General features: G+C 44.4%; 16 protein-coding genes, 1 long non-coding RNA gene and 3 pseudogenes across 36 annotated transcripts; 10 read left to right on the forward strand and 10 right to left on the reverse strand.

Annotated features, from left to right (window-relative positions):
• Nucleotides 1-16636: 16636 nt before the first annotated feature.
• org (oogenesis-related gene) lies at nt 16637-32433 on the reverse strand. Its single transcript, XM_064935162.1, has 7 exons — nt 32263-32433; nt 17929-18009; nt 17514-17739; nt 17276-17424; nt 17014-17115; nt 16871-16909; nt 16637-16722 (listed from the first exon to the last, which is right to left on the reverse strand). Exons 1-6 carry the CDS (start codon nt 32284-32286, stop codon nt 16889-16891), a joined length of 603 nt encoding a protein of 200 aa, XP_064791234.1. The 5' UTR covers nt 32287-32433; the 3' UTR covers nt 16637-16722; nt 16871-16888.
• peak3 (PEAK family member 3) lies at nt 26078-33827 on the forward strand. The gene is made up of 4 exons (XM_064935157.1): nt 26078-26426; nt 26681-26850; nt 27766-28310; nt 32228-33827. Exons 1-4 carry the CDS (start codon nt 26344-26346, stop codon nt 33350-33352), a joined length of 1923 nt encoding a protein of 640 aa, XP_064791229.1. The 5' UTR covers nt 26078-26343; the 3' UTR covers nt 33353-33827.
• Nucleotides 33670-38550, reverse strand: LOC135512785 (ornithine decarboxylase antizyme 1-like; annotated as a pseudogene).
• An 18-nt stretch (nt 38551-38568) lies between these two features.
• LOC135512786 (uncharacterized) lies at nt 38569-49038 on the forward strand. 3 transcript variants are annotated; one of them, XM_064935159.1, is made up of 6 exons: nt 38569-39632; nt 47344-47464; nt 47817-47890; nt 47987-48121; nt 48201-48286; nt 48412-49038. In XM_064935159.1, the coding sequence occupies exons 2-6, from the start codon at nt 47373-47375 to the stop codon at nt 48544-48546; spliced, it is 522 nt and encodes a 173-aa protein (XP_064791231.1). In that variant the 5' UTR covers nt 38569-39632; nt 47344-47372; the 3' UTR covers nt 48547-49038. The 3 variants fall into 3 exon arrangements, with proteins under 3 accessions (XP_064791231.1, XP_064791233.1, XP_064791232.1); XM_064935161.1 differs by having other exon boundaries at nt 47820-47890; XM_064935160.1 differs by lacking the exon at nt 38569-39632 and adding an exon at nt 45776-47044.
• amh (anti-Mullerian hormone) lies at nt 49038-52195 on the reverse strand. Its single transcript, XM_064935158.1, has 7 exons — nt 51787-52195; nt 51096-51422; nt 50824-50993; nt 50385-50496; nt 50189-50297; nt 49650-50083; nt 49038-49557 (listed from the first exon to the last, which is right to left on the reverse strand). Exons 1-7 carry the CDS (start codon nt 51926-51928, stop codon nt 49136-49138), a joined length of 1716 nt encoding a protein of 571 aa, XP_064791230.1. The 5' UTR covers nt 51929-52195; the 3' UTR covers nt 49038-49135.
• Nucleotides 52196-53479: 1284 nt separating this feature from the next.
• On the reverse strand, nt 53480-82054 carry dot1l (DOT1-like histone H3K79 methyltransferase). 3 transcript variants are annotated; one of them, XM_064935165.1, is made up of 28 exons: nt 81343-82048; nt 73222-73265; nt 73027-73101; nt 72583-72646; nt 72162-72390; nt 71934-72028; nt 71752-71814; nt 71602-71657; nt 71380-71462; nt 70918-70986; nt 67659-67765; nt 66749-66790; nt 66489-66575; nt 66165-66387; nt 65884-65997; nt 65687-65778; nt 65306-65407; nt 65057-65194; nt 64798-64923; nt 64213-64622; nt 62834-62939; nt 62563-62712; nt 62166-62208; nt 61506-62065; nt 60286-60488; nt 60109-60182; nt 59310-59981; nt 53480-57600 (listed from the first exon to the last, which is right to left on the reverse strand). In XM_064935165.1, exons 1-28 carry the CDS (start codon nt 81421-81423, stop codon nt 57593-57595), a joined length of 4116 nt encoding a protein of 1371 aa, XP_064791237.1. In that variant the 5' UTR covers nt 81424-82048; the 3' UTR covers nt 53480-57592. The 3 variants fall into 3 exon arrangements, with proteins under 3 accessions (XP_064791237.1, XP_064791235.1, XP_064791236.1); XM_064935163.1 differs by lacking the exon at nt 53480-57600 and adding an exon at nt 58047-58603 and having other exon boundaries at nt 81343-82054; XM_064935164.1 differs by lacking the exon at nt 53480-57600 and adding an exon at nt 58047-58603 and having other exon boundaries at nt 71380-71459; nt 81343-82053.
• A 13376-nt stretch (nt 82055-95430) lies between these two features.
• LOC135512790 (RNA polymerase II elongation factor ELL-like) lies at nt 95431-138989 on the reverse strand. 4 transcript variants are annotated; one of them, XM_064935170.1, is made up of 12 exons: nt 138813-138989; nt 114733-114777; nt 108217-108338; nt 107282-107445; nt 105824-106074; nt 105377-105501; nt 103770-103872; nt 101816-102416; nt 98689-98755; nt 98401-98572; nt 98143-98187; nt 95431-98053 (listed from the first exon to the last, which is right to left on the reverse strand). In XM_064935170.1, exons 1-12 carry the CDS (start codon nt 138945-138947, stop codon nt 97934-97936), a joined length of 1950 nt encoding a protein of 649 aa, XP_064791242.1. In that variant the 5' UTR covers nt 138948-138989; the 3' UTR covers nt 95431-97933. The 4 variants fall into 4 exon arrangements, with proteins under 4 accessions (XP_064791242.1, XP_064791238.1, XP_064791239.1 ...); XM_064935166.1 differs by lacking the exon at nt 138813-138989 and adding an exon at nt 126849-127010; XM_064935167.1 differs by lacking the exons at nt 95431-98053; nt 98143-98187; nt 98401-98572; nt 98689-98755; nt 138813-138989 and adding exons at nt 99466-99635; nt 99836-99914; nt 126849-127018.
• A 797-nt stretch (nt 138990-139786) lies between these two features.
• On the reverse strand, nt 139787-155143 carry LOC135512791 (peptidyl-prolyl cis-trans isomerase FKBP8-like). Of its 3 annotated transcripts, none has more exons than XM_064935171.1 (9): nt 154951-155131; nt 154219-154465; nt 153940-154109; nt 153639-153727; nt 147280-147500; nt 142730-142902; nt 142575-142652; nt 140994-141128; nt 139787-140802 (listed from the first exon to the last, which is right to left on the reverse strand). In XM_064935171.1, the coding sequence occupies exons 2-9, from the start codon at nt 154463-154465 to the stop codon at nt 140716-140718; spliced, it is 1200 nt and encodes a 399-aa protein (XP_064791243.1). In that variant the 5' UTR covers nt 154951-155131; the 3' UTR covers nt 139787-140715. The 3 variants fall into 3 exon arrangements, with proteins under 3 accessions (XP_064791243.1, XP_064791246.1, XP_064791244.1); XM_064935172.1 differs by lacking the exon at nt 139787-140802 and adding an exon at nt 142375-142472 and having other exon boundaries at nt 141045-141128; nt 154951-155143; XM_064935174.1 differs by lacking the exon at nt 139787-140802 and having other exon boundaries at nt 141019-142492; nt 154951-155140.
• A 3542-nt stretch (nt 155144-158685) lies between these two features.
• Nucleotides 158686-282970, reverse strand: LOC135512793 (single-stranded DNA-binding protein 3). Of its 2 annotated transcripts, none has more exons than XM_064935175.1 (18): nt 282811-282970; nt 275080-275152; nt 265954-266015; nt 254967-255051; nt 191300-191389; nt 167794-167877; nt 166186-166245; nt 166031-166097; nt 165875-165942; nt 165183-165247; nt 164921-164963; nt 164767-164802; nt 164592-164646; nt 163509-163579; nt 163318-163396; nt 162761-162789; nt 162426-162527; nt 158686-161903 (listed from the first exon to the last, which is right to left on the reverse strand). In XM_064935175.1, the coding sequence occupies exons 1-18, from the start codon at nt 282864-282866 to the stop codon at nt 161742-161744; spliced, it is 1287 nt and encodes a 428-aa protein (XP_064791247.1). In that variant the 5' UTR covers nt 282867-282970; the 3' UTR covers nt 158686-161741. The 2 variants fall into 2 exon arrangements, with proteins under 2 accessions (XP_064791247.1, XP_064791248.1); XM_064935176.1 differs by lacking the exon at nt 158686-161903 and adding an exon at nt 161939-162065.
• Nucleotides 282971-289928: 6958 nt separating this feature from the next.
• LOC135511724 (uncharacterized) lies at nt 289929-291017 on the forward strand. Its single transcript, XR_010451306.1, has 3 exons — nt 289929-290035; nt 290489-290600; nt 290741-291017. It is a non-coding gene; the product is annotated as an uncharacterized LOC135511724 (long non-coding RNA).
• A 66813-nt stretch (nt 291018-357830) lies between these two features.
• LOC135512794 (transmembrane protein 59-like) lies at nt 357831-368671 on the reverse strand. Its single transcript, XM_064935177.1, has 8 exons — nt 368333-368671; nt 366721-366826; nt 366221-366315; nt 365823-365975; nt 362402-362507; nt 361015-361135; nt 360794-360911; nt 357831-359700 (listed from the first exon to the last, which is right to left on the reverse strand). Exons 1-8 carry the CDS (start codon nt 368495-368497, stop codon nt 359542-359544), a joined length of 1023 nt encoding a protein of 340 aa, XP_064791249.1. The 5' UTR covers nt 368498-368671; the 3' UTR covers nt 357831-359541.
• Nucleotides 368672-371102: 2431 nt separating this feature from the next.
• LOC135512795 (cytokine receptor-like factor 1) lies at nt 371103-380537 on the forward strand. Of its 3 annotated transcripts, none has more exons than XM_064935179.1 (8): nt 371103-371459; nt 372853-373131; nt 374891-375020; nt 375368-375537; nt 377357-377514; nt 377869-378037; nt 379166-379347; nt 380367-380537. In XM_064935179.1, the coding sequence occupies exons 1-8, from the start codon at nt 371402-371404 to the stop codon at nt 380442-380444; spliced, it is 1224 nt and encodes a 407-aa protein (XP_064791251.1). In that variant the 5' UTR covers nt 371103-371401; the 3' UTR covers nt 380445-380537. The 3 variants fall into 3 exon arrangements, with proteins under 3 accessions (XP_064791251.1, XP_064791253.1, XP_064791252.1); XM_064935181.1 differs by having other exon boundaries at nt 379166-379351; nt 380367-380491; XM_064935180.1 differs by having other exon boundaries at nt 379166-380460.
• A 21368-nt stretch (nt 380538-401905) lies between these two features.
• LOC135511459 (uncharacterized) lies at nt 401906-403374 on the forward strand (annotated as a pseudogene).
• A 369-nt stretch (nt 403375-403743) lies between these two features.
• sac3d1 (SAC3 domain containing 1) lies at nt 403744-407094 on the forward strand. Of its 2 annotated transcripts, none has more exons than XM_064935182.1 (4): nt 403744-403789; nt 404212-404593; nt 404689-404965; nt 406303-407094. In XM_064935182.1, exons 1-4 carry the CDS (start codon nt 403761-403763, stop codon nt 406764-406766), a joined length of 1152 nt encoding a protein of 383 aa, XP_064791254.1. In that variant the 5' UTR covers nt 403744-403760; the 3' UTR covers nt 406767-407094. The 2 variants fall into 2 exon arrangements, with proteins under 2 accessions (XP_064791254.1, XP_064791255.1); XM_064935183.1 differs by lacking the exon at nt 403744-403789 and adding an exon at nt 403796-404087.
• Nucleotides 407095-408412: 1318 nt separating this feature from the next.
• On the forward strand, nt 408413-461780 carry LOC135512797 (C3 and PZP-like alpha-2-macroglobulin domain-containing protein 8). Of its 2 annotated transcripts, none has more exons than XM_064935184.1 (43): nt 408413-409049; nt 411262-411413; nt 412239-412261; nt 412800-412965; nt 415160-415212; nt 415757-415774; nt 416524-416578; nt 416659-416772; nt 416981-417065; nt 417199-417307; nt 417431-417658; nt 417794-417964; nt 418933-419061; nt 419249-419441; nt 419635-419810; nt 421867-422016; nt 422118-422279; nt 422382-422524; nt 422803-422865; nt 423988-424219; nt 424928-425081; nt 428647-428786; nt 428913-428964; nt 429325-429623; nt 430751-430976; nt 431280-431456; nt 432936-433017; nt 442197-442353; nt 442718-442792; nt 444255-444420; nt 444572-444658; nt 444789-444925; nt 445187-445342; nt 445996-446058; nt 449140-449393; nt 449512-449599; nt 453975-454049; nt 454160-454265; nt 454509-454619; nt 455571-455780; nt 456684-456758; nt 458537-458726; nt 460852-461780. In XM_064935184.1, coding segments are annotated over exons 1-43 (5583 nt in total). In that variant the 5' UTR covers nt 408413-408969; the 3' UTR covers nt 460853-461780. The 2 variants fall into 2 exon arrangements, with proteins under 2 accessions (XP_064791256.1, XP_064791257.1); XM_064935185.1 differs by having other exon boundaries at nt 444258-444420.
• An 876-nt stretch (nt 461781-462656) lies between these two features.
• Nucleotides 462657-466315, forward strand: LOC135511460 (ciliary microtubule associated protein 1A-like; annotated as a pseudogene).
• Nucleotides 466316-466426: 111 nt separating this feature from the next.
• LOC135512798 (cyclin-dependent kinases regulatory subunit 1-like) lies at nt 466427-468145 on the reverse strand. Its single transcript, XM_064935186.1, has 3 exons — nt 467918-468145; nt 467346-467473; nt 466427-466998 (listed from the first exon to the last, which is right to left on the reverse strand). Exons 1-3 carry the CDS (start codon nt 467974-467976, stop codon nt 466955-466957), a joined length of 231 nt encoding a protein of 76 aa, XP_064791258.1. The 5' UTR covers nt 467977-468145; the 3' UTR covers nt 466427-466954.
• Nucleotides 468146-469303: 1158 nt separating this feature from the next.
• Nucleotides 469304-492514, forward strand: LOC135512799 (SHC-transforming protein 2-like). 4 transcript variants are annotated; one of them, XM_064935190.1, is made up of 14 exons: nt 469304-469613; nt 474295-474549; nt 478917-478987; nt 486965-487025; nt 487228-487347; nt 487497-487550; nt 487750-487801; nt 488024-488150; nt 488805-488982; nt 489355-489448; nt 489613-489783; nt 489965-490272; nt 490501-490689; nt 490909-492514. In XM_064935190.1, the coding sequence occupies exons 2-13, from the start codon at nt 474406-474408 to the stop codon at nt 490651-490653; spliced, it is 1533 nt and encodes a 510-aa protein (XP_064791262.1). In that variant the 5' UTR covers nt 469304-469613; nt 474295-474405; the 3' UTR covers nt 490654-490689; nt 490909-492514. The 4 variants fall into 4 exon arrangements, with proteins under 4 accessions (XP_064791262.1, XP_064791263.1, XP_064791260.1 ...); XM_064935191.1 differs by lacking the exon at nt 469304-469613 and adding an exon at nt 472049-473042; XM_064935188.1 differs by lacking the exon at nt 469304-469613 and having other exon boundaries at nt 473055-474549.
• Nucleotides 492515-496277: 3763 nt separating this feature from the next.
• On the reverse strand, nt 496278-509170 carry LOC135512800 (ankyrin repeat domain-containing protein 24-like). The gene is given in 23 exon segments (XM_064935192.1): nt 496278-496705; nt 496813-496878; nt 496969-497151; nt 497700-497876; nt 498184-498417; nt 499572-499882; nt 500194-501041; nt 501546-501712; nt 502260-502444; nt 502631-502763; nt 502881-503000; nt 503877-503999; nt 504135-504181; nt 504184-504220; nt 504524-504546; nt 505339-505508; nt 505692-505798; nt 505953-506023; nt 506148-506205; nt 506309-506373; nt 506546-506634; nt 508186-508316; nt 508681-509170. Coding segments are annotated over 23 exon segments (3459 nt in total). The 5' UTR covers nt 508720-509170; the 3' UTR covers nt 496278-496630.
• Nucleotides 509171-511893: 2723 nt separating this feature from the next.
• Nucleotides 511894-539320, forward strand: LOC135512801 (SH2 domain-containing adapter protein D-like). 3 transcript variants are annotated; one of them, XM_064935194.1, is made up of 7 exons: nt 511894-511973; nt 515196-515577; nt 517759-517909; nt 519931-520155; nt 533617-533788; nt 535305-535424; nt 538333-539320. In XM_064935194.1, the coding sequence occupies exons 2-7, from the start codon at nt 515242-515244 to the stop codon at nt 538517-538519; spliced, it is 1191 nt and encodes a 396-aa protein (XP_064791266.1). In that variant the 5' UTR covers nt 511894-511973; nt 515196-515241; the 3' UTR covers nt 538520-539320. The 3 variants fall into 3 exon arrangements, with proteins under 3 accessions (XP_064791266.1, XP_064791267.1, XP_064791265.1); XM_064935195.1 differs by lacking the exon at nt 511894-511973 and adding an exon at nt 512627-512754; XM_064935193.1 differs by lacking the exon at nt 511894-511973 and adding an exon at nt 514091-514306.
• The last annotated feature ends 37396 nt before the right edge of the window (nt 539321-576716 follow it).

Below are 576716 nucleotides of genomic sequence, written 5' to 3' on the forward strand. Positions count from 1 at the left end.
GAGCAGAAGTTGCTGAACAAATCACATAATAAGTTGCATGGACTCTGTGTGCAATAATAATGTATAACATGGTTTTTCAATGACTACCTCATCTCTGTATGCCACACAACTAACTGTAAGGTCCCTCAGTAGAGCAGTGAATTTCAAACACAGATTCAACCACAAAGACAGGGAGATATCCAATGCCTTGCAAAGAAGGGAACCTATTGGTAGATGGGTTAAAAAAAGCAGAAGAAATATCCCTTTGCGTATGGTGAAGTTATTAATTACAGTTTGGATGGTGTATCAATACACCCAGTCACTACAAAGATACAGGCAAAGATTTACAACTAAACCAAGATAGACCACTGCCTGCTTCCAATGGGAACAAATGAGTCATAGTGGGCAGAACAAGCAAGGAGGTGTGCAGAGCCAAGGACAAGCAAGCAAGATCCTATTGGCACGTTCTAGCATGTACCTGCATTTTTCCATTAGGGAATGCCTACTCTGGGATGTGTGCATGTCCAATAACTAATTTCACCTTTGCACTCCTACACAGTGTGATTTTTTACAACTTTTGCAAAGGGTAAAGTCTACAAAACTTAGCCAAAAAATGTTTCATTGGCAAAGAAATCAACTTTATGTCCTGAATACAACGCATTATGTTTGGATAAAATCCAAAACAACACATCCCTGAGTACCACTCAGCATGGTGGTGGCTGCATCATGTTATGGGTATGCTTGTCATGAAAATAAATGGAATAGAGCTAAGGCAAAATCTTAGAGGAAAACCTGGTTCAGTCTGCTTTCCAACAGACACAAGGCCAAATATAAGCTGCGTATACAAAACATTAAGAACACCTGTCCTTTCCATGACAGACTGACCAGGTGAATGCAGGTGAAAGCTATGACCCTTATTGATGGCACTTGTTAAATGCACTTGAATCAGTGTAGATGAAGGGGAGTAGACAGGTTAAATAAGGATTTTAAGGGCTTATGGTAGTAGGTGCCAGGCTCACCTGTTTGTGTCAAAAACTGCAACACTGTTGAGTTTTTCTGTCAAGAATGATCCACCACCCAAAGGAAATTCAGCCAACTTGACATACACTACCGGTCAAAGGTTTTAAAACACCTACTCATTCAAAGGTTTTTCTTCATTTTTACTATTTTCAACATTGTAGAATAATAGTGAAGACATCAACACAATTGAATAACACATGGAATCATGTAGTAACCAAAACAAATGTTAAACAAATCAAAATATATTTTATATTTGAGAGTCTTCAAATAGCCACCCTTTGCCTGGATGACAGCTTTGCACACTCTTGGCATTTTTCTCAACCAGCTTCATGAGGTAGTCACCTGTAATGCATATAAATTTATTTCCTTCTTAATGCGTTTGAGCCATTCAGTTGTGTTGTGACAAGACAGGGGGAATACAGAAGATGGCCCTATTTGATAAAAGACCAAGTCCATATTATGGCAAGAACAGCTCAAATAAGCAAAGAGAAACGACAGTCCATCATCACATTAAGACATCACTTTAAGACAGTCAATACGGAAGAATTCAAGAACTTTGAAAGTTTCTTCAAGTGCAGTCGCAAAAACCATCAAGCGCTATGATGAAACTGTCTCTCATGAGGACCACCACAGGAATGGAAGACCCAGAGTTACTTCTGCTGCAGAGGATAAGTTCATTAGAGTTACCAGCCTCAGAAATTGCAGGCCAAATAAATGCTTTACAGATTTCAATAAGACACATCGCAACATCAACTGTTCAGAGGAGACTGTGTGAATCAGGCCTTCATGGTCAAATTGATGCAAAGAAACCACTACTAAAGGACACCAATAAGAAGAAGAGACTTGTTTGGGCCAAGTAACACTAGCAATGGACATTAGACCGGTGGAAATTTGTCCTTTGGTCTGGAATCCAAATTTGATATTTTTGGTTCCAACTGCCGTGTCTTTGTGAGATGCGGTGTGGGTGAACGGATGATCTCCGCATGTGTGGTTCCCAATGTAAACCATGGAGGAAAAGGTGTTATGGTGTGGAGGTGCTTTGCTGGTGACACGGTCTGTGATTTATTTAGAATTCAAGGCACACTTAACCAGCATGGCTATCACAGCAATCTGCAGCGATACACCATCCCATCTGGTTATGGCTTAGTGGGACTATCCTTTGTTTTTCAACAGGACAATGACCCAATTCACCTCCAGGCTGTGCAAGGGCTATTTTACCAAGAACGAGAGGGATGGAGTGCTGAATCAGATGACATGGCCTCCACAATCCCCCGATCTCAACCAAATTGAGATGTTTTGGGATGAGTTGGACAGCAAAGTTAAGGAAAAGCAGCTAACAAGTGCTCAGCATATGCGGGAACTCCTTCAAGAATGTTGGAAAAGTATTCCTCATGAAGCAGGTTGAGAGAATGCCAAGAGTGTGCAAAGCTGTCATCAAGGCAAAGTGTGGCTTTGTTTAACACTTTTTTGGTTACTACATGATTCCATACAGTGGGGCAAAAAAGTATTTAGTCAGCCACCAATTGTGAAGGTTCTCCCACTTAAAAATGATGAGCGAGGCCTGTAATTTTCATCATAGGTACACTTTAACTATGACAGACAAAATGAGAAGAAACAAAATCCAGAAAATCACATTGTAGGATTTTTAATGAATTTTTGCCCCGCTGTATCTCATGGTACAATTTATTTGCCAAAAGTACGTTTTTGGTCACCTACAAACAAGCAAGATTTCTAGCTCTCACAGACCTGTAACTTCTTCTTTAAGAGGCTCCTCTGTCCGCCACTTATTACCTGTATTAATGGCACCTGTTTGAACTTGTTATCAGTATAAAAGACACCTGTCCACAACCTCAGTCAGTCACACTCCACTATGGCCAAGACCAAAGAGCTGTCAAAGGACACCAGAAACAAAATTGTAGACCTGCACCAGGCTGGAAAGACTGAATCTGCAATAGGTATGCAGCTTGGTTTGAAGAAATCATCTATGGGAGCAATTATTAGGAAATGGAAGACATACAAGACCACTGATAATCTCCCTCGATCTGGGGCTCCACGCAAGATCTCACCCCGAGGGGTCAAAATGATCACAAGAACGGTGAGCAAAAATCCCAGAACCACACGGGGGGACCTAGTGAATGACCCGCAGAGAGCTGGGACAAAAGTAACAAAGCCTACCATCAGTAACACACTACGCCGCCAGGGACTCAAATCCTGCAGTGCCAGACGTGTCCCCCTGCTTAAGCCAGTACATGTCCAGGCCCGTCTGAAGTTTGCTAGAGAGCATTTGGATGATCCAGAAGAAGATTGGGAGAATGTCATATGGTCAGATGAAACCAAAATATAACTTTTTGGTAAAAACTCAACTTGTCGTGTTTGGAGGACAAAGAATGCTGAGTTGCATCCAAAGAACACCATACCTACTGTGAAGCATGGGGGTGGAAACATCATGCTTTGGGGCTGTTTTCCTGCAAAGGGACCAGGACGACTGATCCGTGTAAAGGAAAGAATGAATGGGGCCATGTATCGTGAGATTTTGAGTGAAAGCCTCCTTCCATCAGCAAGGGCATTGAAGATGAAATGTGGCTGGGTCTTTCAGCATGACAATGATCCCAAACACACCGCCCGGGCAACGAAGGAGTGGCTTCGTAAGAAGCATTTCAAGGTCCTGGAGTGGCCTAGCCAGTCTCCAGATCTCAACCCCATAAAAAATCTTTGGAGGGAGTTGAAAGTCCGTGTTGCCCAGCAACGGCCCCAAAACATCACTGCTCAAGAGGAGATCTGCATGGAGGAATGGGCCAAAATACCAGCAACAGTGTGTGAAAACTTTGTGAAGACTTACAGAAAACATTTGACCTCTGTCATTGCCAAAGGGTATTTAACAAAGTATTTAGATAAACTTTTGTTATTGACCTAATACTTATTTTCCACCATAATTTGCAAATAAATTCATTAAAAATCCTACAATGTGATTTTCTGGATTTCTTTTCTCATTGTCTCTGTCATAGTTGAAGTGTACCTATGATAGAAATTACAGGCCTCTCATCATTTTAAGTGGGAGAACTTGCACAATTGGTGGCTGACTAAATACTTTTTTTGCCCCACTGTATGTGTTGTTTCATAGTTTTGATGTCTTCACTATTATTCTACAATGTAGAAAATAGTAAAAATGAAGAAAAACCCTTGAATGAGTAGGTGTTCTAAAGCTTTTGACTGGTAGTGTAAGTGCGGGACGCATTGGAGTCAACATGGGCCAGCATCCCTGTGGAATGCTTTCGACAGTGCAACTCAATATTAGGAATGTGTTCTTAATGTCTTGTATCCTCAGTGTATATATGTAGACTAGAAACACAATAAGGCCATCTTGTCTTGCCCAAGGTGTTATTATGTATAGCAATGCCCACACTAATACCAAAGCAGCCATTGAAAAGTGATTTAGTTGTGCTCTTGGGGGACATGAGAACAGTGTGGAACTGAGCCAGCAACCCTCTGCTTAACGCCACACCACCTAATCTGTTCTCGTGTCTTGGCTGGAGCATTAACAGGGTTAAATGAAATGTAGCAGTGGAGGGGAGGGGGGGGGGGGTCTAGTAATTATTATGTCTAGCAATTATCAACATCGAACTTAACAGAGCTTGAAGACTATTTAAAAGATCAATGTGCAAATATTGTACAATCCAGGTTTGCAAAGTCTCTTAGAGACTTACCCAGAAAGACTCACAGCTGTAATAATTGCCAAAGGTGATTCAAACATGTATTGACTCAGGTGTGACTATTTATGTAAATGTGATATTTCTCTATTTCATTTTCAATACACTTACGAACACTTTGTCATTATGGGATATTTTGTGTAGATGGGTGAGAAAAAAATGATACTGTATTTAATCTATTTTGAATTGACTGTAACACAACAGAATGTGGAATAAGTCAAGGGGTATGAATACTTTCTGAAGGTATGTATTTGCCAAATGTACACAAAGTGTGCAATTCACATTCACACACAGCAATTCTCTATTGAAATGAGAACATTTATTTGAATTCAAAAGGTCATTGAAAGCTCTGTGGTAACGACTAGGTGTTGTGGGTAGTGAGCTAGATTTGTAGCACCGACAAGGAACAATGGCGTACAAAAATTGATTATAATTAAATGAGGGAAAAACAGTCAACTTTAATTGGTTGTTTGTTTGATATGCAAATTTGCAGCATGTGTATGACAGAATGATTATTGGGCCCCTGGCAGCACAAAACCGCAGCATTATTAAAACAAACAAGCTTGACATTCAGCGCTATGGGAACGTTTCACCCCTTTCTCATTCCCTGCAGTTCTGCAACAGCAGTTCATTAAAACCTAATGGGAACAGCGATATCTTGGCAAGCTGGGGAGCACAGGCATGGCACAGTCAACATGAATTAAACTCCACATACATTAACATAGGAGAACAGGGTGAGGACCTCGCCATATTTGCCAGGGCCCAGCTCACGCTGTCAACGCATGTTGTGATTGATTTGAGAAAAATATGTTGGCTGTACGTTTTGTTTTTTTCCCTAGCACGACACATCTGATTCAAATAAATCAAAGCTTGATGATTAGCTGATTATTTGAATCAGCTCTGTAGTGCTAGAGCAAAAAACAAAAATGGGCCCCCAGGGGGGTCCCAAAGCAGTGTTTGGGAAACCTGTACCATGAGATACAGTGGGGCAAAAAAGTATTTAGTTAGCCACCAATTGTGCAAGTTCTCCCACTTAAAAAGATGAGAGGCCTATAATTTTCATCATAGGTACACTTCAACTATGACAGGCACAATGAGAAAAAAAATCCTGAAAATCACATTGTAGGATTTTTTCATGAATTTATTTGCCAATTATGGTGGAAAATAAGTATTTGGTCAATAACAAAAGTTTCTCAATACTTTGTTAGATACCCTTTGTTGGCAATGACAGAGGTCAAACGTTTCACAAGGTTTTCACACACTGTTGCTGGTATTTTGGCCCATTCCTCCATGCAGATCTCCTCTAGAGCAGTGATGTTTTGGGGCTGTTGCTGGGCAACACAGACTTTCAACTCCCTCCAAAGATTTTCTATGGGGTTGAGATCTGGAGACTGGCTAGGCCACTCCAGGACCTTGAAATGCTTCTTATGAAGCCACTCCTTCGTTGCCCGGGCAGTGTGTTTGGGATCATTGTCATGCTGAAAGACCCAGCCACGTTTCATCTTCAATGCCCTTGCTGATGGAAGGAGGTTTTCACTCAAAATCTCACGATACATGGCCCCATTCATTATTTATTTTACACGGATCAGTCGTCCTGGTCCCTTTGCAGAAAAACAGCCCCAAAGCATGATGTTTTCACCCCCATGCTTCACAGTAGGTATGGTGTTCTTTGGATGTAACTCAGCATTCTTTGTCCTCCAAACACGACAAGTTGAGTTTTTACCCAAAAAAATCTATTTTGGTTTCATCTGAACTCCCAATCTTCTTCTGGATCATCCAAATGCTCTCCAGCAAACTTCAGAAGGGCCTGGACATGTACTGTCTTGAGCAGGGGGACACGTCTGGCACTGCAGGATTTGAGTCCCTGGCGGCATAGTGTGTTACTGATGGTAGGCTTTGTTACTTTGGTCCCAGCTCTCTGCAGGTCATTCACTAGGTCCCCCCGTGTGGTTCTGAGATTTTTGCTCACCGTGCTTGTGATCATTTTGACCCCATGGGGTGAGATCTTGCGTGGAGCCCCAGATCGAGGGAGATCATCAGTGGTCTTGTATGTCTTCCATTTTCTAATAATTGCTCCCATAGTTGATTTCTTCAAACCAAGCTGCTTACCTATTACAGATTCAGTCTTCCCAGCTTGGTGCAGGTCTACAATTTTGTTTCTGGTGTCCTTTGACAGCTCTTTGGTCTTGGCCATAGTGGAGTTTGGAGTGTGACTGTTTGAGGTTGTGGACAGGTGTCTTTTATACTGATAACATGTTCAAACAGGTGCCATTAATACAGGTAACGAGTGGAGGACAGAGGAGCCTCTTAAAGAAGAAGTTACAGGTCTGTGAGAGCCAGAAACCTTGCTTGTTTGTAGGTGACCAAATACTTACTTTCCACCATAATTGGCAAATAAATTCATAAAAAAATCCTACAATGTGATTTTCTGGAATTTTTTTCTCATTTTGTCTGTCATAGTTAAAGTGTACCTATGATGAAAATGACAGGCCTCGTTCATCATTTTAAGTGGGAGAACTTGCACAATTGGTGGCTGACTAAATACTTTTTTGCCCCACTGTAGGAGTTAAACCTGCTCATTGTCTCCTCCATGAACTAGGCTGCTGTGCTGAATGACCATGCAAATTAATAATACTCCTTTAGCTAGTTATTAGTCCTCATCAGAGGCAGGTGAATCCGACAGGTTCAGGTAGACTAATGAGTGAGGAAGCTCTGATGCAGTCCTGCAGTGTAGAGAGGGAGGAGAGGATTTCCTCTTGACAGCTGTGCTGCCTGTCTCTGTTTGCAGCCTGCCTTAGAGTTGGCATGTGTGACACTAGGGCATCTAATGAGTAAAGACAAACACGCTGCCCACTTCCACATGCTAGTGCAGGCCTCAGGCCAGCGCTCACAAACTGTCTGTCAAGGCCACCCAGATTACGCTCAACGAACAGGCCACAGCTGTGTATACATTGTGTCATCCCATTAAGCGAGAGTGAGTGTGTGTTTAGGCTGGATACACTAGGCTATAGTATAGTATTTGTTCCCATAGACACTTCCTAAATCTGAGCCTGGCATAAATCTGCCACTGTTTACACCTAGGGGTGGGCAATTCCAGTCCTCAAGGGCCTGATTGGTGTCACAGTTTTGCCCCAGCCACATCTAACACACCTGACTCCAATAATCACCTAATCATGATCTTCAGTTTGATTAATCAGCTGTGTTTGCTAGGGATGGAGAAAAGTGTAACACCAATCAGGCCCCCGAGGACTGGAGTTGCCCACCTCTGGTTTACAATTTAAACCAACTGTTCCACTAACGCCACCAGAGATAGAGTGGCAGGACAAATGGCTATGGCTCTTCCCAGACACGGGTTCTCTTCCTCTTTACCTGCTATTAAAATGGGAAGACTGGTTGTAGCCTTCAGAAAGAGAAATAAACCAGCACAGTGGAGGTGTGTTTCATTCCATTCCATCTACTCCATTCCAGCCATTACTATGAGCCATCCTCCCCTCACCAGCCCCCACCGCACCACCGGTGAATAATCCACCCCCACTGCACCACCAACACCGCAGTCCTCCATCTTAACAGATGAAGTCTTCTCCAAAGACAGCAAGAGGGAGAACAGAGAGGCATTCGGGTCAGATATTGATAGGGCCCTCAGGGCACATAGGCAAACAGCCAGGAAAAGAGAATGTGAAAATGTGACTTCTGTGTGTTCGGGAAGAGAGCTTAAAGATTGAATGGGGGAATGAGGGATGGTGTGTAACATGTGATTACAGTTTCAATTTGGAGCTGTCAGGAGTAAATAAGGAGTGCATGGGTGGGATTAGTGAACCCCGCCTTGCCTTCTGAAGCAGCTCTTTCTGCGTGGAACTGGAAAGAGATAAACACAATACGGATTTTAAAAGGCAAATGTCCAAAGGATGGAAATGTATGAGCCAAGTGTGGATTTATGAAGAAATATATTTCATGAGGACTGTACTGCGTAAAGGCGCTCTGCTCAGTCCAGATACAAAGCACTCTCTCTTATTATCAGAGCTATAGGGCACACAGTTAATGTGTTGTGAAATCTGTCGATGTCTTGTAATGTTTTTAAAATTGTATAATGCCCTTCATTTTGCTGGAGCCAAGGAAGAGTAGCTGCTGCATTGGCAGCACCTAATGGCGATCCTTAATAAATACAAATAGCATCATGCCTGCAGTCAGCTTCTCAATTATACCATTCCTCCTCATTCCCAAGAACCTCTGTAGTCTGTAAAGAATCCTAAAAATTCTGCTCTAATATATTCCAGCGGCAGATGTGTCATAGAGAATTATACTCAGCAGGAAGATAAAGTCATACAGGAGCTTAGAGGAAAAGGGAGATGGGCTATTCCCAGCAACAGTTTTCTACAGTGACTAAAATATATGGCTGTTTTTTTCCATAATACAAATTTCTCTCAGCAACATGTGTATCCTTTATTTGAAAATGTTAGGTCAAGCATCATACTGCAGCTACAGTACAAGATGCAACTGGAGGGTAAGAATTGCTCATGCTGCCCACTCCTCCGGGGTTTATTGCAACTGTTAGAATGCTAATATCAATAAGCCTACTATGTTAAAAACTAGCAGAAATATATGTTTTTTAACTAGGCAAGTTAGTTAAGAACAAATTCTTATTTACAATGACGGCCTAGGAACAGTGGGTTAACTGCCTTGTTCAGGGGCAGGACAACAGATTTTTACCTTGTCAGCTCGGGGATTCGATCTAGCAACCTTTTGGTTGCTGGCCCAAAGCTCTAAACACGAGGCTACCTGCCCTAAACAGCAATGGCATCTTACCAGTCTCAGCCCATGGCGATGTGAGCGCCTCAGAACATGTAAACAGAAACAACATAAAGAATTGTGCTCAATGTGTTTGGGAAATGAATCATTTGAAATTCCAATGTGCTCTATATGTACTGCATTAGATATCCTTAGCCTATGATATTTAAGGCTAAATATGCATGTTCTCTGTTCTGTAATATAAATGTATCACCTTGATTATGGCTCCTAGTGTGTGTGTGTGTGTGTGTGTGTGTCTGGCTGTGTGTGAAAATCTACCTGAGAGTAATGTAACGATTTACATGGATCAGCGAGGCCACACAATGGCCACCCACACAGTATGCAGATTGAGGCAGAGCTGAGACAAGAGGATGGTGGGTGGATTAGAAAGCGTCAGCGACTCGAATTTCTCTGTGTTTTACAGGAGGATTTCACACAAGGACAGGAATTCACATGATTTCACATAATACTACTACCAAATGAATGAGGCTGATACAATACAAACCAATCAGATGGACACAAATAAGACGCTCTACAATCTGCATTTACTAGAGCAATGGTATCACGGGGTATACAGCGCTGAAATTGGTTTTTAGATTACATTAAAACTTCTTCAGGATTGCTGGGTCCCCTGCGGTACGGTTGAGCTAACGTAGGCTAATGCGAATAGCATGAGTTTGAAAGTAACAAGAATATTTCCCAGGACAAGCTTACATTCTTGTTAATCTAACTGCACTATGCAATTTACAGTAGCTATTACAGTGAAATAATACCATGCTATTGTTTGAGGAAAGTGCACAGTTTTGAACATGAAAAGTTATTAATAAACAAATTAGACACATTTAGGCAGTCTTGATACAAAATTTAACAGAAATGCAATGGTTTATTGGATCAGACTAAAAATGTGGACATACACTGAATCCATCTAGTGGCCAATATCCAAATTGCACCTGGGCTGGAATAATACATTATGGCCTTTCTCTTGCATTTCGAAGATGGAAAAAGACAAAAAAGAAAAGAAAGAAATATCTTATTATCTTTTACCAGATCTCATGTTATATTCTCCTACATTCCTTCACATTTCCACAAACCTCAAAGTGTTTCCTTTCAAATGGTACCAAGAAAATGCATATCCTTGCTTCAGGGCCTGAGCTACAGGCAGTTATATTTGGGTATGTCATTTTAGCCGAAAATTGGGAAAAAAGGGGACGATCCTTAAGAGGATTTATTAAGTAGGATTCATGAGAATGAGAAACCATCTCACTTGCAGAATGATTACTTTCTCTCTATGGATATACTCGGATACACACACCCATGCATGTACCGTGCACTTGTCCTCACACAAATGCACACGCTCCCATGCACTCACACATGTGCACTCACATGCAATATCCCTGTCTGTCTTTTTTGGTGAGAGAATGTGTACTGTAGAGTGTGCTGACCACTGCTACATTTCATTTAAGCCAGTTAGTGCTGCAGCCAATCCATGAGAACAGATAAGGTGGTGTGGCATTCAGCAGAGGGTTGCTGGCTCAGGTCCACACTGTTCTCACATCATTCAAAAGCACCACTAAATCACTTTTCAATGTCTGCTTTGGTATTGCTGTGGGCATTGCTATACATAATACCACCTTGGGCAAGACAGCTTTTTTTCTAGTTTATATACACAGTGTACAAGACATTAAAATCACATTCCTAATACTGAGTAGCACCCCCATACATACGGGAAACTGTATGAAATACAGAGTAGAGCTGCAGTTCTTGACACAAACAGGTGCGCCTGGCACCTACCATATCCTCGTTCAAAGGCACTAAAATATTTTGTCTTGCCCATTCACCCTCTGAATGGCACACATACACAATCCATGTCTCAATTGTCTCAAGGCTTAAAAATCCTTCTTTAACCTGTCTCATCCCCTTCATATAAACTGATTGAAGTGGATTTAACAAGTGACATCAATAAGGGATCATAGCTTTCACGTGGCTTCATCTTGTCAGTCTATGTCATGGAAAGAGCATTCTTAATGTTTTGTACACTCGGTGTATAGTTTATATCAGCTATTGTATTGTCAGAGCACAGTGCTCTGAATGACACCAACCTCAGAATACTACATTTAATAGAAGAAAAATGAAAACAAACATGAAAGTAGCTGCCATTATGAAACCTCTCATTTCAACATTATTTCCCTTATTTGCAGCTTATTGATTGTTTTGTTGTGAGTGAAGGTAATTGGACTCGTTTTTATGACTAGTGGTTCAACAGTCCTGCTTCTTATGTAAGGACCCTGGCTGCAGTTGTCAAGTTCAGTTGGAGTCAGAGCACAGAAAAAGCCAGTCTGATACCTCAAACTCCTCCTTCTGTCTCTATGGTCCACAGTGCTTCAAAAACACACTGCTACACTCAGATAGGTCCCTGGTTCTGAAGTCTGTAGTTTTAAGTCTTAGTATCTGTCATAATTTTCCCATTCCAAAACAAATAGCATGACTGGCAGAGCATTAATTCTATTCAAGATGACAAATACCAAAATTGGGAGCACACAAGCATAGAGATAACAGATTGTCTTGGCCTTCCAGAGTATATATCCATCACGCTTTTTGGGGGCCATAAATTCTCTCTTGGCTGCACAATGAAATAAATAGCTGTTATTATGTCAACTGCTAGCCAAGGCAGAGCAGGATGAAAACTTAAACACAAAAGAGTATTTTGGTGAACAGATTATCAAAGGAGATGTAAGCTCCAAAGCAATAAGGCTATGGAATATTTCATTTTCCGATGGCAGAGGCCTACATCCTTTGAAATGATTGTCAGAAACAGAAGCTGTTTCTGCTTGCTTCACAGAGAAACATCCTCACATAAATCTCACATCATCCAAGTTTAATTTCCTGTTGGCAGACCAATCAGAAATCTCATCTCCAGACCCTAGGGCAGTGAAAACCAGCTCTCGATGAGGTTATTGAAACATGAGTGTAACACTCCACTCCTCCACATGCTCTCCCCCAGCTCCATCAGATAAAACTAAGGCGATGCTCTCATCTCAAACACAAAACTTTGGGCTGTCACTGTGTGTACTTTGTGTGTACAGGGCCACAGGGGAAATCCATATTTGTCATGAGTTGAATCAGTTATTGATTGTCTCCCAGCATCGCTCAGGCAACTGGGAAATGGCCAGTTCTACCTCCTGTGCACAGACAGAACAGGGGTTTCAGGTTTCATTAGTCGAATGTATATGATACACGTGGTAAACACCATCCAACTAAATGCTTACTGGCAGGTTCCAACAACAATAAGAAATAAGAAAATATAAGAATACAAAGTAAATAGCTCAGTAGAATAGAATAAATATTTTAGCAGAAGTCTAATACAGGAAGGAACAATTTATAGTGCAATATTTATAAGTGTTTTGGGAAGGGGGAATTGGGGGGCTAGTTTTAAAATTGCACAGTATTTAGCAATCATAATATGAGTCTGGTAGCAGCAGTTGCGATGTGTGTGTGTGTGTAGCATTAATGTGTCTGTGTAGCATGAATGTGTGTTTGCGTGTGTTGTAAGGTGCAGAGAATCAGAGCAGGTGGTCAGTCCAGTTCAAGTGTTCAGCAGTCTGATGGCTTGTAGATAGAAACTGTTCCGGAGCCTGTGTGCCCAACAGTAAGGGAGAGAACAGCTCGTGGCTGGGGTGTGTGAGGTCCTTGATGATGCTGCGAGCCTTAGTCAGGCACCGTTTCGAGTCCTAGGCTGTAATCATCACCTGCTTCAAGGAGACCACCATCATCCCAGTGCCCAAGAAAAACAAGGTGACACGCCCATGGATTGATGTTTCAGCATTGTCTCAATGAAGAGTTCGGCGTTCGACTAGCCACGTGTGACATGCACGAGCAGTTACAAGTTTGCTAGAGTGAGCGGCAGGCGGACTAGCAATATCCACCGTCGTCGTACGGCTGCAGCCTGAGCTGGGATATGAAGCTGTCTAACTTCGGAAAACCCTGAGTAGATTGAGCTTGAGTTCTAGAATACCCCACAGGCATTGCATTACCTTTGTTTATATTGCATAGACCGAGGAATATGGCACTTCATGACAAATAGTCATAAACTGACAGGCTATCGACATCAGTATCCACCCCATTAATACTGCATTACTAGCATCTTACATCGGACTGTCACATTGCACATCAATTAATCATTCTATTATGGGAAGAAAAATAATTAAAGTGAGGGAATGAGATCTTCTGGATGATGTATCGCTACCCAGCTCTCCCTTCATCTTTCTGTAATACATTGAGTGACGAGCACCTTCAAATCACTAATCCATAAGCAAGGATCATATACAGTATGAAATTGTAATCTAGTAACTAATTGGACTGCACTCTGTGTGGTGCTGCATATGTTAATCAGTGTAAGCCCAGAAAAGCCTGTCTAAACGCAGTTTTAAAATGGCTGTAATTGGCCATCAGATTAATAGGAGCTATTTTGGTGTTTGGATCCAGAGGCCAGAAGTTGTAAGCTACAAGCAAATGAGGTTACATTATTCATGGTGAAAATTCAAAAAGAATGAAACAGAAAGTAATTGTTTAAGGAGATACTTTTTTTTTAAACACCAGGTTAAATGTACAATGAATAAAAACAGCAACATGTCATAAGTTGTAATGATAAAAATCAGCATGATGTAACCACAATGACATGTAACTGCAGGTGTTATGGGCATACTGAATCAAAGAGTCTGTCCTCTACTCAAGCAAATGACAATAAGAAAAGGGCATCTAGCCCTAATTGGGAAATACAGGGCCTTAACAAGCCAGCTCCACTCTCAAACTGAGTGAGTGCGTGCTACTGCTCAGCCCTGCAAAACACAGACAGTTTAGACATTATCCATGCATTCATACTTCACTCATCAACTTGAAATAATCTGTCTGGAATGTGTGCAGCAGGTGCACAGTGTCCTCTTATGATCACGGAGTCAGGCTGCGGAGGAAAGGTGTTACTGACTGCATTGGACCAGCTACTTTCAGGACTGACAGTACAACTAGACCTTTTATTCCTGTATGAAGGTATGATAGCCACTACGAGCACGTGGCTAAACCAAACCCAGACAGTCTAATGGCCTTCAGTGGATCCAGATTATTTTGTTTGAATTTCATAACAGTTTCTCTAGCTGGAATAAAAGGGAGACTGGGATTAAATCAAGGGCACCGCCATCTTTGTTGGCCTGATTGTGAGTGACAGGGCCCTTAGGTAACCCTGCTAGTCACCTCTGGAGGGTCCCATCACGCAAGTGCACTTAAATCAACATTGATGGCCGAAAATGTGAATTCTCTGCATTTATCCCGGTCCTTTTTACCCAGCCAGTGCCATTGCTAGCCTCTGGCCCGTGTACTTAGTGAAGACAGTCTCTGTCCCTCCTTACATGCACCCAATAAAGCAGTCACACAGATGATGGATGGCTGCTTAAATCCAAGGGGACTACTGGTCATTAGGGGGAGGTGAAGCCCTGTGTGTATGAGAGGCATAGGGAGAGTAAGTACCAGGACCTTTGTGGCCTGACAGAGTCACATTGTAATCCAGAAGATAATATCCTACAGGTCAGAGTGCATGGGGAGCAGGTAGCACCTGCTATCATTTAGTCAAGGTGACAATGTGCAGATGGCTGCAGTGTGCTGTGCCAAGTTACAGGGGGCCTGAACAGTGCCTCTACATACTGTATGGAGGTTAGTGTGGGCATCTGGCTCATAAGACCACTGCAAACACAGAATGTAAACTGATTACCTTGACACTGCATGTCATTCATTAGGGGGACAAAGTGTCACAAAAATAATTGCCCACAACCTTGCACAGCTGATACTATGCATGGACTTTCACACATGACCCTTCCCAGTGCTGTTTCAAAGCACATTGCAGTTGAAAGGCAGGGTGAGAGTGCTGGTGGTGTAAAGCCATGCAGACTCCATAGCTGACTAGAAGCACAGGTGGAGCCCAAGACTGAGCAGGCTCTCCTGCAAACACCCAGAGAGCCAAGGGAATCCCCAGGAACCAGCAACTGCTTTGTGTTTAGCACGCACGCTCCCCTTCGCAGCAGCAACCCCACCATCCTCTTCCTACCCACATCCAAAAAAACAGCTTTTAATTCATTCCAATTCTCAAGGTCATGTCTAGCTGCATTTTGAAGCTCACTGGGGGAAAAGCCTTAGTGAGGCAATCTAAAAGGTTCTGTCAAACCTACAGTATACATTTTCACTAGTAACTAAGTTGAATACAAATTTGGTTCTCGGTTTCATATTGCATGTTACGTGTGCACTCACAGCTCATGTTTGATTAGACAGAACATGTAGAGCGAAGACTCACCCACTACAGTCGGCGAACAGATGAAACGGGCAAGCACCTGGAATACATTGAAGGGGCTACAAGTGCTCTACACCGCCTACACTCCCCTTTTGCATTGACCGCAGTCCTCTTCAGCCTAGAGCGTGGCACCCTGGATGGGCATGTGCCCTTTACTGACCCCCTCTGTCCGGTCAGACAAGTACCACAGAGCCATGTGTGGCTTTCCTGTGAGATACTCTCAGCTAACCAAGCTTGTATTTTAGCAGGGACACAAAGCAGTTTAGCGCCTTCCGTTTAGCATCATGAATATTCGAAGCGTAAAAGGTGATGGGCAAAGGTACGAATGCGCAGTAGATTGTCAAAGTAGAGGTCAGCATAATGAGTGGAGTCTTTAGCCTATGGGTGGTAGTGGCATCATTACATGCGCTGAACAGTTCTGACAGCCAACCTAGAAACTAGCCACAGACAAATGCAATTATATATCCATTGGAAATATAAACTGGTTGAGATGAGGCGACAAAGTCACCAAGTACATGTACGTGTAAGTAGACTGAATGGAACAGGCCTTAGTGTACAAGTCCATTCCTGCAGCTCAACTGGGATCTTACTTGACAGAGACTTAGGGGGTCAAGCAGCAACTCACTGTACAGGTGTTTAACCATGAACCTCTTATGTTTCCATATATATGGTGACAATCATCAAATCATCCACTTGTCAACACTGCTAGATGTTTCAGGATAGAACAAGAATCTAGTATTGCCATCTGCTGGTCAGTTATTACACTGCATGTCTGAAGCTACTAAGCACAATAAACCTGCACATAAAGATGAATGTTTTATTTAGTAAATTACAAACAAGCAAATAGTGAATACTGGCACTGGAGGCTTACAGGTGGTGATAAAACTGAAGGCGGCGCACCTAAGGACCAATAAATAGTATGGATGTCAATTTACAAGTGGGCCATAGAAGACATCAATGTAGTCAAACATCATACCAGGATGACAAATAGGTTGACCCTCATGCATGTTAAAAAAAAACAAGTAAATGTTTGTCACACCAAATGTACCTGAAATGACACCTTCCACTATGCCGTCTGAGGAACATTCTGCAAACAAGGCAAAAAGACAACTAGATTCAATGCCAATCTCCTATAGTCAGATAACTTGCAGAATGATGAAAGGCCATGCCAACGAGACGCTCACTATGTACCGTTTTAAGGTCGTCGATCACGACCTTCCCTGAAACATCAAGGTCACTTTCTGTGTCATTTTGAGAGTTATACTCCTCACTGTCAGTATCCACTGCACTCGGCTGTAAAAGAAAAAGTCTGGATAGTCAAGTACCAAATCAATGTGCCACAGGAAACTGAAGAAATTAGTTTAATGCTTGCATGTATTTTAGAGACCATATACTGCTAATGTGAGATGAAGGGTTAGGCCCATTCAAAGGAAACCATAACAGGAGAACCCACCTCATAGTCAGGATCAACAGAAGGCTCCTCATCCTCTAGTTCCTGAGAGAGCGCCTCGACCCAGGTCTGCTGCTCCTCATCGTCATCAATGTCATCCTGCTTCCTCTTGTTGCCTTTCCCACAGAGCTTAGTGGGGGAGCAAAGCACCTCTGAAAAACAACCCAAATGAATAGAATTCCCCCACACCATTTCAAGCACATGTCTCAATGCTGTATATAGAAACCATGACTATACATGCCTGGGGATACAGCACAGCCGATGCTGGTGCACACAGGGTAGCCCAGGGCGCTCTGCAGACGGCGAGGCAGGATGGCCAACAGGATGCGTGTGGTTCGACGCAGACGCTTGCGGCCTGCTAGACAGTGGCGGGCTGGACTAGTATTGTCATCCTCTTCTGGAGGAACAAAATCCTCATCTGAAGGGGAGAAACCCAACAGCCACCAAAACCCACGGAGAGCACGCATCTGCAGACAGGAAGTATAATCACTGAGCTTTAAAAGCCATAATTCACATATCCAAGACAGATGCAAAGGGAGGACAGGTGCTTGTGGGATTAATATGGTGGCACATTTATGGAAGCAACCATCCCATGTCCAACATGTCAAATTCAAACTAACCAGTGAAGATAAATGAAGCTTGGGGAACATGCTTACCGCTAGTCTGACAGGCCAAAACTGTGACAGGCGACAGAGTACAGTGGTTAACACACTGTCTCTCTTCACCACAACTTTGTCCTGTGAAGGTAAAAGTGGGTCAGTTAAAACCTATATTTAAAAAAAAGAAGTCAAAGTAAACATTAAATAAAGGTGTGCAGACAGATGGCTAACTAGTTCGCGCATTGATGAAACACTTCGATATGAAATGTACTTTCATAGCAGGCTAGGAGAATTAACGTAGGTTAGGAAATAAGTTAGCGAAAATGCTGTCCCAACATGCTACGAAAGTCACTTCGTGTCGTGAAAGGAGTGTCCCAGAGCATTTCGTTAGTGTGCAGCCACTTGTGATGACCAATGCAACAGAAGCTAGCAGGCGTTCAAAGTTTCCCGCCGCAAAAAGAGCTCAAGGTTTTAGGAAGTTAAACAACCTCAACAATAAAAGTTGCCGTCAAGTTCATCGGAGTACAAACACAATTTGCTCATATTACCTCAACACCGTCGTTGTCCTGTTCGATGGCGACGCTACATTCAGAGGTCATACTGATCAATGTGGCGATAGATTGGAAGGAAGCTGATAACAGCGGTATGTGATCAGTGTTCTTATGAACCCCGGAATAGCAGAAGATGAGCCAATCACCCCACACAAACAATTAGGCTAACTGTGACCATTTATCGAATCACTAATTAGCGAAATTATGAATTATGGCAGCATCTGTAGAAAGGTATGGGCCAACATCAGATAGGCCGACAATAGCCTGTCACATTCGGTAGGCAAAATGTGACGAGTTCATATGCTATTCGGAACTAAACTCAGAAATGTCAGACTTGCTAACTCGTTGAATGCGGCATGTGTATAACTAGGTAACCAGTTAGCAAGTCGGACATTTCAGAGTTACGACTAGCACGTGAACACAGCATTACACAGGCAAGGCATTCCAGTTCTCATCTTTTGCCCAATTAGTAGCAAAATAACTGATCTGTCTGGTCAAAAGAACAATTAGTGGAATAATAATCCGATTTGGGCTGCCTGTGTAAACACAGCCTAATGTTATTGAAAGTGAGAATTGAATAAATAGAATAAACTGAACGAAAATGACAACTACTAATTATAATATTTACAAGGGAAAGTAATGCTTTGTTTTGTTTTATTTTGTAAACAGTAAGTTGTTTATTTTATTTTGTGGTGTCCATCCATCTGAACAGGGATAACCAAACTTGGTTAGAGCTTCCGCCACTAGGCATACACGTCACATTTACGCACACACTTGCTACGTTAAAAACAACTGGGAAGTCGAAGACAAGAAAACAAGCGCCGACTGCGAAAATCGTTTTGGACGATCTTCCAACTCGTAATTAAAAGTCGGAAACTCTGGCATTTTTCGAGAACTCCGAGTTTCCGACCTGAAGATCACTGAAGTCATGATTTGACCTCGTTTTTCCCCAAAAATAGTTGTCTTGAAAGCACCAACGGTACTCCAGGGGGAGTCACAGGTATAAAGCCCCACTGTTTTCTCTCCAGACCAATCTAACCTACCCAAGACACAAACGAATAGCACTGCTGAAAGGGAGAGAGAGACACATAGGCTTGCCTACACACACACACACACACACACACACACACGCACACAAACAACAGCCACAACGAAGAGAAACATGATAGCACCATCAGCATTGGAACTATTGGCAGTAGCACAAAACACTTTAATGCTGCAGAAATGTGGGATTTCTCCAAGCTGTGCAGGCACAGTTGCGCGGAGATGCGTTCACTTTTGTGAGCCACCTCCAGCATGCGCTCTCTCGGGAGTTCCAGTTTACAATTCCCAGTCTTCACCATTCCCAAGGCGATGATGGAGAGGAGGCATAGGAAGGCTTTGGGGGCCCTGAAGTGGACACCTGCTGTTTATGTATGTTACCATCCTCTTCACTCTCTACATCAACATCCAGATTTGAGTCTTCACCTGAGCGAAAAGCCCACTGGACCATCTCAGACCCCTTCACCTACAAGCGTTCTCCCCTCCACAGGTGAGAGATCCTACCCCTGTACCTTCCTGGAGAATGAGCACTGGCCCGACCCGTCGCCAGAGTTGCCCTGTCTCTGCCTCACCTTGCCAAGGTCACCAGACCATATGGCTTTGTCGCCCTGAGTCAGAGCTCTCAGCTGGCCTACGAGGAGGCTCTGCTCTTCCAAGTTGGGCTCTGGCGCCTACACAAGGATAAAGACAGCATCCACCACACGACACAGGCCATTCACATTAAACCCAATGCCTCCAGATGGTCAACTACTGTCCAACGCCTGTCCATAGAATATAGTATCTCACAGACTGAATCAGCACCAAAGGAGGAGATACTATGAACCATCTCCTCAGGCTCATCCTCCACCTCCTCGTTGAAACATTTGTATGAATATGAAAGCTGATCCTTTCATAAACATTCTCCTCTCAAGACAGTTCAATATCTAATGAAATCTAGAATACTATACTCTAGATCCCCGCTATGGCTAGCCTTACATCTGTATGTTTTATTTAAGGGGCGTAATCTAAACCTTAATCCTCTCAACTGAATTTAACAGAAATCCTAATCCACCATACACTATCATTAACAACACATATGATACCTGAATATATTCAATGGTGTATTACACTCTTCAGATGACAATTTAGAGTTACATATCATAAAAGGATGATGTATTTCAGCATGTCCAACAGTCTGTAAAGCTTAAGTGCGTGTTGTTCAATGTGTGCTGATGCAACATCTGCTGTATGTGAGGTAGGGAGACCCTGTTCTCTGTGGCTCTTAGCATATGAAGGGGCTCTTAAGAGAAATGACACTAGGGCCTAATGATGTTTCCTCTGCAACCTTCTACTGATACTCATTATGCCTCCGCTCTCATAGATCATGAAGAGGAATTGTGCCTCACTGTGGAATAAATACGAAACCTACTTCTAAAAATAGATCACAAAAACCCTTTGTCTGAAGAGCACTTGACCTTATATATTTCAATAATAATATTGGAACAAGATATTCATTTTCAGAATAATGCTTACTGCAAAGTAAGAAAGTATGGTAGCAGGAAGCCTAGCGTTGGGCAAGTAACTGAAAGGTTGCTGGTTGGAATCCCTGAGCTGACTAGGTGAAAAATCTGTCAATGTGTCCTTGAACAAGGTACTTAACCCTAAATGCCCCTGTAAGTCGATCTGGATAAGAGCGTCTACGTAAATGTATGAACTTACAAGCCTTATTGTTTAAATCTATTCATGCTAACCAATAGATCTACAGTGTGCTATTATTATAACTGCATGAATTCTAATCCCTCTCTGCACAACAACAACCTTCCACGTCCCAGAGACTGAATGTCCAAGTAGGGTTTAACGCCTCCTCTCCTACTCAGCCTCAGGTTTGGGCCAGTAACTGTAAAGGTTGCTGGTTCGAATCCCCAAGCTAACTAGGTGAAAAATATGCCGATGTTCCCTTGAGAAAAGCACTTAACCCTAATTGCTCTGAAAAGAGCATCTGCTAAATTACTAAGATGTTAAAATGTACTCGCCTTACCTGCTGCATTGTTACTTTGATCCCACATGGCGATCTTTTCCCCGACATCTGCCCTGGCTTGCCCCGGCCACATTCCCCCCTCTCTCCTGAGCTTTTGTTTGCCTCCAGTGCACATACAGTGGGGCAAAAAAGTATTTAGTCAGCCACCAATTGTGCAAGTTCTCCCACTTAAAAAGATGAGAGAGGCCTGTAATTTTCATCATAGGTACACTTCAACTATGACAGACAAAATGAGAAAAAAAATCCAGAAAATCACATTGTAGGATTTTGAAAGACTTTATTTGCAAATTATGGTGGAAAATAAGTATTTGGTCAATAACAAATGTTTATCTCAATACTTTGTTAAATACCCTTTGTTGGCAATGACAGAGGTCAAACGTTTTCTGTAAGTCTTCACAAGGTTTTCACACACTGTTGCTGGTATTTTGGCCCATTCCTCCATGCAGATCTCCTCTAGAGCAGTGATGTTTTGGGGCTGTTGCTGGGCAACACAGACTTTCAACTCCCTCCAAAGATTTTCTATGGGGTTGAGATCTGGAGACTGGCTAGGCCACTCCAGGACCTTGAAATGCTTCTTACGAAGCCACTCCTTCGTTGCCCGGGCGGGGTGTTTGGGATCATTGTCATGCTGAAAGACCCAGCCATGTTTCATCTTCAATGCCCTTGCCGATGGGAGGAGGTTTTCACTCAAAATTTCACGATACATGGCCCCATTCATTCTTTCCTTTACATGGATCAGTCGTCCTGGTCCCTTTGCAGAGAAACAGCCCCAAAGCATGATGTTTCCACCCCCATGCTTCACAGTAGGTATGGTGTTCTTTGGATGCAACTCAGCATTCTTTGTCCTCCAAACACGACGAGTTGAGTTTTTACCAAAAAGTTATATTTTGGTTTCATCTGACCATATGACATTCTCCCAATCTTCTTTTGGATCATCCAAATGCTCTCTAGCAAACTTCAGATGGGCCTGGACATGTACTGGCTTAAACAGGGGGACACGTCTGGCACTGCAGGATTTGAGTCACTGGCGGCATAGTGTGTTACTGATGGGAGGCTTTGTTACTTTGGTCCCAGCTCTCTGCAGGTCATTCACTAGGTCCCCCCGTGTGGTTCTGGGATTTTTGCTCACCGTTCTGGTGATCATTTTGAACCCGCGGGGTGAGATCTTGCGTGGAGCCCCAGATCGAGGGAGATTATCAGTGGTCTTGTATGTCTTCCATTTCCTAATAAATGCTCCCACAGTTGATTTCTTCAAACCAAGCTGCTTACCTATTGCAGATTCAGTCTTCCCAGCCTGGTACAGGTCTACAATTTTGTTTCTGGTGTCCTTTGACAGCTCTTTGGTCTTGGCCATAGTGGAGTTTGGAGTGTGACTGTTTGAGGTTGTGGACAGGTGTATTTTATACTGATAACAAGTTCAAACAGGTGCCATTAATACAGGTAACGAGTGGAGGACAGAGGAGCCTCTTCAAGAAGAAGTTACAGGTCTGTGAGAGCTAGAAATCTTGCTTGTTTGAAGGTGACCAAATACTTATTTTCCACCATAATTTGCAAATAAATTCATTAAAATTCCTACAATGTGATTTTCTGGATTTTTTTTCTAATTTTGTCTGTCATAGTTGAAGTGTACCTATGATGAAAATTAAAGGCCTCTCATCTTTTAAAGTGGGAGAACTTGCACAATTGGTGGCTGACTAAATACTTTTTTGCCCCACTGTACACACACTGTAGACTTTGGACTGATCATTTTTGTATGTAGGTGAATTAACTTGTGATGCTTATTACGTGAGCTTACTCAGAAACACTTTAATTCCTATAGGCCTACTATTTTTTTTTTATCTCAGACTTTTATAGCATATTGGACTCATAGAGAGCTACTCTCAAGTTATCTTTTGGGGGAGATTGACTCTTTGAACTTACAATGGGATTGCCCCAAGCTGTAAACATTTTTTCTTGTGCTTTATCCTATTTGCCCCATGACTTTTGCATGCTTTGTTGACTATGAACTTGATCGTTTACCCAACCATGGGACTGAAGTTTTTTCCCCCCACACTCGCGACTCAGACTCTATTGGTTACATGAACTCTTGGCCTCCCATCCTATTCTAACTACATCTCGCCAGCTTTGTATTCATGTTACCTGATGAAATTGCTGTACAATAGGATCTTGTTGCCATCTGATGCACATTGAAATATCATTAAAAAATCAACACTCTCTCCCTGTCCTCTGCCGTGCCCTGATTGTATTACTGCTGATGATATCTGGAAATGTGCATGTACACCCTGGCCCGTCTACTGTTGCTAGCCCCAATTCTTACTTGTGCTCTGATAACTTCTTTACTGATTTCTGCTCTTGTAAAAGCCTGGGTTTTCTGCACGTTAACACTAGAAGGTTATTACCTAAAATGGATCAATTGAAAGCTTGGGTTCACAGCTCTAATCCAGATGTGTTGGTCATTACTGAGACGTGGTTAAGGAAGAGTGTTTTGAACACTGATGTTAACCTTTCTGGTTAGAACCTTTTTTGTCAAGACAGATCTTCCAAAGGTGGTGGAGTGGCAATCTTTACAAAGAATGCCTTCGGTGCTCTGTTGTCTCCAACAAGTCTGTCCCCAAACAATTTGATAGCTGGTTTTAAGCATTAAGCTTTCAAATAGCTCTTTGTTGACTGTTGCTGTGATGTGGTCATCCTGTCTGGGTTGGTGCCCCCCCTTGGGTTGTGCCATGGCAGAGATCTTTGTGGGCTATACTCAGCCTTGTCTCAGGATGGTAAGTTGGTGGTTGAAGATATCCCTCTAGTGGTGTGGGGTCTGTGCTTTGGCAAAGTGGGTGGGGTTATATCCTTCCTGTTTGGCCCTGTCCGGGGGTGTCCTCAGGTGGGGCCACAGTGTCTCCTGACCCCTCCTGTCTCAGCCTCCAGTATTTATGCTGCAGTAGTTTATGTGTCGGGGGGCTAGGGTCAGTTTGTTATATCTGGAGTACGTCTCCTGTCCTATTCGGTGTCCTGTGTGAATCTAAGTGTGCGTTCTCTAATTCTCTCCTTCTCTCTTTCTTTCTCTCTCTCGGAGGACCTGAGCCCTCGGACCATGCCCCAGGACAACCTGACATGATGACTCCTTGCTGTCTCCAGTCCACCTGGCCGTGCTGCGGCTCCAGTTTCAACTGTTCTGCCTTATTATTATTCAACCATGCTGGTCATTTATGGACATTTGAACATCTTGGCCATGTTCTGTTATAATCTCCACCCGGCACAGCCAGAAGAGGACTGGCCACCCCACATAGCCTGGTTCCTCTCCAGGATTCTTCCTAGGTTTTGGCCTTTCTAGGGAGTTTTTCCTAGCCACCGTGCTTCTACACCTGCATTGCTTGCTGTTTGGGGTTTTAGGCTGGGTTTCTGTACAGCACTTTGAGATATCAGCTGATGTACGAAGGGCTATATAAATTAATTTGATTTAATTTGATTTGTTGCTGAGTGTTATCGTCCTCCATCAGCACTGGCCTGTACCCTACCTGCCCTGAGGTCTCTCCTGGCCCCTTACACATAGTCTGAATTTGTCCTGCTGGGTGACCTAAACTGTGACATGCTTAAACCACCTGACCAAGTCCTAAAACAACTCCCTAAATCCTTCTCAGATTACTACCAATCCCAAGACTCCAAACACCCAGAAAAGGCTACTCTCCTTAATGTTATCCTCACAAATAATCCTGATAGGTATCAGTCTGGTATTTTCTTTAATGACCTTAGTGATCACTGTTTTAAAGACTGTTTTCGTAATGGCTTCTCAGTTTAACGACCTGTCCTGATTTGTCATAGACGCTTGCTTAAAAACTTTAATGAACAAGCCTTCCTTCATGACCTGGCCCTCTGTCAAAGACACTTGGACCTTCTTTTTTGATATTTTCAGTGGTATTGTTAACAGACAACACCCATAAAGAAAATAAGAATTAAAAACAGGTTCAACCCCTGGTTTGACCGTGATCTGGCAGAGTTACTCCACCTCAAGAACACCATTTGGTGAAAGGCTCGGCACACAAATGCTCAGGCTGACTGGCTCTTGTTCAGGTAAATGAGAAATAAGTGCACTCAGGCTATCCGGAAGGCCAAAGTTAGTTAATTTAAATAGCCGTTCTCTCTCTGTGGGTCTAAACGCAAGAAGTTCTGGAAAACGGGAAAAGACCTGGAGAATAAACCCTCCTCCTCACAGCTGCTCATGGCCCTCAATGTTGATGATGGGGTTGCTACTGACAAGGAGCGTATGTCTGAAATGTTTAATCACCTCCTCATTAAGTCAGCATTCCTATTTGACTCAGCCATGCCTCCTTTCCAGTCCAACATTTCCTCATCTCTCAGCCCTTCTAATGCAATTATAATGATCACATGTGTTTGACCAAGAAGATGCATCATAAAGCAATTGGGGGCTAGCACATTGAAGAAGAAAAATGTGATTTGAGATCCAATCCATAAAAAACAAAGTACCAGGGAGGCAGAGACCAAGTGTGTGATGGATCTGACTTAAAAGGAAAGTGAGAGAGAAAAAAAGAGTGTGTGAAGTTGGGTGTCTTTTTGGTGTTCTTCCTCATTTTGTAGTTGAGGTTACTGCATAAGTACTGATATGCCTTCACACAGGCACTACTTTTCCGGTACCAACCTCAGACTGCAAAGATCAGAACAGCAGATAATTACATTCTCACAAGAAAGAGAGACAGAGATAGACAGACAGACAGTAAGAGAGAGAAAGAGAGAGCGAGCGAAAGAGAGGGAGAGAGGATATTAACGTGAACCTGAGCAATAATATTAGAGACCTCAAGTTCCATTTGAGTTTGACAGACTGCTATTCTGAGTGAGAGACACCGTAACCAGGCAATGGATTGTGCAGCGATGGATTGTGCAACTCAGGGAGCAGAGAGACAGAGTGGACCCCCAGTGTTGCCTATCAAACAGCGCAGGTAAAACAAAAACATACAGTACAGAGACTGCATAGCACTCAGACTCTATGCAGCGTCTTGACAGTTCGACTGAACCTTTAAATGTGAGCTTCGTCAGAAAAACTATCAAGACACTGCATAGAGTCTATCTGAGTGCTATGCAGCTTCTGTACTGTAGGCGCTTATTTTTAGGTAACTAGTTCAAAGGACAGCAGATCAATTAATGAATATGATTGTGTGTGTGTGTGCGTGTGTGTGTGTGTGCGCGCGCTCAGGAGTCTCTACTCGCGAGGCTCTAGTATGGGTTCCAGTGTGGATCTGGAGTTGGATGGGAGTGTCTCTAGCCCATTGGGGCCCCATCAGCACCAGGGCTCTACCTGTACAGATGTGTTCTCTGCAGCCACTGATTGCCATGCACTCCAGTGTCCCATTCACCAGCGCTATGGTGAGTACAACACACATCTACCTTTATCAGTAGTATTATATTATCCTGTTGATTTCAATTATAAAATGGATTAGAATATAAGTTCTTTAGGTATTTGCTTTTTTCCAGCTGAAATATTAAATAGAAAGCACTTGTATTTTACCCTATCATTCTCCTTCCTTGTCCTGCTTCCCTTTTCTCATGTGAATTGAATGGGAGGAAGTGACACCTGAAACCAGGCTTATGCTGATAAAGACCTGAAACAGCCACAACGTTTATGTGTCCACATGTTTGTCACAAGCTCAACTGAATACAGGAGCTCCTGTCAACTATTTATTTATTTATTTGAATTTTACCCTGTTTTTCTCCCCAATTTTGTGGTATCCAATTGCTTTTGTAGCTACTATCTTGTCTCATCGCTACAACTCCCGTACGGGCTCGGGAGAGAGGAAGGTTGAAAGTCATGCGTCTTCCGATACACAACCCAACCAACCTTGGTTGGCGTGCACTGTGCCCGGCCCGCCACAGGAGTCGCTGGTGCGCGATGAGACAAGGATATCCCTACCGGCCAACCCCTCCCTAACCCGGACAACGCTAGGCCAATTGTGCATCGCCCCACTGACCTGCCGGTTACGACAGAGCCTGGGCGCGAACCCAGGGTCTCTGGTGGCACAGCTGGCGCTGCGGTACAGTGCCCTTAGCCACTGCGCCACCCGGGAGGCCCCACCTGTCAAATATTTAATCTACGTATCCAACAACAGTTTGAGATAAACATTGGCTGAAATGTTTTTGTTGTTGCAGAGTATTACTATTCTGTAATTTCTCTACCTTATTCTAAAGAAGTTCTCGATAATCATAGAGAGTTAAAGCGTGGAAATAGGCAATGACTTCTCTGGAAAGTCTAATACATGTTCTGTATTTCCCTTTATCTTTCAGACCCCTCTTACTGTCATCAAGAGAGGTTTTTCTCAGATAGCACCACCCCTCCACCAGTGCCCAAGAAGAGGCTGACTCGAACCCTTTCCCTACCAGGGGTCTATCTCTGTCCCCTTTCCCCACTACCCTGCAGTCATCAAAACTATGACAACCCTCTCTACATGCTGGTCCCCATCGCAGGCACTCAGCCCCATGTAGAGATAGACGAAGAAAGACCAGTCCAGAAGAGCCCTCTCAACTTGCAGCCGCTATCTCAACTGGACTTTGATACACCTGATGAACAGCTTACCTACTTCTTCAGCAGTTTCTACAACCAAGGGGACATTTGTCAAGGTATTCAGCATCGCCACCTACTGTTCCTGAGGAGTATGGAACAGCGCATGGAGGCTGGGGTTCTCCTGATGAGAGGGTCCGGCGAAGGCGTTTTTGCATTTCAGCCCCAAGATTTCCTACTGTGTGAAAACTACCAGCCCAAGCAGATAGCAGGTTCACTGTACTACAGCCTGCATAGCCCAAAGTTTCCAGGGAGGATAATCGCAGCTAAGGTAAGGTTAAGCTCATGATCTCAGGGCATTAGTGATTTAAGTGGCCGCTAGGGGGGCCCTCGAACCCAAATTATTTAAAATGTTTTTAGGAACTCTGTTGAGAGTTAGAATAGTAGAATACACAAGGTGCAGTTTCACAATTCATTTTTTCATTAGATTATAAATTAGTCTGACCAGTTATCTAAACTTGTAGCTAGTAATCATGGTTTAATTACTGACAGGGCACACGGGGTACGAGCCCAGGGACCCTGACCACCAGTGGGCCCCCATTGATTTTGTTAGTCACTCTCACTCAGATATCATAAGTCATGGCAAAATGTGTAGAATTGCAGAAAATGTGGTTTTAAACTGCTCAAATATCTCTCCACCATATGGTCAAATGTGTAGAATTGTAGGAAGTTCGCTGTAAAACTGCACATTTTTTTCTACGCCCCATGGCACAATTTGTAGAATTGCATAAAATGTGTTAGAAAATTGCGAAATATTCTCTCCACCCCATATGGCAAATTGTATATAATTGCAGGAAATTAACTACAGCAAAAACTCTGCCATCACGAGGGGGGGGGGCACTTAAATGTTTTATCCCTGCCCCCAAATGTAAAGGCCAGCCCAGCCTACTCTATGCGTAAACCAGTTTGTGCATCATGCTCAAGCAGTATTCCAAATCAAATCAAAGTTTATTTGTCACGTGCGCCGAATACAACCGGTGAAGACCTTACAGTGAAATGCTTACTTACAGGCTCTAACCAATAGTGCAAAAAAAGTAGGTAAATAAAGAAATAAAAACTACAATAAAAAAATGACAGTGAAAAACAGTAGCGAGGCTATATAGAGTAGCGAGGCTACATACAGACACCGGTTAGTCAGGTTGATTGAGGTAGTATGTACATGTAGATATGGTTAAAGTGACTATGCATATATGATGAACAGAGAGTAGCAGTAGCGTAAAAGAAGGGTTGGCGGGTGGTGGGTGGCGGGACACAATGCAGATAGCCTGGTTAGCCAATGTGTGGGAGCACTGGTTGGTCGGGCCAATTGAGGTAGTATGTACATATGTACATGAATGTATTGTTAAAGTGACTGTGCATAAACAGAGAGTAGCAGCAGCATAAAAGAGGGCTGGGGGGGGGTACACAATGCAATTAGTCCAGGTAGCCATTTGATTACCTGTTCAGGAGTCTTATTGCTTGGGTGTAAAAAACTGTTGAGAAGCCTTTTTGTTCTAGACTTGGCAGTCCGGTACCGCTTGCCAAGCAGTAGTAGAGAGAACAGTCTATGACTAGGGGGGCTGGGGTCTTTGACAATTTTTAGGGCCTTCCTCTGACATCACCTGGTGTAGAGGTCCTGGATGGCAGGCAGCTTTGCCCCAGTGATGTACTGGGCCGTACGCACTACCCTCTGTAGTGCCTTGCAGTCAGAGGCTGAGCAATTGCTGTACCAGGCAGTGATGTAACCAATCAGGATGCTCTCGATGTTGCAGCTGTAGAATCTTTTGAGGATCTCAGGACCCCTGCCAAATCTTTTTGGTTTCCTGAGGGGTAATAGGCTGTCTTGGTGTGTTTGGACCCTTCTAGTTTGTTGATGATGTGGACACCATGGAACTTGAAGCTCTCAACCTGCTCCACTACAGCCCCATCGATGAGAATGGGGGCGTACTCTGACCTCCTTTTCCTGTAGTCCACAATAATTTCCTTAGTCTTGGTCACGTTAAGGGACAGGTTGTTATTCTGGCAACACACGGCCAGGTCTCTGACGCCTCCCTATAGGCTGTCTCTTCGTTGTCGGTGATCAGGCCTACCACTGTTGTGTAGTCTGCAAACTTAATGATGGTGTTGGAGTCGTGCCTGGCTATGCAGTCGTGGGTGAACAGGGAGTACAGGAGGGGACTGAGCACACACCCCTGGGGAGCTCCAGTGTTGATGATCAGCGTGGCAGATGTGTTGATACCTACCCTCACCACCTGGGGGCGGCCCGTCAGGGAGTCCAGGATCCAGTTGCAGAGGGAGATGTTTAGTCCCAGGATCCTTAGCTTAGTAATGAGCTTTGAGGGTACTATGGTGTTGAAAGCTGAGCTGTAGTCAATGAATAGCATTGTCACATAAGTGTTTATTTTGTCCAGGTGGGAAAGGTCAGGGTGGAATGCAATAGAGATTGCATCATCTGTGGGTCTGTTTGGGCGGTATGCAAATTGGAGTGGGTCTAGGGTTTCTGGGATAATGGTGTGGATGTGAGCCATTACCAGCCTTTCAAAGCACTTCATGGCTACTGACGTTAGTGCTACGGGTCGGTAGTCATTTAGGCAGGTTGCCTTTGTGTTCTTGGGCACAGGGACTATGGTGGTCTGCTTGAAACATGTTGGTGCTACAGACTCAATGTTGGACATGTTGAAAATGTCAGTGAAGACACCTACCAGTTTGTCAGCACATGCCTGGAGCACACGTCCTGGTAATACGTCTGGCCCCGCAGCCTTGTGTATGTTGACCTGTTTAAAGGTCTTACTCATGTCGCCTACGGAGAGTGTGATCACACAGTCGTCTGTAACAGCTGATGCTCTCATGCATGCCTCATTGTTGCTTGCCTCGAAGCGAGCATAGAAGTGATTTAGCTCATCTGGTAGTCACTGGGCAGCTCGCGGCTGTGCTTCCCTTTGTAGTCTGTAATAGTTTGCAAGCCCTGTCACATAAGACAAGTGTCGGAGCCGGTGTATTATGATTCAATCTTAGCCCTGTATTGATGCCTTGCCTGTTTGATGGTTCGTCGCAGGGCATAGCAGGATTTCTTGTAAGCTTCCAGGTTAGAGTCCCACACCTTGAAAGCTGCAGCTCTGCCCTTTAGCTCAGTGCGAATGTTGTCTGTAATCCATGGCTTCTGGTTGGGGTATGTACGTACAGTCACTGTGGTGACGACGTCCTCGATGCACTTATTGATAGAGCCAGTGACTGATGTGGTATATTCCTCAATGCCATCGGAAGAATCCAGGAACATGTTCCAGTCTGTGATAGCAAAATAGTCCTGTAGTTTAGCATCTGCTTCATCTGACCACTTTTTTATAGCCAGAGTCACTGGGCTTCCTGCTTTAATTTTCCTGCTTGTAAGCAGGAATCAGGAGGATGGAGTTGTGGTCGGACTTACCAAATGGAGAGCGAGGGAGAGCTTTGTGCGCGTCTTTGTGTGTGGAGTACAGGTGATCAAGAATTATTTTCCCTCTGGTTGCATATTTAAACATTTAACATGTTGATAGAAATTTGGTAGAACTGATTTAAGTTTCCCTGCATTAAAGTCTCCGGCCACTAGGAGCACCACATCTGGGTGAGTGGTTTCCTGTTTGCTTATTTCCTTATACAGCTGACTGACTGCGGTCTTAGTGCCAGCATCTGTCTGTGGTTGTAAATAAGTGTGTGCAGTTTATGCATCATGCTCAAGCAGTATTCATACTTGAGTTATGTGCACAATGCAAAAGTCAAGCAGAATGCAAACACAGCTGCACCAAATGTAAAAAGCCACGATAAGGCCAAAAGCCAAAGATAAGAGATAATCAACAAAAGGGCTCATTTCTAAGCTCTACCTCAAGCAACAGTCATGTTTTACATCATTATATAGCAAGTTTGGCAACCCCCGACTCCAGTGACACATTTCCTCTGAACTGTCAACAGGTGTTGAGCAACCCAACAGACTGCACAGACAATAGCAAACATCCATGTCTTAGAAAGGCTTATTAGCATTAGGAAGAGTAGCTTCTGTTTTAGCAGCAGCTCATGGGAATCCTAATTTTAGATTAGGGGTATTTTGTTAGACTGTGAATGAATCAGATATGACTGTACAATAGAGGAGAAAAACAACTTTTAATGTGACTATGCCTTGTTAAGGAAGTGAAAGGGTTTTTGTTGTTCTAATTTCCTCCCCGGTTTCATTCCCAGGTAAGCAGTGAAGTTGGCCCCTTGTCTCAACCTACCTCAGTGCCACCCAATGTCAACATTCAGCAGGTCATTGTATCTTTCCCATCATGCCCAGCACTGGAGAAAGAACCTGGAACCAAAAACACAACCACTTCAGACTCCTCACAGTCTGATCAGACAGGGACAGAATCACCAGATGAGAGCAGAATTGAGGCAGACCAAAGTCAAGCGGAGTCTGAGGAGAGCAGTGGACCTACAGTTGCTTCACTATTGCTCAAGGGATATGCAGTGACAATTGAGAGAGACTTACCACAGGCTACTTTGGAAGACTTTGTACAAGAGGGAAGGTTCCTGCAAAGCTTTAAACCATTAGTGTATGAAAGGCAACTGAGTATTCTGCTGCTACAGTTAGCCTTGGGGTTACAACACCTATGTAGTAATGCAGCCACCTGCGCTGAGCTGAAGGCTCAAGGCATCTTGCTGGTATGGCCAAGGGAGAGAGGGGGGGAAACAGAGGCAGACAAAGCAGAAGAAAGTGGAAGAAGTGAAGAAATTGAGTTATTGGAGAATGAAAAAGAGAAGATAAAAGGAGAGATTCAGGAGCTATGGAGAAAGTGGGGAACCCCTCGTGTGGCGTTGACCAATCACACCAGTCACAGTGACCCCAGTCTCTTTCAGACTGCTCATGCACCTCCATCCATCCAGTCTCAGTTCGGAGTGTTGCTAGAGTACTGCCTGTACCTCTCTGACAATGCTCCCGCTCAACATACACAGAGTTCAGATGGCGCCATCCAGAGTTCCCCATATCTATCAGGGCTTCTCCAACTAGCCTCCTGGCTTCAGGATGAGGGTAGTGGGCTACAGATAGCAGACGTAGTGGGGGTCCTGCAGGCTCTGCTCTGGGGTCCACGTGTTGAGCTCTTCAGGGCAAATCCCACCGTGCCTTCCACTCTGCACAACTGGCTGTCAGTCAAGCAGGCCCTTCTGATGCTGAAGCTGGCAGAGGGAGGGCTGATCCAGGACCTGCCTAGTCTGGACTGGGAGCACTGCCTGTGTCTACAGTATATCTCCTTCACTGACTCTGAAACTGTGATGAGGGCCACAGCTCGACTAGGACTCCACAACACAGTGGACAGGAAGTTGTGATTACTCATGTCTGTTAATTGAAGTCCACTGCTTGAATTAATGATCCTCCAATCAAGGGTTTCCCAAACTCTGTCCTGAGCCCCCCCCCCCTGGGTGCACGTTGTTTGTTTGTTGCCCTAGAACTACACAGCTGATTAAAATAACTACTCATCAAGCTTTGATTATTTGGATCAGATGTGTAGTGCGAGGGCAAAAGACTAAATGTGCACCCGGGTGGGGTCCCAGGACAGACTTAGGGATACCCTGCTCTAATCTAATGTAAAATGTGGATGATATTTAACATTCATGTTGTCAGAATCTATCTTGAACATCTGGAATGCATAAAAGGTTTGCTTTTTTATTAGACATTTTTCCACAGCATTGCTTTCCAAGTATATTAAGCAAATTACATATCAGCTCCAAATCAAATGTATATGCACTGTGTTCTATAATTAACATTTCATGGATCCAAGGAGCCCCATTAAAGATTTTAAAAGATCAACTTAAAGTGCATTAGGTTAAATTCAACACAGACTGATCAAGTTTAAACAGATGCTTCTACAATTCTGGTACGTGTGCCCACAAAATACGTCTTGTAAATCGTTACACATATTTCAATGCCCTTTCCCCAATTCCTACACACATAACAAGTGGATTTATGCCTTATGGTTAAGGTGAGCACTTTTATTCGGGCACTTGTTACAACATGCAGATTTCAGTCAAGTGGATCAAAACTAGAAATCAAAGTTAATGCACACATTAAAATCAAATCAATATAAAACATGAAAATCAACTTGAAATACCCAAGAAAACATAACTAACATGAATATGCAGCATGGACATTTTCACCATAAATTGTACAGCCTAGAGATGATCATTGTAGTGGATGGGGAAGGAGGAAATCAGTACTACACATGGAAATTAGTACAGTGTTGAGGAAACATTTCCCAGATTTAATAAGGATACATTCTTGGTTTAACATTACACACTAGTTCAAATGTCATTGTAATACATCACATCAAAGTAAATAAACTATTTCACAGGAATCCTTGACCTTAACGAATTTTGATCATATTTATTTTCCCTAAGTGATGAAGTGGGATGGGGAAGGGTATGTAAAAGCTAACGTGTGTGTATATATATGCATTTGTGGCATGTGCGTGACCCATTAATCATCGTCGAAGGAGTCTCGTTCGATTCTGTAAGCCATGAAGAAAGCATCGGGGCGGGTAGGGACGAGTGGATGACCCGGTCTCACAATCTCAAAGCCCAGGAAGCTGAAGGTACGCAGCAGAGATGCTGAAGAGAGAAAGGGACAGTGAGAGAACTGCCTCATAACAAAGCACAAAGTATTAACAGAGGTGTTTGACTGGAAGCAGACACACACAGTGACTTACCTCTGTCGTCTCGGTTCTTGTGGAAGCAGATGAAGACATGGTCAACCTGCAGCTTCTCTTCCGCACATTCCAGCAGGAGAGCGAAACTGGAGAGATTAACATTTAAGTAAGTCAATGAGTTATGAAGGTAGTGCATTGCAGTCAGCAAGCAATAGAAACTAAGTCCATCTACCATGAAACAACATCAAACAAATTGAAGGCGCAATATGTATCTTTGTGCACGACCAAACAAAATTCACATAGAAATTTGAGTTATAGAGCTGTCGTTCTCATTGTAAGCAAGTCTGATAAGCGGTAGATCCATTCTGTGTGTGCCATTTCTATGCGTCCCTGTCCGAAAATGTCATTTTTTTTGCATCTGGATATACTATATTTTTGGTTAATGAAAAGATTTCACAGCAGTTTAGATGGTACAATGACTCTCCACACTAGTTGTAGAATTTTACACACCGGCAATGGCAGAGTGATTTCTGCATATTGCGCCTTTAAAAGACAACAAAAACAGTCTAAAGTAAAACCAGAGGACAACGAGAGGTTGTACTTGCATTGGATCACTGACCTGTCTTTGCTGCCCTCGGGCAGAGTTCCAGGGGGGATCTCGATGTAGATGTTCCTCCCTTTCAGCACCCCCCTCCAGACACAGTGCTTGCCCTCTGAGCAACGAGGCTCAAAGAGCAGGAAACGAACTCTGCCATTGGCGGGGGGCGGCTCCTCAAGAACCAGCAACCGAGCATCCTGCAGGAGAATGGAGAAATTAGCAGGTATGAAGAGAGGTTTGATACAGGTAGCTTAACACCAGATGATGAAGGAGAAAGAGAAGAGTGGACTCACAGAGTAGAATAGCTTAGCTGAAAGATTGCGATCCCGCTGGTCATTCCCTCGCCCACCTGGGATCTTTAGGGGTGGGTGAGGGGCATCAGGAACACCACAGAGGCCCCGGACACGGGTTACTGCAACAGCGGGAACACCGCCTTGGACTGGAGGACACAGAAGAACTGAGCCATTATTCCTCAAGGATTCACTGACTATGAGCTAGCCAAACTGGAGACCAGGAAAAATGTCCCTTTGGAAGTCTATGTATCATCATTCTAGTCCATGTAACTCATATGACTAATATGGTAAAACATTGTCATTTGAATAGGTACCCTAACCAGGACAAAGGATTGACGTTCAAATTGTTCCACTGACTAAATCTTTACATGTCTGAATGGAACACTTGCTTGAGGCTAAATAAGTAACAGGCAGGCAATATTTTATTTGCTTTGTTGGCAACAAAGCACATTTGGTAACAGGATGTCCCAATGAGTTATGACAAAATGACTGCCTTCCCTCAGGTTGATTGCTACCTTTGTAATTGATTCCCAGTTGACATCACTGATTAATCAGAGAGAACTGTCACAGTAGGAGTAGCCTATGGGGAGAGATGACTGCTACTCGTGGCAAAAAAAGGTGGTGACAACGTCAATGGAAAAATACTGAGAACAATTTCAGCTAAAAATGAGGGTGGTAAAAATAGTGTCGTTTTTTTGGCCTAATTCAAGTCTGCACTGAGGTACAAAAACACCAACCTCTTACGTCATTGAGACATGTGCCAGATTACCCACTCCACTGATCAGCCATTTTGCTTAAGCCACAACGTGAGTGTGTGTTCTAGTTAAGATTCAGAATAAGCTTTTGTGTGGGGGTTGCGCTAGCAGAGGTGAGTATGCCAATTCTCAGAGGTCGAAAAGTGAACAACCCCCATTAGGGGTGGCATACTGCTCACGGACGCGCTCTTACGCAAACACCACTCCAGCGTTATATGTGGAGCAGGCATGTGAAAGCAAAGTAAGAAGCATTGTGTCAACCTTGGAGCTCAACCTCTGAGTAACAGTGATATACCTCAACCAATGTCAAGATGGTGTCATAGGCTCATCATTTGTGCAGCATATTGACTGGAATCCCTAATAAGCGGTTCTAGTGAATAAGGTTCCTTTGGAAACTGCATGACCAGATCGCAAATAATATCCAACTAGCATCCTTATGTCAAATCCCTGTCCGTTCACATTCCACCTGTACGTTGTTCCCGCAGATTCAACAGCACTGTTATTCTATGCCAAGTTAAGCCTCCTCACAATACTCCTTAAAATCCCCATTACACTCTGCTACACAGTAGGCAATATTCATGAAGAGGCTTAAATTGTGACAACTGGCTTAGTCAGGTGGGAGATGAGTCTCCACCACTTGCGTAAGAGCCATTAACAGTTGAATGAATGTGATGTGGAAAAATACTGTCTCGCAGAGAAATACAAATAGATATATTAGGCCAAAGGGAAATAATTTTGAGGCATTCATGGACACCTAACCTCTAATCAAATCACTTAAAATGGTGGGGACTAAGTTTCAAGAGGCCTGTTCATCTAGTAAACAGACTGCTGCTCAATGCCCCACCAACATAACAGACCATAAATAACAGCATTTTACACCCATTGGGAACAGACTTGACCAAAACAAAATGTGCAAATAGCTTGGTTGTTTTTAGCTAAATTACCTACTTTTAGAGACTGTACATTCGGTACTTTGGTTTTTAGGCACAAATACTGACTGGGAACTGACCAATAGGTAAGTTAGCTAGCTGTCACTCATGTTATTCTTAAACTAGGATAACAGTCAGTCAAGCCATCAAGGCTTTCAATTGGCCAAACAATTATTGGCTAATAAATCACATTGAATGTGAGTGAACAGATATGATATTGATACCGGCAGGTGAGCAGCTAACAAGTGTTGAAGGGTTGCAAGTTAAATATTTGCTGTATTGGCTAGTAACAGTAGCTAGTATCCTTTTCATATACAGACAACAATCTGTATTTAGTGACTCTGCTCGATCATTAAGTGGGTGAACTGGACAATTTTCTTGTCCTGCTTTCAAAATGTAACGAGTACTTTTGGGTGTCAGGGAAAATGTATGGAGTAAAAAAATATATATTTAGGAAACATTTTTTTTACTGGTAACATACCACATCTTGTCTGAAATGGGTATAGACAACGACATGGCTGTGAGCCTATTGCTTTAAAATCGCGAGCCAGCTGGCGAACTAGGTTACTAACATCTCCCAGAACATTCGACGAGATAACATGGGTCAGTCCATTAATTCCGCCATTATTGAGAAACATATTGCCGTAACATTAGATCGTTTGTTTCTTAATCTCACATATGAAACAAGTAAACAGTACATTGTCGACAAAGCTAGTAAACGAACATTAGCTGGTAAACTGGCTAGCTAGTTAGCTACCGAACACCTGTTCTTAGCCAAAAACATCCGCAGAATGCTAAATGACATTATTGTTCTAACCGCAGCCAACTTTAATAAGTAAAATTATACAGGCATCGATCAAAGCTAAATACAGTTATTCAACTTTAAGATAAATAACGAAAGTCAGTTTAGAACACTATTGTTCCACTTACTCGTTATTAGATACATAGCTAATTTCCCCTGTAAAAAGAGTAAACAAGTGGCATGTATATACTAACGTTAGCTGCGTAGGCCTCTGTGGCTAATGAATTAGCATAGCCCTTCTGGAGCTAGCTAGCTTTAAATTACTAACTAAATTACACTTTCATAACTCACCTTTCACTTTCTGGGTTATTACTGGGCAGTTCGATAACTGGCATTGTAGATATCGTTTTCTCTTTTTCTCTGACAAAACAGTGGCTATTTAATATCGTCTTGCGTTTGGATTTAACCATAAGGCCAACGTCCAAGCCAGCAGATCCCTCTTGATTCTCTCCTCACCAAATGATTTTACGTAGGCTCAGGCTGCCAGAGCACAAGGGGAGGGCTGCTCGAGACAGAGGTCCCAAAGGAGAGGGAGTGTACCAAATACATGACGTTTGATGAATTAAAGGTCCAATGCAGCCGTTTTTATCTTAATATCAAATCATTTCTTGGTAACAATTAAGTACTTAAGTACATTACTCTGATTGTTTTAAATTAAAATGGTCAAAAAGAAACAAAAATAGCTTCTTAGCAAAGAGCAATTTCTTGAGCAAAAATTTTGCTAGGATGATCTGGTAGTGGGGAGGGGGAAACTGAAAACTAGCTGTTATTGGCAGAGAGGTTTGGAACTCTCTTTCTTATTGGTCTGTTAAAGTTAGCCTCGGTAGATAAAGCATCATCCATTAAGGCTGCAACGGCATCATTTCCATTCTTAAAACTTCATCAGGCTAGGCCCCTTTTTTCTCCACTTTCTGTCTGAATGACGTGCCCAAAGTAAACTGCCTGTTACTCAGGCCCTGAAGCCAGGATATGCATATAATTGGTACCATTGGAAAGATAACAATTTGAAGTTTGTATAAATGTTAAAATAATGTAGGAGAGTATACCACAATAGATATGGTAAGAGAAAATCCAAAGAAAAACCAACCAGATAGTTTTTTTTTTGAGAGAGACCATGCTCTTCCAATGGCCGGTATAAGGGCATACTCAATTCTACCTCCCAGGATGCAATTCCTGTGGCTTCCACTGGGTGTCAGCAGTCTATGTTCAAGGTTTCAGGCTTGAAACTTGAATAACGAATAAGAAATAACAGTTTTAGTTTTGGAAATCCATGTTTGCGCACACCAAGACAAGACTAAAATCAGTTTCCTATTGAACATACTTCTTTCCGTAAGAAATATTATAGTTTGATTACATTTTAGGGTATCTGAGGAATATATAGTAATGCATTTTGACTTGTTGAAACAAAGTTTAGGGGTAGATTTTCGGACTCCTTTCTCTGTATGTTGAATGAGTGGATTACTCAAATCGATGGCGCCAACTAAACTGACTTTTTGGGATATAAAGAAGGATTTTATCTAACAAAACGACACTACATGTTATAGCTGGGACCCTTTGGATGACAAATCAGAGGAACATTTTCAAAAAGTAAGTGAATATTTAAACGCTATTTGTGAATTTATGAAACCTGTGCAAAAATATTTTGATGTGGGGCGCCATCCTCAAACAATCGCATGGCATGCTTTCGCTGTAATAGCTTCTGTAAATTGGACAGTGCAGTTAGATTAACAATAATTTAAGATTTCAACCGATATAAGACACTTGTATGTACCTAAATGTTTAATATTCATAATTTTTATGATTATTTATTTGAATTGCATGCCCTCCAGTGTCACCTGAAGTTGTCCCGCTAGCGGGACACCTAGGCTTAAGATTAACTAGCTTTAATGGCAAGAATGCTAAATATGCATACTTTATGGGACACCATTTTCCATCAGCATTTTCATATTTTTTGACAACTAAGGTTCATAAAGGAAACAGCAAGTGTACCTTTAACCATTTATTAGAAAAGGTTACAATGCAGTCTTTGACACTCCCTGATCTGTTTCACCTGTCTTTGTGCTTGTCGACACCCCCCTCCAGGTGTCGCCCATCTTCCCCATTATGCCCAGTGTATTTATACCTGTGTTCTCTGTTTGTTTGTTGCCAGTTCGTTATGTTCATCAAGCCTACCAGTGGTTTTCCCCTTGCGCCTGTCTGTGGCTAGTTCCTGTTTTCTAGTTTTCCTGGTTTTGACCATTCTGCCTGCCCCTGAGACTGCCTGCCGTTCTGTACCTTTTGGACTCTGATCTGGATTACTGACCTCTGACTGCCCTTGACCTGTCATTTTGCCTGCCCCCTGTTCTAGTAATAAACTTTTGTTACTTTGACACTGTCTGCATCTGGGTCTTCCCTAAAACATGAAAGTACGAACTGGCCATGACTGACCCAGCAGACTCGGACCAGCTCCATCTCCCCCAAGGAGCCACCATTGGAAGGCACGAGGAGTTGTTTCGAGGTCTTATGGAAGGGTTCCAGACCTTGGCAGAACGCCATGACCGAGTGTTGAACACATTCCTGGAGCAATTCCGCTGGTTGTCTGTTAGGAAGCCTACAACGACAGTAACCTACCAGCCCCTCAGTATCCCGGCTGTTAGCAGCACCACCTCCCCGGCCACCCTGGAACCCCACCTACCTCCCCCGGAACGCTTCGATGAAGAATTGGGCACCTGTCGTGCGTTTCTCGCTCAGTGTTCCCTCATCATCGAGCTGAAGCCCTCCTCCTTCGCCTCGGACCGCACTATGATAGCATACCTCCTCACGCTGATGTCAGGGAGGGCTCTTGCCTGGGCTATGACAGTATGGGAACAACAGTTGGCCGTATGTTTCAGTCTGGAGGAGTTAGTGGCAGAGGTTTTCGATGCTCCATTGTCTGGGAGAGAGGCTGCCCAGAAGTTACTCGGACAAGACTCCCTCAGTGTGGCGGACTATGCGGTGGATTTCTGCATGTCGGCAGCTGGGAGTGCCTGGAACCTGGAAGCACTGTTCGACATGTTCCTGCACGGAATATCAGAGGAAGTAAAGGATGAGCTTGCAGCCTGGGAACTACTGACGGATCTCGACTATCTCATCGCCTTGACCATTCGGATCAATGGGCGACTACGGGAACGAAGGAAGGAGAGGAGATTCGATTTCCCTCGGCCGCCCAAGGATTCCACCTCGCCTCCGAGGTATCCCGGAAGTCCCCGACGGCTCCATTTCCAAGAGAACCTTAGGCTACCTGAGTTCCCCCGAGAGTCTCCGAAGTCTGCCAACTCACCTCTTCACGAGTCAATGCAATTAGGCACAGCTATACTGTCTCCAGCCCAACGGCTATACAAGCTTCAGACTAAGAGTTGCCTGTATTGCGGGACTACTGGTCATTTCGTCTCCAACTGTCTACTAAAAGACCAGGCTCACCGGTAGGAGCGAGTACTCTGGTGGGCCATACTGCGAAAATTTTCTCTCCCCTTACTCGCACCCCTTTTCATGCCATTTTGCTATGGGGGAACCAGTCAAAATCTCTCTGGGTATTCATCGACTCTGGGGCTGACATGAGCCTTATTTACATAAGGGAGTTGACCAAGATCCCAATGGTCACTCTGACAGAGCTCCAGAGTTCCTCTGTGGAGATAGGCAAACCTTCCAGAATTACAACCGTCTTTACAGCACTCCACCAATCAGGCCTTTATGGTAGAGTGCCAAACGGAAGCAACTCCTCAGTAAAAGGCACATGACAGTCCGCTTGGAGTTTGCCAAAAGGCACCTAAACCAGATTCTCTGGTCTGATGAAACCAAGATTGAACTCTTTGGCCTGAATGCCAAGCATCACGTCCGGAAGAAACCATGCACTATCCTTACGGTGACGCATGGTGGAGGCAGCGTCATGCTGTGGGGATGTTTTTCAGTGGCAGGGACTGGGAGACTAGTCAAGATCGAGGCAAAGATGAATGGAGCAAAGTACAGAGAGATCCTTGATGAAAACCTGCTTCAGAGCGCTCAGGACCTCATACTGGGGCGATGGTTCACCTTCCAACAGGACAACAAACCTAAGCACACAGCCAAGACAACACAGAAGTGGCTTTGGGACAAGTCTCTGAATGTCCTTGAGTGGCCCAGCCAGAGCCCAGACTTGAACCCGTTCTGGGTTCACATCTCTGGTGAGACCTGAAAATAGCTGTGCAGCAACGCTCCCCAACCAACCTGACAGAGTTTGAGGATCTGCAGAGAAGAATGGAAGAAACTCCCCAAATATCGATATGCCAAGCTTGTAGTGTCATAACCAAGATCACTCAAGGCTGTAGTTGCTGCCAGAGGTGCTTCACCAAATTACTGAGTAAACGGTCTGAATACCTATATAAATGTCATATTTCAGCTTTAAAATATATATAAATTACCAAATATTTCTTGAAACTTGTTTTTGCTTTGTCTTTATATAGTACGGGAAAAAATGTTGGAGTACAATACATTTTATTATGGGCAGAATGGGTAATTCAACTCCATCTTTCATCGAATCAGATGGCTTATTCATCTCAAAACCATTTGATGTTGCCAATTATTTGAATGATTACTTCATCGACAAAGTGGGCAAGCTTAGGCAGGAAATGCCAACAATGAACAGTGAGCCATCGTATATATGCATACAAAAACCAAATAATGAAAGAAAAGTATTGCAAGTTAGATGTTAGTTAAGATGTTAGATGTTAAGTTAGATTTTGTAAAGTTAGTGTGGAAGAGCTGAAAAAATTGTTATCGATCAAAAATGACAAACCTCCTGGCATTGACAGCTTAGATGGAAAGTGACTGAGGATGGTAGCTGACTCTTTAGCCACTCCTATCTGTCACATCTTTAATCTGAGCCTAGAGAAAAGTCTTGTCCTCAGGCCTGGAGGGAAGCCAAAGTAATTACGCTACCCAAGAGTGGTAAAGCGGCCTTTATTGGTTCTAACAGCAGACCTATTGCTGACAGCCCTTCGCAAACTGTTGGAAAAAAATGTGTTTGACCAATTACAATGCTATTTCTCTGTAAACAAATGTGTTATGGCTTTTCAACCTCAGCCATATTGTGGATTCAGAGCTATCTAGCTAATAGAACTCAAAGGGCTTTCTTGAATGGAAGCTTCTCTAATGTCAAACATGTAAAGTGTGGTGTACTGCAGGGCAGCTCTCTAGGCCCTCTACTCATTTCTCTTTTTACCAATGATCTGCCACTGGTATTAAACAAAGCATGTGTGTCCATGTATGCTGGTGATTCAACCATATACACATCAGCAACCACAGCTACTGAAGTCAGTGAAACCCTTAACAAAGAGTTGCAGTCTGTTTTGGAATGGGTGGTAGGGAATAAACTGGTCCTGAACATCTCTAAAACTAAGAGCGTTGTATTTGTTACAAATCATTCCCTAAGTTCTAGACCTCAGCTGAATCTGGTAATGAATGGTGTGGCTGTTGAACAAGTTGAGGAGACTAAATTACTTGGTGTTACCTTAGATTGTAAACTGTCATGGTCAAAACCTATAGATCCAATGGTTGTAACGATGGGGAGAGGTCTGTCCGTAATAAAGAGATGCTCTAATTTTTTGACACCACACTCCAAAAAGCAAGTCCTGCAGCTTCTAGTTTTGTCTTATCTTGATTATTGTCCAGTCGTGTGGTCGAGTGCTGCAAGGAAATACCTAGTTAAGCTGCAGCTGGCCCAGAACAGTGTGCCACGTCTTGCTCTTCATTGTAAATACTATGCATGCTAGTCTCTCTTGGCTAAGAGTTGAGGAAAGACTGACTGCATCACTTCTTTCTATAAGAAACATTAATGTGAAGAAAATCACATTGTTTGCACAGTAAACTTACAAACAGCTCTGACACACACACTTAGCCCATCAGACATGCCATCAGGGGTCTTTTCACAGTCCCCAAATATCGAACAAATTCAAGAAAGCATACAGTATTAAATAGAGCCATTATTGCATGGAATTCAGTTCCATCTCATATTGCTCAAATGAACTGCAAATCTGGTTTAAAAAAACAGACAAAGCAACACCTCGCGGCACAACGCCTCTCCCCTATTTGACCTAGATAGTGAATGCATTGATATTTAGGCTACGTGTGCCTTTCATATTTTTTTTATGTAGTTCTGTCCTTGAGCTGTTCTTGTCTATTAATGTTCTGTATAATGTCATGCTTCATGCTTTGCCTTTTCAGCTTGAATGGAGGATGCTTTATGTACAAGCCAGTCCACGGTAATTCACATCAAGCCGAGACAGAGACTCCCTAGGTTATATTAAAGGCAGACTCAAGGATATGACGTAGAAAATAAACAGCATAGTGGATTAATTTTCACAACTACATGCCAGAGAACACCAAGATTGGCAAATTCGCCACTGGCGCCCTGTGCTCTTCACAGATGAAAGCAGGTTCACACTGAACACATGTGACAGTCTGGAGACGCTGTGGAGAACGTTCTGCTGCCTGCAACATCCTCCAGCATGACCAGTTTGGAGGTGGGTCAGTCATGGTGAGGGGCCGCACAGCCCTCCATGTGCTCGCCAGAGGTAGCCTGACTGCCATTAGGTACCGAGATGAGATCCTCAGACCCCTTGTGAGACCATATGCTGGTGCGGTTGGCCATGGGTTCCTCCTAATGCAAGACAATGCTAGACCTCATGTGGTTGGAGTGTGTCAGCAGTTCCTGAAAGAGGAAGGCATTGATGCTATGGACTGGCCCCTGTTCCCCAGACCTGAATCCAATTGAGCACATCTGGGACATCATGTCTCGCTCCATCCACCAACGCCACGTTGCACCACAGACTGTCCAGGAGTTGGCGGATGCTTTAGCCCAGGTCTGGGAGGAGATCCCTCAGGAGACCATCCGCCACCTCATCAAGAGCATGCCCAGGCGTTGTAGGGAGGTCATACAGGCATGTGGAGGCCACACACACTACTGAGCCTAATTTTGACTTGTTTTAAGGACATTACATCAAAGTTGGATCAGCCTGTAGTGTGGTTTTCCACTTTAATTTTGAATGTGACTCCAAATCTAGACCTCCATGGGTTGATAAATTTGATTTCCATTGATCATTTTTGTGTGATTTTGTTGTCAGCACATTCAACTATGTAAAGGAAAAAGTATTTAATAAGAATATTTCATTTATTCAGATCTAGGATGTGTTACTTGTGTTTGAGCAGTGTATATAAAACACAGAATAATCACGTTTGACTGCACTGGGCCTTTAACAAACAAACTGTACTACTCCTCTAGGCCATATGCTGTAGTCATGTTTTTGATTAAACTGTATAGTTTAGACATGTGGATGATGATAATGTTTTGGATTGTGGCTATATCTAATGGTTGGAGAGCACTTTGTTGTTATAATTAACACAGGCTACTGCCTTAGCTGCAGTTTGTACACCATTCATGTAATAACTATGTCTCCACTACTGGGTGTTACAGGTTAGGCTTATGCAAAATGCAGCTATAGATTTTTCAACTAACCTTCTTTTGGTGATACTGTCTTCATTGATGATTTGGGGAAAAGGCTATCTTATAAATGTCCGTTTCCAGTTGCAGGAGGTTCTACAAAAACCAAAGAGAACCTAGAATTATTAAATTCATGTTTTGCAGTACGCAAAGAGGTTTTTTTGTGTAACAGGGTTGGTTATGTTTCCACTTGCCACATGTATTCAAAGTTTATGTATTCCTATTGGTTGGTTACATTTACATATCAATAAGATGTTATGTCATTGGTTACGCTTGCAGTTACGGGGAGATTGCGAACATCAATTCTTCCCAGTCTGATAATTCATGATAGGTCACGTTCTGAAATAGTGAATTCTATTTACAATGTGTACGAGTTCACTATGTACATGTCCTGATGTGTGTGTATATACAGTATATACACTCAGAGGACAGTTTATTAGGTACTGGGTCAGACCCCTCAGGAAGAAAAAGAAACGCACACCTATTTAGGCGAGGTGCTGGCTAGCGGAGAAGAAAACTTGAAAATAAAAGAGAGCTGCACACTCTAGGAGCTCAGATGCAAAAATTGAATTACCAACGTTTCGACAGCCAAGCTGTCTTCATCAGGGTATAATCACAAACACTGGTTCGGACCCCCCCCTTTGCTTCCAGAACAGCCTGAATTCATTGGGGGTATTGATTATACAAGGTGTTGACCAATTGGTATCAAGGAACCGAATGTGTGCCAGAAAACATCCCTCACACCATTACACCCCCGCCACCAGCCTGTACCGTTGACACCAGGGAGGATGGGGTATTGGTGATTGCATGCCCACTGGAGCTGCTTCTTGTTGTTTTTAGCTGATAGGAGTGGAACCCGGTGTGGTCGTCTTCTGCAATAGCCCGTGTACTGTGTGGTTATTTGCCTGTTTGCTTGCATGAATCTTGCCATTTCCTGCGACCTCTCTAATCAATAAGCTGTTTTTTGCCCACAGGACTGCCACTGACTGGATGTATTTTAGTTGTCACACCATTCTCGGTAAACCCTAGACACTGTCGTGCGTATAAAGCCAAGGATGCTGGCCGTGTCTGAGACACTGGAACCGGCGCGCCTGCAATCAACGATCATACCACACTTAAAGTTGCTTCGGTCACTTGTTTTGCCCATTCTAACGTTCAATGAACAGTAACTGAATACCTTGATGCCTGTCTGCCTGCTTTATATAGCAAGCCATGGCCACGTGACTCACTGTCTGTAGAAGCAAACCATTTTGGTGAACGGGGTGGTGTACTTAATAAACTGGCCACCGTGTACGGTACTTGTTAGATATCGGGGGCATCCTGGGATGTGCGTTTGTATGTTATTGCTGTAAGAGATGAGTTAGGTAGCATGCTCTAATTGTAATGGTCGCATTTTCTAACTGCTAATTCACAGTTATTTCCATGCTAACAGACGAATCACGAATCTACAGCCATCAATATAATGTTGTCCTGCACAGCTAATGTACTTCCTTGTGTCTATCGTCAGGTACTTACATTTATTGTATTTTGTACTATATTTGTTGTTATGATGATTTTAATGACAAAATACCCAGTCTGATAATTCATGCAAGCGACATGTAATGCCCTTTAATGGAAACATAGTTATCACGTCTCTGGCATACAAACTGTAGCTATACTGCCTATTTCCCCTCGCCATAGCCTACAGTGACACACTTCGAAGATAGGGATCAGAATGGTATGGTGTTTATGAGGGTGGCCAGGCCATAGCATACAGGGTGTATAGCAGCAATCCCTCCAGTGATGTATTTTTACTTTTGTCATAAGCTCTCAGCTGTGCCTGCCTGTCAGGGACCATGTCATCTGAAGCAGGGCAGGCTATAAGACACTTTCCGACCCCAGTGAACAGAAATCAATTGCTTTCCATAGGAGAAAAAGGTCAACCCAGGTAAGACTCAATCTGTCATGTATGGGTTTTTAAAGGTTTGCATTATAATCTAGTTTGGGAATCATTTATTTGACAAAGACTGTCTATATATTACTCTTCCTCTGTTGATTCAGCAAGATGTCTATTTCTAGCAATGCTACATGGTCTATGCCACATATGCTTTAAATCGGACTGAACCGCCTCAGAATAAACATGCAATGTAACCCAATGCATGTGTATACTCAGCTCTATCCTTGTAGCCTATGTGGTTTAAGAGTGAATTTTCAGTTGAAAAATGTAGATTTAGTCATAACCTTTACTGAGATGCAGAATACACAATGTGTTAGTAGTTTCCTCTTGAAATATCTTGCAGCAGCAAAACCTCAATATTACCGGACTTTACAGGACGCAACAGACCCAGAACATTATCATCTGAGAGCCTCGGCAGTAATACAATCCTTATCCAATACATTTACATTTCTACATTCAGTAATAATATATTTTGTCCCATGTTGACTTATTACTCTCTCTGTTTACCTCTAGTGTCATATGAACGCATTTTGTCCATCCAAAGTTTGAGTGAGGTTGAGAACCCATGGAAAAGCATTACTCTGAACCGTTGCATAGTGTTTGCCATCATCATTGTGCTTGTGAGCTCAGGCGTGAATGAAATACACGGTGAGTGTTGAAACATTTGTCATTTTCTCATAACCTCAATGCACACAGACGAGCTCAGGCACTATCTGTTGTGGTTCAGATGCTCTGGATGTACTGCTAGAGGAGAAGGATCTTCCTCAGATGTTCCTTGGAGGCACGGGTCTACAACCAGACGGCATAGCTCAGGTATTGGAGCTCATAGCTTATTTTCTTCAAGTGTCCCTCTTATAACTATCACAGTGAATAACAAATAATTACGTGCTCGGAACCTTATGTAATGATCCTGTGTGTTTCCTGTTCCCTCCCTGCAGCCTGCAGCCTCTCTGTGGGACAGCTTGCTGAGTTGGGGCTCAGACGATGGAAGAAAAGGAAATCCAAAGAGAAGAGGGGGAATCTTGAGAATCAGAAACAGAGATGTGTCTGACAAAGGGCTGTTAAAGGAATGATAGAGCAAATACATTATGGAGAATGGTACAGGAGGGGAAAGAGGAGGATAGTACAACAAGAAAGGAAAACATTTTCTGAAGGACTAATCAAAGTGTGTTTATTATGTTGAAATATAAGGATATATTGTAGTTAAAATGTTACTACTGTAAAAAAAAACATCACAATGATCTTAAATGCACCATACAGTCTTATCTGATCATGCATAAATGTTCTTCATATTTAAAGGGTATACAGAAATCAATAAGATGAGCTGGTTCCTATCTCGTATTTGATGATCAATATATTCTTTCAGCCTTCAATACGATCATGTGGTGCAAATTGATAATGCACAAATTGTACTTGAAAGATCCAATATGTGCACTGAGCCAATGAGTTTTCTATTTACATAACTGAGTGACAAAATGTGTATTAAATCAGTAAATCAGCTAATATTTTAGAGAACTAGATATGATAATGTATTTACAATAAACAAAATAAATGCACTCGATGATTTAAAACATGCAATTCTACTTGACTTTTATTGAGTAATGGTGCAACAACCCAGGTGCCCTGGCCCTTTAATACCAATCATTGCACCACATGGAGGAGTCAGCGGCATCCACACTCCTTGGCCACCATGTTTGGTTTGTAGCAGATATTGGTTCCATGCTCATCCAACTCCACCACCTTGAGGTCCTCATAGTCCACAGGCACACAGCAAGGCGAGCGCTCCAGGGCCAGGCCACTCTGGATCTGGCTGTTAAGCAGGATAGCATGGTTATTCCCGTTGGTCAGGGGAAAGCTGCAGACTCCCTGGCAGTTGTAGATGGTGGCCTCAGGAGGAGACAGCAGGTATTTCTCCAGGGACACGGTGAGACTGTGCAGTCGACAAAGGTGCCGGTTCCCTGGGCCCTTCTGGCCTGCTCTGGTGGCCCGCTGCCCCCTCTCCACATCCCAGGCTCCCACTACTGTCTGCAGGGCCTTCAGCAGAAGCAGGGCTCGGTACTGCGTCTCACTGGGGCTCCCAACACCTATGTGAGTGAAAGAAAAAAAGGTTTAAACGACTTAGCAATTCAATTCATGCCCAGACATTTATCATACATTTACATTGAGGCCTGCTCACCTGCTGGTGCTTCCTCGCCCTCTTTAGGAAGGACACTGAGTTCCTGGAGTCTCCTCAGTCTGTCCATTCCTGCTTTGCCCACCTCCTCCACCCGCATCTGGACCAGAACCTCCTCCAGCCTCTGCCTGAGCACCTCTAGTAGGGCGGGCTGCAGGGACAGCTCCCCGCGATGCCCCTGGAGCACAGAGCCCTGTGTGGGGAAAGAGAACAGGGTGGGAGCTGAGGAGTTGAGCAGCCTGGCAAGGAGGGTCTCACTGGACGACACCCCAAGGGACAGGGGGGGAAGAGAGTCCAGAGAGTACAGAGGGACCGAAGCAGCCCATGGTTGTGACTGCGTCTGTGGTGGCATGACATCACTGAGGAACTTCTGCAGCTCACACAGAAACGTGTAGGTCCCAGAGGGAGCAGGGGAGGGACTCAGCTTTTCTGTCACTCTGAGGAAGACAATTACACTCATTTAAGAATCTCTATGGCTTCAATCACTTAAAGAAAAAGACAGTAATAGTTACCGCATTTGAAAAAAGACAAAGCTAACTGACCTTTCATCAGTTCCTCTATTCGTTGAGAAAAGCACCAGGGGAATAACACTGACATCACTTCTTGTTCCGTCACCAATCAGGATACCTCGTAGTTCAGACAGCTTTTGTCCTGCCGAAAGGTGAATAATCTTGAGACATGTTGATGGAAGAAAAGCATATTAACTTGAACACGATACGCTGTAAAAGATATTCTTACCTGTCTCTGGTGTTTTTGTGTCAACATTGAATCTCCATTTCAGTTGACTTTTGCCCTCGGGTTGCTTTCCTGTTAGGATGAGGAACTGTGTTCCTTCTGAAATACATACTGTCTGAGAGAAGTGGGAATAGGTTGAGTCAGATAATAGTAGAACATCAAAAACTAAAGAAGCAAAATGTCACCTGCCACATTATCATGGTGAGAAATGCATCATCGTGATGATGTGACCAGTGACACTGCTTCGCGAAAGCACAATATCTTGAAAACTTGACAGCTGACATACAAAACATTTGGGACTGTGTCAACAGTGGACTTATGAAAAAATAGTTTTGGAGTGGAGTTTTCCTTTAATGGTCTATAAACATCATGGTAAAGACAAGACTTATAAAATGTGAATGACAAGTAAGAAGTTGTTCTTGAGCAGGTAATGAATTCAAACCTGTTTGTAAGGCTGCAGAGAGTGACTGGTGAAAGTGATGGCACCGAGCGCTCCTGTTCTGGGGTTTCTAAAGGCAAGGAGCAGTATGGGCTTGATATTGGAGAGGGGAGGCCGGGGGAGGTGGAAGGTCAACACAAGACCCCCTCCCTCCACTTCACCCTCCATGAGCTCTGATAGACAAGACATAACATCCCATTTCAGTACATTCAGAATCAGATCCATATCTGTGCCATACCTACAAAGCTGAAATCTGGAAAGAGACAAAAATTTACCTTTGATTGGGTGCCAAACATGTAGCCCATGTTTCTCTTTTTTGGCTTCTTCGGCTAGTGTGGATAAGGCAGGTACTGGAGCATCATCAGAGTGTGAGCAAACGCCAAATCGAGTCAAATCCTCCTTTCTCAGGTCGCTTTCCTGGCCCCAACCTTCACGAAGTGCTGAAAACATATCCTCAATAACCTCTCCATGAGATGGTATCCTTCCGAAACATGGAGTGTCCCCAGGTAGGTGAGGAGCGCTGGGATGGGAGTTTATGGTCTCCTTCACTGTTAAGGCATTCTCTCCCAAACCTTTTCCAACCTCCACTGAACGGTTGTCTCCTTGGATGAAAGAACAGACTAAATGTAGTCACAGAAGGCTGTATTCCCATAACAATATTTTGACAAATGTATAATTTGATGGTCAAAAGATGACCTTATTCAGAGATGATATTGCATCATTCACAATGTGATAAATTAAATTACAGAAAATTCTAATAAGCAGTTATTTAATGTAATTAACAAATAGAGCACAAAGTAAAAAACTGTGCATTACAATGCATACAATATTTTCTTGCAAATGCTAATGAATCCATGTTTGGTCACAGCTATGGCCAGGTCCCAGGCATACAGATTCATATCAATGTAACAAGTTACAAACAGCAGTACGGACAGTGTAATTGGGATGGTGAATAGTGTGACTGACCTGGCCCTGTTCCTGGGTGGTCTGGCGTGGGGTCCTCCTGACACCGGCCTAGCAGGCTGTCACTCAGTCTGCCCTGGTGTGGCAGAGTGACCATTGTGCTGGGCAGCAGCAGCATCAAGCCGAATATGCACCATAGCCTCATGGTAACCCTGTCTGTCCAGTCACGTCTGGATGGAACACTTGTTTTGGGTCAGGTCAGCGAGGGAGATGGGTTTTATGTACCGCCCTCTTTCAGCTAAGGAGGACAGGCTGCCAAATACGCAGCTCATACTATGTGATGTGTCCTTGAGAAACTATCCTATGTTGTAAGATGTGGAGGGACAGTGAATACTACGGTGGGTTGAGATAAGGCTAGGGAAAGGAAGCACAAGACAGACAATGGAGTGTTTTGTGTGTGGCAGACAGACACCTGCCCTCCCCGTGTCCCCGTGGGTGAGAAAAGACTGGCAATTGAAGCACCTCCAAAAAGGAAGGGAGGATGTTTGAAGGAGAGAGAAAAACAATTAATGACAATTCTATAAAGGCCATTCGTAGGTAATGTCTGGTCTATAAATGTAAATTACAGTATATCAACACTATCGTTGCTTCTGTGTCCTGCCATATCTTACATACAGTTCTTCTTCAGGGATGATCAACTAGATTCAGCGGCAAAACAGAATATACACAAATTACAAAATCACTTGTAGACTGCAAATTGACCGCAAGAAGCCAAAACAGGTATATTTGACTAAAACATGCTAATTTCACACCTTCCGTAGGAACACTTTACAGATTTCCAAAATAATAAATACAAGAAAATGCTTAGGAAACTTGGGGGCAAAAATTCGGCCCACCAGTTCCCCCCCCCCCCAATACACAAACAGATATTGGAATGTTCTTCATAAAAGTAGCCATTTGTGATGCAATTCTAAGGATGCGATTGCAAATTGACGATTGATTACAGACACGTTGGCTTTAAAAAGTTCTCTCAGCAGGTATTGGACAAAGTACAGTGGATGGAATATGGATGTGCTGCATGCCAGATAGATACAGAAGAAGTGTTGCTAAATAAGAGTTCTTGACGGATTAAAGGATCTATGGACAGACTATGAGATGCTGCTGTTGAGACTTCTCGGGTTGAAAAGTGCCTCACGGCCTTGGTTTCATGGAGAAATCCAACAGCTGCAGCTTTGTTTTGCACACGATCAAGGTCGTTCAGTTCAGTCTGTCCTGCTTGGTGGACAACAGCGCCAAGTGATAAAGTCAAGGATTCACAAATCATCCACTAAAAATTACAAGAATTGTTTATCATTTCTAAATGGCTTGAAAACATGCACGTAACATCACAGAACACTATTTCAGAGAGTATTCATAAAGATGACGTTGAATGTTGAATTATTCCCCAATAGTGGACATTTTGGACATAAATGTGTATTCCCCACTAAAGACCGAACTGAAGAACAATTCTCAAAACACTACTGTCCATCTTTGGTCAAAACCATAAGCCTAGCTTTATTACAGAATGTACCAGAACTACTATAATGATAGTAGAAAAATGACACTCATCCCACCCCTACATAGTCTGAATCCTTCACTGAAAACAAACTAAAATATCATGCACTATATACAAATCCTACAATTTTTTAAATAAAAAGCATAAATAAAATCACCTTTTTCAGCAGAATATCACCAATAAGCAGAGATGCAAATTAAATACTTTGAAACCATTTTATTAATAATTATCATAAAAAGGCAAATAAACAAAAGCAAATTTAAATTTGTCATTACACATCTAAGATAATAGCACCAACACCAGACAAGAGTTCCCATGACAGCCCAAGGCGTTTTGAAACGTGGGTTTGCTGTTATTGCACCTCAAACCTGCCCTTAGTTCTCCTGATCCACATAGAGTTAAAATTCAGTCCAACTACACAGCGTTCTCCCTATGTAGGGATCACAACACTTAAAAAAAAGGACATTAATTCCTTTTCAGAGGGAGTGAGACGAGGCATTTGTGAGAGTGTAAGAATAGGATTTTCCACGACGTTAGACCAGTCGAACACAAAGCTGCAATCTTTTGCTGGAGTGGCTGGATGTGTGCGACAGTGAGAAATTGAGGAGACAAACATACATCTTCGAGGAAGTTTGTCAACTCCAAGCACCAATATGATTTTTCAAGTTACATCAAAATATAAGAGAGGTCCCTGGTCCTGAGTTAGGGAAAGAGATAATGAAGTCACAGTTTATAGATAAGTGTGACGTATACAGTAGTGTTATATCGTTTCAAGATATCTGCTACGTTCCTGAGTGAGACCTTTGGCAGGATTCAGAGTCTTGTTATGTGAAACAGTCTTAATTGTAAAGTTAGAGCAGTATACTGCACTACGGTATTAAATATGTATCCAAATTTGCCAGAGATCATGTGTACTTCTTTAGGGGACATATTTAAAATGGGGTACGTCGAAGTAACAATATTCACTACACAATATTATTCTCTCTCCCACACACATTGCCACTCCAGCCAACTTGGAAGTATATTTTCAGACGGGACATTAATAATAAGTCAACAAGCGAGCTTGTGTTGAATTTTATTAAACCTTTTCCCTCCTCTAGCACAACAGGAGAGGACGTGTATTAATCAGTAGCTGCATTTTCCTTGTTTTAAGTGTAGGAGAGCACCGTACTGTCTGTCTAAGAGTATTCCAATTTGATCTGAATCTTATGTCATAATAAAAGCATAATTGATACCAACTGCAATTATATCAAACAAAAAAAAAGAATGAAAACATCAACAATAACAGTAATTACAAAAGACCTGTCAGTGCTGATAACGGGGGACTAGCTTCTCTGGTCATGACCGACATGAGCAAATCATTGTCCTCATTCCTGATTGCAAAGCACTGTTGTCTACTGGACAACATTGTGACTGTAAAGCTGTGATGTCTTATTTCTCCTCAAAGATACAGATGAAACAAACAAAACAATGAAGATAAATTAATATCCTGCTTCACATCCTCAATTAGTAAGGACTGGCAAATGACAATCAGATCAAAATGGAGCCTGGTTGTTGCAAACCCACGTAACACATACTAGTTATTCTACTAACAGTTATATTGGAACAATTAACTTGTAATTACAACAGATGTATTATGCTCATACTATGGGAAGGAGGCAACTTTAAGACACCCTAGGACAGGCAGAATTTAAAGATGAGTTTTGGCTTTTGAATGCACCCAGAACCTTATCTGAAATCAGTTTGTATGGTTGAAACAGCACCTTTTCTAGTTTAAAATATATTATTTTACAATGACTGAAAGACATGTTGTTTCACAGAGTAGAAGTTTCTCTTTAAAAAGCATGAAGTAAATCTGATTTACAATCCATAACAAATCAAGACAGTCTAGTTGCAGCACAAATCTCTCCCTCTGTATGTGTTAACCACATAATAGTACAAGCAGAGTTTCCCTGTGTATATCAGAGGAGACGGTGCCATGTGACTGGCATGCCCTCATTGACACTGAACAGTCATGGTGTTTCACTCACTCTATTAAGGCCCTGATTTAAACAACTCCGCACTGCTGTTTCCCTTGGGTCCAAGCCCAACCTGTTTGACAGGCTTGTAGATGTGGGTCACACATCAGCACCAAATAAAGAAAAAAAAACATACAAATATAATACCCCAAAATCAATTTAGGCATTTCTTATTCACCTACACACCATTCTTAACACAAACGTATCTGTACAAAACACAGCGTCACATGCATTTACAAATAGTCCTGAACAATTTGCAAGTTTCTGAAAGCAAAAGGGTGTTTCGCAGTATGCCAAAAAAACACTGTGAAAAATCACATCTAATGAGAGCGTTACCTGTTTTCATAACTCTGAGTCAGCCGTAGGTTGAAGATAGCTTTATCAAATCGTGCAGTGTCTACAGTTGTACGCTAGGCGTAAAACAATTCAATTGGATAATTGCATTTTAAATACGAGAAAGAATGCCAGAAAATAGCATTTAAAATGTCCCTGTGGACAAGCACCAAGTATTGACAGTTATTGATGTTCTTAATATTGTATAAATAATATTAGGCACAGTCCAGAGTTATACAGATTGTAGCACCATTGTTTTCAGACTGTGAGTCAAGTACACACTTAAACCTATTGCATTCTACACTGTTACACATGTTTCAGGAAAACAAAAACACAACTTTACAAAATGGAGAAACTTGACAGCATAAATATAATAATCTAAATTATACACAATTATACAGTCAGAGAATGTCTCTTATTCACAGTACAATACTGTTTACAAAAATGAAAAAGAAAATCCAATCAAAAGCTGTGAAAATGGCCCAGTAGTTTTTGTTAGTCATGCATTTCCCAGTGTGTGAGCGGTGTTTGTATATCAGTGTGTGCAAGTTGAAGTGGCTGCAGAAAGCGCCACTACAGTGTTAGTGGCCAAAAGGTGACACGTACAGAAAGCATTTCTACCCTGTGAACTCAGTGAGATATGACTCCAGAGACTTGCCTGAATACAACACAAACAACATGAGTCCCAAAATTACACCTGCATTTTCATCATATCAGTGTTTCGGCAGGGATATAAAAACATAACAAAGAAGCTTAGATTAAGAGTAGTTGAGATTCCTACTTGTGAAGAATGCACATTGCGTTGCGGGTGCCTACGCCCCTAGCACTCCAGCTGGCTCTAGAAGTAGTGATTATAAATGGACTGTCTCAGTAACTGAATCCTGTTTCCGCTTTCTATCCTCCAGTCCTTCTGCTGTTCACATCATGCATGTGTTGACGCACAGCTCAGCCGGCAACACTTAGGTGAATGAGAACCTCTGGGCCGACCATTTCATGTCCAGACACGAACGTTATTCACATAAATGATCCTTTGACTTGACACGGACCATAATTACACCAATATAACTAAGAACCTTTTACTCTGGGCTGATGGCTGACTATAGTGCTGTCAGGGACATTGTCACAGGGTACACCGATATGTTACCCAGTGCATTTGAACAAACAGCTTCCCCCTGTTTTATACTTAGCTAAAAGCTAATGTGTTCAAATTATATTTCATTCACTGAACAAATGACCAGGGTTCAAGGTTAGGTAGCAGGGTGCACAGCTGCATGGTCCCTAGTCCTGATCAGAGCTGGGCTAGACTGGTCTAGCGTGTGTGTGATGGTGTGCGTGGAGGGTGAGGTCTAACATAGCACCCAGTGGTCAGATAATGACAGAAGAGGAGAGTGCAGTCTACTAGGATGACAGACCCACACAAATCTCCCACTGTACACACTGTCTGCCTTTACTAATATAACGGCATCAGTGATATGTAAAACTACACTGCTGACTGACTTCTTCTGTAGTCAAATGTGTGAATTGAGTCTTTAACAAATAACTATTGTATATTTAGTAAGTCTTATTAGCACCACGTTACATGGTGACAGTGATGTACCTTTACAAGTTACTGCCATGGAAACAGTGCGTTTCATGTGTCACTATAATGTTAAGAGTAGGCAGCATACCAATTCATTAAGGATGGGATGAACACAACCCAGTGATTACTATCAGCCTCAACCCACAACACAAACACCCCCGTGACCGCTCAACTCTGCTCAGGACGCCATGCTGCGAGTATGTGTCAGCGTGAGTTGCCGAAGCAGTGTGTGTATGTGTGCTCAGCTCTGTGTGTGTGTGTGTGTGTGTTGAGTCCCAGTACAGTGGCGGTTTAGCAGGCTTAGGAGCACGAGTGAGATAGTATTGTCCATTGGTCCACACCTGTCCATTTGCATAGGTTACGTTGGGTTGAGGTAGATATTCTTCAGTTACCTGCCAGGCAGAGGAAAGAGCCAGGGTCAAAACCAAATGCTGGCAATTAGCATATATAAAAGCAGGACAGGAGACTGCTCCTGAAGAGTGGATATGTCAGAGTTAAAAAGCACCAAAAATAAATGTTTAGATTATAACAACAGGTATTGTTATGATTTATTCACAAACCTACAATAATGATAAATGCCATTTAGCAGACGCTTTTATCCAAAGCCAATTTTCTCCAAAGCTACTTTTAGCCAAAGCGTCAAGCATCATACATTTTTCGTATGGGTGGCCCCAGCGGGAAAGAGGAGTATAACTCACCTTGTTAGAACTGAATAGCAGCTTTGGAAGCACAGGAAAACCAGGTTGTCTGTGTGTCTCTCCCTACCAGTCTCTTCCTCTTATCCCTCTGATTGACACACACCCCCCCTACCACAGCCCCCACCCGCCCCTCACCCTATGCCCTATCTAGGCCGGGAGCCAGGGTGCTGAGAGGATGACGTGTAGGAAGCAGGCAAGCCCAGAGTCCTCCACATGCTGACCCCACCTCCTGAGCTACTGGCCTGGGTTGGAGGGGGCAGATGAGGGGGGTAGTGCACTGTGAAGCTACGAGAGGAAGGTGAAGAAGAGGGGGAGACAGAAGCAGAGGAGGAGGAGACCGAGAGAGAGGAGGACTGTACTCTCTGTTGCTGGAGAGAAGAGGGGAAGGCCTCAGAGCGAGACGAGGGACTGGGGTCAGATGACGAGATTGAGGAGGAGGAGACGTTGAGATATGGTGGTGGAGGAGGAAGGGAGAGCGTGGGAGGTGGAGGGGTGTGCAGCACTGTTTGGGTGCGGCTGTGCTGGGAATGGGAGAGGGAGGAGGATACAGAGGCCAGGAAGGAGGAGCCTGACTGGGGGGCAGGATGTTGGTGCTGCTGGGAGGAGAGACTGAGCAGAGAGCTGAGGCCTCCTGAGGCTGGCAGCGCAGCCCCAAACTGATGGGAGGACACTGAGGGCACCACGTGGTGAAACATGCCTGTGGATTAAACAGCGAGAGACGGAGAGATGGGGGAGGACACAGAGAGAGAGACACTCAGCCAGGATTTGTATAGCGCCAAGCGAGTCTTACAGACAGGCACACAGAAAGCAGACAGAGACATGTCACTATAAAAGGGTCGACTGAATCAGCTGTTATAGACCAAAGGCCGTTCCTCTGAAATTAACTAAATGTTTTGTGCAAATAGTGAAACGTCTCTGAATTACACACACATGACCAGCAGCATTAACACCAACACCCAAAGAAAATGCAGATCAAGTTCCTTTAATTAATTACTAATCACTGTAATTTGTAAATACTTCAGAGTATTACAGTATAGCTAACCAACACAGACAATTGTAGGCTATATCACAGTATACAGATTGAAGGGCATTATCCATGGCCAAGTATATCATTCTTAAGATCTGCTCTCTTCAAAATGTTAGGCATTTTCCAAGGGTGTCCAACTCAGCATCTGTTCAGCCAGTCCATGGCAAAGCAAAGCAGCAAGGGCGTTCAGACAGGCAGCAGGACAGGGCTCCCACTTACCTGTGTCCATCAGTAGGCCTCTCCGATTGACTTCCTCTGTACCACTGTCTAACACACCCAATCTGAGGACTCTGATCTCAGTCTACCCCAAACCATACCCAATAGTGCTGCTGAAGGGAAGGAGACTGGTTAGAGTGGGTGTGTCAGTGGGCCTCACCTGCCAGCCCAGCGCTGGAGAAGCTCCCCAGGGAAGAGTGTCCGTTGACCAGGCGCGGGGCCCCGCTCACAGAGGTTCCGGACGGCTGGGTTCCGAACAGGGACTGGAGGACAGAGGCGCCCCCAAGGGGGAACTGGGCCCCCAAGTAATGTCCAACAGAGGCCCCTGAGGCTGAAGATACAGGGATGCCCCCTACCTTGCCGCTCAGAATACCCCCGCTGACGGCTGCAGAGATGAAGAGATTCTGGCTGTTGCCCATGCTGCTGGATGTCTTCAGCTCCCACTCACCCCGGGGCTTCTGTTTGGGCATGGCCTGCCTCTCAGAGCTGCTTCCTCCCTGGGCCCCTGCTCCCGGCCGGCCCCCAGACTCCTGGCTAAGGAAGGGGTTAAGGGGGATGTCCTGAAACCCTGAGGGCTCGCCCCCGGCCCCCTCGGACCCCCTCCTCTGCTGCTGCGGTTTGTGATCAGAGTCTGAGTCCGTACCCGTGCCCAGGCCCCGCGGCTCTCTCCCTGTGCCAAAGGGTGAGCCCCCCTGCCTCACCTCGGACAGGGGCTGCTTGAGGTCGGAGATGGGGGAGAAGGTGGATTTCCACTTGCTGTTGGATGAGGAGGAAGATGAAGAGGAGACCTCACTTCCTGTGCTGTTACTGCTGCTGCCTCCTGACTTCCTTCCTGTTAACCCAATAGAGAATTGTATTTTATTTTAAAAAGAGCACAAGAAAAAGCACAGTAGATAGCTGACAGTGATATCATGTTAATTATGCAGGCTTCAGCAGTCACATTTTGGGACGTTCCTTACCGCGCTCCCTGTCCCCTGGTCTGCCTGGTCCATCTCTGCTCTCCAAGGAAATAGTGGCAATCTTCCTTTCAATTCTAAAACAAGACAAATTCAAGAATATTCAACTTCAAAACGTACTGTTCTGTAGAAATGAGTGTGCAACCACATGTTATTTTTTTGCTTCACCGTTTACTATACCTTGAGCTGGAGCTGTCCGCGGGGTAGCCAGAGTCGTCATCAGAGCTGGGTGCGGAGGAGTAGCATCCTGAGCCATTCATCACCAGAGGGCGTTCTCGCTTCAATACAGGGGGCTGGTCCATGTCTGGACCACAGGGGCTACATCCAGACTGCTCCGGGGAAGAGATGGCAGCGATCTCCAGAGGCTGGTTAATGTTGTTCACCTGACACGACAAACACAGAAAACAGGGTTAGCCCTTTCCCCCCCCCACCTTTATTTAACCAGGTAGGCTAGTTGAGAACAAGTTCTCATTTAACTGCGACCTGGGCAAGATAAAGCAACGCAGTGTGACACAGACAACAACACAGAGTTACACATGGAGTAAACAATAAACAAGCCAATAACACAAACAAGTCAATGACACAGTAGAAAAAAAAGAAAGTCTATATACAGTGTACGCAAAATGCATGAGGAGGAAGGAAATAAATAGGCCATAGGAGCGAATAATTACAATTTAGCAGATTAACATTGGAGTGATAAATGAGCCCAAGCCCAGGGTTTCCCAAACTCGGTCCTCGGGACCCCAAGTGTGGCACGTTTTGGTTTTTGCCCTAACACTACACAGCTGATTCAAATAACCAACCATCTTTGATCATTTGAATCAGCAAAAAAAAACTAAATGCGTCCCCATTCAAGTCCCAAGGACCGAGTTCGGGAAACCCTGCCCTAACCCTAAAGCTACAATATGTAACTTTTTGGTCGACCTGACAAAATTCACAAAGAAATATGAGTTATAGATCTGTCATTCTCAAAGAAAACAAGTCTAAGAAGCGGTAGATCTGTTCTATGTGCACTACCTCTATGCTTCCGTTTTTAAGTTTTGTTTTTGCATCTTACTTTCGGTTTTGTACACCAGCTTCAATAAGCTGAAAAAAACATTTTTGGTTATGGAAAAGATACTTCACAGTGGTTTGGATGGTACAATTATTGTTCTATACTTCCTTGTTTTGTCACAAACTGAAATTAGGCGAACTTAGAATTTTAGAAACCAAGAATTGGTGGAGAGATTTGTACATTGTGCATATTTAGCCTACAGTTAAACTATGTATTCAGTAGGGCCTAGATATTAAGGAATCAAACAACTCTTGTAGCAAGTACTGCACTGCAACCAACTTAGCCATTGAAGCCGTGTACCACGTTTTAAAGAACAGGGAAGCAACCTGAACGTAGCTTGACTCACCATGGAGTTGATGTTGAGTGGGGATCCTGATGGGTGATTGGTGGAGCTGAGCCCAGGAAAGGACTTCCTCTTTGGGGAGCCACTGGCAGGTTGAGCCCCTGTTGAGCTTCGCTTCCTCCTCCCACGCTTGCGTTCCTCCTGAGACCCATGGCCGTGAGAGTTTGTGTGTTGGGAGCCCGGCGAGTGGTGGTGGTTGTTGTGGTTACTGTGGCTACCTAGGTGATGCTGGCTCTGTCTGGCCGAGCCGAGGCGGAGGCGAGAAGCGGCGCCCCCAGAGGAGGAGGAAGACGATGAAGAGGAAGAAGAGAAGAACATGCGGCGTCTGGACTCGCTGTCCTGGGGCTCAGAGTCAGACTCGCCCTGGCGCTCGGCCCTGTCCTCAGGGAGGATTCTGGGGGTGCCGTCGGCATACTGGAGGACCCCTCCGGTGCTGAGGGGGGGGCTGTGGCCTTGTGTTGGTCCCATTGGAGGGGCACCATGAGGGGGAGGGGAGGGGGCAGCCCCATCCTGTTCCTCAGAGTGAGAGCCTCCGTTCATCAGCCCTAAGCTAGAGGAGTACCCTGAAGAAGGACAGAGGGGGTTGGACACTGGTCAGTCATGATATGTCTCAACACATGCAGGATTCAATGGATGATATAGAGTGTATTTGGGACTACTTACCGTTGGTCTGGCCTGTCTGGGACACAGGACTCGGTGTGCTCCTCTACAAAAACAAACACGGAGCGCTTGAATCAACACAGTGGTTTATTACAGCAAACAGGACGTTACTACCCAGTCGGAAAGCTACCTGTAGCCCTACCATTCTCTAAGCCAATGGTTCCCAAAGTCAGTCGGCCTTTCAACTTACTTTGGAAAGTTGTAATCGTAGAATGCACAAGGTGCAACTTCGAAATTGGATAGTGAATCAACAGTTTCCCTCGTGTCATGTCAGTCATTGCAGACCTTCGTGAGCTACAGTATTTATAACTTGTCAGAAATATCCAGATCAACTGTCCAGAGTGTAAAAGTTTGGGAACCACTGCTCTAAGCCAGAGTTATAGGAGCCATATGTACCCACCAGTCTCTCTGCTCGGCTGGGCAACACCACACTGGCCAGGGGGATGCTAACGGGGAGTTTGCTGGGGTGCACTGTGCTGAGGGGGATACTGATGGGCAGGCTGGTGATGGCTTCACCCGGACCCCCTGCTGGACTCTTCTCCTTTCCCCCCTGGACATCACACACACAATCACACACACGAGGACTAGTCAGACAGACTGAGTACATACTGTGTGTGAGTCAACAGGGTAGGCTGTGTGTCAGTGTGTGGACAGAGAGGACAGACAGTTACCCTCTCAGCACTCCTGAGTATGTTGTTCTGCTGACTGTCTGATGAGTTGGGAGACAGGCAGCTCAGTTTAGCGCCTAGTGGAGAGGTGATGGCACCCATATCCCCCCTGCAGGAGTAGAAAAACAGTCAGGAATAGTGTCCTCAACATACATGGAACACATCTCGATGTTTTCAGGACAATCTACTATGTCAGTCTGTTGATAACTAACCTGAGACTAGAGTCCTGCATCGGGTCGGATACCCACGGTTCCTCGCGGTTGATCCGAAAAAAAAAAAAAAAAATCAGCTGGCGGGTGGAATGAAAACATTCTTTCAACCAGCGGGTCGGCTCGCGGTTCAGAACAATTATATTGAGTTTAACGTTTTAAATCAAGATAATACTTTTTTGGAGCTTGTTCTGTTAAATTGTGTCTGGTGAATTCAATTAGGCTATGTGAGTGGTGAGGCAGACAAAGCCCAGGCTACCAGCCACGCAGCGAGAGAGTGGAGCAGGAACTGTCCATTTGTTGTGTGGTGCTGAAACGTTCCGAATTTGTCCACGTGCAGAGAGCAATGTATCGTGCCACACAACGATACATTGGCAAGTTTATTTCCCGGACTCCTAGCTCACGGGAAAATGGTTAACGTAACAGGAGAAATAAAAATAAAGGTTATGATGAATACACCATCGTGGAAACAGGTGCTTCACGAGTGAAATCCTCGGTTTTAGAAGGCTTTTGGAGTCATTGTGGACAAGGAGGACAACAACCCAGTAGATGGATGCACAGCCTGCAAAAGTGCAAGCAGGTGTTTGTTAACAATAATTCAGTTAATTGTCAGTTAATTATTACATAAATTCAGGCTTTCGTGCATTTAGACCATACGCAGGAAAATTTACACCTGTGCGGCTGGTGATAGTTTGAGTTGCCAATAGCCCACTAAATAAATGTAGCCTATTTGATTCTGGGAAATATTCATTTAAGTTTCAATTCAACTACTTGATTATCGAAACAATACTCAATGTAAAGGTATTGTTTTGTTGGCTATAGACTTACATTAGATTAGGTATAAGGAGGTTACTTAGAAAGCTCTTTTTCAAAGCGATTTGAGTTGTCAATGTGCCGCATCGCATTGTGCATAGTTTCCTTTTATAAACCTTTTTAATAGACATAAATAGACACAAATGAATTCATGCAGGGAATGGGAATTCTCTACAACTCTGTTAGTTGTCGATGTTATTTTGGCGGGTCACGGATCGCTTCTCGGAACAATTCTACGCGGATGGGTCAGGTTGCGGAGAAAAATCTGTCCTGATGTCGGATATCGGGTGAGGCTCCGAATTGATGTGGCCAGCGCGGGGCGGGTGCGGCTCCAAAAAATGGACCCGTGCAGGACTCTACCTGAGACCAGTGAAGCCCAAGCCTCTGAAGTGTGCAGTACTAGAGTCCTGGTTCAGGTGTCTGCGCAGGGCGATCTTGGCAGGGGAGAAGCGGGTGTAGTCAGGGAGGGGGTGACCAAGCTGCCTGTGCCGGGCGTCCGGGGTGGGGGGCACAATCTCGTGGTCAGGCAAGATGGGCAGGTAGCGGGAGAGGAGCTCTCCCTTGGTGGCCCTCCTGTCGAAGCAGGGCGAGGCGGTGCCGGTGATGGACAGTTCGGGGCTGAGGCCGGCCACGACCAGGCTCAGTTTGGGGGTGTCGTGGTCCAGGGTAGGGAGGCCCTTACGGTAAGGGGAATCCTCACAGGGACTGTAGGACTTGAGCTGGAGCAGCTCCTGTTGTCTCTGACTCTTCTCCAGCTCCACGATGCTGATCTGAGAACCAACACCAGGGGGAGCCGTTACACCAGGTAAGGAATAGGAAGGAACATCACTTTGCTAACAAAAACTATGCTTCACAACAACAGTAGATGACCGATTCCTCCACTATTTCTAAGTTTTGTCGGTAGAGATAGGTGGAACAGAGAGGAAGGGGCACAGAGGTGTGTACCTGTAGCTCGAGACAGTGCCGCTGTTTTTCGGAGATCTGTCTGCGTAGGGCCTGCTTCTCCTTCAGCAGGCTCTCAAGACACAGAGAGCTCCAGTCCAGCTTCAGCTCTTCACACCGAGACTTCAACTGAAACAGACCGTTATAGTTAGTGAGTTACAAGTCTCTGGCTATATGTCTGACAGAATGCCCAAAACGCAGATCAACCCCAATGTGAAAAGGGCTAGAGAGATGACGCCCAGGAGTACCGAGGTTGTCTCACCAGGAGCAGGCTGTGGTCCCTCAGCTCAATCATGTCTCTCTCCAGCTGCTTGGTCTGCTCCTTCAGCTGATGGTTGTGGGCTGAGATCTCCTTCTGGGCCTGCAGCAGGTCCTCCACAGTTAGGGCCTTCACTCCCAGCTGAGGGGAACACAAAGACAGGGTAAGATGTTTGGCGATCGAGTACTCTCCCAACATTGGCTTCTCATTACCAGCTGGTTTCATTAGACATTCACCACGTTATCTGCCTACCTCATCCAGTTTGGTGTGGAAGAGGCCTTTGATCTTCTCTTTGTGGGTCTGACACACAGTCTGCAGCTGCTCCGCCTGCCCAGAGAGCTCTCTGTGTTTTAGCTGCAGAGGTGGAGGAGAGATGGAGGAAGAGGGAAGGAAGAACAAAAGAGAAAAGGGAAAGGTTTAGAGGTTGAGACTAAAGCAGAGGCAACATTGCCAGGGGGTTAGTCTCCTTCAACATGACTGATAAAGGGAGGGTTGAGAGTTGAAGTATGAGCCTGAGGGAGTGAATGCAGTAATTTAATTTATGATATCATCTATTACTCTTTAACGAGGTGGTGATACTGTTGTCACATGGATTATTCGCATTGGATTGAGTGATTTGGACATTATATTTACCTTCTCCTGCTCCAGGACTTGCTGCAGGTGATTGTGGTACTGAGGTGTCTTCATGTAGGTCATGAACTGGAGGTACTGGACTTTAATGTTGTCTGTGTGAAGAGAGACAGAGAGGACTGGCCTTCAGCTCTGCTGGCTGTGACTAATAGACAGGTCTGTGTGATAAGGAAGGGTGGGGTCAGGGTAGCGAAGCTCACCTAGAAGCTGTTGTAGGCCAGGAGGAGTGGGGCCCAGCAGCAGTTGCCCAGACGCATAGTGCTGAACTTTGGGAGGTAGCTGGTAGAGGGGACTTTGAGGTGACCTGTATGCATCTGTAGAAACAACAAGGAAAGTCAACTAAACAAACATGGACCAAAATGAAGAGTTTAAGGCTAAATAAACAGAAATGCACAGGGGTATATGGACTCAGCCCTGGGTAGGAGTGTGTGTGTGTGTGTGTGTGTGTGTGTGTGTGTGAGAGAGTGAGCAGGTGGCTCACCCTGAGGGGGTGCTGCAGAGATGGTCTTGGCGTGCAGCAGCTCCAGGGCACTCTGGCTCTTCTTGCTCTTGCGTTCGGCTGCAGTCACGGCAGCCTTCTTGGGACGCCCGCGCTTCCGAGCGCTCAGCTTGCGGCCTTTGCTGAGGAGTTTGGCGCGGCGGGGTTTGGGTGACGCCTTCACGACTGCCAATAGCCTCGGTTGCTCATCCTCCCCACAGGAATCCTGAGACAGGGAGAGGCCAGTGTGAAAACAAACCAGAGAGTGGTGATCTCATCAGGAGAAGAACTGAGCATAGAGACGTGAAAGACGATAAAGGGACTTACCTTGTGCTCCTTTGTCTTGGTTGGGGTGGTGTTTTTACTGTCTTTACTATTCTTTTCTTGTCGACGCCTAGCTGCTTCTTGCTCCTCCTAAAAACACATAGGAACATCTTAGTGTTGTTTTACCATGTGAATAGTTCAGGAGGGCATATAAACTGGGTGCAACTGCAAAGACAAACCGGAAGTGACTAAGATTGTCATTACACATACTCTGTGGGCAACATAAAATAATACAGTGACCAAAGGAACAAAAAGAAGCTTACCCTGAGTTTAGGATTTTTGAGACTATGAAAATAGTTTTCAAGCTGAAAAAGAAAAGAAAGTATCAAGTACTGCACATGGACACAGAGGCGAAGACAGCAGAGGTCACACTCTCCCCTCTCTCTCTTTAGTGCAGTCACCTTGTGACACTATCCATAAGCCCTCCAACACGTGCATGTGAGTGGGGGGATACAGAAACAATGCAGCGATGACCTCACCGTTTCCACTGCCTCAAGTGAATGGATACATTCAAAACAGCCAGTGGTTTCACTTGCGCATTCAAGCACTGAGAACCGTCTCATTGCTCGAATGAGCAAGTGAAACAACTGGCTAAGTTTTTAAGTAGACTGTTACGGGCCAGTATAGACAAGTATCAAAATGAAACATATTCAAAACAGAGAGCATATTCTAGGTTATATTGGCAAAATATGCCCTCCCACAACAGACAGGCAGAAAATGTTAGATTTTCAGCTTGCAGTTAGGCTAACTGTTTGCAAAAAATGTACTAAGTCTTGTTTTCAGTGTTTCTAAACAAGTCGAAAACACTCATGGTACAACATGTAGTAGGAATGCTGGTTGCTCCATCACCTGTCGCTGTACCACATCTCCTCTGTCCACTGCAGGGCTATACCAGCAGTTGCAGTTGTTTCCTGCAGGGATATGGCCGACTAAACATGTTCTGAGTACTGCTACCGTACGCATTGTCAGAAAATATCACGTGGCTTTGTTATTTACCATGGTATTTGATACACATACAGAATAAGGACAGATGAACTGATGGAGACCTTTGAAGCGTGGGCCATTCGTTCAGTTCAAGGTTACCCTTCTTTAAACGGAGCAACTGCCATTGCAACATTGTGTGTGGGACAGAGAAGACGTTTTGTGAGTATAAAAGAGGAGAGCAGGACTCACTATGGTGCGGTCTATTGTATGAAGGTAGTAGGAAACTGGCTTCCCTGTCCAGGACACTGAACCCCTCAACGGAGACAGCTCAACGACTCTCATTATTGTGCCAATGTCTTTAGGGAGAAACAAAGGAAATCAACAAAATGTTTTAGTTCATTGAAATACACACTAGGATATGTTGTCCAAGGACCACCCACCAAAAAAAGATCTCAGTAAAGGTGTTATGTCCCAGGTAGGAAGCGGAAATGCAAAATGTCAACATCATTTGGTAACAGTTTATTTGGACAGTCCATCTGTAGATTCTCTACATCTTCAGACTATCAGGAGCCTCTCCCGAGTTCCCAACAACTGGATGGTTTGGTTCTCATGGGAAATGGAGCGAGACATTAACAAAGCCACACTCCATCTTAACTCCTCCATATTTACTGAATTGGTTGAACGGTGCAGAAGAGAACCTCCCCAGACTGTCTTTTCTTCTTATCATCAAGACCAGTATGAAATGCAGCATGCAACAATTTCAACGATTGACTGAGTTACAGTTCATATAAGGAAATCAGTCAATTGAAATGAATTCGTTAGGCCCTAATCTATGGATTTCACATGACTGGCAATACAGTTGGTCACAGATACCTCTACCTAAAAGGTAGAGGCATGGATCAGAAAACCAGTCAGTATCTGGTGTGACCACCATTTGACTCATGCAGCCCGACAGAGTTGACCAGGCTGTTGATTGTGGCCTGTGGAATGTTGTCCAACTCCTATTCAATGGCTGTGAGAAGTTGCTCGATATGGGCGGGAACTGGAACACGCTGTCGTACACGTCGATCTAGAACATCCCAAACATGCTCAATGGGTGACATGTCCTGTCAGTACAGGCCATGAAAGAAGTGGGACATTTAGTACGGATCCTTGCGACATGGAGCCATGCTTTATTATGCTGAAACATGATGTGATGACGGTGGATGTTTGGCATGACAATGGGCATCAGGATGTTGTCACGGTATCTCTGTGCATTCAAATTTCCATCCATAAAACAAATTTTTGTCCGTTGTCCGTAGCTTATGCCTGCCCATACCATAACCCCACTGCCACCATTGGGCACTTTGCTCACAACGTTGACATTAGTAAACTGCTCACCCACACGACACCATACACACCGTCTGCCATCTGCTCTTCACAATGAAAAAGGGATTCATCGTGAAGAGCACACTTCTCCAGCGGCCATCGAAGGTGAGCATTTGCCAACTGAAGTCGTTTACGTCGCCTAAATGCAGTCAGGTCAAGACCCTGGTGAGGAAGACGAGCACGCAGATGAGCTTCCCTGAGACAGATTCGGACAATTTGTGCAGAAATTCTTTGGTTTTGCACACCCAGTTTCTTCCGCTGTCAGGGTGGCTGGTCTCCGACGATCCCGCAGGTGAACAAGCCAGATGTGGAGGTCCTGGGCTGGAGTGGTTACACGTGGTCTGAGGTTGAGGCCGGCTGGACGTACTGCCAAACTCTCTAAAACAATGTTGGAGGCGGTTTATGGTAGAAAAATTAACATTAAATTATCTAGCAACAGCTGTGGTGGCCAGTCCTGCAGTCAGTACGCCAATTGCACACTCCCTCAAACCTTTAGATCTGTGGGTTGTGTGACAAAACTGCACATTTTAGAGTGGTCTTTTATTGTCCCCAGCACAAGGTGCACCTGTGTAATAACATTGCGGTTTAATCAGCCTCACCTGTCAGGTAGGTAGATTATCTTGGCAAATGACAAATGCTCAATAACAGGGAAGTTACCAGAGAAATAAGCTTTTTGTGCATATGGAACACTTCTGGGATCTTTTATTTCAGCTCATGAAACATGGGACCAACACTTTACATGTTGCGTTTATGTTTTTGTTCAGTAAAGTTTATAGCGTTTATTTTATGCCTGCTACATTAGGATAGACTATCAGTAACATTTCAACTAACTATGTACTAACCCTAATCCTAACAAGCAGTTGCTTATCAACAGATAGTTTGTTATTGGTATGACCATCTGCAGAGCATCTACAGAAGGACTATCCGGACTATCCAAATAATGTGTGACCCATCATTTTGTGTTCTCCAACTTATAAAAGTTACACATTAATTAAATATTATACATTTTAAAAAGCAGCATTTTGGGTAATTTGGGTAAACCTTAACATGATGTTGTCATGTTATATCTTGGATACAATTGTTACACTCGTTACGTACACTTCTGTTGCCCATGCTTGCAGAAAGAAAAACGCATGCACCGGACAAATTTCCAAATAATAAAAGATAAGAAGTTGAAACATACTAAATTGATGTATGTGGTAAACCCTTCAAATGCGTGGATTCGGCTATTTCAGCCACACTTGATGCTCACAGACATATAAAATCGAGCTCACAGCCATACAATCTCCATAGACAAACATTGGCAGTAGAATGGCCTTACTGAAGAGCTCAGTGGCTTTCATGGCGCCGTCATAGGATGCCACCTTTCCAAAAAGTCAGTTCCTCAAATTTCTGCCCTGCTAGATCTGTCCAGGTCAACTTTAAGTGTTGTTATTGTGAAGTGGAAACGTCTAGGAGCAACAACGACTCAGCCACAAAGTGGTAGGCCACACAAGCTTACAGAACGGGACAGCAGAGTGCTGAAGCTCGTTAACGTCGTCTGTCCTCGGTTGCAACACTCACTACCGAGTTCCAAACTGCCTCTGGAAGCAACTTCAGCACATTAACTGTTCGTTGGGAGCTTCATGAAATAGGTTTCCATGGCCGAGTAGCCGCACACAAGCTAAATTCACTATGAGCAATGGCAAGCGAGTGGTGTAAAGAGTGGAGGCTGCTATAGTAGCAAAAGGTGGACCAACTCCATATTAATGCCGTAATTGTGGAATGAGATGTTCGACGAGCAGGTGTCCACATACACTGCATGACCAAAAGTATTTCCTCAGTTCGGGGTTCATCTCGATCTGTGAAGGCAACGTCTTATTTGAGCTGGCGAAACGACAAACACCGGTGTGCAACAAATGTAACCAAGGTTGAACATAGCAACGTCTGAACGTTGCAAGAGAAATGACCCAAGACGCGCTATAATTGATGCTAAATACTTCAACTATGATTAAAAAGAAAAAAATGTATGTGCAACTTTTAGTTTTGAATCAGACAGACAGATGTTAATAACATTATCTACATAATTCTGTTGACATTTCTGCAGTTCCATTTCCGGGGTCTGCCCAGAACATAAACTTGTTCCATGATGAAGACTTACCACTCAAGTTTCGACTGTTGATTCTAAAATTTAGAGGTGCAAAAGGTTTTGATGATACAATTTTCGCACCTAAGAGAGAGAAACAAAGATTAACTTTTCATGAAGGCACTTCACAAAAGGTTGTTTGAAATTGACAGATTAAAAGAGAACAACACAAACACTGATCTATAATGAGTCCTAGATCAAACCATTGATCTGTGTGTGTCTGCTATACATTATCAATGGTAGCATAGATCATCCTCTCATATCTGTCTTTTAAAAGACGGGGTCATGTGGAGGTCACACAGCTGAGGTGTCAGAGGTGAAGTGTGTGGAGTTGACACAGCTGCCATTAAGCTACAGCATGCATGAAAGCAGCTGAATCAATAACATATTGAAATGATCCCAGGTTCTTCATTTGCTGTAACAACAATACGGTAGTGTCCTTGACACTGGGTTACAAAAGGGCCATTTTCTACCAACCTTCCTTCATGTTAGCAAAGCGCTCCTTCAGCTGGTGATCCACTTCTGGACCAAAGGCAAAGTTGTTCACAAAAATAACACTGCTAGACAAATGGGGAACAGGAGGAAGGTGGGAAGAGGAAGAAAAAGATTTAGAGTTGAAGCTGTGCTGATGTTTCTCTTCATGTTCAGATGTGTGTAAATACACAGTGGTATCATCCAGTGTACATAGAGGTAATGCACCTTGTGTTGGCTATCCTGTCCTTCCATACTTCAGACAGGAAATCCCCCCTCTCCAGCTTTAAAATGAAATAAAGAGGAACATGAGTTGCACATACTCAGGGACAATTTGTGAGTGACACACGTCTGTCATGACTACAGAATACCACATACCGTGTAGTCCCCGTGCTTCTTCCCATACCACTTCATCCACCTCTTAAATTCTTTATCCATAGACTGAAAGGCAAACCGCAAATACTATGTCATATGTCATAATATGTCATTCTAAAAATCTGTTCCTTTTCCGTTGACTGACAATGATCAAGATAACCAAGACTCTTGATGTGGGAACTTACCTCAGCATAAGTGGCTGGAATGTCTGCCTTCTCCACACCAAAGTAGTGTTTACAGTTCGTTGCTGCGGCAACCTGCAGCACCACTTGTCCCACCCCTGCAATTACAGATAATTGCGAGTCAAAAATAGCACCAACCTGCTCATTTAGACACATCAACACACAGAGACACACATTAAGACTGGTTATCTCATTCAGAAGTAAACATCGACGTTGTAAACAAACACAGACCGCTGCCGAGGTCTACGAAGGTGTCATCCTCCATCATCTCCATCTCGTTGATGATCTGGGCCACCAGGTCGAAGGAAGTCTCGCCGTACACCTCGGGGGAGAAGGGCTCATAGTTGTTGAGCTTCTCGGGGTCCGTGACCGAGTGGTTGTACACCTGCTGCAGGATGTGTCTGAGCAGCCCATTGGACGGCCGCTTGTTCAACTTCAGGGGCGGAGTTGTGCCTTTCCACTGTGACACACATACGGGACAAGAGGTTTAGAATGAGTATATTACATAGCTAGGATATAAACATATTGCTGGGCTCAAGTGAGCTAGGTTTAACCCACGGTGACAATATGTCTACAAGAAAGACGTCTGTTTGAATTAATGTGTGGACAAATAAGCTTTCCACGCAAGTCATCTGGAGATATTCCAACTTACCAGCTGGTGGATGCTGTCAATGGCTCTATTGTATTTGTCACAAAGTCTCTGCATACTCTCGAAGCTGTAACAACACACATAGCAATAAGGAAATAACATCAACATCGTATGACAAGAAACCAACAGCCCATGACTTTGTTTGAGTTTGTCCAGCACCCTGGACACAGAAATGCTAATTGCATATCAGTTTGCCATCCCTCTACGTGACTCCTTCTCATCTCTTTTGAGCTGCTGCCACGGGAAACAAAAATATTCCTACATTAGCATCGCTGCCATTAATATCTTTATTACCTTCTGGGAATAATTATCCTTCAAATGTGAAGTGGAGGGAAGGTCCATTTGGTTCATACACTGGATGTCTAAGTGTTATGTTACTATGGTGTTAGACTGTGCTTCAGAACAGCATCATAATCCTCGTTCCTCATCGTCTGACCCTCGGCTCACCTCTTGGTGTCGTAGTCGATGAGGACATAGTTCTCCATGGCCAGCTTAAGGTCTGGGATCTCCTCACACACCCACCTGGGAACAATGGTCAACACATGGTGAGTTCACTTTGATCTAATCTACTCAGCCAAGAAGTGCAGTCACTCACTGCACCATGCTTTTGAGATTGATAGGAGAACGGTGCTAGTTACTTACCGAATGGTCTCAATGATTTCATGAGCAGCATCGTGGTGTTTGTCCTGGAGACAGAAAGTGAACACAGGAGAAGAGAGATTGAGTACTCTCAGTACAATTTGTTTATGCAAAAAGCATTTCTTGACAGGCAATAAAAAGACTGGCTTACTGCAGTATATAACAGACTGGCAGTAACCAAAAACTAAATACGGATTTCCCAAAAATGTACACAAATATGCTTACAGCTACCAACACGAGTTCAGACAGCCGGGTCAGATAAGGCCAGCAGCACTCAATTACTTAATAATCCACACACAGCGCAAACCATAGTCGTTAGCGTGACGCACTTAGTATGACTGCCAGCAGGAGACACCACTGAGTGTATCACTGTTATCAAGCTGACATTCTCTAACTGGATGTGGTTTGGGAAACTGTGAGCATGTGAAGCACTATCACTTAGGATAGCTGGGTTTTGTCAGAGCACTGCTGCAGCATGGGAGGAACTGCAGGATTTCAGTCACACTGGCTGCTGGGAGCCTGAGCTGACCCAGTGACCCACTTTCTGTGTCCTGCTCCGGCACAGGGCCTGGGAGGGACGGAGGGTGGGAGTGATGGAAGAAGGTCGAGAGCTACCTCCAGCCAGCCAGGCCCAGCTGCTTTCAGCTGGATTGGTATTGGCACAGTAGCAGCCTCCAGTTACTAGGCTCAGCGCTTTCCTCTCAACAGCGCCACAACTCCCGCCATGGCACTGCTGCCAATAACACCAGGCCTGAGATTATAGCACCACAGAGGAGAGGGTATGAAATAAAATCTCCTGCCACAAGGAAGGCAAAGCGTTTCACAAGAGAATCAAACGCTGCTATGAATAGCCTAGCAATGCAACCATCACAGAATACATGCAGCCAAAACGAGGGTTAACGCGCTCGTCCCAGACTGACAGCAGTGTGTGCGGAGGCGGCGAGAGGGGGGTGTTCCTGCCGCTCACACAGACGGCACGCAGCAACACCCACTGTGGTGCTAAAAATAAACTCTGGCTAAGAGAAAGAGAGCGTGTGGCACGTGAGATAGGAGCGCTCAGCCAATCCCACACTCTCTCTTCTGCTCCGCTCCCCCTGACCCCCTGCTGTGGGCACACGACGGAACTGATGCAACCACCCACTCCCTCCCTCCCTCTCACGCTCTCTTCACCTCACCATGACACACAGCCGGCCGTGCATAATGCCTGCTTCACTACGCATTACCAATGGCCAATAATCAAATAACTAACCGTTTGCAACAGTGATATCATTACCACAGAGAAAGATAACTGACTCCGTCAAAACCCTTTTCTTCAAAGCGCTGCCTGTCCTAGAACATGGTGACAGGCTTCTAAAGCTTTGGACTATGGTCCAATGACTTATTGTCCTTATAGTATCTGTTTTCACTCGCATGTTGTTCAGTTGGTGAGGGAGGCAGGTGGAACTGCCTTATACTGCCTTATCCCATTCACTGATAACACAGGTCACATGGTTTGTCTAAGGAGTGATTCGCTTGTTACAAAGTTGAACTTCAAACACACTTGAGAGGAACACATGAACAACTATTAGGTAGGCTATCGACAACACAAACTAGGCAAGATGACATTGATTGAAGTAGTGTCTTATTTAAAGGCATTCTGGCTTTAGTTAAAGCACCAAGAAAAAAATGAACAAAGGCCTCTGCAGCAGAAGAGGTGTACTTCATATGGAAGCAGTTACGGATGATTTAAATCTGCAGATGGTGACTGGGTGTGTGAGAGAAAGAGTAGTCAAGCATGTGGTGGTAACAGCGTCGATGTGGTGAGACACGCAGGCAGCATATATCACAACTCTGTTGTTGTTCACTGCACAACACAAGAGCACAGTGTGCGTTGTTTATCTGTGGGTGAATGGGGCGATTTGGGTTGCACTTCGGGAGTCAGAAGTACTGGAATATGTGTGATGTATCTTTTGTGGTGGAGAGCAGTGGGCGGCATTATTAATACAAATTAATCTGAATAGTGACATATTGCACAGTAACATACTCATGGAAATGAAGTAGTCTGCTCAAGCGTCATTACAGTCCTCTTCCATAGATCAAACTGTGCAAAAATAGCCACAATGAGACATCAAGGGTATGTGATTTGGAGACTCAAGTAGAATCAAGTGTGTTGTAATCCTACTCTTATTTAACGCCCCTTCATGTCCTCAAAGTGCATATTGAGGAATTGTCTAGGTCCTTATTGAAAACAGTGCTGAGACTCCACACATACAGATAATGAGCACTGGCTGCCACGTTACTCAGTACAGGACATGCCTATGATATTTAAGTCTATATTTATGATATCAAGACACCAACTTTGACAGAATAACTGAGGCACCAGCAGCTCTAAACAGTTTGCAAAATGCCTTTTCCTGAGAAAAGGCCAGTCATGCAACAGTGCTCTTATCGGTCTCTGGCGTAATGGAGTGATGTCAGCCGACTCCAACTGTGGAGGATTGCGTCAGCAGCAGCATTGCCTAGTTCCTGTACTCTGACGTAAAGGAGCATTACCCAGTGTGACACTACAGGCCCCAAACAGACAACAATCCACCGTGCTGTTCTGAGAAATTCTGCTTCTGGTTATTTTTTATTTTTTTGCACAGTCTTACCACAATTTACTATAAAATGAGAAATACACCTGAAACACATTTGAAGCCACCAGACAAACCACAACCATTTAATCTGCTTCCATTTCAGTTCTCGCTTGTACAATCTGCTAAACTTTAGCATTCAGCTAAAGGATATGTTCAAGGCATGCTGCACATGCAAGGTCTAAACACACTCAAATCTGCCAGCAAATGTGTTGTTGGAGTTGTACTAGGGCCCAAACTGAAATAAATATTTTCAACATATGTTCTATCTAGTAAGTCCGACATAGGTTAAAATATTACAGCAGCATGTTGTGCAATTTTTTTAAACTATATTGATGCAAAATCTAAAGAAGCTTGGTAATGGTCCAAGGGCTGGGTGATATGGCCAAAATACCACATCACAGTATAAAAAAAACATATTGGATGGTTTGATGGTATTTGACACTATTTCATGTTTCGATTAATAAAACTTCTACATTTACTTTTTGAGTAGTGAGTGACCCTAGGGTGTTAACATATACATTCTAAGTGACTTCAATGGGTCTTTCTCCATTCTGATGGTTTTATACTGTTCAATTCAACTTCAACCAAAATTTATTTTCAGCATTGTCATACATTTCTGCATTTTAGGCACTCATTTGAGATAATTTCCACATTGCTACCTAGGGCTGCACAATATGGGCAAACAATATAGGCCTTATTTTTAAGCAAATATTTACTTGCGAATTAAATTTAAAAAACTTTGGTGAACAGTTGGAATCATGGAAATAGAAAGTTTATTCCAATTATATAGTTAGAATATAAATAGTGGGCATTTTGAATAGTGTTGTTTTACATGAAAATGAAAGAAAATGCCAGGGAGGAGTTTTTGTGACAGGGTAGGTAGGAACCAAAGTGTTGATAAGTGTTAACTTGGGGACCCTATCATTTTTGGCTACATTTAATGTTCTCTCTTAGATTCTTCATGTAGCTAACATTCATGCTTAATGTATTCCTCTTTGATTAAAAAGATACTGTTGCACAAACAAAATACAGATTTAGGTTTACACCATCACTGGTATTATCAGACTGTATAGTTAATTTTGTTTGCTCGAATTACATTTGACTGAAGTAGCGAAGTAAACTATAAAAACAGAAGTTACATCACATTTAACAAACCAAACACTCAAATAGCATTATAGAAGGTAAAGTAAAAACCCAAACCGGTCCGTGTATCCATACCGGTATATCGTAAAATACGGTCCAACCCTACATGGTGTTAACATCATAAAGAACACTCAGCATTGATTCATTGTTTTTAATCAACTGTTTTTAAATCTACCCAGGATCACCAGTCTGCAAAAGCTTTAAAAAAAACCATGGAATGCAGTAGACTATTGTCCACATTCAACCTACCCTACAGGTTTATCCAGTGGCATTTGCATGTAACAACCCAAACGTAGCCTAGTCCTCCATATATTCTTCAAGCTATATAGGCTATTTCTGGATCCCAAAAGAGTTGTAATTAGTATTCAGTCTAACACACCCTTGCTGCTGGCTGTTAATAGTCGCCTCTGCACTAAAACATGTTTGAGTAGACTAAACTCCGTTAGAAATATTGTATTGGATGTTAACGTTTATGTTCGTGACTAGGTTTCAAGTTCAACTCATTCAGCTAATTCCCTGAATTTGCTGCACTGGTTTCAAAATTGGGATGGATATTTGTGATCAAACAATTTGAGATACACGTGGGAGTGACATGGGATGGTATATCCCTAATTTTCATTGTTTTCTTGTGACCCAGTGAAAAAGCTAAATATAACCATAGTGGGTGCAGACTTTTGCCATCCACAACTTGCCTTTTGAAACACAAATATAAGGAACTACAGTTATGGGGAATTGTGTAGCGTTCCTTCTATGCAGTTGCAAATTATAGCTTCTGATGTGCTCATTCTTCCTATTGGCACAGAAGGTGCTTTGTCTCATGAGTGCAGGGGTGTAATAATTCATCCAAACAAGTTGCAAAAAGGTTCAAGCTCAGTCGCCAGCTATCCCCCAGATTCCCAAAGAGTGTGCAACAATCTTTCTATGCAATAACAGGAACAGTAGACGTCATTAAAGGCAGTGACCACCATGCAGAGCCATTTGCATTTGGATTCCAGCTAGCTGACTAAATTCAACTCCATCGTGAAGGAAGTTTCTAATAATCGTTGTGAAATTCAGCTCCGACAACATCTATTCGCCCAAGGTCAATATTTTAAATAAATTATATTATGAAATGCATAACCTGTACCTAAGTTTGTCCTCTGTAGTTGCGTGCCATTGTTGGCTGGAATTCATACTTTTTAATAAAGCGTTAATGAAATACAGCCACTAAATGTTTCCTTGTTGAGATTAATTTGGCACATGTACATTCATGCTGAGTTGCCCCCTTAGAGCAACAGCAATAATGAAACAGTAGGTGGTTGTATTTGATTAACATTTTATTAAAAAGTATGATTTCAGCAAATAAAGAAAGGCATGTAAATACAGAGGACCAACATAAGTAAAAGGAAATACTTTTGACCTTGTCGTCAGAGCTGAATTCCACAAAGCCTGATCTCTGATCAACTCTGTTGGTGGAGTTCATCAGAAACTTCCTTCACCATTGTGTTGAGTTTCATCAGCTATAGTCCAGTTAGCTACTACAGTGGCTGTAATTTTTCTGCACAATACCTTGCTAAACAAATCCCCCCCCTTTTTTATAGCTAACATTACTGAAAGTTTTGGGAAAATGAAATGCATACATGAGTTGAATTCCACATATTGGAAATGAGAGTTGAAGGCCTAATCCTATTTGACCCTGTTTATCAAAAGTGTTGGAAGTTGAAAAAGTACCCAATTGTCATACTTGAGTAAAAGTAAAGATACCTTAATAGAAAATTACTCAAGTAAAAGGGAGTCACCCAGTAAAATACTACTTGAGTAAAAGTCTAAAAGTATTTCATTTTAAATATACTTAAGTATCAAAAGTAAATGTAATTTAAAATATATACTTAAATACCAAAAGTAAAAGTATAAACCATTGTAAAAATATAAACCATTTCACCACTTCATTAAGTCAGGATTCCTATTTGACTCAGCCATGCCTGTGTGGCTCAGTCGGTAGAGCATGGCGCTTGCAACGCCAAGCGTCGTGGGTTCGATTCCCACTGGGGCCACCCATATGCAAAAAGTAGTGGCCCCAGCCGACTTGTAAGTCGCTTTGGACAAAAGCGTCTGCTAAATGGGATATATTATTATTATTATTATTCTTGCCCGTCCAACATTTCCTCATCTCCCACCCCTTCTAATGAGACTATCCCCAATGCTTCTCCCTCCTTTTCCCCTGCCCCACAACAAAGTTTCTCCCTGCAGGCAGTCACTGACTCCAAGGTGCTAAAGGAGCTCCTGAAACTTAACCCCCAAAAAACATCTGGGTCAGATGGTTTAGACCATTTCTTCTTTAAGGTTGCTGCTCCTATCATCGCCAAGCCTATATCCAACCTTTTTAACCTGTCTCTCCTCTCTGGGGAGGTTCCCATTGCTTTGAAGGCAGCCAATGTTCATCATTTATTTAAAGAGGGAGATGAGGCTGATCCTAACTGTTATAGGCCTAATCCTATTTTACCCTGTTTATCAAAAGTGTTGGAAAAACGTGCCAATAGTCAACTGACTGAACTTCTTGATGTCTATAGTATTCTCTCTGGTATGCAATCTGGTTTCCACTCAGGGTATAGATGTGTCACTGCAACCTAAAAGGTCCTAAATTATGTCACCATTGCCCTTGATACTAGATTTTTTTTTATATTTATGGATAGTTAGGGGCACACTCCAACACTCAGACATAATTTACAAATGAAGCATGTGTTTAGTGAGTCCACCAAATCAGAAGCAGTAGGGATGAGCAGGGTTGTTTTCTTGATAAGTGCGTGAATTGGACCCTTTTCCTGTCCTGTTCAGTATTTAAGTACTCCTCAAGTACTTTTGGGTGTAAGGGAAAATGTATAGAGTAAAAAGTACATAATTTTCTTTAGGAATGTAACGCTAGTGGAGTAAAATGAAAAGTTGTCAAAAATATAAATAGTAAAGTACTAGTAAAGTAAAGTACTTAAGTACTTTAACATTACACCACTTGGGGTCTCGCTAAAAACATCCCAGAGTCTGACCCACACGTAAAAAAGATTACTTGCTAACATAAATACATGGCAAGTAGTTAGCAAAGTAACTTACTGGTAAACCAACCCATTTTTATGCATGTGCTAGTAAGTAGGTCAGGTGCTAAAGTTTGCAAGCTAGCTAATGTTTGTTAAATATTTAACATTTCATGCTGACCACACCGCTGGTGTTGCGTGCGTAAGCATTGCAAAATAAATATACACATACATGTTATTCAATCATTGCACCCACACTGCTCGCGAGCATCTGCTTCGCCAGCCGCTAAAATAGAACTTGGTTCTATTTGTGACACTGCAAGTCCCACCTCTCCCATCACCTCATTGGTTTTTAGGAGCATACACCCACGTGCCATCTACTCATTGGTTTTTAGGACCATATACCTACATAGGTGATTGAAACAGGAATTGAGGTACACAGTCCAGTCAGTGGTGGTAATGCACCTTAAAGTTAGTTGCCAACTGCCATATAAAGTCCAAAGAATAAGCAGCAGTAGCTGCTTGAAGGAGGAGAGATTACTAGAAACAAACATAGTTTAACCTTTTACCTGTGGATTAATTGTCAGGGAAGAGGACTCGTCCATTTCTGGTAAAATAACCATGTTTATCTCAGGACAAATTCGCTAGCAATAGCAAGCTAGCTAAATTGGCAAATATTTAATTATTTTCGACCTGTCCCCAAATTAATATAGTTGGTTCAGAGTTCGTTTTGATATTTCAACCTGCGTGACTTGATCGCGTCTGTGGGTAGACAAATCAACATACGCGCGTTGTACGGGGTCTGGTCAGCATGTTAGACAGAATTATAACGCGAGTCAAATAAAACTGTTAAAGCTAACTTAATGACCTATCGTGGAATGTCAGCTAGACTTATGAAAACGAGGAACCGATGTAGTTAGCTAAGTGTGCAATGTTTCTCGTGTGATTTGTGAAATCCTCCTATATAATGATGTGTATACTACTACAGTAACGTTAATTAGCCTTTTGGTTTTAGGTTCAGTCTGTAGCCACATTAGGTGCCTATCCCACTTAGTGGATGGATAACGTTATACCGTAATGCAATATCTACTTTCACTCCAAGTGCCCATTTGTTGCTTCTGGATAGCTCCGAAAATGTATTATCTACACTGTATTGCTAACTCAGTGGCGGTACACTGGTGGGCCGTCTGTCTGACCTGCATGTCTTGCCGTGGCTTCGTAAGTAACCTTAGCTAGCAAGCGGATCATTAGCTAGTAGCTACCGTTAGCGAATTATCGTTTGTAGATTAATAATTCCAGTACTGACTTGGTTGCCCAAGTTATACATTAACTGGCAAATTGTTATAAATTGAAATACTTACGTATACTGGTAACGGCCACGGATAACCAGCAGCTTCTGCTCCAACCGGTGACTTCAGCTTGAGTTCGAGCTTTTCTCCCATTCTACACTTTCTCCTGCGTTTGCTACGGTGGTAGGCTGGCTATGCTTGCTAGTTTAGTGAGCTAGCAACTACAATGTGATCATGTTGTCAGAAAGAAAATTCTTAACACAATATAAAAAATGGCGATTATTGTAATGGAGTGAAGTAGTGCACGACCCTTGTAGTCCGACGTTCAAATATTTCCGTCTGGTTTTAATACATTTATTTCAAAAATAATGTTCATGCCGAGCGGCAACTACACCTCGTCCTCGGCAGTACAGCCGCCATCTTGCTCCGCTCGGCGTGAAAAAAAAAGGCAAAACGGCCTCTACCAAAGTGACAAAATCGTCAGGGAGGGGGGACTCAGAGCAGGGGAAGTATACGGTTACCGGGAGTGTACAACCGGACTGTTACATTTCGAACAGTGACCATGACGAAAACAACGAGTCATTATCTTCTGTAAGACTGGGATTTTCCGGGAGCAATAACGGCCAACTGGCGGGAAATACAATTTTACTTTTTTACTCACTGTGACAGTGAATTTCGAAAGTAATATTTTTGTTGTTATGGAGCAGAGAGGCAGACCTCGAAGTAGTTTGCGTTCCTTATTTCAGGTTCAGAGGTGGTGATGGATCTTGTACAAGAGACACACTCAATTGGGTGCTATCCCACTTCTTACACCAGTGTTTCAAATTCAGGGTGGGTGGTGGTGGGGAAGGCTCAACCATGATCCCTGTCACCAAAAGATTACTGTATCTGTGCTGTCACTGCAAATTATGCTAAGAGGTTCAAACCCCTTGATGTTGCTTGACTTTAGGCATTGTAAGGTTCTACACAAATGCCTATAGGCATCCCTCTGCTTCCACCAGTGTAGCCAACCAATGTAGAGAGAGAGAATGCTGTAGTTCAGGGACACCCCCCCCCCACACACACGCGCTTTTGTTTGGGAAAACACCTAACTTATTACAATTCTACACATTTTGCCCAAGAGAAATGTTCAGTTTCATAGCTGTGAATCTTGACTTCTTTTCAACTTAAGCGGTGCCGTTTACCACCATTGCCATTTTATTTGATCTTTTATTTTAAAAGTCAAAGCCTCTTTTCAATATGAGCCCTGTATAGCACCACAATACGTCAAAATACCATAAACACATTGAACTACACATTCACATACAATACACAAAAAGCAAAACAATCTTCTGTAAAAAGGTCCCTTAACAACTGTCTGAAATGTCCTAGAGGCACCGATTCCTCCAATCTTATAGTGCATTGTAGATCATTCTACACACAAGGCTCAAGGAAACCAAAGGCTGATCTACCTAACTCTCGAGACATCAAAGGAGTCTCCAGAGTTAACCAACCCTGTGAACGAGTTTGATAACTTGTCATTTTAAATCTTAACAGTGACGTTAATTAAGTCAGGTTTGTTGAGCAGGGCTTTGTAAACAGAAAGAGCGCAGGTATTCGTTCGATTATAGAACCATCCGATTGTCTCAGATGGATTACATCTGCACTATCTTACGAGAACTTGAATACAACAATCATTTATACTGAAAAGTATAAACGCAACATATTTTATGAGCTGAAATAAAAGGTCCCAGAAATGTTCCATACGGACAAATAGATTATTTCTCAATTTTGTACAATTTTGTTTTACATCCCAGTTAGTGAGCATTTCTCCTTTGCCAAGAGAATCCATCCACTTGACAGGTGTGACATATGAAGAAGCTGATTAAACAGCAGGAAGAAACCTATAGAGGAAGCAGGCTCTGAGGGGTGGCCAGTCCTCTTCTGGCTGCATCGAGTGGAGATTATAATAGTACATGGCCATTACGGCCAGATTGTTCTTCGTGATGACCAGCAGGGTCAAATAATAATCACAGTGGTTGTAGAGGATGCAAGTAAATGTCAGTTGGCTTTTCATAGCCAAGCATTTAGAGGTCGAGACCGCAGGTGCAGTAGAGAGAGTGTCAAAAACAGCAGTTCCGGGACAAGGTAGCACATCCAGTGAACAGGTCAGTGGTCCATAGCCGCAGGTAGAACAGCTGAAACTGGAACAGCAGCACGACCAGGTGGACTGGGGACAGCTCAGGTCCACTGGAATAGAAAGAGGAGTGGGAGGCCCCGGTGCACAGCTGAGCAAGAGGACAAGTACATTAGTGTCTATTTTGAGAAACAGATGCCTCAATCCTCAACTATCAGATTCATTAAATAGTACCCGCAAAACACCAGTCTCAACGTCAACAGTGAAGAGGCGACTCCGGGATGCTGGCCTTCTAGGCAGAATTGCAAAGAAAAAGCCAGGTCTCAGACTGACCAATAAAAATAAAAGATTAAGATGGGAAAAATAACACACTGGACAGAGGAACACTGCCTAGAAGGCCAGCATCCCGAAGCCTTCTCTTCGCTGTTGACTTTGAAAATGGTGTTTTGTGGGTGCTATGTTCAACATTGGAGGGCCAAGCACAGGATGTAGCTCTTTCAGTAGTTTAGTTGGAATAGGGTCCAGTATGCAGCTTGAAGGTTTAGAGGCCATTAATATTTTCATGAATGTGTGGATTTCATGAATGTCTCCATTGCAGGATAAAAAAACTTGACTGTCTCCATTGATCCTAGGACCTGGCAATTTTGTGCAGACTCAAGACAACTGAGCTTTGAAGAAACATGCAGATTCAAAGAGGCGTCTAATTTGCTTTCTAATGATCATGATCTTTTAATCGAAGAAGTTCATGAAGTTCACTGCTGAAGTGAAAGCCATCCCCTCTCTTGGGGAATTCTGCTTTTTAGTTAGCTTTGCGACAGTATTAAAAATACATTTAGGATTGTTCTTATCCTCAATTAGGTTGGAAAAATAGGATGATCGAGCAACAGTAAGGACTCTTCGATATCGCACAGTACTGTCTATCCAAGCTAGTCAGAAGACTTCCAGTTTGGTGGAGCTCCATTTCTGTTCCATTTTTACTGGAAGCTTGCTTCAGGGCTCGGGTATTTTCTATATACTAGGGAGCTAGTTTTTGTTTTTAGGGGTGCGACTGCATCTATGGTATTACCAGTGGCGACCCATCATTCAGGGCAGGTGGGGCTTTGAGCCCCACATTTGTTGCAAAAAATTCTTGCCTGTTTTGCATGTTATTTTGGCATTCATGTGTCACATATCAGTTTGCAAACAATAAAAAATACAAACATGGTCAAGTTTTTGTTTTCTTGAGTAAGGCCCCTCAAATGCAGGTTTTTCAGCCAAGCTCAGTGCTTTCTGTGATGGTGGGGCAGGCCAGCAGAATATACAGAGCGTTGCGACGTGGTTGGCTCAGTGTTCTGTCACTCATGGGGACACTACGTAACCGCCAAGTCTAAGGGTAGACCTCACATTCTAGCCCCTTGGATGCTGCCATAGCGTTACATTGGAAGTGCCCATCCAAGAAGGCTCGAGGTCATTGGCCACAGATGCCGTCAAATCACGATATATCTACAATAGCTTTGATTGGACTGATCATGTCAACATCATACATTCAAAATCTTATCTAGCAGTCATCATCATGAGTCAAATCCGACAATCTACTGGCAAATCCTTTTTAATCCTTGTCATATGAAGAGAAATTATAGATAAAATGTATCGGTGCTCATCGTCCATAAACATTACACAACAAGTTGGAAATCACAAATTCACCTTTGAATAATAATACTAAGTGTATGTTGTGTGGTAAGATGTTGGTAGCCCATGTGCCTCACCCTAATAATTTGGTCTATTTACCCCTCTTAATTTTGCCTACTGTTCTGACTTGGTGGTGCACATGTAGGCTATAAATCAGTTTTAGAGAAATGTAATCATTTAATATTTTAAGAGCTTTCATTGTCTGCTTATATGCCCCCTTTATTTATCTTACGGTTCTTACTTGGTCAGGGAGAACACTGTAAGAATGGCCCATGTTCTGAATTCTGTCGCTGTACATTTCAAAAGTGCGAAACAAATAGTTATATTGACTATGTCCATCCTAGCTCGCCCATTGTCTTAATTGAAATTACGGATTGCCTCTTATCCGCTTGTCGTCCCTTTATGACATAGTTTGTACTTCTCAATTGTCAGTAGAAACCACATTTGTTTAAGCAAGTCAGCCATATCAGCTATGTTTTTTTAAAGGCAGTAAATGAGGCTGAATTAACTATTTCACTGCCAGATAGCCAGGTGTAGCAGTGGTAAGATGTTGGGCCAGCGTTATGTAGGCCCTAACAGTTTGTGGTTACCGTTTGTCACCGTTATAGTGCAATTAATGTATTGTTTAGTGTTGTGTAGTGGCTTTGCTGGCATGCTTCAATTTTTTGGGGGCCCACCAAGATTTTTATGCAAAAAAAAAAAAATCACAGCTAGGTATTACGCAAGATTAAATTTAGATCTTCAGTTAGGTGGTTAAACGATGTTGGTACTCCGACATCCTTTGGTAGGTGGAGGGGAGTCTGGAAGAGCATCTAGGAATCTTTGGGTTGTCTGAGAATTTCTAGCACGGCTTTTGATGATCCTTGATTGGGGTCTGAGCAGATTATTTTTTGCGATGCAAATGTAAAAATGGTGGTCCGATAGTACAGGATTATGAGGAGAAACATTAAGATCCACAATATTTATTCCACGGGACAAAACTTGATCCAGGGTATGAGTGTGGCAATGAGTAAGTCCGGACACATGTTGGACAAAACCCAGAGTCGATAGCTCTGAAAGCCTTTGAGTGGGTCTGTGGACTTTTCCATATGACTATTGAAGTCACCAAAAATGTATATTATCTGCCATAACTAAACTCAGCAAAAAAAGAAATGTCCCTTTTTCAGGACCCTGTCTTTTGAAGATAATTCGTAAAAATCCAAATAACTTCACAGACCTTCATTGTAAAGGGTTTAAACTCTGTTTCCCATGCTTGTTCAATGAACCATAAACAATTAATGAACATGCACCTCTGGAACGGTCGTTAAGACACTAAAAGCTTAGAGATGGTAGGCAATTAAGGTCACAGTTATGAAAACTTAGGACACTAAAGAGGCCTTTCTACTGACTCTGAAAAACACCAAAAGAGAGATGCCCAGGGTCCCTGCTCATCTGCGTGAACGTGCCTTAGGCATGCTGCAAATAAATTGCAAAGTCCATAGTGTGAGATGCCTAAGACAGCGCTACAGGGAGACAGGACGGACAGCTGATCGTCCTCGCAGTGGCAGACCACGTGTAACAACACCTGCACAGGATCGGTACATCCAAACATCACAGCGGGACAGGTACAGGATGGCAACAACTGCCCAAGTTACACCAGGAACGCACAATCCCTCCATCATTGCTCAGACTGTCCACAATTGTTTCAGAGAGGCTGGACTGAGGGCTTGTAGGCCTGTTGTAAGGCAGGTCCTCACCAGACATCACCGGCAACAATGTCACCTATGGACACAAACCCACCGTCACTGGACCAGACAGGACTGGCAAAAAGTGTTCTTCATTGATGAGTCGCTGTTTTGTCTCACCAGAGGTGATGGTCGGATTTGCGTTTATCTTTGAAGAAATGAGCGTTACACCGAGGCCTGTACTCTGGAGCAGGATCGATTTGGAGGTGGGGGGTCTGTCATGGTCTGGGGCGGTGTGTCACAGCATCATCGGATTGAGCTTGTCATTGCAGGCAAGTTTACAAGTTCTGATGGGAACTCGATGAGGAACACTGGATACGGACCAGGAGGCCTGTAAACAGCAGCTATACAAAGTGATTGAGTAGGCTGCATAGATTATGACTAGAAGCTCAAAGGACAGTCATTTATTAGATTTTTTTGTACATTTGTATTTGCTGTCGTAAATGTTAGCAACACATCCACCATTGCGGGATGCGTGGGGATATGGTCACTGTTGTAAACAGGAGGAGAGGCCTCAACACAGTAAATTCATCAGGCTTGAACCATGTTTCAGTCAGGCCAATTATTAATTATTGACTATGATTGCCTCAGTCTCTTTCAATAATGACAGGAATGGAAGAGGCCTTTTTTCCAGTGAGATTGCTAAGGCGAACACCGCCATGTTTTTGTTTTGCCCAACCTAGATTGAGGCACAGACACGGTCTCAATGGGGATAGCTGAGCTGACTCCACTGACTGTGTTAGTGGTAGACTCCATTAAGCTGGCAGGCTGGCTAACAGCCTGCTGCCTGGCCTGCACCCGATCTCATTGTGGTGTAAGAGCCCTGTCTATGTCGATAGATAAGATGAGAGCACCCCTCCAGCTAGGATGGAGTCCGTCACTCCTCAGCAGGCCAGGCTTGATGGTTCCAGAAAGAGGACCAATTATCAAAAACAAATCTATTTTGGGAGGGCCAGAAAACAGTTTAACCAGAGATTGAGTTGTGAGACTCTGCTGTAGAGCTCATCACTCCCCCTAATTGGGAGGGGGTGAGAGACAATTACTCGATGCCGACACATCTTTCTAGCTAATTTACATGCTGAAGCTATCTTGCACATGGTGACCTATGACTATCATCCTAACATTGTTGGTGCCGACGTGGATTACAATATCCCTATTCTCTCTACGCTTGCCAGTTTTAGCCTTAGCCAGCACCCTCTTCAGATTAACCTTTACGTTGTTAGCACTGCCCCCTGGTAAACAGTGTATGATCGCTGGATAATTATTTTTAAGTCTAATATTGTGGGTAATGGAGTCACCAATGACTAAGGTTTTCAATTTGTCAGAGCTAATGGTGGGAGGCTTCTGTGGGTCAGACCACGTAACGGGTGAAGGAGAGACCTGAGAAGGCTCGGTCTCTGACTCTTTGCTGATTGGGGACAACCAGTTGAAAGTTTTTGTCGGCTGAATGACCAACATCGGTTGAGCATGCTGACAGGTATTTCTTTCCAGAAGCCTTGAGAAAATTGTCCGGCTGTGCGTACTATGCAGGGGGATTTATATTAATATCTGTACTTACTGGTGGCTCAGACTTTCATTCTTTCTTGCACAACGATTGCATCTGAAGGTCACTCCAAAATGGGCAGTTTTGTCACAACACAATGCCACAGATGTCTCAAGATGAATGAGCGTGCAATTGGCATGCTGACTACAGGAATGTCCACCAGAGCTGTTGCCACAGAATTGAATATTGTCTCTTCCTTAAGCCGCCTCCATTTTAGAGAATTTGGCAGTACGTCCAAAAGGCCTTATAACCACAGACCACGTGTACCCATGCTAGCCGAGGACCTCCACATCCGGCTGCTTCACTTGTTGGACCCGGACAGCTGATGAAACTGTGGAGTTGCACAACCAATCAATCAAATTTATTTATGAAGCCCTTCTTACATGAGAATTTCTTCACAACCTGTCAGAAACCGTCTCAGGGAAGCTCATCTGCATGCTCATCGTCCTCACCAGGATCTTGACCTGACTGCAGTTTGGCATTGTAACCGACTTTAGTTGGAAAATGCTCACCTTCGATGGCCGCTGGAAAAGTGTGCTCTTCACGGATGAATACCGGTTTCAACTGTACCGGGCAGATGGCAGACAGCATGTATGGGTGAGCGTTTTGCTGATAATGTTATGAACAGAGTGCCCCATGGTGGTGGTGGGGTTACGGTATGGGGAGGCATAAGCTATGGACAACAAACACAATTGCAATTTGAATGCAGAGATACCGTGACAAGATCCAGAGGCCCATTGTCATGCCGTTCACCTGCCGATATCACCCCATGTTTCAGCATGATAATGCACAGCGCCATGTCCCAAGGATCTGAACACTATTCCTGGAAGCTGAACATGTCCCAGTTCTTCCATGTCCTGCATGCTCAGACATGTCACCTATTGAGCATGTTTAGGATGCTCTTGATCGTGTACGACATCGTGTTCCAGTTCCCGCCAATATCCAGCATCTTTGCACAGCCATTGAAGAGGAGTGAGACAGCATTCCACAGGCCACAATCATCAGCCTAAACAAACCCTGTGCAAAGGATGTCCCGCTGCATGAGTCAAATGGTGGTCACACCAGATATAGACTGTTCCGATCAAAACTAAGAGAAACTTCAGTCCTGGTGACCTTGTGGTCATCGTCGATGACACCACCCCTGGGAACTCTTGGCTAATGGGGTGTGTGGTGGAGGCTTTGCCATGGGCCAATAGTCTTGTCCGGAGCATCATGGTTAAGACCAAGACCAATAAACTCTGTCTGCTCCTTGAGGCGGCGGAGTGAGACACACACACACACACACACAGTGCTCCATCTTTGAATCATGTGCACCTTTGATTCGTTGATGTCGTACTCTTACATTTTTGGATGTCAAATGTTGACATTTTTTGGAAGTTGAACACCTGAACACTTCAACTCAGACAAATCTATGGACTCTTTTCCTATATAGGACCTTGTATATAGCTATGAACTGTAATAGTGCTCTGGTATAGAATGTTTTGTGTATTGGCTCTACGTTTGAATATTAAGTAATTGTTGTGCATTCAGTGCAGTTAGGGGCCGGTATGTTAAGTAATGTCAAGTAATCTCTGCTTTAAGTTGATTGGAGAATCATTTTTTTATTAGATGAGAATAAACCTTTTTGTTGCACCATATCCCTGGATCTCATTGAATATTTTGGGAGTTTGGAAACCTTGAGTGTGGACTGTATGCATACGAAACAACCCCTCTTCAGGCTGGAGCAGTGGCTATGGTAAAGAGGAAAGGAAGCCACTACACACGCCTCTACCCTTTTTCTGTGACCCACCGATGCATATCTGTATTCCCAGTCCAGAAATCCATAGATTAGGACCTAACAAATTCATTTCAATTGACTGATTTCCTGTAAATCTATGAAAAATCTTTGAAATTGTTGCATGTTTATTTTTGTTCAGTGTAGTTTTGCTCATATTAAGTATGAGTTTTAAATCAGTAAGGGCTTCCTGCACAACTGCAAAATCGGACTGTAGCCTTGTCACAGCCAGGTCAGCAGTTTGAGTACATAAGTATGATACACATATAATAATTATACTTTTTTTTTTAAACAGATTGAGCAATGGAATTTTATATATAGTGAAAAGAGCAGGTCCTAGTATCTACCCCTGCGGAACACCTTTATGTACTTCAAGAAATTCTGACTTAAAACCATCAATCACAATGAGTTCTGTCACTAAGATGAACAGGTGTCAGAGTTCAGGCCAATCGAGGACAACTGGTATAATAAAATGGCATGATCAACAGTACTGTAGGCCTACAGTATTCACTATAGGACCTTCAGAGACCATTTCTTCTTTCAACCTTTTTGACAGCCTCTGCTTAAGACTCTCTGAACTGCCCGTACTTTGTTTCATGTTCTCTTCCACAGTTACAACACATTGCTCCTTGTTTATTCTCTTCTGCTAAACAGTCTCCATCATCATAATCTTTCCCACAGCTTGGCTTCTCCCATGTGCAGACAATCGCTACATGTCCAAACATTTTACAGCAGTTACATTGTAAAGGCCTGGATATAAAGGCTCCCACAAGATAGTAGACCTATCCCAGCTCCACTCGGGTAGGGAGACACTACGCATACTTTTTTTTTTTTAAATAACAGGAAAAACTTCATGCCATTTACCACACAATTCGTCCTTCGTGCATCAACAACTCCCGTTTGGATTTGGGAGAGGCAAAGGTCGAGAGCCATGCATCCTCCAAAAACACGACCCCGCCAAGCCGCACTGCTTCTTGACACACTGCTCATTTAACCCTGAAGCCAGTGTTGGAGGAAACACCGTACAGCTAGTGTCGAGACTCCAGAAATTACTGCTTTGACAGGTGCCCTGCTCCGTAGATCAAAGAAAATGCATAAATTTGGGTGAGACCCAACACACACCTTTTCTAATCCGCAGAAACACACAAAATGAAAACAAGCCCACTTCTCGTGATCGTCACCGATTTCACTTTACCCAAAGTGTTCTCCACCGTTTTAAATGCTTCAAACAGATTCACCAAGTCTGGCATACATTATTTACATGTAAAAAACGCACTCCTACCAGATATGGAGTATGAACAGATCTTGACATTTTCCACAGCAATTTGGCTCCTTTTCCCATTTATTTTGTACAAAAGTCAATTCATCCTTTTGCCACCCCCATCCAATGAACGTTCCACATCTGCTTCCGCTATACCATCCTCCCCATTGCTCCTTGCTTGCAATTAGGTTCCTTTTAAAAAGAACAGTGTTCCGTCACAACACACAGGATCAGGGTCTGAGTGTCACGACCAGTGTAGCTGGGTTTCCAGGGCTCTAATCCTGACGCCCAATTTTACTGCTCAGATTTGACTCTGAGCCTTACTGCTGTAATTTCAGTCAAGTAGAGGCTTAACTGAATGAACAACAAATACTGAATGTAATATGACATTTTATTAAACAGTTTTGGGAACAGTCTCATTTCCGAGGGAAGATCCTCAGCCAGGTGATGGCATGTGGGGCTGCTGGCATCCAAACTGCCATGCTGGGTGAAAGGTTTTCCAATGACTGGCCTTAAGGTTATAGGTGGTGGGGTTGTCCAAAACTGTTGCTGATAATCACGAAGTGAGAGAACAAAGGGTAAATTGACATACAAATACATCCCAAGATTTACTCCCATTGGTTGAGCTTGAGGAAGGTGCACAATGCCAGAGTGAGCCCATAAGTTAAATAGCAAGCATGAGGAAGGAGCATTATTGTGCCGTGCTTAGGCTATAAGGTAAAAAGGTGAATGATATTCCGCACATGGGTAACAGGAAAAAGAAGAAACAAGATGCTATGCTGATGATACGTTTGTATTCATTCCCACTATGCCGATAGAATAGGAAACAAAGTGAATTGTTATTCTTACTGAAGTTAAATGAGCATTCAGACCAGCCTCTCTGTTGAACTTTCGTGAACTACATTGCATTTTACATTGTAGTTCAGTGTATAGCCATCTGTCTACATTGTGATTTAACAACCCATCCGTGACTGAGAACTGTTATATTACAGCATTTCATCGTGGGAGAGCCACCAGAGATACCCTGACCCAGTGATTTTGACCCTCAAGATATACTTGTCATAGGGAAGAGAATGATATTAACGCCCAATGACAGTGACCTGTTAGTTATTTGCAATATAATAATTCATTTTAAACAAGAATTTAACAAATTGTTTTTTCTTTTGCAGGATAATGAAGGTGAAAAGCGAAGAGGAAGAATGTGATCAACAGAAATAGTTGTGATAGTCACACTGAGAACAATACCCCAGTGAAACAGACCCGAAGGTCACTGATGTTTCGGTGAAATTAGAATACTCACGACACTTGTGTCACTGAGGAATCAGAAATTCCACATCATTGTAGTGCCACAACAAGAACCTCAAATGACAAATGTGACCTAGGTATACAGGACAACAGGATAGTTAGAATCAGAGAGTCACTGTAAAACTAGAACCTCAAAGGAAGACTTGGAACTTTCAACAAATGCAGCAGGACAAAATGAGAGAGTAAAAGAGTGAGAAATTGTCACTGTAGTACCACTAAAACTAGAACCAGAAATGTAAGATGTGGAACACCCAAGAAGTGCACGACAAAATGCTAACTGATCTGGGTGAGAAATTCTTTACATTATGCAGAGATCACAGTAGCAATAGAAAATGGATGCTACTGTAAAACATTTGAATCCTGCTTATGGGCAATTTAGAACACACCCGTAGATTCCTTGTCAAAAAGTGTATGTTCTTTTGCATTATGTCCTGTAGGATCATCCGCAGATATATAGTGGAGAGATGCCATACGAGTGTTCAGTGTTACAAGCGCTTCATTTGAAATTCTGACATCATCAAGCACAGACTGGTCCACTCTGACCAATGACCATACTCCTGCCCCATCTGTGGCAAAAGCTTCAAGCTGATGTTGACAAGCATCAGGTGGTGCATGAAGACATTCTTCCCTTCGTCTGTGCCTAGTGTGATAAAGGCTTCAAGCAGGCAGCCTGCCTGACAAAGCATAAGAAATTCCACAGAAGATCCCTTCGGGTGCACCATCTGTGGGTGCAACTTTAAATGGGAGGTGTCACTAAAGGACCATTTGCATTTCCACAAGGGTGGGATGACCTTTGTCTGCCCAGACTAGTGCTGTGGAGGGCGGCTTCAGCCATCGCTCAACCTACCTGCAGCACTGTCGTACACACAAGAAGAATGAGGAGCACTCCTGCCAGTTCTGCAGCCGCGTCGGCAGTGCTGAAGCATGAATGCACATACACTCAACAGCACGGGTCCGAAATCTAGTCTGGCTGATACCAAACTCTTCCTGACTTCAGAGTCCAGAAAGGGTCCTTGATGTTAAAGGCACAATGCATCTAATGAAGAGGGCTGTGCTTTTTTGCTGATTGGTTCACTTGTCTTTCTCACTCCGGCACCCACATGGACAGTCATGCACATTTTTACATTCTTTGCTTCCACAGGGAAGGGGTGGATTTTAGGGGGGGGGGGGGTTTAGGGTATAAGTGGTGGTTGCGAGGGAAGGGTGGTTGAATGGAGACATGTTGGATGGGTGGGGGAATGGGAGGCTCAGGATGGAAGCTCATTTTTGTTTCCAAATTAAAATGATCAATACTTTGTATTTATGTAATCCCCTCCTCCAACAGTGTTGAGTCTGTACATATGCATGGACCCGTTGTGTAATGATCAAATATGTAGGTGTGTAGAGGTAATTTAAATCAGCCAGATACACTCAAACATTACCTACTTTCCCAAATTAGGGTGGCGATCTGTACTTCTAATCTACAGAGCATATCTCAGCCCTATCTTTAGGACAGACAATTGAGAGGATTATGCCTTACTGACAGAACACAGGCAAAGCCCTTAATCTCTGGTGTAGTTATAAACATGTCAGGGGCTCTGTAGAGAGGCTGAATAGTGTGTGGTAGTGTTTGTTGAGTGGAGAGAGGGGGCAAGCCTGGAGTCAACCAGGAACAGGGCAAGCTGCCAAACTGAACTCGCTGACACCCCTCAAGCTCCCTGAGCTGAGGCCAACATTCGGACGGGAGCCAAAGGCAGCTTAGCCTGGCCAACTGGATAAATGTATGGATTTCTGAGTTCTTTCACAGTGCGTCAGATTGCGGCCCTCCTGTTAGCCACACATAGCCATCTTCTGCCCACACAGCTATGCCAATGCCTTTATTGGAGTCAAATTTCAAGTGTATCAGCCAGGAAAACTAAACATTCCTGTGGGATAGAATGAAGCTCAACAGAACCAGAAATACACAGCATACATATGGCCTATGGAATGGTATTCTGATAAGTACATGATTGTGCTTTCCTGGGCTTTACCAACCCGATATTGAAGACCCCTGATATTGAAGAGATACATTTTTGTGGTAACGGAACCTCTCACACTAATGTTGCCTCAGTGTTCGCTCCAAGGCCAAATAGCATTGTTGATGCACATAGAAGCTTTCTCCTGATAGTCATGGACACAAACTGCAATCAAAAAACAAAGTACTGCTGCCCCCAAGAGGATTGTGAGGCAATACATCCAGTTTCACTGTTGACGTCAATACTGTACTGTCTCAATATCTCTACATGCCATGATGTTGCGTCTTTACACTGGTTTTCATATTAATCAAGGACAGGTGAGACAAGATACAATGGAGCTAAACAAATTCCGATTATATTGTTTAGTCAATAGAAAAGTCAAACGTCTGCCACAATTTCTTATCAGGCTCCAATGATTTCATGTCCACAGGGCTAAATATAGGCTTCCTGGCAAATTATCATGGGGAAATCATATTTAGAAATGGGGCAGGAAACGGTACAATTATCAGTAAAACAACTGACGACCCTGGACAATTAAGGTACTAGGAAGGAGGAACAATTTAGAACCAAAAGGAACTGGTATAGAAAGTAACCCCTTTCCTGTATTCAGTAAAATCTCAGGTTACGACTGAAAAGGGGTAAGGAAAATCATGATCACGAATGTTTAGAATTTGACAGTTGTAATATTTAACACTTCCCTCAAACTCAATGTGTGTTTTGTGTGTTTCAAATGCGATACGATAAAGTGCAATAACCACCTCAGAACGACCCAAAATAAGGATTTGAAAGAATTTTATTGAAATATGTCAATTCCAGACCTAATCCCTTATGGTTTCAAAAAGCGTGCTTTGGGTTTAAGTGCCAATATCCCAGACTCTCCTCCGAAGCCATTTCTAGTCATATGAAAACCTATACAACAGGTCATTTGGCACATTCAACTCATACCAGTGTTCTGTACTGGCAATTCATACTAAAAACAACTTAGCTCCATATCTGAGCAAATAAATGCCTTAACCATCTTTATTGATGAGAAATGCATCAAAATAGATTTGACCGCAAGAGAAATGTATAGAGTAATCCTTTCAGAATGTCACTATAAAAACTCACTCCGAGATGAAAAGTCACTTATTCAAAGGGTTCCACGGTACTGGGTGATGCTGAGAATTGATTCTGGTCACAAAACATTCAATCCAGGGGCAATCTCAAATCAGCCCCAATAATCAGCATTGTGATAAATGAATCTGAGCATTGGCCATGTTTGTATTTCAGGAGGTGATGATACATTACATTGAAACCTCTGAGCGCATGATATCCCATTTGAAGTGAATAAGAGCCCCCTGTCACGTCGTAACCAGACTTCAATTTTCATAGGGCAAATGACGTCAACTAAATCAACAATTCTTTGTCAATGGTAAGTAGAACATAACCAAATGATTTTGCTGTTTGCTCGATTCATGGGAGAGCATTATTTTGCTATTCATGCTGGTCAGAAATAGTTACCATAGAGGTTTTATCAGGCCTTTGCTTGGATTTGTATTTCCTTAGGAAGGGCTTTTAAGTAAAGATACAAATACTGGTCATTGTAACATTCATAAAGCACAAACTCTGATGGACAAAGGGAAACGTCTCATTTGGAGAAAACCCAGGTAAGAGTAACAAGATTAACTATTTATAATATTCACGTAGAAAGGTCGATCAGAAAGGCATTAGTTGACTAGACCAAAATTGACTGAACAGTGATTTCGGGAGAGCTCAGTGATAGATTCCAAAAACATTACAGCGTTCCTGATCATTTCAGGAGTTCAGGACACAAAAGACCTGGAATACTTTAACCTAGCAGATACAAATAGAAGTCATCCACTCCATTTGGAAGATAGGCGAGGCTGGTCTTGGGTTAACAGTCTTGACAATCATATAGATGAACAAGTACTAGATATAGGAAATAAAACCCTTGTTTAAGAGCCAATTGTTTGCATGAATTAGAGGGAAATTATACTACCAATATATTCAAGTACACTTTAAAACAGTCGCAAAGAAAACAGTTACAATGGTAAAAGCTGCTGCATGGGGTATACCAATACTGTATCTTCCAACTTGTGATTAAACAGACTACGTTAGGTCAAAGCACCGATTATTTCATCTTCCCTGTATGCATTAGTTGTTAAAAATACAAGGATCCAAATTTGCCTGGTGTACATGGCAGTTGGTCTGGCAAATTGAGTCTGACACCATTGTGAACTGGTTTAACTGCATAGGGAAAACAACCTCGGCCCATTGCATACAGGCATAGCCAGGTACCATCACCGTAACCATATGAAAAACAGAATCAGATCTTGCCCTGGTGGTGAAAAGAACAGACTTTCCCAGCTTGTGTTAACCCTTTAAATTCAGTAAGCTCCTATCACCTGAGGCTGCTCTTACATGATGTCCTTCTGGTTAAGACATTTGAACAATTTGTAAGAAAAGCCAAGCAGAGGCACCTATGCCTGACTGGATTTTGTATAGCATTGTCTTTATTAAATTGATGGGGATAGGTGCATCTCTTTAAAAAGGAAAGAAAATAATGAATTGCAACAGATGGACAATTTGATTGCCAAGGAAGTTTTTGCATAAAATACTGACTAACATTCAAGATGTGAAGAAAAAAACAAAACAAGACACTGCTTTGTAGTACTGATATTGAGGAGTGTAAAATAACAGAACTTGTTACTCCTATAGAAGAACAAAAATGAAATAATAAATTAAAAAAACAAACAGTAAAATAAAGTTTAGAATCTTCCATTTCAATATGTGGGGAAAAATGTGATATCATAATTCATTACATTTTATCTGTTCTCAAACAAACTATTTGCATTTGGCATAAGATCTGCCGACTCCATTTCAGTGTCACCACCACGGCCCAGTATACAAACCAGGAAAGGCTGTTTGGAGATCTCCAAAGAATGTGTATATTCCATTTTGAGAGATCTCTGTGCACTTAGGACAGAGTATGAGAAAGAGTATGAGAAACAGCACGCAAAGCTTTTCCGGATGCAGTGTAGCTACACAGAGATCTGGCCAAACATGCCAGTGTCACATCTTCGAAAGAAAAAAACAAAAAGAAATGTGGTCTGCATGTCCTCACTAGTGCTTTTGGCCCCAATGAGGGGAATCATCCATCCCTTCATGGCATATTTAGGAATAATCCCTCCCTTCATGGCATCTTTAATAAGTTATTTTAGAGCTAACAGAATCCAGAGTTTCTCTTTCTTCGGTTGGCAGAGAGAAAAGAGAAAATGTCAACCAGTCCAGTTTTGAAGTTGCTGTTGATCATACTTTGCTATAAGTTTCTTTATATGTGACAGTTTGCTGTGTAGATATTCACAGCGGTTCTTCTCTTGGCTATAGTTTGGATTCGTCTGTGAAGGAAAGTTAAAAAAATCAGTGTTTGTTGAAAAATGACCTGAGCAGCTTTATGAGAAACAAAATCGTCAGATGCAAAGATTACCTTTTTTATTTTACGATACTCTTGGAGTATCTGGTTGTGGATTGTCTAAAAGAAAAGACAAAATGTCAAAACAATTAATAAACGTGTCAATCAGTGATTGTCAGAACATTAACTACAAATTAATTCTGTTGAACATTGTAATAATAATAATAACACCACCATAATGAATCCTGAAGTTGAACATCGGAACAATAACACCATATTGCAGCTTAGGTAGAACCGTAGACGGTATGCTTCAGTGGGCCAAAGGGGTCGTACCTTGTACTTGTCTGTGCCTTGTTGGAGCTGCTTAAGCTCAGTGTCGAGCACAGTGAACTGCCGGGTGATGCCCTCTATCCGAGCGTGGAGGCCCCGGTACTCACTATACTCAGTATTAAAGTAATTCTTGTATGTTTGACGCTGCTCGGAAGAGCCAATCACTGTATACTCCCTGTTCAGAAAGAGGAAACAGAATGCAGAACTAAGAGTGGAGTACTTCAATGAAATAGCTTTCAATTGCACAATTTCCTAATACATGTGGTTTTATAAGAGGTAGGAAGTGCTTACGATAAATAGTCTGCCATCTCAGTCGATGACGAAGGAACACTGGTGTTGTTGCACATTCCATTGAGATCTGAAAGGAAGCACAAGGTTACTTTGTAAGTGAAGTTTAACAATATATCGATTCTATGACACCAAGTAAAACTTTTTTGGCTAGGTAGTTAATATTAGCTACAGCTAGTCTACTGTACCTGTGACAAAGCTTAGGTGTTTCTCCTCCTAGTTTGTCCTCAAATATTTAAAAAAAAATGGTGAGCCAACATGTTCAGCACTTTCCCTGATCAAAACTCGTTTTATGGCCCGCTTGTTCATCTGCAGCCAACAGTGAGCATAATTTTAGGAACATCAAATTACGCTAAAATTGAAGAATCGAATTGCGATACATATCGTATCCGCTCCTAAGTATCGTGATAATATATTGTGAAGTCCCTCGCAATTCACAACTCTACTTTCTTAATTGAAGCCAATAAACTCACTGATCAATTAGGGCTTCCATTCACAAGAACGCAGACTGCAGTAATATACAGTACCAGTCAAAAGTATGGACACCTACTCATTCAAGGGTTCGTTACTTTTGACTATTTTCTACATTGTAGAACAGTGAAGACATCTAAAAACTATGAAATCATGTAGTAACCAAAAAGTGTTACATTTAAATATTTTTTATTTGAGATTATTCAAAGTAGCCACCCTTTGCCTTGACAGCTTTGCACACTTAGAATTCTCTCAAACAGCTGCACCTGGAATGTTTTTCCAACCGTCTTGGAGTTCCCGCATATGCTGAGCACTTGTTGGCTGCGTTTTTCACTCTGTGGTCCAACTCATCCCAAACCATCTCAATTGGGTTGAGATCGGGTGATTGTGGAGGCCAGGTCATCTGATGCAGCACTCCATCACTCTCCTTCTTGGTCAAATAGCCCTTACATAGCCTGGAGGTGTGTTGGGTCATTGTCCTGTGGAAAAACAAATGATAGCCCCACTAAGCCATAACCAGATGGGATGGCGTATCACTGCAGAATGCTGTGGTAGCTACGCTGGTAAAGCGTGCCCTTGAATTCTAAATAAATCAGTGTCACCAGCAAAGCACCACCGCACCACCTCCTCCATGCTTCACCTTGGGAACCACACATGCAGAGATCATCCGTTCACCTACTCTGAGTTTCACAAAGTCTTCCTTTCTTGTGGCGATCCTCACGAGCCAGTTTCATCATAGCGCTGGATGGTTTTTGCAACTGCGCTTGAAGAAACATTAAAATCTGTTAATTTTCCAGATTGACACGTTTTAAAGTAACGGACTGTCGTTTCTCTTTGCTTATTTGAGCGGTCAGAATATGGACTTGGTCTTTTACCAAATAGGGCAATCTTCTGTATACCACCCCTACCTTATCACAACACAACTGATTGGCTCAAACGCATTAAGAAAAATAAATAGCACAAATTATCTTAAGGCACACCTGTTAATTGAAATGCATTCCAGGTGACTACCTCATGAAGCTGGTTAACCTGTTGAGTGTAGGGGGCAGTATTATGATGTTTGGATGAAAAACGTACCCAAAAAGAAACTGCCTATTTCTCAGGCCCAGAATATTCATATAATTGTCAGATTAGAATAGAAAACTCAAAAGTTTCAAAAACTGTCAAAATATTGTCTGTGAGTATAACAGATCTGATATTGCAGGCAAAAACCTGAGGAAAATCCAACCCGGAAGTGCTGTTTTTCCTGAAAGCTTTCTGTTCCATTGCCTGCCTTCGCTCCATTTTTAATTTTACCTTTATTTAACTAGGCAAGTCAGTTAAGAACAAATTCTTATTTTCAAAGACTGCCTAGGAACAGTGGGTTAACTGCCTGTTCAGGGGCAGAACGACAGATTTGTACCTTGTCAGCTCGGGGGTTTGAACTTGCAACATTCCGGTTACTAGTCCAACGCTCTAACCACTAGGCTTCCCTGGCGCCCCATTTAAAGGGATACCAACCAGATTCATTTTCCTATGGCTTCCACATGTTGTGAAAAGTCTTGACAGTTTCAGGCTATTATTTTGAAAAAAAATCACATTGTGTCGTTGGATGGCTGGGTGCCAGCAGCATTTTGCATGTGCAACAGCTTGGAGCAGACATTTTCTCTCTCTCTCCTATTGAAGAAGCTATCGTCCGGTTGAAATATTATCGATTATTTATTGTAAAAACAACCTGAGGATTGATTATAAAAACATTTGACATGTTTCTATGAACTTTACGGATACTATTTGGAATTTGTCTGCCCGGTCGTGACCGTGGATTTCTGAACATACCTCCATTTGGTTGGAGCGTTATGTTGGATATAAAATAATCTTTATGGAACAAAAAAGGTACATTTATTGTGTAACTGGGAGTCTCGTGAGTGTAAACATCCGAAGATCAAATCGATCGGTAATCGATTCATTTTATTGCTTTTCTGACTTCCGTGACCAATCTACTTGGCTGCTAGCTGTTTGTAATGCTTTGTCTGCTGAGAGAGATGTTCTTACATAAACGCTTGGTATGCTTTCGCTGAAAAGCTTTTTTGAAATCTGACACGCCAGGTAGTTTAACAAGCTAAATTGTGTTTTGCTATATTGCACTTGTGATAACATGAAAATGAAATATTTTTTTGTAATTTAATTTGAATTTGGCGGTCTGCAATTTAGTGGATGTTGACGAAAATGATCCCCGCTAACAGGATGGGTGCATCAAGAAGTTGAGAATGCCAAGAGTGTGGAAAGCTGTCATCAAGGCAAAGGGTGGCTACTTTGAAGAATCTCAAATATAAATATTTTGATTTGTTACACGTGATTCCATGTGTTATTTCATAGTTGAAGTCTTCACTACTAATAAAGAATGTAGGTGTCCAAACTTTTGACTGGTACTGTAGGTATAGGATTCATTCATCCATTTTATCAATTCATTTAAAATTGGGACGGATATGTTGAGTAGATAATGTAATCTTTACATTTTGCAAAATGTCTCATTTATCACCAAGGTCAAAATTCATGATGGAATCATGCTTAACAGGTATCCCTTCTGCCAATCGTTTATGTCATAGTACAACGACACAGACTTTTCTCTGTACATTTATAGAGAGGATGAGATCCACACCATAGCTTGTACATGTCTCACCTGTGCTGCTGTGTGGAATACTACTGCTCTTCACGTTCTCAGGGCTGGAGGTGATGTCACAGGCTTTTCTTGGCTCAGGAACACACTCCTCTGCTCCTTTCCTCTCCTTCTCTCTCGCTCTCCCCCTCCCTTCCCTCTCTTTGGACTTTTCCTTGTCTTTGTGTTTTTTGGACTTCTTCTTGGACTTGCCATGCAGGGAGGGCAAGGTGCTCGTGCTCTGGGGCACATCGAGGCCGGTGTGTCCGAGGGACGAGAGGCCCAGGGTTGGTACGGACAGCACTGCGGCCCCAGAGAAGACTGGCGGCTGGCTCAGTCTCTCTGCTACAGCGGCCTCATGGCCCTCACAGTCCCGGCCGTTGTGGCTGGAGTCGTTACTAACGTCGGAGAGTGGGTCGAAGGGCCGGTGGATGTCAAGTAGGGGGAGCTGGGAGCTAGACGTCACGCCTTCAACTGCTGGCGCCACAACCACTGCCCCACTCCCCTCCTTTCCATTGGACGAACTCGGCTTGCCATTTATTGGCACCGCTGTTTTGTTAGCCATGTGTGATATCCTGGGCTTTTTGTTGGCCAGAGGATCGATGAAATCTGCAGCAGGTCGTTTCTGGCATAAACAGAGTTTAAGGCAGAAAATTAAAAACAGAAAAATGGACTTACTTCAACTAAGGATTCAAAGAAAAAACACGAGCAGATAACTATCACTGACAGATTAAGATAAAGAATATCTACTAAAATCCTGAGTATTAACTTTAAGCTCGTGCTGGTGTGAAGCAGAGAAGGTCAGAGTGAAAGGGATCTCAGCCACATTGGGAGTATGATGACTAGGGATGGGCATTTCACTATTCAAATAATCTCAAAGACATTTCTTTCCAGATAGCAGGATAGCCCCCCTAAACACATGCTTTTCTCTTGACCAGAATGACAAATGCATATGGCAGAAGAAAGCAGCAGACACTGCTTTTCTCTAGTTTTTCCACTAAAAGCATCAGTCAAAGAGATGTCTGATTTTCACCTTGATTGGGCTTATTCAGTCACAAAAAAGGTGTTTTGCAATGATCCGTGTCAGGTCTTGTGGAAACTGTTAGGTGCGTGCCTTTACCATTTGAAGTGGGGAAAATAGAATACCAATGTCAGGGCAGACTGGAGTAGAGGGCTAAATGTGCAGCAGGAGCGCAACACAGTTATAAAAACTACATTCAAAAGTTTGCTATATTAGATTATTTCAAATGTCATGGTATATCCTTGTGGGTAATATCACAAGGATAACGTACTTTCATTTATAACTTATTATTCATTGTCAAAATAGGCCTTAAAAGAAAAGATCTGCAAAAATCAATACCCTCTCAAGTAATAGAATACTAATGTCTGTTCAGATATCTGGAAAACAATGCCCATCCCCAAGGATGACCATCCCCTTTCCACACAGTGAATGGTACTGTACTACTAACAGACTACATTTGACCCAACCTACACTAACAACTTTGGAAGCGGCTGACCTAATCACAGTGGAGCAGAAAGTACTTTGTTATGAAATAACACTGGGTACAGTTTGGAGCCCTGTGGACCGTCACGGCTGCATAACCTGTTTAGTTTGGTAGAACTCCTCGAACTTCTCTCACCAAACCCAGACTGGCCACAAAAACCCACTGAGGAGCAGTTGTGTGTTTACAGCGAGTGTTCCAAAACACCCTCTTTTCAATGAACACCAGAACCAACTGTATGTGTACGGAGGAGGGTGTGTACTTGCTAATGCTTAAGAAGGGAGGAAACAAAGGACATGCAGTGTCTCAGGAAAACTCAGAGGGGAGTCTGAGTAACTACAGTAACTCCTCTTAATGGGACCAAACAGTGGAAGGCCATATGAGGACACTCTGTAAGGAGTGGGAAGTAAGTGGTTATAAGAAGGGGAGGAGCAGGGGCATGGAGACGCGAAGTAGAAGAAGAAGAGATGGCTCACCTGCGATGGGGAGCTGCTAGCCAGCTCTTTGGGAGGGCTCACTGGGAGTGGGACCTCAGCTGGAGGAGCCACTGTGGTGGTGCTTGGAGTCTGACACATTTTCCTAAAAAAAACAAGTCAGAAGCTGAGTCACCACAGACATAAATAATACATTGCGTGAGCCCAATTCAGACATTCATTATTTTGGAAAAACTTCCTGAGTTCAGGTTAAATCTAGTGCACAAGTACATTCATTGAGTTGGCAAGTCTGCTATGTAACTAGTTCTGAGTCAGCGTGTTCAAAGCACCAACTCAAAAGTAAATTCTCTATATTTTCTTATTACCTTAGATTTGTGTGTGTTGTGAAATTGTTAGAGCTTACTTGCACCTCTAAAGCTATAAATAAAAGCATTTCTCTACATCTGCAATAACATCTGCTAAACACATGTATGTGACCAATACAATTTGATTTGACTCACAGTTCCAAAGGACCTGCGACATTGGCACATGAACATATTATGGTGGCCTTGCTCTACATTCTGTTATTTTCCTTGTCTCAGACAGAAATACACATTTAACTGACCTGGTTAAACAAGTCAGACATCATAAATAGATATCTGGCAAAGCCTTGTGTGAGATGCTAAGTATCAGCTGCTAAATAAAAACACGGTATACAGAGGTTGTGTGATGTGTACATCAACAGAATATTATTTGCGTATGTTGGTAGAGTGTTGACAGTAGGGGGCAGTGGGATACAGTGGGGAATTAGCCAAGTCTTGCCCCTACAGAGGGGGAGAAAAATGCGAAGGAGTAAGAAACGCTAGAGGGGTGGGGAGAACAGCCTAGGGAAGAGGCTGGCTGCTGTGCAGTGGTCCTGTCACAGCTGAAGACTAAGGAGCCTCGACTCAAGCGTCAAGCCTGGACCTTGAACCAGTGCCACCTCACACATGGATCAGCATGTGCTGGAACAGTGTTGCATCACATGTCTTCCAATCATTTTTCTGTACTACACTTGCATGACCATAGCTGGTGTTCAAACATTGTGGGAGGGTGTTTAGCTGATAAGCTAGCCAAGGCTCAAAGTGCAGTCCAAAAAGACATACGGTAGGAATCTCTTGCTTTTGGATGAATTCCACAGAAACATTTAATCATTGAGAATGTGAAATATTCCCTGCTATATTGAGTCCAACAATATTGGGTCAACTCAGTAAACCCAACTAAGCACGCTGCAATGCCTGTTCTATATTTAGCTGCGAGCTGCATTTCCTTACTGCCCCAGATCTTGAGAAACCAGATTGTTCCCCCCTGGTCACACCAGTAAAAAAGCCAGTTAGGCCTGTCAAGAACACAGGGCAGAGAGAAAACCACACATGGTGAGCGGTGGCCTGGTTTCAGACTTGAGTCTACTATTCCTGAGGATATCTGGAACTACAGCACCTGGGATGCTAAGGCAATTTGTTTAAACTAACACACAAAGCTGAGGTGATAAAGTACACAAACCAAAGTGAAGAGGATTCCATTATTGCTGGTTCATGCCACTGGCAGTTGTTGACATGTGGAACTGTACACAAAATAACTGGTTTTAATATGGCATGCAATATAGTAATATTGCGCCACCTAGTACATACCGAACAAGGATCCTCTTCAGAAGTTGCTGGTCTCCCTCAGTGTAGCCTGGCCAGTCCTTCTGGATGTCCTTGAACAAAGAGTCCTTCAATGTGAAGGTGTTGTCTCTCACATTTAGGTTAGCCACCTATAGACAGCAATCAATACATGACATTAATGCCATGACAGTATTCTGGAGGAATGCATTTTCTAAACCTATTCTCAAGAAATGCACCATTAATACCCTGCAACGCTGGCAGTGAGTTGTTTGCAGTGGGCTGGAGGGCTGGCCTGTAACCACAGGCTAAGCCCCTGGCTCTAAGGGACTTCTAGGAGGTGGTTTGGGTCCTGTGACTAACTTATCTGTTGAGGACACTGGGCTCAGAAGGGCCATGGGTCTGCCAAGCTCCAGTACAACTAACCTGTTGTGAAAGACACCGTACCCTAGGAGCGTGACTGACTTAACTAACCTGTTGCAGGAGGCTGTCCAGAGAGTCCTTGTCAAAGGGCAAGAGGCCATCCTTCTGCAGGCGCAGAATGAGCTCAGGCTTTCTGTAAGGCTTGAGGGCCAGCAGGTGGGTGAGGCGCTCCCTCAGGGGCCTCTGCTGCGCCGTGCTCTTCTTCACCGCACTGCTAGAGATGATGACAGGCCGCGACGTCCGCCGCGATGGAGCTATGTCAGACAGCCCAGGTGCCGGTTTCCGGATCTGCACCTTCTTACCTGATTAGAACAGAGACATGGTTGTGTTTCAGAAAGGTTGGGCTTGTGTGACATAACCATGAGAGGTTGGCTTTGTAGTGAGAAGTTGTTCGTAATCAATCTACAGTACATCTTCAAAAAGCCACTTAAAAGCCATCAAAATGTTTAACAGAGAAAAGTACACATCGAGCAGTACCTGTTATAATATCAGGGTGAACATCATAAATGAACCCAACTAGTCTATATAGTCACCACAGTACAAGTAGTTGAACAAGCTGCTTCCTGGCCAAACAGCTACATTAAACATATCTGTGAACCTATGATGGCGTTTCTGTGGCGACTGGGCAGTTAGGCAATTGGTTTGGTGCCAAGTCACAGGCGTGACATTGTGAAGCTCTGAGCTCCTAAACATCCTGCCAAGTCAGCCCCTTGGGCCCTACACAGGGAACCATGAGCCTGCAATTACACAAACAAAGAGCTCAGCCACTTTTCACCAGAATTAAGGTCATGTGGAGATAAGAGTGTGACTAAGACAGCTTGGGACTGAACGGAAATGACACTACACCGTTTTAACTTCCTCTCCAACAAGTAAATTGCAGTGTATCCTAAAAGTTTAATCAAAAACAACAATGCATAATAGAGATTCTGCGGTTTGATTTCTAGGTACATTTGTTTCTGTTCAGGGCTGCTATGGCCTTTACTGAACTGCAGCAGAACCAGTTTCAGTATGCAGCTCTCCTGTGACTAGTAAAAAGCCCACACAGTATGTTTGATGTTCACTTGAAGCAGCCCTGCGTGTGTGTTTTCAGTGTGGAAATGGCATCTCTACCCTGGAGGAGGCTGGATAAGAGTCTAAAATCTTTCCCACTGGACAGGGCCACACTAGGAGGTTGGAGCGCTTGACTGATGTGGAAATAACCCACATGTTCAATAAGAGCCTGGCTGATGAGCATGCTGATGAGCATGCTACTGCTCTGACTGCCTGGTGTGCTCCACACCCTGATATGAGACGGTTTACCAGGGAGCGGCATTCGCATGAAAATGTCCCTCCCCCTGAGTCAGCATTCACTCACCCTGGATGTAAACAGACATGCGGAAACATCTCAAGAAATAAACTTGATAAATCATGTATGCATCCATCCGAGACTAGGGCTAAATTAGTAGCTCATGGTTTTGACTGATTTGGGTGTGACCACAGCTCAGTGTAGACAATGCCTAAGGGCCTTACCCACGTATCTCCCCCCAGGCTTGATGACGATTGCACCCCTGCTGCGGGTCTCCTCCTCTGCCTGAGCCATGCTTTGCCTGGCCTTCTGGTAAGAGTCGTCCGTGGCACACACCGTGATCTTGTCCTGGATTCCACCCAAGCAGTCCAGCTGAATGCTCCCCTCACTGAGACAACACATAGGAGAAAGGTCAAGTAAGTGACCCCCTACCCTTGCTACCACTGAAGGAAAAACACTTAGGTGAAACACTGTACTGCCTATAAATACTAGTAAGGAAGTACATTCAGTAAACGTTTTATGCCCAACACTCCTAGCCGGGTTAATATTCATGACATACCACTGCCTTGAGGGCATTATAACTTGATACTCTATTCAACAGTGGATTCACACATTAACAAACCAACGTTGCATTAAATCCTCATCATTCCTGGTTTAGACTTGGTTTCCTCCTTTAATTCCTCCTAACTTTGATGATGGTTTGGCAGAGGATGAAATAAAGTTGGCAGCTCTGCCTCTGGTTTATATTGGAATTAGGGGCTCATAAGCATCCAGGGTGATGGGTGATCTCCAGCCAAACACATCTCATTAGAAATGGTTGAGGACATGATAGGTGTTAAAACACCAGACAGTCAGAGCCGAGACTTAGTTCCTCTCCTTACGTCAATACGCAAACATCTGACTCAATTCAATACATCTGCACAACATTGTTCTTCAATCAGACTCCAGAGGCAGATAGTACTCTCCTAAAAACAATCCTGTTCAGCTCTTAACTATGTTAACAAACTCCTCCGCATGGGGCCATGGTACAGAAGCTTCAATCCAAAACAGAACTCTTTAAAAGGGTGTTAAATGTACATATAATGTGTGAATGAGTGACGAATGTGTGCATGTGTTATGTCAAAGAGGGGATGAGGCCAGTTCCTCTGTGGTCCCTCACCTGGTGATGTACTGTTGGATGCAGTCAAAGCTGCCCTGTGGGTTGTCTCTACCCACATTGGACAAGTAGAAAGTAAACAGTCGCAGCTCATTCGGATTTTCCGACCACGGTATTGAGATTTTCTGTGGACAGAGAAAATAATAAATCAAATGGTTAACATCCTTCCCTGAGAGTGCATTTAATGATAAATATAGGAAAGGTCATCCATAATCTGTTACAATCAATACATCAACCAGCTTGTGACCGATTTAGAGAATTATTCATACAGCAGTTTGCCGAATCTCTCACTGCCCTCCATATACAGTAAAACCACTTATGATGTGTGTGGAGTACAGTAGGTCTCCAATAGGGGAACCATATCAGCTTTAGAAATTAAACTACAAATATCTGCAAAGCCCTAAATGCTGGTTGACCCACTAAGCATGCCCCAGGCCCATCTGGTGTTCTGACAAGTAATGCTTTGACTTTATTCACTGAACTTGTCCCCTGGGTGACTTCTTCAGATACAGTAAAATCACTCACCACCCCGTCACATATGAGCCAGTAACTGACAAAATAAAAGAAAACACTTTAGGAAGACCTCTTCCCATGACAGACTGACAAGGTGAAAGCTATGATCCCATAGATGTTACATAGTAAATCTAAGGCTGTCCGACTAAAAAGGACCGGTCAAAATTTTAGAACCAGTATTTTTCCATAGACATGTTTTAATCAAATCAACTATATGTAGGCTACTGAGTTTGTCTGTTTTATGCACGCTGTGAATAAATAAGACAATTCATTAATTTTACCTTAATTTAACTAGGCAAGCCAGTTTAGAACGAATTCTTATTTTCAATGACAGCCTAGGAACAGTGGGTTAACTGTCATGTTCAGGGGCAGAATTACAGATTTTGACCTTGTCAGCTCGGGGATTCGATCTTGCAACTTTCCGGTTAGTGGTCCAACATGCTAACCACAAGGGTACTTGCCACCCCAAGAGTGAGCCTGAGATCAAACTAGTCTAACCAAAAAAACAAAACAAAAAAAAAGGTCCCAGCGACATGCCGAGAAGACGATCAAACTTACACTATCTAGAGGAAGTAAAAGACGTAACATCGGTGCCCAAGACCCATAACTCATGGTACCTTGACATGAATGGGGTATGGCAGCCGACAACCATACAGAGTTACACTTCTTTCATTAAAAAACAAGAAACTGCTGTTGCAGTGGGCTAAGGAATGAAAACACTGGACGCCGGAGAACTGGAAAAACATGGCTTGGTCTGATGAATACCGGTTCCTTCTGTTTCACGCTGATGGGAGGACTAGGGTATTGAGAAATCCATAAGTACATGTATCCATCATGCCGTGTGTCAACGTCGCAGGCTTTTGGTGGTGTTAGATGTGTTTTCATGGCACACATTGTGCCCATTGATAAGTGGAGCAACGTTTGACTGCCACAGGATAGCGGAACATTGCATCCATCTGGGAATTAATTTTTTCAGCAGGGTAACTTCCCCATGCCACAAGGCTAACATTGTCAGGAATGGTTCCATGAACATGACAGTGAATTCAGCTTACTGCAGTAGCCTTCCCAGTCACCAGATCTCAATCCAACTGAGCATCTGTGGGATGAGATGGAACAAGCTAGTCAGAGTAGAGATCCACTACCAGCCAACTTGACAACTGCGGAAACATTGGAGTCAACGTTGGCCAGCATGTGGAATGGTTGACACATTGTAGGGTCCATGCCCCGACGAATTGAGGCTGTTGAGGGCAAATGGGGGTTTAACTCCATATTAGCAAGGTGTTAATGTTTTGTACATTGTGTATATTTCAAGCTTCCACAAGTGTGGTTCCTAAGTTAATTAAGCAACTAACATCTAATTTTTCTTATAGTCATATATAAAAATTCCCAGTTGCCCATTATTTTGGCTGCCATGGCGAGAAGAGATCTTGGACTTCGAAAGAGTGGTTTCAAAGGAGCATAGGGGATTTCAAGTGTGTGTCTCACCAGATCGCAACCCAATTGAACACTTATGGGATACTCTGGAACAGCGCCTGAGACTGAAGGGTGTTGTATCCTTCCAGAGTTCCAGACACTTGTAGAATCTGTGCCATTGAAGCTGTGCTACTATTTTGGAAGTTGCCTGTATGTGTACTAAACAAACAAATGTGCAGAATAGGTATGCGTGTCATTCATTCCGCATGGTGGCACTGTGGGATGAGTAACAGGGTGAGGCTTCAAGCTAATACAGGGGTGCACGGCTTCAAGCTAATACAGGGGTGCATGGCCGAGCTAGGTTAGCCCACATGTTCCGTGCTGTAACATTCTTAGTAAATGCAAATACACAGCCAGCTCGATGTAACCCAGTCTCACCCCCCACCCCACCCTTAAGACAATTGCTCTGCCGTGCCAACATTACAGGTGTTACTTCTAGGCAAACTTGGAAATGACTACCGCCCAGCGCTGAGGTTCAGATTCATCTAATGACAGGGGCCACAGACTTTTTTTTTTAAAGAGGGAAAATTTGTAAAATGCAAGCAGCAACAAGAAAATACCAATATTCATTTAGACAGGTGTTGCTGAGCTGTCAGAGTCCCGTATCTAGGACACAAACACCACAATCTTAGAGAAACAGTGAGTAGGCTAAACTGGCATTAACCTAGAGTCGATGTCCACGCCCCCATGGAAATTAATTAGCATAAGCAAATATCTGTTTAATCTAGAGATGTTTTTGCATGGGCTGAGTCTCAAATCGACCGCCCGCATCTGCAGTGGAAGGTAGCAGAGCTACAGTGGTGTCAGACCAGGAGACATCCCGAAAACCGGGTCGACACAAAAACATTCTTTAGCTTCCAAAAGGTTTGGCCGACAAACTAATAGGACTCAAACAATACGAACTCCACAAGATTCGTCTGAAGTTGGTACCACCACGACCACCTTCTGTCTGAAGTGTCCTAACAGTTTGGGCTACACACTAATGACACCATCGAAAGGTAAGATTCTCAAACACGTTTTTTCTCTAGGATGCCCACAAGCCTCGTCTGAAGGTAGCGCGGTACAAGTTAAAACAAATAATGGAAGTACTAGTGTAAAAAAATCCCTTCTGATATAGGACAGACCCTTCAAAACATCCTTTTTTATAGATATTTTGACCATCTGTTTTGCCACATATGAATAATGCTTTTCTATGGGCTAATAGCAGTTAGGCCAAATTCAAACAAATCATTTTTATACTAAAATTCCAAATCAGAGGTAAATTATCCTTGGAATGACAATCTTAAAACAATTCCATATGTTAGTTTAGGGTGGGTTCGTAAATTCAATCTGGAGTGACAGTGTGTGCTCAGAGTGCGTTCTGGGCGTTCATAAATTCAGACCGTTGTCAGATTATCCGTTCTTAAATTCAGAGCATTGAGCGCACACTGGAGCAGGGTTGATCTGAGCTTTCTGACCCCACAATGGCAGTCAAGTATCCAAGGCAACTGGCTAACGTTGACAAGCTTGATAGCTACTTCGACACAAAATGAGAGAACACCTCACTGACCATTTTACTTGCCCTAGCAGAGCTGGTTAGGCTGTTTTCAAGTTATCCAGACTGTGCGGCTGAAAATTGTATTATGCTTTTTTGCCAACGTTTACTGACAGTCCATTTTCAATGGGTGTGGAGCGTTCGTAAATTAATCGATTCTGCAAATTTCCAAACACACCCTTAGTAGAAACCAGGCCCCTTAGACCTTGGTGGTGAATGAACAGACATAAGCGTCCCTCTTCCACTACATAGGAACAGATAAATCAACAAATTTCCTAATTTGATCCTGGACTTATGCTTGCTGGGAGAGGAGTGAGGCAGGGCAAGGGCTGTGTTGGGGTAGTTGGCTGGCAGACAGACCCCTGGCGGCTCCCTGCAGTGTTGGAGATCAGTGATTCACTCGGCTCTGTTTACCCAAGGTCCCAACACATGTGAAGCCTGCAGGTGGCCATCTATAAATAAACAGTGTCCCCGCCTTCCTGGGAGCCAAGGGCTCTGTTACGTGAGATGCTGAGCCTCCGCTTCAGTACAACCCTGCCTTACATGCTCCACATGAAGAGATCTAGCCTTTCACAGTGTCGAGTTATCAACGGATTGCCTTGTAAGTTTATATGAAACTCAATGGGATTAGCCCCATTTACTAAATGTCCAGTTGAGGTAGCCTGGATATTACATTAATCTTACGTCACAAGAACAAAACAAATACAGGAAAACAGTCATACTTCCGCACTCAAAGGTTCCGCTGAATGTTATCAACATTCACCGCTTCCTGTTAACTGAGGTGACTCTGCATATGTGCACACCATACACTTACGTTGAAATCTTCCTCAGCTGTAGGAGTATGTTACCCTCACACACACAAAACATATAATGGAAGTGTGTGTGTGTGTGTGTGTGTGTGTGTGTGTGTAACCCAAGATGACTAAGAGGGACTGGAACTCACGAAGGCAGAGGAGGGGTGAGTCAGTCTGACACTACAGGATGACAGAACCGGGCCTGACTAAGACTTCGCGTAACAGATGCCCTGTTCCCATTGCAGGCATGGGGCCAACCCAAGTATTGCTGCAGTAATAGGCTACTGGCTGAGCATACTGGCAGTTATGTACACTGGAACTTCACGTAGACATGTTACCACCAGGTGGTGACTGACAACCCTCTTTAAAAGCCTTGTTAATCCACAAAAACCAGTGCCCCTCCATAAAACCACTGCATCCAGCCAAACCAGAAAGTTTGGAAGCAGCCATCTCCCAGAGGAAATGCTAAAACAAAATAAATTATGCATTAACAAAACATGGAGCAAATGAAAAAATGAAAAAATGGGAGCATGGAAAGAGGGGAAGTTCATCCTCAACAAAAAGCTGAATGAACGGCACACTCCGGTGTACTCTCTGGCCCAGACACAGTCCCCCACCCTACCCCGCTAACATTTGAAAAGCAAGTGGATTTTAACAGCCATTTTCAACCCCCTTCTCCCCTCTTATTTTGCAAACAAAGCCTCTTTTCAGGCCGGGGGACTCGAGAGGACTGGCCCATCACAGCAGCTCCTCTGGTCTCATCCTCAGCACTATAATTAATGAAACTGCGGCAGGAGAGGCTGTGTAAAGCGGGGGGCCATCGTCGCTGGCACATACCGGTCCTCGCCAAATACACAGCCTGAGGAACACTGATACAAACAGGATGTTTACCTTTCCTGGCTGTTCTTTGAGCTGGTTCTATTATGCCACCCCTGACCCTGGAAGTGGCTGTGAATGAAAGCTCTGCCAATATGAATGAATGTTAATGTTATGGGACTCACGGAGCAGCCAACATCATTTAGCAGCTTTCCCCCCTCATTACCCTCTCTCATTAGCGTTCCAGTGAACTCTAAAAAGGTTCACACCCAGCCCAGCCATAACTCATCACGGAAAAACACCATCTTTTCTAACCCTCTGATCTCTCACGTTGATCGGACCAATTACTGATCCCTCTCCCAATACAAGCATCTGAAATGAGCCAGGGAGGAAAAATGCAGGCATCGGATGGAGATATACCACAATAAGAATAAATCAGCTGCTCCTTCAATACTCTGGCTTTATCAAATATTACAGACTGAGGGTTAAAGACATTCAAGAGAGAAGTTAAAAAGAACAATCCAATGGCCACAAACCTTTCTATAACCACTCACTGGATTGCTAGGACCCACCTTCCTTCTCTACATGCTACTGTTCAGGCAGCCCAGCTAGCTTTAGCTTATCTAGTCCTAAACAGTACTGATTAGACATAAGGCCTACCTAGCTTACCCATACCAATAAATTAGACACGTTAGCAAGATCTGAGGCACCGCTCCAGTTTAAGTTCTGGAGACCTCTGACACGATAACAAATATATTAATCTACACAGTAAACACCACAGGGTATAAGGCAAGACATGAAAACTGTTTGAAAAGTTTTACCTCTGACATTGAGTCTGCTCCACTGTGACCCACATTAGTAAGCTTTCGTTTGGTGGAGAAATGTTGGACTAGCAGAGCTAAATGTCTTGAATGCATACAATGCTGCTCATAATGAGAATGCAACAACGCTCACCTTAGTTTTTTTCTATTTTAATGCTACTGCAGAATGTATGGGTGAATTGTACAGGCTATTGCTGCTAGAACTGGAAGAGTGATGGGCTGGTCTGGGTCCTTGTCTATCAGATAGCTTTCCTTTCCCTCCACACTGGGAGGGGAACCACTACTCCAGGGCTGTGAGAACAATTATGCTCTTCCTGCTCAGTGCAGCCACCCTAAAATTACAGGAAAATCTAATCCTGCCAGTCACCTGCAGACAACAAATACATCTCACTGCAGTGACAGAGGCAATTTAGTCAGTGCCTGGTTATACACACAGGACAGTCACTGAGTTAATCATTCTTTACTGATGGGTGGTGCAAACTGAACATATAATTTGAAGACAGTGATCCCAATTTCACTCGGACAGATAGAAAATTAAAAGGTTTATAAAAACTACGAATGCACTTACCCCTTGGCTTCCAGTAAATCGTATCAGCGGTTGTGAAGACAGGCCCTGAGAGAGATGGACGAGAACAAATTAACAGTCACATTGAAAAATGATCATTCTGAACAAGTAAATTTAGCAGGTAAAACTTCATAGATCCTGCTTGGTGAGGAAATGTAGTGAACTGTTCAGTAAGGCCCATTCAAGTGACAGGCACACTGCACAAAGCACTGTGCAGTAGAGAAATCTAACCATCTCGAAATCACCATCGTATTACCCGTGTTATGAATCTTCAAAAAGTCTAGTCATACAAAAAGATTCATCTTGATAATCTAGCTAATGTCCTTTGAACATTATGATAGAACTAATATGTCAAGCAGCAACAGGTGAGGAAGTAGTCCCTTTATTTCCCATATGCATACTAACTCAGTGGATCACTGTCAGCATGAGCTTTTAAAAAGTCATTTTTGGATGAGGGGGTAACAGTCTGTATTTCACATCAAGCACTCAGATTGGAGTTCATTTTGGACCTGCCCCCGTGCAGTGGAAATTGCCTCGCAATGCCACGCCAAACTCTAAACGTTGAGGCCTTGCTATCGCTCAACCCATTAAACCATCCCTTTAGAGGGTGACAGGATTGAAATGCAAAGCAAGCAGCAGGCTATCAACTTCAAATCAGCAGAGCTTCCTCCTTTTCATATGTGTTCACCTATATACATACACAAGCAGACAGATACAGGCATATTCATCAGATAATCTGAACGCATAAAAAGCAGCATGCCAGTACCTGGGCAGTCATTTGTTTTATAGCACAGAGGCCATTCATTACAACAGCCAGTCAATCAGTATAGTGTTCAAGGTGCTGACATTTCTCAAAATATTTTTAGCTGTTAGCAGCCCCCAGATGAGGCTGATAAATTAAGTTGTGGGGTACAAACACGGTCAATAAAATCCTCTAGATTTTCGCAAAGCACACCCATAAAAATAAGACTAGCATTGAGCATAGCCTGATGAACATAGGCTTGGCCAGTATACCGGGGTATTTGGAACAAGCCACGGGAAGATTTTATAATACCGCCAAAACTATTTATTTTAAGCATTCAAATCTCTTTGAATATTTGTAGCTACTTTAAGTAAACACCTGCAGTCAACTTGTGCAATACATTAGGAGATAAACAACATTGCGCTCTTCATTTCATCTGTCACATTACGTACAGTAGCTTACTGTAGTCCCCAGTCACTGTTTACAAGCACACAATGACAAGATACCGGTGCCTTGTGAGTCACACGGTTGTGCAGCATGCGCCAGGTGATCTAATCACAGTATGAAGTTCACAACTAAAATGTTTGCCAGCTAGATATTTTAGAAATATTACATCCTAAATGCTCTGCAGTTGTACATTTGGTTTGCTAATTTAGTAGCTACTTATCTAGTTAAGTGGTTTGCTTCTTCCAAAAATCAAGCATTCGCTTGTTGACAGCAGAGAATCCCCTTCCTGGAACAAGAGCCTTGCTGGTTAAGTAGCGTTTGAGTTAAATTAGATCGTTTAGGTCAGACACGTACAAAATGTTGGCAATACCCTCATTAGCATTTAGTTAGCTTTGTCTAACGATTCCTTATTACAAGTATTCCCAAAGTGGGGTGGTAGAGGTTGACTGATTAAATAGGGCCAATATCAAGTTCATAATCTGATATCTAATTTTGGACACCGATTTTGCAGATTTTATTTTTTTACACCTTTATTTCACTAGGCAGGTTAACACATTCTTATTTTCAATGACGGTCTAGGAACGGTGGGTTAACTGCCTTCTTCAGGGTCAGAACGACAGATTTTTACCTTGTCAGCTCAAGGATTCAATCTTGCAACCTTACGGTTAACTAGTCCAAAGCTCTAACCACCTGCCTCACAAGAAGCCCGCCTGTTCCGCGAATGCAGTAAGAAGCCAAGGTAAGTTGCTAGCTAGCATTAAACTTAATCATAATCACTAGTTATAACTACACATGGTTGATGAGATACCTAGTTTAGCGTGTCCTGCGTTGCATATAATCGATGCGGTGTGCATTCGCGAAAAAGGACTGTCGTTGCTCCAACGTGTACCGAACCATAATCATCAATCCTTTCTCAAAATCAATACACAGAAGTATATATTTTTAAACCTGCATATTTAGCTAAAAGAAACCTTGGTTTGCAGGCAATATTAACCAGGTGAAATTGTGTCACTTCTCTTGCGTTCATTGCACGCAGAGTCGGGGTATATGCAACAGTTTGGGCCTCCTGGCTCGTTTACGAGATGATTGTTTCTGGATTCGACCATATTAATGACCTACGGCCCGCATTTCTGTGTGTTCTGTTATAATTAAGTCTGATTTGATAGAGCAGTCTGAGTGATGGTAGGCACCAGCAGGCTCATTAGCATTCATTCAAACAGCACTTTCGTGCGTTATGCCAACAGCTCTGCTGTTTATGACTTCAAGCCTATCAACTCCCGAGATTAGGCTGGTGTAACCGATGTGATGTGAAATGGCTAGCTAGTTAGCGGGATGCTAATAGCGTTTCAAACGTCACTCGCTCTGAAACTTGGAGTAGTTGTTCCCCTTGCTCTGCATGAGTAATGCTGCTTCGAGGGTGGCTGTTGTTGTTGTGTTCCTGGTTCGAGCCCAGGTAGGAGCATCCAAAGGTATACGAAATACAAATGCTAGAGAGAGAAATAGTCCTATAATTCCTATAATAATGACAACCTAAAACTTCTTAACTGGGAATATTGAAGACATGTTAAAATGAACCACCAGCTTTCATATGTTCTCCTGTTCTGAGCAAGGAACTTAAACATTAGCTTTCTTTCATGGCACATATTGCACTTACTTTCTTCAACACTTTGTTTGTGCATTATTTAAACCAAATTGAACATGTTTAATTTATTTGAGGCTAAATTGATTTTGTTGATGTATTATATTAAGTTAAAGTGTTGATTCAGTATTGTTGTAATTGTCATTATTACAAATAAATAAAATTTGACAGATTAACTCGGTATCGGCTTTTTTGTCCTCCAATAATCTGTATCGGCGCTGAAAAATCATAATCGGTCAACCTCTAATAGAGACCCATACCAGCTCTACTGGTAGAACTGTTACTACCAGCAATACTTCACCTGTTGACAGCAAGTTGTTCTGCCTCCACGAGCACAACCAACGCTAGCATCAGTAATTGTACATTTGTTGTTAGCCCAGCTAGCACGGACACTGACAGTTGTGAATCTGATGCAGCTGAAGAGCTACCCTCCCCTTACCCGGGAAAGCACCGAACAGACAGGACGTTGGACCATCGAAAAGGGGCAAATATTCTAAATACATTGATTTGGGGTTCACTTATATTGGGAGTTGTGCCTTTCCTTCCGTGTTGGTGCGCAAAAGTACTCAACTCAACGAAACCTTGACTCTTGCACAGACATTTTAGAAAAAAAATCATGCTAATTTGAAAAATAAGCCACGGGAGTTTGAGTGAGAATTAAGAGGACTTTCGAGTAGTAAGACTAAGTTGGCTGACGACAACGGGGGTAAGCCTGATCACCGACAACGATGAGACGACCTATAGGGAGGTCAAAGAACTGGCAGCGTGGTGCCAGGACAACAACCTCTCCCTCAATGCGAGTAAGACAAAGGAGCAGATCGTGGACTACAGGAAAAGACGTGCCGAACAGGCCACCATTAACATTGACGAGGCTGTAGTGGAGCAGGTTGTGAGCTTCAAGTTCCTTAGTGTCCACATCAACAAACTATCATGGTTCAAACATACCAAGACAGTCGTGAAGAGGGCACAAAAAAAAAAAAAAACTTATTCCCCCTCAGGAGACTGAAAAGATTTGGCATGGGTTCCTAGATCATCAAAAGGTTGTACAGCTGCACCATCGACAGCATCCTGACCGGTTGCATCACCACCTGGTATGGCAACTACTCAGCATCTGACCATAAGGCATACATCACTGGGGCCAAGCTTCCTGCCATCCTGGACCTATATAATAGGTGGTGTCAGAGGAAAGCCCATAAAATTGTCAGACACTCCAGTCCAAGTTATAGAGTGTTCTCTGCTACCGCACAGCAAGATGCACCGGAGCGCAAAGTCTATGACCAGAATGCTCCTAAACAGCTTCTACCCCCAAGCGATTAGGCTGATGAACGATTCATTAATTGATTTGCTAAAATAAAAAACATATTATTAATAAGATGGGGCAAAAAGCATTGTATACTGTGAGCTACTGAATGGCTTCGACAGACAAGCCCCATACTATTGTGGAGGACTTAATTCTTCCTGCTGCCACAGATATGGCTGGGACAAAAAAGGCCAAAAGACTAGAGAAAGCCTTCATCAAACACTGATTCACGACACATCAATGACAAGGAGATGTTTAGAAACAATTACTGCGTCTATTATAAGCCAGTGAATCCTATGCGTTACAGCTGGATGAGTCAGACGGGGTGGGCCTGGCACAGCTCCTGGTATATGTCCGTTACGTTTATGGGTGGGTCAATTAAGGAAGACACCTTCCGCAAACCACTGGAAACCAAGACAACAGGAGAGGATATTTTGAAAGTACTGGACAATTCTGTGACATCAAATGGGCTTGTGGTTAATATGTGTTGGTATCTGTACTGATGGTGCAAAAGCCATGGACAGGGAGGCATAGTGGAGTGGTAACGCATGTGGAAGCAGTTGCCCCTGACGCCACTTGGGTACACTGCAGCATCTGAGAGGCTCTTGCTGCCAAGACAATGCCTGACAGCTTGAAAGACGTTTTGGACACCAAGACAATGCCTGACAGCTTGAAAGACGTTTTGGACACAAACAAAGTTAACCATTTTCACTGTAATGCAAGGCCGCCGAACTCTCGTGTATTTTCTGTACAACGCAATGATATGGGCAGCGACCATGTAATGCTTTTACAACATACTGAAGGGCGCTGGTTATCAAGGGGGAAAGTACTGTCATTTTTTAAAATTGAGAGACGAGTTTGAAGTTCTTTACAGACCATAGTTTTCACACGACTGGCCTATCTGGGTGATGTTTTTTCCCTCTCCTGAAGGATCTGAATCTAGGATTACAGGGAGTTTACATACACTTAGGTTGGAGGCATACCAACTCATTTTTTCAACCACTCCACACATTTGTTAAACTACAGTTTTGGCAAGTCAGTTAGGACATCTACTTTGTGCATGACATGTAATTTTTCCAAAAATTGTTTAGAGATTATTTCACTTAATCACAATTCCAGTAGGTCAGAGTTTTACATACACTAAATTGACTGTGCCTTTAACAGCTTGGAAAATTTCAGAATATTGTGTCATAGGCTAATTGACATCATTTGAGTCAATTTGAGGTGTACCTGTGGATGCATGTCAAGGCCTATAAAATTGTAGACTCCCACAAGTCTGGTTCATCCTTGGGAGCAATCCCCAAACGCCTGAAGGTACCACATTCATCTGTACAAACAATAGTACGCAAGTATAGACACCATGGGACCACACAACTGTCATACTGCTCAGGAAGGAGACGCGTTCTGTCTCCTAGAGATGAACGTACTCTGGTGCGAAAAGTGCAAATCAATCCCAGAACAGCAGCAAAGGACCATGTGAAGATGCTGGAGGAAACTGGTACAAAAGTATCTATACCCACAGTAAAATTAGTCCTATATTGACATAACCTGAAAGGCCGCTCTACAAGGAAGAAGCCACTTCTCCAAAACCGCCATAAAAAAGCCAGACTACAGTTTGCAACTGCACATGTGGACAAAGATTGTACTTTTTGGATGAATGTCCTCTGGTCTGATGAAACAAAGATCATACTTTTTGGCCTTAATGATCATCTTTATGTTTGGAGGATAAAGGGGGAGGCTTGCAAGCCGAAGAACAACTGTGAAGCACGGGGGTGGCAGCATCATGTTGTGGGGGTGCTTTGCTGAAGGAGGGACTGGTGCCCTTCACAAAATAGACAGCATCATGAGGAAGGGAAATTTTGTGGATATATTGAAGCAACATTTCAAGACATCAGTCAGGAAGTTTAAGCTTGGTCGCAAATGGGTCTTCCAAATGGACAATGACCCCAAGCATACTTCCAAATTTGTGGCAAAATGGCTTACAAACCTGACTCCGTTACACCAGCTCTGACAGGAGGAATGGGCCAAAATTCCCCCAACTTATTGTGGGAAGCTTGTGGAAGGCTAATCAAAATGTTTGACCCAAGTTAGACAATTTAAAGGCAATGCTACTAAATACTAATTGAGTGTAACTTCTGAAAGAAATAAAAGCTGAAGGTCATTCTCTACTATTATTCTCACATTTCACATTCTTAAAATTAAAGTGGTGATCCTATCTGACCTAAGAGGGATTTTTTTTTACTAGGCTTGAATGTCTGGAATTGTGAAAAACTCAGTTTAAAATGTAGTTGGCTAAGGCGTATGTAAACTTCCGACTTCAACTGTATATTCAACGTGCGGGACAAAACTGAGGCTGATTAAGAAGTTGGAGCTCTCCTCGGTCTGCATTAAGGACAACAGGTCTTTCCATCATTGTATGATTTGTGTACAAATGAGCTCAAGCTTATGGACAATGTCAAACGTGATATAGCAAACCACCCGAGTGACTTTGCTGTGCAATGACCCAGGTACTTTCCTGAAACGGATGACAAAAACAAATGGATTCATTACCCCTTTCATGCCCTGCCTCCAGTCCACTTACTGATATCTGAACAATTGAGCCTCAAATTGCAACAAGCAGTTCTGTGAAAATTGAATTTAAAATCAGAAGCCACTGTCAGATTTCTGGAATGAGCTGTGCTCAGAGTATCCTGCCTTGGCATATTGCACCGTTAAAGACAGATGCCCTTTGCAACCACGCACCTATGTGAAAGTGGATTCCCGGCCCTCACTAGCATGAAAACTAAATACAGGCACAGACTGTGTGGAAAATTATTTAAGACACCCTCTCCAATACAAACCAACATGGCAGAGTTATGTGCATCCTTTCAAGCACACCCTTCTCATTAACCTGTGGTGAGTTATTCACCATTTTCAATGAACAAAAGGTTCTATAAAATTATTTTTTATGCCCTTGTTCCTATTAGAGCTCGTTCTCACTTCACACGAGCCGGGTTGTGACAAAAGCTCACACTCATGAATACTAAATGTATCGTATAGTGTGTGGGGCAAGCTTACAGTGAAGGCAAAAAACAACATTTGAGAACGTGCTGACCCTGATGCTAGAAACGGTACGCAGCTGGAGGTTGAATGTTCGCTGAATGGGTACAGGACTATAAAAAGTTTAGGAACCACTGCCTTTGTACTTGTTGTAATGTGACGTTTTGGGGATTTTAATAATTTTTTTATAAATACAAGCAGTCAAATTGTGCACTAATAAATAATGCAGAACACGTTCATTTTGCCCGCTAGATAATTTATGATGAAGTCATGAAACCTACAACAGTTTTAGGCAGTCGTGCTTGTTTACAATTAAGCAAAATTAGCAAAATGTGAGCTTCGTGAGGTAAGTTACTCCTGCAGGGGAACTTAAGTGAGGTGATCAAGTTACACTTGAAATTCAATACTGATGTTTGCCAACTATATATCTCGTAAGTTAAGTTAATATGTGCCAAATACATTCTCTGCAGCTTGGGTTCTCTAACTTTAGCTAAGGGGCTAACGTTAACTTGCAAGATAAAGCATCTTGGTAACAGTAGCAGAGACAATCCCCTCCTGGATTAAGAACCCTGCTGTCTAATATTTGTTGTGTGTGCTGCAAACTGCATTTTGAGATAATTGCATAACTTTGAGCTGGGTTGCCTGTCCTAGTAGTAAATGATTGCCTGTGTTTGTTAGCATTTACATAACATCCGCTATGAAAATGTCTTAGTACTTGTCAGCATTCTGGTAAGTGATGTTTTATGGGCTTTTTTTTTTACTTAAAAAAAAAAAAAATAGCACCCCTTTTGTGCACTACTGGTAAAACTGTATATCCTGGGATAGCACTGGCACGGTATGGACATCTGGATACCACAATGTACCCAACAGCACAGTAAAATGATAAATGCATCATGATATAGGCAGACTTAAGAAATCAACATCATTTGTGTGAATAGGCATGAGAAATACTTCAAAAGCCTAATAGAACAATGAACAAAAAAACTTGATCAAATTCTTTAATGTTATGAGCAAAATAACGTTGGTAAACAAGTTGTACACAATCTTCCATCCAAAGCATGTGGGGTTTTGGAGCCCCATCAGTGTTATCATCCGTTCAACCTACAACAAAGCCTGACCGTATCTGAATGTGAGAGAAAAATAAGATTGAAGAACAAGTTCCCCTTTCCACCTTTGGTTAAGCTTTAAACCTATTACACAATGGTGTACACAACTACTGCTAAAGAAGCCATGGTAGCAGCACAGCAGACCGCTGGGCATGTGTCAGTGTATAGCCTACTCTATCCAAGTCAAGCAGACATAGCCATTAACATACCACTACCGAGTAAACTTTTGGTTGCATGGCAGACAAAGCACAAAAATTAATTCCACTAAGCAGTGCCAAGCTTCTATAAATCAGCCTGCCTATGTAATGAACAATATTCGGAGGGAAAATACTTGACGACAACTGACAAGCAAGAGGAAGTCCATCTGGTTTCCTTCCTCATTGACATGTCTGGAGCTCACGTGAACCATAAAGCGAGGCTAGCCTGCCCAGAGCAGCCTTTGGAAAGAGCAGGGTCGTGCTGCCACTGAGGGGATGCTGGCACTGCAGAACACCCAACCACTGACAGAGCCCTACAAAATGTGTTTTATTATGAGTCTGAGATATGATAAGTACATTTTTTACGTGCATTTATGCCCTTATTTTAGACACCATCTCTGCTATCTGAGCAGCTAACCGGTCCCTGGGAACCTTCAGACGAGTCTTGAGGCTTGTCAAGGCCCTAGAGCAAAACAGAGAACATGGTGTTCGTGAGAATCTCATCTTTCAAGAGGGTAGTTTGAGGGCCAAACCATTTGGACAGTGCTAGCATCCGATTTTGTGAGAAGACCAATTTTCGGGATGTCTCATGGTTTAACAAACACCGTTTTAGCTCTGCCACCTTTCACCACAGATGCATTAATATAGGCGGATTGAGACGCAGCTTGAACAAACGCATTTTTAATGTGGATTTTTAAAAATGTTAATTTGATTTTACACAGGGGCGTGACCATTGCAGGCTAAGGGTTAATGCAAGTGAGCACTAGCAAGAGACCATTGGTTCGCGATGTTTCTGTAGCGCTCCTGTGCTGTCCAGTCCTCTGGCAGTCTATGGGGGTGCCACAGGGTTCAATTCTCGGGCCGACTCTTTTCGCTGTGTATATATATCAATGATGTTGCTCTTGCTGCGGGCGATTCTCTGATCCACCTCTACGCAGACGACACCATTCTGTATACTTCTGGCCCTTCCTTGGACACTGTGCCATCTAACCTCCAAACGAGCTTCAATGCCATACAACACTCCTTCCGTAGCCTCCAACTGCTCTTAAATGCTAGTAAAATCAAATGCATGCTTTTCAACCGTTCGCTGCCTGCACACGCACGCCCGACTAGCATCACCACCCTGGATGGTTCCGACCTAGAATATGTGGACATCTATAAGTACCTAGGTGTCTGGCTCGACTAAACTCTCCTTCCAGACTCATACCAAACATCTCCAATCCAAAATCAAATCTAGAATTGGCTTCCTATTTCGCAACAAAGCCGCCTTCACTCACGCCGCCAAACTTAGCCTAGTAAAACTGACTATCCTACTGATCCTCGACAAAATAGCTTCCAATTCTCTACTCAGCAAACTGGATGCAGTTTATCACAGTGCCATCCATTTTGTTACTAAAGCACCTTATACCACCCACCACTGCGACCTGTATGCTCTAGTCGGCTGGCCCTCGCTACATATTCGTCACCAGACACACTGGCTCCAGGTCATCTACAAGTCCATGCTAGGTAAAGCTCCTCCTTACCTCAGTTCACTGGTCACGATGGCAACACCCACCCATAGCACGCGCTCCAGCAGGTGTATCTCACTGATCATCCCTAAAGCCAATACCCCATTTGGCCACCTTTCCTTCCAGTTCCCTGCTGCCTGTGACTGGAACGAATTGCAAAAAAAAAAAAAAAAAAAAAAAAAAAGCTGAAGTTGGAGACTCATCTCCCTCACCAACTTCAAACATCTGCTATCTGATCCCTGCAGCTGTACATACATAGTTCATCGGTAAATAGCCCACCCAATTTACCTACCTCATCCCCATACTGTTTATATTGATTTACTTTTCTGCTCTTTTGCACACCAGCATCTCTACCCGCACATGACCATCTGATCATGTATCACTCCAGTGTTAATCTGCTAAATTGTAATTATTCGCATACCTCCTCATGCCTTTTGCACACAATGTATATAGACTTTCTTTTTTCCCACTGTGTTATTGACTTGTTTACTCCATGTGTAACTCTTGTCTGTTCACACTGCTATGCTTTATCTTGGCCAGGTCTCATTTGTAAAATGAGAACTTGTTCTCAACTAGCCTACCTGGTTAAATAAAAAGGTGGAATTAAAATACCTGCTTAATTTGGCACGTGACAAATAAAATTAGATTTACAAAACAAATGGACACTGGATTTATGTCAATAGTCATGATCTCATTCTGCCAGGTTGGCATAGGTTACTTTGAAGTTGACATTTAATTAACGCTTTACGAAAAGCCTTTCCATCTACCAGAAGGTTATCATTAGCGTCGCTAACGGCTACACACAGGTTTCAGAAAGAGGCTAGAAAAGATGAAATCACTGATGCCTTTTCTTGTCATGATTAAGTTCCATACATTTAGTTGACTTCCTACTAAGTTCCATACATTTTATATTGTCGAATTCCGTTTTCATGTCTGGATTCTGTGATTGCGTCCACATTCTCCACAATGCAGATTTTATAGGGCCCTACTGAACACAGACACAGAGCTCACACACTGGCAGCTGAGAACATGGCACTGAACAGGGTAGCCCCTGGCATGCGTACTTTCCCATTAGTCATTTAATTATGTTTTTTAGTGTTCCAAGTCATGGGTGACTTTTGACACATCAAAAAGGTTCAGGTTCTGCCTTTGCCACATCCTTATGAGAATGAGGTGCTAACTTGAACAAACTATGTGGTGAATGCAGATTCAGTGCAAATTGGGCATAAAGACGACGCACAAGGAATGTATTAAAACCAACACCCGTGGTCAGATTTGAGTGAATGATTTGGAATGTGTGATGCAATGTGAGAATTTAAATTTCACAAGTAACAATACCAAACAGTCATTGAAACAGGCACTTCATATTTCTAACCAACAGAATAGAGATCTTCTCCAATACAACCCCTCCCTTTCCGGACAAGAGATCCCCTCTGGTTTTACCTAGACGTGTGTGCTCAGGCCAACTAGCCAGCCAGACCTTTAATGGAGCCTGCACATTCAGTCCCCCTCACCACTGCAATGTAAAACAGAGCACCGAATTTAGCTCCCCCATCCCCCTCCACTGACAGAGTGCAACACTCAGCCTGTTCATTTGAATGGGCTGCTGACATGTCACTATTCTCTGGGACTGGAGCCCAGAATGTTCTACAGAGCTAACCTTAGGACAGAATGTGGCCCCTGACTAGGTCTGGGGCAATAGCAGTATTGCAATACTCGTTAGTGTTGCGGCAAGGAAACAAGAAAAACAAAGCACATTGAACTTCTTTAGGAAAACAGCCCCAATCATGGAAACAAAGATTACATGTGACGAGATGACATTTAATTTCCAAGCTATAGCACACAATATTTTACATACAGCAGGTTTTTAAAGGACCAAAATGTTCCCTGCTTTGTGTTTTAATTTTTGCCATACTGGTAAAGTCACAGCCCTAATTCTGACCTTGACTCAATGCCAGGGCCATGGAAGTTCACACAACACCAGAGAATGGCCACCATCTGGTGTCATGCAACAAAAGAGACAAATCTGATTGAGTCTCGGCCCAAGATTTTTACTTCCCGGGGAGTACCTTCGTAAGACAAAGACTGATAACACGAGTTTAGAATAGAGAGTTGAGCGATGGTGATCCTTCAACATTCACCTTTTGTTGGCACTTGAATGAGTGGTTTGGACACGGGGAAGTTATTGACCTGCAGACGAGTTGGCAAAGTGTCAGCTGTCTGAGTCTCGTGTTACCTGCATGCGAAGAGAAGACAGACATGCGGAGAAGACATATGCACAGACCCATTCCTGCCAAAGCGAAAGCACAATGTTTTCACTGGTGCTTTCACCTTTTAACATTAGGGGTACATTCTATTTGGATTACAGTCCTGCAATAGAAGAGACAATAATAGTTAGTCTTAATCCCCATCCACATGAACCTGCCTGTAACAAGACTAGCATGTCATGTGTCAGGTCGGTCAGAGAGCTACTCCTAAAACATGGCAGGCCTCAATGTTAACCAAATAAACATCCCAATAGATAACAGTGTAGTGGTGCATTTCCCTCATCTCTCTGGGGAGATATTTGCACTACTATAAAACACTGGTTTAAAGCTTAAACTCAATGTAACAAACGCTCACAAATCAATGAGAGTCATTGTGTTGGCTTATTTGGAATCATGTCAAGGAGTCTGCACACGTCTTTGAAACAAAAATGTACTACTTTACATAAAACTGCTTAATGTATTAAACCACATAGGCCTAAAACAGCTTAAATTAATGATTGACAGAAGAGGCCGTTTCCACATGGATAGATATGAATATTTTTTCATGTACCAGTGACGTTTGAAAATAGTGACGACATAACACTATTGTTCCACTCTTTAAAACGAAATCAAAATACTACGAGGTTAGGCTAGTTTGCAACAGCTGTCTGTAGAGGAACTGAGCAATCAAATTCCTTAGAAGGAAAATTTCAGTCGGAAAGTGAAATGTCTATGAAGCTTCTACAAACTGCAAAAATTGGAACTTGAGATACATACACCTTACTTAGAACTATGAAAAATCTCAATGCATTAAAAAGGAACTCTTTGCTGGGAGTTCCAGTTGTAGGTTGAAGTGGGGAAGAGTATTCATGATGTGACATAACGGATTCTGCGTTTTTCTGGCAGAAAAGGACAGACAACACAGATCTAAAATTATTCTTATTGGAAAAACTACTCGGCGTCAGTCAGAGTTTGCTCCAAATCATGAATGTAAAAGGACTAATTTTGTGTTTCAGTTGCACTTCTCTGGGTCAGAAATCTCTGCTTTCGTCTTGACCAATCAAATTCTCCATTCACGAACAGGCTTTAATCACCATACAGCGCTCTGACTGGTGTACACTTCTCTGGTACTTGTTTCTCTCTGGCAGCAAGTTAAACTCAATGTTCAACAACTCATCGTTCAACACAATAGTCAAGTACAAAAGCATCACTAAGCTCAGGACCTTGGGACTGAACACATTCCTCTGCAACTGGATCCTACACTTCTTGACAGGTTGCCCCCGGCGGTGAGGGTAGTCAACACCTCAACACTGACCCTCAACACAGGGGACCCTCAAGGTTGTGTGCTTATCAGCACAAGTCAAATTACCCACATAATACCATCCAATTATGGGACATTAACTAACCTGTAACAAAGGAACTAAAAGTAATGACATGTTGTTATGAGGCTCAGGATCCCCCTGAATTGTCCAGGACTCATCTGTGAGGTCAGAGGGTAGTGGAACAGAGATGTTCCCACGTGGGCCCAGGGCCTCAGACATGGTGTTAAGATCCAACAACCGCATCAGACCAGCTGTCAGCAGGACAGGACATTATCTGGGGCAGCTCCCAACACTTGACTACTGGGTCATTTGTCTTTTACAGTGCAATGACTAGACACGAGACATAGCAAGAATGCAGGTTAGGTCTGCTCTGTACACATTGACACCAGGCCGTCTAGTGTGACTTGCCCACGGCAGTCATATGGCTGTGGTTATGGTCTCGCTAGGGTCCCATTCGTTCTGTTCAAACTGGGGAGTCAGCATTCCTTAAATATCCATGGCACCAGGGCTGGCTGACCAGCACGAAGCAACAAAATCTAGACCAGTCGCTGTTACTTCCCATAGGGTCGGACACCTTCCCTGTATGATCCCAGATGGCATGAGACAAACTTTCAAAGTGACATGAGTTTCAGACAATGCAAAATATGGACTACTGTTTAACAAATGGGCAAAAAGCAATAAGAAAGTAAATTCTATTTTGGCTTATATCAACTGACATGAGCACGATTGGGTGGAAACATGTCTTTATGAGGTTGGAATACACCATTTCCAGTGACAGCCAATTGAAGGCCTTCACTGGAGGCAACAAACGTGCATACTAAGTGAAGCAGCAGGTTGCCTAGTGGTTAGAGCGTTGGGCCAGTAACCGAAAGGTTGCAGGATTGTGTGCCCGAGCTGACAAGGCAAAAATCTGTCCTTCTGTCCACTGTACCACTAGGTCGCCATGGTAAATAAGAATTTGTTCTTAACTGACAACTAGTAAAATTAAAAAGCAGGAGAGAGGACAGCTCATTAAAGCTCAATCAGTCCCTTGTCTTTAGTGCCAAGGGGAAAAGCCAACACAGAGCATTAACATCTCTCCTTGAGCCCGCCAGCAAACTAAAAGGCTTTCCAATGACAAGATATGAGGCATCTCCTCTGCTTGTTTGTGAAGCTACTTGTAGCAAACATCTAAGCTTACGAGTAAGACTGGATCGCATGTGAGAAACATGTTTTTACTCAGCTTATCAATGAAAAACTGGTTAGAAATTATAAACTTCTCTTCTTCCTTTAATCATACGTAGAGCTCAATGCTGTGTAAGGAACGTAATGTGAAAATTAATTCTGCCTGCACAGAAGACAAGAATAACTTGGCCTTTACCTCATACATTGAAACCAAAAGGCTTTGGGCCAAAACAGTGTCAATCATCCCACAGAGGGACACCAAAAGTTAAACTCAATTTCTATCCATTTTGCTGAAATAGCCTATTGTAGGTGCAATCTTTAAGGTTTTGGCATGATTTCATACACTGGTTGCTTTTCTAAAAAAAGGTTACTGCTTTAGTAACTGGAGGCATCTGGCAGCAAAATATACTTTGATGAAAGGCAGTGTTTATTCAAATGGCTGCTGGTTATCAAAAAACAAAAGATGGTACAGTAGAATGTTCTGAAAAGGTCTTGGACGGTATTCAATTCTTTACAACCTGCGCTTGTCTGACAATTTGGGGATATGTAGGGTAGAGGACGACTGCATCATAAGAGGCCACGTTAACACTTTGCAGTCCATTTATATCAAAGCTTCAAAGGACAAAATATCGCATTAGGGCTTATTTTTCCTTGTGTGTTAGTCTCCAGATTGGCAATCCTCAGAATGGAGCTCGAGTTCACTCTGTACTTCCGCTCAGATGTTCAAGCAGAGGAACGTGCTGTCGTTGCCACTGCTCAAGTCAGACATGGATAACAGTCTGCCATGCTACCTGAGGACTATTGCACAACGCACTTTGAAAGCACAATGCTCTAAATGCTGTATAATAGGATTGGGAGTTATACCGTATTCCCGGGGTATTTGGAAAAGAACAGGTTTTTCAATACCGTTTAAACTATTTATTTGCTTTTTTGTATTATAAAATTGAGTATTTGTATCTAAGTAAATACCTGCAATCAACTTGTGCAATATGTTAGAAGATAAAGATCACATTAGTCACTTCACCGGTCACTACTTTTCTTTATGAAGCTAACCGGTAGTGATGTGCTTGTAAACAAACACCACAACGACAAGAGGTGATCTAGTATGGAATTCACAAATAAATATTTGCAACCATGTACCTTAATAGTTAAGTTAACTGTCTAAAAGGTGCTAAAAATGCACTGGTTTTGTTTTCAGTTTGCTAATTTAGTAGCTAGTTCAACATCTTGCTAAAGTGGTTAGTTTATCCAAAATAAGTCTGCTTGGTAACAGTAGAGAATCCTCTCCTAGATCAAAAGCCATGCTGTCTAATGTGTTTTGAGCAAGTAGCAAACAGTAGCATTTAAGTTACTTGTACAGTTTAGGCCAGAGACTGTATAAAATGTTTGCAATGTACTTGTTCGCATTCTGTGATTTTACATGTAGTTGTTTGCATTGCTAACTTCCGGATTACAAACAGTGCCTCTTGTGAGGCTTTGTCGGTATACCGGTGTATTTGGAAATACCATTTAAACTAGTTCAATACATTTTTATATTTGTAGCTACTTAAGTAAATACCTTCAGTCAACTTGTGCAATACATTGGCCAATATAATCCCAACCACCAGCTTCTAGGGCATTATAACTTAAATACCAGAACAGGAGAAAGTGGGAGCAGGGTTCCAGCTGTGTATTGACAGGGGTCCCGTTCTATATTGAAAGCCAACAGTGTTTTTTGCTTCAAGAGTGATCAAGGATATACAACTATAGTTTTCCTTCACAGAAAACGCATTAGAGCAACACATTCAGCAGAACATTTAACTGTTATCAGATAACAGTAGTGCAACGCTATTTGGCGGGTAGCCACAGATAAATGAGCTTACTATGAAAAAGCAAATAAATTGCACAGCCATCATATTTGTAATGTTTATCATAGAATGATTGCAGCCAGCTTAATTTAATTTCATTAAAGTTCAGCTTGCATTCTCCCGGAGAACAGTAGTTACACAGAGTGCTGTCTGACTGCTGATAGAATGTGTTTGCAAATTCTCATCTGAGTGCTGAAGTGCAACTGAAGCGCGAAATTAGTCTTGATGCCAAGCAGAAATTACAATAAGCATTTTAAATATGCGTTTATAAAAACATTAGATATTTTACGCTCTCTTTTTTATCCTGCGTGAAAACCGTGAGCCCTAAATTTAACTTGCAAGTACACGGCTGAATTAATAAAGTGATGCGGCAAAATATGTTAGCTTTCTGCCGTGTTTGAGAAGTCAAAACCCATTGGATGAGTTTTTGTACAGCAGCCGCTATCTTGATTTCCTTACATTTCTTCTCCGTTCTCCGCCAGTTCTCTGAGCAGAGTAGGCAGGCCCGTTGCCCTAGCGACGCCAGACTCCACAGACCGCGTGAAGCATACACATTCTGTCCCGAGCCAGTACTTGTCTTCCTTCAGACAAGCATTTGTCAAGACTGTTCATTTGCACAATGTTTCTCATTCACATTGCTTTTCAATGTCCCAACTCAACAAAAATAACATTTGGTTGCTCCTACCTATACACTTTATGGAGCGGGATTACCTGTCTCTGCAATTCGTTTATTTTCATTTGCGCTTGTTAGCATATTGAGCGAGCAGCCTCAATTGAAAACGCACCAAAACTTGTGCTAATTTTGTTAGCATTCTGGTAAGGCGGCCATTTTTTGGCACCCCCTTGTGTTTAATGCGGGTGTTATCGAATATCCTGGAATGGCACAAGGTCGGTATGACAATCTGTATACCACCCAAAGCCTACTGTATAATACCATTCTCAGAGGAGGACCAGACCTAGAAAAGGAAATAATTTATTATTGGATGGTGAAACAGGATGTGTTAAAACAATACTTTCCATTTTTATACCTTTTTTTAACTAGGCAAGTCAGTTAAGAACAAATTCTTATTTTCAAAGACTGCCTAGGAACAGTGGGTTAACTGCCTGTTCAGGGGCAGAACGACAGATTTGTACCTTGTCAGCTCGGGGGTTTGAACTTGCAACCTTCCGGTTACTAGTCCAACACTCTAACCACAAGGCTACCCTGCCTATATACCATCTTATAGGTTTTCCTCCTGGTCAACATGGGGCAAGAGGCCTAAATAAACTGGTAGTGCTGAACTCTATTCCATCTACAACCAATATTTAATTTCACAAAGCAAGAAAAGATGAGTCATTCTGCACTGTGTTTGGAATAGACAGAAGTCCCCAGACAGAGGAAAAACAGGACCAGCCAGACCTTGGGCACTCCCTTCACAGCTGTTTTTTTAATTAACTAGGCAAGTCAGTTAAGAACAAATTCTTATTTACAATGACGGCCTACACCGGCCAAACCCGGACGACGCTGGGCCAATTATGCGCTGCTCTATGGGCCTCCTAATCACAGCAGTTGTGATACAGCCTGGAATCGAACCAGGGTGTCTGTAGTGAGGCAGTGCTTTAGACCGCTGCACCACTCGGGAGTCCTGGGCACAGATATCAAAACTGGAGCACAAGGTATTGTCATCTTAACTTCCCTCCTTTCTTTTCAGTGTCTGAGCTTTCTCAAGATGGATCTTACTTTGTCTGTGGCCAGCTGACGACAGGGCGAAGGGAAACACCCTATTAATGGTGCAGGATTTACCTTTAGACCTCCCAGATTCAGATTCTAAAACACTGTGCACATTACCCAGAGGGGTCAAAAGGGTATCAATGGCTCCCTCAGACGTAAACGCTGTCGAGCTGGCCAAACTGTCACTTAAGGCATCGGCATGCTTTAGTTTGGCTCGCAGAAAACATGAACGAGTGTGCTTGCATAGGTCGCAGTTGCAAATGAGAACTTGTTCTCAACTAGCCTACCTGATTAAATAAAAGGTGAAATAAATGTAAGACCTATAATATTTTTTTAAAAGCAGATAAACTCAGTAAAGAAACATCCCTTTTTCAGGAACCCGTCTTTCGTAAAAATCCAAATAACTTCACAGATGTTCATTGTAAAGGGTTTAAACAATGTTTCCCATGCTTGTTCAGTGAACCATAAACAATTAATGAACATGCACCTGTGGAACGGTCATTAACACACTAACAGCTTACAGAAGGTAGGCAATTAAGGTCACAGTAATGAAAACTTAGGGCACTAAAGAAGTCTTTCTACTGATTCTGAAAAACACCAAAAGAAAGATGCCCAGGGTCCCTGCTCATCTGCGTGAATGTGCCTTAGGCATGCTGCAAGGAGGCATGAGGACTGCAGATGTGGCCAGGGCAATAAATTGCAATGTCCTGTACTGAGACACCTAAGACAGTGCTACAGGAAGAAAGGCCGGACAAGCACAGGATGGCAACAACTGCCCAAGTTACACCAGGAACGCACAATCCCTCCATCACTGCTCAGACTGTCCGCAATAGGCCTACAAGCCCTCAGTCCAGCCTCTCTCAGCCTGTTGTAAGGCAGGTCCTCACCAGACATCACCAGCAACAACTTTGCCTATGAGCACAAACTCACCGTCGCTGAACTTGACCGGGCTGGCAAAAAGTGCTCTCCGCTGACGAGTTGCGATTGTGTCTCACCAGGGGTGATGGTCAGATTCACGTTCGTCATCGAAAGAATGAGCGTTACACTGAGGCCTGTACTCTGGAGCGGGAACGATTTGGAGGTGGAGGGTCCGTCGTGGTCTGGGGCTGTGTGTCACAGCATCATCGGACTGAGCTTGTCGTCATTGCAGGCAATCAACGCTGTGCGTTACAGGGAAGACATCCTCCTCCCTCATGTGGTACCCTTCCTGCGGGCTCATCCATTACCCTTCAGCATGACAATGCCACCAGCCATAATTCTTGTTCTGTGCATGAATGGGGTAACATCTCACAGCAATAACTGACTTTTCATTTTGGCCCCGCCCCCTCCCCTGTTCAGGGACACATTCCATTTCTGTTAGTCACATGTCTGGAACTTGTTCAGTTTGTATCTCAGTTTTTGAATCTTGTTATGTTCATACAAATATTTACACATGTTAAGTTTGCTGAAAATAAACAGGTGACAGTGAGAGGACTTTTTTCAGTACTGTCTGTCCATTTTGAGATGCTGTAGGCAAAAGAGTCAGAAATAATCTAAGATAAGAAATGGCATTAATTTAAGTTTTTTGCCAAACTCAAAATGACAAATTATATGCAGAAACTCTTCCGAACTGTTTCAGCTGGGAAGCATGAGGACGCCTTTGTGGTGTAATACCAGTGAATATAGGATGAGGTTTGTACTATTACATACTGACATAGCTTAAAAGGATAGTTCACCCAAACTACAGCAATCCATGCTTTGGTTTACCTGGCACCTTCTCCAAAAGCATTTGCCCAAATCCACTATATGGCACAAATCATATTTAAGTCATGACACCGATATTAGCTTTTCTCACACATCATGTTCAAATCTATAAGTGACTGTTGCGACTCAAATGTTAGATAATTTCAGATGATTTAGACAATGCTAATATCGGTCCCATGATTTGAATGTGAAACAAATGCTAAAACTTTAACATTTGGAAGAAGAGCAAGGGAAATAAAACCAAAGCATTTATTGCTTTCATACCTTGTACATTGACTACTTCCAGGGTAAGGAAACCAATATGTCATTGTATAATTTGGGTGAATATCCCTTTAAGGTATTACTCGGCATTTCTGTACGGGAGGACTTGTAGGTGCCTTGCTCAAGGGTACAGACAGATTCTTCACCTAGCGGGCTCTGGGATTCGAACAAGCAACTGTTGGATTAATGGTCCAACGCTCTTAACCTCTACGAGAGACATTTCAAAACAATTCCCTCAGCAGTGGACAATGGAGCCTTGGGATGAAAGGCATAAAAAGTGCTACTATTCATCAACTACAAGGCTGCATCCTCTGAAATCCGCACCAAGCTCAGGCAGGGCAATAAATGAGAAAAGCTATCCCGCATCGCCACAGATCACAGCGGTCCAATCACTCCAGTTTAACTACCGCACATTTCTACCAGCATGTTAAATGTGCAACCAGAGGGAAAAAAAACTCTAGACCACCTTTACTCTACACAGAGACGCATACAAAGCTCTCCCTCACCCTCCGTTGGGCAATTATGACCATAATTCTGTCCTCCCGGTTCCTGCTTACAAAACAAAAAAAATGACAGCAGAGAGCACCAGAGACTCAGTCTATAAAAAAAGTGGTCAGATGAAGCAGATGCTAAGCTACAGGATTGTTTTGCTAGCAGACTGGAATATGTTCTGGGATTCTTCTGTACACATCAGTCACTGGGTTTATCAATAAGGGCATCGATGACATCGTCCCCAGTGACTGTACGTACATACCCCAACCAGAAGCCATTGATTACAGACAACATCTACACTGAGCTAAAGGCTAGAGCAGCCGCTTTCGGGACTCTAAACCTCGTAAGAAATCCCACTATGCCCTCCGACGAACCACCAAACAGGTAAAGCGTCAATACAGGAATAGTATTGAAACCTACTACACCGGCAACAACGCTCATCAGATGTGGCAGGGCTATTGCAAACTATTACGGACTACAAAGGGAAGCACAGCCGCAAGCTGCCCAGTGACAAGCTAAATTACTTTTATGCTCGCGTCGAGGCAAGTAACACTGAAACATGCATGAGAGCATCAGCTGTTCCGGACATCTGTGTGATCATGCACTCCACAGCCGATGTGAGTAAAACCTTTAAACAGGTCAGCATTCACAAGGCTGCAGGGCCAGACAGATTACCAGGACGTGTAGTCCGAGCAGGCGCTGACCAATAGGCAAGTGTCTTCACTGACAACCTGTCCCTGACTGAGTCTGAAATAACAACATGTTTCAAGCAGACCGCCATAGTCCTTGTGACCAAGAACACCAAGGTAACCTGCCTAAAAGACTGACCCATAGCACTCACATCTGTAGCCATGAAGTGCTTTGAAAGGCTGGTCATGGCTCACATAAACCCAGAAACTCTAACCCCCCCCCAATTTGCATACCGCCCCAATCTCTATTACAACCTACACTGCCCATTCCCACCTGGACAAAAGGAACACCTATGTGAGAATGCTATTCATTGACTACAGCTCAGCATTCAGCCCCATAGTGTCCACAAAACTCATCACGAAGCTAAACACCTCCCTCTGAAACTGGATTCTGGACTTCCTGACAGGCCATCACCAGGTGTTAGGGGTAGGTAACAACACATCCGCCACGCTGATCCTCAACTCAGGGGCCCTTCAGGAGTGCGTGCTCAGTCCCCTCCTATACTCCCTGTTCACTTGTGACTGCATGGCCAGGCACTACTCCAACGCCATCATCAAGTTTGCCGATGACACAACAGTGGTAGGCCTGATCAAGAACGATGAGACAGCATATAGGGAGCAGGTCTGCGGCCTGGTCGTGTGGTGCCAGGACAACAAACTCTCCCTCAACGTGATCAAGACAAGGGAGACGATTGTGGACTACAGGTGGACCGAGCACGCCCCCATTCTCATAGAATGGGTTGTAGTGGAGCAGGTTGAGAGCTTCAAGTTCCTTGGTGTCCAGATCAAACTATCATGGTCAACACACACCAAGACAGTTGTGAAGAAGGCACGACAAAGCTTTTTACCCCTCAGGAGACAAAGGATTTGGCACGGGTCCTCAGATCCTCAAAAGGTTTTCCAGCTGCACCACCAGCTGGTTGCATCAGTGCCTTGTATGGCAACTGCTAGTACTGCCCAGTACATCACTGGGGGGCAAGCTTCCTGCCATCCAGGACCTCTATACCAGGTGGTGTCAGAGGAAAGCCCTAAAAATGGTCAAAGACTCCAGCCACCCTAGTGATAGACTGTTCTCTCTGCTACAGCACAGTACGGGAGCGCCAAGTCTAGGTCCAAAAGGCTTGTAAACAGCTTCTACTCCCAAGCCATAAGACTTCTGAACAGCCAATCAAAGGGCTACCCAGACTATTTGCATTGTACTCCTAACAATGTAGCCTCGTCTTTAAAATTAATGTTTGTTTAGTGTGCAAGAAAATGCAACAGAATTGTGATACTAATAGGCTTCAAAGACGTGCACAGCAGGATATCACCCATGTTCTTATTACCTACATCAAGGACACTGTTAAGTGTTACCAGGGTAGGTAGCTGATGTCAAATATCACTGGCTGTGTTAGGCACTTCCTCTTCCCTAACTTAATTTAAAGACCATCATGAAAACACTTGCCATTCCACCTATAAAATTAGTTTGTTATACTGTAGCTAGCTTGCATGACCAGGCTTTTCTTAGTCAAATATATAATGAGCCAGCCAGCCAGCCCACCAATTAGAATCAAGCAAGGGAGGAGTAGAATCAACGGTAGGGAGGGGACCTTTTACATTGCTAGCGAACATAACTCGCCAAGTCCATGACTATCATCACCTCAAGAACATTATTATTTACTAGCTTTTTAAAAATGGGAATCGCTGTAAATGGGAGGTTAAATGACAAATGTCCTGCTCGATCTTGCAGTTTTTGGGCTACTGATGGCTAGCCTCCAAACTCACTTTTCAGGATTGCCAGAAGCAACAGAGCAAAGCAACGTAACCTAAGGATTTTTATTGCACTTTACTTGTGGATCACAATTCATGCATAGCTGGCTAGGTAGCTAACTGATGACATTGCTCGCCAGAGTTTAATGTTAACTCAGCAAACTTAGCTAGCTACTAAACTTTGGCCAAGTTACATGTTCAACACAACTCGCTAACGTTAGCGGTAAAGTTAGCTAAAAACAGTTACCTACATACAATATATGGTTGTTGTTATGACTTTCGCCCCTAGCTCCATTACAGACCCCGAATTTAACAGCAAATCTAGGTAACAAGTTGGTTAGTTAATGTTGGCTAGCTAGCTTACTTTGCTACCTGGCGAGTTAATTAAGTTGACCGTTAACTAATCGATTCCGACTAGTGGTGGTAACGACAAAAACTAGATAGGTAGGAATTCAGCTATGATGACAAGAGCACTTGTTATGCGAGTTAGCGAGCCTTCGGGATAAAGCTAGCTAGTGTTATATCTGAAACGCATTGGCAGCTAACGTTAACAGCCTCGTTTGCCACTACGTTCAGGTTTTTTTAAAGTTAATTAACCTGTATTAAAAAAAAATATATATATAGCTCAGTTGCTTAGCTTAAAAGGGACTAACTTTTCTAGTGAGTAATGAGCTACCATCTAACTCATGTAAATAAAATAGCTAAACGTTGACTAAGTGACCATCTAACCAAATAAGCTTGCTGGCTAGTTCTAGTTGAGCTGGCATGGTTTGGCAGCGAAGTAACGTTACCATATCCACTGCTAGCGGCTAGCTCTGTCAGCCACCCAGCAAAATAGACCCAACGTGTAGTTAAATAATGTACTTGAGTTGTTAACTTACCTTGCTGATCTGATAACCTTCAAATGCTTTCAAGGCGCTGTCAGTGAGTTTTACGTGAAAGACGGAGACATTACTGCCATTGCTCACTCGTCCACAGGACAATCCGTAGCACTGCTCCTCCTTCAACGCCGCCATCTTGCTACCATTTCCTCCACGCTCACGCACGAACAGCAGTGTTGTAAACGCACAAACCTATCATTAGCTTTACAATGCATATTCATGTTACGTGCATTGCGTGATGAAGTCACAAGTTAAATTGAAAATAAATTATATATAAACATATCCACGTGACATAAGGTCGACACATGTATAAGGAGGATTAATCATAAACGGTTTATTTACTAAAATATGAGGCATTGAGAATAGAATGTGAATCATTAAAAACATGAGACATGTCTAGTCAGTGGCTACCAGGGTACAGATGATACACACCAGAGATCTGCAAGGAAGAGGGAAACACTAGGTCACTGGACTACAACGTCTGACTGAATCCATGAGTTGGGAATGTCCAGTCAATAACAAACTGGTACAAAAAAAAAAAAGGACGAGGAAATGCTCTAGTTTGCTAGCTGTAAAGCCAACCAGCAAAATAGATCCAAACTCGTTCCACGAAGGGTCGCTCCATTGTACTTGATTAATGAATTAAAATCACGGATTAGTTAGGAATTCCCCTCACCTGGCTGTATAGCGCTTAATTGGACACAAATTGAATGAAAAAGCACTGCCCTCAACGGAAATATGAAATAGACAAACAAAATCAGTGTTTTCTACCTCCTGTAGTGCTAGAAATCCATTTACTTTCTTTGACAGTAACAAGCTCTCATTTGACTTAAGTGTGTAGGCATTGAGTCCATGTACTGTAATAACAGATGAAGTGCTTCCAACCTGTCAAAGATTGAGTTGTACGGGTGACAAGACATCTTAAAGATTAGATACCAAAAGGTTGATTATACAAAAAATGGTGTGGCTCATAGTACCAGAATTGACAAACTTTTATTGAAATAAATACAAAATTAACAAATAAAGGAATGTGAGAAACTCAAACAATGTCTGCAACACTTGACTGTCTTTTTACATATAGTCTGTTGTAGAGAAAACATGATACTTCTCATTTGGTGACAAGCATCATGAATATAACACATGTCATGAATATAACAAGTATCCTGAATTTAACAAAATGATAGATAATCAATTAAATGTCTTGTTAAACTGACCTAAAATTGGATTTAGAAGGTACACCCTTCAAAATTTCTCAGAATGATCAAAAGTGAGGTATTCTCACTTCTGATATTGGTATTGGTATTCTCCATTGACTGGTGGTATTCTGCCATTTAAAAGAATGTGACAGTTTCCGTCGACCAAGACTGTGTGGATCCCAGGGCCAGATAATACAGCATCTAGATTAATCTCATACCCATCATTGGCACTGTCCCAGTAAAAGAGCAAAAGCAGAATGCAAATAATTGCACAATCATATGCTTTAAAAATATAGGACCATATCACATTCGCTAATTTTAAATAACTTTGACCGATCATTCATAGAATTCTCATTTCAGAGTGCTCAATTTATATTTATAATCATTACCATATAGGAGCAATTAACAATTTGTCAATGTTTATTTAACAATAAATGGCCATATGCACATTTAAAAAAGTGGTAAGTACTTTTCATATACAAATGTTTATTGTGTAGTATTTGTCATAATTCTCCCAAGCAGTGACAGAACAGTGTGAGGAACTTATGGACCGTCACACTAAAGGTTGTGGTAGATAAAGCCATTTCCTTCCCACTTTAAATTTTTTTTTTACCAGTTCCAACAGGCACTGCCAGATATCCAGTTGCTTTTTGTGAGGTCCCACCGTGGAGGGTGCAGGCAATCACCAGAAAAAGTATTTGTCTTGTTTAATTTCTGGCAGCTATGACAACTGACAAGGCGACACCTCCGATGGCTACAGCCGTGGCACCGAACAGCCATTTCCAGCTGACACCCTGGGGACAAAAGAAAACAAAATGTGAGGCTTTATGTTGGTTCCTCACTTTGAAATACATTCAAAAGGTAAGACATCCATGCACGCCTCAAAACATATTTTTCTGATCCCCAGCTGGGTTCAAATAACATTTTATGCTAGCATCAGTTTGTTGACATGAGCAGGTTAAGCCTCATGTGAGGACCGTCTCACCCATGATGACCTGGCCTGGTGTTTCTGCATGCCACCGCTGCCTGGGTTGCCTAGCATCTTCTTGTACATGGCCTGCTCTGCGCCTTTCTGCTCAGAGTGCTTCTTCACCAGCTTGGAGAGTTCTGAGTGGATGGTCTACCCCAGGAGACAGCAAAGTGTGAGAATAAGCTGCAGGCGTACTACTCTACCCCCTTCCCACAATCACATAGCCTGTGTATATAAAAACACATTCACTGATGACAACCCATTCCCTATGCACCATAATAGTCAGGTGTTCTGTTAACTGCAGGTGGCTTGATTATTAGCAATGGATGCTATTGTAAAATGAATATTCGTGCCAATACAAATCCAGCCAACAAAATGGTAGTAAGTTAACAGCTTCCCTGCATGAGGCAGCCCCCTCATATCAAGTCTTAGTCATTCGTCTCAAGGGTTTGTGAGTGGGAAATTTAGGACATTTTCACAGTACTGGCCAAAATGTCCATTACAGCTTCCAAGGAGCCACTTACAAGCACTGTGTTGTGGACAGATGAGGGTAGAGAGTTTGGGTAAGTCTCCGTTCTTGGGGTTTCATCTCCCACTGCTGACAATATTAAATGGGTGCTTCACAATATCAGGTTTCTACAGGGCCCCCCTTGGCATTCCCATGTTCAAATCAGCCGATACTTCTGGTCATGTACACAATAGTAATAGTAATAGTTTGAGGACAGAAATTACATAACTGCTGCAGTTCTTGTCATAATTCCCCATTTTTCAAAAACTTTTGTATTGAGAAGATAAAGGCAAATTGTGTTAATTAAATTGATGAATTCAGACAAGAAAACCCTAACATCCTTAAAAATAAAAGTAGGGAGTGGACCACAATTTTTGCATATAAATATGCAATCTTCTAATCTAGACCACTGAGATTCTACTTGTAATGGTTTACTGCTCCTAATCTAAAACACTTCAGCAAAAACACCACCATAAACATTCCCAGGCAGCCACACTTGAGATGGTGTAACCAACTCTGTGGTGCACCTTGCAGCCCAGTTCAGAATGCAAGAGCTTGTCTAATGCTAATAGAAATGTCAACATATGAACAACTACCAGCCCAACACACTCATGCACTACATTAGTGTCCAAGAAGAAGAAACAAAAACTGTATGGGACAATTGTACAAGGCATTCTGTCAGAGCATGATTTCACATTGGTGTATTGGACTGAAAAAAATACTGAGGCGGCAGGAGTGAGTGGGGTGGTGGGGGGGTCATGAGTGTTAAGTATTAACATGCAGATGGTCCAAGAAGCAAACGCGCTGTGGTTCGCCCTGGTTCTCCCTGTGCAGGGAGCAACATGTCTAAGCAATGCTTAGATATCACCTGGGCATCGATAAACCAACCTATTTACAGCAACAACACGAAATCAGATCCACCAAAATGATGAGTCTGCAGTCCACCTGGTTTCCTTCATCACCAATATTAGAGAATGTGGCACCACCTGGTGGATGTCAGAAAGAACTGCAAAAACATGTGGTCCTGAGAATTTGTTTTCATTCCACATCTTTCTAAATAATGATTTTTTGAATGTTGAGTGCAGTACCTTGTTGCTTGGTTCCAACTTCAGGGCCATCTTCAAATTCCTTATAGCGTCAGCATATTCTCCTTGCAAGGCCAATACCTACAGATACAGAAGTCCATGGTGATGCTTTCAGACATGCACACTCAAATCCACACATTCAGTTGTGTGATACCTACCTTGCCTTTGCGGAATAGGGCTTTGATGTTGTCTGGCTGGTGGGCCAGCACTGAAACACAGGACCGTAGTGCAGCTTCGTAGTGATCCAACTTGAGCTGGGCAGCTGCCATGTTGTTTAGACACTTCACCTTAATGTCCATCAGCTCGTCCTCTTCCTCCAGGCTAATGTCCACTGAAACAGCAGTCACACACACCATCAGTTGGAGCCACGTGAAGCCTAGTTTGATACGTGTCATTTCAGGTCACAACTTGCAGACGCTGTGCGTTTTGTTGCCAACCTTGCTACCTGACAACTTCACGGTTTTTACTAACCGTTTATATGTTTAGTTTTTCCCCCCTCACTCAACTTTTTCAATCCAGACGCTTTATCTGGACATGGTTCGTCAGGACCTCCACCAGACGAAGCTAAGTAGTAACATTTAACATGATGCCTTCTAATTGCAGTCGCTGTACTCATAATATACAAGAGAAAGATCGCCTTACGGCGAGGATAGCTGCGCTGCATGCCCAGCTTCAGACGCAATCGTTAGGCAAGGGTCATTTCAGTGTAGGAAAGGATGAAACAGTGTCTGTTCCACCAGTAAGTACAGTAGTAGTATAAATCCCCTCGGACCGTCCCCGCAGCCAGACAACTTTCTCATGGCTGTTTCCTGCCTCTCCCAAAAGATAGAATTTGTAGATAATTAGCCCTCTTTCTGGGACTTACCCACAAACAGGACCAAGCCTGGCCTGTTGAGGAGTGACTGACTCCATCCTAGCTGGAGGGGTGCTCTCATCTTATCTATGAACATAGACAGGGCTCGAACTCCCCTAGGACCACAATGAAATAGGGTGCAGGCCAGGCAGCAGGCTGTTAGCCAGCCTGCCAGCTTAGTGGAGTCTGCCACTAGCACAGTCAGTGTAGTCAGCTCAGCTATCCCCATTCAGACCGGTCTATGCCTCGACCTAGGTTGGGAAAAACTAAACATGGCGGTGTTCGCCTTAGCAATCTCACTAGAATAAAGATCACCTCCATTCCTGCCATTATTGAAAGAGACTGAAACTCAAAATAGGGCTACTTAATGTTAGATCCCTCACTTCCAAGGCAATTATAGTAAATGAACTAATCACTGATCATAATCTTGATGTGATTGGCCTGACTGAAACATGGCTTAAGCCTGATGAATTTACTGTGTTAAATAAGGCTTCACCTCCTGGTTAGTGACCATATCCCCCGCTCATCCCGCAAAGGTGGAGGTGTTGCTAACATTTATGATAGCTAATTTCAATTTACAAAAAAAAAAAATGTTTTCGTCTTTTGAGCTTCTAGTCATGAAATCTATGCAGCATAGTCAATCACTTTTTATAGCTACTGTTTACAGGCCTCCTGGGCCATATACAGCATTCCTCACTGAGTTCCCTGAATTCCTATCGGACCTTGTAGTCATAGCAGATAATATTCACATTTTTGGTGACTTTAATATTCACATGGAAAAGTCCACAGGCCCACTCCAAAAGTCTTTCGGAGCCATCATCAACTCAGTGGGTTTTGTCCAACATGTCTCCGGACCTACTCACTGCCACAATCATACTCTGGACCTAGTTTTGTCCCATGGAATACATTTTGTGGCTTTTAATGTTTCTCCAATATCCTGGACGCAGTTGCACCCCTAAAAACTAAAAACATTTGTCATAAGAAACTAGCTCCCTGGTAAACAGAAAATACCCGAGCTCTGAAGCAAGCTTCCAGAAAATTGGAACGGAAATGGTGCCACACCAAACTGGAAGTCTTCCGACTAGCTTGGAAAGACAGTACCATGCAGTATCGAAGAGCCCTCACTGCTGCTCGATCATCCTATTTTTCCAACTTAATTGAGGAAAAAAAGAACAATCCAAAATGTATTTTTGATACTGTCGCAAAGCTAACGAAAAAGCAGCATTCCCCAAGAGAGGATGGCTTTCACTTAAGCAGTAATAAATTCATTAATTTCTTTGTGGAAAAAAATCATGGACTCCTCTTTAAATCTGCGTATTCCTCCAAAGCTCAGATGTCCAGAGTCTGCACAACTCTGCCAGGACCAAGGGAGACACTCAAGTGTTTTAGTACTATATCGACACAATGAAGAAAATAATCATGGCCTCTAAACCGTCAAGCTGCATACTGGACCCTATTCCAACTAAACTACTGAAAGAGCTGCTTCCTGTGCTTGGCCCTCCTATGTTGAACATAATAAACGACTCTCTATCCACCGGATGTGTACCAAATGCACTAAAAGTGGCAGTAATAAAGCCTCTCTTGAAAAAGCCAAACCTTGACCCAGAAACTATTTTAAAAACTATCGGCCTATATCGAATCTCCCATTCCTCTCAACACTTTAAAGAAAAAGCTGTTGCGCAGCAACTCACTGCCTTCCTGAAGATAAACAATGTATACGAAATGCTTCAGTCTGGTTTTAGACCCCATCATAGCACTGAGACTGCACTTGTGAAGGTGGTAAATTACATTTTAAATGGCGTCAGACCGAGGCTCTGCATCGGTCCTCGTGCTCCTAGACCTTAGTTCTGCTTTTGATGCCATTGATCACCACATTCTTTTGGCGATATTGGAAACCCAAATTAGTTTACACGGACAAGTTCTGGCCTGGTTTAGAGCTTATCTGTTGGAAAGATATCAGTTTGTCTCTGTGAATGGTTTGTCCTCTGACAAATCAACTGTACATTTCGGTGTTCCTCAAGGTTCCGTTTTAGGACCACTATTGTTTTCACTATATATTATACCTCTTGGGGATGTCATTCAAAAACATAAATGTTAACTTTCACTGCTATGCGGATGGCACACAGCTGTAGATTTCAATGAAACATGGTGAATCCCCAAAATTGCCCTCGCTGGAAGCATGTGTTTCAGACATAAGGAAGTGGATGGCTGCAAACTGTCTACTTTTAAACTCAGATAAAACAGAGATGCTTGTTCTAGGTCCCAAGAAACAGAGATCTTCTGTTGAATCTGACAATCTTGATGGTTGTACAGTCATCTCAAATAAAACTGTGAAGGACCACGGCGTTACTCTGAACCCTGATCTCTCTTTTGACGAACATATCAAGACTGTTTCAAGGACAGCTTTTTTCCATTTACGTAACATTGCAAAAATCAGAAATTTTGTCCACAGATTATGCAGAAAAATTCATCCATGCTCTTGTTACTTCTAGGTTTAGACTACTGCAATGCTTTACTTTCCGGCTACCCTGATAAAACACTCAACTTCAGTTAGTGCTAAATACAGCTGCTAGAATCCTGACTAGAACCCAAAGATTTGATCATATTACTCCAGTGTTAGCCACCCTAAACTTGCTTCCTGTTAAGGCAAGGGCTGATTAGGGTTTTACTGCTAAACTAAAGCATTTAATGGGCTTGCTCCTACCCATCTTTCCGATTTGGTCCTGCCGTACATACCTACACGTACGCTACGGTCACAAGACGCAGGCCTCCTAATTGTCCCTAGAATTTCTAAGCAAACCTCTGGAGGCAGGGCTTTCTCCTATAGAACTCCATTTTTATGGAATGGTCTGCCTACCCATGTGAGAAACGCAGACTCAGTCTCAACCTTTAAGTCTTTACTGAAGACTCATTTCTTCAGTGGGTCCTATGATTGAGTGTAGTCTGGCCCAGGAGTGTGAAGGTGAACGGAAAGGCACTGGAGCAACGAACCGCCCTTGCTGCCTCTGCCTGGCCGGTTCCCCTCTCTCCACTAAGATTCTCTGCCTCTAACGACTATTACAGGGGCTGAGTCACTGGCTTACTGGTGCTCTTCCATGCCGTCCCTAGGAGGGGTGCATCACTTGAGTGGGTTGAGTCACTGACGTGGTCTTCCTGTCTGGGTTGGCGCCCCCCTTGGGTTGTGCCGTGGCGGAGATCTTTGTGGGCTATACTCAGCCTTGTCTCAGGATGGTAAGTTGGTGGTAGAAGATATCCTTCTAGTGGAGTGGGGGCTGTGCTTTGGAAAAGTGGGTGGGGTTATATCCTGCCTGTCAGTGTTATATCTGGAGTATTTCTCCTGTCTTATCCGGGGTCCTGTGTGAATTTAAGTATGCTCTCTCTAATTCTCTCTCTCGGAGGACCTGAGCCCCAAGACCATGCCTCAGGACTACCTGACCTGATGACTCGTTGTCCCCAGTCCACCTGGCCGTGCTGTTGTTACAGTTTCAACTGTTCTGCCTACGGCTATGGAACCCTGACTTGTTCACTGTGATTACTATTATTTGACCATGCTGGTCATTTCTGAACATTTTAAAATCTTGGCCATGTTCTGTTATAATCTCCACCCCTCATAGCCTGGTTCCGCTCTAGGTTTCGGCCCTTCTATGGAGTTTTTCCAAGCCACCGTGCTTCCAAGCCACAGCTGCACCTGTTTGGGGTTTTAGGCTGGGTTTCTGTACAGCACTTTGATATATCAGCTGATGTAAGAAGGGCTATATAAATACATTTGATTTGGATTTGATTAGTAAATTCCAGGGCCATCCAAAAACAGTGCTTTCGCAAATAACAAAACAAAAAAAATCTCACTACGGTCACCTTTAGAGCTGGACTCAGTGATCTGCAGGGCAAAGCCATAAGAGTTTACAGCAAAGGCGTAGTCTCCTCTCTGGTAGTAGACATTCCCCCTCTCCCTCTTCTGACCAGCCAGGGCAACCCTCTCCCGGGGGGAGAGGAGCTCAAGGTCGGGGGCTTCAGTGGCATCCAGCAGCTGTACCTCCAGGGCCAGATCAGCACTGGGAAGCACCTCAGGGGCAAGGCTGCCAGTGGAGACAGTGGTGGAGGTCAGGGCAGGGAGCACACAATCAGAGAGCAAAGTCAGGTCGTGTACTATAAGCAGTGAGCTCAAGACAGCAGCATTCCACTCACAGCTCTTTCTTAAAAAAGGGAAGAGTGCTGAGGAGTTTAGCTCCCATTAAGAGGAACACAAGTTAACCCTTGTGTTGTCTTAAGTTTAAAAAAAATGACCCACCACTGTTTAACCTTCTTGGGATAGGGGGCAGTATTTTCACTTTTGGATGAATAGCGTACCCAGACTGTACTGCCTCCTACTCTGTCCCACATCCTAATATATGCATATTATTATTAGTATTGGATAGAAAACACTCTGAAGTTTCTAAAACTGTTTGAATGATGTCTGAGTATCACAAAACTCGTATGACAGGCAAAAACCTAAGAAATCCAAACAGGAAGTGAAATCAATTTTCAAAACAGTGCCTATTGAAATCCCAGTGAGATATGAGGATGCACTTCCTAGGGCTTCCACTAGATGTCACCATCTTTAGAAACTGGTTTGAGGATTCTACAATAAAGGAGAGGCTCATAATAGCTCTTTGAGTGAGTTGTCTGGCAGAGAGACTCGGTCTCATGACGCGCGCTCCCGACAGAGTTTGCTCTTGTTCCAATGCTTTTCTTCAGACAATGAAATTCTCCGGTTGGAACCCGATTGCTGATTTATGTTAAAAACATCCTAAAGATTGATTGCATACATCATGTGACTTGTTTCTATGGACTGTAACGGAACTTTGAGTTTTGGTCTGGAGGAAGTGCTCACGCCTCACGAAGATGGATTACTGGCCTGAACACACTAACAACAAGTGGCTAAATGATGGGCTTTATGGAACAAATCAGTAATTTATTGTCGAACTGGGATTCCTGGGAGTGCCTTCTGATGAAGATCAAAGGTAAGTGAATATTGTGTTTTTTCTAGCTTCTGATGACGCCAAAATGGCAGATATTCCTCTGGCTGTTTTGGGTTCTGAGCACCGTTCTCAGATTATGCTTTTTCCGTCAAGTTTTTAAAAATCTGACACAGCGGTTGCATTAAGGAGAAGTCCATCTTTAATTCTGTGAATAACACTTGCATCTTTTATCAATGTTTAGGTATTTCTGCAAAATCACCGGATGTTTTGGAATCAAAACATTACTGCACGTAACGCGCCAATGTAAACTGAGATGTTTCAAATCAAATTTTATTTGTCACATACACATGGTGAGCAGATGTTAATGCGAGTGTAGCGAAATGCTTGTGCTTCTAGTTCCGACAATGCAGTAATAACCAACAAGTAATCTAAATAAGAATTCCAAAACTACTGTCTTATACACACAAGTGTAAGGGGATAAAGAATATGTACATAAAGATATATGAATGAGTGATGGTACAGAGCAGCATAGGCAAGATACCATCTACTGTATCGAGTACAGTATATACATATGAGATGAGTATGTGAACAAAGTGGCATAGTTAAAGTGGCTAGTGATACATGTATTACATAAAAATGCAGTAGATGATAGAGTACAGTATATACGTATACATATATGAATAATGTAGGGTATGTAAACATTATATTAGGTAGCATTGTTTAAAGTGGCTAGTGATATATTTTACATCATTTCCCATTATTAAAGTGGCTGGAGTTGAGTCAGTGTGTTGGCAGCATCCACTCAATGTTAGTGGTGGCTGTTTAACAGTCTGTTGGCCTTGAGATAGAAGCTGTTTTTCAGTCTCTCGGTCCCAGCTTTGATGCACCTGTACTGACCTCGCCTTCTGGATGATAGCGGGGTGAACAGGCAGTGGCTCGGGTGGTTGTTGTCCTTGATGATCTTTATGGCCTTCCTGTAACATCGGGTGGTGTAGGTGTCCTGGAGGGCAGGTAGTTTGCCCCCGGTGATGCGTTGTGCAGATCTCACTACCCTCTGGAGAGCCTTACGGTTGTGGGCGGAGCAGTTGCCGTACCAGGCGGTGATACAGCCCGCCAGGATGTTCTCGATTGTGCATCTGTAGAAGTTTGAGTGCTTTTGGTGACAAGCCGAATTTCTTCAGCCTCCTGAGGTTGAAGAGGCGCTGCTGCGCCTTCTTCACGATGCTGTCTGTGTGGGTGGACCAATTCAGTTTGTCTGTGATGTGTATCCCGAGGAACTTACTACCCTCTCCACTACTGTTCCATCGATGTGACTAGGGGGGGTGTTCCCTCTGCTGTTTCCTGAAGTCCACAATCATCTCCTTAGTTTTGTTGACGTTGAGTGTGAGGTTATTTTCCTGACACCACACTCCGAGGGCCCTCACCTCCTCCCTGTAGGCCGTCTCGTCGTTGTTGGTAATCAGGCCTACCACTGTTGTGTCGTCCGCAAACTTGATGATTGAGTTGGAGGCGTGCGTGGCCACGCAGTCGTGGGTGAACAGGGAGTACAGGAGAGGGCTCAGAACGCACCCTTGTGGGGCCCCAGTGTTGAGGATCAGCGGGGTGGAGATGTTGTTGCCTACCCTCACCACCTGGGGGCAGCCCGTCAGGAAGTCCAGTATCCAGTTGCACAGGGCGGGGTCGAGACCCAGGGTCTCGAGCTTGATGACGAGCTTGGAGGGTACTATGGTGTTAAATGCCGAGCTGTAGTCGATGAACAGCATTCTCACATAGGTATTCCTCTTGTCCAGATGGGTTAGGGCAGTGTGGTTGAGATTGCATCGTCTGTGGACCTATTTGGGCAGTAAGCAAATTGGAGTGGGTCTAGGGTGTCAGGTAGGGTGGAGGTGATATGGTCCTTGACTAGTCTCTCAAAGCACTTCATGATGACGGAAGTGAGTGCTACGGGGCGGTAGTCGTTTAGCTCAGTTACCTTAGCTTTCTTGGGAACAGGAACAATGGTGGCCCTCTTGAAGCATGTGGGAACAGCAGACTGGTATAGGGATTGATTGAATATGTCCGTAAACACACCAGCCAGCTGGTCTGCGCATGCTCTGAGGGCGCGGCTGGGGATGCCGTCTGGGCCTGCAGCCTTGCGAGGGTTGACCCGTTTAAATGTTTTCCTCACGACGGCTGCAGTGAAGGATAGTCCGCATGTTTTCATTGCAGGCCGTGTCAGTGGCACTGTATTGTCCTCAAAGCGGGCAAAAAAGTTATTTTGTCTGCCTGGGAGCAAGACATCCTGGTATATGACGGGGCTGGTTTTCTTTTTGTAATCCATGATTGACTGTCGACCCTGCCACATAACTCGTGTCTGAGCCGTTGAATTGAGATTCTACTTTGTCTCTATACTGACGCTTAGCTTGTTTGATTGCCTTGGAGGGAATAGCTACACTGTATTTGGTCATGTTTCCGGTCACCTTGCCCTGATTAAAAGCAGTGGTTCGCACTTTCAGTTTCACGCGAATGCTGCCATCAATCCACGGTTTCTGGTTTGGGAATGTTTTAGTCGTTGCTATGGGAACAACATCTTCAACGCACGTTCTAATGAACTCGCACACCGAATCAGCGTATTCGTCAATGTTGTCTGACGCAATACGAAACATATCCCAGTCCACGTGATGGACGCAGTCTTGGAGTGTGGAATCAGATTGGTCGGACCAGCGTTGGACAGACCTCAGCGTGGGAGCTTCTTGTTTTAGTTTCTGTCTGTAGGCAGGGATCAACAAAATGAAGTCGTGGTCAGCTTTTCCGAAAGGAGAGCGGGGCAGAGCCTTATATGCGTCGCGGAAGTTAGAATAGCAATGATCCAAGGTTTTGCCAGCCCTGGTTGCGCAATCGATATGCTGATAGAATTTAGGGAGTCTTGTTTTCAGATTAGCCTTGTTAAAATCCCCAGCTACAATGAATGCAGCCTCAGGATGTATGGATTCCAGTTTGCAAAGAGTCAAATAAAGTTTGTTCAGAGCCATCGATGTGTCTGCTTGGGAGGGAATATATACGGCTGTGATTATAATCGAAGAGAATTCCCTTGGTAGATAATGCGGTCGACATTTGATTGTGAGGAATTCTAAATCAGGTGAACAGAAGGATTTGAGTTCCTGTATGTTTTTGTGATCACACCACGTCTTGTGTCGAGCCCTAGAAAGGTCAGAGAAATCCCCCTAAATTATATTTCTTCAACTTGAAATTTGATTACTTTTCCTAGTGACCCCAACATTAAAAAAGTGAAATGTTGCCTCTGTTCATGTTTCCATTAAAGATGTACACCACCAGGGTACAAAGATTGTCTTAGGGTAATTTTTGACCCGGCAGTTCTAAATTCATTTACACCACAAAAACACACACACAATTTAGATTGTGGTAAATCAGTAGCACACAGACTAAATTAATGTGCAGGATCCCCCCTCCACATGATTCAAGTTCACAGACAAAATAAACATGGTTTACTAATGTGGAATGCAGTCAGAGGCTATAAAGGTGCTGCAGATGACAGCCAGCCCGCCCCCCCCCCCTCCCCCAGTTCTCTCTTTGCTGAAGCCATAAGTGCACAACGGGTCGTAGAGCTGATTTTTTCAGCTGTCCAGGAAGAAGAAGAGAACAATGATTTAGAAGAGGTATCTGAAGAAGATGGGGAATAATACAACCCAGAGCATGATGCATCATCTTCAGATGAAGAAGAAATACCCACGCTGAAGGAGACATTTGTCAAAGAATAGCTAAATATGCCCAGGACGTTGCCTCAAAATTCTACATGTTCATCACACCAGCCATAAAAAAAATAAAAATCAGTCTGGAGATTACAAATGGAGGGTTCCCGTAAATATGAAGACAACTGGAAAAGGATGGATGAGATTGACCTGCGTGCCTACATAGGGCTGCTAATCTTAGCGGGTGTGTATAGGTCCAGAGGCGAGGCTACATGTATTCTCTGCAATCGAGAGAGTGGAAGGGCGATTTTCCGTGCCACTGAAAGTCTTTCACACTTTCTCAAGAATGCTACGATTTAGTCACCGTGAGTCAAGACGTGCGGGAGACAAACTGGCGGCCATAAGAGACGTTTAGGAGACTACAACAAAGGAGGCGTGGACAAGGTGATTGGAACTTATAGCTGCAGGGGGATGATGACTACAGGCCAGCGGGCAATCTTCCATAACATCATTGATGTGTCCTCATACAAAACCTTTGTGATATGGAACAAGATTAACCCTACCTGGATGCCTGACAAGCGGAACAAGAGGGTGTTGTTCTTGGAGCCTCACACACTCAAAGAAGGGAGCGCCTCCCTCGCACAGCAGCGCTTGTGAAAGCTGTTCAGGAGGCTGAATATTGGCCTGAGGCTGCAGCAGGCAAGATGAGATGACAATTCTGCCCCCCAAAGAAGGACTGTAAAACAAATACTATGTGCTGCACATGTGAGAAATACATCTGCAAAGTCCATGCACACACACTTGCATACTGTCATACATGTGCTAATTAGAGTTGATTGATGTTCTTCACATTTTTGTTTTGTATCTATTACCTTATTTTATTGTTGTTGTTTATACACTTTGTAGGTGGGGGCAATGGTTGCAAAAATGGTAGAAGACTATGCATTATGTAGTGGAATTCCTCTTTGTACAGTATATAAGAATATATCATTATGTTGTAAAAAAGGTTCAAGACTTATTGTTTCCCTTAAATAAAATGCATTCAAAACTACTTTCTGCACATTTCTGCTACTTTCTTAGGCTATACAAGTGCCATCTCTTACAAACAAAAATGTGTTTACACCTATGCAGTACCTTTAGCAATAATAATAAAAAACCTCTTATGACAGGTGTTGTAATAAAAACGAGTGGTGTCCACTGATTAAATGCAGTCTTTCTGCATTGTGAAGAGGGAAAACCCAGATATTCACAAAGTTTGTGATGAATGACAGGTTGTTTCTTCATGCAAAATAGATTTGGGGTTTAAAATTCAATTAAGCTGCTTTATTTGAGGGGTTTAGTGAAGGCGGGTCATTTTTTTGTCCCTTAGGAAAAGGGGAGTATACAGAATGTTAAGACGACACAAGGGTTAATGATATCTAATTTGACGTCATGAAGCATAGCAAGCATTTTAGAGTTATCTTTATAGGTAATTACAATCTTAGAATAGATGGCTTGTTTGGGTAACAACAACGAGACATGCCAGTGAAACCACAAAGAACCAGCAAGATTAAGAAACCCTCCATACCTCCCCAGGGCACCATATGCATATTTAGCGTCGGCTTTGACAAGGGCCGTCTCCCCCATTTCCATGAGCTGCACTGTGAGATCCAGAGCCTACGAGAAAGCACACAAGAGTTAAAACTTGATAGTTCTACTTCTCATCTTAAATCAAAGATCAAAGTTGGAGGCATTGCTGGTGGATAAAAGCAACACTTAACTTGAAACATACATTTGTTCCATTTACATTTCTCATATCTACTCACATCACTGCATTGTATAGAAACAGATCAGATTTGCTGTCACTTAAAATACTAAGTAGAATGTACCTGGATGACATCACCATCTCCCAGAGTGAAAGACAGCTCCGGTTGCTCTTCTATAAGAGTCCCATCAGCCAGTGAAGTCTTCAGGTGAATCACAACATTCTGGCCTTTTGTGGGCCTGCTGTCTGGCCCATTCCCTGCCCGCAGAACTTTCTTCCTTAGCTGGCCATTACCTGCAAATAGATAAGTGAGAATAAGCTTAACCAAATGGTGACGACTGTCAATACATGATCATTGTCCTTTTTCTTTGACCTATAGTAAATATAAGGGTCATTTTGTTACCTAGTATATCCATCCACTCATCTACTAGAGATGAAGGGCTAGCATCTTGGTCCTCTGCGGGCTCTTTTTTAGTCTTCTTCCCACCCCCAGCATCTTCCAAAGGAGGAGGGTCATCATCAATTTCATCATCACTCAACATCTCAAAGTCTTCCCCACTGTCCAGCAGCGATGCTTTCCCTGACTTCTTCCCTGTTAGAATCATCTGTGGGTTATCACCTGCACCAGTCACCTCCTCTTTGTCAGTCATCTGTTGAAATGTCAATGTGATTTAGAAATACAGCAGAGAAAAGACAAGCATGTTTTGGTAAACAGCATAAACTGTGCCTTTCAAATAAAGGGGTGTTATTGGCTATACACACACTGGAATTATACAGTGCATCTTGTTTAGAAAGAATGGATTGCTGTGGTTTGACCAGATTCATCTATGATTCTGGGTCTGGTAATGTTAGCTCGTCACCATAGCAGTGAAGACGCATTGCGTTTCAAAACAAAACGTTCGAGAACAGCCAGTTAGCTAGCTTGCTACAGTAGCAAGTTTAGTTATTTATCAATACATGTTCAGGATTTCAGTGGGTGTTTCGAATACTTTGAGAAGTTGTTGTTGTGAGTTAGCTCGCGACCAAGCTTGCCTGCTAGAAGGCTAGCTAGTTAGTTGCTTTCTTATACGAAATTACCCCTCTGTAATTGTGTCCTTCATGTTTATTTTAACGATGCTACAGTGAGTACCCTTACCTTATGATATGCTTGATAAAAGGACAGAATGCCTGATCGAAGAGTTTGTGACAATAGCTAGCTTTGCTTGATGCTTCTGTCATTCAATGGCAGGCTCTTCCTGAGTTCACCTTGGGCCTAAACCAGTAACATAATTTAGCAGGCGTAGGAAGACTTGGCCTGACATCGTTCCTTTATGTCTATTGGCTCATCCTCTGTAAGCGTTCACACGATTGGTAGATCCAGATGACAGTCAAACAGATTAATTGGCTGTTCAAACCAATGCTACAAACCCTGGATGGCTGATGCTCTGCATTGACAAATGAGAGGCTTTGAAGCCACCAGTCACCATATCGAACCCCACAGTGGAGGTGTCATATTACCCGTAAAACCTAGCGGTCAGATAGGGAAATGGTGCCATAAATTTTTCCCATAGGGGATTTTTGAAACAATTAAATTAAGGGCTGTTTCACGTCGGCTTACCCTGGTTTTGATAACCACGTAAATCGCTTTCGGACAAGGTGACTTTTATCAATATATTCGGCTCTATTTAATTTGATTCTAAAATGTTAATTTGCGTTAAAGTAGACATCATATGCAAAACTACAAATCCATGCAAGCTCCTGCACGTCAGGACACCATTGCTAACAGGTATTGAATTGTGTCAATTAAAAACTTGCACAAGACTGTTCATTTAAAGAAATGGTGCCAATTTATTCATTACTATGTTTAGCTAGCATTAGATAGTTAATAGTTTACCTTTACATTTAAGTCATTTAGCAGACTTACAAATTGGTGAATTCACCTTCTGACATCCAGTGGAACAGCCACTTTACAATAGTGCATCTAAATCATTTAAGGGGGGGTGAGAAGGATTACTTATCCTATCCTAGGTATTCCTTGAAGAGGTGGGGTTTCAGGTGTCTCCGGAAGGTGGTGATTGACTCTGCTGTCCTGGCGTCGTGAGGGAGTTTGTTCCACCATTGGGGGGCCAGAGCAGCGAACAGTTTTGACTGGGCTGAGCGGGAACTGTACTTCCTCAGTGGTAGGGAGGCGAGCAGGCCAGAGGTGGATGAACGCAGTGCCCTTGTTTGGGTGTAGGGCCTGATCAGAGCCTGGAGGTACTGCGGTGCCGTTCCCCTCACAGCTCCGGATGCGAGCTTCAACTGCGAGCTTCAACTGGAAGCCAGTGGAGCTGGCTTTACCTCGATTCAGCAGTCTCATCATGGCATTTGTAGTTCATTATTGATAGCAATATCAGTAGCTATTTACATATATATTTTACCTTTATTTATCTAGGAAAGTCAGTTAAGAACAAATGTACATTGACAGCCTACCGGGGAACAGTGGTAGGCTAGTTCAGGGGCAGAACGACAGACTTTTACCTTGTCAGCTCGGGGATAAGAGCCAGCAACCTTTCATTTACTGGTCCAACACTCTAACCACTAGGCTACCTGCCGCATTTAATTTTGGGGGGGTATATACAGGTGAATATATTGTTAAAAGTTACCTTGTCCTAGAGAGATTTACAGTTATCAAAACGTCACAACAGGTTAATCCAACACGAAGAAGCAGTCCTCCATAGGAATTCATGGAATTGAACAGTATTTTAAATAAATCTAAATAAAAGGACAAAATTACATGCATTGCATAATGTTTGGTGTATACCACACCTCGGGTCTTACTTATATATACCACACCTCGGGTCTTACTTACATATACCACACCTCGGGTCTTACTGCATATAGCTTCCCAAAATATGTTACAATCATGGGGGAGTGCCAAGATGGAGGCGCGGAGGCTTCAAAACAGCACCCAGTAGTCATCTAGTGTATATATAAATGATTGGTTAAAAAAAAAATGACTGAATTAATTTATATGGTTGCCAAAAACACCGGAATAGGTTCAAACCACACATTTACAGTGCCTTGCGAAAGTATTCGGCCCCCTTGAACTTTGCGACCTTTTGCCACATTTCAGGCTTCAAACATAAAGATATAAAACTGTATTTTTTTGTGAAGAATCAACAAGTGTGACACAATCATGAAGTGGAACGACATTTATTGGATATTTCAAACTTTTTTAACAAATCAAAAACTGAAAAATTGGGTGTGCAAAATTATTCAGCCCCTTTACTTTCAGTGCAGCAAACTCTCCAGAAGTTCAGTGAGGATCTCTGAATGATCCAATGTTGACCTAAATGACTAATGATGATAAATACAATCCACCTGTGTGTAATCAAGTCTCCGTATGAATGCACCTGCACTGTGATAGTCTCAGAGGTCCGTTAAAAGCGCAGAGAGCATCATGAAGAACAAGGAACACACCAGGCAGGTCCGAGATACTGTTGTGAAGAAGTTTAAAGCCGGATTTCGATACAAAAAGATTTCCCAAGCTTTAAACATCCCAAGGAGCACTGTGCAAGCGATAATATTGAAATGGAAGGAGTATTAGACCACTGCAAATCTACGAAGACCTGGCCGTCCCTCTAAACTTTCAGCTCATACAAGGAGAAGACTGATCAGAGATGCAGCCAAGAGGCCCATGATCACTCTGGATGAACTGCAGAGATCTACAGCTGAGGTGGGAGACTCTGTCCATAGGACAACAATCAGTTTTATATTGCACAAATCTGGCCTTTATGGAAGAGTGGAAAGAAGAAAGCCATTTCTTAAAGATATCCATAAAAAGTGTTGTTTAAAGTTTGCCACAAGCCACCTGGGAGACACACCAAACGTGGAAGAAGGTGCTCTGGTCAGATGAAACCAAAATTGAACTTTTTGGCAACAATGCAAAATGTTATGTTTGGCGTAAAAGCAACACAGCTCATCACCCTGACCACACCATCCCCACTGTCAAACATGGTGGTGGCAGCATCATGGTTTGGGCCTGCTTTTCTTCAGCAGGGACAGGGAAGATGGTTAAAATTGATGGGAAGATGGATGGAGCCAAATACAGGACCATTCTGGAAGAAAACCCGATGGAGTCTGCAAAAGACCTGAGACTGGGACGGAGATTTGTCTTCCAACAAGACAATGATCCAAAACATAAAGCAAAATCTACAATGGAATGGTTCAAAAATAAACATATCCAGGTGTTAGAATGGCCAAGTCAAAGTCCAGACCTGAATCCAATCGAGAATCTGTGGAAAGAACTGAAAACTGCTGTTCACAAATGCTCTCCATCCAACCTCACTGAGCTCGAGCTGTTTTGCAAGGAGGAATGGGAAAAAATTTCAGTCTCTCGATGTGCAAAACTGATAGAGACATACCCCAAGCGACTTACAGCTGTAATCGCAGCAAAAGGTGGCGCTACAAAGTATTAACTTAAGGGGGCTGAATAATTTTGCACGCCCAATTTCAGTTTTTGATTTGTTAAAAAAGTTTGAAATATCCAATAAATGTTGTTCCAATTCATGATTGTGTCCCACTTGTTGTTGATTCTTCACAAAAAAATAGTTTTATATCTTTATGTTTGAAGCCTGAAATGTGGCAAAAGGTCGCAAAATTCAAGGGGGCCGAATACTTTCGCAAGGCACTGTATTTATAATTTAGTAAATTATTATTACTGTCTTATAAGATACTTTGGGAGATTAATCACTTTTTAATGTCTTAATGGATACATTCTCAAATGAGCGGTCATATTTTATGATGTCCTTGCAAAAGTTTGAAAAGCATCAGGCTGTGTGAAGTGTCAATTAATAAAATAAATTGACACTGATCAGATGTGCACAGAAAAAAGACTCGAACAACGAGGAAAAATCAAATTACATTTATTATTGATGCAGTTTCTTTTTTGATAAGCAAATTATCCATTTTTCTTTCAGTCTAAAGAAACTTTACAATATAAAGAAACATACAAAGGACATATTTATTACCTACACAAGACACCTAACTCCCTAAGACAAGATATGAACTATCCTACTATGAAATACAAAGCAAACCCAGGGGACAGACTGCTTCATATAGAATACTGCCATGTCATCAGAAAGGACAATGAACGGTACAGGAGAGTATTTATATCCCCTCCCCTTGACCCCTGTCCCACACAACCATCCCATCACCCGCAAATCTCCCTAATGTTACAGTATTATACATCACAATAGAAGTACAGAGATGGCCAACAATTGTTATACACAAAGGACTGAGAGGATCAGTGAGAATCAATATATACAACGCTATTTCATCAGGAGTGAATAGCAAGGACACAGTTTTTCCGCATAAGCATTACTTTTGATCTATTCTTTAATTTAAAATGACATTAAGTATGTTTTCCTTTTTAAAGTTCTTAAATTGATAAAAATCCTTCATATTAAAAACTGTAATAATAGGTGGTCACATGTTTTAATGAGACGATGGCCTTTTGAGTAGGCAATAACCATTCTTAGAAACCATTTGAGATGATTTCTATTGGTAATAGAAGACAAGGACAGAGTGAGGACGCTCCAATTGCAAGAATAAACAGCATCATTGACATCATACATCCCCTTCACCGCCCTCTCGGTCCTTACAAGATAACAAAACGACGCCTCAAACCCAGCTAAATGGATGACAGTTTATTTTCACATATGTATCCCAACCAGAAATAAGTCTTTAGGGTGCAGTTACTGTATGTTCACATGTTCAAGTAAATTTACATGCATATTTCATTTTTACCACAAATTTGTTTTGGCCAATCAAAATGCCCAGCACATCGTCTCTTTATTATGAAAACATGGACAGGTCATTTATAATTTACTTTCAGCTGTATACATTGGTAGTGACTGACATATCAAAACATGTCAATGATATCAAAATGCATTATACAGTATTTACAAAAAAGGAAATTAAAGGAAAGGAGGGCTCAAGAGTGTGAGGATGGGGCTGTAGGGGGCGGGTGGGGGACAGAGGGCTGTGTGCCAGTCAGTCTGCTAGAGGAACACTGGAGTTAGTCGTTCCTCAAAACAACTTACCCAGAAGATGTCCCTGTTCAGCTCTGAATCCAAGCTACTCCATAAAGTATCTGCCAACACTATAGCAAGGTCACTCGCAAAAGACCAATCACAGACAGAGGCCAGAATGATATTAAATAAGAACAGAAATATGTAGCTGGTTGAAAAATGACTTTTTGAAATAAACGGTATCTGCCGCTTAGCACAACACACAAGAAAATCACATGAAAGTTTGAGGAACAGCCTTGGGTCAATTCACTCCTTAGGTGTAGATATTCTATGGCCTTTTTTGCACACAATTTCTTGAATAGACTTCATAGAAATTAAAACAAAACAAAAAACTAGAATAAAAGACATTGTTTGACTCACAATTCAGTCCAACCAGGTGGAATTCTCTAATTTCTCAAAGTACATATTCAAGTGTGAGTAGGTGCACTAAAAGCTACTCGGTTCTATAGAGCACTCCTTTCTTGTAGCGGGAGAGTGAATTAAGCCACACCGTGCAGTCACTCCAGTCATTTCACACTCCCATCACCAGTGGTGCTACAGCCACCCCATACCCAGGATCTAGCAGCCCATGGACAAGCCCAGACCCAGAGGGAACAGGTGGATGGGAGCTCTGTGGAGTTGGCCCCTCTCTAAACTATGGTTGCATGTGAGAGGGGTCAGACACCGGATCATAAGGATCTGTGAGGTCAACTCTAACTGGAAGGAAGCAGATGGAGGTTTGTACACCAACAACAACATGAAAACCGATAGCAAGTGGCCTGTATGACAATCAGTAAATAAAGATTGAGCCTGGAGATTGTATGCAGGGTAACAGTCAAAGCAATGCAGGAGGAGAAGGATCCACTTTCAGGATTCACAGACAAGTTGTATATCAAAACAACAAATAAACAACCACAATACAAGCTAAATATGTTGTATTTACAGGCAAGAGCAAATCCATAGAAGAACATAGAGGGTCTGTAAAACCCTTTCCGTCTTTACTGAATTGGAAGGACACAGGTCGCAAGACAGAATAATACATGTTCAAAGCCACCTGAACTGAAAGTAGAATTAGCAATTGTCCAAATTACATTTGATCAGTCCATCTTTGCACAGTAATGCAACAAGCCTGAACAAACACTTATATACACTGACTCAACATTTTGGGAGGGGTACGTGCGACCAGACATGTAGAAGACTGACAGACTAGAGTACCAAAGGATAAAGACATTTCTGATGTCGCCTCCATTTTCACATTGACATTTTGGGGAACTCCAGTGATAACATGGATGGGAGTGTCAGGAAGGATCATTCCTAGATGAGTGATGTCAAGCAGGTGAACAGCTATTCTTGTACTCCTATCGCACTCTGCTTGACTGTTTACATTTTGGTGCCATGGTTTTCTGGTAGTAAAGACATCGGCTACAAGTTCTGCGAAGAACAGAGAGGTATGCGTAGGGCGTTGAGACAAAAAAAAAAACTAACAAGAAACATCAAATACCTAAAATCATGTAAACAGAAGTGTCATTGTGCATTTTTTGAGTGTGTGCTTATTCTGTTGTCGATGCTATTGAGATACAATGTGCCCTTAACAGGAAATGATAACTACATCATTATAACAATATCAATTATGAAAATGATATCATTATTATTAATAAAATACACACATATAAACTGTTCTTGCCCTAATGCATCAGCAGTTAAGCTTTTCATTTCAAAACAAGGACACATTAACTGAATGAAGGTGAGCCTCATACCTCACAACTGCTGCATGCAAAAACAACATTTGAACAAACAAATAATAACATGATAAAGTAGAGTGGAGCCACCAGCCTTGATGCTGAGAGAACTGTTGCTGAGGAGGGTTCCTGCAGACGGCCAGAGTCCCCCACTCTCACTGTCCTGGGCCTGTGAGGAAACCAGGCGGAGAGGGAGAGTCACTGAGCTGGCTCTTCCTGTGGCTCTGAGACTGTTTCCTGCTCAGAAGCCCCACTTTGCACACACTGGGATGGGTGATCTTGATGGGAGTCCTGCGCCCCAGTGACATCCCGGGGGGCTGCAAAACACAGCACGCCATCCGGGGGAGGGGGGGGCAAAGCAAGATGCAGCGGGGTGGGAGGGTAAGGGGGAGAGATAAAAAAAAAAAGAAACAAAATAAAATAGAATAAAAGATAAAATAAAAAATAAATCACACACTCATCGTCATGTTGGGTGAATACTGCAAAGAGAGAAGAAGGGAAGGGGGGAAATAGATGAGCCAATGCTATATTACTGTTTATATGATGCTAATTCAACATGCATGCAATAAGCAACTTCACTCAATGTAATCACGATTTAGTCGATGTGAAAATGTGTTAACAAGCATAACAAGCAGACTGCTTTATGAGACAGCCAGGTAATTAGGAATTTTCTACTTTGACATTATAAAACAAATCTAATTTCGACAACGTGAAGTAAAGACCGAAGGGAAAGTGTTTAGGATATAGGAATAAGTCAGCAGTGAGATGAGAATTTGTTCACAGAAGCACGCTGCCTGATGGTTGCAGGTTAGGGAAGAGAACCATTGTGGAGAACTCACACTTTCACTTTGGAATGGGTTTAAAAAGTTGCCTGCCATCTCCCCATCATCCCGCGGAGTTCCCGGGGGGTTGTTCATGCCTGCCATGTTGTTGGGAGAATTCTACACAAACAAAGAAAGAAACAAATCAAGATTTACCAGACAGGTCTTTCCACTCTCATCAGCCATTTCTCGTGACTGGATGTCATGATAAGGTGCCATTATTGAATATCTGGCAGCTTTGGGTCCAAACCAAATCATCAGTATTATAAGTGCTTTGAATAACCTTCACCTGATGGGTGTGTGTTGAAATGAATGTAAGTCTATCTAATATGGAGTCTTTTATAGAGGCTTACCTTTGGCAACCCATCCATGTCACCAGAGCCTGAAAACAACGAGAGAGAGATTGACATGAGAGAAAAGCTCATCACTGTAAAGCTATAATCAACATCTCTGGCTGGGGATCACATTCAACACTTAACACAGCTAATGTGCTTTAATTAAGCTATTCGTTTCAAATACAGATGAGACCCAACTTCATTGGCTTCATCGATCATGTCTCACCTGTCTACATAATCAATGTGCCCGCGTGCTGCCCACATAATCTGCTTCCACTTCAATCAATACTACTATGAAGGGAGCATTCCCTCTACCATCCACAAGAGGGCATTGTCACAATAGGAAAGTGGTACTTCTCACAGAACTCGGCTACCGATTTTCAACAACTTAAACTAGATGACCACAAACTTCTACGGTAGTTCTAAATTACTGCCTAATATTGACACGCAATTTTCAGAAATGTAAATTGTCCTGTTCATCAATGGTTAAACAAATTCCAGACAAAAGTTGTACATGCTGACAGAGAATAATATTCTAAATGATTGATCAGCTGATCGCTGCTGTTAAAACTCACCTAGTGATCCATTCATATGGTGGGGCTCCATGCTTCCCATTCCACCCATTGGGCCATCAGGGCCCGGCCCCATCGGGAACTGTAGAAAGTTACAACTTACTGAACTTTGTCATTATCATATTAAATTGTATAATGATCACCTCTACCAATTTGAAAACAGGAAACCCATGAAAAACAAAGAGCCCGCTTACATTAGGTCTGTTACCACCAGGGCCAATAGGATTCATCATTGTGTAGATGTTTTCACTGGAATTTGTGGAGTCTGATGAGAAGGAAACAGTTAGTCCAGGCTACAGTAACTGAGCACAACTTCACAGTGTTGTCCTGTATTTCCTTCAGCCACATGCATGGACAGCTTTGAGATTAAACTCTACAAAACCACCAAACGTGACAATGCTCCATACAGACACATGTAGGTTATAATTCATCAAGCCACATGGATTGGGAAAGCCTAATGTCGCACACTTTTCATATCTCATGTTTCCATGAACTTGGGGTTCAATCCTGATGACTACAGAGCCAGTGGGATGTAAACAGGATCAGCACATCATGTTGCTCTCCTTGTGTCTCCATCCTGAATAGAATATGAGGATAGAGGTGACCTTGAGCTGACATTGCAGTGTGGCGGGAGTAGGAGATACATGTATATAACAAACTAAGTGATAGATAAGAGAGAACGGGTGAAAGAGAGAGGGGAAAAAGAGGGAGAGAAAGAAGGGGAGCAAGCGAGGGAGCAAGAGAAGGGGAGAAAAAGAAAGTGAGTGTGGGGTTTGATGCCTGTTTGTGGCCCTGGGTGTAGGTTGTGCAGCAGGTTGTGCAGTCGTGACGGAGGGTGTGGTGGAGTGCGGGGGGGGGGGGGGGGGGCTTGGCGACTGCAGTGGAAAACTGTGTTCCAGCTCTACGTGTAAGGAGCACTGTGCACAGGTTGCCCAGGCAACGCATCACAATAGCAGTATGTATATAAATAATGAATAGTGGACACAAAAAGAAACCGCTCCACACCCAAACAAAAACTGCACATCCACCGGATGTTAGACCAGAGCAGTTTGTTCTGTCTGTGCTGTCCTCAACAGGAACATCAGACTGATCACAGCTCAATACCCTGCCACTTTACACAGGTCCAGTATAGACGACACATAAATAGCTACGCTTGTTTAACATACAAATCACTCAATATGTCAGTGTGGCTGTGCCCACAAAGTAAATGAGCACTGGGAGTTTAATTAGAGTGGGATGAGTGAGGAGGCACATGGAGACAAATAAGTAGGACGAACCTCCTGGGCTAGGCATGATGGGAGTTCCTGGTGGGCCTCCGCCCCCTGGAGGACCCTGGGAGAAAGACGAGAGATTTAGAGGAATGATATTCCCAAAACATCTGGACATATAAAGTAGCAGTCAGATGTCAGCTATGGCCAACAATACTAGTCATTGTTTAGGCTTGAGACTTACCACATAGTTTCCAGGAGATGATGAGGAATAGGCTATCTATGGAGAGAACAGAAAGGGGACACAATCAGTAAACTTGTGACTTTCACAACAAAGAAATGGCTCTAAAACCAATAAGGCATTAGAGTGATTGAGAAGGTGAGTGGGCAGGACTTACTGAGTTTGCGTTGGGATTGGGCCAACCTCGACCTCCAGGACCCCTGACACAGACAGAGGGGAGGAGAAGAGGTTGTGTGAGAGAGGCTCACTGCAGAACAAAGAGCTTGTATTCCCTCAGATTGTTACTTGTCAAATATTCTTACGTCCCATCAGTGCTATAAATAGAAATTATATTAGCAATTCAGATATTTGTACAAAATAAAACATCAGAGTAAGTAGACGGAGGTGATGAAATGCCTTTGGAGAATGACTGTACTCACATGTTCATCCCTGGCATTCCTGGCCCCATGGAGTTGGGAGGAGGCCTCATTCCACCACCATAGTTCTACACAGAGAGAGGAACACACCTTTCATACTACCGAGGACAATACATTCCAGGGATCACACTCTCATTTGTTCTGTTTGAGCCAGGCGATTTTAATGACTCGATCCTGATTAGTAATGTATGTGTATAACGATAACAGGGGCGGACTTGTGTGTGTTAAGTTGTGATGTGATGGCTGCACAGTGGGGGCTTGGCAGGATGGCAGCGTGGGGCAGGACACAGAGCAGCTCCACTCAGAGGTAGAGTTTTGTTCAGCAGACCATTACACTTGTCGAGCAGATGCCGCACCAGCTGCTGAATTGTTGACTGCCAAAGTCACACAGTAAGGGAGGCGGGGAGAAGGGCAGTAGGGCACAGAGGGCCACGATGCTCAAACTGACTGACTTGGTGATTGGAAACTAGACAGCGGAATTAAAAACTCAATGAGGAGAGAGTGGTACTTGAGAGGTATTATGTCAGGCTTGCTTTGAGACCGATAGAAAAAGGTTGAGACTAAATGTATGGGATAAAGTAGAGATGAATAAAACCTTGTGTGTTCAGTGTGTTGTGCTGTAAAGGGACATGGGGTTCATGGACAGAGGGGTGGAGCAGCAGACTTTAGGGGAGAGGGATGGTGCCTGGCTGTACCTGTGGGCCCATGCCACCCATCCCTCTGGGGGGGTTCATCCGCATCGGGCCGCCCATGTTTGGATGTCCTGGAGAAGGAACGATTGAGAGAAAGTTGTCAGCGTGGGACAATTTCAGACCAAATACATTCTACAAGCACATATCCTTAAGTTATACCCTGTGGTCTGGTGGGATCCAGACTGTTTGGCAGGAGTGGTTGTGACCCTGGGACTCCCACAGGTGGCTGAAGGAAGAAGGGAGAGAGAGAGAGAAACATTAGCACAGAGCATTCAACTCCCTAAAAATGTACACCTCAGAGATAGATACCTTACCTGATTTGGCATGCGAAGTGAGGGACGAGGTCCACCTGGGTACCGTGGGGACATGAAAGGCTGTGGGGAGGAGGACAGATGTTAACGTTAGTCCTATCCATCATGCGTGTTACTTGCAGCTGTCAGCAGGGGGAGCCAGTGTGCTGGAGAAAAAGCTCCAAGTTTGAAGGTGCTTTGTTGTCATTCTACACAAGGCAAAGGTTGTGTCAGGGTTCTGAAGACCAGTCCTCGGAAACTGAAAACAAATAGAACATACAGAGACAGAGAGACAGATATATAGCTGAGGGTGAACATGGTTGTGGGTGACGCAGCATGTTGAATGAGGGAACAGATGGGTGGTGGGTGTGGCTGGGAGGGTGTGCAGGAGGGTAGTGAAGAATACACACACCTACATCTGTTATTCCATATGCATCCACACACTGTACTGACCATCGTACCACAGAGAGCTACAAGAAACATTTCTACAGTGTGTTGCAACCACAGAAAATAGCTCAACGTATCTAACGAAACAATAACATTCGGAAAATAATTTAATCCATCAAGGGACAACAAACTTAAATATAATATAATCATCAAGAGTGCAACTAACCAGTGGGATTGACAGTCAATCATTACAAACACATTATCACGCTATAAGAAACGCGTACAGCCAGGCGAAACATGACACCATGACAACAAAGAAACAGGCTTTCAGAGCCAATTAAACGCAAGCTACTAGTTGGGCGAGGGGAAACGAGGCCAGCTGGAGGACAGCTTATATAATGACCAGGCCCTGAAGGGAAAGACTGCTGTTTCCCCTCCACCCCCTCCCTGTCTCTCTCCCCCAATCTCAATCTCTCTCCCTCTGCCTTTGTCTTAGCCAAGTTGTGGTGAGTTTGTGTACGAGCGCTCCACAGTGTCAGGCACTGCTGCAATATTAATGGGATATTGATGGGAGATGGGATAGTGAGTGCTGGGCTTAGGAAGAGGAGAGAGTCGGCCTGCTCCTCCCCTCCTCTCCTTCCTACAGCTGGGCCAACACAGCTGAATTATTTATCCTATCTACAGCATTATGGCCACTGTCTGTCTGTCCACAACTAGGTAGCAGGGCAGTTTGTATAGACATAGGTTGTGGGGGTGGGAGTCAGGTTAGGAGTGGGGGAAGGGGGAGAAGGGGTGTGGGTGAGTGAGTGAATGAGTGAGTGAGACGAAGAGAGAGAGACAGATAAGGAGTGAGTGGGTGTAGAAGAGGAAGAGAGGGAGGAAGAGAACAGAGGCCTCTCTGTGTGAGTGGATAGGCAGAGGGAGATAGTGATTGAGTGAGAAAGTGGAAGAGGGACTGCCTGCCTGTGTGAGAACACTCTTTTCACACCACAAGTTACTTTTTCATAGCAGGTTAGGAGAAGTTATGCAGTAGGTAGGGAGAATGTGGCAGGTTAGGAGAATTAGGTTAGGAAAGGGGTTAGGGTTAGCGAAAATGCTCTTCTAACCTGCTAAGAAAAGCCCTTCCGGGCGTATCTGCATCGACGTGGCGCGAAAAAAAGGTTTGTCCCTGCCTGTGCTGCAAAAGGCGAGGGAGAGGGGGCAGAGTGTGTGTGAGAGACCAGGGTGTGTGTGAGTGTGTCTTACCTGGCCGTGAGGTCCCATCATGGGGTTGTTGGGGTTGTGTGGGGGTGGCTGTGCGTGGGGTGACGGCTGGGAGCCAGGAGGTCCCTTTAAGAGAGAAGAGAGAGGGAGATGAGGGATACAGTGATGCTTGGAGGACCATGGACAGAACCTGGCTGTAGCTGCTCCGTCTACCTCACAATAACAGCAGCAGCAGTACAATACAACACCACTATGGCGAATTGTTCATAATGTCTGTACTGTAGATCACTACCACAACACAGATGGATGTATGGATCTCCAATATAGTTATTTAAATGGATCATACATCTTTGTGTTGAATAATATGTCCAATGACATATAATTAACACAAGGAATCTCTTAAACTTAATTTCTAACCAACAGAACATCTCTCTCAGTGTAAAAAAAAGGATGGCTGAGAGATGAAAAAAGAGCTGATCATATACAGGAACTATGTAAACATATGACATATGGAACAACTGACAACTAACCTCAGATAACCTGCTAAGCAACCACATTCAAAACAGGACCGGTTCCAACTTTTAACAAGCCATATGTAAACCCAGTGTACAGAGAGGAGACCGCACACGTTCACAGTGTTATCAACCAGTCTGTGAACCTCCATGAGACCTGAAGCACTCAACCATGACACACACACACACACACACACACACACACACACACACACACACACACACACACACACACACACACACACACACACCCTTGAAGCCTTCAGGTAATGTTGCAGACTGGTAATCCTGCCCTTTCAAAATCAGCAATACCAGACACACACCTGTATCAGTACCAAGCCCATCCACCCATCCGTACGTCCCCATTTCCCCTGAACGTCTTTCCACTGCAGCGCGTTTGCAGGTCTTTGCACCTGGCCAGGAGACAATTCTACTATTCACCGTCATCTCACTAGGAAGAGCCGACCGGTCTGATGAAACCTCGGTACATCTCTCTTCAGTTCCAACAGACCAAGCAGCAGCTGCACAGATACCAGCAGCATCTTCTCATTCTCACCCACCATGAGAAGCTCTGGCACCGGGGAGATGGTGGTGAGCTGACAGAGGAGAGCAGTGAAAACCCACTGCTGGAGCACAATAATTAAAGGAATATAAACCTCGACTCTGATGCATTCAACTGGTATTTTATAAAAGATTCATGACAGAAACGCTTCAGCCCGAGAAGTCAAGCAGCAAGTCAAACCTGGGTGGTTGAGAGGTGTACAGGGTAAATGGGGTAGGCAGTCAGCTATTGTCCTCCTCAGCCACCTCACGTGCAGGTTCTCCATGTGAGAGCCATGTTGATAAAGGCACATAGCTGTGGATCTATGAGGAGCTCTTGAGATGAAGTGTTTGCAGCGTGGTGTATTGAATCCACATAAATTGTTGCCCAATAGAGCGTTTCGCATGAAGTCTTCACAAGTATGTGTTTTGTATATAAAACCCACTTACCATAGTGGCCTTGTGCTTTCATTCCCAATTCTTACCAATATTGAGTGGAGACAAATATAAAAAAAATTAAATGGTAACAAATGTGACTGCATCTATAGAGAGTGGTAGCTCTGACATAATGTAAGTGTTTGAGAAATGACTGAGGTGGGTCCTGAGATCGTTTTGGGTTGTGGCTAACACCAGCTGCGCTAGCTGGCCTCAGCACGTTAGCATGGAGGGCTAGCGCTGCCGTCCGTCAGACCCCAGAGTTATTACTGTTGGGGAGTCTGTCGTAGCAGTGTGCCTAACAAGCCACCCCTGCAGAGCCAGGCAACACTAGCCCAGCTGCTGTAACCTGCAGCCCCTGCTCCTCCTCTCTCTGGCCCTCTATAATACCTTATAACGGAGCTCCACTCGCTACTCTGGACTCCCTCAGTCTCCATGCTATCAGGACTGAATTTGGAAGCATATGGCATTCATGAGGTTTGCGGTCCCTTCGATGTGTGCCTGCAGAGACAGTGCTTGCAGAGACAAGGCACGGGACCAATCCGCACCTGAAAAACAACGTGGCTGGACTGCGTGTGGGTGTCTGTGTTTGTAAGAGTCTGTGTGTGAGAGAGAGGGGGAAGGGGGGGGGGGGGGGGTAAATGAAGCAATTAATACAATCATTTTCAACCCAGCTAAGGAGATAACAGCTTGGCAGCGTACCACAAGCCCATCAACAACCCGCCCCCCCCGACGTACTCCCAGACTTCCCCTCCTCAGATCTGCATTAGGAAGAACACAACACCTCTGCTGCTGCTATCCCTGAAGGGGTAGTAACACTGAACACAGAACGGTTGGCTATACTGAGCCAGTCATGTGTATGTATGTACCGTATCTACAGTACCGCCCACCACCACAAGAGGGCAGTGTGGAACTACTGAGAGAGGCAGGCAGAGCACAAAGCCAAACTGAAACACAACAAACAAAGCCTGGATGAACAACAGCACAATACACACTCATTGTCATTCCTTTCTTACATTCCAGCGGGCAGAGGCAGCAGCTCTACAGGCTCATGGCATGGCAACATGTCAGCTCGGTGGGGAGAGACTGCCCCGAGTGTTCCCCCCCTGAGGAGACTGGAGAACAGTGTGCTGACAGTCGTTTAGCATGTTTCTGTGAGTCACTGCCGTGTATCTATGATTCCTGCCTCAGCGGTCAGGAATGTCAGTCAATATGCTACTTCCAGACTAGGCTACAGACAGACCGTTGATAAAGTGAACAACAGAGTGGTTGGTGGTGGTAAATAGATAGAGAGAGATAGAGAGAAAGAAGGGTTGGCCCAGGAATGCCAACATTCCTTCTCTAGTGGTCCCATTCACTCATCACTTCTTCTTCCATTAAGTATTTTCAAACTTTTACCTCTTGGATCCAGTGTAATCTACCATAGAGACCAAGCCATCTCCAACACAATGGGTAGTCCAACTCGACAAGAGTTCAGCACCTGATTCTCAACAAGAGAGTAGCTACTATACCTAAGGTAGACAAGTCTACCTATTGGTACCTCGACTCAGACACATTCAACTGACCTCAGTCTTGATTTAGAGTTTACACCCAGGCTACAGAACTACGACACGTTCAATTGTGCTCCAACTTCAATGACAGTTAGCGACTATGGAGAGACATTCATGTAACAGAACATATAGATTAGAAACTATCTCTGTTCCATTTATCACCACCGTTTACTCCTTCAGTGTTTGTAATACCAATGGATTGACATTGTTTTCTTCTATCCCCACTGGGCCAACATGCTGTTAGTGTGAGCCGGCAGTTTCTCCTCGTCCTCTCCTAGTGTGTTGGGCCTGCCCTTCCCAGAGGGGCTGTTGCAGTGGGGTTTCTCCTCGTCCTCTCCTAGTGAGTTGGGCCTGCCCTTCCCAGAGGGGCTGTTGCAGTGGGGTTTCTCCTCGTCCTCTCCAGTGAGTTGGGCCTGCCCTTCCCAGAGGGGCTGTTGCAGTGGGGTTTCTCCTCGTCCTCTCCTAGTGAGTTGGGCCTGCCCTTCCCAGAGGGGCTGTTGCAGTGGGGTTTCTCCTCGTCCTCTCCCTAGTGAGTTGGGCCTGCCCTTCCCAGAGGGGCTGTTGCAGTGGGGTTTCTCCTCGTCCTCTCCTAGTGAGTTGGGCCTGCCCTTCCCAGAGGGGCTGTTGCAGTGGGGTTTCTCCTCGTCCTCTCCTAGTGAGTTGGGCCTGCCCTTCCCAGAGGGGCTGTTGCAGTGGAGTTTCTCCTCGTCTTCTCCTAGTGAGTTGGGCCTGCCCTTCCCAGAGGGGCTGCTGCAGTGGGGTTTCTCCTCGTCCTCTCCTAGTGAGTTGGGCCTGCCCTTCTCAGAGGGGCTGTTGCAGTGGGGTTTCTCCTCGTCCTCTCCTAGTGAGTTGGGCCTGCCCTTCCCAGAGGGGCTGTTGCAGTGGAGTTTCTCCTCGTCCTCTCCTAGTGAGTTGGGCCTGCCCTTCCCAGAGGGGCTGTTGCAGTGGGGTTTCTTCTCGTCCTCTCCTAGTGAGTTGGGCCTGCCCTTCCCAGAGGGGCTGTTGCAGTGGGGTTTCTCCCTCGTCCTCTCCTAGTGAGTTGGGCCTGCCCTTCCCAGAGGGGCTGTTGCAGTGGGTTTATCCTCGTCCTCTCCTAGTGAGTTGGGCCTGCCCTTCCCAGAGGGGCTGTTGCAGTGGGGTTTCTCCTCGTCCTCTCCTAGTGAGTTGGGCCTGCCCTTCCCAGAGGGGCTGTTGCAGTGGGGTTTCTCCTCGTCCTCTCCTAGTGAGTTGGGCCTGCCCTTCCCAGAGGGGCTGTTGCAGTGGGGTTTCTCCTCGTCCTCTCCTAGTGAGTTGGGCCTGCCCTTCCCAGAGGGGCTGTTGCAGTGGGGTTTCTCCTCGTCCTCTCCTAGTGAGTTGGGCCTGCCCTTCCCAGTGTTGCAGTGGGGTTTCCTGTCCCTTCCCCCTTCCCAGGGGGCTGTTGCAGTGGGGTTTCTCCTCGTCCTCTCCTAGTGTGTTGGGCCTGCCCTTCCCAGAGGGGCTGTTGCAGTGGGGTTTCTCCTCGTCCTCTCCTAGTGAGTTGGGCCTGCCCTTCCCAGAGGGGCTGTTGCAGTGGGGTTTCTCCTCGTCCTCTCCTAGTGAGTTGGGCCTGCCCTTCCCAGAGGGGCTGTTGCAGTGGGGTTTCTTCTCGTCCTCTCCTAGTGAGTTGGGCCTGCCCTTCCCAGAGGGGCTGTTGCAGTGGGGTTTCTTCTCGTCCTCTCCTAGTGAGTTGGGCCTGCCCTTCCCAGAGGGGCTGTTGCAGTGGGGTTTCTCCTCGTCCTCTCCTAGTGAGTTGGGCCTGCCCTTCCCAGAGGGGCTGTTGCAGTGGGGTTTCTCCTCGTCCTCTCCTAGTGTGTTGGGCCTGCCCTTCCCAGAGGGGCTGTTGCAGTGGGGTTTCTCCTCGTCCTCTCCTAGTGTGTTGGGCCTGCCCTTCCCAGAGGGGCTGTTGCAGTGGGGTTTCTCCTCGTCCTCTCCTAGTGAGTTGGGCCTGCCCTTCCCAGAGGGGCTGTTGCAGTGGGGTTTCTCCTCGTCCTCTCCTAGTGAGTTGGGCCTGCCCTTCCCAGAGGGGCTGTTGCAGTGGGGTTTCTCCTCGTCCTCTCCTAGTGAGTTGGGCCTGCCCTTCCCAGAGTGGCTGTTGCAGTGGGGTTTCTCCTCGTCCTCTCCTAGTGAGTTGGGCCTGCCCTTCCCAGAGGGGCTGTTGCAGTGGGGTTTCTCCTCGTCCTCTCCTAGTGAGTTGGGCCTGCCCTTCCCAGAGGGGCTGTTGCAGTGGGGTTTCTCCTCGTCCTCTCCTAGTGTGTTGGGCCTGCCCTTCCCAGAGGGGCTGTTGCAGTGGGGTTTCTCATCGTCCTCTCCTAGTGAGTTGGGCCTGCCCTTCCCAGAGGGGCTGTTGCAGTGGGGTTTCTCCTCGTCCTCTCCTAGTGTGTTGGGCCTGCCCTTCCCAGAGGGGCTGTTGCAGTGGGGTTTCTCCTCGTCCTCTCCTAGTGAGTTGGGCCTGCCCTTCCCAGAGGGGCTGTTGCAGTGGGGTTTCTCCTCGTCCTCTCCTAGTGAGTTGGGCCTGCCCTTCCCAGAGGGGCTGTTGCAGTGGGGTTTCTCCTCGTCCTCTCCTAGTGAGTTGGGCCTGCCCTTCCCAGAGGGGCTGTTGCAGTGGAGTTTCTCCTCGTCTTCTCCTAGTGAGTTGGGCCTGCCCTTCCCAGAGGGGCTGCTGCAGTGGGGTTTCTCCTCGTCCTCTCCTAGTGAGTTGGGCCTGCCCTTCTCAGAGGGGCTGTTGCAGTGGGGTTTCTCCTCGTCCTCTCCTAGTGAGTTGGGCCTGCCCTTCCCAGAGGGGCTGTTGCAGTGGAGTTTCTCCTCGTCCTCTCCTAGTGAGTTGGGCCTGCCCTTCCCAGAGGGGCTGTTGCAGTGGGGTTTCTTCTCGTCCTCTCCTAGTGAGTTGGGCCTGCCCTTCCCAGAGGGGCTGTTGCCTCCTCGTCCTCTCCTAGTGAGTTGGGCCTGCCCTTCCCAGAGGGGCTGTTGCAGTGGGGTTTCTCCTCGTCCTCTCCTAGTGAGTTGGGCCTGCCCTTCCCAGAGGGGCTGTTGCAGTGGGGTTTCTCCTCGTCCTCTCCTAGTGAGTTGGGCCTGCCCTTCCCAGAGGGGCTGTTGCAGTGGGGTTTCTCCTCGTCCTCTCCTAGTGAGTTGGGCCTGCCCTTCCCAGAGGGGCTGTTGCAGTGGGGTTTCTCCTCGTCCTCTCCTAGTGAGTTGGGCCTGCCCTTCCCAGAGGGGCTGTTGCAGTGGGGTTTCTCCTCGTCCTCTCCTAGTGTGTTGGGCCTGCCCTTCCCAGAGGGGCTGTTGCAGTGGGGTTTCTTCCTCTCCTAGTGAGTTGGGCCTGCCCTTCCCAGAGGGGCTGTTGCAGTGGGGTTTCTCTCTCCTCTCCTAGTGAGTTGGGCCTGCCCTTCCCAGAGGGGCTGTTGCAGTGGGGTTTCTCCTCGTCCTCTCCTAGTGAGTTGGGCCTGCCCTTCCCAGAGGGGCTGTTGCAGTGGGGTTTCTCCTCGTCCTCTCCTAGTGAGTTGGGCCTGCCCTTCCCAGAGGGGCTGTTGCAGTGGGGTTTCTCCTCGTCCTCTCCTAGTGAGTTGGGCCTGCCCTTCCCAGAGGGGCTGTTGCAGTGGGGTTTCTCCTCGTCCTCTCCTAGTGAGTTGGGCCTGCCCTTCCCAGAGGGGCTGTTGCAGTGGGGTTTCTCCTCGTCCTCTCCTAGTGAGTTGGGCCTGCCCTTCCCAGAGGGGCTGCTGCAGTGGGGTTTCTCCTCTTCTCCTAGTGAGTTGGGCCTGCCCTTCCCAGAGGGGCTGTTGCAGTGGGGTTTCTCCTCGTCCTCTCCTAGTGAGTTGGGCCTGCCCTTCCCAGAGGGGCTGTTGCAGTGGGGTTTCTCCTCGTCCTCTCCTAGTGAGTTGGGCCTGCCCTTCCCAGAGGGGCTGTTGCAGTGGGGTTTCTCTCGTCCTCTCCTAGTGAGTTGGGCCTGCCCTTCCCAGAGGGGCTGTTGCAGTGGGGTTTCTCTCGTCCTCTCCTAGTGAGTTGGGCCTGCCCTTCCCAGAGGGGCTGTTGCAGTGGGGTTTCTCCTCGTCCTCTCCTAGTGAGTTGGGCCTGCCCTTCCCAGAGGGGCTGTTGCAGTGGGGTTTCTCCTCGTCCTCTCCTAGTGAGTTGGGCCTGCCCTTCCCAGAGGGGCTGTTGCAGTGGGGTTTCTCCTCGTCCTCTCCTAGTGAGTTGGGCCTGCCCTTCCCAGAGGGGCTGTTGCAGTGGGGTTTCTCCTCGTCCTCTCCTAGTGAGTTGGGCCTGCCCTTCCCAGAGGGGCTGTTGCAGTGGGGTTTCTCCTCGTCCTCTCCTAGTGAGTTGGGCCTGCCCTTCCCAGAGGGCTGTTGCAGTGGGGTTTCTCCTCGTCCTCTCCTAGTGAGTTGGGCCTGCCCTTCCCAGAGGGGCTGTTGCAGTGGGGTTTCTCCTCGTCCTCTCCTAGTGAGTTGGGCCTGCCCTTCCCAGAGGGGCTGTTGCAGTGGGGTTTCTCCTCGTCCTCTCCTAGTGAGTTGGGCCTGCCCTTCCCAGAGGGGCTGTTGCAGTGGGGTTTCTCCTCGTCCTCTCCTAGTGAGTTGGGCCTGCCCTTCCCAGAGGGGCTGTTGCAGTGGGGTTTCTCCTCGTCCTCTCCTAGTGAGTTGGGCCTGCCCTTCCCAGAGGGGCTGTTGCAGTGGGGTTTCTTCCCCTCTCCTAGTGAGTTGGGCCTGCCCTTCCCAGAGGGGCTGTTGCAGTGGGGTTTCTTCTCGTCCTCTCCTAGTGAGTTGGGCCTGCAATTCCCAGAGGGGCTGTTGCAGTGGAGTTTATCCTCGTCCTCTCCTAGTGAGTTGGGCCTGCCCTTCCCAGAGGGGCTGTTGCAGTGGGGTTTCTCCTCGTCCTCTCCTAGTGAGTTGGGCCTGCCCTTCCCAGAGGGGCTGTTGCAGTGGGGTTTCTCCTCGTCCTCTCCTAGTGTGTTGGGCCTGCCCTTCCCAGAGGGGCTGTTGCAGTGGGGTTTCTCCTCGTCCTCTCCTAGTGAGTTGGGCCTGCCCTTCCCAGAGGGGCTGTTGCAGTGGGGTTTCTCCTCGTCCTCTCCTAGTGAGTTGGGCCTGCCCTTCCCAGAGGGGCTGTTGCAGTGGGGTTTCTCCTCGTCCTCTCCTAGTGAGTTGGGCCTGCCCTTCCCAGAGGGGCTGTTGCAGTGGGGTTTCTCCTCGTCCTCTCCTAGTGAGTTGGGCCTGCCCTTCCCAGAGGGGCTGTTGCAGTGGGGTTTCTCCTCGTCCTCTCCTAGTGAGTTGGGCCTGCCCTTCCCAGAGGGGCTGTTGCAGTGGGGTTTCTCCTCGTCCTCTCCTAGTGAGTTGGGCCTGCCCTTCCCAGAGGGGCTGTTGCAGTGGGGTTTCTCCTCGTCCTCTCCTAGTGAGTTGGGCCTGCCCTTCCCAGAGGGGCTGTTGCAGTGGGGTTTCTCCTCGTCCTCTCCTAGTGAGTTGGGCCTGCCCTTCCCAGAGGGTTGCTGTTGCAGTGGGGTTTCTCCTCGTCCTCTCCTAGTGAGTTGGGCCTGCCCTTCCCAGAGGGGCTGTTGCAGTGGGGTTTCTCCTCGTCCTCTCCTAGTGAGTTGGGCCTGCCCTTCCCAGAGGGGCTGTTGCAGTGGGGTTTCTCCTCGTCCTCTCCTAGTGAGTTGGGCCTGCCCTTCCCAGAGGGGCTGTTGCAGTGGAGTTTCTCCTCGTCTTCTCCTAGTGAGTTGGGCCTGCCCTTCCCAGAGGGGCTGCTGCAGTGGGGTTTCTCCTCGTCCTCTCCTAGTGAGTTGGGCCTGCCCTTCTCAGAGGGGCTGTTGCAGTGGGGTTTCTCCTCGTCCTCTCCTAGTGAGTTGGGCCTGCCCTTCCCAGAGGGGCTGTTGCAGTGGAGTTTATCCTCGTCCTCTCCTAGTGAGTTGGGCCTGCCCTTCCCAGAGGGGCTGTTGCAGTGGGGTTTCTTCTCGTCCTCTCCTAGTGAGTTGGGCCTGCCCTTCCCAAAGGGGCTGATGCAGTGGGGTTTCTCCTCGTCCTCTCCTAGTGAGTGGGCCTGTTCCCAGAGGGGCTGTGCAGTGGAGTTTATCCTCGTCCCAGAGGGGCTGTTGAGGGGCAGTGGGGTTTCTCCTCGTCCTCTCCTAGTGAGTTGGGCCTGCCCTTCCCAGAGGGGCTGTTGCAGTGGGGTTTCTCCTCGTCCTCTCCTAGTGAGTTGGGCCTGCCCTTCCCAGAGGGGCTGTTGCAGTGGGGTTTCTCCTCGTCCTCTCCTAGTGAGTTGGGCCTGCCCTTCCCAGAGGGGCTGTTGCAGTGGGGTTTCTCCTCGTCCTCTCCTAGTGAGTTGGGCCTGCCCTTCCCAGAGGGGCTGTTGCAGTGGGGTTTCTCCTCGTCCTCTCCTAGTGAGTTGGGCCTGCTTCCCAGAGGGGCTGTTGCAGTGGGGTTTCTCCTCGTCCTCTCCTAGTGAGTTGGGCCTGCCCTTCCCAGAGGGGCTGTTGCAGTGGGGTTTCTCCTCGTCCTCTCCTAGTGAGTTGGGCCTGCCCTTCCCAGAGGGGCTGTTGCAGTGGGGTTTCTCCTCGTCCTCTCCTAGTGAGTTGGGCCTGCCCCAGAGGGGCTGTTGCCTCCTCGTCCTCTCCTAGTGAGTTGGGCCTGCCCTTCCCAGAGGGGCTGTTGCAGTGGGGTTTCTCCTCGTCCTCTCCTAGTGAGTTGGGCCTGCCCTTCCCAGAGGGGCTGTTGCAGTGGGGTTTCTCCTCGTCCTCTCCTAGTGAGTTGGGCCTGCCCTTCCCAGAGGGGCTGTTGCAGTGGGGTTTCTCCTCGTCCTCTCCTAGTGAGTTGGGCCTGCCCTTCCCAGAGGGGCTGTTGCAGTGGGGTTTCTCCTCGTCCTCTCCTAGTGAGTTGGGCCTGCCCTTCCCAGAGGGGCTGTTGCAGTGGGGTTTCTCCTCGTCCTCTCCTAGTGAGTTGGGCCTGCCCTTCCCAGAGGGGCTGTTGCAGTGGGGTTTCTCCTCGTCCTCTCCTAGTGTGTTGGGCCTGCCCTTCCCAGAGGGGCTGTTGCAGTGGGGTTTCTCCTCGTCCTCTCCTAGTGAGTTGGGCCTGCCCTTCCCAGAGGGGCTGTTGCAGTGGGGTTTCTCCTCGTCCTCTCCTAGTGAGTTGGGCCTGCCCTTCCCAGAGGGGCTGTTGCAGTGGGGTTTCTCCTCGTCCTCTCCTAGTGAGTTGGGCCTGCCCTTCCCAGAGGGGCTGTTGCAGTGGGGTTTCTCCTCGTCCTCTCCTAGTGAGTTGGGCCTGCCCTTCCCAGAGGGGCTGTTGCAGTGGGGTTTCTCCTCGTCCTCTCCTAGTGAGTTGGGCCTGCCCTTCCCAGAGGGGCTGTTGCAGTGGGGTTTCTCCTCGTCCTCTCCTAGTGAGTTGGGCCTGCCCTTCCCAGAGGGGCTGTTGCAGTGGGGTTTCTCCTCGTCCTCTCCTAGTGTGTTGGGCCTGCCCTTCCCAGAGGGGCTGCCCTTCCCAGAGGGGCTGTTGCAGTGGGGTTTCTCCTCGTCCTCTCCTAGTGAGTTGGGCCTGCCCTTCCCAGAGGGGCTGTTGCAGTGGGGTTTCTCCTCGTCCTCTCCTAGTGAGTTGGGCCTGCCCTTCCCAGAGGGGCTGTTGCAGTGGGGTTTCTCCTCGTCCTCTCCTAGTGAGTTGGGCCTGCCCTTCCCAGAGGGGCTGTTGCAGTGGGGTTTCTCCTCGTCCTCTCCTAGTGAGTTGGGCCTGCCCTTCCCAGAGGGGCTGTTGCAGTGGGGTTTCTCCTCGTCCTCTCCTAGTGAGTTGGGCCTGCCCTTCCCAGAGGGGCTGTTGCAGTGGGGTTTCTCCTCGTCCTCTCCTAGTGAGTTGGGCCTGCCCTTCCCAGAGGGGCTGTTGCAGTGGGGTTTCTCCTCGTCCTCTCCTAGTGAGTTGGGCCTGCCCTTCCCAGAGGGGCTGTTGCAGTGGGGTTTCTTCTCGTCCTCTCCTAGTGAGTTGGGCCTGCAATTCCCAGAGGGGCTGTTGCAGTGGAGTTTATCCTCGTCCTCTCCTAGTGAGTTGGGCCTGCCCTTCCCAGAGGGGCTGTTGCAGTGGGGTTTCTCCTCGTCCTCTCCTAGTGAGTTGGGCCTGCCCTTCCCAGAGGGCTGTTGCAGTGGGGTTTCTCCTCGTCCTCTCCTAGTGTGTTGGGCCTGCCCTTCCCAGAGGGGCTGTTGCAGTGGGGTTTCTCCTCGTCCTCTCCTAGTGAGTTGGGCCTGCCCTTCCCAGAGGGGCTGTTGCAGTGGGGTTTCTCCTCGTCCTCTCCTAGTGAGTTGGGCCTGCCCTTCCCAGAGGGGCTGTTGCAGTGGGGTTTCTCCTCGTCCTCTCCTAGTGAGTTGGGCCTGCCCTTCCCAGAGGGGCTGTTGCAGTGGGGTTTCTTCTCGTCCTCTCCTAGTGAGTTGGGCCTGCCCTTCCCAGAGGGGCTGTTGCAGTGGGGTTTCTCCTCATCCTCTCCTAGTGAGTTGGGCCTGCCCTTCCCAGAGGGGCTGTTGCAGTGGGGTTTCTCCTCGTCCTCTCCTAGTGTGTTGGGCCTGCCCTTCCCAGAGGGGCTGTTGCAGTGGGGTTTCTCATCGTCCTCTCCTAGTGAGTTGGGCCTGCCCTTCCCAGAGAGGCTGTTGCAGTGGGGTTTCTCCTCGTCCTCTCCTAGTGTGTTGGGCCTGCCCTTCCCAGAGGGGCTGTTGCAGTGGGGTTTCTCCTCGTCCTCTCCTAGTGAGTTGGGCCTGCCCTTCCCAGAGGGGCTGCTGCAGTGGAGTTTTGGCGTGAGGATTATTAAGCGGGCCGACCCTGCTATACCAGGGAGAATCGCAGATCCGGGCCAGGCGCCAACATGCAGGCTTTGTGGCCCTCCTCCCACACTTCTCTCTCTCCTCTCCTGCAGGAGCCTGATCTGAGTCTTGGCCTGTAAGGTACAGATTAGGGGAGTCTTGCGGGTCCCCCCCTCTACCCCACCGCCCAGTCTTCGCTCTCTGGGCTGCTGCTACCACGGCAGTTAATTATCCCTCTCTTCTGCATCTGGGACGGATGCTAGAAAACACACTGCCTGCTACTACTGTACACACACAGCCATGCACAATCATACTGTATGCAGTACTGTACACACACACACAGCCATGCACAATCATACTGTATGCAGTACTGTACACACACACAGCCATGCACAATCATACTGTATGCAGTACTGTACACACACACAGCCATGCACAATCATACTGTATGCAGTACTGTATACACACACAGCCATGCACAATCATACTGTATGCAGTACTGTACACACACACAGCCATGCACAATCATACTGTATGCAGTACTGTACACACACACAGCCATGCACAATCATACTGTATGCAGTACTGTACACACACACAGCCATGCACAATCATACTGTATGCAGTACTGTACACACACACAGCCATGCACAATCATACTGTATGCAGTACTGTACACACACACAGCCATGCACAATCATACTGTATGCAGTACTGTACACACACACAGCCATGCACAATCATACTGTATGCAGTACTGTACACACACACAGCCATGCACAATCATACTGTATGCAGTACTGTACACACACAGCCATGCACAATCATACTGTATGCAGTACTGTACACACATAGCCATGCACAATCATACTGTATGCAGTACTGTACACACACACACAGCCATGCACAATCATACTGTATGCAGTACTGTACACACACACACACAGCCATGCACAATCATACTGTATGCAGTACTGTACACACACACAGCCATGCACAATCATACTGTATGCAGTACTGTACACACACACAGCCATGCACAATCATACTGTATGCAGTACTGTATACACACACAGCCATGCACAATCATACTGTATGCAGTACTGTACACACATACACACACACACAGCCATGCACAATCACTGTATGCAGTACTGTACACACACACAGCCATGCACAATCATACTGTATGCAGTACTGTCCAAACACACAGCCATGCACAATCATACTGTACACACACACAGCCATGCACAATCATACACTCTGTATGCAGTACTGTACACACACACACTCATACTGTATGCTGTACTGTACACACACAAACAGCCATGCACAATCATACTGTATGCAGTACTGTACACACACACACAAACACTGTATGCAGTACTGTATACACACACAGCCATGCACAATCATACTGTATTCTGTACTGTACACCCACACACACAATCCTACTGTGTGCTGTACTGTACACCCACACTCCTACTGTGTGCTGTACTGTACACCCACACTCCTACTGTGTGCTGTACTGTACACCCAATCCTACTGTGTGCTGTACTGTACACCCACAATCCTACTGTATGCTGTACTGTACACCCAATCCTACTGTGTGCTGTACTGTACACCCACAATCCTACTGTATGCTGTACTGTACACCCACAATCCTACTGTATGCTGTACTGTACACCCACAATCCTACTGTATGCTGTACTGTACACACACAATCCTACTGTATGCTGTACTGTACACACACAATCCTACTGTATGCTGTACTGTACACCCACACACACAATCATACTGTATGCTGTACTGTACACCCACACACACAATCATACTGTATGCTGTACTGTACACCCACACACACAATCATACTGTATGCTGTACTGTACACCCACACACACAATCATACTGTATGCTGTACTGTACACCCACACACACAATCATACTGTATGCTGTACTGTACACCCACACACACAATCATACTGTATGCTGTACTGTACACCCACACACACAATCATACTGTATGCTGTACTGTACACCCACATACACAATCATACTGTATGCTGTACTGTACACCCACACACAATCATACTGTATGCTGTACTGTACACCCACATACACAATCATACTGTATGCTGTACTGTACACCCACATACACAATCATACTGTATGCTGTACTGTACACCCACATACACAATCATACTGTATGCTGTACTGTACACCCACATACACAATCATACTGTATGCTGTACTGTACACCCACATACACAATCATACTGTATGCTGTACTGTACACCCACATACACAATCATACTGTATGCTGTACTGTACACCCACATACACAATCATACTGTATGCTGTACTGTACACCCACATACACAATCATACTGTATGCTGTACTGTACACCCACATACACAATCATACTGTATGCTGTACTGTACACCCACACACACAATCATACTGTATGCTGTACTGTACACCCACACACACAATCATACTGTATGCTGTACTGTACACCCACATACACAATCATACTGTATGCTGTACTGTACACCCACACACACAATCATACTGTATGCTGTACTGTACACCCTAGCAAGCTCCTGAAACGCTCTGATTTATGCACTACTTTTGAATACTTTTTCATGTCCTTCCTTCCCAAACAGAAAGAGACAGACAGGTCAGGAGACATGAGGAGAGAGAAAGAGAGAAGCAGGATGTGGAAGATTGAGGAATGGTGAAAAAATAGAGGAAGGTAGTTGAATCCTGCAAAAAGGAGAGGTTAGCAGAGGAAAGAGGGGGCAGACAGGAGTTTGTGTGTGTGAGAGAGAGAAAGATAGAGAAGAGAGAGAAAGAGAGCGAGAGCAAGAAAGCAAAAGAGAGAGGTAGCAGGCACATGAAGGAGGGAGGAGAGGAGGAAGGTCATTAGTAGACAGAAGACAGCGCTTGTCCATAACAGTGAAGTGTTTATCATTTTTCACTGGGAGCTTTCAGAACACACCACAACTCCTCTACAGAGGTCTAAGCTTGGATAATAAAAATACTAGTACAAACAGAAGTAACACATGATTAGCAAGATCTTACTGTGCATAGGAAACAACAACATTAGACTACATGACTGGGAGGGGCAGTCTGTCAGAGAGCTCTCTGTGTGTGTGTGTGTCTCTCTCTCTCTTTCTGTGTGTGTGTGTGTGTGTCTCTCTCTCTCTGTGTGTGTGTCTCTTTCTGTGTGTGTGTGTGTGTGTGTGTGTGTCTCTCTCTCTCTACAGTACACCAGTGTAAAACGATGCCAAGGGAATAACTGGTGTCATCGTTGCTCCATACTATACTACTACACACTGATCCACAGCATTGTTCTGGCCTCAGTGTCCACTTGCTGGGGGAATTTGAAGGCACACATATGAAGCTCTGGAGGGAGCAGCGTGTATGTGTGTTGCAGGCTCTCGTTTCACACTCCTTCCCTCCTCTCTCTCTTGCCTGACTGGCCGCTGAGCAGGGAGGGAATTACTGCAGTGGAGAACACTGGAGCAAGACTTCCTCTCCCCCCTCCTCTTATCTCTCTCCATCCCAGCCTCCTCTCTCCCTCTCTCCATCCCAGCCTCCTCTCTCTCTGTCTCGCTCTCCATCCCAGCCTCCTCTCTCTCTGTCTCGCTCTCCATCCCAGCCTCCTCTCTCTCTGTCTCGCTCTCCATCCCAGCCTCCTCTCTCTCTGTCTCGCTCTCCATCCCAGCCTCCTCTCTCTCTGTCTCGCTCTCCATCCCAGCCTCCTCTCTCTCTGTCTCGCTCTCCATCCCAGCCTCCTCTCTCCCTCTCTCCATCCCAGCCTCCTCTCTCCCTCTCTCCATCCCAGCCTCCTCTCTCCCTGTCTCTCCATCCCAGCCTCCTCTCTCCCTGTCTCTCTCGCCATCCCAGCCTCCTCTCTCCCTGTCTCTCTCTCCATCCCAGCCTCCTCTCGCCGTCTGTCTCTCTCGCCATCCCAGCCTTCTCTCTCCCTGTCTGTCTCTCTCCATCCCAGCCTCCTCTCTCCCTGTCTCTCCATCCCAGCCTCCTCTCTCCCTGTCTCTCTCGCCATCCCAGCCTCCTCTCTCCCTGTCTGTCTCTCTCTCCATCCCAGCCTCCTCTCGCCGTCTGTCTCTCTCTCCATCCCAGCCTCCTCTCTCCCTGTCTGTCTCTCTCCATCCCAGCCTCCTCTCTCCCTGTCTGTCTCTCTCGCCATCCCAGCCTCCTCTCTCCCTGTCTGTCTCTCTCCATCCCAGCCTCCTCTCTCCCTGTCTGTCTCTCTCCATCCCAGCCTCCTCTCTCCCCGTCTTTCTCTCTCTCCCCCCTCGCTGTCTGTCTCTCTCTCTGCCCCCCCTTCTCTCTCTGTCCCTCCCTCCCTCCCTGTCTGTCTGTCTCTCTCTCTGCCCCCCCTTCTCTCTCTCTACCTACCTCCCTCCCTCCCTCCCTGTCTGTCTGTCTCTCTCTCTGCCCCCCTTCTATCTCTCTCTCTACCTCCCTCCCTCCCTCCCTGTCTGTCTGTCTCACTCTCTATCTCTGACCCCCTTCTCTCTCTGTCCCTCCCTGTCTGTCTGTCTCTCACTGCCCCCCTTCTCTCTCTGTCCCTCCCTCCCTCCATGTCTGTCTCTCTCTCTGCCCCCTCTTCTCTCTCTGTCCCTCCCTCCCTGTCTGTTTGTCTCTCTCTCTCTCTCTGCCTCCCCCCTTCTCTCCCTGTCCCTCCCTCCCTTCCTCCCTCCCTCCCTCCCTCCCTCCCTGTCTGTCTCTCTGCCCACCCTTCTCTCTCTGTCCCTCCCTCCCTGTCTCTCTCTGCCCCCTTCTCTCTGTCCCTCCCTCCCTCCCTCCCTCCCTGTCTCTCTCTCTGCCCCCTTCTCTCTCTGTCCCTCCCTCCCTCCCTGTCTGTCTGTCTCTCTCTCTCTCTGTCCCTCCCTCCCTCCCTGTCTGTCTCTCTCTCTGCCCACCCTTCTCTCTCTGTCCCTCCCTCCCTGTCTCTCTCTGCCCCCCCTTCTCTCTCTGTCCCTCCCCCCCCCCCCTCCCTGTCTGTCTCTCTCTGCCCCCCCTTCTCTCTCTCTACCTCCCTCCCTGTCTGTCTGTCTCTCTCTCTGCCCCCCCTTCTCTCTCGCTACCTCCCTCTTTCCCGCCCTCCCTGTCTGTCTGTCTGTCTCTCTCTGCCCCCTTTCTCTCTCTCTCTACCTCCCTCCCTCCCTGTCTGTCTCTCTCTCTCTCTGCCCACCCTTCTCTCTGTCCCTCCCTCCCTGTCTCTCTCTGCCCCCCTTCTCTCTGTCCCTCCCTCCCTCCCTGTCTGTCTCTCTCTCTGCCCCCCCCTTCTCTCTGTCCCTCCCTCCCTCCCTGTCTGTCTGTCTCTCTCTCTCTCTCTGTCCCTCCCTCCCTCCCTCCCTCCCTCCCTGTCTGTCTCTCTCTCTGCCCACCCTTCTCTCTCTGTCCCTCCCTCCCTGTCTCTCTCTGCCCCCCCTTCTCTCTCTGTACCTCCCTCCCTCCCTGTCTGTCTCTCTGCCCCCCATCTCTCTCTGTCCCTCCCTCCCCCCTCCCTGTCTGTCTCTCTCTGCCCCCCCTTCTCTCTCTCTCTCTACCTCCCTCCCTGTCTGTCTGTCTCTCTCTCTGCCCCCCTTCTCTCTCGCTACCTCCCTCTTTCCCACCCTCCCTGTCTGTCTGTCTGTCTCTCTCTGCCCCCCTTCTCTCTCTCTCTACCTCCCTCCCTCCCTCCCTCCCTCCCTCCCTGTCTGTCTGTCTGTCTCTCTCTGCCCCCCTTCTACCTCCCTCTCTACCTCCCTCCCTCTCTCTCTGTCTCTCTCTCTATCTCTGCCCCCTTCTCTCTCTGTCCCTCCCTCCCTACCTGTCTGTCTCTCTCTGCCCCCTTCTCTCTCTCTCTCTCTACCTCCCTCCCTCCCTCGCTGTCTGTGTGTCTGTCTCTCTCTCTCTGCCCCCCTTCTCTTTCTCTCTCTCTCTCTCTCTCTCTCTCTCTCTCTCTCTCTCTCTCTACCTCCCTCCCTCCCTCTCTGCCCCCCTTCTACCTCCCTCTCTACCTCCCTTCCTCCCTGTCTATCTGTCTGTCTCTCTCTCTGCCCCCATTCTCTCTGCCCCATTCTCTCTCTCTCTACCTCCCTCCCTGTCTGTCTCTCTCTGCCCCCCTTCTCTCTCTCTCTACCTCCCTCCCTCCCTGTCCCCCTTCTCTCTCTACCTCCCTCCCTGTCTGTCTCTCTCTCTCTCTCTCTCTCTCTGCCCCCCTTCTCTCTCTGTCCCTCTCTCCCTCCAATGCACGCAGCAGACTATTTATGGAAAGCAATGTCACTCACGCAACACCATCAGATAGCAGCTCCCTGCTCTGATCACTCCACATACATCATTAACATTGCCTACAACCCCAGCACACACACTGTTCTCTCTCTCTCCCCCTCCCTATAGAACCCCCCCACACCGAGACAACGTGGAAACCATATTTGCTTCATGACATTTACAAGTGTTATTTTCAGGATATTTTTTTGCTAGGGTGTGTGTGTCCGCGTGCGTACGCACAGTCAGATAGGGTTTGTGCCCCCATCATCAGGTGATCTCCCTCGCCTCCCAGACAGTCATCAGAGAGCAGTGATGACAGGAGGGATTAGAGGAGCAACACAACCCAGAGAAACATCTCCCTCCCATCCCAAACTCTCTGGCCACACAGACTGATGGAGGGAGTGGACACAAGGACATATGGGAAAGAACGAGAGAGACAGAGCGAGAGAGCGAGAGAGAGACAGAGCGAGAGAGAGAGAGAGCGAGAGAGAGAGAGAGCGAGAGAGAGAGAGAGAGCGAGAGAGAGAGAGAGAGCGAGAGAGAGACACAGAGCGAGAGAGAGACACAGAGCGAGCGAGAGAAACAGAGCGACAGAGAGCGAGACAGAGCGACAGAGAGCGAGACAGAGCGACAGAGCGAGACAGAGCGACAGAGCGAGACAGAGCGACAGAGCGAGAGACAGACAGAGCGAGAGAGACAGACAGAGCGAGAGAGACAGACAGAGCGAGAGAGACAGACAGAGCGAGAGAGACAGACAGAGCGAGAGAGACAGACAGAGCGAGAGAGACAGACAGAGCGAGAGAGACAGACAGAGCGAGAGAGACAGAGCGAGAGAGAGACAGAGCGAGAGAGAGAGAGCGAGAGACAGAGCGAGAGACAGAGCGAGAGAGAGACAGAGCGAGAGAGACAGAGCGAGAGAGACAGAGCGAGAGAGACAGAGCGAGAGAGAGACAGAGCGAGAGAGAGACAGAGCGAGAGACAGAGCGAGAGAGAGACAGAGCGAGAGAGAGAGAGCGAGAGAGAGAGAGCGAGAGAGAGACAGAGCGAGAGAGAGAGAGCGAGAGAGAGAGAGAGCGAGAAAGAGAGCGAGCGACAGAGAGAGAGCGAGCGACAGAGAGAGAGCGAGCGACAGAGAGAGAGCGGCGACAGAGAGAGAGCGAGCGACAGAAAGAGAGCGCGGCGACAGAAAGAGAGAGCGGCGACAGAAAGAGAGAGCGGCGACAGAGAGCGAGAGAGCGAGCGACAGAGAGCGAGAGAGAGAGCGGCGACAGAGAGAGAGAGCGAGAGAGCGGGCGACAGAGAGAGCGGGCGACAGAGAGAGAGCGGCGTCAGAGAGAGAGCGAGCGACAGAGAGAGAGCGGCGACAGAGAGAGAGCGAGCGACAGAGAGAGAGCGGCGACAGAGAGAGAGCGAGCGACGAGAGAGAGAGCGAGCGACAGAGAGGGGGAGAGCGGCGACAGAGAGGGGGAGAGCGGCGACAGAGAGGGGGAGAGCGGCGACACGAGAGAGAGAGCGACAGAGAGCGAGCAACAGAGAGAGAGAGCGACAGAGAGCGAGCAACAGAGAGAGAGAGAGAGAGAGCGACAGAGAGCGAGCGACAGAGAGAGAGAGAGAGCGCGACAGAGAGAGAGAGAGAGAGAGAGAAGAGAGAGAGAGAGAGAGAGAGAGAGAGCGACACAGAGAGAGAGCGCAACAGAGAGAGAGAGCGACAGAGAGAGAGAGCGACAGAGAGAGAGAGAGCGACAGAGAGAGAGAGCGACAGAGAGAGAGAGAGCGACAGAGAGAGAGAGAGAGCGACAGAGAGAGAGAGCAACAGAGAGAGAGAGCGACAGAGAGAGAGAGCGACAGAGAGAGAGAGCGACAGAGAGGGGGGAGCGAGCGACAGAGGGAGAGCGAGAGAGAAAGAGCGACAGAGATCGAGCAACACGAGAGAGAGAGCGACAGAGAGAGAGAGCGACAGAGAGAGAGAGAGAGAGCGACAGAGAGAGAGAGAGCGACAGAGAGAGAGAGCAAGAGAGAGAGTGACAGAGAGAGAGCGACAGAGAGAGAGAGCGACAGAGAGAGAGAGCGACAGAGAGAGCGACAGAGAGAGAGAGCGACAGAGAGCGACAGAGAGAGAGAGAGCAACAGAGAGAGAAAGAGAGCAACAGAGAGAGAGAGCGAGCGAGAGAGCAACAGAGAGAGAGAGTGACACAGAGAGAGAGAGAGCGTGACAGAGAGAGAGAGCGACAGAGAGAGAGAGAGCGACAGAGAGAGAGAGAGAGAGAGCGTGACAGAGAGAGAGAGCAACAGAGAGAGAGAGCGACAGAGAGAGCGAGAGAGAGCAACAGAGAGAGAGAGAGAGCGAGCGACAGAGAGGGGGAGAGCGAGCGACAGAGAGGGGGAGAGCGGCGACACGAGAGAGAGAGCGACAGAGAGCGAGCAACAGAGAGAGAGAGAGAGAGAGAGCGACAGAGAGCGAGAGAGAGAGAGAGAGAGAGAGCGACAGAGAGAGAGAGAGAGAGAGAGAGAGAGAGAGAGAGAGAGAGAGAGAGCGACAGAGAGAGAGCGACAGAGAGAGAGAGCGACAGAGAGAGAGCGACAGAGAGAGAGAGCGACAGAGAGAGAGAGCGACAGAGAGAGAGAGAGCGACAGAGAGAGAGCGACAGAGAGAGAGAGCGACAGAGAGAGAGAGAGCGACAGAGAGAGAGAGAGCGACAGAGAGAGAGAGCGACAGAGAGAGAGAGCGACAGAGAGAGAGCAACAGAGAGAGAGAGCAACAGAGAGAGAGAGCGACAGAGAGAGAGAGCGACAGAGAGAGAGAGCGACAGAGAGGGGGGAGCGAGCGACAGAGGGAGAGCGAGAGAGAAAGAGCGACAGAGATCGAGCAACACGAGAGAGAGAGCGACAGAGAGAGAGAGAGAGAGAGCGACAGAGAGAGAGAGAGCGACAGAGAGAGAGAGCGAGAGAGAGCGACAGAGAGAGAGAGAGCAACAGAGAGAGAAAGAGAGCAACAGAGAGAGAGAGCGAGCGAGAGAGCAACAGAGAGAGAGAGTGACACAGAGAGAGAGAGCGACAGAGAGAGAGCAACAGAGAGAGAGAGCGACAGAGAGAGCGAGAGAGAGCAACAGAGAGAGAGAGAGCGACAGAGAGAGAGAGAGAGCGTGACAGAGAGAGAGAGAGCAACAGAGAGAGAGAGCGACAGAGAGAGCGAGAGAGAGCAACAGAGAGAGAGAGCGAGCGGCGACAGAGCGAGAGAGAGAGAGAGAGATAGAGAGAGCGACAGAGAGAGAGAGCGAGCCAGACAGAGAGAGAGCGAGCGAGCCAGACAGAGAGCGAGCGAGCCAGACAGACAGAGAGCGAGACAGAGCCAGAGCCAGCGAGCGAGACAGAGCCAGAGCCAGCGAGCGAGACAGAGCCAGAGCCAGCGAGCGAGACAGAGCCAGAGAGCGAGACAGAGCCAGAGAGCGAGACAGAGCCAGAGCCAGCGAGCGAGACAGAGCCAGCGAGCGAGACAGAGCCAGAGAGCGAGACAGACAGAGCCAGCGAGCGAGACAGAGCCAGCGAGCGAGACAGAGCCAGCGAGCGAGACAGAGCCAGCGAGCGAGACAGAGCCAGAGCCAGAGCCAGCGAGCGAGACAGAGCCAGCGAGCGAGACAGAGCCAGAGCCAGCGAGCGAGACAGAGCCAGAGAGCGAGACAGAGCCAGAGAGCGAGACAGAGCCAGAGCCAGCGAGCGAGACAGAGCCAGAGCCAGCGAGCGAGACAGAGCCAGAGAGCGAGACAGAGCCAGAGAGCGAGACAGAGCCAGAGCCAGCGAGCGAGACAGAGCCAGCGAGCGAGACAGAGCCAGCGAGCGAGACAGAGAGAGAGAGAGCGACAGAGAGAGAGAGAGAGAGCGTGACAGAGAGAGAGAGAGCAACAGAGAGAGAGAGCGACAGAGAGAGCAACAGAGAGAGAGAGCGACGAGCGACAGAGCGAGAGAGAGAGAGAGAGAGAGAGAGCGCGACACAGAGAGAGAGCGAGCCAGACAGAGAGAGAGAGCGAGCCAGACAGAGAGAGAGCGAGCGAGCCAGACAGAGAGCGAGCGAGCCAGACAGACAGAGAACGAGCGAGCCAGACAGAGAGCGAGCGAGCCAGCCAGACAGAGAGCGAGCGAGCCAGACAGAGAGCGAGAGCGAGCGAGCCAGACAGAGAGCGAGAGCGAGCGACAGAGCCAGAGCCAGCGAGCGAGAGCGAGCGACAGAGCCAGAGCCAGCGAGCGAGACAGAGCCAGAGCCAGCGAGCGAGACAGAGCCAGCGAGCGAGACAGAGCCAGAGCCAGCGAGCGAGACAGAGCCAGAGCCAGCGAGCGAGACAGAGCCAGAGCCAGCGAGCGAGACAGAGCCAGCGAGCGAGACAGAGCCAGCGAGCGAGACAGAGCCAGCGAGCGAGACAGAGCCAGAGAGCGAGACAGAGCCAGAGAGCGAGACAGAGCCAGAGAGCGAGACAGAGCCAGAGAGCGAGACAGAGCCAGAGCCAGCGAGCGAGACAGAGCCAGAGCCAGCGAGCGAGACAGAGCCAGAGAGCGAGACAGAGCCAGAGAGCGAGACAGAGCCAGAGCCAGCGAGCGAGACAGAGCCAGCGAGCGAGACAGAGCCAGCGAGCGAGACAGAGAGCGAGAGAGCGACAGAGAGAGAGAGAGAGAGCGTGACAGAGAGAGAGAGCAACAGAGAGAGAGAGCGACAGAGAGAGCAACAGAGAGAGAGAGAGCGAGCGAGCGACAGAGAGAGAGAGAGAGAGAGAGCGACAGAGAGAGAGAGAGAGAGCGACAGAGAGAGAGAGAGCGAGCCAGACAGAGAGAGAGAGCGAGCCAGACAGAGAGAGAGCGAGCGAGCCAGACAGAGAGCGAGCGAGCCAGACAGAGAGAGAGCGAGCGAGCCAGACAGAGAGAGAGCGAGCGAGCCAGACAGAGAGCGAGCGAGCCAGCCAGACAGAGAGCGAGCGAGCCAGACAGAGAGCGAGAGCGAGCGAGCCAGACAGAGAGCGAGAGCGAGCGACAGAGCCAGAGCCAGCGAGCGAGAGCGAGCGACAGAGCCAGAGCCAGCGAGCGAGACAGAGCCAGAGCCAGCGAGCGAGACAGAGCCAGCGAGCGAGACAGAGCCAGAGCCAGCGAGCGAGACAGAGCCAGAGCCACGGAGAGAGCGAGACAGACACGTCGAGACAGACACGGCGAGACAGACACGGCGAGACAGACACGGCGAGACAGACACGTCGAGACAGACACGGTCGAGACAGACACGGCGAGACAGACACGGCGAGACAGACACGGCGAGACAGACACGGCGAGACAGACACGGAGAGAGCGAGAGACACAGAGAGAGATATCTGGACAGGGATTAGGTCAGCTAAAGAGACTAACAAAAGGAGGTGGAGAGGGGGATAGGTTTAGCATGTTGTGGGTTTGAGGGGATGGACAAAGAGAGAGAGAAAGAGGTTTTTACTTGAAAGAAGCCCGGGGGCATGGGTCCGCCAGGCATGCCATCGTTGGGGGGCATGTTGCCCATCACCGGACTGGGGGCAGCGGCTGCACTCTGTAAAACACAAAGGAAACACACACACATGTAGTACTCTGAAACACAGATTAAAACTCTGTATACACATACAGTACCAGTCAAAATATACACCTACTCATTCAAAGGTTTTTATTTATTTTCTATATTTTCAACATTGTAGAATAATAGTGAGGACATGAAAACTATGAAATAACATTTATGGAATCCTGTAGTAACCAAAAAAGTGTTCAAAAAATAAAAATATATTTTATATTTCAGATTCTTCAAAGTAGCCACCCTTTGACTTGATGACAGCTTTGCCCACTCTTGGCATTCTCTCAACAAGCTCATGAGATAGTCACCTGGAATGCATTTGTGACAAGGTAGGGATGGTATACAGCCCTATTTTGTAAAAGACCAAGTCCATATTATGGCAAGAACAACTCAAATAAGCAAAAAGAAACAACAGCCCATTATAACTTAAAGACATGAAGGTCAGTCAAAACGGAACATTTCAAGGACTGAAAGTTTCTTCAAGGGCAGTCGCAAAAACCATCAGGCACTATGATGAAACTGGCTCTCATGAGGACCACCACAGGAAAGGATGACCCAGAGTCACCTCTGCTGCAGAGGATAAGTTCATTAGAGTTACCAGCCTCAGAAATTGCAGCCCAAATAAATGCTTCACAGAGTTCAAGAAACAGACATTTAAACATCAACTGTTCAGAGGAGACTGTGTGAATCAGGCCTTCATGGTCGAACTGCTGCAAAGAAACCACTACTAAAGGACACCAATAATAACAAGAGACTTGCTTAGGCCAAGAAACATGAGTTATGGACATTAGACCGGCGGAAATCTGATGAGTCCAGATTTGAGATTATGGGTTCCAACCAAAGTGTCTTTGTGAGACGCAGAGTAAGAGAATAGATGATATCTGCATGTGGGGTTCCCAAGGTGAAGCATGGAGGAAGAGGTGTGATGGTGTGGGGGTGCTTTGCTGGTGACACTGTCTGTGATTTATTTAGAAATCAAGGCACACTTAAAACCTCTTAAGGTATAGGGGGCAGCATTTTCATTTTTGATTAATAGCGTGCCCAATTTCAACTTCCTGTTACTCATGCCAGGAATATATGATATGCATATGATTAGTAGATATGGATAGAAAACACTGAAGTTTCTAAAACTGTTTCAATCATGTCTGTGACTATAACAGAACTTATGTAGCAGGCAAAACCCCGAGGACTAACTGTTCAGAATTTTTTTTCTTTTTTGCCTCTGATTGTTCCCCTCTGTTGTCTTTTCCAAGGGATATTTGATAGGAACCATTTTACAGTTCCTACCACTTCCACTGGATGTCACCAGTCTTTGGAATGTGGTTGAGGTTATTCATTTGTGCAACGAAGAAGAAGCACATCCTGGAACAAGGTGACACTGCGCAAGACGTAAAATGGAGAATGGTTTGTTTACTTGCTGTATTGAATACAGATTGCCCCTTCTACAATTTGATTGATTATTGACGTTTAAAAATACCTAAAGTTGTATTACAAAAGTAGTTTGAAATATTTTGGCAAAGTTTATAGGCAACTTTTCAAATGTTTTGTAGTGACGTTGTGTTTTGGTAAGCTGTTTTTTTCTGGATCAAACACGCTTTATAAATGGACATTTTGGGTATATATGGACGGAATTAATCAAAAGAAAAGGACCAATTGTGATGTTTATGGGACATATTGGAGTGCCAACAAAAGAAGCTCGTCAAAGTAATGCATGATTTATATTTTATTTCAGCGTTTTGTGTAGCGCCTGCAGGGTTGGAATATGCTACCCTCTTTATCGACATTGTGTTATCATCAGATAATAGCTTCTTAATGCTTTCGTCGAAAAGCTTTTTAAAATCTGACATGTTGGCTGGATTCACAACGAGTGTAGCTTTAATTTAGAATCTTACATGTGTGATTTAATGAATGTTTGATTTTATATCATTATTTGGATTTTCCCTGTTTTTTTATTCTCAAAGTGTGACCTAATTGTCCCCAATACCATAAGCAGTTCCAGCATGGCTGCCACAGCATTCTGCAGCAATACACCATCCCCAAGCATGCAAGCAGTCATCAAGGCAAAGGGTTGCTCCTTTGAAGAATCTAAAAGTTTTTTTTTATTTTTAAATAGTTTATTACATGATTCCATGTGTTATTTCATAGTTTTGATGTCTTCACTATTATTCTAAAATGTAGAAAATAGTAAAGATAAAGAAAAAACATTGAATGAGAAGGTGTGTCATACACACTCACTACTCTGAACAACACATACGTCATACAACACATACTGTACGTCATACACGCTCACTACTCTGAACAACACATACGTCATACAACACATACTGTACGTCATACACGCTCACTACTCTGAACAACACATACATCATACACACTCACTACTCTGAACAACACATACGTCATACACACTCCCGACTCTGAACAACACATACGTCATACAACACATACTGTACGTCATACACACTCACTACTCTGAACAACACATACGTCATACACACTCACTACTCTGAACGACACATACATCAAACACACTCACTACTCTGAACAACACATACGTCATACACACTCACTACTCTGAACAACACATACATCATACACACTCACTACTCTGAACAACACATACGTCATACACACTCCCGACTCTGAACAACACATACGTCATACAACACATACTGTACGTCATACACACTCACTACTCTGAACACATACTGTACGTTATACACACTCACGACTCTGAAAAACACATGCTGTACGTCACACACACTCACTACTCTGAACAACACATACTGTACGTCATACACACTCACTACTCTGAACAACACACACTGTACGTCATACACACTCACTACTCTGAACAACACATACTGTACGTCATACACACTCACTACTCCGAACAACACATACTGTACGTCATACAAACTCACTACTCTGAACAACACATACGTCATACACACTCACTACACTGAAAAACACATACTGTACATCATACACACACACTACTCTGAACAACACATACTGTACCTAATACACACTCAATACTCTGAACAACACATACTGCACGTCATACACACACACTACTCTGAACAACACATACTGTACGTCATACACACTCACGACTCTGAACAACACATACGCCATACACACTCACTACACTGAACAACACATACTGTACATCATACACACACACTACTCTGAACAACACATACGTCATACACACTCACTACTCTGAACACATGCTGTACGTCACACACACTCACTACTCTGAACAACACATACTGTACGTCATACAAACTCACTACTCTGAACAACACATACTGTACGTCATACACACTCACTACTCTGAACAACACATACGCCATACACACTCACTACACTGAACAACACATACTGTACATCATACACACACACTACTCTGAACAACACATACGCCATACACACTCACTACTCTGAACAACACATACTGTACGTCATACACACTCACTACTCTGAACACATACTGTACGTCATACACACTCACTACTCTGAACAACACATACGCCATACACACTCACTACACTGAACAACACATACTGTACCTCATACACACTCACTACTCTGAACAACACATACGCCATACACACTCACTACTCTGAACGACACACACTGTACCTCATACACACTCACTACTCTGAACAACACATACTGTACGTCATACACACTCACTACTCTGAACAACACACACTGTACGTCATACACACTCACTACTCTGAACAACACACACTGTACGTCATACACACTCACTACTCTGAACAACACATACTGTACGTCATACACACTCACTACTCTGAACAACACATACTGTACGTCATACACACTCACTACTCTGAACAACACATACTGTACGTCATACACACTCACTACTCTGAACAACACACACTGTACGTCATACACACTCACTACTCTGAACAACACACACTGTACGTCATACACACTCCCTACTCCGAACAACACACACTGTACGTCATACACACTCACTACTCTGAAAAACACATACTGTCTGTCATACACACACTACTCTGAACACATACTGTACGTTATACACACTCACGACTCTGAAAAACACATGCTGTACGTCACACACACTCACTACTCTGAACAACACATACTGTACGTCATACACACTCACTATTCTGAACAACACATACTGTCTGTCATACACACACTACTCTGAACACATACTGTACGTTATACACACTCACGACTCTGAAAAACACATGCTGTACGTCACACACACTCACTACTCTGAACAACACACACTGTACGTCATACACACTCACTACTCTGAACAACACATACTGTACGTCATACACACTCACTACTCTGAACAACACACACTGTACGTCATACACACTCACTACTCTGAACAACACATACTGTACGTCATACACACTCACTACTCTGAACAACACATACTGTACGCCATACACACTCACTACACTGAAAAACACATACTGTACATCATACACACACACTACTCTGAACAACACATACTGTACCTCATACACACTCACTACTCTGAACAACACATACTGTACGTCATACACACACACTACTCTGAACAACACATACTGTACGTCATACACACACACTACTCTGAACAACACATACTGTACGTCATACACACTCACGACTCTGAACAACACATACGCCATACACACTCACTACACTGAACAACACATACTGTACATCATACACACACACTACTCTGAACAACACATACGTCATACACACTCACTACTCTGAACACATGCTGTACGTCACACACACTCACTACTCTGAACAACACATACTGTACGTCATACACACTCACTACTCTGAACAACACATACGCCATACACACTCACTACACTGAACAACACATACTGTACATCATACACACACACTACTCTGAACAACACATACGTCATACACACTCACTACTCTGAACACATGCTGTACGTCACACACACTCACTACTCTGAACAACACATACTGTACGTCATACACACTCACTACTCTGAACAACACATACGCCATACACACTCACTACACTGAACAACACATACTGTACATCATACACACACACTACTCTGAACAACACATACGCCATACACACTCACTACTCTGAACAACACATACTGTACGTCATACACACTCACTACTCTGAACAACACATACGCCATACACACTCACTACTCTGAACAACACACACTGTACCTCATACACACTCACTACTCTGAACAACACATACTGTACGTCATACACACTCACTACTCTGAACAACACATACTGTACGTCATACACACTCACTACTCTGAACAACACACACTGTACGTCATACACACTCACTACTCTGAACAACACATACTGTACGTCATACACACTCACTACTCTGAACAACACATACTGTACGTCATACACACTCACTACTCTGAACAACACACACTGTACGTCATACACACTCACTACTCTGAACAACACACACTGTACGTCATACACACTCACTACTCTGAACAACACACACTGTACGTCATACACACTCACTACTCTGAACAACACACACTGTACGTCATACACACTCACTACTCTGAACAACACACACTGTACGTCATACACACTCACTACTCTGAACAACACACACTGTACGTCATACACACTCCCTACTCCGAACAACACACACTGTACGTCATACACACTCACTATTCTGAACAACACATACTGTCTGTCATACACACACTACTCTGAACACATACTGTACGTTATACACACTCACGACTCTGAAAAACACATGCTGTACGTCACACACACTCACTACTCTGAACAACACATACTGTACGTCATACACACTCACTACTCTGAACAACACACACTGTACGTCATACACACTCACTACTCTGAACAACACACACTGTACGTCATACACACTCACTACTCTGAACAACACATACTGTACGTCATACACACTCACTACTCTGAACAACACATACTGTACGTCATACAAACTCACTACTCTGAACAACACATACTGTACGTCATACACACTCACTACTCTGAACAACACATACGCCATACACACTCACTACACTGAAAAACACATACTGTACATCATACACACACACTACTCTGAACAACACATACTGTACCTCATACACACTCACTACTCTGAACAACACATACTGTACGTCATACACACACACTACTCTGAACAACACATACTGTACGTCATACACACTCACGACTCTGAACAACACATACGCCATACACACTCACTACACTGAACAACACATACTGTACATCATACACACACACTACTCTGAACAACACATACGTCATACACACTCACTACTCTGAACACATGCTGTACGTCACACACACTCACTACTCTGAACAACACATACTGTACGTCATACAAACTCACTACTCTGAACAACACATACTGTACGTCATACACACTCACTACTCTGAACACATACTGTACGTCATACACACTCACTACTCTGAACAACACATACGCCATACACACTCACTACTCTGAACAACACATACTGTACGTCATACACACTCACTACTCTGAACACATACTGTACGTCATACACACTCACTACTCTGAACACATACTGTACGTCATACACACTCACTACTCTGAACAACACATACGCCATACACACTCACTACACTGAACAACACATACTGTACCTCATACACACTCACTACTCTGAACAACACATACTGTACCTCATACACACTCACTACTCTGAACAACACATACTGTACCTCATACACACTCACTACTCTGAACAACACATACTGTACGTCATACACACTCACTACTCTGAACAACACATACTGTACGCCATACACACTCACTACTCTGAACACATACTGTACCTCATACACACACACTACTCTGAACAACACATACTGTACCTCATACACACACACACTACTCTGAACAACACATACGCCATACACACTCACTACACTGAACAACACATACTGTACCTCATACACACTCACTACTCTGAACAACACATACGCCATACACACTCACTACACTGAACAACACATACTGTACCTCATACACACTCACTACTCTGAACAACACATACTGTACGTCATACACACTCACTACTCTGAACACATACTGTACGTCATACACACTCACTACTCTGAACACATACTGTACGTCATACACACTCACTACTCTGAACAACACATACGCCATACACACTCACTACACTGAAAAACACATACTGTACATCATACACACACACTACTCTGAACAACACATACTGTACCTCATACACACTCACTACTCTGAACAACACACACTGTACGTCATACACACTCACTACTCTGAACACCACACACTGTACGTCATACACACTCACTACTCTGAACAACACATATGTCATACACACTCACTACACTGAAAAACACACTGTACGTCATACACACTCACTACTCTGAACAACACATACTGTACGTCATACACACTCACTACTCTGAACAACACACACTGTACATCATACACACTCACTACTCTGAACAACACATACTGTACGTCATACACACTCACTACTCTGAACAACACACACTGTATGTCATACACACTCACTACTCTGAACAACACACACTGTACGTCATACACACACTACTCTGAACAACACACACTGTACGTCATACACACTCACTACTCTGAACAACACATACGTCATACAACACATACTGTACGTCATACACACTCACTACTCTGAACAACACACACTGTATGTCATACACACTCACTACTCTGAACAACACACACTGTACGTCATACACACACTACTCTGAACAACACACACTGTACGTCATACACACTCACTACTCTGAACAACACATACGTCATACAACACATACTGTACGTCATACACACTCACTACTCTGAACAATACATACATCATACACACTCACTACTCTGAACAACACATACGTCATACACACTCCCGACTCTGAACAACACATACGTCATACAACACATACTGTACTTCATACACACTCACTACTCTGAACAACACATACGTCATACAACACATACTGTACGTCATACACACTCACTACTCTGAACAACACATACGTCATAAAACACATACTGTACGTCATACACACTCACTACTCTGAACAACACATACTGTACGTCATACACACTCACTACTCTGAACAACACATACTGTACGTCATACACACTCACTACTCTGAACAACACATACTGTACGTCATACACACTCACTACTCTGAACAACACATACTGTACGTCATACACACTCACTACTCTGTACAACACATACTGTACGTCATACACACTCACTACTCTGAACATCACATACTGTACGTCATACACACTCACTACTCTGAACATCACATACTGTACGTCATACACACTCACTACTCTGAACAACACATACTGTACGTCATACACACTCACTACTCTGAACACATACTGTACGTCATACACACTCACTACTCTGAACACCACATACGTCATACAACATACAAAATGCATTTATAGTCTAGGCTTTCACCACAAGAGTCTGATGTGGCCTAGCTTCCACTGCTTGGTGTGTTTTTTCAACATGAGGAAGGACATTAGCGAGACATTGATTGTTTTGGGTGTTTTTGGCGTTTCCAGACAGCGGGAGGAATTGGCGGAGAATAACGATGCAGTTACAGCGTAACGTTTATCTGGAACATGAATGTCTGGCTCAGATTGGTTCTCCGTCGCCGCATTCAGGCGATATTAAAAAAAGACAAACATCTGTCTGTCTATGAATCTGTGAACATTTATGCTGAGTGGAAATAAAAACACCGGGATGGAATGTGTGTCTGGCTCTGGTCAAATCTCTCCTAAGCAGTTCAATGGGGTTTGGGTTTGGACTCCCCTCCCCCAATGTATGTACTGTATGTAAGGCAGTGGCTGGGTCTGTTGTGTGTTTCCCAGGCTGTCTATTCACCAGGCAGCACCCAGTGAAGGGGATTACACAGCTGCCCACGGCCCCCCCCCCCCCCCTCCCCACTGTAACCAGATCCTCCCCCCAGCCAGCCGCAGAGCAAACAGCCCCTCCATCCCTGACCCCCCTCGGCCCAGAAACCCACTAACGGGCCCTGGGACTACAAGGCACGGCACATGCACACACACACACAAACAATGGCTGCTACCCCTGGTGTGAGGGTGTGAAGCCGTAAGCCCCGCAGGCACCGTCAGGGACTGAGAGAAGAACACACCCAGAGGGGCCATCCCATGACACACACACACACACACAGCTTCTCCTCCTCAGTGTATATAAAAGACTTGCGATGAGATTGCAAGATAATGGCAGTAAAGAAGATGTTTTCATACAGTTGAACCAGGTGCCACTGAACAGAGGCTGTATACATTCTGCTTTATTCAGCAGGGAAAAGAAAAGTGAGTGTATAAATGGTGGATTATCATTTTCTCTGCCGCTTCAACAACAACAAAAAGAGAAGAGTGGGAGAAGGAAAGAGAGGAGAGAGGGGGAAGTGAGTGGGAGAGCAGAGTGAAAGGCGAGAGGGCAGAGGGGAGGGGAGTGAGTGAGCGGAGGTGGTTAACAGAGTTTGTCAGCACGTATTTACTCAATGGCAGTGGTTAGTCCAGTACAGTGAAGCCATCATGTTGGCTGATTGGCCTCGTGTGCCATTTACACACTACTGTCATCGTGTTAAAGCTTGAAAACCCTCAGAAACAAACACGGCAGCACTCCGCATGTTAAACATGTCAGGGCCGAGCCAATGGAAGAGCCATGGAGACACAGACTGGACTGAACCAAAAGTAGGTATGATGGCGGCACACTGGAACTGTCCTTGCAGACTATTGTCTCATCCAGACTCCATGTTGGTCTATGTCACGTAGGGCTCTGACGGTCATGACATTTTGGATGGCGGTTATTGTTCAACCAAAACATATACCAAAATAATAGAAATACTTGAGTACAAAATAGTATATTGAAAGCAGTTGCCTTCACACAGGTGTGGTTCCTGAGTTAATTAAGCAAATAACATCCCATCATGCATATGGTCATGTGTAAAAATGCCAGGCAGGACATTATTTGTGGACATTATTTTGGCTACCATGGCTAATTGTATTTATTATGGATCCCCATTAGCTGCTGCCATGAGCATGAAAACTAATGTAAGCCATATTCCATGGCCGTCTCAGTCAGATCTCAACCCAAATGAACACCTATGAGAGGTTTTGGAGTGGCGCCTAAGACCGCGTTTTCACCACCATCAACAAAACACTTTATTTTGGCAGTTACCTGTGTGTGTACAGTTGTGGCCAAAAGCTTTGAGAATGACACAAATACTCATTTTCATAGTCTGCTGCCTCAGTTTGTATTATGGCAATTTGCATATACTCAGGATGTTATGAAGAGTGATCAGATGAATTGCAATTAATTGCAAAGTCCCTCTTTGACATGCAAATTAACTGAATCCCCCAAAAACATTTTCTCTGCATTTCAGCCATGCCACAAAAGGACCAGCTGACATCATGTCAGTGATTCTCTCGTTAACACAGGTGTGAGTGTTGACGAGGACAAGGCTGGAGATCACTCTGTCATGCTGATTGAGTTTGAATAACAGACTGGAAGCTTCAAAAGGAGGGTGGTGCTTGGAATCATTGTTCTTCCTCTCAACCATGGTTGCCTGTAAGGAAACACATCTCGGATCACCAATAACTTCAAGGAGAGCGGTTCAATTGTTGTAAAGAAGGCTTCAGGGCGCCCAAGAAAGTCCAGCAAGCGCCAGGACCGACTCCTGAAGTTGATTCAGCTGCGGGATCGGGGCACCACCAGTACAGCGCTTGCTCAGGAATGGCAGCAGGCAGGTGTGAGTGCATCTGCACGCACAATGAGGCGAAGACTTTTGGAGGATGGCCTGGTGTCAAGAAGGAAAGCAAAGAAGCCACTTCTCTCCAGGAAAAACATCAGGGACAGACTGATATTCTGCAAAAGGTACAGGGATTGGACTGCTGAGGAATGGGGTAAAGTCATTTTCTCTGATGAAGGACCACAGAGTGAAGGGAAAGCAGCCAACAAGTGCTCAGCATATGTGGGAACTCCTTCAAGACTGTTGGAAAAGCATTCCAGATGAAGCTGGCTGAGAGAATTCCAAGAGTGTGCAAAGCTGTCATCAAGGCAAAGGGTGGTGACTTGGAATAATCTCAAATATATTTTGATTTGTTTAACACTTTTTGGGTTACTACATTATTCCATATGTGTTATTTCATAGCTTTGATGCCTTTATTTTTTATTATTTTCTACATTGTACAATAATAAGTAAAACCCTTGAATGAGTAGGTGTGTCCAAACTTACACACACACACACACACACACACACACACACACACACACAGATGGAGAGACAGAGACAGAAGTCTGTCTGAGCAGAGAGAATTACAGGTGGCCTCATCTGCATTATCTGCAGTGTGATCAGTGGCATGCTGGGAGGCTGAGCTGAGCGCAGGCGACCGGTTGGTCAGTAGAAGCGGACATGGATGGCAGGCTGCGCTGCTCAGGGTGGGGAGGGGAGATGAGGGGAGGGGAGGGGGGGGGTGAGGAGGGGAGCCTGTTTCACACAGCCAGCTAGTCAGCCAGCCAGCAAGGCTCCACTGCACTCTCAGGTAATGCAGCGAAAGGCCTGTTCTCCTTGTTGCCATGACAACCCCGACCTCAGCTCTTGCTCTCTAGTGCCCATTAAAACCCTCAGGCCGTCAATCATCAGCCTGGCCAGGGAGCAAGAAAGAGAGGAAGAGGGAGGGAAAGAGGGAGAGGGAAAGAGAGGGAAAGAGAGGGAGAGAGAGGGAGGGGGAGAGAGAGAGGGAGAGAGAGGGAGAGGGAAAGAGAGAGAGAGGGAAAGGGAAAGAGAGAGAAGCAGAGGGAGGGAGGGAGAGAGATGGAGTTTAAAGGAGCCCGTGGCTTTTGATAGCTGGCCTGTTTGCAACCGCCAGCTCCCTCGCTCTCATGCACACAAACACATGCGCAGATACACAATACCACCACAGTATTTAACCCTTTATACACACACCATTGTCTCCGCTCCTTTTCTCTCCTGTATTTCTGCAGCAGTAGCACTGCGTCCTGCTTACTCTCCCTCCCCTCCCCTCTAGCCATAAATAATACAGTCAATGATGGTTCCTTCCAGTGGGTCTGTATTTATATCTCCCCCTAAGAAGAACACACAACCAACCCAAACCCATTGATTGTTCTGTGAGCACTCTGAAGTAATTAGCTACCGCTGTTTAATTATCAGTATCCATCCTGCTGCCTAGCTGGACATGAGACAGTGAGTGAGCGTTGCAATCTGCCCCATTGATCTGGACCTGGGTTCCAGGGGGTAATAGATCCAAGTCTTATCTGCTCTGAGACAAGCAGGGAAACACAGATCACTTGCTGGCTGGCTGGCCACAACACAAACACAGAGCGAGAGAGAGACCGCTCGACTCCTACAGACACTACTGCTATAAACACAGTCCAGGAGTGGATTTAGCCACTGTGTTAAACCTACATTATTCACCCATGCCACATCTGGTCTCTTCCTGCTACAGGAACAATATGAATATCAGAGCTGGAGATGAACAGCAGACTGGCTGAGGTCATTAATGGTAATACTAAGAAGTCCTAGTTCAGGTTTTTTGGAAGATGAGAGGATTTAGAAGAAAGAAATCTGGGGTCAATGAGTTGGTGTGAGAGGCTCCAGACAGATTGGAATAAAATCATTTCAGATAGAGGGTGCTGTGTGTGTGTGTACAGCCATAAACTGGGCCAGCGGTGAGACCATAGTAGCAGTCAGTAGAACAGAGTGTAGCTGGAAGACAGACTGCTTGGCTGTGCATCTGCATGGGTTGGAACTGGAAAGCCTCAGTCAATCTCCAAGGACCAACCACTGAATTCGTGGCCACGCGACTGCTGCCTGTCATCACCTCCCTTCCTCCTCCTCTCTGCTCCTACCTCTGCTCCTCCCTCTCCCACTCTGCTCCTCCCTCTCCCACTCTGCTCCTCCCTCTCCCACTCTGCTCCTCCCTCTCCCACTCTGCTCCTCCCTCTCCCACTCTGCTCCTCCCTCTCCCACTCTGCTCCTCCCTCTCCCACTCTGCTCCTCTCTTCAGTCCCAGCGTCAACGCTCCAATTTATTCTGTCACTGAAGTCAACTCCTTAAAGATTAGCTGGAGAGGCTGCTGGCTGACAGATGTGCCTTTTAATCAATGGGAGAGCAGGAGCTGCGTTGTGCAGGAAGTCAGGAACCTGCCTCCAGACTTGGCTACACAGGAAAACCCTCCATGACAAGTGGAGAGAGGAGGCCGGCTCAGCACACCGCTTGCTTTCATCCCACTGCTCCAGCAGCTGTTGTGTCAATCAGGTAAATTAATTACCAGTAAACAAATCTGCCAGGGAGGGAAGAGGGAACCCCCTCGCCCCTCTCGTCCAACCCAATCCCCAGACCCCTCCCCACACCTCTGCCTCGTCAGAATCCCACATCAGGGCCCCTGGAGCCTGGAGTCTCCAGCTGACTCCCAGGCAGCCCTGTGAGCGGTCAGCCCAGGAGGAGGCATCTCGGCTGGGGAACTGTCGCCACCCATCTTGCCCTGGAGCACCTGCTTTGGCTCCTGCTGCTTTACAGTCTCCCCATCACAGACACACTGATGCAGATATAATAACTGCCTGACACTTGTGCTGAGAGCAGACAAACACATACAATAACCATCAATGTGCTAGCGTGCATCTGTCAGTGTCTGGCTAATTTATGTGCGGTAGTGGTAGAGCAACACAACAGGCAGTTAGTAATGAATGAGATGATAGTGTGTGTGTGTGAATGTTCTTGGTAGGGTTAACGTGTGGCAGACTCTCTGGGGATGTGTGTGGTACATTACAGGTGTAAAAACAACAAACACACCTCTCTCCAGTCTCGTTGCGTTGGCGTTTAGGAGCAGCTACCTCTCCCAGCCTGCGTGTGTGTCAGGGTTAAATTACACCTAAGTGAAACTGACATAAACACGCGTGAGTGGGGTGCAACACGTGTCCGGATTCTGCTGTTGGCCTTGTCACACACACACACACACACACACACACGGCCGTGGAGGCCTTTATTGGCAGTGTCAGATGTTAATGACCAGTGGTGAGGATGTCCTGCTGTTCATTCCACTGACCGCCTTCCACAGGTCCCCCCGCTGGCCCTGCTCTTTAATTACTAAGGGGTGAGGACAGCAAACCCTGCGCAACCCCCCCCCCCCCCAACCCCATAGTGTGAAGAACGGTGAGCACTCCCCCTCTTCCTCCCCTCATTAGGCCAGTGTCAGCCACTAGAGGAAGTTGCCATGATGGAGCTCCAGTCTAAACAAGGACAAGGCTCCTGTCTTCTGACTGCCACCAGCCACACACACGACTAATTGAAGATTATTAATGCCACTAATTAGGGAATAGGGTGGCTGGCGCTAGGAGACTCCATTGTGTGTGTAGCTCAGCAAGTGTCTGATGTTGATCTCCACCTCTCCTTTACATCCTTTCCAGCTGCTTTCACACAGGTGTTACCAGCGATCTGGGCTGCTCTGATAGGGACTCTAGAAACACACTGAGTATTGACTGAGGAACATACAGACAGAGACTTCAGTCAATGGCAGTATATGGCTTGAATGGTACTTGTATGGTTTTTCAAAAGTCTTTTTCAAAATGAAGTCATGACGCAATTCAAAACCCCGGTAACAATCAAACAATAAACAATATCAATTAAAACACCATCTCCAACAAGTACAGCATCACAGCATTGAATACCACACACACAGACACACACATCAGTTAGTGTAGCCTGAATGAACTGTATAATCCTTGTCTGTCAATGAGATCATCACAGCAGTTCTGATTCACTGTTCCTTACCTGCAGGCTGCCTGATCAAAGAGCTCACTTCATAGGCCTCACTCAGACATACTGCCTCTCTCTCCAACACTTAAAGGGCCAGCGTAGCACCAAACCGGGATCCCAGTACCCATCTTGGCCAGAAGGTTTTCATAATATAATACATTTTATGGGCAAGACCTCCTATGGGACTTATTAAAAATGAAAAGACTTTCTGGCAGCCTGGTTACCAATATCTCCAACACCGCCCCCTCTCTCGCTCTTTTTCTCTTACTATCCCTGTACAACTGCATTTTATTTTAGCGGGAGGGAGGGAGGGAGGGAGGGAGGGAGGCTGAGAGAGAGGGAGAAAGAGGGAAAAAAGAAAGAAAGAAAGAGCAGGAAAGTTATAGAGGTACACACATTCCACGACGCCAAAGGCAACATGGTTGGACCGTAAAAGCCTAAACGAGACGTCTATTGCTCGCAACAATAAAATAATTACCATATATTATTCCTGCTAATGTGGTAAAATAGTCAAATGAGCTTTGTCAATATAGAATACAGAGAGAGGTTAGGGGAAGAGGCGAGAGCAGTCCTCTCAACCTTGTGGTTTCTGAGAGCTACTTTCGGGGGCGGCGGTGCTAGTATCACTTGCATGTTGTGGCCATTTTCAGCAACTCGGGCCTGTTGACTGTGCTATCTGAGAATGCTAATACAGTACTCCTCTCCAACTGCACAAAGCCACACATACACAAATTGGGAGGGAGATAGATTGGGGTTGAGGGGTGTGTTTAAGGCTGAGACATTTAAAACGGTTCCAGTCAGTCCAGTCTGAACCAGTTCCAGTCTAGACACCCTATTTCAGATGGGGAGTATTACGGGCCTGGCTGGCAGGAAGGGCATTCCCAGGGGACCAGGCCACCACTCCAAACCCAGGGGGGCGGGGGCCGACCTTTCACTCAGGAGCACCAGTTCCCCCCCAACAGAGGCACCAGTCCTTTGTTGACTAACCCTCAGCTCATATAAATAATAGTTTACCTGTGAGGATGTGTTAGTATGTGGGGAACATTATTGTGAGGACAGTGGGGGCGCTAGCTGTTGTTGACCGTCTCACGTCAGTGTTACTATGACATCTATACTAGGGACGCACTTCAGAGTCTTCCACCTTTAACCTTACAAAGCCATTTTCGAAGAAACACAAAAAAGGCCTAGGTATTCATTTTCTTGTGCTCACCCACAATGCACATGCCTTTTAGAAAGCTATTGCCACAAGTGGAAATGACCTAGTAGGTGTGTGAACATATACTTTAAGGACCAACAGAGCTGGAGAGAACAGGATTGAGACAAGGAGTTCATGAGCCATGAGAAAAAGGCAAACGTGGGACCTTCTAATAAACAGCAGCTGTCTTTTCAGCGCACTAAGACAAAGGTTGCAGCGCCAACATGTCCCGCTGTACACCCCACACACCTCCCTCTCCAGGTCTCTGTGCTGTTCCTCAGGTCAGAGTCAGTAACCTTGTGGCCACCAGGACCCAGGAGCACAGCACCCAGAGCTCCTGCCGGAGAGGGGGGGGGGGGGGGGGGCAGCAACCGCATTCCCAAGACAATGGAGGGTCTGTGGAGCTGCCTGAACCTTTGAGGGCCTGGGGCAAAGAGAGAATGAACGAGGGAGGAGAGATAGAAAGATAGGAGAGAAAAGAGAGAAAGGAAGCAGAGAGAGAAAAAGAGCAGAGAGCTACAGAACAGGGGGCGAGTGAGGGAGCAAGAACGACTGCAGGAGAGTGTGGACACATAGGGGACGAAGTGTAAGAGTGAGGGAATGCTGGCACGGCTGTAGTTTGGAACTGATAAGGATAAGATGGGATAAAGGGTGATAGGAGGGTAAAAAATGGAGGGAATTCGTTTTCAGGAATACAGGGGAGGAGAGCTGAGAAACAGAACAGCTTTCTCCCTCTCGCTCTGCCACATCACCTGCCTGCCTGTGTAGCCATTACAGAACTCAAGGAATTCAAACTGTTCTGCGTGCCGCACCACCAGGCACACACACACACACACTGTCATAAAATGTCTCTGTCACGAGCAACCACAGAGCACTATTTGAGTAAAAGGCAGGAGTTATTTGTGTATGGTCGGAGAGGCTGAGATTGGCCATAAACCAGGTCTCTGTCCACCCACCCTGGCCAGCATCCCCCGGACCACAGGTTGAGAGAGACAAACAGCCGCAGCATACTCACTCTACCTAGTAGAGTTCACTGGGCTGGTGGTGGGGCTGGACTAGAATACACAGCACAGAGACATGCAGGCAAACACACACACACACACCAAACAGCCAGCACCCAAACACTTCCTGGGCCTGACCAACTGCCGTTTGGACACTATCGGGTAAATATTTCCCTTGCAGGATGATCGTAATGAAGGAAGGGGGACGAGAGGAAAAGAAGAGGAGAGAGGGGGCAGTGATAAGGTTTCCCGTGGTAATGTTTCTCACTTTCTTTAACATGAGCGTGCATGTAAGCGGGCTAACTCACACCAGCGCCGCCATAAATAAATATATCCACTAGCCTTACCCCACATAAGTGAGGCTAGTGGGGCTCCCGAGTTAAGGGCTCCAGAATGACGCAGCGGCCTAAGGCACTGCATCTCAGTATTGGAGACTTCACTACAGACCCTGGTTCGATTCCAGGCTGTATCACAATCGGACGTGATTGGGAGTCCCATATGGCGGCGCACAATTAGCCCAGCGTCGCCGGGGTTTGGCCAGGGTAGGCCGTCATTGTGAATAAGAATTTGTTCTTAACTGGCCTGCCAGGTTAAATAAAGGTTTAAAAAAAGAGAGAATACCACTATCATGCTCCCTCAGAGAGAAAGAGAGATCCCTCCTTTTGTTGTGAGAGGGGCTCCAGGAGTTGGCTAAGAAGCCTAATAGACTCCTTAGTGGAGAGTATTCATTGCATGAGTGAAACATGCTTCCGGTACACTCCTGTTTGGTTTGTTCTCTGAGCTGTTTCCTCAGTGTTTTAGCCCCTCCCCCAGCCAGGCACCCTCCCTCCCCTGGGCCTCCCAACCCCCACAGGCTGTGCTGAAGCAGTGCTGCGACCCCCTCTCTGTGCCTCCTCTCCTCAATCACTGCGCCTTTTTTTTTTCAACTTCTGGTTTTGATGATTCGGTATCAACCGCCCTTTTGCCCTCTCTTCAATTCCCCCACTCACTCAATCTCTCTCTGTGACACTGTGCATTGCTGCCTACTGGAAAAGGATACGTTAACATGCGTGCATGCACAGCTAAAGATGTTTATTCCTTCTAGTGCGTTTGGACACATACCAACAGAGATCAACACAACACCCAGGATTATATTCATGGAGACATGCTCCCCCTCCTCAATTAATAGTCTAAATACAGTGGGGCAAAAAATTATTTCGTCAGTCACCAATTGTGCAAGTTCTCCCACTTAAAAAGATTAGAGAGGCCTTTATTTTCATCATCGGTACACTTCAACTATGACAGACAAAATGAGAAAACAAATCCAGAAAATCACATTGTAGGAATTTTAATTAATTAATTAGCAAATTATGGTGGAAAATAAGTATTTGGTCACCTACAAACAAGCTAGATTTCTGGCTCTCACAGACCTGTAACTTCTTCTTTAAGAGGATCCTCTGTCCTCCACTCGTTACCTGTATTAATAGCACCTGTTTGAACTTGTTATCAGTAGAAAAGACACCTGTCCACAACCTCAAACAGTCACACTCCAAACTCCACTATGGCCAAGACCAAAGAGCTGTCAAAGGACACCAGAAACAAAATGATAGACCTGCACCAGGCTGGGAAGACTGAATCTGCAATAGGTAAGCAGCTTGGTTTGAAGAAATCAACTGTGGGAGCAATTATTAGGAAATGGAAGACATACAAGACCACTGATAATCTCCCTCGATCTGGGGCTCCACGCAAGATCTCACCCCATGGGGTCAAAATGATCACAAGAACGGTGAGCAAAAATCCCAGAACCACACGGGGGCACCTAGTGAATGACCTGCAGAGAGCTGGGACCAAAGTAACAAAGCCTACCATCAGTAACACACTACGCCGCCAGGGACTCAAATCCTGCAGTGCCAGACGTGTCCCCCTGCTTAAGCCAGTACATGTCCAGGCCCGTCTGAAGTTTGCTAGAGAGCATTTGGATAATCCAGAAGAAGATTGGGAGAATGTCATATGGTCAGATGAAACCAAAATATAACTTTTTGGTAAAAACTCAACTCGTCATTTTTGGAGGACAAGTTGCATCCAAAGAACACCATACCTACTGTGAAGCATGGGGGTGGAAACTTCATGCTTTGGGGCTGTTTTTCTGCAAAGGGACCAGGACGACTGATCCGTGTAAAGGAAAGAATGAATGGGGCCATGTATCGTGGCTGGGTCTTTCAGCATGACAATGATCCCAAACACACTGCCCGGGCAACGAAGGAGTGGCTTCGAAATAAGCATTTCAAGGTCCTGGAGTGGCCTAGCTAGTCTCCAGATCTGAAACCCATAGAAAATCTTTGGAGGGAGTTGAAAGTCCGTGTTGCCCAGCAACAGCCCCAAAACATCACTGCTCTAGAGGAGATCTGCATGGAGGATTGGGCCAAAATACCAGCAACAGTGTGTGAAAACCTTGTGAAGACTTACAGAAAACGTTTGACCTCTGTTATATACCCTTTGTTGGCAATGACAAAGTATTGAGATAAACTTTTGTTATTGACCAAATACTTATTTTCCACCATAATTTGGAAATAAATGAATTAAAAATCCTACAAAGTGATTTTCTGGATTTTTCTCCTCATTTCTCATCTGTCATAGTTGAAGTGTACCTATGATGAAAATTACAGGCCTCTCATCTTTTTAACTGGGAGAACTTGCACAATTGGTGGCTGACTAAATACTTTTTTGCCCCACTGTACGTCAGGTGATCAGGGAGGCAGCCCATCCTGATCAGCCAATGAGACCCTCCCCCTCTCTTCCAGTCACTCTCCCTCACTCTGAGTGCCTCTTCCTCTCCTCTCCTCTCTCTCCACACTCTCCTCAACTCCTTCCTTCTCTCCTCCTATACCTCTCTTCCCCGCCCTCCCGCAGAGTTTACTAGCCATGTTCACTTAGAGCCGAGGCGGCAGCCTGCCAAACTACACATAAACATGGTGCATTGCATATCACAGCCTTTCTGCAGGTAACGCAAACACTGGAAAGATTTCAGCCACATCAGCACTGTATGGTTGTTATGAAAATGATGTGCGCGCACCGATGGTGCAGGAAGCAGTGCTTTGTTATGATTCTGAATGGTCAGATACAGTGCTTTCATAAAGTACTCATACCCCTCGACTTATTCTATATATTGTTGTGTTCCAGCCTGAATTCAAAATGGATTAAATATATTTTAAAATCTCACTCATCAACACACAATATCCCATAATGACACAGTGCAAACGTTTTTGAAATTTTAACAAATGTATTGAAAATGAAATACAGAAATATCTAAATGTACATAAGTAAACACACCCCGGAGTTAGAATCACATGTGGCAGCGATTACAGCAGTGAGTCTTTCTGGGTAAGTCTTTAAGAGCTTTGCACACCTGAATTGTACACTATTTGCCCATTATTCTTCTAAAACTTCTTCAAGCTCTGTCAAGTTTTCAAGTTGCTATAGATTTTCCATTTGATTTAAGTCAAAACTGTAACGAGGCCACTCAGGAACATTCAATGTTGTTTTGGTAAGATACTCCAGTGTATATTTGGCCAAGTGCTTTAGGCTATTGTCCTGCTGAAAGGTGAATTTGTCTCCCAGTGTCTATTGGAAAGACTGAACCAGGTTTTCCTCTAGGATTTTGCCTGTGGTTTGCTCCATTACATTTATTATTATCCTAAAAAAACTCCCTAGTCCTTGCCAATGACAAGCATACCCATAACATGATGCAGCCACCACCATGCTTGAAAACATAAAGAGTGGTGCTCAGTTATGTGTTGGATTTGCCCCAAACATAATGCTTTGTATTCAGGACATAAAGTTAATTTCTTTGCCAAATGTTTTGCAGTTTTGGAATATTTTTTTATTCTGTACAGGCTTCCTTCTTTTCACTCTGTCAATTAGGTTCGTATTGTGGATTAACTACAATGTTGATCTATCCCCAGTTTTCTCCTATCACAGCAATTAAACTGTAACTGTTTTAAAGTCACAATTGGCCTCATGGTGAAATTCCTGAGCGGGTTCCTTCCTCTCCGGCAACTGAGTTAGGAAGGACATCTGTATCTCCCAAGTGGCCCAGCAGTCTAAGGCCCTGCATCTCAGTGCTTGAGGCGTCACGACAACTGGTGGTGATTGGGAGTTCCATAGGGCAGCCTTGTCAGGGTTTGGCCGGGGTAGGCAGTCATTGTAAATAAGAATTTGTTCTTAACTGACTTTTAATTTTTTTTAATAAATCTTTGTAGTGACTAGGTGTATTGATACACCATCCAACGTGTAACTAATAACTTCAACATGCTGAAAGGGATATTCAATGTCTGCTTTTTTATCTTTACCTATATCAATAGGTGCCCTTTGCGAGGCATTGGAAAACCTCCCTGGTCTTTGTGGTTGAATTGGTATTTGAAATTCACTGCTTGACCGAGGGGCTTTATAGGTAATTGTCTGTGTGGGGGTACAGAGATATGTTTTTATTTTATTTTTATTGAACCTTTCACTAGGCAAGTCAGTTAAGAACAAAGTCTTATTTACAATGACGGCCTTTCCCCCGGCCAAAACCTAACCCGGACGACGCTGGGTGTGCACCACCCTATGGGACTTCCAATCACGGCCAGATGTGATGCAACCTGGATCACATCCGGAGATGAGGTAGTTACTTGGGCTCCTGAGTGGCATAGCGGTCTAAGGCACTGCATCTCAATGCTAGAAATGTCACGAGACACACTGGTTCAAATCCAGGCTCTATCACGACCAGTTGTGATTGGGAGTCCCATAGGGTGGCGCACAATTGTCCCAGCATTGGCCGGAGTAGGCCGTCAACTGACTTGTTAAATAAAGGTTACATAAAATGCCAATTTAAAAAAAAAAACATGTTAAACACAATTGTGCGCCAAGACAATTGTGGACACAGAGTGAGTCCATGCAACTTGTGATGTGTCAAGTGCATTTTTTAAATCCTGAACTTATCTAGGCTTTCCATAACAAAGGAGTTGAATACTTACTGATTCAAGACATTTTAGCTGTTCATTTTTAATTAATTTGTAAACATTTGTAAAAACAGAATTCTACTTTGACATTATGCGGTATTGTGTGTAGGCCAGTGACAAAATCTAAATGTAATCCATTTTAAATTCAGGCTGTAACACAACAAAATGTGGAAAAAGTCAAGCAGTGTGAATATTTTCTGAAGGCACTGTAGCAACAATGACAAGTAGCTGCCATGTGGGGAATTGTGGGTGGTTCCAGCTAGTTTTATATCTTGTTCTTGACACGATGCCTTGTGTTGAAGTGTTTTGACTGATTTCTTGTCAATGCTAAATGTGCCAAATTGCTAGCTAGCACACCAACAAGTGTATATTTGAGAGGTAACACGTGCTCATTATGCAAATCTTTGTGCAAATATTTTCAAACATTTGGAGAGGAAATATAGTTTACATGTCAACAATCTAAGTTTGTCCCATAGTTGCACGCGTGTCAGTTTTGTTGCTGAACAACCAACCCGTCTCGATCATTTAGAATCATTGCCGCTATTTGCTTTCAGTTTAATCTTGCTAGATCGATTAGAATGTTTTCATGAACATGTGTTCATTTATAGCACAACATAATATAATTGAAGAAGTATTAATTTCTAGATCAAATTCAAAACGGTGAAAGGTAAAACTAGGGCTGGGCAGTAAATTGAAAAAACAAATGGCTATATACTGGTATTCATTCATGGACCAGTTGGGATTTTTACTTTAACTTCTAGTATTTTAATGTTTGATTTGATACGATAAATAATTCAGTAATGACTTGAAAAATGATGGCAATCTGTTTTTTATCGCCAGTAGGAAACAGCTGAGAACTGAGAGCTTTGAGGGCAATCTTGCCAAATAAAGACCCCCGGGAATTCGTGAACTACCCCTAGTGGTGAAAATAAGCCAAAAATGCACAGTCAAAGAAGAAAATAATTATTCTGCCAAGAAAAATATTTTTGGGATGAAATAGAGGCATAGTAAGACAAAAGAAAAGTGACACTGTGTGTAGCTAACAAATTAGTGCAGGAAATTAAGAAATTTATTAAAATGCTGGAAGTGAATTCTGGAATTAAACAATTAACAATTCAAATGGCAGCCATTGGTCGAGTACCAGAGTTAGAGGCTACAAAATAGGATTTAGATTCCTATGCAATGTTCTACAAATGACTACTTCACTGTCAGTTTTGTCCTATCATTTGTGGTTTGAGTTTGGTTAAATCAGTATGAAGCAATCAGAATGGAGAAAGCCCATTAAAACCACTATGCACTACCCATAAAGCATATTTAGAACTTTTATTATACAGAAACATCAAATACCATTGAATAACGTCAAACATGAGCAAAACACTGTGATATGACATTTTGGCCATATCGCCCAGCCCTGATGGAAACAACCCTAATGATTTTAATTCAAGAATGCCCACATTCAAGGGCTACAGAAGTTAGTTTCCTATAAGCTCTGTCGAACCATAGACATTCCTTGGTTTGTGGCCACATGTCACGTCAAAATCATGGTGATGTTTCAGAAGTCAAGGCTTCCATCTTTTCTTCATCAATGAAAGAGATCTTTCAGCCCAAACAGAATTGGCAGACACAGCACATATAACCAAGGTAACGCAAAACCATCACCCAGAACATTGGGTCTTTTACTTTGAAAAGGACGAGACAGTAAGCATGAAACACACTGAGAATCTCACTGCCGATAGGTACTTATCACAGTGGGAGGCCGTTCCTTCCCTTGCTAAAACAAAAGCGGTATCTGCTGCGTGCCGACCCCGTAGCGACAAACCTGCCGTTTCTACTAACGCTCGTCAGTGGCCAACAACTTGGCTTCTAGCATGGGGGAACCAACAGGAGTGACATAAAAAAGTTTTTTTTTTTAAATAGGGGATGTTTCCATACATCCGCGGTTAAATGTCATGAGCCAGTCACGCATTTGCGGCGGCAGGGTAGCCTAGTGGTTAGAGCGTTGGACTAGTAACAGGAAGGTTGCAAGTTCAAACCCCTGAGCTGACAAGGTACAAATCTGTTGTTCTGCCCCTGAACAGGCAGTTAACCCACTGTTCCTAGGACGTCATTGAAAATAACAATTTGTTCTTAACTGACTTATATATATGCAATGTTGGCTATGGGATGGTAGCCAGCTGAGTGCACAGACGAAATGCACACAACACTAAATACAAGCTAGCTAACCACTGTTTCTAGAATTGACATGATTATTAAATCACCATGAAACAGCTACCTGTGTTAGTGCAATGTCTTTAGCTAAACATTTGGCTATGGGCTGGCACTGGCAGTATGGGATTACGTAGAGTGAATTAAATTATTTCTTCGTCATCTTGCTAGTTAGTTATCTGTGGCCATAATCAGTAAGGGCTTTCTACAAAATAGCAACATTAGCGCAGCTAGCTAGCAGCTAGCTAACATTGGAATCTAGACAAACTAAGCAACACATATGGAAATGCATTGCCAAACAACACTACTGTCACTTTCTGGATTTGAGTATTTTAATAACCTCTTGAAACTCTGGGGGCGCAATTTCATTTTTGGATGAAAAACATTCCCGTTTCAAACAAGATATTGTGTCACAAAAAGATGCTTGACTATGCATATAATTGATAGCTTTGGAAAGAAAACACTCTGAATTTTCCGGAACTGCAAAGATATTGTCTGTGGGTGCCCTAGAACGGGAGCTACAGGCAAAACCAAGATGAAACGGCAACCAGGAAATGAGCAGGATTTTTGAGGCTCTGTTTTCCATTGTCTCCTTATATGGCTGTGAATGCGAGAGGAATGAGCCTGCCCTTTCTGTCGTTTCCCCAAGGTGTCTGCAGCATTGTGACGTATTTGTAGGCATATCATTGGAAGATTGACCATAAGAGACTACATTTTCCAGGTGTCCGCCCGGTGTCCTCCGTCGAAATTGGTGCGTCATTTTCAGCTGCTGGTATTTTTCCATGCGATTCTGAGGGGAAAGCAGGCTTCCACGAACTGCATATCAATGAAGAGATATGTGAAAAAACACCTTTGAGGATTGATTCTAAACAACGTTTGCCATGTTTCGGTCGATATTATGGAGTTAATTCGGAAAAAGTTTGACGTTTTGGTGACTGAATTTTCGGTTCGTTTCGGTAGCCAAATGTGATGTACAAAACGGAGCGATTTCTCCTACACAAAGATTCTTTCAGGAAAAACTGAACATTTGCTATGTAACTGAGAGTCTCCTCATTGAAAACATCCAAAGCTCTTCAAAGGTAAATTATTTTATTTATTTGGTTATCTGGTTTTTGTGAAAATGTTGCGTGCTAAATGCTACGGAAAATGCTAAGCTAGCTTGCAATACTCTTACACAAATGCTTGATTTGCTATGGTTCAAAAGCATATTTTGAAAATCTGAGATGACAGTGTTGTTAAGAAAAGGCTAAGCTTGAGAGCAGGCATATTATTTTCATTTCATTTGCGATTTTCAGAAATCGTTAACGTTGCGTTTATGCTAATGAGCCTGAGGCTCTATTCACGATCCCAGATACGGGATGGGGAGTATCAAGATTAACAAGGCTGGGTGGCTGACAACTTCAAGGTCTTTGCGGTGTGAACACGAAAGAGATTGGCTGCCGACACCATGTAGGTGCTAAGTACTGTCGGCAGGCAGACGTTCTGCAATCCTACCGGTGTGTCTCTAAACTAGAACAGTGTATGATGCGTTCCCCCGTAATCCAGTAAATTTAGATCTGATCCCAGATACATCTCAAAAAAGGGTGTGTGAGAGGGATGAGGAGGAAGGCTGATCTGAAGGGACTAGAGCAGGTAGTTTTGCACGATAAACTGAAACTTCATTACTTTTTTGATACTATAATAATGAAAAACGGTTCGGTAATAGAATGTGTTACTTCCGGTACTTCTACCAAATGTGTCTCACGTCGTATTCTGATGGAGAGAGGATCAAGTCTGTCTATCAGCGCAGCCAGTGTCCCCTTCTAGCGCAAGCACACCGTTCATTTCTCTTGCCTGCTCCACACATTGCTAGAGCTAGCTTTCTAGCCTGTCCTGACTGACAAGGAACCAGTTGCACTGGGAGTCTGGACTGCATCATGTTTTGCTCCCCACTCATGCTGCACAGAAGTTCACACTTGAATAATGAAATACGGAATGTAGAAATATGTTAAAACTTAATTACTGTTCGCAAAACAATGTTGATAAAAGCTGGAACACTTTACAATGCAAGAAGTTACAGGTAGCGTCCAGCTTTGTAGGTTTTCATTACCAGCTTACAGCTGAAGCCAACATCAATTTACAACCCTAGTACCTTGTATGTGGCCATAATGCAAAATATGCAGATTTTCACAACTTTATTCATTCACTTAACCATCTCCCTCACTCATCTCTGCCTCACGTCCCATGTGGCTCTGTTGCTAGAGCATGGCACTTGCAACGGCAGGGTTGTGGGTTCGATTCCCAAGGGGGACCAGTACGAAAAAAATGTACGCACTCACTACATTAAGTCACTCTGGAGAAGAACGAGTGTGTGCTAAAATGACAAATGTAAATGTCTCCTCCACTAAAACAACTGACTCTGTGAATGATGTCATTACTGGGTTAGAGACAGCATACTCTTTTATAAAATAAGAGATTGCTACTTCTATGCAAATGTTGATCAGTACGATAAAATAAGTCCCAATTGTAAGGGAAACAGATTGTTTGGCATCTGTAGCCCCATGAAATCAGCCCAAAAAACTCAATGCCTGCACACACAATATGCATTCAAATGTATTGTGAATTTACACAGTTTATCAAGAGATGTCTATTCAAATAAATGATTATCATTATGTTGTGATGTAGTTAGATTGGTAAAAACAAAGTCAAATTGATATGATGGTATAATTGATTCATTAATGCATACATGGATGTCTCAGAAATATTTACAAAAAATGTAACGTAATGATATTGAAATGTAATGATATTGAACTCAAAAGATGCCCAGCGATTGAACAGCAGTAGCTGAGTATATCTGTCTGGATTAAGTGCGCAATATCGTTTTGGTATTGAGTATTTTGATACTAAACCTGGTATCGGTAGTGAAGTAAAAATTCTGCTAAGAGAAGGAAACACTCCTCATTAACAAGCTATTGTTAATGAGGAGGCCAACTAATGCTGTGGGCCAACTAATGCTGTGGAGACCACTTGATTTACAGTTGATGGGGGTCAGTTAGTGAACAAACACATACGGTTTTGGACGCACAAGCATGCACACACGTGCAGAACAGTTTGCGCTTACAAGGCACTAAGAGTACCATTTTACAGTACAGTGAAACCGATTTATGATTCACTATGCCTACATGAAATTACAACATACCATGAGTTTTAAAATGACACTGCAGGCTTCTGGGGTTCAGTCTGGCCAAGAACAGGCACTAAGACCCAGGGGAGATCCCTCATGCATGTTCCCCCATACCCTTTAACACACAGTACCCAGGCTGCCTCCTGTTTTCCCTCCTCCTCCCCCTGTCTCCCTCTCTTTATGCTAATTTTGCATGTGAACATGAGCAGGCCGCAGAGTCCCTGGAGGAGAAATAGGGTCGTCTGCCTCCGCTCTTCTCCTTCTCCCTCCTCCTCCTGCCCCAACACCCCTCAGCCAATAGAGTCTGGGTGTCAGGCAGCTCACAGAAGCCGTTGTCATGGTGACAGGTCCTGTCTGTGCTCTGTCCCTGAGGCATCCCAGATCGAGAAAGCATCGTGTTTATGAGAGAGAGAGAGCGAGAGAGAGAGAGTGAGATGAGGGCAGACAGAGAGAGAGAAAAACAGAGCTAGAGATAGACGTGAGGGACTGAGAGGGGGAGGAGAAGGAGGGACAAAACTGCCCTACTTTGACCAGCTATTGTTCTGCTTATGTGGGGTTGGGGATGGCAAAGCACAGGGAGTGGTGAGGGCGGTCTGTGGGCCAGGCCGGGCAGGCCTCCCCGCTGCGGGGCTCACATGGCCTGCAGACACCCAGGCATCTCACACCCCTATTCCTGGCACCTCCATCCAATCTTTGACCTTTCCTCAACTCCAGCAGACAGGGCTGACCCAGTCACAGGGCCAGTCCCACATTTATTCCTCCCTCTTTGAGGGTCGCACATGGACCCCCCCTGCAGATTCGCTCCGGATCATGTAACAAGCCAGAAACACCCTGCACCTGGTGTTGCCTAAAATAAGGTCCCCAGCCGCTGATCCGTGGCATGACGGCAGGCTGCTCAGTGGGGCAGTGTCAACGAAAGAGCCAGGGCTCCATCAGTCCTCCTCACCCACAGACTGACACTACAGAACATCACAGACACAGCGTCATGAAGAGGAATACAACACACACAAGGCACTAACATATGGCAGCAACACCATAGCCTAACCATGCCAAGGCCTTCATAGAACATCTAGGCAAGCCAGATATGAACTAATAGCTGCTTGGCCATTCTCCTGGTTTCTCTATTATTGTAAGCTATGGTAATGGTGATATTATTGCACCGGTGACTGGGAACAGGGCTCCAACATACAGTGAAACCAGGGAACATTATTTCCCAAAATTCACACTGCTTGTTAATCATCCACTGCTACAGTATGGCTGCCATCATCACATAGTAAGAGCATATGAGGAACACAAAGCAGATGATAGCACCAGTGTCAACATTTCAACAAAGATACCCAGTGATCTGGCCATCAGTGTGGACCCCATTGCCAGAGAGCAGGTGGCGGCAATGGGGCGAGCCATGCTCCCCCTCCCCACAGGACTCAACCTAGTCACCACCCTCTCTGTGTTAGTACTATACCTTTTGCAATAGGCTAATAAATAATAACCTAACGTTTTCTAAATGAAGTGAGTAACGCATATTGTGTACACTTGACTCTCCTTGGCGAGGCCTTTCCGTGGCATTAATTTCAAGGTAAACAACTGAAGAGGCACATTACTCCCACAGGAGCTTCTGAGGCTGGAGGTTAGTTAAGCCCCTTTTCATCAAAATCAGAACAAGTACCAGTTGGAAGCTAATCCCGTTTGGCGACCGGACCCCTCCACTGAAATGGCACAGCAGGGTGCGCTGATGAAAGAGGGAGTGATATGAGGCACATGAAAGGCTGAAGAGGCTGGGGCACAGCCACCGTTTAGCCAGCATTGTGTTGCGCCACTGTACAATAAGCTAGTTAGATCTTTAAAATGGAAAAATATGGTTTGAGTCATTTAGTTATTCGGAGAAGGGCAGCCGTCCAACACATCCCAGGATACGAGGCTCTGTTGTGAACGTTTAAAGCCACCTGATGCAGCTATTAAGACAGACCTCTCTATAGGAACCAATGTTCTACTGTTGGTCATTGCTGTTACCACCTAAATGTCCAAAATAAATAGCTCCAACCTTGATTCCAGTCATTATAAATTATTTGGAAAAACAAAAATTGGAAAAACGTGTTTGACTGATGTGGAATTGGAATGATTCGGACAAGAAATAACATTTTTTATATTGATGTGTACAAATCTAATGGACTATTTAAAAACTGAGGTAGGTATTCATATCTATCAAATCAAAGTTTATTGGTCACGTACAGCGAAATGCTTGTGTTTCTCGCTCCAAAAAGGGCAGTCATTCTTAGCAAAAAAAATTATAATAAATAAAATCCTCAAATGTCTAAAAGAAATTAAGAAATATCAGAACAAGCACTGTCAGAAACCAGAATATAAATAATTATACTATATGTATATAAATATTTATAAACTGGGTGGAATGCCCAGAAAGCTGATTGGTAACAGCCATGGTATATCAGACCGTATACCCCGGGAATGACAAAACATGTATTTTTACTGCTCTAATTACATTGGTAACCAGTTTATAATAGCAATAAGGCAACTCTGGGGTTTGTGGTATATGGCCAATATACCACAGCAAGGGCTGTGTCCAGGCACTCCGCGTTGCGTCATGCATAAGAACCGTCCTTAACTGTGGTATATTGGCGATATACCACACCTCAGCGGGTCTTATTACTTAAATATATACTGAAGAAAAATATAAAAACGCCACATGGAACAATTCAAAATATTTTACTGAGTTACAGTTCATATAAGACAATCAGTCAATTGAAATACATTCAATAGGGCCTAATCTATGGATTTCACGTAACTGGGCAGGGGTGCAGAGGAGCCACGAGGAGCCAAGCCCAGCCAATCAGAATGAGTTTTTCCCCACAAAATGGCTTTATTACAGATAGAAATAATCCTCAATTCCCCTCGATTTAAGTTGACACTGCATGTCAGAGCAAAAACAAAGCCATGCGGTCGAAGGAATTGTCCGTAGAGCTCTGAGACAGGGTTGTGTTGAGGCACAGATCTGGGGAAGGGTACCATAAAATTTCTGCAGCATTGAAGGTCCCCAAGAACACAATGGCCTCCATCATTCTTAAATGGAAGAAGTTTGGATCCACCAAGACTCTTCCCTGAGCTGGCCACCGGCCCAAACTGAGCAATCGGGAGAGAAGGGCCTTGGTCAGGGAGGTGGCCAAGAACCCGATGGTCACTCTGACAGAGCTCCAGAGTTCTTCTGTGGAGATGGAAGACCTTCCAGAAGGACAACCATCTCTGCAGCATTCCACCAAATCAGGCCTTTATGATAGAGTGACCAGACAGTAGCCACTCCTCAGTAAAAGGCACATGATCGCCCAATTGCATTTATTATGGATCCCTATTAGCTGCTGCCAAAGCAGTAGCTACTCTTCCTGGGGTCCAACAAAATTAAGGCAGTTTATACAACTTGGGAGTTTGCCAGAAGGCACCTAATAGACAGACCATGATAAACAACATTCTCTGGTCTGATGAAACCAGGATGGAACTCGCTGGCCTCAATGCCAAGTTTCACGTCTGGAGGAAACCTGGCACCATCCTTACGGTGAAGCATGGTGGTGACAGCATCATGCTGTGGGGATGTTTTTCTACGGCAGGGACTGCAAGACTAGTCAGGATCAAGGGAAGGATGAATGGAGCAAGGTAAAGAAAGATCCTTGATGAAAACCTGCTCCAGAGCGAACAGGACCTCAGGCTGGGACGAAGGTTTACCTTCCAACAGGAAAACGACACTAAGCACACAGCCAAGACAACACAGGAGTGGCTTCGGGACAAGTCTCTGAATGTCTTTGAGTGGACCAGCCAGAAACCAGATATGAAACAAATCAAACATCTCTGAAGACCTGGAAATAGCTGTGCAGGGACACACTGCATCAAACCTGACAGAGCTTGAGAGGATCTGCAGAAAAGAATGGAAGAAACTCCCAAAATAGTGCCAAGCTTGTAGCATCACATACAAGAATTCTCGAGGCTGTAATCGCTGCCAAATGTGCTTCAACAAAGTACTGAGTAAAGGGTAAACCTGCAAAATTCAAATACTTATGTAACTGTGATATTGTTTTTTTGCTTTGTCATTATGGGTTATTGTGTGTAGATTGGTGAGGTAACTTTTGTTTTTTGGAAAATTCAAGGGGTCTGAATACTTTCCAAATACATGGTATATACACAGTACCAGTCAAAAGTTTGGACACCTACTGATTCAAGGGTTCTTCTTTATTTGAACTTTTTAGTACAAATTAGAATAATGGAGACATCAACACCATGAAATAACACATATGGCATCATGTAGTAACCAAAGGTGTTAAACAAATCATGATATATTTTAGATTCTTCAAATAGACACGCTTTCCCTTGACAGCTTTGCAGTCTTGGCATTCTCTCAACCAGCTTCATGACGACATGCTTTTCCAACAGTCTTGAAGGAGTTCCCATATATGCTAAGCACTTGATGGCTGCTTTTCCTTCAACCTGTGGTCCAACTCATCCCAAACCATCTCAATTTGGTTGAGGTCGGGTGATTGTGAAGGCCAGGTCATCTGATGCACTCCATCACTCTCCTTGGTCAAATAGCTTTTACACAGCCTGGAGTTGTGTAGGATCGTTGTCCTGTTGAAAATTAAATGATAGTGGGACTAAACGCAAACTAGATGGGCTGGTGTATCGCTGCAGAATGCGGTGGTAGCCATGCTGGATAAAGTGTGTCTTGAATTCTACATAAATCACAGATCGTGCCACCAGCAAAACATCCCCACACCATCACACCTCCTCCATGCTTCACGGTGGGAACCATACATGCGGAGATCATCTGTTCACTTGTTCTGTGACTCGCAGACACAGCGGTTGGAACCAAAAATCTCAAATGTGGACACATCAGACCAAAAGGACAGATTTCCACAGGTCTAATGTCCATTGCTCATATTTCTTGGCCCAAGGAAGTCTCTTATTATTATTTGTGTCCTTTAGCAGTGGGTTCTTTGCAGCAATTTGACCATGAAGGACTGATTCACACAATCTCCTCTGAACAGTTGATGTTGAGATGGGTCTGTTACTTGAACTCTGTAGAGCATTTGGGCAGCAATTTCTGAGGCTGGTAACTCGAGGTAACTCTGGGTTTTCCTTTCCTTTGGTGGTTCTCATGAGAGCCCGTTCCATCATAGCACTTGATGGTTTTTGCAACTGCACTTGAAGAAACTTTCAAAGTTCTTGAAATTTTCCAGATTGACTGACCTTCATGTCTTAAAGTAATGATGGACTGTCGTTTCTCTTTGCTTATTTGAGCTGTTCTTGCCATAATATCAACGTGACCTTTTACCAAATAGGGCTATCTTCTGTAGACCATCCCTACCTTGTCACAACACAACTGATTGGCTCAAACACATTAAGAAGGAAATAAATTAACAAGGCACACCTGTTAACTGAAATGCATTCCAGGTGACTCATGAAGCTGGTTGAGAGAATGCAAAGAATGTGCAATGCTGTCATCAATGCAAAGGGTGGCTACTTTGAAGAATCTAAAATATAATTTTGATTTGTTGAACACACACACCCACAAATAACCCCCCAATTAGGAACACCTGCTGTTTCCATTACATAGACTGACAAGGTGAATCCAGGTGAAAGCTGTGATCCCTTATTGATGTCACTTATTAAAGAAGGATTTTTAAGCCTTGAGATATGGATTGTGTATGTGTGCCATTCAGGCGGTGAATGATCAAGATCAAGTGTTTTTGAATGGGGTAATGGTAATAGGTGCCAGGCGCACCAGTTTGAGTGTGTCAAGAACTGCAAAGCTGCTGGGTTTTTTATGCTCAACAATTTCCCATGTGTATCTAGAATGGTCCACCACACAAAGGACATCCAGCCAACTTGACAACTGTGGGAAGCAGAGTCAACATTTTTTCAACACCTTGTAGAGTCATTGCCCTGACAAATTGAGGCTGTTCTGAGGGCAAAAGGGGGTGCAACTCAATATCAGGAAGGTGTTCCTAATGTTTTGTACACTCAGTGTATAATGGTGTGTAAAAACAGTATGGACAGTATATGAATATTAAGTGTGTACAGCAATAGTTATATAGGATACTAGAAAACAGTACATAAACTGGGTAAAACAGTATGCAAACATTTGAAATTCTGTGATGTTTAATTACGGGTTTAATTATGGGTGGTGTTATGGGTGTTGTTATGGGTGTTGTAATATCTGAGCAATGTCGAACCACAGACGGAATGTAGAACCACAGACGGAAGGCAAGTTGATGACAAAGAAGCACTAATATTCCATCTCTTAACCCTCCCACAGCTCGCCTGCCAGCCACTCCCACACCCAGCACTCCCCCAGCTCGCCTACCAGCCAGCCAGCCAACACCCACCACTCACCCAGCTCACCTACCAGCCAGCCAGCCACCCCCAACGCCCACCACTCCCCCAGCTCGCCAGCCAGCCAGCCCCCCCCAACACCCACCACTCCCCCAGCTCGCCTGCCAGCCAGCCAGCCAGCCACCCCCAACGCCCACCACCCCCAGCTCGCCTGCCTGCCAGCCAGCCAGCCACCCCCAACGCCCACCACCCCCCCAGCTCGCCTGCCTAACCGGCCAGCCACCCCCACCACCCACCCCCAACACCCACCACTCCTCCAGCTCGCCTGCCAGCCAGCCACCCTCAACACCCACCACTCCCCCAGCTCGCCTGCCAGCCAGCCAACCCCAACGCCCACCACTCCCCCAGCTCGCCTGCCAGCCAGCCACCCCCAACACTCCCCCAGCTGACCAGCCAGCCAGCCACCCCCAACACTCCCCCAGCTCACCAGCCAGCCAGCCAGCCACCCCCAACACTCCCCCAGCTCGCCAGCCAGCCAGCCAACCCCAACGCCCACCACCACCCAGCTCCCCAGCCAGCTCCCCAAACGCCCACCACTCCCCCAGCCAGCCAGCCAGCCACCCCCAACGCCCACCACTCCCCCAGCTTGCCTGCCAGCCAGCCCCCCCCAACGCCCACCACTCCCCCAGCTCGCCTGCCTGCCAGCCAACCCCAATGCCCACCACCCCCTCCCCAGCTCACCTGCCAGCCAGCCAGCCACCCCCAACGCCCACCACCCCACCCCCAACTCGCCTGCCAGCCAGCCAGCCACCCCCCAACGCCAACCCCCCAACTCGCCTGCCCAGCCACCCCCCCAACTCGCCTGCCAGCCAGCCACCCCCAACACCCACCACTCCCCCAGCTCGCCAGCCAGCCAGCCACCCCCAACGCCCACCACTCCCCCAGCTCGCCTGCCAGCCAGCCCCCCCCAACGCCCACCACTCCCCCAGCTCGCCTGCCTGCCAGCCAGCCACCCCCAACGCCCACCACTCCCCCAGCTCTCCTGCCAGCCAGCCAGCCACCCCCCAGCTCTCCTGCCTGCCAGCCAGCCAGCCAGCCAGCCACCCACCCCCCACCACTCCCCCAGCTCGCCTGCCAGCCAGCCCCCCCAACACTCCCCCAGCTCTCCCGCCTGCCTGCCTGCCTGCCAGACACCCCCCATCACCACTCCCCCAGCTCTCCTGCCTACCAGCCAGCCACCCCCACCACTCGTCTGTCTGTCTGCCTGCCAGCCAGCCAGCCATCCCCCCCCCAACTCGCCTGCCAGCCAGCCAGCCACCCCCCCAGCTCGCCTGCCAGCCAGCCACCCAGCCACCCCCCCCACCACCACCACCACTCCCCCAGCTCACCAGCCAGCCACCCCCACCACTCGTCTGCCAGCCAGCCAGCCAGCCACCCCCACCACTCACCACTCCCCCAGCCCCAACGCCCACCACCCCCCCAACTCGCCTGCCAGCTAGCCACCCCCAACACCCACCACTCCCCCAGCTCGCCAGCCAGCCAGCCACCCCAACGCCCACCACTCCCCCAGCTCGCCTGCCAGCCAGCCACCCCCAACGCCCACCACTCCCCCAGCTCGCCTGCCTGCCAGCCAGCCACCCCCAACGCCCACCACTCCCCCAGCTCTCCTGACCGCCAGCCAGCCACCCCCCAGCACTCCTGCCTGCCAGCCAGCCAGCCAGCCAGCCACCCACCCCCACCACTCCCCCAGCTCGCCTGCCAGCCAGCCCCCCCAACACTCCCCCAGCTCTCCCGCCTGCCTGCCTGCCTGCCAGCCACCCCCATCACCACTCCCCCAGCTCTCCTGCCTACCAGCCAGCCACCCCCACCACTCGTCTGTCTGTCTGCCTGCCAGCCAGCCAGCCACCCCCCCCCCAACTCGCCTGCCAGCCAGCCAGCCACCCCCCAGATCGCCTGCCAGCCAGCCACCCAGCCACCCCCACCACCACCACCACTCCCCCAGCTCACCAGCCAGCCACCCCCACCACTCGTCTGCCAGCCAGCCAGCCAGCCACCCCCACCACTCATCTGCCAGCCAGCCACCACCACCACTCGTCTGTCTGCCTGCCTGCCAGCCAGCCAGCCAGCCAGCCAGCCAGCCAGCCACCCCCACCACTCACCACTCCCCCAGCTCGCCTGACAGCCAGCCACCCCCAACACCCACCACTCCCCCAGCTTGACAGGCCTGCCAGCCTTCCCCAACGCCCACCACTCCCCCAGCTCGCCTGACAGCCAGCCACCCCCAACACCCACCACTCCCCCAGCTCGACAGGCCTGCCAGCCTTCCCCAACACCCACCATTCCCCCAGCTCGCCTGCCAGCCAGCCAGCCAGCCAGCCACCCCCACCACTCATCTGCCAGCCAGCCACCACCACCACTCGTCTGTCTGCCTGCCTGCCAGCCAGCCAGCCAGCCAGCCAGCCAGCCACCCACACCACTCACCACTCCCCCAGCTCGCCTGCCAGCCAGCCACCCCCAACGCCCACCACTCCCCCAGCTCGCCTGACAGCCAGCCACCCCCAACACCCACCACTCCCCCAGCTCGACAGGCCTGCCAGCCTTCCCCAACACCCACCATTCCCCCAGCTCGCCTGCCAGCCAGCCACCCCCAACACTCGCCCAGCCCCAACGCCCACCACCCCCCCAGCTCGCCTGCCAGCCAGCCACCCCCAACACTCCCCCAGCCCCAACGCCCACCACTCCCCCAGCTCGCCTGACAGCCAGCCACCCCCAACACCCACCACTCCCCCAGCTCGACAGGCCTGCCAGCCAGCCCAACACCCACCATTCCGCCTGCCAGCCAGCCACCCCCAACACTCGCCCAGCCCCAACGCCCACCACCCCCCCCCAGCTCGCCTGCCAGCCAGCCAGCCACCCCCAACACCCACCACCCCCCAGCTCCCTGCCAGCCAGCCAGCCACCCCCAACGCCCACCACCCCTCCCCAGCTCGCCTGCCAGCCACCCAACGCCCACCACCCCCTCCCCAGCTCGCCTGCCAGCCAGCCACCCCCAACGCCCACCACCCCACCCCCTGCCAGCCAGCCAGCCACCCCCAACGCCAACCACCCCCCCAACTCGCCTGCCAGCCAGCCACCCCCAACGCCCACCACCCCCCCCAACTCGCCTGCCAGCCAGCCAGCCAGCCCCCAACGCCCACCACCCCCCCCAACTCGCCTGCCTGCCAGCCAGCCAGCCCCCCCAACTCGCCTGCCAGCCAGCCAGCTCCAACAACCACCACCCACCACCCCCCAGCTCGCCTGCCAGCCAGCAACCCAGCCACCCCCCACCACCACCACCACTCCCCCAGCTCACCAGCCAGCCACCCCCACCACTCGTCTGCCAGCCAGCCAGCCACCCCCACCACTCACCACTCCCCCAGCCCCAACGCCCACCGCCCCCAGCTCGCCTGCCAGCCAGCCAGCTCCAACAACCACCACCCACCACTCCCCCAGCTCGCCTGCCAGCCACCCCCAACACCCACCACCCCCCCAGCACGCCTGCCTGCCAGCCACCCACCCACCACCACTCCCCCAGCTCGCCTGCCTGCCAGCCACCCACCCACCCACCACCACTCCCCCAGCTCGCCTGCCAGCCAGCCAGCCAACCACCCCCACCACTCATCTGCCAGCCAGCCACCACCACCACCACTCGTCTGTCTGTCTGCCAGCCAGCCAGCCACCCCACCACTCCCCCAGCTCGCCTGCCAGCCAGCCACCCCCAACGCCCACCACTCCCCCAGTTCGCCTGACAGCCAGCCACCCCCAACACCCACCACTCCCCCAGCTCGACAGGCCTGCCAGCCTTCCCCAACACCCACCATTCCCCCAGCTCGCCTGCCAGCCAGCCACCCCCAACACTCGCCCAGCCCCAACGCCCACCACCCCCCCAGCTCGCCCTGCCAGCCAGCCAGCCACCCCCAACACCCACCACCCCCCAGCTCGCCTGCCAGCCAGCCAGCCAACCCCCACCCCACCCCCCTCCCCAGCTCGCCTGCCAGCCACCCCCAACGCCCACCACCCTCCCCAGCTCGCCTGCCAGCCAGCCACCCCCAACGCCCACCACCCCACCCCCTGCCAGCCTGCCAGCCAGCCAGCCAGCCACCCCCGCCGCCAACCACCCCCCAACTCGCCTGCCAGCCAGCCACCCCCAACGCCCACCCCCTCCCAACTCGCCTGCCAGCCAGCCAGCCACCCCCAACGCCCACCACCCCCCAGCAACTCGCCTGCCTGCCAGCCAGCCAGCCACCCCCCCCACTCGCCTGCCAGCCAGCCAGCTCCAACAACCACCACCCACCACTCCCCCAGCTCGCCTGCCAGCCACCCCCAACGCCCACCACCTCCCCAGCACACCTGCCTGCCAGCCACCCACCCACCACCACTCCCCCAGCTCGCCTGCCTGCCAGCCACCCACCCACCACCACTCCCCCAGCTCGCCTGCCTGCCTGCCAGCCACCCACCCACCCACCACCACTCCCCCAGCTCGCCTGCCTGCCTGCCAGCCACCCACCCACCACCACTCCCCCAGCTCGCCTGCCAGCCAGCCACCCCCACCACTCGTCTGCCTGCCTGCCAGCCAGCCAGCCAGCCAGCCAGCCAGCCAGCCCCACCACTCACCACTCCCCCAGCTCGCCTGCCAGCCAGCCACCCCCAACACCCACCATTCCCCCAGCTCGCCTGCCCGCCAGCCACCCCCAACACTCCCCCAGCCCCAACGCCCACCACTCCCCCAGCTCGCCTGACAGCCAGCCACCCCCAACACCCACCACTCCCCCAGCTCGACAGGCCTGCCAACCTTCCCCAACACCCACCACTCCCCCAGCTCAACAGGCCTGCCAACCTTCCCCAACACCCACCATTCCCCAGCTCGCCTGCCAGCCAGCCACCCCCAACACTCCCCAGCCCCAACGCCCACCACCCCCCAGCTCGCCTGACCAGCCAGCCACCCCCAACACACACCACTCCCCCAGCTCGAAAGGCCTGCCAACCTTCCCCAACACCCACCACTCCCGCAGCTCGTCTGCCTGCCAGCCAGCCAGCCAACCCCACCACTCCTCCAGCTCGCCCGCCCCAGCCAGCCACCCCTACACTCCCCCAGCCCCAACGCCCACCACTCCCCCAGCTCGCCTGACAGCCAGCCACCCCCAACACACACCCCCAGCTCCCCCCAGCCACCTTCCCCAAAGGCCTGCCAACCAGCCCCAACACCCACCACTCCCCCAGCTCTCCTGCCTGCCAGCCAGCCACTCCCCCAGCCAGCCAGCCAGCCACCCCCCACCACGCCCCCAGCTCGTCTGTCTGCCTGCCAGCCAGCCAGCCCGCCACCCCCACCACTCCCCCAGCTTGTCTGTCTGCCTGCCTGCCTGCCAGCCAGCCAGCCACCCCCACCACTCACGCAGCTCACCTGCCAGCCAGCCACCCAGCCAGTTCGCCTGCCAGCCAGCCACCCCCAACGCCCACCACTCCCCCAGCTCGAAAGGCCTGCCAACCTTCCCCAACACCCACCACTCCCGCAGCTCGTCTGGCTGCCAGCCAGCCAACCAGCCACCCCCACCACTCCCCCAGCTCTCCTGCCTGCCAGCCAGCCACTCCCCCAGCCAGCCAGCCAGCCACCCCCCACCACGCCCCCAGCTCGTCTGTCTGCCTGCCAGCCAGCCAGCCCGCCACCCCCACCACTCCCCCAGCTTGTCTGTCTGCCTGCCTGCCTGCCAGCCAGCCAGCCACCCCCACCACTCACGCAGCTCACCTGCCAGCCAGCCACCCAGCCAGCTCACCTGCCAGCCAGCCACCCAGCCAGTTCGCCTGCCAGCCAGCCACCCCCAACGCCCACCACATCCCCAGCTCGCCCGCCAGCCAGCCACCCCAACGCCCACCACCCCCCCAGCTCGCCTGCCAGCCAGCCAGCCAGCCACCACCCCCCAGCTCGCCTGCCAGCCAGCCAGCCACCCCCACCACCCCCCCCAGCTCGCCAGCCAGCCAGCCACCCCCACCCAGCTCGCCTGCCAGCCAGCCAGCCACCCCAACGCCCACCACCCCCCCAGCTCGCCTGCCAGCCAGCCACCCCCACCACCACCCCTGCTCGCCTGCCAGCCAGCCAGCCAGCCACCCCAACGCCCACCACCCCCCAGCTCGCCTGCCTGCCAGCCAGCCAGCCAGCCACCCCCCCGCCTGCCAGCTCCACCTGCCAGCCAGCCAGCCCCCACCACCCCCCCAGCTCGCCTGCCAGCCAGCCAGCCAGCCAGCCACCCCCCCCAGCTCGCCTGCCAGCCAGCCAGCCACCACCCCACCCCAGCCCACCACCCCCCAGCCCACCACCCAGCCACCCCCAGCCACCAGCCCCACCACCCCCCAGCTCGCCTGCCAGCCAGCCAGCCACCCCCACCACCCCCAGCTCGCCTGCCAGCCAGCCAGCCAGCCAGCCAGCCAGCCAGCCACCCACCACCCCCAGCTCGCTCTGCCTGCCAGCCAGCCAGCCACCCCAACGCCCACCACCCCCCAGCTCGCCTGCCAGCCAGCCAGCCAGCCAGCCACCCCCCCACCACCCCCCAGCCACCAACCCCACCACCCCCAGCCACCTGCCAGCCAGCCAGCCAGCCACCCCAACGCCCACCACCCCCCAGCTCGCCTGCCAGCCAGCCACCACCCAACGCCCCACCACCCCCCCAGCTCGCCTGCCAGCCAGCCAGCCAGCCACCACCCCCCCAGCTCGCCAGCCAGCCAGCCAGCCCCCCACCACCCCCAGCTCGCCTGCCAGCCAGCCAGCCAGCCACCCAAACGCCCACCACCCCCCAGCTCGCCTGCCTGCCAGCCAGCCAGCCACCCCACCCCCCCAGCTCGCCTGCCAGCCAGCCAGCCAGCCCCCCAACGCCCACCACCCCCCAGCTCACCTGCCAGCCAGCCAGCCACCCCCCCAACGCCCACCACCCCCAGCCCACCACCCCCAGCTCGCCTGCCAGCCAGCCACCCCAACGCCCACCACCCCCCAGCTCGCCTGCCAGCCAGCCAGCCAGCCACCACCCCCCAGCTCGCTCGCCAGCCAGCCAGCCACCCCCACCACCCCCCAGCTCGCCTGCCTGCCTGCCAGCCAGCCACCCCACCCCAGCTCGCCTGCCAGCCAGCCAGCCACCCCCAACGCCCACCACCCCCAGCTCACCTGCCAGCCAACCAGCCACCCCCAACGCCCACCACCCCCAGCTCGCCTGCCAGCCAGCCAGCCAGCCAGCCACGCCACCCCCCAGCTCGCCAGCCAGCCAGCCAGCCAGCCACCCCCACCACCCCCAGCTCGCCTGCCAGCCAGCCAGCCACCCCAACGCCCACCACCCCCCAGCTCGCCTGCCAGCCAGCCACCACCACCCCCCAGCTCGCCAGCCAGCCACCCCCACCACCCCCCCAGCTCGCCTGCCAACCAGCCAGCCAGCCACCCAAACGCCCACCACCCCCAGCTCGCCTGCCTGCCTGCCTGCCTGCCAGCCAGCCAGCCAGCCAGCCAGCCAGCCCCCCACCCCAGCTCGCCTGCCAGCCAGCCAGCCACCCCCAACGCCCACCACCCCCCCAGCTCACCTGCCAGCCAACCAGCCACCCCCAACGCCCACCACCCCCAGCTCGCCTGCCAGCCAGCCAGCCAGCCAGCCAGCCAAGCGCCCACCACCCCCCCCAGCTCGCCTGCCAGCCAGCCAGCCAGCCAACGCCCACCACCCCCCAGCTCGCCTGCCAGCCAGCCACCACCCCCCACCCCAGCTCGCTCGCCAGCCAGCCACCCCCACCACCCCCCAGCTCGCCTGCCAACCAGCCAGCCAGCCACCCAAACGCCCACCACCCCCAGCTCGCCTGCCTGCCTGCCTGCCAGCCAGCCAGCCAGCCAGCCAGCCACCCCACCCCAGCTCGCCTGCCAGCCAGCCAGCCACCCCCAACGCCCACCACCCCCCCAGCTCACCTGCCAGCCAACCAGCCACCCCCAACGCCCACCACCCCCAGCTCGCCCAGCCAGCCTGCCTGCCTGCCTGCCTGCCAGCCAGCCAGCCAGCCAGCCAGCCAGCCAGCCAGCCACCCCCACCACCCCCCCCAGCTCGCCTGCCAGCCAGCCAGCCAGCCAGCCACCCAAACGCCCACCACCCCCCAGCTCGCCTGCCTGCCAGCCAGCCAGCCAGCCAGCCAAACGCCCACCACCCCCCAGCTCGCCTGCCAGCCAGCCAGCCACCCCCAACGCCCACCACCCCCCCCAGCTCGCCTGCCAGCCAGCCAGCCAGCCAGCCACCCCCAACGCCCACCACCCCCCCCAGCTCACCTGCCAGCCAACCCCAACGCCCACCACCACCACCCCCAGCTCGCCTGCCAGCCAGCCAGCCAGCCAGCCAGCCAGCCAGCCAGCCAGCCAGCCCCCACCAGCTCGCCTGCCAGCCAGCCAGCCAGCCAGCCACCAACGCCCACCACCCCCCAGCTCGCCTGCCAGCCAACCAGCCAGCCAGCCAGCCAAACGCCCACCACCCCCAGCTCGCCTGCCAGCCAGCCAGCCAGCCAGCCAGCCACCCAAACGCCCACCACCCCCCAGCTCGCCTGCCAGCCAGCCAGCCAAAGCCCCACCACCCCCAGCTCGCCTGCCAGCCAGCCAGCCACCCCCCCAACGCCCACCACCCCCCCAGCTCGCCTGCCAGCCAGCCAGCCAGCCAGCCACCCCCAACGCCCACCACCCCCCCCAGCTCACCTGCCAGCCAACCCCAACGCCCACCACCACCCCCAGCTCGCCTGCCAGCCAGCCAGCCAGCCAGCCAGCCACCCCACCCCAGCTCGCCTGCCAGCCACCCCCCAACGCCCACCACCACCCCCAGCCTGCCAGCCAGCCACCCACCCCCCAGCTCGCCCGCCAGCCAGCCACCCCCCCCCAAGGCCCAGCTCGTCTGCCTGCCAGCCAGCCAGCCAGCCAACCCCCACTCCCCCAGCCAACCCCCACCACTCCTCCAACTCTCCTTCCTACCAGCCAGCCAACCACCCCCCAGCTCGCCTGCCAGCCAGCCACCCCCAACACTCCCCCAGCTCACCTGCCAGCCAGCCAGTAACCCCCACCACCCCAGCTAACCTGCCTGCCAGCCAGTCAGTCAGTCACCACCACTCCCCCAGCTCACCTGCCAGCCACCCCCACCACTCCCCCAGCTCGCCTGCCTGCCAGCCAGCCACCCCCACCACTCCCCCAGCTCGCCATCCTCCCTGGCCCGTCCCGGTGTGCGTTGCGGCTCTCCGCCCTGGCCCAAACAGGAAGAATACTCCAAAGACAACCCCTCCCCCAGTAGCCCTGTAGCCTCACAGGAAAGTAGAGAGAAATCCCTTGGTGGGTCGGCCAGATTAAACTGCCACTGTAATCCGCTTGGCTTTCACCTCCTTGTCCTCAACCGAAGAGAGAGAGGGATGGGGGAGAGGGAGAGGGTAGAGAGAGAAAGCAGGAGGAAAGGGGAAGAGGGTGGAAGAAAAAGAGGATGGAGACAAGGAAGGGGGAGGTAAAAGACAACAAGGGCAAAGAAAAAAACAGATGCAATAATGAAGGGAATTGAAGAGGACTGGTAAAAATACTGAATACTATAGAAAAGAGATATAAAGGACAGAGATAAGTAGAGAAGCAAGAAGAGCGGCGCTGGAAATGGAGGACACATAACAGTTGTGGACCATGTAACAGAGTGTTCAAGCATCCAAGAGATGAAATACTGTATATCCATGGCTGGATTGAAACCTGACGTCCGTCCTTAGCAAAGAGTGTATAGATTGCTTACAATAAAACTAGTGCCAGTCAATAAACAGGTCTACTCCAGCCCCTCTCAACCAGCCATAAGACCCCTTGTTCACAGTCATCATTTACAACAATGATGAACTGCATAGAAGGGCCCAGGTGGAACCAAAATAGACTTTCAATAAAAACTAGAGAACTAAGGCTGCTCCTTCCTACTAGCGTAGCCCAGACATCTCACCCAGACATCCTCTGTGTGTGGGAGCGTGTCCGCAGGGTATTTGGGAAGAGTGCTAAAGTGTGGAGAAGAAATAGAGTTAACAGGTATTCCCCTCAGCCCCCACCCCTCCATACCTCTATCCCGCCTGGGCTTAACAAGAGAGAGCGGAGGGGATAGGGGGAGAGGGAGCGAGAGAGAGGAGAAAGAAAGTGGAGAGAGAAAGAAAGAGAGCCCCGGGAGAGTCAGACAGGAAGTAGGAGGATATCCTGTGAGAAAAAAAAAAAAAAAAAAAGGTCTGATATACGAGCAGGGCTGCTTCAAAACAGGCAGAGAGAGGGGGATACTCCTTCACACCAATAAAACCAGGGGTGGTGGAGCTAGGAGAGGAGGAGGGGAGGAGGCCTTTTATGTTGAAATGAGGCACGTCAGGTGACCCAGTATTTTGAATGTCAATTTCAAATCAGAGTGCTGGAAACACACCACAGCACATAAGGGCACACAGATGTGCAGGGTAGCTTCTCCCCGTTGTGTAGATCAGGGCTGGTGTGTTGAGGGGTTCTCTCTACCCCTTCTAGGCTGTAGAACACATACACACACAGCGGTCAGTGATTGATGGGTTCAGGAAAGGGCTCTTCAGCTCAGGAAGTCCAGTCTGGGTCTGTCACAGTCCACAGAGCCCAGCCTCGGCACCATCTGCACGTGCTCAGAGGGCCTCTACCTCATCCACACACACGCGTATACTCTCCACACAACGCCTCACAGCACTCATAAGACTCAAAACACACACACCACTTTTCTCATCTGTTAAACTACATTTGCACCAAAAAGCATAGACTTATCATTACATGGCTGACACACACACACACACACACACACACGTCAGTAAAGTGTGTGTGTGTGTGTGTGTGTGTAATAGGCAGGCATTATTGGTCGATACAGGGCAGAGTAGAAACCGCTAAAGCAGTTGTATAAGGAAAGGGGTGAGGAGGGGTGCACACAGCACACACATTCCAGTGTGGGGTAGGAGGGTGGGTCCCTGTCAGGGCTTCATGATGCCGTTTCTGACGGAAGCCATTACTGTGAATAATTGACTGCCAAATGAAGACAAATGATATGATTGCACTGCGAGCACAGTAGTCAATCCTCTATCTTGGAGGTTCCCATTCAAACGCATTGATCAGCTTTGCAGCCTAAGTAGCTGGCCAGGAAACTAAATGGTGGCAATCAATACCATTTAACAGATTATTGACTGTTGACTGGTTCTTCCAGGGATCAAAATAAAAAAGGAATGGAGAGAAATAAGCAAATCAAATAATGGAATGCAAACAAATGAAATTGGAATTTGTTCCTTTGGATCGCTGATGATGAATGGGATAGGAAAACACTGAGGCAGGACAGAAAATAACTAAGTGTCTGTGTGCGCTCCTGTGTTTCCCTCTGTGTGCGCTCCTGTGTTTCCCTCTGTGTACGCGCGTGAGACCCCCCCAAATTTTGCAGGTTGACAAATACCAATTAGATTAGAAGTTGGGTCCTGTTCTTGAATCAGCATCTACACACTATACTGCATGTGGAGTGATAGAGAACAAGTGGGCTGGTTCAATAGTGTTTAAAGACTCGTACTAACCACAGTATAGCTGATGTAGACAGGGAGTCCAACATTGAAGACCACCTTGCCAACACAGCTTTATACCTCCTGGGATTTCATTCCGACACATACCGTACTAACATACAGCCTCAGTGGCTGTGGATCATTTCAACTCTTTATCATGGGGGCGTTGCTTAGAAAGTGCTCCTTTGTGTTATGGAACCTAACAGAGAGAAGGGGGAGAAGAGAGGCTGCTGAGGAATGAGAGGGGTGTGTGTGTGTGTGTGGTGTAAGGGGGGGTTAACACCCTCCACCGATCCCAAAGCACTGTAGTGTTTTACATACCCAGCACAGTGTTACCATGGTGACTAGGCCCAGTTCTGGGGCCTGACCCATGAGGCAGTGCCTCCCTGTGTGCATGTATGTTACTGTGATCTGAGCATGTGGATGTATACTAGTCAGTACACTCAGACTCGCAAATGTAGGAATCATTAGGTAATTCAGGGGATCTATGTGAACGTATTAGTCTTCGGGTTTACTACAACCCATCTATAAACATGTGTATATGTGCGTGATTGATATTCTTTCTCCAATTTTATATGCAATGTGTACATTTAACTTCTGGATAAATAATATGTGAATATAAATTGTATTGAGCATTCAAGCATCAGTAAGAGTCAGTTTGCATGTGCATATGGGAATGTGAATTTGGATATGTAGGAGATTGCATGTACGTGTGCACGTACTGGTCTTTAAATGCTGTGTGTGTGTGTGTGTGTGTGTGTGTGTGGCTTGCCATTTCTCAGTTCAGCAGAACCTCATTAATTCAGAAATGGAAATCATTTCTGCATGGAGTGCACAGGAGACGAGAGAGATGGAGAGGAAGGGAGCACAAGAGAAAGAGGAGAGGGAGGGGGGGGTGATAGAAGGAGTGTAATCAATCTACATTTTTGTATAATACTTTGGTATAATATAAAAGTATTGTGGGGAAAGATATTTACAAGATAGATGTCGTCTGTAACGTGCAGAGTATAGGATATATTACCAATTCGTATGCCAATTTCTGGAATGACTTTAGATTGCATTGTGATTACTATAGTCATTAAAATGGTCATATTCTAAAAACTAAGAAATGAATTATTCCTTTATTCAGAGGTTACAGACATATGAACATTAACCTCAAGAGGAGGTTTGAATGACTTTCACATGCCTAGTGTGACACATATTGTACATCAAAAGGTATAATTGCGGCCATAAAAATACAGCATCACCTTTGTCATTGAAATGCACAGAAGTTAATGTTTTACTGTGGCTTTATTAGTGTGCCAGTCACAGTCGGTGAACAACTACATGTTAACAGTGTTTATATTTGAATGAACCTTCAATCACCATCACACTTACTTTACATCCACTATTGATTGCCTTGACATTCTCCATTGTTTGCGCCAATGTACTACGTCATTGATCCACTGAATATGGGACCAGGGGGGTAACCTAAATTCTCCTAATATAGGCCATATAGCCTATATGATTTTTTTGAATATTTGACGTGAAGTCAACATGTGCATTAGGGTTAGGCAGTACGCAGATTTTCATAGTGTAATATCGTCCTTTGCACACGATGAGATTTACAGGCTTAGTACACAAGGGGGGCACCAAAACAAAATCAAGAAAATGTAAAAAGAAAATGGCCGTCTATTACCAGAATGTTAACAAAACCTCGAAAACAAACTAATTGCAAAGACAGGCGATCCAGCTCAGAAAGTTATGTATAGGTAGGAGCTACCAAATGTCATTTTTGGCGAGTTTGCAAGGCTTTTTACAAGCGTATTTACAAGCAAATGGGAACGTGAGACATTATGCAAATGAACAGTTTAGAACAACAGTACTGGCTCTGGAGCAGCATGTGTACACGCTGTGTCTGTGTGGAGTCTGGAGTCGCTAGGACAACATGCCTGATGCTCTGCTCGGAGAAGTGGGTGGAGTAGCAGACTGGCCGAGAATGGAGAAGAGAAAAAACAAGGAAATCAAGATACAGATAATTCATCAAAAGGACTTCGACTTCTCAAACATCACAGAAAGCTAACAATATGATGCCCTCTCACCTTAATAATTAAGCCACTTACATAGGGAACTAGCAAGTTAAATGTAAGGGTTGCGTTACCGTATCTGACAAATCTTGTGATTCAGTTGCACTTCTCCATTCAGATGAGAATACACAAAACGGGCATTCTATCAGTAGGCAGTGCCCTGACTGAAGTGTGGCTACTTTTCTCAGTGTATCCAGCCTACTTTCCTCCAGTAAAATGCAAAAATAAAATGTAGCTAGCTACATTTTCTATACTGAACTATACTGAATTTTTGTGCATTAACATTGCCATCGATAAAATACAATTGTGTTTGTTGTCCGTAGCTTATGCCTGCCCATACCATAACCCCACCATGGGGCACTCTGTTGACATCACAAAGTAGACGTCAGCAAACTGCTTGCCAACACGACGCCATACACAGTCTGCAGTTGAGGCCGGTTGGACATGCTGCCAAATTCTCTAAAACGACGTTGGAGGCGGCATATGGTCGAGAAATTAAGATAAAAGTATCTGGCAACAGCTCTGGTGGACATTCCTGCAGTCAGCATGCAAATTACACACTCCCTCAAAACTTGAGACATTTATGGTATTGTGTTTTGTGAACAAACAGTACACTTTATAGTGGCCTTTTATTGTCCCCAGCATAAGGTGCACCTGTGTAATGATCATGCTGTTTAATAATCAGCTTCTTGATATGCAACACCTGTCAGGTGGATGGATTATCTTGGCAAATGAGAAATGCTCACTAACAGATATGTAAACAAATTTGGACACAATATTTTAGGAAAAATATGCTTTTTGTGCATATGGAACATTTCTGGAATCTTTTATTTCAGCTCATGAAACATGGGACCAACACTCTACATGTTGCTTTTATATTTTTGTTCAGTGTATGATAAACAGACATAGGATGGCCATGCATCATTTTTTCAAAAAGACCTTACTTTTTCATTGTAAGCTCATTTACTTGTGTGGCTGCCAGCCAAATAGTGTTGCACTTCTGTTGTCATCTGAATAAAATTAAGCTTCTTTTCTGCTGAATGTGTTGCACTAATGCCTTTTCTGTGAAGGAAAACTATAGTTGCATACTATTGAAGCAACAACAACAAAATAAAAGTTGGCTTTAATATAAAACACGACCCCTGTCAATACACAGCTGGACTCACCTGCTCCCGCTTTCTCCTGCTGTGCCCTTTACAAACAAAACACGGGACTGGCTCAACTGTTCTGGGGAACTACGGAAAGCTTCGATATGAGCATTCAAGCATCAGTTCAAGTCTGTTTGCATGTGTAGATGGGAATGTGGATATGTAGGAGGTTGCATGGTGTGACAGGTGAAATGAGGAACGCCCTCTGCTTTATCTCCTATTGCATTGCACAAGTTGACTGCAGGTATTTACTAACAAATTGCTACAAATATTAAAATGTACTGAAACTTCAAAATAAGTAGTTAACAGTATTGGAGGTATTGAAAGAAAAACAATCCCTTGGTTATTTCCAAATAGCCCGGTATATATGGTATACCGCCCAAGCCTAATGTGCATAAATAAACAAACAAATAAATAAATACATACAAATAAAGAACTGGTTAGCAGGATAAATAAATAAAGAGCCATCTTCCCTGGCAGAGGGCAGATCCGTGCTGAGCCTTTTAGAGCAGCCTCCTCCCGCCCCCAGACAATATGGAGAAGAAAGTAATCTGGCCATGCACTGAGGGGATTAGAGCCTCTGCAGCGCAGCACAGCAGTGTAGTGCAGTGCAGTGTAGAACAGCGCAGCACAGTGTAGAACAGAACAGCGCAGTGTAGAACAGCGCAGCGCAGTGTAGAACAGCGCAGCGCAGTGTAGAACAGCGCAGCGCAGTGTAGAACAGCGCAGCGCAGTGTAGAACAGCGCAGCGCAGTGTAGAACAGAACAGAGTAGAACAGCACAGCACAGAGTAGAACAGCACAGCACAGAGTAGAACAGCACAGCACAGTGTAGAACAGCACAGCACAGTGTAGAACAGCGCAGTGTAAAACAGAACAGCACAGAGTAGAACAGCACAGCACAGAGTAGAACAGCACAGCACAGAGTAGAACAGCACAGCACAGAGTAGAACAGCACAGCACAGAGTAGAACAGCACAGCTTAGTGTAGAACAGCACAGTGCAGCCCCACAAACCAGGCAAGACCAGCCTGGCCTGGTCCGGACAAACTTTGTTCAGTCTAGCCTAGCTAAGAACAGCACAACAGTCCCCAAATCAGGTCAGGCTGGTCCCAGCATAGCACAGAGACGAACAGATCAGCATCAGTCTGACAGGCCATAACACACATACAAAACTTAGTCATGCAAAGGCTCAGTCAATAACATGCAAGAATGCCATGTTCTCAGGACTCTAAATTAACACATTCCATTGGTAGCACTGGTGCTCCTAACTTATATAAAATCTATCAGAAAATCTGCTTCAGTTGTTTGAGATACAGCCTACATTGGGCCTATATGAATTCAGGCTACTTTTGAAGCACATGTTGTGCCTTAAACTAACATCTAACACTGTAATGATGTTGAAACAAATACCAGTCATTGAAATTAAAAAGTAATTTGTGGAATATTAGTTAAAGCAACGTGTGATTTGAATTTTGGATTCCAGTCCTTCCAGAATTAGAATAATTAAGATGCAGAGCTGTCCTGTTGTTCATTGTGGAAAATGACTATGTTCCTATTGAGATTCATTACATTGAAAATGGTCTACTGACATGCAAGAGATCTGTCATTCATTCATCGCTATGATCATAGATCTCCTGAAAAAGCTTGTCCTTTCTTTCAGTGCAACCAAATGCTTGGATATACTGGTAAAGTTACCAGGTGGCTAAGTAGCTGGCCAATGAGGTAACATGGCGGAACAAAGTGTAAACAAATGGTTAACGGCGCACGAGTAGTTTATGAACAACAAGGCTTAGGAATGAAAAATGCGGTCCTGGCAATCCGCTATATAGAAAGACAAGCTGGTGCTCCTGTAATAAGGGTCAGGGCTGGTTTCCCACCGTGAACTGAGCCTTCACGACCGGATGTGATGCAGCCTGGATTCCAACCAGGTACTGTAGTGACGCCTCTTGCACTGAGATGCAGTGCATTTGACCGCTGCGCCACTTGGGAGCAGTATAAATGACATCTAATCTAAAGCTTTCGCAACTTCATAAAGTTCAGGCAATGTACCACAGAGGACACAATGTACCACCGAGGACATGGCAGAGTTAAAGCAACGTGTGATTTGAATTTTGGATTCCAGTCCTTTCAGAATTAGAATCATTAAGATGAACAACAGGACAGCTCTGCATTGACCCCTAGATAACCCCTGGCCTGCCAGCCTGATGACAACACAACAGCAGTCAACACCACATGAAAAATAAATAACACACACACACGGACTGACTACACCGAATGACAGATGACTCTTTACACAGTGCAACAGTGCTATGGAAGTACTTCAATACAGTACACACTCTCATAAACACCACCAAGTGAGATAAACAACAGAGTTTTGTATTAATAATACTGTATATCTAGTAAAAAAAATATAGATTCTATCACACAGAATGTCACTGAAGAGAGAGAGCATGTGAAAGAGATCGGTCTGTGCGGTGTTGTGCCACCAGGAGATGACACAGCCTCCTGTCTGTAGTCAGCAGCATTAGAACGGTGGTTGGCTTTACAGGGAACAGTACACAGTGCTTTCAGCACAGAAGGAGAGGACAAATAAGTACCATGCTGGTGAGAGACTGCTGGGGTAGTGCTCTCATTCGGTGTGTGCGCACGTGTGTGTGTGTGTCCTCATGCATGTGTGTGTGTTCGCGTGCATCTCCTGCCAGTCTCACATAAGCCCAGCCCATAGAGAGATTCTATGTGAACTGCAGTCTGGGGGAGGGGGGTGCTGGGCAGCCATGACAGAAGCCCAGAGAGAGACCCTCTGTGCTGTGTCAGATGTGTCCCCCTCTCATCTCCTACACATCTGTACAGGCTCCAGGTTAACCACGCGTCAACTACAGGCCAGAGAAAAGGACTTCGCATGGCTGTGTCACACCACACAGATGAAAACACACTGCTATGTGGGTAATGAGTACCGGTTCTTACTGAGCAAGGGGATTTAATAAGGAAAATTAAAACATTGCATGTTTTTGGTGCCATTTCAGCTGACCTGGCATGAATTTGAGCCAAAGATCCTCAAAAAAGGTGCTTGCTTGCACACCTACACTTGAGAGTACACACACACAAACCCGTCCCGGTGGCTCCCACAGGCAGTATGTCTGCGTGGGGACAAGGGACTGTGCTGATGAAGGCTCTGCCCCGGCACGCATGTGTTCCTTTACTGCCATCCGGGGCATATTTACAGACAGTGACTGTAATGCACAGTAATGATTATCTTTATACCATATACTTCCCCAGCCTTTCACTGAGCGTGTAATGGCTCCCCACTGACCCACTGATTACCTCTGTGGCTCCCCCTGGCTTCCCCTTTACCTACTGGAGAGATGCCTCGCCAACACCCCCAGGTTCTCCTTAAGGGTGTGTGTGTGTGTGTACTAGCATGTTTGGTGAATGGCGTGCGATGCTGTAAAGATGAGTGATGAGGTCCTCACTTCTCATCCTGATTCTTTACCTTTTTTTCCATCATTTTGGAAAAACCCTTCAACAAAAAACATTGTGTTTTCCAAATATAGAAAAACCTAAAAGCACAACCGTTATTCGGTATAACTTCTACGTGATAATAAAGCTAAAAGAAATCCAGACAGACTTGAATCTCTGCATTTATTCTGCCCGGTTAAAAAAAAAGGGGGGATTAAGTCTGCATTTAGGGAGAATTTAAATTGCAAATAAGACTAATTGTTTTTGTCTTTAATCCTAGCAGGGAGGGCGGCAGTGTAATGCAGAGTTGAGACAGTTGCACGTCTCAGCCATTCGTTCTCAGGAGGAGTGGGTTTGTCTCACCACTTGACTCAATGAGCATGGTGTCCAACTGACTGACTGACTCACACACATTAAAAGAGGCAGGTTTATTTTCATTACGAATTGGGGTGCCCAGCTGGTACTTGAGACTGGTACAATGGCAGGCCTTGGGTGACAGAGCCCGGCCAATGCAGGCAGCACTAGCAGCAGAGCAGACACACAGCCTGCCAGCAGCTCAGCCTGCCAGCAGCTCAGCCTGCCCACTGACTCATCTCAGAGAGAGAAAGAAGAGAAAAAGAGATTGCACAAGAATGATGAGCAGAGAACAATGAACACAGTGAGGTTAAAACAGAAGAAAAACGAAGGATGTCGAGGTCAGAGTGGAAAAATTTGTGACTCAAAAAGCTAATATCAAAAGACGCTTGTTAGCTCGTTTACTATCAGCAGCAAACCACTACTTCATACACCTATATATTCCCCTGCTCATCATTTGAAAACACACACCTAGCTGGATTGTGATGTGTACTCTAGGACCATAAAAAGCCCAAGCAATCAAACGTGTGTTATATTAACCGAGGCAGTAGCTCAAACGTGAGTAGATTCGATTGGGGATCTGTGTGGGAGAAAATAAGGCCTCCCTCTACAACTCCCAACAGCAATAACAAATGTGAACGTCTGGAGATCAATTTCAGTCCCGTGGAATTAACTGACAAGCCATATCACCATCAGTGTTAGCTCTCTAATGAGCCTCGCTGTAAGAGGAACAAGCTCTACAGGTGTTGGCGAGAATATATAGCATGACCAGGTTGACCACGGGTCTTCTACCTAAGAGCTGGGAGTGGACACTCACCACTATCCTAAAACAGGTCGCCCTCGCTCCCCATCTCCCTCTTCAGCGGGGGGTGGGGGGTGGGGGGGTGCACCTTAATAAAAACAGCCGGGCTGGGTCGGAACATCGCCTAGGGAAATGTGAGGCTTCCCAAAAGCAGACGCTGCAGCATTATTTGTGTAATGTCAGTAATTTATGCCAATTTCTGCAGGCAGGGTATTTTTTCAGAACGGTGTGTGTGGAAGTGTGGATGTGGTTGGAGTGTGGCCAGCCCCCAGACTTCAAAGCATTGTGTGACTGTAGATCAAACAGTGGCAGGAGAGGAGTGGAGCTGTGACTGGGCTGCTCCAGACAGGACGGCTACATGCACACCTCTGACTCAGGGGCAAACCTGACCCTCGCCAGCCTGTGCCCTCCCCCTCCCAGGGCACTGTGGTAGCTTCCTCCTATAGAATCAACTCCACACCAGATCAACAGTCCTACAGAAAATTCACACACGTACGCTAGTAGACTTCCAACAGCATGCAACAACTAAACTCCCCCAAAAGGGGACACCAATCATTTAGGGATGCATCTGTGCAGCTTCTTAGAGGACTATTGAGACCAAGCTGATAATGACCCAAATAAGTCATTGTGTGGCATGTATTAAAAATGTGTAATCTGCAGAGTGAAAACCTAATTCAGCACCTCTCCACCTACACCCCTCCCTCTTAGAACTATTAAGATTAAATACCACCAGCCAAGCGCATGGTTACTCGCGCGCAGAATCATCCTGTGAGGAAGCAAATGATAAACAAAAAGGATCCATAATTCTGTCACTCCCAGACCCGCAGTCGACCATACAGCTCGGGGGCAGAGATTTCAACCCTTTGTTCTGAGGTTCAGCTAGGAAACGTCTACACAGAGATACATAGAGACGTGAGATGTGGACTGGCCCTTTCATTCCAGGCAGAGAGAAGAGAGGATGGGAGACAACAACAGTAAACACGGAGCAGAAAGACAGCCCCGCTCAGTCACGGGTGTCAGCCCCGCAGCCAAGAGCCACAAACGGTCTGATAGCTAGAGAAAACAGTGGAGAGGAGAAAACCTGCCAGAGAGAGGGGAGAGGGAATGAGAGCGGGAGAGATGGAGGGAATGAGTAAGAGAGGGACAGAGCTGGCAGGAGGGAGGGAGAGAGATGGGGCATGCCTTTACAGTGTGTACTTATCACCACAATATGAATAAGATATGGCGGTGCCAATCCTGCCTCTATTACACCTCATCTCTGCCTGTCCCCCTCCCCCGTCTCCTCTCTCCATCCATACATCGTCTCCCTATATGGTATTATAATTCCTCCATGTCGTCATTCCGCCCCCGCTTCTCTCCTTCCCCTGAGCAGAGCGGGCACCGCTGGCACACAGCCAGATTACCCAATCAATCTCCTCAGAGAGAGAGAGGGAGGGAGACAAGAGGAGAGGGGGAGGAATAAGAAAGAGGGGGGGGTAGAGACGAGGAGGAGAGAGGAGGGGTGTTAGAGTGAGGGGAGGACTGTGCACCAGACCTAAGAGAAATCGAGGCAAGAGAAAGGCGTAGGATGAGATGGAGATATTTCTTTTAAAGGACAGAAGGTGAGACGAAGGGAAAGGCTGAGGCAAAGCAAAAGGTTTATTGAACCGACTCATTGAAATGGGGAAAGTGAGCACCTGTTCTCGATGAGAGAAACACACACAGTCAGACAAAGTACACACAAAGGATGGCTTCTCAATGGTTGTTGTTTACAGAGAAGCGCTCCAGCCCCGTGCCACCTGTTTCAGTCCTGCTGGACACTCCAGTCTGCCACAGCTTGGCTACCTCTCAAATGACACCCTATTCCCTATTGAGTGCACTTCTGACGACCCACTGTAAAAGAGAATAGACGAGTGTCATTCGAGACATCCCACACCATTTCACTTTCCTGACACAAGGCAACCCCTACATTATACCATCAGCTCTATTGACTCCCTCTATTCGCCTGACAAGAGGTTATGACACTTAAGTATTCAAGTCAGCGCAGGTGTCAAAGTGATATTTTACAATAGAAAATCATGTCACACAGACCCAACATCCTGAATGTCATTGTACCTGATGCAAATCGGACCTTTTCAGGCTCACAGCAAACAAAGGAAGCGTTCTGGAGTTCTTTGTGTAGCTGGGAAGGAGTCCTGGTCATTACCAAAAAGGTTCAGGGAGAGGCCAAATCAAAGCTTACAAATGGAAATGGATATTCATAAGCAGACAGGCCAGTTCGGTTTTCAAACAATCAGTAGTTGCTATTTTTTCAGAACATGTTGAACAAAAACTAAACAAGAAGCTGACTTTTCGATGAGCATCTGCCTTTACGTGTCCCCACTTCCACTAACAGGAGAGTCTCCATCAGAGCTGTCTGAATGAGAAGTCAATCTAAACAAATAACAACAAGCGCCAAGCTCATCCAGAGAGTATTAAGACACGGCTTTGTGAATGACGCACTTCTGTCACTAAATCAGTGACACTCCGGAGGCGCTGATGTCACAGTGGCAAGAATCGCAGATGTGTGGGGTCACGACCTCTAGCTTGTGCTAAGAACAAATGGGTGTGTTCGTAAAAACAATCTGGAGTGCTCAGAGTGCACACTTGATGCTCTGGCTGTGGAGTAGGATTGATCCAAGCGTTCTGATCTCACAACGGCAGTCAACCACCCAAGCTTACTGGCTAACGTGGGCTAGCTTGCTAGCTACTTCCAGACACAAATTAAGGAACAGCTCACTCTGAGCATTTTATTCGCCCTAGCAGAGCTGGTTAGGCGGTCTTCATATTATCCAGAGCATTGGTGATTATAACTGTGCTGCTGGCAACAACTTATGCTTTTTTGCAGACGTTTACAGACACCGGCCATATTCAACCGGTGTTGAGCGTTCGTAAATTCATCAATTATTCTGCGCTCTGGCACACTTAGGCGAGAGTGCTCTGAAATCGGAGTAGAAAGCCAGAGCGAATTTACAAACGCACCCAAAGTCTAACGATGGAGCATTATTACTTCCTGAAAGGGTTTGTTTGTGTATGTTTGCGGCGGCGTCATGCCCATAGGGGGCACAGGAGCACGTTTTTTTTCTCTCTATAATACTACTAGCCTCAAAGCAATTTAATGAAATTCATAAGTAGCTACCTCATAACTAGCTACCAAGAAGTCATTTCAGTCGAGTAGCTAGCTTATCTAGCTTATCTGGTATGCCTGCTGGCAAGTTTGGTAGCAATTACTAAATAATCACCAGTCAGGACAGACAGCTCAAGAGGTATGAGATATGAAAAAAAAAAAAAAATTATATATATATATAAATAAATTATTATTTAGATTTTTTTTTTATACATAGAATTAAGCATAATGCTTATGGATGTAGATTGCAGGAAAAAGCCATTTCAGGTCTCCAACTTCACCCTTCACCCATTCTTACGTACTTTGTGACCCCTAAGATTTTTGGGGTGCATTACACCCCTGTGTGTGTGTGCGTGCTCGTTTCTGACTTTCTCAATCATTCATGCCGCTATTCCTTTCATCATTCATTCTGAATTACCAAAAGAAGTCTCATGTTTGGAAGAACAAAACATTTCCTCACTCTAAGCACTCTTGAGGAACATTCAAATTGAAGTAGGAAAGAGAATTATGAATGTGCATTTCTCTCAGTAAGTAAACATGATTTGAAGACAAAATTGGAATCAATGAAACGGTTTCAACAATAAGAAACAAAGGGAAATTCCTCAAACATTTATAAAGGCTGTGTTTTTCCGTTCCATGCATCTCCAGTGTGGTGTGTTTCGGGTGTGTGTTTATGAAGGTTTGTACCACGTTGGATCTACCATCCAGGGGTGCAGAGTCTTTCAGTTCCGGGAGCCCAGCCAGAGTCAGAATCCCACCAAAATCCAGTGATTAGCCATGAACCATCCCCCAGATTTGAGGATTAGCACATTATATTCCCCAATCTGGAGGGCTATAAAGTTTACCTCCTAGGCCCCAGGAGAAGGAAACAGGAAAGGGTTTGGGTCATGGTGGATTCCTTCAAACCCAGCCAGGGCCACCATCATGTCCTTGGACAGTTGACACAGTAACAAAACACAACCAGTCAGTGAGAGATGGCATCTAAAATGTGTGGACCCATACAAACTCAGAGTCTAACACCGGAGACAGACTCTACTGTTCCCCCTGGGAGTCGTGTTATTTGTCTCCCTGTGATCCTGGGAGACATGGCGGGGGAACAGAGCTGTTATCAGCCGGGCCGCGGCAGCGACTTGATCAGACCACTGGTCCACAGGGATCGGAGCGGCTGGAGTTAATCAGACAGAGACAGGCCCGGGGGATTCACGCCTCCACCCCCACCCTGGTCCCCCCTGCCACAGCCCAAGGTAAGGTTCTTCACGGAACATTAACCCTGTGTCCTGTCTGTCTGTAACCCCAAACACACACAGACACGCCAGGTCCACCAGCAGGACAGACAGAGTTGTGGAAATGAACATGACTGAAAGATGGGAAGATTTGACTATAGACAAACTTATTGAAAAGTTTCAGGGTTATGCATTTTCATACAATTCGACCAATCTGCTCAATCCATCCAGTAGATATATACAGATAAACGTTGAATTATAACATACTCTCATGCCACCAACAACAATTTCTTGTCAAATGATATTGGTGATCAGTGATATCGGTGTACTTCTTGTGAGGAAGACAAAAGTCCACTTCACAAAGCCCCTTCTCACACACAGAACCCGGACGAGCAGATCTACTTTTACCCTTTGAACTTCAACCAGGTCAGGGGTCAAGAAAAAAAACAAAAAAACTGGCCATTCATCTTTGAATTAGAACAAAAAAAAGAGCAGGACATCTGAGCCCCTGTGGCGGTCCCCAGAGCCCCACAGCGTCCACACTGAGTGACCACACTGGGCTGACCACGGAGTAGGACAGATCCCCTCAGAGGACCTTCAACTGGAGCCCCACATCTGGACGTAATGTATCTTTAGGTGTGTGGGTTAGGTGCCTTACGAAGACCATGTCGGTTTTGAAACGTGTGTGCATGTCACTGAACGATTCTGAGCAGACATTGCTTTATTTCTTTGTTCAGGTCCTATATCACATTTAGATGTAGGTAAGTCCTAACCACTAGACCTGCCACCAACTCACTGAATGGGTTGTCAGAGTTAGCATGGAGGGTAGCTGACGGTTGAGACAGGTAGCTTGCTACCTCGAGCGTAGTGCTGAGGGATAATGATTTTTTAAACTAATTGACCTACATTGGTTCAATTATTTGAATTCCATTTCGTTCAGTTCTTTCTGAGCTCAATGCACACATTGCACTGTTTCTAAAGAGATAAATCAGATCCAGCCTGAACTGTGCAATGTAGTAGGGAGTTGTAGTTTCCAACAGGCCAATATTCTACACAGTTTGGTAATTAACTACAATGACCATAATCCATTTCACATCTACTTGTCAGGTCGGTGCTTCTTTTACACCCGCTACGGAACAGACAGAAGAATTAGTGACAGGAAGTCCCGCTCTTTGTACTGACTGATCTTTGACTCGTAGTCAAAATAAAAAATATTGACTCACTTCGTTCATTTGGGTCAGTAATGCCCTGAGCACACAGGACCCCCCTACTGGCGAACTAAAAACTTGAAATAATCATGATTCTACAAGCCTCTTGTTCCCCCGTAATCTGTGATTGCTAGGCATAAAAATACAATTATTTATTTGTTGATACCTTTGAAAACGAGGTCTATTTGCAGCCACAACCAGGCTAGATTGTGAACGGAATGACTGCCGCGAGTGAGATATGCCCAATAGGCTACGAACTGTAGCAGCCACCCAAACAATTTGTTCACGAGTTTGACTGTTGAGCAGCAGAGGAAGGCTGTGCATGTTTTTGTTCTACAAAGTGGTGTCCATCAATAATATTCAATAATCAAATTGATTGCATTCATTCTTGCACCATACTGTCATTTATCAGTTCTAAACATGTATTTTCCTTCCCTTTGCTGCCTGCAGCATGATCTATTTTTCTGCACACACACACACACACACACACACGACAGTTCGTTGTTGGAGCACATCTCCGGAGCCGCTGAGTCGGAGGAGCGCATATTAATCCTGCTGTAGAATTCATCGACGCCAGCAGGTCTAATGAACATCGAAAACGAACAAATCACTCGGAAAACCAAAATCATGACTCTCAAGTCATTTATATAAAAAAAAAAGAGTAGTTCAAAAAGAGCGAATCGTTGGCGAACTACACGTCACTAAGAATAATGCACAATCATGAGGGGATTTAGAGAGCAGCTGTTGCTTCGTGAAGTATCTCTACCTGAAAATACATGATCTAAGTGATTGACACTTGGTATTCAACAGTCATGAAAGTATGCCTTATTTACTTTGAACTGCAGAATAGTGATTTTAGGCAGCAGCTCTATAGAGATGACTTGGAATTCAAAAATAAATTCATCAAATAAAACAAACGTAATACACAACAAATATTTTATTTGAATAAATGACGGTTATTAAGTGATTTGAAGTAGGCTGTTGAGGGCAAAAGTGTGTGTGTGTGTGTGTGTGTGTGTGTGTGTGTGGGGGGGGTGCAACTCAATATTAGGAAGGTGTCCTTAATATTTTGTACACTCAGTCTGGATTAATTGGGGACACATGTCAGCTTTAATTAAGCATGGGGTTTAATTAACCACGTAATTAACCCTTTAGACTCCAATAGAATTCTAGAATGCTGCTGTAAATTACTGAGAATTTTGAAGATAAAGCTAATTTTTTCACATTTCAAACAAACAGACATGGCTCAAAAACAAAGAATAAATGACAATTACAAGTTAACTTAGTTTTAAAGAAAACAACCTCTTCTTTAATATGACACCAAATTCATGTCAATAGGAACAACCCACATTTCTCCATTGTGTAAAAACACTCACTATCAAAAAATGATTAACACACAACACAACAAAAAAACACTAGAGTATTTAAAATTGTAGTAAATGACTAAATTACTCACGCAAAATGTACCAAGTATGATATATTATACTTAAGTATTTACATATAAATAAATAATCCAAAATGTGACCAGATGACAATATTCAGAAAGTATTTCAAAACTAATTGATTAACAACGATTCATACTTCTGTAACAATGCAAACACCTATTCGGAGACGATTTCAAAATGTAGGTAACCTCTGGCAATAAGATTTAGTACAGACCAGGCCTGACACTAAGAGATAGTAGTCTACTTTGACAACAATTCAGTGAATGCAACAAGTATGAGATTGAGTCAGATAAAGAGAGAAGATACAAAACACAACAACTGTTCAGTGACAAAAGATTTGTAGGACAAATTCATATTTCACACTATAGCACAACACCATCCTGAAAAATGGCTCCGAACACAGAGCTTCCCAAAGGAGGTTTCTACACAGCTCCCACTCTTTGCCCTGCGTCCACTCCGGATGCACACCACACTTGTGCCCTTCAAACTTCACCTACTTTCCAATGAGTTACAACTCTGTCCACACGCCCTAGTGCCACACACTTGGCGCCCCTTCCTGCCACTATAGCCATATCAAAGAGAACACACAAGCTGCATTTTGAATGCCTTCAGGGTCCAGCGCCTGTGGTTTCTGGGAAGGGGCCTTTGCAGGGTCCCCCACACAATGTATGCATTTATGATGGCAATGTTGAGCATCCCTCAAAACACATACTACCACCATTTTCTGCCTGTGCGTCCAACATTGCAATAGCTCCTCAGTTGGTCAAGATGGTCAACCCCCCCATTGTCTTGTTGTAATCCCTTACAAGCTCTGGAACAGATACAAATTCCTACCAAAACCCCTGCTACGGTCACTTTGGGTCCAAGTGGTGTGGCACAAGGGTGAATGGTGGGACTTGGGGCAGACACACACCATGGAAACGTAGGCTCCCCTCTCAGGTATGCTCTCCCTCTGCTTCGTCATCTCCCTCCTCCATGTTCCTCTCCCTCCACCTCTCTCCCTCCAATCATCTCTATCTCCTCTACCTCCCTGCTGAGCCCTGACTCTCCACATCACTCCCTTCTCTTTCACTGACCTAAAGGAACAGAGTAACACGGGGAGAGGAGCAACAACCAGGATATGATTATAGGAACATAATCTTTCCCTCCCTCTGTCTCGCTCTTTTTTCCTCTTTTTCTCAACCATGCACACACACACACACACGATCTTTCTAATTTACCTCAGTACGGTACCCCCTGTATACAGCCTCGGTATTGTCATTTTATTGTGTTACTTTAGTTTATTTACTAAATATTTTCTTAACTCTTGATTTCTTTGCCTAACAGACTAACTACAGAGTTTGCCAATGTTAGCTGATTAGTTACGAAGCTGGGACAGTTTCCAAATGAATTGCATCAGTAGAAAGAGGACAAAACAAGCAACTTGTTAGATGGTTACGTAAACAAATATCCAACTCATCATATGAGCTCCACTGCGCGGGCCTCAACCCTGTCATATAATAGAACAACAAGGCAATGTATCGCCTAAGAATATCTGCACCTAGCAAACATAACAAACCATAACCTAAGCCAAGCCGGTGGCTAGTTAGCTGGTTATCTGCATGGCTAGCTAGTGAGAGTGAGGTTGACGCTTCGTGAGCGCAGCCCAAATGTAATGCTACACACAACTTTTTTTGCCTGACAGATTAACTAGCTAACTATAGCAAGCAGCTTGGGCCGTTTCCATTTGAATTACATCAGTAGAAACGAGACAAAACAACCAACTAGTTCGCAAGACTATATACACAGCTAAACACCAACTACTTCCATGAGACAGAGCAATCAATCATTCGAGTTCCACCGCTGATGTGCTCGCCTGTACCAACCAAGTCATCATAAATGACTTGCTAATTTGTCAGCTATTCCCCAAGTTTCACAGCATCGAACGTTGACAACACCAAACACATACCTGCTGTTTACTTATTTCACTCACCTGGACATTCTCGCTTTTCAAAGGACGTGTGCAAATCCATATCACCAACCAACAAAGAGGTTTTATCTATCACAGTGAAAAGCTGCGTCGGCTTCGGCACGGTCATTGAGTAATGATGTAAAAAAAAAAAAAAATAATAATAATTATAATCACTTTGAAAAGTCAAATGAAAGCATACCCTGTTTCCGGTTTCTCATTGATGACAACAGAAACGCGAATACGATAACAGGCTGCTCGCAAGTTATTTTTGGAAATTGACACCGATATTGTTGTTAGAAGAACAGGGCTGTTCACGGCAGCTATTGTAACTTAAGGCTGTCGACGGCCGCTCTGGGTTCTAAAAGGGTTAATCTTGTGCTGGTGCAATACACACACGACAAATGAGTCTGTTCTGATGGAGGTCTGGTCTGTTCATACTTGTCAGACTAAATGAGAGTATGGAACTGCACAGAACTGGGAAACCGGCAGGAATAGAACCATCATGATCCATTTCTAGAGCTCCTTCCCTAACTGGCCAGGTGAACGACAAACTTGTAGTAATACAGTCTGACCAACATAACCGATTAGCTGCACAAGCCTTACTTTAAACATTTTAAAGGGTATGTCATAACACTATTTAGCATAGCCAAAACATGACCAAAAAGGAGAATTCTGCACTATGGTATGGCGGTGATGACAAATAAAACACATTTGCCTTGAGTTAGGCAGATGAAGTCTGAGGGGACTACAGCTTAACCTTCAAATCATCAGTCCCGCCAATGAGCCAGAGGTCACAATCAGTGGGCACATTAACATGGCCATTTGCAGTCCGAGATTGGCGTCAACAAATGTTCACAAGTTCAGGCAGCACATCAATTCCAGCACCAGGCAACATCCAGCTCTTTTGCAGATGAGAGGATCAGGGAAGGCAAGCCCATGACCCCTACGCCACCCCCAATTGGGCCCCATGCATCGGCCCCAGCACTGAACTTAATCCAGGTCAACAGCTCACCAAGTTGCTTTATTTGCTCCCACCCTTATTGAAACCATTTGAAGGCCAATAAAAACCTTGCAGAGGCCTGACATTTCAACTTCAGCAGACAGTTTAGGTAAGGCTCTGAGGTCAGGGGTCACAGGGAAGTAGTGAGAAGGGTAGCCAGGAAACTGTTTCACTAAACTTAGGAGGATATAACCCATTGCAGTAAGAAACCAAGCAACACTACATTCATATCATGACCAAAACCACCAAAACAATCATGCACGCAAATGTCTCAATTTGATGTTTCAAAATTAACATTGATAACAGTTAGACATTCAGTAGCCCACACAACCACGTGACAATGGCCAGTGTGCCTCTGACACAACAACAATGACAGGTTGACTCACATAGTCGTGGAAAGCCTTGGCCTCGCTGGAATGTTCGCATGTCTCTCTCCGGTCCGGAGCAGCGCAGTACAGATCCCAGAATACACTGTGGGGAGAGAGAGAGAGAGAGAGAGAACATGGTTGGACATGGTTTCAGTTTACACTAACAGCCAGACCTTGTTCACATGACTGAGTTGGTTGGAGCATGGTGCTGGCCACATCATGCAGTTGTGGGTTTGATTCCCTCATGCATGAATGTATACACAGTATGTGGATGTGAAGTGTAAGCTAAATTACCATCTATCCATGGAGACCACATCTATGACAAAGTGAAACATGACCAAGCTAAAAAGTTAGTTGTCCGAAGTGTCTTCACTTATACCCTTTTTAACCAGGGTTTAAATGAAGAACTTTGTTAGTTTATTTTCCTAAAATATTCTAATCCAAACCGTAGTCCACCTCAGAGCTACAGCAAAGCAGTGTCATCGAATCAAACCATCTCATGTACAGTGGCTCTCATTCGGCTGGGCCAGAGATGCTGGTTACTGATCAATTACTTATGATATTTGTTAATTAAGGAAAATCCAGTCCTTAAGAGTTGAAGAGGGCACCAGGTTCCAATCCAAATGCTCTCAATTACTTAATTGAAATTAATTACCTGTTTAACTAGTCCCCATTAAATTGTGCTTGCGCCTAAGATATTGATTTAATGGATAGCACATAAAAGCTGCTGATCTGACTGGGGCTCAAGAGAAACATTACGCTTTTTCCAAAACATTTGAAGGCGAATACTCCACAATACGCATTCTTTCTGCTGAGGCGGCAAAACCAGACTTCTAATTTGTGAAACGTCTGACACTTGATATGACAGACTGCAAAATGGAGCAGAAAATATGAGCTGATGACCCATAACTGTGCGTGTATCAGATAATCATTCATCGCCTCAGTTTGAAAACATACAGTACCAGTTAAAAGTTTGGACACCTACTCATTCAAGGATTTTTATTTTTTGCCATTTTCTACATTGTAGAATAATAGTGAAGACATCAAAACTGATGTAACACACATGGAATCATGTAGTTACCAAAAAAAAAGTGTTAAACAAATCAAAATATACTTTATATTTGAGATTCTTCAAAGTAGCCACCCTTTGCCTTGATGACAGCTTTGCACACTCGTGGCATTCTCTCAACAGGCTTCATGAGGTGGTCACCTGGAATGCATTTAAAATTAGTTCATTTGTTTAATTTCTTTCCTTCTTAATGCATTTGAGCCAATCAGGTGTGTTGTGAAAAGGTAGGAGTGGTATACAGAAGACAGCCCTATTTGGTAAAATACCAAGTCCATATTAGCTTAAATACACAAAGAAAAACAACAGTCCATCATTACTTTAAGACATGAAGGTCAGTCAATGTGGAACATTTCAAGAACTTAACATTTCTTCAAGTGTGGTCGCAACAAACCATCAAGTGCTATGATGGAGCTGGCTCTCGTGAGGACCACCGAAGTTTAGAGTTACCAGCCTCAGACATTGCATCCCAAAAAATGCTTCACAGGGTTCAAGTTTTTTAAATATGATTTTATTTATCTAGGCAAGACAGTTAAGAACAAATTCTTATTTACAATGACGGCATACATCGGCCAAACCCTAACCCGGATGACGCTGGGCAAAATTGTGTGGCGCCCTTATGGCAGCCTGATTCACAAATCAGGCCTTCATGGTCGAATTGCTGCAAAGAAACCACTACTAAAAAGGACACCAGTTAGAAGAGACTTGCTTGGGCCCAAAAAGACGAGCAACTGACATTAGACCAGTGGAAATAGGTCCTTTGGTCTGATTTGTCCAAATTTGAGATTTTTGGTTCCAACCGTCATTCCTTTGTGAGACGCAGAGTAGGGGAACAGATGATCTATGCATGTGTGGTTCCCATCCTTGAAGCATGGAGGTGATGTGATGGTGCTTTGCTGGTGACACTCAATGATTTATTTAGAATTCAAGGCACACTTAACCAGCATGGCTACGACAGCATTCTGCAAGGATACACCATCCCATCTGGTTTGCGCTTAGTGGGACTACCATTTGTTTTTCAACAGGACATTGACCCAACACACCTCCAGGCTGTGTAAGGGCTAATTGACCAAGTAGAGCGATGGGATGCTGCATCAGATGACCTGGCCTCCACAATCACCCGACCTCATTCCAATTGAGATGGTTAGGGATGAGTTGGACGAAAAGGAAAAGCAGCCAACAAGTGCTCAGCATGTGGGAACTCCTTCAAGACGATTGGAAAAGCATTCCAGGTGAAGCTGGTTGAGAGAATGTCAGTGTGCAAAGCTGTCAAGTCAAAAAAGGGTGGCTACTTTGAAGAATCTCAAATATAAACTCGGGAAAAAAAGAAACGTCCCTTTCTAGGACCCGGTCTGTCAAAGATAATTAGTAAAAATCTTCACAGATCTTCATTGTAAAGGGTTTAAACACTGGTTCTCATGCTTGTTCAACAAACCATAAACAATTAATGAACATGCACCTGTGGAACGGTCATTAAGACACTAACAGCTTACAGACGGTAGGCAATTAAAGTCACAGTTAGGATACTAGAGAGGCCTTTCTACTGACTCTGAAAAACACCAAAAGAAAGATGCCCAGGATCCCTGCTCATCTGCGTGAACGTGCCTTAGGCATGTTGCAAGGAGGCATGAGGACTGCAGATGTGGCCAGGGCAATAAATTGCAATATCCGTACTGTGAGAGGCCTAAAACAGTGCTACAGGGAGACAGCACGGACAGCTGATCATCCTCACAGTGGCAGACCACGTGTAACACCTGCACAGGATCAGTACATCCGAACATCACACCTGCGGGACAGGTACAGGATGGCAACAACAACTGCCCGAGTTGCACCAGGAACACACAATCCATCACGCACAATAGGCTGGACTGAGGGCTTGTAGGCCTGTTTTAAGGCAGGTCCTCACCAGACATCACCGGCAACAACGTCACCTATGGGCACAAACCCACCGTCGCTGGACCAGACAGGACTTCACTGACGAGTCAGGTTTTTGTCTCATCAAGGGTGATGGTTGGATTCGCGTTTATCGTCAAAAGAATGAGCATTACACCGAGGCCTGTACTCTGGATGCCTGATCGATTTGGAGGTGGATCGTCCGTCATGGTCAGTGTGTCCCAGCATCATCGGACTGAGCTTGTGATTGTAGGCAATCGCAACACGAGGCGTTACAGGGAAAACATCCTCCTCCCTCATGTGGTACCCTTCCTGCGGGCTCATCCTGGCATGACAATGCCACCAGCCATATTTCTCATTCTGAGCGTGATTTCCTGCAAGACAGGAATGTCAGTGTTCTGCCATGGCCATTGAAGAGCCCAGATCTCAATCCCATTGAGAACGTCTGGGAACTGTTGGATCGGAGGGTGAGGGCTAGGGCCATTCCCCCCAGAAATGTCTGGGAACTTGCAGGTGCCTTGGTGGAAGAGTGGGGTAACATCTCACAGCAAGAACTGGCAAATCTGGTGCAGTCCATAAGGAGATGCACTGCAGTACTTAATGCAGCTGGTGGCCACACCAGGTACTACTGAATGTTACTTTTGATTTTGACCCCCCCCCCCCTTTGTTCACAGACACATTAATTCATTTGTTAGTCACATGTCTGTGGAACTTGTTCAGTTTACATCACAGTTGTTGAATCTTATTATGTTCATACAAATATTTACAAAATGTTATGTTTGCTGAAAATAAACACAGTTGACAGTGAGAGGACGTTTTTTTTTGCTGAGTTTATTTTATATGTTTAACATTTTTTTGGTTACTACATGATCCCATATGTGTTACTTAATAGTTTTGATGTCTTAAGTATTATTCTTTAATGTAGAAAAAGGTAAAAAATTAAAGAAAAACCCTTGAATGAGTAGAGTAGCATCATGGCGCCGGGGAGGATGACTGACGTTTTACGTGCACCTAACCAACTGTTTCATTGTAAAACATTTTGCATTGTTTGTAACTTATTTTAACTAATTCTTTCCATAATGTTGCTGCTACTGTCTCTTATGACCGAAAATAACTTCTGGACATCAAAACAGCGATTACTCACCACGAACTGTCAGAAGCTTTTTTTCCCTCACTTTAACGAGTCTGACGAGCCCGAAGTGAAGGACATACTGCTTTCCTGGGAACAGGCCCAAATCCCTGTCATTTGCGTGAAGAAAAGATGGAGAAAAAGAGGATAGAGGTCGGGCTGTCTTCTGAGAATTCATAGGCGATCGAATAAACCCCCACTGCCTTTGGTTGTACTAGCTAACATGCAATAAAAATTGACAACCTATGAAGAAGATTATACTACCAACTTGACATTCAAAAAAACTGTAAAATCTTATGCTTCACGGAGTCGTGGCTGAACGACGACATTATCAACATACAGCTGGCTGATTGCACGCTGCATCGGCAGGATAGAACAGCGGCGTCTGGTAAGACAAGGGGGGCGGACTAATATATATAAAAACAACAGCTGGTGCACGATATCTAAGAAAGTCTGGAGCTATTGCTTGCCTGAGGTAGAGTATGACAAGTTGTAGACCACACAACCTACCGAGAGTTTTTCTGTATTTTTCATAGCGGTCTACATACCACCACAGACCAATGCTAGCAATAAGACCACATTCAATGATTCCACCTTAAGTATTCCACCTTAAGACAAACAGGAAAACACTCATCTAGAGGCGGGGCTCCTAGTGGCCTGGGACATTAATGCAGGGAAACAAATCCATTTTACCAAATTTATATCAGCATGTTAAATGTGCAACCAGAGGCAGAAAATAAAAAATAAAACAAAAATTAGAGACCACCTGTACTCCACACATAGCGATGCATACAATGCTCTCCCTCAACCTCCATTTGGCAAATCTGACCATAATTATATCCTCCTGATTCCTGCTTACAAGCAAAAATTAAAGCAGGAAGCACCAGGGACCCAGTCTATAAAAAAGCGGTCAGATGAAGCAGATGCTAAGCTACAGGACTGTTTTGCTAGCTCAGACTGGAATATGTTCCGCGATTCCTCCGATGGCATGGAGTACACCACATCAGCCATTAGCTTCATCAATAAGTGCATCGATGACGTCGTCCCAACAATGACTGTACATACATACATACCCCGACCAGAGGCCATGGATAACAAACATCCGTACTGAGCTAAAAGCTAGAGCTGTCACTTTCAAGGAGTGGGACTCTAACCCAGTAGCTTATAAGAAATCCTGCTATGCCCTCCATCAAACAGGCAAAGAGTCAATACAGGACTAAGATCAAATCGTACTACACCGGCTCCAAAGCTCGTCGGATTTGGCAGGGCTTGCAAACCATTAGACTACAAAAGGGAGGCACAGCCGAGAGCTGCCCAGTGACACAAGCCTACCAGACAAGCTAATCAACTTCTATGCTCGCTTCGAGGCATATAACACTGAAACATGCATGAGAGCATCAGCTGTTCCAGATGACTGTGTGATCACTCTCTTCACAGCCGATGTGAGTAAGACCTTTAAACAGGTCAACATTCACAAGGCCACAGGGCCAGACAGATTACCAGGACGTGTACTGTGAGCATGCACTGACCAATTGGCAAGTGTCGTCACTGACATTTTCAACATCTCCCTGTCCGAGTCTGTAATACCAATATGTTTTAAGCAGACCCCCATAGTGGGCTGGTCATGGCTCACCTCAATACCATTATCCCAGAAACCCTAGCCCTGCTCCATTTTGCATACCGCCCTTACAGATCTACAGATGACGCAATCTCTATTGCACTCCACACTGCCCTTTCCCACCAGGACAAAAGGGACACCAATGTGAGAATGCTATTCATTGACTACAGCTCACCATTCAACACCAAAGTGCCCTCAAAGTTCATCAATAAGCTAAGGACCCTGGAACAAAACACCTCCCTCTGCAACTGGATCTTGGGCTTCCTGACTAGCCACCCTCAGGTGGTAAGGGTAGGTAACACCACATCCACCACGCCGATCCTCAACACGGGGGCCTCTCAGGGGTGCACGCTCAGTGTCCTCCTGTACTCCCGGTTCACTCATGACTGCACGGCCAGACGACGACTCCAACACCATCATTAAGTTTGCAGATGACAACAGTGGTAGGCCTGATCACCGACAACAACGAGACCGCCTATAAGGAGGTCAGAGACCTGGCCGTGCGGTGCCAGGACAACTATAACCTCAATGTGATCAAGACAAAAGGAATTGATTGTGGACTACAGGAAAAGGAAGACCGAGCACACCCCCATTAACATCAACAGGGCTGTTGAGAGCATCAAGTTCCTTGGTGTCCACATCACCAAGACAGTCGTGAAGAGGGTACAACAAAACCTATTAACCTTGATTTGGCACAGGTCCCCAGATCCAGCGAGTGTATCACTGCCTGGTATCACAACTGCTCAGCCTCCGACGGCAAGGCACTACAGAGGGTAGTGTGTACGGCCCAGTACATCACTGGGGCCAAGCTTCCTGCCATCCAGGACCTCTATACCAGGCGGTGTCAGAGGAAGGCCCTAAAAATTGTCAAAGACTCCAGCCCCCCCAGTCATAGACTGTTCTCTCTGCTACTGCATGGCAAGCGGTACCGGAGCGCCAAATTTAGGTCCAAGAGGCTTCTAAACAGCTTCTACCCATAAGATTAATTGTTCAGCAATCAAAATGGCCACCCAGACTATTTGAATTGCCTACCCACCCCCTCTTTTACAACGCTGCTACTCTCTTATTATCTATGCATAGTCTACCTACATGTACATATTACCTCAATTACCTTAACTAACCCTGCACATTGACTCTGTACACAGGGGGTACCGGTACAGTCTCGCTATTGTTATTTAAATGCTGTTCTTTAATGAATTATTCTGATTCTTTAAACTGTATTAATGGTTGGGGGCTTGTAAGTAAGCAATTCACTGTTTAATTCGACACATGTGACTAATACAATTTTGATTTGTGCCCAAACCTATGGCTGGTACTGTATATTGTCACACTTTTATAGGAGTGGTGGTAAAACTCTGTATTTATTGTACAAGGTAGGTATATTTATATGTACGGTCTCATTACAGTGTAAGCACAGTGAAGTATAGCAAAGATACAACTACCTCTGTTTTTATATAATAACACATTTGACTTTCTACTGCTCTCTGCTCTCAGGTGTGCACTGTCTGGGTCAGCTGTCCTCCTGTACTCCCTGATGAATAGCACAGAGAAACAGAGTAGAGAAAGCTGGAGAACAGAGAAGAGTGTGTATGCGGGTTCATGCGTGTGGATCTATGCATGTGCGAGCGTTTATGCCCGAGTGTGTGTGTGTGTGTGTGAGGGGGCCCATGAAGCCTGCCCTTCAGTCACTTGACAATAAAGCCAGGCTGCATTATCATATCTATCAGCTGCCGTTAAAGAGATTGCAGCTTTGTCAGAGCCGCGCCTGCCTGCCGGAGGGAGACAGAGGGACCATCTCAAATCCAATCAGCTCTCTGGGAAATGAAATAAGACGGTTGTTATAGTTTGTTACTGGAAAGCTGCAACTAGGTGCAAACCAGGGGATGGGGACTGGGGAGCAGGGTTATCGTAACCTGACACCCTCAAGTTTGAAATAGCAAAGTTGATTTGTCTCAGTGAGACTGTACATGCAACACTGGTGCATGTCTGAAGGTAGCCAAGCCTAGTTTAAACTAGCTAACTATAGGTTGAAAAGCTGGAAATATTCATACTGTGGATGCATTCTCGCCTTAAAGATGTCAAACTTTTGTATAATTTCAGCCAGTCGTTTTTGAATGTCGTGCTCACAAGAATGGGCCACCACCCAAAGGACATCCAATCAACTTGACACAATAACTGTGGGAAGCATTGGAGTCAACATGGGCCAGCATCCCCGTGAAACGTTTGACACCTTGTCGAGTCCATACCCGAGAATTGAGGCCGTTCCGAGGGCAAATCTTAATATTAGGAAGGTGTTCCTAATGTTTTGTACACTCAGTGCATGTGCAGATATGTGCACCATGTCATCGCTCTCACTTGAACTCTGCTGTGTCCAACGAGCCATTATGCCCACCCTGCAAACTCATTGGATAATGCTGGGCAAGCCTTTTGCTAGCTGTCACTCAAATAGCAACGGGCTGAAGCTCATTGGCTGAAACTCAAATTACTAGGGGGCTGGCACACGTGGGGAAACATGGCGCTACACAGCTTCCAGAAAACAGTAGCTTTTAAAACTACGGATTTTGTGGCTAATTGAGGTAAAACCGTAATTCTTCTCATGGATTATATGCATGTATGAACTACATACACATTGACACATCCAGCCCAAAGCGGGAGGTTTAAAAAAAAATTTTTTTTTTATAAAAAAATAAAAAAAACTTACTAGTCGCCAAAGAACCGCTCAATCTCTTTAAATAAATTAACTTGGCTGTGTGGAATCCCTAAGATTAGTGGGTGTGAGATTCATACTCCAGCTTAAGAGGGCAAATTCTGCCATATCCAAATGAACTGCCAGTCAAAACAATGTGGAAATGTGGACTGGTAGCATAAACAGGCCACACACACACACACTTTCCACAGCATCAACATTCATAAGACAATTACAAAAATGAAATGCCATTGTGATAATTACTGCAATTAACTGTTCTCTGACAAAGCCTGGTGGTAACAATGTGCCTTCCGCCATTACGGGCAGAGTAAACACAGACAAGTGGTTGTAAGGGCCTGGGCATTAAATCAACAGTGATGTGACTGGAGCGATAGAGCAGCCAGGCTAAGGAGAGGATCGGACAGGAGAAGAGAGGCGACATGTTAACTATGGCTGCTACCACTATTATCATCAGCCTGAGCTGCTCTTAAATGGGACAAAACCTGCAGTCAAAAAAACAAAACCGTTCGGTCTTTATTACCCTACTGAGGTTTGCTATTCTCCTGGTACCAATGTGAGGCCACAAGAGAAACAGGCACTACCCATCTCTTAAAACAGCACGCCATGTAAATCTGTTCTAGAATTCCACAGGAGCCCTCCACTCGGATTAATAACTAATAAATCCAACATCTGAAAATGGCCGGAGAGAATAAAGGAAAAATGTGTGCGCATCTTGTTAAAGATGAGAGGAACAGATGACCCCTTTATGTATTTAACCAGGGGAAAGCTCTGGCCAGATGATCTAGTGTCTTTCTGGGTCAGGTATAGCAGCTCTACTCTGCCTGACACAGACAGGCTGAAAGGAACCACAATGCCCCAGGTTCCTGCCTGATACCTGCTTTTATACAGAATAACCAGGAGAGCTAGGATGGGGCAAGTCTGTTTTGCTGGAGTGTTTTCTTTGCCCCTCGCAAGGAGGAATTTCAGCTGGAAGCAATTTGAGGGATGATCCGTGTACATAGTATTGTGGTGAGGTTCTCAGAGGGTGACAGAGTGTATGTCCAGTGAAAACTGGCTAAAACAATTGATTTGGCAGACCAATGTAGAGAGCTAATGACACAATCAACACCTGCACCCCTCTCGGAGCCCTGGCTTTATCTCTGCGTCCATAACAACAGATGTGGATGACTGACCCCCTCCCTCAACCCATTCAGCCCTGCGTGGCCCAACAGGAAACTGTTTGAGACAGAAGCAGGGAAGAAAACCCAGGGTGGGGGATTTGGCTGTTTAACACAAAGGAGACTGGAATGTAAGGAGTTAATCCATTTGGGGTCTCTTCCGCAAACAAAGGACAGGCCTTCAGACAAAGGTTGAGGGAGGGGGAGTGGTTGGCTTTCCCTTACCATCTGGACCTTTTGTTTGGGGGAGGGGGTTGACGTAGGAGGGGGAGGCCCCCCAGTGAGCCTCCCCGTCCACATGCTGCAGCCTCAGACAGACACCCTTCCACTGGGTCACACCACACTGGGGCCCTGTTCAGCTAATAATCTCTCTCTTCTGCAACTGCTCACACACACACAGGGGGTTCCCTCAAACTGTGCCTCAGCAATCGGAGACTTTAAAACTTCGAGGGTTAGGCAACGTGAAAGTAAACTTGTTCAAAAACTGTATGTTTGTGTATGTCAATCTGTCTGTGCTTCTGGTAGATTTAAGTGAAATCTGTCAGATGGAGGGAACACAAGCTGTCTTAAGGACCATTATGAGCTGTGTAAACATGATTCACAATTAAAACAGGTCAGCGATTAAGGGGGCAGAATGCCGCTAAAAAATGCCCCTGTTCAGCGGTGGAGGGTAGAGGGGATTTTCAGGATGAGGAGCACAGGACAGAGGGCAAACAAAAACTGCCTGTGAACTCACTCCCTCTCTCCCAGTCTCGCTCTTTCCTTTATCTCTCGCTCTGTCTATATTTCCCTCCGTCAGCTGGAGGGGAGCCCAGGCATGGGTGTTTCCTTCTCATCCAGTGAGAAATACATGCCTCTGAACTGACAGGCTGACGACTGCATCCAGGTCGTGAATACACTGAAGTATTTATTTGGTATCAAAACGTCTGACAAGTCCGCTACAAGAGGAAGAATACAACCGAAGCTGGTTCTACAAATACCATAAATAGAGACCATAACCAACGGGTTAGGTGTTTTCAACTCCGACAAACAGAAAGTATAAAACTTATTTACAGTACCAGGTACACATGCTGTAATCATAGCTTAACCTTTAAAAGAAATACCGACTCTGTTCAAATTTGAAAGCAGACACTTATCCAGAGCGAGTAGTAAGTTAATACATTCTCTAACTGGTCCCCCGCGGGAATCGAACCCACAACCCTGGCGTTGCAAGCGCCATGCTCTACCAACTGAGCCACATGGGATCAGGACAATGGTTGCTCATCACCTAGTGAAGAGAGTAGTGCACACACATCAGAAGACGTACCTGTCGTTACCAGCAATTACCTCCCCACTCCTACACATGTTGTGAATGGCACTGTGTGTGTGTGTGTGTGTGTGTGTGTGTAAGCTGTGGTGTTTAAATGAGACTCTACATAGAAGAAAATGTACGTACCACCACCATGAGTGTAGGAATCCAGGGGGCTCCCCCAGTGTAATGTTCTTCTCCCATCGGATCTGAGAGAGAGACAGAGCGAGTTAAGACTGCTACATGTGCATCCATAATGCACACACACCACGTCTCACTCCACTTCACCTCAGACAGACATGCAGTAAGAATGGCGTGCAGAGAGTGTGGATCTGACACTAAAAACATCTCAGTAGCAGCTCCTCACACTTCATAACACCTCTACTCCCCATATCTGGCCACTGAGATAAGATCAACCCAGAGATAGCACTAAAAAGGGCAGAGTGTGGTAGCTACCTAACTCCAACTGCCACTGTCTGTGGCCGCTGTGTGAGCTACAGAACATTGCAGGCACTGTAGGTATCCTCCTTTGCATTCCAAACTTTCTGGGCTTCTACTGTTATGACTAGTACCCAGGATTTTGCTGACTGACTTGACCAGGAACAATTATGTAACTATGGCCAGGACTTTTTCCTTGGTCAGGTCAAATCAAATTTTATTGGTCACATACACGTGATTAGCAGATGTATAGTGAAATGCTTGTGCTTCTGGCTCTGACAGTGCAGTAATATCTAAAAAGTAATAGCTAACAAATTACACCAAAAACACAAATCTAAGTAGGAATGAGTTAAGACTATATACACATATGGACGAGCGATGTCCAAGCGGAACGGACTAAGACACAGTAGAATAGTATGGAACACAGTATATACACGAGATGAGTAATGCCAGATATGTAACATTAAAGTGACTCGTGTTCCATTCCTTAAAGTGGCCAGTAATTCCTAGTCTATGCGTAAAAGGCAGCAGCCGCTAATGTGCTACTGATGGCTATTTAACAGTCTGATGGTCTTGAGATAGAAGCTGTTTTTAGTCTCTCGGTCCCAGCTTTGATGCACCTGTACTGACCTCGCCTTCTGGATGATAGCGGGGTGAACAGGCAGTGGCTCGGGTGGTTGATGTCCTTGATGATATTTTTGGCCTTCCTGTGACATCAGGTGCTGTAGGTGTCCTGGAGGGCAGGTAGTTTGCCCCTGGCAATGTGTTGGGCAGACCACACCACTCTCTGGAGAGCCTTGCGGTTGCGGGGGTAGTTGCCGTAGCAGATGGTGATACAGCCTGACAGGATGCTTTCAATTGTGCATCTGTAAAAATATGTGAGGGTTTTAGGTAACAAGAGAAATGTCTTTAGCCTCCTGAGGTTGAAGAGGCTCCGTTGGGCCTCCATCACACTGTGTGGGTTGTCCATTTCAGTTTGTCAGTGATGTCTATACCAAGGAACTTGAAGCTTTCCACCTTCTCCACTGCGGTCCAGTCGATGTAGATAGCAGAGGGTACACCCCCCTGTTTCCTGAAGTCCACGATCATCTCCTTTGTTTCGTTGACGTTGAGTGAGGTTGTTTTCCAGGCACCACACCTCTTCCCTGTAGGTTGTCTCGTCATCGTTGGTAATCAAGCCTACTACTATCGTGTCGTCTGCAAACTTGATTGAGTTGGAGGCGTGCTTGGCCACGCAGTCATGGGTGAACAGGGAGTACAGGAGGGGGCTGAGCACGCACCCTTGTGGGGCACCAGTGGTGAGGATCAGTGGAGTGGAGGTGATGTTTCCTACCTTCACCACCTGGGGGCGGCCCGTCAGGAAGTCCAGGACCCAGTTGCACAGGGCGGGGTTCAGACCCAGGGCCTCGAGCTTAATGATGAGCTTGGAGTGTACTGTAGTGTTGAATGCTGAGATATCGTCAATAAACAGCATTTTCACATATGTATTCCTCGTCTAGATGGAATATGGCAGTGGGCAGAGTGATGGCGATTGCATCGTCTGTGGACCTATTGGGGTGGTAAGCAAATTGAAGTGGGTCTAGGGTGGCAAGTAATGTAGAGGTGATATGATCCTTGACTCGTCTCTCAAAGCTACGGGGTGATAGGTAACGGAACTAAATGACTTTGCAGGAACAATGGTGGACATCTTGAAGCATGTGGGGACAGCAGACTGGAATAGGGAGAGATTGAATATGTCCGCAAACACTGCAACCAGATGGTCTGCGCATGCTCTGAGGACGCGGCTAGGGATGCCGTCTGGACCGGCAGCCCTGCCAGGGTTAACACGTTTAAATGTTTTACCCAAGTCGGCCACAGAGAAGGAGAGCCCACAGTCCTTGGTAGTGGGCTGCATCGGTGGCAAAGCGTGCAAAGAATGTGTTTAGCCTGTCTGGAAGGAAGCCAGTCTCGGCGACGTGGCTGGTTTTCCCTTTTGTAGTCCGTGATTTTCTGTAGTCCTTGCCACATACGTCTTGTGTCTGAGCCGTTGAATTGCGACTTCACTTTCTCTATACTGATGTTTAGCTTGTTTGATTGCCTTGCAGAGTGAATAACTATACCGTTTATATTCTGCCATATTACCAGTCCCTTGCTATTGTTAAAATGTGGTAGTTTTCAGTTTTGCACGAATGCTACCATCTATCCACGGTTTCTGGTTAGGGTAGGTTTTTATATAGTCACAGTGGGTACTACATCTCCTATATACTTCCTTATGAACTCAGTCACCATATCCGTATATGAGTCTAGATTATTTTTGCACACTACCTGGACCATATCCCAGTCCACGTGATCAAAACAATCCTGAAGCGTGGATTCCGATTGGTCAGACCAGCGGTGAATAGTACAGAGAACGGGCACTTCCTGTTTAAGTTTCTGCCTATAGCACAGGAGGAGCAAGATGGAGTCGTGGTCAGATTTGCCAAAAGGAGGGCAGGGGAGGGCCTTGTAAGCATCCCGGAAGTTTAAATAGCAATAGTCGAGTCTTAGTAGCACGAATAGGACAGTCAATATGTTGATAGAATTTTGGCAGCCTAGTCCTCAGATTTGATTTGTTAAAATCCCCAGCTACAATAAAATGCAGCCTCAGGATGTGGTTTCCAGTTTGCAAAGTCCAGTGAAATTCTTTGAGGGCTTGAGGTGGGATGTAAATGGCCATGATGGAGGTGAATTCTATTGGTTGAATAATACGGTTAGCATTTAATTGGGAGGTATTCTAGGTCAGGTGACCAAAATGACTTGAGTTCCTGTAAGTTTCTAGAATTACACCATGGGTCCTACAGGCCCTAGAGGTGAGCCTTGAAACGTGGCATGTAATAGAGGCCAAATGCGATGCACTGTAGTTGTAAGGCACGTGGCTGGTGATGAGGACTATATTGTTGGTGTGACTTTTTGCTCTCCTACAAACAGCTGATGGATGAGACTAACTTACGTGTGGGCCAGTGGAGGCTGTTCAAGGAATCTGCTGTGCATGGGAGCAGGGAGTGACTGTTCCCCGAGGAGATGGGCGAGTATGCAGGGGTAGGACGAGGGGTTAATTGAGAGGCAGGAGAGAGGCCAGGTGATAGCGCTCTCATTAGGTGACATCGAGCAGGTGTGTTTTGCTTCAGCGTATCTGGAGGGACCAAATTCCCTTATCTGTTCAGGTGGGAGACGGGAGGGCTGGAAAGGGCCGAACATGCTTTGGAGAGGTCCTGAGATTTTAGCATAGTAATTATATTGGTGTGATGTGGCTGACTGTAGAAATGTATATGTGATGAAAAGCGACCAACCGTGAACAGAGAAACTTAAGACCTTTGTGGCTAAAGTTAGTTCAGGATTATTGTTGAGAGTATGGGAGCTATAAAGGCATTTTGAATATTGTGTACTCACTCTGCTATCATAAAATATGAAGGGCAAGAAGATTACCAGAAAGCAGGGAAAAATTGGTTTGAAAACATCACTGATAAGTATCTCCGCATTATACTGTGTATGTGATTTCATATATTTAAAACTACTAATGTACCTGGAAAAAGGCCTCTGCATGCCTCATGGAAATAGACTGTGTGAGGAGCAGAGCTTCTCCCTCCTGTTGCCTGTGATCCATAACTTAACCCCTATCCAGCAGCACACCAATAACACTCCATCTCAAGGAGGAGATTCGCCCAGGAGGGTTCTGCAATCAGCAAGCCTCACTTCAGCCTCGCTACTTAATCTCTCCGAGCTGGTCCCAGATCTGTGCTTAATATTTTAGTCCAGTTCTGTGCCTTGGTGGCAGTTCGTCGAACACCGCTGCCTGCACTGAACCGTTTAGGGCAGAGAGAGGGAAAAGCTTTTGGGCAGGTTAGGTGATTGATGTTTTGATTTATCAGCATTGTAATAGACTAGGTTACTGTATGACTTTGTTGTGTCAACCTCGACAGGTTGTGGCTTGATTTAGCCTCGCAAACACACCTTGAGATAGAATAAACAGACATTTTATAGCCTGATATCCTCCCTTTTAAATGATAATTTCCATGTGTGACATCATCTCAGTCACATTAAAGGCTGCTCTCTCATTACAGGTTAGTTATATTTTGATTAGACATACAGTGCATTCAGAAAGTATTCAGACCCCTTGACTTTTTCCACTTTGATACATTACAGCCTTATTCTAAAATGGATGAAATAATACATCTACACACAATACCCCATAATGATAAAGCAAAAGGTGTTTTTGTAGAAAATTTAGAAAATGTTTATTTAACAAAAATAATTGATAGCTTATTTACACAAGTATTCGGACCCTTTGTTATGAGACTCAAAATGGTGCTCAGATTGATCATCACTGAGATGTTTCTACAACTTGGAGTCCACCTGTGGTAAATTGATTGGATATAAGGTCCCACATTTGACAGTGCATGTCAGAGCATAAACCAAACCATGAGGTCGAAGGAATTGTCTGTAGAGCTTCGAGACAGGATTGTGTCGAGTCACAGATCTGGGGAAGGTTACCAAACAATGTCTGTAGAGCTTCGAGACAGGATTGTGTCGAGTCACAAATCGGTGGAAGGTTACCAAACAATGCCTGTAGCATTGAAGGTCCAAGAACAAAGTGGCCTCCATTAATCTTACATGGAACAAATTTGGATCCAGCAAGACTCTTCCTAGAGCTGGCAGCACTGCCAAACTGAGCAATCGAGGGAGAAGGGCCTTGGTCAGGGAGGTGGTGAACCAATGGTCACTCTGACAGAGCTCCATAGATCCTCTGTGGAGATGGGGGAACCTTCCAGAAGGACCACCATCTCTGCAGCACTCCACTTGTCAGGCCTTTATGGTAGTGGCCAGACGGTAGCCACTCCTCAGTGAAAAGGCACATGACAGCCAGCTTGGATTTGCCAAAAGGCACCTCAAGGACTCTCCGACCATGAGAAATAAGATTCTCTGGTCTGATGAAACCAAGACTTAACTCTTTGGCCTGAATGTCAATAGTCACATCTGAAAGAAACCTGGCACCATCCCTAACCATGGTGGTGGCAGCATCATGCTGTGGGAATGTTTTTCAGCAGCAAGGACTAGGAGACTAGTCAGGATCAAGGGAAAGATGAAAGGAGCAATGTACAGAGAGATCCTTGACAAAAACCTGCTCCAGAGTGCTCAGAACCTCAGACTGGGGCAAAGGTTCACCTTCCAACAGGACAACGACCCTAAGCACACAGCCAAAACAAGGCAGGAGTGGTTTCAGGACAAGTCTCTGAATGTCCTTGTGTGGACCAGCCAGAGCCCAGACTTTTCTAGATACCTGAAAATAGCTGAGTAAAGGGTGTGAATACTTATGTAAATTATGGGGTATTGCGTGTAGATTGATGAGGATAAGGCTGTAACGTAACAAAATGTTAATGGGTCTGAATACTTTCCGGATGCACTGTAAATGGCAGGGAGCATATGGAATGTGTGATTCATTGTGAAAGATAAAAAGCAACATTTTAGTTTAAGACTCAGGAGAAAATAAATATAGCCTGTGTATAATAGTATGCTGTTAACTTCTTGAGTGTAGGGGGCAGGATTTTCATTTTTGGCTAAAAAAAAAGTACCCATTTGAAACTGCCTATTTCTCAGGCCCAGAAACTACAATATGCATATAATTGTCAGATTAGGATAGAAAATTCTAAAGTTTCCCAAACTGTCAAAATATTGTCTGTGAGTATAACATAACTGATATTGCAGGCAAAAACCTGAGGAAAATCCAACAAGGAAGTGCTGTTTTCCCTGAAAGCTCTCTGTTCCATTGGATGCCTTGCCTCCATTTAAAGGGATATCAACCAGATTCCTCAAGGTGTCAGTCTTTAGACATAGTTCCAGGCTTTTATTTTGAAAAATGAGCGAGAACGATCACGTCGCGTCAGTGGATAGCTGGGTGTTCGCAGAGTTTTGCTTGCGCAACAGTGGGGCAGCCATTGTCTCTCCCTCTCCCAATGAAAAAGCTACAGTCCCGGTTAATATATTATCGATTATATATTTTAAAAACAACCTGGGGATTGATTATTTAAAAAAGTTTGACATGTTTCTGTGGACATTACGGATACTATTTGGAATTTGTCTGCGATGTCGTGACTGCTCGATCCTGTGGATTTCTGAACATAACGCGCCGAACAAATGGAGGTATTTTTTGATATAAAAATAATCTTTATGGAACAAAAGGAACATTTGTGTAACTGAGAGTCTCGTGAGTGCAAACATCCGAATATCATCAAAGGTAAGCGATTTAATTTAAGTCAGAAAAGCAATCTACTTGGCTGCTAGCTGTTTGTAATATTTTGTCTACTGAAAGAGATGTTTTTACATAAACGTTTGTTATGCTTTCGCCAAAATGCTGTATTGAAATCTGACACGCCAGGTGGATTAACATTTACATTACATTTACATTTAAGTCATTTAGTGACGCTTTATCCAGAGCGACTTACAAATTGAGCTAAACTGTGTTTGCACTTGTGATTTCATGAAAATGTAATATTTTTAGTAATTTCATTTGAATTTGGCGGTCTGCAATTCAGCGGGTGTTGATGAAAATGATCCCACTAACAGGATGGGTGCGTCAAGAAGTTAACTCCAGGTCACGACCGTATCTCAAAGGAAATTAGGCTGCTTTATAAAAACTGCCATCTAACATTCCTTTTCCTGTGTGGTTGATAAGGGACACCCAGCTGAGGCAAAAAAAAAAAAAAAAAAAACTAACATGCGCCTGTATCTTTCAAAACAAAACACGTAGGCCTGGGCCATGCGTCAGACATTTCTGAGCGCAGTGACACAGGTACAGTCATGAACAGTGGTGAAACAGATTATAATACAGGAGGGGAAGTGCTGTGATGTAAGCTGGGTGAATCACACCACTGAAATAGTTCTGTGCTTGAACAGGGGCCAGAGTTTTTTATTTTTTATATGAAATAAATCATGAGAAAAAAAATCACAACCTTTCATTGCACTTGAAAAAAAAAAAATTCACTTTAGCAGGTCCGGGGGTTAAGAACATTATTATTAACCAATTGTACACATTCATCCATCTAAATGAACATATTAAATCTGACTTCTAACACATGGGAATGTTAAAGAGCAGTTATGAACCAAATGAGCATATACACCACTCCAAAGGTGTGAGTAGAGCCCTCACTGCTGGTTAAATGAATGATAAATAATCTAGGAGTTAAATAGACTAGTATGAGCATCCAGGCTATTACAGAGAGGATATTGGAGTTTAACCCAACTTTTTCAGAAGGCACACAGAGCAGTATAAGTAGGGCCAGGAATTTGTCCTGAAGAAGTAACCTGGGAAGGAAACTCATGGCCCTAGTTATGGCTTCCTGCACCAGTTAAGTGGTCACAGAAAACCCCCTGACCCTAGGGAAAAGGCACAGCTGATACATAATGTAAATAATATTGGTCTTTACCATATAGTCCATTATTTGCGTGCCAGTAAAGTTCTTCCACAGCCATAATGGTACAATATTTAGTCAGCAGTATAAAAAGGGGTCTACACACATTAAAGAGACAGTAGATACGGAGCATAGCGCAGTCGTTGCAACATCGTTTTTCCCGTCACAAAAAGGGCGGGAGCATTCTACACACTTTTGTGCAACTTGAAAATTGAGACATGCCATATAATTACTTACGGCGCCGTGGGGGCAGTGTCACTTGGTTCCTTGATCTGATCTATAGGCTATGCATCAAAGTAGCATATTCTGCATTGATAACCAAATACAGTCTCAACGACTGTTCAAACAACAGACCAAACATTGTAGCCTTATTAGAATCCCCCCACAAAACATGTATTTTTGTTGAGAAGTAACTACTTCTAGACAGGAAAAAATAAAAATAAATATATAAATATATTTTAAAAAACTGGTAGCCATATACCTTTTCTCCGTGATATGACGACATTGGTTGTTTTGCTGACACGGGAGCGAATACACTGAATCAGCATATTATCAAATTGGGATGATGTTATACGTTACATTGGTGAGTAGGCTATAAGAATATTTGCCAGGGAAAATGATTTATAAATTGTATTATTTCACATGGGGGAAGATGTGGAAAGCTCGGTTAGTGCTAGCAGAATAACCTACAGCCTACTAGTAGGCACAAAACGAGTCGATGTTAATCAAACCTAAACTTTCAGAACATGTCGGCTTAGCTATTAATTAAATATGCAGTTGGTTCTCTTTCAAATTAGCTTAGTGTTGAAGTTCAACGCGATTTCTCTTTGTCTACCTCAAAAGGGGAGGACTTCAGAAAAATCTCTGTCATTGCCCCCTTATGAACGCTGCTATTTGGGAGTCTAGAAATGCATGGACCTGCACATAGAGCTATGCAAGTGAAGCTTGTAGCAAGCTTAACACGTGAAGGTGTTAAGAGAGGCGAAGGCCTGAATACTAGGCCACTATGGAGGAAGAATGTTCATTAAGGAAGAGGATGCACCACATTACATGGGCTTTACCTCATTGACCGTTCAGGGGCTATCAGACTAATAGAGGAAGGAGCATGGCCTAGGTGTTGATATGGAACGCAAATAGAACAGACAACATTTCTATAAGGACAATAAAAAATGTTAAGACTAATACTGCTGTTATTCATCAACTTATAACTTAGTCTAGACCCACTCCATCCATATCATTGTATACAAAAAAAACTTTGTAATCCAATTACTTGTGTTACAAAGCAGAGATGACCAAATTGGTTCTTGACCCCAGGGCTACCGCTAATGTAAATTCCATCCCTCGCTATACAATGGAGAGGAATCCCATTCATCCGTTCACCTCAGGAAGTTCTTCTAAAGCTATTTCTTACCTCTGACAGGAAGGTCTGTGCTGATTTCTGTGCGCCGACGTGCAGCAAATACTCGTACACATATAAAGCTAACCTGGAAAACAAAGAGAAAAAGGTCAATGTCGAGGGTCCATCTCGCACCTCCTCCATCCCCTCCTCCTCGCTCTGGAGAATCTCTCACCCTCTCCCGGGCTAGCAGGCAGCCTGTCCAACTGGCACTCAGGTGAAAAATTCATTTGTACTGGATCCCTCCTTACAGACCAGTGGGGTTAACCAGGAGAACGCAGGCTTTGTCGTAATAAAATACAATTGTGTTTTTGGTCAGACCTGTTGTATTTACACAGTATTAACATTTACAGTAGGAGCCAGAGACTTTCACAATGACAGCCAGATAACATGCAGACTAAGGAGAAGCAATTGGGAGGCTCTAGAAAATAAAAAGAGCATCAGTGGTTTACAGAGCTCCTCCTTTAACGTGGATGCTGAGGAAAACAAGAGGAAAGCAGAGACAGCCAAGCGTGGGTCGGTGTCACACTATCTGACAACCCACACTACCTTGTGCATTTTTAGTATCATTATGACTGTCATTTAGCCGCCTGTGCTGGCAATTACTGTGCTCCCTGTGCTCCTGGACTAGTGATGAACCCACACTCTACTAAGAGGGAAAGGGCCTCCCAAGTGGGGCAGCGATCTAAGACAATGCAGAGCTTGAGGTGTCACTACAGATCCAGGTACGATCCCAGGCTGTGTCGCAGCCGGGAGACCCATGAGGCGACGCACAATTGCCCCAGCGTCGTCCGGGTTAGTGGAGGGTTTGGCCGGCTGGGATGTCCTTGTCCCATTGTGCTCTAGCGAATCCTGCGTCGGGCTGGGCACATGCACGCTGACACGATCGCCAGTTATACAGGGTTTCCTCCGACACATTGATGCAATTGGCTTCCGGTTTAAGCGAGCAGTGGTTTAAGCGAGCAGTGTGTCAAGAAGCAGTGCAGCTTGGCTAAGTCGTTTTTGGGGGATGCAAAGTCTCTAGACCGTCGCCTCTCCCAAGTCCGTACGGGAGTTGCAGCAATGGACAAAACTAACTACCAATTGGATAACACAAAATTGTGAGAAAAAAAATAAAGAAAAGTCAATTTGGTCACATTAGGTTAAGTCTACTGTTGGGAGCAGAGTCTCAAAAACACTTGTGCTGGATGTTGAACCAAGCACAAGGGACATCGTCTCAAAGTAATCATTAATTTTATATGCCAGCTTTAAACAAGGGAAACATTTCTTCCACGGACTGCAAAAAAAACAGTTCTGACTAACGTTAGACATTAGTTAAAGGGGACACCTATCTTCTTAATTATTTCTCTGTGTTACATCAGACGTATTCATTTCACTGCTCATTTCAGTAATCTAGTGTAAACAAATGGTTCTGGACACAACGAACACAATCACGGCCACAGTGTTTTATCTGGTCTGTCTGTTTTATGGTTGTGGATTTGTTATGCTGGAGTGACTGCTTACCGCAAGGGTGTCGAGGTCCGGAGAGACACTTCATTATAAATCCTCCATCCACAGCTTTGTACATTTTCTTTTCGACTTTATTTGGTTAGTCCTTCTGTAGATGCTCTACAGATGGTCATACTGTTAACAAACTATCTGTTGATAAGCAACTGCTTGCTAAGGTTACGGTTAGGTTGAGAGTAAGGGTTAGGGTACGGGTTAAGGTTAGGGCCACGGTTAAGTTTAGTTGAAATGTTACCGATATCCGATGCTCTACACAGACTCCAGCCCAAAGACCGGATGTTTGAAACCCCTGGCTTAGAGAGTAGGTCAAGGGTGACGGTAGAAGAGAAGGATGGGCAGAACAACAGGTTATGGGTAATGGCATGATATTCAAATGAATGACACGGTGGAGCAAAACCACTGGCTGGAATATTTCCATACTCATCTCATCAGAGGGGAGTGTCACCACGCAACATTGCCTGGTAACACTGAAAATGCTTGATGGCATTTGTAATCAGGTCTCAACTGAGTTTAATTCAAACCAGCCAATGAGAGCTGAGCTCTGGGAATGTGCTCTGAATGAACTTAAATGAAACCAGTCAAAAAACAAGTCGCTCCTTTAACCAGGAAGTACCTGTGCTCTCCCAGTCTGAAAACTTGTCAGGTTCCTGGTACAGAGGGGAGGCGGCTGGTATAAACTGTAAGAAGACTCCCTCATGGCTGTTTGTAATACCCAGCGGCATGCGTGGGCTTCTATAAGCTGGTCCATACGGAACTGGATCCAACAGAAATTCCCATGAGTGCCCTGATGAAAATTTCATGGCTACACTGGTATGATCTGAGGGGTTCTGTGCCCTGGTGATGGGCACCTGCCCCTGTTCTAATGCATTATTTAAAAACACTCATTCAATCCTGGCTTCGGGGGACACCTTTTGTTGCACTGTCAGTAGCACTGAGTAACTCCGCCAAGGGAAGAGGGTTGTGGAGACTCTCCCTGAGCAGGTAGAGATGGCGTCAGCAGAGAGAAGGAACTTGCTAGGCGTTAAGACAACTGTGTGATGGTGTGATGGGAGATCTACAGGATAACGACCATAGTGGAGACCCTAGGGCCACACATGACAGGAGACAGACAGAGCACTGACACCAAGCACAAGGCATACATTCACACAAAAACCTTCTCTGAAATGAGACTCCATCTGACACACACAAGCTCCATGTCCTCTGACCTCCCATTTTTAGTGATGTCTCAGGTGCCTAAAGAAAAATCGCAACATCCTAATCCATTGCTCTGCTGGTCCAGTCCACCCCTCTAACCCACTGCTCTCTTCCGTGCCAGACTCCAGCTAAAGAGCTCTGAGGCCACTGAAACCCCATCATCATGGATAATGGTCATACAAATTACATGCTGTAGAAAGGTTAGGAGACAAGAGACCAGTAGACTTCTCTCAGTTAGAGAACTACTGTTGAGTGGGTGGTTTAGTTTGATCCTCTCTGTAGTGACTAACGTTAGAGGCAGCCCCTGCTCCACAGTCAGCAGCCCCTGCTCCACAGTCAGCAGCCCCTGCTCCACAGTCAGCAGCCCCTGCTCCACAGTCAGCAGCCCCTGCTCCACAGTCAGCAGCCCCTGCTCCACAGTCAGCAGCCCCTGCTCCACAGTCAGCAGCCCCTGCTCCACAGTCAGCAGCCCCTGCTCCACAGTCAGCAGCCCCTGCTCCACAGTCAGCAGCCCCTGCTCCACAGTCAGCAGCCCCTGCTCCACAGTCAGCAGCCCCTGCTCCACAGTCAGCAGCCCCTGCTCCACAGTCAGCAGCCCCTGCTCCACAGTCAGCAGCCCCTGCTCCACAGTCAGCAGCCCCTGCTCCACAGTCAGCAGCCCAGAGTTTTACACTGTGTCCACACTTCGAGATCTTCCACCTCATCCAAGGTACACTCCTGACATCCCACCCCAGGCTATCAGACTACGCTCCTGCAAGACATGAAAGCACCTCTGCCAAGTTTAGCCAGCTAAAGCACAGACAGTTAGCAAATTAACTTTCCTGTCTTGATGTAAATAATTCAGCAGCGAGAGCATGGGCTTGGTTAGATAAGGTATGCATGGGCTTGTTTAGATAAGGTATGCATGAGAAGTGATGGAGAAGGGAGTAGGGGTGAATGCAAGATAGTAATTGTATCAGTTTTCATAATGCCCTTTTAGTTTTTCCCTTGTTTCACAGAAGCCTAGGCCTAGAGGAATTAAGATCATGATCGCAAGTTGATGACTACTGACATGTCTTGTAAGCAAAGAAGGATGCATAGATTAAAAGGACACCTCTGGAAGAATTTAGTTCTCCAAGTGTTAGGCTACCTGTTTATGAGTTGAAACTAAGATTAAATGAACATTTTTACACTGACGACCATTTGTTTGTGACACAAAACAGTGACAAAAGACTGTACCAGCCATGGGTTAATCCACACACACTTCAACTTAATAAACTTAAAAACGGATTCCCATTGCCAAAGTCATCTGTCTCTTTACCAGGAGCTAGCCTCGAGCTAAATTGACTCCACAATTATGGACATGCTCCGCTTGAAAGGACGCCATTGTATTCTAAACCGAGAGAGTCTTCATTTTGGGGAAATTGATTCATTTCAACGAAAGTTTGATTGTATGAGAAAGATAGAAAACCATCAGGATACCAAGCAGACATGGTTTATAAATGGAATAAGCAGCGACTAGATATTGTTATCAGGTAATAATGAATATGTACTACTAATGTACTGAAATAACAGTGATTTGGACTACTCCACATGGTCTATACTTAGTAAATCAGCTACATAAGACTTAAAAAGGTATCAGGTCGCTATAACATTTATATAATGTGTGGGCCAGTGTAATCAACAGAATACACTTAGACTTCATGAGTTTGTCTGTGCCGTGACCAACCTGAATACTGACTTCACGCACGTAACCTCAATATTTATACTGTCTCACTTATTTCAAAAGTGAGAAAGCTAACAAATATGTGCGGATGCATCAGTGCACCAAATTAATTGACTGTTGACACCTCTGAATAGGAGCATATTCATTCAAAGCAAACCAGAGAAAATAAGAGGTTCATCACAAAATAGTGGCATGTTTTTGCATTCGTTGAGTACATGGTTCTTAAATGTCGTTCTCAAAAGTCCAAAATGCATATGGCAGGGCCATCTGTGTGATAGAAAAACTGTGCATTCAGACCTCAAGAACTCTATTAAACTCCATGAGAATATAGGGGAGGGTGTGGATGTAAAGAAACACATTCAAAGCAAACACTTTATTCAAGATATTCAATTATCCTCTGAATATTATAGAAATGTCTTATAGGCCTAACCTATATGTATAGAGTATGCATTGCCTTAAAATAAAGACTACAACGTTTGACAGGGTCACGAACATCCGACTACTGTATCATGATGAGAAACATTGAATTTGATGAATTCCATAGAAGGGCCCTGTGATAGCAGGTTCCTCAGCCCATTTCAATGACGTTGTAATTAACAAATTATACATTAATGTTGGAGCCTGTTTCAACCGTGTGGAAATCAAATTAAATCAAGTGCAGAAAGAGTGAGTGTGATGGAATTAATTATTTTCGTCACAAGGGCACGAGTTCTTGTTCTAAATTTTTCCACAGGCATCTGACGCTTCTACTCAAGGACAGGTAAACAAAAATATCTTCCATTCTTTACATCTCTCTTGAACTCTAGGTCGAGCACTTCCTTGAATGACACAGTCATCAGATTAAAATCTTAGTGATTTTGTAGAATTTTTAGAATTTTTTTTAAGTTACCAAACTCCGGTTGTCTTTATTCTTCTAGATTCCTCCAAGGTTTTGATAAGCCATTATACCCTACCCATTCTTGGTGCACTTAATAACTTCCATCTGCTCCATCAGTGTTTCTGTACTAGACACCTTTACTCTACGGTCTCCCCTGTGCTGTACCTAAACCAGAAAGCATTCTAAACATGTTGGTGAGAAATGGACGACCTCCACCAGCACAGAGAGAGACCATATAGGTCTTTCATTTCAATTTCAAAATGAAGTAACAGTTAATCTAACAAGACTTCAGACAACATGGGTAGCGTCCTGACTAACCATAGTGGAAAGAGAAACATGCATTTGCCTCATGGTGCATGGCAGAGTCATTAGTTAGGTGAGAAGGTAAGTGCATCCTCACTCTGGCCATCACCTGCTTACCGGACTCTAAGAACACACAGAGACCGAACACACACATGCAGAGGACGGTGCCAGGGGGTTCACTGCTTAATCAATCAAATAACTTCATTTTTCTTGTGAGTGAAACTTCTTGTGTGGGATGGTACATACAACAAGACAAAGGACATACGGGACAACTGTCTCTTCATTTAACTTTAAGGTAAAACTTAAAGGGATTGAGGGACTATTGTTGTACTGTATGTCTCTGTATTACTAAGTCAGGAAATATTCTGTCAACACTCCATTTTAAGAGCACTTGTGTCTAATGGATCTGCCTTTGATTGTAAACAAATAAGATGCATATGTAGGACTCCACAAGTTTTTAAAAGGATTCCATATAATAAAAATCAGGGAATATCTGGGCATCACATGCCCATTTGTTATTCTTGCTGTATTGGTACATGAACCACATGGAATTGTTTTCAGTTAGGATTCATACTCCCTCAGCACATAATGCTGCCGCCGTTTGTCAATACACAGGAAAGATTTTCTCTAACGGAGAGTCTGCCATTTACGTCACACATCCAAATTTGGGTGAAATTAAGACACAGACCTGAAGCCTACAAGTAATACTCATCATGAGGATCCCCACACAGTCAGCAATAGGATGAATGAAACTTAGGCAAGTAAGTTTCAATATTTTTCAATAAACACTAACTACATAATATAATTCTAACATCTGGCTGAGCAGCAAATGCCCCAAAAGTTTGAAGAGGTTATTTTTAAGAAGTATTATTCATACATGAGAAGAAAAAAAGCAACATGCGATAGCTTAGCTATCCAGCCGCCTTGATCTAATCGTATCCACAGTATTCACTGTGATCTTGGGACAAGAAACTCTGTTCATAATTGTGTGTCAGTCATCGGTTACACCGTCTGTGAAGGGTAAATATGTAACAAAGTGTTTCTCATATCACAACCTTCTTGGAATCATGCTGTGCCATGAAGGAAGCGTGCTACTCTTATCAGAGTCCCTACACAATAGTTTGTGTAGCATGGAAAGCAACAAAGTACATAAGATGTAGCCTTCTTGTAAAGCAGTCTTCATTTATGATCAAAATCGCTCATCTGACATTTTAAAAGTTGTGGCAGCATCTCTGCTTACCTCGAAAGAGGATAAAATAATCGTTTGAACTCTGATATAGCAGTTATTAATATTCAAAGCATCATAGTGACACAAAATATTTCTTTAAAAGGACTGAGATAATTTAATTATATATATATATATATATAATTAAATTATAATAGAATCTAAACATGTTACAGTAACACGTCAACATAGATGACACATTGCTTAAAAAAAGTTTACGTATGTATAAACTTCCTTTACCATGGAGTGGAGTTTAATCCGCTAATGTAGGTATAACTAAAGACAGGTACAGGTTTCATTTAACAGACAAGACAAAATCCTCGTCATTTGCTCATGTGGGATGTCCTGCACAAGTCCTTAATAATAAACACGAATATGGTAAGACAACATGTAGCATAGACGTCTAGAAGATATCTAGTAGACCTTCTGTACGGGTCGATTGCATTTTGAAAAGTCCCCTCGTAACATGTCTCAAAAACTTTACACATTCAAACAATGTGAGAGTCCGCGTCAATGCAACTCCATCTAGAAAGGCATCAGACATATTCCATATTTTAAAATAGAATCTCAAGAAGAAAATGTTTTTTCGCAGTAGCAATTCTGTAACTTCATGCAATCGCTGCATGCGCGCTAGGTTATTTCTTTAAATTCCAGAAAGCGACACATTTGGAACCCCAAATAAAACATAACTACAAAAGACTGAACAACTCTTCCGTTCACAACGTGCGAGAATTTTGTAAGAAATATCATCTAAAAGAACGAGAAAGTGCAACTAACAAGACAAAAAGTTAAAGAGACGTGCCACGGCAGGGGTAAACAACACTCAGGAGAGCGAGCGAGTACTGTACACACCTTTAAATTATGGTAGCTAAGTTTAGAAAGTTGGAGCTTCCTTTTAACCATGTAAAACTCTTAAATGGTGCATAATTCACTTACTTTTCTCTCGCTTGACTATCGGAAGGGACGACAGCTCCTTTACCTTTGGCGTACATGCTGGATTCTGTTTTAAGACTTTTACCCCTCTCAACACCTGTCAAAGAAAGCAGCCAGGAAAACGTTCTATCTCCATAGCTACCCCTTTAGTGTTTTTCCTCCCCCCTCCTTTTTTTTTTTTTTTTTTACATCTCCAACATTGGCCACAAATCAGGCACAGTTTCTATTGGGGGGACTTGAAACAGACCGCTGGTGGATTTTTTTTCCCCTCTTAACCGCTGTTCGAGAATGTATTCTTACTCCCTCCGCTATGGAATGGTAGGGGCTTCTTAAAGGGGAACGCACACTCTTCTTGTTTACTGACCTCAGAAACATGTAAGAGATTGAGATGTGAAAAACAGACGAACTGAAACCCTCAGCTTAAGGCCTTCGTACTTGTTTGAATATAAATGTTCAAAATGGCAATTTTGTCTGACCATGATACAAAAAGTATTTACTTTATAGATGTCTCTTTTTTCTACCAGGTTACAATGAATGGACTGAACTGAATAATGTATCCATTAGAGAGCTCTCAGCATTATAATTCTGACTGGGGAAAAAGGAGACTACTATGGGTAACATACGTAAGACATGTATCATCATAATCAATACAAATAAATGTCTAGGTTTTGCGATGAATAACTATGATTCAGACGAGAACATGTCTAGGAAAACTGGGTAGTCTATAGCAAGCTTTATTTTGAGAGGTCACTCACTCAGACCTATGCAGACTTCTTAAATGTTCAGTCCCTGAAAGAGAAACAAATGGATTGTGCTCACTAACTGGGAGAGTACATGAGCTTTGTGTACTACATTTCACTGTCAGCTAATGGTTTACATTTCTCAGATCATACATTCAAAAGGGGTCTACTGGATTGACCAAAGGCTCAAGCCCATTTTCGCTGCACTCCAACGTTGACTTAATTTACTGAGCAGTCCTAGGGAGGTGAGGGGCTGGACAAATACATTTCACGGTAGCTAATTGAATTATACAAATAGCCAAACTGACCATTGTGGAAAGGCTACAGCCAGCATTAAAACATATGAAAATAACGAGTCAGTCTCCACAAAATGTATCAGTTTAAGTATTGTGCATCACAACTGAGTCACAGATTTGTAATATCTTTACTGAGGATGTAAATATGCCTGTTGTTGGGCATATTAGGTTTCTCCATTGTGTAAAAGCATTATTTTCCTATTGAGATGCATTACATAGAATATTGTAAACTGCCTCTTTAAGACCATCATGTGTATGATGACATGCAAGAGATCAGACATTCATTAATTGCTATGATCATTGAGGAAGCTATTCCTTTTCCTTTCTTTCTGTGCCCCCAAATGTTCGGATATAGCCTACTCGCAAAGATTGTATGAAGATGCCTAGAAATTGCTTCTCCAAAAGAAATCCCTGATCACGCTTGTAGGCAATGTCATGGCGACGTTGGTTAGCTAAGCTCATTCCAGAAACATGTCATTCGTCTCGCGCCGAACTGCGTATGTGTAGGCCATCAAATCAAAGGCACTTCTTCGATATAAAGTTGTTTTTGACGAAAATGAAAACGTGTCAGTTTGTTACTTTCACCAAGTTAGAGTAATAACATGTACAGCTACTTTAGGCATTGACTCAAATCTAGATGTGCCTTTAAATCTTGAGAAAATTAACAACGAAGGAAGAATTTTTCACTTCTCCCATTGACTTCCCAAACCTCTGTCTGGTCTGTCGAGTCTGCTTCTAGAAGCATTCCTGGAAGTGTCGAGCTGTTGGTATTCTGGGTTTAGAAACTCTATACTTTTAGTAAAGTTAGCAGGTTGTTAGCTAACTAGGTAACATGACTGAACAAAAAGTAAAATATGGCCCGCAAGTTGTTTTAAAACAGCCCTTTTAAACAGGTTAATACTCGCAAGGCCGCGTGACCAGGCAGAATACCCAGACGCATCCTCAGAGCATGCGCAGACCAGCTGGCAAGCATCTTCATTTACATTTTCAACCGCTCCTTGTCCCAGTCTGCAATCACAACACGTTTCAAGCTGACCACACTTGTTTGTTTTCCCAAGAACTCTAAGGTAACCTGCCTAAATGACAATAGCCCTATAGCATCCACATCTGAAATTATGAAGTGCAATTGAACGTCATGGTTAAGGGCATGTAAGTAAGCATTTCACAGTAAGGTCTACACCTGTTGTATTCGGTTCATGTGACAAATACAATTTGATTTGATTTGACATCAACCCAGATACCCTGGACCCACTCTAATTTGGATACTGCCTTGAATAGGAACCCTGGGACTGAACACCTCCCTCTGCAACTGAGTCCTGGACTTCCCAATGGGCCGATCCCAAGTGGTGAACGTCGGCAACAGCACCTCCGCCACGCTGACCCTCAACAAGGGGGCCCCCCCAGGGGTGTGTGCTTAGTCCCCTCCTTTACTCCCTGTTCACCCATGACTGTGTGGCCACGCACGACTCCAACACCATTCAGTTTGCTGATGACACAACGTTGGTAGGCCTGAACACCGAGAACGATGAGACATTCTACAGGGAGGAGGTCAGAGATCTGTCAGTGTAATGCCGGGACAACAATCTCTTCCTCAATGTCAGAAAGACCAAGGGGCTGATCGTGGACTACAGGAAACAGGGTGTGGGGTGGGGGGTGTGGGGAGGGGAGGGGCACGAACCCTGAAGAGATTTGGCATGGGCCCTCAGATCCTCACCAATCCATCACAGCCTGGTATGGCAACTGCACCGCCCTCGACTGCAAGAGTGTTGTGCGGATGGCCCAGTGCATCATTTAGAGCCGAGTTCCCAGCCGTCCAGGACATTTATACCAGGTGGTGTCTGAGGAAGGCCTGGAATATTGCCAAAGACTTCAGCCACACCAGCCATGGACTGTTCTCTCTGTATGTGGTTGTGTGACGCCACACACACACACACACACACACACACACACACACACACACACACACACACACACACACACACACACACACACACACACACACACACACACACACACACATATACAGTAAATGTTGCTGCTACAATTATTATTATTATCATCATTATTATCATTATCCTGCTGCTCAGTCACTTTTACCCTTTCCCACATGCACATACAGTGGCTTTTCGAAAGTATTCACCCCCTTGGCATTTTCTTTATTTTGTTGCCTTACAACCTGGAATTAAAATGGATTTGTGGAGGGTTTGTATCATTTGATTTACACAAATGTCTACCACTTTGAAGACGCAAAATATTTTTTATTGTGTAACAAACAAGAAATAAGACAAAAAAACATGCGTGTGCATAACTATTCACCCCCCCCCCCCCCAAAGTCAATACTTTGTAGAGCCACCTTTTGCAGCAATTACAGCTGCAAGTATCTTGGGGTATGTCTCTATAAGCTTGGCACATCTAGCCACTGGGATTTTTGCTCAGTCTTCAAGGCAAAACTGCTCCAGCTCCTTCAAGTTGGATGGGTTCCGCTGGTGTACAGCAATATTTAAGTCATACCACAGATTCTCAATTGGATTGAGGTCTGGGCTTTGACTCGGCCATTCCTTGACATTTAAATGTTTCCCCTTTAACCACTTGAATGTTGCTTTAGCAGTATGCTTAGGGTCATTGTCCTGCTGGACTGTGAACCTCTGTCACAGTCTCAAATCTCTGGAAGACAAACAGGTTTCCCTCAAGAATTTCCATGTATTTAGCGCCATCCATCATTCCTTCATTTCTGACCAGTTTCCCCGTCCCTGCCGATGAAAAACATCCCTACAGCATGATGCTGCCAACACCATGCTTCACTGTGGGGATGGTATTCTCGGGATGATGAGAGGTGTTGGGTTTGCACCAAACATAGGGTTTTCCTTGATGGCCAAAAAGCTAAATTCTAGTCTCATCTGACCAGAGTACCTTCTTCCATATGTTTGGGGAGTCTCCCACGTGCCTTTTGGCGAACACCAAACGAGTTAGCTTTTTTTCCTTTAAGCAATGTCTTTTTTCTGGCCACTCTTCTGTAAAGCCCAGCTCTGTGGAGTGTACGGCATAAAGTGGTCCTATGAATATATACTCTAATCTCTGCTGTGGAGCTTTGCAGCTCCTTCAGGGTTTTCTTTGGTCTCTTTGTTGCCTCTGATTAATGCCCTCCTTGCCTGATCTGTGAGATTTGGTGAGCGCCCCTCTCTTGGCAGGTTTGTTGTGATGCCATATTCTTTCCATTTTTTTTATAATGGATTTAATGGTGCTCCGTGGAATGTTCAAAAAATTATTTTTATTTTTTATAACCCAACCCTGATCTGTACTTCTCCACAACTTTGTCCCTGACCTGTTTGGAGAGCTTCTTGGTCTTCTTGTGCCACTTGCTTGGTGGTGCCCCTTGCTTAGTGGTGTTGCAGACTCTGGGGCCTTTCAGAACAGGTGTCAATATACTGTGATCATGTGACACAGGTGGACTTTATTTAACTAATTATGTGACTTCTGAAGGTAATTGGTTGCACCAGATCTTATTTAGGGGCTTCATAGCAAAGGGGGTAAATACATATGCACGCACCAATTTGAAATTTTTTAGCATTTTTAAAATTTCACTTCACCAATTTTGACCATTTTGTGTATGTCCATTACATGTAATTACAGGTTGAAATTCAAGAAAATAGGAAAAACGCCAAGGGGGATGAATACTTTTACAAGGCACTATATCTACCCCTTCTCCCACTGTATCCCTGCAAATTGATGATACTGGTTCTGACCTTGTATATAGTGTACATTGTCTACCACAGTACGAGTCATAATACCCATTAACCTAGCGGTCAAACACGGAAATGGTGCCAATCGATTTTCCACTATTCATTTCTTCCATTGGGGAATTTAGAGACACTTAAAATAAGGGCTGTGTTTCGTGTAGGCTTAGCCTGGCGTGATGTTTTGATAACTGTGTAAATGTCTCTCGGACAAGGTGACTTTAATCAACATATTTGCTTGTATTTACCCCCCAAAAATGAAATGCTAATGTGGCTATCATAAAGAACAACAAATGTCTGTCTCAAGCTTCCCATCACTCCTCGGAGCCATGATGATCTGGACGACACTGCTGAATCGAGGCAAAGGTAAGAATCTCAGGATTAACTATCTACTGTTCACCGGGCGCCGAAGACGTGGATGTCGATTTAAGGCAGCCACCCCCGCACCTCTCTGATTCAGAGGGGCGCAATACATATTTCAGTTGAGGGCATTCAGTTGTACAACTGACAAGGTATCCCCGTTTCCCTTTAATGTCAGCTAAATTTTGTAATTAATACATTTGCAAATGTTGTTTAAATGGACAATTCTGTGAACTGTCTAGGAAAGTTTTGAATTGAAAAGGCCTGTTTATCTACCTAGCTAGCTCATAACATTAGTCTAGCTAGATTAGCCGTCTATTTGTCTAGCCATTGAAATGCATGAGAAAATTCATAAAAACGATTTTAGCTTTCTTTGGCTTTTAGAAAACCAACAGCTAGTTAACTACCTAGCTAACTTAGATGGTGAATGTTTGGGCAGTAGTCTAAGACACTGCAGTACCTGGTTTCAATCCAGGCTGCATCACATCCGGCCGTGATTGGAAGTCCCATAGTGCAACGCACAATTGGCCCAGCGTCGCCTGGGGTAGGCTGTCATTGTAAGGACTTGCCTAGTTAAATACAATGAAAATTGTTTGTGGGTGAGGGGTGGGTTGCTTACTTCATGTACTACTTGACTTGAATCTCCCCTAGCTAGGTGTATTATTTCAGTCTGGGTTTCAGAGATGGACTGATTATCATCCTCTTGAGTGAACAGTGTGCTTACTTTACTGCAGGAAAACATTGTTTGCTGTTACCCTCTGCAGATCATTTGCATAACTAGTAGGCAGGTTTATGTAACCTTATTTAGTTCAACCTGCTATGGTGGGGTTTAAATTAATTGGTATTCACACGTTTGTTTTTGAGGTAGAATTAAGGGGGTATTGATAAATAACATGTGTGCCACTCAAGTTGAAGTTGTTGACTGATGCCATGGCGGAGGCTGCTAAGTAGAAGGGAGCTTCTGCAAACCAGAAGTCTGCAATCAAGGCAGCACTGGTCCATACCTGCCTTGTGTCTGGTGAGTAGTATTGGTTGGTACAGTATGTACCTTCAGGTTCCTTTCCAAGTGTAGGCTATTGTACTGCCCTATGTGGTACAGTCTTTCATACCGTACAATTGAAGTCAAAAGATTACATACATCTTAGCCAAATACATTTAAACTCAGTTTTTCACAATTCCTGACATTTAATCCTGGTAACAATTCCCTTTCTTAGGTCAGTTAGGATCACCACTGTATTTTAAGAATGTGAAATGTCAGAATAATATTAGAGGGAATGATTCATTTCAGCTTTTATTTCTTTCATCACATTCCCAGTGGGCCAGAAGTTTACATTCACTCAATTAGTATTTGGTAGCATTGCCTTTAAATTGTTTAACTTGGGTCAAACGTTTCAGGTAGCCTTCCACAAGCTTCCCACAATAAGTTGGGTGAATTTTGGCCCATTCCCCCTGACAGAGCTGGTGTAACTGAGTCAGGTTTGTAGGCCTCCTTGGTTCTGAGTCAGGGCTTTGATGGCCATGGGATGGTGTTCTTCGGCTTGCAAGCCTCCTCCTTTTACCTCCAAACATAATGATGGTCATTATGGCCAAACAGTTCTATTTTTGTTTCATCAGACCAGAGGACATTTCTCCAAAAAGTGCGATCTTTGTCCCCATGTGCAGTTGCAAACCATAGTCAGACTTTTTTATTGTGGTTTTGGAGCAGTGGCGTCTTCCTTGCTGAGTGGCCTTTCAGGTTACGTCGACATAGGACTCGTTTCTCTGTGGATATAGATACTTTTGTACCTGTTTTCTCCAGCATCTTCACAAGGTCCTTTGCTGTTGTTCTGGGATTGATTTACACTTTTCGCACCAGAGTACGTTCATCTCTAGGAGACCGAATGCGTCTCCTTCCTGAGCGGTATGACGGTTGTGTGGTCCCATGGTGTTTATACTTGCGTACTATTGTTTGTACAGATGAACGTGGTACCTTCAGGCGTTTGGAAATTGATCCCAAGGATGAACCAGACTTGTGGAGGTCTACAATTTTTTTCTGAAGTCTTGGCTGATTTCTTTTGATTTTCCCCTGATGTCAAGGAAAGAGGCATTGAGTTTGAAGGTAGGCCTTGACATACATCCACAGGTACACTTCCAATTGACTTATAGGCTAATTGACATTTATCAGAAGCTTCTAAAGCCATGGCATCATTTTCTGGGATTTTTCAAGCTGTTTAAGGCACAGTCAACTTCTGACCAACTGGAATTGTGATACAATGAATTATAAGTGAAATAATCTGTCTGTAAACAATTGTTGGAAAAAGTACTTGTGTCATGCACAAAGTAGATGTCCTTACCGACTTGCCAAAACTATAGTTTGTTAACAAGAAATTTGTGGAATGGTTGAAAAACAAGTCTTCTTGACTCCAAACTAACTGTATGTAAACTTCCGACTTCATCTGTAATTGTATTAGCTTGTTGCATTGTATTGCTTAGTTTATCAATTGTGTCAACTTGAATTCAATCAAAAGCGACAGACTGTTAACTTTCTCCATTTTGTACTTGGCCTTCATAGATGCATTCAAGCAGCACTTTGAGAGAAAGCATCCCAAGTCCCCAACGGTCCCAGTACTGGTTGATGTTCAGGCCTAAGGGACACCACACACTCAAATGGGCCTACAACCAGGGTAAGATTCTTCCATCATTCACACACAGTAGACGTAGTCTAAACCACCATTTTGTCAACAAAATGCTGTCCTCGATGCTTAAATTGTATTGTTTATGGCTCAGTTTGTGGAAATGCCGTCTTTAATGTTGGGATTCACAGACACACCATGATGACCACAATTTGAATGATGCAATTGAGACGGAATGACATGAGGGACCCTGAGTATGACTGGACATGGACCGGATATTTGTGACAACGACCTAGAAGGGGTGCAGGAACATTTTATGTTTAAACCATAGCTAAGCATCTCTCTAGGTACCCCTTATTCCACACTGTCTTTTATATTCCCTCAACTTTGGACACTTTGGAACTCTCCATCTTAGCTCTGTAAACCCTCCTTACCTTCACCCATTTTCCATATGCTGCTTCCTTCACTTGTTCTTCTCCTGATTGGATAACATCTAGACTCAGGAACGCATTTAAAAATGTTGTTGTTGTACTATTCTTGCTACCTTTTTTCACCTGTGTAATGCAGTCCTTTTACATTAAACCTACCTTACACATCCAGTTGTTTCTCCATTTGTAACTCACCCACCAAAAATCCCAATATGCTGTTTTACATTTTGTGTTATTTGTTCTGGTCTAATTCCTATAATGAAAAAGCAGAAGAATCTGTGCGCGCTCGGATAGTAATAATATTTCACATGGTGCTCTTCAATGTCCCACATTTATGGCATTGATGAATAAATCATTTTATGTTTACCTATATTCAGATGTGTATATGTTATGTATAAAAGGCATATGTATACATTTTTTACTATTGATTTATTTAAAACAATGTAATTGTTAGAGTTCAGGTGTTTGACGTGATTGATGGGTGACTAGGTGCATTCATGTCAAATAAATCTGCCTATTCATTCCTGGTTTTGGATACATTGTATAATGAGTTAATCTGGCTTTGAACAGAATGTCAACAAGTTAGTTCTGAATTGTTTAATACAGCACTGCATTCTGACACCATGAATTGAAATAGATTTCACCTTGTCATATAGTTGGCAGAAATTATAAGGGATTAAATAAAGACCTCTATCAGCTGCAGCAGAAGAGGATCTGGTAAACATAAGGGTAGGCTGCTAGTATCATCTAGGTAGGTAGTTAGCTATATAGCTTCTTTGCAATAACCTGCCTAGTATTCATGGCACATTATAAATATCTGACTGCTACTAAGATAGTATTCTGTACAAGACCAAATGCACAAATAAGACAAATATTAGTTACCTTCATACCTGATAATTTCATGTGAGACCCAGATGCAGACAATGTCAAATGAACAATGGTTTATTAATCCAACAGGGGCAGGCAATAGACAGGTCAAGGCAGGCAGGGGTCAGTAAAACAGAGGTGGGGCAATGGTACCGGACACCAGGCAGGCTCGGGGGCAGGCAGAGTGGTCAGGCAGGCAGGCTCAGGGGCAGGCAGAGTGGTTAGGCAGAGTTGTCAGGCAGGCGGGCTCAGAGTCAGGACAGGCAAGGGTCAAAACCAGGAGGGTGAGAAAAAGAGACTGAGAAATTCAGGAGCTGAGACACAAAAACGCTGGTTGACTTGACAACCAAGACAAACTGGCAACAAACAGAGAACACAGGTATAAATACACAGGGGAAGATGGGCTATGCCTGGAGGAGGGTGGAGACAATCACAAAGACAGATGAAACAGATCAGGGTGTGACAGTACCCCCCCCCCCCAGGGCGCCATCTGGCGTCCTACCTGGGCGCATACCTGGTTGACCGGGGTGTTGGCGGTGAGGGCTGGGTCCAGGATGTCTCAAGCGGGGACCCAGCACCTCTCCTCCTGGCCGTAACCCTCCCAGTCAACCAGATACTGGAAACCCCTGCCCCATAGTCAAACACTCAGTAGGCATCTCACCGTGTACGCCGGATGGCCATCGATGACATGGGGAGGAGGGTTGGGCCTGGAAACAGAAGATAAAGGGCTGTGAGACAAGGGCTTAATCCTAGACACATGGAAAGTAGGGTGAATATGGAGGGTACGAAGTAACAAAAGACAAACAGCAGTGTGGCTAATGACTCTAGAGATGGGGATCGGGCCGATGGAATGGGGGAAAGTTTACGGGATTCCACCCAGAGAGTAATGATAGTGTGGAGCAGAGGTCCGGTGGCGATCCGCTTGTCGCCTATACCTGGAAGTGATCTTCAACCGAGCGGCCCGGGCTCTCTTCCAGGTACGGCGATACCGGCGGATGAACATCTGGGCAGAGGGAGTGCTGACTTCCTCCTCTTGCTCGGGGAAGAGCGGAGGCTGATATCCCAAGGAACACGTGAAGGGCAAGAGACCAAGGAAGGGTGTTGCGAGCGTACTCAACCCATACCAGTTGCTGATTCCAGGTGGTAGGGTTGGCGGAGTCTAGGCAGCGAAGAGTCGTCTCTAAGTCCTGGTTGGCTTGTTTCGACTGGCCGTTGGACTGGGGGTGGAATCAGGAGGACAGGCTGGCCGACGACAGTAAATTAAAATGTTCAATATTTATTTTGTTTTTGATCGTAGCTAGTAGCTAGTTAGCTGACAAAAAAATGTGCCAGCCAGACATGATGTGCAGGAGTAAAGAGATGTTTACTCTTGCATGATGTCTACTTTGATGCTAATTAGAATGTTCAAACCTGAGATTAAATCCAGCCAAATATATTGATTAAAGTCACCTTGTCTGAGAGATATTTACACGATTATCAAAACGTCACCGCCAGGGTAAGCCTACACGAAACACACCCCTTATTTGAAGTGTTTATGAAATCCACAATGGATCAACTGGATGGTGGAAAGACGATTGGAACCATTTCTGTGTTTGACCGCTAGGTTTCATGGGTATTATAACATGTCCACTGTGGGGCTCTATTCTCATGTGTTTTACGTTTCGTGTGTATATATCTGACCTAATATGGATTCTGTGCTCTTTAAGATCCTATTCTTGTCACGATCGCCGTAATGAGCGGACCAAGGCGCAGCGTGATTGAAGTTCCACATCTTTATTACAGTGAAACTTTAAACAAAAACAATAAACCAATAATGAAACGTGAAAGTAGTGGTGCACAAACACAAAACAATATCCCACAAACACAGGTGGGAAAAATGGCTACCTAAATATGATCCCCAATTAGAGGCAACGATTACCAGCTGCCTCTAATTGGGAACCATACAAACACCAACATAGAAATATTGAGCTAGAACACCCCCTAGTCACCTACGACACCATAGAGAGCCATTGGTTCAGGGCGTGAGAATTCTGGATATTCTGTTTTCTTACCTTTAATATTAAACACTGCATTGCTGAGGAAGAGCTTGTAAGTAACCAGTGCATGTAACAAATAAACATAGATTTTATTTGACATGGTTTATAGATGTAAAATACAGGCCGCCAATCCACCACAGGAAGAAAAATAATTGCGCCAGTAATATGGGTCATAGCTTTCATAGAACCATTTGGGCTAGAAGCAAGCCATTTTCGCTGTAGTAAAGGTGCAACCATGATGTTAACTAATATGCATTCGCTTTATTCTCTAGGGCACTTGGAAACAACAGTAGAGCAATGCCTAATCATTACAACAGTTATTATCTGGGTAATTGTTGTCGAGCCGCACTGGTGCTCCGAAATAAAAAATCCCAGGTAGCACAGCAAAATATTTAGCAGCATATGCGACCAAAATGGTTGAACTTTAGAGCCCTGGCTGAGGCTGATGTTGGGAGGACGTCAAAAGGGGAAGTGAAGAGAAAGTACGTAATGTGGCAAGTTGTACCCTTGCATGTTGAGCAACCTCAACTGAAACCTAAAAAGTTAACTGCCCCCCCCCCCCATTGACAGTTTAATCTAATGATCTATTTGAATACCTAAATTCTGATTCCATCGTTAAGAAGTGGCTGGGGGAGGAACTACTCATGATCAATTATTTATTGTCTTGATGTGGTAACAATAACCTTCATAGACCACCACCCTGCACAGAGCAACCTTCCTCTGTATTAAACATGTTATATCTTTGTTATACAATGTCAATAGAAACACAATGGATACGTGTAGTGTAGCAACCATTTCAACAGTGCAGTGTGTCTTTGTGGTGTGCGAAGGTGCACTATTGGAAATGATTTGTATTCCCAAATATTCGACTGAGTTGGAATAAAAAAACAATAGCTTGCCGTCCAGCAGAGGAATTCCCCCAGCTCCTGCCATTGTGGGGCCAAATGATAATTAATCACAGGTTGAATAATTTAATGCAGAGCCAATGAATGCTTTTCTCCCGATTTTCAGCACCTGCCTTAGGAGTGTCCCTAGGGCCGATGAGGGGTGTGTGTGTGTGTGTGTGTATGTATGTTTGGTGCTGTGGCCTCTTTTGGGGCCAGAAAGAGGGAGAACAGAACCCAAAACAACCAAACACAGGGCAGTACTGAAACCTCCGCCCTGCTATCCTCTGACTCAGCCCTGACTCATAAATGGCGCCCTGATCCTTCTCTCTCCTTCACTTATGAGACTCTGATTCCTATTTGTGCTTGTAAAACTACACACCTGAGGCCTTAAATGATGGAATCCGCAGAAGGGGGAAACAGTGCCACTGGCTGCTCCCCCACCATTGTTATTGTTTCTGTTGCCGAGTTGAGGATCGTTGCGCAGCTCGGTAAAAACAATTGCAGTTTATACTGTATTGTGCAGTACTATCGCACATGCAATGATGTCCGAGGGGAAGAAATGGTGTTCGTTATTTGCAGCAACTTCTTTGTTGTTGTAATATCACAAATGGATGTGGATGTTTCACCATTTAGGATTCAAGCTTTAAACAGCATATTCAGGCGTACTGTCAGACACGCTCAAGGTTATGTAGACTATACTTTAAAAAGATCAGTGCACATACTTGGTGACATACTCAAGATTCCCAGGATTCATTGAATCAAGTGCCGATCAAGTACAACACCTGGGGTAACAGTGCATGTAAAAAAAAGTATTAATTATCATTCTGTTAACAACATATGATGACAGACTAAAAAAAAATCTATCAATTGTGGATTCAGCCACACAGACACAGTACAATAGGAGCCAGATTGGGCTGAATTATCTCTGGACTGATATTCTCTTGCTGATTGGATTAAGAAGTCAGAAGATCCCTCTCACATGTTGATAGGACCATTTCACCACAGATGTCACACTGATCTACAGTATACAGTAAGTACATCGCTACCTAAGGCCTAAATACCAACCCTGGCCCCATCTACAGTATGTAACCAGGAAAATATCTGACAATAGGCAATCTGTAAATACACTGTTTCTTTAAGTGGTATCTAATGCCCTAAGCATGTCTTATATAATACCATGGTGCAGCCTATAAACCCAGATGTGGACCAGTCTTGCCCTCCTCTTGGGTTGATTTGATTTGATTATCTGGTTTGTCTTGGTCACCAAGTTCATCTGTGGTACCTCACTCTAAACATCGCCCGTCCATCCGCCCCCTCCATGTGAAAGCCATTGGCACTGTGGTGTCTTGAACAGGAGGCCTGGGAGCTGCTTGGCACACTGTGTATTGCGTGCTGTGGTACAGAGTGCTGGGTGTCACGGTAGCTCCTCCACTTGCTTGCCAAGCGGCTGCCTGTTCCTTTAAGAGGCAAAGAGAGCCGGACCGGGGAGAGGCGCAGAGAGGCAGCCGCAGCAGTGGTAATGTTCTCATGTGTTTTCTTTCTGTGGGAAGTGCCACAGCCCCACCACAGCACATACACACACTTGCATACATGCATGCACAAACACATATACACACACACAGGCATGCATGCACGCACGCACGCACACACACACACACACACACACACACACACACACACACACACACACACACACACACACACACACACACACACACACACACACACACACACACACACACACACACACACACACACACACACACACACACACACACATAAACATACACACAGAAACACAGACATGCACACACAAACACGCATGCACACACACACACACACAGACGTGCATGCACACAGACACACAACGACGCTGTGTGTGTTAGTGAGAGGTTCTACCCTCTCACAGTCTGAGGAACGAGGTTCATGTTATTGATGACTGTATTCCACTGCCGTTTACCAATCAGTTTACTATAGGAGTATGGAGAAGGAGAGGAGAGGAGAGCAGAGGAAAGGAGAGATGGGGTTTGAGAGAGATAGTTTGGTTTGTTTGTTGGAGAGAGTGAATAACACCATATGGACTGCTACTTTGGCTGCTCTCAGGAAACATTGCAGTAATGATGCCAAAAGACCCTTGTTATTTTCTGTGATATTTGGGAGGAAGAATTTCCAGTGTTTTCCATTGTGGCTTCCTGCCCCTGTGTTAGATGGGGACTGCAAACCGACTTCCTGCTCCATACAGTGAACATGTCCCATGTCTGCTCAAAAGCCATTAACCATTAGACTATTCCAGGCTGTTCCCCCAAGTATATTGGCATTTCTTCTCTCAGACAGAGTGGAATTACCATCTCAATGCTCACAGAAAGCAGACCACAATAGCAGCTCTGAATGTGGCAGCGTTTGTGGCTTTGCCTGTTCCTTCAATAAGCTTTGTGCTGCCGAAATGCTCAGACGCACATAAGCCGGACCTGGAGGGCCATGGCAAACCGCAGTCAGAGTCTGATAAGGAGCGCTGGTAAAACATGGAGCATGGTAGGCACAGAGGCATGGTAAATTGCATCACTGGCAAAAAGGCAACCAGCATCCAAAATGCCTCTGTAGAACCCACAAGATGTGAATGGTGCCAAGTTTCCCCCTTCTTTCTCTCTCTGCACCCCCCCCCCTCTTTTTCTTCCTTCCCCTTGCCTCTTTCTCTGTTTCTGACCCTCTCTCTTCCAAAACATACACATGACCACACTTGCCAGCACACGTGCCCACACAAGCGCGTGGATACATTCCCCACCACCATGGCTGTCTCTACTGCTTGTCTCCCATGCGCCATGTACACCGCTGCCAGCATAGAGTGCTATGACCTCCCAGTGCCCGGAAGGGTGAGTGTGTATGTGTGTGTGTGTGTGTGTGTGTGTGTGTGTGTGTGTGTGTGTGTGTGTGTGTGAAGGGGGAAGGGTTTCCAGATTCCGTTTTTTAGCAGACGGATAATGGGGGTTGTCACACCAGGGAGTCAAGGATAGACTCTTGTCTGTTACTACTGTCCTACAGAGAGCACTGGTATTGAATTGGCACTCTGCCTTTGCCATTCATCCTCACTGTTCACCAGTATATACTGTAACCCATCCATCCCATACAAACAGACAGGGGTCATTCTCAGCTTCAATCAAGTCTGTATGGTATTATATTCATGTTTTTTATGTTATTGCATGGACCAGGAACATGTCCTACATACGTCCTTACACAGCTTATTACAGTACACATACAATAATAGCACATACTCTACATTGCCTAGGTGGATATTTTGGAAACTTTTGAATGGTAGATTCTGTACACACATGACCAACATTGACATTTTTTTTTAAATGACATGTTTATGTATGAAAACAGTAGTGAAGACAATGGGAAGAGATGGCTGCTGTTTGGTGTACGAAGTCATCCTCTGCTTGTACTGGACTAACTTGACTAAAGTGCATGTGATTCAAAGCGGGGGTCAACAAAAGGACGGTATGAAAGGCTGGGAGGGAAGCAAGCAACATTATTATCCAGCCAGAGCTCTGATATGACTAATGCTCTTTAAAGTAAATAGCATTTTTTTTTTACAAACACCTACACAACAGGATGACAATTGCGCTTTGTGATCCAGACTGTGGAGACTGTGGAGTGTTTAAAAAAAAAAGAAACAAAATACATCCATAAATAGAATTCAAGGATAAGACCAGCATCTTACACAGTCCATTGCATGGATATACAATATAAATACAAATTACACCCCTTCACATTGGTGGATTCAGCTATTTCATCCACACCCATTGCTGACAGGTGTATAAAATCGAGCACACAGCCATGCAATCTCCATAGACAAACATTAACAGTAGAATGGCCTTACTGAAGAGCTTAGTGACTTTCAACGTGACACCATCAAACAAGTCAGTTCGTCAAATTTCTGCCCTGCTAGAGCTGCCCCGGTCAACTGTAAGTGCTGTCATTGGGTTTCCACGGCTGAGCAGCTGCACACAAGTCTAAGATCACCATGCGCAATACCAAGCATCGGCTGGAGTGGTCGAAATCACGCCGCCATTGGACTCAAGAGCAGTGGAAATGCGTTCTCTGGAGCGATGAATCACACTTCACCATCTGACACTCCGACGGACAAATTAGGGAGAACACTTCCTGCCCGAATGCATGGTACCAACTGTAAAGTTTGGTGGAGGAGGAATAATGGTCTGGGGCTGTTTTTCATGGTTCGGTCCCCTTAGCTCCAGTGAAGAGAAATCTTAATGATATAGCATAGAATACATTTTTTGACGATTTTGTGCTTCCAACACTGTGGCAACAGCATGACAATGCCCCCATGCCCCCACAATGCCCTGTTTCAGCATGACAATGCCCCCATGCACAAAGCGAGGCCCATACAGAAATGGTATGTCGAGATCGGTGTGAAAGAACTTGACTGGCAGCACAGAGCCCTGACCTCAACCCCATCAAACACATTTGGAATGAATTGGAATGTTGACTGCGAGCCAGGCCTAATCGCCCAACATCAGTGCCCGACCTCACTAATGCTCTTGTGGCTGAATGGAAGCAAGTCCCCGCAGCAATGTTCCAACATCTAGTGGAAGACTTCCCAGAAGAGTGGAGGCTGTTATAGTAGCAGAGGGGAGACCAACTCCATATTAATGCCCATGATTTTGGAATGAGATGTTCGATGAGCAGGTGACCACATACTTTTGGTCATGTAGTGTACTTTATCTGTGCTCGGTGCTCCAATGACAAAAGCAGCTTCTGTATCTACAGTAGTTACTCTGCAGGAAACAACCTTTCATATGAACCCTTTCCTCTTACAGACACATTCATAACATAAATCAGGGAGGTAAAAGTATGGGTATGGGAATATGCTCTCGTCTCATTGCGAGGATTTGAAAAGTAAAAAGTGAAAGCTGAGATAACACCATGGGAAGCCGTGGGACCAGCAACACTGGGCCCCACGCTGGGGTGGAGACTTCACAAGAGTGTTTTTTTTTGCTCTGTGTGAAAGCATCCTGGTGTGTGCCAAAGGTAGTCATTGCTCCAGCATCAGTGGAACTGGTGCAAACTAAAAATGGGTATCTGAGGAAGCAAGGGAATAAGGAGAGGTTTTAGGGGCTTGCGTCTGACTGTGTGTGTGTGTGTGTGTGTGTGTGTGTGTGTGTGTGTGTGTGTGTGTGTGTGTGTGTGTGTGTGTGTGTGTGTGTGTGTGTGTGTGTGTGTGTGTGTGTGTGTGTGTGTGTACTTGTGTGTACGTGTAGTTGTGTGTGTGTATGTCAGAGGAGGCTGATGGGAGGAGCTATAGGAGGACGAGCTCATTGTAATGGCTGGAATGGAATTAATGGAACAGAGTCAGACATGTGGATTGATGTGTTTGATACAGTTCCATTCCAGCCAATACAATGAGCCCATCCTCTTATAGCTCCTCTCACCAGCCGCCTCTGGTGTGTGTGTACTTGCATGTGTATGTGTGTGCGCTTGTTCGTGTGATTGTGTGGAGTGTGCGCTAGTGTGTGTGTGTGTGTGTGTGTATCCGTGTGCGTGTGCGTGTGCGTGTGCGTGTGTGTGTGTGTGTGTGTGTGTGTGTGTGTGTGTGTGTGTGTGTGTGTGTGTGTGTGTGTGTGTGTGTGTGTGTACTATATCTGTGTTATGTAGAGGAGGAGGAAGAGGGGGGTGTAAGCCTTGTGGAAAATAGGTTGATGTGACCTACATATCCACATGGCTGCTCATTAGCATACACACATAATTCTGAGGCAGATAATAACCAGTGACTTGTGTCACAAAGACGGGCAAGAAGAAGGCTATTTACATTATTTGCATTGTGCCCTTTGTTTGCCTTTAACCGTGTCACCTCCAGGCCAGATGGTAAGTACTCAAATGAACCTCACCCGCCCATAGTGACATGCTGAATGGACAAGTGAAACTGACTGACTGGAGAGCGCTCCGTTCTGGGATGACAGAAATGTACACGATGACAGTAATATTATAATGGCGGAGGTTGATAACCAGTTTATACTCTAGGTGATTACAATTCTATACCCAGCAAACCATTAATGTACTCAGAATATTAAATGAAGTTGTGGGAAAGGTGTAAGAACATTCCCCTTAAAACACTAAATCTTTCAAGTTGTTTTGCTGATTATAAAACAATGATGTTGCAAGAATTTAAATGATTTTTGTGGAGAAAACATTCATCTGATGTTGCAAGAATGTTAAAACTGATTTTTCACACCTTTTTTTCCCCCTCTGATTAGTTCTCTTTTCTTTCTCTGTTCCTGCTACTTTCAGTGTCTGATTCTTGTTTGTGTTTTTTGATGCCAAAACATTTCATTATCTTGTGAATAACCATGTTTTTCATTAAAGGGAAAACATTTCATAACAATTAGATAGGTTCCCAGTTGTGAGGACATTCTTACAATGTTTGTATCGGGGTGCACAAAACATTCCCTCAATGTTCTTAGAGTGTTATTCCTGTGTTCCTAGAATTACACAATTACATTTTGAGTAGTCCATTGATTTTTTTTTTCATGTGTCAGTACTATCTTACTGTTGAGTAATTTGCTTGTAGAACAATTAATGTCGAAACACACGTCAAGTATTTGTAATCACTTGCCAGTTTATTAGGCATTGATTGTACATAGTTATACTGCATTTTGTTAATAGTCGCAAGCAGGGATCAAACCTGGGAGCTTTGGAGTGTCATCAATGGAATTAATCCACTGCACCACTGGCACGGGAATTGCATACATGAAAAGCTGTTCACACCTCTACTCTGACTTCCAGGTTGTGGTCTTTGTCTTTGCAGAGAGACGATAACTACAAATCCTCTATTATTTCTTATTCTACCAATCCTCTCTATATACTGTAAAGTTTGGGATGTTTTGACTTTTATTTTCCCTACGAATATGATTTCAGATATTATGTTAAATGATTGCTTGACAGATTGTTGTGAGGTGTACATAGATGTGCATATGTACTAAGACATATAGCCATAGTTTGAATCATAATTGAAGGATTTCAGAGCAAAAGGAAATCCACTACAAACATAATCATTCTGGTGCCGCAGCAGACTAAGTAGCACTATGTTCTATGAGTATTACAGCAACCTTGTGTTATTACATCCCCTGGCAACGTAATGAGAACCTTATGGGAATGTTCTGTGGTAGTTATTACAGATGTTGTGTAATAACAGTTTAGTGAATGTCCAAGGATATTTCAGTTAAAACATTTTCAAGAAAGAATGTTTGGTGATCATTATTTTTTTTTTCAATCTCAATTAAAAATTTTACCCCTAATTGGTAGTAGTTACAGTCTTGTCTCATCGCTGCAACTGCAACGGAGAGGCGAAGGTCGAGAGCCATGTGTCCTCCGAAACACAACCCAACCTAGCCACACTGCTTCTTGACACGATGCACATCCAACCCAGAAGCCAGTTGCACCAATGTGTCAGAGGAAACACCGTACCCCTGGCGACCTGGTCAGCATGCACTGTGCTCGGCCTGCCACAGGAGTCGCTAGTGCATGATGAGACAAGGATATCCCTGACGGCCAAACCCTCCCTAAACCGGACGACGCTGGGCTAATTGTGCATCGCCCCATGGACATCCCAGTCGCGGCCAGCTGCAACAGAGCCTGGGCTCGAACCCAGAATCTCTGGTGGCACAGCTAGCACTGCGATGCACCACCCAGGAGGCCTTGGTGGCCTTGGTGATCATTCTTTGAATGTTAGTTGGACATTATCATCCTAATGTTAGGTCAAACCCTAACTAGAACTTAATAGGAATGTTAGCTAATATCCTGGGAATGTTCCTGGTTTGTTGTAGATCAAATCTAGCATGAACAATTCTATATCAATTGAGACCACATAAACATAGCACTAAAAATGTATCTATCAGATGTCGTCCCACAATGTTTGGTTACTCTAAAAACACACCAAAAAAGGAGAAGAAAGAAGGGTCAAATATAAACCATAATGGCCCTGTACGTAAATGTGAAATGGGGGAATCTCTGTTTAACAATAGTGAGTCACATAATCCCTTACAACTTTGAATTCCAATATCTTATAAACACACAAATACCACAGAGCCACAGGACACATTGAGAGATGTTTGAACTTTGCCTAATGTTCCCAGCCCCCTGACCGTGGAGGTTATTTGCTGTTGTCTATCTTTTTGCCTGGCTCTATGTGGCTGGAGTTTGCAGCAGTCATCCCCAGGACAGCTATTAATCACAGACTGAAATGATAGATGTTCTGCACACCAGCAATGCAATCTATTTTGCCTAAGTACAGACAGTAGATGTGCCATGCATATTTATCACTAGTTGTGGCACGAGAACACGCACACGGTGCGTGCGCACACACATACACACACACCTATTCTTCACCTCTGCCTGTAAACAGCATCAGCACCACAATGACACTGTGTTCAGAATGAAATATAACAATTACTGCTCCCGTGTAATGGCACATTGCTGACTCTCAAGAGCCATTTTGATTAGGCGCTGGAGGAATACTGGTCAGTCTTTGGCATGGGGTCTCTAAATTACTTTTCTACAGGCTTTTGTGACTCAGAGGACCAGTGGATTCCAATGAATATGAATATAGGATCGTTAACCCAACACTCCCTGTTCTCTACTAATGACAAATCACTGGGTGCTGAACACATCAGACCACATACCTTTAATATTTTATAAACATGTAGGTGGCTTTATGCAACATCTTTCATACAGTACTGTATGACGTGTCTTTGGTCGCTGTTAACTAGATTAGTTAGATCAGTGAGTATATTCACAGAGGTGATCACTAAGTCCCCCCCTCCCATGCATGATGCACTCCATGGCTTGGTTTGATGATTTAATTGCCCCTCAGTAACTGAACTGCCCCTCAGTAACCAAACTGCCTTGTTAGCTGGGGTTGGAGGGTGGAGGATGGGGGCTGGAGGCTGGATGGTAGAGGGTGGGGGCTGGAGGGTGGGGGCTGGATGGGGGCTGGAGGATGGGGGCTGGAGGATGGGGGCTGGAGGGTGGGGGCTGGATGGTGGAGGATGGGGGCTGGATGGTGGAAGGTGGGGGCTGGAGAGTGGAGGATGGAGGCATGATGGTGGAGGATGGGGGCTGGAGAGTGGGGGCTGGAGGGTGGAGGATGGAGGATGAGGGACGGATGGTGGAAGGTGGGGGCTGGGGGAGAGGATGGGGGCAGGATGGAGGAGGGTGGGGGCTGGATGATGGAGAGTGGGGGCTGGGGGCAGGATGGTGGAGGATGGGGGCTGGAAAGTGGAGGATGGAGGGTGGGGGCTGGATGATGGAGAGTGGGGGCTGGAGAGTGGAGGGTGTGGGTTGGAGGGTGGGGGCTGGGGGTGGAGGATGGAGGGTGGAGGATGGAGGATGAGGGACGGATGGTGGAAGGTGTGGGCTGGAGAGTGGAGGATGGGGGCTGGAAAGTGGAGGATGGAGGGTGGGGGCTGGAGAGTGGAGGGTGTGGGTTGGAGGGTGGGGGCTGGGGGGTGGAGGATGGAGGATGGGGGGTGGGGGCTGAATGTTGGAGGGTGTGGGTTGGAGGGTGGGGGCTGGGGGGTGAAGGGTGGAGGATGGGGGATGGAGGATGGGGTCTGGGAGCTGGCAGAGATGATGATGAGGAATTAGCTGGAACAAAGAGGCGCATCGAAACCACAGTGGCAGAGGCATGGATGCAGACGCCAACTCCTCAGCAGCCATCTCCTGAAAACGCTTGGGTACAATGTGGTTTTCAGTGTACAACACCAAAAATCACACATGCTCCCTGTACTGAAGGAGCTGTGTCAACTTACTGCTGATGTGGGGTATGGAGGGAGAGAGAGGATGGGTGAGAGAGAGTGCAAGAGAGGGAGGGAGAGAGAGAGAGAGAGGGAAGGAAGGAGAGAGAAAGAGAGAGAGAGGGAAGGAAGGAAGGAAGTAAGGAAGGAAGGAAGTAAGGAAGGAAGGAAGGAAGGAAGGAAGGAAGGAAGGAAGGAAGGAAGGAAGGAAGGAAGGAAGGAAGGAAGGAAGGAAGGAAGGAAGGAAGGAAGGAAGGAAGGAAGGAAGGAGAGAGAGAGAGAGTTAGAGAGAGGGAGAGCGAGAGCGAGAGTGAGAGAGAGAGATTTTGACCCATGGAGATCTGGTGGCTTACACTACATTAAAAGTGAGAGGCCATGAATAGTTAAGGGGCATTCCTGTGAGATCACACACACACACACAAACTCAGTCTCCCCTTTATACCCACCCAGACCAAGCTTCCACTGTTTCTAATGATGGAGACTTACAGTATTCAGGTTATAGCCTCAGAAATTGCAGCCCAAATAAATGCTTCAGAGTTCAGGTAACAGACACATCTCAATGTCAACTGTTCAGAGGAGATTGCGTGAATCAGTCCTTCATGGTCGAATTGCTGCAATGAACCACTTCTAAAGGACACCAATAAGACGAAGAGACTTGCTAGGGCCAGGAAACACGAGGAATGGACATTAGGCCTGGTGGAAATCTGTCCTTTAGTCTGATTTGAGAACATTATTTTAAAATTTTTGGTTCCAAACACTGTGTCTTTGTGAGATGCAGAGTCGGTGAACGGATGATTTCTGCATGTGTGGTTCTCACCGTGAAGCATGGAGGACGATGTGGGATGGTGTGGTGGTGCTTTGCTGGTGACACTGTCTGTGATTTATTTAGAATTCAAGGCACACTTAACTAGCATGGCTACCACAGCATTCTGCAGCGATATACCATCCCATCTGGTTTGCGCTTCATGGGACTATCATTTGTTTTTCAACAGGACAATGACCCAACATACCTCCAGGCTGTGTAAGGTCTATTTGACCAAGAAGCAGAGCGATGGAGTGCTGCATCAGATGACCTGGCCTCCACAATCACTCGACCTCAACCCAATTGAGATGGTTTGTTATGAGTTGGACCACAGAGTGAAGGAAAAGCTGCTGACAAGTGCTCCGCATATGTGGGAACTCCTTCAAGACTGTTGGAAAATAATTCCAGGTGAAGCTGGTTGAGAGAATGCCAAACGTGTGCAAAGCTGTCATCAAGGCAAAGGGTGGCTACTTTGAAGAATCTCAAATCTCAAATATATTTTGATTTGTTTAACACTTTTTTGGTTACTTCATGATTCCAAATGTGTTATATCATAGTTTTGATGTCTTCGCTATTGTTCTACAATGTAGAAAATAGTACAAATAAAGAAAAAACATTGAATGAGTAGGTGTGTCCAAATTTTTGACTGGTACTGTATATATATCTTAAAAAATGTGCATATATTTGTTTACATCCCTGTTAGTGAGCATTTTTCCTTTGCAAAGATAATCCAGCCACCTGACAGGTGTGGCATATAAAGAAGCTGCAAACAGCATGATCATTACACAGGTGCACCTTGTGCTGGGGAGAATAAAATGCCACTCTAAAATGTGACATTTTTGAGGGAGTGTGCAATTGCCATGCTGACTGCAGGAATGTCCACCAGAGCTGTTGCCAGATAATTGAATGTTAATTTCTCTACCATAAGATACCTGGAACGTTGTTTTAGAGAGTTTGGCAGTACATCCACCCGGCCTCACACACAGACCACTGGTAACCACTCCAGCCCAGGTCATCCACATCCAGCTCCTTCACCTGCGAGATCATCTGAGATCCGCCACCTGGACAGCTGATGAAACTATTGGTTTGCACAACTGAAGAATTTCAGCACAAACTGTCAGGAACCGACTAAGGGAAGCTCATCTGCATGCTTGTCATCCTCAGCAGGGTCTTGACCTGATTGCAGTTCGGCGTCGTAACCGACTTCAGTGGGAAAATGCTCACTGGCCACTGGCTTGCTGGAGAAGTATGCTCTTCACAGATGAATCCCAGCTTCAGCTGTACTGAGCAGGTGGCAGGTGGTTTTGCTGATGTCAACGTTGTGAATAGAATGCCCCATGGTGGCGGTGGGGTTATGGTATGGGCAGGCATAAGCTATGGAGAACGAACACAATTGTATTTCATCGATGGCAATTTGAATGCACAGAGATACCGTGATGAGATCCAGAGACCCATTGTCCTGCCATTCATCCGCCGCCATCACCTCATGTTTCAGCATGATAAAGCATGGCCCAATGTTGCAAGGATCTGTACACAATTGCTGGAAGCTGAAAATGTCCCAGTTCTTCCATGGCGTGCGTTCTCACCAGACATGTCACCCATTGTGCATGTTTGGGATGCTCTGGGTTGACGTGTACGACAGCGTGTTCAGTTTTCGTCAATATCCAGCAACTTCACATAGCCACTGAAAAGGAATGGGACAACATTCCACAGGCCACACTCAACAGCCTGATCAACTCTATGTGATGGAGATGTGTCACGCTGCATGAGGCAAATGGTGGTCACAACAGATGCTGACTGGTTTTGTGATCCACACCCCTACCTTTCTTTTAAAGGTATCTGTGACCAACAGGTGCATATTTGTATTCCCAGTCATGTGAAATCCATAGATTAGGGCCTAATGAATTTATTTCAACTGACTGATTTCTTTATATGAACTGTAACTCAGTAAAATCGTTGAAATTGTTGCATGTTGCGCTTACATTTTTGTTCAGTGTAGATTAGCATAGTAACAATAATGAGGACACAAACCTCCTGGGCCTCGAGCGAAGAAGTCTGGGCCACGAGCGACGAAATCAACTCAGTATGTCTGGAAGTGTCCAAGTAAATAAATCAAAAATAATTGCATGGTTCCCCTACATTCCCCAAACTGAGTGGCAATGAAAAGCCACAACCGGATAGGATTAGACATCAGTCACTTCTCTGCCTTCACGGGTCACTGCCTAAAACAATATGAATCCAACCATAATTGTTTACCATATTTTGGGGGGGTTGTAGTTTTTAAACTTCATATCAAGATCATTTAGTCAATTTTGGATCGCGGCTAGAATATGGGCTATACATTTTTCTTTTAATAATTCAGTTCTCTCTCACCAGGCTTTCTGAAATAATTGTCAAAAGCGAGTGGGGCATCCTTAGTAAGTTTTTTTTGCGAGTGCATGCACTATTGAATTGTCATACTATTATGCCATCATCACGTCACCCCTGCCTACATGTATAACTTACCTCAACTTACCTGTACCCCAGCACACTGACTCAGAACCGGTACCCCCTGTATATAGCCTCGTTATTTATATTTTACTTTTATTATTTTTTACTTAGTTTATTTGGTAAATATTTTCTTGAACTGCACTGTTGGTTAAGGGCTTGGAAGTAAAGCATTTCATGGTAAGGTCTACAATTGTATTTGGCTCGTGTGACAAATAAAGTTTGATTTGATTTAATTTGATTCACATCATCCTGAACAGTTTTAAACTGAGCTGGATCCAGAATAAACCTTGGGAGTACACAACAGCTGCCATAACGGCAACATTTCCTCACTTTGTGTTGCGTGGAACGTCAGTCTATATTTCCATTCAGGTAGACACTATTTAGATCTGCACAAAATGCACGACCACAGGAAGAACTACAACCAAAAAGAGATAGGGTTGAAAGACAGGGATAAATGGTGTGTGTAGGTCTGAAATGGGGTGAATCATAGATGACACAGTGCTGCCTCAATGCCCTCGGCCGATGGGATTGTTTTCCTGGGCTTCAGCAGATCTGTCTCTGTTCACAGTGGAGGAGGAACATCCAGACACTGATCCCCTGGCAGACCTGGATGGTCACAGGTTCTCATTCACATAACCTGTGGAGCTTTATTGTCACAATACAACACATCCATAAATATCTTGTACACACAGCGTATTGAGTATCTAGCTGTAACCGTTAGCAAATCAGCTGCAACATAGTTCTGCATGTAAATGTGAAGTTAGACAACCCTAATCACTACAAAGTCCACCCATCCTCATACATTAGTACATGTACTGTATGTTCACTTTACGGTTTCACTTGACATTACAGTGTCCTTATTACTGTGTAATTGTGTACAGTGTAACAAGTATTGTAGGGTTGAGCCTAGGGTTAGGGTGAAACTGGGACATGGACATGAAGCTAGGGTTAGGGTGAAACTGGGACATGGACATGAAGCTAGGGTTAGGGTGAAACTGAGACATGGACATGAAGCTAGGGTTAGGGTGAAACTGGGACATGGACATGAAGCTAGGGTTAGGGTGAAACTGTGACATGGACATGAAGCTAGGGTTAGGGTGAAACTGGGACATGGACATGAAGCTAGGGTTAGGGTGAAACTGGGACATGGACATGAAGCTAGGGTTAGGGTGAAACTGGGACATGGACATGAAGCTAGGGTTAGGGTGAAACTGGGATATGGACATGAAGCTAGGGTTAGGGTGAAACTGGGACATGGACATGAAGCTAGGGTTAGGGTGACACTGGGACATGGACATGAAGCTAGGGTTAGGGTGAAACTGGGACATGGACATGAAGCTAGGGTTAGGGTGACACTGGGACATGGACATGAAGCTAGGGTTAGGGTGAAACTGGGACATGGACATGAAGCTAGGGTTAGGGTGAAACTGGGACATGGACATGAAGCTAGGGTTCGGGTGAAACTGGGACATGGACATGAAGCTAGGGTTAGGGTGAAACTGGGACATGGACATGAAGCTAGGGTTAGGGTGAAACTGGGATATGGACATGAAGCTAGGGTTAGGGTGAAACTGGGACATGGACATGAAGCTAGGGTTAGGGTGAAACTGTGACATGGACATGAAGCTAGGGTTAGGGTGAAACTGGGACATGGACATGAAGCTAGGGTTAGGGTGAAACTGGGACATGGACATGAAGCTAGGGTTAGGGTGAAACTGGGACATGGACATGAAGCTAGGGTTAGGGTGAAACTGGGACATCGACATGAAGCTAGGGTTAGGGTGAAACTGGGACATGGACATGAAGCTAGGGTTAGGGTGAAACTGGGACATGGACATGAAGCTAGGGTTAGGGTGAAACTGGGACATGGACATGAAGCTAGGGTTAGGGTGAAACTGGGACATGGACATGAAGCTAGGGTTAGGGTGAAACTGGGACATGGACATGAAGCTAGGGTTAGGGTGAAACTGGGACATGGACATGAAGCCAAGGTTAGGGTGAAACTGGGACATGGACATGAAGCTAGGGTTAGGGTGAAACTGGGACATGGACATGAAGCTAGGGTTAGGGTGAAACTGGGACATGGACATGAAGCTAGGGTTAGGGTGAAACTGGGACATGGACATGAAGCTAGGGTTAGGGTGAAACTGGGACATGGACATGAAGCTAGGGTTAGGGTGAAACTGGGACATGGACATGAAGCTAGGGTTAGGGTGAAACTGGGGCATGGACATGAAGCTAGGGTTAGGGTGAAACTGGGATATGGACATGAAGCTAGGGTTAGGTGAAACTGGGACATGGACATGAAGCTAGGGTTAGGGTGAAACTGTGACATGGACATGAAGCTAGGGTTAGGGTGAAACTGGGACATGGACATGAAGCTAGGGTTAGGGTGAAACTGGGACATGGACATGAAGCTAGGGTTAGGGTGAAACTGGGACATGGACATGAAGCTAGGGTTAGGGTGAAGCTGGGACATGGACATGAAGCTAGGGTTAGGGTGAAACTGGGACATGGACATGAAGCTAGGGTTAGGGTGAAACTGGGACATGGACATGAAGCTAGGGTTAGGGTGAAACTGGGACATGGACATGAAGCTAGGGTTAGGGTGAAACTGGGACATGGACATGAAGCTAGGGTTAGGGTGAAGCTGGGACATGGACATGAAGCTAGGGTTAGGGTGAAACTGGGACATGGACATGAAGCTAGGGTTAGGGTGAAACTGGGACATGGACATGAAGCTAGGGTTAGGGTGAAACTGGGACATGGACATGAAGCTAGGGTTAGGGTGAAACTGGGACATGGACATGAAGCTAGGGTTAGGGTGAAACTGGGACATGGACATGAAGCTAGGGTTAGGGTGAAACTGGGACATGGACATGAAGCTAGGGTTAGGGTGAAACTGGGACATGGACATGAAGCTAGGGTTAGGGTGAAACTGGGACATGGACATGAAGTTAGGATTAGGGTTAAGAGTACAGTGTAAGTACTGTGTAACAATGTGTAATAAAAATACTTTTTTTCAGAATAATTACACATTAATAAGGGCACTGTAATGTTACCAACGTTACTGTACTGTACATCTATTACTGGAGTAGTGAAAAGCTATTAGATAATCAAGCAACTAGCCTTGGCTGCAGTATTGATGCTCCGAGCCCAACTAGTCCAGCCTGTTCTGGTTGAACTAGTTGACAACTACGGAGCTTTCTGATATTAGCATATTATCAGTACTTTTATAACACCATGTCAGACCCTGCAGAATTCCATGCCACACTCATAAAAAAAGTACTGATAATTGTATTAACCATAGGCCACTTAAACTGGTACAACACTTCTACTCACAGGTGGCGAATTGAAAGTTACACCCCTACTAAGCCACACCTCCATGTATGTGTGATTATTGTACATCTATATTAACATGATTGGGTACAAAAAGGTGTCATTATACTTGATTATCCGAATATGTACCCCCAAAAGGTACCTAACAGTACCATATGAGATCCTATGTAAACCTCTGAAGGTGCATTATGCTACAAACCATGTTTACTGTACACTTTCATTAGTTTCATAAGATATAGGAACAAAACCAATTTTAGATTCGGTTGGTCACAAACGCAATAGCAGATAGAAATGAGGCCATACAACCATGAATCTTATTAAACTTGCAAGAATATGCAGCCTCAGATGCAAAAGGAGACCAAGACACTCAGCGGAGAGCAGGGATGAACCTGGAGAACTACAAGTTGGACCAAAGCAGAGTCATACTCAGACCGATGGCAACAACATTGCCTAAATGTCCCGACAGTCCCGGTGTAAAAATCCAATCAGTTTGTCCTCAGCCAGGAAGAGGTGTCCTTCTCTGTACTTCTAAAAGAACACCTATGTTTATTCAGGATTTTCCTCCTGCAAATTACTTTTTTGGGCACTGAATGTCTGAGGGTGAATGTCTGAGGGTGAGAGGCCTTCTCTGCAGACTGACTCCATAGACGTCAATGTAAAGTAGCAATGCTCGGCCCAATAGTGCTCCAGCCCACGGGCCTGTGCAGTGGTGTAGCCTATCTCTGGCTACTCGTTAGCACTGTGCTAGCTAATTAACACTGCCAAAGGGGGCAGAATTTGAGGGGCGTAGCCAGGGTAATTACGGATTAAACAGAGGTTGTTATGTTGTTTCCTTTTGATGGGATTATTTACATGCCGCTCACTGCTGCTTTAATGACTCCCATCCTGATGTCATTGAAAGCGTAACCTCTAACCACTGTGTGCTGCCCAGAGTGGTGGCTCTGGGCTGGATGGATAGAGCGCTCCACTCTGACACCACGGCACTGGTAAATTAACCGTACACACACTGCTGCACTGAACTTTTCATTGTCTGGACATCACAGAGTCAAAGTCCATTTAAGGATCAAATACACCTGGTGTTCATTTGAATGTATACCCACTTGTGTGGAGTTTTGTGATTGTTTGGAGCTGGGCAGTCTAAATAGTGAATTGACCCTCAACAACATGTACCTGTATTCCATGACATTGAAGTCTACCCAACCAATGAGACCAGCCCAGTGGTTGCCCTGCAGTGACATTAGGCTGTGGTGCCATGGCAACCATGGAGTACCGCATATAGCTCCTCCCCATCACGCCCTCCCAGCCTCCCTGGCCGTGTGCCTCACCTGCCTGCCCAACCTGTCTCCAGATGCCACTGTTTGTCAATATTTGCATTAGTAATGTCTCCTCTTTTCTCTCCCCTGGCATGTATCACGTGTCAATGACAAGCTAATCCGGGGAGTAAATTTGCCTCCTTGTTTTGTTTGGTGGCTCTAATTTCGCTGCCGTTGGAAAATTACACATAATTGCAGCCTGTAAATGCTTATGCTCCTTTCTCTCCTCTCCAGCGACTATCCTCCCCCTCCCCCTCCGCCCTCCGCCCTCCGCCCCCCTCCACTTCCCCACCCCCCTACTCATCTGGGCTCTACTCTACTCTCTGCAGCTTTAGTAAGATGGCTTCTGCTGGAGGATATGGCACAGTGTTTATCCATGTTCACTGAGACACACACACAAACAGGAAAATGTCCACACACACTTCCATGCTCGCACACACACACACTTAGGACTGCAGGCCTAGGGTTGATAATGTGGCTGGGTGAAGCTTATTTGGTTTTATCATACATTTTAATTGCTTTAAATATGGTCTTAATTTCTGAGAATTTGTTCACTAACATGATTTGGTTCAGATGTCAATGCAGTTTCCTTTGGACCTCAAGGTTTTAAAAATATCATGTCACAGGGCTAGCCGTGCCCTATAGAGAAAGATTAGGCCTACCGAAGCAGTTACACACACCTGAGTCAAATTCTTCATGTCTATCTCAGTAACATCATTCTGGCACACATAAATCAAATCAAGTCAATTCCAATTTTATTGGTCACATACACATGGTTAGCAGACATTAATGCAAAATGCTTGTGCTTCTAGTTCCGACTCTGCAGTAAAATCAACAAGTAATCTAACAAATTCACATCAACTACCTTATACACACAAATACACACAATGTAAAGGGATGAATAAGAATATGTATATATAAATATATGGATGAGCGATGGCATAGGCAGATGCCGTAGATGGTGTAGAATACAGGATATACATATGAGAGGAGTAATGTAGGATATGTAAACATTATTAAAGTGGCATTATTTATAGTGACTAGTGATATCTTTATTAAGTCTGTTTATTTAAGTGGCAAGAGATTTGAGTCTATATGTTGGCAGCATTCTCTTTATGTTAGTGATGGCTGTTTAACAGTCTGATGGCCTTGAGATAGAAGCTGTTTTTCAGTCTCTCGGTCCCAGCTTTGATGCACCTGTACTGACCTCGCCTTCGGGATGATAGTGGGGTGAACAGGCAGTGGCTCAAGATGGTTGTTGTCCTTGATGGTCCTTTTGGCCTTGCTGTGACATCGGGTGCTGTCGGTGTCCTGGAGGGCAGGTAGTTTGCCCCCGGTGATGCGTTGTACAGACCGCACTACCCTCTGGAGAGCCTGCGGTTGAGGGCGGTGCAATTGGGTTGTGCTGTGGTGGAGATCTTTGTGGCTATACTCAGCCTTGTCTCAGGATGGTAAGTTGGTGGTTGAAGATATCCCTCTAGTGGTGTGGGGGCTGTGTTTTGGCAAAGTGGGTCAGGTTATATCCTGCCTGTTTGGCCCTGTCCGGGGGTATCGTCGGATGGGGCCACAGTGTCTCTGACCCCTCCTGTCTCAGCCTCCAGTATTTATGCTGCAGTAGTTTATGTGTCGGGGGGCTAGGGTTAGTTTGTTATATCTGGAGTACTTCTCCTGTCTTATCCGGTGTCCTGTGTGAATTTAAGTATGCTCTCTCTAATTCTTTCTTTCTTTCTCTCTCTCGGAGGACCCGAGCCCTAGGACCATGGCTCAGGACTACCTGGCCTGATGACTCCTTGCTGTCACCAGTCCACCTGGCCATGCTACTTCTCCAGTTTCAACTGTTCTGCCTGCGGCTATAGAATCCTGACCTGTTCACTGGACATGCTACCTGTCCCAGACCTGCTGTTTTCAACTCTCTAGAGACAGCAGGAGAGGACTGGCCACCCCTCATAGCCTGGTTCCTCTCTAGGTTTCTTCCTAGGTTCTGGCCTTTCTAGGGAGTTTTTCCTAGCCACCGTGCTTCTACACCTGCATTGCTTGAGGTTTGGGGTTTTAGGCTGGGTTTCTGCACAGCACTTTGAGATATCAGCTGATGTAAGAAGAGATTTGTAAATACATTTGATTTGATTTGAATTGCCGTACTAGGTGAGGATTCAGCCCGACAGGATGCTCTTGATTGTGCATCTGTAAAGGTTTGTGAGTGTTTTAGATGGCAAGCCAAATTTTATCAGCCTCCTGAGGTTGAAGAGGCGCTGTTGCGCCTTCTTCACCACACTGTCTGTGTGGGTGGACCCTTTCAGTTTGTCCGTGATGTGTACGCCGAGGAACTTAAAATTTTCCACCTTCTCCACTACTGTCCCATCGATGTAGATGGGGGGGTGCTCCCTCTGCTGTTTCCTGAAGTCAACGATCAACTCCTTTGTTTTTTTGATGTTGAGTGAGAGGTTATTTTCCTGACACCACACTCCGAGGGCCCTCACCTCCTCCATGTAGGCTGTCTCGTCGTTGTTGGTAATCAGGCCTACCACTGTAGTGTCGTCTGCAAACTTGATGATTGAGTTGGAGGCGTGCATGGCCACACAGTCATGGGTGAACAGGGAGAACAGGAGAGGGCTGAGAATGCACCCTTGTGGGGCCCCAGTGTCTAGGATCAGCGGGGTGGAGATGTTGTTTCCTACCTTCACCACCTGGGGGCGGCCCGTCAGAAAGTCCAGGACCCAGTTGCACAGGGCGGGGTCGAGACCCAGGGTCTCAAGCTTCATGACGAGTTTGGAGGGTACTATGGTGTTCAAGGGCAGTGTGCAGTGTGATGGTGATTGCATCGTCAGTGGACCTATTGGGGTGGTAAGCAAATTGGAGTGGGTCTAGGGTATCAGGTAGGGTGGTAGCGATATGGTCCTTGACTAGTCTCTCAATGCACTTCATGATGACAGAAGTGAGTGCTACGGGGCGATAGTCATTTAGTTCAGTTACCATAGCTTTCTTGGGAACAGGAACAATGGTGGCCATCTTGAAGCATGTGGGGACAACAGACTGGGATAGGCATTGGCTGAATATGTCCGTAAACACACCAGCCAGCTGGTCTGCGCATGCTCTAAGGATGTGGCTAGGGATGCCGTCTGGGCTAGCAGCCTTGCGAGGGTCAACACGTTTAAATGTTTTACTCACGTTGGCCACGGAGAAGGAGAGCCCACAGGCTTTGGTAGTGGGCCGGGTCAGTGACACTGTATTGTCCTCAAAGTGTGCAAAGAAGTTGTTTAATTTGTCTGGGAGCAGGATGTCGGTGTCCGCGATGGGGCTGGTTTTCTTTTTGTAATCTGTGATTGACTGTAGACCCTGCCACATACTGTATGTCTCGTGTTAGAGCTGTTGAATTGCAACTCTACATTGTCTCTATTCTGAGCTTTGCTTGTTTGATTGCCTTGCGGAGGGAATAGCTGCATTGTTTGTATTCGGTCATGTTTCCGATCGCCTTGCCATGATTAAAAGTGATGGTTCGCGCTTTCAGTTTTGCGCGAATGCTGCCATCAATCCACGGTTTCTGGATTGGGAAGATTTTAATGGTCACAGAGGGTACGACATCTCCGATGCACTTTCTAATAAAATTGCTCACCGAGTCAAATCAAATCAAATCCCAAATCAAATCAAATTTTATTTGTCACATACACATGGTTAGCAGATGTTAATGCGAGTGTAGCGAAATGCTTGTGCTTCTAGTTCCGACAATGCAGTAATAACCAACAAGTAATCTAGCTAACAATTCCAAAACTACTACCTTATAGACACAAGTATAAGGGGATAAAGAATATGTACATAAAGATATATGAATGAGTGATGGTACAGAGCGGCATAGGCAAGATACAGTAGATGGTATTGAGTACAGTATATACATATGAGATGAGTGTGTAAACAAAGTGGCATAGTTAAAGTGGCTAGTGATACATGTATTACATAAATATGCAGTAGATGATATAGAGTACAGTATATACGTATACATATGAGATGAATAATGTAGGGTATGTAAACATTATATTAGGTAGCATTGTTTAGAGTGGCTAGTGATATATTTTACATAATTTCCCATCAATTCCCATTATTAAAGTGGCTGGAGTTGAGTCAGTGTGTTGGCAGCAGCCACTCAATGTTAGTGGTGGCTGTTTAACAGTCTGATGGCCTTGAGATAGAAGCTGTTTTTCAGTCTCTCGGTCCCAGCTTTGATGCACCTGTACTGACCTCGCCTTCTGGATGATAGCGGGGTGAACAGGCAGTGGCTCGGAAGTGGTTGTTGTCCTTGATGATCTTTATGGCCTTCCTGTGACATCGGGTGGTGTAGGTGTCCTGGAGGGCAGGTAGTTTGCCCCCGGTGATGCGTTGTGCAGACCTCACTACCCTCTGGAGAGCCTTACGGTTGTGGGCGGAGCAGTTGCCGTACCAGGCGGTGATACAGCCCGACAGGATGCTCTCGATTGTGCATCTGTAGAAGTTTGTGAGTGCTTTTGGTGACAAGCCGAAATTCTTCAGCCTCCTGAGGTTGAAGAGGCGCTGCTGCGCCTTCTTCACGATGCTGTCTGTGTGGGTGGACCAATTCAGTTTGTCTGTGATGTGTACGCCGAGGAACTTAAAACTTACTACCCTCTCCACTACTGTTCCATCGATGTGGATAGGTGGGTGTTCCCTCTGCTGTTTCCTGAAGTCCACAATCATCTCCTTAGTTTTGTTGACGTTGAGTGTGAGGTTATTTTCCTGACACCACACTCCGAGGGCCCTCACCTCTTCCCTGTAGGCCGTCTCGTCGTTGTTGGTAATCAAGCCTACCACTGTTGTGTCGTCCGCAAACTTGATGATTGAGTTGGAGGCGTGCGTGGCCACGCAGTTGTGGGTGAACAGGGAGTACAGGACGCTCAGAACGCACCCTTGTGGGGCCCCAGTGTTGAGGATCAGCGGGGTGGAGATGTTGTTGCCTACCCTAACCACCTGGGGGCGGCTCGTCAGAAAGTCCAGTACCCAGTTGCACAGGGCGGGGTCGAGACCCAGGGTCTCGAGCTTGATGACGAGCTTGGAGGGCACTATGGTGTTAAATGCCGAGCTGTAGTCAATGAACAGCATTCTCACATTGGTATTCCTCTTGTCGAGATGGGTTAGGGCAGTGTGCAGTGTGGTTGAGATTGCATCGTCTGTGGACCTATTTGGGCGGTAAGCAAATTGGAGTGGGTCTAGGGTGTCAGGTAGGGTGAAGGTGATATGGTCCTTGACTAGTCTCTCAAAGCACTTCATGATGACGGAAGTGAGTGCTACGGGGCGGTAGTCGTTTAGCTCAGTTACCTTAGCTTTCTTGGGAACAGGAACAAGTCAGCGTATACATCAATGATATTGACTGAGGCTATCTGGCTATCATATACCAGTCCACGTGATCGAAGCAATCTTGAAGCGTGGAATCCGATTGGTCAGACCAGCGTTGTGTTGACCTGAGGAAAGACGTATTCCTGGTCGTAATGATGGTAAGTTCACATCGCTTTTACAACCAACAGTTCTTCCCGGCTTTTCATAATAACACTTGAGATTTTCTGGGCTAACAATGTAAGAAATAATACATTAAAAAAATACTGCATCGTTTTCTAAGAACCTGAAGCGAGGCGACCATCTCTGTCGTCGCCATCTTGATCCACATAAGATAACATGTTGGCGAAAATACATGTGTAGTGTAGCACTTCTCACATAATCCATGAATCCACATTCTGTATTCCATGGCCATTTTGTAACGTTTGTTTGTCGTCTGGAAAAACCTACTGGCATGCATTCATTGTGGTGAGTGCATGCTCACGCAGATTGTTTGTTGTTATAACTTAGAGAATCAAAGTTTATTGGTTGCGTACACAGGTTTGCAAGTGTAATAGCTGCTTGTGTTACTAGCTCCAACATTGCAGTAGAATGTCTTGTGTTACTAGCTCCAACAGTACAGTAGAATGTCTTGTGTTACTAGCTCCAACAGTACAGTAGAATGTCTTGTGTTACTAGCTCCAACATTGCAGTAGAATGTCTTGTGTTACTTGCTCCAACAGTACAGTAGAATGTCTTGTATTACTAGCTCCAACAGTACAGTAGAATGTCTTGTGTTACTAGCTCCAACATTGCAGTAGAATGTATTGTGTTACTAGCACCAACAGTACAGTAGAATGTATTGTGTTACTAGCTCCAACAGTACAGTAGAATGTCTTGTGTTACTAGCTCCAACAGTACAGTAGAATGTCTTGTGTTACTTGCTCCAACAGTACAGTAGAATGTCTTGTATTACTAGCTCCAACAGTACAGTAGAATGTCTTGTATTACTAGCTCCAACAGTACAGTAGAATGTCTTGTGGTACTAGCTCCAACAGTACAGTAGAATGTCTTGTGTTACTAGCTCCAACAGTACAGTAGAATGTCTTGTGTTATTAGCTCCAACATTGCAGTAGAATGTCTTGTGTTACTAGCTCCAACATTGCAGTAGAATGTCTTGTGTTACTAGCTCCAACATTGCAGTAGAATGTCTTGTGTTACTAGCTCCAACAGTACAGTAGAATGTCTTGTGTTACTAGCTCCAACAGTACAGTAGAATGTCTTGTGTTACTAGCTCCAACATTGCAGTAGAATGTCTTGTGTTACTAGCTCCAACAGTACAGTAGAATGTCTTGTGTTACTAGCTCCAACTGTGCAGTAGAATGTCTTGTGTTACTAGCTCCAACATTGCAGTAGAATGTCTTGTGTTACTAGCTCCAACAGTACAGTAGAATGTCTTGTGTTACTAGCTCCAACTGTGCAGTAGAATGTCTTGTGGTACTAGCACCAACAGTACAGTAGAATGTCTTGTGGTACTAGCTCCAACAGTACAGTAGAATGTCTTGTGGTACTAGCACCAACAGTACAGTAGAATGTCTTGTGTTACTAGCTCCAACAGTACAGTAGAATGTATTGTGTTACTAGCTCCAACTGTGCAGTAGAATGTCTTGTGGTACTAGCTCCAACAGTACAGTAGAATGTCTTGTGGTACTAGCTCCAACAGTACAGTAGAATGTCTTGTGTTACTAGCTCCAACAGTGCAGTAGAATGTCTTGTAAATACAATAGAAATACACAAATAACCCAGAAATCTAAACAAGAAATGAAGAAATGACAGAAAGGGTCAAATTAACAATCTTGAGTAGATATAGAGTGAGCATGTGTCAGCATCCAGAATATTAATATGGTGTGTAAATAGACAGTATATGTTCCGGAAATAGAATGGTATGTACAGTAGTAGGTATATTAGGATGGGCCAGGTCGAGAATACAGTATATACAGTACTTACACAGTGAGTAAACAACAATATAGAAACAGAACATGAGGTGACCAGCATTCAATGACTCTATATACATGGGGCATTAGTCTCAAGGTGCAGGTCAGAGTACCGAGCAGGTAGCCAGCTACTCTGATGACCTGGAGATAGAAGCAATTTTCAGTCTCTTGGTCCCGGCTTTGATGAACCTATACCGTCTCTGTCTGCTAGAAGGTAGTAGAGTGAACAGACCGTGGCTCGGGTGTCTGATCTTCTTGGCCTTCACTTGACACAGGGTGCTGTAAATGTCCTGTAGTGCAGGCAGCGTGCCTCAATGTGGTTGAGGGCGGTGTAGTTTCCATACCAGGCGGTGATGCAGCCCAACAGAATGCTCTCAATTGTGCATCTGTAGAAGTTTGTGAGGGTCTTAGGGGCCATACCACATTTCTTCAGCCGCCTGAAGTTGAAGAGGCGCTATTGCACCTTCTTCACCAGGGTGTCGGTATGGTGGGACCATTTCATGTTCTCAGTGATGAGCACGCCAAGGAACTTGAAGCTTTTGACCCTCTCCACTGCGGCCTCGTCGATGTGGATGGAGACGTGCTCCCTTTTCTGTCTCCTGTAGTCCATGATCAGCTACTTATTTTTTTTTACATTGAGGTAGAGGTTATTTTCCTGGGACTAGGGCTCTAACCTCCTCCCTGTAGGCTTTCTCAGGCCTACCACTGTCGTGTTGTCAGCACACTTGATAGTTGAGTTGGAGTCATGCATAGTCACGCAGTCATGGGTGAACAGGGAGTACAGGAGGGGGTTGAGCACACACCCCTGGGGGGCACCCGTGTTGAGAATCAGTGTGGAGGAGGTGTTGTTGGTATCCTCACCACCTGGTGTCAGCTCGTCAGGAAGTCTAAGACTCAGTTGTACAAGGAGGAGTTCAGACCCAGGGCCCCGAGCTTAGTGACAAGCTTGGAGGGCACTATGGTGTTTAAAGCAGAGCTGTAGTTGATGATCAACATTCTCACATAGGTATTCAACCTGCCTAGGTGGGATCGGGCGATGTTTATAAGAAAGACACTGATACTTTTTATATTCTGAAACATGATGAGGTGTATTGTAAAACATTGAAATCAAAATTGTTTGTTGTCACCATTGAAACTCACTTGACACTTGCCCTTGTCTGTTTAAATAAGACATGGCTAATCTGAGTTGAGAGAGTCCAAGAGAAATTGTATATACATAGACTTGGAATCACTGACCACTTGAATAATGGAACACTCGTCACTTTAATAATGTTTAAATAATGTTTACATACAGCTTTACTCTTCTCATATGTATATACTGTATTCTATTTTACTGTATGTTTAGTCAATGCCACTCCGACATTGCTCTAATCTAATACTTACATATTTCATAATTCCATTCTTTTACTTTTAGATTTGTGTGTATTGTTGTGAATTTTTTTTCGATACTACTGAACTATTAGATACTACTGCACTGTTGGAGCTAGGAACACAAGCATTTCACTATAACATCTGCTAAATATGTGTATGTGCGCAATACAATTTGATTTGCTTTGATTTGATCAGAGGGGTTCCCGGGGTTCAAACCAAGAGTGGTAAAGTAGCCTGGAGGAAGGGGGGGGGGGGGGGGTTATGAATAGTTTGGAATTTATCCTATTTTACTGTATTAGTACCCTTAAGTTTAATTGTTTTCATTATCATTTACTTTGATTTATTTACGGTACATGATATTATGTTTTGGAGATTGTTATTTGTCCTTTAAAATCTTTATTTAATTGGATTAGCTATCCTTGGCTTTTCATCTTCAGTAGGAGCTACGGCTACATAAAGGCTGGAGTAGAGCTCCACATGCACCACAGATAGAACAACGAGACAGATATTTTACCGGATGTATAAATGTAAAGCATCTGGTTGGTGTTTACACTCACTACCAAATATGGTGATGAGAGGAGAAGATGGATTTTGAATGAAATTCTGCTAATCTTCTCATCGATGAAACATTTGATCTCCATACAGTTTTCTGTTTCCAAAACTAGAATCTGTAACAAACAGAGTGGACTGCGTTTTGTAGACTTTACCATTTGCCAATTCTTTTAAAATGGTGTTGTTTATTACACATGCGCACTTCACAGAGTAGGCGTTCTCTAATGGAAATATGCAAATATATACTAGAGCGCACCAATCAGATCTCACTAGCTGGTGCTTGGCTCTGCCCACCACCTTGCTTGTTCTGCCCACTATGATTAATTTGTTCCTGTTGGAAACGACAGTCTCTGGTCTTGATAAAATCATCTTTAGGCAGACCATGGGAAAGCTTTGATGAGTAATGATGTAACTTTTAGGGCCGAAGCCAAATGGACATGGCCTAGACCCATAATATCTACTAGGCCAACATATGGAATTGTTTTAAGATGGTCATAAAATGTATAATTTAGCCATTTGATTTGGAACTTTAGGACCTCTGTAAGTATAAAAATATATATATTAAAACATTATTTGTTGAAACATTGAATTTGGCATTTACTACTAAAGTGCATAGAAACACATTGAATATCATATTTGTACATGGCAAAACAGACCGTCCTATATGTTAAATATATAAGAAATCTAGGCCTATGTTTGGTCACGTTATTTGTGGAAAAGGCTTCTGGATGTCGTGAGAGGCTCATCGCTCGATGGTGGTGACTTATTCATTTGTAGCTTACACGGATTGGGTTATACAGACAATTTTGTGATGACTTTCGGGCCCGGATCCTCTCATGTATAGAAAAAGCCTGCTTTCGCAAGCCCCTGTATGGAATAGGCGCAAACTTTCTATCGGCGGAAAGAGGAGATTGAGCTGCAGCAACTACAAAAAAATGTATTATTGGTCGCATACACATATTTTGCAGATGTTATCACGGGTGTAGCAAAATGCTTATGTTCCTAGCGCCAACAGTGCAGTAATACCTAACAATACAAAACAAATCAAATCCAATTTTATTCGTCACGTGCGCTGAAATGCTTACTTACAAGCCCTTAACCAACAATGCAGTTTTAAGTAAAAAATAAGTAAAATAACAGTCAATGTGTGGGGGCACCAGTTAGTCGAGGTAATTGAGGTAATATGTACATGTAGGTAGAGTTAAAGTGACTAGACTATGCATAGATAATAACAGAGAATAACAGCGGCGTAACAAATGAGGGGGAGGGGACAATGCAAATAGTCTGGGTAGCCATTTGATTAGCTGTCTTATTGCTTCCGGGTAGAAGCTGTTAAGAAGTCTTTTGGACCTTGTTGTGTGGTAGCAGAAGAACAGTCTATGACTAGGGTGGCTGGAGTCTTTGACAATTTATAGGGCCTTCCTCTGACACTGCCTGGTATAGAGGTCCTGGATGGCAGGAAGCTTGGCCCCAGTGATGTACTGGGCCATATGCACTACCCTCTGTAGTGCCTTGCTGTCGGAGGCAGAGCAGTTTCATAGCCGGCAATGATGCAAGCAGTCAGGATGCTCTCGATGGTGTAGCTGTCGATCTTTTTGAGGATCTGAGGACCCATGCCAAATCTTTTCAGTCTCATTAGGGGGAATAGTGTAACGACGTTCTTCTGTTGAAGGAGGAGCGGACCAAAATGCAGTGTGGTGGTTACTCATGTTTATTGAAGAAAAATGACTAGACATGAAATAACTGAAATGTACAATAAAAAAACAGACGGAAACGTGAAAAAAACTAAACAGCCTATCTGGTAAATATAAACACAGAGACAGGAACAATCACCCACAAAACACTCAAAGAATATGGCTGCCTAAATATGGTTCCCAATCAGAGACAACGATAATCACCTGACTCTGATTGAGAACTGCCTCAGGCAGCCATAGACTACGCTAGACACCCCACAAAACCCCAAGACAAAAACACACCACAATAACCCATGTCACACCCTGACCTGACCAAATAAATGAAGATAAACATAATATATTTCGACCAGGGCGTGACAGAACCCCCCCCTAATGTGCAGACTCCCGGACGCCCATCAAAACAATAGGGAGGGTCCGGGTGGGCATCTGTCCATGGTGGCGGCTCCGGCGAGGGACGTGGACCCCACTCTATAAATGTCTTAGTCCCCCCTCCTCGCGTCCTAGGATAGTCCACCCTCGCCGCCGACCATGGCCTAGTAGTCCTCACCCAGGGACAGAGGCAGCTCGGGACTGAGGGGCAGCTCGGGACTGAGGGGCAGCTCGGGACTGAGGGGCAGCTCGGGACTGAGGGGCAGCTCGGGACTGAGAGGAAGCCCAGCACTGAGAGAAAGCTCAGCCAGGTAGTTTGATCCGGCAGATGCTGGCTGGCTGGCGGTTCTGGTAGATCCTGGCTGACTGGCGGATCTGGAAGAGTCTGGTTGACTGGCAGATCTGGAAGAGTCTGGTTGACTGGCAGATCTGGAAGAGTCTGGTTGACTGGCAGATCTGGAAGAGTCTGGCTGACTGGCGGATCTGGAGGAGTCTGGCTGACTGGCAGATCTGGAAGAGTCTGGCTGACTGGCGGATCCTGGCAGACTGACGGCTCTGGCTGCTTCATGCTGACTGACAGCTCTGACTGCTTCATGCTGACTGGCGGCTCTGGCTGCTCCATGCAAACTGGCAGCTCTGGCTGCTCCATGCAGATTGGCAGCTCTGGTGGCTTCTTGCAGACTGGCAGCTCTGGCTGCTCCATGCAGACTGACAGCTCCTTGCAGACTGGCAGCTCCTTGCAGACTGGCAGCTCCTTGCAGACTGGCAGCTCATTGCAGACTGGCAGCTCCTTGCAGACTGACAGCTCCTTGCAGACTGGCAGCTCCTTGCAGACTGGCAGCTCCTTGCAGACTGGCAGCTCATTGCAGACTGGCAGCTCATTGCAGACTGGCAGCTCTAGCTGCTCCATGCAGACTGACAACTCAAGCTGCTCCATGCAGACTGACAACTCTGGCTGCTCCATGCAGACTGACAACTCTGGCTGCTCCATGCAGGCTGGAAGTTCTGGCTGCTCCATGCAGGCTGGCAGTTCTGGCTGCGCTAAACAGGCAGGAGACTCCGGCAACGCTGTAGAGGCGGAATGCTCTGGCTGCGCTGAACAGGCGGGAGACTCCGGCAGCACTGGAGAGGCGAGAGGCTCCGACAACGCAGGAGAGGAGGAAGGCTCGGGCAGCGCTGAACAGGCGGGAGACTCCGGCAGCGCAGTAGAGGAGAAAGGCTCCGGCAGCGCTGAACAGACGGGAGGCTCCGGCAGCGCAGGAGAGGAGGAAGGCTCCGGCAGCGCTGGAGAGGCGAGGCGCACAGTAGGCCTGATGCGTGGTACTGTCACTGGTGGTACTGGGCCAAGGACACACACAGGAAGCCTGGTGTGGGGAGCTGCCACCGGAGGACTGGTGTGTGGAGGTGGCACTGGATAGACCGGACCGTGCAGGCGCACTGGAGCTCTTAAGCACCGAGCCTGCCCAACTTTACCTGGCTCGATGCCCACTCTAGCCCGGCCAATACGAGGAGCTGGTATGTACCGCACCGGGCTATGCACCCGCACTGGAGACACCGTGTGCTCCACAGCATAACACGGTGCCTGCCCGGTCTCTTTAGCCCCCCGCTAAGCACAGGAAGTTTGCGCAGGTCTCCTACCTGGCGTAGCCATACTCCCTGTGAGCCCCCCCCAATAACTTTTTGGGGCTGACTCTCGGGCTTCCAACCGCGTCGCCGTGCTGCCTCTTCATACCAGCGCCTCTCAGCTCTCTCCGCCTCCAGTTCTTCTTTGGGGCGGCGATATTCTCCAGGCTGATCCCAGGGTCCTTCTCCGAACAATTCGTCCTCCCATGTCCATTCCTCTCTTTGCTGCCCCTGCCTGTTACCACGCCGCTTGGTCCTGTTGTGGTGGGTGATTCTGTAACGGCGTTCTTCTGTTGAAGGAGGAGCGGACCAAAATGCAGCGTGGTGGTTACTCATGTTTATTGATGAAAAATGACTAGACATTAAATAACTGAAATGTACAATAAAAAAACAGACGGAAACGTGAAAAAAACTATACAGCCTATATGGTGAATATAAACACAGAGACAGGAACAATCACCCACGAAACACTCAAAGAATATGGCTGCCTAAATATGGTTCCCAATCAGAGACAACGATAATCACCTGACTGATTGAGAACCGCCTCAGGCAGCCATAGACTACGCTATTGTCACGCCCTGGTCTAAGTGTTTTGTGTTTTTCTTCATGTATTGGGTCAGGCCAGGGTGTGGCATGGAGTTTTTGTATTGTGGTGTGTTTTGTCTTGGGGTTTTGGTGTGTATGTATTTGGGATTGTAGCTAGTGGGGTTATCTAGCAAAGTCTATGGCTGTCTGGAGTGGTTCTCAATCAGAGGCAGGTGCTTATCGTTGTCTCTGATTGGGAACCATATTTAGGCAGCCATATTCTTTGAGTTTGCCGTGGGTGATTGTCCTTAGTGTCTTGATGTCCTTGTGCTGTGTTAGTTGACACCAGTTTAGGCTGTTTCGGTTTTCGTTTATTTGTTTTGTAGTGTTTTGTATTGATTCGTGTTACGTTTGTTTTATTAAACATGGATCACAATAGACACGATGCAGTTTGGTCCGACTCTCCTTCACCATATGAAAACCGTGACAGCTATACACCCCACAAAACCCCAAGACGAAACACACCACAATAAACCCATGTCACACCCTGGCCTGACCCAATAAATGAAGATAAACATAATATATTTTGACCAGGGCGTGACAAATAGGCTTTGCCTTACTCTCTTCTCGACTGTCTTGGTGTGTTTGGACCATGATAGTTTGTTGGTGATGTGGACACCAAGGAGCTCCACTGCAGCCCCGTTGATGAGAATGGGTGGGTGTTCAGTCCTCCTTTTCCTTTAGTCCACAATCATCTCCTTTGTCTTGATCACATTGAGGGAGAGATTGTTATCGTAGCACCACACGGCCAGGTCTCTGACCTCCTCCCTATAAGCTGTCTCATCATTGTTGGTGATCAGACACTGTTGTGTCGTCAGCAAACTTAATGATGGTGTTGGAGTCATGCCAGGCCATGCAGTCATGAGTGAACAGGGAGTACAGGAGGGGACTGAGCATGTACCCCAGAGGGGACCCCGTGTTGAGGATCAGAATGGCAGATGTGTTGTTACCTACCCTTACCACCTGGAGTGGATCTAGGGTTTCTGGGATAATTGTGTTGATGTGAGACATGGCCAGCCTTTCCAAGCACTTCATCACAACAGACGTGAGTGCTACGGGTCAGTAGTCATTAGGCAGGTTACCTTAGTGTTCTTGGGCACAGGGACTATGGTGGTCTGTTAGAAACATGTTGGTATTACAGGCTCAGTCAGGGACAGATTGAATGTCAGATGTCAGATGAAGATACTTGCCAGTTGGTCAGTGCATGCTCTGAGTACACGTGGAGTATAGGTTTTCTAGAGTTTTTTCCCCCTGGTTGCATATTTAACATGCTGGTAGAAATGAGGTAAAACGGATTTAAGTTTCCCAGCAGTAAAGTACCTGGCCACTAGGAGTGCCGGTTCAGTGGTCACGATGGCAACACCCATCCGTAGCACGTGCTCCAGCAGGTGTATCTCACTGATCATCCCTAAAGCCAACACCTCATTTGGCCGCCTTTCGTTCCAGTACTCTGCTGCCTGTGACTGGAACGAATTGCAAAAATCCCTGAAGTTGGAGACTTTTATCTCCCTCACCAACTTCAAACATCTGCTATCTGAGCAGCTAACCGATCGCTGCAGCTGTACATAGTCTATTGGTAAATAGCCCACCCATTTTCACCTACCTCATCCCCATACTGTTTTTATTTATTTACTTTTCTGCTCTTTTGCACACCAATATCTTTACCTGTACATGACCATCTGATCATTTATCACTCCAGTGTTAATCTGCAAAATTGTAATTATTCGCCTACCTCCTCATGCCTTTTGCACACAATGTATATAGACTCCCCTTTTTTTTCTACTGTGTTATTGACTTGTTAATTGTTTACTCCATGTGTAACTCTGTGTTGTCTGTTCACACTGCTATGCTTTATCTTGGCCAGGTCGCAGTTGCAAATGAGAACTTGTTCTCAACTAGCCTACCTGATTAAATAAAGGTGAAATAAATAAAATAAAAATAAAATAAAAATGTCCTGGTTACCCGTCTTGCCCTTCAGCCTTGTGTATGTTGACCTGTTTAACGGTCTTACTCCAATCGGAGAGTGTGATCACACAGTCGCCCGGAACAGCTGATGCTCTCATTTATGCTTCAGTGTTGCTTGCCTCGAAGTGAGCATAAAAGTAATTTAGCTCGTCTGATAGGCTTGTGTCACTGGGCAGCTCGCGGCTGTGCTTCCCTTTGTAGTCTGTAATAGTTCGCAAGCCCTGCCACATCTGACAAGCGTCAGAGTCAGTGTAGTATGACTCAATCCGAGCCCTGTATTGACGCTTTGCCTGTTTGATGGCTTGTCTGAGGGCATAGCGGGATTTCTTACAAGTGTCCGGATTAGAGTCCCGCTCGTTGAAATCAGTAGCTCTGCCCTTTAACTCTGTGCGGATGTTGTCTGTAATACATGGCTTCTGGTTGGGGTATGTATGTACAGTCACTGTGGGGACAACGTCATCGATGCACTTACTGATGAAGCCAGTGATTGATGTTGTGTTCTCAATGCCATCAGAGGAATCCCAGAACATATTCCAGACTGTGCTAGCAAAACAGTCCTGTAGCTTAGCATCTGTGTCATCTGACCACTTCTTTATTGACAGAGTCACTGGTGCTTCCTGCTTTAGTTTTTGCTTGTAAGCAGGAATCAGGAGGATATAATTTTTTGCCAAATGGAGGGCGAGGGAGAGCTTTGTATGCGTCTCTGTGTGTGGAGTATAGGTTGTCTAGAGTTTTTTCCCCCTGGTTGCACATTTAACATGCTGGTAGAAATGAGGTAAAACGGATTTAAGTTTCCCTGCAGTAAAGTACCTGGCCACTAGGAGTGCCGGTTCAGGATGAGCGTTTTCCTGTTTGCGAAAAAAAAAAAAAAACACAATAGCACATTTGGTTAGAAGACTTAAAACGACAGCCATCGCCTCCGGCACTATTCTGTCTTTCCGCAAATCCCCCAAATAAGTCTGGAATATAAATATATACGGTGTATATATGATAGTGTGCCTAGACATTATAGACAGTATTCAGGAAACGATAAGCATAAACACATGTGGACCTATTCAATATTCAAAATGACGTCACAGTGTGACGCACAGATGTGTCAATCGACTCTAGGGGGTTAAGGGCTAGATTCAATCTAGACCACAGAAGATCGCGTTATAATTTATAGCGCGCCTGACATTTGAATGTAATTTCCGATTGAGCCGACATATGCAGCATGGTGTCTCCATACCGCTGCCTCTGCTCTAATGCTTCCAAGCCACCTATTTCTGGGCCAACCCTTACACATCCTTTCACAGGCACATAGAATATGACCTAGATATCATAAAGGAGATCGCACTGCCGAGTGTAGTTGTAAAATGCCAATAACCCTGACTAGATCATATTTTGAACTGTCTTCATTAGAAGCTCACGTCTATAGGTTCATTTATATGGTCTTATTCTTCTTTCTGTCGTTCACAGACAAGAGGTATTTTATTCATTCTGAGTAACAAATTAGGCCTGCAGCAGAACAGAAACCCAGTGCCACTCTGGGCCACCACTTCTAATCTGGACTGGGACTGCTGTAGCCTACAGGGAGAGAATGGGTTCAGCTAGAGATTGAGGAAAAGAAGAAAGACAGAAGAAATACAGGGAGCCTTGTAAAGGAGCGTGGGGACACTATATAACGGCTGAACAGTGTGAAGAGAGAGGGAGCGCGGAGAGAAGAGAAGGAGAAGAGAGAGAAGAGAGGTAGAGAGCGTGTAAAGGGGTCATGAAGTGGTTATGAAACCAGCTCTGACCTAATCTGGCGTGTTTATGGCTTTTGTCAGGCACAGAGATGCAGGCTGGATTTAGAATGGGTGGTGGCTTAGGATCAGAACAGAGAGAGAAGAGGGGGAGAGAGAGAGGGGGAGTGTGAGAGAGAGAGAGATGGAGAGATGGAGTAGAGTGAGGAGAGGGGGGTTGCAAGAGAATTCATTCAGATGCACGTTGTTGCACATCCGAAGAGTTGTCCCCTTCTTACAGCTGCAGAGAGAGAGAGAGGCAAGGGGCATCTCAATGGCAAAAAAACACATTCATCATTAAAAGGGTTCTTCAACCTTTCGAACAGTCAAAAAGTATATTTCAAAGATCATATGATTAAATGTAATTGTCATGAGCTGTTCTTTGCCATGTACCATTCTCTGGGCTTTTGCATTGCTCTTATCTGATACTGAATTGCAGATTTCCCCTGAATTATAGATTTTATATCATATTCCAGACCACCACAGAATAATGATATTAACAATTATCTCATATCAACAAAGCACTTTCCAATTAAACCACACAGTAATTCACAGTCATACTATTTTTGAGTACATTTGTCATGATCATTGTAATACCGTAATTATTTTTATTGCAATGTTGTCTCTCTCAAAGCAATATAATTTTATGATTTGATATTATTATGCTATAACACTGTTATAATAGTGAAATGTTTTGTGTGATATGCAAAACACTTTCTTGGCTCACAGTAGTACAAGGTAGCAGTGTTACAGTATATCGTTGTATCAGTGGAGACATCAGGCAAACCCCCGAAATAGGACCCCTGTGTTGTGTCTTGTTCTGGAATTGCAATTTATTAATGAATTGTTAAGTAGGTGTGTGTGCTGTTTTCATATGCGTGTGTGCATGCCTGTGGGTGTGTGTCTGTTTGCGTGCATTTGGGTATGTCTCTGTATGTGTGTGCGTATATGTGTGTGTGTGTGTGTGTGTGTGTGTGCGTGAGCGTGTGCATGTGTTGCGTTTGTGTGTGTGTGTGTGTGTGTGTGTGTGTGTGTGTGTGTGTGTGTGTGTGTGTGTGTGTGTGTGTGTGTGTGTGTGTGTGTGTGTGTGTGTGTGTGTGTGTGTGTGTGTGTGTGTGTGTGTGTGTGTGTGTGTGTGTGTGGTAGCTCCACTAGCAGGTTGTATGGTTGTAATTATAAACCCATTCTGTCACCTGAGTGGCCTGAGCATTCCCTGGGGATGGAGCGTGAGGGAGCTGCTACAAAATGTTGTTACCACTGCTGCTGTCCAGCCATTACACCCCTCTTCTCTCTCTCTCTCTCTCTCTCTCTCTGTCCCCCTCTCTGTCCCCCTTCTCTCCTTCTGCATTCCTCCAACTGTTCAGATTCTGTCCAATGCCCCGATGATTACTGCAGGATGTCCTTTACCTTCTTCTTGTTCCCTCCAGCAGCCACACGGACCTTTGTCTTGATCAACTCTTCTGTTGTTTCCATTCAATATAAAGCTTAATTAAATGATTATTCAAACTCTTATTGCTTGTCTATGTTGACAATCTTATATTTATTCCTACAGAGCTATTAGTTCCTTAGGGGTGATCTGTGGCATGATGCATTGTCAGATGTCAGACTGCACTTGGTTTGGGTCCAATACTTTTCTGAGAAAAGGCAAAGAGGCTAACTAAGTAAAATGCACAAATAGTCTTTTTTTTCAGATGCTCATCAAATTAAATCAAATTCAATTTCATTGGTTGCATACTGTACACATTTAGCAGATGTTATTGCGGGTGTAGTGAAATAGTTGTGCTTCTAGCTCCAACAGTGCAGTATCATCTAACATCCTACATAACGAATGCTGTACACACCTTGGAATTATGCAAAAAAAGTGGCAAACAAGTCAGGCTGCTCAGCTGATTGTGTCACGACTTCCGCCAAAGTTGGCTCCCCTGCCTGTTCGGGCGGTGCTCGGCGGTCGTCGTCACCGTCCTACTAGTCGCTACCGATCCCTTTTTCGTTTGTCTGTTGGTTTTGTCTTATTAGTGTCACGTTCTGACCATCGTTCGTGTGTGTTTTCCTTGTTTTAGTGTTGGTCAGGACGTGAGCTGGGTGGGCATTCTATGTTGTGTGTCTGGTTTGTCTATTTCTATGTTTGGCCTGATATGGTTCTCAATCAGAGGCAGGTGTTAGTCATTGTCTCTGATTGGGAACCATATTTAGGTAGCCTGTTTTGTGTTGGGTTTTGTGGGTGATTGTTCCTGTCTCCTGTGTCAGTGTTTGTACCACACGGGACTGTTTCGGGTTTTCATGGTTCTTGTTTTGTAGTCTATTTCATGTATAGTTTCATTATTAAAAGAACCATGAATTATAACTACGCTGCATTTTGGTCCGCCTCTCCTTCAACAGAAGAAAACCCTTACAATTAGTTTCACCTGTGTGTATTTTGGTTTAATTAGCTTCCCTTATATGTAGTAGTTTAACCCGCCATTGTTTTGTGCGGGATTGTTTTTGTTTTTTGTTACTCTGTAGGTTGTGGTTTCATGTTTGTATTCTCCAGACTGTTTGGTCCTGTGTTTGGGCTGGTCGTGACCGTTTTTTGCCGGAGAATAAATTGCGATTTACCGAACCCTGCTCTCTGCACCTGATTCCAACCCACCACTCCTAGTAGGCTGTGACAGATTGGTTGACATACTGGTATTTGAGTCATTTTGTGACTAAACTTAACAAAAGAAAAATGAAAAATTATATTACCAAAATGAGATAAAATACATTCAAAAACTATGGTAGACTTTGGAACACCGTATATTATATTATGGACAGAAAACCAAATTAATCTTCATCGTTCATTGAAGTTGATAGGTCATTCATAACAAAACATTTTGATATAGCGAATCATTTCAATTACTATTTCACCGGTAAAGTCGACAAACTGAGAAGCTCAATTACAACATTGAACAGTGAACCATCATATTTGTGTATTGAAGATCTAATAATGAAAGAGAAGGATTGCTGTTTTGAATTTGGTCAAGTTTGTGTGGAATTGTCATTGAAATGATCATCATTAATGATAAGCCACCAGGTATAGACAACCTACATGAAAAACTATTGAGGATGGTAGCAGTGTAACGTCTGTCGATAAATGAAGACCAAGGTGCAGCGTGGTAGGCGTACATTTTCTTTTAATTAAAATGTTCCACCAAAAAACAATAAACAACTCAACGAACGTAAAGCTAGGAGGGCAACACATGCAATACACAAAGACAAGATCCCACAACCGAAGGTGGGAAAAAGGGCTGCCTAATTATGATCCCCAATCAGAGACAACGATAGACAGCTGCCTCTGATTGGGAACCATACTCGCCCAACAAAGAAATGTAAACATAGATTTCCCACCCTAGTCACACCCTGACCTACCAAATAGAGAATCAGGGCGTGACAAGCAGACTGTATTGCCACCCCTATTTGTCATGTCTTTAACCAAAGCCTAAATGAGTGTATGTGTTGACAGGGGTGGGAGGAAGCTAAAGTAATTCTACTACCTAAAAATAGTGAAGCACTCTTTGCTGGCTCTAACAGACGACCAATCAGTTTGCTGCCTGTTAGTAAGCTGATGGAGAAAATGGTGTTTGAAAAAAACATAACTACTGACTTTCAGCATGCATATAGGGAAGGGCACTCAACTTGTACTGTACTGTCTCAAATGACTGATGATTGGCTAAAATAAATGGATAATAAGATAGTTGGAGCCTTATTGTTAGATTTCAGTGTAGCCTTTGATGTTATAAATCATAATTTGTTATTGAAAAATCTCAATTGTTATGGGTTTACATTACCTGTCATTACATGGTTGGGGGGTTACTTATGCAATAGAACTCAGAGAGTATTTTTTAACGGAAGCTTCTCTAACATCAGATTTGTACAGTGCGGTATCCCTCATGACAGTTGCCTTGGACCATTACTCTTCTCTATTTTTACAAATTATTTGCCATTGTCTTACAAGAAGCTAAAATGACTATGTATGCTGATGATTGCACACTCTACACATCAGCACCTACAGCTCACTGAGCCTCTTAGGAAGGAGTCACAGTCAGTGTCAGAATATGTAATTAACAATAAACTGGTCTGAAATACATTGGTGCAAAGCATTCTCTAGTGGTTAGAGCGTTGGACTAGTAACCAAAAGGTTGCAAGTTCAAATCCCGAGCTGACAAGGTACAAATCTGTCGTTCTGCTCCTGAACAGGCAGTTAACCCACTGTTACTAGGCTGTCACTGAAAATAAGAATTTGTTCTTAACTGACTTGCCTAGTTAAATAGGGTCAAATAAAATAAATAAAAAACCAGACAGAGCTTCAAGTCTGGAGGAAGCCAGGTACCACTCATCACCTAGCCAATACCATACCTATAGTGAAGCATGGTGGTGGCAGCATCATGCTGTGGGGATGTGTTTCAGTGGCAGGGACTGGGAGACTAGTCAGGATTGATGGAAAATGATTGGAGCAAAATACAGAGAGATGTAACAATGCCGCCGGAGAAGAAGACATGTTATACGTGTCCACAACCGATTATGTTTCTTTGTTTGTTTATTTTCACTCTTTGGATATTTTTTTAAACTTATTTTGTGCATAATGTTGCCGCTACCTTCTCTTATGAAAATAACTTCTGGACATCAGGACTGCAATTACTCACCACTGTAATGAACCTCGTCCTCTTCTTCTGAGGAGGAGAAGCGAGAAGGATCGGAGGACCAATTTGCAGCGTGGTAAGTGTCCATAATGTCTATTTTAATACATAAACTGAACACTACGAAATACAAAACAATAAACGTGAAATTAACGAAACAGTCCCGTGTGGTACGAACACTAACACAGAAGACAAACAACCCACAACTCAAAAGTGAAACCAGGCGACCTAAGTATGATTCTCAATCAGGGACAACGATTGACAGCTGCCTCTGATTGAGAAGCATGAGGCCGAACACAGAAATCCCAAATTATAGAAAAACGAACATAGACAACCCACCCAACTCACACCCTTACTAAAACAAAGATAATATAACAGAACTAAGGTCAGAACGTGACAACCACGGACTGGCAGAATCCTTTTTCCATTAACAAGTCTGACGAGCCCGATGCGAATGATATACTGCTTTCTCGGGAACAGGCTCAGATCCCCATGATTTGCGTGAAGAGGAGGCGAAGAAAAAGGGGCCAGAGGGCAGGCTGCCGTCTGAGGATTCGTAGGCAATCGAATAGACCCCGTTCAATCTTTGGAGACCTACGCGGAAGATTAAACTACCAATGGGACATTCAAAACTGTAATATCTTATGCTTCACGGAGTTGTGGCTGAACGACAACATTATCAACATACAGCTGGCTGGTTATCCTCTTGAAACTCCCCATCCCGGATCCGGGATCGTGACTAAAGCCTCAGGCTCATTAGCATAACGCAACGTTAACGATTTCTGAAAATCGCAAATAAAATTAAAATAATGCGTTTGCTCTAAAGCTTAGCCTTTTCTTAACAACACTGTCATCTCAGATTTTGAAAATATGCTTTTGAACCATAGAAATTGACTAATTTGTGTAAGAGTATGCAAAGCTTTTGTGTAGCATGTAGCACGCAACATTTTCACAAAAGCCAGATAACCAAATAAATAAAATCATTTACCTTTGAAGAGCTTCTGATGTTTTCAATGAGGAGACTCTCAGTCACATGCCAAATGCGCAGTGTTTCCTGAAAGCGTCTGTGTGTAGGAGAAATCGTTCCGTTTTCTACATTGCGCCTGGCTACTGAAACGAACCGAAAATGCAGTCACCTACAACGTAAAACTTTTTCCGGATTAACTACATAATATCGACCGAAACATGGCAAACGTTGTTTGGAATCAGTCCTCAAGGTGTTTTTTCACATATCTCTTCATTGACATGCAGTTCGTGGAAGCTTGCTTTACTCTCTGTATTGTTTGGAAAAATACTGGCAGGTGACTTTTGCGCACCAATTTCGGCGCAGGACACCGGGCGGACACGTGGTAAATGTGGTCTCTTATGGTCAATCTTCCAATGATCTGCCTACAAATACGTCACAATGCTGCAGACACCTTGGGGAAACGACAGAAAGGGCAGACTCATTCCTCTTGCGTTCACAGCCATATAAGGAGATCATGACAAACAGAGCCTCAAAAATCCTTGTCATTTCCTGGATGCCATCTCATCTTGGTTTTGCCTGAAGCTCACGTTAAAGGGCACGCACAGAAAGATCTTTGTATTTCTGGACACGTCAGAGTGTTTTCTTTCGAACAGTAGCAATTATATGCATAGTCGAGCATCTTTTTGTGACAAAATATCTTGTTTAAAACGGGAACGTTTTCATCCAAAAATGAAATTGCGCCCCTAGAGTTCCAAGAGGTTATACGCTGTACCGGCAGGATAGAACAGCAGCGTCTGGTAAGACAAGGGGCAGTGGACTATGTATATTTGTATATTTGTAAATAACAGCTGAGGCACGATATCGCCAGAAGTAGAGTAGGTCATCATAAGCTGTAGTCCACACTATCTACCTAGAGAGTTTTCATCTGTATTTTTCATAGCTGTTTACATACCATCACAGACTGAGGCTGGCACTAAGACAGCATTGAATGAGCTGTATTCCGCCATAAGCGAACAAGAAAACGTTCACCCAGAGGTGGTACTCCTAGTAGCCAGGGACTTTATTGCAGGGAAACTTAAATCCGTTTTACCAAATTTCTATTAGCATGTTAAATGTGCAACCAAAGGGAAAAAATCTCTGGACCACCTTTACTCCACACAAAGAGACGCATACAAAGCTCTCCCTCGCCCTCCATTTGGCAAATCTGACCATAATTCCATCCTCCTGATTCCTGCTTACAAGCAAAAATGAAAGCAGGAAGCACCAGTGACTAGATCAATAAAAAAGTGGTCAGATGAAGCAGATGCTAAGCTACAGGACTGTTTTGCTAGCACAGACTGGAATATATGCCGGGATTCCTCTGATGGCATTGAGGAGAACACCACATCATTCACTGGCTTCATCAGTAAGTGCATCGATGACGTTGTCCCCACAGTGACTGCACATACATACCCCAAGGACTCTAAACCGGAAGCTTAAAAGAAATCCCGCTATGCCTTACCTTCGAACCATCAAACAGACAAAGCGTCAATACAGAACTAAGATTGAATCGTACTACACCAGCTCTGACGCTTGTTGGATGTGGTAGGGCTTGCAAACCAATGTGGTAGGGCTTGCAAACCAGAGAGCTGCCCAATGACAAGAGCCCACCAGACGAGCTAAACTACTTCTATGCTCGCTTCGAGACAAATAACACTGAAGCATGCATGAAAGCACCAGCTGTTCCGGATCACGCTCTCCACAGCCAATGTGAGTAAGACCTTTAACCTCTCTGGGATTTCACTGGCCAAAAGCCAGTGAAAATGCAGAGCGCCAAATTCAAATAAATTACTATAAAAATCAAACTTGCATTAAATCACACATGTAAGTTACCAAATTAAAGCTACACTTATTGTGAATCCAGCCAATATGTCAGATTTCAAAAAGGCTTTTCGGCGAAAGCAAACGATTCTATTATCTGAGGGTAGCACCTCCGTAAACAAAGAGAGAAAGCATATTCCAACCCTGCAGGCACGACACAAAACGCAGAAATAAACATATAAATCATGCCTTACCTTTGACGAGCTTCTTTTGTTGGCACTCCAATATGTCCCATAAACATCACAAATGGTCCTTTTGTTCGATTAATTCTGTCGATGTATATCCAAAATGCCCATTTATTTGGCGCGTTTGATCCAGAAAAACACTGGTTCCAACTTGCGCAACGTGACCACAAAATATCTCAAAAGTTACCTGTAAACTTTGCCAAAACCTTTCAAACTACTTTTGAAATACAACTTTAGGTATTTAGGTATCGATAAAATTGAAGATGGGATGATCTGTGTTCAATACAGGAGGAAAACAAACTGTAGCTAGCTTTCTGGTCACGTGCCTCTATCTAACAGTACACTTGAAGTGATCCTAGTTTAGAACAGGGCTACTTCTTCAGTACACAAAGGAAAAACCTCAACCAATTTCTAAAGACTGGTGACATCGAGTGGAAGCGGTAGGAACTGCGAGAAGGTCCCTTAGAAATCTGGATTCCCAATGAAACCCCATTGAAAAGAGAGTGACCTAAAAAAAATCTGAAAAGTTTGTCCTCTGGGTTTCACCTGCTAAATAAGTTATGTTATACTCACAGACATGATTCAGATTCTACTAATAATATGCATATATTATCTTCTGGGAATGAGTAGCAGGCAGTTGAATTTGGGCATGCATTTCATCCGGACGTAAAATACTGCCCCCTGTCACCAAGAAGTTAAACAGGTCAACATTCACAAGGCCACAGGGCCAGATGGATTACCAGGACGTGTACTGCGAGCATGCGCTGACCAACTGGCAAGTGTCTTCATTGACATTTTCAACCTCTCCGTCTGTAATACCAACATGTTTTAAGCAGACCCCCTTAGTGCCTGTGCCCAAGAAAACTAAGTTAACCTACCTAAATGACATGAAGTGCTTCGAAAGGCTGGTCATGGCTCACACCATTATCCCAGAAACCCTAGACCCACTCCAATTTGCATACTGCCCCAACAGATCCAGAGATGACGCAATCTCTATTGCACTCCACACGACCCTTTCCCACCTGGACAAAAGGAACACCTATGTGAGAATGGTATTCATTGACTTCAGCTCAGTATTCAACACCATCGTGCCCTCAAAGCTCATCAATAAGCTAAAAAACACCTCCCTCTGCAACTGGATGCTCGACTTCCTGACAGGCTGCCCCCAGATGGTAAGGATAGGTAACAACACATCCGCCACACTGACCCTCAACACAGGGGCCCCTCAGGGGTGCGTGCTCAGTCCCCTCCTGTACTCCCTGTTCACTCATGACTGCGTGGCCAGGCACGACTCCAACACCATCATTAAGTTTGCCGATGACACAACAGTGCCTGATCCCCGACAACGATGAGACAGCCTATAGGGAGGAGGTCAGAAACCTGTGGTGCCAGGACAACAACCTCTCCCTCAACGTGATCAAGACAAATGCGATGATTGTGGACCAAAGGAAAAAGAGGACCATGAGCGCCCCCATTCTCATCGATGGAGCTGCGGTGGAGCAGGTTGAGAGCTTCAAGTTCCTTAGTGTCCACATCACCAACAAACTAACATGGTCCAAGCATACCAAGACAGCCGCGAAGAGGGCACGACAAATCCTATACCCCCTCAGGAGACAGAAAAAATTTGGCAAGGGTCCTCAGATCCTCAAAAGGTTCTACAGCTGTACCATCAAGAGCATCCTAACTTGTTGCATCACTGGCGGGTATGGCAACTTCTCGGCCTCCAACTGCAAGTCACTACAGGGGTTGATGTCACCTGAGTCAGCTCTCTATACTCGTCCTGAGGTGCGTGCTAGCCGTCTGGTGAAGACTGTGCAAGCCCCACGCACTAGGCCTCCTGTGCGCCTCCCCAGCCCTGCACGTCTTGTGCCAGCTTGACGCTACAGACCTCCAGTACGCGTTCTTAGTCCGTTGCGCTACATTCCAGCTCCCCGTATCTGCCGGGCTAGGGTGAGGATCCAGCCAGGATGGATGGTGCCAGCCCTGCTCTCCAGACCTCCAGTGCATCTCCTCGGGCCAGGATATCCCACACTGGCTCTAGGCACGGTTTCCCCAGTTCACCAGGAGATCCCAATGCGGCCTGTTCCAGCTCCCCGCACGTGCCGGGCTAGAGTGGGCATTCAGCCTGAAAGAGTGGTGTCAAGGCTACGCACCAGATCTCCAGTGTTCCCCCACAGCCCGGTCTATCCTGTGCCTCCTCCACGGACCAGGCCTCCAGTAGGTCGCCCCAGCCTGGTGAGTCCGGAGCTGCCTGAGTTGCCCTCCTGTCCGGAGCTGCCAGAGTCGCCCTCCTGTCCGGAGCTGCCAGAGTCGCCCTACCGGACCCTCCCCTTGAGAGTCAGGTTTTGCGGCCGGAGCCCGCACCTTTGGGGGGGAGGGGGGGGGGGTATTTTGGTTATTTTGGTTATTTTGGTTAGGCCAGGGTGTGACTAGGATGGGCATTCTATGTTCTTTTATCAATGTTTTTGTATTTCTTTGTTTTTGGCCGGGTATGGTTCTCAATCAGGGACAGCTGTCTATCGTTGTCTATGATTGGGAACCATACTTAGGTAGCTTTTGCCCACATGGGTTTTGAGGGTAGTTGTTTTCTGTATTGTTAGTTTTCTTTACAGAGCTGATCATTTTCCTCTTTGTTATTTTTTGTTCTAGTGTTCTGATTTTAATAAAATATCATGAACACGTCTCACGCTGCGCCTTGGTCCAGTCATTCACAGGAAGAGGATCGTTACACCTGTTGTATTCGGCGCATGTGACTTAAAACATTTGATTGGATTTGATCTGATTTGAAAGATCCTTGATGAAACCTGCTCCAGAGTGCTCAGGACCTCAGACTGGGTGGCAAAGGTTCACCTTCCAACAGGACAACAAACCTAAGCACACAGCCAAGACAACGCAGGAGTGGCCCAGCTTCGGGACAACTTTCTGAATGTCCTTGAGTGGCCCAGCCAGAGCCCAGACGCCTCGCAAAGAAGGGCACGTATTGGTAGATGGCTAAAAATAAAAATGCAGACATTGAATATCCCTTTGAGCATGGTGAAACTCTTAATTATACTTTGGATGGTATATCAATAAACCTAGTCACTACAAAGATACAGGTGTCCTTCCTAACTCAGTTGCTGGAGATTATGGAAACCGATCAGGGATTTCACCATGAAGCCAATAATTGACTTTAAAACAGTTACATATTTTTATGGCCGTGATAGGAGAAAACTGAGGATGGATCAACAACATTGCAGTTACTCCACAATACTAACCTAAATGACAGAGGGAAAAGAAGGAAGCTTGTACAGAATACAAATATTCCAAAACGTGCATCTTGATTGCAACAAGGCACTAAAGTAAAACTGCAAAAAATGTGGCAAAGAAATTAACTTTATGTCCTGAGTACAAAGTGTTACAGTATGTTTGGAGCAAATCCAACACAATTATGGGGTATTGTGTGTAGATGGGTGAGAAAAAAATTATATTTAATCAATTTTGAATTCAGGCTGTAACACAACAACATGTGGAATAAGTAAAGGGGTATGAATACTTTCTGAAGGCCCTGTATATTTATATTCCGAACTCTGACATTCTGATATTTCTGATATTACTTTGACATTTTTGGACGATCTGCGTATTGTTTTGTATTGCTAGGTATTATTACTACACTGTTGGAGCTAGAAACACAAGAATTTCGCTGCACCTGCGGTAACATTTGCAAATCTGTGTACGTGACCAAAAAGACTTTGATTTGATTTTGATTTGATGTTAACTCTCCTTCAGTCTCCTGCCAATGTATCTGAGTTCTCAATGTACATCACTATTCCCAGAATTATGTGTATTTCATTTACAGGTGAACAAAGTGACCATGTAAGATTTTTTGTTTGAGTATGTCTGTTGATGTGTCAACTCAGCATACTGCTAACGACAACGGCATGCTGGTAAAACAGTCAATTGGGAGTTTTTCCTGTCAACGTTGTGTAACTTCTTAGCAACAGCATACTGTAATCTTAAACATATTAACACAGTCTTTACACATGTCTAGAAACATGTAAAATGCCCCAGTTGTTATTATTAGTAGTATCATGAATTGTTTATTGTCCTTCCAGAAAGAGGCCAAATAGTTGTTTTCATGATCTGTCTTCTCCCTTTCAGGGCCTCTAAACCTCTCGACCCCCTTCCCGTACACACACACATTCCTCCCCCTCGGCCGAGGCGGCATGTGGCTAAACCACAGGCAGGGAGAGGTAGAGAGGACAGAGGGCCAGGCCTCCACTCTCACTGATTACTGCAGAAGAGGAGAGACGCTGATGCCAACTCCTCTCACAAGAGAGAGAAGCGCCTCTGCACTGCCGCTACGCCTTAATGCACACACACATGCATGCGCTTGAGAACAAACACACGCTCAGACTCTGACAGATACACATACCACGTATACTACACAAACGCAGAAAGATATTTTGCCCTAACACAATCATAGAAATACAATGATCTAACACACTAAACAAACACACTGAGGAAGATACACTGATCAAACCACACACACAATCATACACTGCCCACACATACACGACATGCACAGTATGCAAGTCTTCACGTAATACAAAAACACACACGTGTCACATATTTAGACACTGCCATATGCTTTCATGCATCTCCCTTCCACAAACATTTGCACCGGCTCCCCTACCTACGCACTTCCTCAAACTCTTAAACACTCATTCTAACACTCACAAGTTTATGGAGACACATTCCCACACATTCACACTGGTGGATATCTAGCCGACTCAGTGGACTGCACTTGTAAAACATACACATTACTGTAACACACACAACCACTGATCCATTGCTCTCAATACTTCAGCGGATACCAATGTACACTCATGAGCATGAACATTCACTTGCACATGCATCTCCTAAAAGGCCATATCAAAGGAGTGGTTTGTTATATGGACGGTTGTGTTGGCTGTGGGCTGGGGGACTGGTGCCAGTGACGAGGGAAGCAGTTCTCTCAAAGCTGCGCTCACAGATGTTAAATGGACAGTAAAATGTCCTCTCAAGCGTTCATGTCTCCCAATAAAACATCTGTTCCACTCGGAACACTACCCAGGGTTTAGTCTGGTGGATCAACCCAGAAAGGCCCCTCTCTCCTGGGCCCCATGTCTCCCTTCTGCCTGGCTCTGTGGAGCTGCTCTGGGGCTGGGCGCCTGCTCTCTGCAAAACCACAGCTAGCTTGCCTCTTCCGCTTGTTACCACATATTACATTGGTCGGTTCCATTGCACTCTCTCTCTCTTTCTTTCTTTCTTTCTTTCTCTCTCTCTCTTTCTCTCTCTCTTTCTCTCTCTCTCCATGTCCCTGTTCTCTCCACATATTATTCTGTAATTCTGTCATTGTTGCCACCCCAGCACTCGATGCTGCCCGGTGGTGTGAGCTGGAGCTTGACGTTGTGCAGGGTACAGTAATGAGCCTCCATACAATATCTCTCCTTTTGCAGCTCCCCACATCACTCATGCATGCATCTATTTGCATGTACAGATGCCATATCTTAATTTAATCATCCTGTTGCTGCAAAGATTTTCCTGCCTAGCAGGAAATGCAAAAAAAGTCTGTAATTTGAACTGAAATATGTCAAACTATTTGCCCTAATTAAAAATGTATCAACCTTTATTGATTATAATCCACCGAATAATTCATATTTCCAGTTGATGCCGGATTATTTTCCTGCTGTAGCACTGGCTTGAATTAAGATCCTACAGTGTATATCTGTATATTCCAAATATACACATACAGTGCATTCGGAAAGTATTCAGACCCTTTGACATTTCCACATTTTGTTACGTTACAGCCTTATTCTAAAATGTATTAAATTGTTTTTTCCTCATCCATCTACACACAATAACCCAGGCCCTTTTCCCAGTACTTTGTTGAAGCAACATTGATAGCAATTACAGCCTTGAGTCTTCTTGGGTATGACGCTACAAGCTTGGCACACTTGTATTTGGGGAGTTTCTCCCATTCTTCTCTGCAGTTCCTCTCAAACCCTGTCAGGTTGGATTGGGAGCGTCGCTGCACAGCAATTTTCAGGTCTCTCCAGAGATGTTCTGTCGGGTTCAAGTCTGGGCTCTGCCTGGGCCACTCAAGGACATTCAGAGACTTTGTAACGGTCTGAGTGTAGTGGGTGAGGAGTCAGGCGCAGGAAGCAGAGAGTTCAGGGGAGTGCTATTTTAATGCACAAAGAAACGGTGAACATAAGCCAACCCCACGAAAAACACAGGGCGTAATGAACAAACAAACACCCCAAACAGGGGGACTTAAACTGTCCAGAAAAAAAACACGAAATGGGAAAACACGAAACCCATAGACGTGCACACAAGTACACCAAACAGACAGTCACAATCATGAATCCCGCACAAGGAACCAGGCGGGCCGGCTGACTAATAAAGCCTCACTACTAAATTACCTAACTCAAAACAGGTGCACTCAATAAACACATAAGGAGGGGGAGGAAATAATCAGTGGCAGCTAGTAGGCCGGCGACGACGACCGCCGAGCGCCACCCGAACGGGAAGGGGAGCGTCCTTCGGTCGGAGTCGTGACAGACTTGTTTTCATCAAGGATCTCTCTGTACGTTGCTCCGTTCATCTTTCCCTCAACCCTAACTAGACTCCCAGTCACTGCTGCTGAAAAATCATCCCCACAGCATGATGCTGCCACCACCATGCTTCACCGTAGGGATGGTGCCAGGTTTCCTCCAGACGTGACTCTTGGCATTCAGGCCAAAGAGTTCAATCGTTGTTTCACTAGACCAGAGAATCTTGTTTATCGTGGCCTGAAAGTCCTTTAGACTCTAGGAAGAATCTTGATGGTTCCAAACTTCTTCCATTTAAGAATAATGGAGGCCACTGTGTTCTTGGAGACCTTCAATACTGCAGAATGTTTTTGATACCCTTCCCCAGATCTGTGCCTCGACACAATCCTGACTCGGAGCTCTACAGACAATTCCTTCGACCTCATTGCTTGGTTTTTGCTCTGACATGCACTGTCAACTGTGGGACCTGATATAGACAGGTGTGTGCCTTTCCAAATCATGTCCAATCAATTGAATTACCCCAGGTGGACTTCAATCAAGTTGTAGAAACATCTGAAGGATGATCAATGGAAACAGGATGCACTTGAGCTAAATTTTGAATCTCATAGCAAAGGGTCTGAATACTTATATAAATAAGGTATTTCTGTTTTTTATTTTTAATACATTTGAGGATATTTCGAAAAACCTTTTTTCGCTTTGTCATTATGGGGTATTGTGTGTGGATTGATGAGGGGAGAAAAACGATTTAATACATTTTAGAATAAGGCTGTAACTTTTTTTTAAACTTGGAAAAAGGGGTCTGAATACTTTCTGAATGCCCTGTATATATGGTTGCTCTGTGGAACCACTACCTCTCTCATTCAAATACCTCAAAATCTAAAATCTTTATATTTCTTGAAAAAAAAGTTTTATGTGTAATATATTTCAGCTTTCAATTCTCTCTAATGCATTTTGTATGGGTGTTGAGTTCTTTTTTTAGCAGCTCTGAGATTGTGACATTAATGTGAACTGCTTTTTGATTCCACTTCCCATTCTCTATCAATGCGAGCTTCCTGTCCTCACGCCAGCACTCCCCACAGAGTCATTCAGAGCTTTCTGTCACCATTCATAATTTTCATATGAACTACATATGAAACTTCATATCGTACTATGATCTCTGTATTTATAAAAGGGAAGATAGACTTTATGGTTCCAGCAAATAGAGACTCCTGGTTCAACACTCTCAATTCATCCAGAAAAAAAGACATCGACAGTGCAATAGAAAAGTATAGCTAATGATGTGTTCCTTATTACAATTCAAACTTATTGACACTATTTTCACACATGAAAACAATATTTATTGAAAGATGTGCATCCCTGCCAGAGCAGATAAATACAGTTGAAGTCGGAAGTTTACATGCACCTTAGCCAAATACATTTAAACTCAGTTTTTTCACAATTCCTGACATTTAATTTGAGTAAAAAATCTCAGTCTTAGGTCAGTTAGGATCACCACTTTATTTTAAGAATGTGAAATGTCAGAATAATAGTAGAGAGAATGATTTAGTTCAGCTTTAATTTCTTTCATCACATTCCCAGTGGGTCACAAGTTTACATATACTGAATTAGTATTTGGTAGCATTGCCTTTAAATTGTTTAACTTGGGTCAAACATTTCGGGTAGCCCTGCACAAGCTTCCCACAATAAGTTGGGTGAATTTACATCCACAGGTACATCTGCTATTGACTCAAATGATGTCAATTAGCCTATCAGAAGCTTCTAAAGCCATGACATAATTTTCTGGAATTTTCCAAGCTGTTTAAAGGCACAGTCAACTTAATGTATGTAAACTTCTGACCCGCTGGAATTGTGATACAGTGAAATAATCTGTCCATAAACAATTGTTGGAAAAGTTACTTGTGTCATGCACCAAGAAGATGTCCTAACCGACTTGCCGAAACTCTAATTTGTTAACAAGAAATTTGTGGAGTGGTTGAAAAACGAGTTTTAATGACTCCAACTTAAGTGTATGTAAACTTCCGACTTCAACTGTAAATAAGTAATATATCAATTGGTTGGGAACAATACTGGAGCCTTGGAATGAACCAATAGATAGAGCATCTCTCCTCCTATCCTCTCCTCTCTCCCGTTGCCATTTCATCTAATCAGTGACCCTGTGAACAGCACAGGCAGGTTTAACTGATCTGTTTAAAGACACACAGGCTGTCTGATTATTGTCTCTGTATCCGGCCATAAATAATGAGATTTAGCTCAATTAGAATCCTCTTGAGGTGTAAAACAAGTGGAGAGGCTAGAGTAACCCGCAGTAATCCACACACCTCCTGCTCTCCGCATAGTGGATTACACCCCTGGCCCCTGTTTATCGTTTACGTAAACGAGCCGCTCCGGAGCAGACACCTCCTTGCCAGATAGGATCTGATCCCAGCCGCTTGATGAACAACAGGGCACAGCCTGGCTTCTTCCACTGCACCAAACTCCACAACACATTAAGACTGTCTCAGTCTCATGTACAGTTCAGACTCAAGGTCAGTTTCATAACTGTTAGCTCATTGATTGGTGTAGTGCGGTTCTCTGTAGTCGCCAATAACACAGATTGAGGTAGCATGACACTACAGCCAAGCTCTGGAGTTCAGTCAACTCGCTGGTGCTGGCAAGGAGTTAATGAAGAAAGCTTTGTCCAGTGTCAAGTCAAACAAGCAATGCTGAACAAGCTAAAGAAGTGTTTCAGGATTTGGAAAAACAAGGAATTCCTCTGTGTGCACTGTGATGCCCTCAGGATTATAAAGAATGCAGCATTACAATTGACATCAATTTGTTTAACAACAAGTCATCCCATGATGGACAGGAATGGTGATGGAATTAATATGTTTACATTCCTAAGATAATTTATTCTATCTTTGCATAACGCTACTGTTTGACAGTGTGAACATTGCATCATTGTCTTTCCCAAATGATTGACACCTACAATACCACAGGAGAAAAAACCCACCAGGGCCACTGAGGTTTGACAACATTTTCAGATGGGGTTTGGAATCTCTCCCAGCCAAGAGAAAGAGTCTTGGACTTCCAATTTATGGACTGTTCCCCAGTCCTGCAAAAGATATGGTTTCATTCCCCCAGATCAGAGCAGAGTAGCTACAGCCAGACACTGGCCCCTTCGCTGACAGCAGGTTTTATTGGATGTGAACGTCTTGTATTCGGTTTCAGCACAGCCTCTACATATGATCTCCATTATGGCCATAGCATAAGCTCACGCTGGTTGCTGCCTTGTGACGTTGGGCAGAGGGACAGAGTTGATGTAAGCGTTAATAAAGACCAGTTGGGATCAACGCTGAGGTCCTCTTTTTCTCTGGTGGACTGTGGGCACGTACGCAACATGCCCCACTGTGTCCAAAAGGTGACACTACTCTGTGTGTATCTAGACTGCCAACAGATCCGATGGATTTTAAAAAGAAAAGGAAAACTGTTGAAATATGAACAACTGCCTAATTGTTTTATTTCCAAGGAATTCATTTCATTCAATATTTCAAGTCACTGGTGTAAACTAGAGTTGTGTTGAGAAGATAATGAGAGTTAGAGAATCAATGTGTTTCTTCTGTTATTTAATAGCTTGGACTCTATCTAATAGATAGCCTAATCTGGAAAATGATCAAACTGTCTCAATCTTTCTCAAATGCAAGAAACTGCTTTCCCTGTAAACCTCTATGCATAAAATGAATGGGTACTGTTAAATTACTTCCACAACCAAAGAGGCTGAACTTTGATGAAAACACTTTGTCTCTCTGATGGTGACCTATGTTCCACTGGTGTTGTTGTGTAAAGAGGTCGATGGTTTCAGGTATATTGCTATTCATCCCAGCCTACTATTGATTCTTAAACAGAGACATTAAGATAGGAAATGTTCAACTTTAACTCCAGAAGTGAAAGTGGTTCATAACAAGACATTGATCAATTCCAATGCCATAATCATGAGCTCAAATCCATTTCTTAGTAATAGTTACTTCTCCATCATGAAAATGATCTGAGACTTGCCAGTGACTTTATTATAACAGTCCATTGAAAGACCAAGCACATGTTGAGACACCAGACATATCTGAGTGTTATGGGGAAGACATGGCCGTTTACATAGCACCCGCTGTGTAAGGTCAAAACGATTAGTGACTGGATTTCAGTGTACAGTATATCATTAGGCCAATTTATTCATTCTCTCTAATATGATTGTATAAAGCAATAAAGACCAATAAATGACTTAAAGAAATATGCATTAGTGACATTACACAAAGACCACCTCTTTTGTAATATATTGCCCTCATCAATCAAATGTTTGTCACACTTGCAGCTAAGGGCTGTGACTATTGCAGGAAGCACCAGGAATTAGGGAAATTAACAAATTCATATTATTAAAGGTTCCCAATAATTCCAACAATCACTAATCCATGAATTATTGGTCCAGAATATGTGACCTTCAATATCATATTTACTTAATTCTTCAAAGCATTATTGTATGATATGATATTGTTACAACAAATCAAATCAAAATCAAATCACATTTTATTAGTCAGATACACATGGTTAACAGATGTTATTGTGAGTGTAGCGAAATGCTTATGCTTCTAGATCCGACAGTGCAACATTATCTAACAGGTAATATCTAACAATTCCATAACTAAACCTAATATCTAACAAATTCCACAACAATACCTAATACACACAATCTCGTAAAGGAATGTGGTGAGAATATAGAAGTATAAAATATATGGATGAGCAGTGACAGAGCGGCTAAGATGCAATAGATAGTATAGAATAGATAGTGAAGGATACAGTATACATTATATACAGTGGGGCAAAAACGTATTTAGTCAGCCACCAATTGTGCAAGTTCTCCCACTTAAAAATATGAGAGAGGCCTATCATTTTCATCATAGGTACACTTCAACTATGACAGACAAAATGAGAAAAAAATCCAGAAAATCACATTGTAGGATTTTTAATTACTTAATTTGCAAATTATGGTGGAAAATAAGTATTTGGTCACATACAAACAAGCTCTCACAGACCTGTAACTTCTTCTTTAAGGTGCCCCTCTGTCCTCCACTCGTTACCTGTATTAATGGCACCTGTTTGAACTTGTTATCAGTATAAAAGACACCTGTCCACAACCTCAAACAGTCACACTCCAAACTCCACTATGGCCAAGACCAAAGAGCTGTCAAAGGACACCAGAAACCAAATTGTAGACCTGCACCAGGCTGGGAAGACTGAATCTGCAATAGGTAAGCAGCTTGGTTTGAAGAAATCAACTGTGGGAGCAATTATTAGGAAATGGAAGACATACAAGACCACTGATAATCTCCCTCGATCTGGGGCTCCACGCAAGATCTCACCCCGTGGGGTCAAAATGATCACAAGAACGGTGAGCAAAAATCCCAGAACCACACGGGGGGACCTAGTGAATGACCTGCAGAGAGCTGGGACCAAAGTAACAAAGCCTACCATCAGTAACACACTACGCCGCCAGGGACTCAAATCCTGCAGTGCCAGACGTGTCCCCCTGCTTAAGCCAGTACATGTCCAGGCCCGTCTGGAGTTTGCTAGAGAGCATTTGGATGGTCCAGAAGAAGATTGGGAGAATGTTATATGGTCAGATGAATCCAAAATAGAACTTTTTGGTAAAAACTCAACTCGTCGTATTTGGAGGACAAAGAACGCTGAGTTGCATCCAAAGAACACCATACCTACTGTGAAGCATGGGGGTGGAAACATCATGCTTTGGGGCTGTTTTTCTGCAAAGGGACCAGGACGACTGATCTGTGTAAAGGAAAGAATGAATGGGGACATGTATCATGAGATTTTGAGTGAAAACCTCCTGGGTTTTGGCTGGGTCTTTCAGCATGACAATGATCCCAAACACACCGCCCGGGCAACGAATGAGTGGTTTCGTAAGAAGCATTTCAAGGTCCTGGAGTGGCCTAGCCAGTCTCCAGATCTCAACCCCATAGTAAATCTTTGGAGGGAGTTGAAAGTCTGTGCTGCCCAGCAACAGCCCCAAAACATCACTGCTCTAGAGGAGATCTGCATGGAGGAATGGGCCAAAATACCAGCAACATTGTGTGAAAATCTTGTGAAGACTTACAGAAAACAATTGACCTCTGTCTTTGCCAACAAAGGGTATATAACAAAGTATTGAGATAAACTTTTGTTATTGACCAAATACTTATTTTCCACCATAATTTGCAAATAAATTCATTAAAAATCCTACAATGTGATTTTCTGGATTTTTTTTCTCATTTTGTCTGTCATAGTTGAAGTGTACCTATGATGAAAAAAAAATTATAGGCCTCTCTCATCTTTTTAAGTGGGAGAACTTGCACAATTGGTGGCTGACTAAATACTTTTTTGCCCCACTGTACATATAAGACGAGTAATGCAAGATATGTAAACATTCTTAAAGTGGCATTATTAAAGTGGCTAGTGTTCCATTTATTAAAGTGGCCAATGATATCAAGTCTGTAGGTAGGCAGCCACCTCTCTGTGATAGTGGTGGCTGTTTAACAATCTGATGGCCTTGAGATATAAGCTGTTTTTCAATCTCTCTGTCCCAGCTTTGATGCACCTGTACTGACCTCGCATTCTGGATGGAAGCGGGGTGAACAGGTAATGGCTCGGCTGGTTATCGTCCTCGATTATCTTTTGCCTTCCTGTGACATTGTTGTAGGTGACCTGGAGGGCAGGTAGTTTGCCCCTGGTGATGCATTGTACAGGCCGAGCAACCCTCTGGAGAGCCCTGCTGTTGTGGGCGGTGTAGTTGCCTTACCAGGCAGTGATACAGCCCGACAGGATGCTGTCAATTGTGCACCTGTAAAAGTTTTCGGTGGCAAGCCAACATTTTTCAGCCTCCTGAGGTAGAAGAGGTGCTGGTGCGCCTTCACCACGCTGTCTGTGTGGGTGGACCATTTCAGTTTGATATGTACACCGAGGAACTTAAAACTTTCCACCTTCTCCACTGCTGTCCTGTCGATGTGGATGGGGGAGTGCTCCCTTTACTGTTTCCTGAAGTCCAAGATCATCTCTTTTGTTTTGCTGACATTGAGTGAGAGGTTATTTTCCTGACACCACACTCCGAGGGCCCTCACCTCCTCCCTGTAGATGTAACAGCATATCTTCCGTCCCTCTCCTCACCCCGACCTGGGCTCGAACCAGGTACCCTCTGCACACATCGACAACTGCCTCCCACGAAACATCGTTACCCATCGCTCCACAAAAGCCACCGCACTTACAGAGCAAGTGAAACAACTACTTCAAGGTCTCAGAGCGAGTGACGTCACCGATTGAAACACTATTAGCGCGCACCCTGCTAACTAGCTAGCCATTTCACACCGGTTACATTGGCTGTCTCGTCATTGTTGCTAATCAAGCCTACCACTATTGTGTCGTCTACAAACTTGATGTTTGAGTTGGAGGCGTGCATGGCCATGCAGTTGTGGGTGAACAGGGAGTACAGGAGAGGGCTGAGAATGCACCCTTGTGGGGCTCCAGTGTTGAGTGGAGATGTTGTTTTCCACCTTCACCACCTGGGGCGGAAGTCCAGGCCCCAGCTGCACAGGGCGGGGTCGAGACCCAGGGTCTCAAGCTTAATGATGAGGGTACTATGGTGTTGAATGCTGAGCTGTAGTCAATGAACTGGCCTTCTTACATGGGTATTCCTCTAGTCCAGATGGGCTAGGACAGTGTGCAGAGTGATGGCGATTGCATCGTCAGTGGACCTTTTGGGGTGGTAAGCAATTTGGAGTGGGTCTAGGGTACAGGTAGGGTGGAGGTTATATGATCCTTGACTAGTCTCTCAAAGCACTTCATGATGACAGAAGTGAGTGCTACGGGGCGACAGTCATTTAGTTCAGTTACCTTAGCTTTCTTGGGAACAGGAACAGTGGTGGCCATCTTGAAGCATGTTGGGACAGCAGACTGGGATAGGGATTGATTGAATATGTCCGTAAACACACCAGCCAGCTGGTCGGCGCATGCTCTGAGGACGTGGCTAGGGATCCCGTCTGGGCCAGCAGTCTTGCGAGGGTTAACATGTTTAAATGTTTTTCTCACCTCGACCACTGAGAAGGAGAGCCCACAAAAGCGCGCAAAGAAGTTGTTTAATTTGTCTGGGAGCAAGACATCGATGTCTGTGACGGAGCTGGCTTTCTTTTTGTAATCTGTGATTGGCTGTAGACCCTGCCACGTACGTATCGTGTTTGAGCCGTTGAATTGATACTATCAGTGTATTAACAATGATACTATCAGTGTATAAACACAGAGGGCATAGGTTATTATGTTCAATAGGTTATTCTTATGATTACAGGATGGCAGCTCTTTTCTTATGCTGATTATAAACTCTCACAATGTGTTCAATAATTTGATGGGAGGCTATATAGGAACAAAATCATACTTATGGGCTTTAATGTTTGAACCATTTTCTCTCTGTAAAATCGAGACTGCACACTATTCTATAATTCCCCCTTATCAGCTAAAGGCTTTAGTTATTTACTTTAAAATTGACTAATTTCTTATTCCAGCGGAGGGAGGATTGGACGCTGACTTGAACAGCTGCTTCATGACCCAAAAAACTGTCAGTCTTTCCCTGGAATAAATTGTGGAACGTTCCATTTTTCGAAGCGGGGTACAGAAGCTATGAGGAATAAGAAACATGAGAGATAACCATTTAAAACATTATTACTTTGGCCATCAGTAAAACAAAATTAGGTTTATAACATAATTATTAAATAGTTTATTATCCCGATATGAATTGTTGGTCATAAACGAAGAGATAGACATTTAGATTACTAATACACACCCCGCTCAAAAAAGCGCAGATTCGAGTAGGCTCATAGTAGAATCAATTCACAGAGAGGGTAGCTTGAAACCGTCAACTCATGCCTGTGCGCCGAGTTTGGAGAGTGGCGTGTCGGGCAGCTTGGAGTTTAATAGTCCGAGTAGCATCCGTACAATGTAGTCTGTCTATCCATACGTATATACATGCGTGTAAGAGTTCAAATCTTATAGGAATTGTCATTGTTTAAAACATATGTTTACCCTATGCTGTAGAAAGAAGAGCGCAAATACGGGTTCAAATTAAACTGGATTTGATGTTACCAAACTATCTTGTCGTAACTTTATTGATTGTGTGTGTGTGAAAGAGCGAGAGATAGAGGTGTTCTGAAGTGTCCCTGTAAATGTAACTTTGTACGAAGTTTGTAAAAAAATACTGAATAGTCTATCGTCAGACAATACTCATCTTTGCAGTACCAGGACATATTATATAGTAGCCTAATACCCATTTAGCCTATGTTGACAGATTAGGCTACAGCTCACAGGCATGATTTGCACCTGTGTATTGCCACAATTGAAATGTATACAATGTCTCAGTTTATTTGAATTGGAACTGACAGAATGTGTCCACCAAACTATTCAGTCATAGATGTGAATAGTTACATAGCAATTTCAATGTATCACTCTCCTTAAAAACTGTTCCTCACTCAGCTATTTATTATAGCCCACACATAATTATGGAAAACAATCCCCCTAAATTGTACCCATGAGAGACCTGTCAGGAGCTGTTACTCGGGTCAGGAGTTTTCCCTGTGAACTGACCATGAAACACTCCTGGCCCCTTATTATTACCCATATTATCCGTGAGGTCGCATCAGTCCCAAAACAAGACTGTATTTTGTGTTAGGATGCCTCATACACTCACCACTTATGATCATCTATTGCTGGCATTATATCTTGTCAATTAAATATCTTACTGTAGCACACCTACAATGAAAGTGTATTATTCATTTCAGTTTGGTTTACTTTTGAATCGGTTGTCTGTCCAGTGATGCTGTTTACTTGACCACAATGCTTTAACTACACAGGGAAGTGGAGTCTCCTCAACACAGGCCTTTTGTGTTACATTGTAATTACATTCTAGATCCAACGACCATTTAGGAGTAAATAGAATCTTTCAAATATAACTATAGCCATCAAATCTAGCCAGATGTCATTGCCTGTCTTCACAGGATACCAGTAGAAACAACATAATCCACTGTACATCTCAAACTTCATACAGCTATTGAGTCGGCCACCCTGTGGCTATGGCCTGTCTTGACCTGATGAGAGAGATTGTTTTTATTTTGTCATAAGTTTTGCTCTAATATGTAGGCAGCGCCCATCCTCGCGTTAGGAGCAGAGGTTCTCTGAAACCTATTGACTGTTTTGATATAGGTTAACTATTTCCTTTTTATGATCACAAGTGAGTTTGCATGGAGTTATCAATGCTGAGTTTAGACAGAGCTGGATTCCTAAGCTTCTCCTCAGTCTCAATCAACACAAAACACAAAAGCGTTAGCCAAAACACGATGAAGATGTAAAACTACAGAATACCCTCGCAATCGACTAAACAACAAATGCTACACAATCTCCCAAATGTCACACAAAGCATGACCACATGGCTCACGCATCCCTCCCCTCAATCTCTGTCTCTACGTCCACCTCTCTCTGTATCTCTTTTTATCTCTCCCTCCTTCCCTTCTCATTATTCTGTTGGTTTCTCCAGTCCTGTCCAGTGGTGCTGTGTGTGTGCGGTGGTGGGCTGTGCTGTTTAATGCACTGTAGGTTGGCTCCAGCAGCAGCAGGTTTGACCAGATAAGAGAGCAGCTCTGCCTTCATTCTGATGGGGGAGAGGAGAAGAGAGGATTAGAAAGAGGAGAGAGGAGAGGAGAGGGAGAAAGAGGAGAGGAGAAGAAAGAGGAGAGGAGGGGTGGGGAAAGGAGAGGAGAGGAGAGAGAGAGCCTGTGGAAGAAGCCTTGTGCCTCCAACCCCAAGGAACTGCGCTCAAACCTGGATCTGTGGCTCCCCCTGTGTCTGACTCACAGTAATGCAGACACTAGAGTGGATCATTTTAGAGCTCATGTTTGGGTAAGGCGCCAGTGCCACCACCAAGTTGGTAGCCTGGCATGCCAGGCTTGTAGGCTCTGTCGTCAGACACACAGCTGTTAGTGAAGACTAACAAGGCAGTGCTCCATGTTAATTGAACCAACATGGATTTGTACAACCCAAACAGCTTTTCACCCCCTATTAGACAGACAGGCAGACATAAACAACCGGCTGCTCATGGATGTTGAATTAGGTACAACTGTGGAGGTTATTATTTCCGTGAGGTCACATTTCACAGTTTCAAACGATTGTAAGGCAGAAACTCATAACAATCACAGATTACCTCTCTATGTCAACAGACCCAGGAAAGCCAGCAGAATGTATTTTCATTAAAGAGTCTATTTCACAAATGAAAAGAACACCCAACGTCTTTCTTGTGTTGTTTCTCTTCCTCAATGCCCACGCAGAAAACCTGGATATTTTTAGCCAGATCAGATACACTGTGCGCCTACCAAAGAGCGTTTTCTGGCGTGAGGCATCAGCGCCTGTGATCTCTGTGTCCTCCGCTTCACCAGGCCTAGTCATCTGACATTGTTATCAATGGGAGCCCAGCTGCAGCCCGCCTCATTCATTCCAGATATAGCGCGGATGGTTCACGTTATTGGAGTGGCGGTACAATGGGATGCAGGGTTTAGTGTGTAGAGCCCCTGAACATATGGGAGACAATCAGCACATTGAGGCAGCTCTCAGCCCCGGTGTGCCGCTGAATGGGAGTCGGGTGGCATTGTTTGCACACCGCACTGGCTGCGTCAAGAACCCAGACAGCCTCCAGAGTGACTCATCCCTCCACCGCGAATATGCTTCTTCTCAAGTTATGAGGGAGAATGTCTTCCCCTCATTATGGGCCATGACGAGGCTGGGGGACATGTTTAAATATGCACCACGACACATTGTTTTCTCACTGTCTAATATTCACACAGCCTGGCTGCCGATTATGCAGATGGACTGAGGGTGAGCAAATGGACATCATGCAAATAGGAAGACATTAATATCTATGAAGTGGAGGAAGTCAGAGGAGAAACATGAAGACGATATTGGAATAGCTGTAGAGATTAATCAACATTGGCTCTCTTAGAGGATCATTATCATTGATATGAAATCTTCACTCAGAGCCATGAGAATAAGATTAAAATGTAGTTAAATTCAAATACATTTATTTGTAATGTTTTTACTGCTTTAGTAGAGGATAAAATCCTACTCCTGGTTTAAGTGGTATAAAACCGGATCGGTTAATGTTTCCTCCAGTGCATTTCCTATATGCTCAATGAACAGCAGGGTAGCCTAGTGGTTAGTTTGTTGGACTAGTAACTGAAAGGTTGCAAGATCAAATCCCTGAGCTGACGAGGTGCAAATCTGTTGTTCTGCCCATGAACAAGGCAGTTAACCCACTGATCCTAGGCTGTCATTAAAAATAATAATTTGTTCTTAACTGACTTGCCTATCAAAATAAAATATTTTGTCAGTTAAAAAAAATAATGATTGATCAAATTATTGACACATGGACACACTGAGATGGACACAGCAACGTGATAAGTTTGACATATTTCTCTGTTTGTCTCCGTTTCTAAGCCAACATACACCATATTGTATAGACAGAACAGAGGAGGGCCAAATTCACACCGTAGATTGTAAGATATGATTCTGTCACAGCAAAGATAAAAGGTAATCGAAACGTGGCCAGTGTCCAGGAGTACAGATAGGGTACTGTAGTTTAGGTGTTGCTTGCATTCTACAACAAATGAGTATAAGGATTTGTGGAAGAGTAAAATACTTACAGTAGAAGATGAGATTGAGTTAATTTGTAATGTGAAAATTTGCACAGCATCAGCTTTCAGTAAGTTTTAATCAAATCCACAAATAGGGCCCTGGCCACAGTAAAATACAGGTTTGAAATTCACACAGGAGAATCATAACCTCTCAGATATCATAAGTCAAAGTATGAAATATATATTAATACATTGTATTGTCACATACACCAGATACAGTAGGTGCAGTGAAATATGTTGTTTTTACAGGGTCAGCCATAGTAGTACGACACCCCTGGAGAAAATTTGGGTTAAGTGCCTTGCTCAAGGGCACATAGACAGATTGTTCACCTTGGGCATGCAAACCAACGGCCTTTCGGTTAATGCCCCAACGCTCTAACCACTAGGCTACCTGTTGCCCTTGTATAATATAACCTGTCCTCTGATTCGGGAGTCACAAGGCAAGACAAACAGCTAAAAACAGACACAATGAAGTCAGCGAGGAGCTTTAGTCGCCACCGTGTGGATAAAAATGACAATCGCGTTGAGATTTTCCGCACATTCATTCCTGTGTATGTGATTCACCTCCATCATTAGATCATTCTGAATTAGTAGCCCTGTGTACAAGCTACAGAAAACAAAATAAGTTGCCCCACAGCAGAGTGAGAAGGGATAAAAACTCAATTTCAGCCACCCAAGGCTTTGTGTGTGTGTCTTTTGTCTGGACATGAGGGTTTCTAATGAGTTCCAGATGCATTTGGTAGGGTTCCCTCACTTCCCTGCAACTGAAATGTTTCTCACTTGGGAGCACAGACTCTGAAATAGCACACAGAAACAATGAGAGTCTGGGGAGATCATGCACATGAAAAATGTCGGACGTTTTTACAACCAAAATAGAACATTTGACAAACAGAAGATACCAGCTAGCATGACGTAGTGCTATGTGATTATGTTGTTGATATTTCATATCCTCCATGAACAATTTGAATGTCTGGAAGAAAGTGGAAATATATGTTTTAAATTAACATGGTATAAGAATGGCTTAAAGAACGTCTTAAATCTTAATGGAACGACAAGTCATTCTGTAGATGCGATACATGTATGTGTACTGACATAAAACCCACAGTCATCTCCATTATATTTACCATGAACACACTTTATTCATCATGTTGAGGTCATGTATTATTTCATTGAAAACATACAGATAAAAAGGAACCGCTACAGTTCGAAACTCTTATCACATTCTACATGGAGCTGTAACCTTCACTTGAACCGGGACTGATATCGAAGGGCTTTTAGATATATCCATCTTGTTTCTTTCCTTAACTTAAATCATGAGATTAATATCCTAACATTCTATTTGACACTTAAATAGAAACACAAAAATCACAAGTGTACATTAGTTTCCTGCCATACTGAGATGGGTGGTTTCATTGAATGTGGTGTAGCGTACTAGCATGCACAGTGAGTAGGCAAAAGGAAAATGTACTTTGCTGGACATCAACATCACCGAGGAGAGAACAGAAATCTCATTGAGTGTGTTACTCGATAACGGAGGTCTATTCTAAAAGCCTTGCATTGAGCATCCAATTGGTCTTCCCTATCATGATGTGCCTGTGTAGCATACAAAAAAGTCTACTATTAGAAAGCGCATGGTACATTTAAGAGCTAATAAGACTAACCCTTAAGGAGATATAGTAATAATAGAGTAATATTAGTCTTCCTGCAATGTCTCTGGAAAAGGGGGGTACATTGTTGTATTACAGTTGTAGCAATAAGATAGATTTGGATAGATGAGTATTTACGTGGGACTTCACTGACACCAGTAAACTGGTACCTTATGCTATTGGTTCTGAATAAATACACAAAGTCATGAATAAATACACAAAGTCATTAATAAATACATACAATAATTCTCATTCTGAGTGGGCGGGACAATTCCAGTTTAATTCAGCACCAAGTACTGTTTTTATTTTGTTCACACACACATGCACACGCCGTGCGCACTCTCACTCACACAAACACACACACAGTTAGCTGAGGGTGTCAGTCAACATAATTTGAGCACAATTCCTTTATTTGCCAAATGTCAGAATTCAATTAAATAGGGCGTTTCATCTGATCTGAGAATTCTCTGTAAGATCTACAGAGATCTATAATTTATGGAGTGTATTTGCTTCTTTTAGGTGATATTTCCTTCACACAGTTGATATTGGTGATTATCAAAGGTGAAACGTGGTAGCCATAGTCTCCTGCAGCGTTCACAATATAGTTTTCAAAGCCTTTTAAACATCTCCATACCTTTTCTCTATCTGCAAGTCACAAATTAATTCCAAGAGGATGTAAGAGAATTTTTATTCATCTTCAATTTGAATCCCTGTGTGTGTCCTTTCTTTTTTTATCCCTTGACATCAAAAGCCTGGAAAGCTTTCAGAGCACATGTTCTCCTTGACTTCCTCACAGGCAGATCTAAGTAGTTACATTTAATAGTTACAATGTACATTAAATAAGCCTTAAGCAACTGCATTGTCAAATACAAAATGATAGGTACAAGAAGGTGGTGACAACTAGATCTCCACACTCTTGGTGAGATTTATCAACGGACACTAGGGATCTAGAAAACTGGTACTGTATGCAGAGATAAGCACAACAGGCTAAGATCTGATGGTCAGACTTGTTATAGAAACTAGAATTCAGACGGGACAAATATGTTTTGAAGGGATTGTGCCATGTGTGTATAAAAAATCTGGTGTGTGTGTTGGTGTGTTTCTGTTCCCCTCTTTTACCGAGGGAGGTTTTTACGAAATCGTTACCCAAGAAACCAGAGAGCCGATCTCTTTGGTCCCCTAAAGAGATGTCTTGTTGAGGTCAACCTTGACTGGCAGTGGTCCAGCTTCCTCGCTCTCCTCTGGTTGGTCGATGGCTACAGCAATCACAGGGGTCAGGTAGTAGGGGTTGACCTTCTGGACGTCATCCAGAAACTCATTGTCTCCGTTGATGCTCAGCTGGGAAAGGAATCAGTTATTCATTCAAATCGATAGAAATGTTCCCATTGTCTCTAGGCCTAATTCATCTCAGGCAAACACATGTTAAAGCTGGAATCAGTATTGGTGAAACTGCCACATCCATTTGCGATATTACAATAACAAAGAAATCCCTTAAAACAAGGAAGAATGTTTGTTTCCCGAGGACATCATGCACACCATTTGCACGCACGATAGAAGGGCAGAGTATGAATTGCAATTTCTTTCATCACGATGCTGGATGCTACTCTCCTCCATTTCATAAACAAAACAAAAACAAATGCAAAATGCAGATTCCAGCTTTCAGGTAACACTTCAGTGAGTTAACAATTAATCTAACACAGGGGAAATGAAGTTACACAGAGGGTTTTAGCTGGTTTTCATCTAAAAGACAGAGCCAATATAAGTCAGGTTTTTCGTGATGCTATTCTGGTGCTGTGTTGTCCTGTGTTGTGATGTGCTGTGTTTACCTCTGTTTTGATGTGCTGTTCTGGTGCTGTGTTTACCTCTGTTTTGATGTGCTGTTCTGGTGCTGTGTTTACCTCTTTTGATGTGCTGTTCTGGTGCTGTGTTTACCTCTTTTGATGTGCTGTTCTGGTGCTGTGTTTACCTCTGTGTCGATGTGTTGCTCTGGTGCTGTGTTTACCTCTGTGTCGATGTGCTGTTCTGGTGCTGTGTATACCCTCTGTTTTGATGTGCTGTTCTGGTGCTGTGTTTACCTCTTGATGTGCTGTTCTGTTGCTGTGTTTACCTCTTTTGATGTGCTGTTCTGGTGCTGTGTTTACCTCTGTGTCGATGTGTTGCTCTGGTGCTGTGTTTACCTCTGTGTCGATGTGCTGTTCTGGTGCTGTGTTTACCCTCTGTTTTGATGTGCTGTTCTGGTGCTGTGTTTACCTCTATTTTGATGTGCTGTTCTGGTGCTGTGTTTACCTCTGTGTCGATGTGCTGTTCTGGTGCTGTGTTTACCCTCTGTTTTGATGTGCTGTTCTGGTGCTGTGTTTACCTCTGTGTCAATGTGCTGCCCTGGTGCTGTGTTTACCTCTGTGTCGATGTGCTGTTCTGGTGCTGTGTTTACCTCTGTTTTGATGTGCTGTTCAGGTGCAGTGACCAGGCTGGCACAGCTGAGCCACAACATCACCATGATGGACAGGAAGAGACAGGCAGCCAGGATCCAACGAGGCAGTCCAGAGCGCCTGAGAGAAAGGGGAGGTCCTACAACTCAGAAGACCTCTAAATCAGAGGGAACGAAATGGGTTGATTTGGGCAGATGACTGTTGTTGTTCAATATTTCCTCACCTTGACATGCAACCCAGGAAGTCATGCTCAGTGGTTGGGTCCTCTGTATGTTGCTGGACTGCTGGGTGCTTTCCCTTACCTCCGGCCTTGGCTGCTCCCTTCTCCCCATGTCCTTTCACACCTGCACAGAGGTGAACACTTATAAGCAACAGACTTTGTGAGGAAGTGTAACAAATGTAACCTAATTTCATCCCTCTAGAGATCAATAAAGCATATTCAATTCAATGCAATCCTCCTTTAACCTGTTAGTGATCCCTTCGCGCACCAATCCCTTTAGCGGGATTGAATTGACAAAATCCAGTGAATTTGCAGAGCGTCAAATTCAGACTACAGAAATATCAATATTCAAGATTCACAAAAATATAAGTGTAATACATCAAAATAAAGCTTAACTTCTTGTTAATCCAGCCGCAGTGTCAGATTTCAAAAAGGCTTTACGGCGAAAGCAAACCATGCGATTATCTGAGGACAGCTCCCCGCATACGAACACATGAAAATAATTTTCAACCAGGCAGGTGGCGACACAAAAGTCAGAAATAACGATATAATAAACGCCTTACCTTTGAAGATCTTCTTCCTTTTGCAAACTCAAATGTCTCAGTGACACGATGAATGGTCGTTGTGTTTCGATAAATTCCTTCTTTATATCCCCAAAATGTCAATTTATTTGGCGCATTTGATTCAGAAATACACCGGTTCCAACTCGCCCAACACGGCTACAAAGTATCTAATAAGTTACCTGTAAACTTGGTCCAAACATTTCAAACTACGTTCCTAATCCAACCTCAGGTATCCTAAAACGTAAATAATCGCTAAAATTTAAAACGGGATAAACTGTTTCCAATACCGGATAAAAACAACGTGAAGCATGTTCCAGTTCACGCGCACCAAACAGTAGAATCCACCTGGAGTGACACTTACAAAGAACAGCCATACTTCTTAATTTCTCAAAAGAAAAACATCAACCAATTTCTAAAGACTGTTGACATCTAGTGGAAGCCATAGGAACTGCAACCAGGTTCCTATTAAATAGGGCTTTCAATAGAAATATAATGGGAAATACTATGACCTCAATTTCTTTTTCCCCTGGATGGTTTGTCCTCGGGGTTTCGCCTGCCAAATCAGTTCTGTTATATCATTTTAACAGTTTTAGAAACTTTTGAGTGTTTTCTATCCAAATCATTTCCTAGCTTCTGGGCCTGAGTAACAGACAGTTCACTTTGGGCACGCTTTTCATCCAGACATGAAAATACTGCCCCCTATCCCTAAGAAGTTTTAATGCACTGTATACTATATATCCTACAGGTCTTATTATGATTTGTACATTATGGGTCTCAATGTGTGACAGAGCTGCATGCCACAACACTGCAAGCGGTTGGTGTCTCACCATGGGGTCTCTGTGTGTGGGAGTGGACCTGTGGCCAGGGTTTGTCTGCCACATTGGAGCGGGGAGCCTGCAGCTCCGGCAGAGTGTACTCAATCTCTGGTTGGCTCTGGTAGGAACAACAAACAAAGTCAATTCAGGCACTAGTAATTACACACAGTAATTCACTGAAAAAGTGGCAGAAAAATGTCTGTTTTACACATTGAGGTTAGACCATAATGAAGTCTGGACTAAGAATACTCAATGAACAGCGAAACTCGACAGAGAGAAATACACACAACTGCAGACTTAGATGTAGAGGATACTGCCACATGTACTCAAACAAAGAGAGGACTCACTGATTATAGGAGAACATTGCATTTTCACAAAATGTGTGCTGCTTGCAAGCCAGGCACTGTGTACCTCAGCCATCTGTGAAATTGAGCCAGATAGACTTCCAAACTACCAAACACTACAAAACAGTACTTCCAAACTACCAAACAGTACAAAAATAAAACCACTTAATCACACCTTATAATGGCCGTTCAGGTGGCACTGAGCCCTCATCAGGTATAGATTGTATAGAGCAGATTGTATGGATTGTTCTTTGGCACACAGGTGGAGTTTTAAATCAGCATTTCTTTCTCTCTAACTTCATTAAAAGACCCCCTGCTTGCCCATTGCTGAGTCTGTCCTGGTTGGCTGCTCAAGAGCCCCCCAATTCATTCTCTCTGAGGGGAGTGAAAAGGCCACTTGACTGAAGAAAGTGTCTCTGAAAAGAGGCCTTTAAAAACAGCAATTGTGCACTACAGTATGTGAGCGAACCTAAATCACTTAGAGTGAAGACAGGGTTAATCCCTATGTCTATACACACACATATTCAAGTAGGCGTGCAAACACACACACGCACACACAAGCACACTCGCACGTACACACGCACACACACACACACACACACACACACACACACACACACACACACACACACACACACACACACACACACACACACATTGACGCAGCTCTGTCAGCAGAGGCATCATTGTGCCTTTCATTATGGAGACTGTGTTTCTGGATCCCCCTGGAGAACTCATTAAAATAGGATTTTGGTTCCCCTCTACTGAACCTTTCCCAACAACAAGACGTGAAGACAGAGAGAGTCATTTTTTAAAGAAAAAATAATAATCTTGACACACAGGTCCATGTATGCATGCGTAGTTATGACAACTGAAAATAAATGTATCAATCGGCATTTGAATAGTCTACGGGTCAACGAATGTGAGAAAAACAAAGAGAAAAGGAAATAAATTGGTCAGATATAGTAATTTAACTGAGATGACCTATGTGGAAGAGAATAAGGCTTGGTCTAACAAAAGGTCATAGATATTCAGACAAACTATTGTTATTTTCAAAGTCATTTCACAACCAGTTTTAGCGATAGCAAGGATTTTACGGAGCGCATTGGATCCAGGTGTAATATTGGGGGGAAAGGCAATGGGAAGAGAAGAGTGAACATTTGAGTATGTTAGTAGTTATTGGCTGCAGACTGGAAATCTTTCCATCAGTAAGAGTAGGCCTTCTGATGTACATCTGTCATGCATTATTGTCCCAGAATGCCAAAGGTGCTCTGGCTATAGAGGCACAAAGACCAACAGGAAGGAGGGATCCTTTTCCAAAGTAACAACCTCCCTTCGCTTATTTTGTATTTTTGGGTTATTTGGGCTTAGTTTCTTCTTGGGGGGGGGGTGGTTATAGAAGTAGTATCTATGTATGTCCCTATTTCCTTCAAGAGGACCCTGCATCATGTGCATGTTGGACGCGGAAGGAATTGAAACAAAACCCCTTTTCCAAACAAGCGTTATCCCCCCAATCAGTGATGAGAGGGCCCTGCCGGCTGTGTTTACTCCCTCTAAGCCCGGAGGAAACAGCCTGATTCTCGCTGATTACCTGGGAGGAGCACTCCTGAATCACTGGGAGTCTAGGATGGCATGAATAAGTGTGATTAAGAAGGAGGCTGCCACTTAACCCATGTCAAATATGGGTAGGAGAGGGATGGATGTTCCCCGAGCTGGAGCTCAGCCCACTGTCTGAGAGACAGCGAAAGGGAGCTGAGGAAGGGAGAATCTGCCGCTTGTGGGACTGAGACTCAAACCGTCTCCCTCAGACACAGGTGGCTTGCCTGGAGCAATCAGAGAAGCTGCTTTGATCACAGTTGCATCCAAACACACAAACTTTTGGAAAAATGTTGTGTGTAACCCACATTGATATTGAACCCAGATGGTTTATGTGCATTACGTTAGCCCTCTAAATGTAACGGACCTGGTAGCAATCTTCAGTGACTCAAGACCACATTAGACATGTGAGCTAAAGCCTCAATAGCTCTTGGAAATAGAGTCTCAGTTCTTTTGAAAGTAGCTTTGGGAATCACCTCTGCACATCACATAGCAAAATACACCTAAGTCTATTGGCTCCTTAGTGAATTAAAAGTCTTATTTGATCAAATGACTGATTAACTGAAGGAGAGCGCAAGTAATTCCACTGTGAACTGATTCAAATATAAATCACTTGGCCCAAATAAACTTGTCATACTGAACACTGCATGAAGACCAAGTGCCATTCATTCCACAAGTTGGCTCTCTCACTAACTCTTGAAAACTCATATGAAGTTGTTAATACATTTATTTTTGTCTGATTCACTTCAGCTCCAGTAGTGCACTGTGTTGCCTTTGAATGGCCCTTTTTGAGAACTTACTAAAACTGCTACATAATGTGGACAAACTGCTAGCACAGTGGGTCACCTAATCATTTCCTGTTTGTTTTGTATCACGCCTAAGGCTACAAGTCACCAAGGTCCTCCTAGTGAGTCCATACAGCCTGTCATCCTACCCAGCCCTCTGCTCTGCAGAACCCACTCATTCTGAATGTCTGCAGTTGTGATTTGTATTGCAGCGGTGTCTTGTCTTCTCTTTCAGCTGTCCCTCAGCCTCAGTGCTTTTCTGTTGTTTCTTTGCCCCCAGTCAATTTGTCAAGAGAGTGGCAGCCAGCCAGTTGCCCACTAAACACAGGCCTGCTAGCCAGCTCAGAGCCTGTGGAGCCTGCTCTCACCTCTGCTAGCATGTCACGTCCATAAAACACAAGCATCCATCCATCACCCCTAAGGTTAAAGAAAGAAATGGCATGAAGACTGATGTTTTCATAATTTCATGTTGTCTCACCACGTGTCTTTTTGTTACTAGATTTACAGATCTCGGTTGTCCTTCTCTATAGATTCAGCCAGCCTGTCTTGACTTAGCCGTCACTTATCTAGTAAATCATATACAGTACTGATCCCACGCCCTTTTCACCCTTATGTTTGAGTTGAGTTCACCTCTGTTGCCCCCAAGGTTTGAATTACAGCTGTACCCCCAATAGTCACTGTGTAACTTGAGTCCTGACAGTGACTCACCTGGAAGACCACCACCTTGCCGTCGTCGGCCTGCAGGTAGAAGGTCCAGGTAGAGGAGATGAAGCTCTGAGCAGAGCTGACGATGTCGTTAAACCAGCTGGACACGGTGTCCATGACAGAGGGGGGCTTGGGACGGTGGGCCATGGCTTTCAGCTGCAGGGAACAACAGGTTGAACTGTCTGAGTTTAGGTGCCATTATTTCATCTGGCAAAAAAGTAATGGTGTGTGTGTGTGTTGCTGTACAAGACTGTGTGTGTGTGTGTGTGTGTGTGTGTGTGTGTGTGTGTGTGTGTGTGTGTGTGTGTGTGTGTGTGTGTGTGTGTGTGTGTGTGTGTGTGTGTGTGTGTGTGTGTGTGTGTGTGTGGCCTACTGAATGGCTACTGAATGACCATGCTAACCTTCCTCCTCTTGATCTCAGGTTCGGAGGGCTGGCTGGCACAGCCGGTGCTGCAGGCCTCCTGCTCCAGCAGTTTGCTGTATGCTTCCTGGCATGCTACAGAGAAAAAGGGGGAGAGGGGTGAGAAATATAAGGGAGGCGGGGGAGAGAGAGAGAAGAGGGAGAGATAGAAAAAGACAAAAAAGTTAAAGAGAAAATACACAGCATGTGTTAGTCATTGCATCCCTGTTCACCCCTCCCTGCGGTCATCAATATCAGAACATTTGAGCATCTACTGTCGGGACCTGGGAGAACAGCAGATCACAGGATTGATTTTCAATAAACAAGTCACCAGTGAACAGCTTCAATTGAGCCACACACACACAGGGTTCCATTAATGTCATGTTGGCCCTGCTTCAGGCACATGATAGGACAATAGGTTGAATCAAGTGCTTTCTGGCCTTGAAACATAGCTTGAGGTTTTGGTTTTGAAACATAGCTTGGGGTTTTGGTTTCGTTTACCTCCTTGACACTCCTCCCTGCTGGTGTTGAAGCCAGCATTGCCATTCACAAACTGACATATGGAGTAGAGACGACAACCACGGTGACAGGCATTCAGTATGGAGTCCTTCAGGAGAGAGAAAAACATAGGAGCTAATTATGACTATTCAAACAAAGCAGATATCCTCAAAGAGAATGAGATATTGTCCCGGATTTGTGTGTGATTAATTAGATAGGCAATTAGGTATGTCTATACCACAGAGGTATTTCAATTGGATAATGTTACAGACTAAATATTTTAAATGAGGTGAGGAATTATTGATCTTAGAGGTACACATGGAAAATACTGCAAATGTCGTGCCAGGGAATGTTGTGATGAGTGAAGAAAAACAATCACTTGGTCACAGTTTCCGCCAAGCTTGGTTCTATTACAGAAGAACAAAACAGCGCCCCCAAGCGACTGACACAGGAACGTGAGCGACAAAAGTGGTCCCCCTGTCCGACCATCAACGGTTTACAGGCGTATTACAGTGTCATGCGTGTCATCCTTTCGATTTACTGCGTTTTTCCCTGTTCGTTGTGGGTCTAGCGGGGCTTTATTCTGACCCAGGATGCACGGTTCCTTTTTATTGGTAACTATTTGCTTACTACACAGTGGCAATTATAGTCCCATGGATAAAATAAACGGAACATTGTTCAAGCACTGACTATTTGTCACTAAGGTGTTGTTCAAATATTACGCGCACATCAAAGGCATACTTTAGGGCCTATAAACTGGTGCAGTGTTTTGAAAACAGGTGATTCCGCATAGTTCACTGTGATCCATTTTGCTGCTCTGCTCCGCACTCCCCTGCATGATGTCTGAACCACACCTGAGCTGAGCCGAAACGATGATGTGTAGTTGGGTAAATAATAGCCTAGCTGAGGGAGTTACCGTTTTGGCTATAGACACTAATCATCCATTAGCCATCTTACAGGTTATAAGTATTTGTCAAATTGTACAATTCAAACATGGATATTGTAATTAATTACATATTACTTACATATCCTGCATATTGCTGTTCATCGACAAAATAATTGCAAATGGCAATAGGCTCTATTGGAGAATGCCATGCTTGGTCTGGTGCCCTCACAACAATTTTACGACTGGGTTTTATATGAACATACATAAGTTATGTAATTAATGTGTAAATCAATCCAGAGGAAGTAGGGGGAGTAGGCTGTATGGCTATAATGAAGGATCAGAGCTGTGGAAAGAATAACAATTAGATGCGTATTAAAATGATATTTTCGGCCAAATCGTGCATGATAATGTCCACTTAGTGCAGAAATTAAGTTAGGTAGCGTAGCCTAGCCTACAGTTGATACGATTTAGGATAACCATGCCATTTAGTAAAAATGTGGGCCTTCGTTACGCATTGGCCATGCTACATTTACACAACAGATTTCCAGCACTTAACGACTAAAGGGAAGTCTATCGGTTATCGATATACCGTATTCAATTTCGGATACAGTCGTCGAAACATAAGAACCTATTATAGCAGCGATTCAAGCACGAAAACATACTTTTCGGCATATACTGCTATTCTGCAATTCCTCAATGAGGTCTATATCGTTTCCAAGTATCACTTACTTTAGCTGGACTTTTGTTTTTGATGGTGATCTGGCATTGCTTTTTGCAGTAACTGATGTCGCCTAGTTGGTTGTCAAATAGATCAGAAGACGCAGCCGCCAGCCCCGCCAGAAGCAGCCAGACGACAGCGGAGACAACGCACACCCTGCCGCCGAACTGAAGCATTTCCAAGCCGGATTTGATCACCACAGTCTGGACGAGCACTGGCACTTTTAGTGGGCTCTGGGCTTCTCTGACGGATGTTGCTTCAATCCGATTGCTATCTGCTTCGGTAATCTTGTGCTATGGTTTCGTGGTGTCGTCACTCCAAACATCATCGCTCACACGCTGCTGTGCGCCCCCTCTCGTGCGGTCTTCACTCCACACAGTGTAAATTCTCTGAGGTGTATACATTGCATTCGGAAAGTATTCAGACCCTTTCACTTTTCCACATTTTAATACATTACAGCCTTATTCCAAAATATATTACATTATTTTTTCCCCTCATCAATCTACACACAATATCATATAATGGCAAAGCGAAAACAGGTTTGTGGCAATTTTTGCTAATTTATGAAAAATAAAAACTGAAATACCTTATTTACATAAGTATTCAGAACCTTTGCTATGAGACTCGAAATTGATCTCAGGTGCATCCTGTTTCCATTGATCATCCTTGAGATGTTTCTAAAACTTCATTGGAGTCCACCTGTAGTAAATTCAATTGATTGGACATGATTTGGATAGGCACACACCTGTCTATATAAGGTTCCACAGTTGACAGTACATGTCAGAGCAAAAACCAAGCCATGAGGTCACAGGAGTTGTCCGTGGAGCTCTGAGACAGGATTGTGTCGAGGCACAGATATAGGGAAGGGTACCAAAACATTTCTGCAGCATTGAAGGTCCCCAAGAACACAATGGCTTCCATCATTCTTAAATGAAAGACCTTGGAACCACCAAGACTCTTCCTAGAGCTGGCTGCCCAGCCAATCTGAGCAATGGGGGGAGAAGGGTCAGGGAGACAACCAAGAACCCAATAGTCACGATGGTCACTCTGACAGAGCTCCAGAGTTCCTCTGTGGAGATGGAAAAAGGACAGCCATCTCTGCAGCACTGCACCAATCAGGCCTTTATTGTAGAGTGGCCAGACGGAAATCACTCCTTGGTAAAAGGCACATGACAGCCTGCTTGGAGTTTGTCAAAAGGCACCTAAAGGGCTCTCAGATTATGAGAAGCAGAAGCCACTCCTTGGTAAAAGGCACATGACAGCCTATGAGAAGCGGCAAGAGTCTCTGGTCTTATGAAACCAAGATTTAACTCTTTGGCCTGAATGCCAAGCGTCACGTCTGGAGGAAACCTGCCACCAAAGCATGGTGAAGCATGGTGGTGGCAGCATCATGCTGTGGGGATGTTTTTAAGCGGCAGGGACTGGTAGACTAGTCAGGATCGTGGGAAAGATGACCCAAGCAAAGTACAGAGATCCTCAATGAACCTGCTCCAGTGCGCTCAGACTGGGGCGAAGGTTCACCTTCCAACAGGACAACGTCCCTAAGCACATAGCCAAGACAACACAGGAGTGGCTTTGGGACAAGTCTCTGAATGTCCTTGAGTGGCCCAGCCAGAGCTAGGACTTGAACCTGATCGAACATCTCCGGAGAGACCTGAAAATAGCTGTGCAGTGATTCTCCCCATCCACCCTGACAGAGCTTTAGAGGATCTGCAGAGAAGAATGGGAGAAACTCCCCAACTCCCCAATGGGAAAAAAACGATATAATTCATTTTAGAATAAGGCTGTAATGTAACAAAATGTGGAAAAAGGTCTATAGTTTTGAATACTATCTGAATTCCCTGTAGGCCTACATACTAAGCATTCATAAAATGTATGATTCAATATATATATATATATATATATCATGGGGTAAAAGAGACATTATTTGCACTAACTTATATTCAATCAATGATTTAACTGGTATGTAAGATAATGCTTATATTTATGCATAAAGATGCCTTCCCTTATTCGCAAGGCATCTGTAAATAGGAGGAGATTGAATTATTGCAATAATATAATGATGTATACAAATAATATAATATAATTATGTATACAAATATGACTAATACAGAGACCACACCTGATGGCACAGTGCAGCTTATGAGACATGCCAACTATTGACCCACAGTCTTTTATTATGTAGCCTAAACAAGTATTATATTATAGGCCTATATAATATATATGTAAAAACGTGTATTCTTTTTAATTAATGCATAGCCTAGGTATTAACTATAGCCTACTGTAATAAACCCCTTACAATTAAATCCCACTCTTTACCCCTTTGTCATGTGAAAAGTGAAAAAACACATTTGCACCACATTTAACTTTGGTTTTATAAACACCAAAATAGCATATTTAGTCAATTATTCGAATGAGTGCTTTGGATAGGATGGATCCTGTACAGTGTAAGAATGTGCCATGTAACCTGTATGAATTTAGCTTTGCTTTTGATTATAGGGCCTTAAGAGAACTTTAATCACATGTCCCTGTAAACCTCATGCTGTGTTATAGTGAATCAAATCACCTGCCTAGCCTAACAATGAAGTAAACCTAAACATAAAATCGATGGGGGTGTACTAGAATAGAAAAAAATAGAATATATACTTTGAAATGGGCTATTGAAATGTTTTTTTTCTTCTCTTTTGGGGGGGGGGGGATGGATATGACAAAATAAAGAGCAATAATGACTTGAGACTGTGTGGGAAGACAAGGGAGGGGCTTATAAAGTATCAACTTGAATATTGTAGCTGTTGAGGCGTGCACCAATGCAAACCCTCACTAAACTAAAGGCAAACCTTAAGTTACTTTCATACAACCACTGTTTATCAGCTTATCCGCACTTACATACGGAGCTCCGACGTTCGATGTAAAAACGTAGTTCCTTCGTTAGAATCAGACTGTTGATTCAACGTTGTTGGAGAGGTGGGTTTCAACTCCTTCGTTTTCTCCCTTAGGAGTGTGGTTTTAACCCACGTAAGAGGGAAAGAAAGGACAAGAGAGCGAAAGGACACGAAAAAGGCAAAAAGGCTATCTGAAACATGATCTCCATGTTGTGTCTCATGCTGTTTGTTCCACGTGTGTTCTCCTCATCGACACGTAAGTACAAAACTCTGAAGTGTGATATTGTGAGAAGCCGACTACCAAATTTACCATAAGCCCGTTCCGGGTAGACTGATTTGAAGGGGAGGGGCGCTACCCCATTTGTCAACAAAAAAAGTTACATCTAATGTAACATACATGGTACAAGTCTTAACAATGTGTTAGATACATTGTATGTACATTGTGTAAAGACACGAAACACAAGACTCACTGGATCACAGGTGTCCAGGACTGTCCACATGTCTACTTGCCAAGTTATCAAATGTTTGACCAGTAATAAAAGTAAAGGACATATATTTATACAGTAATGAATGAACAGATGATGAGTGATATTTGAAGATGTCATACTTCAAGATTTTTTGCTGTCCAAAATATAGGGCATTCTGGATTTGCCTATAAATGGTAAATAATTGGTTATAACTACTTAGGCTCTGTCTAATGCAACAAGTATGCTAAGCGTTTTTTAAGATGATTGTGGCATTGTACATCTTTGTGCATGACTAAATGTAAACTATTTTCCATTGATATTTCACACATTGAAATCAACAGGCTATTCTGTGACAGTCTTCCACAGACAAAGTGAATGCTGAATCATTTTATATCTACGGTATTGCTTTTCATTGTAATGCATTATTGGACTTATAGCACTGAAATAACAGAGAAATGTGCCACAAAGGTTTTCAAGTTCAACATTTCAAATTAATTAGAAATTCCTCATTGGCAATTTTGCTGTGAAACATACAATTAAATTTACCCCATTTGAGTAGCTATACATAAAGTGGAAATATCAGTGCACACACTGAATTCAGCACAAAATGTCTCACACCCAGTCCTCTTTAGCCCAGTCAGACTCATAGTGAGCAGCATATTGGCACATATGTTAGATAGGTTGTCCACCGCCCACCAAGAGCACACTTAATAAACCTTACATTAACCCTTGAATCTCCCCCAAAGGAACTGAGTGGTAGCATACATTTCAAACAGTATCGCTTCTCCGGGCATTTCTCATGAAGCATTAATCATAAGACAAGAGTCAGAAGAGTTAAGGATTAGTGAGGATGGAAAAGCATTAAAGAATTTGACCAACAACCTTGTCTGACCTCTCTAAGTGATCTCCCAACAGTTTCAGCCCAGGACCCATAAATCCACTTCATTACTCTCAGGTCATAAATATCGCCAGCTCTTCTCCGGGTTGGAGTGTTTGCACTCAAAAAAACAGCAAAGGTTGCTTATGATTCATTATCTATTCACTCTGAACAGACATGAGATCAAGAACAAACCTATTCAAGCAAATCAAATCAAAGTTTATTGCCATACGTGTTAAGCCATCATCACCTCTAGGAGTGCAGCCCATATAAAGTAAAGTGTGTCTGTGTGTCTCCCCCCCCAGAAGTGGCTGTAATCTTCCCCCAAGACCCAGCATTGTGGATGGGCTCCAGCCTAACGGCCACGTGCACAGTGAGCCCCGAGCGGGGGCTGCATGCCAACACTATGTACTGGACCCTTAACGGGAAGAGACTCCCAAGTAGCACCTACGGCCTGCTTAGCACCAACGGCCTCAGTGTCACCTTGCACCGCCTCAACGGCTCCCAGCAGCAGTCTGGGGACAACCTGGTGTGTCACAGCAGAGACGGACATGTCCTGGCTGGCTCCTGTCTGTACGTGGGCAGTAAGTGTCAGGTTGGCCCTGGAGGCCTCAACCACTTCTTCTGGGGACAAGTTGTCAGTACATTTAATCCACAACAAAATTATATTTCCCCCTCCAGATTTAGTTCCTCCTTAAATTTGGGTGAAAATGACAAATCTCAACCAATTATGTGATGTTCTGAAAAACTGCATTATGACGTTTCCTGGTGCATTAAAAGGGGTGTGCTCAAAAGGACAGCGCTGTGGGGTAACAAGGAGATATTGGCAAATGCATTTGTTTGTTTGCATCAATATTGTCTGAATAAGCAGCTCAGGGCTCTGCATTTACAAAGAGATTATTGTTTTTCTTGTGCCTTTTTGATGATAAACTGTGTGTTTGCTATGATTTTAAAGAACCACTGAACACTTCGATTGGCACGTGTTTTTCTGTTGCTCATTAGAAAAACAAGATTTCAATCTCGGAGGAGTGTTTTCTTACTGATTCCGTGTACGGTCAATGATGTTTGTCCCCCATGAGACACTGTAGAAGCAGATTATTTCACTTCCTCAAAATCCCCAGAATGAATCTAAGATAACTAAAATAAGAAATCTGTAGTTCATTTAGACGTTTTTGCCAAAGATGTTTTAGTTGCGCAATTTTACATCTAACTAAGGTGTTTAGTGCAGTATTTCTCAAGTAAAAGATGTACGACATGTTGTTTTATGTAAACAAAGTCGGCCTGCTGGGCAGGTCTGTCTCAATGTCTATGCTATTGGATAGAGAGCAATTACTGTATCTGTTCACCCCATGTTAGAGGGCAAATGTACATCGTCAAATCAAAACCCAACCATAATTTACCCATTGTGACGCACAGATGTTCCATACTCCGTTTTAGACAAGACAAAATAATCCTATTTACACTTTGCAGTCAATTTTGACACTAGAATAACTATTTCTGACTTATATCGATGTCACGTAGGTTGTTTTCAAAGGGATTCATTGCTTTTTAAAGGTAGTTGCTCTTTAAAGCCTGTTATATTACCCCACTCTAATCTGTAGTGTCTCCCAGCACAGTATGTAATGCTGTCTTTGAATCATACCCCAAAGCCTCAGTTTAGCTTCTCAATAGGTTGTAATCAGCGCCACTACTTTGCTTCTCTCTCTCCACATCTGTGTTTGATAGTCTATCATTGAGAGGAAATGAGACAGGCAGCTGAATCCTCTAGCCTGTCGTCTGAGGTTAAGTAATGTGCCAGTGCATGGGTGTCAAACTTACTCTCCACTGGCCGGGTCCAAGGCCACAAAAACAATATATATATATAAAATTCTTATTTTTATTGATTATAAATATTTTTGGGGGTTGGGGGAAACGAACTCAATACATTTTAAAATGACTAAAACCAGATCTAAACTGTTTAGAAATGTTAATGGACCTACATTCATACAGTGTCTTGACCGTGTCCGGCCCACTAATAATAGCCAAAATGAAAGCTAGACAGTCAGGAAGCTTCGAAATTGTTCAAAATGATGGAGAGAGGAAAATGTTTTACTAATTTTGACTCTGAGGAACTATAACCAATTTTCAGTGCAGCCCTCCGGACCTCGCTGAACACCAATGTGCCCCCCAGGGCAAAATGAATTTGACACACCATTGTGATAGGAACTATTATAGCAATGTATTTGTTTAATTGTTTGTTTAATCCATGCTAGGGATTATGAGTGACAATGCATGCTTTGTATGATACACAACCATTGTGATTAGTTACTGAGAGAACCATGTATTCTCACTGTTAATATGCAGTGCCCCCGGAGAAGCCGGTCAACCTAACCTGCTGGTCCCGAAATACAAAGGACCTGAGCTGCAAGTGGACCCCCGGTGGTCGGGGTGAAACCTTCATCAAAACCAAATACACCCTCAAGTACAAATTGAGGTGAGAGCCACAGATGTCCAGCATCTCCCAGGTGATCACCCAACCCACCATAATTTCTGCTTAGAAACAATGATAGATGCATCACCTGGAACACAATTACTTTATTTTACTCACTAGAGGCCTATGTCATTCTGATGAGGCATTTCTAAGACTGCAATTGTGCCTTTTGTACTGCAGATAGATGTGTAATGGACTTTCATTTGACTCGTAATGCCACTTGTACTGTTAACATTTCATGGTCCAGAGCACACTGAAAATGTTACGCTTCGCTAGTTGTTGGCAGTACATTATATTGACCGTTTTAGTACAGATATGATTGTCTTCACGTTGCTGTGTGTTCTGTGCAGGTGGTACGGGCGAGAGAGAGAATGTGAGGACTACAGCACGGGGCAACGCTACACGTGTTACATCCCCCGGGACTTGGCCCTCTTTACTCCCTACGAGATCTGGGTGGAGGCGTCCAATCAGCTGGGGACTGCCACCTCTGATGTCATCACTCTGGATATTCTGGATGTGGGTAAGTGGAGTGAGCCTTTGGCCCAGTCTCCCTCCTACTCCCCAGCCCGCCACACCCCGCCCTCACCAGAGTGCCAGAGTGGGCAGGGCATGAAAGTGTCCCGTCACCATAGTGACAAGAGGGCGTGATAAATGCTTCCGCTCCCCCGTGTTACATGAGTCCTTCATGAGCCCATCCTTTCCTTTTTCTCTCCTCTCCTCCTCGCCTCACTTCACTCTCTAACTCACCACCAGATCTCCTGCATATGGCTAACACACTTTCATGTGAGAAAGGAATTTTATGTGTTCTCAATCCATCCCTATAACAATATCATCGATTCTGGCTGTGATTACAAAAGATAAACTGACCTGTCGTAAAAGTTCATTAAACACCAGACGTTTGGAAAAAAGTGATACACAAATGATGATGGATAGATAAGGTTGAGGACACAAAACTACATATCACTTGTTAATTCCAACAACATTTAGCTTGGCCTTGGTACATTTTGGAGTTGTATTGTTGGAGTAAGCCAGTTTACAACACTAGTTTATGGTAAAAAAAGATTATCATTAGCCATATGTTGCAGTATTGTCTAGCTTTAGGATTAAGGCGTGTCCCTGTGAGTAGAAAGAAAACTGTAAGCAATTGATCTTTGTGTTGGTCTGCTACATCCCTACTGTACCTGACACATCTAGAGACCACAGGTAGGTTGGTCGGAAGACAGAGGATCCCTATAACATGATGCATCACTAACCTCTTGTTTCTTCACCCTCTCCACAATGGAAACAATAAGCTGTGGAATTTTTCTGTGGAATCTTCCATGATTTTCTGCTCCCCCAGGGGTGAACTTGGTCAAACCAATAAAGTGCATCAGTAAACAAACAACAAGGCAAACCTGAAATGAAGGGAGCTATAGATTTATAGAAAAGCACAAATGGGCTGCTGACATTTTTATATGATTCTCTCTCTTTCTCCCACTCTCTTCTCTCTCACCCCCCCCTTTCCCTCTATCAGCAGCATCAAAGTAATTTACTTCTTTGAGAGCCTTATTGCGTAGGGAAAACATGTTTTTTTAATGCTGGAGCGAGGGACAAAAGTACTGTGTGCATAAATCATCAGACTGGGGAGAGAAGGCAGAAACAGACACTGACCTCATTACCCTGCTTCCATAACTACACTCATTAAAAGGACTGGGAGAGGGAGAGGGAGAGAAGAATATAGGGGGGAAGGGGAGAAAGAGAAGGCGAGAGAGAAGAAGAGAAAAAGAGCAGGAGAGAGAGAAGGAGAGTGAGGAGTAGAAGGAGAGGAAGAAAGAGAACAAGACAGTGAGATAGAAAGGAAGGGCGAGAGAAACAATCAAATGCAGTGGATAGACTGTGAAATAAAGTGAATTTAAGGAGAGAAGCAAAGCGTTCTGTCAGAGTACATGAGGGAGACAGCGTTGGTGCTGGACAACAGTACAGCCCAGCCCTGACATTAAACATTCATCACCATGTTTTATTCAAGCATGGTGGCTGTGGTGTCTAGATATAGCTGTAGTGTCTTTACAGTGTGGTACAATATTTATCAGGAGGTTCCTCAGAGGGGAGAGTGCTTTCAGGTACACTTTGTTGGGGTCATCCAAAGGATGCTGATTAGTCCACTACTAGTTCTGTCAGAAATACAGAACATAATCTACTGCAAAACCTTAAACAACGAAGATTGTATACAGTATTTTAGTGCTTATGAAGCAGTGCTGAGAGTGTGATATACTCTTTGTACTGAGTTTTGTGTTCCGTAGTCTTGGCATATAACGACACAGCTTTGTGACTAACTTGTGTCTGCGTCCCTGTTGTTTCAGTGACTACAGACCCTCCAGACAACGTCCATGTGAGTCGTGTGGGGGAGCTTGAGGACCAGCTGACAGTGCGTTGGGGCAGCCCTCCGGCACTTAAAGACTTCCTCTTCCAGGCCAAATACCAGATACGTTACCGACTGGAAGACAGCACTGAATGGAAGGTAGAGTAGTACTTTATTTCAACATTCAGACATGTTTCTCTCTCTCTCTCGCTTTCTCTCTGTCTTTATGATTCAGAAACCCGATGGCATCTTTTATCTGTGTAAATATTTGAGATGCATGAGTGGCAGGTACTCTCGAGGGACTATAGAGCTATATTTTGGCTGTTAAACCAAACTTGTGCATGCTTGATTGTGAGTTCTGTTTCTACTGAAATATACAAGTGCTATGTGTGAAAATTTGATTTATACTACCGAACGTGTGAGCGTGGTGGTTAATAGCTTCACTGTGAGTGTGGTGGTTAATAGCTTCACTGTGAGCGTGTTTTTATATGTTTCCTTTGATATTGCGCTCAGTTGGTGGATGATGTAGGTAACCAGACATCGTGCCGGCTAGCAGGGCTAAGGGAAGGGACAGTATACTTTGTCCAGGTGAGGTGTAACCCAGTGGGGATCTACGGCTCCAGGAAGGCTGGGATCTGGAGTGACTGGAGCCACCCTACAGCTGCCTCCACACCCCACAGTGGTGAGTAAAGATTTACATAGCTCTTGAAGGGGAAGGATATTGTAAGGGCTTATTTAGCTTCATTAGCATTTAGTTAGATCAGACATAGAGTATATTCTTGCGGGGGCAATTATGACATTCGTGAGCACTTGTTACATGCGTTTTCAATGCTATTAAGAGGATATTAATAAAATGATCTTCAATAGTGCACATTGGAGATATTATTGTGGGAGATATGTCGTAATCTTTAATACTTCCCAAAGTTTATTATTAGATCAAACAGTGTTATTATAGCTCATAAGCCATGGGACATAAAAACTACCCACTAATATTCAACCTTTCATTGCCAAATAAACCAAAGAAACAATAACCTCATCCCAGATTAGGCTTCAACATCCTGGGAAAATGAGATCCAAACCGTATGTGACCCCAGAAAGCCAAACATCAAATGACACGATAGAGATCTTTCATCCAAGGATTAAAGAACTCAAGCTGAAATTGCAAAGAGCTGAGGGGGACATCTGATAGATAGACTTCTTTTTCACTTTCGTTAGCCTTGAAAAATTGATCAAGTTGAAATGTCGTCTGTCAGTTGCACACAGGGAATTAACACAGAGTGGAAACAGATTTGGGAAATACAACAGCAGATAATGGGTTACATAGGTTATGTGGTATTTACTTCCAATGGGGAGGAAGTTGTTATCAGGCTCTGTTGTTTGCAATGGAGTATTGGTTGTGGCAGGCTTTATAATAATGTTGCCCTCTACACTGGTTGTGCACCAGATCCATTTTGTGAATCCCTTCTATTGTAGTCATATCAAATCTATTGTAATCAAATTCACTATTCTCAATATGCAGCAGAATGACCTTTCACGATAGCCAGAGCCCAGAGGTCATGCTGAGGTCCTAGCCCTGTGTGAGCCACTGACAAATCTGGTCTCAGCTGGTTTAGTTGTAGGAAGAGACAGTGGGTTCAATTCCATTAAACCTGAATTGAGGTGTTTACGCGATAGCTCTTTTTCCCCATGGTCAAACAAAAACACATAATGGTCCAGCTACTGCAGGTAGTGCGTGGACAGCATGCAGGAGCTATCCTCTCTATTTAACCTTGTCCTTGACCACACTGCTGCCTTCCTTCTCCATGGGCAGAGCCGCTGCCGAGTGGGTCATGTGACCCCAAGTCGGGCGAGCAGAACTCCACCCTGCGACGGGAGCTCAAGCAGTTCTTTGGCTGGGTCCGCAAACACGCATGCGGCTGCAGCGGCATGTCAATCAAACTCTACGACCAGTGGCGGGTGTGGCTGCAGAAATCTCATAAAACACGCAACCATGTAGGTAAGAATAATATCCCCTTTATTTCTGTTCCAGCTCAGCATAGGCTTCACGGTTATGCACCATGATTATGTACTACTCGGCTACTGTAGCTCCTTATCACAACAACACCCTCTGTTGTCAATGTGTTGAACTCTGCATACACCCCTATTCTCTGACCCCCTTTGTCCTGAATTGTACTTTTGTGTTTTGCGATGTGGTCAGCGTTTTGGAAGCACACAGAACCATTCCCCTAGAACTGGTTAGACTTTCTGAAGTCTCAGTCTGATGTTTTATGTTCAGGTATGTGTGCGGTTTCCACTTTATTGGCCCAGAGTACAGCATAAAGTTGATATCCGCTCAGTTCTCCAAGTCATGAAATCTAATTTTATTACATATTTTAATGGCATAGACTTATGATCTTCAGTCGATTGCCACAACAAAGGGAAATGAGCATGTAAATATAATTAACAACCACTATAATGTGTTCCTTTTGTGTTTTGTCTCTCTGTGACGTGAGGAGCTTGTTTCACAACATAACTGAGCCCAAATGGCAGCCAGGAGGACTGAGCTCACCGCTAAGCCACATCCTCTGTTCGCCCCCTGAACCCAATCGCTGGTTGTTATGCTACTGAGGACAAGGGAACTGCCCGAGTCTTTTATCTCACCTGATTTGTGTGGTGTCCCTGAATAATGTCTGTGTTTAACTGCTCTGACAGGCGTATATTGATTAACCTCAGAGAGAAAAGGAGCAGTTTAACTGGCTGTTACCAATACGCAATTGGTGTCAGTATGATAATGATATGAATTTCCATCCTTTGTCTATTTAATTATCCCAATATTAAGCATATGTTTTCTCTTTCAGACTCTACAATGTGATAAATCCTAACACATGCTAAACATCATTGAAGTATTTTAACAACAATCACAACAGCAACTGAGAAACTGTCTTAGAAGGCCACTTTGAGGCCTGTGGGTAAAAGCCATCCAACACTGGATATTCCAGCATTTGGTCACACACAGCAACTTTTTTTTGTAGGAATCCATATGGAACAGAAAAAGAACTGATGCGAGACGCCAGCGTTACACTACTGTCTGCAGCCCAGGATTCAAATAGAGTGGAATCGCTCTTTGCTCAGATACCAATACCTATCTCGAAGAACTGCTCGATCCCCTCCTCTCCACACACACTCTCTCTTACACACACATCTCCGGGGAGTGGCAAAGAGGAGAGCCTTTCTCTGATCACTGAGTGGGAGCATGGAAACGTTTCTTAATGTAGCATTAGTACATGTTTGACTCAGATGGCCATAAATCATCTTACTGACTACCATCAGATCAGACACGTAGTGGCCAGCTTCACAGACTTTTACCAGAGAGACAAGGGCATTACGCAATCCTCCTGGAATGTCATATACAGTACAAAGAACTTCACTAATTCAGCTCCTGTTCAGGAAACTCAATCACAGAACATTTGTCCGAATTCTAGAAGATGAATGTACTTTCATAATGTATTTCCATTCTAACCACTTTAATAGCCACACAGTTGTCTAAGCTATGTGTCAATGCAATTTAATTGTATGGGCCTTTTACTGGCAAAAACATGGTTGGTATGCTAGCAAATGCTAACACACCATTTTGTAGATTGGCTTTGTTGCAGTAATAGCAATTGAACTTGATATATTTTTGGATTGAAGTCAGGTTTGTGGGTCACCATGACCAAAGCCCATTCTGCAGTTTGTTGTTAATATGGAAGTGTTCTCTTGTCCTGAGGGTTTGCACCACTCTGGATTCCTCTTATTGAAATTAAGTGGCATAAAGTTTAACTGTATATACTGTGTCTGTGTGACTGTGCGGATTAAGACATTTTTATATTTTTTTATCTGCATATTTAAGAGATCCTAAGTAATATGTCTCTCATTAAGTTATGTTCAATTATCAATAATAATAATGAATATGTCATAGTTTGACTGTTTTTGTCTATAAAACAATAAAAGAATGACACTTGCCTTGGAATGTTTTTTTATTAAGAAAGCAATTGTCAGATTATTGAAGTATATTTAAGGCTAAGGCAATATTTGTATCCTTAAAAATATTTACAGGACAGGAGAAAAAAGTATTTTTTTTGCTAAGGCCACACAGGCATACACATGCAGAGACACACGGTATGGAATGACTCTGGGATGCAAGAAACTGCAGCAGTCAGGTGGCGTGAGGGAGGGATCAATAACTTAGGCAAATTGATACAAAGAGGAAAGTTGTAGCAGAGCAGTCCATCAATCCCTGTCTGGGCAGCAGCCTCCAGGGAGTCCCCATCACTACGACTCCTCCTAGTCGTATTTAAAGTTCTGCAGGATCTCACTCAAGGCCTCTTTATTTTTTATGATGCTGCAGGAGGGGAGACAGAGGTATAAGAGGATTGAGTGCATTCCTGTGAGTAGTCTGCATGCAAACAGCAGGTAGGCCTAATGAAAAATGACATCAGTGATCAGACATGACAATGGAGCAGCTTAACGAGACACTGAGCTTCTTCAGCAGCTACAACACTCCATTTTTAGAGTCAGCTCATTGAGGGAATGGGTGGGTCAATGGGGAGATAAAGCCCTGAAAGCAGGGGTAAAATCTGCACTTACTCCTGCTTGATCTCCTGGATCTTCTCCTGACAGCCCTCATCCACTGGGTGATCCTGAGCCTTCTGCTTTGCCAGCTGCAGCTTGGCCGTCTGGACAAGACACATCAGACATGTGCAAACCATTTATCAAACGTTGAGCTGGAGCAATCAAATGTTAATACTAGCCCGAGCCTTGCCCAGAAGGAAAGCCGATGCCAGACATTTAACATTGGGAAAATTGATAGTATGGAAAATGAAAGCCATTCTTTAAATCTTGTTAAATTCTCCTGTTTACTGCCTGAGATTCTGCGCTTCACATTACAATTGTGCATTACGATGTCAGATCCGTAAGAAGTTTCTCTACTATTTGAGACATTTGTTGCATGATACCTTCTCTCGATTGATAACAAGAATAATGTCTGACCCTATGCATCTCTAATTTACCTAGTCATGATCCATCCCTGAACAATGAAGTAGAAAATACAGGATATTTGTTACATTCTCAGAGGACAAACCTGACCCCTTGTGGATGACTGGAAGAAGTCTTGTGATGAACCTTGGAGGTCATGCATTATGGAAGGGTGGGTTGTTCAGCAACAAAAGCGATGTGTGCGCAACCGTGGGCAAAAACAGGCGTGGTTGGCTTAGAATCAAAGGATTGTTGACAACATGTAAACTACAGGTAACTGCCATAATAAAGGAAACCATTAGGAATTCAAAGTATATTGAAAGCAGGTGCTTCCACACAGGTGTGGTTACTGAGTTAATAAAGCAATTAACATCCCAACATGCTTAGGGTCATGTATAAAAATGCCCAGTTGCCCAGTATTTTGGCTACCATGGCTAGAAGAAAAGATCTGACTTTGAAATAGGTCTCAAAGGCAAATAGGGGGTTTAAAGTGTGCGTGTCTGTTACCAGGTCGCAACCCAATTGAACACTTGCAATGAGCAGCATTTCCTGTATGACCTGGGGTTGTATGTGTGGGAGGGTGTGTGCTCTCTCTCTCTCTCTTTGAAAAATAGATGTCTTACTCTGGTTCGAAAAGCAAAGTCAACGTACTTCTTGAATTGTGTATCTGAGAGGGGTGGAAATCCAGCTAAATTCTGGAATGTGGTCAAGTCTTTGCCCCAGCAGGTCATGACATGCCTCTGCTCCCATAACAGACACACCAATGACATTGTTGGTGCTTTTAATTACCATTTAGCCTCCGCTGGCCATCTATTTGACAGAATGGTTTCTAAAAATACCTCAAGTTCCACTAGAGGGAGTCCTATATTCACCTCTTAACATGGCCTGGAAGTGCATCATTCTCTGCTCTCTCCCTTTTTTCCCCATTTGAACCATTTTTTGTCAATTATGTATTAAGTGTCTTGCAAAACATTTGTGTCAACAACAACAAAAAATACACATGATCCCTTTCTACTGCAGCGTTCTGCCCCCCTCATTTTAGAACCTTTGACCCACATTTTAATTTAACAATTGCTTCTGGTGCTATCCCTAATATCTGGAATGCAGCACATGCCCTCCCCATTGGTGGAGATCCTGACCTAGCTAACTACTGCCCAATTTTTAAACTAATCTTTCCTTGCAAAAATATTAGAATCACTGGAAAACTGTCAAGTACCTTTTATAACTTAAATGATATTCTTAATGTGTACCCGTCTGGTTTTAGACCTGGACATAGCACAGTTTCTTAAATATTATACTAAATTGCTCAGATCATAGGAATCACTGGGCTGCCATATTTACGGACCTATCCAAGGCCTTTGATACTGTTGAGCATCCCCTACTCATTCAAAGGTTGTCGGAAATGGGCCTCGACCAGACGTCTTGCAAGTGGTTTGGAAACTATCTGTCAGACAGGACACAATATGTGCTTTCTGATGGTGTCAAGTAACCTCGATATTACTAAAGGTAACCCGCGGCGGTAGATTTTGGGACATCTTAACTATTTATACAAATAATATTGGTCAATCTGCAAAAACCTGTAACAATCACCTGTATGCAGATGAAACCTATGTATGCTATTGCCCCTACAACTGACCAGGCTGTTGGAGTTGCAATTCCGCTTTGCAGAAAATCCTTGTTGATTTAAACTTAGTACTTAACACATGCTGTTTTCTAATTCTCTTAGAAATATTTCAGATGGCTTACACATTTATGCCTTGGATGGTTCTTTCATCCTATAAATATCTGGCCTTTTGGGTTGACAATAATTTGACGTTTAAAAAAATGACATACGGAAGAGCAAGTTAAGAAGCTGAGATTTAAAGGCTTATTTTATATAACTAGATCATACCTCTCCCTAAACAGCAGGAAGCAGTTTGTACAGTCAACTTTCCTGCCAGTTCTTGACTACGGTGACACCATTTATCGGAATGCAGCAGCCATTACTCTTCAACCTTTGGATGCAGTCCACCATAGTGCCCTTCACTTTATCACCCGTTTTAATACGCATCACTGCATCCTGTATCAAAAGGATGGTCCTCAGTAAAGTCCCGTAGATCACACCATTGTTCCCTCTTTGTTTACACAAGCTTCCGACCTACCTCACTGTTAAAATGTAAACATATGACACGCCAAACCCGTTCACAGGGATGGTTAACTCAAGGTTCCACAACTACGTACTGATTTAGGTAAATCTGCCATCAGTTTTGGTGCGCCCATTTTTTGAACAGCCTACAAAACTCCCTACATCTTGACTCTCTGGTGCCTCTCGGGACGTTTAGGACTTTCATGTTGAGAATTTCAACTGTTTGGATGGAATAACTGTATTTGTGGTGTTTGAAGCTGTAGTGTTGATTCTGTAATTTGGAGTAAATGTATTTTTTATTCATCATTTTGAATTTGTTGTACTGTTGTCCTCAGGGCACCATTGTAAATGAGACCCTGGTCTCAAGGTTAAATAAAAAAATCAAAACACTTATGGGAGTTTCTGGAGTGGCGCACAAGACAGCATTTTCCACCACCATCAACAACACACCAAATTATGGAATTTCTCATGGAAGAATGGTGTCGCATCCCTCCAATAGAGTTCCAGACACTTGTAGAATCTATGCCAAGGCGCATTGAAACTGTTCTGGTGGTTCGGTGACCTATTGAGGCCCTTATGTTGGTGTTTCCTTTAGTTTGGCAGTTACCTTTATATTTCTTCTTCAAATATTTATTGAAAACATAAATACATCTGCACAATGAGCACTTGTTGTCTCTTGAACACATCGTTACAGATGTTGGTTAGCTGGCCCAAAGGCTGAAGACCATGATTTGAATTAGGTGTGATTAATGGGCTTGAATAAAAGCATGCACATACAGTAAATTGCCAGGACTGGACTTGCAGAACACTGCATTATTATACATGTACTGTCAATATACGCTTGTTCAACTGAAGAAGATTCATCAAAGCTGTATAAAACTCAATGGTTGACATCCATATGTAATCCCTAAGATCCAACATCTATCAACTAGGCACTGTTACAGCAATATAGAGCCTGAACTTCGGTTCAGTCCCACTAAACATGGAGTAAAGAAATATGTTGCACAATTAGTTAAGCCCATGTTAATACCAATACAATGTTTCAATTCATGAGGAGTGAGGAAGTGCACACGCAGGGGGGAGAAGGGTAGGGGTCTGTTGTGTTCTTGCCATCTCCATTGAGTATAGTCAAGCCATTTTGTACATGACAGCACAAACAGACTGGCTATCAGGCTAAAGTGTACTGGGTAAGAGAGACTGACTGTGTTTCAAACTCAAAGTAGACAGCCCTCAGCCCTTGAATCACATCGTCACATCCGAGTGTACCTTGAAATGTCCCTTGCCCAAGCAAGGGAGAGTGATGATCGGAGAGGCAACGTCCTTGGTGGAAATCTTGAAGTGGAGCTTAAAAAACAACCACCCTAAAGCAATTAATGTACCTACTAAGCTAAGATATCTAGCTAGCACTCCTGTCAGGTAGCTACAGTTACCCATAGCCGGCTAGCTAGTTTTATAGTTAAATAATTTTTTCCAATAAATTTCAAAAATATGTTTATGAATCTCGCAACGTTTTACAGGCTCTTCATTACGAGACTAAGCCAATTTGCCAACGCTAAAGTCAATGTATATACACTACCGTTCAAACGTTTGGGGTCACTTAGAAATGTCCTTGTTTTTGAAAGAAAGCACATTTTGTTCATTAAAATAACATCAAATTGATCAGAAATACAGTGTAGACATTGTTAATGTTGTAAATTACTTGTAGCTGGAAGCGGCTGATTTTTTAAATTGAATATCTACAGTTGAAGTTGGAAGTTTACATATACCTTAGCCAAATACATTTAAACTCAGTTTCACAATTCCTGACATTTAATCCTAGTAAAAATTCCCTGTCTTAGGTCAGTTAGGATCACCGCTTTATTTTAAGAATGTAAAATATCAGAATAATAGTAGAGAGAATGATTTATTTCAGCTTTTATTTCTTTCATCACATTCCCAGTGGGTCAGAAATTTACATACACTCAATTACAATTTTAAATTGTTTAACTTGGGTCAAACATTTTGGGTAGCCTTCCACAAGCTTTCCACAATAAGTTGGGTGAATTTTGGCCCCCTGACAGAGCTGGTGTAACTGAGTCAGGTTTGTAGGCCTCCTTGAACGCGCACGCTTTTTCAGTTCTGTCTGCAAATTTCTATGGGATTGTGAGGTTAGGGCTTTGTGATTTCCACTCCAATACCTGGACTTTGTTGTCCTTATGCCATTTTGCCACAACTTTGGAAGTATGCTTGGGGTCATTGTCCATTTGGAAGACCCATTTGCGACCAAGCTTTAACTTCCTGACTGATGTCTTGAGATGTTGCTTCAATATATCCACATCATTTTCCTACCTCATCATGCCATCTATTTTGTGAAGTGCACCAGTCCCTCCTACAGCAAAGCACCTCCAAAACATGATGCTGCCACCCCCGCGCTTCACGGTTGGGGTGGTGTTCTTCAGCTAGCACGCCTCCCTCTTTTTCCTCCAAACATAACAATGGGCATTATGGCCAAAGAGTTCTATTTTTGTTTCATCAGACCAGAGGACATTTCTCCAAAAAGTACAATCTTTGTCCCCATGTGCAGTTACAAAACGTAGTCTGGCTTTTTTTATGGCGATTTTGGAGCAGTGGCTTCTTCCTTGCTGAGTGCCTTTCAGGTTATGTTGATAAAGGACTCGTTTTACTGTGGATATAGATGCTTTTGTACTTGTTTCCTCCAGCATCTTCATATGGTCCATTGCTTGATTTTCACTTTTCACACCAAAGTACATTTATCTCTAGGAGACAGAATGCTTCTCCTTCTTGAGCGGTATGACGGCTGTGTGGTCCCATGGTGTTTATACTTGCATACTATTGTTTGTACAGATGAATGTGGTACCTTCAGGCGTTTGGAAATTGCTCCCAAGGATGAACCAGGCTTGATGAGGTCTACAATTTTTTTGCTAAGGTCTTGGCTGATTTCTTTTGAATGTCTCATGATGTCAAGCAGAGGCACTGAGTTTGAAGGTAGACCTTGAAATACATTCACAGGTAAACCTCCAATTGACTTAAACAATGTCAATTAGCCTATCAGAATCTTTTAAAGCAGGACACTCAACTAGTCTAAAGGCCAGTTTTATTGGTTCTTTAATCAAGACAACAGTTTTCAGCTGTGCTCCCATATTTGCAAAAGGGTTTTCTAATGATCAATTACTATTTTAAAATTATAAACTTGGATTAGCTAACACGTGCTATTAGAACACAGGAGTGATGGTTGCTGATAATGGGCCTCTGTAAGCCTATGTAGATATTTCATTTAAAAAAATCTGCCGTTTCCAGCTACAATAGTCATTTACAACATTAACAATGTCTACTGTATTTCTGATCAATTTGATGTTATTTTAATGGGGGGGAAAAGTGCTTTTTAATTCAAAAGCAAGGATATTTCTAGTGTCCCCAAACTTTTGAACGGTAGTGTGTATACACACACACACACACACAAATAAATAAATGTCCTTTCACTGTCACCTGCATTTATTTTCAGCAAACTTAACATGTGTAAATATTTGTATGAACATAAGATTCAACAACTGAGAAAAACTGAACATGTTCCACAGACATGTGTCTAACAGAAATTGAATAATGTGTCCCTGAACAAAGGTTGGGGTCAAAATAAAAAGTAACAGTCAGTATCTGGTGTGGCCACCAGCTGCATTAAGTACTGCAGTGCATCGCCCCCTCATGGACTGCACCAGATTTGCCTGTTCTTGCTGTGAGATATTGCCCCACTCTTCCACCAAGGCACCTGCAAGGCACCGGACATTTCTGGGGGGGAATGGCCCTAACCCTCACTCTCCAATCCAACAGGTCCCAGATGTGCTCAATGGGTATGAGATCCGGACTCATCGCTGGCCATGGCCAGATACTTATTTTAAATACCTAAATACTTATTTTCCACCATAATTTGCATATAAATTCATTACAAATCCTATAATGTGATTTTCAGGATTTTTTTCTTCTCATTTTGTCTGTCATAGTTGAAGTGTACCTATGATGAAAATTACAGGCCTCTCTCATCTTTTTAAGTGGGAGAACTTGCACAATTGGTGGCTGACTAAATACTTTTTTTGCCCCACTGTACTTTTTTCTGATGTGCCAAAAATGCGGCCTTGTAGATTCAATGTGACATTCCACAGCCACCAGAGTTTGACATGACTACAGTTTGCATTGTATTGTCGGTCATAGAAATACCACAAGTGACCAAAGTTGTTCACTTGCTCCCTTGAGCTAAATCAAGGGCTGGGGGGGAAACGCTGGTGAATTGAACCACTTAAGATGACAATCAAACTGGTTTCAACAGGGATTCCCCGAAGGAAAGTAGCCAGCGCAAGGGCTGAGAGGGTCAAAATAAAATGTTTGGACTTCAGCCCCTGTTGACCAGCTCAAAGCTTCTGCTTCTCTCTGCAGCTTGTCTAAGTGTCCAGAGAGCTCTGGACAGGCAAAGTCCTGGTGCAGCCGCTCCTTGATCTCCAACCAGCCGCTCCTTGATCTCCAACACCTTCAAGAGGCCACAGAAAGCTTGCGTTCTCGTCCACCAGCTGTCTGTAGTGGTCAAAGTCATAGTGGGGCCCTGTCCTCATGTATGCTTCATGGCCTCTGGAGAGAAATAAACATGATGATAGTTAGACCACCTTCATCAACCTACTTTAAGTGAACAGAAAGGCAGGAGGTGCATCTATGTACCAATTTTGAAAAATAAACTTACTCATTGAAAAGCCTTTCAGCTTGAACAGCATACAGTCAATGGGCCAATGCTTGAAAGTCTGGGTACCTAGGAGAATTGACATAATGTGAACACAAAAGTTAGTTAGCATATATACCTATACTATAACTATATTTGGGAGCTGGTGTTAGTTAGATTTACATAGTTACAACATGTTTTGCAGAACTTGGCAACGTCCATTTACCTACCCCACTGGGTAAAGACGTAATTTCATTGAAATGACGTGGAAACAAAGTTGATTCAACCGGTGTTTATTAGCTATCTAACTTTAGTTATTAAACTATATTGTTATAGCTAGCTTGAAAGTTACACAGCAATGTGCCTACTTGGCATTGTAGCTAGCTTTTTGCGCTGTGTATTGCTCACTTAGCCCACGTGAGCTATCTAGCTTTCATATACAAACTGCATGTTGTTGCCTCAAATGTACTGCAATAATACACAAACTTACCATGGAAATGGTCTTGAAAATGTCGATGTACAGCTTGGTTAATACGTGAGGTCTAAACCAGTAGCACGTATCGATCCAATTTGTTGCATTGCCGCCACCTACTAGACTGGAGTACAACTCCTTTATACTTTGCTTGAAAAATAAAAATGTACTAAATATATACCCTACCATCTAACACTACACTCACTAATTTACATTAAAACCACCATACTCCACTAATTAAATGTATTTATTCCTACCTCATGCCATCATCCTGAAAGGATGGGACATCACCACTTAACACACCCTGTAACTCTTCTGATGTCAAGACTCGCACATCCAAATACCTCTCTGCACCTGTCACCACAACCTCATTTTTGTGTGACTTCGGTTCCATCCCTGCAGTACGGTTGATAACCATTGCTATAAATGCTAAAAATCCAATCTTACTGAAACTTATCACTTTTGTCCTATCCCTCTGTACTGGTATACCTCTACTACTCTCACCACTCCTCCCCTTACCCATCTTCCTCTACTTTCTTCACTGCCTCAGCATGACAACTTCTGCACTACTCTAACCCTGGAAACCTCAATCTGCATCTCTCTCACGCGACAATTCGGATCCCCAGCTCCATGGGCACCCCTACAATTAACATATTCCATTACTTTCCCCAATACTACACATTCCTTTGTCTTTGTCACATTCCTACTACACACGCTCCCTCCTACACACGGATACCATATGCCCATAAGCTTGACACCTGTAACATCATAATGTTTTTGGCACGTACAGGATAACTTTTATATCCTAACTTCACTTTTGTCGGGCAAAGACTCATCTTCAAAACTCAAAAGAACAGACAATGACTCTTCTGTTTCCCCACTTTCGCCACCCTGTCTGCGTCGCATCAAACGACGAGCATCACATACACAGGGATTCTTTCCCCTCAGCTGGTCAACTTTTATATTTATCTATTTAGTGATCATTCATTTCATTGGTGCTCTTTTCTTGAGAAATAAACAATTCACTTTTCTTGCTCCCATTCGTATTCGAGCGCATTCTCCCTCTGACCAACAGAAACACAAACAATTATCACTTGACCACTTCTGGTTTACCCAACTCTTTTTTCACCCATAGTGAAACCACAAATGGATCAGCCAAAAGGCAAGAGTCCACTTTTCCCATAAACTTCACTCCTACTGTCAAGACAAATATACGTCCACTGTTCAACCTTAAATTCTGTCTGATGGTACAACTAGAACCAGAGGTTGCTACACAAATATAATTAGGAGTTAGAAGACTAGAATGGTCCTGAACCTATAATGGGCTAAAGGTCAGCCATTTTGGTCAGGGAGTTACTCAAACGTGGTTAGCCAGAAATTGTGTAAAATAATTAATTTTAAGAATTTATCTGCACTGTATGTTTGTCAGCTAGCTAGCCATCCAGTTTTAAAGGAATGATTCCATACATGTTTCAAATTAACTGCCAATATGACCACATTCCATTCAAACAATGCAGTCAATCCACTGCCATACACTGGCTGGAGTCAGACTTTAGACAAGTAGTAAATGCACAAGTGTCAGGACCCGGTTTCGAACCTGGGTCTCCGGAGTGAGAAACAGTCACTTAACCAACTGAGCCACGAATAGACAGCAGAACCCAGAAGATGAGGCAGACACAGCAGTACTTAAGACGGTGTATTTAATAAAGAAAAAATCCTAAAATACAAAAAATGGCAAATCCAAAAGGTGGTAGGAAAAACACAAAAAGGCCTCAAAAGAAACTCACCAAAAATAAACAAAAACAAAAAAAAGAATACCACAAGAACTTCACCCGGAATCGACAAGAGCACACAGAACACTAGGGCAGGGTGCTAACATACAAACACAGAGCACAGAACTGAGGGAAACAAAGGGTTTAAATACAATCAGGGGAAACGAGACACAGGTGCAAATAATAATGGGGATCAAGGGAAAAACATAGGGACAAAAAGCACAATGGGGACATCTACTGACCAAAACCCGGAACAACCCTGGCCAAATCCTGACAGAATCCCCCTAGGAACGGCTCCTGACGTTCCTACCAGCTCTCTCAGGGTGGAGGACCCTGAACTGACGAATGAGGTCAGGGTCCAGGATGTCTTTGGCAGGAACCCAGGAGCGCTCCTCAGGACCGTAGCCTTCCCAGTCCACCAGATACTGCCAGGACCGCTGCACCCGGCGGGAATCCAGTATCCGGTGGACGGTATAAGCCGGCTGGCCTCCAATGACACGAGGCGGAGGGGAGGTCTGTCTGCCGGGACAAGGGGAGAAAAAACAACAGGTTTTAACAATGACACATGAAATGTGGGATTAATCTTAAGGGATCTGGGTAAGTGTAGGCGATAAGAAACTGGGTTAACTCTCCTGGTAACCTTGAAGGGACCGATGTATTTTTGGGACAGCTTGCGAGACTCCACCCGTAGAGGTAAGTCTCTTGTGGAAAGCCAGACTCTCTGGCCGGGCGCAGGGTAGGCCCGGGACGGCGACGTCTGTTGGCTTGTTGTTGATACCTCTGTGAGGAACGCATCAGATTAAGACGGGTCTTCCTCCACATAAGCCGACAGCGTCTGACGAACCTCAAGGCTGAAGGCACTCTGACTTCTGCCTCCTGGTCCGGGAACAATGGAGGAGCATAGCCAAACTGACACTCGTGCGGGGACATACCAGTGGAGGAGGAGCGCAAGGTGTTGTGCGCGTATTCGGCCCAAACAATAAAGGATGACCATGTGGACGGGTTGTCACGAGTCATACATCGGAGGGTGGTTTCCAGCTCTTGATTCATCCTCTCTGTTTGGCCGTTGGACTCCGGATGGTACCCTGAAGATAGACTGGCAGAAGCCCCCATGAGTTGGCAAAAGGCCTTCCAAAACCTTGAGGCGAACTGGGGACCTCTGTCAGAAACCACATCTTGAGGAATGCCGAAGACTCGGAACACATGATTAATTACCAACTCAGCCGTTTCCTTGGCAGAAGGTAACTTAGTCAGAGGGACGAACCTGGCCGCCTTTGAAAACCTGTCGATTATGACTAGGATAGTAGTATTGCCATGGGATGGAGGAAGTCCAGTAATAAAGTCCAATGAGATATGGGACCAGGGTCTGTGGGGAACAGGTAAAGGGTGAAGGAGTCCTTGAGGGCAGAGGTGAGAAGATTTGCCCTGGCAGCACACGGGGCAGGCATTGACGAAAGTGGCAACGTCTTCTCTTATGGTAGGCCACCAGAACTTACGCTGGATGAACTCCAAGGTGCGACCTACGCCCGGATGACAGGTGAGGCGAGAGGAGTGCCCCCACAGAAGGACCTGAGTCCTCACTGCCTTGGGAACAAACAACCGATTGGCAGGGCCTCCTTTAGGGTCCGGTTCGCTAGCTTGAGCACGTCTCACGGTATCCTCAACTTGCCACGAGATCGGAGCCACAATCTTAGCAGCAGGAAGGACAGGCATGTCCGTGTCATCTCGAATGGCAGGAGCGTAGACTCGGGACAGGGCATCCGGTTTGAGATTCTTCGACCCGGGCCGATAGGTGAGGATAAACTGGAATCGATTGAAGAAAAGAGACCATCTAGCTTGTCTAGAGTTCAATCGCTTCGCCTGCTGGATATACTCCAGATTTTTGTGGTCCGTAAGCACTTGAAACGGGTGAGAAGCCCCCTCGAGCCAGTGTCTCCATTCCTTCAATGCCATCTTAACCGCTAGGAGTTCACGATCCCCACATCGTAGTTCCTCTCAGTCGGGGTAAGCCGGTGTGAGAAGAAAGCGCACGGATGAAGCTTCTTGTCTTCACCCCTCTGAGACAGGACAGCTCCAACACCAACCTCTGATGCGTCTACCTCCACCACAAATGGTTCATCCGTAGTCGGTAGTATCAGGATGGGAGCAGAGAGGACGCGCTGCTTGAGTCCTTGGAAGGCCGTCTCAGCTTCTCTTCCCCACAAAAACCTTGCATTGCCACCTTTGGTTAAAGCTGAGAGAGGAGCTGCCACCAAACTGAAGTTCTTGATGAACTTGCGGTAAAAGTTTGTGAAGCCCAGGAAACGCTGGACATCCTTAACGGATTTGGGGGTGGGCCAATCCGCTACCGCCCCTACCTTCCTAGGGTCCATTTGGACTCGACCGGGTTCCACTACAAATCCCAGGAATTGTACTCGGGATGAGTGGAATTCACATTTTTCCGGCTTAACGTACAGATGGCTGTCCAGGAGGCGTTTGAGTACTTGTCTGACATGCTTAGTGTGTTCTTGAAGGGAGCTCGAAAAGATGAGGATGTCATCCAAGTAAACAAACACAAATATGTTAAGCATATCCCTAAGCACATCGTTTATGAGCGCTTGGAACACCGCTGGGGCGTTGGTCAGGCCGAAGGGCATCACCAAGTATTCATAGTGACCAGTAGGCGTGTTGAAAGCGGTCTTCCACTCGTCACCAGGTCTGATCCGCACAAGATGGTATGCGTTCCGCAGGTCAAGCTTAGTGAAATTAACTGCTTCCTAGAGCAGCTCGAAGGCTGTGGCCATAAGGGGTAGCGGGTAACGGTTACGGACGGTTATGTCATTGAGTCCCCGGTAGTCGATGCAAGGACGTAATCCACCATCTTTCTTGGCCACAAAGAAAAACCCTGCTCCCGCCGGAGGTTGATGGACGCATGAGGCCTGCTTCCAGAGAGTCCTTGATGTAGGTATCCATAGCAGCTCGTTCGGGTGGAGATAGGGAAAAGATCCGACCCCTGGGGGGCAAGTGCCCGGAAACAGGTCGATGGGGCAATCGTAAGATCTATGGGGTGGTAGCATGGTGGCCCTCTGTTTGCTAAACACCAGTTTGAGGTCATGGTAACACTCGGGAACTCGGGTCAGGTCGATGGATTCTAAAGACTCGGGAGTAGAACTCGGGAATTCTGGAAAATACAAGTAGCTTGGCACGTAGGACCCCACTGCTTGATAGTGCCCACAGACCAGTCGATGTGAGGGTTATGGCTGTGAAGCCAGGGGTATCCAAGGACGAGAGGGAACTCGGAACAGGAGATCAAATGAAAGTTCATCAATTCCTGGTGTTGTGAAACTGAAAGTCTCAAGGAGGTAGTGACATGAGTGACAAGTCCAGATCCCAAAGGGCTTCCATCCAATGTAGTAACCCTCATGGGGTCACTTAGAGGTTCAGAGGGAACGCCATTCTCCTTCGCCCAGACACCATCCATGAAGTTACCTGCGGCTCCAGAGTCTACCAAGGCTTGAAGGTGAAGCTTGTGGTTGTCCCAGGAGAGGGTGACTGGAATGAGCAGACGGGAGTTGGACGGATGGGAGGAGGTTATGTTTCCCGTTACAGTTCCCCCGGTCTGTACGGGACAGAGCGTTTCCCTGGAGCCCGGGACACGTGGAACGGAAATGGCCCGGTTTGCCGCAATATAGACAGCGTCGCTCCCTCATCCGGCGGTCTCTCTCAGCCTGGGAGATGCGTCCAATCTGCATGGGTTCCGGTGGAGCCAGCGATGATAAAGGTGGGGACTCGGAGCTGGGACTGATAGGGGCTAGAGGTCTACGGTTGAGTTCTCTCTCTCTCAGACGCTGGTCAATGCGTGAGGCCAACTTGATCAGGGACTCGAGATTGTCCGGTGGTTCCCGAGTGGCCAGTTCATCTTGGATAGTGTCGGAAAGGCCTTTCAGAAAGCACTCCGTGAGCGCCTCGTTGTTCCAGCCACTCGCTGCTGCCACCGTGCGGAACTGGATGGCATAGTCCGTCACGCTGCGCCAACCTTGATGGAGAGTCAGGAGCTGTTTGGCTGAGTCAGAACCACTGCTTGGGCCTTGAAACACTCGTTTGAATTCCTCAGCAAAGGCAGAGTAGCTGGCACAGCAGGAACTATGGGCATCCCACACAGCAGTAGCCCAGGCCAGGGCTTTTTCCGACAGCAGGGTGATGATATATGCGATCTTAGACCGGTCGGTGGGAAACGACGAGGGTTGCAGCTCAAAGGAGAGAGAACATTGAGTGAGAAAGCCTTTACAAGCACTTGGATCACCTGAGAACCGTTGGGGAGGTGGAAGACGAGGTTCAGCCAGGGGGTTAACTGCCATGGGTACGTGAACCTGAGGTACTGGGATGGAAACTGTTGCCGGGGTAAGTCGATCAGATATTTGCTTAATGGAAGTCAGCATCTCCGACAGAAGATGAGAATGTCTAGCCATTAAGGCCTCTTGCTGAACCAGGGCGGCTTCGTGGCGTTGGACAGTCTCCTGGTGGTGGGACAGCGTGGCAAAAGGTCCTGGGAACTGGCTGCCTCTGGGTTCATTTTTGGCTCTGTGTTTCTGTCAGGACCCGGTTTCGAACCTGGGTCTCCGGAGTGAGAAACAGTCACTTAACCAACTGAGCCACGAATAGACAGCAGAACCCAGAAGATGAGGCAGACACAGCAGTACTTAAGACGGTGTATTTAATAAAGAAAAAATCCTAAAATACAAAAAATGGCAAATCCAAAAGGTGGTAGGAAAAACACAAAAAGGCCTCAAAAGAAACTCACCAAAAATAAACAAAAACAAAAAAAAGAATACCACAAGAACTTCACCCGGAATCGACAAGAGCACACAGAACACTAGGGCAGGGTGCTAACATACAAACACAGAGCACAGAACTGAGGGAAACAAAGGGTTTAAATACAATCAGGGGAAACGAGACACAGGTGCAAATAATAATGGGGATCAAGGGAAAAACATAGGGACAAAAAGCACAATGGGGACATCTACTGACCAAAACCCGGAACAACCCTGGCCAAATCCTGACACACAAGTACTGATATTGTATCATATAATAGCACTCACAACTTTCCAAGAACACTAAATTGAGACATTTATTGTCTGTTTACATATATTTTAGAGGCTATTTATACAGAACATTTCTATAAAACCTGCATAAACTGTACTTATAATTATATTACAATATAAGACCCGTTTGCATGTCAAAAACTATACACGTCGTGTGTACTGAATTTGCACGTCAAGCCAACCACCACCATTACGGTCAAGTGGTAGCGAGCTAGCTTTAGGGTTGTTCCTAGCTAGCACCAATGCAACCAGTCTGAAAACAATGCAGTAGAAACTGCAGTCATTTTCAATATTCTTAGCAATGGTTTAGGAATCCATGTGAGTAAGTATTAGCCTGGTAGCCACTTGTTGTTCTCCTATTGAAATAACTAGCTAGCCAGATACTTAACCCTGTTGCCCAAAACAAACGTTAAAAACAGCCAGCTATCTTCATCCGGCTAGTATGGCTTGACCAGATCCGGTTATGTGTTGTGAAGCTAACCACAATAAGGATTAGCCACAATAGTAGAATTTGCATTTCAAACATCGTATTGTTTTTCCTCTGGAATAGTGTTCAATTCACATCGTAGGTTAACTGGTACAATAAATGTTGCTCAATTCACAGTGGTTTCAGAGTCCAGCAATAAGAGTTACGACCCTAATGTTCTCTGGGTGTCACTGAGCGGACTGGTACCCCATGTCATTGATCCACTCTCCATAGGTAAGGCTGTACAGTGATATAAGTATGCCCCCAATGCAATTATATAGTCTAATAGATCCATTGTGATTAACATATTTTGTCAAATTAACCAATTATTGTATTTTGTTACATTTATATAACATTCCAAACATGTTTAGCATGATCTATTCCATTATGGCACGATTCTACCATTTGTTTTAATTTACATCACTTTCAACAATGGACTTTCTTTTGAAGGTGAACCGCAAGTTCCACTATTGCGGCTAATCCTTATTGTGGCTTGCTTCATATAGTTGGGTCCGACCATTAATCAAAAAAGAACTGTCTTATAAATTAGGGTTATTTTAGATCATGACACCTAGCTAGATAGTTAGCTAGCTAACTATAGTTACTGAAACAGATGGGCGACATTGTTTGCATCCATCCATCATGCATCTATGACTTGCCAAGTTAAATTTACATTTACATTTAAGTCATTTAGCAGACGCTCTTATCCAAAGGTTAAATAAAAAATACAATCAGCTAGCTAGTTTTTTTATGACCAGCACTGTCCAGAGCAAGAGAAAGTGTGTCTGCGCTCGTGGGGCAGCGGCATGATCATGAATCGTTGTGACATGAAATACGAGTGATAGTGTAATCAATGTTTAATAACTACGTAAAAAATGTATGAACGTGTTCAATTATTACGTGACGTGCAGTCATAATCAAGTCCTGATTCGTCAACAAGCTTATTTGATGCGTGCGTCAAATAGTGTTATTTGACATATTCAAAGTTAACATAGTGATGGGCATTCTGGATTTTTTCAGTGAGCCGGGTCGTTCGGCTCAGCTCACCAAAAAGAGCCGGCTCTTTTGGCTCCCAACCGGCTCTTTAAAAAAATATGTTTTGTATTTTTTCCAAGTCAAACAGTTTGCGAGAATGATTGGTGTTAAAACAAATCTAAACAAATGAATAAATGAAATCATACTCTACCTTATCTACAATGTATTTACAATGCATTTTTTTGTAATGAAAAATAATGCTATTAAACATTTGCATTTAAAGTACAACTTTTGAATGTACATAAACAAAGTGCATATAAATCTAACCATTCAAAATGCATACAATTTGAACAGCATAATATAATATTGTACCATATCAAAGAAAAATAAATAACAATGTGCAAAACTGCAGCATCCCACTTAAAACATGGTCCCTATTTTCTCTCTCTTCTTTATTGCTATGTTATAACCAGCGGCACACAGCAATGCTGATCAAATTTTGCTTTTATGAGAGATTTCCATTCAGAAATGCAAGCTGCCTCACTTTCGAGGGGTTGATGCAGTTTCTTCTCTCAGTAATTATTTGTCCCTTTTTCGAGAAGACCCTCTCAGAGTGAACGGATGTGGCCACTATGTAGTCTCCCTGTCTTGACTTTAGTAAACTGTGGGTAGACAGAGGCCTTGTTCTTCCACCACTTCAGAGGATCTGCAGATCTTTGGAGGAGTGGCTCCTCCAAATAGGATCTGACCTCCATTATGGCATCTGCTGAGGGATTCCTTCGTGCTGCATCCCCAGTTGCTCTCTCGTCAAACAGCATCCAAACAGCAGATGTTTGTGGCACTACTGCTGGTGCTTCTGCTCCATCTGATCACTCTTCTTCCTTTTGCCCTGTTGAATGAGCCAGCTGACTGCTGGGGCTGTCCTTTCCTGCTGCAGATGTTATTCTTTGAAGAGCCTCATCAATCGATCTGGCATCACTGAAGGCTAACTTCTTAAACCTGGGGTCAAGTGCAACAGTTTCTGACAGCACGTGATTATATTCCATTCTGTGGAACTTTCTGTCCATTGATGAACATAAGGTGTCCATCAACTCTGTCACATGTACTGTGGTTACATTTGCTTCTCTCTGGTGGCTGGCTGTGATTCGCTGCAGACCCTTACACAGGAGTATCATTTTTGAGGCTGTCACCGAGCTGAAAAGAGAGAACAGTAACTTATTAGTTCAGGTTCATGTTTTGTCTACTGATACTACATTCTCATCTACTGCTCATATACATATATAATACTGGATTAAATAATGATGTAGTAATAACTGCTTACTGTACCTCTCTCCACTGATCTCCACTGTGACCTGCTCAAAGGGTTCCAGGACTCTGCACACCTCCTCCACCACCTCCCATTCTTCCTGGGTCAGAGCATCAACAGGTGCATTGACAATAGAGATGACAGTAGAGATGAATGCATCCTTTGACTCAAGAAGCCACTTCAACATATAAAATGTTGAATTCCACCTTGTAGTGCAGTCTTGTTTAGGCCTCAGCTCAGGCATCCCCATCTGGCATTGTGTAGACTTTAGTTTTTCAGCACCTACTTTGCTCCTGTGGAAGTATTCCACAGCTGCTTTCACTTTGTCCACAGCTTCATCACCTTCCGAGCATCTCTTACAATCAGGTTGATTGTGTGGGAAAGACATGGATGATGGGTCCATTTTTATATTTTCATGGCTTTGGTTATGTTAACTGCATTGTCGCTAACACAACAGACTACTTTTCCATCTACTTGCCATTCTCTGGCCACTCTCAACAGTTCCTCTGCCAAGTTCTCTGAGGTGTGTGTCGCTGAACTCAAAGCAGTCAAGAATACAGCTAGACATTGAAAAGTCTTAAATGAAGTGACATGTAACCGACATGTACGAAGTGGTTACCCTTGATGTCCAGCAGTCAGTTGTAAGGCAAACTGCAGTAGCTTTTTGGACTCTTTCCCGCACGAAGCCTGTGTGCTCTCGTACAGTTGTAGAATACGTGATTTTGAAAGGGTTTTCCTGCTTGGAATTGTGTACACTGGATTTAGACTATTGGTATAATTTCTGAAACCTCTGTTCTTCACGATCAAAAATGGCTGGAAATCGGTGGCAATCATTTTAACCAATCCAATATCAGTTTGGCCTTGTTTTGCCACAGACATAGACTTTGGCATAAACTGGTCCATAGAAGACTGCGTTGCTGTGGGTCGCGGAGTATGCCTAATTGACTGAGTGGATACATCTCCAGTGTGGAGGTGCTGGCTCCACCACTATCACAAGCAGGCCCACTAGTTTCTCAAAACTCCGATACAGCTAGCTTCACAGTTGGGTGCACAGTTAGCATATGCCGGTGTAGGTTGTGCGTAGAACCGGCTTTATATGAGATTTTCTTTTGGCAAATTCTACACTGTGCTCTAACATTGTCTACATTATTAAAATGCATCCAAATGCTACGGTGCTTCCGACTCATTTTCCAGCTGTTGTTTTCACAGCTGTCCTTCCTCTCTCTCCTTGCTGCTAAGTGTGCAACTGTGAGTGAGTTGGCTTGGCCCTCCCTCACACATCTTTGGTTCATTGGTTGACACTGCTTGTCTGATTGACAGGATCAACAGGTGAGGCTGTTAGTCTGAGTAGACAGTCAGAACGAATGTGTGTGCGTTTGAGCATTTAGGCCGATATTATTTTTTTATTTTTTTGTTGTTCTTTGAATTAGTTAATTCTATTCATTTAAATATTTTGATTATTAATATATTAATTTTTGTATATTTTTATAAATAGATTTGGCTCTTCTGATATGCGAGCCGGCTCCCAACGTTCACCTACAAGAGCCGGCTCTTAGAGAGAAAAGGCTCACGATTAGCTAAAATACAAAAAAAATCTACTTTTGATGTAAATTCTCAAATTAATATAACTTTGCCATTAATGACATTACTTAACTCCTCTAATAATGTAATAGCTATGGCTACAACATTTTACATACAATGAATGTTAATAGTGGTCTATATTTATTTTAGATAAACCTAAACGAGTTCATAAGTAAATTTTACATTTTGAATATCAAGAAACAATATTGCATTTGCAAAACAGGGTTTGTAACACAGGCTAAGAATGTATCACTATCATCTTCACAGGATTTGTTTCAAGCCAGACATGGAAGTTATTGTACACGCTGTTCACTTGAAAGAAAAATGGCGTCAAGAACCGCCAACTGTTCCTAAAAGTCAGAAACCTACGCTTGGAGACTTCATCCATGTATAATGCTAATATAATTGTATGTTTACAAAATATGAATCTAATTGATGTAATTTAACTGTGATGGTGCGATCAGCTGCTAACTAGCAGTGTTATTGTGGACACGTTACAAGAAAATGTGAGGTTAACTTATGTGCTGTCACTATCTTGTGGATCTCACCATCTTTTATTAGCTGCATTTACCCTTAGGCTACATGTTTAAACTTTTATGTTATTTTCAGTTCCAAAGCTGTGAGTGAAAACAGCGAGAACAACACCAGTGGAACTGTTGAAAAGGCACCTCTCGCCAGGGTAGTGTTATGAGTTCATGTCATTTGCTGATCTCTTCTTTTTTTAAATTTTTTATTAGTAGTTAGAGTTCTCACAATTTTAATTCATTGCACCCATGTACTTTTCCACAGAACAATTCCCTCACCAATGAGTCCACCTTCGTGCCACCAAGGCCTGCCCCACCTTAACCAGGTGGGGATTATCCACAGGTGGGCTCTTTCGCAAATGGTTCTCAGTCATTTTGCAATCCTACTCTTGAGTGCTTTCAGTGATCAGTGAGATGTTTGGCTGTGATCTACCATGGGCAACCTGTTTATTTTCCCAGTGTCTTTGGCCATGTGGAGATGGTTAAGTGTCGAGAGCCCAAGTCTGAGATCATATGCTTACTTGCAACACTTTTTCACTTTTTATCCTCCAGCATTGATGTCCAGTGTCCTTGAGTCTTCACAATTTGGAACAAGTATTCTGCAATCCACAATCTTAATGGTCACTGTCTTCGCCCAGACATTGATGTATCTGCCATTTTAAAGGTAAACTGTCCTTTTATTCAGATCATGATAATAACAAACCAACAATAAGTTAACATGCCACGTCTCACCTATACTACAGACAAGACAGTCTTACCAAAAGCAGCAGTAGAACCTGAAAGGAACAATGAACATGAAAAGAGACTCCCAAGAGATGCAGATATTGTTGTTGGCCTACCTCACAGCAAAGGTAACTACTAACTGTTGTATTTAGTGTTTTTCTAAATTGGACAACATGTTCTATTGGTATTCCACCCATTAGGATGAACCTTTTTCTTATACTCTGTTCTGTTTGATTTCAGATGGCGAATAATAGCCAGACATTTGAGGTAGGGGTGGAGGGGTGTATTTTATCAGTGATGGAGGAAGAGGAGCAGCTACAGAAGGAAGACCATGAGAAGAACAAGCAGCTCGATGACCAGCTCGATTTACAGGTCAGAGGTCATTTCTCTCAATACATCCTTAACAATCTTTGATTTATGTAAACAAGTTGTGAAGCTGAAAATGTTGTTATCCTTTTTGTTTTGCATGTGTTATTATTGTGGGATGGTTATTGATTTGAATCATAAAAGATAAATTGCTTGTAACATGTTAAACAATCAAACAACGTTATATTTTCAGATCACAGCGCTAACTCCTGTGGCTGATGCTGTCAAGCAGTTCACAGAGGAATTACAAGCCTTTTGCCACCGCAGTTGACACCCACGTCATGAGCTGCCAGTGAAGAACTTCTTCATTGAGGGGGACAGAATTATGTTTCTGGGTTGGTGTTATTCAATTATTTATTTACTGGTGTGAAGTGAAAAACCTACATCAGAGTTAAACATTTATTTATTGCTTACGCATAGGATATGATTTCCTATGAATGTGTTTGAATGTGTCCTACCCATGCAGATAAAGTCACTGCTAGCCTGAAGTTGAGTGAGGAAGTGTTACTGCAGTGCACACAGGGAGCTCAGCATGACCATGAGAATTCTGCCTGAGAGGGATGAAATCTGCTGCACAGAACATCAGCTCTCAGGGCAAGACTATAGATTAGAGACCTAAGACGTGTTTTGAAGCAATTATGAATTTTTAACTTGTTATTAGTGAGTCTTGCCCTTTGACTGATTTACTGTATGTGTATGCACGCATAAGCTAACTGTTTACACAGGTCAACACACTAACATTATGGTGTCACTTCAAGACACTGTAACGTTTTCCAAAGACAACAGGTTTTTTTTGTTTTGGTGACCACAGGATTTCCTTCTTCACAGGGGTCTTTCAGAGTTGGTGGAGCTGTCATCGCTGGTCAGTCACCAGACCGTTCAGATTCAGCAGTTCTTGGAGGAGCTTGGCTTGACCAAAAATGGCCCCAAACAGTGAAGCAGCATTGGAGAACCTTGTATAGCATGTACAGTCTATAGTTTTTGTTAACATAGTTTAATTACTGAACATGGGAAATGTTTTGTAAAACTTTATAATAAATGGTATACCTCAATATGTAATGTATTTTACGTGCTTTTCAAATTACTTGATATTTTAAGACATTTCCGTCACCTCGGAAGTGTTTCAATTGTAAACATTTGTATCCGTATGATATTGCTGCAAGGATACATTGGAGCACCGTTACTGAATTGATACATTTGACAAGTTATTGCTAAAGTTCCGTTCGCCGGATGTGACGTAGGAGCCATCACGATAAACGTGGAATTGGTTGTTGCTGATTGGCTCATTCTGGCAAGTGACGTAGTTGCCGTCATAGTTGACCAATGAACAACAAGAGAGCGTCCTGTCGTGTGTGAGTTTTTGTTTGGTTTGATCTAAATATAAGTGTTTATCCACGTTTTTAAGATGCATTTGTAAATGATCTGTAGCATCGTAGAAAATCGATAAGAAAATAATCTTGCACAGTATTATGTAGAATCAAGTCGCGGTACAGTAAGCTAACACTGGCAAGCAAGCACACAGCCTAGCTAGCTAACGTTAGCTATACATTCAGGGAGTGCTTAGTCGACTGGCATTTTCTTCGTGCTAGTTCTTTTGAATGGCAGCCTTGCATGTAAAACTGCTAGAAGGATGAAATATTGCCATTCCCGGTATGAACATGCTTTTGCAAGGACCGCTGCTGCGTCCATTATACTTATTTAATGTTATGCACTTGCCACTATTCTTTCTCAGTGATAGTATTTTGAGGCTTGATCAAAAATGTTTCTTCAATAGTTCCCACTCCAGAAGGAGAGGACAGCCCGTGGAAAGGGATTGGAGGCAACACCACAACCAGGGGGTATGGCGAGAAGTGCAAGAGGAGAGGACGCAGGAGTCCATCCCCAGGGGTGTCTGCCTGTCTATGTGTCCTATCCGCGAGCTGCAGGACAGGGAGGCCCAGAACTTACTGCACCGATTTGAGGTGTTGTCGGGTACTGAGCGGGAACGCTGGCCCAGGGCTGACCCCTCAGGAGTGATAAAGGAGTATGCTAGACCTGCAGCAGGGAAGGACTCCACTCGACCTAGTGACCTGCGACCACCAGCTGTGCTACTCAAGACGGTGTTCTACCTCGTCGACAACATCGCTGACTCCCCCACACTACGTCCATGGACCGAGGCTCGTCATCTCCACTAGATTCCTTCTGTTATCTTGTCATATTATTTTATGCAACATTTCATTAACACATTTCTTCTTGTGCTGTGCATTTCTAGGTGTATGATTTTGTCTTTGACCGGCTGCGCAGTGTGAGACAGGATATGATCATCCAGAGGGTGTCTGGTGCTGACTGTGTGGCCGTGCTGGAGAGGACAGTCCGCTTCCTGATCTACGCCTCCTACCGGCTGTGTGGGGAGCCCCTGCGCCTCTACGACCCCCGCATCAATGACACCCACCTGCAGGAGAGCCTCAGCTGGCTGCTGGAATGCTACACCAGTGGAAAGCACCCCAACCAGGAGGAGTTCCAGGCTCTCGGTCTCCTCTACAACCTGGGTGAGTAGTCCTGGGCCCAGTCTCTCAAATGCATCTTTAAGCTAAGTTCGTCGCCAGAACCTTCGTAGGAGCGTCTGTAAATTCCTGAGCTGTTTCCCCCAAACCATCGTTATTAACGTTGCACTTAAACGCTTATAATCTAACGCCTGCCACAGACCACTCATCGAACAGCTAAATGTGTCGTTAGATGCTTTGTTTTGCCCTCGCACCTCACTTTATACACAGTTCTTCGCTAAACATAGACTCACACGTCATATTTGTCTCTGTGATGCCGAGAACATCAGAACAAAGTTGACTACAAACACAAAGTTGACATTGTTTTTGCAGTTGATACAAACAAGCAATGTGTAAAAAGATGCTTCAAATAAAAAACGAGAACTGCATTAAAATATGAACAGTAAGCTATTGGCCCATTTCAATCATATTTAAATACATTTAATGTTTTATCATTTCTATTTTGCTACTGTCTGTAATTTGTCAACATGTTTCATGTGTAGCTTAACATTGGTGCAATGATGGGCCAAATTGGTGATAAGCCACCTCAATATTTGCAGCCATAGGTGGTAATATCTTTATAGGAGCTGATCTGTCATCAGTTTTGTGAAATAATTTAAATGTTAAGGAAAGATTTGAATGGAGAAAGCTGATCTGAGAGCAACACACCCTTTCGATCCTATCAGTATCAACACATGCTCCAACAACGTACTTAGAAATTGTTCTCTGTGTGTGGTGTTTTGGGAAACACATGTTGCATCTTGGCCCATTGTAAGAAAGATGCATGGTTAAATGCTCGTAAGTTCTGGGCCCTGGATTGTAGCCAACATTGTGTTCACATAAATGCAAGACAATCTGAGAAGGTTCTAGCTTGTTATTTATTTTACTCTCACTTACTGAGACATCCACTGTGAGTTTGGGAGTAAAAAACACAATAAATGGATGGTAAAATTGCTGTCTTCATACAGATAGCTGGCATACAGGGCATGACTCTTAAAGATAATTGAATCACAGCCTCTATGAGGACAGGTTTGGGTTCACCAATGGTACATATGAGATGAAGGAAAGGACCAATATTGTGTAAAAGAGCTGCATATGATTAATTAATGATGGTGTTACTGCAAATTACAAGCTTGTAATTTCACTTAGAGGAAAAGCCAGAGAAACTGACAGCCGAGTGTACTGAAAAGCAGCAAGTGGTCGTCTTATCGCCTCTGACCACAGAACATCATCAGTCATTTTATATTAATTTCTCGACGATTCTACATGTTGATCTTCACGGTGATCTACTGTGCACTGTCTTCTCTCTTAACAGTCTCATATTTCCTGTATAATATATCCAGGTTCAAGCCGTGCCACACAGCACACCATGGAGCTGCCAGAGCGGATACGCTCCTCCCCTGTCATGCATCTGGCCCTGTCAGTGAGCCGGGCCTTCATGGAACGCAACCCTGTACGACTCCTCCGATTGGCCCACAGTCTGGACTTCCTACAGAGCTGTGCCCTGCACCGGCACCTAGAGACCTGTCGCAGAGACCTGCTGCTGATCTACAGCCACGGACACAGCAGCAAGAACTGCCGCTTCCCCCTCCACAAGCTGGCCCACATCCTGGCCCTGGATGTCCCCCTCACCAACCAGCTGTGCCAGGCCCATGGGGTGGAAGTCCATGGGGACTCTGTGGTCTTCTCCAAGACCTCCTTCACTGAGCCAGAGGCTGGGAAGCTACAGTGTGCACACTTTCATGATCTGGTGGACAGGAAGCAAAGGGATCTCACTGTTGGTAGCATCATTCATGGCTGCACTTGATATGACCAGACATGGACATTGGATAAACTGCGGCCTGCCTGCTCCAAGAAGACTGCGATGCACTTGATTTTATAGATTTTAAAGTTTTCTAAATAAACTTGTTTTAATGTGAATTGTGAATGTTCCCTTAACATCGACACCTGTTACATTTACACATAAAAATGTTGTGATTATAAAGTTGCTCTTTTGGACAAATCAAACATTTGATTATGATAGATCAGCGATCACACAAGAAATGTATGCCATATGTTTTATATACTGTATCTATAATTGTTTCTATAATTGTTTTTGTCTTCTGCTGCCTATGGTTTTAAAATAAAGCAAGTATTTTTTGAAGAGTTTAGTCTGTTTTCTTTCATGCATTTTTACTTCTCTGCCAGTGCTATTGACATTTTGTGAGTGCTGCAGTGGTTGAGTATGAGTGGGTGTAGTCTAGAAGTTCAGGCTTCTCACATGAGTCAATGAAACAACATTTGGAAGGATGGTCATGTGAGGCTAGAGCGGTTGTAACAGGCTGTTGTCCTATAACCAATGGGTAAATATAATTGCTGTCTTTCTAATGAATCCTTGTGAATTGTATGAAGCAAGGGAAGGCTATGGAAAAGGATGCTCATTCAATTCATTCAATGGCAATGAATGTCCAGACTGTATTACACTTATCAGTGCTCACAATTTGCCACTTGAGGGGGCTAAAGGTTTATCTGGAGAGTGAGCACTGCAAGCATTGAAACGCATATTAATTTGTACTACCCTGATATTACTAACATTAGTTCACATACCCAAGTTAAGAGGGTTCTCATCAATATTGCATGCAACTAATCATATTCATACTTAGAAGTGATCTATGTCAGGTTGATCAAAGATCATGCCTGGATTAATTAGACTGCTAAGTAGACACAACACTGATTAGTAAAAAATGTAATGCCAACTGCAAAGAGATTTTACTCCAGACTGTTACATTTATTTCATTTTTATTTAACCAGGTAGGCCAGTTGAGAACCATTTACAACTGTGAGCTGGCCAAGATGAAGCAAAGCAGTGTGACAAAAACAACACAGAGTTACACAAACGTACAGTCAATAGCATAAAATGAATATCTATGTACAGTGTGTGCAAATGTAGAAGAGTAGGGAGGTAGGCAATAAATAGGCCCTAGAGGTGAAAATAATTACAATTTAGCATTAATACTGGAGTGATAGATGTGCAGATGATGATGTGCAAGTAGAGATACCGGGGTGCAAAAGGGTAAGTAATAATATGGGGATGAGGTTGTCGGGTGTGCTATTTACAGATTGGAAGCAGGGGCTTAGCTGTATTTTATTTTTGTTCAGGCCAGGGCCATTGTCAAATGTCCAGATCAACTGGTGCATGTCAGCTAACGTTTTTTTTGTTTGCCCATAGATATTGTAATTATTTAGTCATATCACATGAATACACATTAGACATGACACAATGTATAAAATTGCAAGAAATGTAGCTTTAAAACTGCAACATTTTCTTTTTCAGCCATGACAAATTGTGTATAATTGCAGGAATTAAGCTTTAAATTATTTCCACCAACAAGCAGTTTGTGTCATGAATAGTGCTGTGCCCATAGAAATAGACGTGGCGCGTGCGCGCGCGGGGAGAATTCTGGAAGAGGGGCCCCGGAGTGAAAAAGCTTGGGAACCCCAGAGCTAGGCTATAGGAGCTGTTCTGACTCGAACCAGCCGTGACAAAAGCTTTGAAACGTCAAGGAGGCGAGGAGGCACAGTTGGAGAAGAAAGGGACAACACCAAGGCTCTGGAAATAAATGTATAAACATGATCTATTTTCTATCGTGCTACATTTCAGGGGATGGGAGGACACTAATCATCTGTAATGCTGTTATATGAGAGAACGAAACGGGTCGGAAACGGGAACGAGGCGGGTGAATCAGGCACGCAAAAAGAGGACTGTCTATGTGCCTTGAGCTCTGACGGAAAAAGCCAGTTGCCCCGAAACGGGATTTCTCAAAGTGGGATGCTGATAACATGATCCTTGCTTGCCGATTCGAGACAGAAGTTGGCGCTCACACATTAGTGCCTCAATGAATAGGCTACGTAAGAATGAGAGGATGGTCGAAGCTACTGTACATTTGAAGCGTTGAGTGTCTGAAGTCTGAACTTTATAACTCTGAGCGACTTTAGAACTCTCGTCACAGCAAACTGGGGTAATATTGAGAATGTGGAGGTCCTGCTGGACAGCGTGTATCTCGTGGACTTTATTCATCTGCATTGTCAGAAGTTATGCACAGGAAAGACAGTAAGTGGTTGACCTAATTCTATTGTAAATGAGCATGTTGCCATTTTTACTGCAATACGCAAAACCACACCGCCTCAACCCTGCTCATTCCTAGTTTAACAGATCAATCACTACTTCATTTATTGCAAACATGTTTACTTGTACACATCGCATTGTTTTGTATTTGTATTGTTTTTCCCCTTAATTTTCAGTACAAGCTAAATTTTGCATTTGCGGAATGAAATCAGGATTGTTTGGTAAAATCGAATGACATGGATTTATAAAGAGGGTTTGTTCATTATGCTATGAACGTGAAACAATGTATCGAACTCACTTGACACGTTCAGCGCCCTAGTTGCGGTTGGATTGATGATGCTGTCGACACGTTTTCACATGAAGTATGGGATTTTTAAAATTCTAAAATGTTATTACAACGCTTTATAAATTATACTATGTCCCATTAGCAGGCGACATTTGGGTTATATGATGCAAATCGAATGGTTGAGCCCCAATTGTTTATTTATTTGTGCCTTCGTTGTAATACTTTGCAGCAAATATCAACCCTGATAAAAGTTTGTGTTTTTCTCATTACTTTTCACCTACTCCCTATTTGCATAAACAACACTATTGAAATTTAAACAGCTAAAAAAAAAGTCATTTGTATAGATTTGGTCCATCAGGACTCCTGTTCTGCTTCGAGAAGTGTTTTAGAGCCCATTTACAACAAGAAAACAGTAAATGTTTTATTTTACAATACACCATTCATATACCATTATCTCTGATAGGAGAAGAACATGACAAAGAGCTTACAGTTTAAGCCCAATGAGATGCTTTACTTGATTTGTGTACATACTATTTCCTATGAATGGAAAACTCTCCTCCACACGCACCTTTTGGTCACTATAGTACCATACCGCTATTTCCTCCACCTCCCTGTGTTTGACAAAAAGCTCTACTGAAACTCGTTTGACTTTGGGCTCTTTGATGCTATCAGTCATGCTGCTGTCAACAGTATGACAGAGCCTAATCCTGAACAGTGGAGAATTTGGCTGTGTTAATTATGAAGGGTTACAAGCTGTGCTGAGGCCACAACACCACACCATAGAGAATGCTACAGGACTAATATCAGCGTTCCTAACAAAATAACACCAGTCTTCAAGCATTGGAGACTGAATTCTGAGACAGGCAGAAACCACTTTGACGTTCAAGTGCATCTGCCTGTGTGACTAAAGTGAGCATGGTCCTCAGCACCTGACGCAGGGCTATCAAAGAGATGATTGAACTTGCTGCAGATCAAACCCTGAGAGTCAATTTCCTCATATTATCTTGCTATTCTCAAAGCCCCCATTATCCAAGGGATTTTCTCATGACTCTGGGACTTAGATAGCCTCTGGCTCCCAGCACTGTAATGCTAAACACATGATCGGACACTAAGACATGCAATTGGGTTGGTGGATTCCATGCTCATTCTAGTTTGGGTGATCTCGATTAAAGTTTAAGAAGGGAGCTCCCAGGTCTGGAAAAACTGTCACCCGAATGACAAACAGAACTAGCTTTTTATATAATGTTATCACATTTTTATTGAGTTTCACTCATGAAAAGGTGAAATGAGCATGTAATAACACCATAGCAATTGTAATGTAATAGTGTGATAGTGTACAACATGGAAACCTAAGTATGTCTCCAAACTAAAGCCAGTTGAACCCCTTGCTCTCATTTATGGTGGTATTTTGCCTACCATTGGTCAAAGTTTACTTAGTCTTTTAGAATGTTTATGTGCATCTGAGGATGTAATTTGGCCTCCAACCCTTCTGACAGGCGTCTTTCTTCGACTAAATATCAGAATGGCTGTCTGGAATCTTGCTCGTTATGTTAAAAAAAACGACTATAAGGTTACATCAGAAGTGGTTTCAGACCACCCAAAGAGAACACTAGAGCAGAGCCCTGTTGGCTGACAGGTACTGTGTCGCTGCTAACATCGAGTTAAACCTTATCTCACTTTGCAAATCCCTTGAGGTGTGTATGTGTGCGTGTGTGTGCGTCAATACTGCCTTAGGAACAGCCATATTTGGAGGGCAGGAGGAGGGTGAAGTTGGGGCCACTGGTGTGTTGATATTGGATGCTGCTGGAAGCATAGTTGGATGAGAATGATCTATATATCACAACCTGTAAAAAACAGCGAGCCCTGACCCACTGTTTGTTGACCAAGCCCACTCTTTGTTCTGGTCACTAGGGGTTACCTGATTGCTGCTCCCTCAGTTTTCCGCGCTGGCGTGGAGGAGGCCCTGAGCATTACCATCTTCAATGCTGTGGAGGAGACGCATGTCCAAGTCCAGCTCTCTGTGAAGGGTGAGACGGTGGCACACAGCCATGGCACTGTGCTAGGTGAGGACCCCCCCCCCCCCCCCCACACACACACACACACATGCTGACGTAGAAACACACACCACCATTCCCTACACACACTGAGAGTGGATTACACACACGCTCTTAGGGGACAGTGTGAGGCTGATTGACCCCTGACCTGTTGGGTTGAGTGTAAACTCCTGACCTCACAGGGCCCTTAACGGATGTTTCTTATGATAGGGGGTTTATGGAAAAGCCTGGCTTGTCTAACCAGGCTTTTGTGTATATCTATGTGGGCTTTGTTTGACAGCACTACTAATGGGACTTCAGCACTTCATTGAAAGAGCCTGTAGCTGTATTTCTTGCATAGTGCATCGCTCCAGTTCCACTGGTTTTCCTTTCCTCTGGCAATTCATTGATAACTGTAAAATTGAGATTTCACATAACTGGTTATTGTGATGTATCTAAATGTTTGCACACATCGCACCGAATGTGGATCTAGCGTTCTTCTGCCAATCGTTCATTTGTCACTCGATTCTACATGTAAAATCGGTGCGTCCTCGGTTCGCAAATTACGTTCATTAGTGCTAAGTAGTCTCGGCCAGCAAATGCTATTGGACGTTTGTCTGAGCCTAAAGTACAGTATAACCAAACATTATATAACTAAGATTCTTGATTACTGTAAATTACAAGGACGGAAACCGGTATACAATATGCCCCTCAAGGACTAGTGTTGGCACGAGTTAATGTTCCTTGAATCAAACCACACCTCAATCACAAGAGCTTAATCATTTTGAGAGAAGGTTTTACTTGGTTTTGTGTGTACTTTTACTGATTGATTTTATTCCATTTTCTCCATTTCAGACAAAGGTACAATCAAATTAAAGGTGAGAGCAACGTCATTGTGTTTAACAGCATTTTTATCTACCATTCTTCAGTTGATCATATCAGGTCTTTCTTGTGTGGAGTTATAAATAAAGAACGCAATTGTTGTTTCAAGAGTGTATTTGAAATGCATTGAAATGGTTGTGGCTCCAGCTGCGCAGTAGTGAGATCCCATTCAGTTTGTCAGCATTCCACAAACGACATACAGAACAACACGAACATCATTTCTATGTGAACATCTGCCTTTTTGCACATTCATTTGGACTAAGGTAACAGCCTCAATATAATATGCAACATCTGTTTATGTGCATGTAAGGGTCTGCAGCCCCCCAAAGGCTGGAATGGATCAATCCAACATGCACGACTTGACTCCTCCACTCCCTCTAACCCCCACCCCTGTCTTTATCAAATATAGTCTTGTATTGTCCACTGTGTTAGCTAAGCACTTTAGCATCTGGTTTGCCACTGCTCTGTGTGGTGTGGTGTTGTGTTAGGGACCGCATCCTGAAGATATACTGTATGTGTCCTTCCTGGTTCCAGGTCCCTCCTGGTCTGAGAGGTCAGGCCCATCTGAAGGTGTGGGGGAATCGACACATTACTGAGGGGGGATATATCTTCCACAACTACACCACTGTCACTGTGGACAGCAAGGGCACAGCCGTCTTCATCCAGACTGATAAGCCAGTCTACAAGCCCAAACACAAAGGTCTCAATCTCCCAGGCCCTTTAAAAAAATGTATTTGACCTTTGTTTAACCAGGTAGGCTAGTTGAGAACAAGTTATCATGTACAACTACGACCTGGCCAAGATAAAGCAAAGCAGTTTGACACATACAACATCACAGAGTTACACATGGAATAAACAAACATACAGTCAATAATACAGTAGAAATAAAGTCTATATACAGTGTGTGCAAATGAGGTAAGATAAGGTAGGTAAGGCAATAAATAGGCCATAGTGGCAAGGTAATTACGATATAGCAAATAAACACTGGAGTGATAGATGTGCAGAAGATGAATGTGCAAGTAGAGATACTGGGGTGCAAAGGTGCAAAATAAAAAAATAAATACAGTATGGGGATGAGGTAGTTGGATGGGCTATTTACAGATGGGCTATGTACAGGTACAATGATCTGTGAGCTGCTCTGACAGCTGGTGCTTGAAGTTAGTGAGTGAGATGAGTCTCCAGCTTCAGTGGTTTTTGCAGTTCGTTCCAGTCATTGGCAGCAGAGAACCGGAAGGAAAGGCGGCCAAAGGTGGAATTGGCTTTGGGGGTTACCAGTGAAATATACCTGCTGGAGCGCGTGTTGCGGGTGGGTGCTGCTATGGTGACATGTGAACTGAGATAAGGCAGGCTTTACCTAGCAAAGACTTGTAGATGACCTGGAGCCAGTGGTTTTGGCGACGAGTATGAAGCGAGGGCCAGCCAACAAGAGCATACAGGTCGCAGTGGTGGGTAGTATGTGGGGCTTTGGTGACAAAACAGATGGCACTGTAATAGACTGCATCCAATTTGTTGAGTAGAGTGTTGGAGGCTATTTTGTAAATGACATCGCCGAAGTCGAGGATCAGTAGGATAGTCCGTTTTACGAGGGTGGTTGGCAGCATTAGTGAAGGATGCTTTGTTGCGAAATAGGAAGCCGATTCTAGATTTAATTTTGGATTGGAGATGCTTAATGTGGGTTTGGAAGGAGAGTTTACAGTCTAACCAGACACCCACGTATTTGTAGTTGTCCACATATTCTAAGTCAGAACCGTCCAGAGTAGTGATGCTGGACGGGCGGGCAGGTGAGGGCAGTGATCGGTTGAAGAGCATGTATTTAGTTTTACTTGTATTTAAGAGCAGTTGGAGGCCACGGAAGGAGAGTTGTATGGCATTGAAGCTCATCTGGAGGTTAGTTAGCACAGTGTCCAAAGAAGGGCCAGAAGTATACAGAATTGTGTCGTCTGCATAGAGGTTGATCAGAGAACCACCAGCAGCAAGAGCGACATCATTGATGTATACAGAGAAGAGAGTCAGCCCGAGAATTGAAACCTGTGGCACCCCCATAGAGACTGCCAGAGGTCCCGACAACAGGCCCCCCGATTTGACACACTAAACTCTATCAGAGAAGTAGTTGGTGAATCAGGCGAGGCAGTCATTTGAGAAACCAAGGCTGTTGAGTCTGCCGATAAGAATGTGGTGATTGACAGAGTCGAAACCCTTGGCCAGGTTGATGAATACAGCTGCACAGTATTGTCTCTTATTGATGGCAGTTATGATATCGTTTAGGACCTTGAGCGTGGCTGACGTGCACCCCTGAGGTGACCGGGGTAGGGGTAGCCAGGTGGAAAGCATGGCCAGCTGTAGAAAAATGCTTATTGAAATTCTCAATAATCGTAGATTTATCGGTGGTGAAGGTGTTTCCAAGCCTCAGTGCAGTGGGCAGCTGGGAGGATGTGTTCTTATTCTCAATGGACTTTACAGTGTCCCAGAACTTTTTTGAGTTTGTGCTACAGGATGCAAATTTCTGTTAAAAAAAGCTTGCCTTAGCTTTCCTAACTGCCTGTGTATATTGGTTCCTAACTTCCCTGAAAAGTTGCATATCACGGGGGCTATTCGAAGCTAGTGCAGTATGCCACAGGATGTTTTTGTGCTGGTCAAGGGCAGTCAGGTCTGGAGTGAACCAAGGGCTATATCTGTTCCTGGTTCTACATTTTTTGAATTCCATTTTTTTTAAAATTTAGTATCAGCAATTGGCATAAACCTTCTACAGTAGATAGATTTACTCATAGATAGATTTACTCATATTATGTCTTAATAGCAGCCCAGGAGAAAAGCTAATGACATGGATTGTCTATTCCACTCTACATAAAAAAATGCATTAAAGTGGGTAATAATCTGTTCCTCTCTCAATCCAGTGCTCATCAACGTGTACTCTGTCACTCCGGATCTGAGGCCGGCCAATGACAAGGTAATGCAACCAGTCTCTCACATCAAAGCCAAGACATCACACCTACTTACAGGAAATGGATGGGATATGAATTATGAGAATCAGGTGTGTTGACCTAATGTGTGTCAGTGGGCCTTGATGCCAAGCAGCTGGCCTCCTCTCTTTTGATGTGTACCGGCTTCAAATGAAGGGTGGCGGCATCATGCTAGTTTTACACACTTATTTTTTCCAAGAACCCCTCAGAGGGGAGTGAAGCGGGGGAAACCTGGCCCGAGTGTACCAAATGTACAGTAACCTATTTACCTCCACAAACCTTGAGTCATTTCTGCTGGAATTTCTGAAATGGCTCCAAATATACCATTGCCACTGTGTAGACAGTGTGTTTATTGATGGCTAGAGCTATAAAGGTCTGCTGCTGGCAATGGCTAACGAACGCACTCACAGATAGATGATTGTTGGAGAGGGGAGGGGGAGGAGATATTTTACCATGTGGCTGTGCAGTTAGTCTAATGTGTGTGCCAACCTTGACTATTTTTTTCCCATCTTCTTCTTACCCTGGTTGCAGATTGAAGCCTACGTTGTGGTGAGTGGATGGAGAAGGACCACTTGGTCCGGGAGGGAGGGCCACGGACACTGGGGGTTTAGTGTCCCAATCCCAGGCAGAAGATTACAGGGCAGGGAAGGGCTCACTTTGATAACAGGCCTGTGCTCTGAGCTCCAGCCTGGCCCCTGAAGCAGACCAACCTAACACTGAACATGAAAGGAACTTCTCTCTTTGACTCAGCTGCTCTCCCCTGCTGTTACTAGCTCCTCAATCTCTCTCCTTCTCTCTCTCCCCCACTCTCCGTCCATCTCAAGTCCTCCAGTGCTCTGTCTGCAGTGGCTTTGTAGTGTAACTATGCTACTTGGTGTTACGATTCCAGTAGAAGTTGTTGTATAAATGAGCTCAGCTCAGGCACTAAGAATAACTGTGTAGCTGTTGTGTTATTCTGTCACCTGCAGCCAGCAGACCAGTGGCCTTCTGGGTAGGGGAGTTTCTGTGAGAGTAGCTGTAATTACCTGATTGACAGCAGTTAGTGTTAGTCTTTCTCCTAGAGTCAGAGCCAGGCCAGTAAGAAGTAGCTTACTGTAGGAGTGGGGGACATGGAGGGGTTATCCCCAATATATTTATTTACATAGCCCTTACATAACTTCTCTCGTGAGTACTTATGTAAGTTCATGCTGTTTTAGGGCAATCCTCCACAGCTTTCACGTAGGGAGAAACAGATTGATGCCTGTTTTGATGAAAGTAGAATCTCTTGATCAACTGTGTATTCATACTCTGGATTGCAGGACCCAAGAGGATCGCGGATGGTCCAGTGGAAAGGGCTTAAACCCCTCTGCTGCGGTGAGAGAAACTCCCTATGTTATCATGTGATGTTGACTGAGTCAAAAACACCGTTTTTTTACCCCTGCTTTTCTCCTCAGGGGTCGTCAACATGAGTTTCCCTCTCTCAGACCAGCCTGTGTTTGGAGAGTGGTTAATCTTTGTAGAGATGCAGGGACACACCTACAACAAGTCCTTTGAAGTGCAGAAGTATAGTGAGTTGATAACTGATAACCATTTATCCAGATTGGGATGTGGTTTGGGTTGAAAGGTTTTGGAACTCCAGTATGATTACATAACATAGATACGTTCAAAGATCCTTCTGTTTGAGGTGGTATTTATAGGTTTGAATTGGGACTGTACAGCCAAGTTGTCATGCCTCTCTTTGCATAATGTGGACTCCTCTCCTCCTGCTCCACACAGTGATGCCCAAGTTTGAGCTGGTGATAGACCCTCCACAGTACATCCAGGACCTCAACATGTGTGAACAGGCCACTGTGAGGGCCAGGTGAGTGACTGACTCGCATCATTCACTTCAACATGGTCAATGTGATTTCCTAACACATATTGTTCTTGAATATTAGAAAGGCAAAGTAGCACCTCTACTCTTGTTGAAACACAAACTACTTTTCTGTCTTTAGATATATCTTTGGGAAGCCAGTGACCGGGAAGATGACAGTGAACATGACAGTGAATGGAGTTGGATACTACCGGCATGAGGTGGGCCATCCTGTGGTCAAGACCATGGAGGTGAGTGAACCCTGCTGCAGTGCTGAAGAATCTAAAACTATCAGGAAAATGGATTCACATTCAACCCTTTTAGGATTCATTTCAGATATTTAACAGTCTGTCTGTTTCCTCCACTATTATTAGATCAAAGGCTCAGCGACCTTCAGCCTGTGTGTCAAAGACATGATGCCCCTAGATGTGGCTGATCATTTCCGGGGCACGGTGAACATGTGGGTGTCAGTGACCAGCAAGGACGGAGGGCGACAAACCATGTTCGATGATTCAACCCCAGTTCACAAGCAGCTTATCGACATCAAATACTCAAAGGACACTCGCAAACAGTTCAAGCCTGGTCTGCCCTACAAGGGAAAGGTAAGAGACAGCCAAAGATATTCATATGATTGACTTCACATGACCTCTATCAAGGGAAGCTGGACTGTACAAGACTTGCGTTCACTTATGCGTCTCAATGCGAGAGACCTGACTGTCTGTCCCCCTGTCCCCCAGGTAGAGGTAACTTACCCTGACGGTAGCCCAGCAGATGGGGTGCGGGTGCGTGTGAAGGCGGAGCTGACCCCTAAGGACAACGTGTACACCAGCGAGCTGACTTCCAGGGATGGCCGGGCCACGTTTGAGATCCCCTCCATTCCCAACTCTGCCCAGTACGTCTGGCTGGAGGTCAGTGGACCATGGAGGTGGAGAAATGCGGAGAGATGGAGGGAGGTGGAGAGATGGAGGGAGGAGGACAAATAGAGGGAGATGGACAAATAGAGACTGGTGAAGAGATGGAGGGAGGAGGACAAATAGAGGAAGGTGGACAAATAGAGGCTGGTGGAGAGATGGAGGGAGGAGGACAAATAGAGGGAGGTGGACAAATAGAGGCTGGTGGAGAGATGGAGGGAGTAGGACAAATAGAGGAAGGTGGACAAATAGAGGCTGGTGGAGAGATGGAGGGAGGAGGACAAATAGAGGAAGGTGGACAAATAGAGGCTGGTGGAGAGATGGAGGGAGGAGGACAAATAGAGGAAGGTGGACAAATAGAGGCTGGTAAGAAGATGGAGGGAGGAGGACAAATAGAGGAAGGTGGACAAATATAAGCTGGTGGAGAGATGGAGGGAGGAGGACAAATAGAGGGAGGTGGACAAATAGAGGCTGGTGGAGAGATGGAGGGAGGAGGACGAATAGAGAGAGGGGGACAAATAGATGAAGGAGGACAAATAGAGGCTGGTGGAGAGACGGAGGGAGGAGGACAAATAGAGGGAGGTGGACAAATAGAGGAAGGAGGACAAATAGAGGCTGATGGAGAGATGGAGGGAGGAGGACAAATAGAGGGAGGTGGACAAATAGAGGGAGGTGGACAAATAGAGGAAGGAGGACAGAGAGGCCGTTGGAGAGATGGAGGGACAGAGGTGGAGCGTTCGAGGGAGAGGTGGTGCGAGAGGGAGGGATAGAGGGAGAGGTGGAGAGATAGAGGGAATGGCGATATAGAGGGAGAGAGAGATGGAGTTGGCCATGGTTAGAGCTTAGTTATCTTCTCATAAGAGCTATTCATAAAACCCGAGCTATCAGGATTTTGTTTGATGTCATCATAGTCCAGAGAGTGGGATGTATTGGTGGGTTAAATCCTGTTGTGTGTTGTGCACCAGACCAAGGTGACAGCCATAGATGGCCGTCCGGCTGGAGACCAGTACCTCCCCAGCTACCTGTCCATCAGCAGCTGGTACTCCCCCAGCAAGTGTCACATTCAGATCCAGAGCCTCAGCGCTCCTCTCAAGGTAGGCACTCCACTCGACTTATCATTACTTCACTAGCATTACAGATCATCAGGTCTCCAACACCATCGTTGAGACATGGGCCACATATCATATACATACTGTATGTAAACAGTAATAACACCGTACTTCTGTTATGATCCTTATGATGTCCCTAGGGTAATAGTGGTGTGTGTTTTTGTGTGTTTAGATCGATCAAGAGGCTGAGGTCACTTTGAAGTCCACCTGTCCCTGTAACTTCACCCTCCACTATGAGATCGCCTCCAGAGGAAACATTGTCCAGTCCGGCCAGCAGCAGCCCAACGCTACAGCCCACAGAAGCAAGAGGGCAGCGGTCACCTTTGACAAGAACATCCACACCACCATGCCACCCAGTGGCTCTGGTCAGTACTATAGAGTCCATAATGAAGAGCAGAGAACTTTGACCAATGGACACCATGTTTGCACCAAACGTTTCAATAGAGTATAGATGGTCAAACTCTGTACATATTTAACTCTGAATCTCCCCACTCTGTCTCTTCCATCCCTTATCTCCTCTCTCCCTTTACCCTCTCTTTCTCTTCCCATGCTCTCCAGGTCCGGCAGCCTCCTCCCCACAGGGTGAGACAGACAGCTGTATGGTGGTGCTGCGTTTCCCAGTGACCCACTCCATGGCGCCCCTCAGCCGCCTCCTGGTCTACTATGTGAAGGAGAATGGAGAGGGCGTCACTGACAGTCTACAGATCCCTGTACAGCCCAGCTTTGAGAACCAGGTACCGTACAGGACGTCCCTCTCTGAGTCCTTGCGTCCCTCAATGTGCACTGTACACACAGTCTTGCCTGTAGACACAGTCCTAACTGTACACACAGTCCTACCTGTACACACAGTCCTGCCTGTACACACAGTTTGATTTGATTTGGGAATGATAGGTAGGTCTTTCATGGTTGCCAGTTTGTCCCTGATTTAGCCAACTCATGCCAGACAACATACGGGCAACCAGGCCATGTTCAGTTTGGGATAGGGCTGGGCGATATGGCCTAAAAATCTTATCTCAATGATTATTTTTTATTTTCCTAAAAATATGTTTTGCTGTACAATTAGAGGTAAAATACACTGCATGTCAAACAGTCAGCAATAATCCAATTAATTCAGGGCTTGTGCAATGATACCTACACTAAATATAAGCCTTACAAGACCATAAGACCCACTAATTATTTCATTATTTCAAATAGATGCTTTTTTTGCAATAATCAGTGATCTGGCATTCAGGTCAGTCTATGAAAAGGCCCTTTTTGTTACCAATTTAACTAGAACCATGCATAATGCACATTCACTAATAATGACTAACTTCTTGAAGCAGGCATTATTGAAAATTAACACAGGTCTCATAAACAACCTCTCAATCAGAAGCCCATGTGCTAGTGAGTATCCAGCGAATATTTATATTTGAAGTTTATCCAACTTGGATCTATTTGCTAGCTGACAAGGTAGAACAGTTGAATTGTTATGAACACACCCTGCTGTCCATCTCCAACTGTTGGAACAGCATGCTAGCCTGTCCACTTTGTTCAGATGTTGAAATCAAGTGGCCTACCTTATTTCTCAGAATAACTTATTTCTCAAGTTGCCAATTTCTTATACAAATGCATCTTTTTATACCTATTGCACATTTATAAAACACAGACAAGACAGCTAGTATAACAGTCTTTGGCAGAAATGCTGCTATAGTGGTACTGCAATGGCACGCTACAAACTGAGCATTCATTTTCCAGAACCAATGTGCATCAATACTCCTGCTTTAGTAGTGTCTGTTTTGCGTGCAATTTGAGGAGTTGAGACATAAAAAGGGTTAACTTCTCCTCTGTTACAGTAAAAGGCCTCAATGTGTTTCGGTGTCTATGTGACCAATTCTGTCGGACCAAACATCAAATGCAAACAGCAAATTGAAACAACTTGTCAGAGAGGAAGTGATCTCTCATCTTTGTTGTTGTGAGTGGCAGGAGAGGGGCTTGGTGTGTGTGTAAGCGTAAGCAGAAAGGAAGAGGCGAAGCTGTTTCTATGGGTTTATTTTATTTTGGACCTAAGCTTGTCACCTGCCTTCCTGCCTTTGGGACAACGGCTCCAATTGTTAGGGCAGAGACATGAGCATCTCGTCATTATATACAGATCTCTGGTGTAAATGTGAAGTTGCACACAGCACAGAAGGCGTGAAAGAGACAAGAGGAGACAACAAAAAGACAACATGAGAACAAGCGGACATAAAAGAAAAATAACAAAACCTTGATTCTTGCGATACAGGCATTTGGAATATTGCACAGCCTAGTTTGGGATGACTGAGACATATCCCACTGTTCGTGTGTAGTTGACTGAAGTCTCATGCTACGCAACAGTGGGATCCCTAGTGCCAGTGAGTCCCTGTAAACACCCAGCTGTATGAGCCCATGAGCTCCCCAGCTGCTGACTGCATTAGGCAGGCTGGGTTAACTCCTTCCCTGAAGTATTTACTGCTCCCTGGTATGCAATCAATGAGGTATGGAGGTGTGTGTGTGGCTACCTGCATGGGCATGATTAGACAGAGACTGTGTGTGTGTGTGTGTGTGTGTGTGTGTGTGTGTGTGTGTGTGTGTGTGTGCGTGTGTGTGTGTGTGGGGTGCGTGCTTGCATGCAGGGTCATGACAGCCAGGATGATGAGGGGTTAGGTTAGGAGCTGGAAAAAGGAGGTCAGCAGGAACGCATATAGGGCTAAAGTTTAGAGCTCTCATTGTCCATCTACAGGCCTGGCTATGGGTCTCACAGGAACTCTCATCTGTATCTTTGTTTGTCTGTAGGTGTCTGTCTCTCTATCTACCAATGAGTCGATGCCAGGTGACCCTATCAGTATGCGTGTCACTGGTGAGAAGGGCTCCTGCGTGTGTGTTGCCACTGTGGACAAGAGCCTCTACCTTCTCAAGCCAGACTTCCAGCTCAGTCCAGACAAGGTCTGTCTCCCTCTATCTTACCCTGTTTATAATCTATAGTACCACTTAACTACATTCAAACAGGAAAATAATGTAAGCCATCCATGTCCACTGTTCTGTAGGTGTTTAAAGAACTGGCAGACTTTGATGTGTCCGATGCCTTCGGAGTCCCCAAAGACGACGGGCACTTCTGGTGGCCGGGGCTGTCGTCTAGCCGACGGAGGCGTTCTTCAGTGTTCCCCTGGCACTGGGACATCACTAAAGATGCCCGCTTCGCCTTCACGGTGAGAGCAATGCACAATCACCAGTCATTAGGTGTAGCATAAGCATAAGCATCCTCAATCTATCGTTTTTACCATGTGTGTCTTGTCTGTGATGTGTAACAGGAGACTGGTCTCGTGGTGATGACTGACATGGTGACCCTGAACCACAGACAGACTGGAGGAATGTACACAGACGAGGCCGTTCCTGCCTTTCAGCCTCACACATCCACACTGGTGGCAGCCATGCACTCGCGCACTGTGCCCAGGTAGCTACACATACAGTGTAATGCCAGGTTTTTGCCCATTAGAACCTGTCAATGTGCCCGCTATTCTGAACAAGAAACTGGACTGTTGGGATGGGGAGCATAAATATTTAGGACTTTACTCTTCAAATGACTTCAATCCTTGAGATGAACATTACATACATGTGCCTTAAATGTCAGCGTGAGTTTAAAAACAATCCATTTTCCAATTACAGGTTATTGCATGAAGATTCATAATGGAAGGCCTTTAATGATGTCAGGTTGTGTTGTTTTGGTTGCAGAGCTGAGAAGCGCAGGCGGACATTCTTCCCGGAGACGTGGGTGTGGCACTGCGTCAATGTCAGGTACAGGAACACCCACATCATCTGTGTGTGCGTGCGTGTCTGTTGTGTATGCGTCTGGGTAAAAGATTGAAAGGAATGTAAGTCTTATTTATTAATTGCTTGCTTGTCTAGTCTCCCAACCTTGCCAGCAGACATACCAGCTAAGATAGTTAGACAAGCTAGCTACTCTAACTTGAAATGGCTTCTTGGTATGAGGTTTGGAAATTGTGAACCTATCTGAGCTATCTTAAAGCCAACTTCATAAAATTGCTAGGTGGCTTATAGTATTACAAAGAAACGACAACAAAATAAAAAAAGTTAAATATATATTTTTTGACGGGTCAAATCTGAGGTTGGCACGTGCCCCTGTGCCCCCTATGGGTATGACACCTGTGTGTCTGAATGTATTTGTGTGTGTGTTTGAGAGAGTGGGTGGAGATGGTCTCAGCTGCATCAGATTGTGGGTATTTCATTGGGATTTGGTGGTGTTCCAGATCTGTGAGGATGGAGGAGTGGGAGGGGTAAGGGAGCACATATTTGAGAGGGGGATATTTCACCAGTGGGTGTGAATGTGGCCCATTTAAGCAGGGTTGTCTTGGAACACACATCGGCTTTCTCAACAGCTCCTGCCATTCATTTCCAGCCAATATAAATTAACTGGCCATAGATTTCCATATGCTTGATTCCTTTGGGCAGAGTAATGTTATGCCTAATTTCCTATTCAATCCAACGCTTTGATTTCCCTTATTGACTGTATCAAAGTAATTTTGGGTTGACTTTGATCAAAAGGCAGTGCGGTAGTAATTTCCGAGAACGTTTATTATGCCCTGTGAAAGCCGGCCAAAACCAACGTCAGTACGGGTAGCCAACAATGATCTCACTAATTTACAGCTTTACTGAACAACTGCCTGTTTTTCACACCTATGTATTGCAATGTGCTATGGGCAGAATATTACTTAGTTACAGGTGTTTCCCAGATGAGACACATATTAGATCAATTCCCTTCATTCCCATAACGGGGTCTTGTTCCAAACGTTAGTCTGAAACAGTGTTTTCTATGGGGTCATGATTAGAGAACATTGTTTGTTGGAATGGTGCATTAGCTTTTGAGTAAAAATGTTCCACCCAAATCTGTTTTGGCAGTGATGTCACCGGCGAAGCTGAGTTACGATTGGACGTTCCAGACTCCATTACCACCTGGGTGACAGAGGCCATTGGCTTGTCAGAGGAGAAGGGGCTGGGCCTTGCCAAGAGGGCGGAGCTTCGTACCTTCAAGCCCTTCTTCGTAGACTTCACCCTCCCCTACGGTGTGATACGTGGGGAGCAGACCAAAGTACCGCTGACTGTTTACAACTACCTGTCTACCTGCGCAGAGGTAAGGGGGCGAAAGAAGGGGTGGATCCTATACCATGACGACCACAAGGAAATATGTACGCTTGGAGCAGAGCAATCTGGTCCTAACATGACCATAAGTGTGTCCATCCTCTTGTTTACAGAGATGACATCATGATGTTGGCAGATGAGCCTGTTGAAGTGCTATGCATGGTGTGCTTTAATGTCATGTTAGGTGATAATGTAAGCCAATGGAGCCCTGCCTTTGATGTCTGCCTGAAAACATGTGATTCTTATATTTCCTGCAAAGTTATTTACGACTTGTAGCGTGTAGATAAAGAACAGGGAAACAATCTGACTGCATTACCGAGCCCTCTGCAAAATTTGGACGATGGGTGAAACTTAATCCTTCAGGGAGCCTTAGAGCCATGAGTCAGTCAGCATGGAAAATGTGCAATGTGATTCGAAATTCCCCAAAATCCTTTAAGAGCTTTGAGGAGGTCACGCTACATGAAGGGACGAAACGGAGAGCAGATATGACGAAATCATGTCTTGTCAGAAAATATACATATCTGTTGCGCTAATGCAGTGCCTTCCTCTGTGTGTGTGTGTGTGTGTGTGTGTGTGTGTGTGTGTGTGTGTGTGTGTGTGTGTGTGTGTGTGTGTGTGTGTGTGTGTGTGTGTGTGTGTGTGTGTGTGTGTGTGTGTGTGTGTGTGTGTGTGTGTGTGTCCCTCTCTCCATCTTGCTCAGGTCTATGTCAAAGTCACCATTCCCAAAGGCATCAAGTTTGTGGGTCACCCCGGGAAGCATCACCTGACCAGGAAGAAATGTGTGGCTCCTGGAGAGGCCACACCCACATCCATAGTGCTGTCCTTCACTGAGCTGGGCGCAGCTAACATCACAGGTTATTCCATCTAGTCAGTTACTGGGGAACCCCTGGGGAAGAGTTCCAGGTTCTCTCATAGTTCTTACAGTTCCGGAAAACCTCAGTTTTCTGATGCTGTAAGCGTATTGCTAGTAACTCTTGAACTTTGGGATTTGATTCATAGGATATTGCAGGTTGGTATGGTACACTGCCCTTTTGTGAATGCTGTTGTTACATGCTGAATGGGTAACACATACCTTTTAACTTTCCTCTCCATCCAACTCTAAAATCATGAAGCCTTTGAAGGCTGTACTGTATGCCCAAGAGGTTCCATACTGCTAAAAGACCTGAGGCTTAAGGCTTCCGCATTTTTCCCAGACGAAACAGTTCGGAAGAGTTTGTGCATATATTATGACGACATTGCGAAGTACTGCACCAAACATCTTAGTTAGATGTAAAATTGCGCGACTAAGATTTCCTTTGCAAAAACTTCAAAATGAATCACAGTTTTCTTGAGTTGTCTTAGATTAATTGTGACTATTTTGAGGGAAATGTATACTGGCTACTAGAGGTCGACCGATTAATCGGAATGGCCGATTAATTAGGGCCGATTTCAAGTTTTCATAACAATCGGAAATTGGTATATATATTTCTTTTTACACCTGAACTAGGCAAGCCAGTTAAGAACGCGATCTTATTTTCAATGACAGCCTAGGAACGGTGGGTTAACTGCCTTGTTCAGGGGCAGAACGACAGATTTTTACCTTGTCAGCTCGGGGTTCAGTCTTGCAACCTTACAGTTAACTAGTCCAACGCTTTAACCACCGGCCTTACATTGTACTCCACGAATAGCCTGCCTGTTACGTGAATGTAGTAAGAAGCCAAGGTAAGTAGCTAGCTAGCATTAAACTTATCTTATAAAAAACAATCAATATGTCATGCCCTGACCATAGTGATCATTATTATTCTCTATGTTTGGTTAGGTCAGGGTGTGACTCGGGTGGGAAAGTCTATGTTTTCTTTATCTTTATTTTGGCCGAGTATGGTTCCCAATCAAAGGCAGCTGTCTATCGTTGTCTCTGATTGGGGATCATATATAAGTTGTCATTTTCTGTTTGGGTTTTGTGGGATCTTGTTTTCTGTTTAGTGTCTGTGCCTGACAGAACTGTGCGCTTTCGTTTTCACTTTGGTTATTTTATTTGAGTGTTTTTTGAAAATAAAATCATCCCACGCTGCGCTTTGGTCCACTCCTTTTGATGAGAGCCGTTACACAATCAATCAATCAATCAGAATCACTAGTTAATCACACATGGTTGATGATATTACTAGTTTATCTAGCGTGTCCTGCGTTGCATATAATCGATGCGGTGCACATTCGCAAAAAAGGACTGTCGTTGCTCCAACGTGTACCTAACCATAAACATCAATGCCTTTCTTAAAATCAATACACAAGTATATATATTTAAACCTGCATATTTAGTTAATATTGCCTGCTAACATGAATTTCTTTTAACTAGGGAAATGGTGTCACTTCTCTTGCAACAGAGTCAGGGTATATGCAGCAGTTTGGGCTGCCTGGCTCGTTACGAACTGCGTGAAGACTATTTCTTCCTAACAAAGACAGCCAACTTCGCCAAACCGGGGATGATTTAACAAAAACGCATTTGCGAAAAAAGCACAATCGTTGCACGACTGTGCCTAACCATAAACATCAATGCCTTTCTCAAAATCAATACACAGAAGTATATATTTTTAAACCTGCATATTTAGCTAAAAGAAATCCAGGTTAGCAGGCAACATTAACCAGGTGAAATTGTGTCACTTCTCTTGCGTTCATTGCATGCAGAGTCAGGGTTTATGCAACAGTTTGGGCTGCCTGGCTCGTTGCGAACGAATTTGCCAGAATTTTACGTAATTATGACATAACATTGAAGGTTGTGCAATGTAACAGGAATATTTAGACTTATGGTTGCCACCCGTTAGATAAAATACGGAACGGTTCCGTATTTCACTGAAAGAATGTTTTCGAGATTATAGTTTCCGGATTTGACCATATTAATGACCTACAGCTCGTATTTCTGTGTGTTATTATGTTATAATTAAGTCTATGATTTGGTAGAGCAGTCTGACTGAGCGATGGTAGGCACCAGCAGGCTCGTAAGCATTCATTCAAACAGCACTTTCGTGCGTTTTGCCAGCAGCTCTTTGCAATGCTTCAAGCATTGAGCTGTTTATGACTTCAAGCCTATCAACTCCCGAGATTAGGCTGGTGTAACTGATGTGAAATGGCTAGCTAGTTAGCGGGGTGCACGCTAATAGCGTTTCAAATGTCACTCGCTCTGAGACTTGGAGCAGTTTTTCCCCTTACTCTGCATGGGTAACACTGCTTCGTCGATCTGTTCCTGGTTCAAGCCCAGGTAGGTGCGAGGAGAGGGACGGAAGCTATACTGTTACACTGGCAATACTAAAGTGTCTATAAGAACATCCAATAGTCAAAGGTATATGAAATACAAAGGGTATAGAGAGAAATAGTCCTATAATTCCTATAATAACTTCAACCTAAAACTTCTTACCTGGGAATATTGAAGACTCATGTTAAAAGGAACCACCAGCTTTCATATGTTCGCATGTTCTGAGCAAGGAACTTAAACGTTAGCTTTCTTACATGGCACATATTGCACTTTTACTTTCTTCTCCAACACTTTGTTTTTGCATTATTTAAACCAAATTGAACTTGTTTCATTATTTATTTGAGGCTAAATAGATTTTATTGATGTATTATATTAATTTAAAAATAAGCGTTCATTCAGTATTGTTGTAATTGTCATTATTACAAATACATTTTAAAAATCAGACGATTAATCGGTAGCAGCTTTTTTTTTGGTCCTCCAATAATCGGTATCGGCGTTGAAAAATCATAAACGGTCGACCTCTACTGGCTACGGCCTCTCAAATTGGACAATGAGTACTATTGCCGCTTTTTTCTCGCAAAGGTCTTTTAAGGGAGTGTGTGAGCACACTCGTTCGGTTCGCCTAGCCGCCAGGCTGAACTGAAGCATGCTGACGCCTTTATTTGATCTGGTCATCCAGCGATACAAACAGTCCCATCAAAGGTACAAAGCAGGCCACCAGCAGGGGAGCAGCCGGGGCCTTGCACTGACACTCAGTGGCATGTTGATGAGTTTTCAGGTCACTGGTGGTCAATGGGCCCCCCACGGCTCTCTCGCTCCCCTGGCCCCTAGTCTTTCCCTTTCACTACACACATACAAAGAGAACACATTGGTACACAGCCACGTCTCCAATGTGCTCCTCTGCAAAGGGAACTACATGTTCTTTGACAACCATGATTTATGTTGTTGTGCAATGTGGGATTGTGTTGTTGATAGATGTATTACAAAGCAATTTCATTAACATAACTATGTTTTCTTCAAATAGCATTCTTCACGCTATAGTCTTTTGGCTGCTTGTTCGGTTTATTTTATACAGTACATTTGTACTTAAAATGTATGCAATAAAAGTCCTGCTTAGTGGGAACTTACAGGCAAAAAAACCCATCCTGATATAAAGTATAGTGAGATGAAGTCTCTGTTTTTTCCTGCCGTAGCACGGGCCATTGCCTATAGTGAGCCGGGCTGCTGCTTAGATGGACTCCAGTCAACTAAAACAGGCAAAAACATAGATGACCCGGAGGACCGGAGGACCCCCATTGGCCTTGACTATGTGCGAAGGAGTGTCCTGGTGGAGGTATGAGAAATGTGGGAGAGACTGCATGGGGAGAGAGCTGAGATGGGGAGCAGATGCTTGCTGTACCATGTACTGTCATTAGTAGAGAGTGATGTCAGCTCTAACATGTTGTTTCTCCCCCTACAGCCAGAGGGCCTGCCCAGACAGTACACCTACAGTGTCTTCTTCTGCCCCAACGGTCAGTATACAGTTATATTCGCGACTATTGCATCTTGCCTATGCCGCTCGGCCATCGCTCATCCGTATATGTTTATGTACATATTCTTATTCCATCCCTCCATCCCTTTATTTGTGTGTATAAGGTAGTTGTTGTGGAATTGTTAAATTACTTGTTAGATATTACTCCACTGTCGAAACTAAAAGCACTATGTGTATGTGACCAATACAATTTGATTTGATATATGTTGTACTATAGTACAACAAGGGTATAAGAGCAAATACATTTGAAGTGTTACCCAATACCTTTCTGTCTCTACAGTCTGGTTTATTTTCTGCACTGGGCCACAATTTAATGTGAATCTGACATTTTTATTCTCAGAGCGAATCCACATCTCCACACCCAACAAGTATGAGTACCAGTACGTGAAGAAGCCGGCCAAGATGACCCACTTTGAGGTGGCAGTGAAGACCCACAACGATGCCCATTTTGCCCTCTCACCCAGCCCCCACGACTGTGCTGAGATGCTGGAGATTGTGCTGGGGGGCAGACAGAACACCCGCTCCTGGATCTCCCTGGGCAAGATGGGTGAACCAGTGGTCAGCTCCCCCACCCCGGGCATCCTCTCCTGGGATGAGTTCCGCAGCTTCTGGGTCAGCTGGAAGGGTGGCGTGGTGCAGGTGAGAGGGGGGGGGGGGGTGGTCAAGCCTAGTTCTCTTGGTTATTGTAGCATCTATTCTAGAAATGAGTTCTGGGATTTGTGTCCTCATATGAATCCTATACAGATCCACTGTGGCATCTCCAACATAGAGCCCCAGTCAGACAATCAGACAGACAGTCAGTCAGTCACTCAGACAGTCACTCAGTCACTCAGTCAGTCAGCAAGTCAGGGCTTGAGGTAGAGTATAGTAGTGAGTTGGGGTAGTAAGAGAGGGAGTGTTCGACTGGACAGGCACAGGGGCTGTGTAGTCAAGAGGACTGGCGCCACTTTTAATGACATGCCTGTGAGGTCACGCTTAACGGGCTGGACACTCTGTGATCTGTGGCGTCCGCAGGCAGCGGCCTGGCACACGGGCCTGAAAACTGCATTAGCCTCGTACCATTCACCAAAGGGAGCAATTAAAACCTTGCACTAGAACCCAGTATGGCCCAATAAGATTCATTTATTTTTCTAGTGACTGATTGCATTTCATTTTCAGCTCTGCATGGTCTTTGGTTTAATGTGATTACAAAATGCCTAGAAATACCCAGGGTGCCAACTGTTCATTTGGAAATACAGATTGAGTGGATGTAGGAAAAAGGTGATGCAGGCTGCTGTTGCCAACTCTTGGAAATGGACTTTATGTGCCTAGGATTTGAAATGCAAAAGCAACCCAAATGGCTTTTTAAGTAGAATCTTATTGGCTTCCAGTATTTTACTATTGACCTTAAGCCACAGGGGCTTCCTCTATACAGCATTAGCAAACACTTATTTCTATCATGTTATTAGATATTCATTTAATCAGGGTGAAATTCAGAACCACATTTATATCGTGTCAGGCTTTCATTTGAACCTGGCAAAAACCAAGTCACTACACATTGTTGTAACAACCATAGAATTTGAATTACAAGATCCTGGTTTATCTCTCTGAGTTTGACCAGTACTCGAGGTAGAAGTTGCCCTTAAGAACAGATTTAGAATCAGATACCTTACCCTCCTAATCATTAGGTCAATGAAAGACACCTGACCCTGCATCAGTGGTTAGGGACAACTTCACTCTTTCACTCCAGTCAAAAACCTAAAATCTCTCAAATCAATCTCTGATAGGTCGGACATGGTTTGCAGCCATCCAATGAGTCGGTGATCCTACAGTGGTCTGGCCCCCTCCCTGGCCAGGTGCGTCACATAGGTTTCTCCACGGGCTGGGGCTCGGTGGGTGAGTTTAAGATCTGGAGGAAGGAGGACACTGATGAGAACCACAACGAGGCCTTCACCCTGGGCGTCCCTCACAACGTGGTGCCTGGCTCTGAGACCGCCACTGCCTCCATGATAGGTGAGGAGGGACACCATTTATTTCTCATCCTTCTTAAACACCTATCATTTCCGTTATCTGAATGTCTGCTTCTCCTCCTCCTATTCATTTTGACATACCTTGTCCATGTGGTTAATTAGAGTTGGAATTAATAATTTCTCTCTGAATGACGTTTGATGAAGTAGTTGTAGCCTACCATTTGTAATACTGTTGACCCTGCAGCTGTGTTGAAGAAGAGATGTTATCTTAATGAAACTAACTTTATGTGAGGCAGTGTAGCAGTGTTGCTGAACAGTTTGTATATTGTGTTTTGTGATGTGCCAGGAGACGTGATGGGCCCCACCCTCAACAACCTGGACAAGCTGCTGCGGCTGCCCTTCGGCTGTGGAGAGCAGAACATGATCCACTTCGCCCCCAATGTTTTTGTCCTCAAGTACCTGCAGAAGACCAGGCAGCTCAGCCCTGAGGTGGAGGCTGAGGCCACAGACTACTTGCTGCAAGGTAACCACCGGAGAGATCAAGTAGTTCAAGGGCTTTGAGACCTAGAGCCAAATGCTACCTTGAGAACCTTGAGATATTCCCGTTGGGTGATGTCAGTTACCCCTGTGAAGATCATCATCAATGCATTTACTGTCCACTTAGTTCTAAAACAGTGTTTCTCTGATATTCACCAAGGGCCCAGATTCACAAAACCTTCTTAAGAAGACATTTCTTCTTAGCTGACATTTTTCCTGAATTAACTATAGACTTAAGAAGAAAGTTAAGAAAAGTTGCTATTCCTCGAAAGGTTATTGGAAATGTTATTGCGTAATTTCTTATGTTTCTTCTCCTTAAGCAAAAAGTTGAGAAGAAATTAGATTCTGGAAAAGAAAGTTCCTGGAAATATTGTTAATTCCCCTTGTCTTAAACTCAGGGTAGTGAGAAAAAAGCTAATGAAAGCATGTTTTGTTCACTCAGACTTCCACTGAAAGTTTCAGTGTTGATTATTTTAAACCCAAGAACATGTTTTAGAACAGTAATCTCAGTAAGAAATACGCTAACATGATTTAAAAAAAATTATATATATTTTTTATTTATTTTTTATTATAAACACAACAAATACACACAAAAAAACAGAAATATACAAACAATTTGTTAAGTACTTTTATGGTGCATATTGCTTTTTTGTTTTTACATTTACTGATCATTTCAAAATAATATTTCAATTCTATCTTAAATAATGTGAAAAGGGGTTTGTTTTCTGCCCACTTCATTTTATGGATAAATAATCTTCCATGAAAGACAAACAAACTAACAATGAAAGTTAACTCAGGGTTCATATCATTTGGTTCAAAATAAAACATAATATCAGAGTCTTTCAAATTATCATTAATAGTTGTTTCTTTTAAAATAAATGATTCCAACTCACACCAAAATCTTCTGACATAAGAGCAGTCCCAAAATAAATGGTCAAGAGTCTCTGGGTCACAATCACAAAATACACATTTGTTATCAATAGCTATTTTAAATCTGTGTATAATAAAGGTCTTTATAGGGTAGATTCTATGAATGAGTTTGTATGATACTTCTTTCACCTTATTAGATATACAATATTTACCAAATAACAACTACCCTTTTTTCCAGTTCACTTGGGCTGCATTCCAGTACATTTTAGCAGAGGGAATAGTAACATATTGACATAGTTTCCTTATATACATGTTATTACATTTATAGTTTAAGATAGCTAGCTAAAATGGTTGCTTAGCAACAAACAATTTGTAAGAAGATATTTGAGAAGTTCTTAAGAAAATCATTACATCTTAAGATATTGTTGAGGAATTGCACTTATAGACTATCTTATGAAGTTCTTATTTTTTTCTTAAGAATCTTATGTTTTTGCGTAAGTGTTTTATGAATCTGGGCACTAGTTTGGATAGCAGTATTAATGAAAAAGTACTTTAGCATCAACCCACTAATTCCTTCTCCCCTGTACTATCCCAGGGTACCAGAGACAGCTGACCTATAAGCGCCAGGATGGATCCTACAGTGCCTTTGGAGAGAGGGACTCCTCTGGAAGCATGTGGTAAGTCATCTACTCTTCACTTAGGTTTACATCCCTCAGTAAGTCCTTTACTTTTCAATTAGGTTAACATCCCTCAGTGAGTCCTCTAGTCTTCCCTTATGTTTACATCCCTCAGAAAGTCCTCTAGTCTTCCCTTAGGTTAACATCCCTCAGTAAGTCCTCTAGTCTTCCCTTAGGTTAACATCCCTCAGTAAGTCCTTTACTTTTCAATTAGGTTAACATCCCTCAGTAAGTTCTTTACTATTCACTTAGGTTTACATCCCTCAGTAAGTCCTCTAGTTTTCCCTTAGGTTTATATCCCTCAGTAAGTCCTTTACTTTTCACTTAGGTTTACATCCCTTAGTAAGTCCTTTACTCTTTCCTTAGGTTTACATCCCTCAGTAAGTCATTTACTTTTCAATTAGGTTAACATCCCTCAGTAAGTCCTCTAGTCTTCCCTTATGTTTATATCCCTCAGAAAGTCCTCTAGTCTTCCCTTAGGTTTACATCCCTCAGTAAGTCCTCTAGTCTTCTCTTAGGTTAACATCCCTCAGTAAGTCCTCTAGTCTTCCCTTAGGTTTACATCCCTCAGTAAGTCATTTACTATTCACTTAGGTTTACATCCCTCAGTAAGTCCTCTAGTCTTCTCTTAGGTTAACATCCCTCAGTAAGTCCTCTAGTCTTCCCTTAGGTTTACATCCCTCAGTAAGTCCTTTACTTTTCACTTAGGTTTACATCCCTCAGTAAGTCCTTTACTTTTCACTTAGGTTAACATCCCTCAGTAGGTCCTTTACTCTTTGCTTAGGTTTACATCCCTCAGTAAGTCCTTTACTATTTCCTTAGGTTTACATCCCTCAGTAAGTCCTTTACTTTTCACTTAGGTTAACATCCCTCAGTAAGTCCTTTACTCTTTCCTTAGGTTTACATCCCTTAGTAAGTCCTTTACTCTTTCCTTAGGTTTATATCCCTCAGTAAGTCATTTACTTTTCACGTAGGCTTACATCCCTCAGTAAGTCCTTTACTCTTTCCTTAGGTTTACATCCCTTAGTAAGTCCTTTACTCTTTCCTTAGGTTTATATCCCTCAGTAAGTCATTTACTTTTCACGTAGGCTTACATCCCTCAGTAAGTCATTTACTTTTCACTTAGCATTACATCCCTCAGTAAGTCCTTTACTCTTTCCTTAGGTTTACATCCCTCAGTAAGTCCTTTACTTTTCACTTAGGTTAACATCCCTCAGTAGGTTCTTTACTCTTTCCTTAGGTTTACATCCATCAGTAAGTCCTTTACTATTCACTTAGGTTTACATCCCTCAGTAAGTCCTTTACTTTTCACTTAGGTTTACATCCCTCAGTAAGTCATTTTCTTTTCACTTAGGTTAACATCCATCAGTAAGTCCTTTACTTTTCACTTAGGTCTACACCCCCAAGTTAGTCATCACTTAGGTTTACATCCCTCAGTAAGTCCTTTACTCTTCACTTAGGTTAACATCCCTCAGTAAGTCCTTTACTTTTCACTTAGGTTAACATCCCTCAGTAAGTCCTTTACTTTTCACTTAGGTTTACATCCCTGAGTAAGTCCTCTACTCTTTCCTTAGGTTTAAATCCCTCAGTAAGTCCTTTACTCTTCACTTAGGTTTACATCCCTCAGTAAGTCCTTTACTTTTCACTTAGGTTTACATTCCTCAGTAAGTCCTTTACTTTTCACTTAGGTTTACATCCCTCAGTAAGTCCTTTACTTTTCACTTAGGTCTACACCCCCAAGTTAGTCATACTTAGGTTTACATCCCTCAGTAAGTCCTTTACTCTTCACTTAGGTTAACATCCCTCAGTAAGTCCTTTACTTTTCACTTAGGTTTACATCCCTGAGTAAGTCCTCTACTCTTTCCTTAGGTTTACATCCCTCAGTAAGTCCTTTACTTTTCACTTAGGTTTACATTCCTCAGTAAGTCCTTTACTTTTCACTTAGGTTTACATCCCTCAGTAAGTCCTTTACTATTTCCTTTGGTTTACATCCCTCAGTAAGTCCTTTACTTTTCACTTAGGTTTACATCCCTCATTAAGTCCTTTACTATTCACTTAGGTTAACATCCCTCAGTATGTCCTTTACTTATAACTTAGGTTTACATCCCTCAGTAATTCCTTTACTTTTCACTTAAGTTTATATCCCTCAGTAAGTCCTTTCCTTTTCACTTAGGTTTACATCCCTCAGTAAGTCCTTTACTTTTCACTTAGGTTAACATCTCTCAGGAAGTCCTTTACTTATAACTTAGGTTTACATCCCTCAGTAAGTCCTTTACTCTTTCCTTAGGTTAACATCCCTCAGTAAGTCCTTTACTTTTACCTTAGGTTTACATCCCTCAGTAAGTCCTTTACTCTTTCCTTAGGTTTACATCCCTCAGTAAGTCCTTTACTTTTCACTTAGGTTTACATGCCTCAGTAAGTCCTTTACTTTTCACTTAGGTTTACATCACTCAGTAAGTCCTTTACTTTACCTTAGGTTTACATCCCTCAGTAAGTCCTTTACTTTTCACTTAGGTTTACATTCCTCAGTAAGTCCTTCACTCTTCACTTAGGTTTACATCCCTCAGTAAGTCCTCTACTCCTTAGGTTTACATCCCTCAGTAAGTCCTTTACTCTTTCCTTTTGTTTACATCCCTCAGTAAGTCCTTTACTTCTCACTTAGGTTTACATCCCTCATTAAGTCCTTTACTATTCACTTAGCTTAACATCCCTCAGTAAGTCCTTTACTTATAACTTAGGTTTACGTCCCTCAGTAAGTCCTTTACTTTTCACTTAAGTTTATATCCCTCAGTAAGTCCTTTACTTTTCACTTAGGTTTACATCCCTCAGTAAGTCCTTTACTTTTCACTTAGGTTAACATCCCTCAGTAAGTCCTTTACTTTTAACTTAGGTTTACATCCCTCAGTAAGTCCTTTACTTTTCACTTACGTGTATATCCCTCAGTAAGTCCTTTACTCTTTCCTTAGGTTTACATCCCTCAGTAAGTCCTTTACTTTTCACTTAGGTTTACATCCCTCAGTAAGTCCTTTACTTTTACCTTAGGTTTACATCCCTCAGTAAGTCCTTTACTTTTCTCTTAGGTTTACATTCCTCAGTAAGTCCTTCACTCTTCACTTAGTTTTACATCCCTCAGTAAGTCCTTTACTTTTCACTTAGGTTAACATCCCTCAGTAAGTCCTTTACTATTCACTTAGGTTTACATCCCTCAGTAAGTCCTTTACTCTTTCCTTAGGTTTACATCCCTCAGTAAGTCCTTTACTTTTCACTTAGGTTTACATCCCTCAGTAAGTCCTTTACTTTTACCTTAGGTTTACATCCCTCAGTAAGTCCTTTACTTTTCTCTTAGGTTTACATTCCTCAGTAAGTCCTTCACTCTTCACTTAGTTTTACATCCCTCAGTAAGTCCTTTACTCTTTCCTTAGGTTTACATCCCTCAGCAAGTCCTCTACTCTTTCCTTAGGTTTACATCCCTCAGTAAGTCCTTTACTTTTCACTTAGGTTAACATCCCTCAGTAAGTCCTTTACTCTTTCCTTAGGTTTACATCCCTCAGTAAGTCCTTTACTATTCACTTAGGTTTACATCCCTCAGTAAGTCCTTTACTTTTCTCTTAGGTTTACATTCCTCAGTAAGTCCTTCACTCTTCACTTAGTTTTACATCCCTCAGTAAGTCCTCTACTCTTTCCTTAGGTTTACATCACTCAGCAAGTCCTCTACTCTTTCCTTAGGTTTACATCCCTCAGTAAGTCCTTTACTACTTTTCACTTAGGTTAACATCCCTCAGTAAGTCCTTTACTATTCACTTAGGTTTACATCCCTCAGTAAGTCCTTTACTCTTTCCTTAGGTTTACATCCCTCAGTAAGTCCTTTACTATTCACTTAGGTTTACATCCCTCAGTAAGTCCTTTACTTTTCACTTAGGTTTACATTCCTCAGTAAGTCCTTCACTCTTCACTTAGGTTTACATCCCTCAGTAAGTCCTTTACTTTTCTCTTAGGTTTACATTCCTCAGTAAGTCCTTCACTCTTCACTTAGTTTTACATCCCTCAGTAAGTCCTTTACTCTTTCCTTAGGTTTACATCCCTCAGCAAGTCCTCTACTCTTTCCTTAGGTTTACATCCCTCAGTAAGTCCTTTACTTTTCACTTAGGTTAACATCCCTCAGTAAGTCCTTTACTCTTTCCTTAGGTTTACATCCCTCAGTAAGTCCTTTACTATTCACTTAGGTTTACATCCCTCAGTAAGTCCTTTACTTTTCTCTTAGGTTTACATTCCTCAGTAAGTCCTTCACTCTTCACTTAGTTTTACATCCCTCAGTAAGTCCTCTACTCTTTCCTTAGGTTTACATCACTCAGCAAGTCCTCTACTCTTTCCTTAGGTTTACATCCCTCAGTAAGTCCTTTACTTTTCACTTAGGTTAACATCCCTCAGTAAGTCCTTTACTATTCACTTAGGTTTACATCCCTCAGTAAGTCCTTTACTCTTTCCTTAGGTTTACATCCCTCAGTAAGTCCTTTACTATTCACTTAGGTTTACATCCCTCAGTAAGTCCTTTACCTTTCACTTAGGTTTACATTCCTCAGTAAGTCCTTCACTCTTCACTTAGGTTTACATCCCTCAGTAAGTCCTCTACTCTTTCCTTAGGTTTACATCCCTCATCAAGTCCTCTACTCTTTCCTTAGGTTTACATCCCTCAGTAAGTCCTTTACTTTTCACTTAGGTTAACATCCCTCAGTAAGTCCTTTACTATTCACTTAGGTTTACATCCCTCAGTAAGTCCTTTACTATTCACTTAGGTTTACATCCGTCAGTAAGTCCTTTACTATTCACTTAGGTTTACATCCCTCAGTAAGTCCTTTACTTTTCACTTAGGTGTACATCCCTCAGCAAGTCCTTTACTATTCACTTAGGTTTACATCCCTCAGTATGTCCTTTACTTTTCACATCCCTCAGTAAGTCCTTTACTATTCACTTAGGTTAACATCCCTCAGTAAGTCCTCTACTCTTTCCTTAGGCTAACATCCCTCAGTAAGTCCTTTACTTTTCACTTAGGTTTACATCCTGCACATCAGTTCACTCCCGATGGTACATAGTTGAACACTGCATACCGCTCCTCCACTTACCCTGACCTGAAGTGGATTATTGGCAGAAACAATGGGAGCTCTTATCAGTAACATTGTATACGCATGTTCAACATTCATACCCTCATATTCCTGTGTTTAAATCGGTCTGAGTTATGCTTGCTGAGTGTTTATTTAATGTTTACACATCCCTGGAGGCAGGCAGGCGGCCACGACCATGTCATAATATTTGGAATAGTGAATACGGAGCGAATGAGAGGCTCCAATGTTCTGCTTGCATATTCGGGCCACTTGCATACCTTCAGGGTGATTTACTAGTTGATGTGGGTATTATGATATTTAATAGAGCTCAGACTGTGAAACAGTAGGTTAAATAAACCCAGGAGAATCATACACAAACTTCTAATTGGTTCCCAAGGCAGCCGTGGGGCTCCAGTAAGCTATTTGCTGTTAAAGAGGGTTAATGCATATGGAACAGAATGGCCCCTGGTTGTTTTGGCCCAGGGGCGAAGTAGCACCTCTGTATGTAGCCTACACTGACTACCCCCCCCCTCCCAACCTCCTCCTCAGACCCCTACCACCACTGGAGACACAGGAGCTTGCTATGCTCTAGGCCACTTAACGAAAAAAGCTTTTTGACTTTCGACATGCCCTAGAACCTGGAACTAGGCCATGTCTTGTCCAAAACAATTGAATCACTGCTCTGGTGTAATTGGTAATATCATTCAACTTTTCCATGAAAACCCTTGAAACCTCCATATGCGGGAAGAGGATATTAAGAAGATATGAAGTGTAACGGTCATAATAGTGTAAGCGTCGGTTTTGGAGTCACGGGCCACATGGCAGGACACAGATGTTGAACCTTATGTAAACCTGTAGCAACAAACTCTTTATGAATCCATCAGCTTGGTGTTTATATGTCAGAACAACCCACCTTTTGTTTGGCCTCCAGAGTTAGTCATTCGTACAGGTCATTTATGGGCAGGTAAACAGCGTTCTTAATGCAGTGTTAATGTATTCCAGTTGTAAAATTGTATCTAAGCGGAAATTGCAGGACCTAATGAAAAGATTGTACATAATGACACAGGCAGTAATGTCTCCATAGGCTAATGCTGGGTCTGGCTGATGCCAAGGCACTTAGCCCTACTTTACTCTACTTTTCTCTACTTTTGCTTTTCTCTACACTGCTCTACTCTGCTCTGCTCTACTCTACTCTGCTCTACTCTACTCTGCTCTTCTCTACACTGCTCTACTCTACTCTGGTCTACTCTACTCTGGTCTACTCTGCTCTACTCTGCTCTACTCTGCTCTACTCTGGTCTACTCTACTCTGCTCTACTCTGGTCTTCTCTTCTCTACACTGCTCTACTCTACTCTGGTCTACTCTGCTCTACACTGCTCTACTCTACTCTAGTCTACTCTGCTCTACTCTGGTCTACACTGCTCTACTCTGCTGTACTTTGCTCTACTCTACTCTGGTCTACTCTACTCTGCTCTACTCTGGTCTACTCTACTCTGCTCTACTCTGGTCTACTCTGCTACCCTTTGCTCTGCTCTACTCTGGTCTACTCTGCTCTACTCTACTCTGGTCTACTCTGTTCTGGTCTCTGTGTCTGTCCCTGTGGGTTGAACAGGACCTCGGGACACAGAGCTGAGGATGAGGAGGGGCTGGTTCTCATCACTAACCCCTGCTTGCCTCTCAGGCAGATGCAGATACCACTGGTGTGTGTGTGTGTTTAGGGGGGTGGTGTTGGGATATATCAACATATCTTTGCGGGATTGGAGGTGGGGGTGTTGTGGTGGGGCCTGGAGCGGACGTGGCAGCCCCTCTTCCGGCATCGCTTGCATACCTGTCTCCGTCTGGATCCAATGAGAGCCACATGCTGCTGTAATCTGCAGAACCCCCACCATCACCACCCTCCACCGCCTCAAACCCCGTAGCCTACTTAATACCCTGGCCTGGGGTAAATATGCAGCCCAATGGAGGGTTCCACAGCTCCACACTGTGGGTCTGTTATTGGTAGTCACTCTAGATATCTGCGTTGCCTCCCACAATTTTCAAATGCTCCTAGGGTCTGGTTTTCAAGACTATGTCAGTGGTGCCTGATTAGATACACACAGGACGTGTTGAGGCTGGCAAGGCATTTCCCTGTGAATGAGATTGATCTGGCAGTGAGGCTAGAGTGGATTGGATAGCAGAGATGGAGAGAACTGATCTACAGTGTTGTTCAACTATCTATTTCCACTCCAATGCCAAACATTGGGTGATTACAGCAGGAATTTGGTGTTTTTATCAAGCCAGATCTTAGATAACTGGGTGCTGAATTGATAGATGTTTACATGTTGAAATGGAGAATGGTTGTTATTGTTCTGTGCTTGGATGTGGTAACCCTTTCTCTCCCCTCTCACACACACTGCCATGGAAGCCCTGGTGTGTGTGTATCCATGTGGTTTAACCACAAACAGAGCACTCTGTCATTCATTCAAACTAAAACTGTCTGCAGTAAGAACTGTGTGAGAACCAGGGTAATCTGCTGCCTTTGAAGACTTTAAGGAACTTGAACTATCATTTTGACTTTGAGAAACTATCATTTTGACTATCATTATGACCCACATTTACTTTGAAGATAAAACATATTCTGTGTTGTACTTCCATAGAAAACCTCAGTCTATTTGGACTTCATATGACCCACATTTTACAACTGCTACTCAAACAATAAATATGTTTCTATAACCTGCATCAAAATAACCAGTAGCCCGGGTATTTATCATGTTGTAGAGTTGTTAACATGGGCCGTATTTGTCAGTAAGTCTCGGTCGTTCCTGTAGGCAGTTATTAAAACCTCGGTTTCAACTTGCATTGACGTTGCAGGATCCAGCTCCAGTGTGCTGTTCTGAATGACCTCTGTGTGCTATCCAGAAAAACATGTCAACAACTGCATTACAAGGGGAGTGGAAGCCCGGAGGGAGGGACTTCAGCGGGCCAGAGTGGAGGAAGCAGCTCTGTCTCTGTCGTTTCCTCACACACTAAATCATCTATACGCTACCCAGCACCTCTCCCTGGGGCCTAGCAGTTAAAGCCGGTGACACAATATTACTTAACATTATAAAAATTCCTGCCGGCTTAAGACTCCATCCCTGCTGGCTCTCTGAGGAGACATAACTTCCAGGGCCCAGCAAGGGAAGATTTAGTACCGTGGTTTATGGGAGAGCGTTTTTTTTCTTACTCTCTTGGTTTGTTCCTTCAGTTACAGCCCAAATGTATGTTTGGGGGAAAAACACACATGGTTTATTTATTTATTTCACCTTTTTATGGTAAGCAGCTTGCCTCATCACTTGGTTGCTCTGGGGAGGATGCTGTAATGGAATGCCAGTCTGTAATTGAAGAGCATTGGCCGTTGTGTGCAGGGGTTACTGAAGGGCAGTTGTTTATGTATGAACGTGTGTTTATTAGCCTAGCCAGGTCCCTCAGTCATCACCATTGGTCTCTCTGTGGGTCTTGAGTTCTTCTCTGTGATTTCCGCTGTGATTCCAGTTCAGAAACTACAGGTCACACACTGTTGCTGGAGATTAGGAATGCCAACCCTGGCGATGGCTGTTTGTATAAGTTCAGAATGCTTACGGGATAGTCCGGCATGCAGAAACATACTTGATTTTGTTTTGTGAAATTCCTTGTTCTTGAGACGGAACAGCTGCTGTATCCTGCGGTGACAATATGCGCTTTTCCCACTCCTTCTCCATCTTCCCCTCTTTCATCTTCTCTGCTCTCCCTCCAACCCCCTCTCCGTCAGTTAGTCTGTTTTTGCCTGACAGGATTTTGATGTAGTTTGATCTTCTCAGCATGACGTGCTGTGTAGTTTGGCATGTATCAGCTGCCATCTCACTCATCCCTGTTGCTGTTGAGAGATTTAAAAGGTGTGACTGGTTGGGGAATATTTCACCCCATTCAAATGGTTTATGTGAACTCCGATGTGAAGTTTGCTAAGTATTTTTGAAGGATATGTCAGCACATGCTTGAAAGAGACCCAATCCCTCTCTCGCTCTCTCTCTCTCTCTCTCTCGCGCTGTCTCTGTCTCTTCCCTCTTCCTCTCTCCTCTCCAGGCTGACAGCGTTTGTGTTGAAATCCTTTGCTCAGTCTCGTGGGTTCATCTTCATTGACCCAGAGGAGCTACAAGCTGCCAAGGCCTGGCTCATCAACCACCAGAGAGAGGAGGGATCCTTCCCCGCCATGGGACGCATCCTCAACAAAGACTTGCAGGTGTGTGTGTGTGTGCGTGCTCGGGTGCGTGCGTGCCTGCCTGCCTGCGTGTGTGCCTGCCTGCCTGCCTGCGTGTGTGCCTGCCTGCCTGCCTGCGTGTGTGCCTGCCTGCCTGCCTGCTTGCCTGCGTGCCTGCCTGCCTGCGTGTGTGCCTGCCTGCCTGCGTGCCTGCCTGCGTGTGTGCCTGCCTGCCTGCGTGCCTGCCTGCCTGCCTGCCCTGCCTGCCTGCCTGCGTGTGTGCCTGCCTGCCTGCCTGCTTGCCTGCGTGCCTGCCTGCCTGCCTGCGTGTGTGCCTGCCTGCCTGCCTGCGTGCGTGTGCATGTTTTCCTAAGCACCATTAACCAGTGTTATTCTCCATCTAAAGGGAGGAATCCATGGAAAGATCTCGTTGACAGCATACGTGGTTGCAGCCCTCCTGGAGACAGGAATAACTTCAGAGGTAAGAGGATCAGTGGGGGGACCATGACCTCTCCCATTAAACACCTTCACCTCCCAAACAGTATTATTTAGCACAGTATTCCTCAAGGGGCGAATCTTAACCTAACATTCATATATTTGTGTAAATTGGACTTTCAATTAAACTTTCAGGCTCAGACCTAATACCAGACTTTTGTAAATGCAGCTCTCTCTCTCACCCAGAGAGTGTGAGTGTGTGTGTGTGTGTGTGTGTGTGTGTGTGTGTGTGTGTGTGTGTGTGTGTGTGTGTGTGTGTGTGTGTGTGTGTGTGTGTGTGTGTGTGTGTGCGTGCGTGCGTGCGTGCGTGCGTGCGTGCGTGCGTGCGTGCGCCAGTACATTCCCATCAGTTGGAAATGTGGATGTCCTGGCACAGAGCCCATTCATTTTTGTTATGCTCCAGTGGCTGTAATTTAATATCTAATCCCTGGCTGACTGCATCAAGAGATTTATGAGGAGGACATGCAGAGACAAGGATGCCTGTGAAAGGTAGTACACCCCAGCCACATTCCTGTCACCTCGCCATGCTCTTACCCTGGTGCTGAACCCTTGACCACGTGCTCACCGACCTGTTGAACTCTCTCCAGTGTGCATTGAGGCAACCCATAGGACACACTGGCTGTTGAACATTTGATCACCGTCATGGTCGCTCTAGTGAAAAGAGATCTTTGGCTATTGAAAGGTAGCAGTGTCCTTATTTTAGGGCCAAGTGTGGAATGCTCTTTATCTGCCAAAGTCATTGTTTCAGAAGAATGTTGCTGTTTATGTGTACAGTGACCGAGTCCATGTTTATGCTGTGTCCTACATTGAGAGTGTTGCCAATACCAATGTTAAAACCCAGATTGTTATTGTGTCAGCTCTCTGTTCATTCAGGCACAGCTCTTCGCAAAGTATTCACAAGGTAGTTCCCCCCTCTAGTTCCCCTTCCATCCATTTCCCTCTTCCTTCACCAAACCCCCCTCCTCTTCCAGTCTTCCTATCCTTCCCTATCAATTCTGAAGGGCTCTTCAGAGAATCAGGCCTCTTTAACTGATACCAACTGAACAGGGATACTTTACATCAAAGCAAAACTCCTTCTTCCTTCCAAATTCAGTTAATGAAAAGGTAACTGGGCATATTAAAGTGAGTGGCTGTTGAGGTCTCTCATTTGAGCACATCTGGAAAAGCTCCTGCCTTTAATTGCAAAGTCGATGTTTATTTGCCTTTTGATAAGCAGCACATCTGAGTTGGGGAGTATGAGTTGGAACAGGACTGATCTTGAACACTCAGCAAAGATCAAATATGCCGGACTTAAGTGAAAGATGAATACGGAGGGATGGGGGGGGAGTTGTGGAGAGAGGTGTATCCATCACTCATACGAAGGTTTGGTCTCTGTGCACACATGTGCGACATGTGTTAGTGCACCTGTGTTTATGTCTATTTAAATAAATATGTGTACTCTTCCCCAGGAGGAGAAGACTACTGTGGCCAAGGCAAAGGGTTTCCTGGAGAGTAACACATACACAGCTGATGACCCGTACACCACAGCCCTGTCTGCCTACGCCCTGGCCCTGTTACGAAGCCCCTACGCCACCCTCGCCCTTCGACGCCTCAACCACATGGCCATCACACAAGGTACTCAGCTGTTAGGAAGTTTGGTTGCCTACCAATTCATATGAAACACTAAGCTGACATGACTAACCCACTGTTCTCCCTCATACTGTTTCTTACACTTTCGTCTCTCTCTATGTCCTTCTTTCTCTTACTTCTCTCCTCTTTCAATCAGACGGCTTTACCCACTGGAGTCTGACTGGCAGCACGGTGACAGATGAGGCCACCTTCATGGGCTTTAGTGACGGTCTTTCTCAGTCAGGTAGAAACATTGTCAGGCAACAGCCTGACTATCATCTATGATGGATGATTCTGATGTTCTCAGATCGGGACTTTTAGTGTTAGTGTGGCTGTCTAGTGTTTGTACGCTAATAGTCTCCTCTGTGTCCCAGTGGTGTCAGCGGAGGTGGAGATGACAGCATACGGTCTGCTGACCTACACCCTGCTGGGTGACGTGGCCTCCGCCCTGCCTGTGGTCAAGTGGCTCTCCCAGCAGAGGAACGCCCTCGGGGGCTTCTCCTCCACACAGGTACACCTCACAAACCCTGGAGAACCAGAGCCTCTCAGTCTCTTAGTCTAAAGTATTCTCCCAGATGCATCTCTCCTATATGTATTGTGTTTTTTAAGCGGCCAAATGTGGTTTTATTTGACCAGGTTTTACCAGGTTAGCCTGATAATCTCTTTTAAAAGAGAGAACTGTCCTACCAACGCCTATTTGAAACAACTGGTAATTGGTCATCTGGTGTCCAAAATCTCCTTCTAATAACTGTCTGTCCATCCACTCTCCTAGGACACGTGTGTAGCTCTTCAGGCGTTGTCTGAGTATGCCATCCTGTCGTACGTGGGAGGAGTTAACCTGACCATCTCTCTGGCCTCTACCAACCTGGACTTCCAGGAGAGCTTTGAACTGCACCGCGACAACCAAAAGATGCTGCAGAGCGCCTCGGTAAGGAGTAGTGCCACGTTGCCACTCGACTCTAATGTAAGGTCAGTTATGGTTTTTCCTTTAATAGTTAAGGTTAGGATTGGAGGAAGGTAATCTGATCCTTTGATCTGTTTCTAAGGGCATCTTCTTTCTGAGGTAAACACTCTTTCTCAGGTAGTGAAGAGACTCCTACTGGACCAAGATACACACTACACACAGAAACTCAAGTTACACAATTGTCTGTTTTCAATGATGAAAGGTACCTTAAATAACATCCACAAAGTCAATTCACTTGAAGATGACAATGAGACTCTATCTAAGAGCAATGGAATATGTTTCCCAGTGAATGAACCAGTGAGTGTCTACATTTCCTTCTCATTCCCAAGCACCTGCCAATCAGTCACACTGAGGGAGTAGCTCAGGTGAAGGCTTGAACTTTTGTTCCCTCTGCCGGGCATGTAATTCTCTGCTGTAATTAGCTCTGTCAGTTTAATTGGGGGTAATTTAGCTGTGCTGGTTAGTGGCCAGGCTATTTGACTGCTACTGCTTGGGTCTACAGCATTAATTCACTTGATAAGTGTCTCTCTCACACCCCCCCTTCTTTCTCTCTCTCTCTCTCTCTCTCACCCTCTCTCTCTCTCAACCCCATTTTGTTCTCCTCCCGCTCTGTCTAGATCCCCAGTATTCCCACAGGGCTGTTTGTCAGTGCTAAAGGCGAGGGCTGCTGTCTAATGCAGGTATGTTACTACTGATCTCCTCTTCTTTCATTCTATCCTTCAGTCACACTGAGAATCCTCCAGAGGGGAAAAGCCAGTTCATTCCCATGACTCATTGCTCTAATGCCCAAATCCCTGACTGTAAACTGGAATGATCTGGTAAAACTTAGGCAATTGTTCAGTGGGGACTGTTCGTTCCTCAATAACACTGACCCCCTGGATAGGATGCTGTTTTTGCTGTACCTTGTCACTAAAAACAAAAAGCTCTTTGAGGCCAGGGTGCATAAACAACTTCTTGGGGGGCCAGTTTCTCCTCTCTTCTTCTCTCCTCTCCCCTGCTGGATGTTTAGAAGAGTGTGTCAACCTTATCCCTCTTCACATGACAGGTGATCATTACGCTGGTCTCAAATGGGCTCTGTGATCCTCCAGGTAACACTTAACAGTTTTTGGATCCTTTGAAAAGGGACATAAAGCTTATGTGTATTACTACTGTTGAAATGCTGCATTTATATATATATATATATACATATATATATATGTATATATCAATCAATCAAATGTATTTTATGAAGCAATTTGTCACCAAGTGCTATAGAAATCCAGCCTAAAACCAAAGAGCAATAAATACAGATGCAGAAGCACAGTGGCTAAGAAACTTCCTTTGGAGGAAGGAAGGTAATTTTAAAGGCAGGAACCTAAGGCAGGAACCTAAGAAGAACCCTAGATAGGAACCAGGCTCCGAGGGGTGGCCAGTCCTCTTCTGGCTGTGCCAGGTGGAGATTATAAGAGTACAAGGCCATTAAGGCCAGGTCATACTTCAAATGCTCATAGATGACCAGCAGGGTCAAATAATTATCACATTGGTTATAGAGGGTGCAGCAGTTACACACTTCAGGAGTGAATATCAGTTGGTTTTCATAGCCGAGCATACAGTGCATTCAGAAAGTATTCAGACCCCTTGACTTTTTCCACATTTTGTTACGTTACAGCCTTATTCTAAAATTGATTGTCTATTTTCCTCTCATCAATCTACACACAATACCCCATAATGCCGAAGCAAAAACAGGTTTTTAGACATTTTTGCATATTTATAAAAAATGTCAAACTGAAATATGACATTTACAGGATTCAGACACTTCTCAGTACTTTGTTGAAACACCTTTGGCAGTGATTATAGACTCCAGTCTTCTTGGGTATGATGCTACAAGCTTGGCACCTGTATTTGGGTAGTTTCCCATTCTTCTCTACAGATCCTCTAAAGCTCTGTCCGGATGGATGGGGAGAGTCGCTGCACAGCTATTTTCGGGTCTCCAGAGATGTTAGATCAGGTTCAAGTTCAGACTCTGGCTGGGCAGCTAAAGGACGTTCAGAGACTTGTCCCGAAGCCACTCCTGCATTGTCTTGGCTGTGTGCTTTGGGTCGTTGTCCTGTTGAAAGGTGAACCTTCGCCCCATTCTGAGATCCTGAACACCCTGGAGCAGGTTTTCATCAAGGATCTCTCTGTACTTTGCTCCGTTCATATTTCCCTAGATTCTGACTAGTCTCCCATTCCCTGCCACTGAATAACATCCCCACAGCATGATGCTGCCTCCACCATGCTTCACCATAAGGATGGTGGCAGGTTTCCTCCAGACATGATGCTTGGCATTCAGGCCAATGAGTTCAATCTTGGTTTCATCAGACCAGAGAATCTTGTTTCTCATGGTCTGAGAGTCTTTCGGTGCCTTTTGGCCAACTTCAAGCGGGCTGTCATGTGCCTTTTACTGAGGAGTGGCTTCCGTCTACCATAAAAACCTGATTGGTAGAGTGCTGCAGAGATGGTTGTCCTTCTGGAAGGTTCTCCCTTCTGCAAAGAGGAACTCTGAAGCTCTGTCAGAGTGACCATCGAGTTCTTGGTCACCTCCCTGACCAAGGCCCTTCTCCACTGATTGCTCAGTTTGGCCGGGCAGCCAGCTCCAGGTACAGTCTTGGTGGTTGTAAACTTCTTCCATTTAAGAATGATGGAGGCCACTGTGTTCTTGTGGACCTTCAATGCTGCAGACATGTTTTGGTACTCTTCCCCTGTTCCTTGACACAATCCTGTCTCGGAGCTCTGCCCGGACATGCACTGTCAACTCTGGGACCTTATATAGACAGGTGTGTGCCATTCCAAGTCACATCCTATCAATTGAATTTACCACAGGTGGACTCCAATCAAGTTGTAGAAACATCTCAAGGATGATCAATGGAAACAGGATGCACTTGAGCTCAATTTCCAGTTTTATAGCAAAGGTTCTGTAAACTTATATAAATTAGGTATTTCTGTTGTTTATAAAAAATTTAAAAAAGTTTGTTTTCGCTTTGTCATTATGGGGGTATTGTGTGCAGACTGAAAAAAAAAAGATTTAATCCATTTTAGAATAAGGCTGTAACGTAACAAAATGTGTGGAAAGGGGAAGGGGTTTGAATACTTTCCAAAGGCACTGTATACACTGAGTGTACAAAACATTAGGAACCCCTTTTGCCTTCAGAATAGGCTCAATTTATCTGGAGTGGACTACAAGTTGTCGAAAGCATTCCACAGGGATGGTGACCCATGTTGCTTCCAACAGTTATGTAAAATTAACTGGATGTCCTTTGGGTGGTGGACCATTCTTGATACACACAGGAAACTGTTGAGCGTGAAAGGTGACATCAATAAGGGATCATAACGTTCACCTGGATTCAACTCATCAGTGTATGTCGTGGAAATAACAGGTGTTCTTAATGTTTTGTACGCTCAGTGTATATAGGAGCCATGGCTGAAGAAGGCCACTATTGCTGCATATCTCTGCCCCCTCCACTCCTCCATACATCCCTCCATCTATTCACACACCGCCTAATTTCCTGCTTTCACACCTCCCTCCCTCAGTGTGTGTGTGTGTGTGTGTGTGTGTGTGTGTGTGTGTGTGTGTGTGTGTGTGTGTGTGTGTGTGTGTGTGTGTGTGTGTGTGTGTGTGTGCGTGCGTGCGTGCGTGCGTGCGTGCGTTTAGCTTCCATATTCAATGGGTTTTCTCTGCACACAAGTTTTCTCTGCACTATCTATTACACCCACAATCTGGAATACATTCTGTCTCTCCTCAGATTGATGTATCCTACAACGTGCCTGATCCCTTGGTCAAGCCAGCCTTCCAGCTCAAGGTGGACCTGAAAGAACCTCGGCAGGAGCGGCACCCGCCAGCACCACCCTCCCCCCGCCACCCTAGTCCTCGCTCCCGTTCCCGTGCCGACAACCGCTCAGAGCTGAGCCGCAAACGCCGGGCAGCCACTGATGATGAAGACCCCGCAGCTCACCAAGACAACCTGGACTACCGCATCACCCTGGAAGCCTGCGCCAGGTAGAGCAGAGACAGTCGGCTCAGTGCAGCAGCCTTTAGCCTCGCTGGCATTTAGGCTGGTAGTTGGCCTAGTTCTGCTAGCATTTAGCTTAGCGTCTAACTCTGTTTCTCTCTTCAGGTGGCTCCACTCAGGTTCTTCCAACATGGCTGTCTTGGAGGTCCCTCTGCTCTCAGGTTTCCGTTCCGATGTGGAAAGCTTGGAGAGGGTAGGACATAAACATACAGACAGACAGACAGACAGACAAACAGACAGACAGACAGACAGACAGACAGACAGACAGACAGACAGACAGACAGACAGACCATTTCAGATGAGGTGGCGTGGTATTGATCAGGTGAAGTAGGCAAGATTTTCCTTTCTTTTTCAGCTTCCTAATTCTCACTTGAAACATAGTATTTGTGTTTAATAGGCTAAATTAAACCTTTACTCCAGAGTGATCAGTTCTTGCAACTTGTCGTCTAGGATATTTCAGATTTAGGTATGATTATTTACCACAAAGTAGTTTGGATGTAGTGAAGTAGTTTTTCAAAGAAACTTTTTTTTCTTAAGGATAGCTTTAGTGTAGCTTAACTTCTTCCACACACACACACACACACACACACACACACACACACACACACACACACACACACACACACACACACACACACACACACACACACACACACACACACACACACACACACACACACACACACACACACACACACACACACAATGTAAACTCCATTACATCCCATTACTGACAACAACAAAAACACTGTAGTAACTACTTTTTTTAAACTATAGTAAATACTACAGTATTTATTTGTATATTCCCTGCCCATTCCTCTCCTCAATTTGTGCCACCTGTAAATGAGAAACCTACATGCCAAGTATAGACCATAGTATATTGTGTTCCCTGTGGTTATAGACACTCCAGTCCTATCTACCTACAGGTTATGGAACATTTGTCCTTTTACTATTTCTCCAGTAGGTTTCCTCAAGGAGAAGCCCTCCACTTCTATGTCAAAGATAATCAAACCAAAACACTTTAGTAAATACTACAGTATACTACAGTCCGCACAAACACTACAGTAATTACTATACTATATTCTACTATTTTATTACAGTATTTATACTATAATAAACTGTAGATAATACAGTATACTAGAGGTCGACCGATTATGATTTTTCAATGCCGATACCGATACCGATTATTGGAGGACCCAAAAAGGCCGATACCGATTAATCGGCCGATTTTTGAAATGTATTTCTAATAATGACAATTACAACAATACTGAATGAACACTTATTTTAACTTAATATAATACATCAATAAAATCTATTTTGCCTCAAATAGCCTCAATTTGGTTTAAATAATGCAAAAACAAAGTGTTGGAGAAGAAAGTAAAAGTGCAATATGTGCCATGTAAGAAAGCTAACGTTTAAGTTCCTTGCTCAGAACATGAGAACATATGAAAGTTGGTGGTTCCTTTTAACATGAGTCTTCAATATTCCCAGGTAAGACGTTTTAGGTTGTAGTTATTATAGGAATTATAGGACTATTTCTCTCTATACCATTTGTATTTCATATACCTTTGACTATTGGATGTTCTTATAGGCACTTTAGTATTGCCAGTGTAACAGTATAGCTTCCGTCCCTCTCCTCACTCCTCCCTGGGCTCGAACCAGGAACACATCGACAACAGCCACCCTCAAAGCAGCGTTACCCATGCAGAACAAGGGAAAAAAGTACTCCAAGTCTCAGAGCGAGTGACGTTTGAAACACTATTAGCGCGCACCCCGCTAATTAGCTAGCCATTTCACATCGGTTACACCAGCCTAATCTCGGGAGTTGATAGGCTTGAAGTCATAAATAGCTCAATGCTTGATGCACAACGAAGAGCTGCTGGCAAAACGCACGAAAGTGCTGTTTAAATGAATGTTTACGAGCCTGCTGCTGCCTACCACCACTCAGTCAGACTGCTCTATCAAATCATAGACTTAGTTATAACATAATAACACACAGAAATACGAGCCTTAGGTCATTAATATGGTCGGATCAGGGAACTATCATCTCGAAAGCAAGACGTTTAATCTTTCAGTGAAATACGGAACCGTTCCGTATTTTATCTAAGGGGTGGCATCCATTAGTCTAAATATTCCTGTTACATTGCACAACCTTCAATGTTATGTCATAATTACGTAAAATTCTGGCAAATTAGGCAGCCCAAACTGTTGCATATACACTGACTCTGCGTGCAATGAACGCAAGAGAAGTGACACAATTTCACCTGGTTAACCTTTAATAGTGCCTGCTAACCTGGATTTCTTTTAGCTAAATATGCAGGTTTAAAAATATATACTTCTGTGTATTGATTTTAAGAAAGGCATTGATGTTCATGGTTAGGGACATATTGGAGCAACGATACGCACTGCATTGTTTATATGCAACGCAAACACGCTAGATAAACTAGTAATATCATCAACCATGTGTAGTTAACTAGTGATTATGATTGATTGATTGATTGTTTTTTATAAGATAAGTTTAATGCTTGCTAGCAACTTACCTTGGTTTACTGCATTCGCGTAACAGGCAGTCTCCTCGTGGAGTGCAATGAGAGGCAGGTTGTTAGATCGTTGGACTAGTTAACTGTAACATTGCAAGATTGAATCCCCCGAGCTGACAAGGTGAAAATCAGTCGTTCTGACCCTGAACAAGACAGTTAACCCACTGATCCAAAGTAGGCCGCCATTGAAAATAAGAATGTGTTCTTCACTGACTTGCCTAGTTAAATAAAGATTAAACAAAGGTGTGTAAAAATAATTAATAAATAATCGGCCAAATCGATGTCCCAAAAATACCGATTTCCGATTGTTATGAAAACTTGAAATCGGCCCTAATTATTTGGCCATTCCGATTAATCGGTCGACCTCTACAGTATACTGCAGTAAATACTACTATATACTACAGTAAAATATCCAAAAACACTAAAGTGAATACTATAGTATTCCTACCATAGTATACACTTTAGTATTTTTTCATGCGAGCGTGCTGGAACTCTTGGCAGACATAGCCAAAACTGGGTTGACTGGATCTACGTGTGTGTGTTTATGAAGCAGTGGGGTAATCACTATTGAGAGAGTATTTTTACTGCAGTGTTTAAGGACTGTAGTGTTGTCTGGATGAGGGCCAACTCTAGCCCACATTACTGTGTCTCTGGGGCTCCACAGGGAGCCAGGGCAGGGGGCACCTACCCTCTCTTGGCCTAAAACCTAGCCGCCAGGGCAGGGGGTTGCCACTGTTTATTACCCCCCTCTGAGAGCTAGGGGAGAGGGACCCATGGCAGCCATCTTAGGGAGGGTTAGTTGAGGTCACCTCCCCAGGCACTCATCAAATGCTTATCTCCCCCATTACTGCAGAGTTATGGGCCACAGACTCCAGCTTTATAAAGACCTACCTACCTGGGATAACACGCACACACACACACACACACACACACACACACACACACACACACACACACACACACACACACACACACAATCACACACACGCTCCCTGAGACTTGAGGGAGTCAGTGCTGACCTGTGTTGTTAAGTGGCTAACAAGCTAGGTTTACAGAGCCACCCCTGCTAGCCTCCCTGCCTTACGACTGCCTGACTGCCTTGACCAGCAGCATTCCTCACTTTACGAGATGGAGCCTCGCTTATGCAGTCATGTGTTGTTGTTTTCATCAATGTTACTTGGAATGATTACACAACACACTTCGGCTTATGTCTCTATGGCTCTTTTTTATCAGTATAATGGGGCTGAGCTGAATGGAACAAAATGCCTCACATTAACTATGCTACCTATTTTATTTTACTTTAAGTGCTAAGAGAAGGTGAATGGAATACATTTCAAGTTGTTACTATAATTATAGTTCTTGTCAAACAACACAGCCAACACACAGCCTACTCACACACAGACACACACATACTCTATTACTCTCTACCGAACTCTGTGTGTGTGTGTGTGTGTGTGTGTGTGTGTGTGTGTGTGTGTGTGTGTGTGTGTGTGTGTGTGTGTGTGTGTGTGTGTGTGTGTGTGTGTGTGTGTGTGTGTGTGTGTGTGTGTGTGTGTGTGTGTGTGTGTGTGTGTGTGTGTGTGTGTGTCCCAGTGGCGCCAGCTCAGGCTGAGCACCTCATAAACTTCATCTGTCCATAGGGCTGCCACCTTCTAGAGAGCCCTGTGGGAGGAATTAACACCCGTGCCCCCATGCTCCCCCCAACACCCAAACCCTTACGCTGTATCAGCAACTCCCTCATAGACACTGATACTGTTATTGGAAGCTGTCTCTGGCTCCTTCTCTTCAGCTTGTAAACAGACTTGACCTACCTACTGTACAACTAGGCTGAAATGAAGTCACCAGAATACTTACTGACCAGTGAGACAACAAAAAAGCTTTGTATTTAACCCTTTAAACTAAAAGGCTTTGACAGTGGTTCTGTACTGTATAATAGTGTTTGTTGAAATGGATGTTATTGAATGTTTGGTTAATTGTAGATGAGAATATGTACTGACCCCCATCCTCTCCCCTTTTCTCATCAAACAGCTGCTAATGGACAAGAGGGTTGGTCTGAAGAGGTACGAAGTGGACGGAAGGAAGGTCCTCTTCTACTTTGATGAGGTACCAGTGTATCACCATTGTAATCTGTTTATAGCTGTGGTGTACTTTTCTGTTTGATCAATTCTAACTGGTTAACATTTGACCTGTCTCTGTGTTTTCCCACCACACAGATCTCCAGTCAGTGTATGACGTGTGTGGCCTTCCAGGCTGTCAGGCAGTACATAGTGGGCAAGACAGCGCCTGTTCCAGTCAAGGTGTACGACTACTACGAACCAGGTGTGCCTCTGATGTTATGAATATGCTCACTTTGCGAGCAGGGAAACCCTCCTCTATCTTCACAATGATTTAGTATGATTTACCGACAGCCTTCTCTCAGAGGAAATTGGAATTCAATAGTATGTGGTTTAAAATATAGAGACAGTGTTGTTTTGTGGAGAGAGAGGTGCATCCACCACTCATACAAATATTTGTGTGTGTTTATGTCTCTCTCTCTCTCTCTCGCTCTCTCTTTCTCCACAGCATTTGAGGCCACCCGCTTTTACAACGTGAGCGAGAGCAGTCCACTAGCCCGCGAGCTGTGTGATGGCACCACGTGCAACGAGGTGGAGAGCTCAACCAACCAGTGGATAGGTAAGAGCTACACCACCGAGTTACAGAACTCTACTGTATTTCCATTAATGGAACTACGCCATTATACTTGTGTTAGTGCCCATTAAGCTTAGCTAAGAGAGAGAGAGTAAAAGTGTGACATGTCTCACGGGGCTCCTCTGTAAACCTCCCTGTCCCTATGCTTTCTAAGAGCGTGTGTCGTGCCTAAATTGTTATTGGCACGGGCCGATATTGGAAAGAGAAGAAACAGAAAAACAGGCCCACACAGGAATGCCCACTGGCCCTGGTTGTCAACGTGCCGAGCCGAGTGTTTTCGTTTCAGCGAGACACAACCACACACACACACACACACACACACTCATTAGCAAGGACCGATGTTGCTACAACAAATGGCGAAGTTTGCCGTGGTGATGAGTGGATGACCCTGTGTGTGTCGGCACTGTGTTTTGCCGGCCTGGCTGAGAGAGTGGCAAAGAGAAAGAGCCTGAGGGGCTGGGACCCCGTGCAACAAGACCATGCTCGGACCCTGGGGAACACACACATCCTCTCACACTCCCTCTCTCTCTCTCAAATTTCCCTCCCTTTACCTGGGCACTGGATAAACGTAGAAAATATGGTCTGTGGTAAACGCAGGCTTAAGAAATCATATACATTTTGGTCTATGATAATCTGCATCAGCTAGCGTCACTTTTTGTGAATTTTGAAGCATTTATGTAATCATAAAAAGCACATAAAGCACTAGTATTTACCTCAGACCTTATTTTGGGCATTTATCCCAAAACCCTTTTCTTTCTCCATTCATGTTCCCCATAGGGATGGCTGAACCAGAGGTAACTCATTTCCGTTTTTTAGGGCGACAAGCTGATGAGCTCTATTATGATGGCTAAATGTAACAACTAAAATCACACAATGTTGATAAACATTGTTAGAAAAATGCTAAAGATCCTGTCCTCTGTGTTTCCTCTGACCCAGGCTTTGTCCAGGGAAACCAATGTAACAAGGTGTTTGGCTGTCTGGAGGAGAAGTTTGAGCGTTGCACCTGCTACAGGGACTGTGGCTATGACGGGGAGCCGGTGTGTGGCTCAGACGGACATCTCTACCAGAACCAGTGTCAGATGGAGGTCTTCGCCTGCCGCAACGGGACCCGCATAGAACAAGTGCCCATGTCCCAGTGTCCTCAGAGTAAGACTACTCTACCAGGGATGGGCTCCATTCCATTTGAAATTAAGCTAATTAGTTGAAAAATCCTTTATTACAATAATGGCCAATTAATCAATTCATGACTTTGATATGAATTCATCCTCTGAATGGATTTAATTCAAAGCTGCTACAGCTGTGCCCCCACACCCACTGACTGCTCCTAACACTGCCAGGCTCTGAACCCCTCCCAGTGTCTCTGCCAGCCAGGCTCACATATGGCTCGAATTTATTGGTCAGCTGCCACACATTGAAGAGCTAAAACATGATCTATTTCATAGTCGAACATTACATCCACCAAAAATATGTCTCCAAAATGTTTTGATTATTAGAAACACCCTTTGAGGATGTGCTGGAAGAGGGTGCAGGGCAGCCCAACATGCACATAATCTATCACACACACAGACAAAAGTAGGAGAAGAAAGGGTGGGCTGGTGTGTGTGTGGCTGTGGTAACAGCTGTTCAGGTGCAGGCTGGATGAAGTTTGTGAGGAGAGCTTCCCAGCGCTGCTATATTACAGGGCACCCCAAATAACAGAGTGCTTTTGTCCAGGCCTTTGAAAACCCTGTCACATTCCTTTCCGACGCACAGACCAGCAACAAAGGAGCCTTCTTGTTGTGGAGCGGATTGGGAAAAGACACAGACAAAACCTGTGTGGGAACATTCGGCTGCCTGTGCCAAATGTTTCATACAGTAGATTATCAGAAGGAACGGATGCGTGTTTAGACCTTCCTATTGTTGCTTGTTTGTGTATGGGTGACTTAGAGATATTCACCCACGTTGGAAATACGGGAAAAGATATCACACTTGTACTGTAACCGTACAGTTTAATATGTGGTCCGTGTAACATTGGCTTGTTGTCATTGTGTTGTGTCTTTGTTCACACAGCGGAATCCACCACGGAGGACAGAGAGACTGCAACAGGCGAGGAACCAGGGCAAGCTCCTGTGCCTGTACACAAAGGTAAGTACAGTGCCAGGCAAAGCACTCACACACACTCATACAGACACACACGCACGCACACACACACACACATCACTCTCTCTTTTCCTCTCTCTACACCTCCCCCCACCCCTGTCTCTCATTGGACGCCAGCGGTTCCCAGCTGCAGGAGGGAGTGTGTGTGATAATTGAGGAGTGTGAAGAGTGTGTGTTGTGAGTGCCAGCCAAAGGCAGGGGCTGGAGAGTTCAGGCGTATTACCTCTGAGTGAAGCTTGCGTTGACATGTGCAGGCGTGTTAGGCGGCTCATACTGTAGGGAACCCTGCTCTGCTCTGTTCCCACTCGAGACACTGTATACACACCTGCCAGAGGAGGACCAGACCACTCCTGTGCCCACTGTAAATGTATATCTGCATGTATCCATTGATCTGTATTGTATGAGGGATTGGAGCTTACTCCAGCTCAGACTACACACATACAACCCTCTGAGTACATTCACTTACAGACTGCCTACAATAGTTTGCTCTACCCCACACCCACTGTAAAGTATATGTCCATCAACATGCATCTGCTTCTTCTGGCTTATAACGAGTTTGATCATTTTTACAAGTAAAAATAAGTCTAAGGAGTTTGATCATTGTTGTAGAAGAGCTAGAGGTGTAGATGAGAGCCCCTGCCCTTCCTTCCCTCCTGTCCTCCAGGTCTGATCACTCTGTCTGCCTGCAATGTGCTGGGGGCTGTTGGGACTTGCCCCAGTCTGCAGGAAAGGTGAGGAGAGGGGGAAGTAGAGCACTGACTCTACAGGCTACTCTCACATTCAGATAAACAGGAGTATAGGCTTCACTTAGGTGGATCATTTTTCTTAAAGGTGATATTTGTTGCTCCTCCACAGGGTTCACTTAGATGTCATGCTGAAATAACTTGTTACAGAACTCCTGGTCAGATATATTATTCTTTAAGTTGGTGTGTAGCAGAGATCGTGGGTGTGATATAGAGTAGGCTCAAGTCCGTGTGTGCGTGCATGTGTGTTTGATGTGGCAAATGCCTGTGCTGACTTGTTCCCAGCCTGCAGCTCACAGTAGCTGTAATGGAGTTCCACAAAGGTCAAAGGTCTCCTCAGTACAAAGACTGATGCTTCACATTGGAAGACATCTCACCACAGGAATGCCATTAAAACTCTAGCGGAACACACGTACAGAAAACATGTATCAAACCAGATTATTACACTCAATGAACATTGTGCAAACTGTAATTCTGAGCTATTATATGTTGTTGACCTGAGCTACACTGTGCGTTAGGTTAGGTCGATTGTGATGGATGTGATTTTGTGTGCCAAGAATCTGACAGCATCCTCAACAGATTTAGTGAAAACATTGAGACTTTGGAGTCAGTTCCTCGCTTAGTGGTGAAACAGCATCAGAGCTGAGTTCACAAATAATTCAACAAAACACTATGTTTAAGAGACTGGTTAAAATAAATGGAATGTAGTGTGTGTAGTCATCTGAAATATGTGATTTCCAAAAGGAGCAGTGTGCATGCAGTGCTTTACATAAGGCTGAACTTTTAAAGGACATAGTGACCCCTACTGGCCACTTTGTACAATTAACACATTTTGGTAGATTCTCTGTGGAAACATACTGTAATTCTCCTTAACGTTTTAGCCAAAACTAGTGTTCTCTCAAAAACAATGTGTGTGAACAATTGTCTCATATCTTTATTATTTCTATTTTTTTCAACATCCCTCCCCTCTCTCTGTCCCTCTCTCCTCCCCTCTCTCTGTCCCTCTCTCTTATGCTGTAGGTGAAGAAGAGCAGGGTTCCATGGCTGAGGTGTCCTACTACTCCTATGAGTATGACCCAGACTCAGAACCCTTCGCTGCGGAGGGGGTGGACCACTTTGAGCTGGCGGAAGGGGAGCAGGGGGGAGAGCAGGACAGTCCATCAGATAGCCAGCTACCCACACTGGACACAAAGGACACCCATGAGCGATGGTATGGCCCTCTGACCTCTCCGTCTGTTTGCACAACAACACTGAGTTGGAACTGTTAACACGGTGGTAATGTGGATAGGACTTGAAATGAACTCAACTGTGACTTTGTACCTTCAAACCTGTTTCAGTCCATTTCCTCTGTAATAACAAAGTGTATTCAGATACCTCTATGTCAAATCAAATGTAATTGTTCACATACACATGGTTAGCAGATGTTAATGCGAGTGTAGCGAAATTCTTGTGCTTCTAGTTCTGACAATGCAGTAATATCTAACAAGTAATCTAACAATTTCACAACAAGCAGGTAGCCTAGTGGTTAGAGCGTTGGGCCAGTAACCGAAAGGTTGCTGGATGGAATCCCCGAGCTGACAAGGTAAAAATCTTCTGCCCCTGAGCAAGGCAGTTAACCCACTGTTCTTAACTTAACTGACTTGCCTAGTTAAATAAAGGTTAAATAAAAAATAAATAAAATACCTTATACACACAATGTAAAGGGATGGAATAAGAATATGTACATATAAATATATGGATGAGTTATGGCCAAGCGGCATAGGCAATAAATGTAAAGATGCAATAGATGGTATCAGTGGCAGTCAGTGCCTTTTAAGATGAGTGTTGACGATTGGCCTTATTTCTATTGCCACATATTGACTGTCATTCATATTCCATTCACCCAGTTGAATGAAACAGCGATAGGTTTAGGCTACTACGTGATACTCACATTTTCCCTTTAACCATCATGAGGTTGCTACAACCAAGCTTATGAATGAACGTTTACAATGTAGGTGCACACAGGTCTATAGAAACATTTGAGGTGACAGACAGTGACACATAGACAGACAGTGACACATTCAATGCTGCCTTGCACACTCTTGCCTGCATCTAGCTGATCTGGGGTGTAATCATTCAAGTTGCAAACAAGTTTTTTATTGGACAAATTCAGGTATGTTAATCCCTGTTCTGTTTTCTTCCGTTTAAGAAAAGTTTTTCAACGGAATACACCCCTGATCATGCGTAAACACAGTTCACTTTCATAGCAGCCATGTTATATTCCTTCTAGCATCTATGTGCTCTCCTCCTCTCACCTTTTCACTTCACTTGTGGACTTCAATGCACAACATATCAGATATATGTGGCCAGACAAAAAAACCTATCCAAGCATATCATAATCGCTACACACAACCTACATCATTGTCACCATATTAGCTAAAGTAAAGTCATAGTACATAGCTAATAGAACTAACATAGCTAATAGAACTAACATGTTAGTAAACCCGCTACAATCATGCAGTACCGTTACAGTGTACAGTCAGTAAGCAGTTGAGCACTTACACCGGCGGGCCCTGGAGGCAATAAATTAGTAAAACCAAAAGCTTATCTTGACTTGGAAGAGTTCCAGTGTTGTGTTGGATAGTCATAGCTAACATGCCATCCCTCTGTTTGAGCAGGCTGCATTTGCTAGCTAAGTAAGTTAAACTGAAAGTGATTTATTTTAATTACCCTTCTCTCTCTTGCTTCTCCTTCATTTTGGGAGAAATTAATTTGTTCAAAACTGTTAAAGTATTCTCTTTTTAAGTCAACTACTCACCACATTTTAGGCACTGCACTGCTAGCTAGCTGTAGCTTATGCTTTCAGTACTAGATTCAATCTTTGATACTTTGATTGGGTGGACAACATGTCAGTTCATGCTGCAAGAGCTCTGATTGGAGGACGTCCTCCAGAAGTTGTCATAATTATTGTGTAAGTCTATGGAAGGGGGTGAACTGACCTCCTAGGTTTTGTTTTGAAGTCAATTTACCCAGAGGAGAACGGAAGCTAACTGTCCTCCGGCTATACAAAGGTGCTACCCTACAGAGTGCTGTAGTGGCTACTGTAGACCTTCATTGCAAAACATTGTATTTTAATAAATTATTTGGTGACGTGAATATGTTTAGTATAATTTTATCTAAAAAGGATAACTTTTTAAATGTTTATGAAATTCACTTAGGAGGATGGTCCTCCCTTTCCTCCTCTGAGGAGCCTCCACTGCTCTACATCAAAGATAGCATATCTATACCTTTGTATGAAATTGCAATGAACATCGTCAGAGATCTTATTCAGTGTACTGTTCTCCTCTCCTCCACAGAAACTTCCCCTGACTGCATCACCAGCCAGATCTCCAAATTGTACATTGTTTGTTAATATGTTAGAGTGGGTGGAGAGAGAAGGAAACATGGGGACTGCCCATCCAGAAAGGAAGAGATGGTGGGATGTGTGTGTGTGCGCGCATATGAATGACTAAAGGACTACGTGTGTGCGTGTGTGTGCGTGTGTGTGCGTGTGTGTGTGTGTGACTATGCTAGTCCCCCTCCAGCCCTATGTATTTCTCTCTTTTATATCTCCAGTCTCTTATTCAACAGTAGACACCATAGCGTCTTTGATATTCACTGTAGTGCCTTTACATTGTTTTTCTGTAACCTCTAGATGGAGGTGTAATTACACCTGAGTTAAAACAAATGTTTTTTGTTTTTTTTCTATCTGTGGTATTTATTTGTAGCTAGTGCTTTTTTGGTTTATTTGTTCCAATGCCTCCCCCTATTGCCTTTTTGTCCTGTCACCTACACCAATGTCTTCATTTAATTCATCAAACATATGTCAAGATGTCATGGACCTATTTTTCTTATTCTGAGGAAGCCTTAGGTCGAACACTGAGATGTACAGTGGATATCTTTATGTACTTATTTGGTGTGTTAACCTACTAGAGACGGAATTTCTGCAGCATTAAACTGGAGGATTAAGATAAGCTCAATTCTTCTAAACATTTTTACCAAGCTACCAATATCTCCACATAATAAGTCCTATTTGGGTATAGCTGTCACCTTACTGTTGAACAGACAGGGATTTGATTGTACAGTACATAAGCTATTTTGTTTTTTAAAATTTTGATTATTGATATCCTAAAACAAGAATAAAGGTTTGGAACTATGGTACATTTACCATTTAAACCAATGTAACCCCACATCCATTTTCAATACAGCTGCTTTTGAAAAACAAGAGAATAAACTTTGTATACAATCCATGTCTCTGTTTGCAGTTAACTTTACATGCTTCCCTAAGTCTCTCCTCAGGCAGCAGTAATTCTATTCCCTATATGTATAGGCCTATATGTTACATAGGAAACGAGGAGCAGACCTGGTGGTTAAGGAGTTGTGTTGGTCTGAGGAGAATTTCCTGTCATCCTGTCAGCAGTTCGCTGTGTCATTATGAAGCGCTGCGGCCATTCAGAGTACCCTCTGCTTTGAAGGCTGTGACTCTGTGACCCCTGGAATGGCTGTGAGCAGCTGGACCAATCCATTTGTTTGCCCCTGTTAACAACACATTCAGGTTACCTAAACAGCAGCCAGGAGAGAGTTGGAGCCTGTTAATGTTTAATGTTGGTTAAGGCACCTGTTTATGTTCTCGGTTATAATATAGCTTCTGGCAACTATAGTGTGTGCTTCTGCTGCTGTTTAAAATGAATACCTGGTCAAAACGGCACATGGATATGCCTTTTCAATGTAGAGGTTATTGAATGGGTCATGAGCCCACTGTATGATCGAACGACAGGAATGGTGGTGGAAAACTGTCAGATTACACATTACATATGTTATAATATGCATTGTCTTTCTCACTGTCAGTGTATCATATACTGTGCTATGTCAAGAAGGATAATATTTGTTCACTCCACTGCTTTGCAGGTCTCGAAGGGATACTGTTGTGATATAAAGTGTGAATGGTATATCTACATTACAAGTGGGAGGTCTGCTGTATGAATGGGGAAGGTACAGTAGGGAAACTCACTTCGCTGACCAAGCAATGCTGGAGCCCTGGTTTCTGAGTCGGAATATCATGGAACATCTCCCTGGCAACTGCATGCATGGTTGAAGTGTAATATTCTGCCTCCACGCTGCGATGAACAGCGAGAGTGAAATAGTAAGGAGGGAGAGGGGGATCTTGGTTTCATGGATTGCTCTGTAGAGATAGTGTTACATGACAGTGAATTCGAGTGATGACATTGTTTCTAAGCACCAGCAGAGCTGGACTGCCTTTTAACTGGCTGAGATGATGGACTAGTTGGAGACAGCATTGGAGTGAGATCAAACATTTGTTCCTTTTAAAGGCCTTTCTAAACAAGATGCTCTATTGTTTCTGGTCTTTATGGGCCTTTGATGTAGGGCTGGGCGATATATCGTCTTTTAAGGTATACCGGTATAGATTTTACTATACTGCCTATAAAGGTAATTTAATACAGTGCTAAATAAATAAAACGTTCTACAAATTGGACTACTTCCCTGTCAGTTTTGTCCTAGTTTGTTTGAGTATAATCCGAATGGAGAAAGCCCATAAAAAACACTTAGAATTAACTTGTTGCCATACTAGGGTCATGCACTACTCATAAAACATATTAAGAACTTTTATGATTTAGAAACATAAAATACCGCCATACTGTAAAAAAACAGAAAAATATTGTGATATGATATTTTGGTCATATCGCCCAGCCCTAATTGATGGTAATGGATCTTATTTTGGAGTGATTAACTGCACAGACTGTTTTATGGTATGCATTTCTGAATAGGCAAGCTCCATACTGTACTCAGCTGTATTTAACTCGGGAGACTTGGGAGATGTTGCTGCTGAGTGGAGAGCTGACATCCATCTGACACAGAAGATCACCTCACTAAGAAGAGAGGAAGACCTGCTGGCTATGAAGCATCTCTAGAGCCTGTTTGTGTCCACATCTACAGTAGTATGCTCCCTATACCTGTGTTTTTGTGCATACTGTATTGTCAAATGCCATCTTATTGATTGAATAGAGCAGTTTATGTAATGATTTGGAGGATTTTTTTTGTAGGACTGATTATAGGACCGTAAATCTCTTTGACCATTGTGGAGAGGTGAAAAACCGCCCCATCATTGCCGGCAGAGAAAGATGAGCTTCCTGAATGGAAGAAACGGTACTGTACTTATTCAATACAGATCACTTGTGTATTCTGAGATGAGTTAATATAACATGTCAATGTTACATGTTTAGCTAGTTAGTAATTGAATGTATTTCATCATGTCTGAGAGGGATCATTGACTGGAGGAGTTGATCATTTCTCAGAGCTTGGACTAGCCAGAACTCGCTTTATTCAGTGTTAATGTTCTCAGTAGCTCTGCTGTGTACGTGTATGAATAAAGACTTCAGCGTTTTGACATCCCTCTGTGACTTCTAGGAAGATTTTAACCGACTTAATCCCAAGATTTCTCTAAATGTTCACCATCATTTTAAAGCCCTAGTTATATTAGTGCTTTGAGAAAGTCATTTCAAAATAATATTTATTTAATGTGATTAGTGATTCACATATGTCTGTCCCTCAATTTAAGGTCAACCCTGTTATGTGAACTTAACTGTTGGTTTAATATGGTGAAAAATGTAACATCTAATAGTCAAATCATAGTGTAAAAGCAAGTGAGCTGGTTTTGTCATTTTCTGGTAGAAAGCAAAGTGGGTCGAGCATAATACATTTACATTTACGTCATTTGGCAGACGCTCTTATCCAGAGCGACTTACATCAACACACAGGCTAGAAATCTTAACAATTAAAAAAAAAAAATGTGAAGCTTGCATTTATTTGCCACACCAAGCTTCCATTCCCCGTCACAAGGAGAATCATGAAATCGTCAACCCTTTTACTTTATTTGGCACTTACTATAGTCATTAGGTTTTTATTTAATAACCTCTAGATGGGAAACTTGTTTTTTATAAAGTTGAACATGCTCTTTATGACAGAATGTTAAAAGTTGCTGAAATATATATATTTTTTTTTTACCAAGTTACACTTTCCAAAAGTGTACAGCACCATCTCTGGCTGTGAAAGTCAGCTGTTTTGATGACCTACTGTAGCATGCCTAATTTGCACCAACCACATGCAAATATGTGGTTTATATCATCAGGCACGTCTTCGTGGTAACCTTTGCAGCGTATTCGTCCCTACACCAGACATCATGTAACGTGTGAAATAGACAATCCTTTTTGTTCATATTTAAACTGGTGTGTGCGCGCAGACACAGGTCCTCAACCTATTGTGTAAAATATCTATCCCACAGGGCCAGGACCTGGGCATTATGCTGTCACTGACCATTGCTTTCATCAGCCATGACTTCACCAAGCCAACCAGCCCTGCTTACTCTTTCCACGGCAGGATAAGCAACAATTGTGAGTACTACAGAGGTCACAAGAGATCCCAAGCTTTAAACATGACATGCTACTCTATTCAAGAGTCCTAAATGGTCTATGGAAAACTACCCCAAGTAGTTGCTCATGAAAGGGAATATTGAACGTTGTAATGCCAATGTAAATCCACTAAGGGGAGACTCCCCAAAGACTTTTCAAGCTGTGAACCAGCCTACAACAGTACAGTATACTACTTATCAGCCAAATGTGACTGTCCTTAGGATACTGGCAAACTTACTACAGTATTGTATGTCAGCTAGTTATTTGATTGTTTCTCTTGTTTGTTTGTGTAGTGTAAGGTGTTGACGACAGCCTCAGTATTACATTGATGCAAAACCCACCTATTTCGGCAGGGACGGCAACACTGCATACTCCACGTTGGGCAAAGTGAGAGGATAATCAAGTAAGTTCCCACTAACTTCAGGTAAACACACTTTTAATTCAGATCTGATTCCACATTTGAATGCGCCTATAACATAGTAATAAATCAAGTATAACAATGTTTTTATTTGACAAAGACCCAAAGCATCCTCCTAGAGGACTGCAGTCTCAGGGCGCTATTTATTGGATATGTGAAAATGTTGATTTTCCTGATAGAGGTGTTAATTACATAAGGACCTTGTTGAGTGTGGCAGTTTATATGTCACATACAGAAGTAGGGCAACAAGATACAGCTGGATGTGACAGCTCAAGCCTTGCCTTCTGCTGTTAGATCTAAACTTCATGAACGTACTTCACAAATATGCATAATCTAAATTAACCTATTGCATTCCGTTTCAAAATGTTGCTTGTTTTTAGAAAGCCAAAGCTAACTGCAGCCGTTTCCACCAGCAGGGCTTTTCCATACTCCTGGACTAGCGGCATATAGCCCTGAGAATGCTCCTCCATGCAACATCCAGCGCAGACCCCCATCCTATACCATGTGCTGCCACACTCGCTACTGTAGCAGCAACTCAGTGCCTAAAAAGCACCGTCTTCCTGCTCTCATGGGCCCCCAGGTCCCCACCAAGCTTGCCAGGGGGTCCTCAGAGGATATGTCCAAGACCCCAGGCCCTGGTAGATACAACAGTACAGATCCAAGTGTGTACCTGCCCAGGCAACCAGCTTTCTCCAAGATAGGTCGCCATGGCTTCCCCAACGATGCCACTCTAAAGCCTGGCCCTGGAACTGGTAACCCTGAGAAGGTGATTGTCCACAAGCCCCGGGCCCCAGCATTCTCTCTGGGCATCAGACAGAGTTTGTCACCCCACTGGTGGTCAATGTAGCTGACTACACAACCATGTTCCTCCATCATATAGGACTAGGCCTAACCAAGGTTGGATTTATCTACAAAACAAACAACTCGATGAGGTGACAAATGAGAACCTGCCGTGTAAATTCTACTGCCGTGCTGGCTTATTATAAAATATGAAATGAAGGATGTTTAGATACAGAAAAGAACATATACAAACTTCCACACAGAAAGTAAAGAAATATATTGTATTTACATACTATCCAGCAACAGTGCTATTTAGAATGAACAGAAATGCGACTCTAGTCAGTCAAAACGTTTACTGTCTGATAATATACACACACAGAAAAAAAAAAAAAATATTCTTTGAATAAAATGTTCCACGTTCAAAAAAAAAATAACTACATTTGACCACTATGCTCATTAATACAACATATATTGACAAGTAAACATCAATAAAAGTGTACCAAATGTTATTCAAGCTCGGTAAAGTCTCATGAAAGAAATTCCATCTTCATATTGTTGCCACTTATCAAAGCAGAACTGCTCACCATCTCTTAGTCAGGGCCGAGCCTTCTGCCTTCCACTCTCCTTGGGCTACCTCTATCATACCACCAATATTTTGAGGAGTTTAAAAAAACTGAAAATAAATGGTCTATTCTATACACCAAAACACATGGAGAGATGTACATCTTGTTTAGTCAACAAAGACCATACAATTCAACTGAGGCGGTTTTCCGGGACGTGGAAGATGAGTTCCACTCAATCCTTTGGAAGAGGTCTTCGGAAAAGCAATATATGCGGCTCTAGAAGTAAAACAAGTAAAGTTATTCAGTACTCACTTCAAGCTACCAGAGATAGCTATGTTATTTTCAAATATGCAGATGGCAGAACAATGGCTTTACATCTGTATGGATGTGATCATGACAACATAAGATTGGGGAAAAGAGGTCAATGGTTTGTGTCAGAGTCATGTAATAGGCAATACAATATGGCTAGTACATTTCAACTGTATTAAAGATGATGTCAGAAAAGCAAGAATTCATGATTAATCTGTTCATAAACAGTCATGAGAAGACTTGTGACATAAGTAAACAAATAACATTAAGTAATGCGGAGATGTTGCTCTATGAAACATCAGTCAATAGCTCACCTGGCTTGTGGATCATGTAGTGGATCCAGCCCTGGCTCTGCTGCACCCCCAGACCCCTCCATTCATCTTCTGTCATCAAATGAGAGGTGGGCACCAGCTTGGATAACTGTTTCGGAAGCATAACATGCCTGTGTAGGAAAGGGACATTGAGTTCAACCAATTCATTTAGTTACTAGCTAAATAGAAAGGCCTCTGTGATTTACATGTAACTTTAGTACCAGTGCAGTAGCCCAAATAACTTTGGACATGTGGCAACACCAGCTGATATTATTAGCGAACGTTAACCAAATCACCTGATAGTTAACGTTACTCACTGCAAAATAAACACATGAATACAGCCTTCAGTTAAAAGCAAACAAATATCATTTTAATAGCAGTAGCTAAGTACCATTATTATTTTAGCCAAATACAGTATTATGGCTGTTTCTCGGCTAAAGTTAGCTAGGAAGTTGGCAACAGCCAACGTTGGCTGGCTCGCTAATCAACCTGGGGGTTGTGTAACGATACAATTGCCTGCGCGAGCATATAAAGCAAGCATGTTAGCTGCTACGCTAGCTACAACGTCAACCTACCTGTACTCGAATGCTTCATCTGTGTACTTGTCAGAGTAGTAAATTTCTTTCTTCGACATGTTTAATCAAACAGAAATATATTACACAATCTTCTGGGTTCGTTTTCGTATTTTCAGAAAGGTGTCAATAAGCTTAGCTAACTAGCTTGGAATGGGCGCAAGTTGTCATCCAAAGTCTATCGGCAAATTTTGAACTCAAACCGTCCCTCTCTCCGCCCGGATTGGTGAAGGCGCGCGGATCAAAACGACGTGCGAGGCGCCCCGCCCCGACACCATCTTCTGAAGTTGACAGTTGTAACGTTAGATTTATTTGTGAGAGTTGTTTGTAAAAATGTTTCCTGTGAATTAATGATTTTTTCTTTTGATTTGTTAATCGAAAGAATGACACACTAGCCACCGAGTTATAGAAATAGAGTCCATGTCCATTTAGCGTGCTTCTTTAGTACTACAATCATGTCATAATCATGTCATGAATATTCAATCATAAATGTTGCCTAAAGGAATACTAGTTTTTCCACTGATAATACCAGTCACACTCTTTCATAAAGTCATAAGCACTTCTTGTGGTGTACGTAATGTAGCTAGCCATCAGTGTTTATTTTGAGTTGCTAAATAACACTTAAATGTCAAAGGAACCACATTTGTTCCTGTGACCTTTGGGGGTTAGAGTGCTGTATAAACAAATACTGTCATTTTACTTCTGTGCTTTATCATCTATTTGAAATTCATCACCTATACAATAATAATAATAACATACAAAGACATTGTCTTCTTTATAACTGCAATGTAACAACAGGTTTAAACCTGGGCTGTTTTAAAAGTGGCGGATTTGTGACTTTAGAAACCCAGCTGTTTCCATTGGCCCCATGTATGATAGTTTCCCTTGTGAATTAGTTACACAGAAACAGCCTGAGTTCTCAGAGAGTGTGTTTGCACGTTGTTATCATATCTCTGGGCTCTGTAATGGTTGCTAATGAGACATAGTGCATGCACAGCCTGCCTTATTCCACTGCTGATTGCAGTGTTACAGCACGCTGAAAACCAGGTGAATATTAGCTCCTTGGATTGCAGTGCAAACAAATTAGTTGCATTTCCAAACACACTGTAAGTGTTACAGATACAGATGCATTCGATTTAATCAGAAAAGTTTTTCATTGTGTCTGCAGTGTGTATTAAACGTCTACATTCACTGTTGTTTTTAGATGTGTTATAAAGAAGCCGGTCTGAAATGCTGCTTACTTTTTTGATAGATTTCTATTAATCTGGTGATATATCGTGGAGCCTGTTTTCACTCTCCTCCCACCTCTCATGGATGTGGTAGACCTAGTTAGTAGTATGGTCTGCTGCTTCTCTTCCTATTAGTCATCAGTCACATCCTACATATTGATGACATTTGGTTTATCAGTAACTTCTCAATTCTCTTATGCCACAAACAACCAAGTGATGTAATTGGTTGTCGAGGAGTTGGTTGTCGAGGAGAATGCATGTTTTTGTGTGTAACTTGTGTTAACTGTGGCTTGTTGCCATTGCGAGTTTGTTTATTCAGTCTATGACTTGCAGAAGGGTCTTATGCTCATCAAGCCGTTATGCTCTCTCACATACTCTGAACTTCCTTTATTGCTTTTGAGTTTTAGGTTTCTGGGTTATTGTTCAAGTCAGGCCATCTTCACTCTGCTCTCCAAATGTCTGAGATATAGGTGAGTCTATTTCTGCCTCTCATAATTCCTGTGTTTACTGCATGTACAGTGTATTGTATTTATTTGCTATTTTATCTCTAAGCGTACACACTCTTTAAATCTAGTGCGTTTCATATTTTGCCTTGCACAATCAATTTTATGGTGCGTTAAGCCTTTTCAACTTCCACCTCCGCAAATGTTGGCCTTTGCAAATGAACCAAGACTTTTTTGACATTTGTATGTGACCTTTTGAATTGTAATCAAATGTTCCCAGTGTTGCTTTTTCAAATAGTGACATATTTTAATTATTTTGAACCATGTCTCCATGTCATGAGCAGTAACAAGACTATGCCCTCTGAGGAACTACTGCGGACTAAGATGATATATTGTGGGGCAAAACAAAATGTTTGTCTTTCATCTCAAAGTCTGGGTTGTTGGAGGAAGTCACCAGGTTGTTTTGATGGCTTTATCCAATTTAAGCTCAAATGAACCTGTTTTTACAGCATATTACAGTATGAGCAGCTAGCCCTGGAGTTCTGCTCTGCCTGGGATGAGTGGGTGGCATGTTTTAGTTGGTTGATTTCCCTCTACTTAGATAATAGGTGATTCAGTTAATTATTTGGTCATCCATGTTAACATGCTCTCCTAAATAAAGTTTAAAAAAATGTTTTTTATTTAAAAAAATCACATGATTGGCTACAAAGCCTAACCTTAACCCGTTAGTTGTTGTTTGTGTACTGTAATGTAGGTCACTGTGGAATAATTGCATGAATACATATCTTACTCGGGCCCTGCACAGTGTGCTGTGAGTATGTTGGCCATTCTAATTATTCTTGAAAAAGCCTGTTAATTCAAAGTTTACAAAGTTTATATTAGGCCCACTGGCTTTCTAATCTACAGCACCTTCAGAAAGTATTCATACCCCTTGCATTTTTCCATATTTTGTTGTGTTACAGCCTGAATTTAAATGTGCATAAATTTAGTTTTTTTTTGTTGCTGGCCTACACACAATACCCCATAATGTCAAAGTGGAAATATGTTTTTTCAAAATGTTTAGACTAATAAGTTGCATGGACTCACTCTGTGTTAAAGGCCCTAGGTGTATCTGGTGTAGAAAGTCAAGTGCAGGACAGCAGATATGAGTAATCAAACGTACTTTACTCAAAAAGTCAAATATACAAAGTAATGAACACACGTACACCATGACAGACCGAAAATACAAATAAACAAACACTCACAAAAACCATGTGGGGAATAGAGGGTTAAATAATGAACAAATGATTGTGGGATTGACAACAGGTGTGTGAAACAAAGACAAAACAAATGGAAAATGAAAAGTGGATCGGCAGTAGCTAGAAAGCTAGAAACCACCGAATGCTGCCCGAACAAGGAGAGGGACCAACTTCGGCGGAAGTCGTGACACTCTGTGTGCAATAATAGTGTTTAACATGTTTTTGAATTACTACCTCATCTCTGTACCCCACACATACAATTATCTGTAAGGTCCCTTAGTCAAGCAGTGCATTTCAAACACAGATTCAATCACAAAGACCAGGGAGATTTTCCAATGCCTCGCAAAGAAGGTCATTTATTGGTAGATGGGTAAAAGTTTTTAAAAAAGCAGACATTGAATATCCCTTTCAGTTATCAATTACAATTTGGATGGTGTATCAATACACCCAGTCACTACAAAGATACAGGCATTCTTTCTAACTCAATTGCCGGAGAAGAAGGAAACTGCGCAGGGATTTCACCATGCGGCCAATGGTGACTTTAAAACATCCTGTTTGCAGTAAGGCACTAAAGTAATATTTCAAACAATGTGGCAAAGCAATTAACTTTTTGCCCTAAATACAAAGTTTTATGGTTGGGTCAAATCCAATACAACACATTACTGAATACCACTCTTAATATTTTTAAGCATAGTGGTGGCTACATCATGTTATGGGTATGCTTGTAATCGTTAAGGACTGGGGAGTTTTACAGGGTAAAAAAGAAACGGAATGGAGCTAAAGACAGGCAAAATCCTAAAGGAAAACCTGGCTCAGTCTGCTTTCCATCAGACACTGGGAGATTAATTCACCTTTCAGCAGAACAATAACCTAAAACACAAGGCCAAACCTACACTGGAGTTGCTTACCGAGAAGACAGTGAATGTTATACTTAAAAAACACTTCAACTTCAACCAGTAAAATGTCTCTTTGGCAATGAGTGTTAGCATTTTAGCTAACAACTGCTGCATCCAAAATAGGTGTTTTGCAAAGAACACAACCAAATATAATCTTAGTGACTATTCAAGCAAGAATCAAAACATCATTGTAAGAATATTATGAGAACCCCAAAAAAGTAATCTTGTTTAGAGGTAATACTTGAATGGGCACGGATGGCGATGGCTTTCTCACTGCCGCTGAAAGTCGCGCGCATCTGTGCTTGACGTCAGTGTGTCGTGTACTGGGAAAGGGTCTATATAGTCAATCTGAATATGAATTGTTTTCATATTCTATAGCAAAAAATGTATTGATTCAATTCATTCATTACAATTTTACATATGCTAGTTAGAAAACAAGTTAATTTCAGCTACTTTATTATTGACAGGTGCACATTCATTATTGCTTTTTCCTTATTGACTTAGGTGCTGTGCCAAATCATTTGCTAAATTATTATTCCTTTAGTGTCACGTTCGTCATAAGGATCGGACCAAGGCGCAGCGTGGTATGCGTACATTCTCTTTTTATTGAATGAACAAAAACAACAAACAAAACGTGAAGCTATACAAACTAGTGCTGACAGGCAACTAAACATAGACATCAGGCAACTAAACATAGACATGATCCCACAACACAAATGAGGAAAATGGCTACCTAAATATGATCCCCAATCAGAGACAATGATAAACAGCTGTCTCTGATTGGGAACAATATCTGGCCAACATAGACATACAAAACCCCCTAGACATACAAAAACCCTAGACAATAAAAACTAGAGTGCCCACCCTGGTCACAACCTGACCTAACCAAAATATATAGAAAAACAGAGATATCTAAGGTCAGGGTGTGACAATTAGTAGTTATGCATTAAGTACAAACCTTTGTATTCTATATACTGTAGGGAGATGGGTGGTGAACACTTACACTACACACAGAACACACACCAATCACACAGCAGAGGAGAGTACTTCCTGTTATTTGTTGCCTGTGACAGAGGATGCAGTTTGGATGCGATACTGGGGACATTGACGTCAACAGAGGGAAATTGGGTTTTCTAACGTCACAGCACCCCATATTGCACAATACCAATGAATGAGTTTCCCTTGAGGTGTGACTCTCTCACATTCGAAACAGGAAAAGATTGTCACAGAGTTCATGTTCCTCAGTCAAGTCCCAGCTCTCAGTCATCATCATCTCATTATGAAATCAGAAGTGTAGCGAGCAGAAAGATAGGACATTTCAGGTATAGTGGGCTTTTCTCAAATGTTTTACATTTCTAAAACCATTGATAATTCATTGAATTTTGTCACAGCTGCTTTGTCTTAATATACTGGCAGCACAATTCAGTCCCATAAATGTGAAATATTGATGTTAATGTATAGTAGCTAAAGTATGATGTGTATTGACTCTCTTCACTAAATTATTCATTGATGGTCTTTGTTAAAAATGGCCGCAGGCATGCATGCTTTGCTTTTGCAGCAATTGCCTACGGTATGTCTTATGGTGGGATGCTCTGTCTTTCTGTCATTGCAACATGCAGGGACAATATAATGTGTAAATGGTGTCTGTGCTCTGCGCTGCATGTAGATGCTGATTGTGTGAACGGATGAACATGCGTGTGTGTGTGTGAATGCTTGTGTGTGTAAGCTAGGAGGGAGGCTCAGGCAGATGTGTGATGGCTAGTGCTGTTTGAGAGCAGCTGGGCAGGGCGAATAGACAAGCAATAACACAATGACATCACCGAGAGAGAGAGAGAGAGAGAGAGAGGGGGAGCATGTGAGCGAGCCAGAGAAAGGGAGAAGGCTGGAGCAGGCCAGCTCAGATGCAGAGAGGCTGGAGAGTGAAATGAGCCTGTGTGAGTGGGAGAGGACCATACAGCACTCACTCAACAGGGGATACAGCTATTTCCGGAAGATTTAGCAGATTTTGTCCCACTCTTCCATTGCACCTCCCCCCCTCCCCCTTTCCCCTTCCCCTCATCCTCTGTCAGCCCCTCTCAGCCTCTGCTTCAGGCTGCTCCTCCGGGCATGCTACTTAAGCCAAAGTATGGCCGCTTTCGCAACGACTCTGTGACCTCCTCCGACGACCTGATGCAGAGCTTAGCTATGAGCGGCAAAGTGGTTGCCACCCCGGTGGTCCTCTCCTCCGCCCCCAGCCTGCCGCTGCCCCCCCTGCCTCCTCTGGAGTCCATCCCCCGGTCCTCCTCCGCAGCCCCTGCTCTGGCCGACTCCCCCTGCCTGGACGGGGAGCAGGACGCCACCACCACTTTCTGCATGCTCATCCCCAGGATGCCTCAGTGGAAGTTCTCTAACTCGCTGCTCAGCAGGAGCCCCTCCAACTCCAGCTCCAGCAAGGACTCGGGCAAGGCTGCAGCCCCCTCATCGCAGGGCTCGCACAGCCCCAGTGGAACTTCTGCCCCCAACGGTCCCGTGGCCAGTCTGGCTTCTGTTTTGAACTCCTGTGACCCTGTGTGTGTCAACCCCTGTTCCCTACAGGCCATCAGCAGGCACAGATCTGCAGCGGGCTCAGCCAGTCCAGGCGGCCACAGCGTAGGGGCTACAGAGTGCACAGGGAGCCCCGGGGGCCACAGCGGATCCAGGACGGGGATGAACCGCAGGACAAGGGTGGAGGGCATGTGGCTGGGAGGGGAGGACTTCAACCAGAAGGGCAGCTTCATCCACAAGCCCTCCCAGGGCTGGCTGCACCCAGACAAGAAGATCACAGGCCCTGGGGCTTCCTACATAGTCAGGGTGAGTAACCATACATGCAGCCCCTCTACAGCTTTGTGCATTACCCAAATGTTGTTATTGTTCAGCATACCTTTGAGCATTTCTGCATTGCATTTTTTAAGGGTCGTCTTCCTTGCAGTTAAATACTGTATCTATCAGCGATAATTTGACAGCTTGTTGATGGTTTCCACCTAGAGTTCATGTTATGTCGAATAGCGAATCATTTAAATTCCCTCAGTAAAGCTTTAATAAGACAAAACTGTCAGAAGATATCCTGTTTGCAGTTAACATTTGGGACGTCTCATTCCTTAGAAATAATATCAACGTTAAGATGATTCACCACCCTAAAGGTGTCTCTTGGATACAATTGGACATGCAAATGTCAGGCAGTGTGTTATGCACCCAATGGGTCGAGGTTGAGGAGGAACACATGATTTAATCCAGATAGATGGCTCTCTCTGCTTTGTTTGCTGTGGTGTGATGGGAAGACTGTCAGCCTACACCCTACAGGCTTCAGGGTGGGTGGGAGGGAGGAAATAAACAGAACAACACATATTGCATGTGGTGAATGAGAGACACGTGTGTGTGTGTGTGTGTGTGTGTGTGTGTGTGTGTGTGTGTGTGTGTGTGTGTGTGTGTGTGTGTGTGTGTGTGTGTGTGTGTGCGCGCAAGTGTGCTAGTGTGTGAGTGAGTGGCATGTTTCTTGATCATAGTTTGATTGTTTCCACCTAAGTGAAATATTGGATGGCATATCATTTTGGACAGACATGCATACAATACATACAGTCTTAATCAGTGACAATGGTAACGATCTTTTTACAAATCCTGATGGTAGTGGATACGTTAGGTGTTATCACACATTTGGTCAAACTACACTTACCCCTCAAAGCCTAGTTCCTCTCTAGGTTTCTTCTTAGGTTCCGGCCATTCTAGGGAGTTTTTCCTAGCCACCGTGCTTCTACACCTGCGTTGCTTGCTGTTTGGGGTTTTAGGCTAGGTTTTCTTTACAGCACTTTGTGACATCAGCTGATGTAAGAAGGGCTTTTAAAATAAATTTAATTGAAATTTGACTTACAAATATAATTATATCTAAGAAATATAGAAAACAAATTATAATATTGTCCAATGAAATAGGTCATTTTAAAAACCATTGTGTCTTTTAGTGAGTAAGATGTAATTTCCTAGTCTAAGCCCGTGATTCTGGCTCACAATGGGTTACATCCGAGGCAGACTGTTTGACGTCAATGTCAATGATCTCCCCTCAGCAATCCCCTCAGCCCCTTCGCTCTTCCCATCCCCCCTCCTCTACTCCCCCAGCCTCAACAAAACGACATGGCTCTTTATTAGCACAGTCTAGGCCCAAGCACGCTTTCTAATTACATCACACAGGCACCATTCATTCCTATACTCCATTACATTTAATCACAGTCATTTGTATCACACGTGGTAGGGAAGAACTAGGGTGATATAGCAGGGTCAACGAGTCCATCTGCATTAACACTGAGGAGTAGTAGTAGCAGACAGCATAGAGAGAACACTCAGCCAGGGGCTTCCCTCAGCTCTAACTGTGCTTTCCTACAATTAACGCCTCTAACTCTGCCATGCCTAATATAGTCCACAGCTAAACATGCTACACTGAGAGGAAACACCAGAGAGCATTACAGGAAATATGTCATTATGGTTGTGCCCTGCACCAGTTTTCATTAGCAGTTTGCTTTAGCCTAATCCGTTATAATAATATTTAAATGGCCCCTGCAGCAAGACAGGCAGATAAGATGTGTGTATATAAGGGACGTTGTGTCTTTTCATCCTCTCTATATAATGTGGTGTGCAGGGAGGAGCACCAGTGAATCTATTACTGTCTGTATGACAGCAGATTTATGCTGCTCTCTGCTTTTCTCTCTGCCATCATGACATACACTACATGGACAAAAGTGTGTGGATACCCCTTCAAATGAGTGGATTCCGTTATTTCAGCCACACCCATTGCTGACAGGTGTATAAAATCGAGCACACAGCCATGCAATCTCCATAGAAAAACATTGGCAGTAGAATGGGCCGTGCTGAAGAGCTCAGTGACTTTCAACATGGCACCATCATAGGATTCCATATTTCCAACAAATCAGTCAGTCAAATTTCTGTCCTGCTAGAGCTGATCCGGTCAACTGTAAGTGCTGTTATTGTAACGTCTAGGAGCAGCAACTGCTCAAGCGTTGGCTGGAGTAGTATAAAGCTCACTGCCATTGGACTCTGATGCAGTGGAAGCTTGTTCTCTGGAGTGATGAATCACACTTCACCATCTGGCAGGCCAACGGACGAATCTGGGTTTAGTGGATGCCAAGAGAATGCCTAAATGCATAGTGCCAACTGTAAAGTTTGGTGGAGGAGGAATAATAGTCTGGGGCTGTTTTTCATGGTTTGGGCTTGGCCCCTTAGTTCCAGTGAAGGGAAATCTTAATGATACAGCATACAATGACATTTTAGATGATTCTGTACCTCCAACTTTGTGGCAACAGTTTGGGGAAGGCCCTTTCCTGTTTCAGCATGACAATGCCCCCGTGCACAAAGCGAGGTCAATACAGAAATGGTTTGTCAAGATCAGTGTGGAAGAACATGACTGGCCTGCACAGAGCCCTTACCTCAACCCCATCGAACATCTTTGGGATGAATTGGAATACCTACTGCCAGCCAGGCCGAATCGCCCAACATCAGTGCCCGACCTCACTAATGCTCTTGTGGCTGAATGGAAGCAAGTCCCCACAGCAATGTCCCAACATTGAGTGGAAAGCCTTCCCAGAAAAGTGGAGGCTGTTATAGCAGCAAAGGGGGGACCAACTCCATATTAATGCTCATGATTTTGAAATTAAATGTCCGATGAGCAGGTGGCCATATACTTACCATGTAGTGTGTATCTTCTTTCCTGCACATTTCCACCCAGTCACTTCTTTTCTTCCACCGCGGCCAGCCAACCAGCCAGGCAAGTTGAACCAGCATTTGTGGTGTGGCGGCCCTGCATCTTCCACTTCAAGAGCCAAGCCACTGCAATGCAGACTTCCTGGCCTGGCAAACCACAACGTGAGAAATCAAAAATAAAATTGCAACTTGGTTCAACTGACAGGTAGCGACAGTACAGTATACCTTTTCCACTGAGCAACATGAGCCCCTTGCCGGTCTCTTCCTGCTGGCCCCTGCTTCTATCTGGAAAGCAGAGCAGCAGCAGCAGAGATATTAGGTAATACACTTTAGCTGGGGACTTGAACAGGATGTTCTCTGTTGCAGTGATAGTGGGGCCAGATTAGCCCCAGTAATATGATAGATATCCGTCGTTGATGTTCACTTCCTTGAAGGCAAGGCAGTGGCTGAGATGGCGTATCTTCAGAGAAGAAAGGCACATTTTCGCCATTTCTCTGGAATGTTTCTAAGAAAAGCTGCATCACTGGTTCCAGGAAGGGAGTATTAGAGATTCTGCCGGGGGCAGAAGGAAAGTTGAGAGCTTGATGGGACAGTGTATCGTGCGGAAGAGAGTGTGACAATGAAGGCATTGAGAGAGAGAAGGAGAGGGAAAGAGGGAGAAGAAGAAGACCGTCTGCCTGATGGAAGACTTCCCCAGTCTCCTAATCTGGTTAGGGTGCTCATTTAGCTCTCAGGCAGAGAAGTTAGCCTAATTATTTCTCTCCCTGTCTCTGGCAGCAGCCAGCCACAACAACAGATCCAGACAACAAACTAAGAAGACATTGATTGAGCTTGAGTCAAATGAGGATGCATGGACATGAATGATAGAGTGTTGAATAAGCTCCTACACCTTTGAAAGTAAATGGGACTACCGTACAGTCAACATACCCTATCTCAGTGGATGCTGGTGGGAGGAGCTATATGAGGACTCTGTTGTGGCCTCTGTTGATTGAGTCCCCTCTCCCAGAGCACTTTGCCTGGTCCCCAGTGACACACACACACACACACACACACACACACACACACACACACACACACACACACACACACACACACACACACACACACACACACACACACACACACACACACACGGGCCTTTGCAGCTGTGTTGCTAATCTAGTCATGGAGACATTATTACCACCTTAATCTGACCATTACTCTGCCACTCACACTGCCTGTAAATAATTGGGCCTTTAGTACTATGGTATAAATGATTGTCATACATGCTATGTGTTAACCATTCTGGAAATACATGCTACACTGTGTGTGATACATGCTATTGCCGTAGTACCTTGTATCACTGAAAAAGGCTGTTATGACAGTTCCAGTCTCATGACCAAAAGTGTTTTAATTGGATTGAGAAAAATGATCTATAGAATAATACATATTGTTGGAAATCTATCATGTAATAAAGTATGTTTCTATCTTTGCAGTACATGGGCTGCATTGAGGTGTTGAAGTCGATGCGATCGCTGGACTTCAACACTCGGACCCAGGTGACGAGGTAAGTGAGGATTGATTCTGCTCTGCTAGTGATGAGTCAGTAGAACTCGATCTGATTAGAAGGACAAGGTACACAGAAGAGTCACAGTGATACCAAATCAGGTAGAAATTCACAGGCACGCCAGCCCTGCTTTTCACTGTAATGATATTACTAGCAAGGCCCAGAATATTGTGTATCTGGTAAACATCATTTTGACTAAGCCATTGATGCATGTAAATGGCACATGTGAGCCTTTGCTGTGTGTTTGTGTGACTGTGTGCACTCACACGTTTACATGTGTGTTTATTTGTGTACGTGTACACATGTGATGCTGGTGGTACAAAGGTGGCCAGGCGGGGCTCCAAGTCTGAGTTGGAGCAGTGCAAGCTTTCTTTCTTGTCTTTTTTTCTTTTTCTTGTTTTATTACATTTATTTGGACAGGGACAATGTACATCAAAAACATCTCCGAAGTGAGAAGTGATGCGTTGCACCAGATTATATTTTACAGCTAATTTACATCTGAAGTCCCGGGCAGGTGAACATATAAACATGAAAATAGCTCCGTATGAGAGAGCAAATTGGGAAAAGGTGGTGGTTCGTTTGGGGACGCTGCAGTCCTCCCTGGTGGAGGTTCTTGTGACCAAGGTTATTATAGTTTTGTGTTTTTTTATATTTGTTTTTATTTCTTTTCGTTTTTTTTTCAGATCTACTTTACTAGTTGTTTAAGTATATATTAAGTGTTTATATTACTTTGTTTCAGTTTTTTGTTTTAGTGTTGGGGACAGAAAGTATCCTGTGTGGGTGGCGAGGAGCCATTTACGTGTGGTATATACAGTACTAGTCAAACGTTTGGACACACCTACTCATTCAAGGGTTTTTCTTTATTTGTACTATTTTCTACATTGTAGAATAATAGGGAAGACATCAAAACTATGAAATAACACATATGAAATCATGTAGTAACCAAAAAAGTGTTAAACAAATCAAAATATAGTTTGTCATTTAGATTCTTCAAAGTAGCCACCCTTTGCCTTGATGACAGCTTTGCACACTCTTGTTTATTTTATTTTTATGGGGGAGGGATGTTACTTCTTGCCACTGTCGGGCAAAAATGCACAAGGTGAAGGGTCAAATCATAGGATAGGTTAGGTTTAAAGGTAGACTTACAGAAGCGAGATGGAGTGGATGTGGGAAGTAAACAGTAGTAGTGAGTCAATTTCCACAACAACCAAGAGCATTGAAGCGCAAGGCTAAACTTGTCAGCTGTTTTGGTCCAGTAACTAACACATTGTAGCAGGGTGAAGAATCCGTGCACATGCGCAGATAGTCTGTTTGACTGTGTGAGAGCAAAGTTTTGCATGGTGCTCATGGCGTGTTCGACCAGATCACTTTTGTCAAGTAGCCTTTCATTCTGGAGATACAAACTGTCCGACTGGCTCCTACATGTAGACTGTATGAACTTGACAAAAATCATGTGATCATTTTACATTACATTTAAGTCATTTAGCAGACGCTCTTATCCAGAGCGACTTACAAGTTAATTTTTAACTTTATTTAACCAGGCAAGTCAGTTAAGAACACATTCTTATTTTTCAATGACGGCCTGGGAACAGTGGGTTAACTGCCTGTTCAGGGGCAGAACGACAGATTTGTACCTTGTCGGCTCGGGGGTTTGAACTCACAACCTTCCGGTTACTAGTCCAACGCTCTAACCACTAGGCTACCCTGCCGCCGATCAAAGGTCATTAAGTCTTGACTGCAGAAGACTGCAAGTTTTTGCAGTTGCTCTTTACCAACTTCATCCTGCAGCCATCGCCTGCATTGTGGGAGGCTCTATTGCCAACGAATGATTAGGTTGTTTCGGTTTAACCCACGTGAACAGGAACCAATTTGCAGTGATTTATGTGTACAGTGGATATACAAATAAATGTGATATGAGGCTTTGTCTCACTAACTGATTGTACAATGTGTTATATTATTATTATATATTATATTATTATTATATATTATTATTTTTTTTACCCCCATTTCCGTGGTATCCAATTGTTACTATCTTGTCACATTGCTACAACTCCCGTACGGACTCTGGAGAGACGAAGGTCGAAAGCCATGCGCCCTCCAAAACACAACCCAACCAAGCCACACTGCTTCTTAACACAGCACGCATCCAACCCGGAAGCCAGCTGTAAAAATGTGTCGGAGGAAACACCGTGCACCTGGCGACCTGGTTAGATGCACAACGCCCGGCACACCACATGAGTCACTAGTGCGCAATGAGACAAGGAGCCAACTTTGCGTTGCCCCATGGACCTCCCGGTCGCGGCCCGGCTGCGACAGAACCTGGGCTCGAACCCAGAGTCTCTGGTGGCACAGCTAGCAAGCCGCACTGCTTCTTAACACAGCGCGCATCCAACACGGGAGCCAGCCGCACCAATGTGTCAGAGGAAACACTGTGCACCTGGCGACCTGGTTAGCGTGCACTGCGCCCGGCCCGCCACATGAGTCACTAGTGCGCAATGAGACAACCCGCAATGCAGTGCCTTAGACCACTGCGTCACCCGGGAGGCCCTCATCATCATCATATTATATTATGATTTCAGTTTGTGAGTATGTGATTTGAGGGTTAGAAATGACCTGTACACTCTCGTTGGCCCTAGCTTCAAACTCGTTGCCAAACCCACTGGCTCCAGGTCATCTACAAGTCTCTGTTAGGTAAAGCACTGCCTTATCTCACTGGTCACCATAGCAGCACCCACCCGTAGCACGCACTCCAGTAGGTATATCTCACTGGTCACCCCCAAAACCAATTCCTCTTCCTTTCCTTCCAGTTCTCTGCTGCCAATGACTGGAACGAACTGCAAAAATCACTGAAGCTGGAGACTCATATCTCACTCACTAGCTTTAAGCACCAGCTGTCAGATCAGCTCACAGATCACTGCACCTGTACATAGCCCGTCTGTAAATAGCACATCCAACTACCTCATCCCCATACTGTATTTATTTATCCTGCTCCTTTGCACCCCAGTATCTCTACTTACACATTCATATATATTCATATATATATATATATATATATATATATTCTGCACATCTACCATTCCAGTGTTTAATTGCTATTTTGTAATTACTTCGCCACCATGGCCTATTTATTGCCTTACCTCCCTTATCTTACCTCATTTGCACATACTGTATATAGACTTTTGCTTTATCTTGGCCAAGTCGCAGTTGCAAATGAGAACCTGTTCTCAACTAGCCTACCTGGTTAAATAAAGGTTAAATAAAAAAATGTTCTACTTCGCCATAATAAAGAACACATTTTATTAACAATGGCAACACTGCCATGTTGATGTGAGCCTTGCTGTTGGAAAACCACATTACATACTGACCAGACCGCGCGTGCGCCATTGCACGCATTTTGACGCAATCAGATGCGAATCAGGACACGCAGGTTGAAATATCAAAATTAACTCTGAACCAACTATACTAATTTGGGGACAGGTCAAAAAGCATTAAACATTTATGCCAATTTAGCCAGCTAGCTTGCTGTTGCTAGCTAATTTGTCCTGGGATACAAACATTTGGTTGTTATTTTACCTGAAACGCACAGGGTTCTCTACTCCAACAATTAATCCACAGATAAAAAGGTAAACCAATTTAGTTTCTAGTAATCTCTCCTCCTTCAGGCTTCTTCTTCTTTGGACTTTATATGGCGTTTGGCAACCAACTTTGAGGTGCATTACCACAGCCGACTGGAGTGTGGACCTCAGTTCATCTTTCAAACATCTATGTGGGTATATGCTTCTAAAAACCAATGAGGAGATGGGAGAGGCGGCACTTGTATGGCGTCAATCCTCACAAAGAGAACTAAATTATATTTTAGCACCTGGCTACGCAGACACTCGTTGACGTACACCAGCAGTGTGGGTGCAATGATTGAATAAGACGTATGTATATATTTATTTTGCAACGCTCGTGCACACGACACCAGACGTGTAGTCAGCATGTAGTGTCCGATTTTTATCTGTCGCAGATGAACCACCCCTGACTTCATTCCTCGACTGTCGTTTTCAGTTTGTTGTTTTCGCTTCACAATTCAAACGTGCCCGATATCTGCGGTGCAGCTCGTGGCAACGTCATCTTGCTTTCTACGTTTAAATTAGAAAGTCAATGTCAATGTGACCGGCCAGATTCAGAAGTTTGAAAATTACATAAAAAAACAACAACATAAAAACACCATTATATTCCTGCCCCCAAAAAACCTACAACTGAACATAATTTATGATGGTTTTATTTTCATTTCAGTTTTTGTTTACTTGCTTGTGACCCTGCTATTTTGGTCTGATCAGAGGTTATAAAAATACCCTCAGAGGTGGTGATAGTACATTGTGTGTAATCTTGAACACCAGACAGATCTTTCTCTCCTCCATTATCGATTGCCAGTAATCTGAGCCCCCCCCCCCACACACACACACACGGTTTAAGTGCAGGGGGAGAGGCAGAAATGGAGTGATGCAGAGATGTATTATTGATGATGTTCGCTAATGACTGTTGAGAGCTGAGCTGCAGTGGTTCACGCAGACACTCCCCTGCCTGCCTGCCTACCTGCTGGAATATGCCTGTAGGAGACAACAAGAATGAGGGAGAAAAGCAGAGATCGAACATTTATGTATTTATGACAGTGTTATGGCAAGATCTATGAAATAATGAATTTAACAATGCTCCATTTGAATAAATGAGTAGCATAATAAGAAGCTCAATATTGTCATTGCTTTCAGAATGACATTTGTTTACATTATACGGTTATTGTAAAGGATGTTGAAGAAGAGATTGGGGATGTCTCCATTTGACCGTGCATTCCGGATTACTTAATTTAATTACATTTAGTTGAGGTTTCCTGTTCCGCTTCTATTTGGTTTTTCCTGTTGGGTCTTTTCTGGAGTCACTTGTTATTGGCAGATTAAGAAAGACCCTGACATTCCCCAAGACACACCTTCAAAGACTGACTGGAGAACACTGATTATCATTCCAGCATGAGGTCCTCTTTGACAGGTGTCAAAGTGTGATGCTTTTGGGCCAATATGCTACAAACCCACATGAAAAAAGACTATATTATACTATAGTATAAATAATGTAGTAAAAGAAAACTAATATATACTGAAGTAATTAATGTAGTTTTAAGTTCCTCGGCATACACATCACAAACTGAATTGGTCCACCCACACAGACAGCATCGTGAAGAAGGTGCAGCAGCGCCTCTTCAACCTCAGGAGGCTGAAGAAATTCGGCTTGTCACCAAAAGCACTCACAAACTTCTACAGATGCACAATCGAGAGCATCCTGGCGGGCTGTATCACCGCCTGGTACGGCAACTGCTCCGCCCACAACCGTAAGGCTCTCCAGAGGGTAGTGAGGTCTGCACAACGCATCACCGGGGGCAAACTACCTGCCCTCCAGGACACCTACACCACCCGATGTTACAGGAAGGCCATAAAGATCATCAAGGACAACAACCACCCGAGCCACTGCCTGTTCACCCCGCTATCATCCAGAAGGCGAGGTCAGTACAGGTGCATCAAAGCTGGGACCGAGAGACTGAAAAACAGCTTCTATCTCAAGGCCATCAGACTGTTAAGCAGCCACCACTAACATTGAGTGGCTGCTGCCAACACACTGACTCAACTCCAGCCACTTTAATAATGGGAATTGATGGGAAATTATGTAAAATATATCACTAGCCACTTTAAATAATGCTACCTAATATAATGTTTACATACCCTACATTATTCATCTCATATGTATACGTATATACTGTACTCTATATCATCTACTGCATCTTTATGTAATACATGTATCACTAGCCACTTTAACTATGCCACTTTGTTCACATACTCATCTCATATGTATATACTGTACTCGATACCATCTACTGTATCTTGCCTATGCTGCTCTGTACCATCACTCATTCATATATCTTTATGTACATATTCTTTATCCCCTTACACTTGTGTGTATAAGACAGTAGTTTTGGAATTGTTAGTTAGATTACTTGTTGGTTATTACTGCATTGTCGGAACTAGAAGCACAAGCATTTCGCTACACTCGCATTAACATCTGCTAACCATGTGTATGTGACAAATAAAATTTGATTTGAATTGATTTTAGTGTTTTTGCAGATTTTAGTACACTAGTATTTACTGTATTGTTTTTCAGAATGTACTATACTATTGTATTTACTGTAGTGTTTTTGCGGACTGTAGTTATTTTGAAGACATTACTGTAGTATATACTATTCTGTTTTTGTTTGTTTTGTTTGGTTATCTTTGATTATCATAGAAGTGGGGGAGTTTTCCTTCAGGAAACTTACTGGAGAAATACTAAAAGAGCACATTTTCCATAACCTGTAGGACTGGGGTCTAAACAGAGCTTCTGTGCTTTTCCATAACCTGTAGGGAACACAATATATGTAGGTTTCTCACTTCTGGGTGGCACAAATTGCAATATGGGTGAGGGAAATGGGCAGGGTATATGTCAATTAAATCCTATAATATTTACTATAGTTGCAGACTGTAATGTTTTTGTAGTATTTACTACAGTGTATTTTGTTCTACTGATAATACTGTAGCATATACCCACATAGTGTTTACTATAATATTCTACAACATTCTATAGTAAGTACTACAAATAATCAATGTGTAGTATAGTATTCTAGTATTTTTTTCATGTGGGATGGGACATGGCCAAGAAAGATGCAATGTAACATGTACATGGCCAGGAGAGATACTGCAAACAAACACATTTAGTCCATTATCCATGTGTAAAGAACGTCATGCTGCTTGTTTAGCGAGTACCACTTCCTCCCGATTCGAACCCAGGACCTCTGCTTTGCTAGCACACATGACAGCCCTCCTGAAGCATCTTACTAGTTGCGCCACATGAAAAGCTAGATATTTGGTAGTGCAAGTGGGGACACTTCAGGCTGAAGAGTAAGTTTCACACATTGCAGGCTCTAATATTCTCCCAGGCGGCGAGTTGAGTCTCTTTGAGAAGTCCTTTACTGGAGACGGCCGCTCCTGCTTTTTAAATATTTACGAGTCAATTGATAGGGGCCGGGTCCTTGACTCTGGCAGCCAGCCGCACCTGTCCCCTCTGTCCCCTGACAGACCCCGTGTTCCGGCTATCTCTGCCACCACACAAGGGGATATCATCAGACATCATCACTCATAAGTCCCCAATGCTCTCCATGCTCACAGCCTAATGACATAGAATACACTACACTAGTACACCACACGCTTCTGATTGGAAACAAAATGGAGAGGAAAATGAATGCAAATCAAATAGAGCCCGATGAGCACATAACTCATCAGACCAAGACATTACGCTGTTACTTTCAATCATGCTGAGATACTTGTGTTCCTTACCCTAATAGAATTTACTGGAGAGAATTTGTTTATGTGAACTCAGCTAAATGTGATTATGATATTAAGTGTTCCTGTTAGCCGTGTGTGAACTGAGATTAGACGTCTGCTATCCTGCTTTATTCTGAGGGCCCCTGTGTCCTTTGAACTGAGATGGATTGGTGACTCCTGACCTCTGACCATGACCTGAGGCTGAGGGAAGGGCCACTGACTTGCTCTTTTTATAGTTTATGCAACCACTTTACCTGCACGCTGTCTATAGGATGATGATGATGGAGTACAGTTAGACTTTTCAACATTTTCCCATGTAGCTGCTTGAAGCTGAATTCCAAATTGACCCCTGGCCTCTATCCTCTAGGCACTTCAGTTGATCTGAAAGGATTGGCTAGATGTATCCAATATGGCAAGATGCCCTTCTAGCCTATCAAAGGGCAAGATGGAACTATTACCATGATGCTCTCAGATGTACTGTTTGTAAAGGGTATGGTTTAGGGGAGATTTGGGATTCATTATGGGGTCAACTGTTTGTGTGTTGTCATTCTGACCCCTCCCCCTCTCCTCTCACCCCTCTCCACCCACCCAGGGAGGCCATCAACAGACTGTGTGAAGCTGTGCCTGGGGGTAAAGGGGCCTGGAGGAGGAAGGTGAGCGAACGTATTTTGATGCAACACTAGTTCAATTGTTTGTGTGTGTGTGTGTGTGTGTGTGTGTGTGTGTGTGTGTGTGTGTGTGTGTGTGTGTGTGTGTGTGTGTGTGTGTGTGTGTGTGTGTGTGTGTGTGTGTGTGTGTGTGTGTGGTGTGTGTGTGTGTGATGCTAAGCCCAGGCTCTGTGCTCCTGTCCTGTAGAACATTAACAAGGCCCTGCAGTCCGTCATGGGGAAGAGTAACCTTCGCTTCGCTGGTATGAGCATCGCTGTCAACATCTCTATAGAGGGTCTCAGCTTGCTCATTCCCACCACACGACAGGTTGGAGATCTCTTCAACTAATGCAACACAAACAATACATGTCAATCTTTAGAAACCTGTTTTCCTAACAGGATAGCTGATTTGTAGATTATTTGATGTGATGAAGGACTGATATAAAAGGTGCACCTCCCTCTCTTCCTCTTTCATAGGTGATAGCACACCATCCCATGCAGTCCATCTCCTTTGCCTCTGGGGGAGACACGGTGAGAGTTTGCAGCATAAGTGCACTTTGTGCTTTCCTTTCTCAGTATGTTTGTTGACATGGGCCGCTTGGCAGACTGCATGTCTGACTTGGTTGCTTTTGACCGCTTTCCAATCCCTTGACTTCATGATCAATAAGCCCTCTAATGCAATTATATCCTAATTCATCAGAGTTTATTGAGGTTTTTCCCTCTGTTGCAGGACACGCCCGATTATGTTGCTTATGTGGCCAAAGATCCAGTCAATCAGAGAGGTATCTCCTTACACACTATTCAGTTTACTATTGTATTTCATAAACAGAAACAAAGCTATGCAGTTTCTTCCTGGCATTAAACGCATTAGGATTTTCTGGCATTATGGTTTACTAATGCTTGTTTAACTTAAAGATATAGGTTTTTCTATTTTTTTCTTGAAAATATAAGTTGTTATCCTCACAGTGGCATTGCGGAACTCATATCCTCCATGTTCTCTTCAGCATGCCATATCCTGGAGTGTTGTGACGGTTTAGCTCAGAATGTCATCAGCACCATCGGGCAGGCCTTCGAACTGCAGTTTAAACAGTACCTCCACAGCCCTCCCAAAGCCATCCCCACTGTGGAAAGGTGAGACAGGGCCACTGCAGTGAATCTGGGATGATAGAGGGAAGTGAACCAGCAACCATCAGGTTTCCAGACTAGCACACTTCAAACTGTTCCAAAAGCCCAGACCATTGGCTGTTGTTGTAATATGCTAACTTATCTGTAGTCAATAAACCAACACTCATCCATCGCACACCACTGGATCGACTGTTTGACAGCGTGTACAATGACACACAGGCTTGAAATGAGCACCACAATCAACATGTAACCACATGCACCATGGTCAGTGTGCACAAGCACTGCACTCAATATAGGGTTGTGTCTGGAAAGACAAAGACTTTACACACACATGCATTCAGTGTGTTCATTCTGTGTGGTTATCACGGAACTGGTACAGTGCAAGTATGGTGTGCTACTTAAAGCGTTGACACACGCTCAACTCAATATGAAACTCAAACATTTTTAGCTCAGTCACTTGCTAGAAATGTGATATGCTGTGCTCAGATTTCAGTCCATCGAAATCAAAACTGTTATTTAAAGCAGAGTGTGTATCTCCTGCTACCAACAATAGAACCATTCAACTCTAGTGTTTACTTTATCGAATGTGGAGGAGGTATCTGATCCCTTGCCTTGTCATATTTGGGAATTAAATGACCTCTTCTTATCGTGTCACCTCAGGAACATCAGGACAGAAGACTCGGCGTGGGGAGATGACGAGGACTCGTTGGAGCACGACTACTACAACAGCATCCCTGGGAAGGTGCCTCCTTTTGGGGGAGTGGTGGACTCAAGGCTGAAGCCTTGTACGGCCTTGCTGGGCCACATCCACAGCCAACCAGAGAGCAGGGCAGTGCAGGTGATTCCCCAGCCTCCACCCTCACCACCAAACCCTTTGATATAGTATTTCTGGACACATGACTAACGACCTTGCCTGGCTTTTCAACATAAAGTCTCATAGAAGAGAGAGAACTGTGAGCATACAGTAGCAGGGAACCCAATAACTGTCTTGTAGATGTGCCTGCTACATAATTACAAGAGATTGATATCACTCAAGATAGAAACCAGGCCTCTAGGTTAGCTAATTGGTGAGAGGAAAGTCTTGCTCATATCCTGCAGCCTATACAGAGGATTCAAACAACTATTTATTACCAGGTGGTCTGAAGAGTCATAAAGAAGTACATGTCTACTATTAGTAATGCTAATGTGAGTTTTGGGCATCTGTTTTTAGATGGGTTCTCCATCCAGGAGAGAGACAGCTTCCTGCCCTTCAGGTCAGCTGTGCTACGAGCTTCACTGGGATACTGAAAACAACGGCAGCTCAGGTGAGACACCATGTGGTCTGATATGGTACTGCACGTCACAATACTGCAAGTTACAGATATTACAATGTTTGTGGATACTTACTTGGATACTTACATACTCTCTGCAATGTTCTTACTTAAAAAGTAAGTAGCAATGTATTAGTAAACTGTGTTGTGATTGACAGGTCTGACATCAGATGGTTACCAGCGGGCAGACGGCCAGACTCCGGGGAGCAGGGACTATGAGGAGCACCTATATGTGAACACCCAGAGTCTGGAGGGATTGGAGCAGGGAGCAGAGGGCCACAGGGGGGCCAGGGGGCCAGACAGCCCCATGAAAGACATCTTTGACATGAGTGAGTCTCATCAACAGCTATCCATCCACTGAACACAGCCACTGACACAATAGAGATATTATTATTCAAGATGAAGGGAGTATCTGGGAAATAGGGTTGGCATGTATGGATAATGTCATTCATGTTACAGGTTCAACGTGTGTGCCTTACACGTGTTCTCACTTTTCCTGGTTCTCTGTAGGACCCTTTGAGGATGCTCTAAAGATGCACGAGGCTGGTGGTGTCAGTGGTAACGGTGGGGTGTGTGTTTTGAAGAACCAGTGGCCCAGCCCGCCCCGACGTCGTGCCCCTGTCGCACCTACAGAGGAGCAGCTCCGGCGGGAGGCCTGGTACCACGGTCGTATGAGCCGCCGTGATGCTGAGAAACTGCTGGTCCGAGACGGGGACTTCCTGGTACGAGACAGTGCCACCAACCCAGGCCAGTATGTCCTGACAGGCATGCACTGTGGTCTGCCCAAACACCTGCTACTGGTGGACCCAGAGGGAGTGGTGAGTGATAATCACCTTCTGGCATTTAACAACAGTCACCTATTGACATGTGAAAATTCTACCTAAGTGGAAATTAGGATTTGCACCATAGAGTATATATTTTATATGGAAATGGTGTCAGCCACTTAGCTATAGCCTAGCATTAGCATTGTTGAGTGCAAAACAATGGTATCAGAAGCATTCTTGTTAGCATCCTTAAATATGTGGTGACCTGCTAACATCTGTTAGCCCACTCCTCCTCGTCACTGTCAGGTACGCACCAAAGACATGCTGTTTGAGAGCATTAGTCACCTGATCAGCTACCACCTGAAGAACGAGCTGCCCATCGTGGCGGCCGAGAGCGAGCTGCACCTTAAACAGGTGGTCCGGAGGAAACAGTGACCCAGCCAGCCACAGAGGGGATGACTTTCTGGAATGGTAAGAGACAACAATGACAGCCCAAAGGGATTGTGCTCAGCACTGCTAGTTCTAGATTAAAATGACTGTCTTGTGATAACCTTTGTTTCCGTGTGGGCAGATTATTGATACATGATACTGTATTAATAAAGTTTATGTTTTAGATTTTAGTCTTGTACTGGTCTTGTTCTCTAATATGTGTTTGAGTGATATCCTTTCAAATTGTGCCTGTTTCACCAGGAGTCAGAGGTGTGTCCATGTAAGCCCAAGGGAGGAAGATCTTCACTGCCATAACCATATCCCCAGAATCAGAGCTTTCACTGGGGTAGAAGGACACAGGCGACTCCCTCTGCCCAGGAAACAGGAGCATTGCTACAGTACTTGGCTTCCTCCCGCAGTGCCCACAACTGTCCACCATTTCTGCCTGAACTCTCAGCATGCAGTCATTAAGCTAACAAACACCTGGATGCCTCAGAACGGGAGGTAACAGACCAGACAATCACAAGGATGGAATTCTAGGTCAGAGGTCACAGATGGTCCGAGGTCAGATGACATCATCACAGTGACAAACAGTAGTTGTTCCATAGGAAATCATTATTTTCGAGTGCATGATGATGTTGCAGCTCATACTGAATTTCAAACTGCTGTAGTCATGCACAGTCCCAGAATGATTTGGGTTCCCTGTGTCTTTCACTGAACAAATGTGAACATTCATAGACAAAAACATTGTAAATGATATGTAAGAAAATCCTGGCAGAAAAATATCACTCAATTGTTTCATCAGAAAGCAGTTCTTTGCTCCTCAGACATTGGGATGCTTTAATGGACTTTTATATACTGTTCATCTGCAGCAGTAGCAACTGCACCTTCATGAGATTTATTCATATGTAGTCTCAGGACCAAATTCTGCAGGCTTTAAATATCTGATAGCATATGCTTTAGAGATACAGTACTAACCAGACACAAACCTAAAACATGTGTCTGTCCCTCTGTCCTCTCAATATCCACAAGACTACATAACACAAAATACATGGGCAGAACTCTGAATATCAATGTGATTGTTCAATTATAATAACCACACACTTGTCAAAGTGTTTGTATCGGACAGTCGGCTTGTCATTGAATACCTACCCGAGTTGTGTATTATCAAGCCTACTGTATGAAGAGAGCACTGGTCAGAGCCTGTACTCTCAGAAGGCAGACTACAGTACTACAAATGACTCAGTGTATATATAATGAACATCTCCTCAGTTCAGTGCCTTAATTGTCCATGTGTTTCATATCTTTCCTCTCAAATCGCTTGTACAGTGTCATACATTCTACATCTACCACCGAAGAAATACAGTAGTGTGGTATGTATGTATGTATGCATGTATGCATGCCCTGAGAGCAAATTACACATTTTCTTGCCATGCCAAACCATAGTTTAATCAATGAAAAGAGTGGACTGAAAGAAATCACACATTTTTATTGTGAAACTTTCTATAAGCTGCTGATTAATGGGGGGATACTGTATACTGTAGCACCTCCCACAGTGTGTTCTGATTGGTTGTCCTATTATGTGCTTCCTGTTCTATTGTATGAATCCTCCAATCAATAATCTTTGCAGGCATCGGCCCTAACTGATTTGATCAGGATTCTGTGTTAATGGCAAAATGTTTGATCAATCGATAGGGGATCCTTTGGTCTCTGCTGTATCTTTGTCTCAAAGGGGAAAGATAGAGGACATTGCTTTCTGTGATGTTAGTATACTTTATGCAACTTTTCTAAAAGGACCCATTTGCTTCCTCAGGGCTTTCTGGTATCTACTCTTCTTTAAACTAAATGCATTTTTGCAATAAAATATGTCAAAATTAAGGTTATTCAAATGTGCCTGATTTAGGGCTGACCTCAATTAGTCAACTGGTCGATGTTTGGTCGTTAGGCTGTTGGTCGAACAATAATGTTTTAGACGATCAAGGATCTCTGTACTTTGCTCCGTTCATCTTTCCCTCGATCCTGACTAGTCTTCCTGTCGCTGAAAAACATCCCCACAGCAAGATGCTGCCACCACCATGCTTCACTGTTGGCATGGCCTTTCTCATGGTCTGAGAGTCTTTTATGTGCCTTTTGGCAAACTCCAAGCAGACTGTCACATGCCTTTCACTGAGGAGTGGCTTCCGTCTGGCCACTTTACCATAAAGGCCTGATTGGTAGAGTGCTGCAGAGATGGGAGAACCTACCAGAAGGACAACTATACCCCCAGAGGAACTCTGGAGCTCTGTTAGTGACCATCAGGTTCTTGGTCACCTCCCTGACCAAGGCCCTTCTCCCCCGATGGCTCAGTTTGGCCTGGCCTCAAGAAAGCGTCTTGGTGGTTCCAAACGTCTTCCATTTAAGAATGATGGAGGCCACTGTGTTCTTGGGGACCTTCAATACTGTATAAATGTTTTGATACGCTTCCCCAGATCTGTGCCTCAACACAATTCCTTCAACCTCATGACTTTTTGCTCTGACATGCACTGTCAACTGTAGGACCTTATGTAGACAGATGTGTGCCTTTCCAAATAATGTCCAATCAATTGAATTTACCATAGGTTGACTCCAATCAAGTTGTGGAAACATCTCGAGGGTCAATGGAAACAGGATGCACCTGAGCTCAATTTCGAGCCTCATAGCAAAGGGTCTGAATACTTATGTAAATAAGGTATTTCTGTTTGCAAAAATTTCTAACAACCTGTTTTTTCTTTGCCATTATGGGGTATTGTGTGTAGATTGATGAGGAAAATATTTTATTTAATCAATTTTAGAATAAGATTGTAATGTAGCCTCCAGAGGCATCGCCATGCGCCTCCCACATTTTGTAACAATGCGGAGGGGTCTGTATAGCTCAGCATTGACATGCTTAGTTGATGGTAGGTGGGAGAGGTACATACTGTATAAACACAAACTCACTTCCTTGACAACAGCTCTGCACTACTCCGCGAAGCGCAAGAAGTATGAATGCCTTGACTTCTGCTGAGGCCATATCCGTAAATGCCATAAATGCGCCCAAATGCACAACGCACTTCTCACTCCAGAATGCGCGCTCTCCTGCCAATTTGTGCACATTCATTGTTTCATAACTTAATTGTGTGAATTGTTTGCATTTCATTGTTATTGTATATCAATTCGCCATTACATATATCACCAGTAGTACATTTACCATTAATTCCGATAATGTCTATGTTCATGCATTCAATATTATTATTCCAATGTTCCTGTTCTCATTCTCGGAGTAGACACATTGTTTGCAGAGTGCACAACCTATGCTACACCTGTGAGAAAAGTTTTGGTTTGTTTAAATCCATTTAGGCGTTCTGTCAATTTAGTCATTGTCTTTTGTTTAGAGCGCCCTTGTCAATGTTGAGTAAGTAGGCCCATAGGCTACCTGGCATGTGCGCAAACCTAGTCATATAAATGTGCCCATTGGGGATCTGATTGGCTTAACGCACCACCACTAATGACCTGTGGAGTTTCTCAAAGTAATGTTTTCTTTACGTCAAACAGCAAGAAAACGAAGCCTGTTTTTATATCCATTGAGAACGACAATACTTTGTTCCTCAATGTATCTGAAAAATCTTTCCAGCTCTCTCCCTTTCGATAACCACTCAAATGTCATGCTCTGATCCAGTGGAAACATAACACAATAGGCTTCTTATCAGTGCCTGGCTTGACCTGGACTGAAATATGTTCCGGTACTCATTTTGGGTGCTGGTACTGTTTATATTTAGGTGCAGGAACTCCACAATACCTTTGAGCTGCTAATATTCTTTAAGGGAAACAGGAGCTTAAACAGTAGAACATTTGAGGTGCTGGTACTCAGCTCCGTTGAGGTCTTGTCACGGACCGGCTCATCTCACGTAACAAAGAGGCAACAACAAAAATATATTTACTAACTAAAGTAAACTATAAACAAGTAGCAATGGTGTGTGTAATCAGTAGTGTGAGTGAGGGGTTGCAAAATACAATTAATTTAAAATGAAAGAAGTGAGTGGTTGCGTGCATAGATGGTGATAATGACAGGTCTTGAGAGGTGCCAAAACAAACAAACCAAAAATTGACCGAGGTAAAAAGAGTTTCAGGATGGATATTCGCGCTTTCAAACCACTTGAGCCACAGACTCCAAATAAGTGTCATGGTGTTGCGCACAACATTGTACAGGTCTTATTTTCACCTTAATTCGCGTTAAAAACTAATACACATGTGGAAATGTAAGCGGTATTTTGTATCCTGTTGAATTAGTTAGGGAGCGTAAACAAAGTACAAACTTTTTTTACATTTGAATTTCAATAGCTCATTGGTCATGTGACCAACTGACTTCATAGAAAGTTCAGAATGTCCACTGACTACCCTTCTATATTGCACACCTTTTAGTTTGTCCATTTTCATCTCATGATTTTACATACATTTTTCAAACTTTCACATTTAAATACCTCCTTGGTCATGTGACCAACTGACTTCAAACAAGGTTCAGAATGTACACTCAGCATGCCAACACATTGCACACCCTTTTTTTCCATTTTAATTTCACACGTTTTTACATAATGTAAACTTTCTCATTTCAATAGCTTCTTGGTCATGTGACCTGACTTCAAACAAGGTTCAGAATGTCCACTGACTACCCTTCTATATTGCACTCCCTTTTAGTCCATTTTCATCTCACGCAATTTTACATTAATTTTCTGTTTTTCCAATTACTCTAATTTCAATAGCTCCTTTGTCATGTGACCTACTGACCTCAAAGAAGGTTCAGAATGTCCACTAACTACCCCTCTATATTGCACATCTTTTAGTTTGTCCATTGACTGTGCATTCTGAACCTTGTCAGTAGGTCACATGACCAAAGAGCTATTGAAATTTGAAAGTTTGTAAAATTTATGTAAAAACATGAGTTGAAAATGGACAAACTAAAAGGTGTGCAATATAGAAAGGTAGTCAGTGGACATTCAGAACCTTGTTTGAATCTAGTAGGTCACATGACCAAATAGCTATTGAAATTAGAATGTTTACACAATTCATGTGAAATCATGTGGGATGAAAATGAACAAACTAGAGTGTGTGCAATATGTAGGCCCACTGAGTGTACATTCTGAACCTTGTTTGAGTCCAGTAGGTCAAATGACCAAGGAGCTATTGAAATTAGAGAGTGAAAAAATGTAGTGTAAAAACATGTGAGATGAAAATGGACAAACTAAAGGATGTGCAATATATAGGGGTAGTTAGTGGACATTCTGAACTTTATTTGAGGTCAGTAGGTCACATGACCAAAGCGCTGTTAAAATGAGAAACATTGAAAAAAAATCATGTCAAATTGTGTGAGATGACAATGGACAAACTAAAGGGTGTGTAACGTGTGTTGAACCCAATCCACAGCACTCTCCCTTCATCTGGATTTATTAGGAAATTAGGCTAATGGATGTCAGGCTTTATGGGAGCACATGTCAGCCCCCACCGATATCTCTGGCCTAGCCTAAAACAGAGGAAATCGATAAAAAGCTTCTGCATGTTAGTCCTATCACTTTTGAGCTTTTAGTATTTATTTATCCAATAAATAAACATCAAACCAGGAGGTAGAGGCAGGATTTGTTTCTTTCTACGTCTTTATTGTAAGAATATCATACAAAATATATTCAATCAGTAGGCTCATCACACAATTAAGACAAGAGATACATTCTTGTTACTCAATACAAGTAATTATCTATAAATACATTTCTCTTTCTGATACCAGAAAACCATACCTGTCCATGTCGATCCAGTTCAACGCTAGTCATGAAGGGGCTAGCCTCTGTCTTTCCAAGGCTACACGTACTGTATGCAGAACAGACCAGTTGCTTTCAGTAAGTGTGTACATATACTGTAGTTAGTAGAGGGTATAGTACAGTGATGGGTCCCATAGCCCGTTGTGTCTTGTATTGCACAGGGAGTACACTGTCTGTGGGGGTCAGTAACCCTGGTCCTTGTGTGACATCCTCAGGATCTGCAGTAAGAGATCTTGGACCTCCTCATCCATCCGGCCCTGAGGAAGATACAACAAGTCTCATTCACATCCCCTCAACAACACTTCGTATTGTACTGACCCGATAATGACGTGTCTTCTACAAAGGTGCATAGAGTTGTACTTACCTGTACAGCAGCCAGTAGATGGGATCGGTATACAGCTACAACTTGTCTGTGCTTTCGTTCCCAATCCTGTAATAAGATATACAATACAGACAGTATGCTCCAGCATTCTTCAAACCATGAACCTCTGTATTTGTTTTGGCTCAGTGATGCCCTCACCTGGAGCTCCTTGGAGAGTACAGCCACTCTGTTCTGCAGCGCCACCTGCTGGCCAGGGTTCACAGGGGGGACTCTCTCAGAGTGGGAGTGAGAGGAGGAGTGGGAAGAGGAGAGTCCCAGAGGAGGACTCAGGGCCCCCAGAGCCTCCTTCAGACGGAAAACCTCCTTAGACAGCTCCATTATCTACACAGGGAGATCACAGATTCCTTCATTTCCCATGGTCTTTTTCTCAGTTCCAAATCACACTCATGCCCTCACACTTCAGCACTATGTGTTGATCTAAATGGAATGGACAGTAACACAGTAACATTAATTCCACTGCTCTATTTATTTATCGCTACGTACTTTCAGTCTGAGACCGCCATCGTAAAAGTAGTTTCTGCTGATGTTAAAGAGTGGGGCATTATACAAAACAAGTCATCAGCGATTGGATCGTCTCGAACCAATCAGAGTATCAAAGCCAATGATTTTACCCACATGTGTTCAGGCTCTGGCACAACCCATCGGTTTCTTTGACCAATCAAAATGGTTTCAATGTGTTCGCAGTCGAGAAGTCATGAGGGAGGAGATCAAATCCAGACTCATCATGGAGAAGAAACTAGTTGGTGTGGCATTTGGCCTAAGCGATGTGGATGGGTAGCCAGACAAAGGGGTAGGGTCTAGGGGGTCGATTTCCAAATAAAGTACAGTGTTGCTCAATTTAACTTCTACCATCTGTGTCTCTGTCTCACCTTGCGGTCCTTCTCCTTGACCAGGCCCTGGGAGTCCTGGATGTCTTTGTGGAGCTCCTGGACGTGGCTGGACTGGGCCTGCAGGTCAGCCAGCTGCTGTTGCGCCGTGGCCAGCTGAGCCTCGGCCACCTGACGTTCACTCTTATTAAACAGAGCCTCCCGCTGCACCTGGAACACCTGTTGGGAGGGAGACAGGGAGAAAGAAAGATGTTTTATTGTCACACACCGGATAGATGCAGTGAAATGTGTTTTTTATAGGGTCAGCCATAGTAGTACAGCGCCTCTAGAAAGGGGGGGAGATAGATGAAGGGAAAAGGCTGTAAGGAGATATAGAACACACACATAAATAACGCAAAAGGAGTGTAGTCTGTAGCATGTGGCTTTTAGTCAACTCTTGAGTTAATGTTTGTCTCTAACTTTCTTCAAATTCTCATTATTTTGGTAAACAAGAACAAAAACAACACACACACACACACACACACACCTCGGTGCAGGTCTTCTCATGTTTGCGTGTGAGGTCGTTGAATCGGGCGGTGAGTGTGTTGATATCGGCCTGCAGTGAGAGGCGCTGGGACTCGTGGTCCTCCTTGGACACCAGGCCCTGTTCCAAAGCCTTCTGGGACCTCATGTCTCTCAGCTCTGTCTCCTTCACACTCAGAGCATCCTTGGCCTCCGCCGCACTGCTCTCACTGGCCTGCAGAGCGCGCTGCAGCTCCAACTGATACAACAGGAACAGTAGACAACATGAAGTCAGGAAGTACTACTTTTATAGTACTGTCAAAGTTTTTTTTACAACTAACCCAGGATAGACCAGAGCATGTCATTTTCAGTGGGAGAAAATTAATCACAGTGAGCAAGCCAAGCAAGGAGTTGGGCCGAGCCAAGCACGAGCTAGTGAGATCCCATTGGTGCGTTTTAGAATTTATTGGAAAATTTCCATTAGGGAGCGCCTACACTATGACGTGCCCTTGTGCAATAACTCAATCTGCTCTTTGCACTCCTAAACAACGCCATTTTTTGAAACATTGGCATATGGTAAAGTCCACAAAATGCAGTCCACTCAGTTTTTTTCAGATTTTAAGTATTGGAAACAGAAAACTGTATGGAGATGTTTCGTCGATGAGAAAATTAGCAGAATGTTGGCCAAAATCCACCTTGCTCCATCTTCTTCCACTGCCGGCCACTGGGCTTCCTCTCATCACTGGATGCTTCACATTTATACATCCGGTGAAATATCGGTCTCATTGATCTATCTGTGGTACTGTAGTGTAGGCTACCCAGTCCCTCCAGGATTTCACTGGGCTTTATTGAGATATTTCGGGGAAACATGCTTGATTTTGCTGGGGCAATTCTGACATTTTGCATGGCAATATGCAATGATTATTGTCCAATTTGTCACGAAAATGTGTGGACGAGGGAAAGAGTTTGTTGACATATGGCTTGATTGAACTATATTATGCAGTAAATGTGCAGTGATCGGTTGAAATTGCGTGTCCTTTTTTTGTACTGAGGTGATGGGTCCGCTTTTTTGCGATAAAATTGCAATGATTTACTGCTTTATGTGGAAATAGTACAGTGGTTGGTCAAATTTGCAAGCCCTCCGATAATATGCAGGGAATTGTTGATTTTGCAAAAGAAATTGCGATTGCAGAATTGTGGAATCCTGGAGGGACTGGCTGTATATGATTGACAGAAGTGGTGCCATACGTGGCCAAATGTGGGTCATACACAATTCTGGCATTTAGTTATTTGTACTAAAACATATGTTGTATTTATGATCGCCTAATATCCATTTACTTAAAACCTCATATATATATATGTGATCGGAGGCTAAGTCCCTCGTCGCTTGCATGCATTTCTCGTCAAGCTAACCTTAACTTTATTGTGCTCCTCCCTGGGTATAAGGTCCTGATGTGTGGCCTGTAGCTGGGCCTCTAGCCTAGCCGTCTCAGTCTGGGCATGGCATCGCAGGGCCCTTTCTGCCTGCAGCTCCTGGGCTGTCTGCGCCAGCTGCTCCGACAGGGCCGACAGCGCCTCTGTGTGTTGGGACAGGGACACTGCGTCTCTCATGTGGAGGGTGTCCTGGGCCCGGCCCTCGCGTTCCGCACACAAACAGTCCAGAGCCTGAGCTGCTTCCTGCCTAGCCACCTCCAGTTCCTCTCTCACCCGTCTCAGGGAGGGCTCTAATTGGAGAGAAGAAATATCACAGACTTAGAGAGTGCTCTGATTGGTGAGAAGTGTCATCACGCAAGCCTCAGAAAGAGTTCTGATTGGACAGAACTGCCGTCACAAACTCAGAGAAACATGAAAGTCATTACATGACAGCAAATGAATGGTTATAAACAACTTATTTAAAGCTTACCACTGTGATTGACTACAGTGAAATAATTTGTCCTTGTGCCACAGAGAGCAAAGATGATAGATAAGGTAGAGAATATTATAATACCGGAGTATAACAATAGCAGGACACCAGTTAGACAATAGGGAAACACACCTGATGTGATGGAGGGCTCTGACCCCTCAGACCTATCTTCCTCCTCTTCCTCCTCCTCGTCTCCTTGGTGGTGTGTGGGGCTGGGGGGGCGTAGTCTCTCCAGCTCCAGTAAAGCCTCGTTCAGTCTCAGGCTGGCCTCAGCTCTCTCCCTGGCCAGCTGCTCACACTGCAGACCCAGGGTCACCTGCACCTCGTCCAGCTCCGAACGGGGAACACACTGCCTCAGCTCCTCCTCCAGCTCCCCCACACGCCCCTGCAGCCTCCACACCACCTCCCCTTCTTGTTTTACCACACCCTCTCTCCTTTCCCCCGCTTTCCTTGACTCCTTGCTCTCTGCCAGGTCGGCTTCAAGATCACTTACCCTCTCCCTGAGGCTCCTCACTGTCTCACTCTCCCCTCCTCCGTCCTCCTTTTCGCCCTCTTTTTCTGTTCCTTTATCTTCCAGGGCTGCCTGTAGTTTCTGAACTTTCTTTCTCAGCTGTTTCACTGTGTCATTGTCCCCTGTGCTCTCGCCCTCACCCTCACTCTGTCCCTCCCCCTGTCTCTCTCGCTCTTTCAGCACCGCCTCCAGGTCCCTCACCCTCTCTCTCAGCTGCTGCGTCTCCTGGCCCGCCCCCTCAGTCTCACCCACCGTGCCCCCATGGCCCCCTGCCTGTTCCACGGAGTAGACCCCAAGGTGCACCTGTTCTCTCAGCTCCTCCAGTTCAGACTGGGAGTGGGCCAGCTGCTCCTTCAGCCCACACAGCCTCTCCTTCAGCTCCTTACTGCTCTCCCCCTCTATCTCCTCTGTCCGCTCCTTCCCCTCTGCCCCTGACACCCCATCTCCTCCCCCTTCCACCTCCTCACACCTGCAGAAAATCAAATACATTTATATAGCCCTTCTTACATCAGCTGATATCTCAAAGTGCTGTACAGAAACCCAGCCTAAAACCCCAAACAGCAAGCAATGCAGGTGTAAAAGACAACAAACATCAGAACTGAAGTGAAGTGAGAGGTTGAACTATGGTTGTAGAGGCATATTATGTTAGCTAGAATCTTCTAATTACAATACTGTGGCTGGCAGGGTTCAAATTACACACGGACTCTTAAATAGTGGGCTTAAAGATGCTAAAAATAGTGGGCTGAACCAGTGTTAATATTTTGAACCCTTTAGGGGGTGTCCATGTTGATTTAATACTTTAGTCCTTACCGGTGTGCCCTCATGGTAGTGCTCAGCACCCCAGGGCACCTCTATAAATTGAACTCGAACCCTAGTGGGTGGTGTGAATGTGACATTTTAGTCATTTAGTAGATGCTCTTATCCAGAAGGTATAAGGTGGCTGGTGTATGATGGTGTGGGTGGTAATCCTTACCCCTGTTCCTCTGCCATGCTGGAGGCCTCAGCTGAAGCCTGGGCCTGGGAGTAATGCTCCTGCAGAGCTTCAAACTCCCTCCTCAGGGAGTCATACAGAGCCGTGGGGACAAAGTCTGGGCCGGATGTCTGCATGTCAGTGTCATCTTTCTCAAACATCTCCAGCATCTGCAAACCACACAAGATCACAGTACAGAAATAATCAGTGAGGGTTTGTTTATTCTCTAGCGGTTGTGATATGTATATCATAGGTTAAGCATCCTATTTTCCTATTGTCAAAACTTTATCAACTCAAGTCGCCAGTCACAGAACTCCTCTACTCCTCCTTGGTGACAGGTTCACACTTTATATCAGCCCTTGTACTAGCACTCATGCAGTACACAGCCTCAGACACACCCTCCAATGGTAGCCTGGCTGTAACCCTTTGTCCCGATTCTGTCTACTTGTACAGACCATGACCCAGTTAGTGAAGAATGCCTGCAACCAGTCTCTGTGCCTCTCTGTGATGCTATTATTCTATTCCTAGCTGGATGCTAAATCATAGGCCTATAAAGTGGTTATGACTAACGGTCCAATCTGACGCTGCTCAGCCAGCCTTGAACCAGCAGCATCATCAGTACTACTCTGGACTCTGAAGGGCCTTTTAATAACTCCCTCTCTATCAATTCATTAGCTGATGCTGTGTGTGTGTTTGTGGTGTGTGTGTGTTTGTTACCTGCACTTTCAGGACCAGCTCCTGATTCTGTAAGGCCAGCTCCTTCAGCTGTCTGCGAAGCTCAGCCACAGTGTCTGAGTCTGAGTCTGCAGCACCAGGAGAGGTGGGGTTGAGGGAGTCTGCCTCCCCCTCGTCCAGAGCAGAGGGAGACTCTCTCGACCGCCTGGAGAGCAGCTTCTCAGCACCTTCAAGATAGACGGAGGTAAATCAATGCCATATTTTGACTAACAAAACATCAGCCATTGCCATGTCAGTAGCTAGAATTTGAGTGATGATTCAACATCTAGGTATGACGCCCATCTATCCAACATTTGGCCAGTTTAACAAAATTAACAAACTGCCAGCAGTATTCCCTCTCTACCCACACACACCTGGGAAGTCCAGCAGGTCGTCATCTGAGTCACTGGCACCGATCACCAGACCTGCCTTCAGCTCCTCCAGCTCAGTCTGCAGCCTGTCCCGCTCTGTCTCCGCCTGCTGCAGACGCTCTCTCAGCTGAGTCAGCTAGCACAGGGAGAGAGTGAGTTCACAGCGGATTTCTTTTCAGACATATGAGCGGTTTCTAGGGAATAGGCGTTTGAGCTTGAGCTCAGGCTCGGAAGTGGACATTGCATGCAGTACCTCCTCCAGGGCAGCGTGGGCGCTGTTCTGCTGCTGCTCCAGACCTTTGATCTTCTGGAGCAGACGTCCCCTTTCCAGACGCAGTCTGCGGATCTCCTCAAACACCTCCTCATCCTCCATCTCACAGACACACACATAGCAATACCTATCAGTAATATCACAGTCGCACAGCAGCACCGTACTCATTAGCAGTCTCAAATTGAATACGGTAGATAGTCATTTACTATGTATTGTCTGTTACTGTCTGCTACAGTCATAAATACTGATCCTAAAAATTGATATCTAAAGATGAGTACCTTGAATTGAGATGTGTTAAGGTTGTATAACATAAGGATAAGCATATTTTATCTCCTGTATGCTTAGTTGCTATTAGCGTTGTAAATGGAGGGTATATTACTGGTAACATTTACCAGTAAACTAACAGAATCTAGTGGCCTTTCTGGTTAATTCAGATGATCACAGGTGTCTGTAATTATCTCTGGTCTTCTGTGTGGCCTTATCACTTGTAAAATATATACAATAATTCAATACTTGTAAAAATGTAAAAAAATATGACAAAACTATGAAACATTAACATAAATATAACCCATCATCTTATTGAATAACATTGATGTTTAAAATGAGGGTTACAGCATTAAAAATCCTTTATATTTTTTACACACTTATATATTTTACTAGCTTTGTCAATAGGTCTTTGTTGTTCATTTTTTTGCCGCCAAACTGGTGACAGTTGCGAAAAAAAGTAAATAGTTGGAAGAGTTGCAGAGTTAATTGAAAATATTGCCATTGTTGATTAGATACTGTTTTCATAAATTAGGCTATTATCTCTTGAACCATCTACTAGAAACCCATGGACAATATAGACAAAGATATAAAATAGATGACCTATTAATTACCAACATTGCAGAACATTTCGGTAACTTTGGTAAATTACCGGTAGTTTTGAAAGCCTAGGTGCTATGCATACACTATGCAGTGGCAGGGGATGTAACTCACAAGGTTAGCCTGAGCAGAGCGCTGCGTCTCTGGGGACTGAGGAAGGGGAGCGGGTCTCTGGGTCTGAGGCTCAGGAGAGGCAGGGGGAGGAGGGCTCTGGGAGGCAGGAGATGGCGGGGAGCCCTGGAACATGGTTATCAAAGTTATTATGAGCATGATTATCACAGCATAAGTAAGAGTTAGTAAGAATCATACAAAAAGCATTTTGATATGTCAAAGTAACAACTATGTCATCCATCTCTGGAGCTGCAGTCGTACCTGGGGAGGGGAGCGTGGAGGAGGGGGGGCTTTCCTCTTACGGGGGTCGTAGCCCCTGGTAGAGGAGGGGCAGGAGGGGGCTGTCGCTGGAGGCAAACAAACAAACAGAAGGAACAGGGGAACAGGGGAAAGCAGGAGGAGAGGAGCAGCAAAGTCCATAACAAAGCAAGCAGTACTGTCGCCTAAAATGTCTTGTAATGAGACTTTTCCTTGTTTTCCTTGTGAGATGTTACTTCAGCTGTTGTCGTTCAAAAGTTGTTGTTGTAGATTGAACATGTGATAAGAAGTTGGTGTTCGTTCCTATGTCGTAAAGTCTATTATGTACAATTCAGTAATACTGGCTATGTTTTCAAATGAAAATGAAAATGAAATGATGAGTGGTAAGTTACCTCTTCTCCATTGCCCTCAGTGGCTACGTATGCATGGGAGAGACAAACAGCAAGGCCTTTTAACCTCTGGTCCATTGAGATTCAAGACACTCACACACACGCAATGATTTACACTGCAGCTAAAGCTAAAAAGCATACCCACTACCCACAAAAGCATACCCCCAAAAGCTAAATAAAAAAATCCTCCTATATCCTGTCGCACACAGTATACCACCACACAACAGTATACCACCACACAACAGCCCTACTGTAAGCTGTAAGCTACAAGACTCCTCATTTATCAGATACACCAGAGACATTTTAGGGACGGCTCTATTTTCATTCCCCTCCATTTCAAACAAAGCACACATCTGTTTTTTGTAAATCAGCAAGCCTTTGTTTAAAGATAAAAGTGCAGCAAGCCTTCCCTCTCTGTTTCAGCCTGTTACAATTACCCCCAGCTGTCTCCTTCACCAACTTCCTCACATTACAGCCCTTTCCTGGGGGACCAGATTGAGGCCATAACCCAGACCATAGAATTACATCTGATAGAAAGGATAAAGGACCATGGATTTTGGTACAGAACACCCAATAGCAGACATTGTTTTGTGGCAGTTACCATGTCAATTGATTAAACATTTGAAATGGTACACCAAATATGGCCTCTGTTCACCCAGCAGGGAATATTGATTTGAATTAGTCTATTCTATCGATTATAATTCTATGCACCAGAATGCCATCCAATTCAACCATTGTAAAAATCCAAATTGAAATGGAATTGAGCCCAATCCTGCTGCAGTCAGCAGGTAAGACAACCAAAGGTTACCGTTGGTTACCTGGAGCTCTGTTTTGCAGCAGCTGTGCGATGCGCTGGTTGCCGGCAGTTGCGCTGTAGTGGGCTGCGTGGTGTCCGAGGGCGTCGGCCAGATGTGGATTAGCCCCTCCCCTTAGCAACGCCTCCACAGTCTCTGCACTGTCACTCTCACAGGCCAGCATCAGGGCTGACCTACAACACACAAAAAACACAAGATGAAGAACTTAAGAGGACACATAACATATATTTAGCCCCTTATGAAACACTGCGGGTCTATCTGACTACATAGCCAGCCATCACCTTCGTCTTATGTTCACAGTTTGTTTTGCATAAGCCAATCTAATACAAAGCCTTGTTTGTTGAGTCTTGAAGTACCTGCCCTGGCTGTCCTGTATGTTCGGATTAGCTCCTCGGTCCAACAGGAAAGCACACAGCTCCACTCTGCTCATCTGGGCTCCTAGGATCAGCGCGGTCACCCCATCCTGAGATAGCGAGGCCACAATGACTTAACATGGTTGATTGTTTCATGTGTGTTAGTGATGGGCTGTAACAAAACCCTGCACACCCTTTAGCTCTCCTGGATCTGACTTGGTGGCTATTGCCGTACAGAGACAGTCTAAGGCCTACGCCACTTACCCCGTCCTGGGCATCCAGACTGGCCTTGAAGTCCCACAGAGTCTCAGTGCAGGACAAGCAGCCACTCACAGCTGCAGGAAGATGGACAGGCACCATAGTGAAACAAATGGAAGGTACAAAATGGTTGAGTTGTTTACAGTGTTACACATAGTGCTGTAATCAATTGTATTATACAGTAGCTAGTGCATTGCAGACCTGCGTGATGCAAAGCTGTCCGGCCAAAGCTGTCTGTGGAGTCTACAGACAATCTCTCCTGTGGGAATATGAGACGCATTTCACCAAAAATGCATGATAACTGCATACCTTATTTTCCATGTATCGTAGTAATATTAACTGTGTCTGACTGTCTATTGAACCTGTAATAGTCTCTTCAGGCACTCAGGCTGGCAGTTCTTTGCTGCTAGGTGAAGGGCACTGAAGCCTTGGGGTTGATGAGGCCATTTCAATCACCAAGAGAGAGAAGGAAAGAATGAGAGTAGCAAGAGAGCATGTTGTAATTGTTTTGACCAGGTATAGCCACAAAGCGTTACCTTGGCGGTCCGTGACACTAAATGTGTTAACAACATGTTCAGGTAATGAGACTGTCGTTTCACCTGTACCATCTGTCACGTTAATGTCTGGCCCGTGAGCCAGGATGACCTCCAAGCAGTCCAGACGACCTCGAGACGCACAGAGATGGAACCTACCAGGAATAGATCATGTCCTTATGGTGATGAAGATAATCAACAAGATCATCAACACTAGGAAACCCAGCAAAAAAAAAAATGTCCTCTCACAACTGCGTTTATTTTCAGCAAACTTAACATGTGTATGTGTAAATATTTGTATGAACATAACAAGATTCAACAACTGAGACATAAACTGAACAAGTCCCACAGACATGTGACAAACAGAAATGGAATAATGTGTCCCTGAACAAAGAGGGGGTCAAAATCAAAAGTAACAATCAGTATCTGGTGTGGCCACCAGCTGCATTAAGTACTGCAGTGCATTTCCTCCTCATGGACTGCACCAGATTTGCCAGTTCTTGCTGTGAGATGTTAACCCATTCTTCCACCAAGGCACCCGGACATTTCTGGTGGGGAATGGCCCTAGCCCTCACCCTCCGATCCAAAAGGTCCCAGACGTGCTCAATGGGATTGAGATCCGGGCTCTTTGCTGGCCATGGCAAAACACGGACATTCCTGTCTTGCAGGAAATCACGCACAGAATGAGCAGTATGGCTGGTGGCATTGTCATGCTGGAGGGTCATGTCAGGATGAGCCTGCGGGAAGGGTACCACATGAGGGAGGAGGATGTCTTACCTGTAACGCACAGCGTTGAGATTACCTGCAATGACAACAAGCTCAGTCCGATGATGCTGTGACACACCGCCCCAGACCACGACGGACCCTCCACCTCCAAATTGATCCCACTCCAGAGTACAGGCCTCGGTGTAACGCTCATTCCTTCGTCGATAAATGCAAATCCGACCATCACCCTTCCTGGTGTAACTCGGGCAGTTGTTGTTGCCATCCTGTACCACAGGTGTGATGTTCGGATGTACCGATCCTGTGCAGGTGTTGTTACACGTGGTCTGCCACTGTGAGGATGATCCTCTGTTAATCCTGTCTCCCTGTAGTGCTGTCTTTGGAGTCTCACAGTACGGACATTGCAATTTATTGCCCTGGCCACATCTGCAGTCCTCATGCCTCCTTGCAGCATGCCTCTAGCACATTCATGCAGATGAGCAGGGACCCTGGGCATCTTTCTTCCAGTGTTTTTTAGAGTCAGTAGAAAGGCCTCTTTTGTGTCCTAAGTTTTCATAACTGGGACCTTAATTGCCTTCCGTCTGTAAGCTGTTAGTGTCTTAATGACCGTTCCACAGGTGCATGTTCATTAATTGTTTATGGTTCATTGAACAAGTATGGGAAACAGTGTTTAAACACTTTACAATGAAGATCTGTGAAGTTATTTAGATTTTTATGAATTATCTTTGAAAGGCAGGGTCCTGAAATAGGGACGTTTCTTTTTTTGCTGAGTTTAGTTCTGAAACAAAGAACTTAGAAAGGAGAATTTCAACTACTTACCCGCACTGACACAGCTCGAACAGTAAGGGCCATTTCGTGGCGCATTTAAACCTAACCCTAAACTAATAAGCAAGTTCAATAACGACTCTCCATTGAAAGTGCTTCTTAGTCTAAGACTAGACTAGTCTGTGTCTGGAAAACTGGCCCTAAGTGCTGGTACTTACGCTGACTTTCCCTCCACGTCCAGTTTGGTGGGACAAAGTCCCTTCTTCACAATCAGGGCAGCTACTTTGTCAGGCTCGTTCTGCTCTACAGCCTGCAGTAGTCTCTCATCGCTCTTACTCCAGTCCTGACTCTGAGGAGACAGGGACAGATGGGTCACGACTCAGTCGCAACCTGGGGCTCATGATCAGAGCTAACCAAATTACAGTACATTCAGTACAGAATAGACACGGACCCCTATCTGATTACATACTATACAAAGATCTGAGTGATGACTAACCATCGGTCTAAATGAGACTGCCAGATCTAATACTGTGTGCCTCGTCAAAGTGAAATGACGATGGACATACGGCACAAGCTGATTGCTTCAATGGGACATTACACACAGTACACAACATTTATTTTGAGCAGTTTTTGCCAGAAAAAGTAACCCTTTGAGAGAAAGTACAATGAAAAGACAGCTGAGGTCAAACAGATGTAAAAGATAGTGTACCTACCACCAGTAAGCTGAAACAGGGACAGAAATAACGCTTCATCAGGCTCAGAGCTGACGATCGATAGAGCTAGGAAGGATCCATAGACCCATAGAGCGGTGCACTGCCTGATCAGAATTCTGACACACACAAACATACACACTACTCAATTGCCACTAGGCCTTAAATACAGCCTCAGAGTTTAGCACTAAGTTAGCACTGACTTAATGACAAAGCATAAATGCACAGCATAATCCTCACTGAAAACAATCGACAACCCCATGCATGTATCAAAACAGAAACATGATGATGCACATACTAAAGATAAACATTAGGCTATACTTTCTTGCACAAACACACACACTGCTTCAGCCCTCTGAGTCTCACGATAACGTCGCTCTCCATACGCAGTGGTCTGCTCTCTCAGCCAAAACACCTTCCCTTCTTCCTGTGCAGCTGCTCTCAGGGACCTACGTACTCAGTCTGCAGTGTCAACCTGGCACACACACACACACACACACACACACAACCTCCCTCTTTTGGTGCCCTTCTTATTTTTCACGCCAGCCTAGTCTGGTACAGTCTTCTCTGCCTCCTCTCACAGTCTGTCCATTTATTTCAGTCAGCTCTCTCCCTCCCGGTGCTGTCCTACTTGGACTAGTTAGCCCAGCCACACTATTTCTCTGGGCCTGTGTGCATCAGGAGAAGATGAATGCTCAGCAGAAAGAGGAGAAAATAGCTGGCTGGTAATGCCAAGGTAGGGCAGAGGGGATATGCTGATAAAAAAAAATAAAGATTTATTGTCACATACACCGGATAGACACAGTGAAATTTGTTATAATATGTCGTCCCTGGAGCAAATTAAGGTTAAGTGCCTTGCTCAAGGGCACAGACAGATTTTTCACCTTGTTGGCTTGGGTATTCAAACCAGCAACCTTTCGGTTACTGGCCCAACGCTCTAATCGCTAGGCTACCCTCAACCCTATATAAATATTATAGAATAATAACATCCTGACTCGACTCTCGTCTGACCTCGACGCAGCCACTTACAGCATTAGAAGTAACTGTCACAATAAGTGAAATAATATAATCTATTATTTTCATAAAATGAGATGAGGTCATAAAGTAACTATATCCGTTACTGTTTGCATTATGCATTGGTTCTATCAATTGATTAACTCTGTAGAAATGAGGGAAGTGTATACCAACATTAATAACCAGTTAAGTAGACTGTTTCTATTCTCTATAGTGTATAAGCAGTGGTCTGTGTGTGACCAACATCGTGAGACAAATTAAGATGGATCATAAGCTACCTGATTTGTGCTCCATCTAGTCCACATAGTGTGATTCCCACTCGCTCCCCCTCAATATCTCTCCCACCCTCTCACTTTCTCTCTCTCTCCTTCTATCTCTCTCCTTCTATCTCTCTCTCTCTCTCTCCTTCTATCTCTCGCTCTCTCTCTCCTTCTATCTCTCTCCTTCTATCTCTCGCTCTCTCTCTATCTCTCTAAATGAAATTCTGAGCATCCCTCCCAGTGAGAGGGTAAGTCATTGACTGATTAATAACTTACTCTGTTCTCTCTCAGCTTCACCCCAGCAGAGCAGCCATATCACTCAGGCTCTGGGGATCTCTCACTAAAACAGGCCAAGGCACACAGGAGTTGAATACTTGAGTTCTACTCAGAGCTTACTGTATAGCATAGCCACACCACGCTAGAGCTATTAGCTACTTGCTACCAAACACAAGGCTCCAGTGGCTTGGACATTTAAGACATTAGGCTATACAAAATGAGTACAGAATGGTTCTTGTCTTGGGATTGATTACTTTATTTTCACCTTGACATTACAACCAACTGCATAATGGGATGGGGGCGATAGCAGGAAATGAAGGATTATTTGAATGTGTGTGTGTGTATGTGTGTGTCCAGCACAATGTGTGTGTATTTGTGGAGGGGGGGCTGAATAATTGAAGGCTACCTGAGAGCTCTGGTTACAGCATCAGTAGACTATAGACTGGCCTGCTCCCCTGCTGTACCCCTGCTGCTCAGTGATACTGACACCCAGCCGAGTGCCCCCCACACACACTGTGAGCACTGGGACCTACATACAGATAGCCATCAGACAAAGAACACCCTATCACAACCGATAGCAGTCAATATCAGGTCACAAAAAAGTTTAAATAATACTTTTTACTTCACCTAAATACACCTACGAACTCTAAACGTAACCTGACTGTGTTTGTAGATTTCAGTGCATGAGGTGGATGGTTTTGTAAGAGACCGTCTCTTACTCTTGCCTCTTACCTCATTCTTCTTAAACTTTGCCTTGAGGCTCTTCATTTTGGTTTATAGCACTTTGCATCCAGGAAAGGGAAACTGAAAAGAAATACACCAATTTTCTCACCATAGCATTTCAATCTGCCAAACACATGTGGGTTGCTAGCTTTTAACATGCATTCAAACAGGTTTCCCTTTGCATAGCATACAATACAACAATAACCAGGTTTGATGAAGTCTTGTGTGATAAACCACCATATATTTTTTTATAATGGCATCATTGAGACACAGGGCTATTCTCAGTTTGATTAAAGAAGCATTTCGCCTTTTGGGAAACATAACCAATACATTTACAGGTAATATTACAGTGGTAGTACATAGGTGATAAAAATGTAGTAGTCCAACACACATTAAGCTAAATCCTCAACATTCAATTGGTATAGAAAGAAATACCTGAGGTAGAGTGGCGTTTTTTGGAGGAGGTTTCTTCTGTCCCATGAGTTGCCTGCTGCCGCAACGTACACAAATGGTCCATCCCTTTTGGACTTTCAAATGCACCTGCCCTTTCTTCCAGATCCTCCAATCACCTACGCATCAGAAGCCGGATCGGATTTTGATTGGCAGGCGTACATGACAGATTTAGTGTGGTATGCTTTTTTTATGTAATATTGGGATAACGCATATTTGTCACTTGAGGATAACGATTCAACTTTTATATCAAACAAAATAATATATCAAACGAAATAACCTGGTTTATTGCGATTAACCATGTTTCACTGCATTGCAGTTTGTCGTCACAGAGTGTATTGCCGCATATCCCACATTGTAACGTATTAGGTTAAATGTTGCAGTTTTGGATGACTTCAGGACTTGGATACATTATTTGATACATTATAGCCAATCACTAAGACCAAAGCAAAAAGACGTAGCCAATGATGATAATTGGGGGGTGGGATTTAAGATCAGCCCGGAAGTACAGTAGTGCACCAGGACAAGAGATAGAGAAGAAAGTAAACAGCGTCGCCATAAAAAGTTGAAAAGGTACAAAGCACTTTAAACGAAATTTGGTTTGTACAGAGAGCTGGGTAGGTTGGCTTACATGATAGTAAATATTAATGTTTTCTTGTAAAACATCACATTTTAGCTGAACATGGCTCAGGCAATTATAACACTACAAATACCCTACACTAATTTACTTACATATAATATATATATATATATCTAATTGAAACTACTGGACATTCTGTGTATAACCCTCCAAAGCAAACTGAATTATCCCCGAAATCTGTTCTTTACAGCAGGATGGACGAGACAATGGCTACGTTTACACAGGCAGTTGAAATCGGATCTTTTTATTTTTCACAAATTTGTATTTTGACCAATCACATCCGAAGCACCATGGCAACGTGCTATATTTTACAGTGAAGGCTGCAGCAGAAGCGAACGCCAGCAAATAAACACAACATTGTTTCACCTTCTTTAACAAAAGACTCATAAACAGAAACAGGCAATAGGCTACAGCTTGCTTCACAGTTTCTCCACTAACGATGTACTTTATCTCGACAACGTTGAGTGCATGGGGGGGGGGGGGGGGTTATGTACCCAGCCTAGTACAGTACCTTCCACAAAAAGTTTTGGTCGATAAGACCAATTAGTGAAAAAAAGATCGGGCTGCCGGTGTGAACACGGCATATGTGGATTGCTCTAACAGAGGCCTGAATGGTGGAGAGCAGAGCACTTTAGCCTGTCTCTAGGAACTCTAGAGCGGGAGAGACTCAACCCCAGGATCAGCACAGACAAACCATACCAGCCAAACAGTCAGGTCAGTCCCCTGCAACAGGTATCACATCATATTTAATCAGATTAGTTTATTGAACCGGTGTCTGTCAATGAGAATGAGGGAAACAGACTGTACTTTATGCAGTTCTTTCAACTCACCAAGAGATGGCGACACATGCCAAGCATTACATTTACTATGCTGTTACTGGCCTTCATTAATGATTGTGTAAAAGTATTTCCACACAAATGCGTTTATTACATTTGATTTAATTTGAGTCCTTGGTGGAAAACCCACTAATGTTGTTTACTCAAACAACATTGTATGAGTAAATGTGATGTAGTGTCCTCCTCTCTCTGCAGGGGCCAGAGGGTACTGTATTTCCTTATTTTCTTGCTCTACTTCACTGTTTTGTTCCCCACTGTCCCTCCTGCCAGGCATACCAGCCTGGAAGAAGAACTTTGGAGAGTGTGGGAGCAGTGGTGGGCGGGGGGAGTTGTGGCAATGGCAGTGAAGGCTGCTGCTCAGCTATGACATCATCCTCTCTTTCTCCAGGGGAGATCGTGAGATCATGGCTGTCATGAGGCATTTATGGTGTCTAACTGGCCCAGATAACAATATCACCCTCTGGATCGCTGAAATTCAATTAGCTTCTTAACAACTCTGTGGTCCGGACAAAAAAGGACATCTGTGGACGTATGAAGCCCACTTCCCCATATAACAATGTGCTATATTTTGAAAAGAAAGGATATTTTCTATTATGTAGATTGTGTTTATTTGCAGATTTTGCTTCACCATGCTTTTCCTGGAGGGTATGGCAGGCAGGCACCGCACATCTATTTGCTTGGTCAAAATGTGTTTGTCAGATTGGTAACAGTTTGTGGGTGGAAGTGTTAATTATTGTGCAGAGGAAATTCTTTTTTCTCTCCTACCAATTTACCAAACTCATTTACATAATTTTGAATGGCATAGCCTAATTTGCTATTAAGGCAGGCAAATCAGCAAGAGAGTGCTGGGATGAGGACAAATTGAGAGGGATGGAGGAAACATTGCAATTATACAAAACTTGTATTCTCTTTTCATGCGTTTGGAATCGTTTTGTTGTTTAATGAGAACACGCATTTCAATGATCTGGTCAATTATCTGAATGCCTGAGTATTTTAAACCTGATTTTCATTTAATTTGTAAGGCTACTACATATCCTTTTTTAGATGCAGCCTACTTCATTTTCCATAAGCAATTACTCTTATGTTATGGGACTGGTCTATGCAGAATTATTAAATGAAAAATCGGCTGACTGTAAAAGAGAATCCATTGTGAATCATGGAATGAACCCCTCCCCTTTAATTGCGTGGTTTCTCCCTGATTTCTATAGGTTTCCTTCGTAGTTGCTCTCACTTGCGATCAGTCGTTTCCCAGCGGAACTTTGCTGTTATTCTCCACCCTCGCACGCAGGCTGTCACACTGGAGCGAAATGATTGTTCTTTCCATATTTACGTTCATGGACAAAAGCTATTATTAACATAGGACTACTTTCTACGATCAAAATGAAGAAAAGTGGAATAAAACGCTCGCATACTGAGTGGTAGGACTGAAGGTGTGTCTTAGCGCAATGCACTTTCAGTATAAAAACTGGAATTTAGTGAAAAGCTGATTTTAAAAGTTGCAGAATTTACGTGGAAGTAGAATTACAGATTTAAGTGCTTAAATTGTAGTTTGTTTCAATGTTATCGTTGTCGATGGTGAAATAATGAACATATCAAAGAGGACAAGAGCAAAGGAAAACATGATTACAATGGGATGTTTTGGACCAATATGTTTTTAGCATATAAAGACTTTGATATTGTATAATTGTATTTAATGCGTGTTAAACTGTTACCTGTACTGTCGCTTTTATGTTAGTTGTAAAATATAAGTGTGATGTAACATTACTTATCTTTTGTTGATTGCCTTCTGTTTTGAAGTTTGACTCAGGTCAGGAAACTGTTTTGCTTGTTCTTATCCATGACATGCAGTTGTTCCTAGTGGATTCAGTATCTGTTAATTAAATCGGACTTTATTACTGGGTTTACAATTTAATTGCTGTTCTCAGGCAAAGTCTGCTATAAAGACTGCTTTATTGTTTCTCTGAGCATTAGTAGTAATTAGTAGTTCCTACTGATTAGTAGTAATTAAAGTCCAGCTGTCACTGAGACGAGAGTTAGTTTTTTTTTTCTTATATTTGTTCTGGCTGTTGCACAGTGGCCTCTGGACCAGTGGGAGAAGTGTCCATGTGCACACAGAGATGATTATTGTAGGATTTCAGGTTATCCTAGTAGTCCTACATTTTGAATGAATGATGACATCATGTTTTACTTAACTTCAGAACAGGACACACAATGTTAATCCATCCACTGTCTGTTGTCTATTGAGTCTGAGGTTTAGAATCAGGTCACTAAAAGAAAAGGAATTAGTTTAACCAGAATCATAACATTTTCTCTTCACAGAAACCTGTCTTTCAACCCATCAAGTGCCTGAGGGAGCAGAGGTTAAATGGCAAAGTGGCTCAAAGACTATTTGAGTTTTGGGAGCAGGAGGATGCCTCCTCAGCCACCCAAACCAGACTACACAGAGAGTGAGATACTGAAAGCCTATCGGGCTCAGAAGAAACTAGACTTTGAGGACCCATACGAGGACTCTGAGAATCGGGCCAGAAACGAGTCTGGGTCCTCAGACTCCTCCTACCCTGCCTTTGGTTCTCCTCTGAAGTCCGCCAGCCTGGATATGAAGGTTGTATCTCCCAAACATCGCCTCATCAAGATGGACTCTCAGGACCTGGGGAGAACTAAGATCTTACTGAGTGCCGTCTCGCTAGAAGATCAAGAGCCTGTAAGTCATTTCCTGTTCCACGTTAACTATCATTACCATTAAAAAGACCTCTCTGCTTATTGATTAAGCCCATATGCAAGTGACTGGTAATGTGAGTCAGAAGTATGCAATGTTTCAATACATCATGTCATGTTTGAAGTGGCCTATAAATTGGCCGGCCTGGATGACTAATGGAAGGAAGCGTTATTGATGGGATGGATGGCTTGTTGAGTGGGGTGTCACAGTCCCCTGAGTTCATGTCCAGGCATAAATAATAAATGGTGTTTGGTTTAGCAAGCAGAGATCCCTATGTGAACACATGGTGAGGAAAGCCATACAGGCCTTAGGCTGCTATAGTACCGTATGCCACACTTGTGCTGCCATCAGGCACATAGACCCACCCTGGATGAGTACAGTATGTGTTGGCAGGAGAACACACAGGCACAGCTGCAAGGGTCAGGGATGCTCAGAGTTTCATAGAGGGAGCGAGACAGAGAGTAAGATAGTATTTGCCTGTAGAGGCAGGGAATGCACATTGATTCAGTTAACAAATCAGCGCACACATTTTCACTAAGGTAATGCATTAAAATCCACAGCTGCATTAAAATCGATCTCTTATTCTCATTTGAAAAGCCTCAAGTCCACAGCTCCTGAAGTGCATTGAAGGTCTAAGGGAAGGTAGAGTTGATACAGACACTCTGCGTAGGTGCTCTGGCTGCCCTCATTAATGTCTGTGTGGAATTCTGGTGTGTGAGAACATCCATCCCCTCATGAACATTGCAATTTCAATCCTGGGCTTTCGATAAGAGCAATTCCAGGGTAACAATTATGTTAAAACGCTGTCTTTTCACTTAAAAATGTATGACAAACAAAAACCAATGATTGCAAAGTTAAACAAACCACAACTCTATGTACAAGGACTACTTTTAACAATTTCCGCAGAAAATTTTACAAAAACACATTTACTTGAAGAACAGTACAGATGAAAAGTTTGGTAACAGAATGACGGTTTGTGCTCTTAGTGTATAGTGCATTTGGGAAAAGGGTTCAGACTACTTGAGTTTTTAAACATTTTGTTACGTTACAGCCTTATTCTAAAATAGATTAAATATATATTTTTTCCTTATCAATCTACACAATAACATTATGACAAAGCAAAAAACGTTTTTTTAAAGCAATTTTTCAAATGTACATAAACTGAAATATCACATTTGTATAAGTATTCAGACCCTTTACTCAGTATTTAGTTGAAGCACCTTTGGCAGCGATGACAGCCTTGAGTCTTCTTGGGACTTGTTTTCTTCTCTGCAGATCTGCAGATCCTCTCAAGCTCTGTCAGGTTGGAAGGAGAGTGTCGCTGCACAACAATTTTCAGGTCTCTCCAGAGATGTTCAATCGGGTTCACGTCCGGACTCTGGTTGGACCTCTCAAGGACATTCAGAGACTTGTCCCGAAGCCCTTCCTGCATTATCTTGACTGTGTGCTTAGGGTCGTTGTCCTGTTGGAAGTTGAACCTTCACCCCAGTCTGAGGTCCTGAGCGCTCTAGAGCAGATTATCATTAAGGATCTCTCTGTACTTTGCCCTGTTCATCTTTCCCTCGATCCTGACTAGTCTCCCAGTCCCTGCGCTGAAAAACAGGTTTCATCCAGAAGCTTGGAATTCAGGCCAATGAGTTCACTCTTGGTTTCATCAGACCAGACAATCTTGTTCCTCATGGTCTGAGATTCTCTACTGTAGGTGGCTTTTGGCAAACTCCAAGCGGGCTGTCATGTGCCTTTTACTGAGGGATTGGCTTCTGTCTGGCCACTCTACCATAAAGGCCTGACAGGTGGAGTGCTGCGGAGATGGTGGTCCTTGTGGAAGGTTCTCCCATCTCCACAGAAACTCTGGAGCTCTGTCAGTGACCATCGGGTACTTGGTCACCTCCCTGACCAAGACCTTTTTTCCCGGATTGCTCAGTTTGGCTGGTTGGACACCTCTTGGAAGTGTCTTGGTGGTTCCATTTAAGAATGATGGAGGCCACTGTGTTCTTGTGGAGATTGTGCAGATTGATGAAAACAATTTATTAAATCAATTTTAGAATATGGCTGTAACGTAGCAACATTTGGAAAAAGTCAAGGGGTCTGAATACTTTCTGAATGCACTGTAAGAGTGATACATTGTAATGTATTGTGTCTTAATGAGTGTCTGTTATACGCCAGGTGGTTCCGTCAGCCCCAGCAGTAAGAGATGCAGATTATTCTGATCCGTTTGATGCTCACACAAACCCCCGGCCAGAGTCTGATCTGGGACCTGTGCACTGCGAGAACAACGGCTACATGGAGCCTTACGAGGCCCAACGCGTCATCACAGGTGAGTCTGTTACTAGGCTTTGGTTTTTGGAGGAACCAAGTATTTCTTTGTCACAGGACAGGTAGGCTAATCACAATTGACGGAATATATTCTCTTAATGGCGTTTTTGTTCATATATCTGTCTTCTAGCCTTTTACCAGATCTGTTTGTGGTTTAGCCAACTCTTCTGACTTTGGTTATCATGCCTTCAATAGGAGAGTTGGCTAGAGCCTAGCGTAAAACAGATCTGCAGACGAGGCCACGACACCCTCCACTGCAGGAGCGAGACTTTTCCCCTGTCCTCTGTCTGACTCACAGCCTTACAAATGTCTCTATCCTGCTATGCCCTTTCCCTCGCGCAGAGAGATCTGTCGTTTCTCATGTTGCCTTTCTGTAGTAACAACTCTGCTTCCTCAGCCACTGTCTGTCAGACCCATGCAGTGAAGCGTCTCTCAGTAGAGTGGTGGAGGGATTCTGCCCTAGTTGCCCTCGACTCTGGGTAGCTTTTTAATCCGTCTGAGAGTCAGTGCGTGTTTGACTGTTGTCTTTGCTGGCTTCATTCAAGTCAGAAGCAGTTCATAGTCACAGGGTTAGGACAATGGGGCTCTTAGTCTTTCAGCTTGGTAAATACACAATGGAGCCTAAGCCAGTCAGCCCAGGACTGAGTTACTGTGGTATGTCAGTGGGCGCTCCATTAAACACGTTGGAAGAGGGAAAGCCAGGTGTGACACTGAATATCGCTCTGATTCTCAAGTAGAACAGCTATTATACCCCCCCAGAGACAGATTATCAACCGATGTGTGTTTTTGGCAGATGTCGTCCCCAAGGTATCTTAAATGTGGTTCTGTCACGTTTTTGAAAGTTCAGTTGGGGAGAATAAAGGCAGAACTCAGTTTCTATTCTCTGTCACCCGCCGGTCTGACATACATTTGCATACCGTAATAGATTCCTGATTCCCTTCAAGATACGTTCTCTCAATTCTCTCTCCTTTTATGTGCCCATCCATTTCTCATTCCCACCCTGCCTATTTTCATCTCCCTCCCCTAATCTCTTCCATCTCCTCTCTATTCCCTGACATTCTATGCTCCCTGCACAGGTACAGCAGCATGCCACAACACCAACCCTGCCTCTGTCTCAATGATTTAACATCAAACCAACCCATCCCTCCCCTCCCTTCCTCACCTCCTCCCACCTCAGGGTCTGTCCCCAGGGCCGCCTCTGTCGCCATGGAGACGGCAGGGGCGCCCAATAGCAGTTTAGTCTGAAGGTTAAAGTTAGCCTGCTCTGCTTTTCACCAGCCAACCCTTCCATTTAAGATCCAGCACTCTTTCCCTCTCACATCACTGCACCTCCATAGATAGGCTGATGGTGGAGACACAAGATACTTCCACTTTCCTTCCACCCAATATTGCCTGTTTTTTGAAGCTTTGGGCTTCACAGCCCACATGGCAGTTGTTTCAGAAGTCTGTCTTCATGTGTTTTTGTTATTTCAATAATCTATGGCTTCTCAGCTCAAAGTCACACGTAACTCTCTGAAGGTTGACAGTGTTGGGAAAGATTTTTATAGAACATGCTACATGCTGAGAATTCTGATAAAAATGCAAATGAGACTGGCTGTTGTGAGATGCAGCAACTAGATTGCTGCTGTAACTGTGAAGAGAAGTGCTGTTCTTCTGCTACACGGCTCCAGGTCTAGCCCAGAGTTTAGTTAAGCCTCTCCATATGACGCGTTGAGCCTTCAGCAAGCTGTGCAAACATAATTTGTTTCCCATCCTCAAATTCAACTCATGTTGTTTTTGCTCAACAGGCTTTTCATATAATTTGCTGTGACAGATGCAATTGACCTCCTGTTGTAGGAATCGTGTGTTTTCTAACCATAACAACAGTTTGTTTTCTGTTTCTGTGTTCTAAATTATTAACTGTTGGTTCATAAATCCTTCATGTCTGACTTTGAAATGTGTGTGTTTTCTCTCTGAAAAACAAATGGAATAGTCGCACACTATTCAATGAAATTAGTCAAATGTTTGTGTTCTCTCTAACAGAGTTGCAGCACGGTCCCGGAGTGGGTCGGACACAAGGCGAGGTGCAGCTCTACGACACCCCCTATGAGAAGGGGCGGGGGCGGCCGCTAGGGGTGGGGCTGGGGTACAGCAACCCCCTGGAGGAAGGCAGGGAGAGCCGGTTGCCGCAGGATGACGAGCGGCCAGCAGACGAGTACGACCAGCCATGGGAGTGGAAAAAAGAGAACATCTCTAAAGCCTTCGCAGGTATTGACCTACTTAAACATTTGTATCTATTTTTTTTTTAATTGAACCTTTATTTAACTAAGTCAGAACAAATTCTTATTTACAATGACGGCCTACCATGGCCAAACCCTCCCTTAACCCAGACGACGCTGGACTAATTGTGCGCCACCCTATGGGACTCCCAATCACGGCCGGTTGTGATACAGCCCTAGATCGAACCAGGGTCTTTAGTGATGCCTCTAGCACAGCGATGTAGTGCCTTAAAATGCTGCACCACTTGGGAGCGCTGACTGACCTCAGTCCCATCCTCAGCAACCTGAGTAGCTATCTCACACTGTCACTATTGCACTCATTAGGGTTTGACTGGTCAGTACATGTATTTTATTATTTTTTCAAGTTCTATTTTTAGAACACAAGAGCAAGGTCTGCACAGGATTTTTTCCCTCACATTTTTTCCGCACTCTTATTTCCCGAGCCCTTATCACATTAAAGACGCACCTATTTTATTGCAAAAAAACATGATTTAATATGACAGAATATTTTAAATTAAAAAATTTGCCAGTGCGAAGTGATACGCACCCATCTTGCGTGTCTGGAACTGTTCTTTTCAAAGAGTGATAATTTGAAACGGGGCTTATTTTGGCGTTTTAAAAGACCATTTATTTCAGGGTTACATACCAAAATCTGTCTTTTCGATACAGACCTACAGATGTTTAGTTTATTCTATCTGTTCTTTGGAATTTTTTTAAATGGATGAACGATTCCACATTGTGCATGGTGATGAATTACGGCACGGCATCAGTTTGGTAAGTAGGCCTAGACATAATGATTCTGATGAACATATGCTCTTTGTCTTTAACCTCTTTTTGCAAATTTTCAGTGTGGAACCTCTCTGTTTAGGGGGGTTATGGCTTAGGCTAACCAATTCTAAATGGCACCAGCAGTTCACAAAGTAGCCTAAACAGAAAATAGACTGGATACAATTATTCCCAAACTGCAGCTCATTTTTAGAACACATATTTCCCTACTTCAATCAACCAGTCTGTTTTATTTATGATTAAAACTGTCGTAATTTGGCAAGGAATACATCTTGTGTATCCTATCACTTAGACCTTTTTTTTTACAGCCACCATTCCTCCGTTTTTATAGGCATTTATTTCTGTAAGCCTAACGGGAGCTTGTGTGCCAACTCAGCATGCGTGTGTAGAGGGAGCGCTTGGAATGCAATTGAGTGAGGGAAAGGGAATTTGGGGAGAAGAACTGAGTGATGCTTGCCTTGTGTATTTGAGGGGCAAAAACCAAAACATGTACAAATGGAAAACTAGAGTCAAAGCAAATTGACATTGTCTTCAAGACAAAATGTATGACCACTTCCACACTCTGTCCATTGCACACACACACCTTGAATGACCACTTCCACACTGACCATTGCACACACACACACACACCTTGAATGACCACTTCCACACTCTGATCATTGCACACACACACACACCTTGAATGACCACTTCCACACACACACCTTGAATGACCACTTCCACACTCTGTCCATTGCACACACACACACCTTGAATGACCACTTCCACACACACACCTTGAATGACCACTCCCACACTCTGTCCATTGCACACACACACCTTTAATGACCACTTCCACACTCTGACCATTGCACACACACACACACCTTGAATGACCACTTCCACACTCTGACCATTGCACACACACACACACCTTGAATGACCACTTCCACACTCTGACCATTGCGCGCACACACACCTTGAATGACCACTTCAACACTCTGACCATTGCGCACACACACACACACACACACACACACACACACACACACACACACACACACACACCTTGAATGACCACTTCCACACTATGTCCATTGCACACACACACCTTGAATGACCACTTCCACACTCTGACCATTGCACACACACACACACACACCTTGAATGACCACTTCCACACTCTGACCATTGCACCACACACACACCTTGAATGACCACTTCAACACTCTGACCATTGCACACACACCTTGAATGACCACTTCCACACTCTGTCCATTGCGCACACACACACCTTGAATGACCACTTCCACACTCTGACCATTGCACACACACACACACCTTGAATGACCACTTCCACACTCTGACCATTGCGCGCACACACACACACACACACCTTGAATGACCACTTCCACACTCTGACCATTGCACACACACACACACCTTGAATGACCACTTCCACACTCTGACCATTGCACACACACACACCTTGAATGACCACTTCCACACTCTGACCATTGCGCACACACACACACCTTGAATGACCACTTCCACACTCTGACCATTGCGCACACACACACACACACCTTGAATGACCACTCCCACACTCTGTCCATTGCACACACACACCTTTAATGACCACTTCCACACTCTGACCATTGCACACACACACACACCTTGAATGACCACTTCCACACACACACCTTGAATGACCACTTCCACACTCTGACCATTGCACACACACACACCTTGAATGACCACTTCCACACTCTGACCATTGCGCGCACACACACACACACACCTTGAATGACCACTTCCACACTCTGACCATTGCGCACACACACACCTTGAATGACCACTTCCACACTCTGACCATTGCGCACACACACACCTTGAATGACCACTTCCACACTCTGACCATTGCGCACACACACACCTTGAATGACCACTTCCACACTCTGACCATTGCGCACACACACACCTTGAATGACCACTTCCACACTCTGTCCAATTGCACACACACACACACACACCTTGAATGACCACTTCCACACTCTGACCATTGCGCACCACACACACACCTTGAATGACCACTTCCACACTCTGACCATTGCGCACACACACACCTTGAATGACCACATTCATGACTACTTGCCAATTGAACACGAGACTGGATGATAAGGGTGACTTTGTGTGTTAATGAATTTGCTATCTGTATCCGACATTTACGCTGAGTATAAAAACATTAAGAACACCATGATATAGACTGACCAGGTGATTTCAGGTGAAAGCTATGATCCCTTATTGATGTCACTTGTTAAATCCACTTCAATCAGTGTAGATGAAGGGGAGGAGACAGGTTAAAGAAGGATTTTCAAACCTTGAGACATTTGAGACTTGGATTGTGTATGTGTGCCTTTGAAAGGGGTATGGTAGTAGATGCCAGGCGCACCCATTTGTGTTTTGAACTACCAACGCTGCTGGGTTCTACAGCCCTTGCACTGTAGAATAGGTTCTACTAAGCTATATGGAATTGTTTTAAGAAGGTCATACCAAGGATAATTTAGCTATTTGATTTGGAATTTTAAGACCCCTTGAAGAAACTTATTTAAAAAAAATATATATATATAATTTGGCCTTCCTGCTATTAGCCCATACAAACTCATTGAATAACATATTCACTATATAAAACAGAGCCCCCCCCCCCAAAAGAAAATCTAGTTTGTTATGAAGTGTACAGTGGGGCAAAAAAGTATTTAGTCACCAATTGTGCAAGTTCTCCCACTTAAAAAGATGAGAGGCCTGTAATTTTCATAATAAGTACACTTCAACTATGACAGACAAAATGAGAAAAAAATTCAGAAAATCACATTGTAGGATTTTTAATTAATTAATTTGCAAATTATGGTGGAAAATAAGTATTTGGTCAATTATTAGGAAATGGAAGACATACAAGACCACTGACAATCTCCCTCGATCTGGGGCTCCACGCAAGATCTCACCCTGGGGGTGAAAATGATCACAAGAACGGTGAGCAAAAATCCCAGAACCACACGGGGGGACCTAGTGAATGACCTGCAGAGAGCTGGGACCAAAGTAACAAAGCCTACCATCAGTAACACACTACGCCGCCAGGGACTCAAATCCTGCAGTGCCAGACGTGTCCCCCTGCTTAAGCCAGTACATGTCCAGGCCCTTCTGAAGTTTGCTAGAGAGCATTTGGATGATCCAGAAGAAGATTGGGAGAATGTCAGATGAAACCAAAATAAAACTTTTTGGTAAAAACTCAACTCGTTGTGTTTGGAGGACAAAGAATGTTGTGTTGCATCCAAAGAACACCATACCTACTGTGAATCATGGGGGTGGAAACATCATGCTTTGGGGCTGTTTTTCTGCAAAGGGACCAGGACGACTGATCCGTGTAAAGGAAAGAATGAATGGGACCGTGTATCGTGAGATTTTGACTCAAAACCTCCTTCCATCAGCAAGGGCATTGAAGATGAAACATGGCTGGGTCTTTCAGCATGACAATGATCCCAAACACACCGCCCGGGCAACGAAAGAGTGGCTTTGTAAGAAGCATTTCAAGGTCCTGGAGTGGCCTAGCCAGTCTCCAGATCTCAACCCCATAGAAAATCTTTCGAGGGAGTTGAAAGTCCGCGTTGCCCAGCAACAGCCCCAAAACATCACTGCTCTAGAGGAGATCTGCATGGAGGAATGGGCCAAAATAGCAGCAGCAGTGTGTGAACCTTGTGAAGACTTACAGAAAACGTTTGACCTCTGTCATTTCATATATAACAAAGTATTGAGAAAGTTTTGTTATTGACCAAATACTTATTTCCCACCATAATTTGCAAATTCATTAAATCCTACAATGTGATTTTCTGGATTTTTTTTCTCTCATTTTGTCTGTCATAGTTAATGTACCTATGATGAAAATTACAGGCCTCATCTTTAAGTGGGAGGACTTGCACAATTGGTGGCTGACTAAATACTTTTTTGCCCCATTGTATGTCCTACATCTGAGATATAGATAGATATATATATATATATATATATATATATATATATATGAAGGATCAGGAAACATACACACACGTGTGTGTATGTTATATATATTTTACACTTATTTTTTTTACATGTATATAACTCCACAATGACAAAGCAAAAACAGGGTTTTAGACTTTTTTTTCATAAATTTGAAAAAATATCACATTTACATAAGTATTCAGACCCTTTACTCAGTACTTCGTTGAAGCACCTTTGGAAGCAATTATAGCCTCGATTCTTCTTGGGTATGACGCTACAAGTTTGGCACACCTGTATTTTGGGAGATTCTCCCATTCTTCTCTTCCATTCTCTCAAGCTCTGTCAGGTTGGAAGGGGAGCGTCGCTGCACAGCTATTTTCAGGTTTCTCCAAAGATGTTTGATTGGGTTCAAGTCTGACTGTGGCCACTCAAGGACATTTAGAGATTTGTCCTGAAGCCATTCCTGCATCGTCTTGGCATTCCTGCATTGTGTGCTTAGTCGTTGTCCTGTTGGTCAGTCAGGTCCTGAGCGCTCTGGAGCAGATTTTCATAAAGGATCTCTCTGCACTTTAACTCAGCAATCTTTTGATCCAGACTAGTCTCCCAGTCCCTGCCGCTGAAAAACATCCCCGCAGCATGATGCTGTCACCACCATGCTTCACCGTAGGGATGGTGCCAGGTTTCCCCGAGACGTGATGTTTGGCATTCAGGCCAAAGAGTTCAGTCTTGGTTTCATCAGACCAGAGAATCTTGTCCTTTAGGTGCTTTTTTTGCAAACTAAAAGGCTGTCGTGCCTTTTACTGGGGAGCTTCCGTCTGGCCACTCTACCATAAAAGCCTGATTGGTGGAGGGCTGCAGAGATGGTTGTCCTTCTGGAAGGTTCTCCCAACTCCACAGAAGAACTTTAGAGCTCTTTCAGAGTGACAATCGGGCTCTTGGTTACGTCCTTGACCAAGGCCCTTCTTCCACAATTGCTCCGTTTTGGCCTGGCGGTCAGTTCTAGGAAGAGTCTTGGTGGTACAAATGTCTTATATTTCAAGAATGATGGAGACCACTGTGTTCTTGGGGATCTTCAATGCTTCCTTGACACAATCCTGTCTCAGAGCTCTATGGACAATTCGACCTCAGGCTTGGTTTTTGCTCTGACATTCACTGTCAACTGAGGGACCTTTATATAGACAGGTGTGTGCCTTTCCAAATCATGTCCAATCAATTGAATATGCCACAGGTGGACTCCAAGTTGTAGAAACATCTCAAGAGTGATCAATGGAAACAGGATGCACCTGAGCTCAATAGCCAAGGGTCTGAATACTTACGTAAATAAATAAGGCAACACATTTGCTAACATTTCTAAACCAGTTTTTTGCGTTGTCATTATGGGGTATTGTGTGTAGATTGAGGGGAAAAAACATTTAATACATTTAATAATATGGCTGTAACATCACGAAGTAGGGAAAGGGTCTGAATAATTTCTGAATGCACTACACTTCATTTTTAAACTGCTACCGGGGGACCTTTTTAGATGAGGCCTGTGGGCATTCTAGAGCAAAATGTGTGTAGCCAAACTGTTCGGATGCTACACACACAATTTTGCAGATTGGCTGTACCGACTTCAAGCGAGTCAAGGTGATTGTGGTTGTCAGAGAACACCATCGCTTTCGTGAGTCTCATCTTTCCATAGAGGGAGTCATAGTTTGTAGGCCAAACCATTTGGACGCTATAGATGATTTTGTGAGAAGACTGATTTTTGGGATGTCTCATGGTCTGACAAACACTGCTCTATATCTGTCACCTTTCACCGCAGATGCGGAAGTGCAACACTTTTTTTAATGCTAATTACATTTCACTGGGCCATGGAAATCGACTCTAGGTTTTTAAAGAAGAATTGTGTGTGTGTGTGTGTGTGTGTGCCATTCAGACGGTGAATGGGCAAGACAAAATACTTACCGTTAAGTGCCTTAGAGTGGGGTATGGTAGTAGGTGTGTCAAGAACTGCATTGTTGCTGGGTTTTTTCACACTCAACAGTTTCCTGTGTGTATCAAGACTGGCCCACCACCAAAAGGACATCCAGCCAACTTGAAACAACGACGGTAAGCATTGGAGTCAACATGGGCCAGCATCCCTGTGGAATGCTCAGTGTACATCATAAACAATACAAGGGTTTTTTATATTGTGAGGCCCTGTCTCCGTTTCTGGTGTGTGTGTGTGTGTGTGATTGACAGACTGGACGGTGGGCAGTAGATCAGTTACGATACGGCAGGGCAAGCCTACTTAATTGAGCTGCATTTCAGTCAGGAGGTCAAAGTGACAGGAGAATAAATCAACACGCTTGCTTTCACTCCTCTTTTTCATGCATTCGCTCTCCCTTCCTCCCCCTCTTCTCAGTTAATTACATGCTCGTGTGTGCATGACTGATCCAGTTCTAATAAGCAGGTGGTCAGCAGAACTGCTACAGCAACACGTGACACAGAACATGTTCAAATCACATTACATCGCAGGCATTAAATAGACAACGTAGGGTTGACGGAGAGGATTACTTCCATCGGGTGAGCGACCCTCTCAGAAGATTTAAGGGATAAAACCCAGATCTCTTGGACAGGATCTATTACAACACAAATAAGAAATGGTACCAGATGGGGGGGAGAAAAACCTTCACTCATGATTTCCTGGCACCTGTTTTTCTACCTGCAGTCAGTTAGCTGCCAGCACCCCGGCCTGTGTGAACAGATTGGTTGGAGGGAAAAACAGAAACACTACAGTATGTTCCATTCTCACTTTTAATCCATATTCCCAGTCAGATGGCGGGCATTACTAGGCAGGGTTGGTATGGCAGCACTGAGGGTTAGTTGAAGAGCTGTAGAGAGAGAGAGGGGGGACGTCCAAGGTTATGGCAGATTTGATGTGAGCTCAGTGCGGATGTTTGTGGATCCCAGCGACTCCGAGGGCAGGGGACAGAAGATAATGAATGACATTGGCTGTGGAGGAGCAGGGAGGGGGGGAGGGGTCGAGGCCATTGTGACAGGGAGCAATCAGTCATGCGTGGCGCTGACACCTTCGCCTTCACCGCGGCCTCTCCTCCCATAGCGGTGACAGGACTGTCCCTGTAGTCCTCCCTCCCTGCCGAGGTGACACCGCCTGATAACCTACGATCTGCCAGCAGTGCCTCAGCTCTCACCTCATCACCACACACACTGATTATCAACAGTTACCACAGTCAGGAGAAATATTCCTTTAAATTTTTTCGGCACTGAGCAAATTTCAGGTCTGCTGAGTGCAAACTTGAATGTTGTGAAAATTCAGTGCAACTTCCAGCAAGCGTTTACTGTGAACACTGAGGCTGTACCTGCTTTAAGTTTGTTTCAGACAATGGTCAAGTAGGCTACTGTGGCTATTTGATCATAATGTAGGCCTACCAGAGTGGCCTACCATCAAAAACAATGGAGAAAATGCATCCCATTACATTTTAACATGGAAATGGATGCTCTATCATTCAGCCTACAATAGCAGCCAATGTGTTTTTCAATGTAGACCTACATTCCATGAGACTTAGTAGCTACTACAACAATTGGATACCACGAAATTGCGGAGAAAAAGGGGTAAAAAAAAAGTGTATAATATTGCATTGATTCGATCAATTCCCACAGTAAATGGAAATGTTGATAGTGTTAACTTTCTACAGTTTTTCCCCTTATGTTCAATCTAGTGTTTCTCTGCGCGTGCTGATATTTCTTCTGCACGGCAGTCCTGGGGAGCTGCACTCCTGCGAACAAGCGCAGCTTAAAGGGAACATTGGTCAGGAGTGAGAGCAGGATGCTCATTAATAAAGGAAAAGCACATTTCGAGGTGGCTTTTTGGATAGTTGCATATTACATGCACAATTATGATAATCAGGAAGTAAAATGCTGTGCATATCCTCTTTTAGAGTGGGATGTACAGTATTCACTGTGGAGTCCAGCTCAGGTGGAGATCAGTGTCTGGGTGTGAGTTGGTAGTCAATTACGTGACACCAACAGTGTGAGAGAGCCTGCTGCTGGCAGACAGACATGCCTCAGTCCAGTAGGTTTTAATTAGAACACTACAAACCTGTCACTAGCACCTAGCTCCCCCCTATTACAACCATCATTAATTCCCGTGAATGTTTTAACATTCAACAGTGATGGTTGCATAGATAGCCCTGCAGCCATGCAACACCAATTAGTGAGCTAATTTAATGGACACTCATTACTCCACACAGAATGCCCTGTCTAATGAGTAGATGAATGGTGTTAGGTACACAGCATATTTGATCTACAGTATGTGCTTTTAGTATCTGATCTCTGATATCTGGTTTCCCTCCACAAGTAGAAGGCCTTAAATATAATTTAAAGGTCTCTCACACAATATTTTGCAGATACGGAATGTTGGATTGGTTTTCCAGGTGTGAATGTACTGTAGACTGGCGTCTACAAAGACACATTTGTGTGCATGTGTGCGTGCGACGCAGCAATCATGAGATTTCCGTCACCTTGGCCGGTGTGTCCCTGGTCTGTTAGCTCACTCTAAGCTGGCCCTGGGGTTCCCAACTGGCTTCTCCATCAATTTACAGGATGTGTCGTGTCGACATTCTTCCAACCCTCGCGCTCCCTCGCTTTACTGATGTTAATGAAAAGACATCCTTCACCATCCAGACTCGTTCCCTCAAGTGAGTTGGATGGGAGGCAGAGTGAGATGGGGAGGGGGGGAGAGAAGTAGTGAAGGGATAGATAATGCACCACTTAGTGGGGGAGAGAGGGAGGTGTGTGTGTGCGCAGGAACCAACAGAATATACAATCCCAGAAAAATTGAGGCCAAGAGGAGAAATCAGAAAGGGAGGAATAGTAGAAAGCCATTGGTTTGAGCTGAATAAGAAAATGGCAGGTCTGTCCATGACAATGGATTTCAAATGCCATGTCATATTCCTATTTTATATGCCTTAGTGTGTATTCGTGGATAGGGGTGTTAATTATCTGTCATTAGTAGGAAGAAGTTGCGCCCGGCAGAAAGCCTTTTGTTGGCAGAGAGAACATGGGGAGCTGGGCTTGTTACAAAGCAGATGTCTTAATACTTGTGTTTAATGACGAAATACAGCAGGATTTATCCAATGCTCCTGTCACTTGATTCCAGGATAGTTATTTTGATAAAAAATAAAATGGCTTTTTATATTTACTCAGATGATGAGCTGAGGTTGTAGTGCCATTGTCTTCCATACTGAAAGAGTAAAATGGATTGAAAACTTGTTTTATACTGAAATGCCTTTTTCTTGGTTCAACCAGTGGACCCACTTCAGTGTGAGGTTGTCTTTTGTGTCAGCTGAGTGGTTTGTACAGGTTTTCAAATATATTATTGAATATTCTGTTCTGAAATGTCAATCTGCCTGCTAGTTCTCTCCTCTCTCTTTCTTTCTCACTCTGAACATGATGTTGTCAGAATGTAAATATATCACCAGAAAGACCTTCGGGCAAATGGCCTCCACAACCTGTGTGATAGATCCACAGCTTCCCATTAGTAGTAAATGGAGCCCAGTTGTTCCCTCTGTTTGAGTGACAGCTCTGTGTGCACCCGGCCAGCAAAAGGTCATGTCCTGCCCTTTGTCACAGTGATGAGTGCTGACATGTGTAGGAGGAGGTAAAGGTGATGTAATGAGGGGATTATAAAGGGGCCATTTAGGGTAAATGTTACACTGCAGGCAGGAGGTCGCACTGGAACACGGATGCCCCAAACAGCCTTCCAGACATTCAAACTGGACACTTGTGTGCTACAAATAGCAGCAACTGTGGAATCATAAAATTTGAACAGAATGCACACCCACTCGTACTGCGAGTGCAACTGGTTTCTAAGTACATGGTGTACTGTATGTCCTTGGTATTGCATACTGTCTGAAACTCCCCCTAAACAGGGCAGGAATTTTGTTGAAATCTTCTCATTTAACTGTGACAAGCAAAGCTTAACTCTAACTGCAATCCCTTTTCAAAACAATGTATGATTCTCTTCACTGAGTTAATTCCCTCCTTCCTTTCATTCTCGTCCTCCCTCGCTGTTGTTCTCTCTGAGCTGGTCACACTTTAATGATGGCTTCTGCAGGGCTGGGAGGGCTCTCCAGATGGGGCCATTGTACTGCATCATGAGCCAATAGTTCACAGAGAGCCAGAGAAAGTGGCGGAGTGTGTTTTCCCTGCTCAATAATGAACTAGTGAGAGAGAGGGAGGGATGAGAGTGAGGGATGTATATACAGCATCACTGGGGTCTCTCCTAATGCCCTGTTCAGCTGCCCTTTTATGTCACACACCCAGGGGGTCTTTGGTTTTGTCCGATCATCAAGATGTCAGCCCCCCTTCATTTGTTTAGTAATTCTGCTTCACTGTGTGGTGTGTAGCACAGCTGTGGCGGATTCTGTGTGCGTGCGCCATTGAGACTGCAGTAATGGGTTACGTGGTTGCTGGCCACGGATTGTAATGAGCTATTTTGGTCTGCTCCTGCCTCATTTGTGTGCCCTGTCCTCACCATCCTAGACACACAGTCCACATCATTGTCAATCTGACACACAGCATCTACTTGGCTACCTTCACTCTTTCTCCTGTCAGACTTCTTACCTCTCCTCCATATTCCATCCATCTCCATTCTACTTCCCCTCCTATCCATCGATTATTTTTTTTTTATCTGTCTCTCCTCTGCACCTGGCTCCCTGTAGAGATGTCAGAGCTGCCTGAGCTACCCTGCCCCCCTCTAGTGGGGCAGCAGATGGAGGAGGACCTTCTGATAGGACAACACCTACCCAGGACAACACCTTCTCACTCCCCAACCTGTTCCCTGACCCACCAGCCTGAACCCCCAGTGTCCTGCCTGCTTTTTGTATGATGTTAACATACAGTACCAGTCAAAGGTTTGGACACACCTACTCATTTCAGGGTTTTTGTTTGTTTTTACTATTGTTCTACATTGTATAATAATAGCGAAGATGTCAAAACTGTGAAATAACACGCATGAAATCATGTAGTAACCAATAAAGTGTTAAACAAATTCTTCAAAGTAGCCTCCCATTGCCTTGATGACAGCTTGGCTCTTCTTAATGTGTTTGTGCTAATCAGTTGTGTTGTGACAAGGTTGGGGTGGTATACAGAAGATAGCTCTATTTGTTAAAAGGCCAAGTCAATATTATGGCAAGAACAGCTCAAATAAGCAAAGAGAAACAACTGTCCATCATTACTTTAAGACATGAAGGTCAGTCAATGCGGGAAACTTTTCAAGTGCAGTCCCAAAAACTATCAAGCGCTATGATGAAACTGGCTCTCATGAGGACCGCAACAGGAAAGGAAGACCCAGAGTTACCTCTGCTGCAGAGGATAATTCATTAGAGTTAACTACACCTCAGAATGCAGCCCAAATAAATGCTTCACAGAGTTCAAGTAACAGACACATCAACATCAACTGTTCAGATGAGACTGTGTGAATCAGGCCTTCATGATCGAATTACATTTTACATTACATTGCTGCAAAGAAACCACTACTAAAGGACACCAATAAGAAGTAGAGACTTGCTTGGGCCAAGAAACACGAGCAATGGACGTTAGACCGGTGGAAATCTGTCCTTTGGTCTGATGAGTCCAAATTTGCGATTTTTGGTTCCAACCGTCATGTCTTTGTGAGACGCAGAGTAGGTAAATGGATGATCTTCGCATGTCTGGTTCCCACTGTGAAGCATGAAGGAGGAGGAGGTGTGATGATGTGGGGGTGCTTTGCTGGTGACACTCAGTGATTTATTTAGAACTCAAGGCACACTTAAGCAGGATGGCTACTACAGCATTCTGCAGCGATTTGAGATGGTTTATGATGAGTTGGACCGCAGTGAAGGAAAAGCAGCCATATGTGGAAACTCCTTCAAGACTGTTGGAAAAACATTCCAGGTGAAGCTGGTTGAGAGAATGCCAAGAGTGTGCAAAGCTGTCATCAAGTCAAAAGGTGGCTACTTTTGAAGAATATTTACATTTGTTTAACACTTTTGGTTACTACATGATTCCATATGTGTTCATAGTTTTGATGTCTTCACTATTATTCTACAATGTAGAAATAGCAAAAACAAAAAAAATACCCTTGACTGGTACTGTACATCAATGGGTCACAACCCAACAATAGGTTTGGCAACAAGTGGCTATTGAAGGCCTTTTTTTGTAACGCACTATAATAGGTCTAGTAAGCCAGATACTGGTGGTAGCACACAGCAATGGGTCTCATAACATTGGGTCATGATTGTATTTTGCCTGTCGCCACACAGCACTGAATCTCCCTCTACATCGCACTGCAGCCCCTCAGGGTCCGCTTCCGCCACAACCCAGAAGCCCCCTGTGCTATGTGGTCCTCTCATGCCTCCTTTCATTAGGTCACCCTGCAGATCTCCCCTGGAGCAGCTCCTAGTCCCAGCCAACCATTGGATGATGATGTTGCACCCAGTCAGATCTGTGCTACCAGCTCTCCTCTCCACTGTGTACCCCTTCAGCAGAAACAGTCTGTTCTCTGTGCTATGACATACCCAACCCTTTTTCCATCTGCACCAACAACAGTATCGACACTGTTTTCCCAGGCCTGGCTTGAGTTTTCCCTTTTTAATGAGATACTCTGTCTGACTCACTTTCTTTTTTTCAGTGCAGTTTGATGGTGCTGAGTGGGAACGGTCCTCGTCCCCCACCGAGCGCCTGCGTCCACCCAGGTCCAGTCCCCTGGCAGGAAGGAGCATGAAGTTCCGGATGCCCTGCTCTGACCCTCACAACATGATGGGGGAGAGAGTAGACCCCACCCTGCCCCTGGAGAAACAAGTGTACGTACCGTACTCTTTTCCTTTTGTAATGACATTTTTATTGTTTACTTTGATATCTCTTGTTTGGGTTATTGCTTCATCTACACACTAATACCGAAAGCATCACAGTAGAATGTAAATGTGGTTTTTGTTTTATACATGTATATCATTAGAATAAACTGTTTCGATATATGAATTAACAAACTCTACTAATCAATCATATATCTGTACACCAGGCCATGGCACATGAAGTGAGAGGGTAGTACATGACTTTCCCAGGTGGTCTTTTAAGGGTTGTTATAGGATCCACTGGAGAGCCCTACTCATGTTTGAGTGAGTGTGGTCTGGTCTCAGTCCGACCCCTGTGCCATCTGCCAGAGTTCGTAAACAGTGACTAAAGGAGACCATGCTTGTTTAAAGTGAGAAGAAACATGGTTATAACACACTACATGACACATTTGCACCTACAGAAACACATTTCAACAATAGTGGCAATCAAATATTTGCACATCACTTTATTTTCACATCTGTGTACTGTATGTCACAAAATAAAATACCTTAATTTACCACTAATATTTGACATTGCACTGTACTCCAGGGGCCTAATTTATCAACCATGTGTACATGTCTTACTAAATTTTGGCGTAGGTGGAGATTCTAGGATTTATTGGAATGTATTAAACGGTCATGCGCAACATATCCACATTTTTTAAATGGATAAATCAGAGCCATATTGTATACACCCCTGCCTGGAAAACGTCCTCCATTCACCTTTATGGTAACGTAAACACCCTCATTTGCTGTGTGATTTGTAATATTGCAACTGGGCCATGTCTGATTCTAAAAGAAAGCACAATGGTAAATTGGAACACATTTCTGTAGAGGTGTGGGCTAATGTTTTCATCTTTTGCTGTTACTTTTTCGAACAAAAAATGCATGTCGCTTATAGCGAATACCAACACATGCTGAGTATTTTATTTTAAGTAAAAGTAATTACTATAACCCACACTATGCAAAATACAAATTGTTGTTCAGTATTTTGTGTGCCAATTGACTGTTTCTATTTCCTGTCTTGGTATAGGCTCTGAGATTAAGTGGGCTATGATGTTGTGCTCCTTGGCTATTGAATGAGCGATGAATAAGTAGTAGCCTAATATTTTTTTGTGTAGCGTGGAATTAACCAGTTATGTCAGTAAATAAGAGTATGATTTCAGACATTATTATAAGACTCTATGAAACATATTAGGCTGCATGCTGCTCTGCAGACTCCTTACCGACAGCAAACGCATCTGTTATATAATTAGCCTACGTTTTAGTGCTTTTGTTAGCCTTCAATAAATATCCAATTCTGTGCATCAAACACCTCCATTTCCCCCAAAATAACAATGTTTGCTTGTAATACAATTCTTTAACCCGAAGTTGTGCGTACGCATGGTCTGAGATTTGCATGGAGATATGCACACTTTCATGTCAAGTTTTGATAAATGAGGCCCCATGTCTTTTTCCCTCCCTCCCATTCATGTTGTGTATCTGTCAGGTGGTACCACGGGGCACTGTCGCGGTCAGAGGCAGAGACTCTGTTGACCCTGTGTAAGGAGTGTAGCTACCTGGTGAGGAACAGCCAGACCAGCCTCAACGACTACTCTCTCTCACTACGGTATAAAGCTCAACATAATCACACCATTTACATCTGAACAGCAACATCAAATCATTGCCAATGCACTTAAATACAGTTTGGTATGAGTCAAATAGTCCAATAAGTACAGTAGGTTTGAATATTTATTGAATCATCCTCCGATTTAACTACTCTGACTTGATTGTCTCCCGAGTGGCGCAGTGGTCTAGAGGTGTCACTACAGACCCTGGTTCGATCCCGGGCTGTATCACAACCGGCCACGATCGGGAGCGTCGTCCGGGTTATGGGAAGGTTTGGGAGGGGTAGGCCGTCATTGTAAAATAGGAATTTGTTCTTTCTTAACTGACTTGCGTAGTTAAATAAAGGCAAGTATACTGTGTACTATATACTTGCAGCCACCTTCTCCACTGAGCTTCTATCTCACTGTATGTAGGCCTCCATCTGTCTCTCTTAACCTCCTCTGCTTTCTCTCTCCTCCTCCCTCAACCCATTGAAGATCATTGGCACACTGATTTTCTTCTCAATAGTCCTTCACGCCGCATAATAGTGCTTATATGGCCAAATCTCTTCTCTCTAATTACTAGCTTGATCCTTAAATCCCCTTCTCCATCACTCTCCCCTTTTTTTCTCCCTCCCTCACTCTCATTCCCCCTCTCTTCCCCCAGCACTTCTTCTCTCTCTGAGTGGTAATCAGGCAGATACAGCACACTGCAGCTCTCACATCAGCCGCTTTCCAATCACTAATGAATATGAATCGCCTTCTGTGGGCCACACACAGGCACGCCTGAGTGCACGCACGCACACTACATTAGAGGTTCTCATTTTCAGCCTCACAGACATCACATGGATACAATGTCACTCAAACACACACACAAACACACACCCGCCGACGTTAACGGCTCAAATAGACAGGCTGACATGTGAAACGACAAAGCTACAGTATGAGGCCCTCGTCTCACAATAGGAGGTCCAGGGATCTGAAAGAAGCAATGGTTTGATCTTTAGACTGGCAGGTGCTTTGTGTCTCTAAATTGTTGTGAGGGAGACATGCCAGAGGTAGTTGGAGATGGAATCAAAGCGATAGAGAACCAGTAGAGTGAGTCGGCATGGAAACAGACTGACACACAGCCCAGCATCACACCAATATGAATGAGGCAAATACACAGACAAATCATGTCTCTTCAAGAGGGATCTTTCTCTAACAGCTTGTCAGGGATCTGTGATTTAATTTGAAACACAGACTATATATAATACAGTGTGTGGACACCCCTTCAAATGAGTGGATTTGGCTATTTTGGCCACACCCATTGCTGACAGGTTCACAAAGCCATGCAATCTCCATAGACAGAATGGCCTTACTGAAGTGCTCAGTGACTTTCAACGACTTTCAACGTAGCACCGTCATAGGTTGCCACCTTTCCAACAAGTCAGTACGTCAAATTTCTGCCCTGCTAGAGCTGCCCCGGGGGAACTGTAAGTGCTTTTATTGTGAAGTGGAAACGTCTAGGAGTGGCTCAGCCGTGAAGTGATAGGCCACACAAGCTCACAGAATGGGACCACTGAGTGCTGTAGTGCGTAAAAATAGTCTGTTCTTGGTAGCAACACCACCGAGTTCCAAACTGACTCTGGAAGAAATGTCAGCACAAGAACTGTTTGCTGGGAGCTTCATGAAATGGGTTTCCAGGACCGAGCAGCTGCACACAAGTCTAAGATCACCATGCGCAATGCCAAGCGTTGGCTGGAGTGGTGTAAAGCTTGGCGCCATTGGACTCTGGAGCAGGGGAAACACGTTCTCTGGAGTAATGAATCACGCTTCACCATCTGGCAGTCCAACGGACACATCTAGGTTTGGCGGATGCTAGGAGGAAGCTACTTGCCCGAATGCATAGTGCCAACTGTAAAGGTTGGTGGAGGAGGAATAATGGTCTGGGGCTGTTTCATGGTTCGGTTTAGGCCCCTTAGTTACAGTGAAGGGAAATCTTAATGCTACATTATACAATGACATTCTAGATGATTCTGTGCTTCCACCTTTGTGGCAACAGTTTGGGTAAGGCCTTTTCCTGTTTCAGCATGACAATGCCCCCGTGCACAAAGTGAGGTCCATACGGAAATGGTTGGTTGAGATTAGTGTGAAAGAACTTGACTGGCCTGCACAGAGCCCTGACCTCAACCCCATCGAACACCTTTGTGATGAATTGGAACACGAGCCAGGCCTCATCGCCCAACATCAATGCTCTTGTGGCTGAATGGAAGCAAGTTCCTGCAGCAATGTTCCAACATCTAGTTGAAAGCCTTCCCAGAAGAGTGGAGGCTGCTATGACAGCAAATGGGGGACCAACTCAATATTAATGGCCATGATTTTGGAATGAGATGTTCAACAAACAGGTGTCCACTTATTTTGGGTCAGGTAGTGTACCTTTCAATCCTGATGGGTGATGTGCTCCAAAGAACACAAAAAACAAGCCATAGCTAATTAGCAATGTAGTGATGCTGGTTCTGTTTGTTGTTATTGCATTGTGTAGAACAACATATTTCCCTAGTCTTCCATTGTTGATTTTGCAAACTAATGATGACCAATTAGAGCCAATTGTCTTTCCCTCTCCTTCTATAATTAGACATACATCATGATGGCAGCTAGCTCTTAAAGGGGAGGTGTAGCGCTGCTCTACTGCTAGTTCTGTATTGCTTGCTTCCTCTCCGTCGCTCTCTCTCTCTCATCATCTTTGTCTTGTCTCTCACAAGCCATTACATTACTAATTTATACTGTATAATTCCCCCTTCCCTCTCTTCTTACTAGTCCAACATTATGATATGTTGTTAAATCTGGGTAAGAAATACCTCATAAAATGCCAGAAATAAGTAGGCTGTATATGTCACTTCGTGTGTCATCATGTGGTCCATGACTCTGCCCTTCGGCCTTCTCTTTCAGGAGCTGCCAAGGCTTCGTGCACATAAAGTTCAGCCAGTGTAAGGATGGGAAGTACGTCCTGGGGCAGAACAGCCTGCCATTCAACACCATCCCAGAGGTCATCCACTTCTACACCACACACAAGCTACCAATCAGAGGAGCCGAACACCTGTCTCTGCTCTTCCCTGTGCTCGTACAGACCCTCTGATTTGATGGTCCTGGAATCCTGGGTCACATTGTGATTGGACATTGACTTTAGATTGTGTAAATTCCTTTAATATTCAAGTCAATCAGGCCATCTGTGCTCTCGTTGGACTAGACTATTTTGTTGAGGATTCAGCATCCGCTGGCTTGTCAGTACCTTCACGGACCTTCTCGTTTCTGTTGTGCCAAATCTCTGTGATCTGGGAACAGATACATATGAAACGCAATACCTGGACTGTACCAACACCTTCTCTCTGTAGCCTACCTGAGATGCTATCTGAACTGACTGTTGCAGAATGAGCTTCTCACTGAGCTAGTGCTGCTGCCTGTTGTGCTGCTGCCTGTTTTGCTCCACTGGTTGACAGTCTGAGGGGAAACGTGGTTCTACTCACACAAACCTTTGTTGATTTGATTCTCTCTGTACTGTTAAGTAAACCTATTTGTCAATGCTTTATGTTGACGAACTGGTGTCAACCCGCGTCACTTACTGTATGGCTGTTGTAGCAGCAGCTGTGTCTGATTATACTACTGTTGCCGTGTGGTTGTCATATGATCTGTTTGTCTGGACACTGTCACTGACTGGTTGCAGTGTTCTGTAGTTGACCAGAACAATTTTCAATGGTGAGACAAAGGTTTAAACTGCCATATAAATGGCCATATCAGTGGTAATGGGTGTTATGGTTTAAGGATTATTCTTATCTAGGTCATCATAATCAATGGCATTGTTGTCGTCTCTGATTGTAATTATGGATAAGACGTTTTCTCATTTACCTGCTGTGTTCAACAATAAACAGTTTCTTAAAGAGCCGTGTCTGCTTTGTGCATCATGTGGAACGACGAGCATCACAGTGTCTGATTATGTAGATAAGACTGAGGACTAATCTGATGTGGTGTCATTTTTTTTACATGTTAATTCTCAGAAATCAACAAACTCTCCCATGGATTAACACCCATGATCTTTGCATTTTGGGAACAGCCAGTACTGTACCTACCTTGAGATTAGACCGAGATTTGGAGAACTCTTGAGTGGAACACGGAGAGGATGGTGGACTACAAAAGCGTGCGAATGCCCATGTTTCCTCTACTCCAGCAGACGCAGGCTCTTCCCCAGCCATTAGGCTGCAGGGGGAGAAGCGAGTGTAGCGAGAAGGAGAGGAAGGCAGGTCTCATTAGGGTTTGCTGGAGTGAAAGGCACTGGGATTGTTTTCATTACTGAGCCAAATGTGGCGGCTGATTACCAGTGGGACGAAGAGCAGAGACGAAGAGCAGAGACGAGCGAGATCCCTCAACCCTTGAGAGGGGGGAGCGTAGGCGCAAGGGAGGGAAAGAGTGTCGCGTCTGTATTCCTGTACTCAAACTCAAGACTAATAACAATAACGATGAGCAATACGAATGTCGTAAGTGTACTAAGCATAGTGATGATATCTTTTCAGCGTTCTCCCTAAACTGCTTGTTTTGTTTTGTGTGTTCAGATAAGCATCCTATGTTGTTATTGCGGGCGGAGAGGATTTCTATAAGGGTTTTGTTTGAATATGGTTGCATGTGCGGGTACTGTACAGGTCATGGCCAAAAGTTTTGAGAATGACACATTAATTTCCACAAAGTTTGCTGCTTCAGTGCCTTTAGATATTTTTGTCAGATGTTACTATGGAATACTGAAGTATAATTACAAGCATTTCATAAGTGTCAAAGGCTTTTATTGACATATACATGAAGTTGATGCAAAGAGTCAATATTTGCAGTGTTGAACCTTCTTTTTCAAGACCTCTGCAATCCGCCCTGGCATGCTGTCAATTAACTTCTAGGCCACATCCTGACTGATGGCAGCCCATTCTTGCATAATCAATGCTTGGAGTTTGTCAGAATTTGTGGGGTTTTGTTGGTAGCGCTCACCTTGTCTTCTCCGGACAAGCTTTTTTCCGGATGCCCCAAACAATCGGAAAGGGGATTCATCAGAGAAAACGACTTTACCCCAGTCCTCAGCAGTCCAATCCCTGTACCTTTTGCAGAATATCAGTCTGTCCCTGATGTTTTTCCTGGAGAGAAGGGGCTTCTTTGCTGCCCTTGTTCACATCAGGCCATCCTCCAAAAGTCTTCGCCTCACTGTGCATGCAGATGCACTCACACCTGCTTGCTGCCATTCCTGAGCAAGCTCTGTACTCGTGGTGCCCCGATCCCACAGCTGAATCAACTTTAGGAGACGGTCCTGGCGCTTGTTGGACTTTCTTGGGTGCCCTGAAGCCTTCTTCACAACAATTGAACCGCTCTCCTTGAAGTTCTTGATGATCCGAAAAATGGTTGAATTAGGTGCAATCTTACTGGCAGCAATATCATTGCCTGTGAAGCCATTTTTATGCAAAGCAATGATGACGGCGCGTGTTTCCTTGTAGGTAACCATGGTTGACAGAGGAAGAACAATGATTCCAAGCACCACCCTCCTTTTGAAGTTTCCATTCAAACTCAATCAGCACGACAGAGCGATTTCCAGCCTTGTCCTCGTCAACACTCACACCTGTGTTAACGAGAGAATCACTGACATGATGTCAGCTGGTCCTCTTGTGGCATGGCTGAAATGCAGTGGAAATGTTTTTGGGGATTCAGTTAATTTGCATGGCAAAGAGGGACTTTGCAATTAATTGCAATTCATTTGATCACTCTTCATAACATTCTGGAGTATATGCAAATTGCCATAATATAAACTGAGGCAGCAGACTTTGTGAAAATTAATATTTGTGTCATTCTCAACTTTTGGCCAAGACTGTACACCTATATGTATACATGCGTTGCACGGAATATCCAGCTGCCTTATCAGAATGTTTGTAATATGAGGCGTGTGGGGTGTGGATTATAATATGGCAGCAGCTGGTAATCTCTTAGACTGAGAGGAACAGACACCTGTGATCACTGTGGAGCCAGAGAAATGTCGCACCCATAACATACACAGAGACGCACACACCTAGAGATATACTCTTCCAACACACACACACCGACACACACAAACTCAAGGCTAGTCATGGGTGACACCACCACACACAGATTTCTCACACACACACACTTAAAGCTCGAGGCTTGCATGCATGGGGCAGAGAAAAATACCCAGCTGTGCGCACACGCACTGCCAAGTGGGGGCCACGCATGGTGAGCCAGGGACACAGTCTCCCCTGTCACATGCCCCCACAGACACTAATCTCTGCAGTTGTGCTGCAGCAATGAGGCTGGGCAGCCAACTGGGGGAGCGTGGCTGTCTGTCTGGGCAGGTGTGTGCGTGCCGTCAGGCCCCGGATCCTGCCATCTGAGATGGGTCACAAAAGCAGCTGGATGGTGGAGGGGGATTGAGGATTGAGTAGATAGGGTGTGAGTGGTGGAGTGGGGCTGCTGCTTAGACCACTTTACACTGCCTGCCCCTGTCGGAAATGGATGGACACCATTCATAGGTCTACAATTACGAACACGGACAGCATTCATCATTAATCCCTATAAAATGGGTATAACTTTACTTAGCTGACAATAATGTTAGTGGTTAGAGCGCTGGGCCAGTAACTGAAAGGTCCCCGAGCTGACCAGGTAAAAATCTGTCATCCTCCCCCTGAGCAAGGCAGTTAACCCACTGTTCCCCGGGTGCCGAAGATGTGGATGTCGATTTAAGGAAGCCCCCCGCACCTCCGATTCAGAGGGGTTGGGTTAAATGCGGACGACACATTTCACTTGAAGGCATTTAGTTGAACAACTGATTGGTATCCTCCTTTCCCTTAATGGAGAATAATCGTATCAGTAACATTTAGGTCTGTGGCGGTCATGAAATTTTGATAGCTTGTGATTGTCAAGCAAATAACTGCCGGTCTCACGGTAATTGACCGTAAATTAACGTAAACACATTTAGTATCTTGTGGATTCCACGCATAGCCTACAAGTCACTGATGCAGACCTTTGGATATATCTACATTTTAAAAAGTATAATAAATCCATGTAATATAGCCTACACCATCACAATAAATCCCTTATTTTTTTTAGACGGATCTAAAGAAACATGATGTGAAGCAAATGTAGTCTATTTCAGAAGAACAGAATAGTATACTCTGTACTGCCTTATGTTGGGCCCTGTTGGGCCCACAAGCATGTGGCTACACAGTTAATTTAGCAGACAAGATTTGCTTAGAATTTCTTAGTATTATTTTATATTGTTTTATAGTATGACGAATACAATTCAGTATAGATAAATTAAATATGTTGAGTGGTTAACAAAAACCGGTACTCCTTAATGCTTAATTTAGTTATTTATGTAACTTTAGTTTTACAAACATTGGGCTATATGTTTTGATTTTTAATACATTCTAAGGCTGCATGATGCGACTCTAACGATGAGCTCTGCATTGTTTTTTGTGCAGGCTGTACACACTTCATCAGTCTCTCATTCACAATTTGACAAACACTTGATAATGCCTCAAATTTCCTGGCTGCGTCTGCTTTGTGGGGCCATAATCCCCCTAAAGTAATCCATGCCTTTTGCACCCAGTGGCCATTATCCCCTTGGGCTGCATATAATAATAATTATAATTCCCTTCTAACCGCTCGGGTCTTTCTCACAGGCTACAAGTGGGCGGCAGGGTAGCCTAGTGGTTAGAGCGTTGTACTTGTAACCGAAAGGTTGCTAGTTCGAATCCCCGAGCTGACAAGGTAGAAATCTGTCGTTCTGCCTCTAAACAGGCAGTTAACCCACTGTTCCTAGGCCGTCATTGAAAATAAGAATTTGTTCTTAACTGACTTGACTAGTTAAATAAAGGTAAAATTAAATTGAAAGATGGACATGTGCGTCCTTATCCAATTCTGAGGTGCATATTGAAGATAGTAAGAACTGTCCACATTTACTTTTTGTCAGCCAACAAGATGAGTAGCCCTAGCAAACAGCAAAAGCATTAGCCTATCTACTATCCCCCATAGTGCATAAGTTGACCTATTCTGTGTGAGAAATAAATATTCCAAACATTGTCCGGGACAGTTGTGGGATGCGATAGATCCCAATTTAATACAACCACTAGCATAAAGAAAACTGTTTAAGCAATGAGTCTAATGCAACAGATGAGAACTTTTAGCTTAAAATGACTAGCAGCAGCATCGGAGCCTGGAGAAGCCTAATTACCGTGACTAAATGGTCACATGGAATTTGACTGCCATCATGACTCGTGACCGCCGGTGTGGCGGTAATACGGTCACCGTAACAGCCCTAGTCACAATTCGATTTCTACATTAAAGTTGAGAGCAGGCACTTGAGAATCTACAGTTGGTCATGTATATTTTATGCGTAAGCAACATTTCAGTGTTCCACAGTTCACATAGCTGGTTGAGGGGTTATGCTTGGGTAATGTTTAGGGGGTGATTAAAAGGCAATGGGGCATGGGTAAGTGGGGTGTTCAACACTGCCATAATATCCTGTGCAATAACCTTTGAACTCCCTTCCCCAGCCTGCTCCCAGATAAATCTCCTGATCCTGGGAAGCTTATCACTAAAGCCTGCCTGGATACCAGCTCTTATTGTTCCAGATACAATTACATTGAATTGAGGAGGTGTGTGTGTGTGAGAGAGAGAGATTCAGCTGTGATGGAGAAAGCTGCGAACAGGAGGATAATCTGGGACTCTGGGGTGCGAGTGACACTAACCAACCCCCTCAACCTCACAATGCTCTGACCCCCTCCACCCCTGAGCTTGTGAAGAGGAACCCATGGTCTTGTGAATGGTAGAAATTCTCCACACTGGCACAGCCTTTGGTGGAGGCCAGATGGAGTCTTTGTCTTCTAACACACAGACCCCAGTGGGCTCAGTGGAATGCCAGCAGAACTCTCTTGTCCTCCACCATGTTCACATGACTCATGTGCTAACAGCCATTATTCACAGAGAATGATACAAATCCACCATGTCTAAGACCATCACAGCACACTGGTGATGCTTATTTACTTTGATAGCACAATTTAAGGTGTGTAATATGACTTTGACCCAGTTGGAGGTCCAAACTGTTTTTGACGTGGATGTTTGTGAAGCAGTGCTTATTACCAGTTATTGACTGGTATCAGCAAGTGATGTAAAATGTCTTAACTGCTGATTATGTCTAAGGAATAGTCATCCAGAACTATTTCAGTGACATAACTGGACATGTTATTTTGTCTCTCTGGGTGACAGATTTTAGTGTCTGCCAGTAGAAACACACTTCAATATTCGAGTGTAATGTAGGTCTACACATTTTCACATTCATGTTTCACCTGGACTGACTAAATATTGAAGTGCATGCCATTTCATTCAGGCTACAGACAGTTTGTTGAGAGATTACATGATGACATTGAGTAGATTTGTTTTGACAGTAAACCAACAGTAGGCAGGTTTCCGTTGACCCAGTTATTTTTATTGAAGAACACACAAACACAAAATGTGCAGGCAGGGACAGCACTCATCCCACGTACATCAAATTAGTTATCGTAACACCATCTATGAATTAGACAACATCGAAGTATGAAACACATTTTTCCCAGTATTCCTGGCCTCTCTCTTTCTGTCTTCTTAAAGTAATGCGCTCCATATAGTGTATGTCTTTAACATTTAGTGATAGACTTTTTACTGGCAGCCAGTAGGACTTTCAACAGGCATTGCAGGTATTTCCCCTAAATAGAGAGTAATGAATGTTTGTTCTATGTCAAAACCCATTTCTAATTAAAGATCTTTTTTTTTTACTTAGGTCCTGAAAGCGATCTGGAGCCCCATTCCTTATAATTGTACAAAATGATGTGATGCCTCTTTGGGTCCACTGTTTAAATCTGTTATCCTGAGTTGAATGGATGAATCTGGGGTCTTATGCAGGCACCTCTCTGTCTAAATGAAGTTGCTTGACTACCCTAAACCATGAAATTAATCCCCTGATTGTGTCTATTGTGTATTTCTATTATCATGTCATTACTACCCAAAACTGACTGTGGGTGTCTCTATCAAAGTAGTCTCAATGTATTTCCATTTAGATTCAAATTATGAATTGCACCAACACACCAGATGTCTCAATTGGGCTGATGTAAAATCATATTTTAGTCTTTCAGTAATTTTAATGTTGTGTATCTAATTTGTGGCCTCTTACTATTTCAGATAAACCTTGATATCCGTTTATCCCTAAACTGTTTAGGTAGGATTTCTATGGGGGGCAGTGATTGGAACAAATACAGTAACCTCGGCAAGATATTCATTTTGATTGTTTCAATTCTACTACTAAGATCCAAAGGAAGTGAAATCCACCTGTCCAGGTCATCATATATTTTCTTGCTGATAGCAACATAATTTATGTCATTAAGTTTGCCTGTATCTTTTGGTAGATTTACTCCAAGATAATGAATGGATTAAGAGGTCCACTGGAATATATATCTGCTCTTCAGCTCTTGCCATGGGGAATAATTAAATACTAGGTGTCACGCTCTGGTCTTAGTATTTTGTGTTTTCTTTAATTATTTGGTCAGGCCAGGGTGTGACATGGGTTTTGGTATGTGGTGTGTTTTGTCTTGGGGTTTTTCACAGGTATTGAGATTGTGGCTTAGTGGGGTTTTCTAGCTTAGTCTATGACTGTCTGAAGTGGTTCTCAATGAGAGGCAGGTGTTTATCGTTGTCTCTGATTGGGAACCATATTTAGGCAGCCATATTCTTTGAGTGTGTCGTGGGTGATTGTCCTTGTTTATGTCTCTGTGTTACTTTGCACCAGTATAGGCTGTTTCGGTTTTCACGTTACGTTTTTTGTATTGATTCGTGTTTCCATTGTTTTATTAAACATGAATCTAAATAGCCACGCCGCATTTTGGTCCGACTCTCTTTCACCTAAAGAAAGCCGTTACACTAGGGCTTGGGTCTTGTGTACATTAAGCACATACCCTGAATATGTTCCAAATGATTGTAAAACATCCATCAATCTAGGTACACTTGAACCTGGGGTTTTAAGGAATAACAGATTACAGCCTTGTCTTGCCCCTCGTTCTAGACTTATTGTTTGTGACAAATGTCCATTAATCATTATTCTGGCAGTCGGATATGAATACAGTGTTTATCACTTCTTTGTTGAAACCACATCTATCCATAACTTCGAATAGATAATCCCAACCCACTGAATCAAACGTTTTTTTTCTGCATCTAGATGGATTAATATAGCACTCGTCTTATCCTGAGTGATGTGGTCCATGACGTAGTGTTCTCCATATACTGTCCTGTATCTGTCTATTTCGTGTGAAACCAGTTTGATCCCCCGTCAATCAATTCTGTCCTCCATTCTTTTGGCTATTATTGATGCATACGGTTTCTAACACATGTTTAAGAATGGTGATAGGTCTAGAGGAACTGCATTCCTTATCTTTACCCTTCCTTGGAATGAAAGATATTAAGGCTTCTCTCCACAGTGGCGGTAGATTTCCCCCCACCCCCCACCTCAGAGTCCAGTTCAAACAGGCCGGAAGTAGAGGTGTTAGTTGTTCTCTGAAGGCTTTGAAACATTCTGACGGGAAGTCATCAGTCCCGGGAGATTTGTTTTGCTTTTAGATGAGATATTGCTGTATTCGTTTCTTCAGTTGTTATTTCTGAAATAAGTCATTTTATAATATCATTTTGCTCCAATTTGAAGGGAGGTCAAGTGAATAATAAAAATGCTGTACTGTCTGTGCATCTACCTTCTCTGGTTGCTTGGACAGATTTGTATAGTATGATTCAAATGCATTCTGTATTTCATCCAATTTGCATGTAAACTGTTTTTTAATTTGTTTAATGTATTCTGTGCAAGTTGTTTTCTGAGTCTCCAATCTAGTGATTTATTTGCCTTTGAGCCTGCTTCATAATATCGTTGTTTAAGGAACCTGAGCTTTTTCTTTACTTCTTCACTATAGATCTGATACATTTCCTGTTTTACCTTGTGAATCTCACACAATATAACAGGGTCCTTTGAGATCACTATGAGAGCATTCTAAGCGTCCTAATGTTTAATGTAATTTAATTAGTTTCTGTACTGTAATCATTTTCTTGAGTGATGATGTGGCTATGTTCTTCCCTCTTATAAGCGACTTAGCTGCATCCCACAGTGTAGCAGGAGATACTTCCCCGTTTTCATGATTCTCCAGATAGATGGTTAACTCTGTTTTTATTGATCCTTGAAAGCTGTATCCTTCAGCATGCTTGTGTTAAGCCTCGTCGAGTATTTCTTGGTTGGCTATAAATGTGCAGTTAAGTAAACTCCATTATGGTCTGATAAGTCCCTCTGCCTGACCCTACAATCCTTAAACCTGTGCCTATCTGCACTGTACATGAAAAGGTTGTCTAACCTGTAGTATTCAGTGTGGCAGGCTGAGTAAAAAGTATATTCCCTTTCTGACATATGGAAGTTGCGCCATACATCAATCGGTCCTAAATCTTGTAATATCCTATTGATCTTTTAGCAACCAGACTCCTTTTCCTATTCTGATTCATGCTGTCCATTTTCTTGTTTAAAATCCTGTGGAATATCCCCTCTACAGATAAGTGCCAGAGGTTTCTGTGGCAATTAAATCAAACACTATTTTAAAAAGAAGACCATGTCACTCGCCGGGGCCACGTACATAAAATAATGTAACTCCCTTATGAAACAGTTTACATTTAACAAATATACATTTACACTCCTTGTCTTTTATTTCTGATATCAACTCAAAATGAACTGAATTTGGGATCCAAATTGCAACACCCTTTCTATCTTTTTTATAAGAAGAGAAAACAAGTTTCTCGTGTTCAGGACGGGATACGTGAGTTTCCTTCCAGAATAACATGTCGGCTCTCTTTTCATCTTTGATATTACCTTCTCTTTATGGCACTCCCCAGTCTGTTCGCACTGACCTTAAATTCCCTATGATGCATCCATGTAGACCAAAAGAACGTGGACCATAAGTCTGCTTAACATGAACCTCAAAAATAATGAAAAAACAAGAACAATAAAAAGAGTTAACCAAAAGGGAAACGACTTTACTATAAGGACTCCCATGTCAGAGGACTCCTGCCTCTGGGGTTTGAGGGGATGAGCCTGACCGCTGGATGGGCCCCTCGCTCAAGTATCAAAATGTGTGACGCATTGACAAAATGCAAAACACCTGCACAGCAAATAAGGACGAGTCATTACAGCAGAGTTACTATTATTATTTTTCTCGAAAAGAGCATCTTTTAAAAGTTTTGGGGATTAAGTGACTGACTGTGACCACGAGGTAAAACACAGAGTTAATTCAAATAGAGTGTTTATAAGTAAGTATTGCTCGAGTCAATGTGATCCTGCCCACAGATTAGCAGTTACATTTAGATTTTGCCGCCATTGATATTTTCTTCCTGACATTCACCTTAGGTAAGTAATATGGATTTGAAAAACTAGAATTGTAGGATCATAATTTCTTAAAATATTGTTTTGGCCTGACATTTAAATCATGCTAAATAGGGTTAGTGTATGACTAACAGTCAAATGTAAAGACACAGATATGCAATTTGGTTGTATTATCCCTGTAGTATTGTTGAGAACATAGCTTTAATTTATTAATCTAATAGGCAGATTCTGTTAACTCTTCTGCAAACTGCTCCATGGATGTTTGTGGTTCGTCAGACTGACACTCTTACCCTGACAAAGTCCTAACAGAAAAAGGAGAGCAGAGGAAGACGGTGCAGCCAAAATAAGCCTTTCATTATTTGCTATGATTGTCTTTTTATAATGAAAAACTGTATTGATCTTCCTGAGGATTCATCTTTGATCTTGGGTAGGCCTACTCCAACAGAGTTACTTAGTATGTGGGCTTTTTCCAGTCCTGCTCTTATCGACCTAAATTATCTTAGAAGATCCTAATGTGCAGCTTAGTGATATAGCCAGGTGTTGGAGTAGGACTGAAACCAATGCTTTCACAGTAGCTCTCCAATAGGATGGCTGGCTACCACAGAGCTCTTTCTCAATTTTTCTACCCTTGGCTCCTTGTGTCCTCTTCTCATCCTTCTCAAAACTAACTACAGAAGAACAAATTAGGAGAGGAACATTGGGTCTTATTATCAAATGGGATTTTAGGAAGCGAGGAATCAATAAACTATTTTGATAAAGAACCCTGGTGCACTAGGGTCTGTGTCTGTTGTGTTTGTTGTTCGATGATTGAGGACATTCTCCAGAGCAAAGCTGGAGGAGAAAAGGTTCATGAACGGGTATGCTCAGACAAAAAGCTTGAATTACCGCATCAGACGTGACATGATCAAGATATTGGTTGCAAATATGACAGAGGATCATGGGTAAACCATCACATATTTTATACATTTAAGATCAATGTTTTGCATTCATGTATTATTGCCAATCTAATAGTTATGTATATTTTTGGGGTTCAACACAAGTCTCCAATGACATGGGAAGGAGGAGACGTATGCAACAGGAATAGTTTCCTTGTTCCCCTATCTGGCTGACCGCAAAAGCAAGACAGACTGTGAGTACAAAAAAAATCAGGGTCCCATTCACTTTACCTTAGCCCTTTGATGTTTGCAGATTTGAAGGGTGTGGATAGATGTAAGCAGTGTAGTTGTGGAGCTTTCACCCTATGGATCTGATAGGACTATAGGGCCAAGGGGAAGTGGTGACAATTTTTTAAAATGATTTTGCTGTTTTAAAGGCACAATCTCCCGATAGTGAAACAGCCACATCAAATGATCAACACAGCATTTTTCAAATCACTTTTTAAGGTGCAAAGCTGTCTGACATGGCACTGTTGCAGTTTATATGCTCCTCCTCGGTCACTTGTAATTGAAGATAACATCAATCAGGCTTTGTGTATGTGAAGGTGACTGAGGAGCATTAAACATTACAGTCCCTGCTACTGTTAAACTTTTCTTCCAGATTCTAGCATGCACCAGTGACACATTTGCTTCATGTGAACAAAAGGTTTGTTTATTTCTTGTCTGTGTTTTATCTAGGCCCACCATTTAGAATGCAGAAGACTGGAGTGGCTACTTGGTATGGAGACTGAAGCACCTGCAAAAGGAGGCTGCAGTTAGTTGGCATGCATAAGTATTTGATTTGAGTGTGTATGGTTTGTGCTCACTCGGGTGTTGGCATGTGATGGTGTGTTCACAAGGGAGTGAGACTTGTTTTTTACATGTTTTTCTCATGGGGTTTGGTTGGACTGTTTATACCAGTGTTGTGTGTTCCTGTCCTTTTTAATCTTTTGGTTGAAGGTGGACCAGCTGTAGACCGAGACCCCTTCACGGACGAAGACTGGCTGAGGGAAGAAGGGCAGTGCCGAGAGCCATCGCACTGATGAAACACACGTCTGATGAAGCAACCGTAAAATAATATATATTTTTTAATTGAACCTTTATTTAACTACTGTAGGCAAGTCAGAACAAATGTTTATTTACAATGACGGCCTACCAGGGAACAGTGGGTTTAGGGGCAGAATGACAGATTTGTACCTTGTCAGCTCTGGGATTTGATCCAGCAAACTTGAGGTTACTGCCCAACACTCTAACCACTAGACTACCTGAAGTTGACCTTTGATTAGCACCAACAAATGGTCCATGACCCACAGAACACCTCTGACATATTCAGTGTTTCTGCGGTTCATGGACATACCAACCATGGTATGTATGAAATGGACTCTGTCAACTCCATAGCATGCATGTGTGAGAACGTATAAATGACATGTTGATGTATTGTTTTCTCCAAAGCATGACGATGTCGCAGGGTGGCCATTGCTAGAGCTATTACCCTTCAAAGGTGACAGGACCATGTCTTAGAAATCTGGTAGCTGCAATCTTGTCTTTGTGTGTCTTGTCTGTAGATGGAGCAAGATTTTGGACTGATGTTTGGTGATGCTACTTCCACAAAATTCCTGAAGTAATGGCCTACTGTCTTCAAACAAAAGGTCGTCCTGCAGAGACATGGACTCCCACCAAAAACTGAGCTTCGGGACCTGATACACAATGCTGACTTCGCAGCTGAGGTGGATAATGATACAGACATACCACTTTACACTATAATATGAAGTTCTAGTATGGGCATGTGGGAGGGAGAAGAATTTTTTGTGGTTGAAAGTGAAGTGGGTTAAATGAGTGTTTCTAGGCTGGGACAGTGACATATCATCCATTCTTCTCCTCGACCATCTTCTGCCTCCCTCTGCTCAAGGCCACAACAAGCCAGGAAAGATGTCAGCAAGACACGCAGCTGAAGTTCCTTAAGTTCAGGCTACAATTCAAAACAATTATAGGCAAATTGTGTCGCTGTATCTTGATCCTTCCACTTCACTACTCTCTCCCTCAAGTGTACAAACACTTACCCCAGCAAAGAACACTATCATGACCTTTACTGCTATAATAGCACTTAATAGTTCAACTACTACAACTGTCGCAGTATACATATAAGAATCACTACTGTCTGGTCTGTGAGACTTATAGTAGATGTTGTGAGAATTCATAGTAGATGTTCTAACGATACATTATTGTCTTCTAGGCAGGGACCAGCATCCTCTTGATGCCATCACCGGAAGTCAACAGCCCTATCTGTTTGCCGTGGGGACCCAGAGAAAGAGCATTCACGCCTACTTCATTGTGATTGACAAACATGCTGTACCTTGTAAGGCATCTGGCTCACTGGGCTGTTTTTAATTAGCTTTTCAAAGCTTTGTACCTTATACAGGTCTGGCAAACAACAATCTACGAAATTGACGTTGATACAACTAAAGTGAATCCCAGGGTAGTAGAGCTGAGGGCCAGAATGTCGCATTTAACAGACCTGTTTGAGACACAATTTTTTTGTTTTGTTTGCAAATGCCAATAGCCTTGTAAAACATCTGAAGTTATTCCGCAGACTTTGTTCAGGGAAATTTCTGCATTCAAAGTGTGGTCAGGTTGGTTGTTCACATGTATTTGCCACTTTTCCTAGATTTCTAAAGCATCTTAACAAGGCACATGAAGAGTGTAACAGAAGTTTCTGATAATGATGGTGGAGGCCCCTCTACCGCTACTAACAGTTTTGCAGCAAACAGTTCAGTCAGTTCCATGGAAGAGATAGACAGTCTATATGGAGGAGGTCAGAGACCTGGCAGTGTGGTGCCAGGACAACACCCTCTCCCTCAGTGTGATCAAAACAAAGGAGATGATTGTGGACTACATGAAAAGGAGGACCGAGCACACCCCCATTCTCATCGACAGAGCTGTAGTGGAGCAGGTTGAGACCTTCAAGTTCCTTGGTGTCCATATCACCAACAAACTATCATGGTCCAAACATACCAAGACATTTGTGAAGAGGGCACGACAACCCCTATTCCCGCTCAGGAGAATGAAAAGATGTGGCATGGGTCCTCAGATCCTCAAAGTTCTACAGCTGCACCATCAAGAGCATCCTGACTGGTTGCATCACCGCCTGGTATGGCAACTGCTCGGCCTCCAAGAGCAAGGCACTACAGAGGGTAGTGAGTGCAGCCCAGTAGATCACTGGTGCCAAGCTTCCTGCCATCCTGGACCTCTATACCAGGCGGTGTCAGAGGAAGGCCCAAAGAATTGCCAAAGACTCCAGCCACCCTAGTAAAAGACTGTTCTCTCTGCTACCGCATGGCATGCGTGCCAAGTCTAGGTCCAAAAGGCTTCTTAACAGCTTCTACTCCCAAGACATAATAATCCTGAACAGCTAATCAAATGGCCACCGGACTATTTGCATTGACCCCCACCCCCATTTTTACACTGCTGCTACTCTCTGTTTATTATCCATGCATAGTCACTTTACCTCTACCTACATGTAAGGGGGCAAGAAAAAGTATGTGAACCCTTTGTAATGGACTGGATTTCTGCATGAATTGGTCATACAATTTGATCTGATCTTCATTTAGGTCGCAACAATAGACAAACAGTCTGCTTAAACTAATAACACTCAAAAAATATATATGGTTTCATGTCTTTATTGGACACACCGTGTAAACATTCACAGTGCAGGGTGGAAAATGTATGTGAATCTTTGGATTTAATAACTGATTGACCCTCCTTTGGCAGCAATAACCTCAACCAAACGTTTTGTGCAGTTGCGGATCAGACCTGCACAACAGTCAGGAGGAATTTTGTACCATTCCTCTTTACGAAACTGTTTCAGTTCAGCAATATTCTTGGGATGTCTGGTGTGAACTGCTCTCTTGAGGTCATGCCACAGCAACTCAATTGGGTTGAGGTCAGGACTCTGACTGGGCCACTCCAGAAGCCATATTTTCTTCTGTTGAATCCATTCTGTTGTTGATTTACTTCTGTGTTTTGGGTCATTGTCCTGTTGTGTCACCCAACTTCTGTTGAGCTTAAATTTGCGGACAGACAGCCTTTTATTCTCCTGCAAAAGGTCTTGATAAACTTTGGAATTAATTTTTCTGTCGATGATAGCAAGCTGTTCAGGCCCTGAGGCAGCAAAGCCATCCCAAACAATGATGCTCCCTCCACCATACTTTACAGTTGGGATGAGGTTTTGATGTTTTTCTCCACACATAGTGTTGTGTTCCTTCCAAACAACTCAACCGTAGTTTCATCTGTCCACAGAATATTTTGCCAGTAGCGCTGTGGAACATCCAGGTACACTTTTGCAAACTTCAGACTTTTTTTAAACAGCAGTGGCTTCTTCCTTGGTGTCCTCCCATGAACACCATTCCTGTTTAGTGTTTTACATATCGTAGACTCGCCAACAGAGATGTTATCATGTTTTGGAGATTTCTGTAAGTCTTTAGCTGACACTCTAGGATTCTTCTTAACCTCATTGAGCATTCTGTGCTGTACTCTTGCAATCATCTTTGCAGGATGGCCACTCCTAGGGAGATTAGCAACGGTGCTGAACTCTCTCCATTTATAGACAATTTGTCTTACCGTGAACTGATGAACATCAAGGCTTTTAGAGATACTTTTGTTACTCTTTCCAGGTTTATGCAAGTCAATAATTCTTAATCTTCTGAGATCTCTTTTGTTAGAGGCATTGTTTCACATCAGGCAATCCTTTTAGTGAATAGCAAACTCACATTTTGTGAGTGTTTATTACAGCTGTAACCAACATCTCCAATCTCATCTCATTGATTGGACTCCAGGTTAGCTGACTCCTAACTCCAATTAGCTTTTGGAGAAGTCATTAGCCTAGGGGTTCACATACTTTCCCTAGCCTACACTGTAAATGTTTAAATGATGTATTCAATATAGACAAGAAAGATACAACAATTTGTGTGTTATTAGTTTAAGCAGACTGTTTGTCTATTGTTGTGACTTAGATGAAGATCAGAACAAATTTTATGACCAATTTATGCAGAAATCCTGGTAATTCCAAAGGGTTCACATACTTTTTTTGCCACGATACATAATACCTCGACATTGACTCTGTACCGGTAACTCCAGTAAATACCCTCACTACTGTTATATTTGTATTTTTTTGTTTATTTTAGTAAATCTTTTAACACCTTTTTTTCTTAACTGCATTGTCGGTTAAGGGCTTGTAAGTAAGCATTTCACTGTAAGATCTACACCTGTTGTATTCAGCACGTGACAAATAGAATTTCATATGGTTGATGATATCCACAGTCAAGCTAGAGTCAGTGAAGTGTCTGTCCTTACAGGAATCTGGAAACAATAAATGTTGGGTGTAAAATAGATCAGTGTTTTGGGCAAATTTGAAAATCCTTTCAGCGGACTGAAACCAAAAAGTTGAAATATTTCTCAGAGAAGTGGGGATTTTGTAGATCCAGTTGAATATGTTATTGGCAAAAGATTTGACATGTGACACAATATAACCACTGAAACATATACATTGAGGGGAAAAAAGTATTTGATCCCCTGCTGATTTTGTACGTTTGCCCACTGACAAAGAAATGATCAGTCTATAATTTTAATGGTAGGTTTATTTGAACACTGAGAGACAGAATAAGAACAAAAAAAATCCAGAAAAACGCATGTTGATTTGCATTTTAATGAGGGAAATAAGTATTTGACCCCTCTGCAAAACATGACTTAATACTTGGTGGCAAAACCCTTGTTGGCAATCACAGAGGTCAGTTTCTTGTAGTTGGCCACCAGGTTTGCACACTCCTCTTTGCAGATCTTCTCCAAGTCATTAAGGTTTCGAGGCTGACGTTTGGCAACTCGAACCTTCAGCTCCCTCCACAGATTTTCTATGGGATTAAGGCCTAGAGACTGGCTAGGCCACTCCAGGACCTTAATGTGCTTCTTCTTGAGCCACTCCTTTGTTGCCTTGGCCTTGTGTTTTGGGTCATTGTCATGCTGGAATACCTATCCACGACCCATTTTCAATGCCCTGGCTGAGGGAAGGAGGTTCTCACCCAAGATTTGAGGGTACATGGCCCCGTCCATCGTCCCTTTGATGCGATGAAGTTGCCCTTAGCAGAAAAACACCCCCAGAGCAAAATGTTTCCACCTCCATGTTTGACGGTTGGGATGGTTTTCTTGGGGGTCATAGGCAGCAATTCCTCCTCCTTCAAACACGGCGAGTTGAGTTGATGTCAAATAGTTGATGCCAAAGAGCCTCATCTGACCACAACACTTTCACCCAGTTGTCCTCTGAATCATTCAGATGTTCATTGGCAAACTTCAGACGGGCATGTATATGTGCTGTCTTTAGCAGTGGGACCTTGCGGGCGCACAGGATTTCAGTCCTTCATGGCGTAGTGTGTTACCAATTGTTTTCTTGGTGTCTATGGTCCCAGTTGCCTTGAGATCATTGACAAGATCCTCCCCCATAGTTCTGGGCTGATTCCTCACCGTTCTCATGATCATTGCAACTCCAAGAGGTGAGATCTTGCATGGAGCCCCAGGCCGAGGGAGATTGACAGTTCTTTTGTGTTTCTTCCATTTGCAAATAATCGCACCAACTGTTGTCATCTTCTTACCAAGCTGCTTGGCGATGGTCTTGTAGCCCATTCCAGCCTTGTGTAGGTCTACAATCTTGGCCCTGACATCCTTGGAGAGCTCTTTGGTCTTGGCCATGGTGGAGAGTTTGGAATCTGATTGATTGATTGATTGCTTCTGTGGACAGATACAGGTAACAAACTGAGATTAGTTCCCTTTAATAGTGTGCTCCTAATCTCAGCTCATTACCTGTATAAAAGACACCTGGGAGCCAGAAATCTTTCTGATTGAGAAGGGGTCAAATACTTATTTCCCTTATTAGCAAATCAGTTTAACATTTTTGATGTGTTTTTCTGGATTTTTTTGTTGTTTTTCTGTCTCTCACTGTTCAAATAAACCTACCATTAAAAAATAGACTGATCATTTCTTTGTCAGTGGGCAAACATACAAAATCAGCAGGGGATCAAATACTTTTTTCCCTCACTGTAGTATGACCAGGTTATTGTTGCAGATAAAATTAATTGTCATACCCATTTTGCAGACGTTAGTCTAGTTGCAAAATGCACCCAAAATTAAATGTTGCAGCCTGTGGATGGTACCAAAGAAAGTCTACTTTATGACTAAATGTTGCAGCCTGTGGATGGTACCAAAGAAAGTCTACTTTATGACTAAATGTTGCAGCCTGTGGATGGTCCCAAAGAAAGTCTACTTTATGACTAAATGTTGCAGACTGTGGATGGTATCAAAGAAAGTCTACTTTATGACTAAATGTTGCAGCCTATGGATGGTCCCAAAGAAAGTCTACTTTATGACTAAATGTTGCAGCCTGTGGATGGTATCAAAGAAAGTCTACTTTATGACTAAATGTTGCAGCCTGTGGATGGTATCAAAGAAAGTCTACTTTATGACTAAATGTTGCAGCCTATGGATGGTCCCAAAGAAAGTCTACTTTATGACTAAATGTTGCAGCCTGTGGATGGTATCAAAGAAAGTACTTTATGACTTGCGTGATGGATCTTTAAGAATCATGCTCTTTTCTCAAAAGAGAAACATGCGATACAAATTCTTCTATTCTCTGACGACTTTGAAACCACTAATCCTCTTGGATCGAAGCGTGGCATACATAATTTGGGTACCATTTACTTTAAGAAATCTCTCAACTGGAATCCCTCTCTGCTCAATATTCACCTGGTTTCTCTATTTTATGCTCAAGATATAAAAACATATGGATTTCACTTACTACTTGACCCAATTGTATGAGATGTAAACATTTTGGAAAATGATGGAATTAAGGTTCCCTTGTACGATCATCAAATTCATGGAACTATCGTCCAAGTAACAGGTGACAACCTTTGTATTCATAGTTTATTTGGTTTTGTGGAATATTTTAGTGCATGATATTGCTGCTGTTTCTAACTTGCTGAGAAAAACTACTTTTAGGCAGAGTTTAGTGAAGACAATCCCAAGATAGTATTGCGAACTAAAGAGATGCATGTGGAACACTCCCAAACAATGGGGAGAATTCCCACTCTGCCGTATGTGATGGGTGTTAAAAAGTCCTGCCTGTTAAATTCATTACAGTATTTTCATAGAAGTGAGAATTGTTCAGTTGATATCATGCATGACATCTTGGAGGGTGTTGGGCAACATGAGGTGAAATTGCTACTACAGCACTTGAAAAACAAGCATTTAACCTCAAAAGAATGAGAATTCAGGGCTTCAATTATGGCTATATGGAAAGGAGCAACAGACTCCAGAAGTGAAGTCACTTGAGGGTTCCAATGATTTGGGCTTAAAAGCCATTCAGTCCTGGTGTCTACTACGCAATCTAACATGTATCTGTGTTGACTTGGCGTCTCCAAATGATCAACACTGGCTTTTGTATTTTCTCCAGTGTTATCAGATGGCATTACAGTATATTTGAAGCACTTGATTGCAGAACACCACATATTGTTTAAGCATTTGCTTCCTGGAACAAGGTTGTTACCAAAGCATTTTATGATGCATCATCCATGATGTATTCAGAAAATCGGGCCAATTCTCCAAAGGTGGTGTTGGCGCTACTAAGCAAAACACTTGTTTTTTTAAACAAGAGAAAAGCTTTAACATAACTAAAACATTGGCCCAGAAACATCAAAGAGACATGGCATACAACTGGCAAACATTGGACTGAGAGAGATTGGATATTGGTCCAGGGAAAATGGTGTCCTTGAATGCAATGGAAGGAGCGAATGAGATAGTGTAAGGCACACAGAGTGCTTTTGCTAAGGTTTTCAGTGTAAAATGGGCCAAACGTCAAGGTAATGTATACCGTTCATAGTGATGCCCTTATTTCATGATATCCAGTCTGTTCTTGCAATAGATGACAATGTATTACTGGTTACCTTTGATTTAGACACACTGTGTCTTTGAGAAAATGTAAATGCATTTTAAAGTTGTATGGATAAAGGGATCCCATGTTGTTGATGTTGAAGATCTTTTGTATCACAAAGCATTTGACATACCGGTGTCATATGGTGGTGATGATTCAAGTTTGTTGGTTGTCCTTGACTGCTTCATGTGATATTATTTCCACGCTTATACACAGTATCAGAACAACTGAGAAATTCCTCCACGGAGGCACAGGGGTGTGGTTTTTAATTTGTACTGTCCCTATTGCTTCATTTTATTTCAAACAATTGCACACCATGCAAGTAGTGTTTGTGCTGTTGTGGGCATCTTATGTAATAAACAAATGCTGTTATGCAATATTTTGTGTTGACTGATTTATGGTAGTAATAATTGTTCTGTGTTTACCCTTATCAGTCAATTTATTTAGCATTATGAGTCAGAGTAAATTTGTAATGACACTGGTAAGAGTAAACATTACTCTAAAACACTGCAGAGTAAAACAAGTGACAGTTATTTTAAATGAATACTGTACAGAGTGAAATGCAATGACAGTTCAATTTCAAAACTAAATTGAACAAATACAACTGAAAAAATAACTATTTTTGGACTGGGACCAAATTATCTTTGTCAGAGTAAAATTATCTTCAAATAGAGTTAAATTCACTGCCATTTTTACTGTGTGGTCTTCAGGTTGGTTAAATCAAAAACACAAAGTGACTACTGCACTCCATGACTATGACCAGTGTTTCATACCCCTGACCTATTGGAACCAAAAATAAAAAGGGTGCCCTTTTCATCGCCTACAGGTTAATTACAAAGAAAGGTGTATAGGTTCTGTGTGCTAAGGGGATGAGTATAATGTATTAGGATAAATAATGGAAGAAAAACAGTATTGTCTGTATCTTATTGCCTATAATAGCCTACTATGTGTTAATAAAAGCTATCAACCATATGCTGTCTATTAATTGAATCCTCCCCATGTTATAGCGTTCTGTCAACTTGTCAGTGTCATTCATCATTAGCTAACAGATCTGTTATTAATGTGACCATACGTAATGTGTTTATGTAGGTCACATACTTTAGGCTTCTCACCATTACACAGCCAGGGGGAAAAATAGGGGAGCTGTTCTACTACTTGCAAAGTCAATACGTTAAACAGCTCGCGCCTCGGGGTAACTATTAAGTCCGTTAAATACGATTCAGTATCTTCTAGTCGGAAATGCCTGGGTCTCTCTAATGAGAAGGTCCTCTTGCCAAGGTGACATCCATCTTTCAGACCACGATCTGTGAGAGGGGCTGGTTGAGTCTTTCCGCTGGTGAAGCCACCTGTCTCCTGGAGGTATACTCCACTGGGATGTCCCTCGACTTCAGGTCCTCAGACGGATGCTCGTGTGAACCCAGGCTGTTATCCAGAAATACTCGCATCCTTGCCACGAATGGTGTTTGGAAGTGAATCCCTTTATCTTTAAGTGCCTTCTTAATAGGTGTGTTTTCTTTCCTTCTTCCCCTCCTTATACCGCATTCGTATCGCCTGGTTCACCAACTACTCCTCTGATAGAGTTCAGTGTGTCAAATCAGAGGGCCTGTTGTCCCGACATCTGGCAGTCTCTATGGGTCTGAGGGCCTGTTGTCCGGACCTCTGGCAGTCTATGGGGGTGCCACAGGGTTCAATTCTTGGGCCGACTCTTTTCTCTGTATACATCAATGATGTTGCTCTTGCTGCTGGTGATTCTCTGATCCACCTCTATGCAGACGGCACCATTCTGTATACTTCTGGCCCTTCTTTGGACACCGTGTTAACAAACCTCCCGACGAGCTTCAATGCCATACATCACTCCTTCCGTGGCCTCCAACTGCTCTTAAATGCAAGTAAAACTAAACGCATGCTCTTCAAACGATCGCTGCCCGCACCCGCCCGCCCATCTAGCATCACTACTCTGGATGGTTCTGACTTAGAATATGTGGACAACTACAAATAACTAGGGGTCTGGTTAGACTGTAAACTCTCCTTCTAGACACACATTAAGCATCTCCAGTCCAAAATGAAATCTAGAATTGGCTTCCTATTTCACAACAAAGCATCCTTGACTCATGCTGCCATACCCTCGTAAAACTGACTATCCTACCGATCCTTGACTTCGGCGATGTCATTTACAAAATAGCCTCCAACACTCTACTCAGCAAATTGGATGCTGTCTATCACAGTGCCATCCGTTTTGTCACCAAAGCACCATATACTACCCACCACTGCGACCTGTATGCTCTCGTTGACTGGCCCTCGCATCATATTCGTTGCCAAACCCACTGGCTCCAGGTCATCTATAAGTCTTTGCTAGGTAAAGCCCCGCCTTATCTCAGCTCACTGGTCACCATGGCAGCACCCACCCGTAGCACGCCTCCAGCAGGTATATTTCACTGGTCACCCCCAAAGCCCACCCAACTAACTCATTCCCATATTGTTATTTATTTTTTGCTCCTTTTACCACAGTATCTCTACTTGCACATGCATCTTCTGCACATCTATCACTCCAGTGTTTTGAGGCCAGAGTTCAGTGTGCTTTTGATTCCCAAGTCACTGTAATCTAAAAGTATATCCTTGTATAGACACTCCACAAAATTGGGCATAAATTATTTTTCTGTGTCCTCAGCCAGTCTGTTATTACAACGTGAAAAACCTGATTTCTGTCACAAGTGCGTCCTTGACCACAGTGTTCTCGAAGTTCCTCTCAAAAGCTAGCGAGCATCTCGCGCAATTCCTCCTGTCACTTCACAGTATGAGGGTTCTAACTAGTTTGCATTATCGAGCTCTGCTTCGTCTACGATTTAAGCTTCTCCTACTTTGCTGCGGACTATCATTGTAGCGCCACAACTTTTTCCTGCTTTCCCTTTTTCAATTTGAACGCAAGTTACTATAATTCTCACTGTAAATACTTAAATTTATGGGGAAAATACCAAACCGATGACAGTACAAATGATCTAGCAGCCATTTCCAAAATTGCGTCACTGGAAATCCAATTTATCCAGGTTTATTTGACAAAAGAAATGTCGCAAAAAAATCACGTGCAATGGAAATGGTATAGGAGATATAGGAGACATTTTCTAAAGGTCAACAAACGTGCGAGGGAAGGAGAAGGGCCTGATGAGAAAAAGAGAGGATATTCCCAAATTTGTTACGTTTCATTGTACCATTCATCAGGAAGCACTTGTAGCTAAACTCAGACTGTGACTTGCAGAATGTGATGCAGCAAGTCATGCTTGTGGTGAACATTTATCGCGAGGGTACTGAATCATCGACAATTCTCTGAGTTGCTGGAGGAATACCAGACATAATACGGCAACTTGATATGGCACAATGAGGTGAGATGATGGCTGGAAAGATTTCTCTCTCTCCTCTCTCTCCTCCCTCAAATTCGTGAATGTGTTGCAAGCAGGGGGAGAGTTGAGCCAGAGCTGGATGATCCACAGTGGATATTAAAGCTGGCTGTTTTAACTGACATCACCTGCCACCTGAACATGGCTCCAAGGGAAAGTTAAAACTCAGGGCAAACTGCTGCATGTGGTCACAGCATTTCAAAATAAATCTCAACACTGTTAATTCCTGACAGACCATTTGTTCATTTCCCAAAACTCAGAGCAATCACCAAATCCAATCCAAACATACTGCAACATTTTAGCCATGATGCATTTGTGCGTGTGTTGGAAGAGTTGAAGTTGGAGTTTGAGTCAACATTATCATGGAGTACAAGGAGTTGTTCAACTTCATTGAGAACCCCTTTCATGTGCCAGTGTCATCTCTGACCCCAGTCATCACAGCCCTCTGTCCTAACTGTGCTGGAATAGAGAGTGAGACAGTGGAGCTGCAGGCAAATTACACATTGCAAGGTGAACACATTCATGTGAAGCAATATTTTCAACAATGAACATTGTGAAACAAAAACAGAGAAACAGACTGACCAATGCACACCTGGATTGCCTTACAGCGATAGCAACAACAGACTATACATTTTGAATGCATTCAGTTAAGGAGCAGAAGGGACATTTTTGCTCATTCAACCATTGAGGTAACCCTTAATATGGGACTGTGACAGTCCCTTCCTGCTCTATCTACTGGGTTTTGCTGTGCTTCCTTCGTGCAGGAGATTGATGGGTGGCGTAGGAGAGCTGGGGGGGGGGGGGGGGGTCATCAGTGCTGATGGGGCACACCTGTGAAAGCTCAGCTGTGGCATAAATCCACTGTTTCACCATTCAGCAAGAGATTCATCTCTCTATGCATGGTAGTTTTGTTGTGGCTTTGGCAGTTAACACCTCATTTACTGTCCTCCATGCCTCATCTCATTATTATTATTGTTGTGAGTGTTTATTTATGGAATAAATTAATTTTGTTATTCCTTTACTCAGTGTGTGGTTTCCCCATTGTTACAATGTTGAGCCAGGTTGTCACAAGTGGGGGCACATCTGGGATATCTGTGGCGTTACTCCCTGGGATTGTGTTTGTTTGGTAGCATTTGCTAACTGGTTAAAGTGGTGTTTCAAAGTAAAGTGCTTTGTGACTTTGGCCAACCCTTCTGTCTATGGGGTTATGTTGTGGGCACTACTTTGATTGGGAGTTACATACTGAGGTACACATGCAAAGTATTTGTGACATTTGGATACTGCCTGTTACTACTTTCTTTGGTTACATCCCTGTGGTTGATGTGGAAGAAGTGTTGGTTTGTGCTGCAGTGGAGAGAGACTCATTTTATCTCCATCCCTTGTTTCGGTTGGAGATCCTGCTTTGCTCGTTGTTGGGACCTCAGGTTAGTGTTTGTGTGGTGTTAGCAGTGAGAGATTGTTGGGGTAGTGCGGATTGGCGACCTGAACTCTTGTCTTCTCCCCTGGTAGGATAAGTGATGTGTGTCTCTTACGACACATGTTTGGCAGTGTTAACTTTGTTATTTTTGTATGTGTGGCGACCTTGGCTGGAACAGTTGTCTCGGGAGCACATCCCAGCTTGCTGGGAGCTTTTTCTGTGACAGCGGGCTAAAGTGCATACATGCTCACTGCCAGTAACTGCAGGAAGACTAGGGAATGTACTATTAATAGGTCTTAAGGAAGCTCCATTTCTTTCTTCTTCTGGTGGTTGACACTGCTTTTGTTTTGTCTGCTTTGGTGTACCCAATTGGGGCGAGAGCAGGTTGTTCATCCGTAGTTAGTTGACTACGGTTAACATGGAGGAATTCTTCCAAGTCCCGAGGGAGGATCTTTTCGATTGCTATACTAAAGACCAATTGTTACGAAATGCGACATGTTATAACATTGAGGTTGATGACAAACGTCTGAAAGGTGGTTCCCGTGCCTTCGGCCAATCTGATGTGCCGGATGAAAGTGCTCGGTTTCCCCAAAGTGTTTAATGCTTGTGCTGTGACTTGTGCGATCAGCCTCTCTGAGCCTGGTGTAGGGACCAGCCAGGTGGTGGGTTATTCTGTAACTTGTATGCCTGACCTTCCTTTGTCTGTTTCCTGTAGTGACCTGGTAGCGGAACAACAGGCTGACCCTTCTCTGAAAGGGTTGTTTGAGCAGCTCCTCCTGGCTGATGTTCCAAGTGTAGTACAGGGATACTACTTACAGGATCAATTGTGGGTGAGGAAATGGCTGTCTCATGGTGACCATTTTAAGTGACCCTGTCATTCAAAATCTAATACCATATACCTTCCGTGATTTGGTTTTGCAGTCCTCTCATGGGGATGTTGCTGATCATTTGTGTGTCCGGAAGACCTATGACCGTATTGTCCGTCATTTCTTTTGGCCTCTGCTAAAAAGAGATATCTCAGCATTTATCAGACTTTGCCATACTTGCCAGTTGACTGGAAAGCCTAACCAGTTGTTTAAGCCAGCACCTTTGTACCCAATACCAGTAGTAAGCCAACCCTTCGAGCATCTAACTATTGTTTGTGTTGGCCCATTGGCTTGTTTCAAAGCCGGTAGCATTTACCTGTTGACGGTGATGTGCCCAGTGACCCATTATCCCGCTGCTGCTTCTCTCCGTGCCATAACAACCAAGTCTGTTAGGGCATTGACTCGCTTGATTTCTGTTTTTGGAATACCCCAAATTATTCAGTGATCAAGGTTCCCACTTCACTTTTCACATATTTGCACAGGTGTTACGCCAACTTCGCATCAGACACAATCTTGTGACCGCTTGTCATGCACAGTCAGGGAGCCCTGGAGAGGTTCCATCAAACCTTGAAGTTGTTGTGTGCTTACTGCACTGGGTTGGAAGGAGGAGGCGTTGCCTTGGTTGATGCTTGTAGCTAGAGGTTTTACAACCAAGCACAGGATTTAGCCCTAACAACCTAGTTTTTGGGCACACCGTACGTGGTCTACTAGCTGTTTGATGAGATGGCTGGGGTACTACAGAGCCCCCTAAGGATCTGTCATATGTAAATGACTTCAGGCGATGCCTGAATGCCACTGGGAAGATGGCTACGGAAAAGTTAACATCTTCTCAGTGTAATATGAAGCGACTGTTTGACCGGCGAGATGAGCGCTGACAGTTCAGTCCTGGTGACCAAGTCCTCGCTCTGGCACCTATATTGTTGGTTTTGTTTCAGGCTAAATTTAGTGGGTCATGTACAGTGGTATGTCAGGTTTCGGAGTTGAACTATGTGGTTGCAACTCAAAGGAAAAAGGCTACACCACTGTCATGTGAACATGTTGAAAGCCTTACTCTGCATGTCCTTTCATCCTCTATTGCCTCAGACTTGCCTGTACCTGCAGGGGACACTAAACCTGTTATTTTAATGAGTTCAGCGCCTGAATTGTTATTGTTATTCACGGTGGCAGCGAGTTGTTAGGGGGTTGCTTAGCCCAGAAAATGATGTCCTAGAAGGACGGTTAGAGAATTCATAGTGTCTGGGTAGATTGGTTACTCTCCTGGGACACTTGTCTGTTCCTTGTCGTGCTGAGCTGGTTCATTTGATCATGGGTTTTAATCATTTATTTACGGACACGCCTTCTCGTACCCATTTGGAAAATCATGATATTGACATTGGTGATGCCCCACATATCTGGCAACGGTTTACTGTGTCATTTGAGAAACAAAACATTTTAAATTCTGTATATGCTTGTTAATGACTTTGCTAAACCTTTATTTTCTAGCTGGGCTTCACCTTGTCTTTTGGTTCATAAGCAAGATGGAAAATTTCGGTTTTGCACAGACTACTGAAAAGTTAAGTGTGACAACCTGAATCATACCCACTTCCCCACATGGGAGACTGTTGATCATTTTGGTGTTTTTGTGGGATGGTGGGCTACTACCACAGATTTTGTAAGAATTTTGACTGGCCGGTGTGGCATTCTTAAGGCAAAGGCCAACATTGTCTGGTCTCCATTATGTCAATGGTCCTTTGACAATGTTAAAGCTCTTCTTGTTACTGCTCCTGTGTTGGCTGCTCCATGACTGGGGAAACCTTTTACACTGCAGGTGGATGCTAGTAATGTGTGGGCTGGGGTCAGATAGCCAGGAAATTGAGCGTCCTGTGGCGTACTTCTCCCTGACAACTTCAAACTACTTTTCCCATTCACTTTTCCTATTGTACATGATGAGCTAGCTAAACGGCTCAAGTGGAGAATGCATACAAGGTAATGTGGATGGAGAAGGAAATTCATTGCTTTACAATAACCATCAGGGTGTACCTTTCCATGCATTCTAAATGTTTGCACTTTTGGTGACTTATTTTTTTTAAATTTGCGATATTTAAAAACCTTTTTAAGCTTTGTCATTATGGGGTATTGTGTGTAGATTGAGGGACTTTATTTTTTTATCAATTTAAGGCTGTAACAATGTGGAAAAAGTCATGGGGTCTGAATACCTTCCGAATGCACTGAAAGTAAGAATGTCTTTAATGATAAACATAGAAGCTCAGTACTTGGAAGTCGTGATTAAAAAAAAAGTACTTGACCAGTCTTGATTAGTTAGCTCTGGAAGGTCATTGAATTTGACACATGCTAATAGCCCCCAAAACCTTGTCTATCACCCCCTCCACCCCCAAATGTAACCACATGTAACGCATATTCTAACGCAAATCCATGCATCTAATGCAATGTTTCACCTCACCGTTCTATTTTTCAAGTAATTACATAAAACTGATCAGAAATGAATGTCCATAGGGGCAGTATGCTCTCAATGGTGCTCCTGTAGCACACTGTGATGGCCCTCGGGGACAGGTTGAGTTTCTTCAGCCTTCCGAGGAGGATGGGTGCATGACTAGTCTGGTTCCTCCTGAAGTCCACAATCAGTTCCTTTATTTTTGCTGAGGTTGATGTTTACCTGGCACCACACCGTCAGTGTCTACCTCCTCTCTGTAGCTATCTTGTTGGTAATCAGGCCTACTACTGTTGTGTCGACAGCAAACTTGATGATGGAGTTTGAACTTTGAGGCCGCAGTCGTTCAGCGTCTTAAGTTAACAGGGAAAGACCATAGTAACACTGCAAAAAGACTAGAAATCATGGTGAATAACAATCGAACACAGGATGCAGTCGAAATAGCAATAGCCTTCAATTCCTACTTTATTGACTCTGTCAGGGTACTGACACAGAACCCCTCCACTGGTTTCTTGGGCTCAGTGCTAGTAAATGACACTCAACCTGTCTTCATAAGGGAGGTTTCTGAGTCAAAGGTGAACAAGGTGATTAGCTCACTAAAGAACTCTAAAGCCAAATATATGTTTGGGCTAGACTCTACCTTACTTAACTACAAAGAGTCACTCATTGGCCACATTACTAAGGTCCCCAACACATCTATTGGTCTCCAAGGTTATGGAAGTCGGCCATAACGGCCATCTTTAAATTGGGCGACCAATGAGCTGTCGCCCACTTTTAACTATGATGTGGGCGTGCCCCAAGGGTCAATACTGGGGCCCCTCCTATTCAGCCTGTACATTAATGATCTGCCTTCTGTCTGTACTGGGTCTGAAGTTCAAATGTATGCAGATGATAGTGATATGTGCATGCAAAGAGAAAACAACAAGCTGCACAAGGACTCACTACTGTAATGGTCCAGGTTACAAGTGGCTCAGTGACTCGTGTTTGCATCTCAATGTGAAAAAAAACTGTTTGCATGTTCTTCACAAAGAGGGCAACAGATGCTACTGAGCCAGATGTCTATGTGTCAGGGGAGAAGCTCCAGGTGGTATCTGATTTTAAGTACATTGGCATCATACTTGATTCCAATCTCTCTTTTAAAAAGCATGTGAAAAAGGTAATTCAGATTCAAATTCAACCTAGCTAATTTCCGATTTATACGAAATTGTTTGACGACAGAGGTAGCAAAACTATACTTCAAATCTATGATACTCCCCCACTTAACATACTGCTTGACTAGTTGGGCCCAAGCTTGCTGTACAACATTAAAACCTTTTCAGTCTGTCTACAAACAGGCTCTCAAAGTGCTTGATAGGAAGCCCAATAGCCATCATCACTGTTACATCTTCAGAGAGCATGAGCTCCCGAGTTGGGAAAATCTTGTGCAATACACCGACACGTCTTGTATTCAAGATCCTAAATCGCCTGGCTCCCCCTCCACTATTTTTGTAAAACAGAAAACCCAAACATATGGCAGCAGATCCACAAGGTCTGCCATGAGAGGTGACTGTGTAGTTCCCTTAAGGAAAAGCACCTTTAGTAAATCCACTTCCTCTGTGAGAGTTTCCCATGTCTGGAATACACTGCCATCAGACACACAACTGCACCACATATCACACTTTCACAAAATGCATGAAGACATGGCTAAAGGTCAATCGGATGTGTGAACATAATCCCTGGCTGTATATTGCTGCTTTCCATGTTGTCTGTAGCTTGTGAGGTGTGGAACACTGTTTCTTTTATGAATTGTCTTTTTTTGTTCTGTCTGTATGCTATGTCTTGCTTGTCCTATGTTGCTCTGCGTGTGCTCACTGCTCAATGATTGTCTATATTGTAATTGTTTTTAATAACCTGCCCAGGGACTGCGGTTGAAAATTAGCCGGCTGGCTCAAACCGTCACTTTTACTGAAACGTTGATTAATGTGCACTGTCCCAGTCAAAATAAAATAAACTCAAACAGTCGTGGGTGTACAAGAGGGGACAGAGGACACTACGGATCAGTGTGGAGGTAATATTGCCTACCTTCACCACCTGGAGGCGGCCCGTCAGGAAGTCCAGAACCCATTTGCATAGGTAGGAGTTCAGTTTAGGGACTATGAGCTCAGAGGGCGCTATGGTATTGAAAGCCGAGCTGTAGTCGATGAACAGCATCCTCACATATGCTTTCCTCTTGTCCCTTTGGGTAAGGGGATTGTGCAGTGCAATGGCATTTGTGTTGTCCATAGGTCTGTCGGGCAGTAGGCAATTTGGAGAGGGTTGAGTGTGTCGGGGAGGCAGGAGGTGATGTAGATTTTGACTAGCTATTTTGATGCACTTCATGATGACTGAAGTGAGTGCTACAGGTCGGTAGTCATTCAGTCCCGTTAGATGGAGATGATCGTGGACATCTTGAAGCAGGTGGGGATAAGCTAGAGCTAGAGAGCGCTAGCTGGTCAGCACTTGCTCAGAGTGCGACTCGGGATGCCGTCTGGGCCGGCAGTCTTGCGAGGGGTGACTTTGAATGACCTCCATTTGTATGTCCTCTGAGACCGTAAGCACTTAGCCCTTGTCGTTCTCAGGCACTCCTCGGCAGCTCGAAGTTGTCTTGCTCACAGCGTGAGAAAAAGGTGTATAGCTGATCCGGTAGGGCCACGTGGTGTCCACGACGTGACTGGCTTTTTGTAATCCATGATCGTTAGAAACCCCTGCCACATATGCCTCGTATGCGACCCGCTAAATTGCTCCTTCACTTTGTCCTATACTTGTGTCGCTCTATCTTTTAGAGCTGCGTAAGTCATATTTGTACTGTTTAACCATATAACTTGTTCCTGGTCACCTTGTGTTTCTTATGAAGCATCGCCTTCAGTCTCCCATCAAGGCTGCCATTAATCCTCATTTGTATGCATTTTTTGTTTTTATGAATCCGGTGATTTTAGTTGGTGTAATCATTGATGGTATTACCAGATGGCCTTATTTCCGTGTTGAAAAGATGTGTAACAGGGGTCCAGCATAGAATCTCTGTGTTGGACAGTCAATGTTTTGATAGTAATTTGGGAGCACGGTAAATTGCTTTTGCTAAAGTCCCCCACCACAATGAACACTGGTGCTAGGTACGTGGTCTCCAGTTTGTTCAGGGTCCAATGAAGATCTTTGAGACTATTTTTGGTGATGGCTTGGGGCGGGATGTACATAGCTGTGGCGATAATCTCAAACACTTGGAAGGTAAAAATGGGTGACATTTGATGACCAAGTATTCCAAGTCAGGAGAGCAGAATCTCACAAGTTCCTGTACGGAACCCCCGTTGTGCCACTTGTTAGTGTTCATGAAGCAGAGCCCTCCACCTTTGTTCTTGCCAGCGAGAGCCCTCTTCCTATCTGCTCGATGAACTGTAAAGACCCCGTTGTGTATAATCCGTTTGGCTGTTGAAGGAAAGCCATGGCTCAGAAGGAAAAAGTTATACTCCAAACACGATTTAGCCAAGTTTAAATGAAAAGGGTGAATCAGGTACTTGACTGATGGACTTCCCAGCTAGCAATGAGGAATCGGCCCAGAGGTGGACCTCTTCTGGGGGCCCAGAATCTAAATGAATGACCTCCCAGAATCGGCCCAAGTACATCGGGTCCTTTCCATCTACCGGAATTCAGCCAACTTTGCCGGCATCTTGCCAAAACCCCCCTCCCCCCCCCCCAGAAGCGGCCTGATAGAAATTGAAATAAATGTATACAAAGTTACCCGATTTAGTCATTTTAAATATGACTATTATACCCATCCACAAAAAAACATGTCGGAGGAAACGCCATACACCTGGTGACCATGTCAGTGTGCATGTTCCTGGCCTGCCACAAGAGTCACTACAGCGTGGTGGAACAAGGACATCCTGGCCGGCCAAACCCTCCCCTAACTTGGACGACGCTGGGCCAATTGTGCGTCGCCTCATGGGTCTCCCGGTCACGGCTGGCAAGGGTCTCAAACCAGCATCTGTAGCAACGCAGTTGGACAAATAAATGAAATGTTAATGATATAAAGCAGCCTGTGTAATCATCTGCCGGAGTAGCTGCAATCGGACCGAGCCCCAAGTATTACACTTGGGCCAGATAACTCACACCGGAATCGGCCTGAGCTCAATGCCCACATCCTAGCCATAAGTAATACTGCCAAAGGCGGCCCAGACGGGCCACATGACGTTGGCCAAGTCTGACTCTCAGCCGAGTGCCCTGACTGTCAGCCAGAATCTGCCCAGATCCACTGTGCTAGCTGGGTTCAATCTAAAAAACATTACTTCGCTAAGGATACTTCAACTGGTGACTATCCAGGAGAATTTCTGTTTCTGTGTAAATATGAGATTTATTAACGGGACTAACAAACAATAGGCTTACCTTTCGGCATGAATCGCCTTCATCAGAGCATTGAGTAGAAAAGGGTGGGGGAGTATCCCACTCATGTCAATTAAACATGTAAGTAGTAGTAGTAGCAACTAAACAGGTTATTCAAACATTGTGATTACATTTTGTGAATTTGATCATGCTTTCTTGTCATGTAGATAAAAAATATAATATTTGGTGTATGTCCAGCAAATCTTTTTTTAAGGCAAAATACAATATTTTTTTAGGTTCGGAAAAGGCTTCTTAACTTCCTTTAAAATACATATTTTCAACATCTGGCAAATACATAAACTTTTCATTCAGAACTGATAATGGACATAATTTCTGGAAAAGATGTCATTTGGCTAGTTTACTGGGAAAGATAGCGTGTCTGAGGTCACTTTTGATATGAGAATCGCACAAAAATGTTTGGGTTTTACAGAGATTTCTCTTTTTGCTGTAGCCTCAACAAATTGACTAAATGATGTGTCAACAACATGATTTTGGTATGAGTTGACAGGATATGAGCTTTTCACTGGACAGTTGCATTAAATTACCGAGAATATTCTGTCCCTTTTGCAACCTTGCTCCACATCCCGCAGATACCCCCACCCCCTATCCTTTCAGCATACATGCCTCCACAACATTTGGAGTAGGTTAATTTAGGCATATAATAGGTTTAAGTGTATGCTAAAGTTTAGGTTGAATTAAGCAACCTATTGGTTAGTGTTTTTAAATGGGGTTAATGCAATGAGATCGGTGAACTTCATGAGTACAAATAAGGCAAATGAATCCGGTAATGGTATTGTAGTTTTGCAACATTGTGCTGAATTAACCTGATTTTGTACCAATGAAGTAGACAGGGATAGGATAACTATTTTTACAGTACTGTTTCCATTTGTATAATATTAGATTAACTTTGTTTTAGCTTCAAAATGTTATTGTACTTTCCTGTGTGACTTGCCAATGCAGTTGGTTGTGTGTGTACTCATTTGTTTGGCTTTCTTTTGTCATACACCTCTCCTTTCTCCCTCTTATCTTGCAGGTTGTGGTAAATTAAGTCATTTTACACTTGGTTGAATAAGATGTTTATCCTATAGTTGTCTCCCCTCACCACTAATTAATCTTTCCCTCACTAGGTGGCAGGGTTGTACCAGTGGCCACGCCAATCTCTCATGGAACAGATTGAGTTTCTGAAATGCATCATCCTCTTGTGATATGTAACATTAATTGCTGAAAAGCAGAGCTTCCATATGATGTGTGAAATGGTTGAATGAATGGCATGGATGCTTTCTATTAGGATATTAAATTAAATCATCTGAAGAGTGTAATAAACCATTAAAATTAACAGTATGTTTATCTCTGGATTGGGATCTGTTATAGTTCCATTGGGAAGATTAAGGCTTGGAACAGATTGAAATGTGACAGACGTCACGTCTCCAGACAGTAGAGCAAATGGAATTAAAACAATGTGGGAAAACATGCTACAATGTGTACAGTAACTGATCTGAGAAAACATCCTAGTGGGCAACTTGGTTGAAAAGATGTCAGTCTTATTCTGGTTGTATCTTTAGGGACCAAAATATTATGTATTTTTCTGACCACCATACGACCAGTTGGTCATCATTCTTACCACTATATTATGTAGCCTACTGGTTAAGATTTCATTACCTGGTAATGACTACCTACGCTCCATAACTCTTAGTGTACATACTCACCACACCGATCGTGTTGCAAAATAAATGTACACGTTATTCAATGACTACACCCACACTGCTCGCATGCGCCAACGAGTGTCTGCATATCCAGGCGCTAAAATAGTACTTGGTTCTGCAAGTCCTGCCTCGCCCGTCTCCTCAGTTTCTTTTAGGAGCGTATACCCACGTGCCATCTCCTTTTGGAGATGTTTTGTTTTAGGAGCATACACCCACATGGGTGATTGAAACTATTTTCTCTCATTATCACAGACATGGTGAGTCAGAAGGACACCATTATTGTGTCCTGAGGCGCCACAGGGTAGTAAGTCGCTCTGGATAAGAGCGTCTGCTAAATGACTTAAATGTAATGTAAATGTATGCTGACAACTTACACCTACTCTCCTTTACACCTTCTCAGTTCTGTCTCACACTTCACTCAGAGTCTGGGTAGCACAGTCAGCATCATCCCCCGTATGAGTCCCCTTGAATACTTCTGTGATAGGTCAGATCTGCAGTGAAGAGAATCAGCACATTACAATTTGAAATTTTATGAAATCTAAACGACATTCCTGAATAAAAAATGTTGCACTCAGCTGGCTAAAAGTATTTCCATGGTACTAGTTGAAGAGGTTTGCGGCAGTTATAGCTTAGAGTTGTCTTTAAAAAATACCAACTTGCTCATGTACAGTGCATTCGGAAAGTATTCAGACCCCTTCTCTCTTTATGTAGTGTTGTGGTGTCTCTTGTTGTGATGTGTGTTTTGTCCGATTAATATATTCTTTATTCCCGTCCCCGCAGAAGGCCTTTTGGTAGGCCATCATTGTAAATACGAATTTGTTCTTATCTGACTTGCCTAGTTAAATAAAGGTTAAATAAAATAAAAAATATTCTAAAATTGATTACATCGTTTTTTTCCCCTCATCAACCTACACAATATACCTCATAATGACAAAGCAAAAACAAGTTTTTAGAAATTTTAGCAAATGTATTAAAGATAACACAGAAATACCTTATTTACGTAAGTATTTTACCCCTTTTTTTCCCCAATTTCGTGGTATCCAATTGGTAGTGGTCTTATCTCATGGCTGCAACTACCCTATGAACTCGGGAGAGGCGAAGGTCGAGAGCCATGCGTCCTCCGAAACACAACCCAACAAAGCCACACTGCTTCTTGACACAATGCCCATTTAACCTGGGAAGCCATCCGCACCAATGTGTCGGAGGAATCACCGTACACCTGGCGACCGTGTCAGCAGGGCACTGCGTCCAGCCCGCTACAGGAGTCACCAGTGCACAATGGGACAAGGACATCGCTGCCGGCCAAACCCTCACCTAATCCGGACGACGCTGGGCCAATTGTGCGTTGCCCCATGTGTCTACTGGTCATGGTCCGGCTGCGACAGAGCCTGAACCCAGAATCTCTAGTGACACAGCTAGCACTGCGATGCAGTGCCTTAGACCACTGCACCACTCGGGAGGCCTAACCAAAACATTTCTGCAGCATTGAAGGTTCCCAAGTACACAGTGGCCCCCATCATTCTTAAATGGAAGAAGTTTGGAACCACCAAGACTCTTCATAGATCTTGCCGCACGGTCAAACTGAGCAATCGGGGAGAAGGACCTTGGTCAGGGAGGTGACCAAGAACCCGATGGTCACTCTGACAAAGCTCCAGAGTTCCTCTGTGGGGATGAGAGAACCTTCCAGAAGGACAACCATCTCTGCAGCACTCCACCAATCAGGCCTTTATGGTAGAATAGCCAGACGGAAGCCACTCCTCAGTAAAAGTGCACCTGCTTGTAGTTTGCTAAAAGGCCTCTCAGACCATGAGAATCAAGATTCTCTGGTCTGATGAAACCAAGATTGAACTCCTTGGCCTGAATGCCAAGCGTCACATCTGGAGGAAACCTGGCACCAACCCTACGGTGAAGAAAGGTGGTGGTAGCATGTTGCTGTCAGAATGTTTTTCAGCTGTCAGGATAGAGGGAAAGATGACCGGAGCAAAGTACAGAGAGATCCTTAATGAAAACCTGCTCTGGAATGCTCAGGACCTCAGACTGGGGCGAAGGTTCACCTTCCAACATCACAACAACCTTAAGCAGACTGCCAAGACAACGCAGGAGTGGCTTTGGGACATATTTCTGAATGTTCTTGAGTTGCTCAGCCAGAGCCTGGTCTTGAACCCAATCAAACATCTCTGGAGAGACCTGAAAATAGTGGTGCAGCAATGCTCTCCATTCAACCTGACAGAGCTTGAGAAGATCTGCAGAGAAGAATGGGAGAAACTCGACAAATACAGGTGTTCCAAGCTTGTAGCGTCATAACCAAAATGACTCAAGGCCGTAATCGCTGCCAAAGGTCCTTCAGAAAAGTACTGAGTAAAGGATCTGAATACTTATGTAAATGTGATTTCAGTTTTTGTGTGAAAATTTGACATTTGCAAAAATGTCTAAAAACATTTTTGCAAACAACTACAACTACAGACCAGTATCCCTTCTTTCTTTTCTCTCCAAAACTCTTGAACGTGCCGTCCTTGGCCAGCTCTCCCGCTATCTCTCTCAGAATGACCTTCTTGATCCAAATCAGTCAGGTTTCAAGACTAGTCATTCAACTGAGACTGCTCTTCTCTGTATCACGGAGGCGCTCCGCACTGCTAAAGCTAACTCTCTCTCCTCTGCTCTCATCCTTCTAGACCTATCGGCTGCCTTCGATACTGTGAACCATCAGATCCTCCTCTCCACCCTCTCCGAGTTGGGCATCTCCGGTGCGGCCCACGCTTGGATTGCGTCCTACCTGACAGGTCGCTCCTACCAGGTGGCGTGGCGAGAATCTGTCTCCTCACCACGCGCTCTCACCACTGGTGTCCCCCAGGGCTCTGTTCTAGGCCCTCTCCTATTCTCGCTATACACCAAGTCACTTGGCTCTGTCATAACCTCACATGGTCTCTCCTATCACTGCTATGCAGACGACACACAATTAATCTTCTCCTTTCCCCCTTCTGATGACCAGGTGGCGAATCGCATCTCTGCATGTCTGGCAGACATATCAGTGTGGATGACGGATCACCACCTCAAGCTGAACCTCGGCAAGACGGAGCTGCTCTTCCTCCCGGGGAAGGACTGCCCGTTCCATGATCTCGCCATCACGGTTGACAACTCCATTGTGTCCTCCTCCCAGAGCGCTAAGAACCTTGGCGTGATCCTGGACAACACCATGTCGTTCTCAACTAACATCAAGGCGGTGGCCCGTTCCTGTAGGTTCATGCTCTACAACATCCGCAGAGTACGACCCTGCCTCACACAGGAAGCGGCGCAGGTCCTAATCCAGGCACTTGTCATCTCCCGTCTGGATTACTGCAACTCGCTGTTGGCTGGGCTCCCTGCCTGTGCCATTAAACCCCTACAACTCATCCAGAATGCCGCAGCCCGTCTGGTGTTCAACCTTCCCAAGTTCTCTCACGTCACCCCGCTCCTCCGCTCTCTCCACTGGCTTCCAGTTGAAGCTCGCATCCGCTACAAGACCATGGTGCTTGCCTACGGAGCTGTGAGGGGAACGGCACCGCAGTACCTCCAGGCTCTGATCAGGCCCTACACCCAAACAAGGGCACTGCGTTCATCCACCTCTGGCCTGCTCGCCTCCCTACCACTGAGGAAGTACAGTTCCCGCTCAGCCCAGTCAAAACTGTTCGCTGCTCTGGCCCCCAATGGTGGAACAAACTCCCTCACGACGCCAGGACAGCGGAGTCAATCACCACCTTCCGGAGACACCTGAAACCCCACCTCTTTAAGGAATACCTAGGATAGGA

This window comes from Oncorhynchus masou, chromosome 24 (assembly GCF_036934945.1).
Source record: "Oncorhynchus masou masou isolate Uvic2021 chromosome 24, UVic_Omas_1.1, whole genome shotgun sequence".
Classification (NCBI taxonomy): domain Eukaryota; kingdom Metazoa; phylum Chordata; class Actinopteri; order Salmoniformes; family Salmonidae; genus Oncorhynchus; species Oncorhynchus masou.

Coding starts and splice junctions, on each gene's coding strand:
- peak3 (XM_064935157.1), top strand. CDS start 26,344: ATGGATTGTGCAGCGATGGATTGTGCAACTCAGGGAGCAGAGAGACAG. Junction 26,427..26,680: donor TTGCCTATCAAACAGCGCAG/GTAAAACAAAAA, acceptor GCGCGCGCTCAG/GAGTCTCTACTCGCGAGGCT. Junction 28,311..32,227: donor GGAGGATAATCGCAGCTAAG/GTAAGGTTAAGC, acceptor TTTCATTCCCAG/GTAAGCAGTGAAGTTGGCCC.
- org (XM_064935162.1), bottom strand. CDS start 32,286: ATGTTGACATTGGGTGGCACTGAG. Junction 18,010..32,262: donor TGACATTGGGTGGCACTGAG/GTAGGTTGAGAC, acceptor TTACCTTCACAG/GACAAAGTTGTGGTGAAGAG. Junction 17,116..17,275: donor CTGTTGATCCTGACTATGAG/GTGGGTTCTCCT, acceptor TTTCTTTTACAG/CCGAGTGCAGTGGATACTGA.
- LOC135512786 (XM_064935159.1), top strand. CDS start 47,373: ATGTCATCTGAAGCAGGGCAGGCTATAAGACACTTTCCGACCCCAGTG. Junction 47,465..47,816: donor GGAGAAAAAGGTCAACCCAG/GTAAGACTCAAT, acceptor AATATCTTGCAG/CAGCAAAACCTCAATATTAC. Junction 48,287..48,411: donor AACCAGACGGCATAGCTCAG/GTATTGGAGCTC, acceptor CCCTCCCTGCAG/CCTGCAGCCTCTCTGTGGGA.
- amh (XM_064935158.1), bottom strand. CDS start 51,928: ATGAGGCTATGGTGCATATTCGGCTTGATGCTGCTGCTGCCCAGCACA. Junction 50,994..51,095: donor TGTTTGGCACCCAATCAAAG/GTAAATTTTTGT, acceptor CTTGTCTATCAG/AGCTCATGGAGGGTGAAGTG. Junction 50,298..50,384: donor CACAAAAACACCAGAGACAG/GTAAGAATATCT, acceptor ACCTTTCGGCAG/GACAAAAGCTGTCTGAACTA.
- dot1l (XM_064935163.1), bottom strand. CDS start 81,423: ATGGGAGAAAAGCTCGAACTCAAGCTGAAGTCACCGGTTGGAGCAGAA. Junction 66,576..66,748: donor TCAAAAATCCTAAACTCAGG/GTAAGCTTCTTT, acceptor ATGTGTTTTTAG/GAGGAGCAAGAAGCAGCTAG. Junction 60,183..60,285: donor GCGGACAGCTCCAGCTCAAG/GTATAGTAAACG, acceptor GTCTTGTTTTAG/AATTGAAAGGAAGATTGCCA.
- LOC135512790 (XM_064935166.1), bottom strand. CDS start 126,995: ATGGGTCTGTGCATATGTCTTCTCCGCATGTCTGTCTTCTCTTCGCAT. Junction 98,573..98,688: donor GAGATGGCAGACTATTTATC/GTAAGCACTTCC, acceptor CTTTCTGAACAG/GGAGTATACAGTGATTGGCT. Junction 98,054..98,142: donor AGTATCGTAAAATAAAAAAG/GTAATCTTTGCA, acceptor TTTCCTTCACAG/ACGAATCCAAACTATAGCCA.
- LOC135512791 (XM_064935171.1), bottom strand. CDS start 154,465: ATGACTGACAAAGAGGAGGTGACTGGTGCAGGTGATAACCCACAGATG. Junction 154,110..154,218: donor TGAGTGGATGGATATACTAG/GTAACAAAATGA, acceptor ATCTATTTGCAG/GTAATGGCCAGCTAAGGAAG. Junction 141,129..142,574: donor AGTTGGAACCAAGCAACAAG/GTACTGCACTCA, acceptor CTCCTGGGGTAG/ACCATCCACTCAGAACTCTC.
- LOC135512793 (XM_064935175.1), bottom strand. CDS start 282,866: ATGTACGCCAAAGGTAAAGGAGCTGTCGTCCCTTCCGATAGTCAAGCG. Junction 166,098..166,185: donor CACTTCGCATGCCAAATCAG/GTAAGGTATCTA, acceptor TTCTTCCTTCAG/CCACCTGTGGGAGTCCCAGG. Junction 165,248..165,874: donor TGGGTGGCATGGGCCCACAG/GTACAGCCAGGC, acceptor CTCTCTGTGTAG/AACTATGGTGGTGGAATGAG.
- LOC135512794 (XM_064935177.1), bottom strand. CDS start 368,497: ATGCTTCAGTTCGGCGGCAGGGTGTGCGTTGTCTCCGCTGTCGTCTGG. Junction 366,316..366,720: donor CAGGGAGGAGTGTCAAGGAG/GTAAACGAAACC, acceptor TTTTCTCTGTAG/CATGCCAGGAAGCATACAGC. Junction 365,976..366,220: donor CTGAGATCAAGAGGAGGAAG/GTTAGCATGGTC, acceptor TGTTCCCTGCAG/CTGAAAGCCATGGCCCACCG.
- LOC135512795 (XM_064935179.1), top strand. CDS start 371,402: ATGATCTCCATGTTGTGTCTCATGCTGTTTGTTCCACGTGTGTTCTCC. Junction 377,515..377,868: donor AAGACAGCACTGAATGGAAG/GTAGAGTAGTAC, acceptor TATTGCGCTCAG/TTGGTGGATGATGTAGGTAA. Junction 379,348..380,366: donor CTCATAAAACACGCAACCAT/GTAGGTAAGAAT, acceptor TTTTTTTTGTAG/GAATCCATATGGAACAGAAA.
- sac3d1 (XM_064935182.1), top strand. CDS start 403,761: ATGAACAACAAGAGAGCGTCCTGTCGTGT. Junction 404,594..404,688: donor CACTACGTCCATGGACCGAG/GCTCGTCATCTC, acceptor GTGCATTTCTAG/GTGTATGATTTTGTCTTTGA. Junction 404,966..406,302: donor CGGTCTCCTCTACAACCTGG/GTGAGTAGTCCT, acceptor TAATATATCCAG/GTTCAAGCCGTGCCACACAG.
- LOC135512797 (XM_064935184.1), top strand. CDS start 408,970: ATGTGGAGGTCCTGCTGGACAGCGTGTATCTCGTGGACTTTATTCATC. Junction 417,066..417,198: donor CAGGCCACTGTGAGGGCCAG/GTGAGTGACTGA, acceptor TTCTGTCTTTAG/ATATATCTTTGGGAAGCCAG. Junction 433,018..442,196: donor GACTCCTCTGGAAGCATGTG/GTAAGTCATCTA, acceptor TCTCCTCTCCAG/GCTGACAGCGTTTGTGTTGA.
- LOC135512798 (XM_064935186.1), bottom strand. CDS start 467,976: ATGTCGAAGAAAGAAATTTACTACTCTGACAAGTACACAGATGAAGCA. Junction 467,474..467,917: donor GATGAAGCATTCGAGTACAG/GTAGGTTGACGT, acceptor TTTCCTACACAG/GCATGTTATGCTTCCGAAAC. Junction 466,999..467,345: donor CTACATGATCCACAAGCCAG/GTGAGCTATTGA, acceptor TTTTACTTCTAG/AGCCGCATATATTGCTTTTC.
- LOC135512799 (XM_064935188.1), top strand. CDS start 473,827: ATGCTACTTAAGCCAAAGTATGGCCGCTTTCGCAACGACTCTGTGACC. Junction 474,550..478,916: donor GGGCTTCCTACATAGTCAGG/GTGAGTAACCAT, acceptor CTATCTTTGCAG/TACATGGGCTGCATTGAGGT. Junction 487,802..488,023: donor AGATCCAGTCAATCAGAGAG/GTATCTCCTTAC, acceptor TGTTCTCTTCAG/CATGCCATATCCTGGAGTGT.
- LOC135512801 (XM_064935194.1), top strand. CDS start 515,242: ATGGCAAAGTGGCTCAAAGACTATTTGAGTTTTGGGAGCAGGAGGATG. Junction 520,156..533,616: donor CATCTCTAAAGCCTTCGCAG/GTATTGACCTAC, acceptor TCTTTTTTTCAG/TGCAGTTTGATGGTGCTGAG. Junction 535,425..538,332: donor GACTACTCTCTCTCACTACG/GTATAAAGCTCA, acceptor CTTCTCTTTCAG/GAGCTGCCAAGGCTTCGTGC.